This window comes from Pelecanus crispus, chromosome 2 (assembly GCF_030463565.1).
Source record: "Pelecanus crispus isolate bPelCri1 chromosome 2, bPelCri1.pri, whole genome shotgun sequence".
Classification (NCBI taxonomy): Eukaryota; Metazoa; Chordata; class Aves; order Pelecaniformes; family Pelecanidae; genus Pelecanus; species Pelecanus crispus.
In genome coordinates, this window is record NC_134644.1 from 57,968,227 (window position 1) to 58,463,095 (window position 494,869).

Sequence of the window (494,869 nt, forward strand, 5' to 3'; positions counted from 1 at the left end):
GTGAAATTAAGGGGTGGGGGTGGGGGGAAAGGGAGAAGGAGGTAGACTTCAAGTTACCTGTCTAGAAGAGACATTGAATAAAGATCTTTTTCGAGGGCCTGCAAAGCAAGGTATCCCTTAGCTTTCATTTCGCTGGGAGAGAGAGAAGATAAATTGTTATTTTTGTAAGTAAACCAAAAGCTAGGCTATGAATTTTAAGTTTTTCAAGTGAAAACGAGTTGCAACCTGTTTCCTGGAATTTGATACAGATTTGACAAGTCTTCTAGAATCTTTCCAAAGGCATCGTAGTTCTTCATCCTACCAAAAAGAAACAGTTGCTATCGTGCTACTAAATGAGATGGATAATAAGTCTTTTATATCTAGCTTGATAGAAAAAGCACCATTTCAGAGTGGCATAGGCCCCCTCCTTATCAGATCTGGCAAGTAGCAGTACTGCTTTTAAATTTTCTTAGAAGATACCAGGAAATGTGAATCCTTGGCTCTGCTGCAAAAAGCAATGTAATTATAGCTGACACTGGTTAAATATGCACTACTGAAAGCAATAGATATGCACGATACACAAATTTGACAGCTCATCCGCTGCAAAGCACTTTTCCTGATGTTCTGATAAAGCTAGTCATGTAGTAACACTTCCCTAATACAATGCACTTATACATTATTCTTTTCATCAAAATATCAAGGATTGTATTAATATTGCACTTCACAGCACCTGTGAGAGAGACAGATCTTAAATACAATTGATAGATACATCAATCAAAAAAAGAACAGGGGACAAGTGGCTTGCAGAAGTTTGTGAAAGAATGGTTCAGACTGCTCAAAACCCTGAATTCCTGCAGATTCTGACCAGCTGTGATAGCCTGGAGCTCTGCTCAGACTAACCCACCAGGTATTTACTCACCTGCTTAAGTGGATTCTAAGTGGACTTTACAAGCTTTACTAAACTCTCCAGTGCTGCAGTCACACAGAGGGCTGTACTCAAGAAGACATACCTTCCCTTGCTGTGCAGATGTGGCTGCAATGTGGATCAGCAGAGAGACCAAATAAGCCTGCCTGGGTTTTCACATTGGGACAAATCCTTTCCAAAGAGAAGCCTAAGCAAGTCACTCAGCTCTTCCATGACTCTTCCCAACTGGACTAGTGGGGAAGCAGGGAAAAGGGAGGGAAGCAGGCATGCAGGTACAGGCACAGCACCAGCCTAAGCATTAGCTGGCTGGTTCATCATGATTTTATAGTTACTTTGAGACTCACAGGAAACATTACACATATAACAAACTGCCTTACAACCAAATAAAATACTACACCAAGAAGGGATACTTGCCCTTTGTGTCCAATCCTAACAAAAACAGAAAGGCAGACAAGTAGTACCCACAGTGCCAATGGTGACTATATGCCATCACCCAGAGCCAAACTGCTGGCAGTTAACATCACTGGGAGTCAAAAACCTAGGAAAATGCAAGTTGAAGCTTTAAGACATAGCTGTTTACACCCATAAAGCTAATATAACTTCATTTCTGAGGAAAGGGAGGGCTAGAAAAACTGATGATGCATTACAAGTCCACATAGCAGAGAAATGAAATATGCAAGGTCAATGATTATTCTTTCTCTCTTTACTATCCTTTTCAACTGTTCTGCCAAGGTATTTGAATAAGAATCCAATTTCTTAAATATTAAATCTATTATTAGTAAAGCCTGGAACCTTGATCATATTGGCTGGAGAACTCTAAATGGACATTTAAGGTGGTGGCCTGACCTGGAACAGCAACTATTCAGACAGAACAAAATGTGGTAATTAAAAAAATAGATATATATAGTGCCTTACTGCTACATGAGAAAATTAAAGTAACATCTCCTCCTACGCATTTGCAAAGGAAAACAGGCCATGTGATATCACCTTGCTTTCATTGCTGTGACAGAAGCCTGAAGGACATGTAGTTAAGACATTTGCATAAGGACAGTAAAAGACTATTTAGTATTTGATGGAAGGAGAAGGGGAAAAGTAATATCTGGTTTGGATCTGTAAATCTGCCAGTTCTCAATTGTCATCATCAGTCCATTTCCAAAATTATGGGCCCAAGTAGTTCTATAAGTCTTGCAATCAACACAAATGCCAGTATTCAAAGGCTGTGTTCAACTGGCAGCTAGAGCCAATCTATTGGGGATTACTCTTGCTGCTTGCTCCATTGAAGCGGATGCAATTTAGCTGTTTTCAGTGGAATGACTTGAGAAATAAGTAAGGCCTGGAGTATCTTTTCAAAATTATATTTGCTGCAGGTTTAGCCTTGAATTTACAAATTGGAGGTGGGTAATAACAGTTACAACAACCACCAACTTCCAATATAGAGCACTGGAACCAACTTCCCACATGAAATAAAATCTCAAACGGTGTCAGTTCTTCTGGTTTTTCCTGGATTCATATTATTGTTTCCCGATTTTTGCTTTTTTTGTTTGTTTGTTTTTTGTTGGTTTTGGGGTTTTTTTTGTTCAGTTCTTACACTGAAACCATTCTAGCCTTGACTTCTCCACAACATTCAGAGAAACACAAGACACAGGAATTCCTTTCCATTCAACAAGAATGATTCTTTACCTTAGATGCTGCACCAAGTCATCACAAACCTACAGGAATAAGAGAGGAGTGTCATGTTTCTTACCATCCTTTGTGAAACATCTCTTAAAAGCATTTCATTGGTAATGATAAGATTGTTCCCTGTTACTTTTAATAAGCTGAATGGCTAGCTTAAAAAAACCCAACCAATCAAACAACAAAACCCAGACTAACATTACAATAGTTAAAACATAGTATTATTATGTTAATTAGAAAAACAAAGGCTCTGTGGAAGAGGATAAAACTAACAGAAATCGTTTGTTCATAAATTCTTTCCAGAAAAAAAAAATTTCATCTTTGCCAGTTTTTCTTTTATTGGCAGTTACTGTGCTAAAATTCTCTGGATATGCATTTCCATCCTAATAATATTGTCCAGCACTCACTGATCAGCAGCCCTGTGCTGGTTAAACAGAACAACTTGAAATTCCTAGGCTGACTACAACTGAAAAAAAAGGGACTAAATTAACTCCAAATTAATGTAACAATTTGCATACTTACTGATAAAAATCGGAGTTTATGCTGCCCACCCCCCCACAAGACTTTGTTGTTTTATCTTTGATCTGAAGGATTGTCTGTAACACTGAACAACTGCAGAACATGGTATATGAACTGCAGAGTGATATTTTGCCCATATTTTAAGGAGAAATTTTGCAAGAAAAACATCCCCATTAGTAGCAATTCACATACTCCTAAAGAAGGCAGAAGGAAAAACAGACTCTCTGGTAACAGCTCCAAGACGTCCATTGGGAATATATATTGCATTACAACTTGGTAGGAAAATATTTTAAGACCCTGTTATTTACTGTATATTGATAACATTGAAGTATGAGAATACAAATATTTATGCAGGGTACTATAAAATTCTTGGAAGGTGGGCATGTCAGCTGAGTTTTACCTTAATATTTAGCGCTACAGTACTTAGTATCTGTAACTGACTTGTAAGTTTAAGTGGGAGATTCAGATGCCTAAAGAGGTAGCTAGTGTCATGCACAGGCTGGCAGGTGTGACAAGACCAAAAGGAAGCCTAAGACTTTCTGATGTGGCAGCTGGAGGCCAGGTGGGAGACTACAGGGAGGTGAGAGACAGAAAATTAACTTTACCACAGGAGCTTCTCCAAGGTGAGCCAACTTCACATCCATCACATTTCCATCCTTCTCCAGCTGAACTTCTATATAAAACATGTTTGATGTTATGTAGCAGGCAGTCCCACTGGGGCTAACATGAGCGTTAAGCCTGAGGAGAGGGGAAAGAGAAAAAGGAAAAAAAAAAAAAAAAAAAAAAAAGGCTTGTATTTCTAAAAATTCTGTCACATGAAGAAAGGAAATGAGTATAGTTTACTTGGTCGTGGGAAGAGACGCCAAGGATGCTTCAAAAATAACTCTTCCTTGGCTCAGCTTCTGAAAAGTATCCAACCAGGCAATATATTTGTGCTCTGTTCTTTGCATTATCATGTTGGTTTGCTGAAAACTATTTACCTCAGCCTGTAGCTTTGGGACTGAGGCATGCATGCCTTCTTTTCACCCAACAACCTCCTTCAAAAAGGGCTAATCAAAACAGGCAGTTATGCCCGTTGAAGTAATACACTCTGTTAGAAGACTGAGATTAAAAAAAAAAAAAATATTGTTGACAAGCCATCCAGATGGTATTCCTCACTGGACTTGGGGCCATGCTTGCTCATTTGCATTTATTCATAAACAAACTTACCCTTTTTGTTTGGATAAAGATTCCAATCTGTTCACCACAGAAAACAAAGATTTAGCTACAAAAAACCGGAAATGTTATTTAATCAGGCTGCAATGATCAAGAAGTAGAACCAGTATTATCCCGCTTTAAAGGGTGTGATTTAGGTAATGAGAAAATAGTATTTCTTGCATGACTTCTCATTATTGATGACAACTATTACCCTATGATTAATGAGTACTGTGCTGGGTAGAGCTTATTCTCAGACTTTGAGAATAGCTATAGCCTGAAGGCCTAGCCCAAAGATGAGTCACAAGTCTCTTGTGTCATATCCACCTCCACGTTTGTACATTTGACCCCTTTGTGCAGAACATCACCGATAGAGAAGGATGGGTAGTTTCCATAGAATATTAAAAAAACCACTTTGAGTTATCTGACAGATCATTACCATTTAACGTCCTCTGTATCTTCTCCATGCAAGAGAGCAATGGACTACCTGCAGCATCACCGACAGGCTGTTGAAGCGGCTTATCCTAGCACATTTGTGAAAACAAGAAAGAGAGAAAGAGTTAAATTACTAGCCAAAGAGGAATATCATTGCATGCAAGACACAGAACAACAATGCCCAGTACAATAAAACACTACTTATTTCTTTTTGTCAAACATAGAAGTGACCTATGACTGTAGCTATCTCTAAAGTGGCAGCACTGAATGGATTCGTGAAGACCCTATTGTGCAGTAATTATGTATCACAATGGATTTCCATTCCCTTTTCTTTCAAGCTGAACACAAGCTATGTCAGCTAATTTCACCGTGATACTAGAGATCAACTAAGAAAATACTTAGATTTTTATTTTAGGAAGAATCTGCCTGAGTGAAAAGGAGAGATCAATAAGCACCAAAGGTGTGCTTGGTTAGAGTCAGGGTGCAAGTTACAGCTGAAGATATTAACTTAAGTAGCAAGCAAACTCTCCCAGCTTCTCTTCTAGCTTGTCTGAAAACTTCTCATACTTCACACTTCAATTCACAAAGAACATTAACTGCTGAAAAGTTTTCACTATGTTCAAACTCAGGACATTGTTTTCAGAGTAAGGCTTTAGTTAAGCATTAATAAAAGCATGGAAACAAATGGGACTTTTTATACTAAACTCACAGCAGTTGTGCTAATCTGCTTTTTGCAAAGATGATTCTTAAATATAATTGGCTACTGGAAGGGCAGGAAGCATGGAACGACTTAAGGTATATCACAGCAGGAGAGAGTCTAGATAGCAGGTTTCAGGCCAGTTTCTGGAAAACAGTCTTTTCTCCCAGTCCTATGGGCAAGAAATAGTCTTTGAATATGAAATACTATGAATGTGCTAATGATAGTGAATGGAAAATAACCCAAAGTATTAGACAATTAATTAGTATTAGACAATCAGCGCTAAATCCTGAAGAGTTAAAATAATGCAAAAAACAACCTCTAAAGTGTTAAAATAATGCAGGAAATTTTTTTTTAATCCACTGTTGTAAGAAAAATCAGGAGCCAGGCTATAATAGGCACCAGCATTTGGGGTGGGGGGAGTGGTTGAAAGTCAAGCACTCTTGAATCGTCGTGGCAACCTGCTCTTACACCACATATCCTTCTCTCACCTAATCTGCAATTCTTACCATGCAAAAATGGACAAGTTTCAGAGTTTCAGACCATGGTTTTTGTTGGTATTTTAAATGCAACTGTTCCATTAAAGCATTTGTAGAAATAGCTGTCACAGCACCTGAAAAACATGTCAAAATGTTTTAAATATAATGGCATGTATTTACATTGGCAACTGGAAAAGTTGGAGGAGGAAAAATATAAAAACTTGCCAAGGTCATAGGTGTTATGCTTCAAAAGAGGAGGCAGAAAAAAATTGTTTGAGTTGAATTTTGCAGACAAATACCTCATTTTTCTAAGACTTCTGACAGAAAAAGTACAGGGGGAGATTTTATCTGGGCAAGTATTCTCAATATTAAATACAGAGATGCAGCCCGATCTTCAGCTTGTTAAACAACTAGGCTTTCTTTACCTATGCACAATCTCATATGTGTGTTCTTAATAAATACCAAGGCCTTGCTATGGGTTTCAGGCATCCAGATTTCTACACCCACCTAGAGCTCATTAGAGCTAATTTTGTTTAAAGATAAAAAATTAGAGATTTTTTTTTTTTTTGATGATGAGGGTGGTAAAACACTGGAACAGGTTGCCCAGAGAGGTGGTAGATGCACCATCCCTAGAAACATTCAAGGTCAGGTTGGATGGGGCTCTGAGCAACCTGATCTAGTTGAAGATGTCCCTGCTCATTGCAGGGGAGCTGGACTAGATGACCTTTAAACGTCCCTTCCAATCCAAACTATTCTGTGATTTTGCAGAGAGATAATCTCAATGCAGAGTTGCAACTTTTTTTTTTTTTTTTTTTTTTTTTTTCTCATTGGGATGGCAAGGAAGGAGAATGGGGCCAGGAGAAGGAACATTTTCAGCCCATCATGAGTGTCCTTAAAAATATTCTTTCTGGCATTACACAGAATCCAGAGGCTCAAAGAAAGTTTTTTGCTGAGATATGGTGCATCCATTACCCCTAATTCCATCAGGAGTAAACCTGGAGTGAACTTCTGAATACATCAGCCTGAGACAGGCAGGAAGACTCCAGACTGATTAATAAGAGGTAAGTGAGTCCCTGCAACATGCCACCACTCTGCTCTGCCCCTTAGCACCAGAAGAAACATTACACAGTGCTTCTTTGACCTAGAGAGCACAACAGCCACAGAGAATTGTCCCCTTTGTGCTAGCAGTGCTGCAGGGGGCAGGGAGACAGACTAGGAGAGGGACCTCTCTATGCTTTGCATACACCAAGCAGGGATGGTGAGTCAGGGCTAGCAGCATCTTCTGCTGGGAGGATGAAAGAGTGGAAACCATAGTCCCCTATAAAGCAGGCCACCTCAACCAGCTGGAGAAAGGGGGAGCAGTGGACCCCAACCAGCTCCTGCAAGCACCCCTACTGGGGAACACACCCCCAATAATGTTCCCACTCACCCATGCCTTGATGCCTACAGAAGGGCTGCAGCCCACCCTGTACCTCCATCTCCATCCACACCACAAGAAACCAGGGCTCCTACTTGTAGCACCTGCACCACAGCACCCACAGGTGCTGTGCAAGGCAGAAGGCTTGCTCCCTCACAAAACTGGCCCCCAGGGGTTAGTGTTTGAACTTGAGAAGCTTGATAAGCACAGCAGCATCACCTCTCAACTCTGCTAATTTTCAGCAGCAGTGAGGTACCTTGTCAGTCATGCTCTTCCATATCTAAGTCCTAAGGAGAAGGCATAATATCTATCCCCATCTCTTCAGAAGGTGTAGCATTCTCAGGAAAAGACTGAATTTAACTGGGGAAGAAAGGCAGGTATAAAGGAGGTATGATAGCAACAATCACTCAGCAAAACAGGGAAGCACTCCATAAGGGAGCTTTTAGTCTAGCTCAGTGGTGGAAGGGGGGAAAAAGAGAGACTATAGCTATCTATAATGTTTGCATTGTATCTGTGCATCCTTTTGTGGCCACCTCCTGTTGCTAGTTTCCTTGTACATAGGAATCAGTGCACAATGGCAGTGTGAGGTTCAAGGTTTAATCCTGGACCTTTGTACAGGCACTAGCTTGAAACTTGGTCACCAGGGAATGCCAGGTCTACAGCAAGAAGAGCATGTTTCCTACATAAACCCTGTGTGGCAGTGTTTCAAGATGTCTTACAGCATACTTTCTGTTTCCAGCTGTCATCAGTCAGACTGCAGTGCATGAACTAGTCACATAACACGTAAGGGAGATGATCTTGGACTTGTATGTGTAGGTACCTGAGTAGAAAGTAAACAGTCTGGTGGCCTTGCTAAGATCACAGAGAAAACTACATATGGACCAAAGAATCCCAGGAGAAGTATAAGGTATGTGCCAAAAAGCAGTATTTGTCTCCAAACAGCCAGGTGTCAAGCATATTACTTAGGGAAAGCCAATGCAGCTGAAAGAGTTAAATATGCTTGCATTTCAGCTTTTATAGAGGAGGTGAAAGGTGACCAAGTAAATTGTGGTAGATCACACTTCCCTAAAGTTATTAGCTTGGCTTATGCTATTAAATATTCATTTATTTTTAAAACTGATATTAGAAGTGACTATAGATATAATCATGAGCTTTACCTGTGATTTGGTGCATTCATTTGAACACGTTTTCAGCATTTCTAGAGAGGCATTTTACTTTAGGTTTGCTTGAACAATGTATTGAAATGTTTTCTGCTGGGCAAGAACATGTGCTACGGGCCATGTAAACTAAGCAGGTTGCCTCAGCCCAGATCATGTGAATGGGTGTGTGCACATATGACAAACCACAACCTGGTAGTGTTTAATATTTTTGTGATAATTTTCAGAAGTGTTTGCCCTGATTCAGAGCTCATTGGAGTCTCTGTGATCTTGATACTGACTCCAGTGGTTTGATCATGTCCTGAATAAGCATAAAAGTAAATTATTTACTGACCCTCTTGAAACGAACACTTCCAAAATAATGGAGGGAAACATGACACTGCTTACCTTGTCTGCACAACAGCTGTTCTGCAAATAAACAGAGGACTTGAAGTTTAAGCAGTCACAGTCCAGCATAGCTGATATGCCTAAAATTCACTTTAATTTTTAAACACAAAATAAACTTTTCCACTGTGCTCAAAGGTATGTATTTAGGTAGATGAATTTGCATCATTTTTCCAGGATAGGGGTAGTGCCAGATTTTCCTAACAAGACAAATATTCCAAGACAAGTAGTAGCCTTCATACCTACATAAAATTGTAACATTGGCTAAGATCGTACATGAGAAGCAGCAGCTTAAGCTCCTTAGATCAAGGTGTTGTTCCAGTATTCAGAACCATCATATCAAATTACCTCACTCAAGAGAGGAGTTAAGAGTGTTGAATAATTAAAAATGTTCTAATTATAGCATCTCAGGCATATTAGATACACAAATGTTTAACTGGGTCAGTTCATGGGGAAAAAAAAAAAAGCAACTGGCCAAGCATTATCATCAGTATAAAAGATAAAAGGAATTACAGCATGAATCCTGCATGCCCACTTGCTCTAAATTACTCTTCATATGTTCAGCAAAAACTGCTGCTGAAAGAAACTTTCATGTGCACAGTTACAAAATAAGTTGTCCCCAGAGAAAATCTTCTCTTATTCTCAAATAATTGGAGGTTATCTTATCCCCTTTTAAAGGGTTAAAACTAGTATGCTTCTTTAGGGACCTTTTGAGAAATTCATTATTATTAGTATTAGTATTATTATTACTTTGTTTATTTTTGTTATGGGTTTCTGCATCTTGCTGAATTCCTGACTCTGTAATACGCTTCACAATGCATGCCCTGGGAACATTGTGATTCATATGAAAATAACATTTTTGTAATTTCATAGTTCTTCCATTTGTGATGATTTTTCCATTTCATTGAATGGTACTTTGTTTTTCTGAGAAAGGATCAACGTATTTTTGATTCATATTCTTGTATGAATTCAAGTAAACTATTTGTTTCAGTGAAGATGCTCTAGACTTAATACAGAACAAGGGAAAACTTTGCATACTGTTGATACATTTTAATGATAGCCATTTGGGAAGGATTCCAGGAATTCCATACTCAGTGCAACATTGGTGTATTTTTTTGTTTCTGGTTTCTTTTTGGGAGCTGGGGGTTGCTTTTTTCTATTAAACTTATATCCAGTCTTGGGGGTTTTTTCATGTAAAGAATAAAAATTAAAATAAATGACCAGCAATATGTTCACTGGTCTGCTTCCAGCACTTTCTTGGAATTGCATCTTTCCAGAAGCCCTCAGCTGAACTGCTGATCAGAGAAAACAGCAGCTACATAACAGCCCACAGTACGTCTAAACACAGAATTGGGGCCTGGGGTGGTCAGTGAAAACGAGTGGTTCCAGTTAGAACTGCGGGATGTGTAAGAGGTGTTGCTGTGATTATCTGAATTGATACCTGGTCAGGAGATCAGAGGTGATATTGTGTTCTTTCACAGAGTGCTATGAGATTTTAGAGCTAGCAGCAGCTATAAAATGGGCATGTAACTGGAACGTGAATCAGTGTTTATAAAAAAATGATGAGCATTCAAACAATTCCTTTATCTATCCTAGCTGCTCTTTGATCTAAGGTAGGCTAAATCCAGTGCTGCTTAGCTTTTATGAACCATGGCCTAGTCTGCTATGGTCCATAGTTTATGGCTTTACAACCCATAAATACTACACTATGTTTTGTCATCTTTCCTTCACTCTCTGCATCATCTCCACAGTTATGGAGTGTAAATATTTTGTCCCTGGGAGTAACATCAGAATGTTGGTGTCTGCATGTTATTTCACTGCAGCCACATAGGCCGAACCAGTTTTACTTCACAACTTACTGAATAGCACTTCTGGCACTGTAGTCTGAGGCATTTAACACTGGCAGGCTTTGACTGTTTCCTACTCCTTCACTGAAAGCGATCAAGATCCTCCAATGCCAAAGGCTGTATAGAGAGATATCAGAAAAAATAGGTTCGTAGCAAGTGGTCATGGATGTAGAAATGCATTGACACTGACAGGGCATATCTTTTCCTCAGAGCATAGTCAAGATATGGCTAACATTTGATTTCTGCTTGATGTTAGCATTATAATCTCCAAGTACTTATTGTCTGTCTTTTTCCAAAGGTACTACGGACAAGCAACAGTGATTTAAATAACTTCATGAATGAACATGGGAGGGCTAGCTTCATATGTGCACATTTTCCCTTTACAAGGTTTCATAGGACATCATAACTGGTGTTCATAACTGAACATTTGTTGCTTATCCCACATCTCTCATCCTTCTAAGATTATTCTGATCATTTTTATAACTAAAATCAGCTGTTACACCATCATTCATGTTCTTTGCAGACATCAGTCAGCTGAAATCAATGGAACCCATCACTTAACAGCTGCAACAGCTCTCCTTCAAGATAGAGACAAAGCGAATGCAGTGGGCACATAATCTGCAGAATAAGTAATAACCATGGTATGTTGAAAGTCCACACTGAAAACGTTACTGTTAGAGGGGGGGTGGCGTGGGGAGAAGAATGGGAGCTAAGAGTTAGTTGAGGAGCTGACCCTCTTCAGCTCCAATAATGAGCATTGAGGACATAACTGAGGTCAAGAAGAGGTGAAAGAGAATAATTGTGTTTAAAGGAGCTTCCCACCAGTATGTCTCAAAGTTAACCACACAGGAGGCCAGCTTAATTATCTTCTTTTTCAGATTAGGAAACAGAGAGATGGGGAGAGGCAGTGACTCCTGAAGCTGCCACAGCTGCAGAACTAGAAACCAATCTGCAGCTTACGTGACTCCACTATAGCCCATCCCCATCAGAAGTAAGAAGGAAAGAGATGGGGAAAGTTACTAGAGAAACACAAGAGGAAAGGCTGTAAAGACATGTAAAAACCATGAAGTAAGTATAGAATCGTAGAATCATAGAATGCTTTGGGTTGGAAGGGACCTTTAGAGGTCATCCAGCCCAACCCCCCTGCAGTGAGCAGGGACAGCTTTAACCAGATCAGGTTGCTCAGAGCCCCATCCAACCTGACCTTGAATGTTGCCAGGGATGGGGCCTCTACCACCTCTCTGGGCAACCTGTTCCAGTGCTTGACCACCCTCATCGTGAAAAATTTCTTTCTAATGTCTAGTCTAAATCTATTCTTCTTTAGTTTAAATCCGTTATTCCTTGTCCTGTCACAACAGGTCTTGCTAAAAAGATTCTCCCCATCTTTCCTGTAGGCCCCCTTTAAGTACTGGAAGGTTGCAATAAGGTCTCTTTGAAGCCTTCAATGGTATGGTATAAAACCATATGAAATATGAAAAACAGGAACAATGGAAAAGGAAGGATATGGAAAGCAGAGAAGATCTAAAAAGGAAAAGAGAGAAATAATTACATAGACAAATCTAAGATTAGAAAAAAACATTTTTACAATTTTTTTTTGGTGTTATTTTCATGACAGAAAAGTGAAGTTACTTTAGGTCTACTTTGAGCTATTTTAAATGAGTATTGGTTTGGAGATGATTCTTAGGCTTAAGTGTTCTGATTGAATATATATCAGGACATGGGTTATATAACATGCAGACTAAAAAAAGAAACAGTACTCAGTGGCAAATACTGATTTCAGTAAAATAGTATGTGGGAAGGACACATTTTTCAGGAAAGACAATACCATAAAGGAGCTCAATCCCAACAAATGCCAAAGATGTTACACCAGTGCCAGGTAGACAGGTACTCCATATAAACTACATATTTTACATCATTCAATACTGGTTAAGCAATTTGATACTGTTTTTCATACCTTATGTTTTAAAACCAAAACTAACTAAACTATGAAGACTTGTTATAAATACATGCAATAAACATTGTATTATACATTTCAGTGCCTGTACATTTTTAGACATTTGGTCATTCCTTAACTATGTTCCTAATAATGTATTTGTCTGTTCCAATATCTCATAAACCAACTGTGCTGTAATCCTCAAATCTCAGATTTCCAGATTCCTAGTCACCTATTAGAATGATGTAATTTCTCCTAGCTCTGTTGAATGACAAGATGAATGACTGCAAACTCATCATTTCTCTTGGATTCATTGTGATTCGAGTTACTTCACTGCACTTTCTCTATAGGCAGAAAGCATTTGGGGATGGATTATTTTCTCAAAATGGTAAGCAAGCTATGAGTGCTAAGCACCATGACTAGCTCAGATGGAGTACTGAGAAAAATGTCATTTGGACAGCTAATAGAGCTAAGCAAATGCAAGCATCTCATTTCCCAACAGTTTATTACGGTAATCCCACTATCTTGTTTTTAGGGAGTATGTATCAGTTTGTAAATGTAGGGGGACACGTGTGACAGGTTTGGAGGCAGTCACAGATGATGGGAAGCTCCTCTGTCTGCTGACAGATTAAGATATCCTTGCATTCAGCAAACTGCCCACACAACCTTTGTGTGTGTGTGTGTTGATTTGTAGCATTCAGAATCTGGACTGGATTGCTTCATTTTGAGAATAGCTGATGTTTATCTGCGCACATCACAAAAATATTCCCTGGGTTGTGTGTGCTGCAAAAGCATAGAGAAAGAAAGACTATTCCTGCCTTGTAGAGCTTAACCTCTAAATATAAAAGGCAAATAAAAGTTGGGATGGGAAATGGACGGACAGTGGACTGGCCAAGATCAGAGCAGATTAGTGATACTGTGAGAATATGTCATGGTTTAACCCCAGCCAGCAACTAAGCACCATGCAGCCGCTCGCTCGCTACCCCCCTCAGTGGGATGGGGGAGAGAATTGGAAAAGTGAGAAAACTTGTGGGTTGAGATAAAGACAGTTTAATAGGTAAAGCAAAAGACACGCACACACAAGCAAAGCAAAACAAGGAATTAATTCACTACTTCCCATCGGCAGGCAGGTGTTCAGCCATCTCCAGGAAAGCAGGGCTCCACCACGTGTAACAATTACTTGGGAAGACAAATGCCATCACTCCGAACATCCCCCCTTCCTCCTTCTTTCCCCACATTTTATTGCTGAGCATGATGTCATATGTTGTGTGATATCCCTTTGGTCAGCTGGGGTCAGCTGTCCCGGCTGTGTCTCCTCCCAACTTCTTGTGCACCCCCAGCCTCCTTGCTCGTGGGGTGGTGTGAGAACAGCAAAGGCCTTGACGCTGTTTAAACACTGCTCAGCCATAATGAAAACATCCCTGTGTTATCAACGCTGTTTCCAGCACAAATCCAAAACATAGCCCCATACTAGCTACTATGAAGAAAATTACCCCAGCCAAAAGCAGCACAGAGTAGAATTAAGATTACCTGAATCCCAATCCAGTAGGCTGTCCCCTAAGACCTGGAGTTGTGCTGCCTAACAGCAGGCACCAGAATAAGCTTTGTCACATCAGATTCTCCTGCTAGTCTTTGACGAGAAAGAGGCACACTCAGTGGGAGATTCAACCACCAATACTTGCACTGTCCTCTCAAGGCAGCCATTGCTCTCTGTTGTGTAAAGTGGGAGCTACATACCACGTCTGCACTTGGGCACGCAAGTTATATACCTCAAGTGTAGTATGTCCCTAAAACCTGACTATCCCTTACACAAACACACACAAAAGGACACAGAGTTACAAAATTGGGAAGTATGAGTATATTCATAATTAGCCAAGCAATAGTTTGCCGTATTCTTCACTCCTTGTTACTTATGATTTCTCACAACTGGTACAAACTGGAGGCACATGAAAGCTTCTAGCTCTTTCCTTTTTCGGGGGGTTGATTCTCCCCAGAATACGTGGTGGATTTGAGCTGGGTGGTTTCTTTCCTTCAGTGCTGCTACTTAGAAACTCCATTAAATCACAAATACATTTCATGCGTCCTTATGCATTGGTAATAAAATGTTGTCTAATAAATTCTAATACAGTTGTGCCGCCAGCATAAAAGAGAAGAAATTACCCGTAATACCAGGAAATCCTACCTCCCTGTATTGATTTCAGTTCAGCAATACTTCACAACACAAAGGCCCACACGCCCACAGACCCAGCAGATGCCAGGCTAATCAATTCTGGGCTGAAATAGGAGGGTGTCCTCAAAAAACAGTAAGTGGTTTTGTTCCCTTTCTATTTTGTCCCTTAGAAGAATGAAGTTTCTCTCACCCTGGAAGGTTTATTGAGACCTTGAAGGAAGAATAGATGTTTTATGTGTGATAAGGTGTTTTTTCCACAGAACGCGGTTCATTCATTCATGTCAACAAAAATCTAAGATAAAATTACAGTGTTAAATTATGTATACTTTAGATATATATTGTGTGCTATAAAAAGTGTACTAAAGTAAAGGGAACAAGTATTTTTTGTTCCCTAGGAAAGGAAGTTGCACATCAATGTTTTTCCCAAAGATTCGGACATTTTTTGTCTGACTTGTCCACCGTATCTTTAGCTTTTTAAAATAAATTCTTGTCAGTATCAGTTGATTTCTTAGCTGTATTATGGTACATAATGGAAAGACTACTAGCATGCAATTAATTACATCTCTGCTTAAATACACTTTGTAATTTTTCTGTGCAAGTATTTTACGTGCAGAGCTGTACTGGCACATGTGCTAATACATAACAAAGGACAATCACTACATACATCCTTAGGGCCACATTGCAAATGTCTGCTCCACTGTCTGTATGGTTTTAGGTGCCCACCGTAGCATTTAAACACCAGGGAGCAGTGAGCAATTCAAACTTGCTGTTACCTTGGGCTGCCCAACCTTAAGTTCCTATGCAGTCAATGGAATGGCATAGTTGCAATACCTGCTCTCCTCTGACCAGTTGCTCTTACACCGAGGAGCCAGACTCACGCCCTAAAATGTCACGAGTGCTACAGAGGTGCTCTCACTGTCGTCACTTGCTAGCAACTGAATAGCAATTATTAATGTAATGCTCTTTCAAGGAAATATTTCTGTTAGTTTTGGGTTAAAGAGCTCATTTTTTCCACTAGGTTTAGGCAAGGTGCCAGGGGACATCACAAACAGAGGATGTGGGGATACTATAAACTGGTTTTTATTGCATTATGATATGCAGCTTGGGCCACGGGGTGAAAATTCAAAATAAAATGACATTTGTTGTCTTAAACAAGATAGCTCTAAAGGGAGATCAAAAGGACAAAGGCCATGCCCATTAACAAGCAGCATGGTGCAAAAGGGGAATTTCCATAGAATGAAACAGTTGGTATCAAGGTCCTGGCAACCACACTAGATGTATCACAGGGGGGAGATTATTTTGGACCAGCTCTAGTCTGGTGCTGGACAGAATGTGCATTAGCAGTGGAAGTGCCTCAGGCATGCTCCTGCAGTGCATCTCAGTGTCCCACCCTACACAAATCCAGTTTGCCTGTTCCAAGACCATTTTACAATGCAAATCAAAGCACAGCAAATCAGGACAATTGAGAGCTTAGTTTCAGAGGTGTGCTCCTGATCTGAACCATAACACTAACGACCAAAAGAATGTCTTTGATACTTTTTAGGCAGGATCCAAACTGCTATTAAAATCAATATAAAAACTCGGTTAACATCAGCAGTGGAGCTTCCCTTCTTCCTCACAATGTGAAGGGAAGGGGAATGATTACTGGTCAAGAAAAGATGAAGGGAACAAGAAAGGGAGAATAGGAATGACTGCATGTACATTTTGTCAACCACCAGTGATGTCTTTTCTGCAACTAAAGATCTTTAAAACTGTGTGATTTCAGGGCATGATTGAATGCACGTGTTGAAGAGAGGGAATAATCACTGGAGGCAAAATTAACATCCTATTCTTGGCTTCTCTGCACTAGGAAATAGTGAATGACTGCAGACCACAGTATTAATGATACCTTAACTATGACTCAGCCACTCTTCCAGCGGAAGGGTTCTGGAATACATATTAAGAAGCAACACAGCATATAGATACTCAAAGGGCTGCAGAAGTTGGGCCAGGATTTCTTGGAAGACCCTTGAATCAGTGTGTACAGGGCCATGCTAAGACTCTTCCAACATTTTCATGGTCTCATGAAAAGGCTAATCACAGCTAGCATGCAGTTTTTTCCCTGTCATGAAATATCCAAAATGTTTTGTCTTATTTTGGCTGCTCTGTTGACTCAGTATTACCAGCTTTCCTTCCCCCGCCCCCCCTTCTTTTCCCCCACCATTTAACAGAATCCAACATTTCTCTGTGTAAATGAACATATTTTGGTATTTTAATCAGAACGAACCGCATCTGGATTGCTCCTTTACTGCTATCAGTTTCTCAGCCTCTGTGGAATATGCAAAGATTATCTCAAGCCAAAACATGAGGCCAACAAAACTAAACCCTAGACGGAGAGGGACTAAACACTGGCTAAATGTCCAAGATGTCAGAAACTGCAGAAAACTGAGCACAGAGAACAACAAAGATTTTAAAGCGCACCTGTTTTTTAAATAGAGCGCAATGGCTGCATGATGCGAATGTTGAGGTCAAAGATTTCCATCTGAGGTGATAAAAACTGGAATTTCCAGACTTAGAAACCACCTTCAACCAAATAATTGTGAGGAGGGGAGGGGTCAAAACAATTTGTGTCCTCCCTGAATGGTTACAGCCTGACAAAACAAAACCACATACTGAGCAGTCAATTTCTATATTATGCTTAGGTTCCATTACATCACATACATTATGAGTTTAAATCATGCTGTGTTTACACAAAGCTCCCATTTAATTCAATGATTTCACAGTGAAAGATACAGTTATTAAGGCATCGTTATTATTATTTGAATAATTGCTATTAACATGGAAACTCTCCGCTTGTATCTCCCCGTTTTGTTTGGCGTCTATAAAACCCTTCATGCGTGGAGTGGTCCATGACTCTCAAACACCCCCTAACAACCTCAGTGCTTCATGTTCCCCTCTGCCAGTGAAAATTCTTCTTAAACTCAATATATTAAACGTTTCCTCGGCTTGTCCTCGTCCCCTGCGGATAGCTCATGTTCTGCTTTCACGACTAAAAAGAACTGTGTTTATAAATCTAGCGACAGATGCGAGGAACTTATCTCCTTACCATGGCAGAACATGCCTCATCTATTTGCCCGATCGGGGATTAGCTGGGGCGGGGGGGAAGGAAGAGCGGACATGAAGCTACGGTGTTTGTCTCACTGTCTCGCTTAAAAGATTCGGCTGAAAGAAAGGCGGAGAAGCGGGCACTCTGCCACCCTTTGGCTCCCGAGCGAACGTGCCGCTGGGATGAGCGGGACACAGCCCCCAGGCCGGGCTGACCCAGGCAGGCGGCCCGTCCCCTCCTTGGGAGAGCAGCTGCTGCCGGGAGCAGGCCCCGAGCTGGTCCCGGAGCTCGGCTCCGCGGGGCACAGGCAGCTTTCCGCCCCGGCCGTTACCCGCCGCCGCCGCAGCTCAACGGCTCCCCCCAGCCGCCACCTCCCCTCCTGGGCGAGGCCCCGCGCCGCCACCGCGCGCGCGCGCGCTCTGCCGGAAGCAGCTGATTCGCCGCTGCCCCGCCTCCTTCCGGAACCGGCCTCCCCCCCCCCCCCGCGCCCTCCAACCCTGCCCAACCTGCGCATGCGCGCCCCGGCGCCTGACTCCGGCGCGCGCGCGCGTGCCCGCGGCGGGCCCGCGCCCGGTGACGCTCCTGCCTCTGCGGCGGCGGCGACGGCGACGGACGGCGCGGCCCGGCCCGGCTCAGCCCCGCCCCCGGCTCCCGCCCCGCCCTCCGTCGCGGGCCGCGCGCGCGCGCGCGCGCCGCCGGCTCTGCGCGCGGGGGCGGCGCCAGGCGGCACCAGGGCTCCCCTCGCCCGCCCCGCCCTCCACACTCGCTCCTCCAGCGGGCAGCGGAGCTCGCCCCGCCGCCGCAGGTGAGCCGGGGGCAGCCCGCGGGGACGGGACGCGCAGCGCCGGGCCGGGCCGAGCCGAGCCGAGCCGAGCCACCGGGGCTGGGGAGGGGGGAGCGCGGGGACCCCTCCCCGCCCGCCGCCGGGGGAGCGCTCCGGTGCGGGGGGAGCTGGCGGCGAGGGAGGGAGGGAGGGAGCTCCCCGCCCGCCGCCCTCCCCCGCCCGGGGGTCGGTGTTGGGGCGCGGCTGCCGCCCCTGGCCGGCGGTTCGTGCCTGCCGGCCCCACCCCGAGGTGTGGGGAGAGGCGGGCGCGGCGGCGGGCGGGGCCCGGAGCCTCCCGCGGGGGCCCGGCGCCCGGCTGCTCCCTGAAGGTTACGGGCGTCCCCCTCGGGGCCCTCCCGCCCCGGGCCTGCCGCTGCCCGCCCGGCCGCGGAGGGGAGCGGGGAGAGGGCGGCGGAGCCCCCGGGGTGGGGGTGCGGCGGGGTGCGGCGGGGTCCGGCCGCCTCCTGTTGCCGGGGGAGCGGCGGCGGCGTGAGGCAGGTGCGGCGTCCCCGCCGCCGCGTCCTCCGGCGCGGGGTGACCGCGGCCAACGCCCGCACCTGCGGAGGGCGGAGCGCGGCCGCGGCAGCGCCTTCGCCCCGAACAAAGGGGCCGCGCCTCGGGGCCGGCGGGGGAAGGAGCCGGCGGGGGAAGGAGCCGGGGCTCTCTTGTCCGCCGGCCGAGCCTGCCCGGGCCAGGCTGGACGGAGCGGCTGCCGTGGCGGCGGCTCCGGCCGTGGCAGCGGCCGGCTGCCGGAGCCTCCCTGCGTGCGTGTGTGTGTGTGCGCTGCAGTTCGAGGATGAGCAAGAGCAGCGTTTCTGTAACGTTTAATTGTTGCTCGCTTTCGTGTGCTGTTCTCTTCTGTAGTGGTACACGTTAAAAGGCGTTGCTGCTAACTGTAGCCTGCCTGCAACAAAAGGAAGAAGTACAAAGTATGCCTATTGAGTTCCCTAAATAAAAGAGCCTTTCAACGCTCGTGTATTTGGTTAGGTAAATAACTGGGTGTTTACTTTTGGGTTTCTTTTAAATGGAAGCTGATAGCTTCAGCTCCTTCCTCTTAACTGAGTCTCTTTAAAAAATGAAGATGTTAAGTGGGCCATACGTATCCCAAGAGTCACCTAGAGAAGGATTTTTATGTATGATCTGTGTGTCTGCTTTGTAGCATCACTCAACTGTCCTGGCAGAAAGACTGCCAAAATGTTTATTTTCAGACCCAAAATGACCCTAATGTTTTGTTTCAAGCTTGTGTTTCCAATTCTCATTGGAAGGAGACTTTGCAGTTCTGCAGTGCAAACCATTACGCTTCCATGAGTGGAAGCGATGCATACCTCTGCTGGCCTTTCAGTGTCTGGAGAGAGGTTATGGAGAGGTCTGCACAAAAAGCTATCGGTTGTTCTTTGTTTTTTTCCAATGAAAGTTAAACTGAAAAGAGAGGAGCTCCCGGGAGAGAGGCTGCATGGACTGGGAGAAGTTACTGCCATACTATTAGTTACCAGTATAATTAATAGTGATTATAACTAGATTCTTAAGTAAAAATCCTCTTTCTTCTTTTCAGCTGACTTACTCATCTAATAGCACATATCTCAACATTTAAATCTTGGGAAATTGTGAGCATTCTTAATAGAATGAAGAACAACTATGTGATGCGTAAATCTCTGATGTAGATTTAAACCCTTTAGTCTGTGCATGTGAGACAGCTTGTCAAACATTTCTGCAGAAGCCTCCAAATGGTAGAAGTTACAGGGATTGCCAGTGCTAGTGATGTTTACCTTTTTTTTTTTCCTTTCTATAAAAATGGGAGAATGTGACATAGTGTTGCACAAAAAGATCAGAAAAAGCCTTCAGTCCACTGCATGAGAGGTCAGCTGTGGGGTTAAATAAGCTGTGATACTAAATAGTGAATGTACTCCTTTACTATTGCAAATTCCTTGATCTCAGTCTTCACTTTGTCATGTTCTTCTGAATTTGAGGAAGAGAAAAATATAACCATTTTAATGTGAAGTCAGTATTTTGAGTTGCATGCACTTTGGCAATGTTGAAATAATGTAATTTTATTTTTTCTTTTAAGACCTTAAAGAGAGGCTCTTTACCCATGAAAGAGAAAGCTAGAATGTCTGCTAGCTGTGTATTTGTTATCTGTGTCACCTGTGGGCAGGTACTCTTTACATAAATAATCCTTAGAAATAGTAGGCTATTGGGGGGGGGGGGGGGCAAGTGGGGGAGGGGGGTAGGGAGAGATGTGGCTGTGAGAATAAGGCAGTGCTGGCTAAAAGCAACCAAGGAGGAACACAAGACTGTTAAATAAATGTTGCTGGAGACCTTGCAGTTGTCTGTGTGTCTTCTGTATTCAGACTGACTTCTGTAAGAACAGTTGCATCTTAACCTCAGTTGTCATGCACTGACATCCCTGCATATACTTTTTCTAAGGGATTACCCTGAAACAGGCATGTTCTGTTGAAGATGAGCTTTTACGCCTGTTAAATTAGACGTGCATCTGACTTGGAAGAAAATAATTGCTGAGGCAAAGGATGGTGCTGTCTTAGAAACCGATGTATGGCAGTCTCCGGTATCAATAATGTAGGTACAGTGTCTGTTACGTAAAAAGTTGATTAGGTCGCTGCGTTTCAGAAAATTGCCAACATCATTATGTTCCCTGCAGTTTCACAACTGAAGAGGAAATAATTTTACGGGAGAAATCTTGGAACTTTGTGATTAGATCTGTTTGTTTTGCCAACCTAGCAAGTGCTATAGGATATAGTGGTCCTGGGAATAAGTCGCTGATCACATGCCTGGTGTGTTCTGGGAACTCCCCACCCCCTTGAGAGTGCTTACAGTCAGCTTCCAGTAAACTTCTAATGACTCCAAGCTATTGAAATTACTTTGCATCTAAATTGAAATCTATTTTAAGTGAACAAGGTAGTTTGGTAGGCTAGCGACAGCATTCTTGTGAACGTATTATAGCCTGCCCACATCACACATGCAATTATGGGACAACTGTTTTAAGTCTTCTTCCTACCTTATGAAGAATCGATGCGAGGAACCAAGAAAATAGAACAGTTGGTATAATTACTGTACATCCACTGAACGTTCTGCAAAATGTTTTGCATTTCATAAATTACTAAGTAGGGAAGAAATGGTTATATGTTATTAGTCTGTTTCAGTACTTAAAATCAGCTCTCAGGGCAGTTCTAAAATGTTATCGGTAAGTCCTACTGTCTGCAGAATCTGAAATTATTTCTAGTCCTTGTGGACGTAAAGAACGTGGAGTCACTTCAACTATGGCAAATGTGCCTTGCAGACTGACCAGCGAGTTATTAAATCCTGGTTTCCTTCTTGTCATGTTTTCTTAACTATTGTAAATCAGAGTAAGTACCTACCAACCAAGGATTTGTCAGTGGGCACAGCTGCTTGTTGAATCTCTTTGGAAGATGTGCAACCCACAACCATCAGGTTAGGCTTATACTGCCGAGTCTGAGGTCTACACAGCAGCAAAAAAATCTGAAATTCCTGCAGAAAAAACAGTACTGCGTTTAGGAGTGGGAGCAAGTTGGAAAGAAATGTAGTATAAGCTAAGTAACACCACCTCAGAATGACCCAATGAGAGAATTGATTTTCTTTGCCTAGGGGGCGGCTTAGTCTTTACTACTGATGTTTTGTTTAGGATTAGTTTTGTGTCTATCAAAATTCCCAGCATCTTTGGGGCAATAGATTGGTAACACTCAAGTGTCCAAACTGTGCATGGGGGGGAAGAATGGAGGAAGAGGTGTATAGGAGAGGTTAGACAACATAGAGGAAATGTAATGAAAAAGACAGTTACTATAGAGAATTCAAAAGAAGCTATGTTGTAATCAGTTTACAATGGTAATGTGGAGAGGAGCCAAGAATGCAAAGAAGGTAGCACAAACAAGAGATATAAAGAGAGCTGGTTGCGTAGTAACTCTGCAATCGTTACTTTAGTGGAATTGATGATGCTTATTTTGTGATATTGGCTCCTTAGTTCAAGCAATTACAACATACATTGAATTCCTACCAGTACAGTTCATTTATTGTATTGTATTTTTCTCTGTAACAGTAAGTTTACTACATCATTTGATGCGAGAGTGTGGGAATGTCTGGTGCAGTGGCCCATGAGGTTTCGTTAAAAAATGGCATGTAAATATACTGTATGACCAAACAAGTATTTCTGCAAATTATGAAAAATGAGATCTTGCAAAGGAGCTTGGCACCTGTGCTTAGTAGGTAGGTAGCAGGGATCAGCCATGCATTCAGGCCTTGGTACCGGTTTGGGGTTTTTGTGGGTTTTTTTTTTTTACTCTCTGAAATGCTAACTTAATACCCTTCTGTGCCACTGTTAGACTTGATCTTTAACTCTGATCCTTGTCTTCAGCAGCCTGAGAATGCTTATGTATAACACCCACATATAGGCAGGCAGAAATGTTTCCATCAACGTTAAATGGAGTACAGTAAACACGGAAGTCTTCCAGGCATGAAACTTCTGTGAAGAACGTTAAAAGCTGGCTATATGTGGTATAGTCCTTCTCTTTGCTAGTACTCCCACTGAAGCCCATCAGGCAGTGCAGAGTAAAGCTAATCTGTCATTTCAAGGCTGTACCAGCGTAGTCCTGTTGGTATAGCTCTGCTGTTTCCCGAAAGCGCTTTTAATATGGAAGTAGTTAATTCCAGCAATGCTTTCCCTAGTGGGATTTATTTCAGACCTCAAAATAAAATAAACTATACAGACAGGAAAACAACAGTAATATGACAGACTTCTGCAGGCATGCTGTGTCAGTCACAAAAACCACCCTTGACTGGTGAGGTCACACCATGGAAGATGTTTGAGTAGACGGACCTGAAGGCCCTACTCAAAGCAAGGCTGGTAGAAGCTCATCCTTAATTATCTGTCACTGTTACCCATGGAGATCAAAGTAAGCAAAATCAGATACTGAATTAAAGTGGTTATTGTGTGGAAGAGCTATTTTGGTGTGACAACACTAAATTATAAAGTTTTTACACGCTTAACCACCTCAATTTATTCCACCTTTGTAGTGTAACATGCAAATAAAGCTTCATTCCAATCCTCAGAACTCTTGTATTTTAAGAAATAACACTTTAAATCACACACTTTTAACCACTGGTTTCTGTAAGGTCAATATTTATATTTAACTATATCCAAATTCATTGCAATGCTTCAGTGACTGGTCCAGTGCGCTCATGACTGATAGCTCCATATACCTTATTGCAACTTGAATTCTCTGACTTGTTATACATTTACCTTTTTGAAGTTGTTGCTGGTTTGAAAATGAATTCAAAATTTGTTTTACATTGGTATAGTTCACATTGTGAAGTCAGTGACGCAGCACTGGTTTGTATGCGTACAATTTGTTAAAGCATCTTTCCTTCATGCTCCAGGTTGTGTATTTTTTGTCTGCTGTTGATCAGGCATGATGGCTTTGAGATTCCAGTTTATTCATATGCACTGGAAGTAAGGTATGTAATAAAACAGGAGATCTTAACCTAGAAAGAAAACACTGCACTTGGGACTCCTTCTCTATACGGTCCAATATTTTCATTCAGAATTTAAAGAGCAGATGCTTTAGGCTAAATATCAGAAACTGCTTTCTGTTAAGCAAGTTCACCCTCTAAAATGTTGTTAAATGGTTAGTGTTGCAAGGAAGAAAAGATGGCTACATGTAACTTTCATCATGAAATTCAGTGTGGTCTGCAACATGTTGGAGTACCCCAGTAGGAAGATACCCTCTGTTACCTGAGGTGCATAAAAATGCTAGTACTTGATTGTTTTTCTCTGTTTAATGAAGACTGTGATAAGAACAATAATGAAAAATTAAAAGACTGTGATAAAGAACAATAAGAAAGCTGCTAGACTGAATTATTAATTTGGTTTGCGTCAGTACTCGTTTTAGTGTATAGTGTAACATAAACGACTGTTTTGAGAACAGTTAATTAAAAAAATACAGGTGCATTTGTTTCAGAAATATTAAAAAGGGTGAAGTTAACCAAGTGGCTTTTGCAAGTGCAGCGTTCTTTCTGGGAAGAACTTGTCTCAGGTGTGGTTGTGTAACAACAGTTGAGCAGGAGCTGGTCCTGCCTTTTGGACTCTGAGGAGTTAAATTCTAAATCTTAATCCAAGCTATGTCTCCGTCCTCTTCCTTACATCTTGTTTTGATAATAACTTCGATCTTAAGTCATGATCTCAACTCTCTATCCTTCTGCTACTGCTGTGAGGGGAAAATACTCAGTTTTAACCAATATATGTTGCACATCTTTAATGTCTCTGCTTTGTTAAGGGATCCCATTGCAGGCATTGCCAACTGGTATTTCTTGTGTTCAGAGCTAGGGAGGTTATAGTTTGTAGATTGATGGTGCTCTTGCAAGAGGCCAGTAGCTGATTCACAAAATACTTTAGGAAAACCTGTATGCATGCTCCCATGCAACTGGCTCCCTGCCAATCGCTAACTTTGGGCATGCAGTTATTAGTTTTACTGATGGGCTTACAGTTACAATTATACTTAAAAGAAAGATTTTATAGTGCAGCTGCCCACCAAAATGCTAGAATTTCCCAAGTCCTCTTTGCCTAAGAGCCAAAGAGTGAGATATGAAATGTCTGGTTTTGGAATCATTCAAAAATGTTAGAAGGTCCTGATTTTTATTTTGAGAAACTTCTTTGCTGTCTTGTCTCTTTAAAGTTTTTCATTGGATCTTATTGCAAAAGTTGATCTTTTTAGGTAACTAGGTTTGGCATGTGTTGAACTTTTCTAGCAGGAGAGTGTGTGTTTTTTCTTAAATGAAGGTTAACCTATACCTGTTGGATTTTCTGTCTTGCAAAGGTTGTGCTTTATAGCTCTTGCAGTCAAAACAGATAGAGGAATGAAATAATCTAACAAATGCATTCTTTTCTGCAAGATGTATGTGTTAGAACTGAGACCATGTGTATAACATGCATAGTTTAAGTGAGTTTCTTCAGGCTGGACTATTTTGAAGAGCATTGCAAAAGCAAATTAGTTCTAGTGATCTTAAGTGTAGTTTGGAAAATTTGAAGAAAACCATCCATTGCTTGAGGAGCAAAGTTTTATATTGTAATCTTTCTAATAGGTTTTACTACAATTTTAGGAGGTAAGACTTTTTTACAGATCTGGGGAAAAAAATAATTCTGAGAGGAGAAACCAAAGCAGAAACAATATCGTAGCCAAATACTATGATTCTTTTTTTTTTTTTTTTTTTGTTAAAATATGAACAGTGAAATACAATATGATAAAATAATGAAATGGTCATAACTAACCCAGTCAGGATGGCATAGTTATTCTTGGATTGTCAGTAGTTTGAAGGAGAGATTTTCAGGAACATAATTTCTGTTTCTCAACAGACTAAGATCTTTCATGCTGACCATTATCTGTGAACAACAGGAATGGGTTTTAAGAACACTAACTGTTCCAGACTTTACGCAGGACTTGGACTCTGTGTGTATTAAGGCAAAAGAAATAAAACCCTCAAGGAAAAAAAGCTGTAAAATTAGCTTCTGACTCTGTGGAGAACTGATGCTATTAGAAGTACCGCAGCTGAATTGAAAGTATGCAAGTGACCAGCTGGAAATAAAATGGTTTCATAAGTCAGCAGTTGTGAAGGTTTTGTAGGCCAGAGGAAATCATATATTACACCATGCAACATTGAAAAGGTATTAGGTCATGTACTTCTCACTAGAATTTAAAAGTTCATGTGTACAGAAAGGAATACAGCTCATAGGTGATAGTGTTTAGCATTGCAACGTGTAGAGTTAAATCAGTTAAATGTTGATAAAGATACCAGATTTCACCATAGACAGCTTTCTATAGTAGTTCTTCCCAGGGGAGTCTGACCTTTAAAATAAGCCGGATTTGGTCTGTGACCACTACTGGAATACCTTTAGCTTTTGTGTTGTGTGCCTGGCCATAGGAAGAGAGACACACCTGAGACGCATCTAGTGATGTGCAGTAGTATACCATCCTTAACGGTGCCTTTTGCAAGACTCCTTGTATTTGGAGTGTGATTACAAACCTAATTTTTAGGCTGTTTCTCAGAAGTTTTTGATAGCTGCTTCACTTGGTTACCCAGATAGTCTAAAGTGAATGTTATGCTTGCTTTTGTGTTCAGAAATTGATCCATGATTTTCACATATATTGCTGTATAAAGAACACTCAGGTAGCTTGTTCTGTTAAAACTTAGAACTTACACACTTACATTCTTGTAAGTCATTTAACAGTTCTGCCATGTTCTGAATTATCATGTACATGATAAGAGCTATAAGAATTCAAACAGGAACAAAAAGCAGTTTTAAAAGTTACTACTTTACCATTTGAGAACATTTAACTTGGAAATGTCTTCTGTGGTACTGCAAGAAAAGTCTGATCAGTATTTTAAGCACAGCAAGATCAAAACCAGCTTGGCACTGGCACTTAATGTGGAAATTGATAAATTGACCTGAATATTAATAATTTCATACTAAATTCATGAACTGAATGCCATCTATTTCTAGCCACTGGATGTTGTATGCCCATAATATGTGAAATAGCCATGAAACTCTACCATGGATCATATGATTGGCAAGCATGTATTGAACTAAAAGATAATTAATTGCCCAATTGGGTCTTTTAGGTCTCCTAGATTGACTCTACCAATTTTTCAAATCACAGATCTAACAGTTTTAGAATAAACAGCATCTAAAAATGGGGAGGGATCAGACTAAACAGTGTTTCAGCTTCATGAATGCAGTATTACCATGTAACTTCAGGTCTATAACCACTTGCGTCCTTGAATCACCTACTCAAAAGGTTAATTACAAGTCTTTGTGTATTTGCAAACCAGTCTCATTCAGTGAGTCACATGTACGAAATCCTCTTCCCCGAATAAAACAGAAAAATGATTAAGATTTTAGGAGGAGCAATTTGCACTGCATAGAACGTAAACAGGAGAAGTTACCAGAACAAAATATGGCTACAAAAGTAATGCTCTTACAATAATACTACAAAAGAGTGCTTACACATTTGTAATTGGGTGGTAAAACAGATGGCAGAGTCATAAAATGAACGAAGTAACTTACTTTGCCAAGTCAGATTTCACTAATGAAATTTATTTGCTACAGCTGGATGATTCCTTAGAGGAATAAAAGGAATTTTTTGAAATGCAAAATCCAACATGCTCCTATTTTATTAGGTTCTGTTTGGCTGGTGTATTCATGCAGTTTGCCTGTGGGGAGGGAGAACACTTGCCTGTATTTGTGAAGATGAGATGGAGAATTTGGTGGTACCTGCTTCTTGATGTCTTTTGCTAATGACCTGTGTTTGGTCCTGTGTGTTTGCACCATTTGTGCTGCGGCCTTTGATATAAATGTGCTTGCACCTGCTGCAGCACTTGTTCCCTGCATCCTTCATTGCGAGAAGCCAATTAATAAAATGTGAAGGGTAGTGTATTTTGGTATTCCTATTCTGCTTTTGTTGAAACTTCATCCAGCTAGGCACTAACCACACAGAAGGCGGCAGTGCCTGCCTCAAACACTTTATTTGAAAGCTTAGACTTTTTCTATGTCAAGAATTTCATAGGAGCGTTATGCAAACAAGGCTTCTGTGTTCATTCTGTCTGCGCTAATACCTTGAAAGAATTTAAGGGTGTTCATGTGAGTTTTCACCATAATACTATATGACTGGCTAACGAGGCAAAATAAGTTGTTTGAGCAGGATAAACTCCTTCAGCTATCAACATCAGAACTTGTTTCACTGTGAAGCGAGTTGCCTGTGACACAAGGCTGCTTCTACCAACCAGAACACATGGATGGCATCCCTCCTATAGATTCCTTAAGAGTTGAGTGCAGCCTGCCGTGAGCCTAGTGGGAACTTGTTTTTGCTTTGCAGATACCATCTGTTTCTAGATTTCTCTGTCACAAGTTAACTTTCCTGCCTATAGAGCATTGAAACTATTTGGGTGGAGCTTTGGGTTTAGTGAGTATGGATCTGAAGTCATCTTTTTCTGGCTGTAAAAATGACCATATGGATATGTGCTTTTTCTAGAAAATGCACATGTGACATTCTGAACTTCTTACTAAAGGAAGAGTATAGGGTTGTTAACAATAAGATACTTGTGTTAGAGGAAAACCTGATTTATGAACTTTCTTCTGGCAAACCTATATTTTTCAAGTATGTCTTTTGGAAGCCTTCTTCATACTTTGTTTAAAGAAGTTACTTCATCACGCCAAGTCAAAATGCTTACATTTAAATCTTCCTTAAATTCCTTCAGTGAATGTTGAAGTGTAAGTGTACAGCGGCAAAAAGGACACAGTGATGTGGTTGTGATTTCTTTTGAAGTATGGATGACAAAAAAAGCTGGTTTTATGATACTGAATATACTGTGAGCAACTTTTCTGAATGCAGAGCTCTTGAACTGCTTTTAAAAAAGTGAACTGCTGAGGCTCATGCTGCAAGCTCTGGCATAGTGCCTTTGAGGGAACTCCATTTCTGTTGCTTTCCAGAATAGCTGGAAGCAGCAGCTCTGTGCAAGTGTGAGTGATGCCTGACTTATCAGTCAAAAGTTAGCTTCCAAATGTGCTTTCTTGCACTTGAAACACAGGGTGAAAATGGCTGTAGCTAGTATGTCTTAGGTGGCAGTAGCTTAAATGTGTCCTCGAAGTGCTTCCATCAGTCCTTAGTTGAATAGTACTAACTTAAGACCCCAAGTTGTTGATCCTGTGTTACTAAAATTCATCCTTGTAGGCTATGTCTTGCCCCTTACATTTTATGAAGGGGGGGAAAAAGTGTCTTGTATATCAAATGCTGAATAAAATCCAGTAGTAGCAGCTGCTTTACATAGCATCTCCCATGAATGTGACTTGACTTTTGTCAGGAGACTTGATATGGGTATTTGGTATGGGAGCATCTTCTGCAGATGTCCCCCTTTTGTGTTTCAGCCTTTCATTCCTCCTTAGTTTTGCTTATGCTAGAAAATTGGCTGTAGTATCATAGTACCTGTTTGTCGTGCTCCTGAAGCCATGCAAGTCTCTAGCGTAGATAGCTTTGACAGGCTAGTGACATGTAATTGTTCGTTACTGTTAATTCTCTTCTCATGGTATATAATGTTAAATCAATACAAAATTAATGCCTTCTGTTACTATTCTAGATTAGACTTCAGAGTTTAGAAATTTAATCTAACAGAAGACATGACTCTTACACTTTGGGTTAAAAAAACACTTCAACGCTGTTAACCTCAGAAAGCTAAGTTCCCTCAGTGATTAAAATAGACTGAGATAGGGCAGCAGCTATGTAGTGAACTTGAGGAAGCAGAAAAAGGTATTCTAGATTCTCATGTAAACATGTATATTGCCAAAATCACTTCACAGTGTAACTTTAGTCAATTGAACTATGAAAAAAAAGCTTGCTGATTGTGTTAATGTACGTGCTGTCCTTGAGTTTGCTGCTTTTCCCCACTGATCTCTGGATCAGTCCAGATAAACCATGGCAAGTATCTAGAATTCTTCCAAATGTTCCATAATAGCCATCACATAACTTTTTAATAAGTGAGGAATCTTCAACAGGTGCTAAATTGCAGTTGGGGAACCTTACAACACTTGCATTGTTTTTCTACAGTGTTTATAGGCTGGAGATACTGCAGTTCAGCTTTCCCCGTGCTCAGCTATGTTTTTCTGGTCTGTCTTTTGTGCCAGCAAGCTTCTTGAGGTAGCTAATCTGTCTGAAAACCAGTATAGGTTAGTTTTTGTCTAGAGCAACTTCTGAACTGCTTTGCTACCTAGCTGTTGCAAACACCAGTGCCTACTGGAAGGAAGGATATGGGAATATCAATCAGACTATGGCAGGTTCAGTTTATATCAGCCTTGTAGATGCACACAGTTGGGCTCGAGTGTTGTGTGTTTTGTCAGCTCTTTATGTGGACAAGAATGTAGCTGCTTCATTTTCTTTTCAGTACATTGCAAGGTTTAAAATCTTAAGACCTTGATTTTGTTCCAGACTACTTCTGCTGTTCAGTTTGTCAGGGTTTTCTTGTGCTGTTCCATATGTGTTTCGAGAAATTTCTTTATGGAAGTGCCTCCCCAGAAGCCTTCTTACAGGATGCCAAAGAGGCTTTTTGGTAACAAAATGCTGAAATGATGACTTAAAACATATGGAATGCGTATCTATTCTCACATCGGAAGCTGCTGCATAGTTCATGGCTATGCCCAGAAGCTGGCACTGAGGCCCTGTGGAGCCTCGGGGAGACTGCCGGAAGGCTGTGAACTTGTTTACTGTTTGCTAGTGGTTTGCTGACTTCTTTTTGGAGGGATCTCAATTCTTGTGATGATGTCTTAAGAGCACAGAGCTGTGGGCATGTGGGGACCACTGTTCTTTATGGCAGCATGATGTAATTTATAGTATGGATGGGGCCTCAGTTACTCATTGTAGAGTTCACTGGTTGACTCTTCCAGTTTCAGTGCCTGCATATGGATGGTTACAGTTCAAAGTACCTGTCTCAAGAAGCTGGGAAGTGTAGGTCTTTTGCCTGAGGAGATTTGCTGGTGCTCAGAGATAGAACTTAAGTCAGTTTTCTACCCTTTACTTTTCTTAGTAGATATGTATTCACTTTAGTAAACTTGTTTTGTGGGTGTGGGAGAGACAAGCACCTTTTGTGGTGTGCACTAGAAAGCTTTGTAAAGAAGGGTTCTTACCAAACCTTGAATGTGACTTAACTGCTTGTTAAAGTCATGAGAAGCTGTGAATCCTAATTCCCAGTTAAACAGGTTTATGTCAAAGGATTATTTTCAAAAGAGAGGAAAGGACTTACTGTGAAAGCGTTTCTAACTTGTCCTGTGGTTGAGGTTCAGGCAGCCTGTTTCATTGTCTAATGAGACTAGTCATTTCTAAGATAGGTTCGAATATTTGGATTTGTTTCCTCTCTCTTTAGGTTACTACTTAGAATTTATAGTGATTATTTAATATTTGAAATATTTGTTCTACCTTAATAAAATCCTGATGTTACTTTGTCCGGTTTGACAGATGGTGCATGTTTAAACTGTAATAAAAACACCAGTCAAACTCGAGACATGTAATGACACTTATTACAATAATGCTGATCTAACCTAAAAAACTTCCTTACTCTCCAGTTCTTAAAACAGCTGGCATCATGTATCCCATCCTATATCCTCATGTATCCTATCTATTTCTAGGTCATGGGGTGTTTCTGCTGATCTAGTTTGAATATTGTAATTGGAAGCAGCTGTTGGGAGGGTTAGGCTCTGCTTGCCTGGAGTTGCCTCCCTCCATTTCCAGGAACATTTTTGTTGCAGGAATATGAGTCATTCCTGACTGTGCTGATCATTTTCAAGCAATACATTCTCAAGTATAATTTTGCTGTTAACAAAACCAAAACTACTGGACTCAATAAACAATGAAGTAACTGGATGAAATTGTGATCTTTTAATAACAGATAAGATTATATTGCTTGATGGTCCCTGGGGACATGAAATATGTTGACACTTTTTAAAATTATTGGTCCTGTGCTTTTACTCAGAAAGCTGAACTTGTAATTTGTAGGTCATGTGAGGCAACAGAGTTGTGAATCACTTTGTGGGAATTAAGAAACTTTGGAGACTATTCAAACTCACTTTAGAAGATGGGGTTACTGTCAAATAGTTACTATAAATTTTCACTTCAGAATAAGATAAAAAGTCATAGCTAATATTCTGGAGGTGATAGATTACACTAAGTGTAAAGTAGAGAGTAGTGCAGGTATTAGTTTCTTCAATTAAAAAAAAGATTGAGTTATTTGTTTAGAATAACATGAGTCTCCCTTAATCTTCTTAATTGTTCAGTAAGTGATTGATACAATATTTTGCCTCTCTCAAAGTATTCTGGTCAAAGCATACTAACTGTAGTTCTTAATGTTGTGCTGGTAGCTCACATACTTCAATTAAATAATTCCTGTTCCTTCAAATGTATCAAATTTGAACTCAGTTAAAAAACAGAGTAAAACCAGTGCTGTGATGTATGAGCTACCGGTTGTAATTGATGCTCATTATATAAAACAGTCTTCAGGGAAGAAAGTTACTCATCATAAAAGTGAGTGGGTAATGAGGTTAATGTGACAGTCTTGCAAATCTTTATGTAATCTTCTCTTAAAGGAAAGGAAACAAAAGAACTGGAATTAAGTTTTGATGTCATAGTTTTATTAAGGCTATAAAAATAACAATATAAGAAATTGTTTTGTAATTGAAGAAAGGCATCACTATCTCTACTTATTAACTAGAATCTACTGTACTAACTGCACCAACTATCTTTAAACACAAAGCTATGTTTAACTAGTCCCCTTCAAACAAATGCCTGCAGCAAATCAAAGTCCTCCTGTTAAGGACAAATGCATTTTCACAAAGCCTGCATTCAGCTTTATGTACAGCACTGCAGAAGATGCCAGCTGAATTTGTGCCTGTAATGATGTGACTTTGGTGTAATGCTTCTCCCTCCCTGGTCTGCTCTCATTGACATCACATTTACTAGACTCCAGGGGATCAAAATGGATGGAGTAGCTTCTTGACCTCTTTTAGTCACATTCTCTAAGAAAATGAGTCTGATCATATGCTCTGTTCTTTGTTAACTTTTGGCCTATTGGCCAGTTTTGGGTACATTTTGACAGAGGTTTAGAGGTGTCTTGGATATGATTGTTCCCGTAAGTTTCCTGAATATGTGCTGCTGGCTAAAGAGGGAGAAATCTGTACCAGTGCTCCTTGTGAAGGAGATTTTTTTGAGATTTTTTTTTCTCCTTTTTAGTGTATGAATGTTGGGGTTATTGCATTGAGGAGGGATGTAGAGGACAAATGGCACAGATATGTAAGGAAGCATGCTTCAATTAATTGTTGGAGCATTGGAGTATAATAATAATAATATAATAATAATAATGGAGTAAATTATTCTGTAAGAAAAACTAATCTGAGAAATAGGACAATTTAAGAGGAGTCTTCTGAATTTGATCAGATGAGCAAGATGAGTGAGGGGATTAAAAGCATGTTTTTTTCATCCAGAAGCATATTTTTAGGTCTCAGTTTATTGGGCTGAAGAAGTAGATGGGAGGACAAAATAAAGACTAATGTGGTAGGGAGATCAAGGATTCCTACTTCTTCCCCCACCCCCTACCCTTCCTCCTTACTGTGTATTTGCAAAGATATCTTTCTTGAAGACATTGTCCCTGGAGATGAAAGCCTCTTTTATTGCTGGCATCTGATCATCTTACCTACTCTTCTGGATCTGGATAACTACTCTCTGCTCCAAGACTTTATGCAGAGGTTAACATGATGCTTACTTTGTTCAAGTCCTGTTACAGAAAACACTCTCCAGCTCTCTCCTCTGCTGGGTGGAGCTGAATGTTGTGTTAAATCCATGGGGGACTAGAGATAACATTGTAATTTTTAACATAGAGGACCTGCTATGAGATGTGAAACTCTGGAGAAGTTAGTACAGATACAGGTAGAAGGCAGTCATTCAAAACGGGCAACAGTTTTACAACTCCAGCTACAGGTTCCTGTTGCTACATGATCTTAATCATGTAGGATGATCTGAAGTGTTATTTAGCTACCTACTCTTCTTTCTCCTGACCAGATTTCTAGTCTGTTGGACAGGATGCCATTGCTGATGCTAACATGAACTATAATTCCTAATCCTGTGGTTCTGATTTAATCTAATTGCTCCCTAACCTGGCTCTACAAAAATGATCCTGGCTCCAACTGGAAGCTTGCCATTAAATGGAGCACAGAATCGCGGGGGTGGTTATCTGCAAGCAGGCAATAAGCAGTTGTAGGAGCTTTGAGAACTGCTTACTTTGGTGGAGCAGCCTCTGAGGTTCATTTGTTTGTGCCCTTATCTGCTCAAGCATGTTGGAAAAGGGGAGTTTCCAAGGAGTTTATCTGCAGCTGAGGTGAGGAGTGATCTATAGCATGGTGGTTAGACAACGCTCCCGCCCTTATGAGTGAAGGTATGGCAGTACGTTGTTGAGCCAGTTAAGCTTTCACTTCCCTTCCAACTTGTTGGACTACACAAAGAACTGTTCAAAAATAAATTTTCATATATGTCATCAGCTGTATTGCTGCGATGGGGATTACCAGTGGGTGTGGTAAAAAGCTGACCTGTGTAAATGGATAATACAGCTATTGATAACACCCTGCTTGGCTCTGTGTCAGTCTCTCTGCTGTAGATTGACGTAGGATTCTACTGCAGGATGAGCCTGTGCTTATCTTCTGACCCCCGATTTAGCACTGTGAAGATTAAAAAAAAAAAAAAATTACAGTACACATAATATGAAAGTATGCTTTTTTTGAGCTTCATACAACAGGGTTGTTGCCACAGTCTATGTCAGTTTTATTATAGTTATAAAGTAGGACAATTCAGAAACTAGATATGACCCAAATTAATACTTATGAAAATAAATTGGGCTACATAAATTAAGGGTAGAACTTACTTTGCATGAAACTTCATCTCAGGTGCTTTACTGTTGCAATTGGAATCTGTGTTCCTCTTTGCTTTTGAAAGCAGACTGAAACAGGTAGAGGTATGTGGCAGTAGCTTAAAACGTATAATTTTCAAGGTCTTTCTCCTGTCTGGCAGAATACTTGCTCTGAAGCAGTCTGTACGGATTGAGTGTATCAGACTGTACTTGCTTTTTTGTAACTTATCTCTTTGCACATTGTCTGCCATTCAGCAGGCCTGAATTTTGCCAGCATTATATCTTCATTGGATTGTGAAGAACTTGAGAGCAAACTGACCTCCCTGAGCCTCCTCCCACTACAAAATGTGGCAGAGTATTTATGACAAGCGTATCTTTAAGATTTGAAGTCTGTGGTAGTGTGACCTTTTGCTGTCTTCAGTATGTTACTGGAATGTTGTTCACTGACAGTTACTGATGACTTGATGACTCAGGATACTGCTTAGACTGGTTGGGTCAGGTTTTTTTAATTCCCAGTTTGTTTGTTTGAAAGGATGTTATCAAGGCTTCTGAAAATGATTGGCTGCCATAAAATCTTTCTGGTTAAAGAATTTTCAGTGAAAAGAGGTATTGTCACTAACTTAATTATTTATAAGGATCTTACTGGTTGAACATCATTGTTTAGGCTTTTCAAGTATGTGTCAACTGTTGCACACAATACAAAAAGTGGCAGCTTCTTTTTGTCACACTGGGACACTACTTGTTGAATTGCAAGTTCTAGTAAAATAGGACTTTTCACATTGCTCAATCTACTTGACTGTAGGTTAATTTACAACAAATATTACAGTGAAACATTACTATGTGTATTTGAATATTTTCAGTGTATAGTATTGATTTTGCACAAACTCACCTGTCAGAGGTCCTGCCAAATTCGTTGGGACTTCTTCCGGTATGGAAGTGCTTCTAGAAGAATAGTCTGTTCTGTTGCTTAGTAAGGCTAGTGTAGGCCTTACCCAGGTATACTAGTGCTTCAGTTTCTCTGCTTCTGAGAGTATGTATTGTAATCTAAACTTGGCAAACTGAGCTTTTGTCAGTTGATGACTGGAATTCAGAGGAATTTTCTTTATATTTGTCTCAAATACATACTAAAAAGAAGTAAGCATGACTTTCAGGGTACATTTTTCCTTTTAAGAGAAAAGTGCAAAGACAAAATAATGTGTAGTGCAAAATGCAGTGTAGTAGGTTGAAAATGTACACATGGCTTGGAGCTATTTTCATGTTCTTGTACTCCCTCTTGAGTAAAAAGAAAGCAGTGGTTCTTTTTAAGCCATGATGGCCACAACTGTAATGTTCTCATCCATCTCCTTCTTAAAAGAACTTGCAACGTAATGTTAGTTATGTTTCTCTGCTATATCTCTATAATTAGTACAGCAGCTTACTCATGCTTATTTCACTTAGATAATCTTTCTGACAAAAACAGTTTAAGCAACTTAATTTTCAATTGCATTTTCAAAATTCTTGGATAGTAGAATGGGTAGTGGTACTGATGTGGGCTGGAGAGTTTTTCCACATAGTCTGTGGGTTACCTTTGGTAGGCAGCTAAGCACCACACAGCTGCCTTCTCACTTCCCCCCCTTGCCTTGGATGGGGGAGAGGATTGGAAAAGTGAAAGTAGGAAAACTTGTGGGTTGAGATGATGACAACAAGTTTAAAAAAAAAAGAAAAAAATGAGAAAAACAAGTGATGGTGGGAGGGAGAGGGGAAAATTTGCTTGCCATTAGCTGACCAGTGCCCGGCCAGTCCCCTGAGCAACGGCAGCCCTGGCAAACTTCCTTGCCAGCTTTTATTGCTAAGCTATGGCATGGGATATCCCTTTGGTCAGCTGTCCCACCCCCAGCCTACTCGCTGGCAGGGCAGCGTGAGAACCAGAAAAGGCCTTGACACTGTGCAAGCACTGTTCAGCAATAGCTAAAACATCTGTGTGTTATCATCACTGTTTTCATCACAAATCCAAACATGGCACTACACCAGCTATTCTGAAGAAAATTAACTCTATCCCAGCCAAAACCACTACACCTTTTTATTTATTTTTTAATTCCAGGAAGGATTGGCTTAATCTCTAATGAAGCTTCAGTCAACATGCTGTTACGCTTAACTGGCTCACTGCTAATGAAGTCTTAGTGCACGTCCTCAACTAGGGATTTTGATATAAGTTTTAATAAAATTGTCATGCTTCACTAAGCTGCACACAAAGGTGATTCATTATGCAGGAGGATGTCATTTTAGTGTGAGATTGTCAAATGATCATGATGGGTAAAGGTAATGAGGTAGTGGTGTCTTGTTACTATGCTGTATTATTACCCGATAGTTGCAATAACTAAACTGTGCTGCCATGTGAATGTGCTCTTTTTGAGCTTTCTAATTAACAAAATCTAAGTTACATTTGGTTCTTCGTTGCTACTATAGATGTCTCTTGCGTTTGTCTTCTGTAATGTAGATGTCATTGTGTTTTTTGGACATCAGAGCTTGTTTTGACCTTAAATCTCTGGAGGAGGGTACATTCTGTCACAGTGCAGTGACTTTCCCACGTCTTAAGAACTGTGCAAGCAGACAAAATATTCTGTCTTCATATAACACAAATACCATGATACTACTGTTGGGATAGGTAGGGAATGAAATGAAGCTGTGGGAAGATAGTAGTTGGAGATCTGCTAAAACTATAACATGATTTTGGAAAAAAAAAAAGCTAATGGGATTGTTATTTTTTGCACATGTGCACATGCACATTAGACTGTATGTGAATTAACTGTCATAGAGCCCTTTGGTATTGGCGAGGTGCAGAGACTTATGTTTGAGCAAGCAGTTGTAGGACTGAGACAACTATTCCAAATATACAGAATAAGGGCATTTATAGCCTGGGAAGGCAAGTTGAATCTTTCCACTCTGTGTAAACTAGATTATTCTTTCAGTTCCTGATTGACTTACTGAAACTGGGTATTTTTAGGTTTTAAGTGACACATTTGCTTGCTTTTTGCTGAAAAAGTACACTAGCTAATCCTTGCTGCTGATGCTGTGTCTTGGTGCTTGCTATTTAAGCTGGAAATTCCTTCAAATGTCTGTTTTTTCCCCTGCATCTGTTATATCTCAGGTCTTCTTGTATGGTGTTGACTCACTGTGGCTTCCTTTTTCAATTCTTGATTAGTAAACTAACAAGAATTCTTGACAAATGCTGTGTCTCTAAAAGAAACCACTACATACCAAAATGTATGTCTTTTCCCTTAATTGCTCTTGGATGCTGTGAACTCACTTGTGCCCTTTCCAAATGGTGAAGGCTTTCTTCGCTCATGCTACAAAAAATAAGAGCTCAGTATAATTTGTGGAATGGCTTCCAGTGAAAAAGCAGACAGCTTTCACTGAAGATAGCAGAACTGAAATTAAGTCATTAGATATGTAGGGATGTAAAACAAATCCACTTTAAACAGTGCATGTGAGAGAAGGCAAAGAAAACTAATGAAGCAATATTTTTCTTCTAGATTTTTCATTTTACACCTGTGAACTTTCTGCAATCCAAAGATGGCAGCAAATAAGCCTAAAGGACAGAATTCATTGGCTTTACACAAAGTCATCATGGTGGGAAGTGGTGGTGTAGGAAAATCTGCTTTAACACTACAGTTTATGTATGATGAGGTAAGAATCTGCACTAAAAACTGTCTCAGGAGATGTCTGCTACATAGTGTTAGTTAAGCATTCATTAGTACAGTTATTTTCTGAAAAGATCTAAATGTGTATGAAGTGGTATGAAAGTCAGCAATTAAATTGAACAAAAATATTTTTTTAAGATTAGTGATTTACTCTCTGGAGATACCTGTGAACATATAATTTGGCATTTTTTCAGACTTCTAAGCAATTAGATGCTCTGTCATATTATTGGTATATTCTGTCATAGTTCACTAGACCTAGTAGAACTTATTTAGGTGTTATAGCTCAAAGCTGCTTCACTTAGGTGAGTTGCATGATGCCTGAAATGATGACCAATTTTTTTCCTGTTTTTTATGCTGCTGTTGAAGATAGGGAAGAAAATACGTTTCCTGTTTCCTTACTTTTTTCCAGTGAAAGTAATTCTTTTTGATTAAAAGGTAGAAGTCATGGCTTCAGTGTTATTTAAAAATTTATACTAAATATATTCAAAGTCAGGACTGCCTGATAGCATAATGGAACGCAGCCCAGATGCTGTGCTTGACCAGAAGCAGAGGCTTGGGTAGTGCACAGATGTTGATGTTTTGCAGTTGCCTCTAAAATTTCCTTTTGATGGCTGAAGAAAGCAAAAACCTATAAACTGTTTGGGCTGATGGAGAGCCTGCTTTGACTATGAATCATTTGAGTCTTCACATAGCCTAAATACGTATGCTTACTGATTAGCTACTGTAGCCGTATAAGATGTTTGTCATATCCTTGTATGCAAATAGAAGCATTTGTCTTGTACAGGCATGATTTTATACATGAAGGTGGCTTTTTTTCTAGTTTGTTGAAGATTATGAGCCCACCAAAGCAGACAGCTACAGGAAAAAGGTGGTTCTGGATGGGGAAGAAGTCCAAATTGATATATTGGACACAGCAGGGCAGGAGGACTATGCTGCAATTAGAGACAACTACTTCCGAAGTGGAGAAGGCTTTCTTTGCGTCTTCTCTATTACAGAGCTGGAATCCTTTGCAGCAACTGCAGACTTCAGGTAAGTTACAAGGCAAGATAATTATTCTAATTACAGTGAGATAATTACAAGTGATTTTTTTGTTTTTGTTTTGTAATATCCTTATGATAGTCTAGATGACAGCTCTTACTGTAGTCATATAACATTTTGAACAGATGCTTAGCCATGCCTTTGCTATCTGTACCACTTTGGTTATCTTCACTGCTGTGTTCCTGAATACCAAAAAGGCTATTGCCACAGAGCAGATACGTAGCACCGTTCAGAAGGATTCTGCCCTTTGTAAATCAGTGTTACTTGGCACTTGTGCTAAGAAGCAGTATTTGTGAGCTATCCAAAGTAATAGACCTGAGAAAAATCACTTATATACTGTATGGTTGCGTGTAATGTATGTATGATACCGCACACTCGCCAGAGTTGTCTTTTTTAGTTCTTGCTTCATATAGAGTATTATGTTGTGTTTCTCTCAGCCTGTGAAACACCACCTGGAACAAAAGGGCAGCTGTAGCATGTCCAGCTGTTTTATGCTAGAATACTTCATAGTTATAAACTGCGCAGGAGAACCACATCTGGTCATGTCTGTCTGCAAAGTCTTAGGCGATGTGAAGTATGCGCGTTGTATTCTGGGAGAGTGAAATGCTACTGTATCAACAACAAATCTTTCTACCTCTTAAAGATGGTTTTATGAACAACAGTGATGAGAAGTATCTTTAAATATTCTGTAGTAGCTATGCATTTTGTGTAAAGGCGTGCTGTAAATCTGTCCCTTCAGTTTTGCTTGGATGGAATTTTTCTCTGTAAAAGATACTGTTGTAATTTCTTCAATTTACAAGACAAAAGTTCTGCATAGAGTTCTGCATAGCATTCACCCTTCCCATCAAAGTCAGTATTTTACTTCGTAGGGAGCAACATGGTAAAAAGAAAATTTGGGACTGGATCTTTCTGGTGTAGTAAAGATTTACCAGGACAGGGTTTTTTAAGATGCTTTTCAGGCATGCAGCACATTAAAACCATTGTAATGGTAAGAGACTATGAAACAGGCAGCAGTACATTACAGGTGTTTAATTTTGGTTGAGAGATAAAGCCTATTTAAATCACTCATTGCTGTATTAAAAAAAAGACAAAAGAGAACAGAAAAAAAGTTACCAGTTCAAAGTGTAGTGAAATAAGAGAGCAGAACACCTTTGAGATAAAAGTAAAGAAACAAACATAAAAAGCAATTATTGCATCCCACTGAAATAAGGCTTTTCAGAGATGCTGTCACAGTTCAACTTAATTAGCACAAAGTATCAGAATATGTTTAATATCTCTGAGGGAGAAGAAAGAGGTATGGAGAGGGGAGAAAGTGAGTTTTTCCCCTTCTGGTGTTCTTTTTTTTTATTTGTGTGTCTATGTATATATTTTGAGAGGGAGGGAGGGGCGGACCTTGATTGATTTGCAGGCTTATGTTAGGTATTGTCAGTCCTGGAGGACTATTTAGTATAGTTGAGCTTGTCTAGAGTGCAAAATGACCTATTCAAATCTGTTTAAAATCCTGTTAATGCTTCAAAGTATATGATCTTCTGTGGTTCTAGAGGAAGTCCTACTTTTCCAGCAAAGGTGAGTGTTGACAATATGCATGCTGAAACAGCAAAAATGGAAGAAAAAAATCCCTTCAGTGAGGAGACTAAAACTCTCCCCAAGCTGAATCTGAAAGTGCCTTTCAAGTTGCCTTTGAAACTGGAGAAGCCTAAATGCTAAAATGTAACTCAGAAAAATTGCATTCTTTCTGCTCTGTGTACAAGTAACCTGTATCTCTTGAAGATAGTGTTAAAATATCTTTGGCATTGTTGAGCAGCCTGAGGGAATACTACTTAAGAGACAGATAGGAAAGTAAGTGACAAGAAGAATTTGGATGTTTGATTGTTTCCATGGGATTTTGCTCTGCTGGAATGGCAGGCTCCAACAGGAGAGCTGTTTACTGCTATTCAATGTCTTCGATGGAGTTTCTGGTGTGCTCTGAAATGCCATTGCTCCAAGTAATTTTTTTTTTTTTTTCCCCAAGAGAAAGCAGGCCTGCAATGACTAAACTTTCAAATATTTGAAAGGCAGTTTGATAAAATGTGGTCTTGCTTTAGGTAGAATTAGCCTGGCTGTAATGACTTCTTTAAGTTCTAGATTTCAAGCTGGCATATCATTAATTAGACTCCTTGTTTAGGAGATATCAGTCTTCAGAGAGGGCTCAAAGGAGAATATTGTCATCTGGATTGCTGTTAGATTAACTCTTTGCATGGTGAAATTGTTTGGCATCACCTGAACAATTAGTGTTGAAAGCTACTAGTTTTTAGCAGATGTCTTATTTGCACAGATACTGCAGCGACACACTGAATTTTTTTCTGGCCACCCATTCTAATCCACTGACTATTCAAACTACTTTTGGGTAGCTGCAGACCCTTTTAAACCATTTGCACTGATATTTGTGAGAGAGAGGAGAAATGTTGCTTTAATTACACCTCAGAGATGAATGCGGTCTTACAAGCTGCCTCAAATACATATTTGTTGGTTTTAAAAAAGTTTGTGGGCTATCTGCAGTTTCTCAGCCCATGAGTAGACTTCCTGCACAAGACGGCATGCTATTCAGAGCTTTTTATAATAGTAGGAGGATCCTGCCATGTACCAAATCAAGGCCCTTTAGAATAGCAATTAATTAAATCTGGCAATAGGTTTCACCTCAGCCAGCAAAAGGAATTTGTTTCTCTGTGCTTTTTGTCAATTTTTCAGAAATTGCTCCACGATAAAGGGCTACATTTCGCTACTAACTTTATACTCCTTTTTGAGACAAAATAGAGAATATCCCTCTTCTGGGAAAACTGTTGTTCCTGGTACTTTTAATGTATTTCCAGTTAGAAGAAAACTTTGATTTTTTTTTTTCAGTGTTGAAGACTTATGTACCAAACCATTTGTAGTACTGAATTTTATTTACAACTTCAAACCCTTCAACCTAGCAGTTCAAACAGTAGAAGGGTCTGTCCTTAAAAATCTGATGCATGTACATCTTGTATCTGTACACTGGCTTATAACTGAATGAAGATCTCTGCAGAGACTGAATATATTTGACTTCAGAAAGATTCCTGAAAGGAAGTAATTTTTCTCTTGGTATGCTGTAGACCATTTTATCAGCTTCAAAAATGGCACATGCATTTTATTAGGGAAAAAATTGAGTGTAAAACTGATGTTTGGGTAGCTTAAAAATGGCAATCACAAATACTAATATAAAGGCAATGGTAAATGCTCTCAAGTAACACCTTTAGTAAAAGGAATGACATATTAATATATAAATTCTCACCTAAACCAATCCTGTTCTACTGTTTTATCACCTCCTTCCTTCCTGGAGGACTAGTTGTCTGTCTCTGTCTTCATTCTGTATAATGTCATAATGAGGTTTAAGATTTTACTGTTACATAAGCTTCATAAAAGGAATAAGTGGGTTTTCACTGTAAGATGGAAGAGTATTTAGTCTGAGTTCTTTTTGTGTTCTAAGAATAGTACTCCATGCAATGCTTAATTCTTTTCCTTTTTTTCCTTCAGGGAGCAGATCTTAAGAGTAAAAGAAGATGAGAATGTTCCTTTTTTGCTAGTTGGTAACAAATCAGATTTGGAAGATAAAAGGCAAGTTTCTGTAGAGGAAGCAAAAAACAGAGCTGATCAGTGGAATGTTAATTATGTGGAAACTTCGGCAAAAACACGAGCTAATGTTGACAAGGTAATAACTGGCCTCTTAATACAAAGAATATCTCCATCGTATTTTACTTTATACCTCTTTTCCATGGGTCATACTCTGTATGTTCATTATTTTACCAATTTTTTTGGTGAAATTTAAATCAAATACTTTTCTCCCTTAGCTTGCGATGAGTGCATGACTAGGTCACTTCATGTAGAACAGTGAAAATGTTAGGCATAACAAGTTTATCCCATCCTAAACTGCAAGGAGTCATTATACAAGACATTATACAAGACCTTACTTCATTAAAAATTTCTTGAGGCAGCTATTCTGGCCTAGACTTCTTACTGCGTTTTCTATAACTAGAAGACAGTCTGCTTCTGAACAGTGAAGAATGCTGTCTGATCCTCAGCCAGAATAAAACAGCTTACAAAAGTAGGGGGGGAGTGGGATTGGAGTCCTTTCTACCCTCATCTAACCAGATGCCTGGTTGTATGTTGCTTCAGTGAAGAATGATTGAACCCTTTTAAGCTTTGAACTGCCTAGAAGTGCCTCATGAGTTTTCAGGGATAAAACCTGGTTCAGAAGGTCATAAGATAAGAGACAGAGAATCTTTGTCTCCAAGAAGATAAATTGTTGATTAGTTCTAAGTATTTCACTATAACTTTAAAACACAGGACTTCTTGGAATACAGAATTCAGAATAACGCTCAGCCTTGTAGACTGCAAGAGTAACAGATGTGTAGCAAAAGAAGTAGTTTAGTTCAATGTGCCATCCTTTCCTTTCAGAGCTATTGACAGACTTGATCACACATTGAAAAATTCTCTAATGTAAATCCTTACGTATGAGCTGTCAATTGCAGCATGACAGCTGTAATATGAGTTCTGTTTTACAATAACTTAAACTTGACTATTGTCTTCTGTCAGTTGTCTTCCTGAAGAAATTGATTGTTCAATACTACAGTAAGAACTTTATGCTGTTCTGCAGAGAAAAGTCAGTTAAATGTAGCAGAACTCAGTCTCACTGCTGAATACAGTTTTGATTTTTTTGTTGTTATTATAAAAACTAGTACATCTTCTAGTTTTAGTGCATGATTGCAGTTAACATCCATCTGTTACAGTCATGCAGAAATTTCCAGCTCTTCAGAATCTACCTCACCATCCTTTAGCAGCTGGGAAAAAAAGTATGTGTGTGTGTATTTTTTTTTTTAATAGCTCTCTAATCAAGAGCTGCTGTGCACATGTGGTAGGTACTACAGATCTCCAAGTTTCTTTTTGGAGCTGGTGGCATTATGGATACAGATTAGCGTGTTTCATATAGAATTAAGGTTTGATAGTACACAAATGAGGCTGCTTTGGCACTAGTAAATACCAGGTATTCTTAGTTACTTAGAGCATCTGAAGTTATGAGGTTTGTTATATGAACTTAAGTTACTATTCTATAAGAAATGTGGCTTCTCTGAATTCCAGAATAGGGGGTTTGCTCAGCTGGGGAAAACACAGTTGGCTTCCACTCACTTTGGTAAAGGTGACCCACTAAGTTATCTTTTCAGAAGGTTACGTACCCCAGGCAGCTAAATACTGTAGTACAGTATCAGCACTTAAGCAAGTTGACAGTTGCATCATACCATTTGCACAGACTGAAGTACATGCAAGTACCCTAGTGCACATTTAGAAATCTAAAGGCAATCTTATTTCTTGATGAAAATGTTTAGTTACATTGATTTTCCTTGAATCCTGTGTAATGAAGGTTGATGTTTTTGCTGCGGTCAATACAAGATTAGTGTCACTGCAAATAAAAACCTACTGAGCTCTGTAGAGGAGGTTTTCAGCCCCTGCACTGTCCATGTTTCACAGAAATGGATCAAGTCCCCTGATAGATCTAGAGAACATCTCCTGAGAGAGGAAAGTGTTAGAAATGCTCAACTGATTTGCTACAATAAAATTATAAAGATGAAATGATTATTCACTGTAGCATCCTGCAAGTCAAGTCAAGATCTGCTTTTCAAATGAGCAAAGTAGCTTTAAGCAGTCCAATCATAAAGCCTTAAGTGACAGTAGGATCTCTCTTAAACAAGTCATTGGTGTACCTCCACCTTTCTCATTTTTGTTTCCTACTAAACCACTTGATGAAAATGAAGTTCATATGTACTTTGAGATTGCAATATGGCAGTTGAGAATACCTGATCTAAAAGATTGTTTATGCAGCTGTGTGATTGATAACTTTGCTTTAAAGGAAATGCTGATTCCTCCACCCCCATGTCACTTTGTGTTTAGACTTGCATCATGGGACATACTGACCATGAAATGTTCAGTGTATACTACTGTTCCATTAATACATTTCTAGAATTGGATGTTGCACTTCTCCAGCCTTTACAGCTCATCACTTGAAAATATTCAAAACGTAAACTGATTTCCTTGAGTCTCCTCAATAAGATGTAGATAATACATTTAAAAAAAATCTTGACCAGTGATGAGATTCTTGTTTCAATCCTTGTGGAAAATTGTCTGGCAGGATTCATAAGCAAATATCAGAAGACAGGGGAACATTATGGTACAATGAAAGATGCAGGATTGCATCATATCAACTTGGCCTTCAAAACCAGTGAAAGATGTATTAGATGATTATTTGTTTGCTCAAACTGGTTGCATGTAATTGACTTTATTCTAACCAACTGAAATGGATATCAGTGAAAGCTTAAATTAACTTACATGTTTGTGACCTCTTTTTGCATTTACATTATTACATCTTTTTTTTCAGGTGTTTTTTGATTTAATGAGAGAAATTAGAGCCAGAAAAATGGAAGACAGCAAAGAAAAGAATGGGAAGAAGAAAAGAAAAAGCCTAGCTAAAAGGATCAGAGAAAGATGTTGCATTTTATAATCAAAACCCTGAATTCCTTTCCTACCCTGACCATACTAATAAAAACCATAATTTATAAGCATGCCATTGAAGGCTCAAGTGACTGAAATTACTCTAACATGTTGGAAATTGTAATGTACCACTAAAAGCATGAATTGGAGCTGCACTGAAAGTCAAATTCACTGAAAAAAAAAAAAATGATGTGGCTTCAAGAGAAGCAAAGTTCAGTCCATTTCATAATTGCCTACCTTCTCACATTTCTTCTGAATGTAGTGTTTCATAGGCAGTCTTTAATAGTGAACAGAGGGGGGAAGTATGACTTTGTGGGTTCTTGTAAAGTATACTTTTTTATCACTGGTAATTGTCAATTCATCTTGTCTTTTGTTGCCTTGAAAATTACAATTGTGAATGTGATACCTAACAAAGTGGTATGCAGTTGTTTTGCCATGGAGTTATGCAAATCAGAAAAGAATAATGTATATGGGAACAGTTATGTTGGGGAAAATTATATGTGGTTCTGCATCACCTGATTAACCTAGAAGAGTGATGTAATCTTTTACATTGAAACATCTGAATATGCCTTAATTTTAAAACCTAAACATAGCAGGTTGCTTAATCAAGAGTGTATTTTCAACTTTGTTGCATGGAGACTGTCCCTGCGCATCAGTGGGAGACTGCCCTCTCTGTGGAGGGCAGTTATGTGAATGATTTCGCTAACTAGCTGTCTGCTAGCAGTGTCTGTTCTTTAAATGTGTGCCATACTCTGGTATTGTGAATAATACAGAGCATACTCTGTCATCTGTAACTTGGTAAACAATATGGTATCTTAAAAGAAAAAGGTCAGAATACATATAAGACTGAAATCATAAGCCTATGGCATGTCTAAGCCTGGAATAGTTGTTTAAAACTTAATGTGTTGATACCTTGAAACTTCCCTTTTGCAAGTAGATTTTTGTCTAGATGTTCCTTGGGTTTTAACTCCCTGGAGTTGGGTGGAGTGGAGCTGATTCAGTAGTGCTAATGTGTTTTGAGTTAAGATGTTGTCCAGGAAATTCTGGTGTCATCAGTTAATTTCTTCTGTGTTCCTAATACTCAGCTATGGGAACATGGTGTGTTATGCTGAAGCTCTTTGCAGGTTTTGTACTGTTTAGTCTAGTTTATGTTGATTTTCAAATGGGGAACATTGTAGCTACTTTTTCTAGTTAATGTTGATATTAAACAATCAAACATGCTTTACGATACAGAAACATTTACCATGTGCATCCAAAATCCCCAAACAAAACATAACTGCCTCAGTTGCTTCAGAACAGCAAGAATACTAGCACACGGTTGGTATGCTGCATCTTAACTAAAACTATACCAGAATGTTTGAGGGTTTTTGACTTCTCTGGGGTAAGACGGACTAGGTCAATTCCACAAACTGTTACACTTTTTATACATGTGTAAGCTTATAACTGACAGTTTAAAATGTGCTCAAGCAAACTAGGTAACAAATATTTAACTTCCATGCTAACAGACATTTTAGGGACTCAAGTCTTAGAAGTTATATTTGTCATGTTAAATATTTATCAGTAGGAATTTTGTATGTGCATTTAGTAGACTGCCAAGTGCAGAATTAAAGTTACTCACGTAACTATGGCAAATAAGCCAGTCTTCATCTTACTGTGTACTCATGTGGGTCTATTTAGGCAGGGAGTCTAACCACTAACATTGTGACTTTGCTTTGGAACCTGTATACTGGGAACTGAGGTGTTATGAAGCCACTGGACACATGAAACTTGTCTTGGCTGATGCCTTATTCTGTCCTTTTATTTGCTATTTGAGCCATTGAAAGATGAATAAACTTCCATTTTTTTTAAATACTTGTGCAGTGTTAATTGATAACTATATTATTGATAAACTTTGCTATAGTTGATGTCAGTTGTCGAGCAGTTAAACCTAAATAATCCATAAGCCTTTTTCGTGTGTGTGAACAAAATTGTAAATTAAACCTAATTAGTCTGATAAAAAGCCACTTTGTAAAAGCTGAGACTATGCATGTGCTACCTTTTATCCAGAGCTAATTTATCCCTTTGCTGTAACAAAGAATATCAGAAAATGGGCAAACAAACTGAGGTAAGCTTGTTGCAGAAGTATTCTTCCATAAGAATGGAAAGTGAGATTTAAGAAACAACCAACCAACCTATGTAAGTTTTAGATAATAATAAAATAAAAATGCATTCTACGTCATTTAGCACACTCAGGGAGAACATAAGTGTGCTTCCACAACCTGCAGGGAATATAGCTTGAATTGTGTGTATAGGATTTGGGTGCATCTTGAGAGAGTCATCCAAATCAAGTGATACATTTGCATCAGAGGAGTGTTTGGTTTAGGCTACTTCTCTGTCTGAAATTCATAGATGTATCTGCTCAGAGTGCTTCTGTGCCAGAGTGCACTTTTCCTCCCCTCTTTCTCCTCCAAGAAGTTGAAGATGCTTTCTTACCTTGGCAGGATCAAAGCCTTCCATGGTATTTCCCTCCAAGTTAGCCTAACGCGCTGGCAGTGCTGTTGCTACCTTTTGTGAAATGCATTGCATTGTAAAATTGCAGACCAGAGACAGACGCCTTAATTTATAACAAGCTATAAAGTCCAGTCTTCCGTGACATATGAAACTAATATTGAATTCTTATGCTAACTCCCTTTTTTCTATAGCTTTTTGTAGCTTGAAAAACTCAATTGACTTTCAAAAACGTTGGCTAAGAAATCTGTGGTCTATTTGGCAGTTACTGTAGCCTCCTGATGAGAATACAATAGCTTAACAGTACTTGCACCCAGCAGCTTGCTTTGACTATTCTGAAGCAGCATCTCGGTGTGCAGGAGGTGCTTTCCCATTCAGAGAGACCTTGTTAACATCAGAGTAGCATGCAGAATAACCCCTCCGGCAATTCCCGTGGCAAGCATAATGCAGTAAAGTATACTCCATATCTGAGCCTTATGCTCACTGTATTCATCTGTAGGAGCCAAATATTGTATCTGTTACTATGTGAAATGGGCATGCTGAAAATCTTGGGTTCATTTTTGGGACACCAAGCTTTGCAATGATTCTCTGGTTCCAGAGTCTTAGGGGGGGGATGGTCCCTACATAATTAGAGTCCAATGCAAAATGCAGAGCAGCAGAGACACAGCAAGTATTACATGAATGTATATGATACATTTAGCTGTACCAGAGCTGGATGAGAAGGTAGGATTGAGCCTACAACAGTTGAGAATTGAATAGGGAAAGCTAATAGTGCACCTTAATTTCTAAACTTTCTCCCATTATTTGGATGTGTTGGCTCCTCTAGCCACGTGGGTGCATAGATAGTCATGTGTGTAAACTATATTTCTTTCCAGCTTTGCTCTTGCCAATTTTTGGCTGTGATTCTAACTTTAATAAATGACTGGGTATGTTTTTAAGAGATGACTCAGGCAAGAAACCTCTCCTTGCATATTTTTGTGGGAGCTTCAGCTTGTTACTAAAATTGAATAGTAGGAAAGGTGCCAATGTTGCTAATACAGGAGTGTAAGATAATCTTTGATCTAAATACATTGACCAGACTGGAATATTTTTGGTTGAAGCTTCATTGTCAAAGGAATGCTGAAATGCATACCACTTGAGATCTGCCCAGGATCAGGCAGATGCCAAGACTCTTCTCATTTTCAAAGAGATCCTGGCTAACCAGCTATCTAACTGGTACAATCCATTTTGGGCAAATATTCAGAAGATATAATTTGGTTTGTGTGTGCTGGGGTCTTTTTCTTCTACCTTTTTTTCTTCCACACAGAATGGAAAAATACCAAAGCTTCAGTTGTTGGAAAAATTGATTTGCCTCCACCATCCTCTTGATCAATATTGCACTCAGTAATATTTAACTCTCCCAGAGCACTCAATATGTGATACCTGTTGTTTGTGGATTTCAGTGGGACAGTTCCAATTTTATGGAAGACTGTTCTGTCTTATAGATGAACACAACAGCGGCAGAATTTAGCCAGCTGACTCAGTGGGCCAGTCGCAGTGTTAGCACTCCCATTTTACTCTGATGCCTCATTCTGCCTCATGCAAGGCAATTGCTGACTTTCTTTACTGATCTGGTAGGACTGTGAAAATGTACACATACCCGAAAGCAGTCAAGTTGGGAGAATCTGAAAACCTGAGTGCTTAGGTTCCAAACCATGGCATCCAATTCTGCTTTTCAACTTTCACAAGAACATCCCCTACCAATGGACTCCATGTTGAAGTGTTAAAAACTGAGGTCCTGTCTGCACCCCAATACATGGAAACACATGAGTCTGAAAATGACTGTGTTACGCTGTTCTTTACAGGATTTTTATTCTCCTCCTGCTTTCCACAGTCGCTTCAGGCTGTTAGCTACCACTCTCCTATTCAAAGCAAGTTTGGGTTTTTTACCGTGGTCCTGGATTTTCCTACTTGATGGAAGTTGCTGGTTTTGTCATTGACATCAAGCAGCTGCATACCTGCACTGGCCCATGGGCTCCTGTATATGCGGGCATAATTCCTGCACATAAACCAAAGATAATTTCTGGAACAATTTACACTTGTGAGGGACTGTTAAAGCCCCGAGAGTTGAATAATGTAATACAAATCTAAGAGAAGAATGAAAGAAGTGGTGTTGGTGGCATCTCAGTCCCATAATGGTGAACTGTAGTTCTGCAGCAATAGCACTTACTTGAATCTGTGTTCCTCTTCGTGTAGCACTGTCCTACAATATTCAGGAGAATATTCCGGGGTTTGCCCATTTTCTGCTTTATTAATATGACATGCTGTTGCAAAATGAGGAATAGGGGGAAGGATACTTTCCAACCTAAAACTATGTGCTAAAGGTAAGCAGACTCCAAAATGCTCTTAAAAATGTCAAAATGCTGGGAAATATTTCATCACTCTGTCGTTTCCTTTGTGCTTAGCTAAACAGCGGCAAGGAGGAGGATGCATGTTTAATAACATTCCACTGAAGTCCTTTCTATGGGAACCACTTTGGAAATTTTCTGAAAAAAAACAAGCCTGTAGCAGATAGTCTGTTAGGTTTATAGCTTCAATCATTTTTGTATGCCTCATGCTGGAAATCATAGTTTCAGAAATCTCAGTTCCTAAATGGTTTGGTGTTAATTGCAGGCTTAATTTTCCTTAATCCCTGACATGTTCAGAAAAGTGTGGTCGTTTCTCATAATAACGTGACAATACAGCACTCATTTCAAAGCACGTTCAGAGGATAGCCACCCATCTCAATGTTTGCAGATGGAGGTAGGTGAGCTAGGGGAATGGCAAGGGTCTTGCCAGGTCTGGGAACAAAATCTGTCATTCGCTAATAAAGGAGGTGGTTGGGCCACCTCCGCTGCGTCAGGTCTGTCAGGAAGGTGGCTGCAACTGCATTGGGGTAGACAGAACTACGTCCATCCACTGAGGTCATCATGGATGGCATGCCTAGGCACCTGTGGATATGTGACTTCGAGCAGTGTTTGGAGATTAATTATAGATTCTTTAGGAAACAGTTTGTTGTGATGGAAATGGGGGCTGGGGAGGATGGGGAAGACATACTAGAACATTGATTTAGAAATATGTATCTGTTCACTTCTTGAGCTGGGTAGCAATCACATTTTTTATCCTTGTCCCTTTGTATTTGGATTTGACCATATTTATGGCAAGGGAGCAAGGAGACGATGGGGGAAACTGATTTCTGCACCACCTTATGGGAAGCAGTCATCATCCATGGGCAGCTGAGGAAGAGCATGGTGGGCAAAGGGAGAAATCTGGAAGTGGCCAGAACCCAGGCAAAAGCTCAGGTTGTCTTTGCAATGCTTTGGGAGCTAAGATGAGGAGCGGGAACCAAAACTGTGCACACCAGGGATGGGAACAAAGCACTGGCATGCTCCTGCTGCTAAAAGCAAGGTGGGACAAACAGCCAGCAAGGCCCCCGGGGCTGACAGTGCCAAGCTGCAAACACATCCGTCTTTGTTTCCTCTTCCTGGCAACATCAGTACTGATTTTCAGGTATTTCCTTACTAACAGGTGAGGTAGCACCTGCAGTATTGTTGTACCTATGTTTTCTCTGCTGCTCTGCCTTCCTCTTCACAGAGCGCTCTCTCATTCCTCCCTGAATGGGGGTGGGCAATAAATGATTACAGCCTGTGAGCCACCGATGTTGTTAGTGCTGCCTCCTGTGCCTGTGCTGCGAGCATAGAGTAAAAAGAGGTTGGAGGCAGGTTGGCAGAAGCCTCATCCACAGATAACAGCAGCCATGAAAGCAGTCATGCACTGTTTCTGCTGAAGCTCTGGAGGAGGATCTGGGATCTCAAGGTAGCGCAGGGTTACTCTTCTCCCTATGCTTCTTGTGAGTAGAGAAGACTGGAAGTTGTCCATTTTCCACTGTCGTCTTGTTCCTGATTGATGCTATGACAGCTTGTTGGTTGTCAGTACCTCAGGCATGAAGGAGGGGATCTCCTGGTAAGATGGAACTTCTGCCTCATGGATGTCCTGGCTAAGAGTGGAGGCATGATGATAACTAGCAGTTTGAGTATTATATTTTAGACACTGACTGCCATCCTGAAAGTAATGAATTGGTGTTTGCCTTCAACTGAGCTCAGCATGTCTGGTATGCTTCTGTTACAGTTATTGTTGCTTTTTGCTTGTTTTGTGAAGAAAAACTTAGGAGATAGGGGTTTTTTTTGCAGTGCAACAAAATAGGAGACCTGTTGGCTGAAATGCTGCCAGACTAATGTGTTAAATAGTAGTCATCTCTAAAGAATGAGTCTGAAAGACTGATCCTTCTGTTTTATCTGATAACTGCCAAAATGCCTACTGAAATAGCCTGGGGAAGTGTCAAAAGAGCAGTTAAAAATAATGTACCATAGCTATGGATAGCAGTTTGCTGTGGGTGGTTTTAACTCCTGTGAGTGTCAGAACTGACTTGAGGAGGTAGGTGCTAGATGCCCTTAGTTGCTTGTAACAGACTTACACTGCATCTAATATGAAGGAAGCTTAGAGAATTTGGCTGCCCCTGTGCTGTTAGGTGAGGAGTAATGTTTTTTGTTAATGAGACAAAGTAGATAACAATAAGAGTGTGCAACTGCTTCTGGTTTTGCAGTGTTATTTAAATCTGCAATGCAACAAAGATATTTTTCATTGACTTTCCAAAAACTTCGTAAATGATAAATATCCATATCCATACATAAGATGCCCAGAGTGTGGGTGTTGATGAGTGAGCCCACACAGTCCTACACAGAGGGCAGTGGTCCATAGAGACTACTGCGGAGCTGCTCTTCTGATACTGGTTCCCTTTGCTGCATCAAAAAGAGATCAGGACCTATTGTATCCTAGTTCAAGAATGGCTGTCGCTGTCACTAGGGCAATACGTAAGTCTATATGGGACAATGCAGTAGGTCCATTAAATGCTTCTGTTTACTACAGTATCAGCAGGTAGAAGAAATCATGGCTTAGAGCAAGCTCCTTGCTAAAAGGTTTGTTTTATAATTTATAATCCTCTAGTCACATGAGCACGCTTATGATTATGGAGTGAAGAAGAAAATGTTGGAATGTTTTTTGTTTACCTTATATGTCATTTTGATGTTAAGGTCTTGATTGTTTTGTGTGGAAAGGGAGATTAAGAACACAAGTATTTAAACCTTTCATAATACAACCAGATTATCCTAACTCCTCTCAAAAATGCTTATCACAGTTGGTCATTATTACTTTTTAAGGAAAATCAGGAAAGAAGGGGCAATACGAAAACACAAGGATAGTTGTTTCTGCAAGTTGGCTTTGTTCTTAATCTCTTTGACCATCTGCACAAATTTGCAAAAAGCAAGTGTGAAGTGCGGTTTTTGAAGGTCTTCTCTGTTCATCCAGTTGAGCTGGGTTTCCACAGGATGGCAAACCCCCACATCTCTGATGCTAGTGAGTCTCAAAGGTCAAGCCCTCAGTCTGAAACAGGACGTGCTCCTCAACTAAATGGTTGCAAGTCTTCTTGAGGTGAGCAATACCTGTTCATTTCCCCATGGATCTTTCTGGAGTACTCCAGAAGTACTCACTTGTAGAAATGCCTGAGCTGTTTCCCTTCAGAAGCATGCTAAACCACAAGAGACTGAGAACAACCGTACCCCCTCAGAGCAAAGGTCCCTCTGGCCCAATACCCTTGTCTCCCAAGTGGCCACCCACCAATGTCTGTAGGAGAGCACATGAGCAGTGCAAGCCTACTTCTGCCAGGGTCCTGCGGGTGCTCATAGACCTCAATGGCTGGGAGCGGCCTCTCCCCTGGGACCCCCACCCCCACCGCCTCCTGCCAAGGGCCCCGGGGGACGTGTCTCAGCTCAGCCCGGGGCCTTCAGTCCCTGCCCGAGCCACGTTGTAGGTGTGCCCGTCTCTGCCCCTGTCTGCTGGCTGGGCCTGGGACCGGCACTGCAGAGAGCTGCTCTCCTGGGGGCAGCCCTCGGGCCTAGGTCACGGCTTGTCAGGCAGAACCCTAGGCATGACATAGCACAACTCTTCTGTTCTATTCTATCCTTCTGTTCCCTGCATTTACCATGAGTGGAATGAGACTGTTATTTGCCTGAAATGCCAGGGGTTTTTCAGCTCCAAAAACACTTTCAAGGACACATAACACAAAGGTTACAAGTGGAAACAGGATGTTGTTTTATTTTTCTGAATCTGTTTCAGAGCCGATGCTCACAAGCATTAACACAATGCCCATGCGTAGCCAGGAGCTGGCAGACACGTTCTTCAGTTTGGCTTGAAAGAACATCCCTTGCAAAGGCAAAGCCACAGAGCTACAGCAAGTAGCAGCAGGAATAGAGGCCAAGCAGTCCCTGTTTCCTGAATGGTGAGGACATGAAGAATGAGGATGACTGAGCACACACAAAAGAAGATGATGACGATGAAGATGAAGAAGATGATGATGAAGATGATGATGAAGAAGATGATGATGAAGATGAGGTGTGTGGTACCATGGGGTATTTTCCAAACTGTGACCCGTATTGATGACAAGCCCACTTTTTGTCTTCCAAAACTTGCTCCGTCGCTGTGCTTCTTGGCCAGTGATGCATGAAAAGCGCTCTCGTGCCTGCCCTGCGCTTGTATTGCAGGCAGGGAGAGCTGGCAAGTGGCAGCTGCGGGTGGTGCAGCAAGCCTGGAGCCCTTGCAAGGCCAGGCTGCTTTGCACGAGCAAGAACCCCTGGGGAAACGGAGCCAAGGGAAGAGCAGAGCTTGCTCCCGCTCCAAACTTGCGATGGGCAAGAGAGCCAGAGCGAGCCAGGGCACGAGTGGTGCCTTGGTGTGGTGCAAAGGAGCAGCAGGCAGGAACCGAGCCCAAAGGGCCCAGAGGAGCCCTGACAAGGGGCTGTGCTCAATGCTACAGAGGACAAGAAGCAAGAAGCAGCCCCGGGGGCCACCCTGGGGGCCCACCTGGGGAGTCTGGTAAGCTTCCTCCCCCCGGATGCGGGGCACGAGGGCCACCTTCGTGGAGCACGAGCAGCAGGCACCTAGCCAAAATGGCCCAAAGGAGCCCTGGCAAGGGGCCGTGCGTGCTCAGTGCTGCAGAGGCAGGCAAAAAACCCCCGGGGACGCTTGCTAGCCCACCGTGGGGGAAAAAAAGCCTTCCTCCCCCCAGCTGCAGGGCACGAGAGGCCATCTTCGTGGTGCATGAGCAGCAGGCAGTAACCTAGCCAAAAGGGACGAGAGGAGCCCTGGCAAGTGGTCATGCTCAGTGCTGCAGAGGAAGGCAAAAAACCCCCGGGGACCAGGGCCAATCTGCCCCGGGGGAAAATTCCTTCCTGACCCCAGCGCTGGCGATCGGCTATTCCCTGAGCACGCGAGCAAGACCTGCCTCCTCGTCCCACAGGCTGGTGACGCCTCCCAAGAGATGCCCAAGCCCTACTCTCCCTCCACCTAAAGCCGTCTCAGGGGCTTCCAAGAGTGGCCAAGTGCCCCCGGCCTGATGGTCCTTGGGGGCAAGAATCCTTCCCACGCCTGGCAGGGCACCAGTCGGTGCTCCAAAGCCCTGCTGGGACCCCTGACAACATCTGTGCATCCCATTTCTTACGTCTGCTGCCCCTGGCTCCGTGGGGGATGGGGTGGCGAGCTCTGCAGTGCTCCTCAAGAAGGCATTCCCTTGCTCTGGCCACTGCTATCCAGCTGGAAAGGATTTCTGTCCCTCAGATGAGCTTTGGAGGTGGTTCTGCCAGGAGCTGGCCTTGCAGCAGAGAACCTCCAGCAGCCTTGTCCAGCCTCCCGGAGGTCTTCCTCCCGCAGGCCCCTCCATGTAATTCCACTGGCTCCTCGAGGACTTGCTCTTGGATGTCTTCAGGCCTGTCCGCGGGCCATCTCTGGCAGCGGGGCACGGGAGACGCTGCCTTTTATCCTGCCCCGGGGCATTGTGACTGCTGCGTTGCCGGGTGGTGGCACTGTGACATGGGGGTGACGGGGCCCCCCATGCGCAGCCCCGCCCGCTGCCCCTCCGCCCAGCATCCTTTGGAGGAAGGCCTTTGGGGTGCTGGCCCCGAGGCAGTCCCCGTGCCCGGGAGGCCCAGGGGTCCGTCCCTGCCCTTGGTGGCCGTGCACTGGGCACAGCTGCTGGCTGTCCCCGATGCCTCCTCTGCCACTCGGCTCCCAGGGACAAACCCAGTGCTGCTCCTCTTCTCTCAGGCCATGGCAGAAAGCAGCCCCGCAGCCCAGAGACCAGCCCTGTTAGCCATCCCCTCTTTGCGCCGGAGCTAACGTCCGTGGGGCCACGGAGCAAGGAGGACCAGGGACTTGACCTGGCTGACACAAACTGTTTTTCTTGGGTGTAAGGGGGGTGATTTCGGCAGCCCCAGCCTGGAGGAAAGCCGAAGTGTAACCAGAGCCATAGCTTGGGATAGATGGTGCCAACAGACTGCCATGGAAATAAGACAGGCTTTGACAAACAAGTGAGTGGAGGTGACACTGGTGTGGTGGAAAGGCTGGTCATTTTCACACCTAGAACATTGTGACCCATGATGAAAGCACATCTAGGCAAAGGATCACTCTTCTAAACTGTGAAAATAGCCCAGTGATGCTATTGCTGTCACATCCTCTTGTCCCACTGAAATCAAGATGCGCTGCTCCTCTGTTAAAGACACCCATTGGCCATGTTTATACGGGATACAAAACGCAGTTCAGCCACAGTTTCACAGCTCATTTGTCTCCTTAAACTTTCTGAGAGTTATTTACAAGAGAAGAGGAGTTCAGTTGGTCTTAAAAGGCACTGGCTACCAGTTAATTTTCAAGTATAATTCAAAGCGTAGGTTTTAGCTCATAAATTCCATGTTGTTCAAACCCCTTGCTACTTAAAGACTGTTTTTTTCCTCAAAGCCCTCTGGAAAGGGTCCCCTCATGGCAAGGGAATTAATCGCTAGTTTCACTCTGCCTGCTGATCTCTCAGACCTACTTTTGGACACATGCAAGGGCCTGTCTTGTCACATTGAGCTTCCATCAAAATGTTGAGATTCTTTAACTGAACAGACATAGTCCAGCAGCTTTCTGCACTAATTGCACCAATTTTGCAAAGTAATTATCACGTGTGTGCTGGAAGACTGTTTTTCAGTTTCTTTTATTAATTAAAAAAAAAAGAAGTTCCTTTGTATCTGAATGATGTCATCAGTAATTTCATCACACTGACATAGAATCATAGAATCATAGAATCATAGAATCATCTAGGTTGGAAAAGACCTTTAAGATCATCCAGTCCAACCATTAACCTACACTACCAAGCCCACTCTAGACTAATCAAGGGTAGACCAGACTAAACCATATCCCGAAGTGCCACATCTACCCGTTTTTTAAACATTCTCAGGTAGTTTCAGGTGGGCATATAAAAAGCAAAATCTTCAGTCCTTCTTTGCAGCTATCTTACAGGCCTGTAGGGCCTCTTAAAGAGAAGGCAGTTGCCTTTTAGTATCAGATGGCCACCTGGCCAGCCACCTCCTTACCCATATCAGCATTACCAGCAACAACCTTCCTCTTCACTAAATGCCTGTAGAATTCATTTAAAAAATCATCAGCAACCTTTATCCAGACTCCTGGAGAGCAAAGCATATCACCCACAGACAGCAGTGCCACAAACACTAACCCACCAGTGTTTCATCTCTTGTAGCTTTTCCAGCGTCTGGACTGATTTGGCACTTTCTCCCATGAAACTTCCAAAATGGAAGCTCAGTTAATGCCAGCTGTGGATATTTTCTTCCCTGGGAGGCAGACATCCATTTTGAAAGTGACTGGCCTGACACCACCAGCTTCATGTTCAGAGCCCATCCATACAGCTCGTCCCTTGCCCAGCTGGGCGGTGGAGGGCTAGATCTGCTGGTCGTGACTGCGTGGAGCTGGACTCCAGCAGGCTACTGATGGGTGAAGAGTCCCCTTACATCTCTCAGGCTTCACCCTTCATGCTTTGCTGTCATCATATGTATGAAACAGTGAAGTTCATCATCAGGTCTTTTGAATTTCAATTGCAGAAAAGCATCATTCAAGAACAGTAGGTTTCCTTGTCCACATCATATTCTGGATTTCATGGCATCCATGAGGCAGAAAAAGCTCTGTCTCATGGTATAGTTCTATGGCCCCCATCCTCCCTACCAGCTGAAGCTCTGACAGAAGAGAAATCCCCTACATCAATAAACCCTAGGTGAAAAACTGCAGGGTAGAAATAGGTAACACAATATCAGGTGGAGCGCCATGAGTTTCTGCTCCAGTTTGGAAACATTGGAGTAGGCAGATATTCCTGGAGGCACGAGTAGATCACAGGGTGACTGTGAGCCACAAACGGAATATAGGCAAATGCATTCTTGTGTATCAGGCAAGAAAGGCAAGCATTGTGCAAAGCCCTGGTGAGAACTCACCTGTACCACTATGGCCATTTCTCATTCCCCAGGTTCAGGAAAGACAAATTCCATCTGGTATGAAGGCAAACAAAGACTAAGCAGTTGACTAGGGGCATGGAGGTCCTACAGGAGAAGAGGACAACTAGAAGGAGCAAGAGAAAGGCTGAGAGGGCTGCCATCACTTTCAAGAAAGATAAAAAGGCCAAAGAAAGAAAAGAGCTATTGAAGGGCAAGAGAAAATATGGTCAAGAACATAAAACAGTTCAGGACTTCCTTCCAAGAAGAGCACCTCACCACAAACAGTGTAGTAGCAAATGTCACTTGATATCACTTGGTGCACTGGTAAGGAATGGTGAGGAAATCATGCATGCTCCCGACATCTCTGCCAAGTTCGTTCAGAGGGAAGAGAAACCCTTTCTTTCACCTCTGGCATCACCATAACCAAATTAATGTCTATGGTATAAATGCCCTTATTTACATAGTCAGAATGTGCAGATGAATTTACAGGAATGCCCAGCAGCTGTGCCCAGTGCAGGGACTGCCTCAGGGCCAGCACCCCAAAGGCCTTTCTCCAAAGGATGCTGGGCAAGGAGTGGAGGGCGGGGCTGCACATGGGGGGCCCCATCATACCCATGTCACAGTGCCACCACCTGGCAACACAGCTGTCACAATGCCCCAGGGCAGGATAAAAGGCAGCGTCCTCCTGTATCCCCCTGCCAGAAGACAGCCTGAAGACATGCAAGAGGAAGCCCTTGGGGAGCTGGTGGAAGTACTTGGTGGGGGCTGAGGAAGGAAGACTGGAGGCTGGACAAGGCTGCTGGAGGTTCTCTGCTGCAAGGCTAGCTCCCAGCAGGGTCATGTTCAAAGACCCTCTGATGGATGGAAATCCTGCTTCAGCCTTCAGGGAACAGACACAAGCCCCTCAGGAGATAAGAAGAACCACCACCCCTGGAGGTGCCCGAGGCTATCAGGCCTTTTCAGCTGGATAGCAGTGGCCAGACCAAGGGAATGCCTTCTTGAGGAGCACTGCAGAGCTCGCCACCCCATCCCCCACGGAGCCAGGGGCAGCAGACGTAAGAAATGGGATGCACAGATGTTGTCAGGGGTCCCAGCAGGGCTTTGGAGCACCGACTGGTGCCCTGCCAGGCGTGGGAAGGATTCTTGCCCCCAAGGACCATCAGGCCGGGGGCACTTGGCCACTCTTGGAAGCCCCTGAGACGGCTTTAGGTGGAGGGAGAGTAGGGCTTGGGCATCTCTTGGGAGGCGTCACCAGCCTGTGGGACGAGGAGGCAGGTCTTGCTCGCGTGCTCAGGGAATAGCCGATCGCCAGCGCTGGGGTCAGGAAGGAATTTTCCCCCGGGGCAGATTGGCCCTGGTCCCCGGGGGTTTTTTGCCTTCCTCTGCAGCACTGAGCATGACCACTTGCCAGGGCTCCTCTCGTCCCTTTTGGCTAGGTTACTGCCTGCTGCTCATGCACCACGAAGATGGCCTCTCGTGCCCTGCAGCTGGGGGGAGGAAGGCTTTTTTTCCCCCACGGTGGGCTAGCAAGCGTCCCCGGGGGTTTTTTGCCTGCCTCTGCAGCACTGAGCACGCACGGCCCCTTGCCAGGGCTCCTTTGGGCCATTTTGGCTAGGTGCCTGCTGCTCGTGCTCCACGAAGGTGGCCCTCGTGCCCCGCATCCGGGGGGAGGAAGCTTACCAGACTCCCCAGGTGGGCCCCCAGGGTGGCCCCCGGGGCTGCTTCTTGCTTCTTGTCCTCTGTAGCATTGAGCACAGCCCCTTGTCAGGGCTCCTCTGGGCCCTTTGGGCTCGGTTCCTGCCTGCTGCTCCTTTGCACCACACCAAGGCACCACTCGTGCCCTGGCTCGCTCTGGCTCTCTTGCCCATCGCAAGTTTGGAGCGGGAGCAAGCTCTGCTCTTCCCTTGGCTCCGTTTCCCCAGGGGTTCTTGCTCGTGCAAAGCAGCCTGGCCTTGCAAGGGCTCCAGGCTTGCTGCACCACCCGCAGCTGCCACTTGCCAGCTCTCCCTGCCTGCAATACAAGCGCAGGGCAGGCACGAGAGCGCTTTTCATGCATCACTGGCCAAGAAGCACAGCGACGGAGCAAGTTTTGGAAGACAAAAAGTGGGCTTGTCATCAATACGGGTCACAGTTTGGAAAATACCCCATGGTACCACACACCTCATCTTCATCATCATCATCTTCATCATCATCTTCTTCATCTTCATCGTCATCATCTTCTTTTGTGTGTGCTCAGTCATCCTCATTCTTCATGTCCTCACCATTCAGGAAACAGGGACTGCTTGGCCTCTATTCCTGCTGCTACTTGCTGTAGCTCTGTGGCTTTGCCTTTGCAAGGGATGTTCTTTCAAGCCAAACTGAAGAACGTGTCTGCCAGCTCCTGGCTACGCATGGGCATTGTGTTAATGCTTGTGAGCATCGGCTCTGAAACAGATTCAGAAAAATAAAACAACATCCTGTTTCCACTTGTAACCTTTGTGTTATGTGTCCTTGAAAGTGTTTTTGGAGCTGAAAAACCCCTGGCATTTCAGGCAAATAACAGTCTCATTCCACTCATGGTAAATGCAGGGAACAGAAGGATAGAATAGAACAGAAGAGTTGTGCTATGTCATGCCTAGGGTTCTGCCTGACAAGCCGTGACCTAGGCCCGAGGGCTGCCCCCAGGAGAGCAGCTCTCTGCAGTGCCGGTCCCAGGCCCAGCCAGCAGACAGGGGCAGAGACGGGCACACCTACAACGTGGCTCGGGCAGGGACTGAAGGCCCCGGGCTGAGCTGAGACACGTCCCCCGGGGCCCTTGGCAGGAGGCGGTGGGGGTGGGGGTCCCAGGGGAGAGGCCGCTCCCAGCCATTGAGGTCTATGAGCACCCGCAGGACCCTGGCAGAAGTAGGCTTGCACTGCTCATGTGCTCTCCTACAGACATTGGTGGGTGGCCACTTGGGAGACAAGGGTATTGGGCCAGAGGGACCTTTGCTCTGAGGGGGTACGGTTGTTCTCAGTCTCTTGTGGTTTAGCATGCTTCTGAAGGGAAACAGCTCAGGCATTTCTACAAGTGAGTACTTCTGGAGTACTCCAGAAAGATCCATGGGGAAATGAACAGGTATTGCTCACCTCAAGAAGACTTGCAACCATTTAGTTGAGGAGCACGTCCTGTTTCAGACTGAGGGCTTGACCTTTGAGACTCACTAGCATCAGAGATGTGGGGGTTTGCCATCCTGTGGAAACCCAGCTCAACTGGATGAACAGAGAAGACCTTCAAAAACCGCACTTCACACTTGCTTTTTGCAAATTTGTGTAGATGGTCCAATTATCTTGAGATGATCCACAGCTCTCACCCCTTCCCACAGTGTCACAGAGCCAATGCCTAGGCTGGGACATGGTTATGGGTATTCAATCCCTTCTGCTAGTGCATGGCTGGGAAGAAATGTTGTCAGAGATTTCCTCAGCATGTACTTGTAGGGAAAGGAGGAGGTGGGAAGACGGGAAGGGAAGAAGAAGAGAAGAAGAAGGGGAGGGGAGGGGAGGGGAGGGGAAGGGGTCTTTTTTTTTCAATGGGTTTTGCTTATATGAAAAAGTAGGCTGTTTCCTGCATTTTCTATTGGAAGAAACGAGATAAAGCAGTGAGATAGCCTGCTGCAAAACTAGAAATAGTTTTATGGCCCTCTTCGCCTTCATTTATAGAGTTAAATATTTGGCATCTCTGAAAAGTTAACCCCCATAACTTCTGAGGCAGCATTCTCTACTTTAGGTGTAGGATGATCATATCACCTTCGCAGACAGTACCAAGTTGTTAAAAACGTTAGCTTTCCGTCTAAGTTTGAGCGGGAAAGAGCAGGAACGATTTTAGTTTACTTTTAGAATTAGGAGCTCTCCCAAGAGCAGCAACTCAGCGGCAATGCCTACGAGGGCACTTGGAGGATGAAAGAAGATTTCTTGCAGGAGAAGTACTCTTACATATTCAGTCTCTGGTTTCATGTTCTTTGCTATACTGACCTCTAGGGAAACATTTCTGCAAAACAGTTTGCCAGAGCATTTGTAGAGGGAGGTATCGTGGCTTCAAACCAGTCACTGCCCTTCTTATTTTGGGGACCAGGCATTTGGTGTCAAATCCAAAGTAGGCCTTCACATGAAGTTGCAAACTCGCTGTGTGCTCCCTCAGCTGGCTCCAGCATGCTTCAGTGAGTCAAGGTCTTGGTACATCTGAGCAGGGCTCAGTCAACAGAGGAAATGCATGCATCCCCAGTTAAGAAATGGGGTGATTGTTCTGAATATTTGTGAACTGGGAAGTTAAAAATTTGAAAAGGACTCTGCAGTCTGAGTTTGTGGATGCCAGCATATACCTTTTCATCCATTGCTAAGACTGCTTCAGTAGTGGGTGAAGTTGGTATCAACCACTTAAGTTCTAGCTTGACAGCTTTAGGAAGAATTTATAGATTGCTTTCCCAAAGGAGCTGGGGTGAGTGGCAACTGTGCAAGTGTCTCTCACCAGCAGGCAATGAGCCTGTTTCAGAAGGGATGTTTCACGGGCTGAAAAGCCAGAAAGCTCTGCTCGGTTTGATGCTAGTTAGCAATGAAGCCCAAAGAAAGGAAATGGAAGACTACAGGCATGGAAGAGAATTTTTTTGTTGTTGTTTTGAAAGGACCATTTAAAGGAGGAGAAGAGATGTTAAGACAGACATGTATATTCCATAGGAAAAGCCTTGGGAGGTCTTGCTTCTTTTTCTCCTGATATTCAAACAGGGAAAATTTGCTGACATTTGCGGACTAGGAGCACTTTTCTTCTAGATGCAAAAGGGTGAAGGTGAGTCATACTGGCTAATGATGACCATTCTAGAGCAGTGATTTTTTTCTCTCTCAGGTAGCCTGCTTCAGGCTCCTACCTCAGTTTTTTGCTCAAGCAAAAGATCTGAACACCACCCCAGTGTGGAAAGTTTCATACAGTAGACTATTATAAAAGCCAAAACCTTAACAGTAATTAATTAGCTATGAAGACATACAATGGAAAAGGTCCTTATTTTTCACTAAGTTCAGGCTCCTACTATCACAGACAACTACATCATTTTGATAAACAATGAAATCCCTCTGATAAATTGGCCAAAATCCATCCTTTGCTGGATTTCAATTTGGTTTCTTCTACTAGCAGATGACTCCAAACCCCCATTATTTTCATGAATAAACCCCATACATTTCCAGGCTGTGTTTACTGCCAGTTTGTTTATAGCTGCCTGCACTAACTCTGTCTCTTACTGCAAATAGATCTTCTTTCTAGGTGTTTATCTCCTTTCCTACCCTCAAGCTAAATTTACAGAACAGTGCGATTTCCTCCTTGTCTTTGTTATGCTAGACTAACCATGCTCTGCCACTCTCTCCTGAAATTAAGATCTTGGTATCATCATGGTATCTTGGTTGCATTTGCCATTTCACTGGTAAATCCACTTGTCTCCTGATCAACCAATACACAGGCCTTTACCCTCTCTGTTTGTTCCAACAAATGAGTTCCCAGCTCATAGAAACATTCTTCTGGTTGGGAAGAACAAACACTGACATCTTTAATCTAGCCAGCTTTTCCACAGTGCCTTGGGAAACATGAATTATTGCACTTCAGTCACTAGACAATCTTACGGCAAGATACACATACAACTGGAATCAAGAAATGGCAGAGGTAGTAACAAAAAAAACCCCAAACTAAATAAAAGACAATATATTTAGACCTCAGACTATTTTTGTAAAATGGTTAGAAGACATGTGAATGCATACAGTCCTTCAGAGATCAAAAATAAGATGTCTTCTAAGACTTCCACACTTAACCAAAAAAACGCAAGCCCCCTAGGATAATGAGATAATTAAATTCAGGCCAGGTATTAGAGACACCACAGAAATTTTAATATCTAGCTCTCTGTGTGCTTGGGGGAATGATATTGTTTTTGTAAGAGAAAAAGCAGGTTGATACTAGAAGACTGGAAACAAAACTTCAAGAATGCTAGATGATTGTTACTGCTCAGGAGAAAACCAGACACCTTTCCCCACTGCCAACCCCCCAAAACAAACAGAAACAACCCTAAGGAAAAATCCCTACCAGGTCAACAAACAAGCCCTGAGGAATTCTGCTGAAAAATAAAGATCCTCAAACTACTGAAAGCTTTTCCTATCTCTCTTTATCTTGATGGATTGACAATTCATCCTGCACCAGAAGGATGTTGCTAAGGACTTTACACATCATGGTGACAAAGACAGGACACAGAAACTTTAAAAAAGGAAGGAAGAAGGTACAACAAAAATCTTAACAAAAAAAGAAGTGGTAACATTGCCCATGAAGCATGTAGCACAGCTTCCTCAGTGCATGACCAGCTCAGCATCTATTTGTATCAATTGTATCACATTAAAGATGGTGGACAGTTGCTCAGAACAGACTCTTGGGAGCCTTAATGCACTTTTTCAGATCCAACAAAGTATTTGAGTAAAAAACAGAATATGAGTTGAGATTTTAAAAAAACAATTAAAAGTACCTAAGTGTTAGCCCAAGGTCCCTCCGTGGGATGGCTGCTAGGGAAGTCCTTTTCTAGGGGGTCATTTTCTAGAGCTGGCATCAAAATACTTTTGGAGCTGATGGTATTTTGGCTGCACCTTTCCAAGTGTGTTTTTCTCCAGTGTTTACCACTGTTTTCATGTGCTGACCATATGGTAGTACCTTGTAAGATAAGAGATACCTGCAAACACCATTCCTATGGCGTAAGGTTTCAGCTTGTTGTGGAACAACCAAGACCTGACCTCTTCAGAACACTGGTTCCCACACCACTGCAGGTGCCACTGCCAAAATGTGTCTTCTAACCTAACCTGGTGCTCCTTTCCCTCCTATTTACTCTTCCCCACTAAGCCTTGTGGAAACAAGCTATAATGCATCTTAAATTTTCTGGCTCTTTGGGAAGCCAACAATTGGCACTACGTCCTCAATATCTTCAATGCTTCTGAAGGATTTCATTCTCTGAAAGGAATCTGTTTCAGGTCTGCTTTGTTACGTCAGGAACCTATGGATTTCTATAAGTTTTCATTGTTGAATCCTGAGCCGCCATCATCTGACAGTTGAGAGCTGCCAACACTGATGTGACTGCTGTGGGCAAATCTTTCTACAACCTGGTGTAGCCAATTTCCAGGCAGAGCAAACTTGCTGCCATTAGCAGCTTAGCTTCTAGTTAAAAAGCTTCTCTGACAAGTCATGAGGCTCGCTCCACATGTGAAAATGCCAGCGCTCTACTGCTAATCACACAACTCTTCCAAATAGTATATTCTTGCTCCAGAAATGCTAGCGAATGCTTGGGAGTAAATTGGAAATTGCAGCCTGTGTTGAATTGTCCAGATCTGTCCTGTGTAATTATCCACGGTCTCTACAACTGCCTCTATGATGTAAGGTTGTTGGCTTTCTGGGTTTTGTTTTTGTTTTTTTAATGTGCCAGAAGCCTGATGGTGTACTTATTTTGCCGAGTGTGCTTCTGTGTGTGCTGCAACGCACACTGGAGAACCTCTTCATAGTCGCTGAATATTCACGTACACAATGAGCAGCAAAGCTGAGAACAGCCTCCAGCAAAGCTGAGAATAGCCTCCAGGCCGCTATGGAAAGATAAGCTATTCCACAACAGCCACAGATGAAGTCTGGGAAGTATGGCACTTAACATAGTGGGGAAGATATGAGATACGCTGCTACTGACCCCTAAGTTGCGCAGAATTTTAATGACTCATAGCTTGTTCATAAATAAACACAGTTTGACAAAGTATAAATGCATCGTCATCTAGGTCAGAGTAATCCTTCTTGGACTGTGACCTTCTCTCCTGAAATGGCAGGTGGGCCAGCATACCAGGCTCTTTCCTTCACCATCCTTCGAGACACCAATAAAGGAGAAAAAACTAATGTGGTTGTTGTCCACGCGGTGTGCATCTTAACAGAACACCTGAAGGAAAGAACATGTGTGTGTGTGCATAACTAGAGAAATATGTAGTGAATGCTTTGATGACAGTGTTTGTAAGAAATGTGAGTTGGAACAGAGAGATGAAGGGTGGAGTAAAATAACACACTTGTAAAAGGAGGCTTGCTGGAAGTGGATGATGTACAGGACCTGGACAGGAGGAATACTTTTGCTTGGGTGTAGAAAAAGAGAGGAAACCATTGGAGGGATTCAAGGAGTTGAAATACAACAGTGGAAAAGAGGTGGGGTTTTTTTGTTTTGTTTATTTTTAAGTCATGTTTTACACAGAAACATAACTAGTACATATGTAAGCTAGCTAACAAAAATTAGACAGCAAGGTGGCCAGAAGACTATTAAATCCCTAAGGAAAGACAACAACTTTTGCTTTTAAAGCACTTAGGATGACGTTCAAGATGGTATGGCAGATATACCTAACGAAACAAAATCAGCTCGAGAAGCTGAGTTGAAGTATACTTCAACTGCAGCAGAGTGGCAGCTCCAATCATGAATTTCAATAAAATAATGAAAAAGGTAGAGAGGGCAGAAAAAGGGAAGAAAGAGCTTGAGACTTCATTAGATTCTGAAATCAGAAGTGAAGAAGTTTGGAAGGAAACCTGAAACACCCTACATTGAAATCAGTTCCAGTAGTGTAAGACAGGAAAAAAATATTTATTTTTCAGGAAGCAATGAAATTGCTTTACTGTTCAGAGTTAAGCATGCCTCTTAATAGGAGTGATTTCCTCCCAGGTGCTAGTTCAGCAAGTGTTCTTACACCCCCAAGTTAATAATCAGGACCTACATAAAATAAAACCAGGAAAAATCACCTGGCTGTGGGCTTTCCTATACTGCCTTCTGGAACCCCTTTCAAGTTTGCCTAGCTATCACTCCTTGATTGCATTGTGCATTTTTTTTCTCCAGCAACTACTTTGGCTAAAGCAAATCAAAATAACAGGTGAACAATCATTTACCTTGCAAAACTCTCCTGAGTGATATTAAACAGTACAAAAATTCAGTATGGATTCGTTATTATAGGAGACTTAATTGGTCTGACTGAACCCTTAATGCCTTGCGCAGCAATTCTCCGCTCTCATAGCTGATGCCAAGAGGTCGAAGAACCACCGTAAGGTGAGCAAAGTGCCACATAGCCCTGCCCTGAGGTTGGGGGTGGCCAGGGGCTACCGCTCTGCTTCACAGAAAGAGGAAACAAAATAAGATTCACGTTAAGGCTGTTCCTTAGGATCAATCCTGAGGATTAAATTAACTCTCCAGCATCTCTCCTAGTCTGTGAGTTGTTTCAGGAAGGAATCGCTTTATTGCTGTGGAATATCCTGAGTGTTTCAGCCAATATTGACTGGATGGAGAAACCAATTTTATCCTGTTCCTTGTTCCACTGTCAGACTGGAGAAGAATATTGTTCACCTAGAAATAAGCTTTCACCATATAGAAATCAGCCTTTCATTTGGTACTTACTTCTGAAAACAGTTTAAATGATGCTCATGATATATTCACTGGATTTGCTTTGGTGACTGGGAACTAGTAATAGTTAGTACACTGGGTAAACCGGGAAGGGTGAAGGGCATTACTTCCCCTAGAGTGACCAGGCCACTTCACATGAATATTGTAAATGAACAAAATGCGTAACCCCCAGGATCTTGCTAAAGCAAAAAACTCTTTATTAAACTATGAGTAGAATACTGTTTGGTTTTACCTGATTTGCAATTATGCAAATTCTTAATTATATGAAGAAATTACTGGTGTTGCTCTGTGGCACAAAGCAGCACAGAGAGGAGACCTGTTCACGTGAGATTCTCTGCATTATTGACTTCTGAAGTAAAACAAAGGATATAGAGATGGTAATCCTAAATTTGCCTTATGCCTCTTGCTGTTAACAGCAATCAGACTGAGGATGTACTCAGTCTGAATTGCTTTAGTAATACCATGCACCAGCACTTAAATTCGCTTAGATTTAACGGCGGAGTTGCGTGACAGTGGTGCACTGGTTTCTGTGGGGAAAAATAAGAGTGGTTTATCACATGCTTTGTCAGCAACTAGCACAGGATTTAACATACAACCACCCTGCTCATAACCTCAGACAGATATTCATAGGAAAGTAACTGCAATGATCTTTTTTCCCCCACAGTCCTGTATTCCTGCAATCCCTTGAAACAGCTCCTCAGACTGAATAAAGGCATTTGTTTCTTTCCCCTCTGGAAAAAGGGAGGAGAGCTCTCTGGAGAGCTCTAGCAGAGAGGATCTTGTGGAGTTGACCCCAGCCCTTTGTCTGTGGCCTAGAAACATCTTTGTGTGGCTAGGGCAGTTCCCACCGAAGCAGACTTTCAAACAGAGAACAAGCATTAGGAAAAAGTCAGACACAAGGCAACTTTAGCAAACTTGGTATTGTATTAGGTCTCCTCTTATTGCTGCTCTTAACTGAATTGCTGAGGAACCATACTCCAACACACATTCACTTTTTAATACCTTTTTAGCAGCTCTGCTGATCATGAACAACAGCAATGAGCAAGCAGTTTGCTAGCAGGAAGGAAACCTTTCTTTGCAGTCTGTTTATACGTTCTTGCATGCATCGCTAAACCTTGCATTTAACCCACTGCCTTTATCTAAGAGAAAAAATAATTTTGTCCTTCACCTGTGAGTTTGTAGGGTTTTTCACTTCCCTTTCAGACTCCAGACATATGAGAGAGGGGCCTGAAAATGAAATTTGTAATTGTTCTCTCATCTAACTTAACCATGCTGTAAATTCTGGTGAACTGATAAGTCTATATGTGAATTGACTTGACTGAAAATTACAAATGTATTGCCCAAGTTGCCTTCCTTAGAATATTATAAATACTAAATTTTCAGTCAACTTCACTTAAGGGAGAAATTTATAAATGACATTTTAGTGGTCCCACTACACTTACACAAGCCAGCAGGTGAATACGTTGGCTCACTCTTTGAAATGTCTTCATCCATCACTTCTCAACCAGCAGATCTCAAGATGGCGTGCGTTTCTGCTTGCTGCAGTTCTGCTCTGGCCCCGGGTTTCATCTGAGGTCTTGGAGGGACATACCCTTCCTGTGTGGTATCGTGTAAGGCCAGGCGGGCATGAGTTGGATATTTGCTTGTGCTGCACTTGAGTAGAGGAAAACAGACTTGCTACCAAATGGAATTAAAACTTTGTTATTAAATTGCATCCTTCATATGAAAAATACTAACTGGACAGGAATTCATGCTTTAGCTAGCTAGTGAAGGGTTTAGAGCTACTTCTTATCAGGTGTGGTGGAAGCCTTTCTACATATTTGTAGCGGAAATAAATCTTTCTCTTCGAATACAATTCATGTCTAAGGAAATGTCAGTAGCTCCCCTCTGCTGAAATTTGTCTTCGCAGGTGACCTGTGTTACATCTTTCAGTGTAGACATACACACAAAACTCATAAATAGCTTCTTTTGTAAAAATGTTTAAAACCACAGTTGTTCTCATTTCTTCATATAATGAACAAATACCCCTGGAAACTTGACATTCTGTCTGCCACACCATTTTGCTCATCGGTTTTCCAAGGACTGTTGGTTCTTGGAGCTTTATAGGCTTTCATGCTTTTAATGCTGATTTCAACCACAGAAAGCTCTTAGGACAGCGACGCTGCAAATTTGTGGAAAGTGGAAAGCTTGAGCTGGTGTGTTTTTGTGCCACTTTCTTATAGTTCCTACAGGCAATTTACTTTCTACTACAGCATTTTTAATCGCAAACTGCTAGGAAAACATGAACACGCTTTGTATGGCGAGGCAGAATGAAATTTTTGCTACAGCGCTCATGCATGTGATCTGAATGGGGCAGGCGTGGGGCCACAATAAAGTGTTTTTTGGCTTGAGTATATATTTATAAATAAAGCTTAAATGGATATATATAAAGTATACACGGCTCGTGCGTTCGAAATTTTAAACGGAGCTCCTCCGCAGCGCCCATCGGTGGCTGGGCCGGCGTGCCCGCACACAATGAGCACAACCCAGCCAGCGTTCCCCGCTGTGGAAAAGACGCGGGGGTGCCGAGGCCTTACGCCGCCCCTCCGCCGCGTACCCCGGGGAGGAGCGCCCCAAAATCCGCGGTCCCTCGGCGAAGAAAGGCCGCCTGCTGCCCGGGATGCCTCGCCCCCCCACTCCTCCTCTGCCCCATCCGCCCGCGGCCTGACACAGCGGCCTCCCCGAGCGCCTCCACCGCTCCAGCTCCGCCCTCCAGAGAGCGCCGGGACGGGCGGAAAGGGAGAAATCCCCGCGGGGCGGGCAGCCCCGGGTCAGGGTTGGGGTTAGGATTAGGATTAGGGCTGGGGCTGGGCTGCTCCCGGCTCCCCTCAGCGCCGCCACGCCCCTCGGCCGGAAGCGACCTTTGACCCCCCGCGCCCGGAAGCGCCCCTTCCCTCCTCCCGCGGAGCGAGCGCGGCGCAGTTCCCGCGAGCAGCCAGGTCTCGCGATGAGCCGCCCCCGGGAGGGGGGGGGGGAGGGGCGAGATCTCGCGAGAGCTGGGCGGCCCGCCCGGCTCCGGGCATGCGGGCGAGGGCGGCAGCCCCGCGCGCGATTGGCGGGGCGCGGCGGCCCCCCCCGCCGCCGGCTCCGCGCATGCGCCGGGCGCCGCCGGGCCGTGTCCCCGGTGCGTGTGTATGCGTGTGTCAGCCGCGCGCAGCCCGGAGGCCGCGCGAGCGCTCCCGGCCGCCGGCGACTCGGGACCGGGCACCTGGGAGCCGCCGCGCAGGGTAAGCGGGCTCGGGGCCAGCGCAGGGCGGCGCGGCGCCTCGGACACCCCGCCCGGAGGCGGCCCGGCACGGCCTGACCCCGCCGCCCGGCCGGGGAGCGGGTGAGGGAGGAGGCGGCGGCCCCGCGGCCCCGCGCCCGGCCTCAGCACCCCCGCGCAGCGCCGACCGGCGGCGGACGAGGCAGCCGCGGCCCGGGATGGAGTGAGGAGGCCGCCGCCAGCAGACACTTCCGCGTTGCGGGAGGCCGCGCCGGGCCCGCGGGAGGCTCCCGCCGCTCCGCCGCCGCGCCGGCCAGCGCCCGCCCCCAGCCCCGGCGGCGGCCCCGACCCCGGCCCGAAGGCGGGCGGCGCGACCCCCCCCCCCCCCCGCCCCCCCCGCCCCATGTGGCGGCGCGGCCCCATGTGAGGCGGCGCGGCCGGGCGGGCTGCGAGGCGGGCCGGGCCCCGGCGGCCGGCCGGGGAGCGAGGGAGCGAGCGAGGCCCCGGTGCCGGCCGGCGGGTGTCCCCGTGTGTCTGCGCGGCGCCGGGTCTCCATGGCGCCGGCAGCGCCCTGAGGGCGGCGGCGGCGGATTCCCTAGGCCGCGTCCTCGTCCTCGGCCCTGAGTGAGCTCGATGCCGAGCACCTCGGACGCGGCGGCCGGCGGGAGCGGGGGAAGCCGGGGCTGGGGGAGCGGCGGCGGCGGCAGCAGCAGCTCGGCGGTGGAGGCGGCGGCCGACAAGAAGCGGCTGCATCACCGGAGACGGAAGCGCTTCGCGGCCCAGCCGCAGCCTCCCCCCCCGCCGCCGGCCCCTCACCCGCTGCTCTTCCCGCTCCTGCAGCCGCCCCTCCTGCAGCCGCCGCTCCTGCAGCCGCCGCTGCCGCCGCAGTCCCTGCTCTTCCTGGCGGCCACCGGCGCCTCCTCCTGCTGCGGGGACGGGGGGGAGCGGAAGCGGCCGCGGGGCAAGCGGCGCTCGGGCTCCCGGCACAAGCGGCGGCGGGGCCGCGGGGGCGGCGGCGGCGGCGGCGGGACCCAGGAGGCGGAGAAGCGGCGCGGTAGCGGGGGGCTGAGCACGCTGGTGGAGGAGTACGACGACGTGAGCTCCCAGTCCGAAGGGCTGGTGGGCGGCGGCGCGGCCGGCGGCGGCGCGGGCAGCGGCGGGGGGAGCCCGGCCTCCTCCTCCGGCGGCGGCGGCGGCGGCGGGACCCAGCGCCAGCGGGGCGAGGCGGAGCGGAGCGGCCGGTCCCGCCGGGAGCACCGCGGCAGCAGCGGCCGCTCCAAGGAGCGGCACCGGGAGCACCGCCGGCGGGGGGAGGAGAAGGCGCAGCAGGAGGGGGCGTCGGCGGGCCGCGGGGCACCCGAGGCCTCCTCGTCCTCCTCCAAGTCCCGCAGCCGCCACAATCACACCGGGGGCCAGGACCGGGAGGGACTCAAGAGCAGCAGCAGCAGCGGCGGCGGCGGCAGCGACGGCCGCAGGAAGGGCTCCCTCGCCTCGCCCGGCAGCGGCAGGAAAGAGCGGGAGAGCAAAGCGCACCGGAGCCGGACTAAAGCGGCCAAGGAGCCGCCGTCGGCTTACAAGGACCCGCCGAAGGCCTACCGAGACGACAAGCCCGAGCCCAAGGCCTACCGGCGGCAGCGCTCGTCCCCCAGCCCCGGCCGGGATGACAGCCCCCCGCTGCACCGCTCCTCGCAGAGCCAGCGGAGCCGCAAGTCGCTCAGCCCGGTGGGCGGCCGCTCGCCCCTCAGCCCCTACAGCCGCCGCCGCTCCCCCAGCTACAGCCGGCACAGCTCCTACGAGCGCGGCGGGGACGTGTCGCCCAGCCCCTACAGCAGTTGGCGCCGGTCGCGGAGCCCCTACAGCCCCGTTATCCGGTGAGTCTGGGCCCGGGGGGGGAGGAGGGAGGGAAGGGGGGACGGGGTCAGCGTGTGGAGGAGGCGGGGGGGGGACACGACGGCTGGGGCTGGAGGGCAGGCCGGGAGTGGGGACTGGCATCTAGCAACAAAAGCCCTCCCTCTTGCCCTCCTGCTGCCAGAAAGCTGGGGTGGGGGGAAGGGGAGTGGCGCGCATTCAAAGGTCTGACCTGTCTTGGGGAGAAAGGGAGACACAGGTGTCGGTAGCACTCTTGCAGCTAGTTGCTTTCCGTGGGAGACTACCTAGCTGGAAAAAAGGCTTTTTAAATATTAAAGGGCATGAGAGCATTTTCAGATGAGAGTGAGTGAACGAAGATGCTTCTCAGAGGACAGGTTTTCTGAAAGAGCAATTTTGATTTTTAAATGTTTGCTTACGAAGTACAGAGATTCTCAGGTACATTTTTATGTGTCCCATTCCCCTGTATAAAAGGATGTGCATTAAGTACATTTGTGTTCAGTTTAATTGCCGCTAATCCAAAGAGCAAACAAGCTGACAGGCAGTTTGTGTTACAAGTGTTTCTTCTTCTTTTTAGAGGTCTATAGAAAGGCTTAGACTTTCTGTTTTGCTAGGAAAAGGAGCCAATGTCAAGTTCTATTAATTTGTCTTTCGTGCTTTACACAGCCTTTGAAAATGTACGTAAGTTGTTTTCCCAGTAAGCTGATGTACGTGTATATATTTGACGTGTGCTTGCAAATTTCTTACTGTTAGGTACTAGGAGCTCAGAATGTAAAGGTCAGCATTGCTGTGACTTTTTGATTTTTATATGGAGAGGAAACGTGGGCTGTATCTCTCTAATCAGATACAAACAGTGTTGCAGAATTAAAGCTCTTCAAAATACTTAAACTTTCAGCAAAAACGCTGGGAATTCGAAGTATTTGCTTAGTGTGTCTTTACAACTAAGGATTTTTATTTCCCATATTGGAATCTTACCGTTGCCTCATTGTTTATAGGCTTACTTAAATTCACATCTGGACTTCAATTTTAAATGTATCAGGTGATTGGCCTTTCCACTGGCAAGAATTTTGTTTACAAGGTATTACCTGGCAGGTTGTCTGAGAACTGTTCTCTGGTGTTTCTGATGAGCACTTGGTGCTGGTTACCATTTGGGGTGTCCCACTGTGTATGCAGTGAGGATGCTGAAGCCATTTCTGTGTTTCTCTGGCTGTTGGGTAAGATCTGCTGTCCTGGGTGTGCATCGAATGCTGTTTAAAGAGTGAGGTAACAAAACTGTGTCCTACTTGGTTCAGAGGGATAGAACAAAGATGCTTTTGGAAGAAAATAGTGATTGTTTTAAGGTATGGTTGTATGGAATAATTTTATAAACAATGGGCTGTTTCAAGCAGAAAACCCTGTGAGTGCTCTGAAAAACAGCATGTCTTCGTTGTTCCGTGAGAGCCTGTTACAAGTGCTTAAGGACACTCTTTCGAGATGATTTGAATAATAGAATAGCAGGAATATTGTGTGCATAGCTGTGCTTAAACGCTCTAGGAATCAGATTATTTTCTGTAGATGCTTATATCCTGGAATAAGAAAGTGGAAGCAAAGTCTTGTGGCTTTTTTTTTATTATTATTATTTAAATTGGTTGGAAATGGAAGTGCTGAGGTACTAACAGGTTGACTCCTGTTCTTACCTCTGCTGTCAGAGTGGTTCCAAAGAATGGTTATCAATATGGTGATAGGCGCATTATATATATATATATATATATATATAATGATGAGCAAAATTACCTATGCTAGGTTTGCACTTAAGAATAGCTATATTAGTCAGATTGATGGTACAGTTAGTTTAGGATCCTGTCTTATGCACTGACTGATAGGGCTGTAGTAGAAGGTACAGGAGATCTTGTATAAGGGACAGTTAGAGAACAAAGTTTTGTCAGAGTGTTCTTTTTTTTTTTTCTGTTGGTAGTGGGCTTGTGATTTGAAGCATGAGAGTTTAAATCTCCTGATTTTTTTATTGTGTCTGTGGTGTGTAAATCTTCCTTGAGCTGCAGATCTGTTTCCAGGAGTTAGCTTTGTGACTTCAGCCTTCCTTCCTCCAGTTAAACTGTAATTTGCATCCCATCTTTAACTGCATACAGATAAATTACTTCGTTAACAAATGCAAATTGTCAGGTTTAATGGAGAGGGATTGGAATGGCCAAGTGAAAAGAAGAGGTTGCTATATGTAGAAAGCAAGGTCGGTCTGTCCTAATGTGGCATTCATTATAAAAATGTCATTTTCACAGAAAAACGAAAGAAACCAAAAGTGTGAAGACAAGCTCAGTTGTTCATAATGTTTGCCTGGTGTGGAGAAATGCAAGCTAGTGTTCCTTTGCTCCTATACAGCTATTACGCATTATGTGCTGGCGGTGGGGAAATAAAGATGGAAGGTATTTATATGATTGTTTTAACCATTCAAAACTGTGTCATAATCGCTTTTTTTTTTTTTTTTTGCTTGACTCTGTGGTACTGCACCCAAGATGCTGAAAATTTTTTTGCTGTGCTGTTTAGATAATGGTATAGTGGCCTTCGACTTGATAGAATATTACGGTTTCATGAAGACAACAGCTTCTTACAGCACCTGTCGTCTTCGTCTGGATGATTTAAAGACTTAATTCTGGGCTTGTATCCAGCTATAATGGTGTCAAGACAGTAAGAACTTTGTATGTGACTGAGCATTCCAGGCTGCAAGTGTTTTTGCTCTTTTCATTCTGTATCTCACATACGTGTCTTCCATAATGTTACATAAATTATCTAGTTATTTTGGTATGTAGAAAATGAGAATGAAGTGCTTCTAGCATGCTTGGAAAGCCCATGTGTCTAGAGTGCTGAGTTTTTCATCTAGGTCTCTGAGCTGCCTAAGGAGAAACTTTTTGTAAACCCTTGAAGAGAAACAAATGAAGTCGGCTTCACTCATTTGAATCCCTGGTTTTCTCAAGCTGCAGCAACACTGCAGTTGCTGTGTGTTAACAGTTTTGTATTGCAGTAGTGACTCTGACTACTGTCTTTCAGTGATGTTGCCTGGAGAGGAAGCAAAGACTCTAGATATGCGTTCCATGCTTGGAAAATTCTCTTTGAATGGTAGACTAATTGCCTTTTCCATTACAATAGCAGTAAACGCCTGTGTTTGGGGCAAACTGATTGTTTGAGCCGTTTCCACTTGCTGGACAAAACTTCCTTGCTTGCTGCTGGTGGATTTGTATTACTGTATTTTCTTGTGGATAGTAACACAGCTGTTCGAAAGTAGTGCATGCACATTTTCAAAATGGAAATTCTTCCATAATACCATAAGTATGAGGTATTTATTTCTCTACTGATAAGCTGACTGGATTAAAAAAAAAAAAAAAATCACAAGAAAAAGGAGTGGTTGAGAAGAAAACCCCATGGTTGACAAAATAAGCAGACACAGTCTCGCTGTGAAAACTAGTTCAGGATAAAATTGTAGGAAGAGAAGAACTATTTTTCATAACTTCAGTCAGGTCATATGCTATGTGATCACACATTTAATTCAGCTAGCTGTATAGATGAGTAATCACATTTTTCCAAATGTGGATGCACCTACCCATCTGCCTAGATAAAAGTAAGTGGGTGGGGTACTGCTAGCATAGTACTACTGTGTGCGTGGATGTTGCTTATAGGAAAAATACAAGATTTCTTTTCTCATTGGTACCATACAGCCATCTCATTCTCTCTCTGTAGCTAGTCTGCAGTAGCAAGGCTCTGCAAAATATGGATCATTTATATGCAAAACCAAAACAAGCATAGGGAAAATGGTAAAATACATGTTCAGCTAGGAAATGCCTACTTCATGGAGAAGATGTGGTTTCATACACTGATATAAAAATAACTTTGAATACAGTAATTCTGCTACTTCTGGACTTAAAAGGAGTAGGAGAGATTTTCAGACGTTTTTTACCCTTGTTTGGTGAAAATAGACTTTTTACATAAAGCGCTCTATATTGTTTAGTAAAACTGTGTGTTGCAGAATTTAAAATGTGAAGCTGTAGGTTTTCACTGCTTGGAATAGCTAATTTTTCCAGTGCGTATTGAGGCTGTCTAGTACATATTCTGAATTTATTGAGATTTGTTTTGTTACTTGGCAGTGGACTTTGCCTTTTGCCCAACCATGTTGATGTGCCTTTCCTTTTCCTCGTTGCGCTGCTGCTTTCCTTATTGTGGGAAGGGACTTAATTTGAAAAAAATTGACTGTGTTTACAATACATACAGCATTTGACTTGACTTGACTTTTTGCTGGTTGATTTCTTTGTAGGCAGAGTTCTTATCTGAGAACATAGGGTTATAAAGCAGATTTAAGAAACAAAATTCACGTTCAGATTTTTTCAGTATTCCTATGCTGTATGTGTTGGAGGCCCTGTATGTATTGGAGACCCTTTTAAAGATTTACAGTTTGAATCAGTAAGGCAAGTTACATACTCTTCGTACACTAAGCAGCTGAGTAGGTGGTTGGTTGCAGAGCTGCTTACAATATAACCTTGAACTAGGGGCTAGAGAAAACAAATGAAGTTAATTAATAAGGTATCAAGTAAGAGAGCACTATTACTGTTACAGCTTAAAGAAACAAATTATACATTTGCCTGATAGTGCAACACGGAAAAGCTATACTATGAACTAGAATGTTTTGTCAGGGTAGTTTACGTTACTGAGTGATTATAAATGTCTTCGGAAGATCTGCGGTGAAGCCAATTGATTAAATTTAGGTCTCCCTTTTCAAATACACTATGACCTTACCAGGCAGAGGAAGATGGCAGTGCTTAGTAGTGCAGCATTCACTGGTAGTTAATGAGCGAGCTGGGCTGCAGTGAATGTTTTAATCTACTTCAGTCTGTTCGGTTTCTTGTTTTTTACTCTCATGAATCCCTTTGTGTTAAGTCTTGTCAAAAAGTTACAAAATCTGTTCCGTTGTTCAATTCTGCAGACCCTGATATATTCTGAGTATAATATTGTTTGCACTTAGGTAACACATGTAGCTGGCTACTAGCACGTTGGATTTAGTTTGTCTTAAAGCTGTTAAGAAGAAAAGAGGTTTTCGAGTTTACAAACACAGGAAGATAAAGCATGACTGTTCTGATTTGTCAATAAAATGTAATGCTTTTTTTGTATTAAAATAAAGGGAGGATTGGAATGGGAAGGAAAGAAGCACCTAGAAAAGTAGCACAGCCAGAAAAAATATGTAAGCCGAGTGAGACCGGTTCCCAGGAAATCTGACATGTGTAACACTTTTATTTTTCTTCTGTGCTTTCAAATATCAAGATAGTAAAATATAGCACTTGAAGGTTTAAGTTACTATTTGGAATTCTTTCATTCTGCACTTGAGAATGTGATATTACATCAGCAGACTTTTTGTTAAATTCATTAACAAATCTACTGTTTGGTAATTGATAAGTTAACCAGTGAAGTGCAAAAGATTGTTGCCTTTCGAGAAGGAGGAACATTGTAACAGTTTTGACACTTGTAACTAATAACACTTTGATATCTTGAGAAGTTTTTTATAGAGTGAATAACTGCATTGTATTAATTAGAGAAAAAATGAATACTGGTTTGTTTTATGCAATCTAGGGTGCTAGGCAAAAAATATTAAAAAGAAAAAACGCAATACCTAAACCAGAATTTTTAAAATCGTTATTTCTTAGCAGAGGGGAGCATTCTTTTTGTTCTGAAAAATAGAGGAAAGCACGAGTTTTGGTTTCGGGGTGACTTCCTTACTAGTGTGTTCTTCCTCTATCAGTTTCTTTAAATCTGCCTCTTCTCATATGTGTTTTGTAGATAATGTCTTGAACCATTTTTTCTGATTTTATAGCTATACATAATATTACGTAATTACTTCAGTTTCCCTTTGCAGCTAATCTTGTGCTCCTAGTCCCCTTTGTCTCTGGGGAAGAAAAAAACCCCAGCTTTATGTAAAGAACTTCTTAGTTCTAAGGCAGGCTAGTGGTACTGACGCTTACAGGTTTTAGGCAAATCAGTCCCAGCCCCTGTCACTGTCCCCCCCATATAAAAACATATTGAAATCTATATATGGTTCAGAAGTAATTTTATGAATGTCATGAAGTCTGGCAGTTATCCTTTCTGTAGGGATATAGACCTGTGTGAAGTGAATTCAAGACGCTCATAGAAGGCTGTTAATGGCTAAACGTGGCAAAGGTACTTGTAAATGAGGCAGAACTTCTGGGTGCAAATAGGAAGAAGCATTGGAAGAAACTTATCTGAAATAGGGGCTTCTCAGTAGTCTCTCCCCATTTGTGTTACCAGCAGATGCTGGTGCTTTTGGTTTGGGAGGTTTGGATGTGGCCCTTAGGCTTAGTACGCTTTCTGATCTCTCCAGGCATGGGGAAAAAAGTTCCAATTGTTTTGTTGGGTTTGTTTACCATTTGCAATGCAGTTCTGTGCAGTTGTAGCCACTGTTCTTTTGTTCCTGGTTGCTGTGTTAAAAACAAACTCCTAATTAAAGATTACATAGTTGGTGGCGAATGAATGTCCGATAAGGCATTTTTATATATGTGTGTATGCATGCATGCACATACATTTAATTGAAATCTGTTGGAAGATTTAGAGAGTACTGTATATTTCGGATGTCTCTCCTAGTGTTTTTTCAGGGTTTCAGTAAAATGTTAGTGTCCTGTTAAATGGCAGACACTGGCTATTGTGTGAGCCCATTTCTGTGCTGCTGTGACTTCATCTTTTATGTCAAATGAGCATTAGCCCTGAACAGTGAATTGGCTGGTTTTATTATGCATAAGGCAATATTTCTCCACTCTGAGTTTTGTATAGGCTTCTGAGGGAAAGCTTGTAAATGTCCATAGTCTCGGTTTTGTGCCATTTTTATAGATGGAAACTTGTACATAAGTTTTGCCTAGCCTGGAAGCTTCTTTTGGGACTTTTGAATGCTGATGAAAGAAAGTGATAGTTGGATATTTGAAAAGATCATTAAGCTTATGAAAACACCAGATTTTGTCATTGTAACTTGAATAACTAGTGCTTTGACAAAGCTGCTTTTTACTTAAGATTCAGCATTTGTCTGTTTAATTGAAAGTGTTCGTGTTTTTGCTGTAACTCTCTTGGGTCTAGCTGAGTGGACAAGGTACAGCAAGGGATTCTTGCAAAGGTCTTTGGGATGCCAAAGGAAGTTCTAGTTTATTATTAGCACAGACATGCACTATGCAACATTTTTTTTTTTTCTTTTCCTGACATAAAATTAAATAATGAAAAACTTTTGGAAGAATTAAACCTGTGCAGAGATTATACTTAGCTTATTTCATAACTAAGCTACTACCATTTTGATCTGCTGTTAAAGGCTGTAGTATGTACTGGAACTGAAACTTAAATTGTATGCATGTGTATTTGTTGTGTCCCACATGGATGCAATTCTGACATGAGAAAGTTATGCTATTGTCATTTGGGGTGTGAAACCTAGGGTGGAGAATGGTGGTTTTCTGCTGAGCTTGCATAAATCCATGTTCATGTCCCAGACTCTCTTGACTAATGTTGGTAAAGTACGTACATCAAACCACTGTCAATGCTTGGCTTCCTTACATGTTTGTTTTTGAAGAAGATATAAAGATTTAGGTTATTTTTGCTCCAGCTTTTCAAAACTGCCTCTTCCCCACCAAGTTATGGTAGCTGATCAGGTGAGCATTTGCAGTCACTAATTTGAACAGATTTTCTCATTTCATCCTCAGTAGTAATTTAAATGAACCTGTTCTATTTTGAACCCAAATGGAACAGAAGCAGGCTTATAACCAGGCATGGTGTCTCAGCACCTGTAGTGTTCTAAGCTGCTACTGCTCTTTTCTAGTGCATGTGGAATTACGTCCATATCTCTTTTTGTGACATAGATTACGTTATATTAGGCACCTTTCAAAAAAAAAAAAAAAAAACAAACCCAAACCAAAAGCCCAGAAATCATACTTACGCAAGAAATAGAACTGATTTTGAGACCTTTAGGGCATGTTTTAAGTTTGAAAAAAATAATACAGGTAAGGCAGGTTGCAGTGATGTCCTTGGGATGGAGGCTGTATTCTACAGGTAACTGGAGCGAGTATTAGTTTAAAATAGCTGATCTAGGAACAAGATGTCTAAGCAAATGTTTTCCAAGACATCCTCGTGAATGATGCGTCATTTCTAGAAGTCAGTTTAGGACTAATGGGGCTTATTAGCTTGTGCTTGAGGCTGGAGAAATATAATTATACTGATTCTATAGCTGGTGTGGATCTGTAGCAGTATGCTTCTGCTTGAGATAGTAATTTCTCTCAGAAAGTGAGATAACAGTGTGAGGAGAGCTCTGGCCTAGAATTTGAAGTGTATATATTGTCTGGATAGTCTCAGCCCTCCTTTTTCTTCCTACTACCCCATCATAATTCTGTATTATGGAAGTTTGTACTTTTTTTACTTCAGTTTGGCCAAGCCTCTGAAAATTTTCTATGGGATTTAGTACTTAGATTTCCAAAGTAATAATGAGAAAAATAACTTCAGCAGCATGTTTCATAATGGAGTAGAAGTGAGTTTTCAAGGTAATAATAGTCAGAAATATTGATGTTTTGTTTTTTAATGGACATTAGTATCTTTTCACTAGGTGAACCAAAACCTTAGATTTTGGTTGAAAATTCAGAGAACAGAATTGTGCAGCTTCTTTTAATTAAAGTGTAAAAACCATTATTATTACTATTATTATTATTAATCTGTCTTTGTTACCCTGCCATGCCAGAAAATTCTGTAAAACCTGCTCTGTAAAACCAGTTTTACCTATAGAATTTTGAAGCTTGTGCTATAGTGTACAGTGTGCGCACCTACACGTTGTTTTGAATCATTGCTATGTAATCTTGACAACTCAATTTTTATGTTGCTTTAGAAAGAAGACATATGATGCAGGAAAACAGTGTAAATTTGGAAATTAGTCAATATTGCACACAAACCAGAAACATCATTGTACTAAATTAAATATTTGTTCAGTTGAAGCACTGAAATGTAATTTTTTGTGTTGGTAATTAAAACAGAATTAATTTGTTACTAAAATTAAATTTGACATAGGGGTGGATAGTCTTGACTTAATGATTGTAGTTAGCTTTTTTTTTCTTTTTTTCTTTGAAGTTTTGGCAGCCTTCATACACTGGTGCTATCTTTTGAACTCTGAAGATTTTGTATTTCCAAGAAGTCTTATTTTTGCTATTGCTGATACTTTTTTTTTGTTCAGCTGATGAATACATTTTTTTATCCTGATTATGCTTTTTCTTCCCCTTCAAGTGATATACTCAAGAAACATAGATTTCCATCAAACTTTAATCAAGAGGATACTTGTAAATCTGGTGAATATTCTTGCTATTCTTAGTATGGTAAAATGGATTAAAACTCCCACATTTAGTTTCATTTATTTCATAATGTTTCTGTATGGTAACAATGGATTAGGCTACTTTACTTGTTCTCATGCCCTTCACCTCAATTATATTTTTTTCCCTTTTGTTTTTTAATGAAGAACTGAATCAAAACTACTAGGCAAATTAGAATATCCCTTTGAAAAATTGAATGAAAAGTAATGCATATTAAATGGTATTTTTGCACAGTAAAATTTTGCTTTTCTAACTGTTAAGATTCCCCCCCCCCCCCCCCCTTCATTCTAGGTCATTTTCCTGCTATGATTTTGTAGATGGCTTAGATTTCTTTTTTTTTCCCCACCCCCATTAGTCTCTTTATTCTGATGCAGGAATAGCATAGGCCTGCTTCTGGATTATGTTTGCTTATTGGTAGCTGTAAGAAGTATTGAGCACTTTTGGTTTTGGGGGGAAAAAGTATACAGTTACATTTCAAAAAAGGAAAGCTAAAGTTTATTGCTGTATTTCAGTTGGTTACATTGCAGCCTTTAGTATTCAGTAATTTTTTTTCAACTAACTTACCTTAATGACCCTTATGACAGTGAAACTTAAGAAGATGCTACAATTACTGCTTCAATGTTGTGTTTAGATTTTTCTTGTCATGTTGTAACATTAATTTCATTTTGTTGAATTCTGGTTATGTAGCCAGCTGAATTTTTCTCAAATACTGCATATGCTAAAGGTGTTTGCACTAGTTACATAGGATCAGATTTTCTTTAAAGGAGGAAAATATCTCTGATTAGTAGTGAGGAAAAAGGAACACATCTGTCCTATAGGTATACTTGTATTTTGCAGTTCTTTAATGAGAGAAAGTGTGTCTTAGAAAGCACTAACATTTTCTAACCACCTGTTTAGGTGTAGAATCTTGATTTATTAACTCTGTAGAATTTTTTTTAATGCACAATCTTTCCTATTTCATAGACTTTTGTTTATTCTAGAAGCATGGTGATAATGGTTGGTTTAAAAGTAGTTTGTCAAAAAACCAGATACACTGAGAAAGCAGCTAGACTAAATTTTAACTGGGTAAATCTTTACTTTTTTGAAACAGGAGATCAGCAAAATCTCGAAGCAGAAGTCCATATTCATCAAGGCACTCGAGGTCTCGTAGCAGACACAGATTGTCTAGGTCCAGAAGTCGTCATTCAAGTATTTCTCCTAGTACATTGACTCTGAAGAGTAGCCTGGCTGCTGAGCTGAACAAAAACAAAAAAGCAAGAGCTGCTGAGGCAGCCAAAGCCAGTGCAAAAGCTTCCAATACTTCAACACCTACGAAGGGAAACACTGACACTGCTGTAAGTGCACCTCAAGTGAACAATGTAAAGGACCTGAAAAAAATAAAAACTGAGCATACACCTTCTCCTACAAGCAGCGCAAATTTGAAAAATGACAAGGCAAAAGCAAAGGTCTCACTTCCTGAAACAAAAGGGGAAAATAATTTAATTGCAGACAAAATTACTAAACAGAAACCTGCAGCAGTAAAAGAGAATAAATTAACTGTTGTGAAACAGCCACCAGTTGCTGTAAAAGAGAAAAGCAAACCGAGTACCCCAAGTGTAGTAACCAAGGAGAAGGACCGAATTGTTGCACTACCAACCTCCACACTGCCACCCTTGCCTTTGCCTCCCACGCTGCCTGAAGATAAAGAAACTGATAGGTGAGTTGTGACATAGATTTGCTTTTTGGGGTTGTCTGTTCCTTTTTATTATTGTTGTTGTTGTTATTGTCTGTTCTTTTTTTTAATTGTTGTTATTTCCTTTGGAAGACAAATATAATGCTATTTTGGTAGATCAGGCTGATGCGTTAGGTAGCTTGTTCTTGCTCTTCCGTTGTTTAACATAGTGATTATTAGTGAACTGAAGGAATTTGATCTTAAAAATAATTTAACTGGTTCTCGAAAAGAGAAGGATTTAGTCTAGGAGGAATCTTTCAATAAAAAGTAGGCTAAAGTATTATTTAAAATTGCTGATACATAATAGCTTTGGGACTAATGCAAGGATGCATTCAAGAATTCAAGTTTGGTATGAACATGTACATACTTCTGGGGAAAAGAATTCAGTAGCAGTATGTGAAAATTCTTAAATTAGTTGGGGTTGAGGTAAAGATTCTCTTCCCTTTGGAAGGCAATTGTTTTTATAGCTGTGCGTTATTTTAGTATAATTTATCTCAGAGGTCAGTATTATTCTGAGTACGTATAATGGAAGTGAAGTTCATGTCATTTGTGTTAACTTTTGAGGTGTAAAAATTGGTTTGTATTGAAGAAATTCATGTCTGTATTCCAAGTGTCATCTGAGTTTAGACTACATTAAGTCTATTCATAGTCCTAACAGAATACGTGCTGTGATTTGTATTGGAAAATTATGCTGTTGAGTGGCAATTTACTATTTTTCTTTTGGTTTTGGTGACAAAGTTGAGAAGACCTGCTTTTGTTTCTACTCGTGATGTTATATGCCTCTCACATATATGAGAAATCAACTTCTCACAACAAGTAAAACAAATTTCTTAGCATTGAAGTAGTGACTAATTTGTGTGATACATCTCTGTAAAAAATCAAACTGTAAAAGAAAAATTCAAAACCTTATGAAGTACTTTCATTTATATTGCATATCTGTGAAACTAGCCTGTCTTCTCTTGTTCTTTGAGAAGTGTGTAGTGTTTCTTTGATTAGTAAAACTAGTTATAACTAGAGGTGTAAATGTTTCTCTTGTGTTTGCTAATAATTTAGTGCTATGTTAAACATTAGGATGCACAGGAGGCCTTGGCAAATAAATACAACCTAATGAGGTATTAGATTTTGGTTTTTTTAGTAGTAAGAGAGAAATCTTGTTTCTTGCCCTTCAGCACTCTAGCAAGTGTCATTCTAGTTGTCCAGAATCACATCTGTGCCGTGAATGTACAGTTGCATTTAAATTTATGACAAAGCCATCCTCTCTAGGTAACAGGATTTCTGACACTGTTATTTGAGGGCAAGGTTTACTGTTTTAACTAAAAACTAGGCTAACTAGTTCAACTAGATATATGACTGGCTTTGCAGTGTTGATTGTGATAATATGAAATGATATTTCATCTTGAAGCTGACTAATTGCTTCTCATTATTAGTATTTTTTAATGTTATACCTGTTTTAAGTATAGCTGAACTGCACACAGGAGTTAAGCTACAATTAAATGGTTCTATCAGCACTGGGCTCATTCTGCTTTCAAAAAAAAAAAGAATGTCAATTTACGTTTTGCTTAGTTTTGCTTATAGGATGTTATAAACTTCATATCAGAATGGTTGTGATTACAAGTCATGATAAAGCTTAAGTCATCAAAGAAAAATAATCAGTGTTTTTTAGGGACGAGGAGGGCAGAGGTTTTTACCTTGGGCTCAGCTACTTATGGGGAAATTGTGCCAATAAAGCAAGCTTGATGCTCTGCAGAACTGGCTGGTTCCTAATGTCGTGTCAGTTGTGAAGTTCAGTAAGAATCTGATAAACCCACAAATAAACTACCTGAAGGAACAGCAGTGTTGCAAAACCACTGTGTAGGTTAGCTAAAAGCGAAAAGTGTTCTGGTGGTCAAAGACATGTGATTTAACAGACCTGAAAAAGACTGCTCTTGGCTGCCTCTGTTTTCATGTACTGCTTTTAAAATCTGTTTCAGAACCTCTCATATATTGTACTTTCACTAATATTGAAAGTTTGGGGGTGAAATTGTGAGAGAAATACAAATATATGAACTTCACAATTAAGCAGATTTTCTTTACCATGATAATTACATGCTCTGTCCAAAGGTGGTTTATTCTTTATAGAATGCTAACCGTTCGGTTTGTGATGGGGGCAGTATATGCTTCCTTGAAGTGCCTCTTTAAATTCAGGCAGTGGCAGCTTGAGAAGCAGTGGAAGACATTCAAATGTTCTGTTTTCATGGGGAAGCATAGACATGTACAAAACACTGGAATGCTTTAATTATATAAAGATTGCTAATTGCAATTAATGTAAGAAAGAATATATGCATTCTCTGTGATGGAAGATAGCAAGATCTTTCCATTTACAGAAGTTCCTGCTTTTTATCTATTAAACTAAGTAGATGAGAAGTTGCAGAAAAACCTCCAGAAAAGGTTCCCAGAGAAGAATGCTGACAGTAGAATAGCGCAATTTGACAAATACAGATATCTTGGAAAATGTCCCCTCAAAGCATGACAGAAAGTTTTCTTGATGCAATGACAAAGTTTTAAATTTAAAGAGAGAATACTGTATGAGAGTCCTGTGGAGGAGAAACAGTTATGTAATTATATAGAGATGGTCATGGCTTTAAAATTACTAGATATTCAGTAGCTGCACAGATCTAGCTAAGCTAAAGGAAGTTCTGGTAAAATGGAACCATGTGTTTAAAAAAAAAAAATCCCGCAGCAAGCATGATGCTTTCAGAATTTCCCCTTTAGAATGGGAAGAGCATCTCTAAAATTATTGTGTATATTAATTGTTCAAGGAATACATTGCTGTCCATGTGTTTGGGGGATTTTTCTCAAGACAGAGATTGACTGTCAGTATCTGTTACCTAATTATGGTTGTTGATTAAAAAATGGTCAGATATCAGTAACCCATGGCAGAAAAACATTTAGTCATTTTTTTCATTTGATTTTTTTTTCCACTTGATTTGCATACTCATCACTATAAACGTGTTGAATCTGGAGTGTTTTCAGCAAATGTATGAGATTTGAATCTGTAAATGAGGTGGTGTGGACTGCCTCATGCCCTGCGGTGTTACTGTAACCACAAAGCTTGTTATCTCTGGAGAGCAACATTATAGTGAACTGGATCAGGGTAATCTTCTCTTTTATATGAGAAGTCAGTCAGAGTACAGATTTTACCACTACACTTCTGATGTCTGGCAGCACCAGAGCTCTGAACATCCTTAACAGTCTAGGCCATAAGCTTGAGAAAAAGCTTGTGTGGCAGAAGTCTGGCCTGGTAAGGCTTGCTGTGTCATCTAACCTCAGCTTTCACCAGAAAGATCTGATTTCATAGTTTCTGTAGAATTTTGGTAGTTAGCTGTGCATCTTCCAGAGAGCTCTTTGTGAGCTGTTTGTAAAGCATAAATCAAATCTGCAAATTCTAAGAGCAGAGATTTCAAATGTTGATGCATCAACAGCCTAGAATGTATTTAAAAAAAAAAAATAATTCCAATAGGGTTTTCTTTTATGAATGTTAATGTCATTCTACTGTGTTCAACTTACTAGCAAAATTGTGTCTTCTTTAATAGTTTGCGAGAGAATCTTTCTGTGAAGTCAGTTAAAGAAGCAGAGAAGAAACTTCGCCATCTGCTTGCAGACTTGCCACTTCCACCTGAGTTGCCTGGAGGAGCTGACTTATCCAAAAGTCCTGAAGAAAAGAAACCAGCAGTTCAGTTACACAGCAAGAGAAGACCAAAGTATGTTTATTAGACTTTTTTTAAAAGCCTATCAAGCAAGTAGAAGTGATAATAGTTTCTTTAAAATACATTCTTTTTAAAATGTTTCTGCTTTTTAATGACTTTGAATCAAACTGCATGGTTTATTGCCACTTAATGGTAGTAAGCCAGTTACCTAATAATGTCTCATAAATATTCAGTGTTGAGGTTTTTTTCAAGGTTAAGACAATCCTTAAGATATATTAGCTGTATTCTTAGAAATGCTGGTTGTTTTCTAGAATATGTGGACCACGGCATGGTGAAACGAAAGAAAAAGAAATAGACTGGGGAAAGCGCTGTGTGGATAAATTTGATATCATTGGTATTATTGGTGAAGGCACTTACGGACAAGTTTACAAAGCCAGAGATAAAGACACAGGTGGGTTCAAAAAAGTAAATGTAATCTTACAATTCTAAAGTGGACAGGATATTTTAGTTTTGTTTTTATATTGAGTAAAATTTTGTGGTATTCTGCCCTCTAATGTCTCTGACAGTCACTAGCTGATAGTAGGAAGAGAATCTGCCTCTGTGCAATGCATCCCTGAAGTGTTGTATATTGGGTATTTTTCTTGCAGTGTAACTGACTTTACAACAGTGACATAACTTTTAAATTTCACGTTAAACTATTGCTCAAATGAGCAAGCAGTCACCACTCTGATACTTAAGAATGTTGTCGCTACTTCTAAACAGATAATGCATTGAAATTGATCCTTCATATGTGCTGTATGTTGCTTGATTGTTTTATGTTCAATTAGTGGTTCTTTCTGTGACTGCTTGCCCTTCTGGCTTATTCGTGCACATACCAGCCTCAGTTCCTTCTTTCTGATCTCCAGAAGAATGAGCAGTGTAATTATAATTAATTCTTCACCTGTGCTTGTCTCCATTTGCAGACTTTAGTTCTTAAGTTGAACTGTCACATATTTTATTTTTTAATGTCCTACCTTGGGAACTGTTGCAAATCATTGTTAGGAGCTTCTTCCTGCTCTCCTGTGATTCGCTTCTTCGCACATTTAACTTTTTAATCCTATCATAACCATATTGCCTCTTTGGCAAGCTTTGGGTTATTTGTGTGTGGCAGTCATTTCTTAACCTCCAGTAGAAGTTGTCACGCTCTGTATTAAATGGGTCCATGCAGTTATAGCAAACCTTCCATTAGCTTTGGATTCAAATCCTGTGTGGAGAGGCGCATTATGGACTTTGAGATACCTTATAACAACCGGGGCTTTCAAAGCAAGTAGATGTTGTGTTATACAGGAATGTGATCTACTGTATTTGTGTCATATACACTGGTGTAGGATAAGTCCTTTTTAGAGCTAACAGAGATGTCTGTGCTGTCAATAAACGTCCCAGACATAGCAATAAACTTCCAAGAACAAAATGGTTGAGCTGACATACAGTCTTTAGATACCCTCCATCATGAGTAGATCATGCTTCTGCCATTTTGCAGAGTCTAGCTTCATCCAGCCCAGCCTGCAGTAAAATAATAAGGAAAATTTCTCCTCTCTGAAACGTGGCAGTGACACTTCTGTTTGTAGAACGTACATTGAGGAATTTGTGAACTCTTTAGTTTTCTGCCTCATATCTTGAACTGTGTAGTATTTCTGGCTAGACATATGTGTTCTGATATGTGGCGATGTAGTAATAAGAAATCCAGAGCAGACATAGATCTTAGTCTCTAAAGTTGCTCTTGGTAATCACTCTTATTTGGGGGTTTTTTTATGGACTTGGTGTGGAGTATCAGGACACTGGTGAGTGAGGTATGCAGGAAGAGGTATACAGGACTTACAGTGGGTAGCTGAAAATTTTCATTTATAGTTTTGCTTCTCCATGTGATTGTTTCCCAGCAATGGTTAATTCTGTTTCCATTCACCATAACATTTGGTGCAAGTGTCAAAATGTTAACTGTTTAATCCATTCAGAAATAGTAACAAATGGGAAGGGTTTTAACAACAAACAAGCAAACTCAAATCCTATGGTTTGGTTGCTAATCTTAACGTTTTCTGTTTAAATTTTCTCTTAGGGGAAATGGTAGCACTAAAGAAAGTACGCCTGGATAATGAAAAGGAAGGGTTTCCAATTACAGCTATTCGGGAGATTAAGATTCTTCGACAGCTTAATCACCAAAGCATTATCAACATGAAGGAAATAGTGACAGATAAGGAAGATGCTTTGGACTTCAAGAAGGACAAAGGTATGTAGCTAACACGGGTAGCTCTTTCTGGTCCTATTCTTAATATGGTAGTCTGCTACACTGGACTTGAAGTTAAGCTTCATTAAAAAATATGTTTGCAAATCACAGTGCTTGACAAGGGGCTTTAATTTTGATTTAATTACTAATAGAAGTCCTTTAACTCAGCTATGCCTTTGGCTTATAGAAAAAATTTTGTGAATATTTTGTTGGATAAAAAAAGCATATTACTTGATTCCAGTTTTGCTGGAGAGGAACAGATGTTTGACTCCTTGACACTCATGGATTAGGAAGGTCAGCAACAATAGGAAACTTTTAATTGTGAGCTTTTTTAGCCTTTTATTTTCCTTGTAGTGTTTTATCATATTATTTAGAGCATTGTAGGCTCAATGCTGAAGACATGTTTTGTATTGTAGGCCTTGGTTTTATTTGAATTGTGCTTCAGTTATTTTTTTCATAATTGGGCATGTGTGTCTTAAAGGCTAGAAGAAGGTTAAACGAAAAAAATGAAAAGCAGGGTTTGTGTGGTGGTGGTAGTGGTGTTTTTCCCCAAATAGAAGGCATGCAGACTTCTACTCTTTTGGTTCCTTCAGTGTTAAGTCTGGCTTGTTTGAGTTACTGCAACCTTCTTATCCTAGAGAATCAAGCAAACAGAGCAGAAATAATGCAGTGTTGTTGCTTGGTACTTTTGATATTGGAGTGGTCATTTTGTCTTTGGAGGCCATTTCCTTTTAGGTCCAAGTCTTATAAACCTATCATTTTGGGGTATTTTAGTGTCCTGTGGGCAGTTTGATACATGGTTTGGCTGAGGAGGGTGTTTGGAATGTGGTTCCTGTGCTTCTTCCCTGATCTCCCTCCCTGAGTTCCTATACAGCACGCCCCACACCAGTGCGGGTCAAAAACACCGTATGTACTGCATAGCCAGGAGAAACATCAGGTGATGTTGCGATGAGTCAGAAGATGGCTGTCAAAATTAAGCAGGAATTAGTTTGGGTTTTTTCATAGCGTCTTGAGAAAGTATAATACCTTGAAGGGTAGACAGCACTGACAGGCTTTTTTATTGTGTTTAAAAGTAGGAAGCATCTAGCAAAAGAGTTTCTCTAGATATGTGCAGGTTCAGTGGTCAGCACCCACTCTGAACGCTGACAGTCTACAACAGCCAGTTTAGGCTTTTCATGTAAATCTTGTACTGAGTTTTAATTAGGTCTAACCCACTTGGCTAATGAGACCACACTGAGCTTGACTTAATACTTAATGACTCATTAATTAATTCTCTCCCTTTCTGTTTGGTGCCGTGTCTAGGATTGAATTGTAAATTTTTTTGGTGTACTTCAAACTGTGTGTCTCATTAATTTTGAATGGAGTTTTTTTGTCCAAGTCTGTATTTGGGCTTTTGATATTGCTTTCAATTTAATTTCTTATTCTTATTTAACAGCTTATTAAAACAATTCAATTTTCAGAAAGTTTGGAAGGGAAGAGACTTCTCTGGAGATGCTAGAATCAAATTAGTTTCTGATAGTCTCTTGAAAGCATTAGCATGATAATGAGACTGTGCTATTATGATTTGTCTCTGAAAAGATGGAAGTTGTTTTTTTCAGGCACTGCATTCTGTGTTTCTCTAATGAGTAGTTCACTGTGAGATGGGGATTTATAGCTGAGACACTGTGGCCAAATTGTAGTCTATGCAGGGAACGAATGCAAGTGGGAGGAAGTTTGTTCGTTTTCACGGTACGCCATTGCAAACGCAAAAGCAGGCTGCTTGGCGTAAGAAGGAACCATTATAAAAGTGGTAATAATGTCTTACTCAGGCAGAGCTTACAGTTTTGCCCTTTGAACATGCTTAACCTATGTTATATGCTTATCTTAGCTTTGAAATATAGCTCTTGCAAAACCCTGCTGAACCCCATTTGTAAAAGTAGGGAACGAGAACATTTCTGCCAACATGTGTTCCTCTAGTTAATATGAGTAAAGTTAATTTTGTGTCTAAGGACACCTATCATGTCTTGACCTATTACTCATCTACTTACTCACTTAAGGTTTGGGTTTTTTTTTGTTGGATCTCAGTAGTTTAAAATGCAGAAAATTTAGTTTTCTTGACACTTACATAAATATTGGGCACACTTTGTACAGTACTTGTTTTAAGGATGCTTTTTAAGATAGTAACATTGGCCTGAAAAACTGCAATGGCTTGGATTGTACAAGTTTGTCGTGATACTCTCAGCCGTGTTAGGTGTTTTTAAAGTGACATAATCCTATGTCTTCCAAGCTTTTGGAAGTTTGTCTTAATATTTTCAATGGCGTTTGAAAGAAAGTGGAAGAAAAGTATATCTGTGTTTTATCCTGGCCAGCTTAGGGTGTAAGTTTGATCGGAACAGCTTTAATAGCTAGGATTGGTTTTGTTCTTTCTAGACCAACCATTAGAAAAAGAAATGCAACACACTGGAGCGGTATTGTACTTATGTTAAAAGGGTATTTCCGTCAGTGGAAATACAGCACATCAGACAGCACAATTTTTTGTATGTTGGGCACACACACAGCTGAGTGGGTGATACGTGGGTCTGCTATACTGAAGATCTGAAGTTTTTACTTCTGCAGTCTTCATTACGTATGAGACGTGCTCGATGATAAAGTTGGAGAACAGCATTACTGATTGGTAATCTAACATCTTGATTCTGAGGCATGATCCTGCCAGTATGTGGTGAGAAGGAGTATTCATTTTGTATGTTTCTCATGTAGGCTTTTCTCCCCTACCTATCATTCAGAGGGAGATAGGTGCACATTTCAGGCTTGGGGATGGGAACATGACTCACAGTTTGTATTCTGTCTTGTGTATATATCTGCATAACAGCTGACTTAACAGTATGTTTAGCAGACTCTTTTTTTTTTTTTAAAACCTCCTCTGCTTCTCTCAGGACATAAAACCTCATTTGACTTGACAGCACCAATGAGCTATACTTTCCATTCAGTTTTTTCTTAAAATCTCAGAACTATGGTTATTTTTGTTGAAAACATTTTCTTCCATGAGCTAGTGCAGGAGCAATTGTGGGTGTCAGTCTTTGACAGTAGTAGAAGCAGCCTAACACTGTTGGTGCTTACAGCCAAGTCTGCTGGCAAATAAACTTTCCTTTGCTTTTCCTTTTTGTTTGCTTGATGGTAGTTCAAATTAATTGGAGTTCACGTTCATGAACTTCAGTTTGTGTCCTTTTGGAACAGGAGGATTGTACTTTGCAGACACTCTTCATCTTATCTTAGCAGGTTTTTTTTGTCTGAGAAAGTTTGTGTGGCATTCCCTGTGCAACAGTAATTGAAGAAAACGAGATTTAAAATGGAGGTTGAAAACAAAGAGCTATTTCCTAGGTATATTCAAATCTGTACACCTCATAAGCTAAGTTAGTTGAGCCACTTCATCAGTTATAAAGTGAATCATTGGAAAAAAGGCCCTTCTTACTTTGGGCTTTTGTCAGCTGTGGTTTGTTTTCTCAGTGAGTCTGTCATTTGTATGACTTGAGTGTCTCTTCCTTTTTCTTTGGGCACCTGAGGTGGTCCTTCAGTTCTCAGTTGTCTCTTTATCAGCTAGAAGCTGTTTGCAAGTGCTCAACAGTCTAGCTATGGGACTGCCATGATCTCTTTTTACTAAACATGTGGAGAGTGCCTGACTTAGCTTTTGTTGCTGTGAATGTAAAACCAGTAGGTGTGCTGACTGACATCTCTTCCTTCTTTCGACTGGAAGAGGCATTTTTAATTGCTAACCCAAGGGAGGATGTAAAACTTTGCATGGGATACTCTAATAAAAAAGATCTGGTCAACATTGCAGCTTGTGTTTGGTTTTTTTTTTTTCTTCTGTGTGTGGATTATCCATTTGGATTGTGTGTGTGTTTCTGTAATTCATTTTAAGACCTAAGTGTACTTTGGATAAGATTAAATTTTGAATTGATTTGCAGTACAAATTAATAAACCTTTTTAGGCATGAAGTTGGTATTTATCTCAATGGTACTGTAGTACATGTGTCAAAAGGACACTGACTGTGTGGTACATTGTCGTATGACTAGCAGGTTACTTTCTTACAGCCATCAGGGAGTACTTTGTCTGAAAGCTTGTGGTTTGGAAAGAGTCTGTGACAGCAGTCGTGTAGTTATCAGAGAGTACTTCACTACAGGGTTCCTTCTCTACTTGTATTGTAGCTAGCTTTATCCAGGTTTCCTGGGAAGCTGGGTAAAACTGAACTGATCTGAATTTGAGAAACCTCTAACGATCTACAGCTTGCCTTGCTGCTCCCACAATAGCTGATAGAAACTTCTTACCCAGATAGTTTTCATGCTACAGCTAAGTTACCAGGCCTAGTGCAACTGCTTCAGTGGTGCTTCCCGTTTCTGTGTGCTATACTGGACTCTGGTCTGGAATGAGTGCAGACCTAATTGTGTGGCCTTTCAACTTGATCCATGTTATGGCAAAATGAGAAAAACCCCTGATTAGTAATCAAAGATTTCTGATATGTTTGGTTTACTTCTGCAGTAAATTTTGTGATACATATAAAGGGAAAATGAGTATAGCAGTGATGCTTTCTTTAGTCTTAAGGTGATTAATTCAGTGGCTATGCCTTTACTTGGTGTTTTGCAAATTAGAAAATAGGTTTGTAAAATGTGAGTAGAAAGAAAAGATTAATGTCTGTTCAAGGGACTTTAAGGAATTTAAATGTAAGGAACTTCAAGGAATTGTTTGACAATTTCTTCTTTAGTTTTCAAGCTCTGTTTGATAAAATTCTGTTTAAAGCTGTTTTGGAATATAGTGTATCATGAGTACCGGAAGAGAAATGTTAAGGAAATGGAAGAGTAAATATAATGCAATTATCTTTAATCAATCAAGGGGGAGGGGGAAAAAAAAAATCTATGTGTTGCCTAGAAGAAGCTGACAAGGCTTATTAGTGAAATGAAAATCTGATGGAGTCTCATTCTGAACAGTGAGTACAGAACAAAATGTTGAAAACCTGTTCAACAACTTGGCATTGTACATACCATGCACTGAATGAGGCAGGGATCCCCTTTTTTTAAGCATTTTTGCATTTCAAGATACTATTGTAATGCATTTATACAAGGATTGAATTAAAATTTGCACATAATAAGGCACTTCTAGTCTCCCAGTTCCTCTGATCTGTATCTAATCAGATATTTTGAGAAATGCCAAACACCTTCCCTATGCAATTACATTTGGAAAATATTTGCTTAAAAGCTGTCATCTGTGTAGGCTTTTGGATCATTCTCCCCTGCTGCTCCCCTCCCTCCTGCCCCCTGCCCAGCCCAAAGCACTTGTATCTTACTTTGGGAGCAAGTGTGTAACTTGATGTCCTGCTTTGTTGGATCTGTGTGATTTGATGACAGTCAAAAAAATCCAGAGCCTGCCTGCCTGTGTCACAAAAATGCAAAGTATGTTTTGTTAGGTTTTTTGGCCCCTCAGAAAATCCTTTGTTTATTACAGATCATCAGTGCCATGTTTTGTTGAGTTACCCATTTTGTATGTATAGCTTCACAGCATTATACCCCAGCTCATTTTGTGTTTTGGTTTAGAAAACTGCTACTGTTAGAGCTTCATGACATTTATACGTGAACAGGAGGAGGAGATGTGTTAATCCTTTAATTATTCTAAACCGGTATCTCACTTTCTGACCCTTATCCATCTTAACTGACAAAATGGTCAAAAAGATGAATTTTTCTAAGTGCAAACAAAAGGAGTAAGGCAAGGATTGTTTCCATCCATGTGATGAGTCTCCTTTATTTATTGTGTACCTCCCTAATAGATTCAGCTGCTATCTCTTATCCCATATTCAGAAGTAGGCAATATTACTACTGCTCAGCTGTTCCAGCTGCTGCTCCGTCAACATGCAGTGACATTAAGGTTTCTTATTATCTCAGTAGATGAAGGAATGGAGATGAGCTGTGTGGTATTAGCAAAGGAAATGGGGCACCCAAGGCATAAACCCCCTGTTTGTGCTTTGTTGCAGCATGTGAAAATGGACTGTAGGCTACCTCCCACCCCATAGGTACTTACTTACTGGGAAGTGTAGGTCTTTAACATAAAAGCAGTAAGATGAGTAATGTTAAAGTCAAATAAGTAATTCTGGGTTCATTTGAATTGCATGTGCTTTACTGTAACAGCTTTAGGTGTTTTTATGACAGTGCTTCTAGAAATGCGGACATTCTAAGCAAAGCTAGCATGAAACAAAGGGTCATTTTAAAACGTAACCTCCAAGTTACTGAATGTCTTGGCCTCATAAAGGAAAGAATGTTTGGGGTTTTTTTTCGTTATGTTTTCCTTTTTGAGAAATGGATATTTGTGTGGCATTTGTTGTAATTGCACTAAAGGATGCTGTAAACTCAAACTCAGACTATGCTATAGTAAGCAGACTTCGGCCTGTGCATGGTTCACTTGTGAAGTCTTCCATGACTCTTTTCTTCCTGAATATCTATAGCTTCTTTCCCTGTTATGAAGGATCAGGTCTCCTGATCTGATGAAAAGCAGTGGAGATTTGAAATCATCAAGTGGAATAACGTAACTGTTTTGTTGACTGAAACTGTAGATCTCTATCAGAAAAGGGCACCATGTTTGTCTAGAAATAAACTAACAGAAATGTCACTTCAGTTTGCTTGATACCTTTTCTGCAGCTAAAATCACTTCCAAATATAGTTCGAGTAATACTGAAAATCAGGTTTTAATGGTTAGATTGCCAATGCTAGTAGACCATAATTTTAATAGTTTCCCATAACCAATGAAGAAGATTCAGCTTTGACAGTTTTTAACACTGTATAATATGTAGGTAGCAAATAGGTAGTAATGCACAAGTGTAATGGATCCGTGCATTTGCTCTTGCTCTGAGATGGAAGGAACACTTAGCATTTATACTGTTCTAGTGTATGTTTCTTAATGAGAGTTGCAGAGAATATAAACAATTGGCTGCCATCTCCCAGGTACTACTTTGTTTTATTTATGAATTGTCTCCATTGTTGTCAGCTTTCCTTCTTGCATGAGGGTACAGTTGTGATTGCTTGCTATAAATAGTGGTGAAAAATCCCAGGAGCTAGTGGCTGAGCAGGAAATTGCTCAAGGCACAGAGCCTACTTTGCATATAAACAAGAAGACCCATGTTCAGCTGTTCTCACTAAACAGGTCTGCAATCCCACTGACCCTTCCCAGTCTTTCTCCTTGTCGTGTACACACAGAGTGTAGCCTGCTGCCATGATAGAGTTAACTTTCCTTTGTATTCCAGAGCAAGAAGATACCAAGATCATTGGTATTCAATTTTGTTGAGCTGACATACTCTGAAGGGCATATGTAGATTGTTCTGGCACTGCAGCATTAATATCAGGTGGTTTATTTCAAGGCATTTTAAGATATGTCATGGTTCATACTTCAGCAGTTGTCAGTGAAGTGGCCCTAACACCAGGTTGCCAGCTATCTTGTTTTATAAGACCGAGATTAGGAGCCTCTGTGCTTTTACCATGCTGAACTGGTGAACTGCATTGGTGAACTCAGTTACACAAATAGTAACCCAGCAGACTTTTGGTTCTTTATGGCTCTTAATAATTCCTTCTTTCCTTTTGAAGTGGTGGGATCAGGTTGTACCTGCTTGATTTACGTGTCCTGCTCCACCTCCTGTGTACACTCCAACAGGGGTATTTTATGATCACTATTTTGCTAGCTCCGTATAACATCCAGCAGGACAAAAGGACCTAAATTAAAAACAGTGAACTCTGAGTGTCTTATGCAATGGCCTGTGGTTTAGCTGCTCTGTGCTGATTTTTGTTACAAGTTTTAACACTTACTGTATGAGTAATCTTTTTTTCTGTTTGTTAAATAGCAGATGGATTTAGCACTCTGTCTTCCCTTTTCAGCTACTATGCAAGAAGACAAGTCAGTTCATTAGAATTTGGCTCTGTGTGTGTACGTTCTGGCAAGCTGACTTCTCATTATTGCTCCAAGACTTTCACTAGCTTCTGAATGCACACTTCTTATTTAGGAACTAGAACCTAATGAGTTCTTGTTGGGCAGAAGCTATTTGTACTTTAGTGCTGGGTTTGAAATCTCTTTGGGGGAGGCTTTTGAAAATGGAAGGTAGGTAAACCCACTTGAACATGGTTTCTGCATTGCCACCAGTGCTCTGCAGGGACTGCACTGTCTTCCCTGCCCCAGAGTTGAGAAGGGGAAGAATTAAGTACTAAAACGTAGGTCGTACTGGGAGTGGTTGTACTGGAGATTGGTTATTGCTGCTTCTGAAGCTCTCAGCAATTTTCCTCTTTAAGAATACTTAGATTATCAAAGAGCCTTGGCTATATCTTTATTTGTGGGATAACACAGGCTAACGTGAGATAAGACCAGATTCTGTAATGCTTGATGTATGTGTGTGGCAGCTTGGAATATGAGTCTTTGCAGAGGTGCTGTTGCTAGTAGGTTAGTTCTGCTTTCTCATTTTGTCTTGTCTTACAGGTATTTTTAGTCTGAGAAGGGCAGGCTTATTTCTGACCCAGTTCCACACTGAAAGCTTAAAAAAACCAGTCACCGAATCATGACAGATGAACTAATGCTGTACATACTTTGTTTCTAGATTTCTCCCCAAACTTTACATAGGGAATATTAACCCAGTTAATTTTTCTCTTTAAAAAAAAAAAAAAAGATGGAGCTTGAAAGCCATAGGGAGAGTACATGTCCATCTAGATTAAAGCACCATGGGGTAGCATATTTGTTTTCACAAATATTTGACTAGTATAATTGTTTACAGGGAAAAGCAATTTTATGAAAACATTTTACTGCACTGTGTTTCATTGCTGTTATTGGACATGACGTGCAGCTATAAATATTGTGGAAAATATAAGCAGTTGTGTGAAAAATACTTCCAACTTTCAAAAATAGGGAGCAGCAATGGTTTGGACTGCTGTGACATCAATTTCTCTCTCTCTGTTTCTCCTACCCTTTCCCTTTCTTTTCCTAGGTGCATTTTACCTGGTATTTGAATACATGGACCATGACTTGATGGGACTGCTGGAATCTGGTTTGGTTCATTTTAATGAAAATCATATTAAATCCTTTATGAGACAGCTGATGGAAGGCTTGGCCTATTGCCATAAGAAGAACTTTTTGCACAGAGATATCAAATGTTCAAATATTCTACTAAATAATAGGTATGGATATTACTTAAAGCATGTAAAAAAATTGTATGTTAACAACATCTTTACATCTTTTTTTTAATCTTCACAGTTCACCTGCTTTAAGTCATTAGCAAAACTTTTTTTTAGATTGCCTAGTTTCTTTAAAATCAATTGTAAAATACTAATCTGGTAATGCTACTGCTTAACACGGGATCCTGCAATTGTTTGTTAAACTTATGTGTGTTAAAACAGCAGGATTAAAACTTGACTCTTTTAGGTCAGAGTATGGGGGAAAATTATCTGAGTTCAAATATATTAAAACAGAATTTTAGGACATAAGGGTTTGATCTGTATTCTTTTTGCCATCTCATTTCAAGATGAAGTGTGGCTAGGCTGGTTCTTCGTGACATAATTCTGAGGTCCTCGTCTTCATCAGTCAGATGAATTTAGAAGAATACTCGATCAGGCAGGTTCAAACATGCTTTGGCTTGCAGTTATAGCCGTAATCAAATGGGGAGAAGAATTTGTTTCTTACTTCATTAACCACTTGTAATTACAAATCATATTAGTAAACATGCTTTTGTTCCGTGTGCAACAGCAGCAAATAAAAAGCCTGTGTGAGGATAGTGGATAACTTCAGTACAGAACTGTTGTTCATCAAATTCAGCAGTACTAAAACCAGGGAGCAACTGTAAGAGTGATGTTTATAACAGCAAAAAAGAGTATCTTTACAGAGCAGGTAGTCAGCTTCTGGGATTTGTTGTTACAGGAGGTTTTCCAGGTAGTGTCAGGAGATTGAAAAAGATGAGACACGTTCATGGACAGGATCATTAATACTGGCTAAAGACGGGAATACCTGGTTTAGCATCCTTTACACAATGATTGTGAGTGGTGGTGAAGTACAAGGAAGATGAGCCCTAAATTGAGCAGGTCCACATGTGCTCCCTAAAAATCTACTGCTGCTGTTGCAGATGAAATACTGGGCAAAATGGATCAAGGGTCTCTTTTGGTGGTGCCCTAGTTTTGTCCCAGCTTTCTCCAAATTATTTTTTTTGTTTTCCTCCTCTTTTTCTTATAACAAACTAAGGTTAATGGTTGGACTGAACGATCTTAAAGGCCCTTTCCAACCTAAACGATTCTATGATTAGACTAGTTTCAGCTCTGGATCCCACTGCAGTCTTGCCAGATTATGATACAGACTCTTAAACAGATGTACACATGCCTCCACATCACTTACTGTGCCCACACACCTTATCTTGCTTGCCTGCTAATCTCCGGTGGTGGTGCTGTCTCCGTGCACCTTTGAGAACTCAGAAGCTGAGGTGTGACCTGACAGTGGAGAAGACTGCATTATGGTAGAGAGAGAGATAAGCTTTCTGTTGTACTGTGCTCTCCAATCCTGGATACAGAGTTTTTCCCCCTAGGGTATTTTTTGAGCATCCTTAGACGTTTCCACTGGACGAAGAAAAAGTTGATAGTTGATCTGAATAATTTTAAACCAATGCTTCTAAAATCCATTACCAGTTACAGCCTGAAGCCAAACACATTTAAGTTGCATATCTAAAAGACATATAATCTATGTCCTTGCTCAAAAATTCATTGATCTTCCACAAATATGCTCTCTGAGGAATAAGCATGTAAATTTGAGGGGAACATTTCTTTGTTTATGGGGGTTCTTCAAGTGTTACAGCAATTCCAAGCACACATTTGAGGGGAAAAATGGAATGGAAACGATAACCCGTATATTTTATTATCACAAAATGGTCATTCTTACACACATCAGCAAGTCTTGCCCTAATTGGATAAAATAAAATTTCTTTGAAAGTGACATTTGCATATATTTGAAAGTGACAGGAGTTAAAACTCCTAAGTACAGAAAAACAAAAACCCCACGTAATGTTCCAACATTCATTTCATGTATTAGAGAAGCTTGAAGATAGCCTTCTGTTAAAATCATCCAGACTTTACAGGTGGTGGGGACTTCTGGTCAGAGCAGTGCCTTTTAGCCTTGGAAACTGCCAGGCAAGAACTCTGTATCTTCTACTCTTCCCCTCATATATGGGAAAACTCAAGAAGGGGTTAGGGCTTGTGTCATTCAGCAAGTTGGCTGTTGGCAAAAAATAGAAGTCCTTATCTGGTCGGTCACACTGAGTTAAAGGCTGTATTTAAATACAAGAGCAGAACAGGACTTTGACAGCTTCCTAGAAGGAAGTACGACTGCTGATAGTTGTTTGTTGTACAAATGCTTATGCTAGCAGTAAGGCATGAGAAAATAGCAGTTTCCTCCCTCAGTTTTTTCCTGCAGAGGTACTGATTTGAATACTTTACAGTGTACACCTAAATTTTTACTAACATCTGGTGATGTAAATACCATTTGATGAGCATACCTCATTTTGCTTACTTGCCTTTGCTATTCAGTAAGCTACTGTATTTGTTTACTGAAGAGATACACAGATTGTAAGGCATTGCCACCTCATTAATCTGGTTTGGTGAAGATCAGTTGCAGCTGTCTCAAAACCTCAAACTTCACCTGATTTTTGGGAAGGAAATCTAAGAGGATTAATCACGAAATAATTCTTTGCTTTTTCCACCAGAGGGCAGATAAAGCTTGCAGATTTTGGGCTCGCTCGGCTGTACAACTCTGAAGAAAGGTAAGATATAATTAAGCATTCAGAAGGTTAATCTTTTTGCGTAACTCTAAGTATTGTGAGGGCCAGAAGACTGTTTTGTTTAGAGGAGATGTTATTGTACTGTTGTCATGGTTTAGCCCCAGCCAGCAACTAAGCACCATGCAGCTGCTCGCTCATTCCCCCTACCCCGATGGGATGGGGGAGAGAATTGGAGGAGTAAGAGTGAAAAAAATACTCCTGGGTTGAGATAAGGACAGCTTAATAATTGAAATAAAGTAAAAAAAAAAAAAAACACCCCAAAAAACCCCCAATATAATAATGATAATAATAACAATATACAAAGCAAGTGATGCACAATGCCATTGCTCACCACCTGCCGACCGATACCCAGACTGTTCCCGAGCAGCGATCGCTGCTCCCTGGCCAACCCCCCACAGTTTATATACTGAGCATGACGACATATGGTATGGAATAGCCCTTTGGGCAGTTTGGATCAACTATTCTGGCTGTGCCCCCTCCCAGTTTCTTGTGTACCTGGCAGAGCATGGGAAGCTGAAAAGTCCTTGACTAGCATAAGCAGTACTTAGCAACACCTAAAAACATCAGCGTGTTATCAACATTCTTCTACTAAATCCAAAACACAGCACTATGCCTGCTACTAGGAAGAAAATTAACCCTATCCCAGCCGAAACCAGGACAACTGTAATACAAGTAATTGCTTAGGAAATGGAAAGAAGTGCATGTTGTCTTACACTGCATAAAAACACAAAACTCTCTTTTTGCAAGTGTATTGCTTTTCCAAGTGTTCCAGATAAGTAACTGTAGAGAGTGGCCATATATGATTGGAAATGAAGAGTTGGCAGTCCTAAGGAGGTTGCATCGATATGGAGGTTTTTACTGTTAGTTTCTGGTCCAGTAAACATAAAGTATATTCTTTCTGTTGGTATATGTAGGAAAAGTTTATTTAGGGAAAGTGAAATTTTTTTTGCTGACACAAATTAGTATACAATTTCTTTTCAAAAAGTACTACTTCTGTGTAAGATTTAACCTTAAATTTGAAGAGGTTCATTGTATTCTTTAGGCAGGCAGTGCTGTTGAATCTGCTGGAAACAGAGACAAAAGTTTAAATAAAAGTTATTCTGAAACTTCTTGTGACTTGTGCTTCTGTTGTTCTTGGCTTCGTTATGCTTGTACTCCAGGAAACAGGTGCACAGTTTTTATGATTAAGAACTTCAGTATTTATATTGTAATGTCATGTGGAACTGGATTTTCAAAATTCAGGCTGAATGTTCATTTATGCTAGTATGTACATGGGGTGGTTGGATACAGAGAATATTAGCTACCTGAGCTTACTTGATTTCTACATGCCTAATTTGGGAAATAATGTCTATAATGTTAGCTTTATGAGTTTATTGTTTTCTCACAGAGCTCTGAGCTTGTTGTTGAACTCGATGGCATTAGTTTTGCTGTCTTCTGAGCTGTTACTTCAGGAACATATGCTTAAGTACACTTATGAAAACTGTTGAGTATAGTAGCAGGGTAAGATAATCTTAAGCAGCTGCTGGGTAATTAATTTTTGTTTTGTATGTACTTATAATAAAAGGGATTGACACCTTCTTATTTTAACATGCACCAAACTGACCTAATTTTTTTTTGTCTGGTTTACCATTGGCTTTTTTAATGTTTTTAAATTAATGTAAATTTTGTTTGTAAAACTAACTGTTTATTAAGAATCGAATGATTGAAAGTTCAGTGTTTTTATAGTGCAAATAACAGATTTTACTATACATCAAACAGCAACATTATTACACCATTATACATAAATGAAACCAAGACTAAAATGTAATTATGCTAGCTAATAGAATTGCCAGTTGAACTTGGGAGGATAATTAGAATCTCATTAGTAGATTTTTGACAATTCTTTTGTCATTCATTTTCCTTCCGAGTAGCTTCTGACCTGCAGTAATGGATGTAATTGGTGTACACCAACAAGTGTCTAACAGGTGCTGCTTTAAAGTAATGTATTTTACATTTGTTTTACTGTTTAGAATGATATACTTTTCAAAAGGGTACAGAATTTAGTAGGAGCATAATGGGGAGGAAATAAAAATTTAATTTTAAGTAAATTCCCATTGGTGGTGGTTGTCGTGCTCCTTTAAATGTTATTCTGGTGGATTCAATATGTTTGGAGTAGGCGATATGACAGATTGTGTAAGAAAACATCTGTTCAAATAAAAAGCACCGTATACTAATATATGAGTGGTGTATCTGTAGAGAAAGTCCATACCACGTAAACATTTCATAAAGGAATGCTTGCTTCAGAGGTAAATATGATAAATGATGGGATTGTTTCCAAAAACATGCATATTAAAAATGAATTGGGGAGTTTCTTAATGAAAAAAAGACTCGGGTGATTTTGCGTAAATGCTACCTGTACCAGTGAGTATGTTACAAGAGCTTGTTAGATTTTATGCTATGGTTGTTCAACTCTGCACTTAATGTTACTCTGCTTTCTATTTGGAGTTACCTAGTGTTGGTAAGAGTGAATTATTAAAACTGAAAAAAATTTTGGGATCACTTTTAAGACACCCTGGTTGAAACAAAACCAAAACCTAACGTCTTTTTTTCTGCCTTCCATTCTGAACTGTTGATGCTGTGTCTCGGCCTGTCCACAAAAAATGTGTGTCTAAGGTAGTGGAAATCCTTGGCTTAGTGTGAGGGTGGAAAGGATTATTCCCAGTGACCAAAACATCTGGTTAGAGCTGTAGAGAATTAAAGATGTTGTGAAATATAGGAAGATAATGGAAGTGTTCCAGGCTATCTGAATAATAATTGAGATACAGGATTCATATAGCATCGAGATGGCTATGTGGTTGTTATTTGTATCTTCAATCTGTCCTTTTATAGCCTTGGTCAGACAATTGCGCTTGCCTTTGTGCAATTGCAGTTTTGCAGGACTAAAATTAGGAAAAGGGAGTGGAAGTTTGTAGTGTTCTTAAACAGCGCCACAGAAGTGAAGTCCTCAAAGTAGCACTTTTCTGGAAATCAGATCGTAGTAAAATGATAGTCCTCTCTCTTTGCTCCCCCCAACAGCCGACCATATACCAACAAAGTTATTACACTATGGTATCGGCCTCCTGAACTTCTGCTTGGAGAAGAAAGATACACGCCAGCTATCGATGTCTGGAGCTGTGGGTAAGAGTTTGGTACAGAAGTGTAGCAAGCACAAAAACAAGCCAAAAATAAGTTGTAAATGTTTCTGCCAAGCTATATTGAAAGCCATAATGATGGAATTCTGCAAAACTGTTTTACAGCTGCATTCTGGGTGAACTTTTTACAAAAAAGCCAATATTTCAAGCAAATCAAGAACTTGCTCAACTGGAACTTATAAGGTAACTTGCAAGCACTACCACATAGTAGGTCCCTCATAAACTGTCAGGTTTCTTTTGTTAGTGTTAAAATCAGAGATAATGCACTGCATTTACAAGTACTCAGTTATTGCCCTGAGTGAGATGTTAGGGGTTTTGAGGAGCGTGTAAAGCAAGTGACCTTTGCTTGGACATGGAGAAGGGCTTTTTCGTGAGTATTCTGTGGTCCTAGCAATGTACAGTTGAATAGTAAGAGGGGTTTTTGTAGAGCAGCTGGAGGTGCCTGTTGCTGAAGGTGTAGAGAGAGTAGTCAAAATGCCAGTTCTTTTTTTAAGATTATGTTACAACTTCCTTGCAGCAAATCAAAACAAAAACATGGATAGTAATAAGGACAAGTGGGATTTGGGAGGAGTAGGTACTTGGCATGCTACTGGCCTTGAGTTCTTGTTTCAAGCCTTCCACATAGACACCTGGGCTTTTTTATTTTTGTGGGAATATTTCTGTTCCCTTACAAACTGCCAGACCCTTTATGGAGGTAAACATTCTGTTTCGTTCCTTATCTCAATAAATCATAGAATGATACTTATATAACTCAGTGGAACCAGAGCATCTTTTTTTTTTCCCTTTATTCAGCAAGCAAAAATGCTCTTGATTCTGATATCATAATTGACCTCGTAAGTGAGGAGAGGTCCTCTTCCTAGAAACAAGGGGAAAAGAGGGTGAGTCCTACAGAACTTACAGAACCTGAACAGTAAATGGTCAACATTATTTTAAAAATTAAATTAATAAATAATAATATGAAGTTATATATTGAGATGTTTTTCAAAACAGATTAAAAAGTAGCATGTTTCTGTGTAATGTGTTATTAGCTGGCCTGGAAAAATGAAGTTTTTAGGGTGTACAAAGTGTATCAGTGGTCATTCTCAGAGTAAGGAGAACTAAACTTGTGAGTTGGGAAATTTTTGCTTTTGAGCACTAGATGGCATTGAAGCACGTCACAGTGCAGTCATTTGAAGTTTTTTCTTTGTGTTGTATCTCTGGTACAGCAAACTAAAATTTTGCTATTTCCTTCTCCTTCTGGAAGCTCCTGCTTGTAGCTCATTTTTCCTCTTCACTGATGCTATGCATTTTTGGCTGTTTGAATGTAATATATCAATTTTATCAACATCTCTACCACCATCCTGTTACAGTCAACAATTCTACATTTATCCTTTCTAACTTTAGTGTTCAAAGATGGAGCCAAAGTAAAATCTGATAGGAAAAGATAGACTTACTATTTTTTCTTTTCCCTCCTGGAAGTTACCAACCAGCGTAAATTCAGATTGGTTTGCATGGCATTCAGGTTATAACTAATAGGTCATTAGGTCTCTTATACTAACCATTTAAATCTAATAAATGGGAGGGGTGAACTAGGAACTGTATTTGCAAAATGTCCTTTTATGAATGCCTGCATCAGAGTTTGAAACCTTGCATGTATGGTAAAATGCCACTTTAGTTCTTCTGCTCAGAAGTGTGGTCTTGGTCAACCTGTGCTTAGCCATCCTTGGTTGGAGAAAATGGGTGGGGATGGAGGGGGAGGAATAAGACAATGGACAACTCCGTTTGTGGAGATAGATCAGGCTTGAGACATAAAGCTCATAACTGAAGTAAAACACATACAGGTTTTCTAGTGGTTGGATCTTGCTTCTGCCATTAGGCCTTACTGAGATTTTTTTTTTTCCCCGCCTTATGTCTTCAGTGTCAACTAAATTCTCAGTGAAAAGTGCTTTTTCAGCCATTTTGTGTCTCTTTCTTCACTGGCATTGGGAGCGAAGGATATAGAAGTTAGTTAGCACTCTAAACCTGGGCTATCCAGTTCTCCAACTCAAATACCTGGCATACTGTCCAGATGTAGTTGGTTAAGTTTTCCAGAACATTTGTGAGGATGCCTGGGCTGGGGTGAGGCAGAAACAGTGGACTTCTTAAAGTACGTTTAGTCTGTGCAGGGTGATTATCTTTCATAGACAATTCACCAGTATTTAATGGTGTTGGGTATTGGACAGTAGAGAAATTTTAGCTAAAAGAACCTGACCATTAAAATTAAAAATTATTTTTTTATTCACTGTACATGCAAGAATAAAATGACAGCTGTGTTCACTTGTGCTTTTGGATCTCATACCCTTTTTTTCCCTTCTTTTTGGTACAGCCGAATTTGTGGGAGTCCTTGTCCAGCAGTGTGGCCTGATGTTATAAAATTAGCTTATTTCAACACAATGAAACCAAAGAAGCAGTATCGTCGAAAATTGAGAGAAGAGTTTGCTTTGTAAGGATGAAGAATTAGTTTAGTCAACTGTAATAGCATTAATTTTTCCTGGAGACTTTATGAACCTCACTATTTTCTGGAGAATGAACATAGATTAAGTGCAAAGAAAAATGGCTTTAGGTTCTTATCCTTCCCATGATACCCACAGAGCTTGTATTAGCCCTTATTTAATTGGACCTTCAAGAAGAGGGAAGAAGGCCCTACAATTTCAGCCACCTGTCAGCTTTCATCTAAGGAAACATTTGTTTTCCGTGATTGGTACACCTGCTAGTTGTCCTGGTCCAAAAACCAGCTCAGAGTACTTAATTGGTTTTTATTAGGACAACTGGCTACAGCTAAATATGTAGTCTGGTTAACATTGCAGTCTTTTGGGTCATAAATTCATTCAACACAGAGAAGTTACCTGAATTGTGTATTCTAAAGTACTACCATTGGACTAGTTTTGTGCAAATATCACACGTGAAAGTTATGGAAAACAGCTGTATGCTTATTTTAAAGGGTTTGTTCCCCTTCTTCAGTTACTGTGGGTTTCAGGAGAAATGTATTGTCCTGTTCGTACTAATGAGACCTGTATATTTAAAGCAATAGAATTATTGTCCATGGACCAGTCAAAACTGCAACTCCACAGGTGCTAAATTCCAAAGTGTAAAGTAACAATATAGTCTTGGCTTAAAAAGGTGGGTGTTTTGTTTTGGTTTTTTTTTTTTTTTTTTGTAAGGACAATGTTTCAAGCAATTAAACCACACAAAGCAAAAAAAAGCTTGGATTATATGCTTGCACAGGTAATAAAAGGTGAAGTTTATCTCTGCCTCTTACTATCAAGCTGAAGTTGTGAGTGGGTTTTGTTAGGATGTAAGTTATCCGAGGACTTAATGATCAGTTATTTTGGAAGGGATGTGTTTATTTAAATTTTGCACAGAAGTGTGTGATTCAAAATAAAAATGTGATGTTTTTCTCCATTTTGCTCTTTTGTAGCATCCCACCAGCTGCTTTAGATTTATTCGATTATATGCTTGCTCTGGATCCCAGCAAGCGCTGCACAGCTGAACAAGCTCTTCAGTGTGAGTTTTTGCGAGATGTGGAACCATCTAAAATGCCTCCTCCAGAGTAAGTAATCTCCTTTGTTATGGTCCTTACCTCTACAAAATGTGAATGTGCACTGATTTCATTAAGCTCATTGTGTTTCAGTCAAAGTAGGTCGTGGCAGAACAAAAACGTTGATACATAGTTGTTTCATGGTGATTCTGCACTACAATGGTTGTGCAGTTGAGTGACTCTTACACTATGATAGCAGTGGTTGTGAGGATCTGAGAACTGTTTCATTTGTTATTCCTAGAATTAGTTACTGAGTACCTTTAAAAAAAATACTCTTATATGAATGTTTCTAATGTTGAAAAACCATCATTTCCCTTTTATCTCTGTTTATCAGTGTCTACTTTTTCCAAGGGTTTTGAGGTCCTCCATGAATCTGAATTGCCTTCTTTGATCGTAGAATGACACTGGGTATAGAATTCTGCAAAGGTACCTGAGAGCTAAAGTGAAATACCATAAATCGTTTCCTGTGCCAGATGAGATTCTTGGTTTTGCAGGCAGGAGAAGTGAAATACTTTGCGCACATTTTTTCCTGTCGGTTTCTCTGAGAGGAAGTGTATTGCAATGTCCAGTAGGGTTTTTGCAGAGACAATTGTCATTTTAATCAGTACAAATCATATTGGAACAGACCCTGAGGAAAACAATGGCAAGGTATTACAGAATCTGCAGGTTTCGTTCTTCCTTCAAGATAGCTGTCAGAACATAGAACGTTTAATATTGTTTGAGTAAATCGTACCTTCAAGGCAGCCTGTACTGACTTCTTTTTAATTAGTTACCAACTGGGAAAAGTGTTTGAGTTTTATCTAAGAATTTTATTAAAAATCATTTGACACTTGCCTGTTACATACACACAGTTGTCACTAATGCTCCTGATACATGAGGCTAAGATGTTTCCTTGCCTGCATGTGACTATATATATCACTGTCTGAATATCAGCAATCTTAGGCTATTCACTAAAATCTCAGAACCACTTGTACAGGATGTTGCTTATATGCATTTTAAAGTAAGTGGATGGGAAGAAATTTGTTTTTTTTCAGGGGCTTGGTAGTGCATCCATTCTGGAAGCTGGTACATGGAAATTCAAAACAAACTAGTCATTGGTGTCCTTCTAAAAAATTAGGAGGGACCACACTCACTTCTGACTGGGCATGCACAGGAAAGCATTGACTGTTCTGTTGAAAGACTAACGTTCTGCTTTGGGAAGAAACAGCTGTTCATTCAAAGCAAGTGACAGTGCTGATTGCAAGGACTGTAGGATACCTCTCACAATGAGATCTTGCTTGCTTCCAGTTGTTTTTGACTAAATACTTGGCAGGTCTTTGACCTGGTATGCGGAGGGAGAGAATAAAGGAAGCAGTTGTTATGTAATTGCCTTTCCAGTGGCTCTTGTCATGTCACCTAATTTTTCCATGTTCCTGCGTGAGGGAACTGCTCAGACAATTATTAATGTGTTATAGGCAAATAGAAGGTGCTAGTTTTAGTGCCTATCTCAGTATCTCCATTACCTATGGGATTGGTGTCTGTGCTCCTCAGGTAATCAGAACTGGGATGCCTGCAGGGAACGGTAATGGAAGGACAGAACTGGTAACAGATGACTTCCTTAGGAGACTTTTGCCTCTGCTTTTATCTGTCTTAAAGGACTGGGATATCCATTGTTCTTTCTAGTATCCTAACTTTGCTAGTGTCAGGTGCTATTTATTCCTGTAGCTTATTCCTGCAACTTCTCTTTTTTTTTTTTTTTTTTTTTTTCCTTCTTTCTTGATTGTGTGTGCTGTATAACTGTAAATACTAGATAGCCATGTCTGTTACTGTGGACAAATATTTGAACTCATGAGGCAGTAGTACTTTTAGAAGTGGACAAAAGGAATTGGTTACCTGGACCCTGAAAAAAACCACTTTCATATTGATGACTCTTTTATCTGTTACTCTGCAAATTCTGCTCTATAGCAAGAGTGCAGCATTGATTTTGCAGTCTTGAATTACACAAATAATTAGGCTTTTCATACATAAGAATGCAAGAAAGAAACATTAATTCTCATTTTAAGATACATGTTCCCCTTTTCTGCCAGAGGGACTTGTGCTTCTGAAGTAGGCAATCAATGAAGAGATTTTAGACAGAAAAAGCAGATCTGAGGTTTTGCTGGCTTTGGGTGTTTTCTGATGTATTTCTGAGTTCCAGTAGGTTTGTCTTCCAAAAGTTACATTATGTATAATTTGACCATTTATTTTACCATCATGGTTTAAAAAAAAAACATTTAAAAAAGAAATTCTGGGATAAAACTGATTATCTCTAATCATTCTTTGCAGCCTTCCTTTGTGGCAGGATTGCCATGAGCTGTGGAGTAAGAAACGCAGAAGACAGAAGCAGATGGGCATGACTGATGACTCAACAGCAGCTAAAGTCCCTAGGAAGGATCTGTCTCTAGGCATGGATGAGAGCAGAACTAACACCCCACAAGGCATGCAAACTTCTTCCCAACTCAAAACTCAGGGCAACTCTAGTGTAGCACTTGGTCAGTAATATTTTCGGTTCTTATAATTACCTTCTACTTGGGATTGCACCTCTAGAAATTTTAGATGTTATTTTCAGAGTACTGACGTCTCCTGGATTCTTGAGGGAGGAACAGTACTGTAAGTTATATCTTTGTTACAAAAGATTTACCTTTGCTTTTGGAAACTAGGTGTTCCTTTGAAGTTTTACTTAATTTTTCAATCTGGTCAGAGCAACTACCTTGCTCTATATTTTGAGGGGACTTTTTCTCTTGCTCATCTATAATTCTTCTGTAATTCCACAAGCCAGCTGCTGCTCTAAGTTCCTCACAATCTCCATAGGAGGAGGAGCTTTATTGGTATTGCTAAGCTGATCAGAAGGCAGATTTTGGAACAATCATAATTTCAAATGAAACAGATTCCCTCTGCATGTTACATTGGTCTTCAGCTTTCCAAGTTGTTGGGGCTGAACCAAGTTGTAAAAAAAAAAACCAAAACAAAAATTCCAACAAAAAAAACCCACCAAAAAAACCGTAAACCTGGTATAACAAGAAGTAGCTACCTCTGTAGATTGCGCAGCCATTAATTCTGAAACTTAACCAAAGTATCTTGCGTGGAGACCAATTTTATGAATATAATATAGAGAGTAAAGTCATGGTTTCCTATGTGGACACCATTTGAGGTACTCAGCAGTTTGGTGATAGTTCCCCCATACTATGTAGAAATATACAGAGTAACAATACCAAATGGATACGTGATAAGTTTAATTTAGACAATTTTTGATTGTGCAAAGTGACCATAAATCCTATGGCACTGATACAGGAGTTCAGCTGAAGAAAGACAGTAAACGCATTCACAGGGCCTGAAAATTCTTTAATACTAACCATCTTGAATCAACTCTTCATTTAACAATAGAGCAGAGCTCCAAATACTCTGGGCAAAGATATACAGAAAATAGTTCTTTTGATCATATTTTATTGCAATTTATTGCCTCTTGCTCCTGTTCATCCTGTGTCTCACTGTAAGCCAGCTGTGAGCTTCTGCCACTCCGTATGTTTAGGCTCAAGTTTTGGCTGCAATTTCAAGCATGACTTTCTGTAGCCCTTAAAATTTTTCCCCCTGCAAATGAAAACTGTACAGAAGTTTAAAGACTCTAAAGGATAGTAGTGATTTTCTTTGTGCTTTTATATCAGGTAGCCTGATGAGAGACTACTATGTTTATTAGTCATTAATACTAACCATGTAAAATAAACTAAACAAATAGAGAAGGAATCATTCAAACCTATGTTGCTGTTTGGCCATATGAACATAAAGAAATATATCTAGGTAGAAAAGAGGACAATTTAATTTTCAGTGGAGCTTAGACAGTTCAGCATAGAGGTGTTTTCTGTATTAAGCAAAACACTTCTGGAAGCCATAATGCACCTTAGACCAGATCGTCAGTCAAAACACTTCTGGAAGCCATAATGCACCTTAGATAAGATCATCAGTAAGGCACGATAAAGAATTCCAGGTACAAATGCATGCTTTAAACAAAACTGTTGCATTTGTTTCTGAGCACCCCAAAAGAAGAGGTTAAAAACACCTTGGATCAATTGCTAATGTTCTGATTCATGAATGGGACACCTGGTTATTGCATCTTACAATTTAACAGGAGCTATGTAGAGCTCAATAATTCTGTTCTGGTAGAAATTGCCAGATTTCCCAGAATAGAGTTTGCTCTTGGAATGGACTTGAAACTAACCAGAGTATGAATAGGTAGTTTCCCTGTTTGGCATTTTTCTGCTGAATTTTCAGTGAGGGGCTGAGAGAAGTTTGAGCATACCATCCTCAGATGTTACAAAATTAAGTGTTAAACGTGACATCTTGAGTGACAGCCAGCAGTACAAGGCATTAGAAATGATGCTTTTTTCTGTATTGCCAAATGACAGGTAGCTTTATATTTATATAAATATATAAAATATTTTAAGTCCCTGGATCCTGCCTGAGTAGGTTCCAAGTGCTTGTATCCTGGTGCACATCCACAAGTAGGGTAGTGGGTTGTGGGTTTTGCAGCACTTTCCAGCTGTGCTGCTCTTAGTCTTGCAAGGCAAATACTTAATATTTTTGTGTGTGTGACCATTTTTTCAGGCATGGCTTTCAATCTGCTATGAATTAACAGTGAATTATCAGAATGGCAGGGATAGAAGAGGACGGGAAGTGTTCCTGTTGATCTGGGTTAAAAAAATTCAGGGCTCTGCCAGCACAGTCACACATGCTCTTTTTTTAATTAACTACTTTCTTCTCTAAGTCATCTACTCATAGGGCATGTTGAAATCCATGCTGCTTCACTTCTCCTTTCAAAATAAACTACCACAATGGGTATTTGAAACGAAGAAACTACTTTGATATTCTGACTTCCTTATCATATTCCCCTGCATCATCATTATCTCCTCTTATTTGTGGCAAACTACATTTCATTGAAGAAATTTTATACCATCAGAAACCTGCATTTTCCTGCTACTCAGTGATTGACTTCTTGTCCTTCAAACTCAGCACTTGCTGGCTTCTGGGTCACCTAGAGCCTGGTCACTTGAGCAGGTGTTAGAATCCAGATGCTGAATTAGAATGGGCCAGAATATGACTGGAAATGCGTTTTGCAGATGGCCACTTTTTAGCAGAGGGATGTGATATGTCAAAGATAGGAAATTTTGTGGGGATTGGAAATCTTACAGCTGCATTAAGCAGGTGGCCTTAAGCCCCAGCTTAGTTGTATTGTAGAAAATTGAGCCCTGGCTTGATGTTTCTCATCTGTCCAAGTGCGTGTGCGCACCCCTTGGAAGTCACTTTCTTTATGTTGGAACTTACTATTCCGTTTCCTATAGATGCTCCCCCAAAGGTAGTTAATATGTAAAAGCATTCCATTTTTATGTTGTCCAAACCCATGCTTTGCCAGTTGTCAGCCATGCTAGATTAGTTTTACTTTTGAGTTTCTGAAATATGCCAGTTCTAAATAATACTTAAAAACACCTTTTTTGTCTTTAGCAAAAACAAGCACTGGACAGCAGTTAAACCAGAATGAAGTGGCAATCCTGCTAAACCTGCTACAGTCTAAAACAAGTGTTAGTTTGGCACAGTTTGCCCAAGTGTTGAATATTAAGGTAAACCCAGAGACTCAGCAGCAACTAAATAAAATAAATCTTCCTGCTGGAATTTTGTCAGCAGGTGAAAAACAGTCAGAACAGCAGCAGCAGCAGCCGCCGCCGCCTCCGCCACCACCGCCGGAACAGGAGCCTCTAAAACAGCCGACTGTCACACAGCCTCCTGTACCGCCTGCTCAGCTGAGTCAGCCTAAAGTTGAGACTGACGCTGCCCAGGCAGCCGTGCAGAGTGCATTTGCTGTTCTGTTGTCTCAGTTAATAAAGGCTCAGCAAACAAAACAAAAAGATTTTGTGCTGGAGGAGAAGGAAAACGGATCAGGAAATGAAATGTCATTACAGCTCAGGCAGCCTCCAGAGCCCACCACTCCTGTGTCTGTCAGCCGGGACGACGTGGAATCTCCGGCTCCTGGCTACCCACATCTGATGAAGTCATTATATACGTCTGCAGGTACTGAAGGTCTTTATTGCTAACTGGCAGATACCTTGAGCAGTGGAGATGTAATAGTTTGGGGATAAAGAGTTAACATATTAACCAAATGAGTCTGTATGAGTATAGGAGAGATGATTAAATTTATTTTTTCATGTTTTTACGTCTGGGTCATAGAATTTGTGTCTTACTGTAACAGGTGCCATACAGACAGAGCAAAAGATGATCCCCACTCTTAAGAGGTACACAAGTGCTGGTAGTATTCCTGATGAAACAGCTATATTGGTCATTATCCTGGGGGTTTGGGGTTTTCTTAGTGGTGTTTGTGGTGGAGACAGTCTTCTCTAACAAATTCATAGCTGGAATTTGCCAATTTTGACTGTGTGTTTAGGTAAAGCCTATTTTGGGGAGAGAGTATTTTATTTTTGTTTTTAATGAAGGTTTCCATTGGGGTATAGTAGTGGCTTCCTTAGTCTGCTCAAAGTTTAGAGCTCTGTTGTTGATCTTTTTGGAGTGCTATTTCAGTTTTATTGTATGGTGGTGTATGTATTGCTCTGTGGTGTTTGCAGCTGTTGAAAGAAATATTCTGAAGTGGTTTGGGGGTGTTTTTTGAGGTTTTTTTGGGTGGTGGGTTTTTTTGTTCTTTTGTTGTTTTTTTTTTTTAACCTTAAGTTTTACTGTTCTTTGATGGGGTGACCTTTTGTCCCTCAAGACTTGTATCCCTATTTGCAAATTCTTTCTGATTCATCTTTGAATTTTCTAGTCTTTATGGGTTGCTTGAGTTTTGTTTTGGTTTGGGGTTTTTTGGGGCTTTTTGGTGTTTGTTTTGGGGGTTTTTTGGTTAGTTTGTTTGTTTGTTTTTTTAAGGAACTTGTACTGTTTTTCTTTAACTGCTTGCCTGGTAATCTTTCAGGAGAAACCTGCATCACCCTCCTGTTGCCATTTCCAAAATAATCTGTCCAACTACCAATAAATTTAACTAATAAGTTAATGAGAATTGAAGTAACAAATCTCTGTTGTTCCAGGAAAGAGTCCTTTCCTTTCTGGTATTGTTATTGTATATTTTTATTCCAAAGCTTTTCTTTTTCATCTGGTTAGGTCAAGAGGATTTGGTTAGGCAGTCCGAGATGAGGCTTCTAAACCGAACACCCGAACAAGAACGCCCTCGGATCTTGCCTCCAGACCAGCGTCCCCCAGAGCCACCGGAGCCTCCGCCTCTCACTGATGAAGACCTTGATTATCGGACAGAGAACCAGCATTTGCCTATAACTAACTCTTCAGGAACAGATCCTCACGCAGGAGTGAAAGCAGCTCTTCTGCAGCTGCTTGCTCAGCATCAAGCTCAGGCGACAACAGAGGAGCCAGTACAAACGAGTGTGGATTATCAGGCTAGAGACTCCTATGTAACAGGCCCAGACTACAAGGATAACTTCGGATCATCTTCCTTCTCATCTGCCCATTATGGCAGTAGCGATGGAATAGGAAGCGGATCATCAGGAGCATTAGAAAGGAGGAGCTTCCTTGGAAACTCGGATATTCAGTCTTTGGATAACTACAGTACTGCTTCATCTCACTCTGGTGGTGCCCCTCCTCCGTCGGCCTTTTCAGAATCCTTTCCCAGCTCAGTAACTGGTTATGGAGACATTTACCTCAACACTGGCCCCATGCTATTTAGTGGAGATAAAGACCATAGGTTTGAATACAGCCACGGCCCAATCCCGGTTCTGGGGAGCAGCAGTGACGCTTCCGCAGGGCCAGAGAGTACGCACTCTTTGCCTGCAAAGATGCACAACTATAGCTACGGAAGTAATTTACAGGAAAATCCCGGTGGCATCAGCCACATGCATGGACAGACTTGGACTTCTCCTGCCCAAGGACCCGGCTATTCCCAAGGGTACAGGGGACACATTAGCACATCTGCAGTGAGAGGGCGAGGCAGAGGATTACCATATTGAGTATCTGTTTTTCCTCAGGCACATCATTTTTATCTGGAAAAACTTTTTTTTTTCCCTAGCTGCAGTTTAAAGCGGCAATTCAACAGACTTGAATAATGTTAATTCAACAGCTTTATTTTTATGTGGAAAAGGGTCTTGCATACAGTAGGAAAAATTAAAAATGCTTAAAACTCATGCTGTCTGAAAACTAGATAAATTGATTGTACATGTTCACAAACTCTAGTTCTGAATTTTATTTTGTATTTTGGCAGTTTTAAGTGGATGCTAAATTTAGGGACATCAGCTTTTTATGGCACTCTTTCAGATCTTCTGAACTATGCACATTTGTGCTTTTTTTGTAAGTTTGGACCAACTTTTGTGTAAAAAAAAAAAAGAAAAATTTTACAACAATCAAAGCAGGGCACTGATTTATTTGGTAATTTTCTTTTTACAGAACTACCTTTAGTCAAAGGTCACTGTCAGTCTTTGCACTGCTTTCAGTGTTATTGTGGAAGGTGTACTTTGTGCTCATTTCAGATAATAAAACACAACCTTTCTCTTGATGCAAAATTTTATAAATATTTGGTCAATGTTTTTTCTTTCAAGAAAAAAAAAAAAGAATGGATGTTCTGGTAAAATGTTCTCTCCATCTCCCAGGCTTGTTTATATAAAAACTGTTTTACTTGAATGGTAAGTGCCTTAACATGTAAGCTTAAGGTCTGCAAAAATTTGGAAGTACTTTAGGTCGATACAAAATTAATACCTAAACCTCAGTAGTTAATGTGAAAATTCAGATAATAATAGGCAACTCAAATAGGTCATAACCTTGTGCTGTTTACTTCAGGTGGGCCAGTTATGTAAAGACCTAATCTTATCTTGATGAAATCATAATTTCCAAAATGAACTTCATGAGAAACGTTGAAAGTGAGGAGAAGAATGAAGAGTGTAGTTTTCCCTCAGCTCTCTCTTGGAGTTGTAGTACGTGTTCTAGTTCCTCTGCCAAATAAACTATACTTTATATGTCCCTACCAAGTGATGAAATAGTTTTTTCTCTTAAATGTCAACAGCAGTAATTACTTTACTTTGTGTGAAAAGCTGACACTGTCGTCTTTTTACCACAAATACTGCATTATAGGAAGTAACCAAAGGAAAAATGACCAGTATTTAAAGCAACAGCAAAACGTTTGACGCTAGTTCTAATTCTCTGTAAACTTGTGATTGTGCCAATTAATCGATTTTATATCTGCTATTCCACAGAACAGTTTAATATTGGAATCGAGTCTCTCTGAACAACTGATAAAATGACTGTAGTTAAAACTCTTACCAAGAGCCACTCCTCGTATTAATTACAATTTCCAGCATGTTTTTTTTCCTTTGACAACAAGTGGTCTCTCTCCTGCAGAGAGGAGGTATGGTTATATTTTGCATGTACGTAAAAGAATGTTTTAAAGCCCATATTGGAAACAATTTTCCAACTGATTATCCAGTTGACAAATCGGTACCTTATGTAACTGAGTGTTTAATTATTACTTTTTAAAAGTAAAATTTCTACTTACACTATTACAAATGTAGTCTTGTCAGTGACTTTTTGGATTTTCAGAATAGAAGCCAAAGTTGTTGGTGTTCTGTTTTGTTTTAGTTGAAAATCCTGGTTCGTATATGGCTAACTACCACATTGTAGAGCATGGAGAAACTCACTTCACTAACTACGTAGCGTTTGAGGATCTGGCAAATGAGAAATGGAGAGAGAGTCGTGCTGCTTATGATGTCCCTGTAAGTCTGGCAGTTGCCTTCACTAGACACAGTAGAAAATCCTGCAGTCTGAAAATAAAAGCGGCTCGGTCAGAAACAAATACTTATGACCTGAACAGTTTATGCTTAAGAAAAACAAAAGCTTCGTGTGTGAATGACAGTGCATTGGATAGTTTTCCTTGAGTAAGGACATCCCCGTAGCATTTTTCTCCTAGTAAAACTTTAAAGGCAAGAATCATTAGTGTCATTTAGGTATGGACAGTGTCAGCTAAGGCTTTTTGTTTACTAATCTTAAAAAAAAAAAAACAAACCATTCCCACAGTGATACACACAGATTGCTTTTTTTCAGAATCGAGCAAAAGACTTGCCAAGCTCTTAGGCAGTTGCTTTCACTAAAAATGTGCAGTCTGGTGTTACTCTCCTGCACTTCAATGTAACTGCACGTGATAGTTGGCTAAAAAAGCAGGTAAGTTCAAATGGAAGGTAGATCTCAGAGGACTAAATGATTTGACTTCCAATACAAAAATGCAAGGAAGACGTTGTGTCTCCTACTGCTTCTCTTTTGGAGGTAAATTTTCAAGTCATTTAGTTCACCTCATTTAATGCAGAGAAGTCAGTCCACTCTGCATGTGTAAATGTCAGTGCAGTTTCCTTATGGGCTGGCAGTACTCTGATGTTTCATTGTTCCACTGAAATGGATTTCAGTCTTCGGCCATGAAGAAAAAAAAAAAAACAAAAAACAAAAAACAAAAACCCAGCACAAGTAATCCTGACTGTGAGGAGAGAGAAGGCGATGCAATAGACAGTTGACTTCCAGATGAATCAGAAACAAAACTCTGGCACGCTGTGGCAGATGCGTACTGCACAATGACTTTTCCCCAGATTCAGTTTAAGGATTACTAGCCTGTGACTTCGAACGCTGTATTTTGCCTGGGACAACAGTGTTGGGATAACTTGGAGGGAAAGTTAACATATTTCCATATAAGATAACTTCAGTCTGAAGAGATTACCTTCTCTGCAACCCGGGAGATCTTCTTGGCTCTTTCACTTGACAGCCTTTCTTCCTGGGCAGGTAGAGGCTGCGTGTGGGTAGGGAGCTGTGCCCTCTCTCTGCAGGGCAGCCCTTGGGGTGTGTGGCAGGAGGATTTCTCCCTGCGGACGCGCTCCCCTGGCCCTGGAGTTGCGTCTGGGCAGGTTAGCAGCCAGGGAACTGGCCGGATCTAGGGACTGTAGGTCCACATTCATTTGTACCGGACCTGTGTATTATCTATCAAAATTTCTTTTGAATTAAATCACATGACGAGGTGCTTATGTCAGTTCAGAATGTTACCCTTTTGAACAAATTTCACTTGGCAGAGAGAGTCTGTAGTAGTTTGGCATTTTACATCGTGCATTTTTGATGCAGTAGTAGACATTCGGAAAAGCGCATTATTTTTCTGTGGAGCCGTGGCTTTTGTTACTTTCCCCCGATTCCTTTGGGTTTACATTTTCTGTGCTGCAATTCCAAAGTGTGCTACAGAGACCTGGACACTACATCGAAAAGTAAGTGTTGTGTGTTCGTATTTCAAAATAAACATAGCAAAATACTGTAATCATGGACTATCAAGTAGCAAGTACTTCATTATTTATATTAAGTGGTCTTTAGCCATACCAAGAGGAAGAAAGCGAGCACGACTGGACTGCTATGACCATGGCTTAAAATGCTTAGACTATTATAAAACTTAAAATCAGCCAAAGGAAAAGGAAACAGCTTTTATCATAGATCGCTAGTTGTTGTTGTTATCTTGAACAGAAGGAGCAGTGTTAGGGAAGAGGTGTAAAAATACATGTATCCGTAAATGTTAATATAATTCCTTGGAAAAATAATTTTAAAATGGCAAACTTCTATATTTTCTTATGTGTCCATAAAACATGGTCTATGTTAAATTTTCTCCATACCACAGTAGTGTAAGGTGCTTTCTAGAAGCAGAGGCGATTAAGTGCTGTAGTGTAAATTCTTATGGTTTTGAGTGCTCTTCTCCTTTTGCTTGGTGCAGGAGGCAGTTTTGGTTTTGGTGAAGTTTACAGTTGGATGAGTTTAATAGATAATTGTGTGGTAAAAACAGAAGTACTGAAGTAACATAGGATACCTCTTGTCTGCGGGCAAATTAGATCTCAGACCATGAATTCTGTTTCCAAGAGAGAAAAATCTCAGATGTATTTCTTGCATTCTTCTTTTCGTTAATAAAACATGCAAGTGTTCTACATACAACATTTCTCCGGTCTATTCTGTTACACTGTTTTTTACGTGGGGAAATTCTGGCTATTTCCCTTCTTGATAGTTTTGGGATGTTCTATATATGCGGAAGTGTGTCACGAATTGAAGGAATCGCCAGAAAACTGATTTGAATTCTGTACTTAAAAATGAAATGACCTTGGGTTGACTTAAAATCAAACTAACTTTTGCTTATCAGGGTGAAGAATACTTTATTGCAGGAGTTATTTCAAGACAACCTAACTTAAAATAATCAAACTGTTATGCTTCAGCTTGCTTACTCTTTGTTATTTTAAGCCATTTGTATATAAAATGTATTGTGCCGCCTGTAAATAAAATACATGAAAACTTGAAGTCTTTCATTGTTTTACCTCTCTGGTTGTCAAATGCAATTTCAAAAGAACGTTGGGTTAAACCGAGGTGGTTTTTTAGTGTCCAAATGAATAAAATTTTCAGCGTGTTAAAATTCTGCAAGTTATTAAAAAACCATTTACTGCTCCAGTACTTTTTCAAAGGAAAACCGCAGCGACTGGCAGTAGGAGCGCTTGTTGCTGGCAGGAGCTCCTGGTTAATGCAGGAGCCAAGGCGCAGCGCGGCGTGCCGGCGAGCACTGACGGTGCGGCAAAAGCCGGCGGCCTGCTGGGGCAACCAGGCTTCTCCCCTGGGGAGCAGATGTTGCTGTTGCCCAGCACCTGCTGCCTGAGCTTTTCAGGATGGTGGGCTATGTGTAGCGTGACATTTTTTTTCTTAGCGCTGTCCAAGCAGAGGTGCAGTTAATATTCCCCACCACCGTATCTTTAAAGAGGTCGGTGTGGGTGTTAGAAGCGACGGGAAATCAGAGCCAAAGAGCCAGGTTATTTTCAGTGTCTGGCCACATGCGTACACTGCTGGCAAAGCACTGTAAATCGAGCATGTCTTCAGCGACTGCGCTTCGAATGCCTGAGGCTTCTCTGCTTTTTTCTGACCGTTATCAGCCAATCTAATGAAAACGTTTGCATCTTTTCATAAATGCTACGCTTCCATCCAAAAATAAGCCGCTTGCCTTATCTTCAGTGCTCTTAAACTCCAGATGGGACAGACTGCTGCTGTCATCGTTTCAGTAACTTGTCACTGATAAAGTCAGAAGATGGGCGGTGAAGGGGCGATAGCAAGGTAGGCAGGCCAGCAGCAGTTACGTAGGCGTCCTTTGACACTGGGCAGGCAAAACACGTAGCTGTAGCCCAAAGCATCTTCTCACTTGGGAGGCAATACTTGGGCAGCAGCTACAATGAAAGCCTGCGTTTTTCTTCTGATGACCAGTTTGGGCTGTACTACGTAGCATGTTGACTTGCACATAGCAGATCAGACAGATGCATGAAACAATTTCTCGTCATCTGCTCCGTTTTTCTCATGAAGGCTGCTATTGTGACTAGTAATGTGACTTGAAGTTGGCTCTGGCTTATGTTGGGGTATGAACCTGTAATGGTTTGAGAACGCTGCTGCATCCCATTCATTCAGCTCTTAGTGCCATACGGCCACCAAGCTGTGCAAAAGGGTATCGGTAATAATTCCAGTGGGATCTGCATGTGAATCGGTGTCCTCGTCTGCAAATAAAATAGCATCAAGTGAATAGAGGAGAGGTGCAAATAACTGCAGAATAAGTCTGTACCAACGCAGAGCAAGGAATGCATCTGTGAAATCGGTGGCAAGAGAGGAAGCAAGCCATTTCGTGTCACAGCCATGAATTATTGCCTCTTAGCCTTGCAAGAACCATGCAATTTTGCAGAAAACGTCTGTTAAATTAGCTGAACCGGGATTAGGTTGCTTCTATTTTTAAGGAATGCCTGTAAGCTCTGACAGGCCATCCGGATGAAGGGGATTACAGCCACCAAACTCCCCCATCACATGGAAGAAAATGCAAGTCAGAGCTCTTGGCAGTGACAACAAACAAGAGGAGAGAGACCTTCGGCTGACAAATGAGGGGAACTGTTTCTTTTCCCAGTCAACTGTGTTCGCTTCCATGGAGCTTGAGAGTTTTGTTTTTAAAGCCACTTGCTCATTATGGCTGCGTATTTTGGGCTTTTTTTATTGCCCGTGGAGAAAACTCACAGTCAGCGTGATTTAACTCTTAAGGAGGAACTTTGAGTCTGAGCCTATGGTAATGTTTTCTTTTTCTTCAGGTATAGCAGCCCTTGCTAATAGGCAATACTCAGATCGCTTTTCACAGCATGGCTTCGATTCCGCTCCAACAATTCCTCTGTGGGTACTTTGGATGTACTATTGATACGGCAAGTTCTCATAACGTGATGAAAGCGTCTTTAATAGGACTTGCAAAGAGGCTTTGTGAAATTTTTTTTTTCAGCATTAGGAAAGTACAGTATAGAAGAGACATAACTGGGTAGAAAAGGGAATACTTGACTGTAAGCTTTACAGAAACCAGCCTGGGAGCTTCTGGTACTTGCAAGCAGATCTGACAGCTGTGTGCTGCCTGTAAGGTAACTCGGGGGGGATTAATTGGTTTCTGCGGTTAGTATTTGACTTGTGCAGATGTGTGTCTGCTATGCTCCCTCCTACATGCTAGGGTGCGGTAATAGCTGTTAGAGGACATAGTTGGAAGTGAGCGTTTAATGTGCAGTTCTAGCACAGAAAGGTGCCTTTTTTCTTTCCTCCTGCAAGTTCTTTTCAGACCTGTTTTACAAATGCGTATAATATGTTAGCAGGTTCTGACAGGGGGGAAAAACACTATTTCTCCTGCCTTTCAAATGTTTCCTGAAGATCTTGGTTTTGCCCAGGTGGCAGCGGTAGGGAAGTACTGCTGGAAGGAGAACAGCGTTTCCTGCCGTGGGGGCCTCTCTCTCAGCATTGGTGCCACAAGAGCCGACGCTGGTTTTCCTCATTGCTCCATGTCGGGGTCGCCCTGAGCCAGGAATGGGCTATACAGAGAATTGGACAGAAGCCTGACTTAGGAGGGGATTTTTCCTCAACAAGGAGTGATGGAGAGATCATCACTTACGTGTCCCACAAGGGTGCTTTTACCTTCATTCTCCTCCATCTTCACCAATTGCAAAAAGGATCTACGGGAACGGTTTCAAAGCAGGACCTGGTGTTGGTTGGTTGGTTTGTTTTTCCCTACCGGTATTATCTTTCAGGGAGCTTTTGGATGTTAGAAACCACCATGAGACTTCCCCATGTCCGCCGAACTACTGAGTGGTGCTCCTCCTGAGCTCCGTGGCACACCCTGGGTGCGTTCTTCAGTAGCTCATTCTCATGTGGGCAAGACGTAGGGCAACTTCCAGGGGCTGGGACAGGATGTTTCCCTCTTGTCTCAGAGTTCAACTCCAGTAGCTCGTTACAACTTCCAACCTCAAGGACTAGTGGCAGGAAAACACCACTTACATAGGTCTTATTTTTTTGTTTAAGGAGGAGACAAGACATCACATGCTGCAGACTTCACCGACACAGCTGTCTCTTGGGCGGCTCCTCTAGATGAAGAATAACAGTGCCTCAGCCAGAAAAATGCCATTGGTTTCAATAAATTACCAGAGTTTGAATCACCAGAATGGCCCAGCCCTGGGGTAAGGTCTTTTGCTGCACCACATCTGCTTGTCCAAGCCTAATTCCCTTTTGTTTCACTGAGATACGCAAGTAGCTGCGTTGATACTCTAGAAATACTCTAGGCTTTATTTTTCTAGCTGTTGTCTCAAATTCTTTGATGTACCAGGATATGGGGGAGAAAGCATATACAACAGGTTGTAGAGCCGTACGCAAGCTCTCTCCTTTGATCTATTCCCTGACGAAGATCTCATGGACTGAGAACGTGAGAAGGAAACAACCTCACCTGTCTGGCTGAACTCAACTTTGCTAGGCAATGTGTTCACTGGTGGGATTCACTTTTATATCTAGCTGGGGAATATAAGTTGTACTTCACACTGGAAAGCTCAGAGTGTCTTTCCGGTAAAATGCGAGGGAAGCATCTTCCTCTCACTCTTGTGAAGCCAAAGATTCTACATGCTTTTTTACCTGAGGAACGCCAGAATCATTTACCAGCATTTTTTTTTTTTTTTACACGTTTTTCATTGTGACCCACTGCAGCCTCTGCACAGACAAAGCACCACGTCTGGGACTTCATCTGACTTTTTTTTTTCTCCTCGCCTTTCTTGCCAAACTGAGCCCTAACCTGCTTTAAAAATCCCTCCTCATAGGGAGGATAAATCTTGTATTTCAATGTGAGAAAATCCATAGATGAGAATTTGAAACAAACTGGAAACGGGGTTTTCCTGGGCTACAAAATGTTGTCTTCATGTTTCCATTAGCAGTGCTGCTTCTACCTCGCTATAGGAAGGGCAAGCCGAGGGGTACAGAAAAACCCTCCATGCTCCCTGCCATCCCCGGGAACTCACTCTCTCCGGGCGGTGCCAGCTGTGGGCTGTGACCTAGTAGTGCACATTGCGGGGCACATAAATGCCATTAAGTCTCTCTAGCGGGTTTTTTGAGGGGATGGACACCCAACCATAAAATGATAAAGCCCAACCAGAGCACAGTGGTTTTGTTCATCTCCGTGTCATCCCGTGGCTGCGCATGGCAGCCCTGCTCTCGGCAGGATGCCGACGCGGCTGCTGCCTCCTCCGTGCCCTTCAGGACCACGGGGGCTCGTGCAGGGCTGATGCCGTTTGCGCTCCGAGGAGGAGGTCGGAGCGGCAGGGTATGGCGAGGAGGTGACGCTCTGCTGCAGCAGGGGCCTGGAATCGCTCAGAGATGCGGTGGCACTGCGGCGTCCTGCTGCCTTGCAAAGAGGTTGGTTTTGATCCGAGCTTCCTTTATGGCGCATCAGGAGTGTTTGGAGCCATGCCCCGGGCATGCATCCATTCATTCCCAGTCAGAAGCATGGTCTGCCTCCTGCAATAGTTGAAACAGCATCACCGATTCAATGACGAGATCGTTTTTCGCAACCTGCTGGTCATCTGGGGTGTGTAACCACACAGCATCTGCTGGAGTATGTCGCTCTTCACCCCCTCTGTAAGAAGGGAATACTTGCCTCATCAGCACGGTTGGTAAGCACACCATGACCCTTCTTTTCACATCACCTTGGAGGGGAGGGGGTTTAGAAAAAACGCTGTTATTTTTCATACAGGAATCTGGGAGAAAGGGGCTTGCCTGAGGTCACGCAAGATGTCTACAGTGAAGTAAGGAGCCGAATATGGGTGTCTCCTGTTTGTTTTGACTGAGTTACAGCAGCGTGTGCAGAGATGAGCATGCAAATGGTCCAGGTTTTGTAATGCTGCACCAATATTTTGTCTCTAAATTGTAAGCTCCAAGACAAGGTAAACTGGAGGTCCTCTGCTCTGAAAAATTGGAAGAAACTCCAAAATGCTTCTCCAATGATATTGCTATGCTCACGGAATGATGTTTAGATTATAGTATAAAACCCCCAAATATTGCCGTGTAGCATCTTTAAAGGCAGCGTTACCAATGCTAGCTTTTGTATGCTGCTTTTATTATTCCTTGTGGAAAAAATGGTTTCTGGATGCTCCAGCATTTGCTATTCCCCAGTTCCCTCCACTCGGCCAGTGGATGTCGATTGTTTCCAAAATACAAGATAGAGCACCACAGCTTAGGTTAGATGAGGTTGTTTCTTGTTCTGCCCTGGACAAGTTGCTCAGCCTCTTTGTGCCTTGTTGCTTGTCCATAAAATACAAATAAATACTTGTACCCTATCCCTCAGGACCAACATCAGACTAAAAGCGTTGCCTGAGTTTCTCAAAAATGCTAGTAAGCGCTAAAGGTCATTAGAAAAATGCTGAACTTCTTCCTTCACGTAACAACTTTCTGATTGACACCCCTGCAAAGCCATGCATAATTGAGAGATCAGGACTTCTGCTTTGCAGCTGACCCGATGACAAAAAATATGTGGAAGTCACAGGAGAGGAGCAGGCCATCCCCTGCCTTCCTGCGCTAGAGTTTAAAATGAAAACACATCCCCATACTGGAAAGTGAAGGATGCTGTGTGCAGTGCACAAACCCAGCAGCCAAAGTTACCCATGTGCAGTCCTGTAACCTTCCCCACCCTGCAAATACTCTTGAAAACTTGTCTCATCTCCGGGCTGGAGTCCTTGCCCTCAAGACAAGGAAGGCAGTGGGCTACCTGACTGCACAGGCACCTTCCTGCTTTCTACCCTGCTACTGCAGAACAAAAATTAATTGTGACCCTTTATTTTAATACTTATTTTGTGAAATCATTCATTGGCAGGGGGGGGAATAGAGTAAAAACTACAGAAGACATGGGAAATGAACAGAAATCTATTAATGATGTATATGAGGTAGTAAATAATAGTTAAAAACTTATCTGCAGATGGTCCGGTGATTCCACATCAGGAAAGTATTACTCTCAACCTGGCAGACTTTATTAGAAGCTATGTACATTTTTCTCCCCAGATTGCTTCTCGTTATGGATTGCAGATCCTGCTCTGAGACTTCCAAGCAAGCACATACAATTATGCAAGATAGTGAAAGAAGACATGCAGGTAGTAGTAATAATTTTTATTTGCAAACTGTTCTTGCAATTACAGTGTTGCCTTTTGGGAACAATGACAAAAAAAACCCCAAATCCCACAGAATTTTGCAGACCTGTTCTATCAGAAATTCAACCCTATTTCAGCTTCTAGCATCAGATAAACCGGAGATGGCCTTCTCTTTCAACTGGTCTCCTGGGAGGCTCCAGTTTGAAGATTTTTTTTTTGGTTGGTGGTTTTTGTTGGTTTTTTGGGTTTGTTTTTTTGTTGGTTTTTTTTTTTTTTTTTGCTTAAGTACAACATTTAAGTCTTAACCGTAAAAATGTAAATTCTTTACTGACATCCAGGGAAACCTTCTGTGTGCTTTATTGAAGCGCCTGACACTTGTTGCTACCTTGCAGCCTGTCGACTCTTCTTTTTCATTTCTCAACTCCTGTATTAAGGTTTCAGCGTTATGGAGCTTCTGTATTCTAAAAACTATTACGTTATCTCCTTCATTATGGCAAGCAGTAAATCAAAGCATCGCTTTGCATCTGAAATCCAGTGCTTTCTGGGTTTATTTAAAATGCAGATATATGGCTAGATACCGTGTGATGAAAATAAGGTGCTCTTGACTTTGCAGAAAGGATAAATGTGAAATGCAGAAAGGATATGCTAATATGAAGACTGTGACAGGAAATTAATTTGAACAGTATCTCTTCTTATTATAGTATGCTCAGAGTATGGGTACACAGGTATGCAATTTATATGAAATCATAATTTCATAAAATTAATTTAAATATGGATTTGTATGCATGAAACTTATACGTAAAATTAAAAAGGAGCCATACCTTGTCACACTATGTAGTTTGTAGGCTGGTAAGTAAATAAATTATTCAATTACTTTTTTGAAGCAACATTTGTTTAAAAGCATCTGTTACTCTCTTTGAAGTGATGAATGAAAACAATGTTTGATTGAGAAAATATCAACATTTGAAAGAAGATGTAATTTTCACCAAAATCTTTTGGTGAAACTGGCATGAGTACCTAAATGGTCTTTTTTTCTTGACTATGTATTTTCCATCAAGTTCTAAAAATATATGATTAGATGAGATACAGTCCCAATATGAGGCATCCTCATGTCTGGGTTAAAATATGTTTCTGTCTAAGTATTTCATCCGTATGACGTGTTTGTGGTGGCAAGAGCAGAAGGGGAGTAAACAGCATCCAACAGAATTAAATATAGTCACTGCAGTCTGTAACAAAATAAGAGTTGGTAGCTTAAATATCAGGCGAGATCATCAATTGCCTCTATGGATTTGGGAAGAAAAATGCAATGAGAATGAGAGGGATCAGTTATATTGACTAATCAAAAATAAAAATTTCTAAAACCTTCTCCTGACAACAGAAGAGGTTGCAGATAACAGGGAAAGGTCAGGATTTCACGTGCAGAATAGAAGGAACGTCAAATACAGATGCTTCACTGACACTCAGTGACCCTCAAATTTGAGGGTATCTATTTCTAGTTGCGTTTTAAGTGCGATGATCGATTTTTCAAAACAGCTTCTGCTGTAGGAAAAGGGGATAACTGACCAACTTCCTACAGAATGCAGAGACGACACTATGACAAGACAAAATCAACATGAACAACATATAAGCATGTGCTTTGCTGCACGGAGACTGTTTAATAGGACACTGGCTTGACCTCTCTTCCAACAGAGTATCATTTGGTTGCACGACACTTTGGTAAGTTGTGTAACTCCATGGGAGGATTTCACAGGACAGGAGAGAAAACACATCAACAGCGGCACTATTAAATTCATAAGCACATAAACAGGCCAACAAATTGGATTAGGTTTTTTATCAGTAGGATTTTTTGTAAAGTGGGTGCTCCAAAGTGTGCTGGGGAAGCTGCAGCTCCTACTGTTCTCCAGAGCAGTTCTAAAACTGTAAGTGGGAATGAAAAAGCTGCTTAAGTTGACATTAAACACTCTGTAGTTAGGCAGAAAAAGCAAGAAAGCAGGTTTGTAACACTTGTATTACACACCCTGTGTTTTGCAAAACATCATCTACATCATGCAATATATTGCGTATAGTTGGAATATTAAATTCAGCACTTGCGCAGCTTGACCACTATTAGCGATGCATTAACATTTTTAGGCTTGATTTTCTGTAGCTTTTTAAAAAATAAGATCCATGAAAAGACTCGTAATTATTATGGTGACAGTTTTATGCCCTAGAAAGAGATTATGCCGCTTAAAGCTCCTGTCCAAAAAAAATCCCCAACCAAAAAAACCTTGCAAACCTGAAACCTCACCTCTGGAAGTGAGTTTGTGGATTATTTTTTTGGTTTGAAGCACAGAAAGTTTATTACAATATATTTTAGAATACTGTCACGTTCTGCTTTCTGCTTCATTAATCTGAAAAGCTGAACCACATTTGTCTCCAGGAGGCGAGTGAGCAGGTGCTTTGCCAGATTGGGCATCTATCAGTTATGAAGATACTGGTCATTTAAAAAAAAAAAAAAAGAAAGAAAAAGCCTCATTAAATTAATGGCTAGTAAAGCTAAAGACTGTTTCACTCCGTGATAATTGCTTCAGAGTCTTCCATTGGAAGGGGCTACACTTCTGATTACAGCATAAATCACTTCCATATGCAGTGAAATTCAATAGTACAAGTATCCCCCTCTCTTTCTTGGGAGACCGTGACCTCCACTGCTATAGTGTTGTGCATGAAAACTTAGACTGTTACCTTAGTTTGAAATTGTTCCTGCTGTCATTGCAGATTTTAGGTGAGATAAAGGATGAAATCCAAACCCCTGTTAACTTCAGCAGGGATTTCCATTTAATTCTCCAGTGACAGAATTTCCCTTTCGAATAGGATTTTGCTTTTTTTTAAAATAAAACTACCTTCTATTTAAAAAAAAATTGTATAATTTGGCATTCTTATTTTGGCCACAGAAGACTTGAAATGCAGCTCTCCTTGAGAGCTGTGAACGACGCAAATGTGTGGATTACTGAAGAAATGGAGATTCTCAACTGTTCCAAGTCCTTGCACGCTAACAATGTAAGAAGTGGATTTCTTTTGTTAAGAGCAATGTCTCTGAGTCTGTTTGTATTCTTCACAGCAAATTTGAAAGGTGCTCAGGAAAATGAAAGTTGTTTTGCAGGCTTGTATCAGGATCTGGAGCACTTAATCAATAGTTATAGCACAGAGAGAGACGCTCCCAGAATTAAACAGGTACCATTTACCATTAGTATGTGTTGGAAAGCACGGCTGCCTTTCTGCTGGCATTCCTGCTCCCAGCAAGGTGATGCATTTGAAACTTGCTCTGAAAATTTTATTGACTAATCAGCTTTAGAGAATGCAATAGGGAGTGCAGAAAACACTGGGTTCTCTTCTGCCATTAAACAGTAATAAGGCTTAACCAAGACACCTTCTCTTGCTATTCTTTAATTCTCCTGTTTGTAAAATGATGGAATAATAGCGTTATCCTCTCTAAAGGCTGATGTGATGCTTAATGAAATGTAGTTAATGCATTGGTTTAACTTTATATTAAAAGCAATGTTTACAATTGTAAGGTGAATTTCTCTTTAGAGGGATTACAGGGATTAAACCTATTTCTAGAACTGTGCATTATTGTTCTCCTATTTGCACACATCTTTCATGCTAGCCTGTCTGGTGCAACCAGGGGCAAAATAATTAGGGATGAGGCCTGATTTCTAAATGAGATATAAAGGGATTGTTTGTACCTCTGAACAGAAACACAAGAGATGGACAGTTGTAGACTTCCACTGAAATACCACACTTTGCCTTGAAATCAGATTTTTTTTTTTTTCCCCAGGTAGCAACTCTACTTTAATGGCCTTCATACCATAAAAGTTTATTGTGCTTCACAATTTCCCTTACATACTTAGCTCACTTTTGTAGGTATACAAAAGTTGGATAATTTTGCTATTTTTTTTTATAAGAGAAGCAAATTGGGTTTGGTGCTATTTTCTAGAAGAACGAGTTGTATCATTAGCTTTAAAGAAGGATTATACAAACTCATAGTCAATAGGTCCATAAAAGAGTATTAACAAAGACTAGACAGACATATGTGCCCCAGCACCCCTCACCTGACCGTGGATGCTTGGGAACATGAAGGGCCAGCAGAAAGTGGCCTGGTCTGGCCCCGCTGTGGGATGCTTTTTATTCTTATGAATTTAAAAGAAGGACGGACAAAGTGACAGCAAGCGGATGTCTGTGTTTACATGACTCCAGGACAGTCCTCTCTGGAGAGGTGAAGAAAATTCCAAGAAAAAGCTGTGAATTGCTTTAACTCTTTCTGCCTGTGAAAAACAAAAGCAAATGCTGCTTTTCAAAGCCTAAATGTAATGAAGGCACGAAAGATGTGGTAGCTAATGATTAAAATTTAGGAGGGTTAGTATGTGGAGCGTTATGATGTTTGTGTTTGGGGTATTCCAGGTGTTTTTATTTTAGGTTCTCTTCTAAGTATTACACTAAGAGATGACGGAACAGAGAGGAACATTGAACATGTACCTTAATATTTTAATGCAGTGAAATGTAAGATCACATGTAAAAGATCAATGAAGTTGGTCATGTTTATAAGATACAAGAAGTTGGAATGAGATGACAGTGAAAAGGACTGCTACCTTCCAGTGTGATGCTGAACATAAGGGCTAACATGATAGATAAGCAGAGGAGTATGAATCAGTAGGACTTCAGCATATAATTTTAATGATTTTAAAGTAAACCATTATTTTAAAACTTACTAGAAAAGCTTCAGAAACAGATAAACAACCCAGTCCTAGAAAAAATATCCTAATGTGACTTTAATGGCTGTAATGGTTGCAGATAATGTTCAAAGGTTATTTGATCACCTACCTTGAATAGAAATTTGATACTTGACTCTTTAATACAATATAAAAATGTAAAATGTAATCCGTTGATGGAAGCTAATGTTAGACAAAGCCAGCCTAGATAGAAAGCAGCTTTTTAAGTGACAGTGGTTAGGCTTGGGATCACCTTCAATTGCCAGATGTTGGCACACGTGCCATCTGAAATATTTAAAAATTGAATATCTGTGTTCTGGTGTAAATGAAGTTGGTTTGATGTGGGAGTTGCCAGGTGAGATTTAGACCTAACATTGTGCAGGATGTCGGGAGAAATACTTCTTTCTAGCACTGACTGATGGACAGTGACATTTGGGATCTGACGAAATCTATGTACAGTTTATTAGGAAAAAAATATTTCACATAGTGCTTTAGTTTACAGAATCCACATTTTACTGAAAAGGTCTGTATCCCATACCTCTTAACAAACTAGCATCACTGAAGCTAGTCATGTCACCCACTCTTTGGGACTCATTATGTGTAGATTTGCTCGGAACTTTGAAAACTATCTTTACCTCTTTGAAAGATGCTTAAAATTTGGATTTAGTAAAAAGAAATAATAAAATAAAATATCTGACAGGACAATGATAATGAAGCAGGAGTCTGAAAAGAATTTGCAGGAAGAAAAAATAAGAGGCAGACAGGTTACAGATGGAGGTACCTTTGCAGATCCCTTTGCAATTGTTACTGCAGCAGCGATAGTATTACTACTAGGGAGGTTACTGACAGCTTCTGTCCTAAGATTCGTTGTTGGAAAAGGTCACTTGAGTTAGCTTTCTTGCTTCAGACATCAGCAAGTTTAGTTTGAAACACATTTTAAACTATCCAAGCTCTAACTTCTTGGATGTGAAAGCACTCGCAATATACACTTTGTCAGGAGAACTAGGGGAACAGTGGTAGTCAGTTCAGGATGGAAAAATCTTCTTGTGATACAGATAGCTCTGAAGAAGCTTATTTATGGATGGCTTAAGTCACAAAAGAGTGGAAGTGTTTTAGGGGAGAAATGCCTGGTTTAAACAGTGTTAGCCAAAGGAAGAACATGGAGTAGTTGGTGGAAAGGGAGTCCAGAGCAAGGGCAAGGCTTGGCCACAAAGAATCTTGTGGAGCCTGTGAAGAAACAGAATACAGAAATGAATGCAGGTCTTGGTATCTTTCTTGAGCTTTCAGAAGCTGCCCACATTCTGTGCTGATGCTTTGTGATACTGCAAACAACTGGAAAAGGCTCATGCTGAACTTCAAGGGAAACAGTGTGCTTTTGAAGGTGTAGACCCTTTCACTAGAGTCTCCTTGCCAGGAGGTGCCGGAGGGGGACGTCTGCTGTACTCATGATCCTCCCCAGGCCCGTAAGTAACACCAGGAACTGGATTATTTGTTTTGGGATGCTTACATAGCAACAGACTACTCACTGGTAAAGGCATATACTTTGATTACATGTGTTTCTGCTGTTTTTCTCTCTGGTACATCAATACAGTTAGAATGAAACCAGAAACTTGCTTTTTCCTTCTGCTCATTGGAAAGGTTACAAGACTGAGAACAGTTGCTCCATAGCAGATCTTCTGGCTGTTTAAAAGCTTCTGAAGTAGAATTTAGCACTGAAGTAACTGGAGCTGGACTATCTTTTTTAATTGACAGTAAATGATTAAACTATACTGAATAGGAAAGGTCCCTATGCACACAGACCTTTTATTTTTGCTGCTCATAAATCTCACTTCCCTCTGAAGCGCACATCTGCTTTCTTGTCATTCATGGACTGAAAAACAGCAATATGTTCCGTGGCTGCTGAAGGGAGAGTACGTGATTTTATGCTTTCATGAGGTAGTTTTCCTCCCTCCAAACTGGTCTGCTATCAACAAGGATATGCTGAGTGGAAATGAGAGTATTTTAAGAGACGGTTGTGTTGGGAAGCTACCAGGAAGAACTGGGATCAAGATGACGCTGTTTTCCCACACCCTTTTCTTACATACTTTTTCCTGTCGTCTTCTCAGAGTGACTTTGCCTCTGTCTTTGCAATGTTTAGCACAGATTTGAGCACCACTTGTCTGCATGTTCAGAAGAGAACTTTCTCTTCATCTGGAGAGAAAAGGGTGGCTGCTATGGTAGGGGCATGTCTGCTTCATACAGTTCTCACTGCACATCTGACAACAAAGTAAAGTACACCACCCAATCAACGCAGGCTCATTTACAGGAGTTGGGAGAATTTGTGTGCGCGCTTTACTTGTTGACGTATTTCCATCATCTCCAGCAATGTAAACCAACAGGACCTTTAGTGGACTGGGTATGTTGGGTGGCTGAGTGGTGCCCATTCCACCAAACCCTCCAGCAGACAATTATTGGTAGCAGAGCCCTGAAGGGCCTTTTCCAATGGAAGGGGTAGGAAAGGCAGGCTTATTTCCATGGAAAACCTACGCAGAAAAGCTTTAACATAGCTGGTGTGCAGACAGGTCCGAAAAAAAAAGGGTGGGAAAAGAGACAATAGAAGACTCACTGGCGAGGAATTATGGTAAGGCTACATAAGTTATCTTCTCTAGATGGCGTTAAGGGCGGGGGGGTGTTAAAAAAAAAACAAACTCCACCCACTTTTAGTAGGTCTCTTTAAACTGTTTGCCTGAAATATAAAGTACACAAAGCCCTGTGGATGTGTTTATTCATGTATTATAACCTACTATTTTCAAGCTGTAAGAAGATAAATGACAAAGATTTGGTTAACGAAAAGGGAGTTCTGTCACCTGCTTACTGGGGTGACCTAATAGCAGAAAGAAATTAAACCAGGCTATTATCAGTTGTGTATTCACAAAGTACAGACGGTAACTATTTCTTCCTCACCTCACAGCAGTGAGGATGATAGGCTACAGGAGAGCCAATGTATAAAACATCCAGTGATTATTCTGAGAGGAAATTAAATGTTGTCAGAAAAACACAACCAGATGCAATAGGTACCCTGAGAACAGGGATTTAAATGTTCTTTGCACAAGCTTTCTATGCACTTGGAACTTTATTTTAGAAGCTATTCTAAGTACAGGAACACTGCCGGTAGTGTAAGTGGTCTTCAGTTTCAACAGGGACCAATTTGGTAGTTCATTCATTTGAAAACAGTTATCGCAGCTTCTCAACCTGTTGTCCACGGTGCACACACTGCTTTCTTAACATCTGGAAATGAACAACCAAATCATTTTCCTTGGTGTAATTTAATTGCCATAGCAACCAGGAAGCTATTAAAAATTTACAGACAAGGGAAATAGCTTTAGGAAAGTGGAATGGCAAGTAATCAGTAGATGGACCCTTGGTGCCTTCTTACAGTTACCAACCCGAGCCATACACTTGGACCATTTGCAGGTGTTAATTCTCCCTTTCACCTTTTTGACAATCCCCAAGATTTTTAAATGCAAAGCTTTATCCTAGCTTAAAAAAAACCATACTGATGGAATGAGACTGCTGCAAAGATGCTAGACTTCACAGACAAGTGGTGAAGATACTTCTTCTCTTCTGCAAACTCAACTGTAGGATAGTAATGTGTTAATTCCCAACATCTGTTAAGGGAATACAGCTCAAAGCCTTATTTTACATGAACCTAAAAATCTTCATTAAGCCACAGGAGGTAGTGGTTTGATTTTAAAAGTGCTGTGCAACTACTACTTACAATCCAATTACTGTTGATACTACCCCCCAGTTGGCAATCAGTGTTTTTTAAAGCTTATGTTTGCTGTTATTTGTGGTTTACACTGTGTAGTCATCCACAGAAGTTGTCAATTAGCTTGATTCCTCTTCCCTTGTTTTAGCATTAGCTTGCGTGATGCTTGAAAAGGGAATGATTTGCATCAGTGTGAGAGGTTTTGTTCTTCCATTTATTAGTATTTATACTAATAGTTGCATCAACATCATGTTCCGCAAACTCTTAGGAATTTCCTCACGCAAACTACAAAGATTAAACCCAAAGCAAACACTTGTTGACTCTATACTAACAGCTTTTAACTATCTTGACTACACAGCAATTAGATTGTGGCAAAATACATATGGGTCCCAGAAGGTTTTATTTTAATACAGCATCAAGCAGCACGATTACTGCTGCCCATAAAAGCTGGGCAGATTTTTGGTGCAGCTCATTTTAAAATAATTGTGTTAAAAATTTCAGCTTGACATGATGTAAAATTCTTTCCTCCTAAGATGCTGTCACTAATGAATAAATTAAAAAATAATTTAAATTCTGTTATCCAATAACATAGTGGCTCACCGTAGGCTTAGAAAATGAAAAATCCCTTGAGGTGTGTTTACGTGGGTGTGGGAGGGAAGGGGTCTTACTTGTTTTGTCCTTGTTAAAATCCCATTCTACCTACAATCTGGAAATGGGCTCACACAGCATTGCAATGCTGTCCCCACTCATGTAGTCCATGCGCAGACCGTGATTTCCATCCCAGCATCTCAACTGCAAAAGCTCTGACCCAGCATGCCTGCATAAACTGCGTTGGCTGGTTCTGGAAAACGTAAGCTCTTTCAAGCAAGAAAGGAAGGAGCCTCAGATTCTTCTGAACTATACTATGCAACCACCACCACTACTTGACTCAAAATTGACAGTTGAATGAAATTAAACAAACTTATTTTCTTTTGTAAGGAAAATAGAAGTATAAATTTAATACATCCTTCACAATCCTGCCGCTGTTACCTAGAAAAAATGAATACTCAGAATTAAGCAATTTGGGGAATTAATTTTAATGTTTAAAAATTACTTCCCTGGTAGAACTTGAAGGTATAACTTACTGCCAAAAAAATACTGACACTTGAAATAAAAATGCAGGAATACTTTAATAATTTAACAAATACATGCTAATCTAGTGTCAAAAGCTTTCCACATCCAGTGAATAGTGCAGCCTACAGTTTCGTGAAATTGAATATGTCCCATATTCCACGTAAAACAGACTTTTCACTTTTGTCAGAGAACAGGTCAAATGGTCATTTGATGGCTTTGACTGAAGTTCCTGTCTTAGGAAGCCTTGAAGTTATTGGTAACAAGTCAGTGCTTCTGCAGAAGAAAAATAAGATGACGACAGGTCTCACAGCTTGTGAGGCTGTGTAAGAATTTGAGGCTGCATAAGAATACTTCTCTTGCGTCTAGGGTAATTTTTGAGAAATACCTTTTTCTGTCTTATTAGGGCTCACACTGCACAGACCATAGTTTCCAGCTCAGCATCTCAACTGCTTTTTTTTTTTTTTTGCTTCATTTTTGTCCTGTTAAAGGGGGACAGAGCAGCTCTTATTTTAATGGCAGTAGGGTCAGCAGTATTAAAAATTTCACTCTGTATTGGTATGACCCCTTTTAGCCACAGAAGTTATGTTCTTGTATACAAATGTTTACATTTATAGTTCAGAAAAGGAACATGCAACTGCCACAGATTAGTGACCAAAGGGCAGTGGAACTGACCTGTCATTTTACTGCAGAAGAAGAGAATGTGCAACAGTTTTAGGAGTTAAAACTACAAATTAGAATTTATAATGCTGGTGAAATTTAAAATCTAGGATAGGCACTAAACAAACCACTGATACGGTTTAAAATGCTGCAACCCACATACAGATGGTGAAACAAAATGGATGACTTTGGCTCAAAATACCTCCTGTGCCCCACTGCACTGGAATGACTAGAAACTAGAGGTAACCTTCTAGGAGAGGAAGGGCACGTGATGGCCCTGTTCTGGCACCGAGCATCTGTCCAACTCTTTCTAGCCCAGTAGTCACAGGTTTCCTAGTGTCATCAAGGAAGTAATGAGGATGAGATAACACTCTTTTAGCCAGATCTAAAATGCTTTAAAGGGAAGGCCTAGATTTGAGGTCTAGTACTCAAGAGGTAGTCATTTTGTAAAGGTAAATTCAGAAGTCCAGGTTGAGAAAGTGTTCTTTAAGTCAGCAAAGCACATATTTTAGTGAAAATGGCAGAAAATTAAACTGATTCAAATTTGTGCCTCGTGAGACATTCAGATGAAAAGTTACTGTAGGCAAAAAATTTGATTGTGACCTAATGACTGAATGCTGGAACTACACTACTGTTAAGCGTTAACACAACTTGGTGATTTCTTTCCTTTCTTGTAGTGTAAGAAGTTGTTTGAGCCGTCTCAAATGATAAGACAGTTTATCTAGTTACCTATGTCAATTGGTACACAAGGTTCTGAAAGCCTGAGACATGAAAATCATTACATGATCTTTCACAATCAGTATAGGCAATCCTCCCTCTCCTCCCCTAGTACAAGGAAGACAGGAGGAAGATAAGTGACACGATTTGGGGAAAGCAGAACAAAATCTTTACTCTTGAGAATTTAGGAAAATATTGTATAAACAAGTTTAATTCATTACAAGACAGTCTTGACTTATGTATAGAAGCACATGTGTGAATCTGAATTCAGAGCCATTGCTAAACAGAGCCGTTTATTGCAGAATTGGTAAAAAGCACTGACAGACGAATGATACAATTTTTAAACTGTAATGTTAGATACTTACAGATCTTGGTTTCATGAATAAATCCTCTGACATCAGTGAGATTACTCACAAACACAACTTGAAACCCAGACAGACTATAAAAACTTGTAGACTTCCCATATAACACGATTCAAATGCTCACCCTCAGATGTCTAATTAACACCTTTATACAAAGTGAAGAGCACGTACAGATATCCTTACCAGGAACAGGAAAACCACCTGACTGCAAAAGTAGTTACCAGTTCTGCTGACCAGAAGCATTACCCCTGCAAAGTGTTGCCATTAGAAAAATGGCATTAGAAAAATGCTATGTCTCGATGCCTTATTGCCAATTCTAAAGAGAAGTAGCTTGATATTAATTTTTAAAATCTTGTTTTCACTGATATTTTAACATTCTAAATTGTTTTACAATTTCATTGTAAAATAGGGTGTCCAAAGTCTCAGAGAAAAATGAATACTCTTATAAAGTCACAGCAAAAACCCAAACCTGAACTATCTTTGAAGTATTACAGTCCACAGCTTGGGGTAACTCCCCACCCAGTGTGTTGCCATGTTACACAGAATTGTACTCGGCTGATTTAAGCTATCTTACTGTGATATCAGCACAATGTAGTAGCAATGCAGTTCACTGATAAACATGGCAGCAAACAGCAACAAATGAAATTAAGTTTTTTGCTAGAAGAGAGTTATTGAGTTATACAACTCCTTTACAACAACTGAATGGAAAGTCAGAGGGACTTGACCCACAAACACAATACAAACAAAACAGAATGGAAAAGTACATCAATCCAAACTTCTGAAAAAGGAGCTAAATGACTTACCTTAAAGTCTAAGTAGTCTGTTGAACAAAGAACAATGCCCATATTCTTAGTGTGTTCATTACAGAAGAATCCCTTCGTTAACAAGACACAGGCACTATTTTGTTTCATGGGCTCACGAAGAAAGGATGTATTTGTGCTGTACTATTTATCATCAAATCATCGATTTCCAAAGCCATACTGTTACTATGAAGTGGCTTCATTAACAAATGAGGAAGTGATATATCCTATCTCCATTAGAAACATGTGGGGAAAAAGAATGTTTGCCATATGGGAAAAGGAGAAAAATCAGTGAGGGAGTAAGTGCTTAAGCTTCCTGGACATCATAGCAAAAAAGGCAAAGCTTAAATTGGCTTTAAGTACATTATATTTATAGTTCTGAACATGTGTTCATGCATTTTACAGCTATTCAACAACAACATTTTGAAATTTTACTGTAATTGCAGAATTTCTCCTAGAAGCCAGAAAGGTGAACCATTTTTAAGTTTTTGGTGCAGTATGATGAGGTTAGAAGTTAAATACATCTACATTTTAATTCCTTGCTGATTCTTGACCAAATTATTGGAGTCTTTAGCAGTATGATGTACTTATAATTGTTGGGTCATATCCTGAAGTGCACTGGAGCAGCAGCTTAACAGATGGCATTGTGGAAGGCCTGTATTGACTAAACAATGCTTCAAGATTATTTCCTCAATTCTCTTTCTGGAACATTTACCTTCGTTGATGTCTGACACCCAGTTCCAGGAGTTAACAGTTATTATACCAGAGGAGGCTGGCTTTGATCCCTGGGTCAACTGCAAAGCCAAAGTGGAAAAATGCATCTTTGCAAGGTGCAAGGGCAGCTGATATTGGCTACTGTATAAGCAGTCCCACCTCTAACAGTCTCTCTTCTGTCAAGAATCCTTTTCCTTTCCTTTCTCCTTTCCAAACCCAGTTTCTTCTCATGTCTAACCGGGAACACATCATAGCTTTAATCTCTTAAATAACATTGTATCTGTTTCCCAAGATCACCAAACATTGCAAAAAGTACACTGCACTGAATTATGAAGCAAATAGTAACAAAAAAGATGACTCCATTAAGCACCCTGTAACTTTTTTTGTGAGCTTTACAGCACCTGACAAGGTTTAAAAAAAACAAAAGGAAGAAAACTTTATACTTCACTTTTCACAATGACATTGATTAATTCTAAAGACTCTCCACAACTTGTCAAGTCATCTCAGTTTTGCTGGTACACGTTACAGATAACGATACTGATAGCTGCCATTTAAGGCACAGTTTTGATTCTGGGATGAAGATTTAACCATTCTTGATATCAAGCAGGCATTATGTTCTCAGTTGTCTGAGCAGCCTTTTTGGATATAATACTAAAACAATAAGGTCAACTGGGGGAAGACACAAGTGACAAACTTTAGATTGCGGTCATGAAAATGCAAGAGACCAAACTTGCACGTTTTGACATGTTAACCCCTCTTCCAGTTTGAAGTTGTTCCTGAAGGTGGTATTAAGCGAAGACATTTAATGCTGAAACACATAAAGAAGTATATAGGACTATTCTACCTCAGCAAAAGACAAGTTACTAAGAACAGTCTAATGTGATTCCCTGTGCTTTTCTACCTAACCATGCTTCAGGACTACAAAAATACGTCTTCTGTGAAGTATGTAAGAAGCTTAAACAAAACATGTTTTGAAAACTGAACTAATGCTTTCATTTATTTTTAAGTGAGCTTTCACCCTCTACCTACTGCTTAAAAGCCAAGATCAATAAACAAATAATGATACTTTCCACAGAAATGTAGATATCTACTGCAGGCTTAACATGGCATGTTAAGAGCATGCCTGTAGCTGGAACTATTTCTTATTTATTCTAGATGACAATATTCACTACTGAATTTTAAGAATGGATCTTCCACATATAGACAAGCTCTAAAAAAACCCCTAATTGTTTTCCTCTTCAGTATAAAAATATAGCATGCATGCACACAAAACAAGACTTCTCCAGGCAAAGATGCCTGCCATAGGTAAAACTAAAAAATAATAATAAAAAAAAGGTCTTGTACAGATAAAAAAACCAGATGCTATGCATGTACTAATGCCAACTGTATAACAAACCTCCATTCATTCTACGCTATTCTAACAGGCGGATCCAGAAAGTACATTTGCATTTAATCTTGATGTTTTATGTGCTCCTTAGACTTAAATTGCCGCTGAAACAGACTTGTTGCTATAGTTCAGAAATGTCTAATTTTGTTCCAAATAAGGGATTTTTTTTAAAAATACAAAAGCAAATGATTACAGAATTATGTTTATGACTCAAGAGCTGGTTCAACAAATTAAACTTTCCAAAGACAATACATTTGTTTCCTGAGATGGCTAAAAGTCACGTTCCAACTTCATGTTACACTACAGTTAACAAAAAATACTATGCACAAAATCAGAGATTAACTACAGCATACAAGCACATTTACAGAAGTCACCTAATTTCACTAGTACTATTTGTGTTAATGTGTACACCTTAACAAAAGTCCTAAAATAATCTTTATACATTACAAAACAAGGGTTTACAAAACTTTATTTTATTTCCAAGTTACTTCATTCTAAAAATGTTGAAACATAAAAAAATACCATTTACTAAAGGAGTTTACAATAAAACGCTAACAATCTGGCATGGAAGAGGTAAAATATGGAAACCTGTTTTAACAGTCACAAATCAGTCGCTGGTGATTAAAGAACACTTTGTTCTTCAAAGCTGGTAGGCACTTCCACGTAGCCAGAAATGTAAGTTTTCCTACCACTCCTTTTCCCTCCCATACATAAAAATATCCAATGCAATAAAAAAAAAAAGTAGGATAAAAGGGTGGACATGTGATCAAATAAAAGCATTATCTAAGGTCTTGATTATGGTTCATCTTGTGTAAGTGTAAAGATTTTGTCCCAAAGTTTTCCTGACAAGATGGAGTTATTTGGCCTTTAAAAGTGTTAGCTGAAATACCTCCCTTTTTTACCAGTATATGTTGTTTGCTCACTGCTGTATTGTTGGTTTATGTCTGTAACAGAAACTGGCTCTAGGCCAGCCCATGGGTCCTCAAGCATTGAAGGTCTGTAATAGTTTTCCACATCATTAGACACTCTTTTCTCTCTGCCATGCGCTGTACCAAATGGAGTAGATGTCCTGGGTGATTCCTTTGGAAGAAAACCATCAGGTAAAGAAACATTTAATAGACTAATTCAAACTAAAAAAAAAAAAAAAAAAAAAAGTTTCCTTCTAATGTAGCAGAGCTTTGACGCTGATCATTAATGATAATTACTACTCCTCACCTGCATCTTCCTCAGAAAATATTAACTTTATTATACTTTTAATTATGAGTGATGATTTACCAGGATAAGAAAAAAACCCTAGTCTTCTCCAAAATACTTGCTTACGTCACTCTGGCACAGAACTACAGAAAAGCTCCTCATGCTATTTTTCATAAGGTGCCTAAGTCAATGACATGTCTAACTCAAAAGCTGAACAACAAAATACGGAGTTAGAGACTGAGGAAAAGTTGATAATGTTTACAACACCAGAAGTCAGATATTAAGTACTTATAGATTGAACACAGCATTGTAGAAAGTAAATGGCTACAAATGACCTGAAGAACTTACTGGGAAAAACACCCTGTTTTAACCAAACTAGTGTTCTGTGAGATTTGAGAACAGATGACTTTCTTTGATATACATTCTGGATGGTAATAAGTGATTAAGCAGATATTGCATAAAAGAAAAACCTTTTGCATGGGGCTTTTGATATTTGATTTAAAGATCAAGGACCACCACGATTGCTTCTACAAACCTGCTACAAGTAGGCAACTTAGAGAGCTGTGACACAAAGGAAATCACTATAACCTTTTTCTTCTGTTAGCATCATCCACTGTTCTTTTCCTCAGATTCACTTTCCTAGAACGTGAGGTTTTGTCTAAAGCCATTATTTGTTTAAATTAGTTTGTTTTAACCCAAGTTAAACAACCTATACTACAGACACACAATAGTTAGTTTCCAAACATGCCTGTTACATTCTGTATGATTAGAACAACAGGATTCCTTGAGGCTGATTATCAGCCTCTGACTTTGTAAAGGAGGGTAAAAGCACTGATTAAGGGCTGCTTCCCCCCGCCTTAGTAAATAGATGATATGAAACAATTTCTGGGTAAAACTGAGAAATGGTGCCATACAGGGAAGGCCCCTGTGCTAAACCAGAACAAGATTCCACTAAAAACTGCTTAGTCTTGAACCTATTTCTGAAAATACGCTGCAGCAGGAGCCTGCTTGTGTCACCCCAGTAAGTACTTTTCTAGAACTCCTGAAGCTTGATGATAATGGATACACAACCAAATGTGGGCACATCCATGTCTTATTTACAGGGCGCTTGTTTCTAAAGATTCATCGTAGTACTATTAGGTTATGCAGACAAGATGATGATCTCAAAATTGAAAAATTACTGAAAGGTAGAGATACTTTATTGCATCAAAACCATGACAGTAAGGTCAGAGAATTATCTCAGAATACATCTAAAAACTTTCTAAGGGACAAGGACTTTCCTAGAGCAAGCCAACATGCATCAGCAAAAGTGACATTTTCTCAAGCACTCATATTTAGTAGTAAAGTATTAGTACACAGTACATTCTATCTTCAACATAAATAAAAAAATATTAACTCTCTAAAACACCATGTTTAATGGAGAGCCTGTAACTTTGATATTGTAAAGCAGTTTGAGTGTGGAATTTATGTAATGTTATGTCTAATCTGCAGTGCTCAAAAGAAAGCTGAACTGACATAATGATCTACAGTATCCAGTGACAGAACAAAATAATTCAATGGTAAGACTCTTTTGGATGGATTTATTTTATAATATTAGATTTCACTACAATATAATACAGGCCATCAGTAACACCAACATTTTTGCATGTTTGAAACCTAGGAAATTTATTATTCTGTAATACAAGATTTAAGGCCTTCAACAAGTGTTAAATTTAAGCATGTAGATACTAATTTTTAAAATTCAGAATACTAGACATTATATGCTTTTTTTTACTTTGTATTTTCTTTAGGGGGAAAAAAAAAATCAAACTGTGATTATTCATATTACAGCCCTGTGGAAAAGGAAAATAGCCCTACCTGTGCAAGTGAAACCATCCTGTACAACAAAAACTGTTTGGTGCCAGTTCTATTCTCAACACGTTTTTTCCAGATAACAAATCGCTCTCTACAGTAGGGAAAAAAAAAACCCAAACAAAAAAAAACCAACCCCAAAACTTTTGGTGCTACTCATTAACGTGTTACTGAATAGGGTAATACTGCCTTGAAAATGTGGACAGTCACTCCCTTTATCAGCTTTCTTCACCTGATGTAATTTTAGCTGCTAGCAGATGCACAGAAACACAGAAATCATTATACCATTTGACAAGTTTGGTTTTATATTTTTTTTTACTTTCTGTAATAATTTTCAACCCATCACCACTAACTAGCTACTGCTACTAGCTAGTTCACTAACTCCTGCTGAGTGTAGAAAGGGAAACACTACCACTAAGTGAATTCTAAGAGGCAATATTCAAGAGATAAAACAAACATGTTTTCATAAAATTTAAAGCAGATGCATCTCTGTGGAAAAAACAGAAAACTCTGTAAAGCACTGGCCACGTAAAGGTTAAGTCAGCCATTTAAAAAAAAAAAAATCAAGCATACTGTGTTTTTCTTGAAGTTTTCTGTTCATTTCAGAACATGAAAGTCTGCAAGCACCAAATGAGCACAGAATACTAATAACATGTCATTAATAGAACACTAAAGTGAATATAAACTGTCTTTTGGATTTCCTGATGAGATTTTGAAGGGTCACTTAAGATTTTCATTTCAAAGGTGACAGTAGCATCATAAATTTCAAAACCACTGTAGTTCTCTCAACAATAGCATCTACAGAAGAGAAGGGAACAATCCACATACCTCAGAAGAAATTTGATGTTTAGAACATGCAAAAAATCCCTCTACCTGAATCTACTCACGGCCTCACAGGCTGAGATTCTTGTTGCCCATGACGACGAGGAAAATGGGGACTCACGTTTTATGAGACTCCCTCTGTGATTGCCTCTTATTGCCCTCCCAGGCAAAACAACCCATGTGTATACATGTAAAAGTACACACATACATATTACCTTAGTCCTGGGCAAAGCTACAGACATATGATGCCTTCTAGTCTTAGTAAGCATCACCATCAGGTCAATGCTCCTAAACTACTCACAAGGTCTGCAGAAGGAAAGGGGAGAAGGGAAAATGTTGTGATGATCTGTGACTGGATTCAAACCTTCTTTATGTCAGGTTTCTTACTTAAGCCCAAGGATGGAGCCTATGAGACTATTCCTGCCCACAGGTCCTGACATGAAACAGTTCTGAATAAAACTGGAGGCAAAAGGATTCCTGCATATTCTTCTGCTTAGTTAATTTAAGGCAGGCTTTTAAAAAACATGTAACTGAATACCCAAAGAGTGATCTGAAGGGAAATGTCTAGACATCGGTGACAGAAACCATCCCTCCAGATTCTGCAGCAGAAACCCCGCATCCTTTGCCTTTTCAGCAGGTACAGAGGTTAAGCAATATGTAGACTTCCACACTGGGAGAGCCTTTGCTGTTGTGTTGAAGAAAATGTATAAAGTTTGTAATAATCCCCTTCCACCAACTATGAGATTCCTTAAGATAGTTATCTGCATCATAAAAAAGTAACCAAAGACTATTTTTCAATGGAAACGTGACTATGCAGTGCAGGCACATTAAAGTTTCATTGATCTGTACTACGATTTGACTTCATTATTACACTTTAATCCTTAAAGTGTCAGTAAGACCACCTGAAAATTTTATCAGTGTTTGTACTGTATGTGTCATTTGTTACACTTTTAAGGTTTCTCTAATATTGCATAAAGCCAGCAACATAAAGTCGGTATCATCTCAAGAACTGTCATCCCTATCTGCACTGCCAGTCACAGGCCCCAACTAAGCCATCTGAAAAAAGCATAACTCACAGAACCTGCTGTTGATAGCTCTCAGGAAAACTACTTTATATAAGCTAAAGATTTCAGTGCAATGCAAAGACTTTAAAATGATACTCTATTATCCCAACAGATGCTCTTATTTCTGCTTAAAGGAGCCTCAACTTAATTCTCTTTAACAGAGCACTTCTTTTCTCTACTCGTGTCCCAGAAAGCTGTATGTGTGATTAGGGCAGCTTCCATGACGTAAAACAACGCAGGCAAAGTAAAAACACACAGCACCTCGCCTCTGTGTTAAAGAAAGCTGATCAAAGGGAGGCACATACAAAGGAAAGAGGTGTTTGCTGCAGTTGTGGGTGGTGCTTAATCTTCTCCCTGCCTTAACACGCCAGAGTAGGAAGAGAAAGAAAGCTACACTCCTACAAGTCCTTGCACCTTCACAGCAGGCCTCAGCCAGGCCTGGGGCCCTCTCCCCTTTCCTGATCACACAGCTGCCTGAGCTAGGGTCTCTCCATCCTCTCTATGGGGCAGGGGGAAGACAGAGGTTGCGCAGCAAGTCTCGCTCTCCCCTGAAAATCGTGGTGGAGGGGAAGGATGCTGCGCCTCGTCGCAAACCCTCGGCGTGCTCTCCCCTGCGGGCCGAGGGCCCCGCTCAGCAGCAGCTCCCTCCCCGCCTCCCGCCCCCGCCCCGCTGTGCGGAGGCGCAGGCCTGTCTCCCTCACCGCCCTGCCCCATACCTGGTAGTGCCTCTGGAAGCCCCCGGGCGAGCGCTTGTGCTGCTGCGGGTGCAGGGCAGCTCCAGCCGGGGATTTGCCGCCGTAGGGAGTCGGGTAGCGGGGGCTGACGCTCTGCGGCCTGCGCGGGGTCTGCCCCCCCGGCGACGGGCTCCCGAACCGCCCGCCGCCGCCGCCGTGGAAACCGTGGCCTCGGGGCGAGTGGCCGCTGCCGTAAGGCCCGGGCCGGTGGCCGTAGGGCGGCGTGTGATGGGGGCTCCCGTAGCCCCGCGGCGAGGGTGGCACGGGGCCTCCGCCGGAGGGAGGGCTCCGGAAGCCGCCGCCCGCGTACGGAGGCGTCGGGGGGCGGAAGCTCTGCCGGTACATGGCCCGGGCCGGCGAGGCGATGGCGGAGAGGAATAAAACCTGCGCAACGGCGTCCCCCAGCAGGCGCCTCGGCGGGGAGACGTCGCTTCTCCTTTTTTCTCTTTCCCCCTTTCCCTGCCAGGCGGCCGGAAGGTTCCGGGTTCAAAACGTTCCGGGCTCAAAACGTTCCGGGCCGGGGAAGGCGAGGCCAGGGACACCCGGCTGCCAAGGCGGGTGGGCTCGGCCTCCGCCGGCGGCGAGGCGCTGGTACCGGGCCGGCGGGGCTGCGCCGCGGGCCTGCCCCGGGGACGGCTCCCACCCCTGCGGGCGCGTTTCCTGCCGGTGCCCGGAGAGCGGGTCCCCGCGGCGGCCGGCCGGCCGGCCCGCTGCCGACCGGGAGGCGGGAGGGGAGCGGGCGGCCGGCCCGTCAGCCTGAGACAGCGGCTTGTGGCGCTCACCCTGAGGAATTTTGTGCATTTGCAAGCTGAGGAGGAATAATCTGAAGTAGGGGGGGCTTAGGAGATGTGTAGCAGCTGTGCCTGTTAACTGAAATTCCGAGGCATAGTGATAAACCCCGGGATTTCCGAACTCCCTATAGTTGCAGGGAATGCCCGGGGTGCTGCCCTTGATAAAAATCGCCAAGATCAGCTCTTGCAAAGCAAAGCGAGTATTTGCCTCACATTTCACGGCACTTCAGACGTGCTTATTTGTACCCCTTTCTTGTGTAGTCTTTTAATATACGAGCTTGCAAATACTGCATACGTTACAGCAGTCTCAATTGAAAAGACATGCAATGACATATTTAAAGAGTACTTTAATGGAAGTTGGTTTTTTTTTTTTTTTTTAAATCAGTTTGAACTGTCAGCAATTCTTCAGTAGAGTGGTAGCTCAGGCAATGAGACCTACGCATACAAACTCATGGGAAAACGCTCTCTTGGAGGAGAACTTCATATTTAGCAACATAAACTCAAGTTAACACTGTTATTCACTAGCATTCCTGCTCTGTTCTCAGCTATGTTAATGCCAATCCTCAACAGCTCAGCAAAAAATAGTAAAGATTTTTTTTTTTTATTATTATTTCCATGAGCGCAACAAAGCAGTACTCGGTTTTAGGCCATTGCAATGTATGAAAGTTAAAAAGGGCTTTCAGAACAGCAGCAAACAAAGGTTAGCCAGTAAAATAATCAGAATGTTTCTATGCTTTGTATACCAGTCTTGCTTTTCTTTGGCTTTAAACAGTTGTTTGGGTTTTTTTTTCAATTGTGATAACTAACTTTGTATTCTCAGCTCTCCACTATGTTTTACAATTACCCTGTGAAAAATGGGGCAATATCCTTGCAATTCTAAAATGGAAAGAGACTAAACCTGCTCACATTTTTTTGCTAATCCTTTACTGGTTTATATTCTCAAGAAGACCAATTTTCTATTATTATTATGCACACAAGGAACGCCATGTCTACACAAGACAGGTTATCAACGTAAATATCAATTTGTCTGATCAGTCTTATTCCAGCAAAGGACAGCTTCATTTGATTTAAACCCTTTTCACACCGAACACATTAGAAATACGTATTGTTACACACACGTTGAGTTATACCCGGATAGTTTTGCTGATTAATTTCTTCTTGTTGACAAATCCTAATTGCTTCTAGGATTTTAAGCATCCATGTCATACTTTTCATTACACATAGCATGTCCAGTCAACAAACTCGTCACGTAGATTTGCTCTGTGTCCTTCCTCAGCATTCAGGCCATCTGACATGCAACACTTCTTAAGCCTGCGCTATCCGTAATGCTCATTTTGAAGCAGTCAGGAGTTTCAGCTATTCTTGAGATGCAGCTGCCATCTTACCCTCACAGCATACTTTTCATAAATGAATGCTGAACCTCTGTGCAGGCTTTTTTACCCTATTACAGAGCAAGAAGACACCATGGTGTTCCTATAACAAGCCTTCCACTCTGTCCTAACCCAAACTAAAAATAGTCTGAAAGTACTTAGCTCAAGGAAGAATGGCTTAAAGGTCAATTCAAGCTAACCCTTCCATAGCTATATACAACTGAAGATATAGCTTACAGTGTAAGCAATATTGCTCCTTCAGCAAAGCCAAACTGAGATAAAGGATCTACCTCGTGCGAGTGAGAGGATTTAATGGCGTCCAGTACAGCTGCCTACCTTGTACATGCGGAAAACCGTTGCGGGGATATTTTACTTTTATTCCCTCATGGCAATGTTGTATGTCGCAGTCCGTACACCGAACTGGAGGTACAAGTTTCCAGCCATCAACCATTTGGCTTGTCCACGAATTAGATGTCGCAGCAAAAAAAAAAAAAAAAAAAAAAGTCTATTTTGTATAAATACTGAGGTTTTTACACAGGAACTGGAATTACCACCGCAACACCTGTGAGGCACCTCCCTGTTTTGTAAAGCCCAGCCACCTGCGTCCTGCACGCTAAGGAAAAACAGGAGAGCCGCCCTCTTCTTTTAACCGGGACCACTTTATAGGAGAAGACACCGCACCGCACCGCACCGCACCGCACCGCACCGCACCGCACCGCACCGCACCGCACCGCACCGCACCGCACGGCGGGAAAGGCCGGGACCGGCCCCGGCGGTGAGGCCACGCCCCGCGCCTGCGCGCCGCCCCAACCCGGGAACAATTTCACGCTCCCCGCCGGGCGCGGGCGGGGGGAAGGGGCGGTGGCGAGCGGCGCCTGCGCGGTGGGGCGAAACGCGCACCTTTTCGCGGCGCTGGCTGAGGCGCTCGGCGTTGCCTCGAGCGGCGGCGAAGATGCTGCGCGCCGCGCTGGGAAGAAGGAGCGGCCGTGGCGGCGGGGGGCTGTGGAGGAGCCCCTGCCCCGCAGCTGCCGGCGGCAGCGCCTCGCCGCGCTGCCCCAGAGCCCTGAGCGCCGCCTCGCCTAGCAACGGCGGCGGGGCGCGGAGCGGAGGCGCTCCCCCGGCAGGTAGCCGTGCCGCGCCCTCCTCCTCAGCCTCCCCTCCCTCGCCTCGTTGGGCCCCTGTGCCCGTTCCGTGCCGCCGGGGCTCTGAGGCGGTGCCGCAGGGGGGCAGGGGACGGAGCCGCTTCGCTTGGGGGGGGGCGGGCGGGACCTTAAGCACCTGAGGGAGGCTTCTGCCGCCGCCCCCTCGCAGCCCTGCGGTCCGCCCCGTGGTCTCCTGCGAGGAGGAGGACGGGGCTGCACCGTGCCGGCAGCCGGGTTCTGAGCGGGCTGCCCGCCCTGCCGTCCCCGGCACCGCGGGGCCTGTGGCGCCGGGGCGAGGTCGGGGGGCGGTGGGTGGCGAGCGGGGTGGCCCCGCCGCCGCGCTTGTGGCCGAGGCGGCCGCTTGCGTGGCCTTGGGCCGCCGCCCCGCTGCCCGCGGGGTTGTGCGGAGCGTCGCTGCCGCTGGACTTTGCACAGCGGCGGGGCCGCGCTGCCCGTGGCGCTGGTTCGCCTGTGGCGGGGAGCGGGGCAGCCCCCCGGGCAGCCTCGGCTGGCGGGGGGGGGAGGGGGGGGGGGAAGCGCCGGCTGTCCAGTTCTAGGCCTGATTTTTCAAAGGTTACGAAGCTCTTAACTTCATACGGTTGTTTGCTTGTTTTTTTAATGAAGGAAAATAAAACCCAGCTGCAACAAAGTTATTTTCCTCTGGCTTTCAGATTTCTCTGTTACTTAACAACATAGAAAAATACTAACATTTGCCTTGGTTGCATTAGAATTAGAGGAAGTTTGGAGTTCTGTTTCCCAAGATGAGCATAGCAAGTGCGTCCCTGGTTGGAGTGTGCCTGTTAATAGTGAATTAATCCACGCTAGTGATGGACTCGATTATAACTTGCTGCATGTATAAATTAAAAAGTACCGATTGTGCAATCAAAGTAGAGACAATAGACTTAAGGAGTCATGTCCTCTGGAATTGGATGTAATTGGAATGGAATCTATTTATTTGTTGTTAATCTGCATTGGTACAAAAATATTAAATGTACTAATCAGCTCTGTTCTCAGTAGCCTCTTCTGTGACTTACAAGTATAAAGGAACACTTTTTTGGGGAATTTGACATGAAAATTAATTTTTGTTCTGTAAAACAATCTCTCTGTCTGTTGCTTACTCATATTGTTATGTTAGACCAACCTTGGGACAATATACTGAGCTTAACTAAAGAGTTTAAATCATTGAGAGTGAGTGGATCTATTTATTCTTCATCAAAGTTATTTATAAAAGACACATATGACCATCTAATTTACAGTAAATTCAAGCACCATGGGAATAAAGAGTTTACAAATAGGATATAGTTAGAGCTGAGAGCTTGCTTTTTTCTTTCAGTCGTCAAGTTACCGGAATAATTAAAAACAAAAATACGAAAGAAAAAGTGAGTTTGCATTTTAGAGAATTTAGACTATTGAGCCAGAATTCCAACAAAAAAAGCTCTGCAGGAAAAGTTTAACTTTGGGTATGTGCTTGATAGGAAGCTAGTGAGGAGCGGGGATGGGGGGAGGAAACCAACAAACCAGGAGATGCTTCTGGTCAGTACTGATCAATTCTGATCTCTTTTGTTTGTTTGTGGTGTAGTTTTGTTTCTTTTTGTTCCTGCAATAAGGGCTTTGTGGCACTCTGGTACTCAGGATCAGTGTACAGAACTGCTATTTCTCTGATAGTCAAAAGGCTTTCTATTGTAATTGTTTCAGCAAACTGGTGTCTTGCTGGAATGCAAATATAGGTCCTGTATGTTTTCTTTTGTGAATATCTGTGCTCTTCTAGTTTGAAGAGACTCACAGGTCTATTTTTTTTTCTCAGATTTTCAAAAGCAAGTTTTTGATCTCTCCTCTTTCTTACATTTCTTCATCATTGTGGACATCAGTGTTATTTATCAGCATTAAAAAAACCCACAATGGTCTGTTTGTCTCTGAAACAACAATTGTACTTTCCTGTTCTGTTCAAACTATAGAAGAGTCCAAATCCCTGAATGGAGTGTTAGATATTACCATAATGTGAGTGATATGATAATTGGTAAAGATTCATCAGTCTTAGTGATGCATAAATGCCTATTTATGGGCTAATCAACACTTTACAGGCTTCTTTGAGAAATAGGTTTATGGATTCCTACAACTCAGCCACAGATAGAGAACCTGCTGGCTCTGAGAAGTTGCTCTTGTTCTGGTACTGTATCTGTGAGAAACGTAACACTAAATGCTCGCTCAGGAGGAAACTAACTGAGCCATTGAGTAAGAGAGTGCAGCTTTAAAAGGTGTGGAAAGAATAGAGGAAGGTGGACCCTTTTTAACTAGAATGATTTTTTTTTTCTTTTTTTTTTAAAGGGAGCTGTGCCCTTCAGTAAAGGTGTTGTTTACATATTTTCTGTAAACACAGAGTAATGCCATTGTAAAGCAAACGGTGCACTCAGTTCCTTAACAGACAAGCATATGCTTAAGTGTTTGCTCAACTAAAGCCAACTTGATAAAACTGAAGTTAAGCTAGAGGATCTGTGGTGTTGACCTGGCACTAGCACAAGTATTTCCCAACACGTGGAACTTTCACTGAGGTGTGCAGCATTGAATAGAGGTGGCAGCCTGAGTTTTCCCAAAGGCTTTGAAACGTGCAAAATACGTGACCACTCCTAGATAACCATGTTTTCAACATGCTGCTTGGTCTGCATATTGTATTAAAAAACAAAGTCTGTTAAACTCAAATCCCTCAGGAGTGATTGAGGAAAATGTCTTGAAGGTGAAGAATGGGATGCAAGTGTTCTCACTGAGAGCAGCACAGTGAATGAAACCATTTTAGCAGAAGCCTTGAATTCCCAATGCTGCTTCATATCTCCGGAGCTTTTTAATTATATTTCTACATCCATCTCCTTCTTACCATATATACAGTAAGGTAGGAGGAAGAGTTATGGGGGTGCCTGAAGGGTGGCTCAGGACTGATGGAGGGAATGTGGAGCAGGTGACACAGGCATTCACTGCTGCATGACTTGGGAAATGCACTGCGCTGCCCTGCAGGGTTTGAGGGACTGTGGTTCTCTTCTCCTTCACGTTCTGTAAGGAAGTCTATGCCTGAATTAACTGGGGGGTTTTGTGTGGGTTTTTTTTCCCCACGTTTTACATCTTTCTCTTACCTGGACAAACACCAAAAAGAGATGCTTACCACAAGTTAGTATTGTGTAATTTTTGTGGTGTTATTGGCCAAGTGCTTTTTTTTTTTTTTTTTTGTTATGGTATGAGACCACATTCCAAATAGTAATGAAATTACCATCCACACGGGGTGGTAAAGTGTTTGCATCCCCAGCCTGCAATTAAAGATACTGAGTTAGCAGAAGATAACCCAAAGTCACCCAAGAGATAGTTGGTAAACCTGTGGTCTAGACTATGAGATTGCTTGCTCTGTGTGTGACGCTTATTGCTACTGCTGTTGTTTCTTAGAGCTAGTTAGGCTGGAAAGGGTGAGGGAAAGGAGGAAAGCATTGTGATTTCCTAGTAGTTATCTTGCACATGCAACTGCTATCGAAAGTTAGAGATAGAATGAGTATTTGTTTGATTCATATATTCTGTGTTCAGTTTTGTAACCTCTTTTTTTAAATTGCAGATATTCTTTTTTTGTGTGTGTGTGATGCAAGTGCATAGGTCTACATAGGTCAAAACACTTCGTGAGGATACTGTGATTCACATTGGTCTGCTACCAATTAGTTTTAGTTTGTGTCATTCTAATGTTGCTTGCTATGCTTTTATTGGATCTTTCAGATTAGTCTTTAAAAGCCATATGAGTGTTTGTGGAAGGCACATACAAAAATATCACTAAAAAGTAGCTTTATTGTAGAATTGCTAGGTGTTTAGAATAGGTTCTGCAATGTTAACCATAAGGTCTTCCAGCTTTGAAAGGCTTTGCTAATGTAATAGGTTCCTAATAACCTACCTGTGCAGAAAGCTTTATTATCCTTTATTTGGGGAGGGAGATGAGGGAGGATGATGGGAGGGTGTCATAAAAACAATATTTCAGACTACCAACAAGAAACATATCTTACAAAAAAATTCAAGAGTAAGTTACTGTTTTCTGTTTCTTGTCAGGTGCTAGTGATGTAAAGCCATTGGATGGTGTGAAAATTCTTGATTTAACAAGGTTTGTGTTTTGTCTGTAATTTGGTACAGTCTGTCTAGATGCAAATATTCTGATAGGAAAAACTAAGAAAACCATTTTTTTAAATATTGCAGGGTGCTTGCAGGGCCCTTTGCCACAATGAATTTAGGAGATCTAGGGGCTGAAGTTATCAAAGTGGAAAGGCCAGGTAAGATTTTTATTTATCTATTTTAGATATAAGAAGAATGTGGGATACTTTAAAAAATAGTTGTTTATGTATTTTAAGTAATACATGACAAAGAATGCAAGATTGAAAGCTTTTGAAAATATTTAGAAAGACAATACTACGTTTATTTGGTGATGGTGTGTTTTTGGTGACTGTGTATGTTATTGTGCTAAGAAATAATTAATTTTGTAGCTATTTGGTGGGTTTTTTTTTTTTTTTATTTTGAGCCAGCAGATTTCAAGTTTTGGGAACATTTTACATCTTTGTACTATTTCTGGCATAGTGAAGAACTAGTTATTAGTAGGTTTGCTTATACGTGTATGATCTGTTTGCTGTAGGCTTAACACTGTTCTTGATGCATGTGTGTTTTGATCAGTAGTCTATGCCTATATGTAGAAAAGAGTGTGAGAAGGTTGAAGTCATAAGGTCAGGTAGCTTTTTCAGATATTAATGTACAAAACAGTACTGAGTCATCAGTTCCTGAAGTGCTTTATTCCATCACTCAAAACTAAATTGATTTTGTTTGAATTGTTTGGACTTTACTTAGATTTTTAAATTGGGCTTAGGTGTATCGTGTTTTTGTGTAATGTGGTACGAGGGTTAAAACAGGGTTTTAAGTGTAGTGTTTGACATGCAAAATTGACAAACATACAAATCCTTCCAGCAATTAGTTACATAGGAATTATGGGAAAGGTGTTTTTTCCCATTTGGGAATTTGGAATCTTCAGCTCAGTTCCCTCTGAGCCAAAACGTCTTAGGTAATTTTAAAGAAGAATACATTTTTCTACTCAGGATTAGAATACTGATAAAATGACAGGCACTTTAATTTTGGAAACAGAAACTCCACCTTCTATTTTCATTTTTTATTATTACAAGGAAGAAAGGTAATACAAGCATTTAAAATATATATGTTGTTTGTTAGCACTGCTTTTTTTAATATTATACAGATCTAGTGGGGTTGGCAAGCATTTTGACTCATAAAGTGTCTTGGCATACTATATCAACTTTCTCCTGAGAATAATTGTAATATTCCAGTATAGTTTCAGGTTGTTAATTAAAAATTACATTGTTAGAGAAATCTTTCTTTGGAATTGTGCAAAGTGAACAAAAGTTGTTTTCTGCATGAGGTGATTGTATTTTTAAAGTCTAGGGTCTGATATTCCTGTATAGGTGGAGATGGGAGTTCATTGGAAAAGGGAGACTTCTGAATGTGTGAAAATTTTCATGCTAATGCTGAAAGTGTCCGAGGTTAATGAGCTTCGACTGTGTGCTTTCAGATGCAGAAACTTGTGTAGCTCTTTGAGTCCGATTGGACTCTGGGTAATTGGCTTGATAAATAGAATTAATTTTATTTTTGTGTATTTTAACTTAACACGATGGTAAGTTTTCTTTTTCCACTCAGTGCATGCACTTCTTATTCAAAGAGTTGTTGAGGATTGGGTAATGGTAAAAAATGCTTCATTCTTATGGAATAGCTGCACTTTTTACTTTGTAAGACCATGCAAGAAGAATAACAAATTGCATGGCATTTGGTTCTTTTTTTAGAAATATTCCTGGCATTTGGCTTTCAGTTTTATGCATCATTACGCATTTGAGGCATGTAATTACACCATAGGAGCTGCACATCATGTTATGTATTTTCTCCTTCTTTAAGTTTCCATGTCTTTAGTTGTTCTCTTTTAGTATTATTAGTTTTGAAAAGAGCTGGTGAAGATAATTACACACTTGAGATACATATTGCATTACCTATATTTTATTTTAAATAGGAAATATTGAATATTTGAATGTCTAACAAAAGTTTTGTCACATCAACCTATAGGTCATCCTTAATCACTCACTACTGTTTCAAATGTTTTCACTTTTGTGACAGGGCAGAAGCTGCATCAATTTTATACTATCAGATGAGACTGACAATGGTATTATTCCAAGTATCTAGGTAGTAGGAATGGAGCAATGTCAGTGATTAACTATGAAGTAATGGTTTTGGAGACTTGCATTCCAGCTCTTAGAGTTTTGTTTTGTGATTGAAGGAGAAGTGTAGCCTGAGAATTCTGAATGTGAAACGTTTTAGAATGTGAGTAATAGGCTCTTTCTGTGAGAAGATGTCTACTTTCACAGGAGTATTAATCCATAAAGGACAGTAGCCACACTAGCATCCTACATGGAAAGTATTACTGAAATGTTTTGTTTTGAATGGCTTTAAGTGGTAACATACAGAAGAGATCCCCCCCCGCCCCCCCCAAGCTTCCTGCTTGAACCAAAATAGCTCTCTGAGATACTAAACAGTACAAATGTTGATTAGTAACTTTTATGTTTGTATAACTTCTACCACAGTTGATCTTAAATGGTTGTAGACTTTGTGTTACCACAGTATATAGTATAATTATGACAGTGGTTTTATTGTGTAAGACCAAAGGTCCTTCAGCTTGTTTCTGTACCTATGCTAGTATCAGTCTTCTGTGTTGCCTCACTAAGGAAAGTTTTCACGCATGTGAAGTTAACAGATAGATAAAATCTAGATACTGAAATAGATACAGGAATGTGCATCCTTGCTAGCACTCAGGATGATGATTATATCTGAATTTAAATATAGCTTTAATTCTAATTAAAATAGATTGCCAGTCTTCGTGGCATTTAAGAAAGGTTTAAAATTGGAAGTTAAGCATAAATGATACAGCGACATCAGTGTCTGCAGCAGCTTTAATGCCATCTTGCCTTTCTGTAAGGCAGCAGCATTTCTGGAAGGCCTGGAGGTGGGGGACTGTACCAGCTATAGCAAATGCTTCTTTTTGTTGGTTTTCCTGCAGCATGCAGCTTAATAAGCTGTTGCTGATCAGTGGTGTCTTGAAGCTGTGTCCAGAGTGTTTCGGGAATACCTTATTGACCATGTGCAGTGTGACTCGGTGCAGGGCAAGAGCTTCTACTAAATTCTTCCGGATTGCCTAAAAGAATGGCATTGTACTCTGCTTTAAGTTTTAAAAAAAACCCCCAAACCCAAACAAACACCCCCCCCCCCCCAAAAAAAAAAAAAAACCCCAACCAAAACCAAACCCCAACCAAAACCCAACCCACAAACAAAACCAACCAAAAAACCTGCAAATACATTGGTGTTGTGTGGCTGTATATCAATATTTTAAAGCCTGAAAGTAATCCCAGCACTAGCAAATGCTATGTTCACTTTGCTTAATCACGTTTACTTTTAGGTGTTTTTTTGACATAAATATCCTAAAGTACATATATTGAACTAATTCTTGTCCTGCCTGCTAGATGAAGCTTAGGTGGTTTAAATACGATGTTGGAGGAAAACTTTTTATTCTTTTTATTTGTTGGCAGTGTTATATTGGACGACTACATGTGATGGTATTTCTTTCAGGAGCTGGTGATGATACAAGAGCCTGGGGCCCACCTTTTGCTGGAAAAGAAAGTGTTTATTTTCTCAGTGTCAATAGAAACAAAAAGGTAAATGGAATGCGTATTGAACATCAGCCTATGTTTTCTGTAATTACAACTGAAGACATAACACTTCTTTGTTTGATTCTTAACATATATAATGGAGCAATGATTACATTGGCCTTAAGTTATAATGAATAAATTTCAGGAGAAAAACAGAGTTCTGTTGAACAAAAAAGGCTGCAGACCTCTGGTATGGTGCTGTGGTCAGCTGAGGCAAATTCAAAAAGCAAGAGTGGTCCTGCCAGTCCTTAGTTGCTGGTGCAAATTGTCTGAAAATGAACCCTGCTGAATGTAAGGGTTATTTTATTTGAAGGATCAGGTTTTTTAGGTGCATCAGCTCAGCTGACCTGCATTGGCTGGCAGCTGGAGCTGGAAGAGAGCAGGCATCATACTGCAGTTAGGTTGGCTAAAGGGAGGTTGTGAAACTTCAGGAATAAGATGAAGTTTCATGACATGCCTGAGCTGTTTCGTGGCTTGTTGCCATTTAAACAAATGTTTCTGGTGTCCCCATGTGCACTTGCAGTAGTAGGTGCTGTGCAAACATACAGTGAACAGACTGCAGTGCAGCTCCCAGCTGCACGTGTCAGACTTGTTTTGGCACTTGTCTGATCCATTGGTGAGACAGTTCAGCTTGCTTTGCCAACAGAATTTTTTTTTTTTTTTGCAGGGGGAGGTGGGGTGTGTGTTAAAATTTGCTTATTTGATTTAGCTGTAATGTGAAACTTGACTGTTGGTTATGTTTAGAAGAGGCTGATAATCACCAGAAGGTCTTTCACATAAATTACTGTTGTATTTATTTTTTTTTTTGTCCCCAGAGTATAGCTATTAATATGAAGGATTCAAAAGGAGCAAACCTAATCAGAGAGGTAGGTTTTGATAGCATGTAAATTCTGCCTATTTCGTATTGTTTTGATCCTGAGTAATAAAGAATAAACTCTGCATTTCAAGTATTAACTTGATATCTAATAATTAAAAATATGTATGTGTGCAGTAAATTTGTTAAATAGCCTCTGTACTCTGTGCTTTTGGATTCATTGTTCCATATAATTTCTAATGATTTTTAGATATAAAATTTACATGAAAACGTCATCAGAAGCTTCAAATGAAATATTGTGAGGAAAAGGTCTAACAGCGTAGTGCTTTCCTTTTACTGTTGCTGTATTTGATCTTGCTGTACTACTTCATTAGAAAGATTCAAGCTGGACTGATCTGATGAAGTCAGTGAGCAGTTTACAAAGAGGAGATACTGGGCTCCAGTATTTGCAGGTTTTTGAATGTCACAGTGTATTCATGACTTCAGTTGCTGTGCATCTTTCTGAGAAATACTGTCCTGTAGGTCAAACTTAATATTTATTTCTTTTTTCAGTGTTTGGGTTCAGAATGTAAGGGTCTTTTAAGGGCGATCCATTTTGCCATTGAAAAATTAATAAAAGCATCATATTTCACATTCTGTGAAACTTGTGCTTTGTCATTCCTTTTTTATTTATTGAGAAACATAAGACCTGCTACTTGCTAGTGCTGTGTTTTTTAGCCCTGCAGTACTAACACATCTAAGAGGGTGACCTGGCTTCTGTTACTGTTTGTTTCAATATAGGTTCCAATCGCTTTTTCACAGTGAGACTGTATGTGTCCTGCGATAAGTGGAATTTGTCTGGTAGTATTCTTCTGTTGGGAATATTGCATGAAATGGAAATAGATTAAGTTGGCTCACACTTTTGGCTGTTTTTCTTCCCTGCCAGCTACGTGAAAGACACTTCATATGGAAATCTTTGGAGTTTATAAGCCAAGGATTCTGCAGTGCTTTTTTTCTTTGCAGAACAGAACCATTTATTGTTGCTTAGTTTTGAAGCTGTATGTTTATATTCTAAAAGTTTTGAAAACAGACAGTGTCATTTGGAATAATTTTGCATGGTATAACACAGATGTGGTTTTTGAATAAACTAGTCACATTCTAAATAAGGAATACAAAAATTGTTCCTCTCGCATAAGAAGACTAGCTTGTTATTTGACCTGCAAGAATGGTGAAAGAAAAACTACGCTATGTAAAGTGTCCACTGATTCCACGTGTGTGGGCTGGACCTGTTTGAAGAGTTAAAGGCAGCTGGGCCTGTGAGTTAGGATGAGCTAGAGAAAAGATGGCTTCAGCGTAAGCTTCTCATGTGACTGCCACTGTTTGTGGTTAGGAAGTTCCCCTTTTCTCATCTTGACACTTGTGCAGGAAGATTACTGCTTGATTCTGGTTTTAAATGTGTAAATTCCTGCCTGCAATATGGAGAACCTTTTTATGGTCTGTAGAGTTGACTGGCTGGTGACTTAAGAATTTGCAACATAACCTTTGTGCTTGAGGCTCAGGTGCCTGGTTGAGTTCAAATCCCACGTAATTTTTAAATCAAAGCAGCAACTTTCTTCTCCCTCATTTGTCATGCAAGAGCAGCATCTTCTCTGTCAGTTCAGTGCTGGGCTTCCCATCCTCTTCCTACTAGTAAGATCTCTTGCACCACTGCAATGTAGAGCTATCATGATGCTGAAGATAGGATAGCTGGCAGTAAGAATACTTGCAGCTACAGACAAATGATTCCTGCCAGCAGCAATATTAATTTTTTGCTTAGCTTGATGTCACTGCAATAGTCAAGCATGTATGAGAATTACTTCCTAAGTTGTGATGTTAAGGAATTTCCAGTGGGAGAACTAGCTCTTAAATATTTACCACAGTAGCTGCGGAAATGAGATCTGCTGTGACAAAGTAATTTCTTATAGTTTCTATCTTTTATGAAAGCAACTTTAATAACCACTACAGCTTTCTGTTCCTTAAATCAAGGACATCGCTATCTGTCAGATAGCAACATTGTGGACTGAAGTGATGAGGCATTATTGAAATGTGACTCTACTTGTGGAGTTAATAATTCTGCTTGATTTAGAGTGATAGTTTTTGGAAGTATTTGGTGCAGAGGTCTTGACATTCTGTTATTGCATCTCAAATGGAAGCAGAATATAACTTCTGTTTGGAGTTTTGTCAAAAAGAATACGTAAAGGGAAGTTATCTATAGCAGGCTTTTGTTTTCAGTTGTCTCCTGGTAACATCAGGACAGATGCGTATAGAATTGAGCATTGTTCAGCAATGTATTTGTTACTATGAAAAGAAGTGTTCATGTCTGTAAAGTAATTGATGGCAAGAATAAATTCAAGTTTGTGACACTGGTTACTCATACATAAATATGCATTGTGTCCTGAGCCTAAGCCCTACAAAGAAAAGTAATAAGGTTATAATTTTTTATTAAGAAAGGTAGCATGGTTAAAATAAATTTTGTTTCCCCCTTTCTTAAATTCCATATAGGTAGAAGAGGGCAAATCTCAGAATCTAAAATCATATTAAAAACGAAGGAGTAGAGTCTTCAGGTATATGATAATTTAGTCAGTAGTATTGAGTGAGCTGAAGAAATCTGTTAATCAGGAGTCCTGGCTGCTTTTCTTCCTTTGGCACAGTACTACGAAATACTTGTCCAAGGGTCTGCTCTTTCATCATTACATGATTACATGGTTGCCACAAAATTATTCTTTGGTCATCTTTTTTATGTTTCTTTATTCTGTGTCACTTGTAACCCTGTTTTCTTTCCTAATGCTTTTGGCTCACTGTTAACTGCCTTCCAGATATTTGTATGTCTTCCTGAATGAAAATTATTTTTTCTCTTCAGTGATGGTATGTGCACCAGTTCCATGCTCTGACATCCTTTTGTTGTAATATGGCTCAGTATCTCTTTAGAGCATTATTCAGCAGTTATTGTCAGAAGCTCATTTTAAGAACCTTGAGGATACCTTTCTCCTGAGTATTTAGCCTTAACTAATTAACTTTTCTATTTACTCATGAAGAACTTGGGAGAATTCAGTTGTCTGGGAGCTGCTGGCACTCTTTCTTCCTTTCCATTATCTTTAGCTGATAGGTCAGCGTGTCTCATGCATGCTCTCTCACTTGATAAGTAAACCATTCACGCACACACATATATATATACATGCGTCTGTATGTATATATGTTTATGTGTGTATGTATGCACGTTCTCCTTTGTGTGGAGTTTTGTAAAAAACCAACCAAACAAAACCACGAAAAACCCCAACAACTTTTATAAGAAGAAAAAGATGTAATTTAAAGCCCATCAAAATTATACGTTAATCTTTAACTTCAGTAGATTTTTTTGGACTAGGTCATTCATTTAGATGTGATGGAGAAAGTCACATTGCAGAGCTTGACAGCACTATTCTAACTGAGGTGATTTTAAGATGTTCATTTTAACCCAATACAATTTTTGGGCTCCCTATTCTGCTTCTACATACAGGAAGTGAGATATATGGCCTCTGTTACAGTAATTGTAATCAATGATTTTAAAATGAAAAACAACTTATAAAATTATTTCTAAGGTTGAGAAAGCATGAAGGATAAAAATGCGTACTTTCTCCCCCTTTTTCTCAAGCTAAGCGCAGGTATAAAGGTCATGTTTTTTTCTGTAAACTATCATCAAGTCTTGGGAAATTGATGTGGTACTGCTAATATATTATAGTTTTGTCTAGTCACTTTAGGTGACAGTCTTTTTTCTAGATATGCAGCATCTCCAATACGTAGTTTGCAGAGATGCACAGTCTAACATGTCAAAAAATATCTCACTAGGTTTGTAAGTGTTCTTTTGTCAGAAAGGCTGGAGCAATTTTGATTGGTGAGATTTTTAAATTAAGTTACATGAGGAATTTATTGAACTTTTCGAAGCTCATTAACAAATCTTACTCACCCTTTTCTTTTCTAAAGCTTGCAGCAGTGTCTGATGTTTTTGTGGAAAACTACGTCCCTGGGAAACTGGCTGAAATGGGTCTAGGTTATGAAGACATTAAAAAGATTGCTCCTCACATAGTGTACTGTTCAATAACAGGTATTTTAATTTCAATTGCTTATGTTCATTATTTCCTTTATTCCAGTCACCTTGTTATAAAAGTCATGTGGCTATATAGAAGTAATTATTTTGGTATCAGTTAAGATAAATTGAAAGACTGAGTTTGACTGTTCAGTTCAAAAACAGGTATAGAAAAATTGGGAGGCAGCAACCATGTCAACAGCTTATAAGTTGTTCAACAGTGGCATTACCATGCCAGCCTGGCATGTTCCTATTGACTTCAAAGGAGCCAGGATTGGCTGGACTTCTTGAATTTTGCTTTGAACTAGTTGAAAATTCAGATATTCTCCCCCACTCCCCAACAGTTCTACTGTATCAGTTTACATATTGCAGGTTTCCAATCTGGTAATCTGTATTCTTTACTGCCCTGAAGCATCTCTGTCTTCAGAACTGTGCAGTTATATGTTCATGGAAGTTTTATGTTACTTTGCTACGGTCTATTGCATGGTAACTGAAGTGGTAGAAGAGTTGTAGGTACTTTAAAAATGCTGGGAAGAATGAAAAGAACGTAGACATATGAATACCAGGAACTGCATACATGTAAAAATAATTTTAAGTCTGAAAAATTGCAAAAAACACTCAAAAAAATCTTGATCAAGCATTAAAATTAAAGGATCTGTGCATGTAAAGTCTACTGTTAAAATAAAATTAAATTAAAACACAGAAGTTACAGACATTTTTAGACTGGTTTAAAATCTTAGTTATAAACCTGTTATAGAATCATAGAATAGAATCGTTTAGGTTGGAAAAGACCTTAAGATCATCCAGTCCAACCATTAACCTAACATTACCAAGTCCACACTAAACCAGTTAAGGGTAGACTAGACTAAACCATGTTATGCCTCTGAACTTCTGAAGAATAAATGGCTTTGGCTTTTTAGTTACTGGGTATTGATGTCATTTAATAGGAACCAAATAGCTTTTTAGTCTGTTGTGATGTATTTATCATGTGGCAAATGCCTGAAGAAGACAAGAACAGGAAAGCAATTATATTCAGGGCTTGCTGGGAATCTCTTTGTTTAAATACATTTGTAGGTTGGTCAGTGGCTAGTTACCACAATGTTTTTCACATTTGATTGCGCATGTAATGTCACAACTGGAATTTGTCAAGTGCTTTTTGAATTTCTTTTGTTTAGTTGCTGTACCCATAATTGATGAAAAAGAATAAAAATTATATCCAAGCTACAATTTATGTGAGGCAGCTTGGCCTTTGGTTTGGTTTTCCATTCACACTACATGTCAGCTTTTGAGTGCTTTTCTATTTTACTGGTAATAGACAAAAGAACTTATTTGAAGTGAGGGCCTAAGGAAAGGTACTACTTAATTTCACAGAATCATAGAATTGTTTAGATGGAAAGGACCTTTTGAGACCATCTAGTCTAACCCCCCTGCTCTAGCAGCGTCAGCTACAGCAGGTTTCCCAGGACTGTGTCCAGCTGGGTTTTGAGTATTTCCACAGCTGCTCTGGACAACCTGTTCCAGTGTCTGATCACCCTCACAGTAAAAAAGTTTTTCCATGTTCAGGAAAATTTGCCCATTGCCTCTTGTCTTGTCAGTGGGTGCTACTGAGAAGGGTCTGGCTTCCTCTTGCTCATTCAATCCCATTGGATATTTATATACATTGCTAAGATCCCCCTGAGCTTTCTCTTTTTTTAGGCTGGAGAGTCTTACCTGTCTTGCCCTCTCATCATATGTCAGATGCTTCAGTCTCTTTAATCATCTTTGTGACTCTGTACTAGACTTGCTCCAGGAAGTCCGTATCTGTCTTGTACTGGGGAGCCCAGAACTGGACACCGTATTCCAGATGTGGCCTCACCAGTGCTGAGTAGAGGGGAAGGATCTCATCTCTCAACCTGCTGGTGACACTCTTCCTAATCATTGCAAAATACTCCTGGCCTCTTTTGATACAAGGATGCATACTTTTGTACGTTCTGTTTAAGCGCTCTCTGACTTCCTCCACTGAGGGTAAGTCTTCCTTGCTGCAGACTTTCCCTCTAGTGTGAGGGACCTAGGACTCCTGAGGGCCATCTTCCCTGGTAAATACTGAGGCAAAGGCAGCATTAAATACCTCTGTTTTTCTCTGTGTCCTTTGTCACCAATTTCCCTGCCCCATTCTGCAGTAGGTCCACGTCTTCCGTAGTCATCTTTCTGCTGCTGATTTGCTTGCAGAATCTTTTCTTGTTGCTCTTTGCATCTTTTGTCAAATTCAACTCCAGGTCAGTCTTGGCTTTCCAAACCATATACTTGCATGATCAAACAGCAGCTCTGTACTCCTTGTAGGTCACTTGCATCAGTTTTCACCTCTTGCAAGCTTTCATCTTATTGTCAAAACAAGTTGGACAAAGATAATTCAATTTTCCTGTTTAAAGCTTTGTGTAACACATAGCTTACAGTTATGTTACAGTGAAAGACACATAAACATTAAAAATTACATAAATACATAACTAAAGATTCTTTATTCATGGAATATGATCATTTGAGGTTGAAGCTGTTTGGGAGGTAAGAGCTAAGTGATTTTTTTCAGGCACTCATAAAACAACTTCAGATCTTAAATTATGGTTGCTTAAGTCCTGGACATCCAACAGGTGACAAGGAATATCTATTTAAGGATGATGCATCTTTTAGGAATAAAGACATAAAATCTCTAGTACCCTTACAAAACAAAACTAAAACCAAAACAAACCTCAAAAAAACCCCCAAAACAAAAAAACAACCAAACAAAAGACAGATCAGAAATCAATTAAGCCGAGGCAGGAAATAACAAAGCCTTAATCTAAGCACATTAAAAGAAGCAACCAGACTAGGACCAAAATGTGCATCTCTCACAGAGAGGGCATGATGGTGATACTTAGGCAGTAAGGGGTTTTTTTTGGCACAGTCGGGCAGAAAACTGATTTAAGAAAGAATTTGTGATTGATTTCTAAAAGCTCTGTGGCCTGATTGTAGATATTAGAATTCAAAACTGCTTTGTGCTGTGGTTGACTCTACTATTATCAAAATATCTCCTTTTTAATTTTTTTTTGTGAAGGGGGGCAGGAAGATACTAGAAGAGGTTTGATGTACTAATGTTTAGCTTTAAAAAAAAAAAAAATCAGTTGAAAGGAGACCAAGTTGTTAAAATAGTTGCTGATAAAAATTGCTTAGATTAGCAGCTCAGATTAAAACATGAATGCCTATGGAAAGAGACCAAGAGAACTCTTGTTTGTTTTTGTTTTGTTTTTCCATCACAAATAAGGCTAGACAAACAGCAAAGGAGGTTGGTAAAAGCATTAAAACATCTTTATGGTAGCTAAGTTATGTACGCTACTATTTATTATAGGGAAGGTTAGGGAGTTTCCACACTTGAGCCATTTTCTGCAAGGGATCAATTTGAGAAACTTTGTTAATCTGAATATCCAATATAAAAGGTTTTTAGAACAAGTTGGTAAATGAATATTTATAAATCGCCTGTAGCAGTGTATCCAAGTAAGGCGAACTTTTGGTCTGATCCTGTGTTGTTATGAAGACATGTAATAACTTTGCCAGTGAAGACACACACACAAAAGTAACTGACCATGTCAAGCTGTTCATGTAAACATAGGAATTAATTCACTCTCCTTTTCTGAAGCAAACAGTGGACCTAATTGGCAATCCTTTGCTTTTGCAAGGCACCTCTCACCATGTTGCTTGCTATTCGTAGTGTTCAAGTGCTTTTCTTCTTTTTCTTCTGAGTTCTTGGATGTGGAGGCCTATTCAAAATAGTGGGACTCTGGGCACAGAAATTTGTCTGGAAGCAGTGTCTTGGATGTTTTAATGCTGGGCATTGCGATGTTTGACCCAAAAACCAGGTTTATGTAAGTTGAGGCATCAGAGTTGGATGACTGGTTTTGTGAGAGATTGGTGCAGAAAGCAGGTAACTGCATTCTGGAAGGCCATCAAGAAGTGCTCAGTTCCCTGACTTGAGACAGGAGCTATGCTTGTGACAACATAACAGGATAGGGATTGGTGTTGAAGTGGAATGAGCTGAGACACGCTGAATCTAGTAGGTTCCTGAGAGCTCAGATGTAATGTTTCAGATAGAAAGAGACTGAGAACACAATCTAAGGTTTTTTGGTAATGCCATAGAAAGTTATGTGTATATAAAATGCCTAGCTAGGGATATGGAAAATACGAGTTAAGGAACATCCAAAGAGAAGTATTGTTTGTCAGATGTAAGAGATGTGCTGGCTTGGAACATTGAATTAAATGGACTGGTTGTCTTCCCAAATGTTGAAAATTGTTGAGACAAATTATCTTGGTTACAGCAACCCCTTTTACATCTAAACAGCAGGATTTCATCCATCATTTGGCATCTTACATACAGGCTGTACAGGAGATAATAGAAATATATGAGTTCTCAAGCCCTTTCTGGTTTGCAAGTCCTGTGAAGGATAATGGATACACAATATAACATGAAGCATGAATTATGTTCCAAGGTCTTTGAACAGAGGATCGGAATGGTTTATGCTGTTTAACTCAGCCAATTTTGAGTATGCTTTTTTAAGTGTGTATTTTATGTATCATAACTATTGTTAACAGAAAAAATTGTCGGTCACTGTTAATGACTATCATGAACTATATTGCATTTTAGATGTAGAGACAGATATTTTGGCGTAACATTTGATAATAAATAAGTAACCAAGAAATAAACATGTCCAGTGTGTTAGAATCAGAGTGTTTTTCCAACTTTAATTTTTTATTTTCTTGGTTTTTTCTTGTTAGTCAGTATACATGCTGAAGACATTATAGCCTATTCATTTAATAAATTACAAATAATTACTGATCATTAATTCTCTTATCCATTTAGTTAACTCATTAATGAGACTGGGTATCATCTGGAATGTTTTGGTTTCTTGTTTTTGGAACCATATTAGCTTTCAAGTTTAAACTTCATAGGTATGGAATGCAATCAATAAACAAGTAATGTGAAGGAATGAGTTTCACCCTGCAGCATACTTCGTATAGCAGCTGTGATCAAGATGTCTTTAAGTTTCTTGGATTTTTTTTGTCTCATTCAGTTATTGAATACAAGTATAAATCAAATTGGATATTAAAACTTTTTTTTAAATTTAGGGGCCATCCAAAAATATGGTAATTAATTTTTTGACTCTAGACTGTACTGTATGCCTCCTTTGTGCTGCTCCAGAGAGAGTGTGCTTAAATAGTTGTCATTGTTATCAGGGTTGTTACACGTTGAAGTGGTGCTTTCACTTTTGAAAGACTGTTATTTGTGACAAGATTTGTGTGACATCATTGGTCTTGCATTTGTCTTCAGACCTCAGAGTTGCTAATTGATAGCACTAACTGTGATAGCCTTTTCTTCTTCAGGGCTCACCTTCTAGAACATTTTTATCCCAGTCACTGGCTAGTTCAGCACCCACTGGCTGCATTTTGCATTTGTGGTTACAGTGATAGTAGCCATTACCCAGTTAGGGATTAGGTTATTTGCCAGATTCTTGAAGTAGTTCAGATGCTGAATGAGTGCACTCATTGTGATACTGTTCCTGTGTGTCCCGTTACATAGGAATTTCTATTTCATACTGCTTGATGTTGAGCCAGGTGGTGCTGGGCTGTCTTTGGAGTGTATCGTATTGGTCATGTGGTCATGAATGGCTCATATGTGCCATTTGTAATATAACATCTGTATGTATTCCATTAAACTAATTTCTCCTCCTGGATGCTAGGTAAAATATCATAGAGAAGTCGTCAGCTTACTTTTAATTTATTATTTCCTTTGGCCCCCTTGCTTCGAGTTGCAGTATCACCATGAAACCTAGTCTAATCAATCCCATTTCTAGTACTGTATGGCTCCTCCTGGCTTCTCTTTCTCCTCATGGTCGTCTTGTTAGATCTGTTTCCCTTCCTTCTTAGTCTGTACCTTCCCCCTGCCCCTTCCTAGCCATGACTGTCCAGCTCAGCCAGTTCAGACTCTTCCGCTTTCCAGTTCAGTGCCTCACCAAACATCAGTTTCCCGTACCTCCTCTGGCTTCAGGCTCACATTTTCCTACCAACTTCCTTTTCCAGCTAATCATGTTCTCCGTTCTCCAGTTTTTCAGAACCTTCATTCTAATCTTCATTTTTTTTCTCTTTCTCCTTTTCTACATTGCAGTGCTAGCAGGAATCGAGCAGAGGAGATACCCTCTTTCTATGCGTAGTTTTTGCGTGCTATCCTCATGCATCATAAATGTGAGCAGTAAATATAAATAAAAACTGAGCTAGAGCATGCTCAGTTGGTCTGTGGGGACAGTGTACATAGATTTGTTAGAACAAACTGCTGGGATGTGTGATATGATGGAGCATGCACTTCATGGACTGATCTTTGGAGATTTTAGCCTTGAAGCACTAACAAATACTTCCTTGGAGTGTGTATATTTCCCAGCCCCCATAATACCTTAGAGCTGGATTTTGAGGATTTTCTAGTGAAAATAAAAAATAACAGCATTAATAAAAAAGGCATAGCCATGACAAAAAAGTCTCTCATTCTTTCAAGTCTTCACTCTAAAGAACAGAAATTCCTGGGGTTTTAAGCAAACAGCTGTAAGTTGTTTTTTCTAATGTAGCAAAACAAACCTGCTTCCCTCCCTGGCTTTGTGCTTAAGAGCAGCAGAAACATTCTGTGAGAAATTCTGAAAACATGCAAAATTCTTATACAGCTTAAAGGTCAAGATTGGACTCTATTACATAAAATGCTTTTTGTTAATGGAACATATATGGAGGTGACTGGTTCAGCTGAATAGGCATGTATTGTAGCAGAACGTAAAATCTGGAAGACATGCTCCTTAGAAGTCAGAAGGTATGCTACTTATCTAGACTTGAGCAATTTTTCTTAAATACAGGAATAATTTTGTGTGAAACTGCAACAGTCCAAAATTTAGAAAGTGTTAGTGATAGTAAAATGAAATACAGTGTAATTTTTCAGAAAGTCCAGGGTCATGTGTAGGTGAAGAGTTTAGACATAGGTAAGCCAGATGCTGTTTCCTTTATGGCATTTTGGAAGTCGTGATTAGCAAACTGAGTTTCTTATCCAAACAGCTCTGATTGAATGTATCCAGCCCTGCAGTGGCTGTTGCAGCGTTGCGAGGATTTCCGGGATATTTCCCAACATTCCTGCTGCTTTGAGTGCTCTCGAGCTGCAAATTGTCTGTTCTCACTCACAAGTTGGCTTTGCTGATGAGAGTAATCTTAGAACTAGTTTAAATATAATATATTTTGACAGTTCTGTGGTTGAGATTGGTTTAAGTTTTTGAAAATTGGCTGGTTAAAGTAAATCATGTACAGGTCACAAGGGAGTGACCATTTGTTGCTATCAGTATGGTCTGTGTAGCGCTCCAACTAAGAAAGTCACAGTTTATTTCTGAACAGGAGGGGGCACTGTTTAAAAGGACAACATTGTTCTCAAATCGAAGCACTTTTTTTTTTCCCCCTTTTCTTAAAGGCTTTTGAAATAATTTTGTAGTTTTTGAATGATGAAAGCTGCTCCTCTCAGGTTCTCTCCCCCATCCTCTTGCTCCGCTAAGTTGAGTGAATTGTGCTTACTCTCCTCTTGTGTACAGGTTTTGCCAAAGATAGTGTTCCTTAGCTTTTTGTCTCCTTTTCTTTCATCCTCCTTTTCTAGGAAGTAATACTTTGTATCATATGGAGGTTGATTTGTATGTTGCTCGTGGCATTACAAAATCTTGTTTCAGTATTTTATTTTCTGTCATTTGATTTCTTAAAATATGGATGTGATGCTTAGTTTTCTGCCTTTTAAAGAAATTTTAGTCCTGTAAAGACTTTTTGGTTTATTTATGCATGAAAGAAATTGAATACATAATGATAATAATAGAAAATCCTAGAAATATCCTTAGTTCAACCAAAAGAAACTACGAAGATAAGATTTTTGGGGTTGGTATTTTTATTAACTTTGTGTTACTGTAACAGATTACGTTTATTGGGGATTTGCAGTCTCTACCCCAAAGAATGTAGTCCTAACTCTAAATTTACAAATACTTTGACGGTACTAAACTGTTAATTTGTTTGTTGGCAAACAGTATTGTTGTAAAAAGGCAAAAATTAGGTGGAAAGAATGGCAAAAGTTTTATAGAAGTGTTGTGTGTCACCTGAGTTTCATATGGGTCTGAATCTGGAATTGTATATGCAGCTTTTTTGTAATGTATGTAAAGTCCTTAGGATCCATAAATGAACACTTCTCTTCAAAAATAATATGTAAATCTTATGTCTCTTGAGTGATTCTGATGAGTCTATGAGAAGGAAAATAGTTCTTCACTCCACCCATCGACATAAAAGTTAATAATAACTCAGAAGAACCAGCATTTGGTACTTCCCAGTACATCTTGTTTTGTACTGATAATTTGTAGTGGCTTCTCATGAGAAGATGTAATGTTATAATTTTGATGCTTATCCTAGTTTGCCTCTAGTATTTTCACAACAGGAAAGAAAAGCCAACCGCAGTGTGTTTTGTTGGGCAAAGGCTAGCCAAAGTGTTCTTCAAATCCTCTAATTTGTGAACTAACTGTGGTAAGAAGTGGAATTGCCTTGGATTAGGTACAGTTTGTAGACTCCCTCTTACCAAATGATTCTGGCCTATAAAATTATAGATAACTTGGAGTGTCCCTGTCTTTGTGCCCACTCCTTCCCCTGATGATTGATGTTCTTGTGGTTTCTAGATGGTTATAGTCTGGGTATAATTACCTGGTACAAATTGGTAGATTACCTGCCAACAAAATGATAGCTCCTACTTAAAAAAAAAAAGTGTGTATTTCATAATATAATATCATTTGACAAAATAATTTCTTGATGCTGTAAATTATTTACTGATAGCATACAAGTCGGAAGCTAAATTGTATTTAGAAGCTGGCTCAAGGAATGGTTGCAGTTGTCACTAAATAAGAGCAAATACAGAAATGGTCTTGATCATTAATCTGTTCAAAAGTTATTAAAATTTGTGAACCAAAATTACTAAAAAGTTTTGGGTTTGGTTTTTTTTTTTGGTAATTACAAAAGGAAAAATGACCCTAGAATTAGGCACAACAAATTGGAAGGGAAGGGAAAGAAGAAAAAAAAAAAAAAGGCCTTGCATAGCAAAATGCGTAGGCTGGATGAGCCAAATAGGCCAAATAGCCAAGGCAAGCAGGATGATGTGCGGAATGAAATGGAAATTAGGAGAATTAACTGAGAATTTGAAGAGTTACAACAGTCTTTTAAATATATTAAAAGCAGAAACCTTAATTATTTGGAGAATAAGGTAATTAAGGAAGCTGGAAACTGCAAAAAAGAAGATTGGTGTCTTGGTACCAGTCTTCAGTAAAAGATGTTCACAGAGAAATTTTCAACAGATATATTATTTTCTAGTAATAGAAGATACTGCACTGTCAGATACTAATATGTCAGAAGAGGTATTGTCAGAACAAACTGGGTGTCATGCTTCCAGTAGCTCTTAATGTGGTTTAAGAACAAGGAGGCAGGTCTGGAAAACTGAACATTGTACCTCTCTGAACATTGTACCTCTCTTAAATGCAAAAATCACAGGTTTGCAAACCTTGAGGTATGAACTTAAGTGCTGACAGTGATTGAATAAAGCATTTGGAGGAGGAAAAACATGAAGCTTCTACCTGAGCTTGATTTGATAAAAATAGATAAAAATAGACTCGATAGTCTCTTTGATAAAAATAGAGCCTTGCAGAACTGGAAAAGAAAATCAAGCCTCTCCAATCTGTTAGTTTTTGCATTATGCAGTTGGAAGATGGGTGGATTAAAAAGTTGATCTTTCATTTTTTTGATAGCTTGAAGTTGTCTGTGAGTGGGCAGTTAAGACAAGTTAGTAATCAGGGTCTAGAGATAAAATAGTCTATGAAAACAGTTTTTGAGGAGTTGAGTAGCATACTGTGGATTTGTGGAGACACAAATCATTATTGGGACAATATAATTATCTATCTATAATAGGGTAATAAACCTTGTGCTATATATTTTGACTATAGTAAAGTTTTTGACACTTGAGTAATGCTTTCATAGACAAGCTAGGGAAATGTGATGTAAAAGAAGTAATAAAAAAATTGCTTCAAGAGTGATCAGAAATTTCCTGATACCTTAGCTCTCATGTTACATAAAGAATAACTATTGGTATTTCATGATTGACATGGAAGGCAATACCTCAGAACTGATGTTGCTGGATTTTTTTTGCTCAAAATAGGTGATGGCATAGAATGTGGATGAGCCCAAAATCCTCATGTAATCATGAGCTACCAGGCATTTGTTGTGGGTTTTAGAGTTGAGGGGCAGGAGGAATCTGGAGCTGATTTACAGGTAGAAGACATCACTTTCTTTACAGCCTTATCTCTCCTTTAAAATGGTTTCTGGGGGTGTGGCTAACTCTCAGAAGAGCCATGGAGGTTGGCCTCAGCAACTCTGTTCAGTTTTTCTTCCCGAAGCCAGGGATTTAAAGCATTCCTGACAGTCCCTGTGTCAGCACAGCCCTATGGGCAGTCATGTGATGAAGTCCTGGTGTAAAAGCTGCACTTTAATGGCCTGAGAGCTCTCCATGCACCTCTGAAGGCCCACAAAGCTGAAAGGGAGTAAATTTATACAGCAGGATTAGAATTAAAAATAACATTGACCAAATTGTTTACACAAATAAAAAATGCAAGGGTAGAATTAAAGGTACTGTGCTTAATCAGAAATAATCAAGTCTGTTTAATATAGTATGCGGAACACTGGGTTAGAGAAGGGTTCTCGGAAGACTTGGTGGTAATGGTGGGGCATGATCAAAGTTGAACATGAGTCAATGATGTCATATTGTTAGATGAAAGACTAGTATCTTACTGGATTGTATAAAGACAAATATGGCCTAAATGACTGTTTCTCTGCCCTGCTCCACATTGGTAAGGTCTCATTTGGAAGGCTAAGTCTGCTTCAGGGGACCATATTTCAAAAATTATGTGGACAACTGAAGAGAGTTGAGAGAATAACAATCTATAGGTGAAAAACATTCAATATGAAATGTAGCTTGGTAACCTCAAATTTTTTTCCTAAAAAAAAAGCTGCTGTGATCAGAAGGAACTACTGCAGCCATCTAACCATCTCTTCCTAAAGCATTCTGTACATTTTCCACATAGTAGTTTCTAAATTAAGATCCTGATAGTATGTGAAAGCATCAAAAAACCCTGTTGCTTTATGTGTAGAAGTAGCAAAAATGCTACTTGGTATTCAAAGAATGAGAGTGTTAAGAAAAGAAACTCTTAAGAAAAATTTTGGGAGCTAGTAATTAAAATAATAAGAGTTTAGACATGACAGTCAGATTATCTTTGATTTTCAGAGAGTTAAGTAATTGGGGATACAAGAGCAGCATACAAAATAATAAATGATACAGATATACTATTAGCCATTTTCTTTCTCGACAATAGTAAATAAAGGCAGCGCGTGAAGCGGGAAGACTAGATGTTTAAAATTGGTAGTCCATTGCAGAGAAAATTTTGCCTTTTAATATTCTGCAGAGTTTGCTGCCTTATGTTCTTAAGAGGAAGATAGATGCTAGTAGAAATAAAAATGGGGTAGACAATTATATAGATCAGGAGAACAGGCACAATCATTAAGATATTCAATCATGGGGTTTGGAACAAGCCAGCAGATAAGTACTGACTTCTTCAAATACCAAAGTAGGTGGTGTGAGTTGGTTGTTGTACACCTCAGGATCAATATGTGAAAGAAACTTAACAATCAAATTTAATTATGGTCTGATTTTGAAGAGGGTAAGTTACTGTATGACCTTGCAGTTTTTAGATACAGAGAGAGATTAATTGATCAGTGCTTTTCTGCCCTGTGCTGATGTGCTGCTTTGTAATTCTCAGTAGAAACTACATGTTTGCACATATGGGTAACTGGTTCCTTTTGCAGTAAAGAACTAGCTTTATGGCATGCAGCAGGAGCTTTACATGTGAGAAGCATTTATTACTCTTTTTACTAATTTACTATTAATTACTCTGATATCTGAGGTGGCCATCAATATATAATCAAATGTACTGATGCTTTTAAAACTATATTAATTCTATATACGAATTTCTGCAAAAATTTGGAACAGTTTTAATTTATAAAGCACAAGGGTTAAATATTGTAGGGCAATAGTCTTATAAAGAACTTAAAAAGTTATGATTGGAAGTTTACTTGATGTGAATGAAAGCCAAGGAGCTAGTTCTCCCTATGCTGCCAGGGAGTAGGACAGTTTTTCAAACTATTATTCCTTACTTCTTGCGTTCATCGTATGAGTAAAGTAGGTAAAGAATCTGACATGACAGTTTTAATCTCTATTTGTATTATACTGTGTTTGCAAGCAGAATTTCTACAATTTAATATTTGGAAAGAACTTAATGTGGAGGAGGTGGAGTTTTGTATTATGAGTCCAAAATACCTGATTTCTTTCTAGATATCTAAACAAGTTTGTGCCTTGCCATGAAAAATTTCTAGTCATCTATCATTTGAGTATCCAAGTTGTGTCAATTTTTCCTTTTGGCTGAGCCATCAAACCAGAAAACTAATGTAAAAAGGCAAAGAATTTGCTTATGTGAGGAAATGAATTGGCAGAAATGCAGATATCCAAATACTATTCCGATGATGTAAAAAAGGTACTTTTTGAGGAAAAAATCACTTGTTGCTGTAAATGAAGAAATAATTCTTGTTTCTAAGAATAAAGCAATCCGTCACCACGGCAGTGTTGTATTGGTATATCAATGGTGGTCTTATGTGGTACTGCTGGTAAATTCTCTGAGAGAACAACTTTGATCTGTGTATGTAGCTTCTTTCCTTTACAAAAGGGAATTTTTGAGGCCAGTCAGAATACATTTACATCACTTGATAGTGTTGTGTAGAAAAAAAAAAACCCAGCCACAAATGGAGCGATCTCTAAACCAGCACGGTAAATTTGCCATAGGGTATTATAGCTGCATTGCTTTTGTGGCCTAACTGGTTGAGTCATTTATCATGGTGTAGCAGTATGTGCTGTTGATGTACTCTGAGTACTTCTTTAGGACCAAAAGATGATTTGTGTAAATGCAAAACTTCAGGAAGGAGACTCTGAAAAGAGATATCCATTGATTTAAAGGGAGATGGTACTATAGCTGAGGTTTCAGAAAATTGCCCTTATGTATTTAGAGACTGTAATGTTTTAAGGACTTGCTTCATTTTGGCAGCAAATGTTAAGATAGTATTGTGCCTTAACTTCACTCTGTCTTGTGGAAAGTCACCTGTAAAGTCTCCAAACCTCCTTTTGCTTGGCACGAGACCCATTCCAGAACAGAGTCTGCTGCCTTAGGATTGGCACTTTGTGGCCAGTACTTCTTCCCAGAGTAAAATACTTAGTGTATGGAGTATCAGCTGCAATCCGAACCACATGAAATTTAATTTTGATAAATATAAAATAAAGCAAATATTGTTATAACCTTCCAGCAGTTGACTGCTTTATTCAGAAATAACTGATGAGGACCAGTGGGAGTTTTTAATTTCTTTTCCCAACCCATGGTGCCAATTACTATCCTACTGAAGCACAGCTACACATGCAGGGTGTTCTTTCTGATGCTGTACAAGAAACTGGATCTTCATTTCTGCTGCTTATGAAGATATCTTAAATCTGTCCTGCTGTCTGTTTTGTGTCATAGGTGATCCATCTGCAAACAGGTGTCTACCTCTTGCTTTTCTGGACACAAATGAAAAACATTATATAAGTGTATTAGACCAGTATTTTTTTCCATACTGTGTTTAGTGATGTATTTGGTGCTTTTTCTTAATACAGACTTAGGTTATTTTGTGATAATTTTTACTTTAAAAAAGAAATGCTAATCATTCTGAGGAAGACTGGGAAACCATGACTCCACTGTTAATCAGACTTGCAAACAGGTGACAAATAATGGGATTACTTTGCATTACTTCCACTTTATTGTTCACGTCTTTAATACTTCTTTTTAAGGGTCATATGTTTTAGAAGCCTGATTAATAGGATTTGAATTTTTGGGTTTGCTTGTTAAAATATTGTAATGTTGTTCAAAATCCTTACAGATACTTTCTTTTTACTTGTTCTTGTTTATGTTGTAATTAAGTAAATTGAAAGTGTCTGCTTTGTCTAAGCACCTGAAACTTGCAAAGGTTTTCTGTGTGTCTTACCTCTAAACTGTTGATTTGGGAAGTGTCACATAACTTTACCTCTGAATTCTGTCATGTTCTAAACATGAACTGTATAAAAAAAAAAACACCCCAAAACCCCAAAAAAACCCCAAAACACCCACCAACCAAACTCCAAAAACCACCCCCCCCCAAAAAAAACCCCAAACCCCAACCAATCAAAAAGCCAACCTTAAAACCTTATCTACTTACTCAGGAAGGCTGTCAGCCGCAAACTGTTGGAAGCTGGGAGAGTACTCAAGAAAAGTATTAGACAGGCTTATCCTGTTCATATTGGCATCTGTTCTTCTCAATTCCTGGAGACAGAATATGTAGCTAGCTGGGCCTTGAGTCTGATCTAGTGTATTTGTTTTCATGTTTGCATGCTACTCCATGCTTTTCAGACACCAGCCAAACTTTTATACCCATTGGCACAGCTCAGACAGCACAAGGACAGACTTCCTGTGCTTTTGGTCCCTCCAGAGTGTTATCAATAGAACTGTTACCCAAATACCAATTGCAGGACTAAATCCCCTTAAACGCACCTTTACAACCTATTTGGAGAACGTGAGTTTCCAAAAGGTCGCAGAGTAGAATGTGAACCAGCAAGGTTTGACAGAGATGTGTTGCAGAGCAATTCAACTTGGTAGCTCTTAATGGGAGGAGAGGCAAAACGGACTTGACTTTTGGAGTCTTAAGTGTTTCTAGTGGTGATGGCAACAATGCTTTTTAACCTGTATTATACAGAAGAAGTGTGTATTCAATTCAGGAGTGATTGAAATGTATCACAAAAGTGCATTTTTAGGGTGTTTCAGAATAAAACCACACTTCAAAAGTACCTCCTTGTACAGGACTAATGTAGATATGTTCTGTCAAGATGTAGAACCAAAGCATAATTTTTCTACTTAAAACAAATTCATGTTGCTGGTGGGTTTATATGTTTTTCTCTGCTGCTTGCAAAATTAGCATGCTGGGATCCCACACAGGCCTATTCAAAAGAGGAGGCTTCTGTAAAATTCAGCTGGTCGACAAACTTTTCGGAACTGAGCATGAGGCTGTTTTCTATACAACAGGCTTCTGTCAGCACAGCTGTGCTGGTCATGAATGTGAAGAGGTGTGAACACTGACCGGTTTAGCTGTTTTGGCAGAAGCTATTAGCAAATATGTTATTATATTGACAAAACTTTTATTTCGCTGGCAAAATTGGTCTGCCTCTCTGTAAATGGTTTTACATTCTAGTGTGAAGTGTAATTTGGTCTGGAAAGCTATATTTGCCCTATATTTGCAGTGCTTTGCCAGTACCTCTAGAATACTAAAGGGCTCTGGCATCGACACAGACCAAAGTTCCAAAATGTATCAGTAATCCAAACTAATATGAAAAGGGTGGAAGCTGAAAGGAGGCATGTTGAAACAAAGGTTGCTGAGAAACAGATGGGAGCTGACAGGACCCCTTCTCTGTAGCTACGATTGATATCCTTGCATGATTCAGATCTGCTGTGCACCTCCAGGAAGGTGGGCTTCTTAGCTGAGTGACACTAAATCTTTGACTTTGTGCTGCTTCTGTCATCACACCAACAGCAGCTAGAGCACTTTTTTTTTCTTCTTCTTCAAGTGATTGAGCTAGCCTGTTGCACTGGCATTAAGCATCCTAGCAGGAGAGCTTTGCTGTTTTTTCCACTATTATTTCTTCAGTCACACATAGCCTGGATGTCCAAAATACTGTAAGTTTAAGAATAAGAAACAGTTGAAAATGAGTGCTATTCGGAAACACTGTGTTCCCATTTGTTGTTCAATATGAAGTATATACGAAGTTTAATGAACAAGTCATAATTCTTCTTTGCTTTAAAATTAAGTATTGACTTTCAGCTGTGCATGGAAGTAATATTTTTCTTATGACTTCATGCTCATTGCTTGTTCTTTCATCTAAATAGCAGTATTTTGTATAAAATCTGAAACTTCAGGATTTTGGACTCTTTCCTAATGAAGAATACCATAGCAGACAGAGAGCCTGTGAGTCGTAAGATTTGACTCTGGGTTAGTTTACAGTGAATGAAACCAGATTAGGCACTGAAATCCTGGATATGAACAGCATAGCAACACAGTACAATTGTGGAGACACTTACTGATGGTTTAATGTTTATTTTTCAGTAGCTATTATACTTGGACTGGTGCCTAGCTAAGTTAACAGAAATAAAGCTGGAAGATTTTAGGCAGCTTCAGACGCCTTGCAGTAGCATTTTGTAAAGCAGTATTTATTGTGTTTGAGTTCTAACATTCTGAAGAGAAGACCCAAGAAAAGATCACCAAACACTTTATTTGTCATTGCTAACAATGTCTCTGCTTGTTTCCAAAGGAAATATTTTTCAGGGAATCTCCTGTCTTGTAGCCTTCTTATCTGCTTTATGTTGTTTTATTAATCTTTTTCCTTGCCTGATGGAATTATTTCAGATGAAGATTACAGGATATTTTTGGTATTTTTTTTGTTGTTTTACTGTTTGAAATGCTGAGATTTTGAGATTTCACCAAAGAAATTAATGAGACCTATTAAAATGGTGCAAAGATCCAGTGTCTTTGTTGTGCCCATTCATGGTATTTTCTGTGGGTGTTGTTAGATTGGTAGGAAGACTGTAAGTAGCTGGTGTTGACCTGAAGATGTTTCCCAGTAAGCATATGGTCTTCATTACTTCTGTTTTTAAAATACTGTGATAAAATAAAACACTTTATCACTAGTTAACAAAGCAAAAGGAAAGAGTTTTGGGTGTAGAAGACAAAAACTATTGAAAAATAGCTGGTGTTTTGTCATTTTTAGAAACCAAAATGGTGGCAGTATCTGGCACTTTTTCATGTACTTGAACATTAAAAGCATTCTGTATCCCGGTGTTTATGTCACAGCTGGCTGAAACCCACTGATCTGCAAGTTGCCTGTAGAGAAAACTTTGTCACTGGGAGTTGTAGATGTTACTGCAAAGCAAGGGTGTAATGAGAATAGGTTTGTGGATAACAGCCTTCCTGTTATCTCTTAAAAGTCAGAGTTCTTGTAAAGAGAAGAGAACAATCTGTTTGTGATACATGGGACAAGAAGTTACTGTTAAAATTTCAGCAAAAAAGATTCCAATTAAACATTAAGAAAAGCTTTCTAATAGCTAGGATGACTTTATTGTCCAGGAGTAGAGTCCTTGTGGGTATTGCAAAGTCAGGATAAGGGTACCTAGTGCCATTGTGATCACGTCTTGCAGTGCACCCTGACCACCTTTTCAAGAGGAGACTGGGAGGCCAAAATTCTGTAACCTCTTTTAAGGGAATACATCTTTCAAAATAGTTCTATGGAACTGGGACCACAAGGTGCTTACTCACATAAAACTATATTCTTTGTACAAAAAGGAGGGGTATTATATATCATGTACCTGCTCAGGGTATATAATATGATTGTTTGTCAGTTTCTTTTATTTCTGTCAAATTAAAGTCATGATCTTAAAATATGTGGGAGTGAATTTGATAATGAATCCTAACTTCTTTTAACATTCAAACTGAAAAACCTAAATACAGGAAAATACATGGTCTGGAAGTAAAGCTACCATCTCCTCTGCTATAAATTGCTCTATTAACTTTATTGCAGTTCTGAAAATCTTCACAAAGTGATGTCCCGAGATGTTTAAGTACTCTGTCTAATCAAAAGTTTGTTCAGTTGTTCAGATTGAACAACACGTATCTGTTGTATTTTGTATTGTATTTGTTTATTTAGAAGGTGTTTCTCATCAATGAGATGCGAGTCAGAGAATTTGATTAGAGGTAATTGTGTTAGGAAAATGTTTAGAGGGGGAAAAAACACCCAAATATGTGACATATCAGTTGTGTCCACTACAGATATTTTTTTTTTTGTGAAGGCAAAGATTCTTTTCACATATGACCCTTTGTAAGGAGCCAATTGGCAAAATCTGTTAGTAGAAAAATATTCAATTTAGGCAATACATTGAATGAATCAGTTATTAGATTCAGCTGTTTGAAGTAACCAGATACATTTACTTTTCACCACTCCACATATTAAATTCCTGTAAATGATCAGCAACTATTATATTTAGCTATGCATTGTATAATCAGGGAATCTGTTAATGTTGAGAATATTCAAGATCACTTTCATATGTATTTCCAAGAAAAGGCTCTTTCAACTTTTCTTCATGTTCGTTTAGTCTCTAATGTACCGGTAAGTTACTGCAACTTTCCACTTCCATCTGATCTGCAAGAACAGTTCATTTAAACTTCAAGCTGGGATTTACACCTTCATTAGGTAGCTTAGAAAATTAATGTTATATCAGGACTGCAAATGAGATTCATATTACAGTTAATGTTTTCAGAAATAGGAGGTAGGTGTGTGCTCGTTCTTTGAGCTGAGTAAGGGTTGAGCTGTTTATGTATTTTGTGTGTATAGACCAAAGAGAACTATAATCAGGCTCAAAAAATGTCAGTTAAGCTATGAGGTTGAAAGGACAGCCTGGAATTTTAAGGATGTATTGTATTCCATATAACTAACTTCATCCTCTTTGGGACTTAAACTTTACAGATTTGTTTTCAAATTTTTTGAGGAAATACTTGGAAAGTTTAGAAAAAAATTCCATACTGATTTTGAGTTTGTTTGACACTCTTTTACAGCGTCAGCTAGTAATCATTAATGTCCCTTGAGGGACTATGTATTTGATCTTGGAGAATTCAGAGTCATAGTACACGTACTCATGTGTGCGCACACACGTGGATGTGCAACCCCCAGGTGCAATGGAGTGCTTAGTCAAGGTCAGCTTCTTCACTGGACATTGCTGCACAGATTTGTGCAACAAAACTACATGCAGTCACAGCAAATGCAGGTCTATTCAGGTAATACCACTTTAGAATTAATGTCTGATTCAGGTGAGAAATAACTATGTAATTAAGTAGTTACTTTAAATTTCTGTCATAGGGTCATAGGATAATCATGTCCTTATCAGAGACTACTGTTTATCTGTGGCATCAGAGTTAAGAGGCTTGGCCATAGCATTATAAATATTCATAGAAAATAAACTTGCATTTAATCCTTAGTTTTACACATTTTTTCACTACAGAAATAGCAATATTGTTAGTATCTGTTGAGCTGAAGTCTGGTATATTTCTGTTGACTCCTGGCTGATTCCCAGCATTAGCCAGGTGTTTCTCACAAACATTTGCTTCCTTACCTTACTAGTAATAGCATGGCAGAGGTGGGTGGGTGGAGGAGTTCTAGCAAAGTAGGTGAGGAGACACAGAAGTTAGTACAGACAGCTCACCTCAGCATTTAGCTAGTTTCTGTGCAAATTTTGCAACCTGGATGGATGCTGGGGGAATGCAACTGCTATGAGTAATTGACTTCACTATTTTAAAATTAGCTTTTACAATATGAGTATTTGGAGTCACAAGATCAGCTGTATCTACCAAGCAGAGTACAAGGAGTGAGTTGTTACCTTTTAGAGTGTGTAGGTTTGTATAAACCCAAAACAATGGTGGGGAATTTGGGTGTGTCTCAGCCTCCTTACAAGGCAGGGAAAAAAATTTGAGTACTCAAGCTTTTAGATGACACTCAGATTAAGCTTTTAATTTTGTTTTCAGACAGTGGTCATCATGTTGCATTTAATTTCTGAGATCATGAGAAGAGTGCCTCCACTTAAACTGGGAAGCTGCTTCTGCCTTGAAATTCAGAGTGACAAGTTAAACTTTAGCTGACTTAGCAAGAGAGAGTGATAGTAGCATCCCTTAGGTAATTACAGTTTAGGTTACGAAGGGAAGAACTGCTTTCTTGTGACTTATATTTGGCATGTTGAAAAGTTAGAAAATACGGCCCAGAAGTTTGCAGGCCTGATTAAAAGCCTGTTGAAAACCAGGCTTGTGTTGTTTGAAATGGTCTGTGGCTGTGTCCCAGAAGTGTGGTTGGTGTTTTCAGAGGAGTCGTGTGAGGCTGGGTACCCAGATCACATGAAAATTGAATGGAGTTCGACAACTGGCAGAGGCTGTTTTTCGTCCCTTTCTAGTCTTTCAGTAGCTAAATCCTAGCAGAAAGTTTTGCATTTGATTTAATAATTCTATTTTATTTTTTCTTCCAATTTATAACACCCGATTTTGTTTAAAATACAGGGTTAGAATGTCTAAATCAGCATGTGTAAAAGCAATAAAGTAATTGATACATTGTACACATTCACAACCATCAATTGGGAAATGAAATGTATTTATCAGATTGTTGGTCAGATTTTATGCCTGCTGACTTAAGGTGGTGTTGGCTTTTTTGTGTGTGGTGGTTTTGTGGTTTTTTTTTTTTTTTTTTTTTTTTTTTAAACTCCTTTCATCTCTCTTGGCAGTTTGCTCTGCCTTCACCTTTTCTGCCTTCACCTTTTTCATATCGGTTCTGATCTTCTGTAAGCTTGCCTGCCCAGGAAGTTGTACTTCCTTTCCTTCTGACCAACACATGGCAAGCATTTTCCAAAAATCGTTACTCGTTTTGCTAACGTATTTGGCAGCTCTGACATTGCAAAGTTTCATATAATGTGTCTGTTAGATTTTGGCTTTTCTCATCACAGAGAATTGCTTGTGTTCTTCTGCTTGTTTCATTAATCTTTATTAAGTAAAGATGTAAGCTGTCTTTAATTGAATGTTTTCTTTTGGCAATAGAACAAGTCAAAAGGTGTTTCTCATTAATTTGTTATTCAGCAGGGAGAGCCATCTATCTGGATTGAATTTGTGACAATGTTTAGTCCCTATTTCTAGAAATGCCTATGTCGAACATATTTTTCTATGTTTTGCTCAGAATATCCTATACAGGCTGACTTTATAATGTCATTTGTCATGTGGGAATTGAGCTACAGGGAATTGGTCTGTGTTGACAGCATGTCTCCGTATTGGTTTTTCCTCTCCTTTTAGTACAATGTGTTTTATATTTGGTCTTATAAAGTTTTATCATGCTATCAAATTGTGAAGAAGTGCAGAAATGATGGCTTTTGGTTTTCTCTGGCGTGTGATACAAATATTTTGGATAAAGGTCATAATGAGAAATACTGACCTTTCTTTTCATGACAGAAAATTATACTCACACTTTCCTGTAGCAGTTAATTATAGGGCCATCATTAGCTTGAAAGCAAATTGTATTGAAGAAATGAGAGTAGCAATTTCAGGTGTTGCATGAATTCTTTTGTCTCCCTTCCAGTTCCTGTGCTTTTAGTATTTTTTTTTAAGATTTCGTTCTTTGCTGTTTTGTGGAAGGTGCAAACTGTGTTTGTGAACCACTATCCTGGGAAAAGCGTTAAATTTCATCAAATACAAATCAAATGTACAACAACTTGAGAAATGAAGAAGCATTTTTGTTAACCTTTGTAAAAATCCCAAATGAGTCTAAGGTAACCTACATAAAAAATATTGGTTTTAGGGTGACTGTCCTTTAAGAGATGATATTGCAACACATTGGTGTCTGTTTATCCCAGATGCTTTCAGGCAGCTCCTAGCTGAAATGAATTGTTTTTATACACATGTTTAGGAATCCTGTCATCATATCGTCAGTAACTCCTAAGCAAGGAAACAGGGTGTCCAAATGTGTGTCCAGTACACGTCTTGGAATAGCATAGGATCTACAGACACATGGAACTTTGTCTGGGACAAAGTTGTTTATTTGATTTGCCTGCTTTCTTAAAATTTATGAAGAGTGTCTGCCATAAATGTAGCTAAAAATCCCACTGTCATCTGGCAAAAATGAAAAAAAGCTATGTTGTAGCTGACATGGTATTATAAAGCTAAACCTGGAAAGACACATTAGTCTGTTTTTCTAAGAGTTCTTTTTGGAAACAGTTTTTGCTAGCATTTTTAAATTTAGTGTGACATTTTTGAGCATCTGGCATTTGGCAGCTTCACTAATAACACTTTTGTGCAGTCTAACAGCTTTTACTGTTATTACATTTTTCCTAATCTTCAACCTGACCTTTCTCACTTCATAATATTTATTTCTGTCTCTCAGAACAGAATCATTTAGGGTGGATTCCAAAGCAAAGTATGTCTCTCTTATGTGATAAATATATTGACCATTTTAAAGTGGATAAACTAGTGATAGTTTGTTATGACATGTTATTTTTTCCCAAACTTTTGTCCCATATGATGCCTGCAAATATTATAATTTTTCCTGTGGTATGTTCCAAAGCTTGAGTGCCATCACATGGCATTTGTACACTAAGCACAGAAATGATTAGCTTCATTGTGTCAGAGGCGACTTCTGCATTTCAGACTAATTGGGCCTCTTTCATCAGAGGAGGAATGTCACACCAACCCTAGAGAAGTAGCTATGATTTATTTCCCATTGCAGAGTGTCTTTTATTTTACTAGGTCTCTCTCATCCAACTAGAAAAATCTGGGGGAAAGAAATACTTTCAGTCCTTCCCTCTGTCAGGAATTGTGATATATTAATAATGATGTAATTTAATTGAATAATAGCAGCAGTCTCACCATTAATTTTAATAGGAATGGGTATATATTGTGGATATTTATGGGAAATTTATTTGTTTCAATTCATTTTACCAAATGGATCTTCAATCAGTTGCAATTAGTGTCTTGCATAAAGCTACTTCTGTAATGCCTCCAGCTAGTGATGAGGATATTAGTGCTATTATAATTTACTGTTTTCTCTTGACGTGATTATCTTTGTTTTGCTATATAAATATTTTTTAGGCATCTTGGGTCTTCTCTTGTTGCTCCGTATCAAAGATTTGGCCATCAAACAACTGGAGGCTTTTTTAGAACAGCTGTGAGCTGCATTATTCATAGAATTGTTTCGGTTGGAAAAGACCTTTAAGATCATCCAGTCCAACCATTAACCTAACATTACCAAGTCCACCACTAAACCAATTAAGGGTAGAGTAGCAACCCCATGCCTCCTGGCTTGGTGGCTGGATCATTTATAATGAAAGTAAAAACTAGGAATCATTAAGATTGGATAGGATCTCTAAGATCATAATTCCATATAAGCTGCCTTATTTTATGTAACTTTAATTGTCATATTCCCCCAAATATGAGAAAAATAGATACTGGAACGGAGGTACATTTTTTTTTATGTCACTTTGAATATTCACATACTGTATGTTATGCTGCAGACTAACAAAGAGAGATTGGTGGAGAGCTTAGTTAAGAATACTCTTTCAAAATTTTCAGTTGCAAATTTATCTTTAACCACTTGGAAAGTTCTGAAAAACAGAGGATGCTAAATATAGCCAGTAAGGTCACTTTCTCCATTCTTGTCTGAGATAAGGATACAGGATTGCTGGTGGAAATTGTGAGGGATACAGGATTGCTGGTGGATGTGGCTGTGGCATTCACTTTGTAAAAGCCTGCCATGAAGGCCAATGTTTCCCTTAAGCTGATAGAAAGCAGCCAGTGCAACTTGTTTTTTCATACTTGTCTCATACAGAGTTCATTTTTCTTGTTCACAAAAGGTAAAGACAATGAAGGTACACTTTCTTATGTGGAAGATAGACTTGGCTGCAGGGTTAGGACAGGAACAGGAAGATTGAGGTGTAAGTGACTGTGCTGAATAAGGAAATAGCTCTTCAGCGGACAGCTAGAGTTTGTGTTTCTGGTGGTTTCAAATGTTTGCTATGCAGATTAAATAATGCTTTGACAATGACAATTTTTAGGAGGCACTTGGAGATCTGACTGGGGGTTATTGTGTCTTGTAACCAGTTTGATTGTGAAACTGATGTACATTTTGCAGTAGAGCGAAACAGCTGCAACAATCATGAGATCTAGGTACGTGAGGATTTGGCAGGCATCAGAATAAATTGTGCCTTCCTAGTGTAAGGTATAGAATAGGGATTTTGGGATTTGAATAAGGATTTTGTGTGTGTGTGTGTGCAACTTTCTCTTGTCCTTTCCAGATTCCATTTTACACAAATCTAAAGCTTTACATGAGATTAGGCATATATGCAGCTCCCTCTCCAGCTGAAATGATTTAGAAAACTCTCACGTTTATTAAATTAAGTTTTAAATTCTTTTGTCTTGCCTCTGAAATATAGTCCCTAAAATAAAAATATATTCACTGGACTTAAGGGACTAAAATCAATTCTCTACTGGTAGAAAGAGACTAAATATTGACTGTAGCCTAGGGAGATAAACTCCACTAGAGGGCAGTTCAGAGCAAGAGTGCAATCAGTTGCCTTGTTTCATCTTCAGAGACCATTGCTGTAAAGTCTATTCTTTCTGTATTCAACAGGGATTATCTTTTTAGCCTAAAGTATTTTCTGTTGTATCTAAACTTGATAAGCCACCAACTATGTTATACTAAACAGGAACCTATGTTTAGGGTTAAGTGTGTGTAATTGCAAATTTATGCTTTTGCATGCTGATTTCAAGTGTGAGAGAACGCAGGGTATTTGGACAAACGTAAACTTTGGGTGGCATTTTTATATCTTTAAGAAATTGTTTTATCTATTTATATATATGAATACACATGCACATATATATGTGTGTATATGTATGTATGTGTATGTATTACAGTTATGGTGAGATCTGTGCACCAGGCTGAAAATTTTCTGAATGTGATTTTGTGCTCTCCTTCAAACTTCTTGTATTTGTGTTCATAGTTATTTCTAAAACGTCTGCACTGGGTTGCTCCATTGACCTGTGTAGTTTACTAGAATAATAATGTTCAGCCTTTGAATTTTTTTTTTTCTGGATAATGAGATCTTTCATTTTTAGAAATAGCTATTTGTCACTTAATTCTTACAGTTAGATGGCTCTTCCAGGCATTTTATATGTCCATAGTTCCTGGGGCAAACCATTTCCAATGACAACAGATTTTGTCCCCACACTAGCTTTGTCAATTCAGAATTCAGATCAAAAGCAGAATTATGTATTTTTTTTCTTTTTAATATATTGTGACCTGTGAAAACTAATTAAACACTCCTTAGAACCTCTAATTTTAACCAGAAAGCCATTAAAATAACTTCTATTTTGCAACCAAGCTGTTACAATGTGTGAAAAGGACTTAAAAATTGTATTTCTGAAATACCACTAGAAAAATGCATGAGTTGTTGCCTGTCTCCTTTCCTGAATGTAGTGTTTAAGGGATGGGTGTTTTGTCCTTACCAGAAGAGCATTGCAAAGCATTTTATAGTTGTTGTGTCTACATACTAAATGCTTAATTTTCAGATGTTTTCTGTTTATGAAAACATTTGTGTGAGCAGATGTGTTGAGATGTCTTTTCTTTGTTAATAATTGAGTCCAGTACATAATTTCTCACTCACTTCAATATGCTTTTCACTATTCAATTAAAGTTGTTTTGAGTATTTTTTTTTTTTATTGAGCAAGATTTTGTTTTTGAAGTGGCCCCACACATTTAAATGGTTTTAATGCTACAGTTCATTCCAATGAGATAATGGTATATGCCTAGTTAGAGCCCTTCAGAGCATTTTTGGGTGGATCCACCATATTTTATTTGCCGGTCCTGTTATGTTTGAAGATGAAGACACTGTTATTTTCTGTAAACTTAAGTGTGTAGATATGAAAGCAAATGTCACGAGTTGCTCTTCAGGGTCTCACAGTTGGCTGTTTTCAGAGACATGCTTTCAAATAAAACTGGGTAAACTGGTAGGTTTTTTTCTTCTCTCTTGTGAGTAGTGAAGTCAATAAGATACAAATTTGACCATAAGAAAAGTGTTGAAACCTTTCTTCTGAAACGTTTGTTTTGAGGCTACATTGACAAAGTTAATGTGCTGGCTGTAGTATCCTGATGTTCCCTGTGACACTGGGTGTAGAAGTTGAGTTCCTTCTCAGCTTTGCACAATGTGGATCTGATGTCTCCAGAAAAATATCAGGTAATTAAGATAGTTTGTGGTATAATGGGGAATCGGTATGGCTAGTGGATATTGTTTTGCTTGGTATGAGTTACTAAATCTTAATTGGAGTAAGAAAGTACTTTAAGTCCAGTTTGAAGTGCTCATTGTTCTCTTGCACTGTACATTAGAAGTCATTTATGAATTTTGTATGTAACAGCATTGGTCCAAGTGGAGGAACTGAGGAAGATTACCCCAATGAGTAATGATTTTCAATTGTGTGCTGTAATCAACAAAGCCAGTGTTTAGACTGTCATGTCTACCAAACAGACTGTCTGTAGAGAAGATTATTCTGGGAGAATAATTAAAAGGAATTTAGGAGATTCAGGAAGTTTTTTCTTGCAGTATATGTTGATGTATTTTTATTTTAATACTGTCCTCACAGCTCAGAGTAATTCTGAAACATTGCCTTAAAAGTGGCAGCCAAACTAGGAATCTTGTCTGTGACCAGTATCTCCTAACTGTTTGCTAAGGTATTTCTCCTAGAGATACCTGAAAAGGGAAAAGAAAGCATGAGAATAGCTTTTGAATTTGCTACCTCTTTGAGGAGGAGGAGAGACTTAAATCTGATTCTTAAGGGCTCTGGCAGTTTCTATTAGTTTTAATAATAGCAATCAAACATGTTGCTCTTTCCCTCTTGACTTCTCCCCTCTGTGTTGGTGGTCACTGGTTCCATAAAAGAAAACCAGACTTGGCTCTTTGACCACTTAAGGTCATTACATTGTACAGGCCCAGTACATTAACTGCCTCCAATTTCAGCCCTAAATTATTAGGTTATACTGTGATTGACAGGCAGTAATCTCTGACAGGGGAATAGGATTGATATCTGGATTTGTAACCTCTTCAGTTGATCCTGCAAGACCTCCTCAACTGGAAGATTTTGTGGTTGTTGTTGGAAGAACATAATGAGTTAAAGCAGAGAAAAGCAAGAGGGAATTCTTCTGGCTACAGCTGTTTAATTCTAAGTTAATTCTATAGCTGAACAAAACTGTATTTATGTAGTTCCGTTAAAGTTTTTTGTATTTTGCATTTCATTGTTGCTAACTCTTGGCAAACAGATTGTGTGTACTTGCTAAAGGGCCAGCCTTGCCCTCCATTGTAAATAATGTTTTATTTTGAAGGTAGGTCTGTTTAGATGTGGAATAAAGTAAGAGCAGGAAGGGAGGAACAATTCATGTATCTAAATCATAGTGTCATGATTTTAGTATTGTTTGTGGTATTCAAGATATCTTTATGGCAGAGTGGAGATATAACAGAGGCAACATGGGCCCTGTTGGACAGCAGTTGGAGGCCTGTAGAGGTATCATAGAGCCTCTGAAATGACATCTGAATCCCACCTCAGCTAACCCAGCAAATTAAAAAATAGGAATTCTGTCCAAAGTGAATGAAATATAGCAGGGCCAGGAATCTGTCTAGCATTAAGTCAAACACATCATCAACCCACACAGGATAAATCCAACTGTTTACTCTTAAAAATGTGCAGGAATCAACCCAACTGTTTACTCTTAAAAATGTGCAGGAATCAACAGAGTACGGTAGCATTCATTGGCTGTACAGTCAGGACAACTTGTGAACAAAAGCTGATGAGAAATACTAGTTGGTTCCTTTTTGTACTAAAATAGTAATATGTGTGCGTTGTACTTGTCCTTGATTGAATTGCTAATGGTTCTCTTCTGTTTTAGGTTATGGTCAGACTGGTCCAATGGTTCAGAGAGGTGGATATGACTCTGTTGCAGCCGCTGTTTCTGGTCTCATGCATATCACAGGGCATGAGGTATGGTGCTCGACTTATAAATTTAATAGAATCTTTGTGCCATATACTAAAACTTGATGCTGCATGGAACAAGTTAGCCTATGCTAACACATCTGTTATGCATGCCCTCCTGAGTCCAACAAGTGGTCTTATCTCTGGCAATCTAAGAAAATGATAGTGTTAATGTGCTTCAGGTATCTCACTCCAGGCTCACAAAGCCAATGCCTGAGAAACAGAAAATGGAAGAAAAATGGTATCCTAAATCTCCAGTGAATAAATTGACAATTTATGCTAACCTGTTAATGGCCACTTGTAGTCACTTCAAGAGCTGTAATAGACACATTGTTGACACCTGGGTGATGGAAACATATATATGTGTGGGAAATCTCACCCACGCTTTGATATTGATGTTCCATCTTTAAAAGAGGGAATTGTGAAGCCATCCAGATAAGTTTGATAAACTGTCTTTTCAATCATCCTGCCTGAAAATAAGCAGAGATATGCCATTAGTGGTTCTGGAAAAGCTTTATGTGCCTGCTATTCCAAGATCTTTGGTAGTTGCAGTAGTGCAGGAAGCATTGCAGAGGTCGTTTAGTATCTGGATTCCAGGAATACGTAGAATGTATGTCTTCACCTCAAAAAAATGCTGGTCAAATAGGCATTTACTTAAGCTGTCTCGAATCACCTACGGATGCAGGGAATGTGGTCTCCAAATGTCACTTCTCTAGTGAGATAGTGTTACAAGTCTGTTCTATGCATCATAAACACTAGATAGTCTTCTGTGGTGGTGCTTCTGATACGCTGGAAGCAGTAGTGCAGATCTTTAGAGTATGGCACTTGCGTGCACTAGATGAACAAGGAGTTCATCAAATTTCTGTACTTAGTGTCAGATATTCATGTCTGAGTAGGTTGTTGAAAGTTGACAATGCATGATCTGGACATAACTACTGTAGGATTGATATTCTGCCAATAGACTTGTTTTCTGCCAAGAACAATGGCAAACATCAGAACTCTGTGCTTGTGGCAATTATTATGACCAGAGTCCTTCTTTCTATTAAAAAGAAAAAAAAAAAGAACAAAAAAGTCAAGCATTGTTTGACTGAGGAAACTGAAACATCTTGTGCCTAATGTTGTAAGACTGTCTGCCCGTTGCTGCCATGTTAATGATACATACTCATAGGATGGTCCATCTCAGACCATAAGAAGACATGAAGTTGAGTGCAGTCCTTACAGGGACTTCTCTTCAAATGTATAATGCATGTATACACTAAGCAATGACTGATGACAGTAACTGTAGTGTAAGTAATTTTTACATTCTGACCTTGGTGACTGTAGAGGTAAAGTTAGTACTTTCAGTGCAATGCCAGAAACTTCATGCACACCTCAAAATATATCAAACAAAATTAAATGGGAGTATAAACTGTTAGAAAGGGGCAAATGTGGTTAGTACCACCTGAATACCAGAAAGTATGGTGAAAAATTGAAAAAAACAGGACTCTTGTAAAGCTTTTCAGTGGTATGTGAGTGACAGAAAACACAAGCGTTATACTGAATAATTGCATGTAAGTTGTATTATGAGAGTAATAGTCCTCAGTGGCCATTATGAAGATGGGTTTTATTAAAAAGATTGTGTTAAGATCTACACTGGAAATCCAGATGTTCGCATCACCTCACCAGGACTTGAGCCAATGGAATCATGGGAATCGTTTAATCATTGTAACAGTTCTGTCTGTTCACTGGGGGCCTTTAACAATTCATTCAGACTTAGTAATTCTCTTTCATGATTAAAATAAACATGCTAAAACTTGCTTCCTATTTTTCTTTATTTGAAGTTGGTCATATATTATTTCATTAGTTTTTCAAAACCATCTTCTGATGTATAGAGGGACAGTTTTGTTTCAAAGACTTAAGTGGTCAGTGACTCCAAAGAAGCAAATGTGCCTTTTGTTGTTGTAGTGAAAATTTACTCAAGTGGCTTTAAAGTCATATTGTATGCTTGTTTGAAAGTTACTTTAAAATAACAATGTATTATTAATAGTAAAAACTTCCATGTTCTACATTTATGTTCATGTGACTGGTTGTGTTTAAGATTCCACAAAACTAGCTCTGAAAAAAGTAGAAAACCTTGCTTCAGTCAGCATGTAGAAAAGTGGCCAAAGTAAAGAAGAAAAAAGAATCTTACTCACTTTTTCATGCTATTTTTCTTTATTAAACCTTTAATTATTTGTTGACCAGATAACATGGAATTCATACACTAAAAGTAGAATCATAGAATCGTTTAGGTTGGAAAAGACCTTTAAGATCATCCAGTCCAACCATTAACCTACACTACCAAGTCCACACTAAACCAGTCAAGGGTAGACTAGACTAGACCATATCCCAAAGTGCCACATCTACCCGTTTTTTGAACACTTCTAGGGATGGTGACTCCACCACCTCTCTGGGCAGCCCGTTCCAATGCTTGACTACCCTTTCCGTGAAGAAATGTCTCCTAATATCCAATCTGAACCTCCCCTGGCACAGCTTAAGCCCATTTCCTCTCGTCCTATCGCTAACTACATGGGAGAAGAGACCAACACCCACCTCACTACAACCTCCTTTCAGGTAGTTGTAGAGAGCGATAAGGTCTCCCCTCAGCCTCCTCTTCTCCAGGCTAAACAACCCCAGTTCCCTCAGCCGCTCCTCATAAGTCCTGTGCTCCAGACCCTTCACCACCTTCATTGCCCTTCTCTGGACACGCTCCAGCACCTCAATGTCTTTCTTGTATTGAGGGGCCCAAAACTGGACACAGTATTCCAGGTGTGGCCTCACCAGTGCTGAGTACAGGGTGACAATCACCTCCCTGCTCCTGCTGGCCACACTATTCCTGATACAAGCCAGGATGCTGTTGGCTGCCTTGGCCACCTGGGCACACTGCTGGCTCGTGTTCAGCCAGCTGTCTACCAACACCCCCAGGTCCTTTTCTGCCAGGCAGCTTTCCAGCCACTCCTCCCCAAGCCTGTAGCGTTGCATGGGGTTGTTGTGACCCAAGTGCAGGACCCCACACTTGGCCTTGTTAAACCTCATCCAGTTGGCCTCGGCCCATCGGTCCAGCCTGTCCAGGTCCCTCTGCAGGGCCATCCTACCCTCGAGCAGATCAACACTCCCACCCAGTTTGGTGTCATCTGCAAACTTACTGAGGGTGCACTCAATCCCCTCATCCAGATCATTGATAAAGATATTAAATAAGGCTGGCCCCAAAACTGAGCCATGGGGAACACCGCTTGTGACTGGCCGCCAACTGGACTTAACTCCATTTACCACTACTTGCTGGGCTCGGCCACCCAAGCAGTTTTTTACCTAGTGAAGACTACGCCCATCCAAGCCATGAGATCATTTGAAGCATACCCTAGTAAATAAATTTAAAAATGACAGTCTTAGGAACTGGGAAGAAAAAAAAAAAAAGTTATAACAGATGATGTTGGGTTTGTATTGCATTGCGGTAGCTATAGATAATCAGCCTAATAACATCAGTATAACAGTGCTCTGTGGAGACTTCCCTTCAGTAAACAAGCCATTGAATGTGCTTGCAGGATGATCTTAGAGGTATCAGCTGATGCAGTAGACAAATTATAATGAATTTGAGCAGCAGCAACAAAACATCTACATACATCACTGAGGTGCTTAATTTTGAGGTATGTTAATACATATTTACAGCTGCTCACAAAGCATTTTAATAATAGGATGCTAAAATTATGTCCTGTAGCTGACATTTTAAAAATGGATAGAACTAATAGCAATCTATATTCCATTTTAGCTTAGAGGAATTTCATGTTGTGAATTTTAGTTTGTTCCAACCATCTGGCTACTAACTCAGTGTCTCAGAAAGCAGTTTACTGTTGTAGATCGCGTCACTTTATTGGGTACTAGGGTCATGCCTCCAGTCAGCAAAGTCTTAATATTAAGCCATGATATCAATATATTACTAGCACAGGATTTTGAGCAAAACTTAAACCTTCATTAAGTCTGTCACATATGTAATGTTAATTTTCTTCAATACTTTATATTTCATCTAACACTATAATTTTTGAGGCAGTAAAGACATCACAGTGGAAGAGATGGAAGTTTCTGACTAAAATGTGTATATTTTATCCAAGTTACCCTTTTATTAAGGAGATAAAGTTAGTGTAATACAAACGTGGAATGCACCAAAGATACACAGTAATATCACATTTGGCACACAGTATAAACCTCTTGAAAGGGAGACAAGATCATATGCTTTATACATCTGATTTTTAAGATCTGAGAGAAGATTCCTGCATAAAGAAATTCCGAGTGGCTTTCTTTTCTTTTTTTGCTAAGAAATATTTGTTACTGAAATGACTTAATGCTGACTAATTTGAAATGCTTCTGAGCAAAGTTCTGAACCTTGAAATCAAGCTATAACTTCTGCAATATTGCAAAATTACAGGCACAGGCAGCTGCGTTTGCGCTAGTGTTGTTGATCATACAAAACCAAACACATTCAGTGTACAGTAGAATGCTATCTTTAAACCATGTTTTCATGTGCAGAAACCTACATGGAATTCAAGCTCTTACACATGTACTTGATTACCTCTATATTAGAAATGTATGACATCTGTGAAATTTGAAAGTCTAGTGTGTTTATGAAAATTTACAAGCAATAGTGGGGAGTCTGTTTTGTGTAAATCTGTACCACAAACCCATTCTGAATGAAAGTAGTTGCTTCAGGCCACATTCAGTTTTTCTTTACATAAATTAAAATATGGTAAAAGGACAAAGTTTACACTGATGACACTTTTATTATCCTGGATGACATAATTTATAGATATTTCCTGGTTAAACACCACATTCAAGTTTCATATTTGATGAACAGAAAGCTTTTACTTAATATGTTCAGCTACATCAGTGCCAGATGAATATCCCTTTGATGCAAATTTCTATTGGCAATAACTTGAAATTAATTAAATAAAAATCAGTTTGGATACAAATCCCCTTCCATCTCCAAGTGGATTATTGTATGCAATTTTTGATATTCAGGGTATCTTTATAATGGTGCATTCTTTTTTGCTGAAGAAACATTTTTGTTTTACTGAACACGAGACAGCAAGACATGATTGGGATCTACAATACTAGAGGGGCCATTCTTCAGCTTAAAATCAAACAAACTGCAACAAATAGTACACATGGTATATAGTTCAGAACTGTTGAAAAATATAGCCATTGTGGTTCATATTAGCTTCAGCAGCTATTTCCCATCTGTAAAGACTACTGGACTTAGAAATACTTTTATTAAGCATGTAATTTCAGAACAATTTCCATTTTTAATGGATCATTTTTATATTACTGATGTGAGTTTGGGAAGAGAAATTATGTCAAAAGGCGAAAGGAAGCTTCCAAAACATGTGGCTATCTCTGGGCCAGAATGTGTTGACAAATTGTAAGGAAAGTAAACAGCAAAAAATTAGGAATAAAAGTGTAAACTGGTGGTAAAATCAAGCAATAGCAAAGTGCAGTGACGGAAGAAAAGGTCAGATCTATTGGAGTGAATCTTCATCTTTTCAGATGAGCAAAGGGCATGTCCCGGTCCTGCCCCTAATTAGGGTTCAACCCAGCTCTTGAGCCTGGATGGCAGCTTTGTTTGCTTAAAGCACTTTCTCCCTGACTAGGACTACATTTTGTCCTTCTACCAGAACAGTAATATCACTTTTGACTGGCCCGGGTGGTGGTGGTGGTGTTTGTTACTTCTAAAATAATTTGCTTGAATGAAAGCTATTGTATAGATTCTTTGCTCAGGGAACTAGTATGACATTAGCTACACAAAAGTACTCCTGTATGTCAGAAGCTCTGTCTAAAGGAAGGTGTTTCTCTGTGTGTGGAGCTTTACCCTTCATATAAAGCAGCTTCATATCCCTTGTTCTGCAGGATAGAGATGAAAACCTGAATGAATCCATTTCACAGTACTTACAGCTATGCATCCTGACACAGAAAGGCTTGTTTATGGCACAGGTGGACGTTAGAAGCTGATTAAGGGTGAAAAATTGCAGGTACTTGTGGATCTTGGTAGAAAGACCAACAAAGAGTAGAAAGTGTGTGGACTGCTGCAGAATTATAGGTTGTGGAGTGTTAGGATGAAGTAAAGCCAATGTGTTAAAAATAACATAGCAGTATAGTGCTAGTAGTTTGTAGGAGCGTTCTGTAAGAGGAAATTGTGAAAGCATTTTTAGAAATAAAGATGAACTTTTTACTGAGGCAAGGGAAGTGTTTGCTTTAAAACGTTAGGTAGTTTAGTACTTGATGAGGAAAGTGCTGGGATTAAGGCTTGAGAAGACAAATTCATATGTAACAATCTATTAAAATAGTCCTGATTTTTATCTTCAAAGTGTAGTTTTCTCCATCAGGGGTGAAATTAATGACACTTCAAAAACAGTGGGAAGTGTTTTCAAACTAAGAATGTTGCTGCCTATCTATTTGCAAAATCTTTTTGATTTCTTCTCATCCCAGCGTCTTGGCTGTAATGAAGAAAGAACAATTTAACAAACTGATAACTTGCAGCAGATAATATGGGGAAAATGTTGTTTGTTTGTTTTTCTTTTATTTTGTATTTCTCAGTGACAGCTCTGAGGAGCAAAAACCTTCTCACGTGCTAATTAGTTTTAGGCATATGCGCATATGCCTATGTGCATAAACATAAAGACCTTCCTTTCCTGTTTTCCCCCAGAGATGGGTACAAGGAGAGTAGTAAATGGGTGGAACCTTTGAGGTGTCCTTTCCATTGGGAAGCTGAAGTAGCTTAGTGTAGAGTGTGGAGAAGGAAGAAATAAGAGATTCTTCAAAAAAGAAGTACTTCCTAAAGCAGTGTTCACCTTAAGGATGTGTAGTTTGTATGTCATCCTTAATATCTAGGCTATAGATAGTCGCAGACTAATCCTTATTGCAGTTTGAATGACAGTAACTGAGATTTTTTTAAAAATTTTGTTGTATTTGATACAGATTTTATAATTTTGTTTAGTCATTTCTATGATATGCATAAAATAGCAGTCTTTTCCATCTTACATAGAAAATATTGTACTACAGTCTTTTGTCCCAGAATTCACCTATTAATGGAATTGATAATGCAATATAGTATTATTTTTCTTGAGATAATTTTAAACTTACATATGACTTGATAGCAGACTTGCGTAAATCCTGTTGGAGTGCGAAAGAAAAAAAACACGGTGAAGATAAGTTTTAAATTTTTTACATGAAGCCAAGACACTCTTTCTTTTTTTTATAATTATCACTAAACATAACTCTTGCAATCTTAAAATATGATTATACTTAGCAGTTTAGACATGACTAATTAAAGTAATTCTGTAAATTCAATTTTATTGAATTTATACTAGATTAGTTTAAAGGCATTTTTGGGAACTTTGACAAATAGTTATTATTTATCAATTATACTGATTTTAAGTTGGCTTATGATAGGCTTACGGAGTTGCTGAAACTCTGAAACAGTCCCATTAGCTTTGTGCTGCTATTTGTGGACTGTACTTCAGGGCAAGCAACTGCTGTCAGAATCTGAGCATTTGACCTCAAACTTTTCAGAGTAGGACATGGGAGAACATCTCAGAAGAAGCACTCTTAAGCACCTGTGGTAAAAGCCTGCCTTGACTGAAATTCATTTTGCTATTGATTGCAGAGGGGCTGTATTTCGTGCTCGTGATTAGGGAAGTTCTGAAACACGTGATGTAAAATGAAGATTCTTCCCTTGATGCCATACTGAAAAAAGATTTGAACCAGCAGCTTTCCAGAGGTTATTGGTCAGGTGCTCAAGAATCTGCATGTATTTACATGTGTAACGTGTACACGTGCAAACAAAGCAAAGTTATTTTTGTTTTCCCACTAGACACCTGGAGTGTGTATACTGGAAAATACAAAAATGAGATTTGGTTGGGGGCAGGCCAGAAGAGGAGGGAGACAAAGAGAGTAAGAGCAGCAAAGCAATATGGTTCTGCCTTTCAAACAGATACGCACCCAGGTCAGCATACTGTGGAAGTCCTTTAGGCCTTTGGCTTCTAGGCATAACGGAATTCAGTTTTCACTGGCTTCTCTTGTCTCTAACAGTATCTCTTTCATTTTTGCATTGGTGAGTTGAAGCATTATGTTATTAGGGCAAAAAGTAGCATAATAAATCATTCACAACTTTCAGTCTGCGGCATCACGAAGTTACAGTATTGTGTAGATACTGCCAGAATACCTGTTTTTCAGTGGTAGTTTTTATACTTCAGTTCACTCAAAGATACTCATTTCTTGCAGTTTGCAATGCAGAAACATGTAAACCCCTTTTCAGATGAGTCTTGTGTAGAATGTACTATAACAAAAAGTAATGTTTTGTCTCTGCTTGTTTTCTTTTTCTTTTTTTTTTTTATTTTTAAATTTGTTTTGTTTTTCTTGTTTTGGGGTGTTTTCTTTTTCTTTAGGATGGTGAGCCAGTTAGACCAGGAGTAGCCATGACAGATCTTGCTACTGGGTTGTATACATATGGAGCAATTATGGCTGGTTTACTTCAGAGGTATAAGACAGGGAAAGGACTGCACATTGACTGCAATCTCTTGTCATCTCAGGTAGGCGTTTTAAAAATAAAATTGGTTTTAGCTGTGTAGATGTTTGAACCTAAGAATACCATTTTGACATAAATTAATGAAAATTAGTTAGTACAACTAATGACAACAATAATAATGACAATAATGGCATTAGTGACAGTTTCCTTGTTCTGCCACTCTGATAGTGACCATTTTATATGACATGGTTACAGTTACTACTGCATTACATTTGGTTTTCAATTTTTACAAAGAACCTCCATGTTCTTTGAAAACATGGGTTAATCAACGTTTATAATATCCCTGAGATTGTAAGTAACAGTTGTAGTAGATAATTTGAGATAGACAAACATAAATGGTGAAACCACTTTTGGAAGGGAGGCCTTGGCACTGAGTAGTATTACTACCAGAGTGACAGAATCACCCAGAGTAATCAAGTATCACCCAAGTGTCAAAGTAATGTAATTCAGGAGGCCTGCCTTTTGGCTCTGGGAATTAAAGGATAAAGTAAGCTTGAAGACGCAGCGTTTGCTGTAGGCACATTAAAGAGAAATCTCATCAAAATTGTGAAGACAAAGATGTTTTGATCATGAAAGGTATATAATATACCACAAATAATGAGAACTTTAAATTGTCTTTGAACTTTTAAGCACCATTGGTGCAATGGTTTATAATTCACAAAAAGAAAGTGATGTTGGTATGAGCTGCATGTGATTGGATGATACATTGTCTTCCTGATGTAGATACCTGCTGGCAGCAACTGGGTATACGGTGCATAGGAATTTTTGTGTACCTTTTAAAATGTACATCAAAACTGTATGCAGGACTAATCAAAGCTACTACAGTGCTCCGTTATTTTCGTCTTTATTCAGTTGTATTATTCTTCACATTATATCTGTCAGTACATTTGAGAGATGATGGAGTGCCCATTGTGCAAAAAGTTGGCCCTGGTGTGAGCAGGAGGTTAGACAAGATGACCTCCAAAGGTTCCTTCCCACCTATATCATTGTGTGATAATAACGATTGAGACTAATGATTGAGGTTGCTTGTGTTTTAATAACTACTGCTCTTGTTTAAAGACTTACTGAAATCAGTTCTGGAAAGGAGGGGAAGCCCTTGCTTAAATCAACAAAGAATTTTTCATTTGTTTCACAAGTGTTTGTAAGGACTGAACTCTTCATCATACTTATGTATATTTGTAAATGTTGTGTCTCTCTTTGAAAAATGTAATAAGCAGTTTAGAATATTTTAAATGTATGTTAAACTCTTACTAAATAATTTGTATATCTATGGAAGGGGTTTTTTTTTGGTTAAGGTATCATAATGTGTTATATTATGGCAGCTTCTCCCTGATCTTTTTCATTTCTAATTTTATTAAAAAGACTTGTGGTAATTTCTACTAATTTCCAGAGTAATTCTGTTGTGTTTTCATTCCTTGTTGTGCTGTTTTTTGGCTTTTTTTTAATGGAGCCTTCTTGATTATTATTTGATATTTTATCAAATGCTGAAAGTAAGAAGAGTTAAAGTTGGGTGTTGCTGTAACTCTCTTCTCTTATTTCACCTTACTTTGTCACCTCGTTTGTCTTTAGAATCTTCTTCCTTGGTTTAAGATAGATTTGGCTATGCAGAAAAGTGTTCTCATATTGCAAAATTTCCACCTGAAGTTCCACATCATCATCCTTTAGGCCACTCACTGGCATACACAAGAAAGGGAATGAAGACTTGGATAGATGTTAGTGAACAAAGCATGATTGACTTCTACATGCTTAGCTGAAGAAGTATTAAATGGTGAAGGAACAATTTAGTGATTTTTTTTTTTTTTTTTTAAACATTAACTCATTCCATGCTTCTTTTCAAATTATAGTTACATAGAAGTTATTAAGAAGTAATTCCATACATGTACACCCTTATTGCAAAGTAAGTGTTTTTATTTACTTCAGTGTTGGGTAAATTAAACTGAAATAAGCTGGTATTTTGGAATAGAGTATGGGCATAAGTTGTTGTTCAGAAAACAGCTATTTTGGTTTAGATAACCCTATTACTTCAGTTCAAATCAACTTTAAGGTGTTGGCCCAAGACTGTGCGGAGAACATTTATTAAATTGGAAAAAGTATTTATGGATGAGGTGCTGGGGTACCAAAAGTAAACCCATGTGATCAATACCATGAAAAAATGTGTTAAAATGAATGAAGAAAAATGTAACTGACAGCTGAGTCTCTCTGAGAACATCTAGTTTTCCTGGTTATTTTTTTCTTTTTGCAAACCAAAACTTTGGTTACTTGTAAGTCTTTAAGGGTGAGTGTACTAAAAAAGAGTAGCACAAATCTAAAAATTAATGTAAAAAAAGGAATTGCTCTTGCAGTACTTTTGGTGATAACGTTTTCTTAAAGGGAAGTCAGACAATTACTGTGATACAATCAGGTTCTTGAAAGATCCATGCTTTCAAAGGGATTATGGTTTTACATACCAAGCTGAGATATCTAAAGCTATTTCTTCCTCATGTGATGAATGTTTAAAAAGAGTAGCCTTTTGAAGTCTCTCATGGATGCTGCCAAAACAATAAGGAACCTAGCGTTGTAGACTTTTAGTTTGTTAGGTTCTTGTTGCAGTTGATTAATGGTGGGATCTAGAGGTCAAACAGATGCATCACAATAACTTTTCCTTCAGCGTGAGTTTCACTGGAGTGTAGTAATTTTTAATGAGGAAAAAAAGAATCTTTTTTTCTGTGTGTAAAACAGAAGCACTACTGAACTGTCCTCCTATTAATAGTGTTACGACAGCAGGGACCTGTATGAAACTTTTGGCTTTTGTCAGTATTTCGTGCACTGAGCTAATATAGCAGTGTGCTTGCTCCTTTTGTCCATCCCTTCATCTGAACTGAGAATTGTGAAGCTGGCCTATACATATGTCTTCATTGGGCAGTGTCGATGACTTTGACTATGTCAGAAAGGAGAAAAAAAACCCAGGGGTTAAAGCACTTAAATAATTAGAAATCCCTGAAAACTGCTTGGTTTACCTTATAGCAAAAAACCTAGCATGTCCATGTCTATCTGTGTCTATGCTATCACTTTTCTGCATGCCTTACAGAAATGTAAGAGGATTTTAAATTTTTTTTTTTTTTTTTTTTGGGAGGGATGGCTAGAGGATGCTTTTGATATTAATTTTCCTGCACAGATATGCTGATGACAAAGAGCATTGAACTGAATTCAACTGCCAACAAAAATGATCTGAAGCTTTTTAAAGAAATATCCCACTGGCAAGTTTGTTTAGTATTTAACTGGTCTGTGTAGAACGAAATGATAAGTGAAATCCTGTTATCTAAACAAATGTTATTTTTAGAATATCTTAAAAAGACATCTTTCAAATTCTGTATATCAAACATTTTTGCCCTATAGCTTTATAGCAGCTTATTACTAACAAGGAGGATTTCTTGCCCCACAACAAAATAGAATCTAGGGTTTTATTGACAAGAGAGATACGGTGACTGCTAGGATGTGGTTTTGCAGTGAGCATTAACTTTCTATATCTCTCATCTATAAACTTTTAACCCATGTCATACAATTCCTTTGAAAATTTTGACTTTTAGATGATTTACAGTTGTCAGCTCCAGACCTTTCAGCATCTAAATAGTGTCCTTTAGATGATGCTAGTAAATAAGAAGGAAGTGGGTTTTGGATTTGGTTCCAATTATGCAATTGTGCCTTTTCTTCTGTTGTGGCTTAAAAAAAAATCTCTTGGAAGTTTTAATATCCTTCCTGTATTTAATTACAACCAGGCTCCAACAAATACTGTAATAAGTTGGTTTCTCTTGGATTGAAAATCTGCAAGAAGTATTTTACATTTAACATTTCTGCAATTTTGGAGTGTATTTTTTCCCAGATTCCACAGACAGGATAATGCGGTTAATATTGTTTGTATTATATGATTGTTCATGAGACACTTCTCTGCTTCTGATTACTATGGTTTAGTTTGTATTTGCCATAGCAAACTCTTAACCTTCTCAAAATTTTGAAGTGACCCTAGAAAAGCCTAGCAAATTGGTATGAATTATTTTCTGTATTCCATCTTTGTGCTTTAGTTTGGCAGTTAGTTTACTGAGATAATGGTGAGGTTTAGAAACTATTAGTTTTTGTTTCTGCATCACTTTTTCCCAAGATGATTGTGTTTAAGGTTTATCTATTTAAGGTGCTTTTAGTGCTCTCTATTCAGGGGCTTCATGACATGTCTTTTACAAAGTATTGAGTATAGGTGAAACTGGTAATAATTATGTACCACCTGTAGGATATATATGGCATCACAGGATCCCTGAGCAGTTAAGTTGTGTGAGAAATATCAATCTTGGAACTCAAGTACTGTTCAGGTGTCTTGTTGCTTCTCTGCTTGCAAACTGAGAGTTGCAAGTTGACTGAATACAGAGAGAAAATCTGCTTTTTTGGAGGTCATTGCTGCTGATGATTATGGAGGCCGGCTAGGAGGACTGTTGCACAGTTGTCTTGTTTTGGGTATGGTTTGAATAAGTGGTTCTTTTTTACAAGCTTATAAAGCATCATCTTTGCAAAACATTGTATTCTTAATCTCCGTCATGATAAAAAATTGTGTATGCACTGTATGGAGATGTCTTTTTCACTGCATAGCTCTGATATGGAAAGATAGTAAAATTTGAATTAATGTGAACATTTCTTTAAATATATACAGTGCATTAAACACTTTTCTTGGCTACTATTCTTGATAATTTCTATTGAGGACATCAGTATAACTAAGAACAGAACTTAGCCCTTGGGGTTATAAGTAGCCAGAATTTTATTGAATAGACCAGAAGACCATACTAACATGACAGTAACCCAGTTTAATATTGGCCTCTGTGGAATGTGTGTTGTGTTTTCTAATGATTAGTTATGCAAAAAGTTGTTGGTAGATCATACTCCAGCTGGATCTTGGATTTATTTAGTGGCTTTCTTTACTCTGTATACCCAGATGGCAAGGGAATTTCTTCTTTAGCTGCTATCTGACAGTAAATTCTGTGCCTTTTGTCTTTGGTACTATTGTTCTTGTGCTAATGAAACTAAGGCTGAGCGTGTTGCAGCTTCATTTTCCTGTGTTGAGCTACCTCTGTCATCAATTAGAGAAAGACTAGGAAGGAGATAGAAAAAATATGCCCCTTTAATACATAGAAAAAATAAAATGGCTATCTGGAGTGGGTAGGGGAGAGAGTTTGAAGACAAAGGAAGACATTTCTTTTAATGAGTTTATTATTTAGATGACCTTTGAATAAGGGTGTAATTCTGGAAATGGAATCAAGATGTTTGTTGTAGTTTATTACAGCAGATCATATTTCGGGATCATGCTAAGTATTAGGAGAAGGAGGATAACCTGGGTAGTTCAAAAGAAATGGGAATGATTTAAGCAACTAGTAGCAGAATAAGCACTTTTAGTGTACCCCAAAAGCTCAGCCCCCCCTCTAACTCATGGACACCTTCAGAAGTCATTCTGTAAGTTGATCAGATTTGGAGAGGGCCTTTCAACACCTTATGCGCTATATATTTATGTAAATAGCAAGGAAAAGGGCTGTAACTTGATGGAAGAGATTTCAATTTTATGTCATAGAAGATTTTAAGTTAGCAAAACAACTGATTTCTATGTGCTGTTGAACCTCTGGAACTCTAATAAACCTTAACAAGTATGTAATTTTTGGGTATGCTGATGGAATGGTAACTGAGGCTTTAACACTGCTTGGTTTGATCGCCTCAGATAGCTCTGATTGAAATTTCTCTGTAGATTATAATTTGTAAAAAGGTGAGGTAAAGGATGGTGCTGAAACGAATTTGGACTAATGGCTTCTTTTTGGTCTGATGGAGTTCTGCTGCCATGACTTTGTTTCATGTTTGTATTATTCAGCGCTGTATTGTTTCTGGCTCATCAATTAAACTGCAAACTACTCTTTAGAGTAGTGACATGTGATTAGGCCAGAGGTCATAATTCGTTAGTTATGTATTATATTATAGTGAAAGCTATTAAAAAAAGCATAAAGACGATGGTTCAGGACTTCAAAAACAAGTATCCATTAAACTCTGTCTAAAAGTCAGAGTCCAGTTATTTGTAAAAATGCTTTGCCTTCTTTAGAATGAATATTTCTAGTGCTAGATTTCTCTGATAAAAAATTTTGTGAAGTTCTTTTCATTCAAGCTTACTCTGTAATATAACATTTTGGTGTTTTTGTGGTACTATTTAAATATTTTTGTAGACCTACTAAGGAAAATCTTCCTTCTTCAAAGAATCATTTACAAATTTGTTGTCACTATTCAAAGTGCAGAAATGCATATTTTGACTCCAGACTTATTGGTAATAACCCATTTACTTCTCAAATCAGATAGAACTTTGGACCTCGTTTCTCTGACTTGCATGCTGTTTAACAGCTCTGTAGATGAACCACGTCTGTGTTGTGGACAGCATTAAGGTGCTCAAAAAAGCATTGTGGACGACTGAATGGTGGGCGTTCATTAATGCTGCAGAGGCACAGAAATACAATCTTGTGCATTGTAAAACATCCTATTTCAGACATTTCATTCAATTGCATGGGTTTGTTTCTTGCATCATCCCTGTAGTGCATTAGCAGATAAGTACTTCATGGGCAGTGTCCAAGATCTTTGTGTTAAAACTAATGCCAGTGTTCTGAGATAATACTATTATGACCAGAGGAGATTTGGCTGTGATAATAGGGGTGGAATATTTGAACATTTCTCACCCAACCAAATAGACATGGCTCGTTTCTGTACATGCCTCCCTATGTATCGAATGAAAAATCTAAAAATCTACCTGCTTGCACTGCTGCAGCACAAGTACTATTATTTTTGTGGAGGGACAATTCTCCACAGATAAGATGAAAATGACATTGTCAGGAGCAGACAAACACACTTCTAATGTGTTATAATATTAAAAAAAAACTGTGTAAAATGTAGCAGAAGAAACTTTTTAAGTTGAATTTTGGCTGGACTTAGTAAAGCTGTGTGAAAATAAAGAGTTTAATGCATTTAATATTTCAGTGGATATATATTCTTTCTTCAGAGAAGATGGAGACTTGAGGAAATGATTGTAGAAGTGTCATTTATAGTTAAGGTTGGTCTGATATGTCTGTTATCAGAGTCTGATTTTAATTTTTATGACTTTGCCAATGTTTTAACTGTTTTGGTTGAATTTTCCATGTCATGGAATTGCCAAAAAGTGATTTGTTTTCAAAGTTACTATTAAAATGATTCATCTGTTTCCAGGAACAAGTTATGGGAAAATAGGTTGATGGGCGGCTTTTTTTTTTTTCTTTTTTTCTTTTTTTTTCTTTCTTTCTTCCTCCTCCTGAGAAATTCAGCGCCTTCATTCTTTGGAGTGGAAACTTGAAATCTGACAGATGAATCACACTTGTTTCGGGGAAGTGTCTTTTGAAAGGAATGCAGGGTGGTAGAAGGTGCAATGTGTATGACATATGGTGTGCCTAAAGGCTGGTAGGGACTCTCTAGGAGATTCGGTGGAGTGTTTGGGCTGTGGATTCCCGAATAAATTAAAAGTAAATATTCAATAAGTACCTACTAATTAAATGAGTCAGAAATTTGACAGAAAAATAGTATAGGACTGTGTGATTAAGGTTTGTATATAAGTGCACCAAGCTCTTGCACAGAGTATACAGACTATCTTTGGAGGTTTTTTGTTTAACTTGAATATTATTCTTTAATAGTTTTTTTTTTTTAAAGGGACAGATTCCTTAGAACTGTTCCTGTGTTGTTATGAAGCTGAAACAGGAATTTTTCAGTGGTTGAAGCAGTATGTTTTTTTTTACACTTTCAGAAAAAGCTTATTTGTATTTTATTTTAATCAAGCCAATGTAATTTATTCTTCATTTTAAAATGTTGCTTTCTTCAACCAGAGCTCATTTAATTTTTTTTTTTTTTTCCTCTTTCATGCCAGTGCTGTCTAATAGATTCTGTGGTCAGGATTTTTATTTCTGATCCTTCACCTAAAATTCATCTGAGTGTGTGTGTAGGTTTGTTGGGTTTTTTTGTTTGTTTGTTTTTTTAAAGTGGAGACTAAGGAGAGATAGGAGTCTATTTAACATTTACTTTCTCTTGAAACTGTGTGCTGAATAATATATATTTTTTAAATTTCAAGTCCTACATCTGATGCAACATTAGTTGCATCAATCTTTGCTATTCTTAATACTAATTGAATCTTAATCAGGAGATGATCTCCATGCTGTGGGAAGCACAGAAGCATTCATTCTGGTCTTTTATAAGCTCTAAATAGCTCATTAAAAAAATCATTTGTAGATCAGGTTTTTTTTTTGTTGTTGCATTTCACTCAACTCAGCAGTTCTCTGCTATGCCAAATGCCTTGTGTTTTTGAAGACGCCTCAGTTTCTCTATATTTATAGTCTAAGCTTTTTTTTTTAATAAAGCAAAAGTTGTTTTCAGCCATCATTTTCACACTAAAAAAGTATCTGCACAACCGTGCACTTTAAAGTCTGGTTTGCTCTCTTAGTTTTCTTCCCCTCTGAGTATCTGTGTTCAAGATAGGGTTTTCAAATACATTGCCTTTGTTTTTCTCAATGCATGTTTTTTTTTTATTGTTTCTGGTTCATTAAGCACCACCTAGCACATCATTTCTGTGACTGGGATTTGCTGTGGCTGTTTGAAATGGCTAACTTTAACCAGCACGTCCCACAAGCTGCATGTGATTACTGGCACAGAGTTGGATACCTGCTTAAGTGTCTGGTTGGAAGGCCCTAAAACAGGACCTAATATGAATATGAATTTAGAACACATCTGTTCTAAAACTGTAGTTATTTGTCATTAAGGATTTGATTTTATCTTCACAAGATTGTATTTGTGGCTGGGATTATACCATTTGTGGATGCTTCAATGCCAGGAGTTTTCTTTTGCGAAAGGTGAATTCATGATCAGTTTATGGAGGTTCACATTAAAAGAAATCAGCGTCACTGGAAAAGAAAACACTTTTTACCCAGAGCACAGTGTTCATAACGTGACCACAGACATTTTCTAAAGGCAGTGTAATAGTAAGCCTTGGCCTACGTGATAGTAGTCTTGCTTTTCTAGTTAGTTTTTGCAGACCTCTTCGAAGTCATTCATGGAATTTGCGGGCCTGCAAAGCACTGGTTGAAAGCAGCTACAGTACTAGTGGCTCTTGAAGGGGAGGGGAAAAACAGTGTGGAGAGGGATTATGGGATGATAGTTGTGAATCCAGGAGAATGTCAGACCTGCTGCCTTGCACAGATGTAGGGGCACCAGTGATGAATTTGTAAAATCTTGCTCCTTTGTGTGCTGTGGCTTTGCTGTGCACCTGCATGGGGGGATGTCTGCCCAGCCTATGGGTGTATGGCACTCTTGAGCTGATTTCCGGGTCCTGCAGAGCTCTCGACTCCAGGCTAGATGGGAGGCCCTTACGTGCCCAGAGGTGAGGTGATGTTTGTTGACAAGGGAAGGCTGTGGCTTCCTGCTGGGCCCCTGTGGAACGGGCTGCCTTGAATTGTGGCAGCTTTCTTGCCTCTGTGCAAGGCAGTGGTTCCTGCTGCCCAGTTCATTCTTGCAGGAGCTTGAAACACAGTTGCCTGCCTAAAAACTGGTAGAACAGCACTGTTCATTGTGGCGTGGTGCAACGTCCTGAACCAGTTGGTTCAATTCTTAGGATGTAGTATAAAACGTGTGTACTGTCTATGGCAGCAGCAAGGTGATTGCAGACTAGTAAGAACTTATTTCTACTCTCATTAACCTTTGTGGCTAAATGTAATTAGACTTCAGCTGGAAGAGTGGCGTTTTCTTCCAAATGGAGTGGGGTTTTCTCGGTAAAGATAGAGGGTTTTGGTTTTGATTTTTATTTTTTAATGAAAAAGACACTCAAGGAGCAAGAGCCAAGGGTCACCCCATGCACGTGTCCATGGAAGCAGCTTCAATACAAATATACAAATGAGAAGGGCGACGGTAGGTAATTGCAAAAGCAAAATTAATCAAACCTGAATGTTGATTTATTAGTGTCAAACTATTTATTGCAACATGGAAGGGGGAAAACATGTAAAGCAGTAAAATCAGTCATTAGGTAACTACCAGCATAGGATCAGTGATTTTAAGAGAGCTTTGTTAGTGTACACCAAATGAGGATGGTGGTCTTATGATCAATTTTTTCTCATGTAAAGAACTTTTTTCCATGTCACCAGAAGTATGGAGAAGGTATAAGTGGAAGATTATTGGCAACATAACAACAGAAGGCACTGAAATTCTCCAGGATGATTTTTTTCTACAAAGTTATAAATTAATATTTGTGTTACTAGTTCAGTAGTATAGCATAAGTTATCTGTGCTGCTGTAAAATGCCTGTGTCTCAAAGTTCCTAAAAGACAGTCTACAAGCCTACTTTAAGAAAAAGTAAACAAAGAATGAGAAAAAAAAATTATCTTGGCTAAGAGTCAAAGCCTTGTTAAGATACGAGGCAGGAAAGCGGACGCAAAATTGGAGGGAGAAGAAAGCAAAGAATATAATTAAAATGTTATTTTCTCCTCTTTCCAGTTACCTGTCTTCTTTTGTTATTCATATACACTTGTTGAACTTGCATCTAAATGATTGATTGACTCGGTGAACTCTTTGTAATAAATTATGTTTGATGTACTATCTTGAAAAAAATCTTTTGAAATTCTGTCTCTTCTCTTTGTCTGCTCACCTTGTGGCTTTTAATATCTTGTTTCTCATCTGTCTGATTCCATCATAAGCTGAGCATAACTTTTCAGACCTTAATGCAGCTCTCTTTTTGTTCTGGTTTAAGTAAGTATGTAATGCAAATATGTGATTTGGCCATCAACAATAATATCAGAAAGGAATGTTGAAGTGTGTGTTCCCTTTATTGATGTGAAATAAAGAAATGCTTATCTGTAGATATTTGATAATACACATTTACCGTGCATAGATCTGTCTCTGCAAGCAAATGAATACAGAGATGTCTGTATCGTTGTATTACATCTGCTTTAATGTTACAAATACAAAGGTTACTTTTAAGGATTAGTTCTTAATTAAAGGAGAAAAGAAATGGGTCTATAAGGTTTCAGGAAGGCAGTTTTAAATATAGATTTAAAAATACTTAACTGAATATGTAATACAGATGTACCCAAACTTTGTTTTGAAAGATTGATTGTACTATAGATATTCCTACTGCAAGAAGTGTCTCTAGCAGTGAGGTCCTAACTGAGTCTTGAATTACAGGGGAATTTGGAGAAACAGACTTATTTTGTTAAAAACATTTTTTCTAGGGGATATAATGTCTGTAGAAATGTTCAGTTGGGACATCTTTTTTATGCTTATAGTTGAGCAGTTTGCTTAACAACCGTAAGGTACAGATACATAAATTCTTTGTGTTCTTTATGAAGTACATAAAATGTATATGCTGAAAGATTTTTTTGGATAGTGCCTTTTTAGTGAGAGTAAATCTTTGGAGAGACCAGAGAGAATAAACTGAGCCAGGAAGAGAGGAAAGGGAAAAGCATGGTAATCCTGGAACTGTCTATAACAGTTTGATGGGACAGTAGAAATAGAATTGTCTTTTAAGTCTGCTGAATTCATCAGAGAGTTATTATGAAAGGGGCAAAAGGCTGCAGGGTTCACTCAGCTAAGTGTGTTTATACATAAAACACAAAGCGCTGAAATATGTACTTTGATGTGGTCAATGTAAGTTTGTTTGATACTACTACTACTACTAATAATAATTCTTTTTGGCTGGCTGATTTGGGTATGAACAAGGTACCCAACTCAGAGAAGGAAGTCAAAGGGAACGAAAAGCCTTTTTCCTTCATGATTCATTGAAAAAACAGTAAGTAAACCAGTTTCAGCAGGACACATCGGCATATGCATTCAAGCAAGTGATCGGTATATTGAAATGGAATTATTCTTCAGACTAAGTATCATGTTGAACTGGGGCCTTGATATAGTCTAAGCACCTTTTAGTTCCAGAATTGCTGTCTTTACTAAGCTTCTGACTTCCCTGGTATTTGCTGTCTATTGCTACTGAAACAAGTCTTTGACCAGCAGCTTCAGTGGTGCAATTCCAATATCTAGAAAGTATTGTTTTAATTCTTTTTTTCCTATGGTAGTGTGAACAAATGCTTTGGAGAAATCTAGACGTGTATGTTTTCCACCATTGAAAGAATTATATTAATCTCATTGAGAAAGCTGAAGCAATTTGCAACACTCTGTTAAAAAGATTTTTTTAAGGGTGGAAGTTTTCTTGTGAAACTTCTTGTGAAGAATTTTGTTTATGAAACTCATAGCTCTATTTCTACAGCATAGAATATAAACAAATAAATGGAATGAAATTTTGGCTCCATTATATTAAAAATCACTATTTTAGGATTTCTGTTTCACTTGGTTTTAATTCACTATGTCCTTCCCAGAGTTAAGTTAGGTATAGTGTTTCCTTCCAGAACTGTGAAAAGTTAAATGCATATATTACAGAGGGCATTCTTGTGTCTTTAAAAGTAAAAGCCTGTTGTAGTGGATGCATGTCACCTGTCAGTGAAATTGGTGTGGAATAAAGCAGCTATTTGTGTTACACACAAATACAGAAGAATATCTAACGATTAATATTTCATCATCATTGCATAGCCATTTGCTGTGGTAGAAAAAAATATCACTGTGGAGTGTGACCCCAAATTGAAAAATGACAGGAATGATGGGTCTAGGGTAGGTAGTGTTATTAATAAATAACACACTTTTGTGACTCATTAAACTCTCTCTGTAATAACGGTGTGTTTCATTCTACGTTGCTGAGGAAAGTTGCAAACCAGAAGAAAAGTCTTTTCCACGTACTCCCAGATCCATTTCCTTAATTGCTGAGATTTTCCTGGGGACTGAAGGACAGACTAGACATTGTTCAACATTTTAGCAGAATGAAGTGACACTGGGCTATAATAAGCTGCAGCTGAAATCCAACTACAAAGTGTTTTCCAACAGTACTCAGGAAAAAGGCATTGTATTTGTAGTTAGTATATATGGATATAGTTTTTGGCAGCAGTTAAATTCTTATTTGCTGTGTATTTTCCTAGGTTTTCTGCTGAGCTAAATCACTGTATCCATGATTTACAGTTAAATATTTGCTTTAAATGCGAGAGTGACACATTCACATTGCCTTTTCAGCATATATGGAGAAAGGAGAAGAAAATGAAACGGCATTCTTTTTCTAGAAATTCTGATGTAATTCACATATTGGAATGTGAATAGTGGACTATGAATTAATATCTGCATGTTTTGATGTAGATTAGACTGATTAGTAGGCACAGAATAGTGTAAACAGTTGGATTATCATAGCAAATTTCTTCCATCTAGGGGAGAAATATGAAGAAAATATTTTTGAAAAAAAAATGGTCACATGGCCTATTGTTTAGGCAAGCAGTTGCACTTACTGGCACAACTAGTTTCAGTGTAAAACAAATATATTGAGTCTGGTGAATTAGTGATAACCTTGCACACTAACTGTAATGCTTTCTTGTGTTACTTGGCTTCAGATATATAGCCACACACTGTCTTCCCTCGAAGAAGTAAGAATAAAGAGTCTGCCATTGATTATAACAGAACCACTGATTTTCATGCATTACTGCATCATAAACGTTCACTTCTCTTACCTAAGATATATTCGTGCTTACAAAGTATAGATTTTCCCTCTGAAATTATGGTTACTAAATTAGCACGCCATATTTTTCACAAAATTAATCTTTTTCCAGTTTTGTCTGTCTGACTAATAACTTGATAAATCTCTACTTATCTTCTAATGGCAGATGATTTATCAAGGCCTACCACTTAATTAATATTACAGAGCATGTGGGGAGCTGAAGAATTCGGAAGTATTTTCCATAGCTTGGACATGTAAAATGAGAAGCATAGGAGAAAACAGAAAGATAATCTTGTAACTGAGAAAAAGCCTTTGTGATTTAAGCATGGGATTGAGGTTCAGGAAATGGTGAGTTCTATCCCACAAATCCATCATGCTTCCCACTAGACTTTGGGCAAGACACTGATATATTTTTTTTTTTTGTTTGCTGCAGTTGACCATTCTGCAAAATATTTAGTGTAGTACTGTCTTATCTCTTAGGGTAGTTTAATGCTAGATTTGTCTAGCTTTACTACTGTTATAGGACATGTATTATTTTTTGAGTTTATTGAGTTGTACTTATACAAGCATTTCCATGATAGAGATGTAGCCTGAAATTTTTTCATATTAAAAAAAATACATAATAGGTATTATATAAAGGATACTTTTGTGACATAAAATATTTTAACTTATGTATCTGAAGCACATATAAATAGACAGACATCTCAGAGAAGTTGTCAACGAAGTTTCAGCTTTCCTGAATACTTTACTTTTTCTCCATTTCCAGGTTGCATGTCTCACTCATGTAGCAGCTAATTACCTTAATTGCAAAATTGAAGCAAAACGCTGGGGTACTGCTCATGGGAGTATTGTTCCGTATCAGGTAAGCAGAAAGCATTAGGTTTTTTTGCTCTTGGAATTCATGATTTTGTGTGTTATGAGATTGAGAACTAACTTACTTTTCCCATGACCTGCTGTAATCTGTAATGTGTCTGTGTCTAGGTAGGACAAAGTTCTGTTGTTCATTGTCATTTCTGCATTTTGCATATTTCTTTGGCAGCAGCAGATTAGTAACAGAACACTGAAATAGATCAAAGGTGTTTGCTGAAATTGGATGACTTTAAAGCTAGTATGATGACTTGATTGGTTTTCACCTGACAGAGAAACCTTTTTTTTTTTAAGGGTTACCTGACTTCCATACCAGTAATAAATTGAAATCTTTTGCCTCTGAATTTTGGTATTTTTATCTTGTGAGTCTACAAGAACAATGTAAATGACCATGAAGATCTGGGAGTTCTATGTATTTGTTGTTTTCTATTGATTTTGCTACAAATCACTGTGGCTCAGTGAGACAACAGGTTTGCAAAAGGAATTACCCAGACCTCACATCTCCCCAGTGGAATTCATAGTCTGCTACATCTAATGAAGTGTTGAAATTCCTTAAAATAACATGACCGTCATCATATAAACAAGCACAGGAAAAAAAAAATTACTTCAAGTTTTATCTTACTTCTGGCTAGTATGGGAAATTTTTCCAGTAAACAAAGAAAATTTTATTCTTTTCTAGCTGAACATTTTGTATTCTTGATGGAATTCATGCTAACTTATGGAGACTTGTGCGTATATTTAATTTAAAAAAATCTATTTACTTCATAATTTTTGGCACTTCTCATCAAATAGTCATGTTTGCAAGTAGCTAGGCAGAGCCTGTATTTCTCAATTTCTGGCTGGAGTCCTTTAAATCCTGAGAGGGGTAGTTTCCAGCATTTGTCTGGGAGAACTGCCCCTGAACACCACTCAGTTTCTTTACCACCTCCTTTCTTTTTAGAGAAGGTGAGGGGAACTCGATATATTGTCATCTTCCCAGTGGTGGAGGCAGTGGTGATTATAACATTAACAGGTTTGCTGCTTGTGGCCACAGAAACTCTGAAGGAAAAATCTTCCATCATTATGCAGAACACTATCACTGTCACAGCCAGGCCTCCTCAGGTCTAAAACTAAAATCAGCTGGTTTTGTAAGAGCTACTTGAGCTAGGAGACTTTTTTCAGTACATACCACTGCATAGTCAACTGTCTTGTTATGAATTTGCTCGAACAGATTGCAGATTATCTCAGACCGATGGGGAGATGTTTGTTTCTGCAAGGATAAGTTTGGCACTGCAGTATTCTTGTCTCAGGTGTAGTGCAACACAGCTATGGCTGTGCTACACTCGGGTTGGCATGGTGTGGCAGTATGGCCATGTTTTCTAGAACCAGCTGTGCATGACCCAGTGTAACCAGGCTTCCACTAGACAAGTAGTTACATTCTGCTGTGTTTCTGTGATGTGACCTTTTGGTGCAACCCTTTTTGAACTTCGGTATGTTGAAAGTATAAAACAGAGCTGAAGTGTCTGAAGTTTGTATAAGCAAAACAAAAAACCTGACTAAACAAAACATTTTATCATCACTGTACTGCAGTTGGCTGAATAACTGAAACTTGCATTCTTTTGTGTCCTTTTGCCTTTGTTTTTCCACAGTGAAAATGAAAAGAAAAGCATACATTGAGTATCCTTTGTTTCTTTTTACATAGACAGCCCTCTAGATATACAAATTTTGAGGAGATTGTTTTAGCTTCTGGTTTAATCTAGATTAGTCAATATGTAAAAAACTGTTTGGGTTTTTTTTTAATAAATCCTGTCTAAACTATGGTTCCTCTGTTTCTGTATGCTGTTTCTATAGTAGACATTAGAAATATTACCTCAATATTATAAACAATTTTAATCTGAATTTTCTTGTTCATAAACCAGTAATTAGGGTGGATTTACTATGGGTGGAGTTGTGTGTGTCTGTTTATGGCTCATCTGTTAACATTCCATCATCTAGCATGGTTATAATTCTGATTGTAACCATAAGTATATTATGCTTTCTAGAGTTTATTTTTCGCTTTACTAACATAAGCTATACTTAGACTGCAAAGCTCTTCAGAAACTTGAATTGACCCTCACTGTTACTATTGTACTGCTTTTATAGTTGCTTCCATAGCTCATTTGTAATATAGTTTAGAACAGAACTCTGAAACCTGACTTCCATCCCTTACCCAAGTTATTGAATATACTATCTTTTGCTTACTAAACTAATATGTGACTATCACAGTGCTAATTTTTACAAATAAATGTGGGTTTTTTTGTTTCAAGATATTTTCTGCAAGTGAACTATAATTTGTTCAAATAATAAAAATCATGTTTCAGAAAATTGGATTTCGATATATTTCAGAACAAGTATGTGGTAGCGAACTCTTGGGTTTTTTCTGATGTCCTCAACTTCATTTTGTTGTCATTTGCCGTATCTTGAGTTTTCACACAGGTAGTAAATTATAACTTTGAAGTGATACAGAGCCTGCAATCCTGTTAAAAGGTGTCAGACTACGTTAAATCTTGGAAGATTGGGTAAACATGAGAGATCCTTTTATAGATATTAAAAAGGCAAGATCTAAATAATTTACATCATCTTTCTGTGTGACAGAGGTCTGATCAGAGTCAAGCTAGAGTAGTGACCAAAATTTAATAAAAAATATGTCAAAAGCATCTTAAATATGTACATAAATAGTACTTTTTTTGCTTAGTTTTTACAGTTAAAGTGTTCTAGTGCTCTGTTTAATACATTCAGTAGTGTATACTGAATGCTATTGTAGCTTTTATTTCATTGAGCTTCAATTGAATAATTTTGTTCAGAATATCTTTGCAAATGACTCTATTTTTTTCTGTTTACAAGGCCAAATTTAACTTTGAGTATATCTCTGTAATTTCACTGAATTCCCTGTTGCTTCTTGACTGAAAAACTATCAGCATAATTCGTCCCTGAATGTGTTCTCTAGAATGACCTTTCTTACTTTTCCTTCTGTATAAAACCAAAAAAATTGAGCATTAATGGGCAGCTGGGTTTTCTCTTTCCTGAAACTACCAAGATGTGTAGGACCTTTGAAAATCTATTTCTGGTCTGAGCAACAAGCACTTAATGTAAGAGATGTGAAGTCTGGTGTGCAAGGACTTTCATACTCTTTTAAGGTTTTTCTCATTTGCTGATAATGTGCTGACTTTGCGGCATGATCATCTGAAATGTCTGAGTTTTCAGTTCTGTGTGCTCATCACCAGGACACAAAGGAAAGGTTTTGAACTTCTTTTGAGTGTACAATGTCTTTCAGGGTTCCTGTAAAGTTGTCTGTAAAGGTTTGCCATAGGTTTTCAGTGGAGGTGAACTTTGCAATGTGCCACAAAGATGAAGAACTCTGGATTCTAATCAACCAAAATCAGAAATAGATTTTTAAGTGCTGAACCCTTCATGAGAAATTATCTACTTTGAGCATACCTGCTTTTTAATCAGAGTGATGTAGTTTGAATAGGTCACTCCTGTGATAGTGCATGTAATCAGATCCCAATTTACTTGGTTTCAAGTGTTAAAACACAGCCCAGAACTCAAGGTTTGTATCTTAAATGTAATTAGTGCAATTTTTTTAAACAAGTTTCTATAATGAGACACCTTGTTTAGCTACAGCTGCTTCATGATTATCCAGAGGAAATCAGGGGCTTAAAAGCATCCATCCGGTTTACATAATTGTGCTGAAAAGTAAAGTTACATTACTGTCTTTCATTTGGGGTGATAAGGTCTTCCCTCATTCTTGTGGTTTCAGCAATGTAGCTATCTTGCCTGTACCACACGTGAGATCTAGACATTCACTTTTTCATCTTCCAATGGGCCCACTCTGAATGGATATTCATTCTCCTGAGAAAGTCTGTTGTAACCTGCGTGTTCACAGGGTGTTTCCTGTGGCAGCTTATCACCTTGCCATCAGACACCCGGACAACTTGGGAAGCACTTTCAGGGGCAAACTTTCAGCAGAAGGCATCGGGCTGTTTTCTCTTGGGCCATAACAATGAAAGTCTCTTTAAAAGCTGAGAAACCAAGCTCTTACAGATATCCCCACCCCCCAATGAATATGATATTATTTCTGTTCCAGATTTGGTCTGAAGACTCACAGGGTCTTCTCGAGTATACTTCAGTATATTTTCAGAATGTGTAAAGGGCATCACCATTCTGCACAGAAATTGAAACCACATGACAGGAAAGAAATTATTATTTTAACCAATTATCTTTTCTGTTGACTGATCTGTGTATTGTCATAACTCATCAGACCCAACATTAATGGTTTTTATGTTAGAGCATCACTTAGATTCTTTAAGCATCAACTTCTTGTTGTGCTAGGCATAAAATTTCCTTTGTATGAGGAAACTGTCTCTGTGTCAAAGGTCTTGCAGTTGAAATATGTTATGAAAACCAAAGTATAAGCTCACAGGGAAGTGAAAGGTATACGGTAGTAGGAAGATGAGTATAGTCATAGATGTAAATATCCCTGCATTACTTTTAGCATCTGCATCTCATACTTTTTGCTTGTGGAATTTCAGCCTGTCCAGGAGTCTTACACAGAAAATCCCACTCACATCACTTGTCTCATCACAGGAACAGAGAAATGCCATAAGTTGTTACTTAGCCGATTCATCTGTCAGAGATGCTTTTCATACAAAGGCACGACGTGCACACCAACTTTCCAAACTCAGTTCTGGAGAATCTCACAGAACTTTTCATTGCTCTCTCTCTTCCTCTCCCTGCCCCTTTCTTTCAGTGGAGAGGACAACAGAATAATGTCAATCATTCAGAAATTTCAAACTGCTTATTCCACACAAGAACTGTGATGTGTAATCATTTTCTTTTCTGTCTTTATGTGGTTTTATTGGGATACTTCTGCAGTTAGTGTGCCTTGGAATTAAAATCAACAAAGAATAGAACTTGGATTGTTTGCAAAGTTTTGTTTTGTGCGTGAAACTCTCCTTAAATAAGTCCAACATGGATGTTATGGGAGAAAATTTTTCTTCTCTGTTGTGGCTTAATCTAGGAGAAGATGGAACTTATGCATAGGAAAGAAATAAAATACAGATATTATCTTTTTGGGGGGGGGGGGGGAGAGTTCTAGATTCAGGAAGTGCAAGATGGCCCTTCTTACTCTGTGAACCTTATCTACATAATACTCACCTGCACTATTTAGACTGCCTTGGGAGCCCATTGTCCTATGTTGTTCTAAGCAATGAAATATCACTGCTGAAAGTATTGCCTGTTTGACATGATTAAATGTATTCATAGATCAACTGAATAGAAACTTTGTGCTCTCAAGCAGCAGTGTGCTCTCTCACGCTGTATGGTTTCAGTTTCCAAAGAACAGTTTGGCCATCCTCAAGATAGGTGTCTTGACTCATATGATGAATACCCAATCTCCCAGATACTTTAGTGGCCTAGTATATCTCCTTAAACTACTTACCTGCAGGTTTGTTTTTTTAACTAGCTGCTTGCTTTCTATCTTTATCTTAGAAGGCACAGGAAAGAGAGAAGCCAGAAAGGCCTGTGTCATCCTGGATTCTGTAAAACAGGAAAACAAGGATATAGTTTGCAGGACTTCTTTTCTTTCTTTCTTTTTGGACAAGTTTGTATTTGTAGATTTCCTTACTAGATTCTTCAGAAGTGTCTTACTGTGGTATGACTAGATTAACTACTGACTGCACAAACGTTTTGGTGTTATTGTGATTATAAGGGACCACAGCTGGTGCTCTGCTTGGTAAGAAGCGCTGGAGTAGGGATTCTGTTTCTTTGCCATTTTAGTCAATGAAAAGGTATAGTAATCATCTGTGGGAATCTGCATAGAAAGCTGCCCATTTATGAGGAACGAATTCTAGTTATTCAAACCTGACAACATTATATTGATACCTTTCTGGTGATCATCCTTCAGTGAGTGGACAAGCCTCTCTCCTGGGCAGAGCGGCTGTCTGGAAACCAAATCAGTAGGTTTGCCTTGGGCAGTTTTAGATATGTGCTCAGTGTATAATGTGAGATGTAGTTATGAATTCATTCATACATATGGTATCCTGTCACAGACACAGCACTTTAAAGAAGCTGACCTTGTATTCACATAGAACAGACAGCTTCTTCCCTGTACACAGGAAATTTTCAGATGGAAATTAAACATATTTTTAATTTAAAACCTGATACTTTTTTTTTCCTGAAGGAAATCCTCCTGCACCTTTCTACTTTAAGCAATGCCTGCAAGATATTTTTTTATGTCTTATACTTTGAATTTGCAAAACAGATAAGGATAATCACAGTTATTAAGGAATGATAGCTGATAATTGAGACTGTCTCATTTGCAACCTCGTCCTGGGAAATGTCACGGACTATTTTGAGTCCATCATAAAGCATTCTTATGTATGTACTTATGTATGTTTGCACTTATATCACAGAATCACAGAATCATAGAATGCTTTGGGTTGGAAGGGACCTTGAGAGATCATCGAGCCCAACCCCCCTGCAGTAAGCAGGGATCGAACCTGTGAACTTGGCGTTATTAGCACCATGTTCTAACCAACTGAGCTAACCCGGCATTCCATATGTGTTTATGCTCATTTAAACTGGGTGTACATTAATATTATTAGTCTGTCACTTGTCTGTGGTCACAAGAGAAGAATGCTAACAAAACCAGGATCAGAACACAGGTGTACTGATATTCAGTGTCATTTAGTGGACATACTTGTCTTTTATGTATGCTGTTCATTGTTTCCTCCATATTCATCCATTGCTGGGGTGAGTGATCTAGTTTGTATTATTTACAGCAGCATGGTTAGCCTCCAAACATGTTGCAGGGGTACTGAACATTACAGATTTGTATATCCATGTCAAATTGTAGTTCTTAGGAAGGGCAGTGTAACAGAGCCCTGATCAGTAGATCGCTCCTCAAATTGTGGCTGGTTGGAAAAAGATAAAAGTAGGATCTATGGGCTTGTAGAGGAGATACTGGCTGCAACTGGATCACTGCTTTCCTCTAATCTGCTTATCGGATCCTGGGCAGAAGAATAAACTTTGCTTTTCCTTTTCTGAAAACATGTTTCATGGTTGTTGTATAACTATATATAGTGCAGCCACTCAAAAGCGGAAACATGTTTAAACAGTCTGAAAGAGAACTCAGGAATCTGTGTGCAGCAGTATCACTCAATGACTCCTGCCATAATCATCCTGCATATATAAATAGCGATTTGTATTGCCATTGTAACTAGAAACCCTAATAAAATACCACAATCCCTTGTGCAATGTATTGTACAAGCAGGACAAATCAGCTCTTTCTGGTCAGTAATGGGGAATGAAACACAAAGGAATCACTTTAAATGACTGAAATGAGTACAGACTTTGGCAGTGTTCACAGTCTTTTAAAGCTATATTTTCTTAAGAATTTGAGGATCTGGTGATTTATGGTGAATGATATTCACTCTTGGGGCACAGGAGAGATTAAGGCATGTCCACATGATGATATTAACTTTATGAAGACAGACAAATGAATAGATAAAAAAACCAGGAAAATTCTTACCATTGTTCAATTGATGTTCAGGTGCTTGCTTTTTCTATGTGAAGCTTGTGACAGTTTGGTTGGAAAATGTTGATTGTTATGGAAGGGTATGTCCACTAGATGTCATTCATGTAATCTAGTTTTTGTTGCAGCATTTATTTCTAAGGAGCTATGTAGGATGGTAGATACAAATTATCAGCATTATTAGCTGCTTTTGTATATGCAGTGTTTTTGACTTTATATATGTGTGGTGTGTTACAAAATAATATTCTGATTGTCTCTGTGATGGGTTTGACATATCATCTAGTCTAAAACTTCTGTCTTTACATGGCTTTGCCTACAATTACATTGTTGCATGAGTAGATCTGTTATATAAGAGCACCCAGGTGAGCTGTACATATAGTCTGTAGCTCTTCTGCAAGGAGAGACATGAGTACAGAGGTAAGGACGTTATGCCCCAAAGGAAAGCGTAAGTATCTTGTAACTAATATAATTCCACCTAAAATATGTTCTTTTCTAAGCTCTTTACACCTCAAAGGGCAGTTCTTTAGAAAAGTGTAAATCTAATTAGGAAAGGCGGCTCAAATTTCATAAACTTACACAAGTGGATTTATATACTCACAGATCTTGGCTGTAAAACTGTGCTTACAGTACTTGATTTGTGTCACTGTATTAATAATGTGCGGCATTTCGAATAGAATCACTTTAATCAAACTTAAATGAAATCCTGTGTGCGTGGACAAATCAAAGGTGCATCTGACCATTCAGTCGGGTGGGTTGGTAGGATTGCACAGATATTAGCAAAGAGTGCTTGCACTCCCCACCTCCCTCCCCCCATCTTTGTAGTATGACATGTGTTACTAATTGCTAGACAGCTTCTGGGAAGCCATATCTATACTCTCATTGAAGAGCAACTGCTGCAACATTGGCCTGTGCTCTTTCCCACTTTCAACTTGGAGTAGCTACAGCAAAACTGGAAGCTGGAGATCACAGCTTCCGCCAATCTCCCTCTCCCCTTCCATATGGAATAAAGAATTTCTCTGCCCTGTGTAGTCAGCCAGAGGGCAGGATGGGGAAGTGATAATCCTCTTGGAATGAGCACTTGCATGAAAAATGATAAATGCTACGTTGCATGGGGATTAACACTTGCTTATGAACTTGCTTTTAATGGAGTGATGCTTCTCTTTCAGCAATGTGAAGGTTCACTGTACTTATAGACCTGTTTAAGAACCTTTACCACTGTTCAGCCAAAAGGGAACCATCTGCCATCAGAAACAGAACGGTGTTCAAAACTGTTTCACTCTTTTGCATATTGTCCTCAAGAATGTAAAACACTTCCTTTCACATAGCATTTACGTGCCTAGAAGAATGCTTGTTCCCCACATCTCATTGCAATATTCTTACTTCTCTCGTCATGAGAATTGCATTTCTGCTCACATTTAATGCATCTGTTTGAGGTCTGTGCTTTGTCACTGTGAAACTCTGAAACATGACTATCCAGAGCTAGTTTAATGAATGGAGTTGCTATATAAATCACATCTATTCTCATTTTTTTCATGGGAGAGGTTACGATATCCTGTGAAGATGTTCACAGAGTGGGTCAATCTGTGAGTGGAGTTTATGAAGCTTGTTTGGCACCTCTAGATGTATTTGGTATTGAGCACTACCTCATAAAGATTTACTGTAGAACCTGATTGCTACTTTGCAGGATGACACTTTCTTTTCACAGTGAGCTGATACGTCATGCAAATTTGGTCATTAATTTAATTTCCAAGCACTGATGTATACTAACAAATTTGGCATGGTCTATATTGTTTCCTCTAAAAATATTGCATTACTGCTACAATTAGCTTAGCTCCACTGGAATAACAACTGTGGTCCTCCAGTACACAGGCAGCTTCTGGGACTTTAATTGGAAGGGTAGCATTTTTGAGAGACCTTCTGTTCTATTTTCAAAAATGACATATGCATGTAAGAAGTCTCAGTCCCATTGCCTTACTAAAGCATTGAAGTTTTAAATGCTAAATCTACTTATGAAAATAAGCTTTAAATTACAGTGCTTTTTAATGTTTACTCATACCCTTTGCTACATTCAGCTGTAATGTTGCATGATGCTAAACCAGGTATTTTTACCAATACTCTCACTAACAAAACCTGATGGTAAAAAGACTGAGAAATTGTAATCTGAGGCTTTTTCTATTATTAAACCCCTATTATTACCAAAATTGTTTTGATTTGCTGACTTTTAAAGATAAGCAGGACTTTCACTACAAGACTTGAATTCAGTTGTATTGAGAGTGATAAGGGTGAAGGCGAGAGAGAAATTTTTTAAAAGTAGTTCTCTGTTTTGACAAAACCACACTTCCTGATCATCACCTAAAACATGCAATACTTGCTGACTGGAGTTTACTCTTATAATACAAATTAAGCTAGAGAAATTGATCTTATATCTGTATCCCCAAGGGGATCTCAACCAGTTTTATCTAGTCTACACCCTCACCTTTGTTCACTTATATCTAGGATACTTTTGACAGATGTTTGTCCCAATTTCTCTTCACTAGAAGTTTTGAAATCTTCCTAGAGTCTTGCTTAGTTAGTTCTCCATGCCCACTGAAAGGAGGAAAAGAAATAATTCAATTTTCAATGAGGAAGATAGAGCCTGAATTTAGGAAAAGTTTTTTGGCTGTATAGTTACTGATGCATTATGGCAGTTGATCGCTATATTGTCTACAGCAAGTTTTTACATATGTAAAATATACATAGAGCTCATCTACAGTGTTCTCTTTCCTGGTTTGTGTGAGGCCAGCTCATTCATGTTTTCCCTAAGGTTATATTTTTTTAAACCTCTCATATTTTTTTGTTTTTCTCTCTGACATGATTTCCACTTTGTCCACCTCTTCAAGTGGTGTGTCCGGATCTGATGAATGCCTTAGGTGAGTTCATGTTTATGAGTAAAATGAAGAGCTTTCACATGCTGTTAAGACACCTGAGAATAGTTTGCTTTCATTTTTTAACAGCATCACATTGCTGTATCTCCTTCTCAGGTGTTCAGCTGCCAGGGTAGAAGAACAGCACACAGCTCTATGCCTAAACTTTGCCGATTCGTTACCAGCTACAACTTCAGTCTGTTTTACTATTAAAAGGTTCTTGGGGTTCATTTGTCTGTGTTTCATGATTTTTGGTTTGTTTCACCCTGGATCATTTTACAGAATAGTTTCACTGATGACTCCCTATCCAGCAAAACCTGCAGAGGTGAGGTCACTCAGTGCTGGAGGGACCTCTCAATCTGAGGTAGCAGCAGCCAAAGCAGTTGTCTGACTGTGATCTTGGTTTATGTCAGCTACAGCAAGCTTAGGGCACTAGAATTTTGAATGAGTATGTCCATGTGTGGGTTTAATGAGCTTTTTGAACTTTTGCACGCTAGTTTTACATCATTAGTCATCTTTCTTTTCCTGGGTGTTTCTAGGTAGGTGAAGCTTGAGATTCCAAAAAGTTGTCCTGTAAGGATATGGAAGACCCAACTTGTATTTCATATTTTGTATTTTATATTTTCTATATTTTCTATTTTAGGAAGCTACCAGGGTAAAGAATAGAAGTTAAATTATCTTAGTAGAAAGGCTATCCTTTGCTAGATAAAAATAAAAAAAACAGACACAAGGTTAGCCTTTAATTTGCTGTCAAACTGATATGCAGTCAGTTAGTATTAGTTGTGATTCTGCATTGGACCAATCCATTGTCATGTGGAGTGGCCATAATAATAATCAAATAGGAAGCTGATGTGAATTCAGGTAGAGAAGCATTAGCTGAATCTATGTAATGTAGTTTAAACCTAACATAAAGACAAGCAATATAAAATATTATAAATACCAACGTTAGTCTGTGTGATAATGTCTCTTCTAAACAGAGACAATTTTTTGACCTTGTCAAATTTATCCTTGGCATATGTGGTTATGATAGTGGCTAGAGAGTTTTGACCATGAATAATAGTTGTAACAATGCAACAAAGCCTTTTGTAGTACACACAAGTTATTAACTTAGCTCATTGGGGCAGAGACTGCATTTTAATTTAGCTTGTGGCTTAGAACAATGGACCCCGAGTCTTATTTTAGTGCTTCCACAAAACCACGAATAATTTCTTCCTCTTTTGCATACAAGCTTATAGTATTTTTTTTTTGAGGGTTTTAAATATGGGAGTGAATGTTTTGAAGTAATTCTAGGATTTCACTTGATCTTCCTGATGTTACGCATTTTTACACACCCAGTTTACATTCACCAATTTGTCAAAGTTGGAGGATAATTGAGCAGTAAAAATGACCATCATATGACTGTCAGAATCATGGAAGAATCTGAGGTTTGTTTAATACATACAGTGTTTACTGACATATTTAATCCATGAATGAGGAGGTCGGCCTTGGGCAGGAACAGAGTTCCATGTATTAAGAATCTGATCAGGTAGCTCATTTAAGAGAATGTTATTAGTGATACCTCTTAGCACTCATGCATAATTATGCTATCTTTTCACTGTTACCTTTTCAAACTCATCGGAGATTCTTAAGTAATTTTATTTCCTGCCATTTAACAGTTTTGAGTAATAATGATGAGGAGAAAACAGTTAAATAATTTATTTTCTCAAGTACCAGGTGCTGAAAGCAACTGAGAATATCAGTGGTTTTTATAGTGGTTTCCTGTGCATCTTGTATGAGCTTCTTCAAACATTCATCATATAAGGCTTTGTCAGATTTAAAAAGAGATCAAGAGATTGGTCAAGAGATCGGACCAAAACTCAGAAATTTAGCCCTACATTTGCTTGCAAAATAGCTACATTACTTCTGGTTTGGGTGCTTGTTGCAACCTTATTTGATGTGATGCTGCTTTTTGGGTGAGTGCTCCCAATACATTTTTAATGCAAGGTAGAGCAGTTTCTTGAGATCACCAGTTCCAGGTTGCAGACAAGTAATGGAGTGGTGGTTACTTCCAGAATTTCTACTGCTATGTTTCCTATCACATTTCTATCTATGCTTTGAGATTTGACTCCTGTTGTGATATGAGTAGGCCACTTTTGTGTGCCTCTCCTCCATCTGTAAAAGAGCTGACCTCTTTCTTCTACTTTTTTCTTGTTTGGTCTCTATTTAACTAGTAAGCTGTTCATAAGAGATTATTCCTGTCTTTCAGGGTATTACTACAAGGCATCAAACAGTGTCATGTAAAAGTATGTGAGCTAGTTTCAATGCTGCAAGCAGGGAACAATCATAGAAAACCAGTATCCCTTCTCCATGTAAGATCATCTTTAACAATATTGCTCTGCACAAGATATTTGCCTGACTTGTTCTGGGACTCCATAACCCCCCAGGCAGCTCATTTTAGTGCTTCACTATTCATTATCTCTGTGGCACACAAGGCAGGAAGTGTTTAAGTCATAGCTAGGAAGAGTCAAATCCGACATTAAGAAAAGCTTTCTAATGGAGAAGCCAGATTCCTTCCTCTTTTCAGTAGTCTTTTTTTGACTTTATAGACTGGTATGTCTCAGTCTTCTCTAGGCTAAATATTCCCAGTTTGCTTAGTCTTTCCTTTGAGATCCCACTTTTCCAGAACTCACTGCTGTCCTCTGTACTTTGTTTGGAGCATATTGTTTTTGTGGCATCCAGAACCAGATGCAGTACATTACTCCAGCTCCAGTTTCATCATCTTTAAGTACAACAGAAAGTTTATTTCATGAATCTTGTGGGTTCTGCTGATGTTCTGAAATGCCACTTTAATGTTACCCTGCTGTTGCAAAGGAGCCTTTGTTTAATTCATGTTCAGTCTGTAAAACATGCAAATTCTTGATCCTTTTCTCTTGTATGCGAATTATTCATGTGATTGTATTACTCATGCCTAATTCTAGAACCTCACAGTTGATTTTCCTTGTTGAATTTCACCCTCTTGCTTTCAGACTTCATCTCCCAGTTAGCTGCAAACTTTCAGTTCTATCCAGTCTGTCCAGTACTTGCAGTTTCTTCTAGTTTTGTGGCATCTTCAAGTTTGATGTACGTACTTTCTTCTCTCAGTATCTGGGTTATTAATGAGAATATTGAATTGATCCCTGAACATTTGATAGTATTCTTTCATGTTGACAAATAGTTCATAACTCCTTTGGGTGATATCCAACCAGTTGCTAACCCCATTTCTCATACAGCCTTATTTAAGTTGGTACTGCCCTTCACTGTAGTCTGGTGGGCAATGAAAGACATCTAGGTCAATGTATTTGTACTTTTCAAGACAATAGTAGCTGCTACCCATTCTCTGGTTCTTTTGAAGGATGTATGTGTGTCTTTCTGGGAGGTAAGTGCTGACATATAATTTGCTTGATTTTATTTATTTATTTATTTTAATCCACTCACTGTGTTTGCACATTTCTAAGCTCTAGTATCTCACTTCTGTCCCCAAGCTGTTAGTGTGCAGCTTCCTCAGACTCTATGCAAGGATTCTAAAAGGAGTCTTAGCAGGTCATGACACTTAAAACCACTGGGTTTTCAGAAGTACCCTCTCAACACAGCTTTTTTACAATTTAGCCCAAGTTTCACCTGTATATTGACACGTTGGTGTGCTACTCTGCCTTTGCTAATGAATTCACTGAGTATATGTATAGTGCATAATAGAGTCAGTAGGTATTATTTTAATGCAAATAATAAGCAATTATAATAGTAACACAGTGCTTACTGTAAACACTAGACAGATGGGCTGCACTTAGAGATTGTGAATGTTCATAGGAATCAAGAGGGTCATGAGTTAGTTTCAGATGGCATTGGTTACTGTGCTGAGCATCTTCAGAAGACTTAATCACTCAAATCCAATGTAATCCTTTAAAAGTAGAAGTTAAGTATGACTTGAAGGACATGTAAGACCTGTTGATTAACTTCTGTGCTAGGGTTTATGAATTTCACCTGGAAATAGAAGTTAAAACAATACCCTCTTGAGGAATTAGCCAGTTCTAGGTTTTCTGTAGAATACTAATCAATACTGTGATGAATTTAAACAAGGAGACACTGGATAGACGTTTACTATGAAATAGAGCTTTGTGGAAATGAGGTTCTGATATTTAAATATTGACAGATGTACTGATTATCTCCTTGCCTAGCTTTAGATTAGTGTACCAGGTCCTGAAAATCATGACAGTGGCATAATAATAATCATGAGATTAATAAAAAAATTGTGTCTTCTGTGTCCATTTACCAGTCTTCTGATTCCCCTCCCCTCCTTTTTCTCCTGTATTATGAGTTCTAAAAATTACTTTGGTGGAAAAAGGAAGACAGCTGACTCCTTCACATAATCACCCAAGTTGACTTGGCAGCATGCTAGGCTTTGTGTTTTTTCTGCCTGCCATTTTAATAAAAACCTACTCAGTTACTTGGTTTTGGCATCTTTGATTTCAGCTCCTTGAGGGAATCAAGACCCTGTTCTTGATTTAGTGAGACTTTACTATCCGGATGTAAATGGTATTTTTTTGGTAATGTATATCAGACTTACCAGACTCATCAGTAATGTATCAATTCATCAGGACTTGGAAGGGAAGGTGCCTTCTCCCTGAAGCTCCAAAAATCCTGAAAGAGAAAAATAATGATAGCTTTTGTTTTAAAGCATCTCATGGCTTTTAAGCCAACCTTACAACTTTGGGGAGATTGGAGTGATTTTGAGAGGCTTGGCATAATGCAATTGTTCACTGTACCATCTGCTGTAATTCCAGCAAGAGATGCTTCCCTTGACATCCCTACCCCCAAAATATTTCTGATAACCCTGTTTCCAAGCTCTGCTCTCATGCCTTCTGTTGGATAAGCAGGCTTTTTACATGTCCAAAAGGCCGTTAGAGACAAACCTCATATCCCCTATATTGAAAATGCTGTCCAAATCCATTGGAGTTGTTGTTCTGATGCCACACTCCAAGAATGTCTTAAAACATATATGTAAAAAAGTTGTAATGAGAATTAGAAATACTGCAGACTGAACGTCTCCGGAACCATTATGAAAGTGGCTGCAGTGGAACTGGCAACAGTTGGTGATTGAGTAATGGTATGATGGCAGTTGCAGCTCAGGCAGGGAAGATGCTGTGTTTGCCACATGTGAACTAATATAGTGCTGCTTTTTACTGTTGAGGGATTAACACAATTTTTTTTTTTAAAGAATATTTGAAGTAGAAAAGACTAGGAGACTAGATGAACCCATATTGCAGACAGCTGCTTTTTTGAGCTGATGAGCTAAAAATCTGCTATAGCTGGGAAGCATCAAATCTGAAATTATAACACTACCAATGTATGTGATAGGACTTTTAAAGTACCAGGTAGAGCTATGCCCTTCAGACAAGTAACCAGAAAAAGAATAGAAGGCAAGAATATCTGCATGCCCTTTGGACTAGGCTTTCCTGCTCAACAGCAATTCCTATTGTAACAATTTTTTCCAATGTGATTCTGTGTGCATACTTTATGTATATCAACCACCAATAGAAAATAAAATTGGGAAAATTTATTAAAAAGGGATGCGGGCAGTGATAATTTGAGTGCCGGAAGTTAAGAACTTTTTTTCATCGTTCTAAATATCTATTTTTCTTAATATGTGTAGTAAAATCTAAGAATAAACTCAGAGGCATACTATACATTTTTTCTTTAAATCTGTAAGATCCATGAGGCCAATATTGGATATTCACTTACAGAACATATCTTGCTGCAAATGCAAGTTAAGCATTAAAACCTGGTGGATTGATTGTAAAAGCCTCTTTTCAGTATGTAGAAAATATACTTTATAAGAAATTCTTTATCATTGTTCATGCAACTACATGTAACTGATTTTATCAGTTGTCATACTGCATTGAGCTGTATCGCATTACATCACATGTAAGTAGTAAGGGAAACATTCTGAGGCCAATATTGCCCTTTCAGATTAATTTGTCAATAAAATTAAGAATACCAAGTTCCTAAAATGAGAAGGAGTATATGGACTGCAGCATCATACTCAGTTCTCTTGGAAATGAAGCATGTGGAGAAGCAAACATAAGAATTTGCCTTGCTAGTCCGTAGCTGGCGCACACTGAGGCTACAGTGATCAGAAAAGGAAATTGGAATATTGTGTGGCTCTAATCTATTGTTTGACATCCAGTGCCTGCTCCCGTGTAATTTACTTGGCTCTTTTGGTCACCTGACTGAAGACATTAAGTGGGCCACAGGGTAAGCCAGGAAATTCAGCTCTCTGCTTTCCAAGTCCAAAGCTCAGTTGTTTCCCCTTTCCCCTTCCCCCTCCCTCTTTCTTCACAGCTGGTCAGCACATGCACAGTAATTGCTTAGGCCAGGTAGGGCAGATATGGAAAGATACATATGGAAAACATGCAAATCTGTGCTAAATTTCTGGAATGCAGCAACAGGGTGAACTTAATGTAAAGCAAGATTTCTTTTATGTTTAAAGTTTCTAAAACTAATTAAAAAAAGACACAACAAATTCACTTTATAGCCTTTCCTTTTCTCTACTACTACTAACTGAGTGGGTTTGGGATTTTGCCAAAATATTACACATTGCTCAAGAAGATTACAAAGAAATCCCAGACACGCACTAGAGAGCTATTAAATTTAACATTTCTAAAAGATATTTTCAACAGCTAAATACTTGTTAGAGCATTGTTTTCCCCAACTCAAAAGTTGCCACAACTCAGTCACAGATAAGAACTTCCAGCTTTTTAATTGATACATAAATTGAGTTTAAAACCAAATCCACTACATTTCCTGTGGTAAAGGAAACAGAGACTCTTCAGTTTGCTTTGTCCCTAATTTGAAAATCATGTTCTCAGGAAATCCTGCATAATTATTTTACGTAAACAGGAAAAGTAATTATTTGCTTGGGGCTCTGTTTGTGTGGTTGTGGGGGTGCACAGAAATAGTGTAGATTCTGGAACTCGATGTGTTAATGAAAATACTCTAGAATAAAGGAAATCATGTTCCAAATAAGGTGATTTTCTGTCTGGTCATGGAGGGGTTTTAAAATGCTTGATTTTTTCCTTTGTATGTTCTTACTGTTTCTCCGGATGACATTAATGGAAGCAAGAAAAGATGAAAAGATGACAAATCTTTGTATTCCTCTTCAGGTGCTCTTGCCTTGTCTGCAAAGTTGCTCTTCGTCATCTGGAAATGAATGAATTGTAAAAAGCTATTGTAAAAATGCTGCAGGATTTCAACCCTCACATCCTTCTCTTCTCTCACCCCCTCAAGGCCCTAAATTTTACTTTCGCCATTTGTAATAGTTCAGTTAAAGTTTGAACTTCCCTTCCTGCTCCTTGTGAGCTTTTCTGATTTCACTTACTGTTTGAACAAGATATATTGGACTTCGTTTTCTCTAGAGTTAGTATGAACTCTACACTTCTTCACATTGCTGATTTTGTTTTCAGTTGGAAAATAGTGTTACACATTTTGAGTATAAATTGTACAGTAAGTAGGCTGGGATTTTCTTGTGTGGGTGGAAACAATCTGTAGAGTTATTGCGGGAGTTGAACCCTGTTTAGTTATAAAACTTTTGAAATAAAAACCGAGAGATTTTTGAGGAACTATTTGTGGATTTTTTTTTTTTTTTAAAACCAGGATGTGATTCAGACTATTATTTAACAAGAGGACTTGACAACCTCACTAAATGCAGAGAAGAATTAAGTATGGGAGCAGGTGCATGCTTACTTTATTTGGATTTGTTTGTGGCATTTTCTTGAAAGTTTAAAGTTCAGTATATCACTCTAACAAACTGTGGTCATGAACGGTCATAGCTTCAGGGGAAAATTGGAAGCAATGATTGTCTTAGCAGAAATTTTAACACTAAAGTTGCTCAGAGAACATAGTTTCAAGTGGAAAATCAGGTTAGTTTCCTCTTTTCTTTTCACAAGGGAAAACTGTGAGTTAATATAGTAACAATGAAATCATAGGTATTTCTTTGTAGATTTTTAATCCAGTGGAACAGATTTATTCAGTAATCATTCTAAAAGGTATTTTAAGAATGCTAACCCAAATTGGTAATTATTAAGTGACTGTATGTTGCAGTGAGAAATACTTTGTGTGTTACATAGCTACACGTAGGAGGACTTGCAGTGGAAGGGTATTCTCAGGAGCATGGAATATGGTTTGAAATGTACGTGTGGTGAAGTCATACTTGTATTAGATTAATAACATATTTACCTCTGCTAGATAATCTTGGAGGGGTAAGCAGGTTAAGCTACTACAGAACAGTTCCCCTCACCCCCTTTTTTTCCCTGTTGTATTCATTTTATAAGTACATATTCCTCAAAAAACTCCCATTGCATGTTCCCATTTCTCCCATGTAATTCAGGAGTGGGGCTTGAATTCTGATCGCAAATTCTTGGGGCACCGATTTGAAAGAATTAGTCATTCCTTTTCATATGTAAGGTCAGGTTAACCTTTTTTTCCCTCCCTTTCAAACAATTTTTTCAATGCTCCATACTGTGATTTTTGTAGCTATTTCTATTATTTTTGAAGTTGATGGTTATTTTGGTGGATAATCTCAGTGGGAGCAGGATGCATGGTTTATACACAAACATTAATTTTTTTCAGAACCCTTAGATATAATTCCAAAAGTAGAACTAGTTACCTTCTGGGTATATTTTATATGTTTTTAAGCCTTGTGGGCAAATTTGGGCTATACCCAGCTTGTCTTTATATAAGGAAATGTTAGGACTTGCATGGAGAAAAGGAAAAGGCATATGTCCAAATAATTTGTTGTGAAGAGTTGAAAAGCCTTTACAATTCTTTTAATCAGAAACTTCAGCTGAGGACAGAAATTCGTAGGCTAGCATTACTATGTGTTTGTAGTTTACAGGTGTGAGTCTAGCATAGGTGTTATTTAAGGATGTTTTCCAGAAAATAAGGGACCAGAATCCCTCAAACTCTTCTGAGTTTATGCTTTTTTATTTATTCTTTGTGGGCATTTTAACAACTTAATCTATGCAGTTCTTTATCACCAACAGTATTGCTCTACCCGCAAAATCTGTTCTTGGCAAATTCTTGAATACTGACTTTTTAGATGGGATAACAAACCATGTTTGGTTCTCACCTTTTGGCCATTGATAATTGTATCTTTCTTGTGCAAATTATTTAAGCCGTAACCATAGAATAGCAGCTGTTTTCTGCCTCAGCCTTAGATTGGGCAGGAAGGCTGTGAATTGTGATGTTATAAATTGTTTAGAGTTGCTGTGTTTTTAATAGTATGTTTATAAAGGTCTTAATAGATCTAAAGAACATACTTTACAAGGATTTCATTCTGTTTATAAATAGAGATATTTCTTTTTTATATTCCTTCCCTTTTATTTCTTACCCTATTTTTTAGGAACCATTAAAAAATAACAACTTTTAGCAGGTATTGCCAAGTATGTGGTTTCTTCCAAACAGAGGGAAGCTGATAATTTGTGAGGAGTAACAGTTCAATCCACGTCTCAGAATTTGATCTAAATCTTCCTGTAGACTTCACAGGGTGCTGCAGTAAGCCCAGGACCCCAATTCTTGCAAGCACTGCAGAGCTTCCTATCTTGGAAAACTCTTCTGAAGTGAAGCTTCTTTTTTGTATTCCTTCCATCCATCATAACGCTCTTTCAATTTGTTACTCTACCCAATAAATTCAGTATCAGCTACTTGAAGTAGCAAGTCTCCTATGTCTTTTCCAAGTTTTACACTTCATACTTCAGCAAAGACTTTTCATAAATGAATGGAAGAGAAACCAAATCCTCACATTTATTTTACATTTAAAATGTAATTTTCTTTATTGTATCTACTTTGATGAACTCTTTACCTAGAACCATGGGTGTAAAAACAAACTTGAAAGAAAAAAAAGGTTAAATAAAATTAATTTCTGCAGTGATAAAAGCATTATGGTATCACATTTTCACTGGTAAAACTTTGGTTTTTTACTTGCAGCAAAATTGGCAGAAACAACTGCAGGCAATTACAGGCTTCGATTCATCAAGGTACTTAAGCATATGTCTAACTTTAATTGAGTGAGTAGTCGTTTGACTTCAGGGGATTATTCACGTTCTTAAAATTAGACATATGCTTAAGTAACTTGGTGAATCAAGGCAATAGTGACTATTTTAATAGAATGCTGGAGACAGAACAAGCAAGTGTAACCTGCACTGTAGATGTTCTTTGATTGCTCTGGTTTTTAAATAATACTTTTTAGTGGGTGTATTTTCTGTTCCTTAATAAAATAGCAAGGCTTAGTAACTGTATAGTTTTGTGTTCATCTTCTATGGACAGTACTTATTCTATACCCAAAGAGCAAACAATCTCTTAAAGTGGATTGAACCTGTGGAGGGCTATTATGACTGCTCTCATGAAGGTTAAATGTATTTAATAAATCATTGTTTTATTTTACAGGACAGCAGCCCAGGGGCAGGAGTACTGTACATTTCCTGCCAAATGTTGTTTGTTAAATTTACTAATTTGATTTACAGGCACAGTACATACCATGACCAGTTTGCATAGAGACATAGAGATTTTTCATCTGAAGTTTTCTTAGCTATGTATGCTTGTAAGAGATTTTGTGTTTTAAGGATGCATTGCATTAGATAATTCTTCAGGCTCTCTTTCAATAGATAATTCTTCAGGCTCTATTTCAAATGTTCTGTGTGAAGGCTTAACAATCAGCGTGATACAGATTTGTTCTGGAGGTGCAATGTGGTAGTATTCTGAAGAGTAAGTGTTGACCAAAAAGAAACACAGGAACGTGCAGCAGATAGTAGCTAAGAATTGCCAGCTCAGATTACTTGTGATTTAAAAGTGGAACGTCATTTTAGAAAAGGGTTTGCAGTGGGGACATTTATGTAGTTTGGAAACCTAGCTTTCATCCTGATGTGCAAGAAGGATGTGGTTTTGCTCAGTCAAGTTAGTTTGTATCAAAATAAAAGAACTGATGAAGAATAAACTAAATTGAACTGCTATCATAATCATTGATGCTGTACTGTTTAAGCAGAAACACCTTTTGTCCTGCAAAGTATGTACTCCTATGTCTAGTCAAAATAGAGGTGTTTTCATAGCTTTGAACAGATCAGCCCTTTTTTTATTCAATTTTGACTTATTCTTCTGTTTCCTCTTTCAGTACGTTCTGACTTTTTCTCAATAAAATTGCAATCAAGTAGCTGATATTACTGCATTATATCAGAAGTAATCATTTAAGCTTGCTTTATTTAAGGGACTGCATTGGAGGCTAGTGTTAGGAAACTTATTTTTTGTTATGGGATTCTAGCATCTGGACTTACAAGTCAGTTCCTTTTCCTCCTCCCTTCAGACTAAAATACCTTTTCAGGTACTTGACTAAGTATATGATTTCTTTTATCATTGTGGATAAGTTTTAAAATGGGAAATTGTATTGCTGTGATTTGCCAGGTTTCTATGGCATCCTGGAAAAATCTGTTTTCCTGTTTTTTATAAATACCCAGAAGATTTAACGATTCTGTCCACTGCTTTTGAGAACTTGTCATAGTAGCATCAATTAAAGCTGCACAGAGGAGGCTTAGGAAACAGTAATGAAGATTGGCTATGTGAAAGGGATTTTTGTTATGCTAAAAAACACAGTAGAAAGCAAGAAATATCCGTGAGTGGAAGTGAGTATATCCAGTTTGTCAGCTGACCTCTGATGAGGTCATCAAACTGAAGAATTTGGCACTTCCATTTCTGTTTATTGGATAATGGGAACATATAGCTAGGTTTTTTTTCTGTTAATGAAAGGAATGTGACCCAGATGTACAGGAAAGAGCAAAAGAATAGAAAAGGGATGAGGTTTACATATCTGATTTAGATAAAGTATGTACGATAACTCTTATTACATCAGGTCTTTTCACTTATAACATCTAACTGCCTTTTGCACTGCCAAAAAATAAGGGGACAGGATGCTCTGGAGGTGCATAATGGACATACAATTAAGCAGCTGTATTTTTGTGTGACATAAAAACAAACAAACAAATGACACAATCAGTTTTATTGGTTACAACAGACTTAAAATATTTACGCTTTTTTATGTATGGCCAAAATATTTTCTCAGAAGCCTCAGCATATCTAGGAAAAATTGAAGTAACTGCTTGATTGGAAATTATTTTATTATCCCATTGACATACTGGGACATGATTAAGAGGTGGCTAGTGAGAGTTTGATCTGTAGCCTGTTAGAATCTTGAAGCACATATGTGATCATAAAATACGTTTAAAGCTGCTGATTGCAGGTATGGATGAGACTTTCAAACCAGGAAAATTTCTTTTTCCCTTGCCCTACCTTATCTAATACCCTGTTCCATTTCAGATGAAGTGTTGCTATCTGCTTTTGAAGTTCTCTCAAGACAAATTTAGTAGAGTGATAGTTATGTATTATATGATGTTATACCACTCATTTAAGATATTGAGAGATACTCTGCAAGACTGACATTGCCTTGTTAAAGGAACAAACTGTGAAATGAGGCTTGCAAGTTGCCCTTTGAAGGATACTGGTAAATCCATACTGTTGACTATTTATAGTGATGTATAAACTGGAATTCCACATAGAGAAAAATCTGCTGGAAAGTTCCTTTGCCTTGTAGGCTCCTTGAGGAACAATGCTAAGTTGGACTCTTTCTTCTTGAGTTGCAGTAACGTGAAAGTTGATGGAAATGGGTTTCTTCCTCATATTCATAAATCCAGAGCTGAACTGGGGCAAGCCAAATTGTAATGAAATACTGAAATACAAGCAAAAGTATAAAAAGCGTAAGTGATAAACAGTTTTTACTCACTGGGGGAAGACTTAAAGGGAGACAAACTTCTCTTCTGGAAGATGCGAGCAAATAAATCACTTTCTCTGATTTTGAGTGTGTTTTATAACACACTTATTTTTTGGATATACGGAGGATGAAAGAAAGAAGAAAATAGGCAAAAATAGGCAAAAAGAAAGAAAAATAGGCAAATCTGATTGACAAGAGTACTACTTTTAGTAGTATAATCGTAAGAACAAACCCTCAGTACACAGAATAATTCCTTCAATACATGAAGGGTCCCTTGAATCATTCATGGTTTTGCTATGTGACTTTTGTTTTTTAACTTCCAATTGTTCTTGCAAGTAGTAGTTTAAATGGTTCTGAATTATAATGTGTATCCCAGTGGGAAGAAAGCTGAAATTCTTCTTGGGCTATGAAAGTGCCACAAATACTCAAGCTTTTCTTTTAATGCCAGGAATCAAAAAAATAGTGTATCAGATGGATCCCTTTGAAAAGAGGTGCTTCCTCAAGTTTTATTAACTATGTTTGTAAAAGTAAAAAGAGCAGCTGAAGTTAAGCAATATTGATAGATTCCCAACCATGAGAGATTTCTGAAGGAAAACATTGTTTCTTTGTGATATAGAGTACATGCTGGTTTTTTTAACTGGCAAAATGAGGTGACTCATTGGCTAATGCTTTAAAGCATTCTAGCACGTGCCAGCTGGAGCATTCCATGCTGTAAACCTGGGCTGCTTGATCAGAGCTGTGTGTCAAGTACAGAATAATGACTTTTCTAACTTCAGGTGTGATTCTTGTAATACAAATTATATAAGAGATGTAGAAAGTTCTCTTTCTAGGTGGAGCTGGGGCTCCAAGTCATAAAGAGTTCATTTGATCTTCAGAGTAAGATAACATAATGATTTCAGACACTATGAATTTCTGTGGTGGACTTGTTGATTGCCCACATACAGTAAGGCAGAGAGGTACATGGAAGTGGTGTCAGGGCAGAAACAACTACTGCCCTTTGAAACTGGCATAGAAAAGGGAGGAGACTGCTGAGGTGAAGAAAAGTATACAGCTGGTAAAAAACTATAAACATTGGTGCAATAATGTATCTATACACACCGAACAATGTTGGACTTCTTTATAGAAGAGTAGCAAGTACATGTGTTCAACAGTATTAGTTTCTACATAAGTCTACATATCTACATAAGTCTTGAGACTGCATTTGTCATTGACTTGTATGGCCTAGTTTCATTTCACTGAGAGTGCTTGAGGGGTAAATTAACATAAAATATCACATTAAATTCAGTTATATTCATTCACTTAAATAGAGTAGGGAAATTCAAAACTATTTTTGAGTAACAACATATTTCTAAAAAGTAAAACCATAGAGCTTTTGTTTGACGATTTTATAACTTGAAAGGACTCTAATTTAAACCAAATTAAACTGAAAGAATGCTTGTGGACTAAAACTTCTGAATGTGGGGTTTCAGCCTGGGGTGTATTTTTTAATGGCTGAATTACAGACTTCTGAAAAATGAGTTTTGAAGTAAGGTTATTGAAGTCCTTCAAGGCAGTGATAATGGAGTTTTTGGTAAGACATAGTATCTGTGTGTATGGCTAAAAAAAAAAAAAAATGAGTCTTGCGTGGAACTGACATCTATCAAAAGTTAATTGAAAAACATAAATTCCTAAATTTCTGGTTAATGATTTATAGCATTTTTTAAATTTAAAATCCATTTTCAAGTCCAATTTCTTTGTCTAGTAACAGTGCTAAACAAAAGTGCTTTAGTGCTGGTTTGTTTAGATACTGCTTGGTCCTTAAGCCAGGCTGACTTGGTCCAAAGTAGTACAAACTTTTCTGAAAGTCCTTTACCTATTTTCTGGATGTCTGGTTGGTGTTGTCAGTTCTGGAGTGTGCATGCATCAGCTATGGCAATATTCATAGTTTTGTGCTTACACTTGTTGTGGTGTACTGCCTTAATACTGGGAAGTTTTAACATGTGGGCAAAATTATCCGTGTGTATGTTTGCTTGGTTTACCAAAAGTTGAATGTGACACTGACAGAGGCATGTGCTTTTTCTTCTGCTGGAATTAGTTTGTGCACTTGTATGAGCACTTCTAGGAGTACTACTCTTAGTGAGAGTATGTTCTCAAGAGCTACAAATTGTTTTTTGGATGCCTCTATTTCCTATTTGGCCACTGTGATCCTGAAAATGAGTAACTGAAGAAAAAACGTTTAGTTTGTTAAAGTTTACGGACAGAGAAAATGACTTTTGAACTCTTTTCCTAAGTCACTCAACATGTAAAGGGCATAAGGACTGCGTACGTGTATTCCCTGCGCTCAGTGCATAGAGACATTGGAAAAATCTGATGGTGTCAAGATATAAAGGAAGATGTTCTTGCAATCAAGTAGTGTTTGAAAGTGGTAACATTTCAACCCTGATGTAGAAAAGCATCCTTATTCAGATGAACTTAAGGTCGTGCTTAATTTGATTCACATAAATTCTTACTGGAGACGATGAGACTTAGAATAGAATATTTTCAGTTTGAAGGGACCTACATTGGTTTCAGTATTGCACTGAACAGAAATAGATCTAAGAATATATTTAAGTGCTTTTTTAACCACAGATAATGGGGTGGGATTCATACTCATTGTCTTGTTAAGACAGATAAAATGCATCAGAACTCACTAAAGATCTAAAGAAGTATATTTGAAGGGATTCTTAAAAGCAAAGCAGGCACAGTTTTGTCCAAACGCAATGTGAATACTTAAAATATAAATCAGTTCCACAGTGTCCAACTAAATTTATCAAAAACTTACAAAGGTCTAGAAGCTCTTTGTTCACATGGATTCACCTGAAAATGTTCCAATATCAATAAACAGAAATATGAAAGAATATCTTTATAAAGTTAAATAATGCTTATCAACAAAGAAATAACCCTTGTTTCTAAGGCCAAAGAGATTCTGTTTTCAGCCTATAGGAGCATGATACTTATGATTTTCAGATTTTAAGACAAGTTACTCTAACTGTTGTTATCGCTGTAGCACTAGGGAATGTTTATGTAGTGTCAGCTAGACTACAGTCAGTACTTGTGCTGAAAGCTAGCTCAAGTTCTCTGTATTTAATCTCCAGATTGTTCTGTAATTGCAGCATCTTTCTTTTCTCCCAGTGATAGTTCTTTAGTTATAGGAAGAAGGACAAAATAAATTTAGAGCTAAATGAGTGGAGATTCACATTTCTAGCATGGTAACCATAACATACCTTCTTGCTCCCAAGAAATACTTGTGGCGAGCAGCTCTCCATTTTACTTCTGTATCTTTCTTCTTAGTTGATGTATATTAATCTCTTGTAGAAAGTTGATCTGATCTTATATTGTTGATATTCTTACTTCAAAGCGAACATAGTTTATGTTGGAGTTGTTGAAGTAGTTAGACTTACAAAGTGGTGTTTGGAGAGTTCTCTGGAAGGATGACTCAGCTTCATTCACAACCTGGTCAACATCTCTTTCTTTCACTGTGTCATTTGCTTAAGTATATGAAAAATGTCCCATCTTATTTAGATGTGGTATCTGGGGTTTAACAGGTAGGAATGGACCCAAAATGGCAACCTGAGTAATGAGTGAAAAAGGTTATTGTGAATTTTGCTTAAATTTGGCATTTTGCAAAGTTGAAAAATTGTTAGGACAAATAAGGTTGTTTTAGATGACACTTTCAATTTTTTATACAGATGGGATTAATAGCTGAACAGTGTCTCTGAAGTTGAATGTAAGTGCATTTCTGTAGTTCATTCTGTGCTGTAGAGACATAAACGATCATTAGTACCCTGTATTTATCTTTATTACCTAATACTTGATTAGAATCTGCCATTGTACATCTCATACTCATTTTTTTATGGAGTGGGGTGCAAAGTATCTTTGGTGTCTAAACATGGGAAGGTAGCCTGTGGCTTTCTGGGGCCTTGGTGGGATCATGGCAAACAGTAGCTGCACTATACATCCAGCCTTTGTAGCACACATTCTGTCCAGTGTCAGTAACTGATGACCCCTGTCCCACCCCAGGTATCATGTCTGCATCTCACAGAACTGGTATATAGGCAGCAGAATCCAAATCACCCATGTGTATGAACACTAGAAGAGGCAGAGATGTGTTTGTCATACTTAGGGTACTTTGTAATACTTTGTAATACTTGGGGTACGCTGGCAGGATACTTAGCCTACAGATCTTCCTTTAGATCAACAAATTTAACTCATTTTTTTAGCCTCTTTTGGTAACATACGTGTTTGAAAACTGGAATCCTTCTTATGAAGTCGGTTTTGGAGAGTTCTCTGGAAGAATGACTTGGCTTCATTCACATCCTGGTCAGCATCTCTTTTCCCTGCTATGACATTTGCCTGAGTGTATGAAAAATATCCCATTTCATTTGGTTGCATAATGTGAGTCCAAATTTAGTACTGATTTGAACTTACTATGCATAGCCCTTTTTGGCTCATTTTTCTTCCTGGAAAGCTAAAGCCTCGGCCAGGTATACCAATTTTACAGTCTTTTGCAGCAACTCTTACTCTAGTGATAAAATATCAATGCCATTATAATTAAATGTGGGTCACACTTCTCTAGGCAATGGAAGCATTTTCCTCTGACACCTGTGCATCTTTCTCACTCTGTACCCTTAAAATGACCTGCTGCCATCCTGTCAGGGAAGAGCTGCCTGCTTTTAAGATTAGATCTTTCTAGCACTTCATGTCTTCCATTGATTGGTCTTATGATCCACCAAGGACACCCTATAGTGAGTTAAGTCAAAAGACCATATTCATGTATGTATATTTTCCTCTCACTGTGATTTTAAGGAATATCTGTCTACAGCTGATGAATAGCCCAGAAATTTTTTTACATTATTTCTTGGTGTGGACTATCAGTTTGGATTGAGAACTTTTATGTGGGGTTGATGGATAAGTAGCAATTAAGTAGGACTCGCAATTTTGATATTTTGTATAGTCACTGTTGAATGTAGATGAGATATTTATTGGGACCACTGAGCAGCCCACAGGTGCTGCTGTGCATTTGTAGCATGAAATAAATTATATCCCTGGTAGTGACCCACCCAGTGTATGTGGGACATGTAAATTTAAGGAGGACTTTGTTCTTTTACTGATTTTGTCGTGTTAAAGGAAGGGTTTTAGTTATCACTTTGACTTGTGATTTGTATTTGTTATCCTTTAAAGACAAAGAATTTTCACATTATGGTTTTCATTACTTAGTGTAAGCAAATTCAGTAAATTTGGCCTTGAAGTAGATATTGCCTTCTTTTGATGCTGAGTCTTTGGCTGCTTTTTACTATATAAAAGATTCAATTAAAATGTATTTCTACAGTTTTTAAGGTCACTTGCAAGCAAATAAAAAAAATTAATACAGGGAGAAAACCCTATTCTTTTTATTTGTTTTGTAATCTCAAACACCCATAAGATGTATGAAAAGACATGATTTGTAATCCTTTTTTAAATTGGTGTTCACTGAGGAAAAAAATACAACTCTGACCTCCAGTCAAATAGTGACACACAAAGAAAGTGCTGTAGGGTGATACTCAAGAGCAGATTGTGGTTCTTGTAAACCTCTTTTTAATTTTTTTTTCCTGTTTTCCTTCTCTCTTTTGTATAACCTGTCATCTTTATTTATATTAAGAAATGAATGATATTTTTATCACTCTAATAAAAAGTGTGTTATTACTCCATTGTTGAAATAAAATTCTTAGTGCAGAATGGTATATTATTTTCTGCACTGGGATGACATACAGTGTACAAGGGACACGCTGCAAAGAATGTTCAGTTTTACAATGTACACAGTGATGCTCTCAGTTGCTTGAATTTTTTGGGGCATAGTGTAGTAAATGTCAACAGCCTTTGAAACATTTGAAGCAGATGTTTTACTGCCAAACTGAAGCATTTGAACTCAAAATGAAACAGTTCCCTTAAACCTTGACATTAAGTCTTAACAGTTTCACTTCCCAATTGGATGTGGTATGAAGAAGATAAATAATAGAACTGTAACAGGATAAAATATTTATTCTCCCATGAGGTAGGGAAGAAAAACATGTTTAGCATTTGCTTTGCAATTTTATTTGTTCTGGCTCATTTCCCTCTTATACTCACATACATACAGTTCCAGGCACATGTTACAAGCAGTAACTAGGGCTTGGCTGGGGCCCGGTGTCCTTCCTCTCCCCTTCCATTTCGTTCCGAGTTTCTCTCACAACTTCCCTTAAACTCCCTCTTTGTCCCCATGTTCCTTTTGGGAAGCATTCATCAAGATGTTCTCACTTGTCCAAAATCTGCCTACTTTATCAAACTGATCAATTCCTATGGAAGTCAGTGTCAGCCTTTTCAAATAGGAGTGCCATATTTAAATGCCTCAATAAAAATGGCTTGAATTTCCCAGACTCTCAGTACTTGCTGCTTCCACTGACATTGGGAACAGTGTGGGTGCTCAGAGGTCACAGCAATGAAGATGTTTTAAGTAGGTGTCTGCCTTCACTTTGGAAATATCAGGCTCCATTTCCTACTTGACTTGTGATCATATTCTCATAATGAGAGTTTCTGTCTGACATTTTAGTTATTCTACTGGCTCAATCCAAGCATCTCATCCTATATACGTTAGCGTTGTGTGCTTTGCTAACTGACTGATAGCGTCATGTTATAAACACTCAGAACAAAATAACAAACTTTTTAGGTCCTGTCACTCATCCCACTATTATGAAACCTACGGCACTAGTTTTGGGCCCTTCTCCATATGTTGTACTCCTGCTGTACTCTGTGCTTTCAGATCAGAGCTGCTTATCTCCCATACCTTCCCCAAGGTGAGTCGGTGCTATCCGCAGACCGTTTCTGCTTAAGCAATGCTGGGGGAAGATCTGGAAGTGAGCTGCAATCCCTTTTCTCTTAGCTGACAGCAGTCCTCCCTCCTGTGGCCGCTTGTCTTTCTCTGTGAATCCATCTGACTGGGAAGCATGCAGGTTTGGGGGGAGTGGAAGAGAAATTCAGTGGATAGTTTCTTTTCCTTCAGTACTGAGAAAAGGTGGCATGGGCAGTGGGGAAATTACTATCCCTGTAGCAATGAAGCAATAAACTTTAAGAAAAAATGGCATTTTGGTCAATAAGCACATTATTATACACACACACATGTATAGTATTAAGTCTACACTAGTAGATAGATTATCTGTACTTAATAATTTTTCCCTGTCATTCCAGTTAGACATGAGAAAACACTCTTTGTCTCTCTTGGGGAAAAGGTTGATTAAAAAGTAGATGTGCAGCATCCAATTTCATGTGTAAATTAATGGTTAACAGCGTGATCGCTCTGTAAGCTTTATACAAATACCTGTGCTTGAAAGCAACATGTACTCTTTTAAGGAAAATTCAGCATGAACATACATCCTTAGTATGGTACAGCATGTCTAGTATTTGTTGATTATGGGTGGGGTATTTTTGTTCTATAATAAGGTCTGTGTATCAAAATTGGCAAGAAAACTGTACCATGTACTGACTAGATCTTGGAGCCAGAATGTACAAGCTCACTTTCAGTGGTAACCTTATAAAGCAATGATTTTAAGTGAGGGAGCAGTACTTAACATGGCCTTTATAACATCTTGTCCTATGATTCTGTATTGTTGGTTGAATTAGGGTTTCATCTGCACTGTTCCATCCTTCAATAATCTGGCTGCTTCATTTGGCTTCCTACTGCAACCTTGTTGTAGGGAAGCAAATAGTTTCTGTACAGGCTGCAAAGCAGCTAATGTTTTCTTCAGATCGTTTTCTGTTTAACCCCGTATAGAATAAAAACTTCCCACAAGCTTTGTATGTTCATACTTCTGAAGGTTTAGTTTGTTTGATATTTTAGAATAGCTGTCTAGAAAAGTCTTTCATGGGGTGAGTGTAAAAGACCTGTTCAACACACACCTTTATAAGGGTGGAGTAGTGCTGTGGAATTCTGATCAAACTGCTCAGTTTCTGTATTTTCAGTGGCCTTGGAAACAAAAAAATAACAGCAATTGTAGAACTTCCCCCCCCCCCCCCCCCCCCCCCCGCTGGGAATATAGAATGTAAAGAAATTTGATTTGTATCTTATGGATGAGCAACTTTATTCCTAGGACTGTCACAGTTTAAAGATAAAAGTTAAGTTAGGAGATACATATACACACACATGAAACAGAATAAGTTTTTATATAGCTTTTATATATATCTGTATGTATTCATACATGTATCCATACATATATATATATATATAAACTTGCACATTTATAGGATTTAGATATTACATACCTGGATGAAGTTAATTCAGAGGCAGTTACAGTTAGGGATGGTTATAGCTATGCTAGAATCTACACATATATATACAGACACACATACATATTTATATTTAGATATTTTGCTTTAGCAATAATAAATACTTATATCAATATTATCACCATCATCAAACTTACCTTTTTTCTATCACTTTTTTTACTCAACATCAAAAGGTTCTACAGAGTAAGTAAATCTCATTATAGTTACAGTGTAAATGAGGAAGCTGAGAGAGAGATAAGTAATTTTTCTGAAGTCTGTTACCAGGCTAGCAAAAGTACCCCAAGAGTCACCAGTCTATTTTATGGTTTTCTCCATTAGGTAGCACTGCATCTCTTTTGGTAAGGTCAGCTGCATGATATTTAAAGAATAAGTTCATATTCCTTATGCTCATCTGGTAAGAACATATTCAAATGCAATTATGTTTTCACCATGAGGACAGTCAGTGGAACAGGTTGCCTGGAGAGGTTGTGCAGCCTCCATCCTTGGAGACTTTAAAAAATTGATTCAATAAAACCCCAAATAACTTGTTCTGATCTCATAGGTAATCCTGCAGGAGGATGGACCAGAGACTTCCTGAAGTCTGTTCCAACCTGACTTATCCAATGATCCTATGATCAGAGTTGCAGATAAATAAAATGGCCCCATCTCCTCAGTTCTGTTTTTGGGTAGAACAACAGGAGAAGGGAATAATCACTGCAGAGCAAGCCCTGGGATTATTCTGGTTGTGTCATTTTATAGCGAAGGCAATGCCAGCAGCAGTCGCTGATGGTTGTGATGTTTTACAAATTGGTGCTGAGTGGCAAAGGCAATAAAATGATGTGCACCATCAAAGGAGTTGTTGGGAGGGAAGAGCAGGCAGGAATATTGGACAAATGGGGAAAAGGAGACAGAAAGACAAAAGAGTCTCCCCACCCTTCTGTAGTATAAAGAGGGTCACCATACACCTTGGATAAAAAAATGTTTGGAGATTCTCTTTAATCACCAGTGACGTCTGTTTTGGCTCTGCCTGAAAACGTATGGCAACTGTTGTCTGAGAAAAACTGCCTAAAACTCTTCAAGACTGTTTTTAAAGTGAAGTTTTAGCCTTTACTGTTTCCATGACAATGCTTCAGTAATATATTTTTGAATGGAGACTTTATAGGGAACAAATGGGAAATAAGAATGTGACTAGCCCTTTGGAAAAAAGGTGCAATAAAGATCAGGAGTTACTTGAGGTGTGAGCCAGACCCCTGCTCCAGCATAGCCGTGATTTAGTTGTGCATCTTGGCTCAGCGTACAATGGTGTGAAAGCCATTAGTATGGCAGAGGCGGATGCTGCAGACCTGCTGTGGTTCTACTCAGCAATGAGAAAAGGCTGTACGATGTAATGCTGCAGTTTTTATGTGATAGAGCTCTATTTTTTGATAGCTTTAAACTGCGGATAGGGAAGTGTGGTGGAGCACAGAGAAGAGAATTGCACACAGTGCTGTCACTATAACATGCAGGTTGTTTGGAGGCTTCATGCTTGCCCAGCTTTCAGCCTGTTGGAAGGTGGTACTCCCTCAGGCTCTCTAACATGCTTTGCTACAGAGTTATGCTGGTTATGTGCCAGGGTTGATCATGCAGAAAGCAAATCCTTTCATGTGGTGAGATTCTTGGAATTTCAAAATTTCTTTTTGTCTTGGCACAGCGGAGACCCATCTCATCTCCTACTTCCATGCCCCCTGCCCCCAAACAAAAAATATTTTCCACAAGCTAAAACTACTGAAATAATGTTTCACTTTGATTCTACTTTTTCCATTACATAGCATAGTTTGCCATAAAATATAAAGGAAATTAAAATGGAAGTTTGTTTCAAAATGTAAACATTTAACTCTGAAAAAGTAAAAATAATAAATGTTTTTAAATTACTGCAATTTTTTATTTAAATTTTCATTTTAAACTTATCATGTTCTTTGACATTATGTGTTACAGTGAGTTTTGCTGTTAACGAGTAAACATTTTGTGTAGGAAAAAAATTCAGCCCTAGGAGTTCCTGGCAGTTCTACTTTTAAATATATGTCACAGATGACAGCTGCTATACCCCTAAGCATACGTGCAGAAATAGGGAATAAACTAGGATTAGCAGAAAAAAAAGTACCCGAGTGGATCAACATAGCCCCTGATAACAATGTTTAAAAAAAAAAGCAAAGTTCAGCTGCTTTTCAGCCATTGCAGCAGTATGCATTTTTCTCTCAGCTTGATATCTCATATGTTCAAATGTGTTTTGTTTTTCAGTTTAAGTACATTTTACAAGTATAACTGGCTTTTCTAGTTTAGTTTACTATATTTCAAGCAGAATAAGTATAGAACTCTACTAGTATAGATCCAGTTTCTGAATAGTTACGGTAAATGTTTGTGGAAAAGAAAGAAGGTAGAGATTGAAAGCATAAGTCCATTTTTTAAAAACCTGACAACATCTAGAAGTTGTCCACATTCATTCACTGGGGCTCAACAGGACACACCCACTTTGGGGTGAGAGGAAGTTCAGTTCCCAAACAGCTTAAGTCCTAGACTTCCCTGAACAAGAATGGCCAAGTTTCTGAACTGTATGTGGCTTTAATGTTGAGAACTACTGTCTTCCAGGGACTGAGGTGAGAATACCACAGGCTTTCACTGGAAACATCAGATTGGACATCAACTTTTCAGTCAGTTAGGGGTGACTGTGTAAAGGTGCAGCCTAAGAAATTATTGTTCTCAAAGCAGTTATCTTTTCTCTCTGTAGCTTGTTTGATTTTTTCCCAATATAACGTTCTTATTTCCCGCAGACTTTCTTTTCTTGTTCCTCATAGCCTGCCCCTTTTCTTACATACATTTTCACATTTTCTTTTTTCCCTTTTGGACTGTATCGTGTTTTAAAATACATTTAAGATGCATTAATTTTCTCTTTGCTGTCATTTTCCATAATTTTACTAGATTTTGTACAAAAGTGCAAGGCCTTCAGCTGCTGACCTGGCGGAAAATGCAAAGATGTGGATGAGCCAAACGTCATTAAAGTCCTTCTGTCCAAAATTAAGGAGTCCCATGCAAGTTTTGTACTCTCATAAATAAAATAGGACCTGTCAGTTTGGAAAAAAAATGCATGTAGACTTCATCCGGACTATGCAGCCTGGTGCAATTTATTAAAGATACTGTATTGCAAGATGAAATAAAATGTGAACAGGAACTTTGAATTTATCTGATAGAATTGCATGACTTAGGCATTTTAGGAACAGCTAAATTTTTAATCAGTCAAGCCAACAATGTTGTCTAGTGAAATCTGTGTGGTTACAGCAGACAACAGAATGAATTTCAAAAGCCTAGAAGTGTTAGAAGCTTGGGTATGAAAACATTAAATTTAAACCAGAGTATTTATTGAAGAGTATAGAAACTATACTGTCTAAACAGGAAGGGAAAAGAGCCAAAGATAAACATTTATCAGGCTCTTCAGAGAGTAATATTTTGTGGGACAACATTATATCACTCTACTGTAAAATCCGAAGGACTGCAGAGGAGTCATCTAGGTTCTTGGAACTGTTTCCATGTAATAGCGTAGCATAATTCTGTGCACTGAAAACGTTGTTGAGTCCTTTCTTTAAAATGATAATACAAAACATTAAAGCTTACAGTTTTAGTAGTGCATAGGAGTGACTACTGCAGTGGATTTTTGATTGCTTAGGTAAGGGAGTATGCTTTTTGTAAAATACATCTCATTACGTATTTGTATTCTCAGTGTCCAGGTAAACCTATAAATATAACCCATAAACAAATGATTTCCTCTGAAGTTGAAATGTCATTGTCACAGTCCTTATTGAATCGATTTAGACAGGCAAAGAAGTCTGACCTTTTAATCTCAGAGCCAGCTTTATGTTCTGCCAGGAGAGAAGTATACAGTGGTGAAATCATTCATGATACTCTTTTCAGCCTCACGGAAAGAGTATGCATATAGGTTTCCAGTCCATGCTGAAGTTACAGTCATAAAGAGTGTTTCATGATACCGGAAGGAATTAACAAAATGATGTAAATATTTTTGTAATTCATTGAATGTGTATATCAAAGCTGATTCATTATTATATGTGACAGGTAAACTTTTATTAAGAATGTGAGTGTATAAGTGTCATCCTTTGATCCAGTGCCCTAATTATATTCCAAAAAAGCATTTGAGTCCAAAAACCAAAAGTTTTGACAGCTGTACAAAAATCACTGTCGTGGAAGTATTTATCATCAAGATTTGATGATAATGTACAAATCTAAAAATAACTCCGGACATGAAATGCCTTGGGTTCTGTGGCAGTTCTGCGTCTTACTTATGAGTTGTATTATGTTCTGAGTGTGCAAGTTACTGGGGATCTGACCCATAGTGAATGAACTGATTTGTTTTTCAGAGCAAATAATGAGCAAAGAATGTGTAAAGGGTGTTTCAAACTCAAATTTGTATGTCTAGGCTTTTGTTTATTTAAGAACTGTAATATTTTACTCTGACAGATTTAATTTGATTTAATTTGCTACTGTATTTTCTCCAGTGATACAAGAACTAGCCTCAAAGAAGGCCTGCCTGTCTCTTGAAACAGAGTCATGAGACTGTTTTGTAACCACCATGTTACTGGGAACCATGGAAGCAGCATATGTGTGAAGCCAATGGAATTATGCACGGGAAAGATCCATGCACATAGATACATTTTGCTAGTAAATTTTTCTAGTCTGTGACTTTCTGTATTCATTGCAGACTACAGCTGCAAAGAACTGTTTTGTTATATTTTTATGTCAAGCAGCTCACACTTCTTCCATATCTTCCATATCTGACATATATCCTAGGGGAAAAAACATTCAGAACATTTTTCCATCAAGGTTGGTGCACATGTAAATCTGAGCCACCCCAAAGCTAGCTGGTACCTCCTTCATGAATAAAGAGGATCAGAAACTCCAGCTCTGTACCAGTCCCTACTGAAGTCGGTCTTTCTTATTTTTGACTGCAGCTCAAAATGATAAGCCTTTTGAATTCTGAAGGGTAGTTATTGTATGAGAACAAAGTGTAATGGAATACAATCAAATGAAACAGATTGTAGCTCTTAATTTACTAAGATTAAAACTGTCCCAATATGAAACACACACAAATGTGTTGTAAATTCAGGATAATTTGAATCATGAAATTCATCCAAGCCAGGAACAGTTGACTCAAATGTTTCTTGTAATTAATGCAAGCAAGACACTGTTAATTTAAAAAAAAAAAAAAATAATAATTACTGCACACCCCCTAATCTTCCTTCTTATGATGAAAATGCGGCAACATTTTCCTTTTGACTATTGTTCTGTGTATCTTTTGTGGTGTTTTCTTCCAGTTGACAAACAGAACATTTGGGTTGACAGATTTTTAATAACCGTTCCATCTCACATAAAACTCATATCACATGGAGACATGGAAAAAGATGATCTTTGCAATTGCTTCACATGCTAAGCTTGGCTATACTTGAAAGTGTTGCCGGCATACTTATATTGGTTAGCTGTGTGGGAAAAATCACAGTTCAACTGACGTAGCCATATTGGCAGAAGCTCTGCTGTAAACAGTCGTACTGGAAGTGGGGTTACTTTCCTGGCATGCAACTACTATTTCGGGAACTCAGACAGGCTATACCAGCAAAATAACTTTTCTGACAGCATAGGCTGTTTTCCACCAGGAAAATTGCCTGCATAGGTCTACCATAGCTCTGCTGTCTGGAAGGTCTTTGATTTGTTTCTTAAGCTGTTGGTAGAAGTAAAGTGTTAGGATATACATAGCTTACTTGACTTCTGAGGAAAAACAAAGCAAGAGGGTGATCAGGTGTGCTTTCAGTCATATTGTTGGTTTGTAGTGTGGCAGTGCCAGAGGCTCCTCCTTTACATGGATAACAGGCAGTACCTACCCCAAGGGAACAGGGATTCACAGTCTAAACAGGAGCAAGATATTCTTTTCAAAAAGGAAACGTTAAGTCTAATGAGACCTTTAGTCATTCTAGTACATGGTTAGTTTCTTTAGATCATTATTCAGTGGAAGCCTCCTTTTAACTAAGATGCATATTCTTGTACAAAATCTGAAAGTATTAGCAGAAAAATATTTTAAATAATTTTTAAGTGAGTTTTCCTCTAGATTTTTCTTGTCATCTTGACCACCAAGTGTTCGTAGCTCCATTTACCTTAATAAAAAGAAATATTTCTAGGCTTGCCTGCCAATTTGGATTACCCCATAACTGTTGGTTGTGCTTGTTAAAAAAAAAAAACGACTGTACAAAGTTTATCCTGAAGCAGATGAAAGAAACTGTCTTGGATTAGAATTCTTTTAGCTTAGCTGCTGATCAGCCATTTGTTTAAACATCTTTTGTTTAACATAGCTTGAAAAGGTAGTTGAGATAACAAATGAAATAACAAAAACTTTTATTTATTCAAATAAAGTGTTAACATCTTACATTCATATAAATGTTGATGTAAATAAAACAAAACCAGAAAGGAGCTAGAACATTCATCCTTAAATCAGTCTTAGCCATGTTAGGTCAGTTGTTACCATCCAACAGCTATTATTGCTCCAGATTAAAAACAAATAAATAAAAAAAGTTTGGGGTTTTTTTCAGGAAGGTTCCTAAATAGTGAGATTACATGAATCCCAGTGGCCATTGGTATCCTGACAGTAGGGTGGCCAAGGCGAACAGATTTGTACCTCCATCCTAGAAGTATAGTATCTCCAGAGCTGGGTTGACTGTAGCAAATCTGTGTGGGAAGGCCTTACTTTTCTGAAGTCTTCTCTGTAGACAGAAAGCACACTTTAATTTTAATGCTAGATTTAGCTTCCTTCATAAATAGTTACTTAAAAAAAATAGAAAGATTGTGTTTCACATTGCACAATAATATTATGCATTATGGAAAGCAAACCAGTATGAATGTCTTCTTTTGTGTATTGAAAAGAAAGATGCAGGCAAGATAAGTATTTTTTAGATGACAGTGCCAAATTAATTCTGATTAGAAAGTCTGTTTTTCCATGAAGAGTGCAAATACGGTAGAACTTGGTTATGTAGGTTATTTTACACCTTAGTCTATTCCTCCAGCATTATCAATTTATGGGACTTAGATATTTAAAGGAAATATGTATGTTCTGAGCAGCAATAATGTATTCTTTTTTTACTGTTTCCTCTATTGGATGTTTAGTCTTTTATTTTAAATGTGGAATCAAGACCAATATATTGAATAAATATAAATAAAAATTACTGAAAGGTGGAAAAAATCTAAAAAGCAAAATATTTTTCAGGTCTTAATATTCTTTTTTTATTTAAAGTTTAGACATTTCCTTTTGCCATCTTGTTTTTTTGAATGTTTTTTAAAACTTTGTCTGATTGTTCCAATATTAGGAATATGCAGCATCTGTGTGGACCCTACGCATGGTCAGAAAACATTAATGAAATCAAGTGAAAGCCAAGCATAGCAAAAACAAGAGAGAAGGTAGTCCTCTGAAAATGTAAGGTTACCATGTGGCACTGTATCAGTAGCTGCAGAGGAACCAATCCTGCCTTAGACTGCGTGTCCTCTATGCTCCTACTAGGAGGTAGGTGTTATCTCTCAGAGACAATACCTGTTAGAGAGAATGGCTGCAATCCCTGTGTGCTGTAAATAAAGGTTAAAGATTATATTAGGAAAAGTCCAACCCCATTAAAAAAAAAACCCAAACTGTTTTGTACTAATTTAAGCTTTTTTATTGTACATCCTGTGAATTCCCAAAATCACTGAGTGTGCCTCTCATCCATGTAGATCATCTGTTGGTTTCAGCAGGTGCACCCAGAGCTATGTTAAGCTCCCTGGTATATTTGGGCCTGCTGCCGAAGTCCCACATGACCCAGAGCATGCCATCCAACTCTGCTGGGTGTTGTGCTCACAGGCAGTCTCTCTGTAGTGACAATGAATTTGATTTTGAGAGTAGCACTGAAGATGCAACATGGATTTATTGATTGAGTCTGATCTGAATGCCAATCCTGTGTTACTGTGGAGTATGCAGACCAGAGTGGAGCCTCCTCTTCCTCCTGAAAGAGGAGAATAGAAAATACACACTACAACTCACCCCCTTTTGGGGAATACTAACACTATGGGTGCCACTCGTATATGACAGGTTTTGTATTCCTTGAGTAACAAAGCTGCTGTTGTATTTCTCTGTGCATGCCACAGAAATGGGTGCAAGAAATGTGCACCTCTGTCTTCCGTTTAAAAATGCTGTAGGAAACAATGTGTCCAGAGGTTTACCTGGCAGCAAAACAAAGGAATGACAGTCTGAGCAAAGAGTCTGGTTGTGCTACTCTTAGTTATCGTATCACAGAATCACAGAATAGTTTGGGTTGGAAGGAACCTTAAAGGTCATCTAGTTCCAACCCTGCTGCCATGGGCAGGGACACCTTCCACTAGACTAAGTTGCTCAAAGCTCCGTCCAACCTGGCCTTGAACAATTCCAGAGATGGGGCACCCACAGCTTCTCTGGGCAACCTGTTCCAGTGCCTCACCACCCTCACAGTGGTGAGGCACTTCTTCCTTATATCTAATCTAAGTCTACCTTCTTTCAGTTTAAAGCCATTACCCCTTGTCCTATCACTACATGTCCTTGTAAAAAGTCCCTCTCCAGCTTTCTCGTATATTGTAGAAGGTATAGTCTTAAATGAAATTTTGAGGGTTAAGGTGGCACTCCATTCATACTGTGGTGTCAGAACTGACTAAAAGCTATTTTAACCTGGACTTCTGCAGTGGATGCCATTTTAGCTGTTAATAAAGTTTTAGCTGCAAAATAAAGTAGGGAGAAAGCATGCCTTGAAGAACACCAGCATCTTAGTTCTGAATCTGTAAGATGGAGTGATATTGACAAAATTAAGGAAACTTGAATCCATATGTACTGTACTTAAGTTTAGCATATGAGGATCAGATCCAATATATTTAATAAGTTGAAATATCAGGTCGCTATCCAGAAAAGGTGTCATTTCGAATAATATGTTAACATTTATAATGTAAAGTTCTATTTTTAGGGCCTGTTGCTTTGTCTCTCTCAGGTGAAACCAGGCATGCTTGAAGGACGGAGTTGTTTTGGTCTTTCTGCCACACTAGCAAAAAAAGTCTCCCTTCCATCTTATTTAATAAAAGCTGACAGTTTTGTTCAAGTTCCTCTGGAAAATGTGAAGTTCTAAAACCTTCTGTATTGTAGAATTTACCACTAATAACTGATGAGTTTATCTTTATTTGTCACCTTAATGACTTTCTTTTTCATGCACCTGTATTTTAAATGACCAGTAGAAAATATGAGATTGAGGAGATAATTAGCTTGTGCAAATTGGTTTTATTTCATGAAATGGTGTCTTTTTATTGTTTGTTGACTGTAGTAAAGTCAAACCAGTTTGCAGTGGCTGAAGAGAATCTGGTGCAGAATTCCAGTCATGTAGTCTTTATAAAATAAGAACAACAAAGGGACTTGGTAATGCTGCTGAAGGTTCTTTCCAGATATCTTTTTCTCTTTCCATTTGAAAATAATTTAGAAAAAGTTTGGGGAATCATAATATTGCAGCCTTTAATCATAAGCATGCCATCTGATGCAGACATGGGTGAATGACATTAAAAAAAATCTATGTCTTCATTATGAATCCATTATCATTCCATGGGAAGAAAAATTGATTCGTTCAACCTTGAATGATATCATAGCATATGTGGTAAACAGTTAGATTTGGATGGTGTGTTACTTTGTGGCATCACTCAGGGCTGTATCATTGTATGTAAGCACTTGAAAGAAAAGACCAAGAAAATTCACAAAAGGCAAGATTAAAACACAGCTATTGTTCTCTGGCTTAAGATCATAAAAGGAAGGAAATTCATAGTTAAGGATACAAACCTCAAGTATCTGGGCACAATGCAGTGCCAGCCTTAATTTTACATAACCGTACCCTGTTATGAGTAGACATTGGTGGTTTGATCCTGAACGATGAGTTACATTGCTCTTAGCAGCTGAAACCAGAAAAATAATTTTATTTTAATGCTTGCCTTTGTTTGGTGAATAGACTTTTTGGAACAGTTGTAATTGTTTTCTTTATGTTTTCTTGCCAATTGAAATAAAACAAATCCCTAATAAATAGTATTTTTTTCAAAAGTTATCCTTAAAACTCTGCAATACAACATTCTATTAAAATGGAAATGGGAAATTGTGAAGAGAAGCCAATGTCATGCTTGGATTTTAGGAATGTTAAAAAAATTCATGGTAAGTTATAATGGCTATAATCCTGCAGAAGCTTGATTTAAAAAAAACCCAAACATCCCAAAACACTTAACTGGTGAAGGAAGTAGTTAATAGTACTATTAACACAGAATAATGAAAGTATTACAGAGTTTTTAAAGGATCTGCAATTAATTGAATTTCTGTCCTATTTTTCTTAAAAAGTTCCATTTCCCGCCTCGTTCTTAGAAATTGTAATGAGGGTAGCAGAAACTGTGCTTTATAGGATGCCAGACTGTGGATGCAAAATGCAGAGGAGAACAGGCACTGACATCAAATCCTGACATTTTAGCCTAAGGACATTGCTTCAAGGATTCCAAAGGGGAGGATCAGCAATTCTTTAGTGATCTCCAGTCAAGTCAGGGAAAGGTCTTTAGCACTTTAAAAGCCAGAGATGACCTGTCAGACAGTCAAAGTGTAAAGTCTAGTAGCTGATAAGGTGAGGCTGACTTGAGAGAAGGATGGCTGTAGTTTTCTCAGAGGTATTTTGGTTCTTTCACTGGTAGGAAGAAACCTCAACAGCGTCCAAGTCACTTGCACCCTTTCTTTCTTTATTTGAGATTTGGAGGGGTACAGTGGACAAGAGCTGGGACGTGAAGAGACAAAAGTCTAAAATAATGTAGCTTTTTGGCAACAGATGGAGCTCTAGTCAGTTTTGAATGGTAGTTTAAAATTTCTCTTGAGTAGAAATTACTAAAGGTACGGGAAATTCACATTGCAGATAAACTAGTCTCTTGGGTGTGGCAGCGAAATGGAAAGGTCCCTGACCCACAGTCTGAAAAATTACAGCCCATGAGACGAGAGAGCTGAAGTGTTTGGTGATAAATCTTTTGCTCTTCAGAATAACTGAGCATATCGCTAAAAAAGATTTACACATGAAAAAGAAAAGTCTGGAGACAGAGGGAGAAAGAAAATTGCTCTGTGACTATGAATGATAGTGCTACACTGAACAGCATGGATAATAGCTATGTAGAATGATAGTACCATGGTAGACCCACAGTACAGTTCAACTATCAATATGTTGCTTCAGAGAATTGCTGAACGTTGGAGTTTCATGGCTGGGGATTTGGCAGTCCCTTCTCTATTCTAGTTTTCCTGTAATCTTTTTAGTGAAGCATTGATTGGGATTGTCTCTTAACAAAGGGAAACCACCCCTTTTCCCATCTCAGCGCCCATCCTTGGATTCTTCAAATATTCCCTGACATACATACGTGACCTTTTGATTTCCGCTCTCTATGAGACTGTGAGTTCCAGGACTAGGGATTTCCTTCTTATTTTCTTATGCAAACTCTTCCATTCATATTAGAGTATTCTCTTTTCTGTTGTTGTGACAGACCTGCTTATGATGGTATCTTTTTTTTAGCTGCTCTATGCATTGGGGTTTTTGGGAGGATTGGTTTGGTTTTGGGTTTTTTTGGCATAGCTGCTGTAAACTGTTTTTATCATGGAGCACCTACTTGTAAATCCATATGCAAGTCAGACCAGAGTACTGTGTCTATGCTGGCACTGGGTTAAGTGCAGAAAGCTCTACAGGTACTTCACTAAGATACATCACCATATGGATTTTTCTGCAGTGTATTGTGGGAAAATTTTTCATCTACAGGCCACTATACAAAAGTGTTTTTAACTCAACTAACTAAAGTACTTCCATGGCTTTTGTTCCAGCCAGTAGCAAGGCATGGATCCAACTCTAGATGATGATGTGTTCCATCTGTTGGCATGAATGCAACTCTCATTTTAGGAAGAGCAGAAAATTCTGGGCATGAAATGCAGTGCAAAAGCATTTCAAGAGCAGGTTGTTGCCCTAAGAAGTCAGCATCATGTTTTGCCAGGTCTCTTGTGTAGATATGAAGACAGCTGATGCAGGTTGAATAGCTGCAGAATCCTCATGCATCTTCTTGCACATCTGGCATGGCTTCTTCTCCAACATGGAGGACACTCTTTTAGACCTTTGTAAAGAGCTTGCTATGCCTGTGCATAACTAGGACTTACAGATGAAGGGAGTACTTAGCAATACCTAAGTGTGCTGAGATCCTGTATTGCTGCTTTACTGTGATTTGTTTTTTGGCCAGTCCTTTGCTGGTGCCCAGAGCGTGGAATTATGTATTTCAGTGACTGCTTCAAAGCCGGAGGGCTGAAATATGTTGATTTCCCTGAAACAAAATCTGGGCTTTTGAGAGAAAGTGTGAGAGGTCTGTTGAAGCCATAAATTTGCCCAGCCTTCATCCAGGAAGGATATTTGCCTGTTAGGCAAGCTGAGGTCATCCAGATAAGAGGTTCATGAATGAGGATATGGGGGAAGAATGTGTGACATAAAGATAATCTGGAGATAGCATCTTTTTTTAATTTTTAAATTGAGAGAGCAGTTTACACTATTTCTGCCTCAGATGTGGAGTCTCTAGATCCACAGTAATTTAATGGATGTAGACCATTCTCAGCCACCCTGCCTCAAAAAGAAGCAAAACATGAGAATGCCTGGCAGCAGAAAATTTCTTTTTTGTTCTTAGCAGTATATAAGTACATGCTGTTGGTATGATTTGGCCAACTGAGGCAAAATGGCATGGCCAACAAAATTTTTGGACAATAAAGTCCCTATATGTCTGCTTGCTTTTGAAACATGCAAGCTTGTGACATATCTGAGGGGGAGCAGTGATGGATTTCAGTAGGAGTAGATTGGTGCCTGTAACCTGGCTACGGGATGTTTATGACTATGTCCATGCTAAAAAATAAGCAGTGTTAGAACTTGTGTTTTATTTCAGTCTGAATGCCAGCTGGTCCAAGAAAGCAAAGTGATCTCCTGAACACTTATCAAAACCTTTTATCCAAGTTTATGATTAGAGCCACATTTAGCTCTGCAATGATGACATACGTTTTCCTGTGTTCCTGTTTGGTACTTGCCACCCCTGTGGTGTTCTAGACGGCAAAGGCACTTACATTCAAATTATTCCCAAAAAGGACAGTCTGTGTTCTTTCACTCCTTGATTCACACCTTATGTCCCATTTTAAGAGCTTTGGTTCCTTAGCTCTTTTTCATAGACTCGGTATTGATCTGTTTTAGCCAGTGGGGTACAGAACAGCATGAAAAACATGTAGAGATCGTTTCTCCCTGGAGAGTCAGACAGTGTGTTTTTGCTTGGGAAAATTAAAGAAATGTAGTGTTAGGATGGAGATACCAGTCAGAATTAGTTATGTGGTTTTTTTGTTTTGATGACTTAACATGGAACAATATTGATGATCTATCTGTAGATGATTTTCAGGCTACTGATGAGCTCTACACAGTGACTATCTAATTTTCCTTTAAGCTAAGTCCATTAGCATTCAGTGGATTAAAATGTTCCCTAAGTGCTAATAGCTAAAATAGTGACCCCTCAAGTCATTGCTGCCACTAATTCTAGAGCTATTGCTATTGGTTCTAGCAGGAGGAAAGCTGTTGGATACTTTAAAACACAACAGTAATTTTCAGAACAACAAATCATATTATGGTTCCTCAGAACGTAAAACAAGATTAGGTTCATCAGATTAGGTTGTTCTAATTTGAGAGGTGAAATCACTGCACACTTTCTTTTTTTCACTAGCTAAATTCTTTCATTTTTCTTCCAAAATATCCAGGTCACGCTCTTAAATCAGCTGTCAGGTTTAGAATGAGTACACCCTTTCTGAATCAGGTATTCGCTCATTTCTGTGGATCTAATGAGGTTTAGGAACTTCTGCGTCTGTCATTACTAAAGTTGACGCTGGTCCATATCCACAAAATACTTCTCTGCCAAGTCCCTGTCTCAGACACCTGGCTGTGGACACTTGCGTGGAAAGTGCAGCCTGTGGAGCAGTTAGCAGAATGACTGGCAGCTGTGGTTGTTAGGGTTTGCAGAATTCCTATCTCTTCTTTCCTTCCCTTTCTTATGCGAAGAGGTGTTTTGGATAGAAGAGTTGTCCAGGAAAATGTTCAAGCCCTCTTACTTTTACTATTTGCTACTTCTGTTGTTGTCTGGATGGGAGCAAACATGATCCCAGGTACATAATAATGCTTTTTCTTTCCTTTCCCCTGACATGCCTGTGCCTTTCCCATGTCATATGTGACCCTTGTTTTAAAACACATTTGTGATATAACTGCTTTCTGACCTTTAAGTTTACATTCTGCTAATCAGTGTGAGAAGGGAAAGGGAAAACCTGCCTGTGCCTCCTGAAGCTGTCGGTCTTTCTGCAAACTGTTTTTTTGTAGGTGGCATTTTAACAGTGTAAATGTAATAATGATCAGTGGAAACCTTGATTCCCTTCTCCTTGCTGTCTAAGTTCATGATTCTTGATGTCAACAGCAGACTAGCAGCATGGGGGTTTCAGAAATATCCAAGTAGGAGATGACCACTGCTGTACAAAGGGATGTACGCTGCTGTCCAAGTAGGTATTATTGAAATACCTCTAGGTCCCAGTCTGGGTACTATTAGCAGCATATTCATTGTGTATTGCATTTTACAAGTATCATTGCACTTGTAGCAGCTCAAGAAGGGCTGTTAGGAAGATGGGCCTCAGTTCACGTTCTGCAATCTGTTGAAAACCAGGACAAATGTGAAGGCAGTTAGCCTGAGCTGGCCTCAGTACTTCTGCGGAGTCTCTTATAGAGGAACACAAATTGTCTAGTTTAAACCTTGAAATGCCAAAACACTCAGGGTAGGCAATCATATGCCACCATAGACTTCCTGTTATTTTTCCTGTTCCATCAGGTTTTAAGACCAAAAAGATTTTGGGCGGGCTTTAAACTTCTGTGGGGGGTGGGAAAGGCTGTCCTCCTGTTTTATACATTTGAAAACCAGGGTTTTCTTTGTATGTGAAAAGAATACAAATCTTATTCTATAGGACCTCCATTTTCATTTGGAAGCTGAAGTCCAGTGGACAATCATACGTCCCACTCATTTCAGTTTATTTTACACTCTTATGGCAGCTTAAGGTTGCTTTGTTTGCTCACTTGGTGTATTTGGTTTTAATGTGTGCAGATTTTGAAAAGAAAAAGACAAATCAAGTAGCTGGAGAAATACATTCTTTGTCTAAAAAGTCTTATGCTTCAGTGCATAACTTGATGTGAAAATTGGTATGCCTCCCTGCATAATTTTCACTAGCACTTTCCCACTTATAAGCACAGCTTTGTCAATGTCTAATAAAATGCCCAAGCTTTGTAACTGTGAAAGGAAACGTATATTGGAAGGAAATTAAATGTACCAGTATCCCACTGTTACTGAAAGCTGTCTCTGTTCGTCTTAATTAATATAACCATTTAAATGCATTTTGTTACTCCTCTCTATGTATTATTTTTTGGTACTGTTATAAAGGAAGCTGTAAAACATCCTAATGCTTTCATCAGCACCCTGGGGGGAGGAAGAGTGCCCTTGCAAATCCGTGGACCTCTTCTCCATATTTGCTCCTTCTTCTCCCTCCCCAAGTGAGGCAATCAGATAATCAGTTTCATATAATCTTGGGACAAGAACCTTGTTTCTGTGAAAGGCAATTTCATAGCCAAATCCAGGGAACAGTGGGCAGGCAGCACTTCAGGCTGTCATCAAGGGTGCAAGAACAGGCCAGGCTGCTGCTAGCAGCCCATTTTAGTCCTTCCCAGCACAATGGCAGGTCTGTGTGCCGGGCTTGCTGCTGCCGATTTGATGCCAACCCCAGTGTCACCAGAAGGCCATCTGGATCATTAGGAGACCAGCCCTTTGACTTTGCCAGCTCAGGAAAGAGGGAGGTGAGAGCATGATGAAGGCCAGGTGCCAGGCTGCTCCCTCCAGACTTGCTGGCACCATCCCTCAGCCATATCCAGACTGGGCCCCTCAATAGCTGGGGTCATTTCTGTAACAAGGATCATCTGCTCTTTATGAGATGTTCACTCTTACTGGAGATCTTTGCCGTTAGCGTGTAGACTGTAACATGGCTGCGCTATGGTATATGGGTAGGAGTAGCTGGGTAGCTTTAAACGTGTTTGACTACATGTGACTGACATCTAATTTAATTGCAGTGCTGTGTGTACTTGCTTTGTTTAGTTTCTGTAAATTATTTGTTATGAAAATATGTAAAACAATATATGTATTTTTGCAAAAGACTCTAGTGGAAGCAGTATACGTTCATGCTTGCTTGTCAGTTGACTGAGGTACAGTGGTGCTGGTACAGTGTTCAGTATCAACTTAGGGCAATTATGTGTGGCAAAAATGCAGTAATTTTGCACTTTTTCTGATGTCACAGTGTTTGGCAGAGGTGAATGTAGTCGTGGTTCTTAATCTTTTAAATTGCCACTGTGGTTTGTAATTGGGCATTTCTTTAAAAAAGTGAAAAGTAAGGGTTTGGATTGACAGTGGAAGTAAATTGGCCGGTCATGCCAAAAAATTAAAACTCCGTGGCACTGGGCATTCTTCACAGTCAGAATCCTGCCCTAAATAAGCCCAGACTCCTATGATTCTCCCATGATTAAATCAGAATTGTCATTTGGGTGTTCATACTCTTGTATAAGAGAGAAGCTGTCCCTTGGCCACCCAGAGCCAAAAAAAAAAAAAAGTTATGACAGCATAATGCAAGATGCAACTTTGAAATAAACCTAGCAATTAATAAGAATCAAACATGTTTGTTGAAGAACAGCATGATGTACCTGTGAGTGGAAACTAAGTTGTCTTTCCTTTCGAATCTCCAGGAGAAAATTGTGGGATCTTTTTTGAAAGCTGGGATTTTCTACTTCTCCTCCTTTTGTCTCTTCCTATTGCCTTCTCCCACCATTTTACTGGCATAGCTATGTCCATCAGACTTTGGGTGGGGTGAGGCGTGCAAGGAGATGATTTTGTACAAACATGGATAAAATCTGATGTAGATTTTAGGTTGTGATAATAGAAGCACACTTACACTGTGTTGATTCTCCAGAACAAGTTCTTTTGTAAAGGATAGCTATGTTTATTATGAAAAAGCACTCGAGCCATAAATGTAAAGATCTTTGTTAAAAACCAAAATAGTAGCTACTACCATGCAGATTTCCTCAGCTCTTTCTCAGTAGATGATTTGACTTATTTGTTGCTAGAATGAAAAATTGATTAAATATTGGCCAGCACAGTTTTAAGTTGGTAAAAGGTGTAATGTTTTGATTTCTAATTGTAGTGATTTTCAAACTTTAACAATTGGAATAATGTTAAATTTGAGGTAGATAAAAGATTGTAATTGCAGTAATATATTCTATTTCAATATTTTTCAGAGTAATGGGGAACAATAAAAGAAGAATGCTACAGAAAAAAAGAAGTCTGAATTTTATAGTTTTAAGGAAACCTAATAGAAATCTACAGGAAAGTAAAGAGGAAAGGGACTTCTGACTTTTTTAGTTATATATAAATGTTCCAGTCATCAAGCATTATTTTTCATTTTTTTAAAATAGATATCACTAGCATTATTCCTATGGCCTGGTAATGGATTTTTTTGGCATAAGTTCAGGGCTTTAAATAGTGTGCATCCTGGATGTCTGGCCAGTTCATTTTTTAAATCCTTGATTAGAGATAAAGTAGTGTTTTAAACAAAACAAACTGCATGCAATAAATCTTAATGAGTCTGACTTAAAACCACAAATCAAGGATACTGAAGAGTCAATGTTGAAATATTTGAAGTCCATCCTTAGTTCACCATACTGTGTGTACTGAATAGTACATAGGATCACATACTGTTTGTGAGAGAGAGAAATTGGAAAACTCCAAAATACAGCAAAGGCACATTGGCAGAATGGAGTGGAGGTTCTCCTGCCTTTGTCCATCCTGTTCTGCAGCTAAATGGCAGATTTCAAATATGAGTGCTGTTTATTTTAAGTTATGAAAGTGCCAAATTGTGAAACGCAGCCAATTTTGCACCCCTGTAATTGTTATGTCCTCATTGGTGTTTTTGCTGACTTTCGTCAGCATCGGTGCTAATTTGATCCCTTGCTTTTCTCGGTTGGCTGGTTGTCAGAGAAACTCAAAAATGATTCAGCTTGGTGTTTTGAAGCGCCTTCTTTATAGCAGGACATTAAGTTATTAGGACCTTTAAGTTAATAGCACTGCCTGCCTGGTCTGAGTTCTAGTTTGCTTGCACTGGGTCATCTGTGTGCAGCTTGAAATGCCAGGCTAATTGGCTCAGTATGAATTACCAAAAAGGTAGTCAGTATTACAAAGCTCACCTTTAGAAATTGTACCACTACATCACTTAAAGCCAAAGAGTAGAGAGGGTAAAAGGACAGAAATATTGAGACAAATCCTGCTCTGATGATTTCTACTGAAAACTGAAATAGGACCTTATTTAGAATTAAATTCTAAATAGCACTCTTAAAACCTCATATTTGAGTACTCAGATTTTCCAGACAGCTATATCTTATGATTTTTGGAAGGTGTAAGAACTATTTGTCATTTCTGCTTCAGTAATGCCTGGAGGCCTGTATCGGGATCAGACTGTGGTCATGTGTGTTGTTTTTCAAAAGAAATGTTTTCATTGCACTCTTTTACTTTAAAAGTGAAACAAAAAAACAATGCTTACAATCCCAAAATTGGAAGAAATTGTGTGAACTATTGTGTGAGAAGGAAAAAGGGTAAGGAAACATAGCATGGATTCAGGCTTTTGAGAGATTATTATAAATGTTGAGAAAAATACTGTTTAAAAAAATAGCTCTGCAGTGCCCTTTAAAATCAGTAAGCGTCTATTTTAATTCCCATATAAGTACTAACTGGCTGCTGTCTGTATATATACTTAAATGTTGCTTGCTGTATAAGACCTTGTTTGCTTAATTTCAGCCTAACTGAATTTTTATGGCTGTGCTATAAACCTCTTGAAAATAGTGGCTTAAATGGAAATGCTGACACAACATTAATTACACTGGCTCCAGTGTGATACTGTGATTAAAGTTTATTTATTTTGTGTGTGTGTGTCTGTGTGTGTGTAATTTCATTGTTGAAAAACTAATGGAAAACTAATGTGGCGATGGAGAATATGATTCTGTGCCTGATATTTTATTTTTGAGCAGCAAGGAATGGTTTTAATGCCAGCTTACCATACCAGAGAATTTATTTTTAATTGAGGTATGGTTTACGTATTTAAAATTTTAGAAATTTGGGAAAGTGACAAGTTTCCCACTTTAAAGCTGTTCACTGCTTTTCCAGGAGTTTTAAAATGGCTTTTAGGGTGGTGAGCCTAGACATATATTGCATTCATATTAGATAACAAAGAAAATGGTTTCATTTCCTTGCAGCATATGTTGAGATGATCGGGAGAAAAATCTCATCTCTAAAAATAAGGGTATGCAATCCAAAGTTAACGTTCACTTTACTATTGAATAAGAAATAACAGCTATAAAAGTCTTTTTGGTAAATAGTACGCCCAACTGATACTTTTAGATTACAAATCTATGTATTGCATCTAGTCAATTGGGAAATGAACAGCGCAAATATCATATGACCAGAAGAAGAGTAAGTGAGAGAGGGATCCTGTCTCCAACCTATTTCTTAGGGCAGTGAGCTGGGATCGGAGAGGCCTTGGTTGCAGTCTGTTCCCAGCAGTTTATACCTCTCACATTACGCAACAACTGGATAAAAAGATGACGCGGTCTGGAGAGCAGAACTAGGCTGTCCTGCTTCCTGAGTGAGTGTTGAGAGTAATACACTATAATGTCAAATGTAGATATCGCTGTTTGATGCTGTGATTTTGTGCTAACTTTGCTGCCCCTTTCAGTAAGGCGCATTCAGAGCACGTTTAATGGTTCTCATCTGCTTTGCTCCTGGATCAGTTAGGCAAAGTTGGTTTTTCTGCATTCACACATCTATGGAACTTGAAAGTTGATCAGAAAAATTGTCAAATGCATCGTGGGATCTGTAGAAGTGAATGGTCTCCCTGGTTGGCAGTCTGTGGTGTGCTTTCCTTGACATCAGTGCTGGTGTTCTGCCTCATCTCAGAGACCAAAGTAGTCATTCCCAGTCTTGCTGTAAACTCCTTTCCCACAAACTCATGGCATCCAGTCAAACTTCCCTTCTCTGCAAGAGAATTATTGCAGATATTCTTAATGTTGATCTATCTGGTAGACTGTGGTAGCTGTGAAGTTGCAGGGTAGTACATCCTGCAACATGGCAGTAAAGAGAGAGACAAGTAGTGCGGGTTGAGAAGACCAGAGGGAAAAAGTGAAATCTTTGTGTGGAATGCCCTTCTTCAGTTTGCTCAGTGAGAGCATTCAGCATACATTAATCCAGTCATGAAATTTACATTTTTTATTTTCACTGTTTGCTTTCACTGGAAGAGAGTGCAAAGTAGGCAAATAGTTTCCAAGTGTGTGGTCTTTATGATTTATATGTATTGCTCAGAACTACCGCTGGCCAAACTTCTTGGTCTTATTCCCATTTGTTACAGTAATTAAATACTGAGTTGTTATGAAAAGATTGTGCCCTTCCCTGGAAAGAAAAAAGAATGTGGCTACTCCATGGTTCTGTGGCACAGCTGACTTTTTATTCAAACTAATGTGTAAAGGTAGAGAAATGATGTGCCAAGGTTATCCGATCCAGAAGGAATGTAACTGTTCTGGATCTGAAGCAAAACTGAGGATCTCCTACTCTTTAATGTATTTGGGAACCAGAGTTTGATAGGGTTGGAGAGAGGAGAAAATCAACATATGCTGTAGATATATTTGGTTGGCAGGAGAAGAGAGCCTGTGTACAGGTCAGTCAAATCCTGAATACATCACCTTCTTAATTGCAGCCTTTAATCTACATTAAGACTAGAGAATGCTTGTCCTTAAATGACCTTTGCATTGAATTGAATATCACACTGGAAATTTCAAAGTGTAATTGAAAACAAATTATGCAATAAATTAAAAGTAACTTTGTAATTTTTTGTGGTTCTAAGCTGCAAGAGACCAGCTTTTCTCTTTGACTACACCCATTAATATCAGGGAAGTCTTTCAAGCACATAAAGGGAGACCTATGTATAGTCACATAGTACTTTATTGAGTAATTATTTGTTGATCCTGTGAGTGAAGAGACTGCTGTAAATGGGATGATGGAGGGGAGAGGAAGGAGTGGCATATGAAATGAATCTCTTTTTTTTAAAAATGTTGGTGATATATTTCAAAGCTTTGTTTGAAAATATTGGTTTAGCTTTTTCTGGTTTTATGTTTACAGGCTTCTCAAGTAGGTGTTTTTGTTCTGCGCTGTCCCCAGCTGGTCCCAGAGATTCATTCAGCCTTCACACAAAGCTGCTTGCTCCTGTGCCAACCTTGGGAAGGAGCTCAGAGGAATGTTGTCCCTTAATGTCATCTGAGAGCGCTCCCTGTTGTGCTGACAAACATGTACCTTACAGAAGTACTGTATCTAGCCTTTATAAAAGGATGGCATCTTTCCAAAATCTTAAGCAAGCTGCTTCATGATGCCAGTTGGAGCAATCAGCCTGTTGCTCTGTGTCCTGGTTTCAGCTGGGATAGAGTTAATTTTCTTCCTAGTAGCAGGCATAGTGCTGTGTTTTGGATTTAGTAGGAGAAGAATGTTGATAACACGCTGATGTTTTTAGTTGTTGCTAAGTACTACTTATGCTAGTCAAGGACTTTTCGGCTTCCCATGCTCTGCCAGGTACACAAGAAACTGGGAGGGGGCACAGCCAGAATAGTTGATCCAAACTGACCAAAGGGCTATTCCATACCATATGACGTCATGCTCAGTATATAAACTGTGGGGGGTTGGCCAGGGAGCAGCGATCGCTGCTCGGGAACAGTCTGGGTATCAGTCGTCGGGTGGTGAGCAATTGCATTGTGCATCACTTGCTTTGTATATTATTATTATTATTATCATTATTATATTGATATTATTATCATTACTATTTTACTTTATTTCAATTATTAAACTGTTCTTATCTCAACCCAGGAGTGTTTCTCACTCTTACTCCTCCAATTCTCTCCCCCATCCCATCGGGGTCGGGGGAGTGAGCGAGCAGCTGTGTGGTGCTGAGTTGCTGGCTGGGACTAAACCACGACACTCTGTAAAACCAACAGCACTTAAAAGGCATTCAAAAGTTACTACCTTTTAAGCCCTGCTCCAGAACTCACCAATACATAGTGACTATCCGCAAGCCCTCAGCTGTTCTCCTCATGATCCGTCATTGGATGCTTTTAGAGATGCTAGTATTCAACTTTATGAATCAAAAGGCAGTGCTGTCTTGCAGGATACTTCAAATCTGAGGGTATCTAACATCAGCTATTCCCAGTGAAAAGGGACTGTAAGTATCTTTATGGATCCCAACTGTTATTCACATAGGGACATCAGATAAGAAAACTCATAAAGACGAGTAATACGCCCCTTTTACCATACCTGATGTAGTGCAAATCTTCCTGCAAGGGGACGCCTGGAAGCTTTCAAATATTTCAACCATTGACTGCCGTTATCAGTAAAGGGGCCAATATGGTAACTGGTAATGAAAATAATCAGTAGCTTGTTCAGATAATTAAAGCTATTAACCTCTCCTAAATGTGGAATAATCCTCCAATTTCAAAAACCCAATGCTTTGTTCTGTTGGTCTCTCCAAGTATTGTTTGGTCTCCAAATTCTTCCTCAGAAGTCTCTGAAGAAGTGACATCTAGTTTCTGCCTGGATGGCACTTGCATCCTTTGCATTAGACCTTGACAGTCCTTGTGGCACTGGGAAGCTGCCTACTAATGGTGGTGACTAGAGGCTATATTTCAGTGTGTGCTGGATTTGATCTGCCAATAGCTTTTGAGACTAGACCATGAAGTTCCCTCACTGTGCCCTCCCTCAACAGTACTGATTTAGATTTAGATTTTTGAGTTGGAATGAAAACTGGCTGACCTGTCGAGCTCAAAAGGTTGTGATCAGTGGCATGAAGGCCAGCTGGAGGCCAATCACTGGTGTCATCCCCAGGGGTACACTGGGCCAGTACTGTTGAACGTGGTTATTAGTGACCTGGATGATGGACAGAGTGCACCTTCAGCAGGTTTGCAGAATATACAAAACTGGGAAGAGTGGCTGATACACCAAGTGGTTGTGCTGCCATTCAGAGGGACCTTGACAGGCTGGAGAAATGGGCCAACAGGAACCTAATGAAATTCAACAAAGGGAAATACGAAGTCCTGTGTGTGGTAGGGAATAACCTCATGCATCAGTACATACGGGGGGCTGACTGGCTGGAAAGCAGCATCGCAGGAAAGGACCTGGAGATCCTGGTGGACAAAAAATGGAACATGAGCCAGCAGTATGCCCCTGTGACAAAGAGGCCATCCTGATGTGTATTAGGAGGAGCATTGCCAGCAGATCGAGGGAGGTGATCCTTCCCCTTTGCTCAGCACCGGTGAGGATGAATAACCAGTGGATACAGTTATGGGTCCGCAACTGGGTCCACTTCTGGGGTTTGTAGGACAAGGACATGCTCATACTGGAGCAGGTCCAGCAAAGGGCTGTGAAACTAATTAAGGGCATGGAGCATCTCTCATATGAGGAGAGGCTGAGAGAGCTGGGACTGTTTATCCTGGAGGAGTGGAGAGGAGACCAAGGAGATCTTATGAATGTGTATAAATACCTGATGGCAGGGAGTAAAGCATCACTGTATGCAGCAGCAGATGTTCTGGTTTTTTGATTTCTGTGTTTTGGCTTTAAATACTGAAAATTGACCTGGACTTTTGATCATTTTATTGGAATTGGCATACCCTTTAATTGGTCCCTTACATTTCAAAGTTTTGTTTGTGGAATCAGCATGCAATTTTAAACACATGCAAAGATATTTATGTAAAACTGATGATTGCTATAGTATATATAGGCTTAAAATTCATAAAGCAGGCAATAATACCAGCGATTGATGGTATTTCATTAACACCATTAAAGCTGGCAAATTTTGAAAGGCTGTTGACTTAGAGCTGTGCAAAGACTGGCTAGTTTGGCCTCACATTATCTCAGCAAGTCTTTGTCCACTCCAATAATGAACTACGGTTAAGTTTGGCCTTCATCTTTATTGTACAGCCTATATAGCATTTTTGGAGAATACTTGTAAACCACTTAACCATATTTCTGAACGTGGATAGAGTTTATATTCCATGTGTTTAGGGAGGTCAAAGTGTTTCAGTACACAAAGTATGTCAGGTATACACAGTGTTCTAGGATCAAATTCAGAGAAGTGCTAAGTCTTAATGAGGTCCTGTAACATCCTTTAGTTGATGCATGCACACTGGACCCATAGATCTGGCTTTGAACACACATATGTTGATGTCATGTACTATATATCAATGTGAATTTACAGATTATCTTCCTGGAAACCCCCAAGCTTTTTACACCATACTGAAAAGCTATGCCTTTGGATGCTATGCAATCTGTCCCTGCCTTTTCCATGAATAAGATGTGGACTAATTTTTTTGTCTGGTTTTTGTTTCTTGCCTTCACTGAGTGATGTCCTGTTGCTCAGGATACCACACGGAAGTATCAGGTTAAATCATGCTCGTGCTCTCAAGAATCTTATCAGAAGACCTCATTCTTCAGAAAAAGGGGAAGGGAAAAAAGACTTTTGCCTTGTGTGGGTGGTGCCTTTTATTGCACTAATGTGAAATGATTTGATGTGATGGACAGCAGTTTATCAAAACAAAATCTCATTAAAATCTGTCTGCACTTTGCCCTTACTCTCCTTTGTATAATAAGATTGTGAAGCTTTCTGTGACCAGACAGTAACCTGTGGTAACCTGTAGTGTGCGTACATTTATGGGTGATGAATAAAACCATTGTTATCACCCTTAAATGTTGGCATCAATGTTGTGCTAACAACATTTGGAAGTTTCTGCTTTATCAGCAGCAATGACTGGCAAATAATCAGCTGTTTTGTAATGGGAAGCTTAAAATAGCAGCCGAAGACATTTGAGTTAAGCTTCATGGAAAAAGACACTGCTGCATTTATGATGATACCATTTTTGTTGTGCAAGGATGACATGATTGTTGGTTTAGCTTTTTAGACATACAATGCAATTAAGAATAATCAGTTTTCCCACACATTCCACAAAGCAACTGAAGCACAAATACTTATAACCAGGCCCTTAAATTTAAAGTGACTTCCGCTGCTGCATGGGCAGCCCATGGGTACAGATGCGTGTTTCATAGTGGTATGCAGCTATTGTGTGATTGCAGTCTTCTTAGAAAGATGTGAGTCTTAAAAGACGTTGCTGATAAATAGTAAACTCTTTAAGATTTGCCCATATTACCAGTTTAAATATATTTTGGAGTGCGGAGGGAGGGGGTCTGTATATAAATACATATGACATATATTGCAGGCATCCAGACTAGAAGTTCAAAAGAATGTGTAAAAGAATTTCTAATTTGTGTTTACTGGAAGTAGTAGGTGGTCACACCAATAAAAAATATATTGTGTTACATATGCACACAGATACGTGTAGTGTTTAGCCCATAATTTGTGTGAAATGTGTGTGGCTGATTTTAGAATTCAGAGCATCGGCAAAGACAGGTCAGAAATTGGACAGGGTGTTCAGAAAAGAGATCTTGCCTGTAACTAAAGGTAGTAAGTTTATACTGACATTTTTAGTTCATCACTATTCCTACTAAAAGCCATTTATTTGGGGGGGAGGGGGAGGCAGGGAAGGGAGGGGAGAAATGTCTTACATATTCTTAGACCAGGCTCTGAACAGATATACCAGTCTACATGAACAGATATACCTAAAAAATGTTTATGCATTCATATACAACTTTCTTTTCTGTATTCTCTTCCCCAATTTTTTTCTGTGCTTATTGCTTTCCTCAGCGTGAGTATGCAGTACCTTTATATTATGCATGCTTCTAGACTTTTACTGTATTGGGGCCAAGTCAGTGGGACTTTGTTTGCATACTTGGGACTAAATGTTTGCTGAATTTCATCTTTGCTTGCTAAGAATCTTAGACTGAAATGCTTAATTAGATGTGTGAAAAATCGCTAAACTTTATCACTGACCAATACTATTTACCAGGAAATGAAACACAGCGAGAGCAGACAGGTTGTAGCCTAACTATGATGTATAATTAGTTGCATTTCAGTGGACATAATTTTCCACATACAATTTTAAAGCTTTGACTGTACCAAATGGTAAAAGAGTCTTAGTGTGGATGTAGTTGTATCTGTACAAAAGATTGCAAGTTGGAATAGCATATTCCTGTTTGTGAAGAAGAATAAGCCACAGTGGCATGAGAAGACTTTTTATTTTTGAAGCATTCCCACACTAGGGCTTATATTTGTGTGTTATTTTACCAAAATTTGTAGTAAGGATTCACACCTTTAGATCAGGACATTATAGCTCATAAAAAAAATTATTTCTGAGAATGGAAGATGAGTTTTGCTCTCTGCAAGAAAGTGTTGCAAGGCCTCATCACCATTAGTGCAGCAGCCTGTGCTGGCCTCTTGCACTGAAGTGAGCTTAATAGCAAAAGAATTTTTCCCAAATACTTGCAAAAGTTGTGATTGTAGCACGTATGACTGAAACTGCAGTTACACACCCTTGTATAAGGAAGAGGTGTGAAGGAAAGGGGAATCTGTTTGCATTATCCAATTTTAGAAGATGCCCTGACACAGTGGTAAAAATCGAGGATGATGCCAATTACAGATTCTTTTTTCCAGTGAAAATCTAAGTGGAGATGATTTAGACTGAAATGACAGCTGTTAAGTCCTACCCAGTTAAATGTTCTGTTCACCATGAAATGTGCCAATAAGGCCACTGTAATGAAATCAAAAGAAAAAAGATAAATCCTCAAAGCTGGAAAAGAAGTCCTATTTTCTTCAGGAGCTCAATCTTGAGACCACTGACCAAGGAGATAGATTAATCTCCAGCTGAAGAGCTGGAAAGATACAGCCTATCCCTTTCATCCCCATGAGAGTCCCTAACTTGTCATTGCTATTTGGCAATTTTTTTTTTTTTTTTGCATATTTGGTCAGGGTCTGTCTGTGACACCTCAGTGCAGCTGTCTGCTCTCAGTCAGGCTAAGAGTGAAGCTGCATAAATAACTCCTGGCAAGTAAGTGTTATCCTGGTAAATCCTTCTCAGTCCCTGTGAGTATGGGATGCATTTGCAAAGCTTCAGGATGCCTCAAGACACATTTTCAGCAAATAAACTCTTAACCAAGGTAACGTCTCAACTCTAGAAAAATCAAAAGGTCTGCATCCATCCTTGCGGATGACTTTGAGCCACTTTTATAGAACTAGAGATTGGATCTGAATGGAAATGTTTAAGGAAGTAATTTGAACATTATTTACAAGGTTTTCACTTAAAAGATGTGCTAATATTTTATAGTTTAGTTACAGCTTATCACCTATCTTTGTTCTTCCAGGCTTTTAAGACCAAGGATGGCTACATCGTGGTGGGAGCTGGAAATGATCAGCAGTTTGTCACTGTGTGCAAGGTAATGGTGTGTTAGGTGACAGTACAGAAATGTGTAATAGTTTCCATTCTGACTAGGAAAATAATTACTGATTGCTTCTCAATTCCCCTTTTTCGTGAAAATAAGTAGCGAGTATAAATTCTAACCCTAGGGTTCCAGCTGGTAGTTTAGGTGACTGATACGGGTTCTCTGCTTTGCCTCTGTATTCAGAACACTTCCATTCCCAAACTATATGGGTGCTGAACCCCTTTTGAAGTCCGTGCAGCTGCTAAAAACCGAACAAGCTGACAGCCTTCCAGTTCTGGAACGGTGAATGTCACGGAATTCACACTGGTGCCTTTTTCAGGAAGTAATGTTCACACTGTTTCTCCATAAAATACATGGTAGGCACAGCTATTAACAAACCAAAGCTAGGAGATGGATGGTTCTTGTGCTACTTTAATCAGCAGCCAAGTGTGTAGTCCTTTCAAACAGTAGTATGCGCTCACAGAGAGACTTGCAGACTTGTTAGAAAAGAAATATTACAGGACTGTGGGCCGACTTTGGAGTGGTGCAGAGATACGACGTTGAAGAACAAATCTTCAAACAGGACTGCTGCGTTCAAAATCTGGTATCTTCATTATTTTGAACTGAAGGAACACGACTCTGGCAATTCTGTTTTCACAGAGGGTTGCTTGGAAAGTTGTAAAATAGTTTTGGATTTTTCACATACTCTTTTCCTGTTGTTTTAATACCTGGAATTACTTTCCCCTGGACAGTGAATACATTTTAAAAGAGAAGGAGTGGTTGTAGGGAAACAATTTTTCTTAAATAAAGTATAGCAACATTCCAAACAAAAGACCCCAGTAACATGTAAGCAGGGACAAGAGAAGTTTTGCATATAGCAATAGACAGAATTTTTTAAAATGAGAGTTCTAGCTTTTTCCTGCCATTATGATTTTGCTCTGGGAACTGGGATATTTAGCCTAAATGAATCACACTGTAAATGAGCTGGCAGCCTCAGGAAATTGAGCATTATTTTCCTCCATTTGTTCATGTCAGACATTTCACATTTCCGTGGATGTTCACAACTAATAACTGGAATAAGAAGACAGTGCAGTTGCAATTCTCTCTTAGTGCAGTTTGGGCTACATATCCCCACCTTGCTGTCTGGAGGGGTCTGGGTTCATTTGCTTGAATTGGCTCTCTAAATAGGTAGCAAGTTAACCTCTTCAAAGTTTTCTCAGTGGGTTTTCTTCATACAGGTGTCCAACCATGATAGTGTGGTCATTATCTTAACATGAATGAAGACCAATGACTGAATAAGTGTCTACCTGCCACAACTCAGTTTCATCAAAGACTCATTGTCTTATAAAGGAAATCTTTGCAGAAAGTCCCAGGACATAGCTGTGAATGTCTTCTTGGTGCTTTATCACCTGAAGAATTATGTACCCAATGCTGGTCGTCTTGCCATCCTTGAGTAAGGCAGAGCTGAAGATCTGGCTCAGTAGGTTCTGACAGCATGGTGTGAGCTAGAAGGCACTAAAAATTCAGATCATGCATTCACCTCACTTTAGGGTGCAGCTGAGAGACTGTGTAGCTTATTGCTACATACTCCTTCTGTAATCAGTAAGGAGTGAATGGTACCCCAGAAAATGAGGCAACGTTTCTAGAGTTTGCGTTACCCTCAGAATCTGTAGGATTAAGTGAGATGAATATTGGCCCTAGTCTGCATGCTGACAGTTTTTTTGTTTCATCCTTAGAAAGGTGTTCTGGTATTTCTAGAATTGAAAGTAGGAGGTACAGAACATGGAAAAATGATGATTGCTCACATTTCAAAGGGATTAAAAAAACAGAAAAAATAGTTCAAGTTTTGGGTAACAGTTAGATTTTTTCTATAAACCAGTTATCATATTTGTTTTTAAAAAGAATGGTCTTTTTACCCTTATCGAGTTATTGTAGGTATGTATCTGGGCCGTTAAATTGCCCAGAAATGGAGTGATGTGGAAGTCAGTGGAATGCTGTGAAACCCATTAGGGGTATGCTCTGTGCTAAGTCAAAGGTGATTTGGAACTTAAAACATCATGAAGTGGGAGAGCCAATAAAGGAAGAGGACTTTATTATGGGAAGGCCCGCAACACCCTAGTGAACCTGTAGTAAATACAGAGACCACTAATTCAAACATTGGAATTGCTATTAGAGAACCTTTCTGAGATGAGCTGGTGCTAAAAATACAGGCTGTATGGAAGCTGTTGCCCTGAAGACACATACCGTAGAGATGTAACAGCTGGCTCAAGCTGTAAACAATTGCAAACATTCTGCTTCAATGGTATATTTCAGGCAAGCAGAAAGAAAAAAACTGGAATAATTCACTGTCATATTTTCCAAATCAATGACAACTAACTGTAGCTTGTTTGAGGACTTGGATAATTGCAGAAAAACTTTGTAACTCTGCTGGCTGAAGTGCATTTCATAGTGGTCAAGTGTTACAAAAGCAAATCCTGATGTGTGCTGCTTCGGTCTGAATAGGAATACTGAGCAAGAGCCTTCAGAAGACTGAGCTTTTGTGTACAGCAAAGGAGAGTACCAACAGGTTTGCTAGTGTTGGGCGACAACACACAGAGAGCATAAACTCTGAATGTGCATCTTAGGTATTGAAGGAGGCCTAGAAACAGAGAACAGCAGTTTCATTCCAAGTGGTCGCAGTGAAATAAAGAAAATAACATTGGCAGCGTGATGCTGAAAGGTGAATGGCACATTAATGAATAACTTCTCAAATGTGCATTTGTTAGTCACAAAAAAATTGAGAAGATATATAGACATGCAGCTTTACAACAGATGGACATAAAGTTAAAGCTGAAGTCAGTAACGTTAATTAAAACAGTGGAGTGAGCAACTCCATATGATCATTTTTCATATAACTCATCAAATGGAACCACAGTTTTCTGATTAATTTCTTGGTTTTTTAAGTTCTCATAAATAAGTATTCACTATCATTTACTTTGAACAACCTTGCATGATGTTTTTCTCTAAAGCAATGATTTGTAACTGCCAAATAGCAGTATTAAAAAGAGATCATTTTAAGGGGATGCCAATATTATTGTTAAACTTTCAGATAGGAGAAGAAGAACATTTTCTGAAGCTAGATTATGATATGTTATGACTTGTGTAAACTAGATTGCGTAAACATAGAAGGAAAAGAAAATATACCGTGAATTAAGTGTTGATGGAAGACACTAGATTGATGGTTTATGTTACCTTGCAGATAAAAATCTGCAGAAAAGTTATGTAATATGGTCATTGTTCTAACATAACTTACCGATACCTTGGTTTCCATGCTTAGTTTTGTCACTCTAGATAACAACTATGTCAGAGGTGTCTGTCTGTTTTGAATATCTCTAAATATCTGTTGAAAGAATACCTGTTTTGCTGGTGGTTTTAAGTCATCAACAGCTATTCACTTGGAAGGGAAGCCATATCCTTATTCACTCCAGCAAAGTGAGGAGTCGTTAAATGATAGTGGCCTCGGTCTGAACCAATCTCAGAGTAATTAGTAGAATTTTAGGTTTGAGGTGAGTATCAGAGAGATTGACACCAATCTATGTATCACTTACATGTGGTAGTACATAGGCATATGGATTCAAGGAGTGACTGAACATGCTAATAAAACAAAAATCCATTGAGGATTGCTAAAGGCATAGAAAACAGCTCCAACTCAGAAATGCCCTGATCTATAGATGGCTGGAGTTTGGATGAATGTTAAGGAAGTACCATATGTACTGGCCCTGTTCTTAAACTCTTCCTAAGCGTCAGCACTCGGCCTCAGGCAGAGATAGGATGATGGGCTTATAGGGACTTCAGCTTTGAGTTGGTACTGGTTTTTTTGTAAGCCATAATGGAAATGGTGCTGTAAAAAAATGTCGCATGTTTAGAATGATTGTAAGACTCATCATAAATAAAATTGACCTTGAGTGTGTGTTAGTGAGTAAGAATACACGAAGAATACGTGACCGTCTCTTTCTTTGTAAGCTTCTATTCTGCCTTCCCCTGTAGCTGATGTTATTGTGATATTTATTATTAAATTTGGAAAGCACAACTCATTCTGTTTGTTTGTGTTCTATACCAATACATTGTGGCATGAATAGATAAATTATATAGTAAGTATTGATTGTCCACACAGCTACCCTGTCTCATAAATGCCTCTACAAAATTCTAAGACTCATTCCACATTTAATTCCCTTTATAGTATAATTCTCATTGTCTTTGCATGATGATTAAACTTCTAATGTGCCAGGTGGGAGTTACATATAGAAGAGATATTTCTGCTTTCTTGGAGGTTATACCACCAATTTTCTTTATTAATTCTTTTGGAAGAAATCATAAAGAAAAACTATGACATTTCAATAGAAAAACACCTTTTTATTTTTTTTTGCCTTTTTGACAGAATTTACTGAAGTGGAAAGAAATATTCTTAGACATAGCTTTTCTCAGCATAGCATATGAAGTACAGTCATATTTCTTATTCTGTGACATATAACTTAGTGCAGGATAATCCCACAGATCTCTCCAGCCTCACAGTAATAATTTACAAGCTTCTACAATAAGAATTTCTCCTAGCTAATGGTGAAAGCTATCAACTAAGATCTGGATCTTCAGTTTAATTTCTGTCTTCTTCTGTACTTGTTATGTAACATTAACCAGGAGGCATTATCTTTTCTTAAATTCCTAATCTATATTAAAAGATTAATGAGAAGTAGGGATTTTTGGAAAGCTATCTTAAGTCAGTAATGAATTTCCTTAGCTATATAAATATCTCCTGCCAAGCACATTTCTTACTGACCTTTATTTTTACTTAGATCCTGAATTTGCCTGAAGTTAGTAAGGATTCCAGATACAAAACTAATACACTCAGAGTCCAGAACAGAAAAGAACTTATTGACATACTGTCGACCCGGTAAGTTAATTAAAAGGGAAGAAATTACATTTAATCTGTTAATTGAAATAGTCATGTACAAGAAGCTCTCATCATGTGAAAATATTACTTTACTCTTTTTAGATACTTATTTTTTTAAAAATAAGTATTGAGAACACTTACTGGTGTTAAATATACTGCCTTTTGCACACAGACTATGGTGTGGACTAGCAAGAAGCCAGATGACCGATTTAAGTTTTCAGAAACCATTTTAACTTATTTTTAACCATTAACTTGAATTATAGTGAAAAAACCAGTGCTTTCTGCTTTTCTGGATGAATGTAACTCCTGGAAATAAAATGCTTGGAGCACCGTTTGCTTTTGCTGGGACTAGGATTTTAAAGTTTTCCCTGAGAGTTGCTGTATCCAAGGGAGTTCCACTTTATGCTACTCCCTCACTGCTGGTTCTGTATTGTGGTACTCTGTGCCCCAAATTCTCCCTGGGTCAATCCTTTTGAAATCAAAAGGATATGTGCTTAGTATTCTATGTGGGAATCATCCTATTAAATACTTTAATTAAAAATTATTTAAGAGGAAGCTCAGGAACCCTTTATTTGAGAGATTAAAATAGCTTAGTTATCTTCCTCATTCTGTTTGAGAGAAGGCCTTATTTCTGTGGAGTGCTCTTCTGTTTAATAGAGAGGATGATAAATTTGTATGACATAAGAAAAAACTAATCTGTGTAAAGCTACCCAAAGGTGGCTTCAGCAACACTTCATACTTCGGGGGATGAGCAGAAGCAGCAGTATATCTGTTGTTGTCAATGATTCAAGAAAAGTCACACTATCGTTTTGACACGTAGCCTGTATGAGTCTTTGTCAACACATGTGTAACAATTATCATTCAGGGAATTTTGGGTTTTTTTTAGGAGCATTAAGTCAGATGTCTTCCCTTTTCATTCCATCCAAGAAAAGAGTTTCAGTAGCACACCCCTCCCTCCTCTCAACCCCACACATTTTTTGGATACTGAGAACCAGAATCACCTTGCATTAAAGACTGTAGAGAGAGTGATTTTGCCTCCTCCTGTTGCACTTGCACTTTTGTCTCTGTCTTACCTGTCCATTTTCAGCTGTCCTGCCCCTGATGAAATACTGAAGTACTACGTGACTTTGTGTTTTCAAATAATTATGGTACAACTGTTCATGATGAACTTTTGCAACTCGTCTTTACTTGCCTTCCTATAACAAATGTATTGTGAAAGCACAGATGAACCCACTCTTCCTATAAGTTTTAAGCCCTTGAAAGGGAATAGTTATCTTTTGACCTACTTTTGAGTTCTTACATTCTTGACACGTAATCTTAGTTTCAAAGTTGATTCAGGTCGACTTAGTACTTGGAGTTCATTTCATTTAATATGGCATTTATCTGATGTACTCTGATACCTTATGAAAGTGCTGTTTTGCCATCCACAGATCAATTGCTTAATAGCTTGTTACTTGTGTTTAGTTTTGAATGCAGGTTTTTTTTATGGGTAATATCTGAATAAGAAGATAAAGTTCAAGGAACAGTTGTTCTTTGAATGAATCGCCAGAATTCTATTTTGTTTTTATATCTGTAGCTATTAGTTCATCAGATTACCTCTCCACTCTTTCAGTTACTGCTTTATATCTTTTTTGTCAGAATTTATGTTCTATTAGCATCATTTAGGCTGAATTTCTGTGTAATTTATATGCAAGTATGTGACTGTATACACAATTTTGGAGTAGACATTTCCAATAGTATTCTGTTATGTCACATTATTGTGAATTCATCTGCATTCAGTTTTAAAACACTGACTATAACAAACATCTCTGGCATTCTAATGGAGGTTGAATATGTTTCCATACACATTCCATGGTAACTTTGCTTTTATTCACTAATGCTCAGTTGTTTGTAAAATTATGTGTGGTTCATTTTTGAAGTTACTTACAGAATTAAATGAATAGTTTCTCAGTGCTGAAAAATGTCAACCCTTCAGAAATGAAGGGAAATGACAAAATAGTAATAGCAGAATTTCACTGAAAAATACCTTAATTAAATCATTGATTGCTTGATAGTACTGCAGCTTCCAGCAAATGGAAAATATAAACCTAAGGTGCATTAGTCGGAAAGAAACACCTACAGACCCTCCCATTCACTCACTATATGTACGCTGCTATCTACCTCACAATGAATTTGTGGAGACATGAGCTGGAGCATCTTAGAAGAGTTGTGATTTTCTTGACATGGGTTCTACTACAGTCACTTTTGTTGAGCTGAGCCCCTCCTTTGTGTGGTGGAAGGCAAAAAGGATCATTAAAGTCCTTTAAGGATTTAGTCAGGCCATTCATCCGTGTCTCATTTTGATGCTGTGCTAGGCAGGTTGCATACGACTTGAGGCAAAGCAGGTTTTTTCCAGTGATGTTGCAATGGAAGAAGTCAGCAAACTTGTTTGGTGTGCCAGGCTGAGCAGTAAAAAGCAGGTAAAAATTTGCATCTACCTATAGGAATCAGGTGATTCCTAAATGTTCCTTGTCTTTTGTACATGCTTGGAAACATAAATGGGAATTATGGTCCTGTAGTGGAATCCTTTGAGAGTGTTGCTGCTGATAAGGCCAGTGAAAAGATTCACAGATACAGTCTGTGTCTCAGCATCTCAACAGTAATTACAGTGACTAGAAGCATGTGAGAGGAAACATACAGTTGTGTTTTCTTTCCTTTCCTGCAGCCTCTTTTGCTGCCATTTTCAGTTTATACATCCTTGCTGTTCCACTAAGTCACTGGTATTTTAAGTACCATTTGTATGGCAGGTACTTGGTACCCTGCAGTTGCTTGCATATGTCACTGCTGTTGCACAGTACATATATGCATACTTTTTCCCCAAGCTGCTGATGCTTATTCTGCTCAATCTTACTGAGCTGAGGTCCCACCAGAGCCTAGAGTAGGCTTCCATTGACCTATCTAACCTGTCCCCTTAATCCTCTCTCTTTTGAACTATTTCCAGACATATGACTTACCTTTTCTTTTCCTATTTTTCTTAATTTTCAAAATGGACTAACTGCAGTTCATGTCTAACTTCTGAGCACTTAGTAAGTGAAGGAATAAGGATTCTTAGCCTCCTTTTCTTAAGGATTTCCCAGGTTTTATTTAGGAATAGAAGGAGATGTTCAGAGCTACTCAAAGGGTCAGGAACTCCCTGAAGTCTTGAGCGTTTAATTCACTGCATGTGTGGAGCTGAAATTTTAAAAAACATTTGAACTGTGAATACCAAGGAGACAGTTGATGCCTTCCATTTGCTAGGGTAAATGTTAAGCAATTCAGACGCTGGCCTCTGTTTTATTCTAGATGTGTGCACAAAGGAAACATTGGTACAATCAATCAGTGTTAAGGAATGCTGGGGTTTTTTTTAAAAAAAAAAGGCTGTATCTTGGGAATTCTTGACTCAAATGACCTCTAATATTAGATCAATAATACTGCTCACCACCTGCACTAACTGTGCCAGATTTCAAGGCAGTTAGATAAGCATGGGGATTATATAGCACTTAGAAGAAATTGACCTTTAAACAGAAGACTTTTCAGAAAGGTGTGAAATGACCTATTCATTACAGTTGGATGTCTTGAGCTGAGTGAGAATACATGATGGAGATGAATATGGCTTGAGACATAAATGTAGCTTGAAACAACAGCTCTGAGAGGTGTGAATTGCTCCATTCATTTCAGAAAGAATTTTCTCATCCTCTGTCTTCCCTGACAGAAATGAAGAGGGAAGCACATCTGTCCTTAGCTCTTCACCCCAGCTTGCTGTCTGGTTACAACATCTCAACTCCCTCTGTAGAGTACACATGAAAGAGAGAGGGGGAGAGCGGGAGAGCAAGTAGGGGAGGATAAATCCACAGAGATTGTCAGATCTCAATAAAAGGGACTGGAAGGCGGACCACTCTGGAGTGGTATGCTGCTTCTGAGAGACCCAGCTCTCACACTGGGGCAAGAGGAGGGAATTACAGAAACCAGGCCCAGACATCTTGAGAGGGGGAATGTTTTTCAGTTCCATCTTCTACGGGGAAGCGACTACAATGCTGCAAGGATCACTGGGTCATAGGATATTCACAGGGAAGAAGAATATAGGCCTATGCAGTATTTTGTACTTCTTTTGCTACTGGTGGTGTTATCCCTTTCCCCATCTCTGGTCCTCTTCCTGCTATGCTCTTTTTTTTCCTGTCCCCATCATCTTCCTCCACTTCTTGTGGCTCCCCCAGCTTCTTACTTCCTCTTTCTCCTCCCACTGCTGACATTTGCACACCTACTATGTTTGCTTTACAAAAAAGGAAGTTTCCGTGCCTTATGTATCTTCCCCTTTATTTAGGTGACATTTTCCCCAAATGACAACAAAGCAGAACTCTGACAAAAGCAAATTGCCTCTGAATGCCTTCCTTTCTTGGGTGTGTGCCAAGAGTCAAATTTAAAATGACCCTACCTGGGTGGAGGTCAGGTTCAATGGCTACTACAGAGGCCCCTGAGACTCCCAGCTCATGTGAGAACTGACAGACTACAGAGCGCTCTGGTTTTTATGTTTCCAGTGGAAACCTCTGGTTTGTGAGTTAGATGTACATCTACCCACGAGAACCAAGTTTTAATTGTTGCTCCATTCTCCCCCACCTCCCTTCCACTTTTACCTTTGCTTCCTCTGGAACAGAATAGTACCAGGCACAATGTGGATTATTTTGTATGTGTGTATATATACATACATATGTGTACACGTGCATACATATGTCAAGACATACATATAAAGTGTGTGCAGGTAATTTGAGATGCATCTGTGCAAAAGCTGGTATAATGCCAGCTTTAAGAGAATCTGCTTTGGGGAAGGGGACTTAATCTGTTGACTGCCTTCTTCAAATTGCTCCAGAAATTGAATCTTAATCCTACCCTACACCTCAGTAATGTAGACACATTTTAAGACAGTGCAGCTAAATATGTAATCCAAGGTACTTTGGGAAAACAACATGTAAATGGAACAGAGTATCTGCAGTTGTATGAGAGCAGGAGGAAGGGGAATAGCAGACATACCATCAGCCTTTAAAGTGAAGCAGCTCATATAATGAAGAACACATAAATTCATCATGATTAGTGCTCCTGCAGCTATAGCTGAATTATTGTAGACTTAAAATCAGAAGTGTTAGGGCTGGAAACAATTCAGAGTGGAACTTCTATTCCTAGCACTTATTCTTGACTGTGCACCACAGCTGCATGTTGCATATATAAGTGCGAGGGGACAAGGAATGAGCAGGAAGGAAGCACAGAGGAACCTGATCCTCACTTAATGAGATCTTTGCTAAATTGTTTCCACCTAGTAACAGAAGAGGAGGGCACCTAAAGGGGAAAGTGTATTGTAAAATATTTAATTTGCCTGATGAGGAGCACTGTTAAATTCACACTTGTTGAGACATACCCAGTCTCTGTAAATCTCCTTCCCCATCCCCACCATTTCTTTTTTTAAACCAAGAGCAGACTGAAGTCACTGTTGATAACATTACAGGAGTGGGCATCTGGTTGTTTACTGCTTCAGCAAGACAGGTATCTGAAGTCTGAAAGATAATTGATTTCCATGTAGCACAGCTGGTGAGGTTTACTTTCCCCAATCATCTACCTCACCATCAGTGCACAGATGGTTGAGCTGTGTGGGCATCAGCTACCAACCTGCCACAGTTTCCTTTCAAGTGCTTTGCTTTAAATTGTTATTAGTCCTATGTTGACCTCTATGTGTGTAACTGAGAGATCCAAAATGTCTCAAACATCAGATTTTTGGACTCGGTAAGCTAATGTGTATTTTCTGTGTTCTTTTTTCATCACTGAATAAGCCTTGAAGTATTTTCCTGTATAGGTGTGAAGTTCAAGATCTTTCCTGAAAAGGAACTTGCTATTTTTTTTTCCTGATAACATACATTACTAGCTACAAGGCTGCTGAAATCAAGGGAGATCTTTTCATTGATTTTTGAATGAACTTTTTGACCTGACTGTTGTTAGCTCTTTATTCCCCTTGAGTAGTTAAAAGAGAAACAGCGAGAAAATCAATATAGCTTTCCATTATTCTCAATGTGCTTTTACTGATGTGTGTTTGCCTAGCTGATTTTTAGTTAATTTGCACTTCCTTTGTCATAGCTGTAGAAGTTACAGTCCTTTTTCTTACTTGAGAAAAAGAGAGGAGGGCTTGGGAAAAGGAGTACGTTTCTAATATGCATAGTATAACATTATCTTAATCCAAAAAGAACTAGTTCTGGAACGTGCTGGATTTTACTACTCAGGAGCCATATGAAACACATTTTACAATATGGATGTGTTTCCCTCTCTCTGGTACGCTATTCTTTTAAAAATCATATATGGTTTTAAAACAGCATGCAAAACTTCATAAAGGAACATAAATGTCCATTCATCTCTAGCTCAAATTCTGCACTTAAAGGTGAAGGTTCATTAATAGTCTTTAATAGGCTGGTAGGAACGTTTAAAGTATGCAGAAATTTAAAACAAGTTTCAGGGTGGATTTGTGGTACCTACAAGTATCTGGGCTGTACTTTATGTAGATACCACTTAAAATTTACTATATGTGACATCTTTTAAAGTAGTTGACATATCCATCAGCAAAACCTGTCAGTACAATCACGTTGATCCCAGAGATTTTAAGGGTCTGTTGTGGGTTGCTGTGTGATTAATCAGTAACCAAGAGGAGACTAATTAGACACTAACACAGAGATGCTTGCAGACTATTGAATGAATACTATAGTATTCATTTTGAAAGCTCTAATTGTATATTTGCTGTACACTAAGGGATAATGATCCATTATTTGAATTTTCCAAATAATTTTTTTCTATAACTTTTATTTTGTATAGTGTCTTCCATAGATGGTACTGTAAGAAACTGTACAAACTATTTTACTGAATTAACTACCATTAAAGAGATGATTATTAGTGAAGAGAGAAAATATTGCAGATATTTGAAAGTAAATAGGCTGTTGATAGAATGAACAAATGCAAAAAACCGTAATGCACACTTGGGTTGTGCTAGAAAACACAGAATGCTATTGTGGACTTTAGCAGGAACAGAGAAGGTTTTTGTGATTGACCGCATGTAAAAAACTATTACTAATCCTAGATGTTGCTGTTCCATCTGCATTTGGTAGCTGTCCAAATTAGTTCTCTAAATTAATTGCTATAAGTTTCCTATAGAAAAGAGCAGTATTTTGCTTCAGTAGTTCTTCTAAATGTACTTTGTGTGGAATTGGATGGTTTTATCCATTAGAGAAACATGGATGCCCTTCCACATAGGATGTAGCAATGATTGAAAGTTTCCTAGGAAACATAGAAAATGGGATATATGCAAAGAATACACACAAAGTGGATTCATTCATGCTTTAGAAGTCTTTATTTCATTGAAAGACAGAATATTTGCTAAAAAAGAAACAAAGTTTACAGTAATAATTAACAGGATGAGAAACTTCGTACATTTTAATAGAACTCGGCTACATTTCTAACTCATTAAGGCCATTTTATGCAACTTGTGCAAGTCAAGCAGACGCTCTTTTTTTGCAATTAATGATCTATTCTCCCTTTTTTTAATTAGAATTTGTTAGAAAGCAGAAGGGGATTTAGGTCTTGTTTTTTAAGAAGCAAGACTACACTTGTGGTTTGTGCAAGGAAATAAGATATAAGCCATTTTTATTTGATATTTAATTTTTTGACTTTTGGAAGCTATTTCTTATATTGTGCTGTAATGTTTTTTGGTTAATTTACTGGGTGCATAGTTTAAATTTAGCATTTTTCATTTAATGGTGCCTGCTAGATTTACAAATTGAAGAAAGATATATTTAGTTGGATTTCTTCCCATGAAATAACATTTCAATTAGTTCAGCTCATGCTATGCTTTCTATTTAAGTATGAAATACCTTTAATGTTAAAAGTTTCAGAATCTGATGCCTCATTTCAATATTGCAACTTCAGTAGCTTCGTGAGTGCTGTGTAATTCAGTGCAGAGGAGGCTTCTAGTACTGCTTAAATTGCAAATAAGACATCATGGAGACTACTACCTCTTTTAGTGAAGTAAGCCTTAGTATAGGCTTTACAGTAAAGGTCGTAGCAATGGGTTTGTTTTCCATTGCGGTATATACCCTTCTTTTTTCAGAGGTGTTTTCAGAAAGAGCCTGCATTCAAGCTTCATACCACAGACTAGTACAGTAAAAAGTAAATTCTTTTGAACTTCTAAAATGCTGGTAATCATTGTAGAAAGCTAAGCTACAGATTTAAAATGATTCTAGAAATAAATCATAGATAACTTAAATGGCATTTATGTGATTATATCTATAGCAGATGGAGCATTTTAGAGGGAAAAGGACTCATCTGGAAATATATGAAGCTGTAGTGTGAATCACATGGTTGAGCTCTTGTGCAGTCACTGAGTATCACTGAGGCTCCATGGACAGATAAAGATTCATTTGCAAGTGTCATGCTTCAGAGTTCAGATGCTGTACAGTCTTGGATGTTTTTTTACTAGCTTAAGTTTGGAAGATGGACTATTGTTTAGCCTTATATGTGTTTCCATCAGTGATTTTATTTATATATGTGTATAAAAATTACTTTTTTCCCACTGAAAGACAGCAGATCACATTGTTCTCTTGGAACTTTTTGTTGAAGGTCTTTACTTGATATTTTGGAGTGCTGAGCATGGTATCAATTGATACCTAGCAAACTAAACACATCAGCCCTTTGCTGTAAGGAAAGCTTACAGTATTTATTTGTGCAAATGCTATTAAAAATTATATTTAGATGGAGGGAATGATACATAGAGGTTAGCAAAAAAAAAAAAAAAAAATTCAAAGTTTGTGCAGCTGAGAGGTAAACCTGGGCATTTTTTTTATCTACACCTTATCTTTCATCAAATTTTGAAACGGTATTTCTCCCTTAATGCTGTACAACAGATATTTCAATGTATAAAACACAGCTCAGTGAACCAAAACGTTACATGCTATTGCTCTCAAAATCTGAATAGTAGACCTTTATTGGCAGTGATGATGTTCTGTTTTGTTTTTAAACAGTTTGCTTAACAATATGCTCTCAACAGCCTCTTTTTATCACAAATAAAGGAAGCTATTCTACTTCAGATTTAGGTCAAGAGTCTCAATTGCAAGAGACAATGCTGTCTGTCTCCTTTGAGGGTGATAGAATGTGGGATTTTACATCTTTGAGTTTAAAGCTTTTAGGAATTCTCTCCAATCACCAATAAATAAATTAGTAAGTAAGACTAAGACAATTGTTAGGTCCATTCAGAACAAGTATTTTTTTAAAATGGAACATTACTTGTTTTCTCCAAAAATATGGTAATTTTTTTTTGTCTGTTACATAGGAAGGAAAAATCTAAGCAGAAGCTAAAACTTCAGAAATTCATACACCCCATAGAAATTCTGCAAAACATGCACTCACTTCACTGTATATTGAGTCACTTGTAATAATGTTACTGAAGAAGAATGTATGTCTTGAGAATTATTCAGTTTACCATGACATCAGGAAGTAGCATACTGATCATGCAGATGTAGATAATTGAAACTTCCGTTGAAAAGACTTAATTTTCAGAATATCTTTTAAATCCAAAATTGTGTGGGTTTTTTTTTTTAAACTCAGGAGAATAAGTATAAACTCTTTCTTAAAAAGAAATACAAGGAACATAACATAGCGGGGCTTATTCATTACACTGTGCAGTAGTTTGAGCCCCAAACCTTAGTGATAGAAGGCTATGAATAACTAGGATATATGGATTATGAGAATTGTTGCCAAACAGAGTACTGAAGGGAAATATAAATTATATTTTAGATTAAAATCATGCTTTTCTAATGGCTGCAAACACTGAGGAAGGAAGGTTATCTACCTCTCTATAGTTACCTTTTTTCCTCAGTTTCCTGTAAGGTATTTGGTTCTAGGTATGGTCAGCAATAGAGTACTAAATTAGATGGACCCTAGATATGTCCAAGAATGGCATTATCTTTATGGCTGACTACATCTTTACCATAAAATAACTTTAATATTCAATGAAGTGTATAATTGAACAGTGCAATAATCTTATAACTGTTTTCTTTAGAAGTGATGCTTCATTATGCTTCGTTTCTTCAGTATAATACATGCTGCACTTTTAAAGCCTTTTATTCTGATTTTTCTGTACTGTCGCTCCTTCCATTTCTACTATTATTATTTATTAACTTCACATTTATTCAGCAGGAGGAAAGCTTCTATTTCTGAGGAAGAACAGTGCAAAACCTGTGCATTTTTCTATTTATTTAGAGTGCAAAAATGCATTTGGTGTCAGGATTTATTCCTTCAAAGCTTGGGGAAGTCATTCCTGCACAGGAAGAAAGACATTAACTGTGAAGCTTGGATCCATACCTATGCCATATACTTAATACAACTGTAACTTGCCACCATCACTAGTTTTTTTTTCTTTTAGACTAAAAGTAGCATGAAATACTTTGCAGCCAATCTCTGCATATGTATAAAAAGAAGTTTACAAAGTTTGACTTTGTACTGATTTAGGGTTTTCTTTCTGCTTTTGGGCTTTGTCTGTATTAACTTTCTGTCAGAAACTAGGGAGGTTTTTCTTTTCTTTTTTTTTTTTTTTTCAAAATAACATGCCAGAAGTAAAGCTGAATGTTACTGACATTGTTCTACATAACACTTGGGGAACTCTGAACTGATGAGCTACAGAATACCAGTAATTGAGGGTCCCTTACCAAGGTTTCTATTAATTTCATTTTCATCAGGTCTTTAAGTCACATGCAATTTCTTTTCAGTGTTCTATGTATCATGAAGTAGGTCTTTCCTTTTTAATAATCTGGTAGACCTCTGTGTTATTTACCTTCATGAAATTTAAGGTACGATCTCCAAACAAGTTCACCTTTAATTCAGAATCCCAGACGGCTGCAGAAAATACGATCTCTCAGTGACTGGCATTGCTTCAAGAGTGTGTTTTCTTCATGTATGTAACTCTGCTGAGCAGACGAAGAGAGAAAAAGTATCTAGCAAAATAGGGGAAATAGAGTGGTGCTACCAGTTATGGAATTGAATGCTTAGAAAGAAGGAGAGCTTTCTGTATGTGATACAAGGACGTGGAGCTCTGTGTTCATCAGCGTAGGCACAGTGTATCTATGCTGAACCGGATGTCCTTAAGATAGGTTATACAATGATACAACAAATAAATATGTAATCAATGTTGTTATCTGACCAAAAAATGTGGCTGTTAATCCTGACATATGTTTTGGATCTAATGGAGGAAAAACACTGTGGTGCTTTACATCAGCTTTTAGCAAGCAGCATCGTGTGTTAGACTCGTACCCATATTATATCTATCTTTTTGTTGTTAAATATATACATAAAAGAAAACAAATGTGAAGCATATTAGTGTAATTAAGGACTGGAGGAAACCCATTGATCCTTATTTGAAACTGCTGATAAATTTAGCTTTACATCATTGCTGGATTGCTTCAGATGATCAGATAGAAATCGAAGTCAGTTCAGCTATGTTCTTTCCCCTATGTCTTTGGGTTTTGCCTTTCTGAAGAACACGTGTAGTACATTTTCATTATGTTATTCACTGCCTGGGAAGAAATCAGTGGGGAAGAGTATGGAAGCAGTGAGAGAGGGAGGAGACATGCTATACATTTTTCAGAATCTGAAAGCACGGAGTTGAAACCACATGCTTTTTATTTGCTCTTAGGTTTTCAGAAAAAGCAACGATTGAATGGTTGCAGCTCTTTGAAGGTAGTGGGGTTCCATATGGCCCAATCAACAATATGCAGCAAGTATTCTCGGATCCTCAGGTTGGTTCTCACCAAGTCTTTTCTATACATTATTACATGTGTTTTACAAATGCTGAGTAATGATGACTTTTCCTGCCCCTCAGACCTGATTTCAGCTACTTTAAAATGGGATTTGAGAGTTATATGGTGGATTGACTTTAAGCCAGTAATACGGCATAATAAGAAATAAATACAGATCCTGAAATGAATTATATGCTTGGGAACACAGATTTTGCCATAATGCATTAAACCATAGGTTTTCCATGTCTTGTATGGAGTCAGTCTTTCAAAAATGGCTGGTGAAACGGGGAAAGAAACTGTAATATATTATGTAATTGCATTTTGTCAGATAAATATGCAGAAAAGTACCTTTCTTGCTGTCTACAAACAACTGATTCTTTGTATGGAGTATGGATAACCAGAATCTATACTGTTTGAAAAAAATGGGCCACTTTTTGATGGGAAACAGAAAAATGAAGCACAAAAGTCATATGCAGAAAGTTTTTAGCCTTTTTTTGGCCTTGTGGTTTCCCTGGCTGAGAAAACTTCAGCTTTTTATTTGTTTATTTTAAATTTTAAGTCTTTCACTGAATTGCATCTATATTTAATTATAAACAATATTTTTACTCTTGAGTATCTCTAGAGTTATCTGCATATTCCCTGATCCCTCCCCTTCTTCTCACCCCCTGGCTTATGATGGGTTAAAGGGCCCAACACAAACAGAGTGATACTATCTTGAATAGTGTAACAGATTATTCTACAGCTATTCTATTGTGTGATGAATCTCCTCTAAATTAATTTCTAATAATGAGAGTAACCAGAAAAATGATTGACCATTGGAGGAAAAAAGAAAAAGCAGCCAATTTTGTACATGTCCGTGTCTACTGTCAAGAAGTGTTTTTCAGGATTGTGAATATGATTGTAGTCTTTGGGAAAGAAGAACAGGCAAAACAATCCCTATCATAAGGCAATATGTTTGTAATAAATACATTTGTTATACTTTTAGAGGTATAAGACAATATTTGTTAGGCTACTGCAAGGAACAAAGTTTTTTTTTTTTCTTAAACAAGTATGCTCTTTCTCCTTAAAATGATGTAGTAGCATGCTGTAAAGTATGCATGGGCCAAATTTTTCACTTCATAACTTTCACAGGGATTAAGTTTGGGCTTTGAAGAACATACAGCAAGAGTCTTTATTTTAGTCAGAACATGGTTGACTTGGCTGTACTTGGGGCAACATTGGAAAAATATTCTTTGCTTTTTTTTTTTTGATGCTGCAAATTTTAAGAAGTCAGGTCCACTCTGAAAGAGATGGCTTTTTAAAACATAGTACGTCATGGGATAGCCACTACCTCCCAAATTGAAAAGAGGTTAGCTTGGTTACCTTACTCTTGTTAGAATTCACCTAAATATTATTTTTATATATAATATTATTTTATATATTATAATTATTATTTTTATATATATATGTCAGGTTATTACCTGACATAGTTAGCCTACCCATAAAAGGTATCACAGTGCTTTGCAGTCAGATACCACCATATGGCAGGTTTTTCAAAATGTTGTTCTGTAAAGGGGCATACTGATCTCTCTTTTTTTCTTTTTTTTTTTCTCCCCTCATGAAACTACTTGAAAATGTTGTCTTTCCTACAACCTTCTCTGAAATAAGTGGCACTCAGCCACTGTGTTCTTATTACTATTGGAAATGAAATGTCAGTATTTGTGGTGATGCTGCATGTTATATGTTTGTTTCGTTTCTGGTGCTGCCTACCTCCTTAAGCATTTTCTCACAGTTATTGTCCTGTTTGGGGTAGGGGTGGGGGAAAGACTGCAGTTCTTTCCTCTTCTTTCTTGAAATATGGAAAAGTGTTGACATTTTAAGGTATTGCTCTTATGGCAAGATATTTACTTTACATCACTTAGATAAAATTAAGCCCCCTACTTCCCCTTTACATATCCGAGAGGCCATCCGGCAGACCAGCAATTTGGAGAGTAGCATACTCGGCATATATTTTTCTAATTTCTACAAAAATTTTTATTTTGATGATGAAGACTTCAGACCTTCACAGGTGGCTTCATTGCCCTGAGTCACTTATCCATAGCTTGGATTTAGAGACTTAGGGACAGTTCAGGCAAAGATTTTCACCTTCACATTTCTTCTGAACTGTAGTTTTTGCCATTGTATCTTGCCCAGTCTCCCTCCACTTGCTCATCTTTCTGCTGCTGTATAGACACCGTGTGTCTGGGATAAACATATGTGCTTGCGTATAGCTTTGCTCTTTCATAAGCCAGTCTGCAACTTTGGTTTCTGAAACCTCAAAAAGCATGACAGTGCCCTGAGACCATGTCTAAGACTAGGGAAGAAGTCTAGCAACACCTGAGAATCCGTAATCTAGGTATCCTCTACACTATGAAATCCCAGTTATAACAGGGAAAAATCAGCACCCGCGACCAACAGAATACTGTAATCACAGCAAGATTTTTCTCATGTGTAAAGCTCAACCCAGTCATTACGTATGAGGACTTTGTAATCATTCTTCACAGTGCTCCCATTATAATATGGTGGGCTTTTTTCAGGCTCAGTTTAGATCAGAAAATGCATTTCTAGGAAAGACGTCGCTCAGCTTGCATTTAATAACCCTACTTACTAATACTGTATAACAACAAGTGCAAACAGTGTGATGTAAAATGAAAGAGTTTATGATAACCCACTAATCTGCTTTTCATAGTCATTTGCTTTCAACCATTGCAAAGAGCCCAGAAAAACATCAAACCTGGTGATACTTCATTATATACAGATTCTAAGCTACCTCTAATAGATAATACCTAGGTTTTGCTAACCTCTTCCATTTTGGGCACTACCAGCAGAATTGGATCTAAACACAATTCCATTTTTAAACTTTTTTGTTGCCATTGTCTTCCTATTTGATCTATGGATTTTGATATCCATAATGCAACCATCGTTCATTATAAGTGCAGTCTCGCACCATTGGTGACCAAGATGCGCTGTGTGGATGCCAGTTGTCAAAGCACGTGCCAGCTCAGCTGTTAGCAATGCTGCAAAGGGTGCACTGGCCTGGTATCAGTCAAAGACAGAAATCCTGGGAGGGAGTTGGAATAATGCAAAGGAGGAATGGAAGCAAGTCTGAGAGGATAGGAAAGACAAGCAAAGGAGATGACTGAAATAGTCTAATGGAACTTAATCAGCTACAGGTGGGTTGTGTTTTCAAATTTTATTTTATTTTAACTAAAAGGACCTCAGAACTGAAGGCCAAGAGTGGTTTGTATAACTTCTTCTATAAATGGAGATAAAACAACACGGTTTTGATCCCAGGACATTTTGTTAATATCATTAACAGCTTCAATCATACTCCAAGTGAGCTGCCAAAAAACATGAAATTTTTTTGCTAAGTTGGAGTGCCAGGTGATACTGTTTTTTCCATGAATGGAGTGAAATGTCCACTTTTCCCACTGATTATAATCTTTTATTCATTTGTGAAGTTAAAATGAATACCACAGGCATTTGTACTGCTAAGTCAATCAGTCTGGGGATAGAGGTATATGTGTACTTGTGCGTGTATGGATAAAAAGGCTGAGAGAGAGGAGCAGATTCACTAGTTAAGGGAACAATTTTCTTAAAAATGAGAGGGAGGAAAGAATGTTTGTAGAAGTTCTTACAAACACTTAAAAGTACAGTATAGACTATTTTAATGAAGGTTTTTATAGTCAAACTTTTTCAAGCTATTTTTTAGAAATGTGTTCTTTAACCAGGCCAAGATAGTACAAACATTAAAGGAATTCTTAAAACGTTTTAAAAACTTACTAGTGACCTCAGTATGGTCCCATTTAACATACCCTGGGGAACATGTGCATGGAATACAATGTGGTTTGAGGTTTTCCAAACAAAACAAACTTAAAAGAGAATACCATTTTTAATAGAAACTATTCAAATTCTCCCAAAAGATAAAACAACACAAAATCAGGTACGCACTGTACTTCAGTGAAGTATGAAAGAACAAAGATCTTTGCTGATTGAGAGGGGACTGAAAGGGTTTTTTTGTTTTCTTTAAAAACATTACCCTCCCTTTTTTTGCAATCTAATTTCTTTCACAGTTCTTATACAGTGTCATTACTTTTAATTAAATGGCTGGCATATATAAGAAGCAACTAAACAACCCAGAAATATTATTAATAAATTGTTACCTGATGTTTCACTAGATTAAATCCATTCATGTTGATGAATTTTACTATATGAATGCTGCCAGCTGAAAATAAATATGAAAGCCATGCAGTGGTACTTTCCCCCCTCCTGCTCCCCCCCGAAGCAGTTACAGTCATACCACACAAGTTGAGTACATCAGGTGTAAGACATCACCCTGATGCATCACTTCTGAGAAATATGGGGAGGGAAATATCGGAGCTGAAATATCACAGCTGGCCCTGATTTCAGCTCCTGCCAAACACCTGCAGACTCTAAAAGGATACCAAAACAAAACTCCACCCTGTGGCAAGAGGCCATCCCTTAACAACCCTTTCCTGACTTTGCATCACTATAAAAATTAATTTAACATTTTTTACAGAAACCTTAGTCTTCCTGTCCCAGAAGGCCATTACAGTTCCTTTAGCCATTTCTCTGAATATGCCTCAGAAAAAAAACCCACAGTAAACTGAAGTATTGAAATATCTGATAGCTGGAAATTATCTGATGTTTTACACTTATTATTTGTGGAAACTTATGAAGGTGGCAGTTTTTTTATTAACCTCCAGATCGTCTCTTATTTTGGAAGTCATTTCACTTGAACACATCCTGGCAAAAATTTCCTAGCATCTGGTAAAAGCTTCTGCAATCAGTGTTGTGAACACACAGAACAGCAAAAGTTATAAAGTGTGTTGGGTTTTTTGTTGGTTTTGGTTTTTTTGTTTTTTGGGTTTTTTTTAAATAATCTTATGCATGGATGTTGCTGGTTCAGGGTTTTGTTTTGTTTTTTTAAAGATCACCATGTTTTAATTATTATTCTTTGTTGAAATAGACTTTTGTGGCCCACTGAGGGCTGTCCCAGGTCGAATGAAATTATATTCATGTCCGTAATACTGCAGGGAGTTTTTACATATAGAGGTTTCTGCAACTGAAAAGCAGTTGATGAAGGCCTAAAGTAATACGATGTGTCTGGAAGTAATTCCTAACAGACAAGAGAAAGAGAGGAATTAAATTTCGCATGTGTCTATTAAGTAAGTACTAAAACTGGTTGGAAATTTTCCGATGGAATGTTTTTCCATTTAAAAATGCCAGTTCATTGAAAGTGAAACATCCACACGAAGGTGTCTAAATTCTATTTTGAAACAGAAATTCAGCTCTATTCCTGCCTTTTTTGCGAAGTTGAAAATGTGTACTGCCTAGCTTTGATTTGGTATTTCAAGCCAACTTTTTACTTCAATTTTTAAATTTTATGCAATGAAAAAACCCCACACCACCAACCATACCCAACCCTTTAATTTTGTCAAAAGTAGCTCTTTTATACTAAATTACAAATGTTTTCAAGTTTTTGGTCTGTGGGGAAATTTAGGAAAGTGGATTCTGTTCTAAAGTGGAAAGCATTAAGGAATGGAACATAGTTCGAAGAAGTGAAATGGAAAATCTAATTCTACGACTGCTTGTAGTATGTGATTCCCACATATACATGGTTATGTAGTCTTTATATGTGTTATGAGATAGTTCTATATCCAGATGTTATAGGAAGGGCTCTAAATGAAACATCACTTTTATTTTGGTATGAGGAATATTGTAACAGGAAGTGTTTTTTAAATTTCGGCTGTAGTGAAATGCGGTCTGTGGCTATGCCAGGTTTTTGTCTGGCCTGCCTATCTTACAATGACAGAGAGCTTATGGGGAAGAAGTCTTGAAATACAATGGAGTTCTAAATAAAAATGTATGTTTGTATTAATGATAGGCTTTTGTTTGTACACACATTTAATATACATCTATTGTCTAGATAAGAAAAATAATGATAAAGGAGGTAGTTCAACACTTTCTATTATGAGGTTTTGTTTTCACTTGCCTACAACTTTGCGGAATTTAATAGTTCGATCTGAAATTTCGAGTGCTGGTTGTCTGCCTAAGTCTGAAGTACATTTGGAAATGTTTCTGATAAAATGATCTACTCATGTTTGATAACAAGTTTCCAGAAATCTATTGTTTACCATATCAACGTGCTCTTACATCTGTTTTTTGCCTGGGAGCTCTGCTGCTCATTTTTAGAGAACTAGTTCTTTTGCAAAGAGACTTGGGCAGAAGGTTGACTGCAGTGTCATAGATGTGCTCTTTTGCTATCCTATGTTTTTAAGGGTGGGGGAGAGAAGCTGAATATGAATATAGAGGAATGGAGCCCCAGACAGTACATGCAAAAAAAGCTTTCACCTGCTGCCACACATTCTGGTCCTTCATGTGCTTTGTGAGCCCAAAGGTGTCAGCTTTGCTTGAGACCTAGATTAGAAATTGTATAACTACATTATGTAAAATGGTTAGGCTTTTTCAACACCTGAATTTTGATTTCTAAAAATGTCACAATAAATAAATAAGGACACAAACAGGAGAAAATTCACCAACAACTTTATTTACTGTAGAAGAACCTCTAATTCATAAGCACTGTGATATTTTGAAATCAGTAACACCTTTGTGCTGTACTCCTCTCCTGAAGTGTGCAGGATAAACTTGACTGTTGAGTAGGAGAGCATTTAGTCTGCCTTGTGAAACAGGTTGTTGTCCGTCAGAGTCGTAATTCATTTGATTCAGAATATGAAAAATAGTGAAAGAGGTAAGAAGTTGGAGAAATATGGCTTCATTTTTATAAAAGCTGAATGTCAGACAGGAATCTCTTCCTGCATCTGCCACACAGTTCACACGTGGGTTTGGGTAAGTCAATCAAAATGTTAAAAGGTGGTCATTAAACATGTGTGCCTCATGTTTTGAGCACCTGCCTCGTGACACCATATGCTAAATATTCAGCAACACTGAGTTCTCATGGATGTAAACGAAACTATTTGAAGTATTCTTTGGTCATTTAAAAATGCAATATTACTGAAAATGCTGAAAAACCTAAATAGCGGTTTTACCTTTAGTTTTCTCTGTACTTCAGTTTCTTAGCCATGAAATTGGGACTCATCTAAAAAGCAGTATTGTAGAAGACAATAAAAAAAATGTTTATATAAATACATTAGCAACAAAAGGAGGGCTAAGGAGAATCTCCATCCTTTATTGAATGTGGGAGGAAACATAGTGACAAAGGGTGATAAAAAGGCTGAGGTACTTAATGCCTTCTTTGCCTTGGTCTTTAATAGTAAGACCAGTTGTTATTGGGGTACCCAGCCCCCTCAGCTGGAAGACAGGGACAGGGAGCAGAACGAAGCCCCCGTAATCCAAGGGGAAATGGTTAGCGACCTGCTACACCACTTAGACACACACAAGTCTATGGGGCTGGATGGGATCCACCCAAGGGTACTGAGGGAGCTGGCAGAAATGCTCACCAAGCCACGTTCCATGACTTATCAGCAGTCCTGGCTAACTGGGGAGGTTGCAGTTGACTGGAGGTTGGCAAATATGATGCCCATCTACAGGAAGGGCCAGAAGGAGGATCCAGGGAACTACAGGCCTGTCAGTCTGACCTCGGTGCTGGAGAAGGTTATGGAGCAGATCATCTTGAGTGCCATCACACGACACATACAGGACAACCAGGTGATCAGGCCCAGTCAGCATGGGTTTATGAAAGGCAGGTCCTGCTTGACTAACCTGATCTTCTCCTGGAGCAAGGTGATCTGCTTAGTGGATGAGGGAAAGGCTGTGGATGTTGTTTACCTGGACTTTAGTAAAGCCTTTGACACTATTTCCCACAGCATTCTCCTGGAGAAACTGACTGCTCACAGCTTGGACAGGCATACTCTTTGCTGGATAAAAAACTGGCTGGATAGCTGGGCCCAGAGAGTTGTGGTGAACGGAGTTAAATCCAGTTGGTGGCCAGTCACAAGTGGTGTTCCCCGGGGCTCAGTATTGGCACCAGTTCTGTTGAACACCTTTATCAATGATCTGGATGAAGGGATCGAGTGCACCCTTAGTAAGTTTGCAGACGACACCAAGTTGTGTGGGAGTGTTGGTCAGCTTGAGGGTAGAAGGCTCTACAGAGGGACCTGGACAGGCTGGATTGATGGGTCGAGGCCAACTGTATGAGGTTCAACAAGGCTAAGTGCGGGTCCTGCCCTTGGGTCACAACAACCCCATGCAAAGCTACAGGCTTGGGGAAGAGTGGCTGAAAGCTGCCTGGCAGAAAAGCACCTGGGGGTGTTGGTTAACAGCCGGCTGAACATGAGCCAGCAGTGTGCCCAGGTGGCCAAGAAGGCCAACAGCACCGTGGCTTGTATCAGGAATAGTGTGGCCAGCAGGAGCAGGGAGGTGATTGTCCCGCTGTACTCAGCACTGGTGAGGCCACATGTCAAATACTGTGTTCAGTTTTGGGCCCCACACTACAAGAAAGACATTGAGGTGCTGGAGCATGTCCAGAGAAGGGCAACAAAGCTGGTGAAGGGTCTGGAGCACAGGCCTTATGAGGAGCAGCTGAGGGAGCTGGGTTTGTTTAGCTTGGAGAAGAGGAGGCTGAAGGGAGACCTTATCGCTCTCTACAACTACCTGAAAGGAGGTTGCAGCAAAGTGGTTGTTGGTCTCTTCTGCCAAGTAACAAGTGATAGGGCAAGAGGAAATGGCCTCCAGTTGCATCAGGGGAGGTTTAGATCAGATATTAGGAAAAATTTCTTCACGGAAAGAGTTGTCAAGCATTGGAACAGGCTACCCAGGGAAGTGGCTGAGTCACCATCCCTGGAGGTATTTAAAAGATGTGTGGTTGTGGTGCTTAGGGACATGGTTTAGTGGTGGACTTGGAAGTGCTAGATTAACAGGTGGACTCTATGATCTTAAAGGTCTTTTCCAACCTAAATAATTCTATGATTCTAAAGATGCAGTATTTGTGCTTCTGGAAAGTATAGCTTTAATGTGAGAGCATCAGAGAAATAACACTTTTGGAAATTAATTTTTTTATGTGATTTGAGTGATATATATTTAAATAAGACCTCGAGCTATACCTTACTTAAGAGAAATAAAACCACTTCTGGGTTTCAGGAGCCTGACAGGAAAATAAGTCAAGCACGCACTTAAAGATTGTACTGTATTTCTTTTGTGCAAACAAGCAAATGATGCTTAGTAGCAGCATTTTTAAGGCTCTCTTTTAATTTCTTTTAAATGTGTACATATATGAATGGTTTGTCTTTAGCTTGTAGTATTTGCACATGCATTCCACTGAGAGAAGATTAATATAAGTATTTGTTGTTTACGGAGAATATTAAATTCTCAAAAGCATCTAATCAGAGGTCCGTTCTCATAAAATACTAAATTGTGTTTAAAAATTAAATTGCAGTCATGGCCTTTCAAAGGTACAGGAAGTCAGCTAGTCTTTTTGGGCATTCCCTTCTAGAAGGAGACCTGTCAAAAAGCCATATTCAGGTTTTGAAGCAAAGAGCATAGCCAAAAAAACCCTATTTTTGAAACCTCACAGTCTTTGTTAGGCCTCAGTGTTAGGAGTCCATAATGCATGTCCCTTGCACCTCAAACTCTTGGATTAGTTTCTTTCCTTGCAGGAGTGGCACACTGCTTCTCTTAACATTGCAGCTCATCAAAGTGGCATCAGTTGGTTTCAAAGAATCTGTATTTGGCTGTCTCGTGCTACCAGAGTATGCTCAGGATGAGGCCAGCCTAATCTAAGACGTACTGAACTAGATTATGTATACCTTCTTAGAGATCCCTCACAGAGCGTAAGCCCAGCTCTCTCTTCTGTTTGTATGATGTGTGTAACTATGCGGTCAAAAGGGAGTTTTTAATTAACTCACTTTTGCGTTTGTCTGAAGTTTGATGAGCATCAAGTCTGTTATATGTATGTGAAGGGGGGAATACATGTATATGTCTATCCCATCAAGTCTCACAGCCTGAAGAGAGTTTATATGCTTAAGCAATTGATTCAATTGATTCTTTAGAAGTGTGGTTTTTCTTGTTTGGTTTTCTTTTTGTTTTGTTTTGGTTTTGGGTTTGTTTTTTTTTTAATCTGAGAATTCACTGAATCATTGTCACAAAATAATGGTCAGTTAAAAATAGGTATTCTTTGCTTTCCCCCACAGTATGTAAATTGTGAGACTATCTATATTGCCTGTTGCTTGTCCGACTCACAAGACCATACCAAATCAAGTAAGAAAACACATTTTTAGTTTTAAATATTTTTCTTAAGTAGATATAGATTCACTTACTAAGTTAAATTTATAGGAGAATTGGTAATAAACGCTGGCATTTTAGACTAAATTTTAGACATGCTTCAGTATATAACTCCCTCCAACAAAGGGTGACTTCTACAATTTCTTACTGTATTTTTATGTTTTCAAAATTAATTGCCACCTTGTCTTCTTGGAGTTCATATGAAGATAGCCTGGATATTTTTTTGTTTCTTTCTCAGAGACCATAAGGGCTAGATTTTGTCGTAGGTCTTGTTCACTTTTAAGTAGATTGGTTTGTAATCAATATAAGTAGCTTTGTAGTGTGAGTTATGTTTTGTAGGCATGAAAATACTAATGATATTCTGGAGAATAAGTATTTGGCATCTTGAACTTCAGAATCTCTCAAATGGTAGTAGCTGCAGATGACGATATATATATTCCAGTAAGGGAGAAAATAAAATGGAAAATCCAACAACAAAAAAAAAGTGCAGAAACTGTGCAGAGCAGGCTTTAGTTATCATTTGATCTTCAGCTGCTTTTCCTCAGTGCTCAACTTAATTTAAAAATCTTAACTCAAGCCATGACCCTGGCCCATCATCCTGAAATTATGAGATTTCCCACTCTTTTCAGCCTAAGTTCACCTTAGAGTCCCACTCACTGCTGAAAAAAAGGTGATATTTTCAGATGAGATGCTGACATGTTCACTTTGCATTGTACTTATGCAGTAACATTTAAAAAAATACACTGTTTTAGTTTTATGCCTCTTACTGACAAGGAGGAATATTTGAGCCATGAAAAGGCAAGTATGTAGGCTGAGTAGGAGTGGGTATTTGAAGATTTAGATTTCCAACCACCACAAAGGCATTAATTAGTCAGGCAAGCTTTCTCTGTCATTGCCATTTTCCTTCTCATCTCTGACTAGTTTCATGTAGGTTTCTAGTATGATTCAAGCAGACAGTTTGAAAAGAAGCAGGAAGTATTTCCTCACTGTGCATGGTCACTGAGGCCAGGAGCATTATTACCATTGTTTTAAAGAACTCATCCTAAGCTTAAAACTGGTTACAGCATTCGGATGTCAACACTCTGAGCAGCCAGCCATATCTTGGAATTTTCTCCACACAATTTCAATTGGCTACTTAGCAACCGTAGCATGTAATTACAGCAATTTAAAACAGAAGTTGTATAATTTTGTAGTATATGTTTTAGGGGTAAAACTTCTTTTAAATCACATATAAATCTTGATTAATGGTTGTTAGTGATCTCAGGTGTTCTTCAAAACTGTTTTGAAGTCCTGAAATCCAATCTAGGTGTATCATTAATTAAAAAAAAAAAGAAAAAGCCAAATTTTGATCAGGTTTACGGATGGGCCTTTGGGATGACCCAACTGAATTTTAATTGTTTAGAATGACACCTGAAACGCATCATAGCTCACATAAGAGGAAACAGGCCATTCATGGCCTGTTAAACATTCCTATAATGAAAGAGTCAGTCACCTCAATGTGAAGGTAGTGCTCTGAAGATGATTAATGGTAGTATTGAACACGGAGATCCTGAGTCACATGTGAGAGAAGACAAAGAGAATGATACTTCAGGAGTTTTGAGCCAAGTTAAGGAATGGCATGAGAAAAACACAAGGATAAACTGAGATGCCAAGAAGACAGTACTTACACTATGGATCCCAGTTTAATTTCTAAGAAAAAACAAGAAGTAAAAAAAGATCATCTTTAAAAACAAACAAACCAACACCCCTCCTACTAGTTCTTCCCTGCTATTTTGATACCAATGTTGCAAACGTTGCATTCATCATCCATGATGAACTGTACATATTGACAGTATAGGTTGACAGATGGATCTGGGAATTTCAAGAGTCAGGCTATGTGTCCTAACAACCTGTGAGGGCCACTTTGAGGGGCTCCTGTTTCCATGAGCTGGGTTTTGGAGAGAAGCTTCTGCCAAATGTAATCTGATGCTCGCTTGGCATGGAGCAGGCAACTGAAATGCATCTTCCTGCAGTCTTCAAGTCACACCCAAAGTAGGCATGACCAGAAACACCATTTAGTATCTACACGTCTTGTACTTTCAGATACTGTATTTCCACAGGGTCACAAATGAAAAAGGGAGAAGTTAGGATTTCTCTAGTACTTCCTGTGATGCTCAGGACTACCCATTTCGCTAAAACAGCTGACATCTCTGTTCCAGTCATCACGATACATACAGGCTTCGAGTTTTAGAGAAACTTTGATGTTTAAATGAGTTATGTAATAACAGATTTTTGTAAAAATCTCCCTCTTCTTCCCCCTACCCCTGAGAAATCATGAAATCGAAAGAGAAGAATATTTACTGACAGCTGGGCTGTGCACCCCTCCCCCCGCCCCCCAAATTCCTGTGTCATGATACTCCTTTAGATTTAGGGGCTAGCATGTACAGGGTACAAGGAAGTTGTAGACTGGTGTCATTATTTTCAGAAAGGAGACAGCATCTTCCAGGCTCTGAAGTTATCAAGATATTACCATATTTTTATCATTATATTAATTTCTGTTGATAGTGTCAGCAGATAAACCTGACTTCTGGTTTGGTATTTCGTACCAAACTCATCAAGATCATGGTCTTGATAAAGGTATCTCTCTGTTATGTCCCATAGTTTCCTGTATAGGTATGCTATCTGACCTTTAATGTATGTGTCTTACGTAGGAATTGGCCATCTTTCAATGACTTTCTTGAGCTGGTTTTGGATATGTTATTTGTTCATGTTGAGAACTGCAGTAGCAAATTACACTTTCAATTTTTTCTTCTTATACGTACCTTGATACTGAAAAGTGCTGACAGTGTGCAGTATGCAGATGCTTTGTTCCAACTACTTTCTACTTTCATGGCATTGCTTTTCGTCTTTATGTATTTTTCAGACTATTGATTCTTTGTTTTTAACATTTCCCTGTGAATCTAACATTAAATCTGGAATTTGTGTTTCACTGTCCATACAATGTGTATTTTCTGGATACAGTATTTATACACAACTTACCTATTGTGTAGTATATTCTAGTGGGAACTTAACTTATGTTGATGCAGTATTCTGGTATTCCTTATTCTCCACCCTAAACTGATAAATCTGAGAAGAGGGATACTTTGCAAGACGAGCCCTATTGATTTTAAGAACTTGTTGGATTTTTTCAGTGTTACACCCTATCTTTAGGGTGTAAAAATATACATTTAATAGGAATGCATATTTTAGGCTTTTGTAAATGATGTGTTTTGAAACACAGAGTTATGTTCTTAATATAGACTGATTTTTTTTTCTTTAATTGCCTTTTTTCTGTCATAAGCTCTAACTCCAGTAAATATGCTCTTACAACTTGTGTCAGTTATAAATAGTTGGTATTAAAGGAAGGTGCCATTCAGTGTCTCCACAGTGAAATTCAAAATATTTGGAAATTTAAATAATATACTTTCATGTTTTTATCCTTTGAACATGTCCTTTCAGAATCTAAAAAACCCAAAGTGTTACTCAGCGAAATAGCTATTCCAATTGAAATTAAAGGCACAGCAAGACCAGTGCAATTGCTAATCAAGTAAATATCTAACCCTATCCTATATTACAAGCAGGTTTATAAAAATAACGGCAAATTATAGGTTCCTTGTGACATATTTGCTGTTGCAGAAGACTCTTCAAACCAGGCATTTTTCCTATTTTAGAGCAAAATGCAAACACACTCACTCTCACTGTGTACATTTTACTTCTCTTTTTAGATGAGTGATGGAAAAATAAACATGAAATGAAAGCATGTGGGAATAGTTTATATCTTTACAAGTCATCTAGGAAAGGGTGTAGAAAGAAGTGTTACTGTCATTTCACAATACAAAGCACTTTTTCAACCTTCTTGTCTGTTTTAAGTGAATTTTTGTTTTGAATATACCGAATTCTGTATACAAACCTTCAGCTGCTTCAAAAGGAAAGGCAGATATAGATACATTTATATGTATAAAGTGTAATTAGGAATTATTTCACCAATTATAGAATAATAGAACATAATCTTGTTGCAGAGGAGTCTTGCCTGCTGCTCTGTGTGGTTACTTAGTAAAACATCACATTTGCCTGAAGTTCTGAAAGAGTCTAAAATTGCATGTAAAATACATTGCAGCTTGATTTAGCTGTATTTGAAATGATGACAGAGGATGAAAGATAATGTGACATTTGTTCTTGCTTAGAAAACCTCTGTCTTTTGATTTATGCTAAATGAAGTAAGTTATAATCTCCTCAAACCTATTATGTCCCAAATTCCTGTTTCATTTCTAATTTTAGCATTTGTTCAAAATCTCCAAAGAGGTTACAGAAAGTAATAAAAGTATGCATAGGGAGATTGCTGTAGTTGATAATGGCCATCATGTTTTCTCTGTTTAGTGTCTGCATGTTTTAGTTGGTTCAGTTAAACGGTGAGGTTCTTCCCTCTCCCGCTTACTCCCCTGTACTGGAGTCATTGCAGCTGTTCTCAGGAAAGTAAAATACTAAGTATATTTGCTGACCTATGTTTTCTGTTACCAAAGCAAAAGATTTTTCCTAATGTGTGTAGCCTCATACTGACATGTACCCTTCCTAGCAAAGAAGTATTCAACAGATAAACATTTCTTCGCTGCTTCCTTGAACAAACTGATGTATGGGCCTGACTTTCTCTGCTGATAGAGAAATATAGCTTAAAAGCAGGTTTTTTCTTTTGTATTCTGTCTTAGGCTTTTTTATAAGACAATTATGCTCAGTAGAATTGGGCTAATAGAATCATAGAATCATTTGGGTTGGAAAAGACCTTTAAGATCATAGAGTCCAACCACTAAAGTCCACCACTAAACCATGTCCCTAAGCACCACAACCACACATCTTTTAAATACCTCCAGGGATGGTGACTCAGCCACATCCCTGGGTAGCCTGTTCCAATGCTTGACAACCCTTTCCGTGAAGAAAGTTTTCCTAATATCTGATCTAAACCTCCCCTGACGCAACTGGAGGCCATTTCCTCTTGCCCTATCGCTTGTTACTTGGCAGAAGAGACCGATAACCACTTTGCTGCAACCTCCTTTCAGGTAGTTGTAGAGAGTGATAAGGTCTCCCTTCAAGCCTTCTTTTCTCCAGACTAAACAACCCCAGTTCCCTCAGCTGCTCCTGATAAGACTTCTGCTCTAGACCCTTCACCAGCTTCGTTGCCCTTCTCTGGACACACTCCAGCACCTCAATGTCTTTCTTGTAGTGCGGGGCCCAAAACTGAACACAGTATTTGACATGCGGCCTCACCAGGGCTGAGTACAGGAGTCTTGCCTGCTGCTATGTGTGGTTACTGAGTAATGCATCACATCTGCCTGAAGTTCTGAAAGAGTCTAAAATTGCACATAAAATACATTGCATATTATACTTTTTTTGGTGAACCATTCACTATAAATGTGGTTCTGGAACACATAAAATTACTTGTAGTTTGTATCAAATTCACTAACTAGTTTTAATTATTGTCAAAAGTTTAAATATGAACAAAATAGTAAGGAGATGATGAAGTATTTTCTTTAGATATACTGTATCATGGATCGAAAGAGATCTGAAGAAATGTTTTCTTCCACTCAGAAGGATGATAGTTGGCATAAATATTAATATGTTACTCTATTATGACTATGATAATATTAAGATGGGATTTTTTTTTCCCTGTAAAGAGGAATTACATCAGTACTGAGGTTAAATTAATCAAGTCATCTGTTGTTCTGATTCAATGAGCTGCCTACCAAACAGCTAAAAAACTACAAGATACCCATCAGCTACTTTGGACAAGCGGAGCAGGGAGAGGGCCTATGAAAGGAGCCTAGAAGTTCTTCATAGCAGGGATATATAAATGGTTGTCTTAGGTTCAGTTCAAACGTCTTGTGCAGTCCCAACAATATCTTCTCTTCTTCATACTCAGGAGAAAAAGCTTTGGTTTTTTATTTGGGTGGTCTGTCCCTCCCCATCCGTCCCCCAGCCTCTAATTCTAGTTGGTCTAATTTTTCTTCTGAGGTTGGCTAGCAATTATTCACACAGCTCTGATGTTTAGAAACTTTAAAAGTAACTTCATGCCAAATATTAAGTTCATCTTTTTAATAAAGTCTTGCTCACTTATTGCTCCAAATATATTCATGAGCATTCTGACTTTCCACACTCTTTGGAAGATTTATGCCAAAACTCTAGATTTTTGGTAAAATATTAATTTCAAAACACAAATTTTTAATAAAAATTCAACTTTCAGATGGAAAGCCTGACTTTATAATCCAGCTTTCTATATTGTGGAAGTAATACATGCTTTTCAAATAGTTGAAATTACTTGGGGTTTTTTGCAGCTGACTTGAACACAGCTAAATATTACACATTTAAAAACCCTTCCCTATTTTTTAAATTATTGCTGGTTTATACTGTGCCATATATCAAGATGAGTCTAGTGATGAGTAACAGCAGAAGGCAGGATAGGAAAACTTTTATTTTGTTTATATTTGTATTTAGGCAGAAGATTTTTCTTATATTGGCTGAAGTTGATTGTCTTGAGTAAGTCGATGATTTAAAGCTTCAGCAGTGTGCCTAACTTCACCCCTTTGCATACAGTGGCAAGGGTTGTCTGTCGATTTGTGCATTTCCTTGCTTCCAAGCACCTGAGAGAGAGAAATTTCTTCAAGGAGTGTTTTATGAGCAGTTCGGCATGGCAGGGCTTTGGAATATGTTTTCTTATTTCTAAGTAGGTAAATGCGAAGACAGAGATAGCTACAATAGAAACAATTTATATAAGCTTCTTTCAGAGCAAGATGGGATCTCCACCTGCTTGCGCTTATTTTGGACTTTTCCTAAACTCAAACAGCTCCAGGGACTTGAATCTGAAAGGTGCTGAGCATTTCTGACCCCAGTCCATCAACCAGCATGCTTCTCCTGCAATGTTGCATTCACAGCAGTGTGATTACTCACGCTTTTTTTACTTTGTACTAGTGTACGCTTTACAATGTTTAATAGTTTCAATTTCATTATTGAATTTCACATATTCTTCTTTCTGTAAAGGGGCTTTTTGTCATATTTTTGTTTCTGTTGTAACTGCCTGCCTCAAACAGTTTGTCTGTGTTCTGCGTGGATGAAAAGCTAGGTGGTGTTGCTGTTTTGCATTTTTTTCAAAATTGTTTGCTATGGTATTCATCCATATATATCTAGTCTTTCTTTCCCTCTGCTGGAAATACTGTCTCTTACTACTCCTGCTTTTTGCCATGCAAATTCTTTGGGCACTTATTTTTTTTTTTTTGGCAGGGGAGTAATTGTGATTTTAATACCTAGATGCATTCACTCAGTTCTCTGGTGTGATGGCTGATATACAGTCTTTTTGTCTAGTGTATTGTATTGAGGGGTTTTTTTTTTTTGATTCTTTGGATCAAGGAGTGCGCTTCCTCCATTCGTTTACATGCCACGTTTCTCTGTAGCACTGAATACCTAGGAACAATACCAGCAATGTCAATTAAAAGATACGCATCAATGCAAAAAAAAAAAAAAAAGCCATTATGATATAGTGCAAGTTCTAGTCATTGTACTCTACTGACTACCACAAAATTATTTGTCCAATCTAGTAAATTCACATATTTTTATTAATTGGAAGCTTCATTTATTTCCTGCAGTGTTGCATGGAACATACAATACAGTTTGTGAGTTCAGCCTTTGTATACCCAGTGGTATATACAATACAGTCTGTTTCTGTGGGGTCCATACTGGGGCAAATACTGTTTAAACTCCTCATTAATGACTTGGACAGTGGGACTGAGTGAACCTCAGGAAGTTTGCAGGTGATACCAAATTGGGGAGAGGAGTTGATATGCTGGAGGGTAGGACTGCCATTCAGAGGGGCCTTCATAGGTTGGATAAATGGGCTAGCAGGAACCTCCTGAAGTCCAAGAAAAGCAAATGTGAAGTCCTGCACCTGAGAGAGAATAGTCCCATGCAGCAGTACAGGTTAGGGATTGACTGGATAGAAAGCAGCTTCACAGAGAAAGACCCAAAGATCTTTGTGGATATCAAGTTGAATATGAGTCAGCAGTGTGCCCTTGTGAGAAATACTAATTCTGTGTTGCACTAAATTAGTAAAATCATAGCACCAGAAGTGCATCTTGACAGCATAAGAGACCACGGACATAAGTTGCAGCAAGGGAAATTCTGATTAGGTATAAGGAAGAAAAATTTCACAGTGGAGTTAGTTAGGCTTTGGATCAGAGATGCTGTGAAATCCTCATCCTTAGAGACAGTCAACATGTGACTGAACAAGACCCTGAACAGCCTCATCTGACTTTAAAGTTGGCCCTGCTTTACATGGGATTTGGACCAGAAGACTACGAGAGGTCCTGGATGATCTAAATTACTCTAATTATGTATTTAAAGCATGAATTACATTAATTGTTTCAAAGGACACAAGTGGTGGCATCTGACTAGGCAAGCTAAATTGTATGACTATGCAAACATTTCTTAATAGAGGTTTGTCAGAGTGTAAGCAACAGTTGAAACTGAAAAGGTAGGGGATTATCAATATTTCAGTAGTTTAGAGGCATGTTCAAGCTGAAATTTCAGCAGATCTGTTTTATTTATTTCTTTTTACTGCTATAGTTCTTGCCTATTTCTACAGTGGATGACTTTTTTTTTTACACTAACAAATTGGATTGCATTGCCAGCACCTGCAGAATAAGGTCAAAGAGAGATTTCCCTGCCTAAAAGACATGGTTTTGAATAACTTTTTCTAGTCTGAAGAAAAAAAGAAAAGAAAGGGGGGTGGAAAGTGATTTTTAGGGTCTGTTGTATAAAAAAAAAAAAAGTTAAAGAAAAAAAAGGTGCATAAACCAGACTGTTTTATTTAAAGCATCCAAAGCTGATAAGGGAAAAAAAATGGGGATACAACACACAGGCTGCAAATGCAGTTCTCATGATTTAAATCTGGAAGGCTGTACAGTACATCTGTTTAACATCTTGCAGTTTCAAGAACTCTGCCTTGTGAAAACCTTCTGTCACAGTGACACATGAAATAAAAGGTTATGTTATGACTTTCAGATGCAAACCTGTAAAAGGTTTATCTAATAGCATACCATCTTTTATTAACCCATTGCTGCTGCTCACCTATAACTCTCTTGCAAGCGGTTTTGGGAGAGATTCTACTGTGTAATGCAAAGAAATGTCAACTCAGACTGCAAAAATAATTCCTTAATGGCATTAAATTACTTATTTGCCATATGTAAATGGCAAAATTACATATCTGTATACCTCCTCATCTGTTTTCTCTACTGCTTTTAATGTTTTTCAGCTATATAATTTTTTTTCTTTGATTAAAGAAATGGAACAGGTTATTCTGTTTCTGACATAAACTTTGAGAATGATTAGAGTGGCACAGAATAATTTGAACAGTTTCGAGATTTATGATACCATAAGGGATAAAATACTAGAATGGCTTAAAGATAGTATTCTTGATTCAGAGGTCTGAGTTTAAGGCTATGAATTTAAAAGAAATAAGGGCGTAATGGTTGCCTTATCGTTAATACTTACTATTTCTGCATCTCAGGGTTTGAAAATAATATCAACCTTTGCTCACAGGACAAAGCTATAGTATAAAAGTTGTGTTGTCAAAATCTTCTTGACAGAGCTGTGCTAGGAAATGCTTATCAGGCTAGGCTGAAGTTTGCTTAGTTATAGAAAATGTGGTTAGTGCAGGAGTGGTTCTTCAGGGTCCTACTCAGCAATTACCTAGGAGCCTAGTGCAAAATACAGGGAGTGCTATGATCCGTTTCCTGGAAAATTTCCTTTAACTTCTTAAAATAGAATTTGGGGCAAGCTGCCCTGGCTTGCCAGCCCCTGGTGTATTAGTACCAATATTGGTCATTGAGTCAAAGACAAATGAGAGGTTTTATCTGCTGCCCAGAGATGCTTTGTTCCTTGCCAGATCAGGTTGTGCAAACTTTCACCCAGACTTAATGATTGAAGTCTGGTGGCTCCAAAATTAGAGTCTGGAGCTTGATTGTAATGTGTGTCACTTCCACAGTTTTTTGGAGTGACTTTGGTTAAGTTATTCAGCTAGGTACTGCTGTGGCTTCCATATTTACAAAATATGGAGAGTAATATTTACCTTGCTTTATTCATTGTCTGCAAAGTACTTTAGAGATCCTTGGTTGAAATGTCAATGAGTGCTGTTATTTAATATGTTGAAGTGTGATTTGTTGGTTTTCTTTACAAGGCACAGATGCTCCCCAAGAAACAATGGTAATTTCTTTACTTCAGGGAGCTGATGCCATGCATACAGCAGACACATCACAACAGTGAGCTCTGCTGTATGACCTACAGTGAGTGGGTGTGTGAAAGAGAGAGAGATAGCATTTCCTTCATAGACATACACACCCTCTGACCCAGACTAGAGAGGAATCTGCTTTGCAGAAGGTTTGCTTCAAGGGATTTTCCACATGTATTTTATTATGTTAAAGCTGATAGTGGTGACAAGTTGCACATTAAGTAACTGTTTCTTCAAAAATGCGCTGTTTATATTCTCTGTAGGAAAAGTGGTATAATACTGGGTTTTTCAGATAAACCAAGTCATTTGGATATAGAATATGTTACTATTGCATATGAACCTTGCTCTCATCGGCCCCATACCTACTAATTTTAGGCCTCTGGCTTTATATGATGATTACCTGCATGTTTAGGGACAAATGTATTCATATTCACTAAGTTAGTAGCCAGTGGTTTCCACCAGGGAAATAAGTTTAGTATGCTGTTAGTAATTTGGTTTCTAAAGTATCGGCAAGGTCCTCAACATGAGAGTCAGTGAAACATGTGGTCCTAATCATTCCCTTAAAAAGGAGACATGGTCTATTTTCCATTAGGAATGGTGCTTACAGCAAATGAGTAAATACAGAATGAAATTTACACATGTATTATAATGTTAGTGTGTGTGTGTATGCATTCAAACACGCATGTACATGTGTATGCTTAGGCATACTCCCAGTGAGCGTAACATGATGACTGCTGTAACACAGCCAGGCTTGGAGAACAAGTTGGTTGGTAGAAGAATTGGAAAATGCAGCTGTTTTCAATTTTTTTTTTTTTTTGCCCCCAGCCAGCAAAGTTCAAAACTTACATTTGCATTATGTAATTGGCATAGAGGAGCTACAGGAAAATTTCTTGTAGAGGTGTTGGGATTTTAACGTAGCTCTTACTCAGAACAGAGCTTGTAATGACAGAACTGCAGCCCCCGCCCCTCACAATGTGCTCTGCCACTATACAGAATCGGAGACCAGCCTTGGCTGGACTGGTTCTATAGAGCATGGCATTGGAAGAATGGAAGTAGAGAGAACTGCCCCACTTTGTAGGAGCTGTTTTATCCCACTGAATCAGGAGGGCACCGAGGGGCTTTCTGTTGGTGCCTTACCCTTAGAAGAATTCTAATAAGAATTCTTAGAAGAATTGGCATAAGAGGGTATACTGGCTGGCAGAAATTCAGTCTGGTTTTTCCTTTGCCTTCTGGCAGCCTTCCCGCTGCTGTGTGTGGAGCCTTCTGGTGGCAGAGTAGCAAAGCAGAGCCCTGTTCTGCATTCCTCATTGTTAGGTTCCCGTTGGGCATTGGAGCCGGGGCCTGGGTATTACTTCCGCTTTCTCTGGTTTTAGCTAACTTTGTCATACTTGATGCTCTAGCATTCACAAGATAAGAAACAAGGGAGAAGGCAGTGCTTGGTTCTACCTTGAGCATATTTTATGTAGGCCAGGTGTGAAGCAGAATGTAAACTACAGCTTTTCTAGAGAAGCATTCTTACTCAACTTTTTCAGCTGAATTTGCTTCTGAGGTAGCCTGTTCAAAGCTGACTATTTGAAAATATTCCAGTCCTCCTGATGCTGCGAAGAGTAGAATCTAGCCTACAGATATGGATATAGGCTGAGGTAACAAAATGCCTGTGAAAGGACGCAGGGCCCCTTCATTGTCTCCTAGGCTAGGTAGTATCTGTATTGTTACATCTTTAATCACTCTTGGGCATTTCTTTGTCTTTTAATCTGTATAGACCACTACATATGATCTCACTAATTGCTAACCAGAAACTTCCTGGGTAGTATATTTGTAAGACCAAAGTTCACGCTGATGAGTGCTAAAATTTCATTCACAGAATTTTGGAAGTCATTGAAGAAAGGAAGTTTCCTTTCTTTCACAAGCACTGAAGCTGCTTCATATTTTACTATAAGTAGATCCATGAGCTGGATTTAGTTTAGTTTATTATTCTCGTACCCTGTTTTTTCTGTGATTGGAAAAAAACAGATAGGAACCAGACCTGTGTTCTTCATTTAACATCAATTTTTGTTGTCTTCTCCTCTTTTGTGAGCTTTCTACTTCAGATTTAATGGCATGCTGCATCTAGCATCTTTGGAATGGGCAGGTCCAAGGCTGCAATATCAAAATATTTTAGGGGCCACTGCTTATGTTGTGACTGCCTGCCCCAAATGGAGTTTCGTGGCACAGATTCCAATCCATGTAACGGGCCTTGTTTTGCTGTGACCCTTTCCTTCCACTCACAAGTACTGTATTTCTCCTGGAGAGTAACTCAAATATTTTTTTCAAGTTGAACTTGGTCCTCATGAAGCTTCATTGCTGCAGTGTAGTGTAATTTAGATATGAAAGGTGTTGATTTGATGCCATAGCCTTACATAGGTGGCATATATAATACAGTCCCACAGCTTGGTACTCGATATATACCCACCCTCTACTACTTGTGTTTCAGCTTGAGGAAGCAATTGTAACACGCATCAGTCCCTGTCTTTAATCTAACAAATAATACAGCCACTGTACATCCTGGTCAGGTACCATCATTGCCTGACCTAGTTTAAACATAAGATACGTTTAGCTGTCCTGCAGCTGCACTGCAAGCTTCACTGTGGACATGCATTCCCTGTGTCACATTTCAGAGGATGAAGTCATCGTTGCCTTAAGGTTCTCCAATTTCTATTGCATTTATGTAAAGTCCTGCATCTGACACTTTTGGCACTGGTTAGGGTTATGCAGGTTTTCCTGCACATTGTCAAGATAAATCTCTCCCTCTTCCTCTGACACTTGCTGTACTGTCATCACTGATCCCTAGACTTGTGTGTTATTCATGGTCTTATTTTCAGATGAGGGAGGACATTAATTCTCAAAAATAAATGTGTTCTTATAAGCTTCACTCAAGTCAACATTACCCATTCAAGAAAACTGCTTGGACATGTCCATAACTTTGACAGATCTTTCGGCATGTACTTAAAATACTTAGATGCTTAACTGGACAGGGATGGACTAAATCTTTCCTGAATCAGAACTGTAATTTTTGATGTGTCAGTTACACGACCTATTGGAGAATCTGCTTTGACAGATGGATCTAGGTAATGTGAAAGCCACAGAAAGGCATCTTTGTGGGGAAGCTGGGTATTTCTTTTTCTGGTGGTTTTTTTTTTTTTTTTTCACTGTGTTCATCCTAGGAATAGCATTTACTGCTGCTTACATTTTTTATATATGTGTGTATACATATATGTGTATATATATAAAGTTTGTATAAATGTGTGTGTGTGTATATATATAAAAATAAAAGTAGATTCCTTTACTCATCTGTTGTTATTAGAATTTTAGCTGTGTTAGAACAAAAAACTTACTTTCCCTTTGCTGTTTAGTGTGAGAATGTACAGTGTGCTAATGAACCCTGAATGATCTCTTTAAAACAAATTGCTATTGCTTCATCTTTCCAGAAAGAGTAAGATTTAATGTGGAAGCCGTACATGTTCTCCTTCACAGCTGCACATTGCCACTAGTATTCCATTTGAGAGTATCTGTCCTAGGTTACAGTTGTCTGTCTCTGGGCAAACAGGAGAAAAGGATTAACAAGAAGTTAAGGTATGCAGGAGGAGATGTGAACTATTGTCAGTCCTAGATGCATGGTAGATATACCTCTTTGTATAGACTTGTCCCTGAAATTTAGGAGATTCTGGTTGTAGGTAGTCTGTGGAAGAGCCCTATATTTTGCAGATTTCATCAAAATATCCACTATGAGTTAAGTTAGTTCAAAGGCATCTGAAAGAGGCTGAGCACCTGATTTCCAGAGATGAGATTTACAGGAAAAGGTGGTAATTTTATTAGACTAACTAATAAAGCTAGTTTGAAGAAACTTTAAGGAAGATGTATCCTCATTCCCTGCTAAAATCAATAGAAGCTGGCAATGTTCTGTTTCTCAAAATCAGACCATATTGTTGCAGATTGAGAGACACATTCAGACAAAAGATGCTTTAGGGCAAATGCTTCCTAGTTGAAGGCCTGCGGGCAACATGTTCCCTTAAGATTCTTGCTATTGGTAAGAAAAAATGAGAAATGAGGAAAATGCTTATAGTAAAGTATATTAATCTTGCAGTAGGACACTTTTCACCCACAGTTCCAAAAAGATGCAGTTCCCTCCATATTTCATTTTTCTGCTTTTGATATGCAGATGATAACCAATATTTCAATTTACTTTGCCTAGTTGATATTCAGATTACACTTATTAAAGAGCACCAAAATAGGAGAGAAATCTTTGGTGTTGATCAGTGCCATTGAATAACATTTACTACATGGGAAGTGCAGCAGTCCCAGTTGGTGGTGAGAGCAAAACAGATGGGTTGTATCCAGCGGCTGGCTTTCTACTCTGAGGGCTTTGACACAGATTGTTTTCTGTTCTACCCTGAGTGCATGTACCCAGGTTTTCTTTTTTGAGTGCATGGAAAAGGTGAGGTAATGTACCTTACTCACTGACACAAAAGTTGTTAAGTTTGCATCACATTTACTGTGGCCAAAAGCATGTAAGGAGACTAACTGAGGAGCATCTGATGTGCAATAACTCATCATCAGTTGACAAGATTCCAGTATGTCAGTGTGCGGTAATCTCCCGCCGCTCCCCCCCCCCAATACTGGCTATGCAATTTGTATAACCTCCCAACACAGAGAATTTAGGAAGGCCATGGTTTTTCAAAAAGCAGTCATGAGATCTATCTGTGACTTTCTACTTGTCTGTGACTTTGTATCGAGAATGGTATACACAAAGGAGTTGCAAAAAGGGAGGAAAATTACTTTGTGCTGCAATTATGTCAATCTTAAAATTAAGGACACCTTTCTTGGTCACAGTTGTGAACTCAGTGTTGTGGTTTAACCCCAGCCAGCAACTAAGCACCACACAGCTGCTCACGCACTCCGCCCTGGTGGGATGGGAGAGAGAATCAGAAGAGTAAAAGTGAGAAAACTCATGGGTTGAGATAAAGACGGTTTAATAGGTAAAGCAAAAGCCGTGCATGCAAGCAAAGCAAAACAAGGAATTCATTCACTATTTCCCATCGGCAGGCAGATGTTCAGCCATCTCCAGGAAAGCAGGGATCCATCGTGCATAATTGTTACTTGGGAAAACAAAATGCCATAACTCTGAGCATCTACCCCTTCCTTCTTCCGCCACCTTTATAAGCTGAGCATGATGTCATATGGTGTGGGATATCCCTTTGGTCAGTTGGGGTCAGCTGTCCTGGTTGTGTCCCCTCCCAGCTTATTGTGCACCCCCAGCCTTCTCAGTCGTTAGAGCACGAGAAACTGGGAAGTCCTTGACTAGCGTAATCAGTACTTAGCAACAACTAAAACATCAGTGTGTTACCAACATTATTCTCATCCTAAATCCAAAACACAGCACTGTCCCAGCTACTATGAAGAAAACTAACTCTCCCAGCTGAAACCAGGACACTCAAAAACCAAATTTCAAAAACTTCTAGCATGACGTCATATCTAGAAGCCATACAGTTTTGCTAAGTAATGAAAAATATGAGCAGTTAGTGTAGATAACTTCAAAGACAAAGTTGAAAGTAGATAATGTACTCCTTTTTTTCTCTGTTATCAAGTGTTTGTTCATGATTTCCCACTATACTGTTTTGACACCTCTGTTTGGAATAAGAATATGCTTTAAAATGGAATAATCACCTCTATAATAATTTATCTGTTTCCTAGCACTTTTTATCTGTACATCTCAAAGCTCTTTGCTAAAGAGATAAGTGTCATAACCCCACATAACTTGTCAGGGAATGGAAGCACTGGGGCACTGGACTGGCTTTACATTAGGCATGTGGTTGTCAGGACAAGAAACAGGATCTCCTGTGTTACAGAAGAAATTGCTTAAACTTTTTTGCACTTCTAGGATTCCAGGGAGGTATGGGATATTTCAAAACTTGGTTTGTGGGGTTTTTTGGTTTGGTTTGCTTTGCTTTTTTTGCCCGCAAACTGGTCAGTTTTTAAACCAGCAAGGTCAAACTGCTGTGAGCTGAAATTTTGCCAAGTATCACTGATTTTGATTGTTCATGTAGTAAAGCATGGTAGTTTCAATTTAGGTTTTACCTTCTTTTTTCAAATTTTCTCGCATCTGAAGCTTGAAGCAAAACAAGAGAGTATGAAAAAACTGGCAGAAAGAGTGGTTAGGGAATAAAAATACCCATGCCTCACTCAACTGTATAGTATACCTTTCTGTTGGATAAAGAAAGTGCAAGCAGTATGCAAGTGAATCAAAACTATTCAGCAGAGAATTCTGTGTTCTCAGTTCATGTTATGAAGGAAATTAAGAGAGAGAGCGTGTTATGACAACTCTGTCAGGCAGTGACTGATTTTTAATTTTTTTTACATTTTATTTTATTCTTTTACTGTACTTGAATTGAGACTTTCAAATCTACTTTCCTGTGAAAACCAGTTTCTCGAATAGTTGACTTGACTGTCTAACACTGGACTGAAACAAGAAACCTGTGCTTGGCTTTTGGCTAATACATCACATAGTGCTGAGATGACGCTCCTGTCCAGCTGGAAATATTCAGTTCATTGTTCATCCATCGCGATCAGGATGTGTCATGGGGGTTGCCCTGTTTGTTCTATTTTTGTTTCTTTCCTTTTGCCTGCATGGTTAAATAGTTTTAAGTGCATAAATGATAACTGGGGCTTTATCCTAATACATGTGTCTGTCTGTGCAATGTTTTTACCAGTAACACTCTTCTAGAGGGAGGAGAGGAGAATGTACCTCATTCTGAATCATAGTCTAGCTTCCACTGGGTTTGCATCCTGCTCCCTTTCCTTCTCCAGGCTATCACATTTTTTTCCTTTCTTCAGGGGTTTGATTGCTGTATTTGTTTTCCAGCTTAGCAATACAGACAGATTATTACTGCATGCTATTTAGGGGACTGTGGTATCTGATGGATTAAGCATAAATCTGTCTGGGAATATTGTGGGTTCTGTTTTGGTTCTGAGGGTGATGTACTGTTTGGCATTAGGAAAATCACTTAACAGTGCACCCCAAAAGGTGAAAAGGTGTGTTAGTTAACATAAGAATGAACATATTAAAGTTAATTTATGATGAGATGCTAATTGAAGATGTGGCAGTTTATAGGGTTTTTTATGTTTTGGGTGGGAGGAAACGTGAGATAAATGGTAGGCATGATTCTAGGGTTGGGTCATATCATTAACATGGTACCATTGGTAAAAGCTTCTTAGTCTTCACTGAAATTTTTCCCTGTCTTAACTACCACTGATGAGCAATTGGAACATAAAAATATTATTCTTTATGAAGATATGAATACCTTCTGTAAAATACAGTTTTCCCATCATAAAATAGGTACAGTACTTAATAACTCAGTTATTTTTTTAGAATTTATACTTACGTATTTATTCCTGTGTATATATAATACTTATATATAAACTGATATATAAAATTTGTGGCAGAGGAGAAAAAAGATATGAATTTCTTGATGTGAAGGCCTCTATTAAATTCACTGGAGAGGGGATTAGTTGGTGGATTTTTTTTTTTTTTGAGGGAATAACTATCTCTGTCTCATTGTCTCTTGCTTTTATCGTTTTCATGAAGCACATGTTTTTAAGTAATATGAAAATTATTACTTTTAATTTTATGTAAAAGCGGGATAGATCAGAGAGCAGGTAATGAACTTACATAATTTGGTTCCCAAATTCATTTCTTCTGCTAAGTTTTGATGAGAAAAAAGAGAAAAATGCAACCAAAGTAAATTATTGATTTCCCCTACAATGGAAATATTGATAAATCCTGGCTTTTGGGGGGTAGTCTATGAGGTATTGGTATTAACAGTTTGAGTAATGTCCTGCATGTGTTCACTAGTTGGGTAATACGAAAGGAAGGAGGCAGTGCATGGTTGCATACTGCGTAAGAAAATGGAAGGAAAAAAAAAAAAAGCAGTGCAAATTATAAATGTGTGGCCTGTGCCAAATTTATGTGAGAGACGAGTTTAAATGTATTATTGATCGCTAACATAGATTTATAACTTAGTTGCCGAACATTGCATAGAAATAGTATGTTAGCAAAGGTGTAAATGATTAAATACCTCTAGCAGTCTGTAGATGTAGGACATAAGAAAACTTCAGTGGTAATCTTTTTGACCTTTTACTTTACTAATTCTAATATGCTTTAAACCTTTAAGCTGAGTTGATGCATTTTTCCTTGTGCTTTTGAAAGGAGAGATTAATATACTGCTCTGGTTCACTTAATTAGTAGAAAAACAACTTTTGTTATGCTTTGTAATATTACACAGCAATCCATCTGAAAGAGGAGGAAAACTGTGGGTAAACATGAATAAATAAGGAAGTGATTAGATTATATGAAAATTGTTTAGATTCTGATGGAAGTTTCTGTAATCTGCTAATGGTAGTAAGTACAGTTTAATTACTAATGCCAAAAAAGGAGGCTGAACATGGAAGGGAGGGAATTTTTCTACTTGTTACCACTTACGATTTTCTAAAAGCTATCCATATGGGTCCACTTGGTCTGGACTTACAGGCAAGCTGGTCTCTAGCCAGATGCTCCATCTCCTTGAGCTCACACCTCTCTATAGAGCTCTAATGTTCCCCTGAAGAGTACATTTTTTTTTCTTTTCTTAACTCTCTAATTTAGATTTGGCAGTTGAAGCATGATGGCAATTGAATGTTTTGAGAACGAGCAATAAATAAAGCTTTAAAACTTCCATTGTTTTGTCTCTCAGTTGCTGTGCTATGCAGTTGCATAAGCATCCGTAGGCTAATGTAGTGGAAATCAGATTGGATTACATCTGCTAAGGTCACATTTTGGTTAAGATTTCTTTCCTTTTTTTTTTTTCTTTCCTTTTTTTTTTTTTCCTTTCCTCCAAAGCTCCAGCTATCCTCATTTGTATCACAAGTAGAGAAATATAAAGGAGGAGTGCTTTATTTTATGAGACAATGTCCAACAAGGAATTGTTTGAATCAAGAAGGTAGACTTTGGCTAATCTGAACAACATACTTGTAATGAAACATGATTTCTTCCCCCTCACTCCTGCTCCCCCCGCCCCGCATGAATACTATGTAATCCTCCTCTCTTCTTCTACCATGGTAACCTGTTGTTGTGCCTCTGCCTGCTCAATGTTTGATCTGTGTGTCATATGGCTCTTTCAAACTGTGCAAGCCCCAGTAAGCCACAGAAGAGATTTGTGCCTCTTTGTCAAAGCAATCTAACAAGGTAAAAAACAACTATATTGTGGAAAACACAGGGTATCTCTAAGGTGGCAGTGTGTTCTCTGCCCTCCTGCAGAGCTTTGAAGGCAGCAAAGGAGAGTGTGTGGTTTTTTTGACTGCCTGTAGTGAAGGTAGTTGGGTTACAGACTCACTTCCAATGTCCTGGTCCTGATACTGGGATTGTAACAATGACGGGAGTTGCTTGCATAATACAAGAGCCAGGGTGAAGAGAAAGCGCGTGTAGATCACTGTACAGGATGTGGACATTAAACGTGTGCATGAACGACTGGAGATTTTTCCAGTTGGTTGTTTCTTCCACTCTTGCGTGCAGTGTAGTTTGGCTATATAGATATCTAAAAGTCAAAAAATGCTGAGATGATGTAAGTCTGCAAAGCCATACAGGCAAAACACTGTTCAACTAAAATCAGATCACAAAACTGGGCACATGCAAAAAAATCCATACTCTGCCAAGTAATCTCTAAACTGTGTTTAACTGTAGATTCACATGAAGAAACCCAGAAACACCTCTTAAAAAATACCTGGTAAAATTTCATTTTATCCGATTCATACTCAAGATCAAAACTGGGAATCATCAGGTTCGTTCTTCCTTAATATTCTCTAGAATACTCTAGTGTACTACTTCAACCCCAAAGGGTAAATGTTAAGTATTATTACTTTATTATTATTAAAAGTTTGGATCATTGTTCAAAATATTTGGACTCTACAAAGCTTGCAAGAATATACTGGAAACTTCATAACATACTTTCTTGTAAAGTTTCTGACCTTCTCTTCTTCTGATTGCACTGTAACAACCATTCTTATAGTATTCTGGGAATTCTCTTTCTTGTTTTATTTAGAAGCAGGAAATGCATGTTAATTTCTAAGGGGAGGGGGAATGATTACATTTTCTGAAATTCCAGAAACAGTTCAAATCAAGGTTTGACTGAGAATCTTTGCTTTCCTTTTTCTTCCTTTCCTTTCAGGAGTCTAGTTCATTTGAAACACAGCTTGGAGCTGGAGCAAATTATGGCAGCAGGGGAATGCAAACTCCTACAACAGGGGGGATAGGTTGAATAAGTGCTATTGCTTTCTCCCATGCATTATGCAGGCAAATACAGCCGTCACACTTCCCACCCTTTCTATCTCTCAACAGATACTACCTAAGGAATGAACTGGGTGTTCTCGATGCTTTGCTTTGTTCCTTCTTCAGTCAGCATTGCTTGTGCTTTCACGGCTGTGTTCTAGAAAATGTTTGTAGTTTGCTTTTGCCATTTCTTCTGCTTGTAGCCTCTGTGGACCCCAGAGTGTTCTGAGCCTCTTGAGGTTAATTATGTTATACAGCTATAAATCCTGTTAGAGACTAAAACTGCTTTGAGTGAAAAAAGTTGAAATTTGTTTTTTTTTCTTGACAAGAAAGCCCTTGGCAAAAGAAGCAACAGTAAAGCTTCATAAATGTTTCATTCTAACGTGCCATGTGGATGCTTTTATTCTCAAAGGCAGCCATTTTGTGGTTTCCTTTTCAAAGGGAAACAATATAAAGATGCACTGTTTGAAGTAAGCATGTCTGCAGAGGGAGCTACTATTCAATAATTGGGTTTTTGGTGGGGGTTTTTTTTGGCCAGTTACTGACCTTTATTCTGAAGCCCTAAATCTTCATTAGCATACCATGCTCCATCTTTCTTTGGGACAGATTTTCATTTCATGTTTGTCATGGTGCAGATTTGACCACAGGTTTTGCCACCTATGGGTTTGACTTGTGTTTCAGTAGCACTATCGACTGGTCGTGAACAAGTGAATCAGGTGAAGGCTCCAGCTGTCAGTGAAGGACATCTCATCTACACATCATAAGACTCTGTTTACTCTGAAGTGCTGAAATAGTAGAGGTGAGGTGCAGGGTGAGAAAATAACAGGACAGATAACTGTGAAACATCTGATATGCTGTCAGGTTGAATTGACATTTGCTTTATTTCAGGACTAAAGGCAAATGGGAGGGACCAGAGGTATCCCCAGTAGTTTTATTGTCTTTACGCTTGAATATTTATTTAAGGAAAGAAAACCTCATTCTTCTAATAATTTCCAACAATTCTATATTCCATAAGATTCTCCTCTGTATGTGCAAGGACTCTGTGAGAAATCAAGAAACCAATTAATTTTCATTTTGAGGTTGTAATATTGCTTAGGAAAGATGGATTGATGGATATAGACTACCGCTGTTGAATAGACGATGAGAAAAAAACATTTAAAAGCGATCCCAGGCCTCAGAAAAGCTCCAACTTTACTGTTTGAACTCTGTGCACATAAATAATAAGCTTTTGTTAAAGCTCCAAGGCTGCTAGGTAAAAACTGCAAATCCTGATAAATTAGTTATAATATATAGTCGTCAGAATAGGTTACTACAGACTTGGAACTGAAACATTTTAGCAGTCCATTAGCCATTTTCTTTTTCTTGAATTCAGAGGAAAAACACATCAGTCACAAAAAAATATACTATGAATGTTACTTAAAATATGCGAGAATTTTTTTCATACTTCAGAAATTGTTTTGAATAATACTGGTATCAGCCCTTCTTTTGACGGCTGCTGGACTCTATGCTATCCTAGCAGGTTGGGTTTTTTTTTTTTCCTACTGTATGCAGAATCTTCCACCTCCTTTTTTCTTAATCGAGAATCTTCCAGTACAACATTAAGCAAAAGGACTAACATCTGCCACATTTTTTGTTCGTTATCTTATCTCCTGAAGATAAGAAGAAGAGATTGGTGCCTTAAGAATAACGTACAATTTCATATTTTTGCTTTTGGACATGTTTATCTTACTTTAGGTGTATCTTGGGCAGGTAAGGTCGAAGAAGTTTGTTCTCAGATGTACTGCACAGTGGTGAAAAGGACTGGAGTGTTTAGTTCTGCAGAGTGACTATTTAGCTTCCACCAATTTGACATTCTTGCACACTTCAGGTTGTAACTCTAATTCTCTGTGTCTTCCGTTCCCTTTAGTTCCAGGCTGAATAGTGCTGAATGCTGCTTCGTGCAAGAAGTCTGTACCGGTATAGATCTTGGGACAACCTAGAGCGATGGAAACCCATGGCTTTTGGGTTACAGACACAAGATGAGGAAAAGTGGCATATAAATATACTTCAAAATCTCATTTAGATACTACTTCAGGCTGATAGAAATGATCACAGGTTGTGGAGCTAACTCAACAGCCAGCTGTTTGGAGATGGTTCTGCTTCTCTAAATGCCAGTGCAGTTTTTACAGCAAACTTTAAACAAGTGCCAAGGTGTCTGATCCACTTTTTAACTGGTGGCAGTGGGTCTGTCATAATTCTGTCACCATCATATAGAAACTCATCCTGGAAACACTTTGTGCCTGGCATGTTATGCTGCCAAATCTCATGGCCTGTTATCTCTTTTCTGCCTGAACTATGGCAGGAGTCAGAAAGGGATTATAAAATTACCTTTCTATCCTCACCCTTCTACCTGCAAGTTTACATGGCTGTATGCTGTACAGCATCTGTCAGAGTTTGGCTTCATATTTTAAAGAGACTATTATTGATTTATCTGAAAAGATAGGAAAGGCACTCCTTGGATGGATTTTGAAAAACCTGATTTTCCCCCCTGCCTGCCCACAATGCCTTTGAAACTGCTGCTTTCCATGCTAGAAGTTTTCTCCAGGTAAAGTGATAGTTCTGTTTTTGAAATACAGAATCAATAAAATACAATATGAAAAAATAACTGAATAGGATTAAATGTTGTGTTGTTAAATCCGCTCAGAAAGCTTACTTTGATAAGCTTGGTGTCTAGGGAGTGATTACCGAAAATGTTAAAATCAGTTTTTAAACATAGACGTAAGACAGTTTTAAATAAGGTGTTACTGTGATACCCCTGTGAAGTGAACACTGCTTGTTGTTCAGTGTTGATGTCAATGGATCTTCTTCCATAAAAGCATCTGCCTTTGCAGTCCTGACTTCAGGGTGGAAGGCTTTCTGTCAAAACCTTTCAATCCAACTGATCATAAGAGACAAACTTTGTTATTCATATGTCTTTCAGTTTGCTCTTGTTCAGTTCCAGTTCATACTATATTCATATTTAGGGGACATATGTTAGACTACACAATAATTAACTACTGTGTTAAGAGGTCTCTTTGCAAATAGGGAGTGGATCGTGGAGCTATTTGTTTCCCCTGAATTTTCATTGCCCTGCTGGTCCTTCAGCTATTGCCAGAATCTTTTCAGTTCAGTGCTAGTATAGGATTCTGAATGGATCATTTTCAGTGGTGGATTTGTATAGTGAATTTGGATGATCACGTTTCCCGCCCCCCTCCTTTCCCCAGCCGTGTTCCTGTGATATGAAGGCTTTCTTCAACACAAAACCGGAGGGTGAAGCTAATTAATAGTACAACTTTTCCTAAAAAAATTGAAGATTTTCCAAATATTTACGGGTATGGAGCTTTGTTTGATGTAAGTCATGCCAAGGCACTCATTGACTTTGTAACTGGCTATGAGGTAGAGGAACCGAGACCAATAGATTTCAGGCTGTCATTTTGAAAGGGTAAAGTTCTAATTCAGTATCTAATTCAGATAGTCTGCTTTTAAGTTTTGAATGAAACCTGTTTTTCAGTGAAAACTGTGTTTGATCAATTTTTAATTTTTCTAATGAAAAACATCATCAATATGAGAAACTTCAGCTGGAAGTACTCTTTCCAAGTAAATTTTCCCCAAAAATCTGAGAATCTAGGAAGTCATCTATCAGATGATATAGATTCTAATGCTCCATTCCCTCAGGTGTGAGAAGCAAAGCATCCCTTCAGATAGCCCTGATAGTCTGTAAATCACCCCTCCTACACAAGTCAACAGCAGATCAGTGAAAGGAGATGGGATATAATTCTGTCCCACTTTGTTCAAGTCAGCATTAAAGTTCCAGTTGATCTGTTTATGCTTTTTTGTGCCTTAAGACTATGATTCTATATCTGTTGCTGTCTGAATGGTGATGAATTTATGAAGTGAAGTTAGGGATAAAATAAAATCTAGTCACCATTTTATTCAATGCTATGCAGTATGGTATGCAGCGTTAACAGTCAGTGGCCTGAAGTAGCTGTATTTCATGGTGCAGTAATACAAATGTAGCTTTGCTGGCAGGTGTGACACCACAGCTCATGCTGCGTATGATGTGAAAAACTAGAAAATGCCTTTTAACAGGTGAGAAGAATGCCTTTCATGGTTTTCTTAGGCAGCTGAATTTTCAGAGGACTTCTCTTTTATACTGTATACTGTATGTATATTGTAAAATTTTGTTTGTATCGTGGTCCAAAAAAGTTCTCTTCTGACATACCAAGTTATCACCCCTCCCCATCCATCTCGTAAAATAAAGATCAGTATTTTATATGAACCCTTTCTAGCCCTGACTTTGTTCTATTTCTGACAAATTACAACAGCCAATCTGAGAGTCTGCATGATAGGCAGTGGGTTAGGAGCTGAGAAAGAAGTAGCATTCAAAACAAAGAGACTGAAGGGATTAAAGGGGAGAGTCAGGAGAATGGGGGAAGAGGTATTCTCTGCAAACTTTGTTGGCTATTTCATAAATATTGTGTCAGTGCAATTGAAGTGGCTTTTATGGGTGTAAGAGTGGGTTTTAAAACAATATATGCTTCTAGAGGAGAGGTGGCTACTGCAAAATTTTATCATAAGCCACTTGCAGCTCAAGATTAAATGTGGAGTGGCTTATAAAGCTAAAAGTTTCTGTCTTACTTCTTTAAACTGCTATACTGTTGCCAGTTAGCCTGATTTATACTATTGGAAACTACAGCTGTTCTGTTCTATCTCTTCCTTAAGTGAAATTTGTATATTGAAATCATTGTTTCAGTTAAACTAAGATTGGTTTCTGATAACATGACTGCATAAAGGCAAATAATTACCATGTTTTTTAAATAATAAAAAAAAATAATCCTTAATTCTCCTTCCTGTCCCTTGTGTCCTGGAGGCAGGAACAAAAGAGTTTTAAAATCTTTTATTTAAGTAGCATAGAGACTGAACTATGTTTACCTGTTTTTTTTAAAAGTTAATTTTGCAGGCATTATGGCTATATTCACAAACCATCCATGTTTGCCTTTTCAGAATGTGATTATTGCTCATAAAAGCAGTTTTAATTGAATGCTTATGTCATGAATGGCTTGTAGCATGCTTAAAACTACATGCCTCTATTTATATGACTATAGTTTATTTTTTAGAGCTCCCTGTATAACAATACTGGGAAATTACTAAAGGTTTTTTGCTATTCAGCTGGGTGATTTTAAAAGATATTGCTGTTATATTGGACTATTGGCATTGTTGCTTAGGAGTAAAAACTTAAGAAAATTATCCCTTCCCCCTTTCAAAGAAAGCCACATCTAAAAAGGTCACAAAAGGAAACACACAATTCAAATAATCTCCTTGCTGTATCTGAGATTAACTTGGACACAGATGTTTCAATTTATAGTTTGATCTGGCATAATATATACATTTAACAAAATCCTGGTTTGTATTGCTTCTATAAACACTAACGTCTGATAAAAGCATGTTGGCTTTTCTGCCATCTACTTTGAATCAGAAACCTCTGAGCCAGTGCTTAGAAAGCAGGAGTCTGACGTTCGGAGACCTAAATGAACACTTCCAGCATTTGGCTGCAACTTTTCTTAGCTGTTTCCCTGCCTTTCAAATGGCAAATCCGTTTGTGGTTTTCTTAATTTAAGCTGCTGTGGATAATTATTAGCCTTTGTTCTTGCTGTATTTAAAGATGAAATGATTCAACACTGTTCATTATGGCTCATTTCCGGGCCACACTGTAGCCATTAAATTTTTCAGATACTATCTGAGAAATCACTGACATTATTCATATGGCATGACTACAATGTTTTCCCCCCCTGCTGTTTGCCAGGCGTTAGCCCACCTGTCTGTAAAGGTAAATGGCTTTGGCATGATCAGAATCTTTATGGAAGGTCATGAACAAGCAGTCTTTGTCCTTTTTTGCCAAAAGCAGTTTCCCCTTTATCTGCAAATAGCATTATCTAAAAAACGAATTGCTTCCTCTGAATCACAGATATCGCTCGGAGATCGGATGATTTTTATAACCCAAAGGTGAAGCTATCTCCCTTCTGATTGTGTGTGTCCCAGCAAATTTTGGTCACAAGAAGTGATATTTACTTTAGAAAATAATTAGTGGCTACTTTACTATTTCCTGCTAATTATCCTAACAAAGCAGGGCACAATAACCAGAAAGATACCTGACAGCCATGCAGCGAATACTGAGACTGTGGAGGATCATATCCAGCCTCTTGAGTTTATCTTCACAGTTTTGTTGGCACCTGCAATAAGAAGGTGAATATTGCTGTATAAGGAGGTTTTTATATGTTTTGGTAAATATATGCCTGTCCACGTCCTGTCTTTCTGTTATTTCTAACGTTGGTGGATTTAATCTTGCAAGCTTATTACTCTGTGCGGGTCTGTTGCTCTCAGTAGCTATTACATTTGGTAGTAAGTGCAGAATTGTTCCCATATTCCCTCAGCTAGGATATGATCATGGCCTTTATGAAAGTTTAAGCAACAGTCATACCTCTGAGAGGAAATGAGGGAAACAACAAATCAGTAACTAATGAAAGAATTATCATAGACTTAAGTCAAAGATTAAAAATTCGAATCTGTAAGGTAGCGTTTTATGGAGTGATATAAACCCATACTTGCTTAGATATGTTGCTGGGTGGGGTGGAAAGTAAAAGAAGGAAAAGTGTTTCCCATGTTGCTTTGCAAAATATAGAACAACTACTTTGGTAGTACTCTGTTACATTTTTATGAAGCTTGGTTGAAAGGCAAAACTTAAGGTAGAAAGCCCCACAACTTACCCCTGTATTTGTAAGGCAGGGGTTTACTGTGTGGCCTCCTTTAAAACCCCCTTTAAGTGATAAGCCTTCTGAACCTGCCAGCCTGACGCAGGTGGCAGGTGCAGGGGTAGGGCAGGCAGCAACCCAGACCCACTCTGTTCAGGGTTTTGAAGAAGGGTCGATGTTGGTAGTCTACTGTGTTGCTTGGAAAGTAGACCATCTGTCCCCCTCCCCTGCCCATTTGCTCTGCCAAAGTCCAGATCCAGCTGTGGACATGCTCAACCAGTGTGGTCAGTCCAGGCCCTGTGCTTAAGGAGCCAATGAATTAAGAGCTGTGCTGACAGCCAACAGCATGCCTGACAAGCTGACCATGAGGAGGGAAGAGCTTTGGAGGCCGGGTCTGGACGAGATGGTCTAAGAAGTGCCAGGGATTTTTTTTTTTTTTTTTCTTTTTAATAAATTTTGCTGATTTTTCTATGAATCCTTTGAAAAATGAGGGTGGCCTTATATTTGAAGTCACCTTATGTTTGGGCCAGTATGGTAGTTCTGGCTACATCTGTGAGAACGGCCAGAGTCTACAATGATAAATCACAATGAGGTGGAGAAGAAAGCATTCAAAATTTGTTTTGGCAGAAATTGGTTAATTAAGTCTGTTAGCATTACACAAGACCTTAGCTTGGCCAACTTACTATCCTTGTTAAATATGCAGCTTCCCAGGAGTAAATCTGGATGAAATGTCTTAGTATTGTTTAACTCATTTTTTCATAGGGAAAACACAAAAATTGTGCAATTGCATATATTGGACCAAAGATATATATATGTTTGCATTTTCCCATGAAACTCTTTTTTCCAGAAAGAAGAAAATGTATGGATAGAGTTGTTGGTTTTAGGTCCTATATTGAGGGAAATGGCAGTGTTTTCTTTATATTATGCTCCATCACCCCCAAAACTAGAACACAGATTCAAACAGCAAAAAATCTATTAACCATAATGTTTTAAGAACACTTATATATCAAGAAAAACAACTCAAGACCCTCTTCAGTGTCTCAAACAGATGACTTGGGACAAATACCTCACATATTCTTCCTAGCTTTAGCACCTGTTGCTAGACCTAGGTTAGCGAATATCTCTTCATGTATTAGGCAGATGATTGAAATAAATTTATTGATGTTCATGGCAGTATTTTCTGACTGTAGAAAAATCTTTTCTGGAGGAATAGTATGATTCTGGGAAGCCAAATGGGCTAAAAGTGTATATGGAAAACCTCAGAGGTACAGGAGAATGGGCTTAGAGACATGCTAATTTTCCTCTCACCGGTATATTGTGTAGCTTACCTTTAGCACACAGTAGACTTAAGTAGGTTCAAGGTCTATTCTTCTTCCCAAATACAGGAATAAATTAATGAAAATGTAGAAATAATTTACATTTAAAGGAAATTAATGGTATAAGGGGAACTTAACAGCAATTTTCTGTCTCAAAATACAATTCTAGAGGTAATTTACAAAAATGATTTAGCCAACTCTGAGTTAATTTTTTGTTTTTAAATTCTGTTAAAAATAGAGGCACACTCAGTGTGAATAAACAAACTAGAGAAAGTGGTTTTAAAGTAGTCTGTGGGCTTTTCAAGGTAGAGAATGTAATGAAGAGGTTAACAGAAAGCAAGTCAGCTTAAAAGACTTAGGGCATAATTCCTCTGGCCTGTCTTGTTCCTATAACTATGCTGTGAGCCCAAAGAGCTGTCCTTTATGTCAGCCATGGATTTTTGCAGTGTAAAGGAAACTCTTGGGTTGTAAAATTTTCACTTTCCAGGTCTGTGGCAGTCACGCGTTCTCTTCCTCTGCACTCTTCATCTAATGAACTACTAGGCTGAGCACAGCATGTGAACACATATATTACAATACTCTGAGTTGCACTACGGGCCAAAAAAGCTCAAACTTTGAATATGATTCTTACAAACAGAAGATGAGGAAGAAAGCAGTGCTACTGATTAGTATTGTAAAGCTTTTATTGTTACTTTTTACAGTGAGTAGAAGTTCAAGTAGCAGTGTAGATTTATACGTATTGTATGTACATAGGCATCAATCATCAATCCATTGCCATCTTATATAAAGCTGACTAAAGTCTTGGCCTAGGTTATGCTTGATTTGACTCAGCTTGGGAGACTTTACATATTGTAAGTTTTATGGTGGGGTTTTTTTGTTGTTATTTGTTTTTTTAATCCACTTAATGCTCAAGGTCTTACAAAGGACTTCAAGTAAAACTGAATGCAGTGATATAAGCATAGAATTCCATATTCAAATGAACAAACTGGTCTGGTAATACTCACTCTTGGTTGCAAATGCAAAGGTAATGAATGGTCGCTATAGTCTATTTCCCATCTGGTTTTAACAGTCTGTTTCTTTTTCGTTTTCCAAGATGTGCTGGTATCTAAGAGCTTATTTAGCAAGTTTTTACTTTGGTAATTAATGAAACAGTATCATTTTCTAGTACACATCTGTGGAGCTTTTTGAATTGTTACTGTGTTGCCATGCTTAGGACAACAGCTTGAGTTAAAGCCAAAGATAGCTTTGAATCATTTGGTATCAAGGTACTAATGAGCTCTGCAGACATTTCAAATACAATTTTTCCCTCTTCAGCCAGGTGTGGCTTAATCCGCTCTATTTTTCCCATAAGCAATATGATGTCCAATATATAACTTTCTCCTCATACTGCAAAGAATGTTTCCAAAAGGTTAAAGTCATGCTTTTTGCAACACAGAAGAGACTTTGCCGATTTCTCTTTTCCTGATGTTAGATTACTCTCCATTTCCACCCTGAAATTCAGTGGCCTGACAATAAATATTTTTTCCTCAAAATCTCAGATCGTGAACTAGTTTGTATATTCTGATTTATGTGTGTGTATTTCCTACCCTTGAAAACTGTTTATGAATCAAAATTAAAAAAGCTGTTTCTACAGGGTTTATTATACTCAAGGATAATTTTGCTAAATTCTAGCTGCAACAATGCGAACAAATTACATTCACATTCCAAGGAAAGAAATTAAGGATTTAATACTGTAGTAAAAGCATTAAAGACATTACAAATGGATTTATCAGGAATTCATTCATCTTGATTGATGTGCTAAGTGGAAGCATGTAGGACATTAAAAGGATCTTGTATAAATCTTGATAGTATTTGCTGCTGCTTCTTAAACAATCCGTACATGTTCTGCTATTGATGAGTTTGCAGCCACACAGTTAAACCATAAGATTTCTGGCTAGTAAAATCCTTGCGCACATAACACAGGAGTTCTGTGCTTTGCTCCAGCTCCAGGAGAAGGGTGCCAGCTTTTGCCTCAGTATTTCTGACTCATTCCACAAAACATAATTTTGTCAGTGCCCAATTGCCATAAAGTGTCAGCTCTGCTACTTAAAGCAGTTAGTAAGTTTTTTCAATATGATTTGTGTACATTCAGTATTTTTTTAAACATTAGTTTAGTATGCCCTTTGTAGCCCATTCATTTTCTTTAGAAAACATTCTAATTACAGGTTGGCTTCTCTAAGAGGAAGATGCTATGGCTTTATTTGCCGTAGTGTGGCAATGCTATGACATTCATCATGACAAGCACTCCAAGGGTGATGAAATTTGGGATTCAAATTTTCTCTTGGGGAAGTGTATAGGTTTTGCTTCAGACCAAAGACATGAACCTCCAGTTGTCTTGATACAAACATGTAATTCCACAAAGCACCTGCATCTGTTAAAAATACCTCGTTGAAGCAAACAAGACAACAAATCTTTTGATATGCAGTAAAGAGGATGGGTGTGCCTTGGATGTTTCCCCAACCATGTTTCCTTTACTACTGTCATTTGAAAGGTTAAATGTAGCAGAGAAGTTTCTTTCATGCCTTCCCTGCCAGCCAAGGTGTCCATCTGAAATGACAAATGCTTTGTTAAAAGGATTGCACGTATAAGTGAGTATCCTCAGAGTACTGAAAATCTTCTTAAGTACCTCCATATATCAAGAAATATTGTTATTTTTTAATCAACTACCTGTCTTGAATGAAAGGAATTCCCACCCAAGGAAAATAACCTCACATCATGATTATTTTGTGTTACTGCCGTCATTCTTTTTTTTTTTTTCCATAGATACAAAAAGTTCATTTCTTGGAATTCAAGATGAGAAGTTTTTCTGTAGTTTTGGTTCCTATTGTCAGTGATAATTACACTGATAACAGAATATCGTACCCTTTCTTTGGGTGGGGAAACATATTTGTGTTTCACTAGAAATGTTTGGTTAACAGAAGCACAAGAAACTAAACCACAAAATCTAAAAAGGGAAGTTTAAATGTATTTTTTATAGAAGCGGATCTGTAATAAAAACAATAAAATCCAGTGTTTAAGCTTTATAGAAATAATTTAATGACCAGCTGCAGCAATAAACACCTTTCCGTTTTGATTGGGTTTTAACTCCTCCATCCAGTGATTAATTGCTCCATGAAAGACAAACACATTACATTATACCTTAAGTATAACATCCTGTTTTAAAGATTCCACTAGTGCAGTTTAAATGTTTTTGATCCTGTTCAGACTTTAAAAGGATATTTCAAGGATCCTCCATTTATCATTACTTCTTGCATATATTCAGGACCAAGGCAATAACTGGCCAGTATTTCCTTTCTCATATTCAGCTCAGGCCTTGCTTGCATTTGTATTCTACTTAAATAGAGAGTAATGTAATATTGTGGTGTCACAACTTGTTTTCATTGGAAACACCATGGAAAGTACAGGATGAAGACTGTATTTTATTTAAATTATGGGAAAAATTAGAACTTTATTAAAAAGTTCTATAACTGGTTCCTATGCAGGGTGGAACATGCATTAATGTATTATTATTAAAGCCATATTCATTGCAGATACAGAACAGCCACTAAGACAGTGATTTAAAAATATTTTGGATATAAACCAGATTTTATCTGATGATCTAAGAGGGACATAATGATAGTAAAAATCTCTAATTTATCCACTCTTCTTCTTACACAATTAGGCTTCCTTTCTCGAGGAAGCCTGAAAAAGGGACTGTATATGACACTACCGTCAAGAAATCTGTGCCACAGCAAAGGTTGTATCTATATCAGAAGTATGACCTTAATTTGTTTTTTGAATTCCATTTTATTTCACTATGTGTTGTACCCTCCATTTGAGAGTGTTACCTTGAGTTTTGTTACAGAATTGCAGAACAGTTGAGGTTGGAAGGGACCTCTTGAGGTCACCTGGTCCAACCCCCATGCTCAAGCAGGGTCACCTAGAGCCAGTTTCCCAGGATGATGTCCAGCTGGCTTTTGAATATCTCAATCCAGCGTGGGAGATTTCACCCACAGTAAAAAAGTGTTTCCTGATGTTCAGACGGTACCTCCTTTTTGTGCTTGTTGCCTCTTGTCCTGTCACTGGGCATCACTGAAAAGAGCCTGGCTCCCTCTTCTTTACACTCTCCCTTCAGGTATTTATATACATTGATAAAATTCCCCATGAGACTTCTTTTCTCCAGGCTAAACAGTTGCAGCACACTCAGCCTCTTCTCATATGAGAGATACTCCAGTCCCTTAATCATTGTAGTGGTCCTTTGTTGGACTGTCTCCAATAGCTCCATAGCAAGCTTGTACTGGGGATTTTATTTTATTTTATTTTTAAAACATTTGTTCTGGGATGATGCCTTTTATGAAAAATCAGCGCAATCTAGCACTTCTTCCTTTAATGGTTTCTCTGATGAGCCCAACCAGGGAAACAATAGATTCTTGAATGGGAACAGGGGCAGAGGCAAGTTCGGGACCGTTGCTTCCTTTTAGTCATCTGTGGCCCTGAATACTGTTGACGAGACGTGTCAATGGTTAATGCACATTTGTTTGCTAAGCCAGTAGTCTTTGCTTGCTTGCCATGTTTTCCCATAGCCACCTGAGAGTCCAGAGTGAGTAGAACTTGACAGAAATGTTTATGAACTCAGAAAAATGAGACACTAATACAAAGATCCAGAGCAGCTGAATGACAGCATCCTACTGGAAGGGAAAGGTGCCAACTGTAAGATCTCTAAAGAAATCTAGAGCTTAAGGGTAGTGTTTAATCACCATCCAGTCCCAGGAAGCTGGATATAGTTACCTTAGCCACTGGTAGAAATAGGTCAGGCTGAGAGAAATATTTCTACTCATTGCATGATCTGAAAGGAAAGACTTGATGGACCTAATTTAAATTGCAACTAGGTGAAATCAACCATGTTAAGGCTTTTGTATAGTGTATAGTAAAGGTAATGTAAGGTGAAAATCAGATTCTTTATGCCTTGAGGTACAAGATTTTTAAAGCCAAAGATCTAACGTTAGGCCAAATAATTTTTACCACTGGACTTCAAAAACTTGTGTAAAATTACAGTTGTCAGCACCCACTAACACAGGTGTTGTCATTTGTCTGCTTTATCCAGAAGAGCCAAGTAGGCAATACAAACATGAATTGAGATATTTAATTAAAGTGCTTGTTTAGGTTTCCAAATAGGAAAACCTCAGTCGAACATTTTAATGAAGTTAAAAACAATGGGCCAAACTATTTCTTGTGATTCTCTTGTACTTGGTGACAAATCTGGCCCCATTTGAGTCAAGCAGTACAATAGCAAACTACTCAGTTTTAGTACTTCTCAAGGGAATAGCTGTCAGATATTTAGCTACTTCTTAAAAGTACAAAGTCCTTGTTGTTAACAGATGTTTACTGGTTCCCATCACAAGTGCAATATTATTTGGGACTTCTGAAATTAGGGGAGCAATGTGAAACATTCAGTTAAAGCAGTGGAAAGATATACTTTAAATATACGTACAAGAATATAGGAAAACAATCAGAAATACAATATGACCGATGAAAATTCAGCAAGAGAAAACTATTTGAAGTCATAAACAAAAATCATTTGAGGTCAAAATATCAGGTAAAAAAAAAAATCTATTTCCAACTTTCCTTTTTTTGGGTAGAAGTTAGTTTAGATATTCTTTAGATACCATTTTTGCACTTGATTTGGGAGATGAAATAGAAAAATACAGTAGCTTTTTATGGTGATAAGGACAGATTTTATTTCAAACTTTAGCTTTCCATTACTATATGATAGTCTGCAGGTATCTTTCTTTACGCTTCTCTATTTTCCATAGTGATCAAAGCAATAAAGCCAATTTAAAACTGTGTATGTGCAATCTCAACATATTATGAACTTTATCATCTGAATCCATGTAGTTAGAGATCAGCAAGTCATGCATGGGACAGCATGTATAGCAAGTGGCACTCCATGTGTTGTTTCATTCTCTCATTGCCTTATTTAGCACTTGGTGTTCTAGGTGTGAAATAGTGTGTCAGTGCAGATAGTATAACATTGAGAAAACAATTCACTGAGTTTTGATATACATTCGTATTACTACTTCCACAAATGACCCTGCAGGATACATTATCCTCTGTCAAAGGAAAGGTTTTTCATGCTCTGGCTTCATCAGTGTTAAGGTTCATATGTTAGATCCTAGACTTTTGGAAACATAATCTGTTTTGCAGACTCTTCCTTGAAAGTGTTCTCTGTTTCAGTGCGTTTGATTTTTATCTCTTTCCCATTTCAGTGTAGTCAAAATGTTAAAAAATCAGCTAGTTTCAAATTAAAAAAAGAAATTGAGGCCTGTTTTAGAATTTCAGCCATTATAGAGAAGCTTTTAGATTTAAGACTTGTGCATGTTTACATACACCACTAGTATCTTGATCCTTGTTATCATTCTTTTCTTTGGTGCTAGTCATGCTTTTGCCTGATACTTTTTGGACAGAATATCAAGAGTGATAGACTGTTGATAAAATGTTTTTTGAGTTGAAGTATTTCAGTAGTTCTAATTACTGTAGACACATCTGAACTTACATCCATTGATTATTTCTGTATGAGGTCATGGTGGAATCATCCACTTAATAGTATGCAACGATAGCAGTGCAAAAATAATTGTAGCTTTTGAACTGATAATGGAAAAACTGCTGAAAATAAATACTCATCACATCAAGAATTCTTTTAAGTAGTGCATGGAAAAGATGAAAATATAAATTGACAGCAATCAATTCAGAGGGCTTTCAGAATAACTTATATTTGTCCATTTTAATATGAGCAGCCACAGTATATAATGTAAACATGACAAGCCTGAATGTGAGCCAGCCAATTGCCTGCCCCCAAAGCAGCTGGTGAAGGACTAGTTCAGCCCCTGAGACATCCCCAGGAGGCTAGGAGGAAAAAAAAAAAAAAAAAATCATCATCTTGCAGTCCCCAGCTTCTGGGGAAGTGGGGGCAGAAAAACCCCCCACATACCTGAAGATTTCTGACTTTGTCCAGGACTGTGGGTGTCCTTTTCCCTCCACTATTTATTTACATTCGGTAAAACTCAGATGTAGCCTAGGACATGGGCCAGTTACTGCTGTATTGGAGAATACTGTTAGTCCATCTGATGGTTTAAAGGAAGACAACCCCCTCTCCTCCTTCATTCCCTTCATAATGCACCTGGCCAGTTGTGCAACGCTAACCAATGAACAGCTGCTAACAATGAGGAAATTGTGCTCATAAGAAGTAGCTCAGGATCTGATGGTTATTCTCTGGGGAGAAATTGAAGCACTAGGGACTTGTTTCTTGCCAGGATGCTTTTTTTTTCCTCTTGAAAAAGTTGTCTCTGTGTTGAATTAAACACTTTTATCTTCTCTGTTTATGACTTTGTGGAGCTGGTTTCTTTAGAGGGACTCCATTTCCCCATCATTTCCTCTTCCCCTCCCCCTTTTCCCTCTCCTGCTCCCACTCCCTCCCCCCCCGCCCCCAGATGCATCTGGGAGGATTAAGGATTTTACAGCTGAGAAATAGCTAGGCATTGCAATAGCTATTAATAGTATGATTGGTAACTTTTCCTAGCAGTAATGGTTGTCTGCTTTAATGTTATCAATGTATGTGTAGGTCAGTATGTGGATGTGAATTAGCATATGGGGTACATTTTACAGAGAGTATGTGCATGTAGCAAGTATCTAGCATATCCTCTCCAGAAATTCCCATTTACCGAGTGTCCGTCCTACAAACATCTTGTAGTACTTAAAAAAAAAAAACAACCCCCAAAACCCCCCAAAAAGCACACCAAAACAAAACAAAAAACCCACCAAAAAACCCAACACAAAATCAAACAGGATATGAAAATTCAGTGCCAAAGAGGCAAGTCTTTAGGTGTGATTGAAACTTAGCTAATAACATAAAGAACTCCATCTATGAAGGGAAGTCAGTTCTTCAGGCTTGACAAAATAAACAGAAACATCTAAACTCTGATGTTGTTCTAATTTGAGAAAGTCTGCCCTCCTTCACAGCCTGAGTTAGGCATACGCTTCTGGGAGAGCCGTCAAAGAAATACATATAAATAATGAATGTAGTGCCTCTTTTTCTTTTGCAACTATGAAATTCTTGCATTGACTCATGTCTTCAGTCTGGTAAAATCCTTTAACTATAAACAAATACAATTCAGAGTGGCTAGACAGGAGTTTCAGAAGTAACTAGCAGTACTTACACTGTTCTATGTAAAAGTTGCTTTTTTTTTTTTTTAACAACTTCAGTTGATTCAGATGCTATCAAGAGACATACAGCAATCACTATTAATTTATGAACTCATTATTTCAGTACATATTTCTCTATAGGCCTTCCTGTTTCTTCATGAGAATGATCCAACTGGAATACTCTGTCACAGTTTTATTTCTCACATTAAAATAATTCTTACCAATTCACTACACTTCTATACTGGCAGAAGAAAGCTAAAACTGTTTCTGGCTTGAAAGTATGTCTGTTATAATACAAACAAATGTGTATGCTGTTCTGTATGAAAATATACAAAAAAAGATCATCTTCAAAAATCTGCTATAGTTAAAAGAGTTTTCATGAGAGGATAGAAAACAACTGATCAGTATCAGGCGTGATTCATCAATCTCTTTAGCAATGGTCATGGTATTTAGTAGAAAATCTACTAGGATCACTCTAAATACAAGTCATGTTCTCTGTTCTTCATCTTGAAATAGCCTATAGACCTCATCCAACAGAAAGCTGAAAAAAGTTAAATTACCTCTCTTCTTACCTTATTCTACAGTGAGGAAGGAAGGATAGTACTTGGACTGATGCTCTGAAGCTAGTCACTGAGGTACCATTAAATGGAAGTCAACTGAGTGGGCAGCATTTGCCTGAAGGCCTTGATATTCTGCTTACAGGCGGGATTTCAGCGAATTTGTTTGTTCCTGTGACCTGTGAACCTGCATGTGGCCAGTCCTGAAATAACTGTGAACACTTTACTCAGAAACTTGCACTGAATCTGACATTTTTAGTTATAATTATGGCCACCAGATCACAATATCTGAAAGCATTCCTTACAAAAAGCAGACTTTCTTGGAACACCTCCAGGTGCCTTCAAAACTGGAATTTCTGATCAGATCAGCAGAATCCATGAGTATCTTGCTGTGACCAAGGAAGCAAGAACTAAAACCTAAAAACAAGCATCCCAAACCTATCTCTGCTGACATGGTTTGGGCCAGTCATAGAGAAAGCATTTGAAGCCTTGAGGAAGTTCTGGCCTACCACATAGCTGATGAAAAGTAATGAAGACCATCTGGCCTTCATAATAACTGAAATCATCTATGCCAGCTTCAGAGAAGGCAGCATTCCATCATTCCTAAGCATGCAATAGTCTAGCCAGTTTTGGAGAAATGTACATTTCATGCCAATGCCCTCATAAATTATACCCATGCTTCTTCATATCTCATTTCATGTTCTGTCTCTTTGTTTAGCAAGATTACAGGGTAGTTGATGGCACCTCATTCTCTGTAGTACCTTGATTCTCTTAGAACATGTGTACCATGAGGTGACAGAAATGATGTAAGCTCCAGATGAAATACAAATGTTCAAGGTCTTGTTGCTAGATTTCACTTCAGCCTTTGACAGCTGTAAATACATAGTGCATGTACAGCTTATGCAAGGTAGAAGTACAACGTAAACTCATTCCTTTGGGAGGTATAACATAGCATTTCAAAGGCTATGCCCTTTACCTCACGTGGGTATCTTTTTCCTCTTTGTTATCCAGGACTTCCCAGAACAGCTGAACTCCACAGAAATGATGCTGTACAATTCAAGCTTGGAGTGGGAGTTAGATACAATGTATTTTCATTAAAATATTATTTATTAATGCTAATATGTATGAATTTTAATGATTTAAACATATCTTAGTAATTCCAGACTAGAATATTCCATTAGTTATAAAGGTGCATGTCTAGTCTAACTCCACTGAGATGCGTAGAAATACATTGGAATTCTTCAGTCAGAATCCAGTCTGCGAATACCACTAGCCACTGAAGCAAATGCAGCTGTTATTTTCATACTGATAATGCTAGTACATTAGATGACTTTATCTGCTTCCTGATATAGTGGGGTTTTTTTTTACAATAATTTTATTTTGCTCACTAAAACCTGGGAGAGGCTTTTTTTCTGTCACAGCAGAGCAAAAAACATTTTAATGAAAAAGGGAGAAAGTTGCTGTGAAAGACTTTAGTAAGAGAGATGTGTTTTTGCAAAACAAACCACTGTTCAAACAATTTTTAGGCACTTTTGGAGGCATGATGTGGTCAGCATTCATGCTGAAGGATTAATCTCAGGATTGTAATTATTTGATAAACATATGTTAATTTCCAAAGTTTCCTGCATGGAGAATGGAAATAATTTAGTCATATCAAATAGCAGCCAGTCCTCCCTTTGTGTAAGTCATGATTTTTGTGTTGATGTGGTGTTTTTCAAACATATGAACCATCTTTTTGTCTTCAACATTCCTACTTGCAAATTTTTCTACTTCATGGTTCATTCCTATTGCTGTTTAGTTGCTGTACTAGTCTTTCTGATCTTAATTTCCTCAAGGGCTCTTGTTAAATATATATTAGGGTTGGGCATATTTTATTATGCCCTATAAAGGCACCTTTACATATGCAAGCTCACGAGTCATCATTGCTCATGCAGTTAGACCCACTGAAGTCAAGGAGACCACTTATATCAGTAGAGGCATGCAAAATCAACTCTCAAACATCCCAAGGTATGAAATTTAATCTTGTTAGCACAGATCTGTTTTGGGACTTTATGAGAGAACCTCCATGCATCTGTTCAGTCCCTGGAGTTTTTACATCATTTCTCTGAATTAAGTTAACAAGAACCACGCTTCCCCCCCCACCACCACCTTTTGAATTATGGGAGAATTTAGGATGTTATGATATATTTAAAAGATCAATCCACAGCAAGTCTCCTGAAAGAAGTACATTGCACAGTATACTTCTGAGTATTTGGGAAAATAAACAAATCTACTTGGGTATCTTTATTAGAGCAACCTGGTAACCTAGTCTCTTCAAGAATTTTTTTTTTTTTTTTTTTTTTCAAAAAATGACAAGAACACAGCACCTCCTTTGAAAGAGCTCTAGTCTTGCAATTCAGTATGTTGGTTCCTCCAGTTGAGGACTTGGGTTCACCACTTGGTTATAATACAATATTGAAGTAGACTTTTGAATATTACCGTGGTTTTGAGAGGTTTTGACCTTTGTGGAAGATGGCAGACCTCAAAGTAGGCTGTTTATTTGGGTAGAGATTTTGAAAACCCAAACTGTACAGATTACCTCCTCAATATGGGTGTAGGCACTTCAGTAACTGGTGAGTTTGTTAGAGACATGAACACTTAGAGATCCATCAGCATCCCTGAATAATTCAGATTATGAAGAAATTAGGATAAAAGTCTTTGTCTTTATGTCTTCATTTAAGGCAATTTGAAGTAAGTGCAATTAAAGATGTAATCTTCAGTTTGCTTGAAGCAATGCAACTTCAGGGATAGGTGTCAGGGGCTAACTTCTAGCCCTGTTGATGTTAGAGGTAAAATTTTTATTGACTTTTTACTCAATAGACTTTATTTTTAGTCCCTTGAAGTTTGCATCATTTTAAAATACAGTTAAGTAAAGCACCTGCCAAAAATAACTATTATCCTGCAGTACTGGGAACGAAGTACAACTTTGTTTTGTTACTGAATCAGAACCAAAGGTGGAAAATAACTTGTCTGTCTTGTTCCACAGTCCAACGTATCAACATAAACAGATGTTAAACTGGTATTTATACATGCATGCTATATTCTTATCAATGATCTAGTAATACTGTTTGTGAAGTAGAAGATAAGATGTACCCATTATACAAATCAAATGTATCCGTACAGCTACTCAACTAAGAGCAGGGCAAAAACAATAATCAAAAAACTGCACCACCACCAAAAATATACCCTTCTGAAATGCTTTTGCGTCTGTGGAGCAATGGTCAAGTCATAGTGATTTTTTTTTTTAATCAGTTAAAGCAGAACAGCAAAAACAACACACACTGCTAATGAAGGAGTTCAAAAACCTCCCTTCATTTTTGTTTGTGAAGGAAAAATTGCCATTATTAGTGGAAGGATAGAATACCTGAGATTTTTACTAAACTTTACCATCAAGCGATATCATCATACATTCATGATCTTTCTTTGTCACTGCAAAGGATCAGGATTCATCTCATTACAACTTTCTCTTGAAGTCCATTTCAGCCAAGCATTTGCTTTGTGTTTTAATTTAGGTGCAGTTTAGGGAATGAGCCATCATTGAGCAGGTTTGAGATACCAATCTGGCAATGCTTTGCCTCATTTCTCATTATTCTCCTGTCATTTTGTTACGATGTGTTTTTAAGAACATCCAGCTTTTATTTGCATGAAAACCATTTCCTCATGCAAAATAGAACATGTATACCTGATTTACTTCTCATTTCAGATGCAAATCTGTTGATTTTTACTTAGAAGACTTAATGTCTCTATTTTTGTCTGGTTTGGGTTGGTTTTTTTTCCCCCTTATCTGTATTACAGACCCGACTGTGACTGGCATTGACAGCAGTACACAAAAATGAAGGGAGAGCTAGAAGGGAGAAGAGAATTTTGTTCCTTTTTAACACCATGTATTGGACCCATCTGTAAGTTTAGACCTTGCAGCTCATACATACTCCTTCAGAGGGAAGTATTCACCACATTTCCCTATTCCTTTTTATGCAAGAAATACCAGTCACTTAGTCTACAGTCTCCATTTAACCTAATACGAAAGGAATTCCATACCGTGGTTGCTTATGGTAACAGAGGATTGGGTTTAATGATGTAGAAGTCCCTTCCCTCTGTTCTTGAACAGCCATTTTGTTTTTATAAGATAGTGACATATGCGCTGAGAAAACTTTTCTTCTTTATATAACCAACACACCTACTGCAATATTCACTGCTTTTACATGATGTAGTGAGCACTCTGCTTCTTACATCATCTTCCAGCCTCCATTGGACGGATTGTTTTTAGCCTTCTTAGGTTTCACAGTGGAAGAGTGAGTTCTTGAGGGCCCATTCCCAGATACAGATTTTTTGACCGTATAATTCTCATGCTTACTAGTAGCTGTTGGTATTTTTGGGGGCAATGAAATGCTCCTCATGAGCAAAGTTTGTGCAACAGGAGTTACACCCAGCATATCCATCTACCAGACTTTCCAGTAGTAGTAACTCACCTTTAGAAATGGTCTTCGCAGGGCAAAATGGAATCACTTTTAAAGGAGATCATAGGGGAGTTTGCACTGCCTAGCTTTGTTGATAGAGGATTCTGGTTTTTTAGATAGACGATACTGATTTTTTAAAGCCTATAATTGCATAATGTCTGTGTCTGTAGATTTTGTGGTTTTTTTAATGCATGTCTACACAGTCATGGTTCCTCTTTGGTTTTTGGGATTACAAGACTTTCAAGTCATTGAACTGCACAGAAGCTTTTACTGGGATGCCAATGTTAAATCATTGATGTAAAGGGCATGTTGTACAGTATGATCATTTCAGCTGTATGGGCAGAGCAAGCAATGCCAAAAAATTCCATTGATCAACAGAGACATTAAAGCTCTAACTGTGCTACATCTCTCCTGGTCTGTAGGCACTGGAAGCTTGTATGTGTGGGCTGTTCTGGAGGGGTAAGGCAATGGAGCTGGAGTGGATTTGAGGATGGAGTAAATAATTTTTTTTTTCCTTCTTCTGTGGTTCCTTCTTTTTGCCAATATGATAGGGAAGTTTCAGACAGTACTGCTTAAAGATGCTACAGGTGGTTGCAGGAGACCAAATGGAGTCATTAATGCCGTGGAGTGGTAACAGGTCAGTCAGTGATACAGCCAGGACATGTATCAACACAGCGTTTAACTGTTTAATAAATGGCCATGGGGACCTTGGTAAAACTAACTGGGTCTTGTCCTCTCTGATAAGAGGACAGATGACTTTTGCAGTATCTGGTGTAGACTACCTCTATACTGTTAGCAGTATCTAGGCCAAGTTTTTTAATGGGCTCTGGTTACTCTTTGACTGCAATATGGATTTGCCTGCAGTATGTAGCTTCAGGTGACTGAATAGTCAGTCTCTTCAGCATGCAGGGGTTTATTGCTCGGGTTCTCAGATGGGTATATCTCCCAGTATTCCCCAAAACACTTCAGAAGTGGAAACTTTTCTGGATTATCTGTTTCAAAGAATGAGTGGAAATGTCTCTCCTAGCTATTGTTTACTTCTTGGAGGAATGCTGTTGAGAATGATATACTTGCCATAAAGATAATCTGAGTGGATAGGATTAGTTTCTACAGGATTTTTAGAAACATAAACATGGAAAAAGGAAGGAGGCAAATTTATTTCTGTGGCTAAAGAATTAAGTCAAATGTCTGCTAACATTTTATAGTAACGGCATTTGCTACACCTTAGAGTATTTATGCTTTCAGTTCCTCTTAGTGTTTGAATCTGACCCAGTCTCTTATGTTTCTACATTGAACAATAATTTATCTTCCTTTTTTAAGAGAGATAGACTTGAACCAAAGGTGTAGATTTCACCATTTCCTAACTGTGTTTTTTTTCAGAAACCAAATCTCAACCTGAATTTTACAAATGTCCTTATCTCCTAAAGTTGCACTGTTTGTGCAATACATGGATTTTATTAGTTGTCTCTTGTAGTCTGTCAAGTCTAATAATTGTTTTGCTCTTCTTTCCGTTGTTATACTTCTGATTTCTATATGTCACGGGCACTGAGGTTTTGTCCCAGTTTCAGTAAACAAAAGAAAATTGCTGAGTTGAAATGCAGTGAATGACAGAACTGGATCCAAGTAAGCCATTATTGTATGCTTAGAGGCATTTTGTTTACTTCAAGGGACAGCATGCTAGCTCTTCAAGTGTGGATTTTTGTGCAGCTTCTGAAATTTGGCAAAGCAACACACATGAGATGAGTTTGAAAACAAGCAATAAATAGATCTGGGACATGCTACTAGGTATGAGAAATTTTCAGGGTTTTTTTCCAGAATCTGGTAGGAGGCAGACGGGCCAGGAACCTGGTAGGACACACCATTCCTTTCTTTCGTCTTCCTGATAGTTATGTCTCATCTTAAAGGTCTTTTCCAACCTAAATGATTCTATGATTCTATGATTAAGTATTATTTTTTATACCAAGAGGTTTCAGAGGTTTAGCTGCGCAGTCTGATGACTTCAAAATTGTTCTGCCAGCACGCACTTAGCTGTCGTTTGTGCACATATTCAATCCCAGCTTGCGAGACCGCAAAATTCCTGGTGCAAGGAAGTGGCTGAAGCACACCTCCGCATCAGTACTGGTGGCGGCTGCTGGGGTGGCCTCCCAACCCCTCTCCTTCCCCTTCTGGCCGCTGTCTGGCCACCGCTGACCCTTGCCGGCAGGACTCAGCCGGCGCACGCCGCCACCCCACCGCGCCGCCCCCCTTACCCGCCTGCTCCCCTTGGAGCTGCCCCAACTCTGGGGTCGTGATTTCGAAGGCTGCTCTTGGATCATCAAGTAACGCAAATTAAATCCCCCGCCGCCAGCTTTCCCTTTGTAGCACAATCATCAGGCGAAAAGCAGCGTATAGTTAAAACTCTTCTTCGCATCAACCTGTAAAACCGCATTTCTCACCCCACCCCCGGTACGTTCCTTCAAGGTAGGGAGCATAGGGAATTCTACCTCATAGGGTAAAGCTATGTTTTCTTTCATTTCTTGCTACTAAGAAGTAAAAGCACAAACAGTGACGTTCTGCTCAATAGCTAGGAACGCTTTTGACACCTTGATTTCAAGCAAGACTGCAGAAAAAGTAAGGCATCATGCAAATCATTCAACACTGTGAATTTCTAACAAAATTTGGAATAACATCTTACTCTTTATAGGCTTCCTTTTTATAGCTTTTTGTAGGATTCAATATTGTGATATTTCAAAGACATTTAAATACACAGGCAAGCTTTTATATTGGCACGAGAGTACAATAAAAATGATCATACATTGGCAAATAGGTGAATATTAGATTACGTAGAGGTAAGAATTTGCCATTCAAAGACATTCAGAATTTTTAATATTAATGTTTACCAGTAGGTATTCTATTATCAAGGATTCAAATTACATCAGTCTTTCTCTTCACATTGTAATACAGGTGTGAGCTGAAAATTATACAGAATTTAAAATAAAATTTGTTTTGGTCTGCTTCAGCCTCCTAATTATCGACTGATTTGTGATCACGTACTTTTTTCTGTGTGGTCACCCCAAAGCTGCATACACAGAATAATTTTAGAACTCTGTGTGCTCATCTCTCAGGGTATGGATGTATTTCATTTATTGAGTAATGTGCTGTGATACTGGAAGTGTCTGGAATCGGAGGTCTGTGACAGCTTGAGGCTTGGCCCTTTATATTGTCTGTAACAAGACAAGCACTGAATACCCACTGTCATATAAGTATGCCAATATAAAAAGCATCGAATATTTATTTACTGGCTGGTTTTGTAAGGGACAAGTATATACATGTAAGCTACAGCCCTTTTTCCTGGGGTCAGTTATTAGATAAAGTCTTTAGTGTCTCCAAGAGATGGCTGTTGTTTTTTAAGACAAGCTTTACATATCACTACTTACTGCTGTGACTGACTGACTAATACACTCATCACTACATCAGTCTTTGGGGAACTATTCATATGGGGGTTATTTGATCAGTGTCAAATTTTCATGAATAATACACATATTCATTTTGAATGGAAGGTGCTCTCTGGCACACTCCCAAAGCATGAAACATGTGAAAACAATCTTCATTTATTTGCCAAGTCCCCAGAATCAGTGTTTAGAAGCGTGGCTTCGTTACTCCCTTGTACATTGTACGATCTTGCAGTCCTTGGCTGGGTAAAAGTATCAGTTAAGTAAGCAAGTTGTACAAACTTCAGGATATCATCAAAGCATGGGGAGAACGAAATGAGTGTTCAAACAAGAAGAGTTGTACTTTGGGAAAAATTCAAATACTACATCAGCTGTATTCCTCTTGAGGCCAGTAAATGTCATTTAAAAATGAATTGGTATTTGACACTTTTGGGAGTTGTCCTCTCTTTGGGTATATTCTAGTGCGGTGTTACCATTTAGGGCTGTTTGTGTAGGAATATGTTTGGCATGTGAAAAATAGCTTTTATATTTGTATGGGTACTTTTTAGCAGTTCTTTTTCACATTACTTTCAGATTCATATCTGATATCAAATTGGGAAGCCATCTTAGATGATTTTTTCAAACTGAGTTGCAAAACGGCTGCAAATGCTGCTTTTTCACATTCTTGTCCAGGTCACAGATTATTCCTGTCACCGTATCTTTTGACAGAAAAGGAAGAGTAAGTCAGCCGCTTGCTCACGTGAGAAAAGTACACTTGCAGCATTTCCCTTGTTGCTGAAAGAAGTAAATCCTTCCTTGTTTCATGAAATGTGACTGCTTTTGCAACTTTTAAATTTACAAAATAAAATGCCTCTGGAGTTTTTCTGAGAAAAATAGTGACTTTGGTGGGATTTTGAAAGGATGCCAACTTTCACAAGAAAATGTCCATGTGCATTTGTCCTGTAAGTCAGAACAACTTCTTCCCAAATACTGCAGTAGCTTTGCCAGATGAAGTCTTCGTTGGCCAATACTGCTAAAAAGGCAACACCTGGGAATGAGGCTTATCTGCATAGCAAGTCAGAAGTTTTGTTCTATGTATTTATTTCAGAAATGCCTTTTCTCTTTGACCATCTTTTTTGGTTCCATTCTTGAATGTCTTTTTTTTCAGCAGCGTTGCTTGCCTGTGGTTTCTCTGCTGAGTTTCTTTTCCACTTGATTTCAGGCTCTTAGTCTGCAAATTGATGATCCATGATGAAACATCTTCATGGTTCTAAATCATCTAATGCCCTAGCTTTTCTTTCTTTTTTTAAAAAAAAAAAAAAGAAGAAAAAGAGAAAGTAACTAGTGTCTGCCATGTTACAAGCTACAACTTCATTTTATATTTTCCAAAAGCACTTTGATTGGTAAGAATACAGCCAGACAGTGCAGTAGATGCAAGTTGAAAAGTTTAAGAGTGAATGCAGTTCTGTGAAACAATACACAAGATCAATGCCACCTGCTGCCTGGTCTTTTGCTCTCTGTGTATTAGTGCATATGGCAACGTCCTGGCCAGTCTTTCGCGTCATTTTCCTGATTGTGGTCCCGTTTCCCACAACTTGCAGGGTCCTTGCCCTTTTTCTTTTCTCTTTTCTCCATACGTTGCCTACACAATAATTGCTTTTCTTATATACAGGACCAGTGTACAAGAACTATTAGCCTTTTCTTGTTTAAAGCAGTGGTGGCCATTCTTGCTCTGAAATGACATCTCAGCACTCTCAGCGTCTGCTCCTTTCAGTCTGCTTGAAATGTTTTTTTGTGTCTTGCATGGAGTTAGAAACAATTCTTTTGATACTTGACCCCATAGATTTCTGACAGCCCAGTTCTGCTTTACTTTCTGATGTTGCGTAACACTATACTGCTCAAAAAATTCTATTTAAAATAACGTGACTACTTAGCATGGATCCTGCAGCCCATAGCTGTGCTAAGTAGTATTCTGTTTCACAAGTGGTCCCTTTGAAGTCAGTCGAGTTACACATGCTTACATCATGTCTGAACTTGGTCCACTGTGTTTACAACATGCATATTTGATATTGCACAGTGGGTGTACATAACTTTTAAAATAATAAAATCTTTATTACTTTGAGGAGTGTGCACATTAAAGAACAGATTTTCATTTACATCAAGGCTCCTTACACTCCTCTGGCTATGCAGAAAGCCTTAAAACTAGCATAAATTCCACTAAAGACCACCTGAAAATCCCTTTTCACAGCCAACGTTGTGTAAAATGGTGCTGCATGTAAACTGAAATACAGCCCTTCCCAAAAGGGATTTTTTAATTTCAAGGGAATATTTTCACTTTTTTGCTTGTTTTCCTGTTGTAAAAATACAATAGAATTCATCACTGTAACTTTCTGCTTATTTTTAATGTACAGTATGCCATCTTACAGTAAGTCTTTTATGATAAACATTGACCTTTTCTATCCCTGTGAGTTTCAAATCAGATATTAACACTTTTTCTAGTTACCTGTATAGCAGGGCTCATTTAAACAGCAAAAAGGCTTGAATTCCTTGAATTACTCTGAAGAAGTAAAAGCAAAAAGTATTAATCCAAATATGTAATGTCAATTGGAATCTGTTTTGTTTGGTTTCCCAATTTGGGACAGGAAGGTAACGCATAAAAACATATTTTTGAAGACTGTAGAGGTGGGCTTTTATGTCTAAACCTTCTCAAATCTATTTGTTCTTTGTTTTTAAGCTCCATCTGCATAAAATGGGCACCTAAGGGACTGCAAAAGTAATCTATTGAAGCTTGAGCTTCTGCAGACAAAATAATCAACAGCTAGAAGTAGTATAAATGTATTAGTTGTTACCTGGTGAAGAAGTACCGCTTTTTGAAGATGACCTTGTATTTGAAATACTGGACAAGAACTTGGTGGATCTGGATCCATTTCTCGACTGCAGCAAATTCCTTGTTTGACTCATGGTAATTCACTTAGTCTCTGTACACCAATCTACTGGTCTGTCAGTCTGTCTGTCTACCTGTCTGTTTATCCATCTGCCTCACAGAGGTGTTGTGAGGGTAACGCCACTTACACTTCCCACACAAGGGTCTGCCTAATACCTGTAAGGAACTGCTAGAGCAGGGGAAAATACTTTCTGCTATTGTCAGTACACTTCCCTGACTTTTCATGTTATTCTCCCTACAAGAGAAAAAGAAAATGGCTGTTGCAAATCTTAGGGGAGAACCCATCGATATGAAATCGGGTATATCTGTACAGTCATGTTTGAAGACATTTTAGTAGGGAGATTTCCTGTCTTGGCATAGAATATTTTGTTTCTTTTGGACAGAATGGTATAATGTTTATCTATATACAGCTAGTTTACAGCTTTCTATATGGTTCCTGTATGCATCCTTCTCATCTTCTTCCTTTTTCTTTTTAACTGGGAAAATAAGCAGTGTATTGGAAATTTTTCTTTATGTGCTGTAGGCTACGCTTAAACATTGAGGTCTCAGTAATTTGTGTTTTTAATGGATAGGGGGTTTTCCTTTTGGGTCATTTTCACAGAGCAACTTAGGTTGTCCAAACATATTCTGAAATACGTTGGGGATTATGGTTTCAACACATGCGTGCCTAGGGCCAAAGTATGAGTAACACATGAAATTTTGTTCCATTTCATGAACAAACCACTGTTTTGTGGTATAATACAAAACATATCTAAGCAGTTTAGATCACTATCAGGCCTTACAACGTTAGGTTTTCTATTTATGTGACTACCCAAAGCTCATTAGAAGCTCGTTTTGTAGCTCTAGGGAAGTAAGAATAAAAAGCGGTGAAAAATAGTACATTGTATTCTGTTCTAATTATACTCTATTTACTGTACTTACTAATATATATCAAGTGTATAATTTTATAGTTGCAGAGCCTGACTTCCAAAACTTGTGAAGTCCGTGATTGTTCATAAAACTGTTGTGCGTGCAGTTTAACTGTGCAACTTTGATTGCATGGACAAACTAGCCATTTGTGTATGCAGGCAGACTACTGGTTGCTGGTCCCTTCGTACCATAGGAGTATCTCTGAAGTGAAGTGTTTCCCAGTTCCTCTTCTCCACCCCACCTGCTCGTAGGCCTGCAAGAAAGATAGTGGTTGCCAGGTCCAGGGGGATCATCAGGAGGGAGGGGACCACTGGATCTGAAATACCAGAAAGCATTTGCCCATGTAAACGATCAGCTTCTCGTTGTGGATTTTGACTATTCAAAATGACACTGACTGTCTGGGCGAGAAAAATCACAGCAGTGCTCACCTTGGTCTTGCAGGTACAGGTTTCATGTCTCCATCAGACTAAGTTTGTGCATGTGGAAGAAATTCTGATGGGTTGAAATAAGGTGTTAATGTATGAGAACAGGATAGGTAGTAGAGCAGGGAGTGGGGGCAGGAAGTGTCCTTTGTGAGGGACAGTATTTTTAATTGCTGCTTCTTGTCTTGTCAAGGTTTCCTTTTAAGCTACGACTCTGTGGCCCTTTTGGCATATTGGTCTCAGCTTTTAATGAAAGGATGAATGCAGAATACGGCCACAGATGAGTAGTAAAACTTCTGCATCTAAGGGCAGAGAGAGAGAAAGTAAGTCCATTAGGTAACAGAAAAAAACAATGCTTTGGACAACCTAGATAAAAAACAGCGATAGCCTTCACCTTTCCATGCTCTTATCCCTCACTGGAAATTACTTTCTGTAATAAAAGGATATGTTGCATAAACCCAACCAAAAATGAGTGTTTAAATTTTTTTGTGATGTAAAATTAATGAGCCATTCCCCCAGCAGTCACAAGCTTCTCCCGGGTGTGCATTAGTGGATTATAAGCACACTTCACAGGTGGTTGAATACACAAGGCTGAAACATACCCAAGACATACACAGCATCTTAGTGAGGCACACTCAGTCACGGTTTATACTATAAGAGAATATTTAACAGTATTCCAGTTTATATAGCGCTTAGTTTAAAATGCGTAAGCTTGTTGTTCTGACAGAACATGTGTTTTAAAAGAAAAGCTGAGCATGAAAAAATTGCTTAAAATCCAGATAGCAGCATCCCTTCTTCATGCTCTCAGTGTAACATATTACAGCAATAAAATGACAGTACCATGCAGTAGGCTGAAAACAATATGCCTGCTCCCCAAAATAAATGTCTGTTTTCTTGTGTAGTTCAGTGCCTGTATACCCACAGATAGCAAGGAGACGACACTAAATTAAACCACAGATATTTATCTCCAAATTAAGGTCACTTTCACTTCTATGCTCTCTTCTTATTTATTTTAATTAATGAGTACAAGCTCTGTTTTTCTTCGTCTTTAGCCTTCTTTTGGGTTTGCTGTTATGCACCTTGTTATAAATTCCTTGGCTTCCAAGCAGAGTTTTATGGGCAAGGAGCATTGTATTTAAAAATAAAGATTCCAAACACCCATATGTTTTGAGGTACAATTCCTTTCCTCAGAGGGTATATAACACATAAAACAAAAAAGCCTATTTTATAATGGAAATCTGAAAACAATCAGTGAGCCTCTTGTTCAAAGTAACACCGGGTTTGCTTTAATTTTCAACAAATTCAATTTTCTTTAAAGTGCCGTTTATATGCCCATGTTGAATTATAATAGTTAGTAGTAATTTATTGGGAATATTATTCCAGGAATTTTTCTGTCTTCTACCTTTGACCCTAGGGATGCAATAGAGGGGGATAAAGAATGTATGATGCAGTATGAGACAATACACAGTGGAAGAAAAGGAGCATTAACAGCAGAAAGCTTATCTAGAAAAGACACATTGATTGCATTATTTTAACTCCAAAAAAAAAAATCACTTCCATAGTGTTTATGCACCATGAGGCTACTATCTATTAATGATTTTTTTTCTCTTTCCTTCTATAAAGCTGTCTTCAAAGCCCCACTGTATTTTCTTGCAAGATTCTAGGAGAGGGTCATTGTAGCACAAAAATTGAGCAATTTTGTCCTAATTCAAAGCTAGTAGTAACAAATGGAAAGTCTCTGCTGTGGGTTTTGGATTAAGGCAATAATATTGTTTCTCTGCTAGTTCCTCTGTATAAGCTAAAGGCTTTGTGACAGGGTTTGGGATTTTCTTAATGCTTTTTGAATCTTGGACTTTTTGAATCTTTTTGAACCTTTTCAAGCAGAGCCTTGCCATTATTTTCTTGTAAACTTTCTGTTAAGTCAAATTTTGCAAGACAGTCTTCATGAATTCACAAAACCAGAATACACCAATAGCAATTTCCAAGACTAATAGTGTGGAAAGGTTGTATTGGGCTGTATTTTTTTGTTTGGTTTTCTTTTTGGTATTTGCCTCTTGTAGGATGAGATCTGATGTAGAACTGCAGGAAAACTGATATTTACAAACCTATCTACACGCTTTATGTCTGGCATCAGGACTTTGCCCCATGTCTTTGTAGTAAAGTCTCAAGAGGCACTGATTTAAATGAAGAAGTAATGCATCTTCCTTCCCCAGCATTCATCATGCGACTGGGAGTGAGGTGGTTTGATTCAGCAAAGTTGAAATCTCATCCCTGTAGTTAATCTTGGCCCTTCTGTAAGCGAGACTGACCAGGCAGAGCTATTTTTGCTCTTATTTGGGGGATTTCTTTGCTCTTGAAGATGGATCACATTGATATTTGATGAATATGTTACCAGACGCAGAAGAGGGTTATTTGAGATCTGAGAAATATTTTAAAAACACTGAAAATAACAAATTGAAAGATTTATACTAAAATGCTTCTTAGCTTCATACAACGATTCAAGGGAAAATACATAGTATTGCTGGCTGTCAGTCCCTCTTTACAAAGCACTGTTGTAGAAAAGGCCACAAGCCCTGGGAGATGAGATTCTGTTTTCTGTGGCCTCACAAAAATTTGATAATTCAATTTCTCTTTCGTCTCTCCTCAACTGGGAAACACTTTGCCTAACCTTTATCTTCATGCATGTAAGACTAGCCATTTTCAGTTGCTAGACACAGTAGTGCCAGGGCAGCTGATTTAGCAGTTTCATTCCCACTAGGCCACCCAAAAGAGCAGTTTCTGTTATACTGTACTGTGAATTGGCTGTCAGCCTACAGTCAGGTGAACTCTGCTTCTAGATGTGCTCCTCCTATACCGCTGCCATCTTTCCAGTAACACATCATCACTCCTGCACCGTTCTGATGATACAGCATGTTTACAGATCGCTGGAGCAACAGGGCCCTTTGACAATGTGTTATTGCAATACATCATGAGAGACAGCTATTCTGAGTGTGTTTTACTCCAAGGGTGCTTTCATCTTAAGCAGTACAGCCCGATCTCAGGCCTGCCTTAGAAAAATGTTGAGACTGATAAAATGCTATCTTCAGAACGACCGATAAATGACAGAAGTGTGTAGGTGCAATGTCCAAGTCGCAGAGTACCGTGCAGCGACTCTGTCTTTAACGGGATCTTTTTGTACAACTCTCATATCCTCCAGGATCCCCAAGCAACAATTATTTGTGTTCTTTCTCATTTTACAGTGTAACTGCAAAATCACTGTTTATTGAGAAGTATTCTTGTTTTGTTTTAATCATTAGGTGGCTTTTAAGATGTGGACAGAAGCAGGCATGGAAACAAAAAGGGCGTTTGAGGTCTGAAGACGGGGAGCATGGTAGCAAAGAATAGTGCTTTGGCACAGCTCATGGCGGTACAGGATAACACTTTATGTAACGGGATACAGACCACACGGCAGGCAATTGGCGCTGCAGGAGAGCACTTTATGTAACATGAGAGATAATCAGCATGTGGCTGGCATCACAGCGTAGTAACACATATAATGAGATGGGGAACAATTGCATTCTCTTCTCTCTTGCTCTCACAGAGGTTACTGAGGGGAAATCCCTTCTTCCCACTCTGAATACGCATGTGATATTAGATATATTTACTGGGGGAAGACAGGGATCCAATTCCATTCTGCTAAGCTTTTTATTTGTCTTAATTTATTTTTTAAAAACATGCCCTTTGCCCACTTGCTACTGTTGGGGAGAGACTAAACAATTCAAAGCTTTCCTAAGAAAAAGAGTAACTTTTTAATCACTGCAGTGAGCAGTACTTTTTGGCAACAGTGTAACGCTACCAAGAGGCAATTTTAATAAAACAGGCCAGTGCTTCAGAAGTTCCTGAAGTACTGGCAATTTGAAGGAAATAAGGGGATATATTTCTTTCTCTGCTTCTCTTTTTTAATCTTTAAAAGAAAACCACAGTGCCCCTTTGGTGCCTCTTAAGTGGGCATAACTGTTGATTTAAAAGAAAGACGAGCTGGTCTTTATGGTTAAGCATTTCAGTCCAACACCCTCTTTTAAAAAGCAAAGCACTTTAAGGTTTTATTTAAGGTTGCTCATTCAAATCCAGAGGGACTAGAAAAGGTTGGCTGTGGAAGGCCGATTTCCCCACACCAAAGTTTCTTTGGTAGGACTCCAGGAAGGCTTTGGGGCATCCTGACTTCTGTCCACTCCTTGGCTTATAGTATTTCCTCCTCGCCTAGTGAATAGTGAACTATTTTGGCTTGCTTATGAAGAAACAGCCTGACATATATTTTACAATAGTTTTTATGCTGGTGTAAATTCATGTATGCCAGCACCAAGGAAAGCAGAGTGAGTTACATTGCAATATCCATCATTTCTTACCACGCCAATCATCTGTCTTGTTGGGTATCGTGTCTGATGGAGTCTTGTAATTCAGTGTGCCAGAACCTTTCAGATTAATTCGTACTATTTGTAGTATTGTAGGTTGCAGGGGCAGGTTAGAAACAGGGAATCATTTGTAATTATCTCTGACTGTTTGATGGCTGTCGTTGGATTACCATTTGGAGCACCTGATTTAATAGGCCTCATTTCCAAAATCTGGAACCTGTGTATATGCAGTTTTACACAGGCAGATACCCAAACATGTGCATTTCCAAATTTACCAACTGATTGTAAAGTTGATAGATTCCTGCAATTACAGCATTAAGAATATTGGTTAAAATATGCAAGTATATAGTGCAATACCCCAGTAATTACAAGTACCTAGTGCTGATCCTAGTGAAAGAAATGTATGAATGCATGCTTGAAGCACTCTTGCACTGTTTATTGTAAAAATGCATGTTAAAAAGTGTTGCAGTCAAAATTTAAATCAATAAAATTATAATAAAATTGTATATAATATAATACTAATGCACACATGTAGCTGAAACAAGTCTTAGAATACAAGATGAACTCAAAAGTGGCCAACTGCGACTTGTACAGTAGACTTGCCTGAGAAATTTTCCAAATGTTGTGCTTAAAAATTGGGACCTATAGCTCTTTTTGGGTAGAATGCAACTTCAAATCAAAGTGAAGATTTCCATTCACTTGAATGAAATGTAGATTGTATGCTAGGACTGTAAACCCTTTCTTTTCCCCCTTCCTTCAATCCTGTTTTGGGCTTTTATACCCCCAAATGTCCTCCAAACAGAATATGTACACATGCATATAATTTATCGCACATGATAGACATGTTTATTTCAAAGTTCTTTATCAAAAAGTAGCCTCCATATGAGCAGGCTCATTACCTTTTAAAGGCTACAGTAGTGAAAAAAGAACTTATTCCCAATGGCATGTATGCAGCTGACAGTTCTAAAAAAATTAACAGTAAAATTTTTGCCTATTCATAATGACGTCTGGTTTAGTCCTCTTCAAAAATTGTCCTACAGGTGATGTCATTGCCTAGTGAATGAACTATCCTGGTTTTAAATCCAGCTGTGGTTCTTTCATGAAGTATGCAGTAGAGACAGAAAGAGCAAGCAAAATACATAACTATTACACTTCAGTTACTTACGGCAATAGCCTGTCTGTCCCTTTACTGAGAAGGGAAATTCCAATTCCTACAGTAGGCTTCTGTCAAAGGGCTGATTAGGAAGTGGTCAGATGCCCCGGCTTTGCTGGGAGAGTTACAGAGTATAGGACCATCACAGCAACCTGATGAAAGTGTTTGGGCTGAGGATTTGTTCTGGATTTTTTCAAGGTACACAGGATTTGATCCTCTTTCAGTCCAGAACCTTTTAAATTAATACATTTTCAGTACGGAATAGCAGTAGACAAGAATAGCCAGTTCATTGCCAGTTTGGGATTATCTAACTCTGCCATCCCATATACCTTGCTTCCATCTTGCTCTTCCTCTCTTTATTTGCTTTTCCCAGGTTTTTTTAATAGCTATTTAGAACACATTTTCTTGACTGCATAGAGGTCTTGGTGGGAGTCAGCAAGTACTGGAAGAGTTACCATATTTCATTTTCAGCCCTGTTCTGGTTTAAAGTGGTTTTCTTTTTCTAACTTTAGAAAAATTATTTTCAATTTAATTTCAAAATTTCTGTCCATTCTAATGGTGTAATGTCTGTAGATTGAAATCACAATGAAGACAAGCAAAAAGCACCATATATGGAAAGAATTGTCCCATTTATGAAATAGGTGCATCTGTGCACATTTTGCTTGGACTTAAGTGTGAGATTTGTTTTACTTTCAGTAGTTAAAACAAACTGAGTTGCTTTGCAAATGTAGGAAAGATAGCACTCTGCAGGCCTTGGCTTATTCAAGGCAACTATCCAGGGTTATTTCTGAGTAAAATATTACAGTTTTCTACCTAGAGCTAATATATCAGCTAATCCATGGGCTGTTATCACTCTTGAAGTGTGGAATAACAGTGACCCTTTATATCTTTTTTTTTTTTTTCTTTTTTTCTTTTTTTTTAAAAAACAAACCTTGAGGTTTCAGGCAAAGGGTTGGGTTCCCTTTTATCCAATGAAAAATGCCCACTAGCTGTATAGCTCCAAGGACCCCAGTGCTGATTCAGAAATGAAAATATTTCAAGATGAAGGAGACACAGTGGAGCTTTGAAGAACAGCAGTCATGACAGATTTTTCTTAAAAAAACGTGGTGAATGTTGTCTTCAAATTGGATGTGTTGTTGAAGTGTTCTTGAAAATTTTCCCAAGTGTTTAGTTGTGTAGGGGATTGTAACTCCATATACACTACAAGCAAAACATTTTTACATTAAAAGGTATTTGTTCATTTAGCTAGGTGCTGGCTTGTCCTAGATTTTATTTCAAACCGTATCGCTAGTGTGGATCTTACTTGAAAATTAAAGAAATTACATCAAAGTAGTTTTATGAAATGTTATTACATTTATTTTCATTATGACATATATTTACCAGTAAAAGGAGTAATCATTCTTTTCTCTTGAGAAAATGTTAGAAAACAGGATCAAGTGGCAAGCTATGTTCTTCTCTTCGATTGCTTCTTAACTGCTAAGGATTTCACTCAACTCAGGTACCTTCTGTCCTCAGCTGCACTTCTGCAGTCCTGCTCTTTACAGTGTATGTAAATGAGAGCACCGATTTTCTGTTTGTCAGTTAATTAAAAATTCTGTTGATTGTGCAGACAAAAGGAAGCTCCAGAGCACACCTTTTACAGCCCATTGTCAGGGTTCTTCTACAGTCGATTGTAAAGGGAGCTGACTAAAAAATTAAGGGATGTGCTTCCAAGTGAAGTAGGTAAACCTAAGTGTCAGTGTCCTGGATGGAGCCTATGACAAAAATTATGTGCAACAGAGTTGTCTCTGAAGAACTAACAACAGTGAAGTACAGCAAAAACTACTTTCTTAAAACCAATTAGATGGTATGATCAGCATTAACCAAGAAAGTAGGTCCTTTGGATTAGAATGAAGAGCCACATTTCTCAGCTTGCAGTGGGTGGGAATTTCTAGTTATTTCTTTTTCATTTTCAAGTGAAGGAGGAAGTGTTAGTGCCAGTGGTCTTGGTGTTAAGTCCGCTTAGAGGCATGATGGACAGCGGTTGCATCTTACATTTTGGAGTCCTGTTTTTTTTCATCTAAGAAGAACATGGAATTTAAGAGATTTTGAAACCTTTTTGAGTCCTTCAGCATGGCGTAGTGATTGAATGTTTTTAAGGGGCTTTCTGGTTTTAATCATGTGCAATTTTTGTCTCTATTTTTGTCTCTTTAATCTGTGTGTTATTTTGTAGGAAACTCCTAAAATGCCATTGGCAGATAAACATTGTGTAAATAAAAGTATTATTTGTTTTCTTCTAACTTATGATAATGATTAACGTTTTAAGTGTTTAGAAACATGTTCACCCAACAGCTTTGGACAGAAAGAGCAGAATGCATTTTCTCTGCTGAGCCTGTTTGGTTTATGCCTCTGTTGGTTGTGAATATTGCAGCTGACCAAGGGGCTGTTAAAACACTTTTATTTTAATCTGAGTTCATCATTTATGCAAACACTTGACCAACCTAATGAATATTTGTAATAAGTACTTCAAAACTTGAAGTATGTTTTTTTTAATTGTTTTTATTTTCCTGTCAAATATACTTACGTTTTAGTTGGAGTGAGTAACCCCAAAGATGTGTTTACAGTATAAAAGATATCCTGGGGCTTCTTTCCTTTATTGTACAAGCACCAAAACACAGTACAAATCTTTATGCTGTCCATGCTTACGTGACTTGCTGTTTTTTCCTCCTTTACTGCAACTGTAGCACTGAAAAAATTACCATTTTTTTCTTAAGATAGAATAAACTGTTACTTCAGCATCATCAGAATACTTTTATTTTCAGTGACTCTAAGAAATATGAAGTACAAGCCCAAGCTTTAGAGGAATCTTATGGCTTTGTGGCAAAGCGTCTGAAATGGTACATGGAAGGAACGAAGGAACATCCTTCTTAAGTGTTGTTCAGACAGATCTTGATGTTAGGTCAAAATTTACTTGTCCTTCCACAGCCAGTATAACTTCTCTATTACATATGGGGCTAGTTCAAGAAAAAATGCTTGTGCCTAATCCTGATCTTGTTTCTGGTTTGGTTTGGGGTTTTGGTTTGGTTTTTTTTTTTTGATAACCTAGTACTAATGACCGTAGAGCTATGGCTTTCATTCTCTCTGTGTGAAAAGGGATAATCCTACTTCCTTTTCCACATTTTGTCCATTTTATTTATTGAGATTGAGAGCTCTTCAGAGCAGTGATTTATTTTATATTTGTAAGTATTTTAACTGTACCCAGCTCAAATATACTCTCAATAAAAGCCACCAGATACAAGTAAAATTGTTTTAAAAAAAAAAGCAGTATTATAGAGTCCACATACTAGTGGACAAGATTTATGAATCTGTACAGTTTCCCCCCAATATGATTTCCCTAAAAGATACTGAGTTACATCTGTAAGTGCCACAGGGCTCCATCATATGAAAAAGGTTTCTGACTGAGCTGACACTAGTAAAGTTTAAATATTTCTTGGAGAAAAAACATAGTAGTCATAGAAAAAGGAAATTGTGCTTTATCCATACAAATATATCCTGAAGACTGCACTGTGGGTCTACATTACGGGTACTTATACTGCTGTGTTAATACTTTTTCCTGAATGATGATTGCCCCTCTTTTCCCCTTCCCCATTTAAAATGCAAGGTCAGAGACCAGGTTACACAAATAACTTTTTTTAAAATTTTGATAGCAACATTATCAAGCTTTTGAAATTTGGATGCTGGTTGGGTGGAAGTAGGCAGATATGAAAACTCTGCAAGCAGTTGCAGTGATTTCTGCAGCAGGGTTAGCTAGCTGAGATTGGGAGTCCCACACCTGCAGAATTCCAAGAGTCCTAGCTATTCATTGCCCTTTGAACCTTTGCTTTTCCTTTTTCCTTTAAGTGTTTTGGTTCAATTGAATGTACAGCCGTAGTCTGTGGAAATGGACAGATGCTGCATATATGACGGTATGCTGCCAGAAATTGAAAAAACACAGGAAAGGGCAGCCTTCGATGTTGTATCCAGCTGCCTGCTGTGATTTTTCCACTGAAGCACTGGAGGGATTAACCAAATGCCCTGCCAGCTTTACATGATCTGGGACAGTCTTTAAAATGGAGATTTTTGCATTATTCTGTCTACTCTCCTTTCCCTACCCTCTTCCATCCCCCTTTTTTGGCATCTACTTCTACCACTGTCAATGAAATTGCTAACTTCAGGTTTGTTGTTACTTTCTTTCAAGTGAAGTGAAAGCTAGGGGGAAAGAATCTCTTAAATGAAAAAGACTGATTTCATTTGGCCCTGTAATGCTTGTGTTCATGGGAGACTCCACAAAATGACTTGGCTAGCAGGAATGTTTATTCTAATAGTGAACATTAAGAGAATAAACTGGTAAAACCAGAGAGATCAAGCCTTTAGTGCTGCTATGGGTACAAGTGGATGGGTGAAGTACATGTGTGGTATACTTCCAAATTCATTTCCCTGTTCTGTATACCAATGCAGAGGGTAGGTAGGATCGAGGCCTATTTTCTCTTTCTTCAGATTTCTGGGAATCCAGAAATAAATAGGCCTCTAACTTCTGAGAACAAATTATTGCGAACAGCATTTACACAGTTGTGTGGAAAGGGGGAAGCCTTTTGATGACCTTCTTGCAATTGTCCAGTGATATCTTCAAACATAGCTGTAAGAGAGTATCTCTGGATAATGAAGCCTGAAGAAGCAAATGTCTTTTTGTGTGTGAGGCAGTGAGAATTACGCTCTTCAAATAAGGGAACTGACATAACATCATGCAATATCTGTGTCTGGGATAAAGTCACTAGCCCATCTCAAATACCAATATTAGATTTGCTGTTTGTCCTTAAAGACAATTCTATAATTCCTGGGGTGCCTGTAGAAATTATTCAGTAAGTGATGAAGAACCCCAAACAACCAGACATTGTTACCAGTATTGTTACCAGACATTTACTGAACGGAAAATGAGTCTGTTTTTAAATTGTTGTTCAGGGGTTTTTTGATTCATTTACCATGTTATGGGGGCAGTGGTGGCGGTGAAGAGTAGTAGATAGGGAAAAGGTGACCAAATCTGAAATTAAAAGTTTCAAAACCTAAAAATAGTCTGAGAATTCATATACAAGCTAAGTATGCACCATGCAATTGTGCTGTTTCTCCATGCAGCGGTCTTCCTCACACGATTGCTCTTTTGAGAGACTCCTTGGGACTGATGAGATACTGCACAATACAAGGGAATGAGCATCAATCTAATGCTTACATTGGCAGGTCATTGATGTGAGTGGGTCTCTATATGAATGAAGTTAGTTGTATCCATCACTGCTTGTAGGATGAAATCCTGTATGTATGTTACCAAATGTGAATACATTTATCTGAGAAACGGTGGTTAGAAGCACGTAAGTTGCAGTGAGTGAAGGCTGGCTATTTGAAGCTTAGATTTTTGTGCTCAATGTGTAATCTGCTTTTCACTTGATTAACCCAAGATTTTCTGCCTGACTCTATCAGTATCCTTCAGAGAACACAGAGGACAAGTGTCTTCTGAAAATCTTATCAAGTTACTGCTAGAATTTAAGAAAGTAACCAAATCTTCTTGAATTCCAGTGCTTTGCTCTGAGTATTGCATGAGCAGCCCTTTTAAATGCCTCTTTTGTTTGCCACATAATTACCCTATTGATTATCTACATAGGTTTTTTACAAGTTATATAGATAGTGTTATGTAGGATGTGGAAAAAATAATTTGGGACTTTTTTTCTTTATTTTTTAATCTCCAAGTCTCTTACGGTAGCAAACAAAATATGATTAATATCAGACAAATGTAGGTCAAACTAAAGATTCATCTAAGTTAATATTCTATCTTCATGAATGATCAGTGGCAGATCATTTAGGCAGGAAGTAAAAGTGGCAGGTATATAGTGAATGATCCTTCCCCTGTTACATCATAGTATCTCCTGGTAATAAAACCTCCTGGAGGCATGGTTATGCTTCAAGACTTTTTATGTGGGGGGATTGGGAGGGCAGCAGTACAAGTTAATAAGTGTTCCCTGTAGGTTTCCAATAAAATGTTTTACTATTGATTGTCACTACAGAAGTAGCAGCAAAGTCTTGGAGCCCTGGGGAAAGCATGCCTGGTTCTAGCTTTGGGAAATCAGGCCATTTTATGAAAACCACATAAATTTGGAAGTACTGACCTGGTGACCATTGCTGGTAATCTCCCATTAGCCATCTGCATAATGGACACAATTTTTTTTCACAGCTTAAAGGATGATAGGCAGGTATTTGGATAGCTCTGAAGTCTGAATACTCTGCTTTTGGCTGACAGTGATTCCTCCAGATCATACCTGAAGCTTATGGGCAAAACAGAGTAGTAAGTTAAGCTCTCATCGCTGATATTCTTGGGATGAACAGAAGTTTTCAGATTCTAGGGCTGTCAGTCTTAATACAGTGATGAGAACCACCTTGAAACAAAGGGGATTGAGAATAAAATTGGTGTCAGTCATATGCTTCATTTTGCCAGCCTAACAATATTTTGGTTTTGTATTTTTTATTTTTATTTTTGAACAACTTAATTCCTCTGGACATATGAGGCAAGGACAGATTGTTACAGCTGTGGAATGTCTGTAGAACAGTTAACTTCAAATCAGGACAGTTTTGCAACTTTGTCAATTGAAACTACTGCAGTGAGTGAAAAATAAGAAACATTTGGGGGGCGTCAAAATAAAATTCAGAAATATGTCACTGTCCTGAAAAATAACTGTACATGTATACCCTTAGGAATCAAGAACTGTTTGGCTCAGGCTTTTCTGGATTTTAAGAGGCTGGCTGCAAATGTAGGAGGAGAAAAAGAAGTACAAGAAAGGCACAAGCGGAGATAAGAAAGGAATTTTCAGTTGCAGACCAGGTAGTTTGTCACTCTGAGAAGAGGCTCGAAGAAATGGCTTTCAGTCAGGTGATAGGATGAAGAATTTATGGGTTTATGAATAAAGAAAAGAATTTTTGATCTGATCTGTCTGGACTTCAGGGAAATAAGACTATATGGTTTTTGAAATAACAAAAATGTATCTGTACATGAGTATTAATTTCCCTGCATAACTAAAGCAAAATGCTGACTTTAGGGGTAGCTTTTTGGGTCAATAATTAAATAGATAAGAATAATGAAAGTTATACGCTAGTAATAAAAAAAATTATTAACAACAAGCAAGATGTGTATCGCTTCTTGTGCTTAGTCTTTTGTTGTTCTTAATATATTTCCAACAGGAACAAGAAGGAAATTTATGCTTTGTGTACAGACAGTAAATGACTCAAATGTCAGAGTGGATCAGAAAATAGGGGAGTCTTTGTATTTCACCTTCTTCTGAACTACAAGCTGTCAACCATTGCTAAATCAAGCACAGCAGATATGTAAGAAGTCTAATGTGTTGCAGTAAGTTCTATGTAGTATGTATTGTGGAGGTAGAAGAGGTGCAAATGTTGGTGTTCTGTATAGCCTACATTTCTTCCAAGAGGTACATCCCTGCCACAGTAGAGCAATGGGGACTTTCTCTTTCTTTGCTTTTAGTTTCAAACTACTTAAGAGCCATTGGAGAATCCTACATGCATATGTCAGGCCAGCTGTTAGGGTGCGTGAAGCACTGTTGATCCTTAGGATGGTGTGGTTAGTGATACTCTGAGCTCTGTGGAGTTGTTTAGGAAAGATGGAGCAAAAGAGTAAAGTGCAGGAGGTGCGAGAATCAAAGTCAAATTTTATAGTGTGTACCTGTCCTTCAAACAAGCAAACAACAGAACAGCTGTTATTTGGAATAACCATGTAATAACCCTCTCAGCAGCTTCTATTATTTCTGTATGTTCATGATTACAAGGCCTCTGCGAGATAAATGTTGACTTGTTTTGCTTAAAGTAAATAATTTTAACTTTTTTCTCTTTTCCCAATTTTGTGCCCATTCTGTCCTTTTACTTAGTTAAAACTGATACAAGTAAAGAATTAAGTCAAGGTCTTTGCCATGATATATTTGTTGGTATGTGTCTGTGCTGTTCTATCATATTACTGGGCGGGAATATGTGAGGCTAGTCCTGTCAATACTGAAAAATATGTCCAGCTTGCTTGAGCATTTCTTTGCAAGCCAGATGAGAGGAAACCATTGCTTTTGGATATGAATTTTATGAGTTCTGTTCTTAATGATATATGTTATGGTGTTGGTCAGTGAACACAGTAGCTTTTTGTGGCCAGAAGGAAAGGGAAATTGTCAGAGTCTTCTGCATGCAGCCATGTATCATAACTTCTGGAGCAATGATTATGGTGCTTAGCAGATACTTAACATATAAGAAGTTAGTTTCATTTAATCACTGGTATGGACAAAAGGAATTTCTGAACCGGAAAAGTACATCTGAACCAAGAAGGTTCTTCTGTAAGTTTATTACATCCCCTCCTGCCTGGTTTGTATCTACTGTATCCTTCAATCCCCTTTTCTCTTTCTCTCTCACCATAAAAATGTCCAAGTATCTTTTAAGTTCATCTATGTAATTTACTTTGATGATTTCACTTGGCAGCTCTCTCCATGTGCTCGGTACTCTTCGAGTGATATATTTTATTGGAGTTCTAACTGAATTGCCTTTTTATTCCTGTAGTGTTTTATTTATTTATTTACATTCCAACCTGTCCCAGACAGGTTATTCCTTTTTACTTTATCAAGTTTTTAAGGAATTTTAAATAAGATTGGCACTGTGTTAACTTGAGCCGTGTCCCCTGTTGTTTACATTTGGCTTCCACGTGTCAATTCCTTCGATTTGGAATTTTGCTTTATTTTGTATCGCTTCTGAAGAACAATTCTGACCAGTCCTAGTAGGAGTGCAATGGATTCATCCCTTGTCATCCTTGTCCCATTGCTGACAGAGGTCAGAATCCAGCCAAAATCTTGTTTGGGCAGATGTAGGGAGAAGTTGTAACAGAATCCCCTTCCACATTTGGATCATGTGCCTGTTGCCATTGTTTTTTCTTCCTTTTCTCCTCTGTGAATACATATAGACCCACTTAGTTTGCATACCTTCCTGTAATAGGATCTGCTTTATTTCACACATACTCGCATGTAAATCCTTATTCTAGATTTTGGTGTTCTTTCCAAATACAGGTCTTGTTGCTTTTCCTAAAATCCTCCCCAGCTGTGCTTTTCCTCTTGCTCCTGACAGGTTGTCTACACCTGGCTGACGTGGAAGCCCTTACTCCGTTCCATCCCACTTTTTACATGATTTTTAAATTTTTTTCTCCCTCTTTAATTGCTGTGGTGTTGCCTCCAGGGGATAACCATGTGATTGATGCCTGCTCATTATCCAGCCGTAAGTGGGATCCTCAGTAACATATGCCCATTGGGGTGCGTGAAAGCGATGTGCTACTAGTGAAGCCTTTGGCAGAATCTTTTATGAAGCTACCACTTACTATTTTGCACATTCTGCACTTAGATACAGTATGTTAGATAGCACATCATCCCCTTCCTTATGAGTATTTGACAAGCAGTAGATGTAACACCATATTCTGAGTTGGTGAAGATGGATACAGTCATGGAGGCCCAGCATTCTGTGAAAAGCTTAGAAAAATGTGTGTAAAACATTATAAAAGACTCCTTTTCTCCATGTTTCAAATGATTTCATTGTATTTTGAGAGTGCATCCCAGAACGTAGTTTGCCTTACTCTCATTCTAGCCATAGCTGACTGAAATGTTGTGAGTGAATATTTAGAAAACGAGCTGAATAAAAAAGCTGAAGTATGTTTTCCATTTTCATATTAAAGTAATAATATTAAGAAATTTCACATGGTAAACTGTAGTGCCTGAGGAGCATATATGGATGATATATATACATATATATACATATACGTAGTCCTACTTTCTTTTGCTTGTACATTTGCCAATCCTAACACATAATTGAACTCTAACTAGGCACTTAAAATTGTTAATATGTATGCAAACATAACTTCCTATTGTGGTTAGCCTGCTTTTCTTCTGTAGTCCTCATTTGCTGAAAGCATTTGCTATTTTTTCATGTTTTTCACTTCTGCTAACACTCTGCCTTTCATTCCTACACCTGTGTGTTTTGCTGTTTTTTTGTTTGTTTGTTTGTTTGTTTTTTTTAAATCTATGTCCTCACAATTTATTTGATGCTGCAACACTAGCATTCTGGTAAGTGTCTTTTAAAGAGAGCAAGAACTAGAGTGGATATTTTTCATTTAATTCCCATCTCTGGGCTACACAGAAGACATATATATTTTTACTTACCACAGTGCTTAAATAACTATTAAAAATCATATAGTTTGAGGGTGAGGCAGACCTGTGATCACCGGTTTGTAACACACAAATCTAATAAATTCTAGAAACGTAGAATGCACACTCTTAGAAAATTGTTGTGCACTTGTGCAGCAGAGTCCACCAATGACAGGACAAGCAGTTATTTCTTTTCCTGTTAAGAATACTGAATGCCAGACCAAGGACAGTAAGCGTTCTCCATTCTTGTTATATGTTATGTTTTTCCTTTATATTGCTGTATAGGTAAGTCTGATTTGGGTCAAGGCTTGGACATAAGGTACACTAAGGTACCACTAGAAACTAATACTAAAATTACATAAGCAGTTTTGTATTAATGCTTCTGCATATGCTACGGGTCATTACTGAACTGAAGAATTCTTTAAAGATAGAAAGCCCTAAATCTTTCATTTGTAGTTATTAGGGAGTTTCTAAAGCTCTTCATAAATACCTAGAACTTCTGTGCTGACAGGGTGTTAAGTAGTTGATAGATTGTAACTTTTTTCTGCCACTGTAATTGGGTATTTCTAGAATATGGGCTTTCCCAGTAGAAAGGCTGGAAAAGTCATGTACAGTATTCCTTTTTGTCTGCCTTCAGGCTTTGACGCTATACTAGAGTAGGAATTATATTCTTTTTTCACTTGGGCATAGCCAAGTGTAATGATACTGTAGGCATAATATGGACATTGGAGCACTGCACAAATATATCTGCTGCAAATTGTATTATGACATTCAGCTGCACATCTTCATTTTCTGACACTGATGATTACAAAGGTAATTGTGCAAGCTAATTTCCTCTTTGCATACCTTTTCTTACTGCCTATTAGTGAATGAAGCAACTATGTTTTCCCCTTGATCTCTTTGTATTCTGTAGTGAAAACATATGACTTGTAATTTAAACTTCCACAAGTTCTCTGTGGACGTCCAAACATCTCCTGTTGTAGAAGGTTAATAAGGTAGGAAATTTTGTAGCTAAACTAGTTATTCTGAAAAAGGTTTTTCAGGAAAATACTAAAAAATACTTACTTTTTTGGCTTTTGTTATTGAATTACAATCCTGGATATTTTACTGTTCTACTTCAAGGAAAAGTGATACGTGTATGATAATTTATTTCTCTTTCTTTTATAGAAGTATTCAAATTCATTCAAATCCCACTTCTGTTTATTTTTGACTTTGGAAAATCACTCAAGAAAAGAAAGTTGTCAATATTCTCATTTGGAAAATACTTAGAATAACCTAATTCTCTGTTAGGAGACTACTAAGTTGATTTTGATACAGGAGTTGGGTATCAAAAAGTTCTTGTCTCCCCTTGTTCTGTCCTTTGCATGTGTCTAAGCCCTTAGTATACTCAGTCTCCTAAAAATCCGAGAAAAAGCTGTGTTCCTTATTTTAAGGTGGAAAAGTAAGTCACAGACGAAGTTAAGTCCAGATCCACAGTGCTGGGTGGGCCCATGATTGCTTTTGAAGAAAATAGAAACTGGTTTCCTGGAGAGTGTGTAAGGTTGGGTGGAAGTGACCTATACGGAGCAGTCGGTGACAGAACATGGCCATACATTCACATATTTCAGCTTCCAGGCTTCAACCAGTGTCCTCTTTATGCCACATGCCATCTGCTAGTTGGTAGAAATTTGTGTGGTTCTGCCTGAATTTCCTGCAGCATTGGGACCCAGTCCAGTGACCACTGAGGCTGTTGGTCAGGAGTGAAGTGGTTATCACTTAGTAGTCCAAGTGCTGAATTCACCACAGCGGTCCAAAGGAAAGACAGGCAAGGTAGTTAATGTATTATTATGCCTCTTATTTGGAATGGTATGAGACAAAAAGAAGTGGAAATAAGTTATTAAAGAATGGCCATTTTAATAGAAATACATTATATTGAATGCCAAAACCACTATGCTTTCAGCAAAACATGTCACTGTAGTCCTATCATCTGCTGTATCTTTGAGTTAGTTTTCAAACTCTAAATCCATTTATTTACACATTGAGTTCTGTTGGTACTGCTTTTGTACATGCTGTTTTCTAGGAATAGTTTTCTAGCTGGCTTCATAAGCTTTTTGGATTATCATCTCTGTTAAAAGATGTTATTTTAATATATGTTGCACTAGTTTTTACAGGACAGTAACAAAAATCACTTCAACATATAGGAATAGGGAAAGAATGTGCCCAAAGATGCCACAGAGAAATGCTCTTATATGAACTGTTAGTATTCTGCTGGGTGTTGTTCAGCATTTTGGAAAACAATTCCGAACATTTTTATTGGTATGGAAAGACTAAAACAAATGTCTTTTTTGCTCAGTGTCAGTTCTAGTGACATGAGTCCCAATAATTCTATTGGGATAATAATTCATAATCTAATTCTGGATGTTCCTTATCCTGCAGACATCTGAAAAGTCCATTATTTTCCTAAACTTTCACAACATTTACATATCCCATTGTGGTAGTTTTTACAGAATTCAAAGAAACTGATTTAACACTTCTTTGTTTGTTTGTTTCCTCTGGGCCAGTCTGAGGCCATTATTCAGTTGTACTAACTCTGTAAAGAAATACTGAATAAAGGCTTAAATTTTCTGTTCTATAGGTACAGTGAGTGCCTCACTAACTTTCTGGTATTGCCAAAAAACATTTATATGCCATTCTGGAAGATTATTAGCAACTTTTGTTATGCTTGTTTTTATCACATATGTAAAAACATTCTTTTATATTGTAAAACATTATTTTATATGTAATTGTTAGCTGTTGGATTCTGGTGAGGTTTATGTTGTGCTGGCTGCCTTTCCAAACAGAAAAGACAACATAACTTTGGTGCCAATAGATTTACACAGCTTAAAAATGATGTGTGTTCACACAGCCAGTGCCCATGTAGTCTGTGTTAACTTCCTATCATGTGAAAGAGGAAACAAACCATTTTAAAATAATCTCTTTTTTTTGCGTCTGAAAGAAACAGAGCAAATAGAATCCTTTTCCTTTCAGCTTGAAATAGTTTTCTGTGTTGGTGAGTGGTTACAGTTATCTTGAATTGTTAGGAGGACCAATTCTGCATGCTGGATGCTTCACCTATAAATGCTATTTGCTTCTTGCTTCCAGGTGTTATATAGATATCGGCACAACATTTGTTAATTTTAAAAATCCAAAACCTGATGGTAAGTGGAATAGATAAATTAGTCACTCTTTTATGATTCACTCTTCTTTTCTTACAATTCCTATAATACTTTCAGGAAACACCTCTTCTCAGATTTCAATAAAATTCTGAAAGAATTGGAGAACAGGTGAAACAGATATTTTGTATGATACCTGTTTATCTTTTAGCTACATGAACATGCTGTACTTTTTATTCAGGTTTTACCTTCCATCCTTCCACTCCTTATGTCATCTTCCACATTTAGACTTGCCTTCTGGAGTAGCAATAGCCTGACCAAGGGTGTATCTACAGTGCTACTGTGATGCAATGCAGAGATTGCTTAAACATCACTTGCTTAAACATCAGGAAAAAAAGCAGCATGTCTTCAATAGCATGATAAACAATATGGCTAATTTCTATATTATACAACATCAGCACAGTGTTAAGGTCATTAGAGTTTGTGGGAATCTCTCACCTGCTTTCAGTAGCCTGAAGTCATATTTTATTGTCTGTTTACCCTAATCCTAACCCTTTCCTAAACCATGCTTTTTCTGTAATCTTCAGATTGTTTAAGAAGCAGAACAACACAGCAACTGAATCAAAATTTCTGAGCAGTGGCCATCTAAACCATTTTATAGTTGCCCATTGCAAGCTCTCTGTGGCAAGAGATTATTATGTCCCTGCAGTACTGTATGATACCAATCCATTTAACAGTACTCAGAAATAACTAGCATTTTTGCAGATGAGCAAGTCAATAAGCTATGCTGATTCATGTTTAGTTCAAGAAAAATACAGTATCTAGTTCTCAGTGACCAAAAGTAATTGCAATTAGCACATTTTTCATGTGCATCTCATTGTGTCATTTGTTTCATTTGTTTCATTCAACCAGCCATGTTTTGGTTTAAAAATGTATTTGGTTTAAGAAAGACAAATAGTTAATGACTGGAGGTTCTTGCACGTAACACTGTCCTCCTGTAAGAAACGGCTTCCTTGTTTAGTCTGCAAAGCAAGGGGCTCACTACTGCAGACTTTAGAGAGCGCTGTGCAGAGTGGCAGCAGAATTTTCACTAAAAGTCTCTCTTTCAGTTTCCATAGGTAGAACATCATCTTAGTTTAGATGCTGTTTTCCAGTTGAGAAGATTAAGTTTGACTGACATCTTCACTTTCTCAAGGGAAACAGCATTTAGGTTCTAGGCATGTGCAAAGGCCATTGATGCACCATTCCAGTAAAAAATCTCTAAAACTTAATGTGATATGCATCTTCTCTCTTAATAATAGCAAGAGTATACTGAGGAGGTGTGCATCCCCTGCCTTATGGCCAGAGCCGTGCTGGTATTCATTCATTACTCAAACTTTTCCACTCTGAAGAGCAGCAGTCCTCACTGACACCAGAGCCCTGAGATTCTTCTTAGACCCCAAATCACTTCCCTTGCCAGTATAGAGAGGTGCAAAGTCACTAATCACTTGCACTCAAGTTTAAGACAGTACCAAGTGTTGTCACGTACCATGAGAAGTAAAATGCGGAGACCTTGCGGTGTCTTCCAGCACAGGCCAGTTTGGGCAACAAATACACGAAACCATTCAGGTCTGATGGTTAACACAAAATGATGACTTGTGAGGTGCAGCACAGCACTGGATTTGTTGGGCTTGGGCCAATTCCTGAAAAATCCCAAGGGAGGCTCTGCTACACATTTACCTTCAATACAGCAAATAGTCTTATTAGGATGTACATATCAGGTCTGTGACAGAGTCATATTTGTGTGACTCTGCATCCAGTCTAACATGAAATCCAGAGCAAGGGGAAATGGGTACCGGGCAGGTCCATATGCAGCAGAGCCAGAGCTATAGGCTGAGATGAACCTGTCCTGATGCTGCGTAGAAGCACAGGAGAGTTGTACTGAATTTCCTTGTCCTGGGGAAAGACTACAGAAATGTTTGGACTATGTATGCATGGAGCCAGATTGGGGTTGGCAGGTTATTAGTTTTGGCTTGGAACACAAATGATTGTACTCCTCCAGGAGCCAACTTTGGATGCAGTTTAGTTATATTTGTCTGGAGCCCCATACCTAATAGACTCTTTCAGATTCCAGGTTTCTTGCATCCAGGCTTGGATAAAGTAACAATCCTAATGTGAAAGGTGAGCAACCAGAAATGTTGGTAGAACATGTGCATTCACAGGCAATAACATTCAATAAATGCATGGACTAGTCAACATGTATATTTTTTTTTATTGAGGGTGCTATCTCCACTCAACTGCTACTGCTACAATAATGGAACTTAACAACATACTTCTGATTTATATGTATTTTAGGATTTTTTTCCTAGCACCTTCCTTCATTTCACATATGTTATGAGGTCATAGAAAAAAATACTCAGTTGAAATGAATATACACAATGGGATAGAGTTAAGGTTGCTGTGGGAGTGTCAACTCTGAATTTCCTGCTTTTGCTGTGATCAAACTATGTAATGAAATGTTTTGTTAATGATAGGTTTTTAACATTTTTTAACATAATTAAGAATAATTTGTTAAACTTAACCCTTTAAACAGAGGTGCCTCTGTAACAGTCAACTTTTACCTGTGCACAGTCTAGAGGGTTTTCTTTCTAACTCTATTCATAATACATCATACTGAGCTGTTACTGAACCTGGACCCAAGAAGTAGGTTGTTACGTTTGCTGGAGAAAATATATGGTCAGCAGTAACAGAATTAATGAATGCTTATGAGCCATATATATTTACAATTTACAATTACAGGGTGAAAAGGGTTATGAGTTGTTGTGGAAGACTGTGTCTTTTCTGTAGGTTTACAAACCTATATTTTAAGCAATGCATAAGACTGCATAGTAGGGGTATACTTACTAGGTTTCCTTGCTTGAAATAAAAAAAGTAGAAAAAATGTCCCGCAGTGACCATATCAACTTCTTTGAATGTTGTCATTTTCTGTTTGTGTAGTGCCTAGCTGTACAGTGGGGTTCTGATGTGACTATAATGTTGGTAATACAAATATTTATGGGCACCACAGACAACATTCCTGTTTAGTACTGGCATGGTTTCTGTTAAATTCTGTGGGTCTTTCTCATAGTCGTAATGAAACATATTTATTGATGAAGTTTAGGACAAGAGATGTGCATCACATTCCAGCAGAATGAAGAGGGAAGCAACAGTTTTCATGTAGAAAATAGACCTCACTGGAAACATAGAGTTAAAAAAAGCAAAAACAAAACCACCCCAAACCAAAACAAAAGCCAGTATGTTTATTTAATGCAGACTGCGTTATTTGTCCTGTGTTCTATTGTGCTTGTATATCCTGATATCTGGTGTAGAATTTGGGCTTTTCCAGATACCAAAGATGAGATCTGGCCTCAGGAAAGTAGTCATTAGAGACTGACTTTGGTGGGACTAGGGTCTCACCCAGAACAGTTACTCTGAAATTCAGGTTGTGTGATTTTACATCATTTGATATTATAGATAAACATGCAGGTTTTGGCCCATACTGAGTGAAATAAGAATAGGTATTGTTTCAATGGGTGTTCTTTTCACATTTCTCAATTGCTTTTAGACCTTCCTTTCCAATATGGGTTGAACCTGACTTGAGGAAGCAGGTTAGCTTATCTGGCATAACCCTTTTTTGGAAAAAAGGGTAACCAGTCTTTCTGATAGGAAGATAAGCTTGTGGTTCAAATGAGTTTTGCAGTGGCTCTTCTGGAGAGCTATCGATCTCTTCTCATTTGGTTGTACTTATGGCTGAGAGAGAGACAAGTCCCAGCATAGATGGAGGTTCTGTCAGAGTATGCAGTTATTGAAACTTTCCTTGAAACTGTTTCCATGCTCACATCTTTGCATTATGTACAAAATGTGTAGCGACCCCATGGAGAGCTGCTTGAGATCACATAATGGCTGAATTTTTAACTTCCCAGCCAACAAGAGGATACATTTGAGTTTTTTCAGGGCAGTTAACAGCATTAATTTCAGCCTTTTAAGTTGGGGAGATGGTGCATTCTTCTTACCTTGAGATAAGAGCTGAGCTGGTCTCGTTTACATAGAGATACATTGGAAAGAATTTCTGGTTTTAATTCAGGAATGAATGCTAGCTCTGGCTTTGTAAACACCTGTTGAAATAATTGAGTGTTTCATACTTTGGTTTTTTTCTTTATTTATTTCCATCTCAAACTCTTTTGGGTGTGCACGTATGTGCCTTCCAGATCCTTCTCTTTGCAGGAGATTCTATATAGTTGATTGCTAGAGGCTGAATGCCAATTTCTCTGAAATACATGCTACATGTGCTTTGTGTGACATGGAACCTTGTTAGCAGTTGGCAAAACTGAGTGTGCTCAGAAACATGTTTTCAAAGATAGTTTGCTTTCTCTGCTCAGTGGAATGGGGATAAAAAAGTTCTGCATTGCACATGTCTGTGCTCATGACCTCTGCCTGTGGAGGAGGTGAGAAGCAGAACCCCAGGTTAAGCAGCATCTGTCGTTTCAGCTCATCTGCAAACAGCAGGACAAAAATTTAAGGGGAAAGAAGTGTTTTCTTTATCTGGATGCCTGTTTATCTCTATTGTAATGTTGCTGAAAGTATTGGTCATTTGTGGATTGGTTACTTGAGGTGAATGTACCGTGTATGTACAAAACCCTTGTCATGTGGTGGTTAAAGCAGACTAAGATTTGTGGCAGAACCTGCACCAGCCAAGGAGGATGGCAGAAGAGTAGGGGAAAATATCTTTCATCACCGTTGCAGTGGGAAGGCACTCCTACTTCTTGCTGCTTCTCCGTATTTAAACTCTGATGATGCTCTGTCATAGTCACCTCATCCATGTGAGCTTAATTAAGAGCAGTTTGGAAGTTTGTAAGTGTGCACGGACTTGTAAGTATAGGGGACTGAATATTTTGTAGGTAAGCTTCCCCTAAAGAAGCATAACCTTTGTAGTAACAGCCTGGCTGTTACTAAATAACAAGAGCAAAACTGTGTTAATGAAGTCACTTACCAAATAATAAAAAGAACATCGTTTTAATATCTGAAATGATGGTAGCACTTTCAACTGTGGAAGCCAGCAGTGGGGGTGGATATATTGTTCACATATATTATGAGGAAGATGTTTCATTTGTACTGATCGTTTCTATGAACTACTCAAAACAACTGCCTTGTATTTGGGAAGGCAACTAATGCACGCATATTTGTGTGACAGTTTGCTACAATGCAAACTTCCAGCACTCTGGACTGCTTCCAAGAGCATTTTGGGAGCAGGAAACTGTACTTTTAGGACTAGACTAAGACCTTCTTCATCAGCCTTGGCTTTTGTGTACAGGGCATTATATCATGTTCAGAAGATCCATCTGTCTATCTATCTATCTATCTGTCTACCTGCCTAAATAAAATGTCTGTATAGACACATGTAGCCATAGCTAGAAAAATGTGTTGTTTTCTGGGACAAAACCTTCAGGTTTTGATTGGCTGCTGTATCAGTAGACTGGAATACTTACTTACAGCTGTCCTCGGAGGCCTTCTATAAAACTGCAGGTGTTCAGCTTTAGCAAATAGTTCTTATTATATGGATAGACTTTTGGCAGCTAGTAATGATGTTTCCTGAAATTGAAAAATGATTTTCTACCTTGCACACTGGTTTTACATTACTGGAATGTTGGAGGGGAAAACAAATACCTCTCATCAAGTAGTACTGAGACTGTTTTTGTTAGTTGTATATATTTTCTGACTTGTATATTTTATACTGGAGTGCAAGTTTTTTTCCTTAACTGTTGTGGTCAGATTTGAAATCTCTTCCAGCAAAACTCAAATTATGCAGAATTAAGGAAGTGTCTGGCAACAGAGGGTTATATACGCCTTTATACAGAACTAGCAACTGGCTTGCAGTCAGTGTACCACCAAACCTCGAGCTAAGGGGCCATTGTAAAGCCTTTAAAAATATTGGACAGTATTGTAGAATACTGTTAAGAACTTTTTTTTTTTTTTTTTGTATCACTGAGTAAGGCAAATATGATGATTCTACGAGTATATGTTTAACCCATTCTGTACCACTGTTACATACTGCTGGAAGAAAATGCTGGATCATTTCATTACAGTTACTGTTTTGGACAATGAGATTGATGCCAAACTGTATGTCAGTTCTGGGGAACTGTAGTTTAGCTGCAGGGAGCTAAAAAACTTATTTGGATTGTATTTAATTATCCAAATGCTTGACTGGATAATACAGTGCTCAGGCTTTCTTCAATATGCCTGCTTAACCTTTACAGTGCTAAATCAGTACCTGAAGCCCGGTAGCTCAAGATTCTCCTCTCATAATCTCTATTTATTTCCAAAATAATACCATGTTGAAGTAGGCTTATATGAGTGTTTTAAGTGTACTATGACATATGACATGATTGAGTCCCTGTTAGACACTGTAGACACAGCTCAGGTCTATCAAATCAGAATGCTTCCTCAGGGAAAGCATTGATCCCTGAAAAAGCAGGGCTGGGAAGTTGACAGAATCCTCTCAAGGGTTTAGAGGACCCTAAACCCTCACCATCAGTTTTGTATGGCGGCCTTTGGATGTCATATGAATTATTATAATACAGCCCTCAAGATATAGCACTGTTGGGCAGCAGCTCCTACATTTTTTGTGGTGGAAAAAAAATACTGAATATGAAGTAAATGGGAATTTCTGACTTCAGTAAACAGGGGCTGTGCAAGCCAACTCGGCATGCCCAGGAGACCATCCAAGTCTTGGAAGGGAATACCAGGACTTGAAGGTGCTTTTAATTTTTTTTATTATTTTTTGTTCACTAAATCTTTGAAAACATAGCTATTTTGTTTGTCAAATACAGTCCAGGACAGCAACTCTATGCTTTGCTGTGAAAAAAAGCTGCGTATTTGAAACCTTTACAGAAACAAGGAGACACCAAATGCAGGTATTAAGCTTAAACCTCAAACTCTAATATGACTTTATCTGATGCTAATCCACAGTGCTACAGACATGAGTTATTGCTGATGGCATAAGTATGTGGCCATGTTCATTGTAAAGGTTCCTCTTTATCTCCTTATCTGTATTCCTCCTCGCATTTCTCACACCCATTTGCGCACAGTTCTCCAGGTTTTTTTCATCATATGAAAGTATCATTTTCAAAGGCTTTTGCTTTTCACATCCATGTCGGTATTGCAGATTAGAGTGTGACAGGGAATACCTGGTTGCATACTTCCTTTAAACCTGAGCCAGTAGCACTGCAAAATGTTAGGGAGAGCACCCTTTCATCTCACACCATCCACCACTTTAAAGTGAAAGGTTTGTTGATGTAATCCTATTTCCAATCTATAGAGGTCACCTGTAATGCACTGCTCTGAAGATAAATGCCTAGTACTGTTTGATGTTAGAGGTTTCTTTTTTTTAAGGCAAGTTTAATGATATTTTGGTTTGCCAGGATACTGTGTTGAAATTTTTGAAGACTTCAGCTGTTTTTAAACCATTGTTAACCTTTCATTCAATTGTTAACAATCCTTTCCAAACTGATATTTTTATTATTTCAATATGTTTCAGGTCTTCTTTTTTTTATTTTTTTTTGGCAAGATCTGATAAGTTTGAGGTAATCTGTGATGTGAGATGGATTGACTAGCTTCTAGATGACAGTGCACTAAACCAAGTGTATAGTCCTTTAGCAATCAGTGACAAAGATAATATTGATTTTACTGGGAGAAGGGTTGCATCCTGCTGGTATATCACAGAGGGATGAAATGGAAACCTTAGTTCATGATGTAGTTTTTAAGCAGTTGTGCAACTCACATCTAGGATCTTTTTTGCTCTCTTTAAATACACCATTGGTTTTATGATTAAAAATAAAAATCTCTAGAGGCCTGTATGAAATGAGTCACAACATCAAAAAAATAAGTAGCCAGAATTGCACGTTAAGTGTTTTACATATGCTAGATCTGTGTATATGTAGAATAGAGACTACAAAATATAGTAATTTTTTTCATGTGCAGTTGTGTGTGTATAGTTCTGGATGTCTGTGTCTTAACTACCTATATCACAAGAGTTACTGTATTGATTGTGGATTTATGGCTGAAAACCTACTCCAACTAAAGTTAGTGACAAAACTCCAACTTCTTGTTTTTCAATTTCCATTAACATTGTCAGAGCAATATCTTATGGTGTTTGCCAAGTTTATTAACACTGAAAAGTATTTCCTGCCTAAACTCTATTGGCAAATCCTCCTGGAGAAACACAGTTTACAGGTTTTGTTGCTACAGGTCACAGTATTTTTCCCCCCAAAAAAGGAGAATTTTATTTCATAGCTTAACTGCATCTACTTTTGCTAGCAAGGCTAAGTCAGTTAGGGGTGGGCTTTTTTTTTCTCCATGAACCTGACTGATCTAGGTAGATACAGGTTGACAAAGGCTTGCTGTAGCCCAAATGGGTAAATATAAGCCTTTTGGTTACATCTGAGGATTTGGCACATTATAACAGGAATTTCTTATCTATGTCTCTCTCTGTTTTGGTAGCAGAGTAAACCACTCCACCTGTTAGTTGCTCAGCAGGCAACTTTCACTGTGGCAGATCTGCACATGAATGTGAAACACTTTGGTGCACTTTTTTTAGAACCTGGCTCCCATTTCCAACCCTGTGGAGCATTGCTGCAGAGAGGAAAACTGCTCACCTAGTGTGGCGCAGTAGCTCTCTGCTTGCAATCACTCCGTTTCCTGACCCAAAGTAGTCATGTGGGGAGTTCAAGTTAGGTTAACAAGAGCAGGCTGACGTACAAAAGGCTTCATTTCCCTGGATCTTACGTGGATTCCTGTCCTCTTATTGTTAATGCCCTTTTGTTAATTTTTCTTTCTTTGTTTCATCTGCCTGAGAGTTCAGCTGGCAGCAGGGAAAGTTCCCTGAGCTGGCTTGGCATGGTATGTGGTTCTTAAAGCCCCTTGCTGCTTCAGGAGGAACCCACTTTCCACGACTCTGTCACTTTCCCTCTTCTGCTTTTTGTATTCAGTCCCTTCCTTACCATTCCCCACATATGGTATGCACAGTTGCAATGACTTGCATCTGTCCAGAAGTGTGACTTTTAGAGCTGATTCTCCTGTTCCTTTGTGCATGAGCCAAAAAAGGACTGTGTGTTACACAAGGCTGCCAGCACCCTTCTCCCAAGAGAACATGTGTGGTCCCTCCACATTCATCTGAATTCCCACTAACCCCAAAGATCAAGAATGTTTAGACTTCTTCCTGTCTCTGGTGGCCACCATTATCAAAATGAATTTGTCTGCCCAGAAAGTTAAAACCCATTGCTATTACACTTCCAGTTCTATCGATGATAAACTATGGAAAACATCAGTGTCATATATTGTATTTAACATAAGGAGATGTTTGACACAGTGTATCCTTGAAATGTTTATAGTGAGTAAGCAAAAGCTCCCTTTAACCTCAGAAATGGAGCCTGTACAATAAAGTTTTATCTCTCTCAAGGATGTTCACCCTTCTCATTCTAAGGGCCAAACACTACATAATAAATGGCAAAGAGCCTCTCTCCATTTTATTATGCCCTTTCGTTTTGCTGTGTGTGTTCAGCACATCTAACAAGAGGAAAATAAAGATCATTCCTTGAATTGCTATAACATGGAGGCCAGCTGGCATTGCTGACCTCTTTGTTTCACTCCCCATGGTCCCCAAAGTAGTGGGGTGACAGGAAGAAGAAGAAAGTACAGTGTGTTACAAACTGGTTATCCTTAGAAGGTGGTTTATTCCCTGCTTAATCCCCTGTACCCCGTCTTCCTTGCTGGTTACTCAAGTTGTCTCTTTGAGAAAGAAGAACTCTTCTTTGTTAGATCTTAACAATCCTCATCTGTGAGCTTCTTGAAGCTTGTTGAAGACACAAAGCAGTCAGTATAGGAGACGAAGTGACATCTCTATGACTCGGAGACTGTGAGAAGAAGAGCTGCTTAGCAGCTCTGGAGAAAAGTGGTGGTTTGTTACGAGGGGAGCCAAAATGGTTTTAAGAGAATGTAAAGCAGAATTTTGTTAGTCCTAATTTCACCTTACTGATGTATGTCATTATCCCTCCCTGATCTTTTGCTAAAAGGGTAGGTGGGCCACTGGATGGCCAAAACTACCATGACAAATATCCTTAGATGCAACTGAACAGATACTGATGGCAGTTGCCTGAGTGCTCCTTCCAGCCTGCACTCTGCCCTGTTCCACCCAACCACAGGATCAACAGCTTTAAATCGTGCTCAGACACTCATAATTGTGATGTTTAGCAGTTTTCTATAATAATAGCCAAAGACTAATAAACACAGTACTATGCCAGCTACTAGGAAAGAAATTAACTCTATCCCAGTTGAAACCAGGACAGCATGCCAAAGAACATTAGGGATTAATGGACCTCTTCCTCTCACTTTATTCCAAGCCACTAGGAGAGTCAGCAAAGGAATACCCTAGTGTGCTTTCATATGGGGGCGTTACATGGAGCAGGATTGATTCTCTTGCATTGAAGAAGTTCCAGATGGAAGTCCCTGGCTGAAAATTACTGTGAGAGTATGCTGGAAAAGTATCTCCACATATTTGTCCTCTCTACAACCAGACATTCTTCCATTGGCCACTGAACTGCATGGACTTTTGATCTGACGTGGTCCAGCCATTCCTATTTCTTAAATGTGCACTACATGTGCAAGAAGAAAATGGGCCAGTGAATAAAAGACACAGTCTTGTCTTAGGTGAAAATTTGCTCTTCAGTTTAAACAAATTAACTTGCATAATATATTGTGGCTTCCTCATTTCATTTTTTTTAGCTAGATAGAAGATTCCACTAAAAAATCTCCTATATGTTTTGTATGATTTCATTTGCTCCTTACAGGCCTCATCTCAGGCCATAATTCTTTATTTCTCCTAATTAGTTGCTGTGGAAATGATTATGTCATAAACACAAACAATGGGAATATAAGGAGCAGATGAATTCTTAAGAAGCAAAGATTTGTTTTCCTGTAAATGACCAAAAAACCCAAAGGAGAGGCATTATAATACTTTCTGCATTGTCTTTCATCTCAGGATTTTATGGTACTTCTCAAGTATTAATACATTAAAGATTTTTTAAAAGCTGCTGCAGACGTGGTGTTGAAACCTTCCATGTTAGTTGTCCTCAGTAACTCATGATCAAATGATTGTCGCTTACAACTAAAAATAAGCTTTTCCTTGCAAACTGAGTCTTTGCTCTGAGAACTGACTGCATTCTTCCCAATGTACTCATCATCACTAGTTACAGAGATTCTGCTGACCAAGTTATTTACACCTGTGCAGTCCAATTTGCTTCAAGGCTCATTTTATCCCTCTGCCTTTAGATTCTTTCCCTTGGAGATTTGTAGGCAGTTCCAACACTTTCAATAGCGTTGCCTCACTGTTGCTGCACTATGTGAAAGAACAGTAAATGATTGTATCGAAGGAGTACAGGGTGGAATGGAATCTGCAGCTGCGTCAATCTCAGTTATGTTCTGCATGACTATCGAGAGAAAAATCAATAAAAATATATTTTTTTGCCACTGAAGTCAGCACATGTGGCTAAGTATCCTCTGGGGAATGAAATCCATCACTCTACACAAGCCCACTGTATAGCAATGTTCTCCTTAAGTGCTCAAAATGGGGCTTGTGGTGGTGTATAGGCCATGTGAATTCACGTGTGGATTTCACCAAGGGAGAGGCTCTTTGAGTCAGAAGATGCCTTTTTGCATAGTCACTTTTCAGAGTTGTACTATATTTTGGCAGTCACAACACCTCTGTCAGACAGCTGAATATTTATAACTGCTGCCTTTTACAGATGGGAAAACCGAGGCACAGAGAGATTAAATGATTTATCTAAAGGAGCACAGTCAGTTAATGGCAGAGTGAACACAGAGCTTAGGATTTCTGACTCTGTCTCCTAGCCTCCACAGAACATTTCTAGAGCAATACAGAAGTGATGTAATGTGCAACCAGAGTTGTTTCCAAACAAAAATATCTGTCAGGTTGCATAAAATGTCCGCAACAGCTCTTTAAACACACAAGAATGGATTGATTTTAAATGAATGTGGATTTTTCTTTAGTGATTAGAAGGAAGGGATGCTTAAGTGTTAAATATTTTCTTCTCCCATTGATAAAAAAATTACAGAAATTATCCTGCTCATAGCTATGGAATAGAAAATCTACATAGCTCTTAGGCTTCCAGCTAAAAGGTTTTTGGAAACTGAAGCTGTAAGCACAAGTTAGGAAGTAGGACCTTCTTGTCAGCTGCCTGCATCTGTTATTGGAACTATACAGTACTACATTTCCACCATTGCCTTGTAATATGCCCACGTCAACTTTATAGAACTCAGACATGCGCAAGGAAGATACACTAGGAAGGGCAAAATGCTTTTGCATAGTTTTTATATTATTCACACAGCTGGAATGTTTACAGCATAGTACAGAGTGTAACAAGAGCAAATGCTGAACCACATCAAGCGGTTCCCTTGTTGTGCGTGTCATTTAAATATCAAATCTATAAGGTCATTTGCTATGTTCTTCACACACAGAAAGACCACAACTAAGTGACTTAAAAGTATCCCATGAGTTTTTAAAAATGCGGACAAACAACTCTCTTCTTTTGATAATTGCAAATACATTGTTCCACTCCGTTGGTTCTGCAACATCTGGTGTTTTATAAAGCATTTTAAAATGTCATCCCTTCCCCATTTGCCCACACCCTTCCCACTGCACCTTAACCCCAGCAGAACAAGAAACTTTATTTCTAAGGAAATCTGTGGAAAATCTTGCAAAACAGAGTTAAGGAATAGTGTCTGTATAGGTTTGACTATTTCTTAAATTAACAAGAAAGCCGAGTCAGTGGCAAGGAGCAACACTAACATATAGAACAATTTTGATGAGGCAGATGAATAAGATTCTGGGCTGATTCAGTGGAAAGGTGTTATTAAATGAGTCTGACAGAAGAGATTATTTAGAACATTTTGCTTTGTAGTGTTAACTTGATATACCAGTCTTGGCATTAAGTTTTCTTAAAAAGGTCGCAAGGCAGTTTCTCAAGAATGAAAGACTGTAACTCCCTTCGTAAGTCCTGGTATGTGTCCAATGTTTGAATTGCAAATCGAGTGTAGTTCCTTCACAGTTAGCTAGTTAGTGAACTTCATAGTTTGTGCCCTGAGGATGAGCTTACAGGTTAAGGAATCAAAGTAGGCAAAGGGAAAGGCCATTCCTGTGTAGCATTTGCCCATAATCAGGGTATTTTAACATTTTTCATAGAAGTTCTTGTCAGTCCATTGCAGCGTACAGTGAATAGGGTACTTTGAGAAGTAGGAGGTGAGTAAAGATTCAGATCTAATAATACAGAAATAACTGCAGAAGCTTCACAAAAAAATCTGAAAGCACAGGGTCTATAAGTACTGTGAGGTGGGGGGGTCATCTTGCATAATTTTAGCTATCAGTTAGGCATATAGTCTAAGCAGGCTATATAGTCTCTCTGTTTCCAGTGAAGAGAAAGGGAGCAGGGGCACCTCTAGATGGCAGTTCATCCCACCTGTCTAGGTGAGACTAGGTACTCACTTTTCATCTGACCAAATTTAGATGGAATGAATCTCACTTTTACTAGTCAGCACAGAGGAAGATGCTTCACAATCCAATGAATTTAAAGTAGAACTTGCTTCCTTAGCTCTTGAAGTCAGCAGGGTGGAAGATTTCTTCCTTATAAAGATCATAAGGGCTGAAGAAAAGTACTGTGAACGGTTAATCAGTGAAGTTGCCTTTTTTATCAATGCAGTGTAAATGTGTGACAAATCCTAAGATAAAACACATCTAGCTACAGTCAGAAGGTTGCATTAAATGATTTCTATTAGCTTATTTTTACATAACTGGTGAAAATAGGCAAAATTTTATTCATAATGAAAAATGTCATGTTAAAGTACATTTTTTAAAGGAGACTGACACATAATGTACAGGTGCTTTCTGATCATGGGCCTGGTGATTAGGATATTCTGTGTTCTTGTCCTTATTGTCCCACTGGGACAGCAATTCTCCACGGGCTACTGTAGACTTACTTAAATTGCCAAGTACCACTAGTGCCCTAACCAAAGATTTCTTAGAGGCTGAATAAAAGCCCAGCCTCTAAGAAATCTTATTCCAAGTTTTGTGTTGCCTTAGCCAAAATGTTATTAGTATCCAACAAGATGCACTGTGACCCTATATCCTTAAACTTTCTCATGACTGTTTTGCCAGAGCTGTGTGACTGTCAGATAGGTAGGGATACCCTTACCTGATTTACTTTCACTAAAGCAAGTAACAAGCAATGAAAGTACAGTAGCGCTGTCTTCAGCGTGGATTAGAAAACAGAGCACCTGTTTTAAGGTCCCAAGTAAGCTTGTACCTGTATGCTGTCATCTGCTTTCCTTTCTGTTATAGTTAACTCATCAAGATTTTCCAGCTTGTGCTGCAGTCAGACTTCCATTTTCCTAGCTAGATATACTCTTTCTAACAAGCACGTCTTGTTTAAATTAACAAAACAGAAGTTATAGGGATTATTTTTGATCCCTGTAAATAAATTAAAGGGGCAAGTTTCAGAGTGAAAGATGCATTTTTGCAAGTAAAGGCATAGTAAAACTGTTCATGGGTATATTTAGGCTGAAAATTAAAGTAAGGTAGAACATTCCCATAGGGGTAATGGATGCAAGTGTTCCAGCTACCCATTGAGCTTGATAGGTTTAAGAATAGGTTTGTGGAGAAGGTTATGGTCTTGAAGTACAAAGGCCTGGATTTGGACACCTAAGGTGGAAGAGAGCATAGTGATTATTTATTTCTTCCAAGAAGCCTTGGTCTTCTAAATTCTTGGCATGGAGCCAATTCTAAATCATGCCTTTTTGATAGCTTGTGGCGTGATGTTATTATGAAACGGAAGTAAAAAAGTTGTGAACTTTGCTAGCTGCAATGTTTAAGAGTCTGCCAATTTCTGTTCCTGAACCTTTATCCCTCTCTCTGTTGTTCCCTACTTCACTGTGTTGATTCACTATGATGATTGTGATGCCAGCCAATGTTCCCTCAGCATTGTGAGCTCAAATCCCCTTACTATGCAAACACTATTCCTGCAGCCTTAGAAGTTTAAGAAATAAAGGGAAATGATGATTCCCTTTGGACCATCAGCCACATGACCTTTTTTTCTCACATGGTTTAGTCCCTCTTCTGTACGTGACTGCCACTTGGGACTTCTTTTGGCTTTTGTCCATTTTATTCCAGTTAGCATTTAGTTCACACATTGTTATGAGAAGCGCTGGTTATGAAGATACGCAGCTCTTGTCGTAACAGAAGTATTTTGTATGCACCTGCAATTTGAAGTTTGTGTTGAGGGAATATTACAGAGTGAATGAAAAAACTGAAATAATTGCTTTTTTTCTGACTTCACCTGCTACGGAGTTGTTTTGTTGTATTTTTTGAGGAAGGACATTGAGGTGGGTTTTTTCCTTTTTTTTTTTTTAAAGAGCAGTCTGAAGGTGTGTTTATGGCATTAGGGAAAAGGTACATTGTGGGTTACAATGCTATAAGCAGAGAAAAAAGGAAAATCTGTAAGACAGATGGCTATTAACATGGTGTAAATACCCTGTTTTTAAATGCAAGGGGAAAAAGGTGTTCCATATATAGTCCTCAAGCTGGAAGCTTCATGTTTGTAATAGTACCATGGCAATGTGCAAGGATTAATCACTTCCTGTGTGCTATTTGTAACAGGAACATCAACAAAAAGTGCTCTCAAGAAGCTTTATATTCTTATTGCATTTGATCCTCTTACTTCAGATGCACCTATTCAGATACACCGAATTCACTAAGACCACCCTGTCCACCTTGGCCGCGTGCGTGCCAACGAAAGGACCTGCAGCCTGCTTGTACCTGACCACCTGAGAATCCCCCTGGTGCATGAAGCTGTTTGCCACCGTACCCAGTTGTCCCACCACCCCTTGATCATATACCAGAGGCAAGAAGGGTGAGGGTGTCAGGGCGCACTGCAGCTGTGCTCTGCTGTGACTCAACCAGATGCTCACAGAATGAGAGCTATAAATGGCTTCCTGATAGTGTCCCCCAGCTTGCCTTCTCCAGGTTAAACTCTGCACAGGAGAGTGTCTGGCCTGATAGCATTCACAAAAGCAACAGGTTTGGCCTTGAAACACTTCTTGCTGCTCATTGCAGGAACTCAAATGGCTTAGAATGAGAATGACCTAATGTACTTCAGCAATTGCACTGAAATTAAGAGTTCCGTCTCATGTATCCACATTAAGTGGAAAGACAAACAATTTGAGTTATGTTAACAATGCCTCTGTAATGGAAAATGTTGATACTTATGCTGATGGAAATTTTCTCTAATTGATCTTCTGTATTCAAGAAACTGTTATTGGAAACTGATATTTCACACCTTCATACCATGGTGATTGTTACTTATTAAGTGCTTTTATATCATGATGCCTGGGAGTAAAGGGTCCCCAAATACATGTTAATGTTAATCCATCTTGTCAAGTAAGTTTTTTCACAACGTGGTGTGACTGGAAAATGATTGGTTGTGAGCTTTGCTTTATAGTTTAATTCAAGGCAAATTGAAAAAGTAGTTTCAGTATTTCTTTTTAGTAGTTTTAATATTTCATTCAGAGATTCTGGGTTTTTTTGGGAGGGGAGGAGGTTGCTTTTTGGGGGAGGCTTGCTTCGCAGGTAGTCATTGGCTATTTTTGTTGAAAACTGAGTGTCAGGACAGGAATCAAGTTGCAGTAAAATAGCTCATGGTACAAGGTAAACTGTATGTTTCCATGGAATATATCCTGTGATGAAAGCTTCTTTCTTAAGTAGTCACTCTCTCTAAATAATGCATTCTTTCCAGACACCATTGCTATTTTTGTTCTTTGACAGGTAATTACAAACTTGCTCCTCAAAAAGAAAAAGAAAAGAAAAGAAAAAAGTAAAGCCATACACCTACAGGAAGGCTTTTAAATGTAGGTCCTGCTTAATCTGGTTTAATCTTTGTTTATATAAATTCATGTGTGTTTTGAGAACTCGTTTTTCAACTTTGAAGCACCCTTCTGTATTTATTTCTCTGAAACTTTTTGCAGCTCTCGTACTATGAGAAAAAAACAATGCTGGCAGTGAGTTTGTGTATATAAGCTAAAGACTTTTTGAAATGCATGCATTTTTGCCAACTGCAGTTGCTGGTTTTAACTGGCAAGCTAGTTCCACCCTCATAGAATAGTGCCTCAAAAAAATGCCAGGATTGGAGATGATGTTTGTGAATTCATTGCCTGAGTTTCAGTATAATGCTTTATCTCAAAATAGACAGTTACAGAACGATGTAATTTTTATGTAGCATCCTCATTGCGCAAAAAAACCATGAAACACATAAACTAAAGAGAAAAAGGAAGGGAAGATTTAGGGAGAGGATGTGACTCAGGGATTCAGGATCCTTCCAGATCGATAGAGCAGCCCCAGAAAAAGAATGATATCCAGCTGCTGCAAACAGACAGATGGAGAAGAGGCCTAGGATGAAGAAAAAGAATGAGTGGAGGAATAAATGTGGTCAGAAGTGTAGGGTGGAGCTGGTCCTTTTTACTTTTCAAAAAAGGAGAGTTGGATTTGGGAATGAACAAGATCCTAGTGAAGGCAAACGAGGCTTGCTTCCCAGAGCCAGAGGATTGTTTGGTGGCCCTGAAGTTTTTTTTGTATTTTCAGTGAAAACAAAGATAAAATCCTTTCCTGGTGACCTGAAATGGTTTCCTGCAGTCAGTTAGGTATAACCCTGTCACTCCAAATCAAAATATTTTGTTGAGTTTTAAAATGCATTGGTTTTTCCTTCTTTCTCTTTAAAGCTGAATTTCAAAATGGAAACATAATTTAGAAGCAATCACTTTGGAATTTGTTTAAGGTGTCTTAGGTTTTGGTCGATTTTTTTTCAGCTGAACTATTGCTGATTTCAACCTGAATTTCTAAATCATTTTCAGGTGGGCTCAAAACTAGCACATTATTCACTGAAAGCACTACCCAACTGTACAAATCATAAAATGTCTTGGGGACTTTTTCAGAAGGAAAAGCTGTGTGCAATGCATAATTGCTTTCAAATCCTGTAGATATCATCTAATCCAAGTGGCCTTGGATCGAACCTGAAGTGCTCAGCCCCTAATTGCATGCCAAATACCTGTGTCGTTTGGGAGTTCAGATTGTTTGTTCGTAGTCAAGAAAAGAGTGCCACCTTGCACTGTGTCAAAGACCATGAACTAAAATATTTTTTGCTGTTTTCTGCTTCCAAAACTGTTTCTAATTGTTTTAAGTGCTGGTCATATACCCTTTGTAAAATGAGGCTCTTTAAAATGGAGGGTAACTGGTTACTGATGAAAAATGTAGTCTTAATTTTTTTGGCTTGATCACAGTGAGAAAATAGAAATAACAAAATAGTTTGCTTAAAGTTGCAAAAAAAATGGAGCTCATGACTAAGGACATGTATGCTTATTTTAGCGATAAACTGCATACCCCTAAGTGCTAGAAGCCTCCTTCTCTTTTTCTAATAATTGTCCCTTGGCACATTCATCTCTCTGTGTTGCTTAGAGGCCTGTCTGGTAATCTTTGGCTAGTTTTAAATCACAGGTTTCTCCATATGCAGGCCAAATGTTACAGAAGATACTGAAAGTTTATGCACACGCGCACACACGCACACTCTCAAAGGCTTTAAAACATCCGCAGATATATTTAAAGGGCATATGCTAACAGAAAAAGTTAATAGGCTGTGGTACAGGAAGGAGTTTCAGAGCAAAAACAAGTTGTCAGGTATTCATAAAATGCTTTTAAGAGTACGAAATTTTGATCTGTGTACTGGTTTGAGGTACCCAGAAACTAGGGGGTTGGTTTGGCTCAAGTTACAGGTCTTAATCTAATAATGATTAAAATATTGTGGGACATTTTAGTTCTCACTCAAATGCCCTTCCTAGTTACAGGAGGCTATTATGTGCTTTTACTGTTTTATGCTGCAGTAGTACTTTCTAATCTAATATAATCTTTTTGCTTCACTTATTACCCTTAGTGTACATTGCAGATTTCATAAATAAAATAAAGACAGTTTTGTTGTTCAAGAAGCTGAGGCATGAAGTGGCTACAGGGGCTCTGAGGAGTCCATGGAAAGCCTGTACAAAATTAGGAGAGAACTCTGACTTCTCTGCGCCATGTTCCTTCACCAAGACCACCTTGTCATTCACAGGCAAAATGGAGCCACCTGGGAACTGATGTTTATCACTGAGACCATCTTCCTGTAGGAAGTACAGAAGGGTATTTGTGATAGGTGCTGGACTAGGTGGAGTTGTCAGTGGTGTGGCATCATACTTGTGTTGAAATTCGATGGCTGTGTTGGACCTAATGCCCATAATCTGAGGAAGAAGAATCTGGTATGAGCGAATGTCTGACAGTGCTACTGCACACAGCTAGTTATTGTCTCTCCCAAGTTCCCCACTGAACACCTTTGCTGTGCCACTTTACTCCTATGGATTGCCACATTATGAAACAGAGTAAAATATTGGGTGGCAGTTGTGTCGCTCACATACACAGGTGCACAGTCGGTGCACTCACATGCATACTCATGTATATACTCTTACCAAATCCCAAGATTTGCTTCCAGTTCAAATTTGAGGATGAATAATAGAGAACCTGTTCTGCCACTTCTGCCCTGGTGAAATAATTTACCAAAAATATAGGCTTTTACCTGAACATAAAGTTTGCATTTCTTTTGAAACAGCCCTCAGGTAAAAATAACCAATTCTTGTAGACAATAATAAATTTTGGTTCACACACTCACTAGTTAGGAGCATTAAAAAATTAAATTTAATTTACCTCAAGTATTTAAACAGATCTACATTTCTTCAGTGACTAGGACAAGAACTGTGTTATGGATAAATTTCTTCTAAACTTAACCTTATCTTAGACTTCAAACAATTTCTGTCTAGCAAACCTGACTGTGAAGGAGGGCTATGTTGACATGTTGCGGTAGTGTTGTCCAGCACTACTCAGGTGTTGAGGGGCGAAAAAAAAATAGCCTCACCTTTCTAAACTATGTTTACAGTAGATTTTCCAGCTGAAATAAAAGAGGATACTTTTGTCATTTCATGTGATGGTTGTTCAGCTGTTTGGTACATCTTGCTCTTCTGTGTTCTCTGTAACACTCATTCAACATGGAGATAGCGGGGAATATGCAGCTGCTGTCCATGTCCCAAGAAGAAAGATATCAGATAAAAGGTTCAGCAACACCTTCTTGTTCAAAGGGAATGCAAGAGCAAATTTTGGATACAGGTTGATATCACATCCTTGGAATAGGTTGTTATTTTGTTATGATTGACCTAAAGATTTAGACCTCCTGTTAGTCATGCATTTTTTCTGAAAATTGTTATCGATAAGATGTAGATCTGGATTTAGGCAAGGGATTAGTATATGTAATTATACTGAAGGAAAGAAGTCCACAATTGCTGTAATGGACACAGTCATTGTAAAATTATTACTGTAAAATTTCTAATGTCTTCTTAAATTTGAGGAAGATGACTTCTACCTTTCAAGTTTTGTCAGTCTTTATCTGTATGTTGGGAGTGGGTTTGCTTTTTGTTACAATAGGCTGTAGCGACCTAAGACTTTGCTGGTCATCACCAGCAGTAAATGGCAGGGGGGCAAAGGAAGAGAAGTTTATTGTGAGACCAAGTTTTAGTTTTGTTGCATAACTATGACAAAGCATCTATCTCTTACAGCATCCCCTATGATTTTATTATAGCTCTTAAGCACAGTCAGGGCTCTGTACATGCACAGAATAGATGCATGGCCTCAGTATAGATATATGAAGTATGCTTGAGTATTTTGTAGTTTAGATGTGTAAAGCTGTAATTGCCAAGGGATAACTGGGGGCAAACTGACCTTCTGTTTCAGGAAGAGATTTGGCAAGGGAAGATTTATCATCATCTGCATGCTCAAGAGAAAGTGATGTATTATATACTCAGTGAGGTATTATATATGCGCACTGTGGACCGCACAAAGAAGTTATATTTTAAACTGATTTCACATATCCTTTCAGTGGAGAGAGGCAATGTGTTGGTGGGTGTTCATGGGATATTCATTAATATACTTAGTCATCATGAGTTATGTCATGATGATCTTTTATAGAATACATAAAACATTGTGTTTAGTAAAAGAAAATCTTGGCTGACTAAAAGATTATAACTAGCAGAGAGAGTAATGACAGATCACCATAGGAAGTTCTTACTGATGGAAGTGGGCACAATGAACAGCATTGGCATTGACATAGATTGTCATAAGCTGTATTGAGAACACTAGTTTTCCACACTGTTGCCTACTCCTGGCTGCTGGCAAAGATTTTGGTCATATTCCAATGATTTTTTCATAGTTAAAGGTCTCACAGTAGCAATAATTTTAAGTCTTCTGTGTATTAAACTGCAAAAAACACATAAAAATAATCTATCTTTCAATTCCAATAAAGTGGGAAAACCAGAAATGTAGTTCTTGCCTCCACAGAGGCTGTTGGCATTTTCCAGTAGTTAGAAAAATGGCCAGTGTGAACAGACCAATTTGTATTTAACATGCAGATTTACAGTGTCAGATGGTATCTCATTCTGAGCAATCTTGTCAACACATAAGGAAACAACATATTCTGCCTGAAGTAATATGTGGATTGTAAACCATACGTTACCTCAAAAAACCCACCCCTTTTCCTATAATTAACTTATGCAAATCTAATTTTTAAGTCATTATGTTAGCAAGTACTTTCTAGAATGTCAAAGCTGTAAAGCCCTAGGAATCCTAGAGAGAGAAGGGGTTTGGTAAGAGGCCAAATACTCTGAGCACCTTGTATGTGTTTGCATGTGTGCATGTGTATATATATGTATGTATCTGTATAGATAAAATATGAGAGAGAAAAGATTCCACATTTTAATTAGACTGTTGGATCTGAACACAAAATATTAGTCAATGCAGTGCAACAATAGAACAGGGCATAAGAGCTTAGTCTAACAGGAAAACCAAAAGTTTTCTTTCAATCTGGGGGGGGGGTGATCTATTTTTTTTCAGAGAACTATGTGACAGCTCTGTTCAGTTCCTCACTCAGTGGAAAACTCTTTTCATCTACCCAGAAATAAAAGGGAAAAGCCCTTAAAAAGATAGCCTGTCCTTAAAGTAGCCCAACACAGATATTGGCATGCTTTGGATTTTTGACATCAGCTTTCTTCTTTCTACTCTTGACAGGTAAATCAAGTAAAAAAATGTTTACTGACTTGGCACAGAATTTATCAAAATAATTAAGAACCTTCATTTGCTCCCTATGAGCCTTAAATTATAAGTTCATTTTCAAAAAAATTCCTCATTATAAGGTCATCATGTAAACAGAGTATTTTCTGTCTTTACTTGGCAACAGAAAGATGATTTGTAATATTGAAACAAACAGGTTCTTTAAAACAGATGCATCCAGTCCCCCACTGGCATTTTTTAGCTTTGTGAATGGCTCATTTCACCAAATGAAATATGATCTATGTTTTTCATACGATAGAAATATTGACTCCTTTAACTGAATTAAACCCTAAATTTAGGGGATTTGGGTATGAATAGATATTTGATAGGTGTTTTACATAGATAAGGAAGGAAAAGACCCCAAAACCCCAAGGTCAGAATTTTAGAGCAGTGTTATTGAATGGTCTGATTATTTATGACATGATAGATATGACAAAAATTTTTTGAAAAAAGCTTCCATGAAAGGATCAGCATGAAGAACAGTAATATTGAAATGTGATTTTTATGTAGGATTTGTTTTATTCGCATTTGGCAACCAGGAGGGGAAAAAAATAAGCTATTTTTATTCCATGGTGCTGAGACTGAAATTCAAGTTTTCTTTAAAACTCATTGTAAACGTGGTATTTGGTGGAGGCCATGAACTACTTTAATACATATTCCATCATTCTGTGCTGTGTTTTTTTCTTGTTTTTGTTCACTTCAGCATACTGAATGATTGAAAATCCAGCTACAGCTAGCATAGGCTTCATTGTTGGAGCCGAAGCCTTAGATGTGCACTGAATGGCAAGTGGTGTACCCAGAAAACCTAATGCTGTCTAAAGGGAGAGAAGGGCTGGGGTAGTTGGATGAATACTTAATTCCTTATATCTGTTTTATGTCTCTAGTCAGCGTGGAAACACAGATTTCCTAGTGAAAGAGTTATATGGTCTTTCCAAGAACTCTGCTCTCTTGCAAAAGAAAAGATTGGCTTCTATGTAAAGTGTCAGCAACAAAGGAAAAGTAGGAAAGAAGAAAAAAGATATTGCGTAGGAAACTCAGCAGAAAAGCTAGCTTTAAAAAATAACATTCCTACTGGCACAACCTCTTGGCCTATAATAAAGATGAAATCCTCACATGACAGAACACTCCATTCCCCCGTGTCAGAAAAAAAGATACTGTCTAGCAAAGACTTTCGGTTGCCCAAAGCAGTAATTACCAACACTCTGGAATGAGACAAGAAATTGTTTCTTTCTGTTCTATAAAATCTGTGACAAGGTTTTAGTCCCCTTCACTAAAATGACACATGACATGCCTGTGGAACTGTAAGAAACAGTTCTCCCCCAAAGAAACAAACCTTTAAAATTTTTTGATTAAATCTGCAGATTCTGTCAGTTTTCTTCCACCTCTCATTTACTGCATCCATAGCTTTCTGTATTTAAACAATAGTCACTGTAATTTACCACTTCACAGTAATAGTTGCTTATGTCAGCAATCAAAATTTTTCCAACAGGAGAAGGAAATTAATATTTTGCTTTGTGTTTTCAAGGATTAATGCATAAGGTCACCATACTAAACTGCAGTTCCAGTGTTTAATTTTTTGTTTAAATTGTTTCATGAATAACTTTATACTTCTGCTCATTTGGGATAGCTATGGAAAAAAGAAAACGTTATATTTGATCAGTTACTGTTGAGTGAAGGAAAGGCAAAAGCACCATAGCTTGGCATGGAAACCCATCTGGTTAATTCAGTGGAATAACTCCCTTTTGGCCATCTTTCTGATTATTGTATTATAACATAGTCTGTTTCTTTTTCCAGTCTGGCCTCTTGTGCATACACAAAGATATAACTGAGAAATTGAAAGATTCCACATAGGAAAAATTTGACCCATTTGTACCAGTAACTTTGGTCCTACAGTTTAATATGGATTTTGCAAACAGAACTATAAAAGTATACTTGATAATGCATCTCTCCTTATTCTTCATTGTCTGTCTTCCCTGATCACATTTTTCGTTAGTCTTTTCCTTATTGTACCAAAATATTTTCATTAATGCTGCACTCTTTCTATATGTATTATAAACCATTTTAATGGAACAGCCTATGAGCATCTGCCCTTGTTGTTGAGAGGAGACCTCCATTGGTTTGCCAAGAATATCTCTTGCATATATGTTTTTTATGTTCAATTTTAAGCTTTTTTTTCATTTATTCAGTAGTTGACAATTACAGTGTCAGAATTGTACTGTATACAAAAGACATATGGCTATCATTAACAGAAGATGTGGATCCAACCAGGTGAAGTTATAAACAAGGCAACTTTGTGAATCTCAAACTAGCTATCATGTTTTTTTCCTGTTACAGTTTTGCCAGCAATGGGAATGTAAATGAGCACATAAATTATGTAAATGTAAATTATTATTAGCATAATAATTTAAAATCTTTTAGAGTAGTTCCAACCATAAACAGACACAATCTTTTATGTCTGCTCTACATTATAGGTCCCATTTTAATTGGAGCACTAGAGTGGGCCCTTTGATTCTCAGTTTTGGCAATCAATCTAACCTTTTTACCTCAATTTATGTTTTGGGGATTGAAAACTGTGTTTTAAATAAGGCAGAAGGGGAGTTTGAATCTGGATCTTTTGCCCATACAATTTCTTTATTAGCATAAAAAAATATGCAATAAAACAGCCCCCTCTCTGAGGTGACACAGAGAGAAGCATACATTTTCTTTTTTTTTATTATAAAGATCGATTTTCAATCAGAAAAGGAGCACAATACAATTTTGACAAAAATGCACAAAAGATTTTGCATTCATTCCAGTACAGAATAAAAGAATTTAATGAAACCTCAAAATTTGCCATGAAATGGAGCTGTCATCTTCACTGTTGTCACTTCTGATCCTTCTAATCTGTTTTTTCCACTGACTTCAGGAATAATATGGCTAAAGCCCAAAGATCAATAGATCCATTTCATCCTCTTGACTTATATACCATTCTACAACATGAACAACATTTTTACTCTTCTTGGCCTTCATCTTTGGTGGTGGTAGGCTTGCTGTCCCTTCAAAATTATACAGACTAAAATAATGATGCCATTAAATCCTATGAACTCTGATTGTACCTGGTATAAATAACCTGAGTTTTGAATGAAAACCTTCCATTTTTATTTAAGTTCAGCGATGTTATCTTTCTGAGGCATGTGTATATATACTGCCTTTTGCAAGACAGCTCTGATCTAAAAAATGCTGGTAGCTGTCTGCATTTTCCTAAATAGCAGATACAAGATCAGAGTTGAGGCCTAGGCAGACTGATGGCTCACTGTGTGCAGGTTGTAAGAAATAAGACATTCTCACTTTGCCCAGACATTCATATATAAAGTCCTCCCTACTTATATGAAGGATTAATGAAGATCAGGTTTCAGCAGGAAGAAAGAAGCCTTTCCATACAACACTAACAAGACTTGCTTTTGACACAAATAAGTTTGATCACCCAACATGCAACAAGTACAATCCTTCAAATTAATGGTGTTCAGCCAAATGTAACATCACAAACACTGAAAGGCTTGAGTTACACATTATTCCAGAAAGGATAAAACCAGTTTTTTTGGATAACTTGTATAATTGAAAATTGTTAGTGTCTGTGTTTATGTGCCAACAAGTGCACTTGGGCGCCTCTTGTCTGATCAAGACTGTCGCCTTCTGTGTCCTTCAGGAAAAGAGAACCGCCAAACACCACAAAAGGTGACATTCGAGCAGACAAGGTGCTGAGCTGAGTCCATTAATCTCTTATTAATCACACTGACGTTTTAAAGAATGATTTTCTTGAGTGGGGAAAAAAAAAATCTCCCAATAGCTTACCAGATACTGTGAGGACTGGAAACAGGATGGGTAATCAGAGGCCAATGATGGATTGAATTTTCTGTTACCAAGAGACAAAATAAACAAATGTGTTTCATCCTGAGAACATCCACCTGGGGAAGAGTTCTCAAGGGACAGTCACTCACTAGGCCTTTTGGCTTCCTTGGATTGGAATCAAGCTTCTGAGATCATTCCAAATTTTGGACAGCTATCTGAACCAAATTTCCCTATTGCTTATTGGTACATGGATTTTTTTTCTCATTACCAAGCTTTTTTCATATGTCTGGACAGATTGGTTAACTGTTTGCTCTTGCATTTCCCATCAGCCTTAAGTTGATCAACCAAAACTGTTTATTGTTTGATGCATCTGTGATAACCAGCCATTATTGTATTTTGTTATTAAATTTTCATTTACTTACCTTCACACCTGCACAGAATACATTCAGGTACACTTTTAGAAGTGATCATGATAGGGTATCCCTGTGGGAGGAGTGCAGTTCTGTCTTATCTGTCACTGCACTTGTGACACAGGTACATATATTTGTTGGCATCTTGTGTTCGGCAAAGAACAGGACTGTGCCCTCAGTGTGCAGGGATCACATAAAACCTCTTTGCATCTATACTTGAGGTGTGGACACATTAGTTCTCTGTCATAGGGGTTTTTTTTAGCTTACTGTTGAAAATTCTGTTTCTCCTAGTCACAGCCACATCAAAATCTTCCTCTTCTTTTTTACTTGTCTATCACTATACAGCATGCTGAAAAAAAGAAAATACTACTTTTTACCACTTACTACTCTGTTACTTACAAGTTGTATGGACCCTAAGACAGAAAGCTATGAAGTTAGGCATAGACACTGATTGATATAATCATTGCAGACATGCCTGTAAATGTTTTAAGTGGCTGTAATGGCTGTAAGACAGTCTTTTTTAGAGACAACTGCAGGATTCTTTGATTTTTTTTTTTCCTTTTCTTTTCTGAAAGTCTTGAGCATGTATCTTTACTCCTAGCAACTGTAGCAGAGATCCTTGCTGATCAAGACAATGTGTCTATTTAAAGCCCTTCCCTTCCCTTCTCTTCCTTCCTTTGCAGTTCCAGAGAACTGCAAACAAGCAATGTCACATATAAGATTACCTTTCTACCTGCCCATATCCCTCAGGAACTCACACAGCTCTGCTATATTCATGATGTCAGTATTATTATATATATAATCTGTAAGATATGGTCTCCAGTAATTCCCAAATTCCCATACAAGTTCATCCAGCCCTGACAGCATTGCAGCTCCTCCTATCAGGTATTGTTCTCAGGAGGTGTTTCCAGATGTTATAAAATTCCAATATATATGCTTTATTTGTAGAAGTCACCTTTATAAAAAAAAATATTTAAATATTCTCTCTAGCAGAGCAAAAAAAACCAAGTTTAAATCTTTGCTAAGTTCACCTGAAGTGTTTTGGAGTGCTCTCACAATAGACACATGTACGTAATGTTTAAGAAAATTCAACCATAACAACTCCTAATATTAATGTTTATGATATTTGTTCATTTTTCTTTCCAGTATCTTCTGAAAATAAAACACATTGCAAACAAAGCCAAAGTGATCTGCTTAGCATTTCAGTGTTGTCTTGGGCTTGTGTGGCAAGGTTTTGGTAGTGGGGGGGCTACAGGGGTGGCTTCTGTGAGAAGCTGCTAGAAGCTTCGCCTGTGTTTGATAGAGCCAATGCCAGCTGTCTCCAAGAAGGACCCGCCGCTGGCCAAGGCGAAGCCATCAGTGACAGTGGTAGTGCCTCTGTGATACCATATTTAAGAAGGGGGGAAAAAAAACCCAAAACATGGGGACACAAACTGCAGCCAGAGTGAGGAGTGAGAATATGTGAGAGGAACAACTCTGTAAACACCAAGGTCAGTGAAGAAGGAGGGGAGGAGGTGCTCCAGCTGCCAGAGCAGAGATTCCTCTGCAGCCCATGGTGAAGCCCACGGTGAGGCAGGCTGTGCCCCTGCAGCCCATGGAGGTCCACGCTGGAGCAGATATCCACCTGCAGCCCATGGAGGACCCCACGCCAGAGCAGGGGGATGCCCAAAGCAGTCTGTGACCCTGTGGGAAGCCTGCGCTGGAGCAGGCTCCTGGCAGGACCTGTGGACCTGTGAAGAGAGAGGAGCCCATGCTGGAGCAGGTTTGCTGGCAGGACTTGTGACCCCGTGGGGGACCCACGCTGGAGCAGTCTGCTCCTGAAGGACTGCACCCTGTGGAAGGGACCCACGCTGAAGCAGTTTGTGAAGAACTGCAGCCCGTGGGAAGGACCCACATTGGAGAAGTTCATGGAGGACTGTCTCCTGTGGTACGGACCCCACGCTGGAGCAGGGGAAGAGTGTGAGGAGTCCTCCCCCTGAGGAGGAAGGAGCAGCAGAGACAACGTGTGATGAACTGACCGCAACCCTCGTTCCCCATCCCCCTGAGCTGCTCGGGGGGAGGAGGTATAGAAAATTGTGAGTGAAGTTGAGCCCAGGAAGAAGGGAGGGGTGGGGGGAAGGTGTTTTAAGATTTGGTTTTATTTCTTATTATTCTACACATGTTCTCACTCCTCTCTCCTACTCCGTTTTGATTGGTAATATATTAAGCTGATTTTTCCCCAAGTCGAGTCTGTTTTGCCTGTGATGGTAATGGCTGAGTGATCTCCCTGTCCTTATCTCGACCCACGAACTTCTTAGTTGTATATTCTCTCCCCTGTCCCATTGAGAAGGGGAATGATAGAGTGGCTTTGGTGGGCACTTGGCACCCACCATAAGTGTTCAGGCAACATAAGGTCTATATAGACTCTGTAATGTTAGGATTTTTTACCTCCACTTGCTTTGAATAGTGTTACTGCTTCATTTCTAAATATCATATATTGTATTAACACTCCAAACACTTTTCATCATTTTAGCTTACATCAGCAACTGTTCCAGATTGATCAGTTGAAGTTTATATTGTGTAGCTCAGATATTACATATCTATTGTCCATATTCCTTAGTTTTTGTGTTTTATATTTGAGAAGGACAAATTATTTCTCACTCTGATCCGTGTACCTTCATGGTCATCCAGTCCCAAAGAAATAATTTAGAAACGAGCTTATAAAGGGAGACATTTCCTGCAAATAACTGGTGAAGGAGAGTCTGTTGCAAGTCTAGACACAATTAAGAGTTTTAAAAATTCAAAAGGTGTAATCAAAAGTCACCTTCCTTGGAAATAGCTGTGTGATCTTTTTCTAAGTTAGGGATTAAATACAGGTTAAAGAAATGCATGAAAATTAGTGGATCAAAACTGAAATGAAATTTTACAATATGCTAGTAAAATAGTATCCTACTGTAAAATTGAGAAAAAAACTGTTACTGCCTGTATTCTCTTGTCACTGCCTGTGTTCTCTTTTTATATAAATTATTGTGCTGTGTTCTTCCCCTTCATGGATACCTTGCACTAACAGATTAGTACCTATGGTTTCTAAACAGAATAATATAGTGATACATATTCATAATAGAAAATGTGTAACTGTTTTTATATGTATATACACATATATATGTAACAGAAGTACATTCTTGTTAAAGAAAGTGCTGAAGCAAACCAGGCCATCAAATGCCTTCAACATGAAAAATGAGATCTGAACTTGATTTCAAGTGGGAATCTAGTGTAACAGCTGTGATTCTGAGGAGATATGCCATGGTCTACAAGAATTGGGATTTCTGAGACTTTGACGTATCCATGTCTGGATATATTGTCTTGCTGTTAGTTGAGCTGAGGAGTTAAAGGACCTTGACATTGTCAGTAATTATGAGGTAGTCTTCTACCTGATCCAGGCTGACAGAATATTGCTAGTGATTCTGGTCAAAACAGAGATAAGCTTAAAGAAAGTGTACTGTTCAGTACTCACTGACTAACCATTGACATGCATAGAGATGGTAAAGTGGCTACAGACTCCTGAATTTGTTTATCTGTCTTTCTTCCAGTGTAGTTGGCTGTTGTTCATGCAGGAGCTGATCTGTTGTGGCGGTGGTTGTATGACTGATGTGGGGAGGGACTGATAAAGTTGTTTACTGTCTACATATTGCCGGGACTTGATTCAGTACTGTTTCAGCTTGTTGTTCAATGAAGCTATTGAAAATAAACTGAGGGAGAATTGATACTTTTGAAACCCCACAAATGCTGTTGTTACTAAGAGTATTAGGTTATGCAAAGGACTGCCAGCAAAGTCCTTGATTGTTCTAGGTGCTGGATAAACAAAGAAGTGTCGATCATCAGTAGCCAAGGAGCTCACAGTCCAAATAAAGCAGGGGTAGGGTGGGGTAGAGGTGTCAGACAAAAGCGTGTGAACAACATGATATTTGGGATAAATGTCATTTCCACAGTTCTTGGCTTCTGCAATTGCCCACACAGTTTGAAGGGTCCAGTGGTGGAGGTACAGTTTCCTGTCACTACTTATGGGGCGTACCTCTCCAGGAAGGACTCAAGTAATTTTAGAGCGCTACTTGCACTGCTGCAGAGGTCCAAGATGATGGGAACGGATGTCTGTCCTTTGCCCATTGATGGGTGGAGAGTATTCATCAGTCTCGTAGGTGGTGTCAGTTGTGTGTCCTGGCTTGACTCCAGACTGTGCTGTGTCTAAAAGGTTAATTTCCATTAGAAGAGAATGTCCTTGGCCTTTGATTAGCTTCTCTGTGGACTAGCTCGTGGGAAGTTTGATACTGGGCGGTAGTTGGCTAGAACCAATGTATCCAGGGTGGGTTTCCTTTCTGTGGATAAACAGAGCGTGTGTATCTTCAGGAATAGGAGTTTGGCATCTACTGCCAGCACTCAGTTCACTTATGACCATCAAAGGTGGTTCTTTTCATTACAGTGGTTCAATACTCTACATAAGCAATCTCTTTGTATTTTCCAGCCAATTGGTGACTAATTTATATTTTCAGATGCAGTATTTCTGCTGACTTACCTAGTCTGCTTATATGAGTTTGTACTGTTCCCTTTACTGTCAGGAAGCATGGGTTAAAGAATTATGCCACCTATTCCTGCACTCTGCTTTGGTCCTGTAATATCTGTGTGTGATGAATTTAAGTTCGTGAATGCTGGTACTTCTACTGCAGTTATATCTCTTTCAATTGTCGGAGAAATCTCTTTTGTCTTCACACATTCTCTTCTTACGGCAGAATCTTTAGTTTTGTTTAAGAAGTACATTTGATAATATTTGCAGCTGAAGTGCAGGTTCTGATTGTTTTTTACAACTGTTAGGGACAAGAAAGCCTGATCTCTGCTTCAGCCTGTATTCCTGACAACAGTACTTGCAGGTTTGCCTTAGAGTTTAGGATGCTGTTTAGTTTAGTTTTGTGCTTGATTTATATACATACTAATACCAACAAGTATGGAAGTTTGGCTCAAAGTCTGAGTTTCACTTAATCCTGATGGACAGTGAGTCCTTAATCTAACTTAATCTAGCAGGTTTTCAGTATTAGCTTTTTTTAATCAATGGAACAGTTGACAACTGGGAATTTCACTGTAATCATAGAAAGCTGTACTGAAGGGACCAGTATTGTACTAGTAATCTTGCTCTCACATCTTGTATGTGTCAAAACAAATTGAGCTGATAAAAGTTGGTTTCTTATAGCTTATTGTACTAGTGGTGCTTTACATCTGGTAACCCCCATTATGGCAGCTGATGATTATCTAGTACAAAGCTAACACTTCACTACTGCAACTGTGCTATACCAACCCTGTGTGCAAGGGAGAAGAGATTTGGCAAGATGTAGAGCTGACAACTCAAGGCAAGGGAATTTGCATCTATCATTATCTGTACTTTATGACCACAGATGTTTTTAATTGATAGCACCATTAGTCATGATGACAAAATTATGATATTATTGTGCTACTATTATTGTGCTATTGAATAACCCACTTAAGGGCAAATAGAAGAGCCATATTATTTTTTTCCCAGCATTATAAAATATTATTGTGGTACAGATGAAAAAGAGTCATCACAGATGAAAATTGTACTTTAAATGCTATCATTGTATTTGAAAACTGAAAGGACCAAGAAAAAGATTGGGATCCCATTCAAGTAATGTTTTGTCATTACACTGAGTCAGGGATCCTGAATCATTTTTTTAAAAGGTTAGGTCTGAGGTCAGTACCTGAATTATTTTCTCACATGTGCTTTATAATCACCTTCAGTGGAAGTTTGCTAAGTAAAAGCTGGGAACAGAGCTCAGTAAACATTATCCACCTCAGCACAATAGCAAATTTCTTATTGCTTTCTGAGGAAATGGGTTTGAATCTTCTAAAGGACTTGTTCTGGCATGTGCTGGTAGGACTCTTTCTGTTCTGCTTTCTCATATACATTCTTCAAGGATGGGTTACTGTTAGAGTGAGAATTTCTGATTTATGAAAATTCCACTTCATATGTCCCCCATCCTTCAAAAAGGATCCTAGTTTTGAGGATTTATATTTTTACTGGCTTCAGCTTTGTTCAGTTCATTATTGCAGCAGTCCCTGTTTGACATATACTTCACATGATTTTAATCTTCACAGTTGTGGGAGTTCCATTGTAAAAAAGATGCTATTAATGTCCTCCAACCATTGTTCAAGCATTACCACCTTAATAAAAAACAAAACAAAACAACTTTTAAATGTTCTCTTGGTGCAGGCAAAGCTGTTCTGCCTTTTGCTTTTATTTCAGCCTGTAGGCAAACATTGGTTTTAAAATCTGTCACATAGTCTGATTGATCACTTTCCAGGAAAACAGGATTGAAGTAATTTTTAAAGTAGATTCATAATGGTTTAAACAGAGTTGCCACATAAAGAAGAAACATTTTATTTATTTCTTTCTAATGTCAGAGGAGCTGATACGCTCTGTTTAGCAGTAAAACCTCCTTAAATAGTTCAAGCATTCACTAACTATGCAAGCATAAAACCTAGATATAAAACAGGAAGGAGAATTTCAGTCCAAGATGTAGTCATCTTATATTCTTCAAATTGCTGTATTAATACGTGAAGTATGTTTAAAAATCAGGTCTTGGTAGATGTATCAGAAATACAGCCCTCTAGAAATGCAGCGTGTAATAGTATTAAGTAAACATGAAGGTGAAAACCTGACCTTGTTGAAGTCATAGGAGATTTTGCTGTTGACTTCCAGGATCCAGAATTTTACACAGTTTTAAAAGTGTAACTTTAGGAGGTCACAGTTTTAAATTCAAGCAGGATTGACTCAATGGTTGGTAGGAAGATACAGTGGATTTTTGATTAATATCTAGAAAGAGAAGTCCTGTCTTCTCTGAGAATAGTGTTAAAGATTGTCATTTTACATGGTCTTGGTATACTTGGAGAGTTTTCCTCTTCTAGAATGGCTGAACTTGGTTACTTCAGAACCATATGATGAGTGTAGTATGTATGTATGTATGTGTATTTCTCTATAATTTCATCCTGCTCAGTTGTGTCATAAAAGTAAAGACATTAGCACTCTCAATAAACCAAAAAATGCTTAAAAAAAAAAGAGAGAGAGATGGAAGTACGATAATGATTCTCAATGTCTCATTTGTAGGCTAGTCTAGTTAAAAAGACTAAGAAAATGCTGAGGAACTGTTTTCTGGAAATTAGACCCCTTTATGGCACCCCATTTTGGATATCTCAACTCTAAGTCGGGTTTGGAAATGTAAGCTGTATACATGTTCTCCAATTACTTTTACTAAAACACTGAGCTAAATCAGTTTGCAAAGAATCATTCAAACATTGCAGTTAACTTACAGAAAATAGTATTTTCTGCTAATGTGCAGCAGTATTCCCAGATGTTTGATTAATTTTTAAATTTAATTATGCCATGGAGTTGTAAATTAAAGGGCAAAAGAAAATGGGACAGTTAATAATTTCCTGTAAGCCACATGTACTTAGCCATTCTTCAAAATAAGTAATTTAGAGTTTAAGATACAGTGCTTGAAAAAAGGGCCCTGTTTACATACAATATGATTTAGCAGCCAAATAAATGAGAGAAACTTTTTCAGCAGGACTCACTTCTGAGTGGGAGTGAAGCCCATCTCAAGGACAGCGTACTTACCCAGGAACTTAGCATCTCTGCTGTGATAGCTTACTCTACCATTTTGTTAGTATGGCCTGTCTTCCTGAAGTTCATTGATGCCCACTGGTAATTAATCAGAGACTATTGCTTTTACCAAATATTGGCTAGACACTTTGTATTCATTCACCTCAGCCTTGCATTACAGCCACATTTTAGCTTAAACTTAGCAGCTCCTGTTTGCTGTTCAGTTAAGTGAGAGAACCCCTCTGTTTATTTTGTGTAAGTTCTCAACATGAGTGTAAATTATTCTGCAAGTAGCTTACTCAATGGGATGTGTGGAGATATGTGCTCACATCAGCTGCGGTAGGAGTGATTCTATCACTCCCTCAGTGATAACCTAATGTCAGTTAACTGTGCTATAGGTTGACTTCCAGAAAAAATCATTGGTGTAGGCTGATTCTGAAGATACTACATTCTTTTGCCAGGTTACTGTGCTCTGCAATTTAGGTGTTATGTTTAGCCTATAAAGAATATAGTATAAATAAATGATGTAGAGTCAGGCAATGACAACAGTTAATTCAAGCTGTAAATGCTTTTGCAGTATTACAGTGCAGTAATGTTCATATTTTGCAATGCTGCGTTGCCCTTTACATATCTCCTACACTAATGTAAGCTGTTGTAATTCCTTTTCTTTAGAACAGGATATGAAAACAGAACGGATGAATGACACCACATTTGCTCTAACCATTGTTGGATAGCCAGCGATATAATTCTTCAAGTCTTGATATGGTTCGATAAGTCAACTAAAAAAGAAGGAATTATGACAATAGTTATAGCTGATAGTCTGAACACTTGTGTGCCTGGCACAAGTTTGGATTCCTATGCCTTCACAGTTCGACTTCATTTTCTTCTTCATGAGGGAAATGATTTCAGTTATGGATTTGTTCTTTCAAGTTCTTGCTTAGGGAGTTCACAATATAAAAGTGAATTCCTCTGTATGTTTTCAGTTTGCCATAAGAATGAAAACATTGTGGTATTCTGGAGATTTGCAGTGTGCACAAAGTAAAATCCATTTTTCAACTTTTTCTTGTACTAAATGAAACCCTAATTTTTTTACATGTTTTAAGGATTGTTTCTGATAAACTGTTTTACAGCGACCCATGGTATCATCTCCCTGTTCAACAGATAAAATCAAGAGCTTATTCAGAGTATTTTCCATGATCTGTTTCCCAGGCTGAGTTTTTCAAAGAGAACGTCCTTTAAAAAATAGTTTTCTGTCCTGCAGTTCAATTTCCTGTAGTACTGGTTATGTTGAGAATCACAAGCAAAGCATTCCCTGAAAGTTTGTGGATCGTAATGTGCAACCTAAGCTGGGAGGGGTAGAGGAAAATGAGGGAGGGCGAAGGTTCCTTCCATTCTTAAAAGTAATTGTCCTGATGTGATGGAAATTGCAGTCACCTACCTAGCAGTGGAAAATCTTTAGCTATAAGGAAATCTACAGCATCATCACTTCATTATAGTTGCTAGCAACCTCATGCTGGACAGCAGCTTTGATGAGACTGATAAAGTCAGAGTTATTGAAACAACAGAAGTGCTTGGGGGACCATAGTTATAAATGATACAAATCTTCTTGGTGAAGCTACTGCATAAAAACTTCATGCTCTCGCAAATTGTGCTTGGAGCAGATTTGGGACTTAGGAATGTGGAGCTGTAGGTTTTTGCTAGTCTAGGGTAAGTTCAGAGATAATGTCAGGTGGGTTATTCCGGTGCTGTGTGAGTATAAATGAGATCAGATTTCAGCCCTGGGTTTTATTAAACTTTATTCCTGATATACCAAGAAAACTTGAATTAATCACTACTGGTCTTGCGGCTGCATATCTAAAGCAACTGAAGTCGTCATTACTCAGCACATTTCAAACTGAACCATTAACTTCCCTCCATCTCAATTGCCCATCTTTAAAATTACTTGCCTTATAGCGCTGCAGTTCTACAGTTATTTTTTATATGTTTTATAAGGGTCTTCTATGTTCTTTTCCCTAAAACTGTATACAACATGCTGCAAATACAGTGTCTTGTTTGTTTTTTAAATGTAAAGAGGAATTCTTCTTACCATGTAAACTTTCAAACTACCAGGCAAGCAAAGATGATAGGTGTTTCTTTTTACCTATATCAGTGCATCTTTCTCCTTTCTTCTCCTAATTATTCCTTAGAAACATCTGGTAAGTTTCTGCCTAACTGTCAAATTTCTATTTCTGTTTTATTAGCCGAACACCTGCGTGCCAGCTGAGTATGTACAGACATTCCTGAATATCAGGAGTGTTATTGCCAGCCTGACTTTTAACAAACTTACAGTGTAATAGCACAGTAAGATTCTCCTTACTCCCATGTTATTAATTTACATATTAAAAAAGCTCATAAATCCTAGTACTTAAGGTACTAGCTTATTAAAGTACTAGCTCATTAAGTCCCTGGTACTGAAGTGCACTACAAGCAAAATGGAGTATTAAAAACACTGATAAATATATAGTGTTGCTGTTTGTCTTCTTTATTCTCTTGATTTCACTTTGTGAAAAGCTATTCTGGCTGCTTTTCCGGGTGATTAGTTTAGCCCAGGATAAGCTTAACTCAAAAGAGGTTTTTTGAAAATCTCCAAGTGAGCAGAAAAATCCATCTACAAATAGAAAGCTTATTTTAAAAACATATCAGGCCAGTGGGTTAAGTTTTAACCTCATTGAAATCTTTGGCACTTTCTGGTCAGTGTCTGTGATGGCACAATGTGAACCAAAATCTACAAAAAGGATGACTCAAATAACACTTTTATCAAGCTAGGAGCCTTCCTTTAAATAATAGATGTAACACTGGAAAGACCATTGTACACAAATATTCATAAACCAATTAAAAGATCTAATAAAATAAAATCCAGAAAAAGGCCTCGTGTGCTTGCGAGCTTGTCTGTTTTTTTTCTAGCTATATCAATTGAGCTAGTAAAAGATATTGCCTCTCTTTCCAAATCCTGCTGCATGTAATAATTACCGTTCCGTGTTCTTCATTGTTATTCTAAGAGTATGTTATAATCTGAGGCAATGTTTCTGCCTTTGAGTGTCACCAGGGTAATAGAAATCTCTTGTTCTAGTCCTCTATGGGGCTGGAATGGGGTCAATAGCATTTCCAGTTGAGCTTCACCTGGCTGACTGTTCCACATGTGTGCTCAGTGGAGATGTTTTATCATGCCACTGTCCTGCTATTTGACAGCAATCATCCAAACTATTGCCTCTTCACTGCTTTCTGCTAGTTCTACCTTACATACACTCTTTCTGCAGCTCTCAGCTCCAGCTGCCTCTCTTCAAGACTCACATCCCATTCCCACAGTCCTCTGACTATTTTCCTTTCTAATCACCTGTGCATTTCCCAGCTGGGCCATTTACATCAGTTCTGGGAGTCCCCTCTTGGCTGTGTTTGCTGATTCTGGTCTGAATTCTGGTTGTGGGGTTTTTTTCCCCCTCCTTTGATATCATCTGAAGTCACTCAGCTAGAGGCTCTCTAGTGCCTTATTTGTCTTTTGTTTTTCATAATTTGCCTTATTTGTCTTTTCTTTGCCTTCGTTTCTCCTGCATTATTTGTCACCTTGGGTTGTGTGAATAGGGACGTTACACAGGAGAAGCAAAACTCATTGGGTAGAAGCAGTGTAAGGGAGATGGGAGATGGTCAAGTCGTGGGTCGTGACAGTAGGTTTTGAAAGGGAAAGTGTAGATTGAATACCAAGAGAAGAGCTGTTGAATATCACCCATTACCCTGTGAACAAAACCATAGGAGACTGAAATGAAACAGGGAAAACTTTAAAATGAACAGCTCTGGAAGAAACAGACGGGCCTAAGTAAGCAAATGGCCTTGATGGCTGACCAGATTTCTAACGCTTCTCATTCTTGTGATTCCAGGAGAGAGTGATGAAGGGGAAGGTGATAAGCCAGAAGAGCTGTTTTGTGCAGGGAACGAACGATAGAAAATGCAGCACACTCAGCTGCTCAGAATAACCAGAAACTCATATTGGAAAAATCTTATACAGCAGAGGGTTAAATTTGAGCCTATAATTCTTAGAAAACATGTTAGAATTCATATGAAAAAGCTTTAAGGACTTCATTTTAATTGACCTTGGATACACAGCAGGTCATGGCCTTCTGGGGAATTAGAACCAGAGTGTTCATCAGGGAACAGTACAAGTTTAGAAGGTCAAGAGCTGATTCTTAATCATAAGTGCAAATGTTCTCATGTGTGTTTAATATGAACTGGGAAATACTTTGCAACATGTTGGTCTGGAAGAAATTGGAGACAAGGCCTTAATATATAATTTTTGTATTAAATATGATATTTTGAATACGTTGTTTAGTACATTTTAAAATCATGAGAAAAAGTATGATAAAGGGCCAGACATAGCCATAACCGTGTGCTTTTTGTAATAACGAGATCAATAAGCAGCTGAAGCAATGACCTTCCCAATGTGTTGTTGAAAATTTAATTGTGAAGACATGGGTTCTAACTAACTTGTTTTACCAAAACAGGAAGGGGGAGTGGGTGCAAAGAGTTTCCCACGTTAAATTTAGGAACAGTCAAAATAAAACAAATGCTAAAATTATCCAATTTACTCCAGGCTTTGTGAGGAATAATGGGCAAGTAATTGTCAATTATGGAGTGGGACTGGAATGCAGGTTGTAGAGGGATAATTAATTGAGAGATATTTCATTTTGATTAGCGTGGCTTGAAAAAGTGCCATCTGAAGTGGTTTCAGGACTGCAGGGCGGTCTGCTGCAGATGGGCAAGGAACTGGCATGCAGCACTAATGGGGTTACAAAGTAGATTAGAATCTATCACATTACTGAAAATAAAATAAAGGATTAAGGAAGAAGAAAGGATAGCCTTACGATCAAGAGTTAGGTCTCTGTACCAGGAAACCTGGGGGTGTTTCCAGCTTGCGCCATGCAGTTCCTATGTGGCCTCTGGCGTGGAGTTGAGGGCTAAATTGCAATACACTCCAGGGGCGTTCTTGCAGGGTATAAATCAGCTCCCCTACCAGGATGGTTATATTAGTGTTCCCTTCATCACTGTTCTAGGTAGGGCATCAGACAAAAGGGGAGGAGAAGGGGATTAGTGGGTTTGTGACTGGTACTTCTCTTCTTTCAAGTTCAGGAGGTGGAGTTGAACTGGAAAGAGGTTGGGCTCATCTTTGCTGTGTTTTTCCATCCTGCATACTGACCCACCACCCCGGTTAAAGGGCTGCCAGGAGGCAGCTGTGATTCAGCTAGTGCCATAGCTCTTTCCCAGGACTTCTGTAAAGCAGCACACATGGCAGCTCATTCTTCTCTTTCATATCCCTTCATTTCACTGTCCTTCATAACCCAATAGAAATATTTGGAAAAGATAATATGTTATCTGAGGCTTGTTTGTCTAATGCAAAGAATATTGAGATCTTTGGGCAAGAAAGACAAAATATGGTTATTATTTTGCTTAAAATAAACAATTATTAATTTAGCTGAGTGATTTTCATCTTGTTTTCATTTTGGTTAATTTATGTTTTTGGGAACTGAGACCTTGTGGAGGGGATATACCCTCTTCCCCCTGTGTTCCCTCAGTGGAGATTTTAGGACTTCTTAGAGCAGGGGTCCAAAATGGAAAATGTGGTTGCTGTGAAGAAGCATCATTAGTGTGGTATGTGGAAGCAGGCTGCCTACCTTCCTGCACGAACCGTTTTACCGCAAACAGATTCCTGTTCTGACACACAGCTTTCAGCAAAATCAGCCAACAACTGTTAGCCAGACATGAGTGTCTTTGGCATTCAACAAATTACTTGCACATCAGACAGTGCTGATTACTACCGGAAAACAGTATAAATATCACATTTTATATTACACTTGTAAAATTGATTCTTTCCCCCTTTGCTGAGTTAGTATGCCAGAAACTTTGTTAATTGTGTGATGAAGTTCAAGGAGATAGTTCTGGCTGAATAATTACAAACAAACAAAAGAAAAATACCTGTGCCGTTATAACATTCTTTGGCTGATTCCATTTTCACTATCACCTGTTTGCATTGTTGCAAACCCTGTGTCCAAACAGAGTTTTAATTTCTGCTGCATTCTGACTACTGTATTGATTAAATATGAATCAAATTTAGCATTATGCATTTGTCTGTATTTTACCTTATTATAGGCTTTCCTTACTTTTGTAAAGATTTCATAGATTTGTTAATCAAATGACATTAAGTACCTAGTCTTTATAGAGTATTTCAGTGTTTTCATTTAAATAGTACTTACAAGGAGAGTCCTTTGAAAAGTTCAAATGAATAGTTGGTTTGCCAGATGATGGTATTTTTCAACCTGAACTGTTTGGTAATTCTTTAAATAGATTCATCTGAAAAAGAAAAATGAAGCACAGTATTTCTTTGCAGCCATTTAGAATGGGACAGTTTAGAACTTTTTTGATCTTTCGTCTCAAAGTAACATTTTGAGACCAAGTTAATTAATACTTTATCAGAACATGAATATCAGTACTTAGTTTCCAATTGAAATTAACACTTCTTTGGACCCCAGAATTCATTCATGGTATCCTTTTGGCTTGAACTATGGTTTAAAAAATGAACTATTTGTGGAAGGATAACATTTTTAAAAACACTCCTTTACTTCTAGGAGACTTCAAAATCTCCACAGTTCCTGGTTAGAAAAAATAGAATTTAAATCTACTGATTTTAAAATTTATGTTCTGAAAATACAAGCTCAATTCCAGTTGTACATGTGAATAGCATAACTACTTCGACTTCCCAGGAACATTCTGCACTGATAAAGCTACTTACATTCTTAGAAGTGTTTGAACGACTAAGTCTCTTAAGCTTTTGTGTCTACTTAGAATGGCAACCGAAATTTTGTAGCTGCACAAGGCCTGAAACAATATACTCTAGTATTTCTCTAAGCACAATTGTACAAAATATCATTTATTGTTGTTTATAATGATTAAGAGCTAAATTTAGTTCAAAACAACAACAACAAAAGGGCGGGGGAGATAAATCTTGATGCTGGATGTTCTTGTGTTCTTTTCCTCATAACATCCAGTGGTTATTTATGCAAGAGTGAACCTGCTGGAAATTCTTGAAGGTCAAAAAAGAGGAAAGGAAAGGAGAGGCAGCCACCTTGGTGAGTCAAGTAGATTTCAGAAAGGACCATTACAGATAAAATTGTTCTGAGCCCAGAACAGAAATAAAGAAAACAAACTGAAAATTAAGAAAATGAAATATAAATGACATCAGGTTATGTATTTCTCCTTCCTACTTTTCTTACCAGTTATAGTACTACCAGGAAAATTCACACTTTCTGAAGAGGCTGAGGGTTATGTGCACTAGCTTATGAATAATCAGGTAAAATATCATTGCAGCTGACAAGATCAACATCCTGCCTTAGATTTGTTCAAGTCTGTAGTTGAAAGCATGAGACATGGGAAAGGTACAACATCTTCCACTGCTTCAAGAGTCAAGCCCTCCTTTAAAGTTGCTTCTCTGCCTTTGAAAGGAAAAGCTTCTGAATTCCTGAAGTAAGACACATCTTAAACCATATGAACCACTTTCTGTGCTGACAGAATTTAGTTAAAGCTCATTATGTAAAAAGGTGCTATAAGGAAACTTTATAGAGTGAATGCTCTTTATAAACTAGAAGCTAAGGTTCAGCCAGTTTCCATTTAATCCTCCAATATTGCCTGCAGCAGTCGAGTAAATTTCATAACAGACTCCCTACCCCCCAAATGAAAACCATGTGCCTGCTTCATTTTTTACTCCTTTCCTAGTCCCCCCATTCAAACCTCTCCTCAGTGCTTTAAAGAACCTTGCAAGAATTCATAGAATTAAAACAGCAGAGTTAAGTCTGGCTGTTATTAATTGGGCCACATTAGCACAAGTACTGTCCTTCCTAAACAAGCTGAATTACTGGCAAATTGTCATGGGTGTATGGCAGTGGAAAGTGTTAAAAAGCATATATGTACATTCTCTATTCATGGAGCTTCAAAAATTGCATTAGGATTTTCTTTCTCCATAGTGAAATTAGCTTAAGTAGAGAAGCAAGTAGGCAAAGCAGTGTGATTTGATAAGTATTCATTTTAGTTAAATTGATCTAAGGCAAGAAGAGGAGTCTTGATTTTGGGCTTTTTCTCATAGAATACATGAGTGCCACCATTTTTATGCGTTTCATTGCGTATTGTTCAAGTAATTTCAGATTTTTTTTCTCTGGAGACTTCTTCTCTAAGAGGAAAACATTTCTGGAACAACCATAGACTTTCTTCATGACCTTAGCATGCTAGCACATAAAACTAACTACCGGCAGGCATTAGCAAGCAGGAGTCATGGGGACATCTGCCCTTCCTCTAGTTCCTCATTCTGTCCCTCAGAGACTGCCACCACTGGCAGTCGACCTCATAATTTCAGTGCTGCAGAATGACACAGACATTTTATTGACTCCTCAGATCACTGAGGAAACAGCTACTATTTTTCTCAGAATGATGACTCTACTAATCCTTTTTCAAGGCTTAAATGCAATTTTAAAATACATTGTACATAAAACGACATACCTGAAACTCTGCATACAAGTAAAACCAATTAAGCGTATAACAGAAAAGTCTCAAGAAATTTTTAAGAGCATTCCAGAAACAATTTTATGTCTGCTAGAACCCATTAATAAACAAGTGTATTTAAACATGATGGAGTTGAGCTCTTCTGCTCAGATTGCCAACATATCCTGATGAGAAAACAACTCTCATGTTTGTCTTTCATTATGACCAGAGTTTAAAATGAGACTGTGGCTCCACTATAAAATTTAGCTATGGTCTTATGCCATGAGGACCATGCCCCTAATGCTATATCTGCTGTCAGATCTGTAGTGACAGTTAGGAGGAAGATTCTTCTGTCATCATCAAGTAAAACTAAAAAGAATTCTTAAGCTGAGATGTCAGTGCAAAGAAGCAGAAGATAGGATTGTGAAGCATTTAGGGTTTCTCTAGTGATATTCAAAGAGTAAGAGAAATGTTAAAGATAGAAGATCAAATTCTTAAACTTCTATTCAGTGTCACAATAAATGGAAGTTAAAGCTAACAGGGATAGAGAATTTGGTTTAAATTTTTGATTGGAACTAATTTTTTTAATTAATAAATGTAAATTATGCTATTGAATTTTTGAGACGTAGCTTAAGTCCTTTATCTGTATTCTTTTTCTTCCTTGATAACACTATTGCTGTTAATTGCTGTTTTCTAGACTTCTATCTTTGCATGTGTTAGAGTGTTTTGTTAATCCTTGTGATGATTTTGGGAAGCATTTTTAACACATATTTACAAAGTTAAAGGGAGAACTAACAGATCTCTATTGTCATTTGATCACAACTGTCAAATTTTAACATATGGTTTTCATGTTGTTCTCAAATTAATTTAAAAATCTTGGCATTAATTAGCAAAAGAAGAAAAATACACTTCTAAAGACATCTCAATACTGCACAGTAATATGAGGTTGATGAACTATTGTGTGTTGGGTGTTTTACTATATAAACATCTGATTTCAAAATATAGCAATAACATTTTTCTGGATCATAATCCATCAAAAACAATACTGTTTTATAAATCTGAAAAATAAAACTGTACCATTTCTGCTGGTATGAAAAGAAAGAGTGAGCTTTTTTTGCCTTTAGATTGATTCTTTTTAGAAATGTGCTATGAGAGCAAGAACTGGACTAAGATGAGGTTCTTGAGGGGTTTCTATGTTCTCTCTATTTGCAGTCTCCAATGATTCTGTGATTACATGTAGTTTCTAAGATGATATAGCTGGTTTTAAAGCACTAAAATGTTTTCAAACATGTTATTTTATTTGGAATTTGAAAGACCAATTGTTTCTCAACTTAATACCAGTTTCAAACTCTGACAGCTTTTGCAAACAGAAAAGTATGAATACTTCAGGAGAAAGATTCAGGCAGCTAGCTTCAATGACAGAATCACATTAGTCTAACATTACTAGTCTAGCAGTAGAGAGAAAAACATTCGGCATGCCTGAAAAATGTCTTTAGCCTGTCACTTAGAACTTACACCTAAGTAGATAAATGATAATAAACAAAATGTATTTACTACTCCAGTTTTCCACGAGACAACTACGAATGTCCATCTGGGATTCATCATTAACAGGCTGAAACGCAAAACCTGACTGAACAGCAGTAGCCCAGCATGTTTTGGGTTTTGCTCTGACTCCTGTTTGCGTCAGTGGAAGCAGGATCTGTTGTCTTGCTAGCTAATCAACATACAACCCCAGGTTACATTACACAGCTCCTTGTCCAGGTCCCCAGTTACATACTTCTCTTTGTAAAATTATTCCTACTTAATTACAGTGAACCTTTAAGCAACTGTGGGTGCATTTGCTTCAGCATTTTAGAGCTTTTGAAGCAAATCTCCATTTACCATGCTTTGGTTCATGTTGTCGAGCTACCTCAGAGAGAGCAGATTGGATTCCTACCTCATTTGCTTTTCTCCCATAATAAACTGCAATCAAAATTAGGCACCTACAATTTAGTAATCAAACACAAGGTAAATATAAGCTAAATATCTTGTAGCTACACTTGGGTATCAGTTTCATATGTGGAACTTTTTAAATTATATTTTTGGGGTACCATGTTCCTTAAATTTGAAAAATGTCCCAGCTTAGCATGGTTTACCTTCATGAAGTTCAGCAAAGACTTCATTGCCTTGAACAGCTGAGCAATAATAATAACAAAAAAGCATGCATCAGACTTATGACAGGTCTGCTGTCTTTGATGTTGTCTTCTTGAGTGATGTGTTTATGCAAGGCAAGTAAGCAAGCTATCTCCGTGAGCCCTACTTGAAAAAACTCCAGATTTGTTCTGGAGATGGAGTATCTCTTCTCTCTTCAAGTATGTGTTGATGGATTAAGGGAGAATGCAGGCAGGGCCTAACTGTCAACTGCCTGTAAGCAAGGAGGCTTCACTAAAGATGGAGCATTTGTCAGTGCTGAAGGGGAAACCCGGATTGTACACACATCTGAGCTGTCCTTTTATACCTTATACACTTACCACTTATTCAGGTCACATTTTCTGAATGCATTACTGCTTTTTCCTTCAACCCACAGAGTATTGATTCTAGGCCTTTGAATATTTTGTTATATGTAAAAAGGAAAGAACTGGTAAGGAACATCTGTGTCAAGGGATATATGGGAGTAGTGACAGTGAATTTCAGCAATACTGAGGATTTTATTATATAGTACAAATTCGTCTTGGCAGCCTGTCTCACCTCTGCTGCTGTAAATCAGAGGGCAGATGACTTATGTCCACTGATCTGAAATTAGCCCAACACCACACCCCTTCTGTGTCTTTCAGTGTCCCATGCACAGTCCTGAATACGTCTTGGTTAAAACTAAGCATTTAAGTGAAAATTTTGAGGTAGGTACATTCTTATTCTAAGATTACTCCATTGTTAATGGAGTAATATCTTAATAATAATAATGATAATCATAGTCAAATATCAAAGCCATAATCACCCTCTGGAAGAGTCTTTCTCTCTGTTGCCTATAATGAGGGCAATTTGGTTACCATCTTGCAATCCTCAGTCAAGTGTCTAATGGTAGTTGAGGTGAATGTAGGTCATAAGGTTAACCTCCAAAATCATCCCATACTTGCATGGCAGAGCAAGAAATCCCACAATGTGAGTTCATTTTTCAGTGAGAAATCCTTTCTTTGACTGTCTTCACTAACTCACCAGGTCACATATTCCATTGCAGTCCATATCAGTAGTAACTGTAAATTAATTTTATGTGACAACTGTGTTTTGATCATTTCTGGTTTCCTGTCATTGGAGGGTGGGATGAGTGCAGTGAACAGTAGTCTTCTTTCAAAAAGCAGCTTTTGGTCAAATACTGGCAGCAGTAGTATCTTCGGGAGACTAAGGAATACACGAATACAAAGACAGAACTTTTTAGCTCTTCCAAAAGAATATTTCTTCAGATATAAGATTGAAGTAAAGGGTGAGGAAATGTTGGAAGGATGTTTTTTTTCTATTTATCTTAACTAAATAGCGGTATTACATGAGTGAGAAAACATTTGCAGGTACACAGGTTTAGTTCTGAAGAAAAAAGAAAAGCCTGTCTAACTGCCTGGCAGGCAGCTGAGCAACCACACAGCTGTTTGCTCACTCCACGCCTCCCCATTGGGATGGGGGAGAGAAATGGGAAAAAAAGAAAAAAAAAGTAAAATTCATGGGTTGAGATAAAGACAGTTTAATAGGACAGAAAAGGAAAGGGAAGTAATAATAATAATAATAATAATAATAATAATAAAAAGAATATACAAAATAAGTGATGCACAATTCAATTGTTCACCACCCACTGACAGATTGACAGATGCCCAGCCATTCCCCGAGCAGCAGTACACCCCCTGGCCAACTCCCCCCAGTTTATATACTGAGCATGATGTCATATGGTATGGAATATCCCTTGGGACAGTTTAGGTCAACTGTCCTGGCTGTGCCCCCTCCCAGCTTCCCGCTGGCAGGGCCTGGGAAGCTGAAAAGTCCTTGACTAGTGTAAGCACTACTTAGCAACAACTAAAACATCAGTGTGTTATCAACATTATTCTCATACTAAATCCAAAACACGACACTATACCAGCTACTAGAAGGAAAAAAAAAAACAACTCAATCCCAACCGAAACCACAACACTAACTGAAGCCAATTTATATCTATTTATGTGTAAATTAAGCTAGAAGTTTTATGGGAATGGATTTCCGGTAGGTCTCTAACATGACCTGATCCTCATGGGAAATACTATGAGACTGGGCATTTACAGAATCACAGAACCTAGATACAAGAGGTGGATCACATAACTGAAAAATCCTTCTGTCTTCTGAAAAGCCAGGGTTGTTCTATACAGTGTATTTTCTAATGTTTTTACTTAATTTAGTTTTAAAATTTCTGTTCATCTAAAAGCATAGGTAGGTCTTAGCAGCAGGAAATTGAAATGGCTCTAAGTTTATGTTTTTCTTTACTGAATTTTCATGGTTTTATGTAGCAGTGCATCACCCTAACTTGATGCTCCCCATCTTCAATTGCTGTTGCTACTGTTTAAATATTTTAAATGGTAATCGCTTCCATGACTTGAATGCATCCAGAGAAGGGCATCACAGGTGGTGAAGGGGCTGGAAGGCATGTCCTCTGAGGAGGGACTGAGGACACGGGGTTTGTCTAGTTTGGAGAGAAGGAGGCTGAGGGGCGATCCCACTGCTCTCCCCAGCTTCCTGAGGAGGGGACGTGGAGAGGGAGGTTGTGATCTCTGCTCCCTGGTACCCAGTGCCAGGGTGTGTGGGAATGGCTCAAAGCTGCGTCCGTCAGGGGAGGTTTGGACTTGACATGAGGAAACATTTCTTTACCAAGAGGGTGGTCAAACCCTGGAAGAGGCTTCCTGGAGAGGTGGTTGATGCCGCAAGCCTGTCAGTGTTTAAGAGGCATTTGGACAATGCCCTTAATGCCATGCTTGAACTTATTTTTGGTCGGCCCTGAAGTGCTCAGGCCGTTGTACTAGATGATCATTGTAGGGCCCTTCCAGCTAAACTGTTCTATTTGATTCGATTTGATTCAATTCTATTCTAGTCTAGTCATCTTCCATTGTATGACTCTTATTTAGCATAGGAAATAGTAGTCATCTCTTTTGGTCTTCCCTTTATTGTAAGTCAATTTTTGTGACTTCTGATCCACATTCTTTGTTTGGTACTTTGTTTTCTGGTTGGCACAAACCCCAAATAGTGCAAAACTGGAAGTCACAATATTAGAGAAACACTTCTAAAAATTACTTAGGCTCTTCTGTGTTTTGGACTGAAAGCCTACATCAGTTCTTATTTTATTTCAACATTCATGTGCCTCTGTTAAGGAATAAAAGGCCTTTTACCACTTGCCTTTTGAATATCTCTTTCAAGCTCTGCGTTTTGTTGACCTCAGATAAGCAGACTAGTGGGGAAAAAATGTTCAGGCAAATTAAAAACCCAAACAAATAGGTATATGGAACAATTAATTATAAAACAAAGAAACTCTAGTTTTGTGCACTCCACTGTATGTAAAGTATAGATATATATTAATGAGATACAAGGCAACAATGCTTTCCTCTTTAAAAAGTATTCTGTGATGTGCACTTAAAAGATATGACTTACAGTTATGTAACACCTGTATTCTTGTACAATATTATTTTCAAACTACCTTAACATATCAAACATTGCAGTACTCTCCCTTTTGGTGTGAAACACCAAGCATTTTTTCATGTTAAACTCTCAAACTGATTTCTTGACGAGCAGGTGATCAATCAGAGAAATGAAAATCACTTCAGAATATAGTCACATGATGATAGTAATGGGCTGGTTTCATTCACGGGCCCAATCGTATTCAATGTTACTGCTGCAGCATTCTTTAATGATCTTTCTTTATCTAGATGGTATAGCAGATACTTGCTGTGATACTCCAGTGGGATTATGCACACAAACTTCTTGTGGCTTGCATGAAGAGATTTATTGTCCAAAAGTAGTTCTGGAAGAAGAATCTTTTTGCAGGACTGGAGTTTATTAGATAGATTTGCCATTTGTAGGAAATACATACTCTATAATAAGCTAGTGGCATTTTAATCAGCAGGCCCAAAACATGAGATTTTTATGCATTTGTGTTGTACTTAAATGTAACCCAGGTTGGATCTAGTCTCACAAAACAGCTGCAAGCCTAAGACAATTCCTTTTTAAAAAACACATTTTATTTTATTAGATGTCACCTCTGTACATTTTGTATAGTTTGATTCCCCTTCATTCTATTTGTCTGCTTAAATATGACTAGTTAGAATGAAAGGTCTTATACGAACAGAATATTCAGAGTAGTGCTTATGGCTTGACACAAGAGATGTCTTCTGGCAAATGTTAATTGCTGTGCAACCTGCTTCAAATAAACTCAGATACAGTGAAGTGTTGTAAAGTGATGGTATTATGAAGGCCCTGAAATGTTTCAGTATGTAGACATGTACAAATTACGTTTCCAATTACATTGAACATCTGCTTAGATTTAAATGTTTGGAAAAAATACTCTTCCATCATGAGAGATTACTGTCAACTCTGCTTTTAATGCTATCAAATCCTAGTATTAACTTATGTAAAATTAAAGAACAGGTACCGCTGTTGAGGTGGAAGAAACCCTCAACACAAAGTTGAGGAGTTAAAGTTGGGTATAGCTTCCAAAATAGCTTGGAACATCTGAAGATGTGAATTTACCCAGGTGAACTCTGTCATGCCTTTGTTCATGCAAACTGGTATAAGATTTTAAGTGGAAAAATCAGTCCTTAGTATTCTCCCTTTTTTTTTTCTTTCCCTTCATCCCTCATAGATTCTATAACAACTTGTTTCAGCAACTATGTGCTCTAATCAGCTGATCTGTAAAAGGTATGAAGGTGTTTTTCTGGAGAATGTGTGATCGTTTCTGTCTCTCTTGACACTGTGAACTCTCTAGATTTCTGGTAATGATTTTGCTGGGAGAAAGCATGTCTTAAGGGACTGATAGGGCTTATATTCAGTGTGTAGCTTTCTCAGTGTAAGTTTTCAGGGATAACGCTCATGGTAATTCCACATGGAATTGCTGATCCTTCAGTTTGTTGAGGCTTAGCCATAGTACATGTCTTCTGAGGTGTCCATGCTAGGAACCTGACAGGGCAAAACAAAGTTCAGGCTTCTTATATGCCAGGTCTGACCACAAATGGGAACATAATGTGGAAGATCAATGCAGAAAAGCAAATTTAAAGCTTTAGCAGGTTCTTTGTGTTCTTAGGGGTATATTTAGAACTTTCTAATTTTCTAACATTTAAGAAATGCTTAAGGAAATGAACAGTGCCTTCCTAAGGTTGGTTTCCATTAAGTAGTTGATGTATGCTTTCCAGCCGAATGAGATTTCGTTATGGGAACATCAATAAAAGGTATAGTGTAATAGCCAGTGACGTTACTGCAGGCTATTGTTGAGTCTGTACATTAGCACTCAAAACTGTGTTATTTCTGTTGTGTTTTATAAATTTAGGTCCTCTGTTTTCATTGTTCAGGTTAATGGCATGGGATCATTAACTTCAAAGCAAGAGAAGTCTGGAAGCACTGCAAAGTTCATAGGAAGCATCGTATTTAAAAACCTGTATTGGTTTTTGCTCACAGTTTTATATACAGTATTCCAATATTAATTGCTTCTTATATTAAATTCTCACAAAGCATCTAATGCACATTATCGACTAAGTAACTGTGAAATGTACTATTTTCAAAACTATGTTTCCTTTTTTTTTTAACACGGATAGGTTCTGAGAGAAATCACCTCTTTCATGTGTACACTCATAGCTCTGAAATACCTGCCTGGCTTTAGATTTCTTTTTGCCTTTCTGCAACTTGGAGAGAAATTTTATGGTTGGGTAATAAAACTCATTAAATTAAATGTTAATAATGGAAAAGTGCATGAAAATAGTTAAGTACTGAACTGCTAGAAAGGAGTGGAAGATACTCATACAAAGTGGCAACTTATTTTTGACCTAAATATGCTTCTCCATACATGTCTTGCAAGTAGCACTCTTGAATCCCAGATTTTTGGTGTACACATGGTTAGGAGTTCTCTATCTTAAATGCTTTTGTTACAAAGGCCAGTGTTAATGGGGCAGGGTATAAATCAGGAAAGATCTTCATGTGCCAGAGTTTCTGTTGATGAATGTTCCTGTGACTGCCCAGGACATAAAGCACTGAGGAAGAAAAACCCAGCACTCAACCTGAACAACATCGATACTGTTTACCAGTGTAGTCTGCCTGTGTTTCTCCACAGTGCTCCTTTGACTTAAGTCTGTACCTACATGAACTACATGCTGTAGTTCAAACCACGGTCACAGTTCGCTTTCTAAAGGGATACAAAGGTCAGTGGAAGAGTATTCGGGAATAAACCGCTTATAAGGAGAGGTGTAGTGAATCTCTGCCTGCAGCAGGCTGAGGGTCTGCAGGGAGATAGTCGCATCTGGATGTACTTTACAACACTAAGCAGGTGCCAATGTTAAGTGGCATTCCTCTGTGGATGAGCAAGTTTTGCAGTTTTGGGAAGGGGTAAGTACTCTGAGCTGACAGACTAGCTCTAAGAAAACAATGAATGATGTATAAATAAACCGCAACACTTACATGGCAGGTGAAAGATGGATAGAGTACTTAAAAGAAGGCTCTTGGGAACTCAGTGTGGCGTGCAAGATTGGAAAACCTATACTGATTATGTACTTTGTACTGGGAGAAACAGGTGAGGTCCCCAAGGACCGTCAGAAACAAAGTGATATATTAGCATGATGGTACAGTGCTGCTGTTAATGGTTCCTTTGCTTACTCTTAGCCCAGCAGTAAGTTTGTGAATATTTGAGGCTTCCTGACTATGGAGATTTCTTTTTCTTCTATAAATGTATTCTTGCCATAACATGTATACCTATCTGCGAAAACACACGATTTCTATAACAGAACTATTAGAAGTGTTCTTACTATTCAATATTGTTAAAGATTGCACATTTTGAAATAATAGTTCTCCTACATGTTGGACAAACACCTCGGTACATGTTTTCAGTCCACAGTTGCAACTGTGTGTGACTTATTCCTATACCACATGGCAAAAAGGTACTTCTGAAAAATCTTAGTTGTACAAAGCCCCACAGAAACCATCAGAATTTTCTCTTTATCATTGCCAGCTCTGTATGCAAGTCTGGGTATGACCCCTGAATATAATGAGCATATGAAATATCTACAGAATTGTTGTGAGAATAATGGCAGTGGAAAGGTTCTCAGCATTTCCTTCCCACCAGTCTCCCACTTATGGTACACAGTGCTTGAAGGTGTGGCAGCCCTAGCTTATTACTACTATAGGAATATGCTTACATTCATTTGCATTTACAAGTTAGTTTCCACAAATGAAAACATCTGGAAACTGACTTTGGTTTTGTTTAATATGAGATAAAAGTCACAATGAAATAAAATAAAATGAAAGCCTTTCATGTGATGTTCTTGACACCAAAATAATATAACCCAGGTACAATCCAGGACACTTCTTTTACATTCACTTGCATTTTTAAAAATTATTTGTAGCTAGGTTTTTCCATGCTTTTTGATCAGAGAAACTGCAAACATAATATTTGTGCTGAATGCTGAATATAGTATTTGTAATAATCTGAAGTAGGAAAAATATTATTGAAAACCAGTGATTGCTAGCAGTAAATTACTGGCAATTCTCACTGAAAGAAGCAAAACCAGTCAGTATTTCAGCCTGTTGCAGTAATAAAATCAATCTGTTTCTGTAGCACCTTCCAGGTGATCAGTGTGGTTATCAGTGTTATACATGAAAGGTATGTCACAGCTGGAGACAGGCTCTTTGATCCCAGAGCCAGTGCTTTGAATACAGCCACATCCCATCTTGCCATCAGGAGGAGCCAGGTCTCATATCCAAATAGCAGCACAGCCAACCATCTTTGCTTAAATATTTGTGTGCATTTAGGATTGGTTTTACAATCACATTTCAGTTCTCAGGAAAAAAAAACACATCTGAAAAGTATATGTATTTTTTAACCAATAAGGACAGGTTCTCTCCTTTGCCACGTTTCCAGACTGATGGCACAAGAGGTCATCAGGGAGCTATACTTGGGCACCTGAGGGAAGGGGCCTGATTTTTGAGCACTCGGGAAGCCCCCTGAAGTCAGGGTCAGGTATGCAACTGTGAAAATCAGAGAGTTTATGCAGTTAATTACAGGTGTGTGTCCTTGCGTTTTTGTATATTTGGCCTGAGTTATAAATCTTTGTTCTCTTAATCTCCTTGCTATTCATTATAAATATTAATTATGCCATATGCTAATAAACCCCTCTGACATACTTGCTTCTCCACAAGACTTAAAAAACTGATTCTTTACTGGAATATGGTCTGCTATTGGAATAAAATTACCTTCTTTTACTCTCATTATTTTCCAATACATCTGATGAAAACATTTGAGATTTATATAGACGTATTTAGCAGCTGTCTCATATTTACCTAGACTGCGAGGTATAAATTGAATTTAGCACTTTTTCTCAAGAATAAGTATGTGTTTGACGATTAGACAATGGCAAAGGTGTTTCTGCTCTGTCACAAATGGTTTTCATTGTTTAAGATTTTTTGGATTATTTACTGTCTCTTTTGTGCATTGTACTGTGGCTGATTTAGCAGTAAGGAATTTTTCATTTTTATTTTGTAGCAGTAGGTGCTAAGGGAAGGTAAATATTAATATGAGAACTACTCTAAGTATCGGGTTCATATCTTACTTCAGTTATTGAATTTGAAAGATGATTTAGGAAATTAATTACTAAAAATATTAATTGCCTGGTTCATGTGGGCCACAAAAACAATTTGCTGAGTAGATTCTTAGGGAGGAAGAAGGTGAAGCCAGAACTTGAAGAACAGACTTTCATAGGATGCCTGAGAGGAGCTCACTGTGGTGGATATATTCTGTGCCAGTATTATGAACTACTAAAAGAATCCTGGAAACTTACCCAGGAAACCTGGTGAAGTTTCATCATCTTTATGCTCACTTCTGAACTGCTTTTAGTCTAATGTGCAGGTTTCATAATTTAAGATTTTTGGTATTTCAGTTAATGGATGACAAGAAGTAGGATTTCCATTGGGATACTTACACAGAGCTTTGGAGGAGGAAGAACCTCTGTGGAAGGGGTTGTCTAGAACCGTAGTAAAAACAGATTGCTGGTGTAGGAAATTAATGGGTGCGGTTACTCATACAGGAGTTGAGGAAAAGCTGACAAATAGGGGCTCTCACCGTTTAAAGACATCTGGTAATGATGTCAGTCATACAAAAGGTGTAAGGGACAAGAATGAAATGTACAGCAAAACTGAAGGAGGGACAACTGAGAAATTCTGGAAAGCTAATACAGTGTCAAACTTAAGAGCTAAATAAAAAATGACGTGGCCAACTCCCTGCTTCCCCAAACACATACAAAACTTATACATGTCTGTATACCAACATGAGATGTGTAAGAGAAAAAATAGGTGACTTGAAATTCCTGGCAAAGAAAGAGGATCTTGACATAGCAGCCATTACAGAAGAATGTTGGAATGACAAAAATCAATAGGAGAGTGTAATACCTGGCTATAAACTGAACAGGAAGGACAGATTAGGTCATAGAGCTGGGGGAGCAGTATTAGGGCTATACTGTTGAGCCTTCTGATCAGGAAACGGATATTGAGTCCAAAACATTGAAGGAGATCAAAGAATCGACTAAGCCTAATGAGGTAGTAATAATGGGTGACTTCAACTACCTTCAGCTGGTCAAATGTCACAATGGGATAGAGCATAAGGGAAGCAATTTCTCATCGCTCTTGAGTGGCTACATTAAATTCTAGAGCACACAAACAGAATGGCAATTCTTGACTTACGTGATGTACAGGAATGTAGGTAAGAAACTCTGAAGGCCTGTATCAGAGCAGGCCTTTTTGGGTTAAAGTCATGGCCACTTAAATTCACTTAAATTCAACATTGAATTTAGCTAGAAACTAGAAAATAGCTAGTTTATAGATCCACTATTAGACTGGAGGATGTAAAAACTCTTCAGGCAAAATATACTAAATAAAAAGTAAGAAATTAAATCCGAAGAATCAACATGGAATCCAGTTTAGGTGTTCTGTAGTAGAACAAGAGATACAGCAGCCAAGTAGAAAAGCAATTTGAATATGGTTACATGGATCAGGATTTTTTTGAACCAAATATATATGCTTCAGGCATCAAAACCCCATCCCTAGGGATGTCAGTAAAAAGTAATTTTGTCTACAGCGTGTGTGTAAAAAGCTGTGAAGCTGTGGCATAAGAAGGACTTTGTCAAAGCCATCACCTCACACCCACAAAGAAAAGAAAAAGTTTACCAGAGCAAACAATCTGTAAGACACAGGCCTAGCAGAAAGCAGAAATGGAGAATAAGGACATTCCAGTGAACTGTGGTTTTCTTTTGTTGTATTCATTTAGTATCACAGATGTGGTTCTAGGGACAGAAGGGACCATAACATACCCACAGCATTTAGTGTGTCAGAATAAGGGACTGAGAGTAAAAAGGTAAATTAATAAGCAACCAGAAACAAAAAACCCAACGGATTTCACTCATTCAAAAATTTGTAAAGAACATTACTTTTGTTTAAATTAAGTACTGTTCTAGCATGAAATGGTGAGATACTTCAAATATGAGAGGTAGATGCAGGTAAAGTGGAGATAGATGTGATTAACGAATACAATACTTAGATGCTTCTTATGGTAGAGGGATGATACTACCTTCTCCAGGTGAGCCATATATGTTAGAAGCTGTGTTTGGAAAGAAGAAGAATAATAAATTTATTAGTGATAAAAGACAGCTCTCATTGGCAACAGGAACATGCTGATAAGCAAAACATTCTGCTGTGTAACATCTTTCTAGAAATATGAGACCAAGCATAACCAGGCATCGGATAGGGATACATTTAATATCTTTTTCAAATTTCAAATAAGTCAACATCTTTTTATTTGGACATCTTTTAGGACATGGGATGCGATTCCAGTATGGCATTGTGTTCATAACACGCGCTGTTACTTCTTGTTAGGGGGTGATTATGGCCATAGCTCTGTGTTCACCATGTACAGGAAAAGCGGTATTATTATTTTCTTATGGTTTGGAGGCACTAGTAGTAATTACATTTACCAACAGCCACCTATCTTGTGACTACAAAAATATGGAGAAAATGGTTACATCATTTCCTTTGTGGCCCTGAAAATCCTTTTCACTAAATTCTAGATGAAAGTGTGAGAGGGTGGTATCTGTACAAATGCATATTTCAAATGCATGGCTCTACATTAAATAGAACTTTTGAAACTTGCCGGGGGTGGTGTGCTGACAGCATTCAGTTGGGGTTTGGAAGCTGATTGTATCTTAGGTAGTACCTAGAATGGATTTGAAACCTTGCTGGCAGTTCAAAGAGAAACTGCATTGTCATGGGTGATTGGTTACATGCATAATCAGTTACGTTACAGTTGAAATGAACCAACTTGATAGGAAATGAACCTTACGATAATTGTAAAATTTGCCAGATGTTTACTAGGTGGCCAAACACCCCATTATCCACGTGAAAAAAGGCAGAAACAATGTTTCTGATTCTCCTACCTGCCATTTGTGCTGTTACATCAATAATACAATAGAGTATTTTACTTCCTTAGCATGTAAGAGCGCCATTCATTTTTGAGGGATGCAAGGAAGATTAATGCTTGTTAATAATAATATTCATGATTCATTTCTGTTTTACAACTTTTGTTACTTTGCTATATAATCTTTTTATCAAAAGAACCCTTTTATATATTTATTGTTATTGTATTTATCAGTTAAGGGACCCATCATCAAGCATCAGATATTCTTACAAGATGTGGAGTGTCCAAGAAAAAACAGATTACTTTAAATCATCCTGAAGCCATATCCTGCATGGTGATATTTTTTCTAGCTGTTTTTTAGATAGATGAATAGGTACTCACACATAAGTCCAAAAGAAAGACACTATATGCGTTAATAGTCTGTACATCTTACTACCTTAAGGAACAGTACAGTCATAGAAAAATGAGAGTTTCATCTTTTTCCTTGAAGGATCTGTGAAAGTTGAAAAAGTGTCTTGCACTACTGCATGTACCATATGATCCTGTAAAGAATGAGTCTTAAGTCCCAAGTGGTCAAAGATTTGACCTCTGTTTGAATGCAGATTTTCAACATTGCAAGTCTTTTACATGAAATGAAATTTAAAATTGTTTCTGCATCCATACTGTATTTTTATATCATCATTATATTTCTTTTTAAGTTCATTTTATTCTCATTTTTGTCCTTATATGTCACTTAGCTTTTAAGTGAGACTCAAAAGAGACTCAAACACTGAAAGAAAGATTACAATATTGAGCTGAACATGCCCACTGGTAATATAAATATCAATGCAGATAAGTAGTGTTGGTTAAAGAATTGTTTTGAACAAGGCGAGAATACAAGAAATAACTAGAGTTAATATTTGATCCTCCTAGTGAAAGCAGATGGCTAAGGGTTTTTAACTCTGCCTGTTATAAAAAATTTAACCACTTTTTAACTTGCAGTTATTACCGTTAGGGAAAAAAACAGAATTACTCATTGAAGTTATTATATCTGAATTATTGTGAGCTTCATAGCAGTTGATGTAAGTATCCTCCATAGTTTTTCTCATGACAAGCTGACGAAATGATGAAACAACTGAGAATATATATGATGAAATATATTAAATTACCCTTGGTTTGCATTACACAAATAAAACATTAAGATCTTTGCTTAAAAGATTCTTTGTGGACTTCCTTGCATATAGTATTGGGGAAAATAATATTGAAGTAATTTTTTAATTAAATTATTTTCTTCTCTGAGGTTAGAAGACATAATCATATGAATTGTTCTATTTGCTGTAGTTTGAATAAACTCATGTAATAACCTATACTGGCTAAACAAATTTTAAATATAGTGACTTCTGTTGTTTTTATCCATCACCAAACAATATTTTCTTTTTGTAACATGGGCAAATCTGATACTGTCTGCATACACAATAAATAATCCCAAAGTAGAATTGTAGCAACTAATGATAGAGAATTACATATATCCTGCATTGTATATATAATATCTGTATAGTTTTTCAAATTTAGTCTGCAAGAAAACACAGTTTATTTAAAAGAAGATTGTGTAGCAAAAGTTGATGCAGGAATCATTATAACAGGTGGCACAAATCAGAGCAACCCTATCTTCTATTGACTTCAGTAGAATGCAGAGATTTTTTTACTATTTCATATTGTGTAATCTTTTCTTTCTTGCAACTAGGAGAGGCTTTTGCTTTACAGTTCTAAGTGTCAGGAGGAAAGACATAAACATGTATGAACAGAAAAAATACCCCTAGATGAACATGTGACAAATAACAGCAGGACACTGCTAGTACTATTGTTGAGATAAGATTACAAAATGGTAACATCAGGTTTTCTTTTCATTAACCAGCAGACAGACAAGAGAGGTTCCTTCTTTAATCTAGGAGATGACTGTATTTGGAATAAAATGAAATGGCATGAAAAGGTTATTACTGAAAGACAGAAGACTGTGCTTCTGATTCCCTTACAATGATCTCATTATAATCAGTGTAAAATGCCACCCAAACATTAATGTCATTCACAAAATCTCACATGGTAACAGATAATATAGTAATAAAGTATTTCTAGCCTCGGAAGTAAGCCATAGGGAAAAAAAAATTAAAAATGGACCTACTGATGGCTGTCATCTTTTACATAATCCTCTTGATTCATTAGTTCCTTATGCTGAGCTAACGTGAATATAAAGGGGATAGAGGACTCTGACACATGAGAAAGATCATGACCATTTGAGCGGTACAAGACAATGGGGGAGAAGATCTTCAAATTCTGTTTCTTTGTCCTCAGACTTTCCTTGTATTTGGTGATAATGGATGTGAACATTGCATTCTCCCAAAGGCTAAGGTGCAGTAATCTTATATGTTTCCTTCGTAGTTTTTAGAAAGCACATGAGGAGGAGTCAGTGAAGTTGTTCTTTTCAATTTCTTTTTGGGAATCCTGATAGTGGAACACATGAAACAGGAAATTACACAGTTCTTTTAAACAATGTTGCTGATGTCTTTGGCTAGATTCATTGTTTAGGTGTTGTTTTCTTCAAAAGAAAGGTAGAACTGAGTATAGGCTTATATAACCAATATAGGCTTAATAACTGTAGAAAATAAGAGTAATAAGAGTAATGACAATTGCAGTGTTTTCGAGAAAATAATGTATCTGAGAGGGAAAATCAACACCATACTTATCACGAAAATGGAAAGGAAGCTTGACTGTGTCTTAAGCAATTGTTTTAAAAGGGAATAGAAGTTAGACTGGTGATCCCCAAAGATACTGTCTTAGTTCATTCTGTAAAGAAAAGGGAGGTGGAATATGAGTCTAACAAAAGGAAATCTTTTAAATGTAATGTAAGTCTGCCTTATCAGAATAAGAATTTAGAGACCTGGAACACAGGAAGGCACGACTTTTGTGGAGCTCTGAGTAGCTGCTGGAGAATCTCTATGTTTTTCTTTAACCAAATGGTTCCACTTTTAGGTACAGCCTTTCATTTGCCATCTAAAGAAGTGCTTATGCACCTGAGTGTGCTGTTGATTTCAAGTTCAAATAAGCATGTTTTCTGGCATTAGGTCACAAATAATCAATTAAATGCATTAAAAAAAAGTCTATGTAAGTAAGTTATGGAGAAAGGAGGCCAAACTTTCAATACTGTTTGATTAAGGACATGACTGGAAAGATTCTAAATATGAGTTAAACCAAGCAATTATATTTTCCAATTCTGTCATTTGGAAAAAAATTCTGAATGTCTCACTTGAATGTCTACCAAAACTGGCGTTAACCTTCCGAAAGAGAAATAGAACTAATGATTTGGTACAGCGCCAAACAATTAGACCAGTGAACAGACATTCTTCCACTAGCATCTATTATCGGAAATATCTGGATTTCTAAATGTCAGCTAAATAGGCTCACCCCACAAGCTAAGAGAAAGCTGACCTGACCTTTTGACACCACCTGTTCAGGAATGGGAATTCTTAAGCATGCTATTCTACACAGATAAAAGGTTCACAAAATTTGACCTGGAAAGAATGGCTAAAGGAATTAGTTTTGTTTAGTCTAGAAAAGAGCAGACTGAGGGAGGATGTGATTACAATCTTCCACTATGTAAAAGAATGTTATAAAGATGCTAGTGATTGGTTTTCTATGTCCAGTTGTGGAAAAGACAAGAATAAAGATGTTGAATACAAAGCAAAGGTATTTAGATTATGTATTATGAGAAAAATTTTTTGACAATAAAAACAGAGAATATGGTGCAGACTGCGTAAGAAAATTGTCATCTTGTTAATTTGGAATTTTCAAGAATAATTAGACCAACACCTGTCATTAATAGTCACGGTTGCTAGTGTTGTTCATGGTGCAAGATGAATAGGTAGATGTATTACATGATCACTTAACAGGCTTTGCCCATCTTTCATTTCAATAGCTGATACATTTGGCAAGGCACCCTATTTCAGATTTGTTGTTACACTGGATATGAAAATAATTGGTTAATAGAAGGCTTTTTATTTGTAGAGGATACTTCAATAACAAAATCAATAATTTTTAAGAATTCTGATTATGTGATTAAGATAACTGTTAGAAGGATGTTAGAATAATAGGTAAGGAAATTATAAAGATTACTTATTGGCTTTGGATGCAGAATTCTATTAACAATAGCAGTGAGTTTGCTATTATGAATTTCTTTTTCTCTGTTACTTGAGAATTTTGGTATCATACCTTGTTTTCTGTTTGAGGTTAATAACAAGGAACTGATGAATAATCATCCCATACAGATATACACAGAGCTGAAGCATGGCATACCGACTCGAAAGAACAGAAATAACATCAAAATTATGGCATCTTTCCTGAATGTTTGTAAGAACTACTAAGAGAACATTTCATAGTGTGATCCATCATGAGCTCAAAAGCAACTGAGTAACAGTGAAAAAAACCACTAAACCATAAATTGTGTATAGGCCTTCAATACATATTGCAGATTAAAAGTGAAAGTGGGTGAAGGTTTTAATTCTCATTCCATGTTGGTCCTAGTTGTCTGTTGGTGGTTGAAAGCATGACATACTTGCAGCTCAGTTTCTTATGTTTGGTGTTGGATATATGAGCTTAAAGATATGTTAGTCTTGTAAAGTCTTAGTGAAGCATTTATTTAGATGCATAAAATAGAGAGTAGCGTCAACATCAGGGCTTTCATTTTACAGATTAAACAAATTACTTGAATTGCAGCTCCCTGTATTTTCAGATTTTCTGTGAAAGAACATGATAATATTTATCTTTCTTTTGAGTTTAGGAAATGATTTTTTTTTTTTTATTACATACATGTTTTGGGGTTTCCTTTCTAGGTGCTGCACAATGGACTTGTGATGGAAATGAATCATCCAACAGCTGGGAGGATAGCTGTTCCAGGTTAGATGTTTAATTCTTTTTTCTAAATGGAGCTTGAAATTAAATGCTACATGACATCCTGAGTAGTTCTGGAACTCAACTGAGGACGTGACACATCTTCACATTTCACTCAAATGAACAAAGGTTTAACCAGGAAGACATTTGTGCTCATATTCATTCCGGTAGCAGAAAAATGGGTTAAAATGCGTGTCAGAATAGCTTCTGGTTTTCATCGGTCAGTTGTCATAAAACATGAACATGGATTTGATAATATTTGCAAACTCCCACTGCTAGAAATATTCCTGCTAAATCATCTACACGAATATGTGAATCTGTTTTTGATTTAGGTCTATTTTGCAAGTTACACAGGCTTCTTTTAGGGACATTTCTGTTGTAAAAAACAAAAAAAAGAAGAAAGACGAGGGAAGCTCATACTGAAGGTTTCATCACACTATTTTGTTTAATGAGATTAGACATGAAGATCTGCAATGATGAAGTCTTAAATAGCTATTTTGGATTTCCAAAGAATACAGAAGTAATAAACCAGTCTCTCCTCTTCCAAGCTCTAAGTGGATCAGGACTTGGAGCTGGTATAGCTTTACTTCCATTAGAGTTAGTTATGGAATGGGGTTAGGTTCCTCTAGAACCATTATGGAAATTCTCATTCAGATCCTCGCAGTTGGCTCTATTTTGACAACTGAGCCTTATCTGATAATCTACTAGCTTTTGGGTCAACTTTTTCTGCTTCTCTATGCTTTTCTCTCTCCCAAGCCACATTGAGAATTGTTTCCTCCCTCATTCAAAGCACCATGTCATTTTTATTTTTATAACATCTTCTTACATTGTGATTTTCTGTGCCAAATTCCATCCTCTGACACAGCATCCAGTTGTCATCAATTTCAGTTGACTTGAGCACATGTAGTGGTAAGAATAATTTGACCCATAAAATTTATCTTAATTTGCACATCCTGGAATCACACTGGGATGCAGAAAGAATTATTTGAAAGAAATCAGTCCCATATTAGATCATGTTTTCTGCATGAATAGAGGGGGTGTTTTGTGTGCATGTATGTGTATGCTTCATATTTGCTCTTTATCACAGTTTGCATTCCACATTTGGTCCCACTAGGCTTGGATGTTTGGTTGCTTGTATTCAAAAATGCTTCTCTAAGTTAGGTGCACATATCTGGAAATAGTAATCCTTTTGGTTTAGTTTCTAACAGAAAAGTAATCCTGGTTTATTTATCCAAAATGAAAAGTCTAATAAGGGTTTTGATTTAATTCTTTTTAAAGAAGTGGGCAGAAAAGCCTTGCAGATGGTAGAGAAAGTGTGTAAGGTTTTCATGTTGCATACAATGTATAATCTATCTTAGAGAAAGCAAATACTCCTTAAGGGGATAGGTTAAACTGCAAGAAGAGGAAGGAGATGAAAGGAATGTTCTAATGTCTGTCAGCAGCGATAGAATGTATTGCCAAGAGAGTGAGTTTTTACATAGGTAAGCCATAGTACTTCCCAAATCCTTGGTTATTTTTTATTTTATTAAACCAGTGACACTGCACTAAACTAAAATAAATCATCTTAATCTCTAATGGTTTGCCATTTAGATGGGTTTCTATGAAGAGTTTCTTGTATTGAAGCAGATGGCTGAAATGATTATTGGATATTTGAGCAGGAAAAGGAGAATTCCTTCCTTTCCTGGCACGGGAGGATAAGGAGGGGAGACACAGGGGAGGGAAGGGTGAAGGACACTCATTCAGTGTGAGCAGAATGGACCTATTGATACTGCTGGAAAGACAGTGCATTACTCTGTCCCAGAATTAAAGTGCATAAGTGAGTTTAGCCGCTGTTGATGGTAGGTAATGGAAGTACCCTGGAATTGTACTGGTCAATGACAGATCTGAAGAGTACAGGGAAGAGTGTGCAGAGAAGACCTCTGGTAGATAAACTGTTTCTCAGTGACTATTTAAAATAGTAACAACTTCCCCCTCCCCCCCCCCCCAATTTGATTATATTTGAATATATTTTATTTGGTAGAGAAGAACTTTACGAAGCTCTCCGTTTCTGGCTCAGGGTTGCTTAATAAAGATATTAATGTGAATGTTGAAACTGAATAGACTGAAAATGTCTCTCCTTAAAGAGACTGGGGAGACTCTGATCCCAAAATAAAAATGGGTGACTGTTACTTCTTAACCATATAAGCCAGATTTTAATGTGTCTTTTAGTAATTGAATTGGACATCACACTTGAGGCTCTTGACAGAGGTCAGACTTGTGCTGCCAAGTAAAGTTGTGAGTGCAGTGACAACTACTTACTGAGTGAGAGCATGCTGGCAGATTTCAGCTTTAAGTAGCACAGTTGGCCTCTGTGTCTAGTGTATTGGTTTGGAGTAGTCCTTCTTCAGGTGTGTCCCCACTTTGAGAGTGGGTTCAAATCTGTATATGAATCCTCACTCGTAGATCTTGCATCTTGAAATTCTGAGGGATTTTGCCATTGACTTTAATGTAGGCTACATTTTTAACGTTGGTGATTCACACCCCTCCTTTTCTTAAATATCTTTTGATATGGTTATTGAATTTGGTTTTTTTCATACCTAGTCAATGCTTTCCCCCTTGCCTTTTTTTATAATTGCCAGCCTGAGATATAATGTGTGCCGATAAGCATGTTGTAAGGTACTGGTGGAACTGGAGTGGGAGAAGTTGCATTATAAAAAACATACTTCTATTCATTTTTCTTTTCTAAATGTGTATTGATGGTAGGAGAGATACAGACCTTGTATTTTGATATCTCTTGCTTCCGGTATTCATTGAAAAATCTTTGCACATACAAACTGCTGTTATTATTAGCAAGATATCTTAGATTCAAGAATGGATGTGAAAAAGGAAGTTCATCATGTCTGATTAGGAGTGACTGTATAAAAGATTGTAAGACCATTTTAAAGAAAAATGTGGTTCTGTGGCAGTTGAGTGATTTCATTAGGATAACGTTTCACATATACCACTCAGTATATTCATGTCATGAAGTTATTCTAGAGCTGACTTGTCGTATACATATACATATACTTGACATATAACAAGAAGGGTTTCTACATGTATGTGAACCAGAAAAGGGAGGTTAAAGAAAGCGTACCCCCCCCGATGAACAAGAATGCTGACCTAGTATCAACAGATGAGGAGAAGGCTGAGGTACTCAACAACTATTTTGCCTCAGTCTTCACTGGCAGCCTCTCTCCTCACCACTCCCAAATCGATGGACCGCAAGATGGGGACGAGGGGGGGTAAAGCTCCTCCCACTGTAAGGGAAGATCATGTTCAAGACCACCTAAAGAACCTGAATGTACATAAGTCTCTGGGGCCTGATGAGATGCATCCCAGAGTCCTGAGGGAGTTGGCTGATGTAGTTGCCAAACCACTCTCCATAATATTTGAAAAGTCATGGCAGTCAAGTGAGGTCCCTGGTGACTGGAAGAAGGGGAATGTTGTGCCCATTTTTAAAAAGGGAAGAAAGGAGGACCCTGGGAACTATCGGCCTGTCAGCCTCACCTCTGTGCCTAGGAAGATCATGGAACAGATCCTCCTAGAAGCTATGCTCAAGCACATGGAGGACAGGGAGGTGATTCAAGACAGCCAGCACGGATTCACCAAGGGCAAGTCCTCCCTGACCAACCTAGTGGCTTTCTAAGAAGGCGTGACTGCATCAGTGGACAAGGGAAGCGCTGCAGATGTCATCTATTTGGACTTCCATAAAGCCTTTGACACAGTACCCCACAACATCCTTCTTTCTAAATTGCGGAGATGTGATGGGTAGACTGTTCGATGGATAAGGAATTGGCTGGATGGTCGCATCCAGAGGGTAGTGGTCAACGGCTTGATGTCCAAATGGAGACTGGTGACAAGTGGAGTCCTTCAGGGGTCCGTACTGGGACCGGTGCTATTTAACATCTTCATCAATGACATAGACAGTGAGATTGAGTACACCCTCAGCAAGTTTGCAGATGACATCAAGCTGAGTGGTGCGGTTGACACGCCAGGAGGACGAGATGTCATCCAAAGGGACCTGGACAAGCTGGAGAGGTGGGCCTGTGTGAACCTCATGAGATTCAACAACGCCAAGTGCAAGGTCCTGCACCTGGGATGGGACAACTCCCGATATCAATACAGGCTGCAGAATGAAGGGATTGAGAGCAGCCCTGTGGAGAAGGACTTGGGGATACTGGTGGATGAAAAGCTGGACATGAGCCGGCAATGTGCGCTTGCAGCCCAGAAAGCCTGGTCTGCATCAAAAGAAGCATGGCCAACAGGTTGAGGGAGGTGATTCTGCCTCTCTACTCTGCTCTGGGGAGACCTCACCTGGGGTACTGCGTCCAGCTCTGGGGCCCTCAGCACAAGAAGGACGTGGAACTGTTGGAGCGGGTCCAGAGGAGGGCCACAAAAATGATCCGAGGGCTGGAGCACCTCTCCTACAAGGACAGGCTGAGGGAGTTGGGGTTGTTCAGCCTGGAGAAGAGAAGGCTGCGAGGAGGCCTTATTGCAGCCTTTCAGTACTTAAAGGGGGCCTACAGGAAGGATGGGGGCAATTTTTTTAGCAAGGCCTGTTGTGACAGGACAAGGAGTAATGGTTTTAAACTAAAGGAGGGTAGATTTAGACTGGATATAAGGATGAAATCTTTTACAATGAGGGTGGTGAAGCACTGGAACAGGTTGCCCAGAGAGGTAGTGGAGGCCCCATCCCTAGAAACATTCAAGGTCTGGTTGGACGGGGCTCTGCAACCTGATGTAGTTAAAGCTGTCCCTGCTCACTGCAGGGGGGTTGGGCTAGATGACCTCTAAAGGCCCCTTCCAACCCAAAGCATTCTATGATTCTGTATCTTATACAGAAGGTGCAATACTGTGAAAGATCCTCACTTGTGTCCCAAAGGCCTGGCACTGTACTGCACTCATTCTTCGCAGGACTGGTTCATCTGATTGCAGGGCTATACTGATGAATCTCTTCTGGCTCTATATCTGAAGTCAGCTCAATCATCTTTAGTTCAGGGCAGGGCTCTGAAGATGGTCAGGAGCTGGAACACCTCAGCTGGAGAGGTGGAGGAATGGAGGGGACTGGTTCAGCCTGGGGAAAAGGCAGCCTCGGGGAAGCCTGCCAGCAGCCCCACAGCACCTACAGGGAGGTTATCAACATGAAGAGCCAGGCTCTTCACAGCAGTGCATGGTGGGAGGATGAGAGACAAGAGAGATTCAGACTGGATACCAGGAAAGTCTTTTTCATCATGGCAACAGCCAGGCAGTGGAACAGGTTGCCCAGAGAGGTTGTGCAGGCACTGTTCTTGGAGGTTTTCAAGAAACAACTAGATAAAGCCATGAGCAACCTGGTCTGACCTCAGACCTGACCCTGCTTTGAGCAAAAGCTTACCGGAGACCTCCTGAGGTCCTTTCAAACTTGGTTTATGTTCTCATTCTGTGATTAACCTCAGTATCTTCTCACTCAGCTCTGTTGTGCTGAGCCCTTTCCATAGACATCTGGTGGAGAAATGAGATAGTTTTAAGAAAATGGGAAATGTAGAGCACAGAAAGTACTTTTGAGGGCAAAAAATGATAGGGCAGAGATGTTTTATAGAGTGCCAGATTGCAGATGATGCTGGATGGCACAGAAACAATACAGTTAAGTGAAGGGACAAAAATTCAGGAAGCTTTAGCATCTAGCTTAGTCTTGAACTACTTTGCCAAAGAGTAATGGACTTTTCCAAAGAGTGGTAGCATGTTGGTTTCTGGGAGCCACTGGGTAATTTATTCTGAGTTGCAATGTGGAGCATAATAGATACCAGCCCATACTGATTATGTAGAAAAAGCTAATGGATGCAATGCCATCTTGCCCAAACCTGTTCCATTATTATCTATTTTATATGGTTTAGGAAACTCAGATAATAATATTCCCAACTTCTGCATTATCTGGTGTCTAATGTTGACTTCTAAAAGCTGCCAGTTGTTTTTTATAGTCAAAAGAGAGTTTGTAATATGATTTTTTTTCTTTTAATAGGAAAAAACCATGATGCAGTCAACTGTCCCTAACAAACCAACCTTTGTAGAATTTATTAACTAGTAGGAACCTCTGTGAAATAAACCTAATTCTGACCCCTTCTAAGCCTTAGCGAATTGGGGATTTGGATGTAAGCCTATACTTTGGAATCATCTCTCATCAAACAGGAAACAATATAACTGTAGAAATTGTGTAAAACACCTCTTCCAGACAAAACAACTATTCTTAGTTTTGATAATGTTTATATTGTACATTCTCCTCATCCCCATTTCCTGAGTTGATAAACACAATTTCTGTCCTTTGGCCCGTGATCTGCATCAAGGATGTCTTTATTGCTCAGAAAGGCCAATTTCATACCTGGCTTCGTGATTTCCTTTTGTGCTCTTGAGATAATGTGTTTGGGGGTCTGCTCCAAGCTCAGTTAGGAAAGGCAGAACAGGATTCCTCCTTGGCCTAGATTTCTTGGACTGAATTCAGGCAATCAATGTTAATTAATCAACCCACTCAGGAGAAATGTCCCTTTTTCCGGTCTTCTCCTGTCACTATGCATTACAAATATACTACTGAAACAGGAAAGACATTTTTTTCAGAGATAGGCTTTTCCTGTTGTATGATTCATTAAATAGTGTCGTGGTTCCATGGAGACTAATTGCGATCAATCTCTTAGAAGAATGGTTTTAAGGAACAAGACAAAGAGGCAAGAAATCTGATAGGAATTCCTTACTGTGCCACAGATTTCTTCCTTAACCTTGGACCAATCACTCTCTGTGCTTCACCTTACTAATAATTTGCAGTTTTTCAGATCTTAATTAATAGTTGAAAAATACTTTGATTTCTAAGGGAAGGAAGTTCTTGGAAAAACTCTATGTATTATTTTAAATATGTATTCCTTTTTATTATGTATGTATGTATTTATACTTATTTTCTCCATGTATGGGAAAGACCAGTTATAGTTGTGGAAACAACAGTGGGGTATCTATGTGTTTGATCAGTACATTTCAATACAGAGAGCAGATATGGCTGTTAGTGATACATGCTCTTTTTTTTGAGCATTTAATATAAGTGTAGTGGGGGAAGCTTCAGTAGGACTAGATATATGGTAGAGAAAACTGACTTCTGCATGGGGGAAGTTTGCAGGAAATTGAGGAGTCTGTATTCCAGTCCATCGTTTCCTGCAGCTAGGAGATCCCACAATATAGGAACAACAACAACATAAAAAATCCCAACAATTTTTTTTTTTGCAAGAACCTCTGCTTGAACTTCTGATCCTGTCTGCTTCTCATCAGGCAGATTTTCATATGTGCGTGTGTGCGTGCATGCATGTGCATAACTGATGTTGATTGAAAAATTTTAATTTCACTTCACTATTTATGGTACATTGGAGACAAACAGCTTCACCGGCATTACCGTTACCTCATTCGCCTTTTTTAGTCATCAGGGCTGCTGACTGTTTATGTCTTTTACATTCACAGAGCTGATTTCAATTTTGAGGAATTCAGGACCATTACAGGAACTCAGCAGAAATGATGTATGACAGCTCACTTAGCTATCCTCAAAATACTTTAAAAAATCTTAATAAATATATAAACAATATATTTGCTCTGATTGCAAAAGCAGAAAAGAAATGGTGGGAATGGCAAGGAATATGTTATAAGCTTCAGGATTATGTAGAAAAGGCTAGTCTATGTTTTTAATGAATGATACTTCAATTTGGAATCTATTAAGACTCCTTTTAAAGTAAAAAATAAACAAGCCTTTTCATACTTTTGCTCCTCTGTCATATGTTTCCAGAGTATTTCTCTACTGTATATTTTAACATTTGCTATACCTCCTGGAATGGTCTTAGTGCCACAGTTGATACTTTTAAAGTTAATGTTTTAAGGAAGAAAAGCCAGTTATCTCTTTCCTAGTTCTGGGACTTCAGTTGTAGGGGTAAATTAAGAAATAGGGGAAGTCTTTTCCATCAGGTTCAGGGAAACTGAGTAACAGTAGCGACTGGGACCAACAGCGCTGTGCGTTACTCAGGCAGCGGCTCTCCAGGACTGTTGTCCGGGGTGTCTGAGCTGGACTCTCCTCTCAGCAGACCCTAGCTTTTTCTGTCGTTTTTTAAGTTGTGGCAATCAAAGTTGTTTTTCTTGACTCCTTTCTTTCTTTCCAGGACCTGACACTGCCATATTGGGAGGGGAAATAAAAATATTTCAGTGGACAAGTGGGGACATTTTCCTACTCTGTACATAATAAGTCAAGTAAAATTTGCTGAATGTTGATCGGTAATTATACTTCTACTTACTGGAGAATATTTTCTTTATATTTTCCTCCATGTGTCCTAAGATATACTAGGCTTTCATTTAAACCGGATACAATAGTTTCTTATGGAGAATAAACTAAATAGTATCACCTTTCTGTTACATAGGGGGAAAAAAAAAGTTGAAGTATTAACTGAATAGCCAAATAAACGCATTAATTTCACACCAAGGGTGACAGTGCTAGAATTCAGCTTTGTTTAAAACTATTTTTTTTTGTTCTGTTTAAATGTGTTTCCCACTTCTTTCTATGTAAGTAATAGTAACTTAGAAAGTACTTTCTTAACCCTCACTCTGTAACAATCACAGCCAGGTGCTCACAGTTCGGGGTGTGTGATTGTAAAGATATATCTACATGCCTCGGGTGCATTGTAAAACAGCCAAATTACTTCAACACCCATAAATTGTAAGTATATCTTTATGATCTTTAATAATTATTGGATAAGAAAAGGAATCAACTGTCAGCTAAAAAAGTTTGCTTTCATTAAATGTAAAAATATGTTTTAAACATTTATACAATTTTACTTAATCCCTAGGATACTGAGTATACTAATCCTCATTTGCGTTTCTGCCATGTCGTCTTGATCCAAACCCTGCCTCCCCGTGAATGGAAAGAATGATTGGACTGTGTTCTGTGAACCTAGACTGAACAATTTTATGGTTAGCAGTGGCCATTAGATCATGTAGTTTGCCTTCTTAGAGCATTGGCCATAGAATTTCATTTATTTACTCCTTTCATGTGTGTTTGACTACAGTTTGTCTTATTCAGAAGTCCTCAAGAGATGGAAAATTCATCAAATACCTGCCTCTTTCTTTAAATGCCTGATCAGGTTTATTGTTAAAAAACCCATTTTTTAACGTTCTAATTCATTCATTAACATTCTAAGCCATTCTAATTCAATGTTACCTAGTTTTATAGAGCAACAATATTTTTTTCATGTCTTTCATGAGCTTTAACTACTTTTGTTTTCTCCCATGAAAGTACTTACATGACAGAAGTCACATCTAGATGATTTTTTGACAAACTATGTAGGGTAGTTTGCCCAGGTCTTTTCAGGTCCATTGTGTAAGCAAAGTGCAGCAGCTTTGTAACTCTGCCTTTTTTATTGCGGTCTGTGTACTGCATATTTACAGGAAAAATTTGCAGTTGTACAGAGTGCATCACAAACCTCTTGCCTGACTCTGGGCAAGTCCCTCAGTCCATGAAATTACATTTCTCACTTCTTCATCAAAAAATTTGAGATAATAGAACTTACAGGTAACTACAGAGCGTAACTATGTTCTTTTTTTTCCAAATTATAATAATGAGAATATATGAAATCTGATGCTATGGGATTGGGTAGAAATGAGGGGCAAAATAAGGCTTATACAATCAACTTTACTGTTCAATTGATTAAGAACCTACCACCAGTATATAACATGCACCTGTTGTGGGTTAGTAAATTTACATATATTCAACTTTTTTATCTGTAACTCCTGAAGTAGGGCATATTTAAGTTCCCTGAGTCACTGTGAACTTGCTTCTCTTCCTTGTACTTCCCACAGCTCTTTCTAGTAACGTCCTGCCCATAAATTAATCCCATGTTGCATCAAAATCTCTTAAAAATACTGATATTGCCTAACTTATAGATATGAGTTGTCTGCCCATGCAGTAAAAATTACATTGATCTATTTAGCTGTCATGCTGTATTTCAAGCTCATGTCTAATTTGCTTGCCAATTTAATCCTGAAAACTGTGTCAGCATGACTATTTCCAGATATATACTTCCATTTAAGTGCCTGCATTTCAAGTTATTTTTCTTCAAATACTTTTTTTTCCCTAATATGAAGACAGTGCAATGTTTTTGATGCTGCTTATCTCTCTAGATCCCTTTATGTCATCAATGAAGATACAATTTGATTGGGTACATTTGAATCCAACAACCTCTTCACCTGTTCTAAAACTTGTGCCTGCTATTACTCTTGATACATTCACCAGCAGATCTTCCCTGCATAAAAGCCCTGCTTCAAAATAAGCATGGCAGTTTGGACCTGAGTCTTGAATATTCCAGATAATGCCTTAATAATTTGGGCTATCAAAAATGAAGCATTGCTGCCATTTCTTGTGCCCCCTGCCATTTTGCTAACTATTCTGGAGCTCTTTTGGGGATCTGGGAAGGTGGGAAATTCCCAAGAGTTTTTCCAATTGTTTTATGAATACATGTGAATTTTTTTTCCCCAGATTTTTATTTAGCTGATATTATTCACCCAATTTGATCCAAACTTGCAAATATTGTTTTGTTAAACATAAACTGGAGGTGTTTTTGGCAAATAAAACTAGTTTGTCCATCCTATCACTGTGTGCAAAAGGTTTAAACCAAGACAGAACAGATGTGAACTAGCTTAATCCAAGGTCTATTGAAAACATCAGGCATTGGGTCAAGACCCAATTGGAAAAATCTTCATGACACAGAGTCTCGGTTAAGGTATGGAGCACAGTCCCCTAAGAAGACATAGAATCCCTGTTTCTTTGGCTGTCTGAAACTAGACTGAACATAGCAGTAAATAAAAACACTTTACCCATATAAAAAGCAGATAATTGTTCTATTAAAAGGGATTGATAACTTAATGAATTTTAAAATTTGGTGTCAGTTCATTGCTTTAAATTAAAGCTGTTTAGAAATTGTGCCTGTGGCAGGCCAATAAAAAATTTATATTAATTTGTAAGTAGAGTGTTGTTCATGGGTTTTGAACCGGATGCAGAGATGAAATGAGGCAGAGGCTTGCAGATTAGAACAAGCTTTTTAATATTCTTTGCAAGCTGTTTTTAGAAACATCATAAGGAACATAAAATCAGGCACATTTGTGAAGAGAGGCAGTACGATTTACAAACAAACATGTGGGGCAAACAAAATTTCAAAGCTGTTCCCGCACAAATATGCAATTCCAGTTGTCCAACTTGCACATACTGTAAGCACAACTGCATGCACACATCTGCTATTCCCAGCCCATGAACACAGACGTACAAGCTTGTATATACTCATAGCAATTTGACAGTATTCTAAAGAAATTACAAGATTAGCACTAAAAAATTAAACTGCATTGCTTTGACTATGAGATTTAGATTCCTATATGAGTAAATCTATGACAAAAACTGTCCTGTAATTTGGTGAGTTACATTTGGGAATTGCTTTCTCTTTCTTGAAGAACTTGGTAGTACAATTTTCAGCTGGAGTTGAGCTAGTGATTTTTCTTTTGGGCCAGGTTAAGTTCTGGTGATGCCATGCAGCCATTTCTTCCTAGTCTTACTGTCCATGCAGTATGTTTTTTCAGTGTCACCTAGTCTGAACCATTTGGGATTGTTGAAATGGTCAGTGAACTTGTCTCCCTGGAAAGCACACCTTTTAAAAAAGGAAAAAGTTCATATGATGTGAGTACACCTCAAATATAGGTCTCATATAGGGAGAATTGTTAGCTTTCAGGTCTCATTCCTCAGCCAGAATCTAACCACCATCTGGGCTCCCAGCACAATGCTATGTCTTCTCAGCTGCCTGAATCTTAAGAGATTGAGAAGCTAAAGCAAAGCAGCTGGGGGGCACTGCCCTGGAAACATCAGTGGTATCTGTGCTCTGCCAGGGACCAGAAGGAGTTGTGCTGATAGCAGAGAAATTAAAATAGGACCTACTGCACACAGGACTACACTGCTGGAGAACAGGAGTCATCGTGTGGGCTCAAAGCTCACCTTAGGTGTGAAATCTAACAGCTTTGACCAAGAAACCAGTGGTTCACAGTAAACGGCACAGTGTCAGGGTGGAGAAGGGAAGGCTTGTACTGAAGGACCACGCTGATGAGAAAACATGGGGAATGAGTTGAGGAAGGAGGTGATAAGACTACAGTGAACTGTGGCTCTGCAAGCACTGGCTGGTGCAGACAGTTCCCCTCCTTAAATTGATCCTTGCTAGTTGGTGTCAATGGTTAGTCAAAACAGTATTCTGAATTTCAGAAGTTCTGTAGGACTTGTTATGTTTCAGTTCTAGTTAAGGTTCAGTGAAAACTTCAAAATAATAGGTCAAATTGAATTCTGGTCTCAGATGAAGTAATGATTAGAAACTCTTGGTTTCATGTGTGGTTTGTCTCCTGGGATATAAGTTTTTGTGGAAGTGCTTAGAATACTTCATTTAGAAAAACAACAAACTCTTTGCAAAAGTCATCGCTTTCTATACAGTTCTATCAGATATTTCCTTAACAATATAGTGAGTTATATACTTGATCATGTGAATGCACCACTTACTATTTCGTATGTGCAAGCCAGGTGTTTATGTGAATAAATGAAGAGCGTACAGTTCTGCTGTTACCTTTGAATATGCCTGCATTTTAAAATCTGGCCTTCACTTCCCAATGAACACTTTAGGGATCAGTAAATTTGGCAATGTTTTGGCAAACATTCTAGTTTTCACATTTATTCATACTTAGAGGAATAGAGGAGATAAAGATGGGGCATAGTTTTTTGTGTTGGTAGTATTTACCTTTGCTACCTTCCTAGATAGCTAGAATAAGGACTAGTGCTGTAATTCCTGAAAGGGAATTTTTACTTTCTGACTTCCTGACTACTCACAAATCAATGTCCCCACTGTATGATTTAATAGGGTTTTTATCTCAAAACTGAATGCACAGTTTAATAGCCTACCCTTCTACTCCTCATTTTTGCTTGGATTTCCTGAGGAAGAAACATCAGAAAATGTTGACATGGCCTTTTGTTCCTCATAGGTTCAGGTACCACGCTCTAGCTTTCACTAGCTCTAAAAAGTGTTGTGAGAATACATGGGTAAGGTGTGACTTTGATATTGCTGCATGGCAATGTTAGATTGGAAGATACCATTTTAACCTATCCTTCAAGTACTTCTGTAATACTGATACTGTAGAGAAAACTACTGGGGGGAAACAGGAAAATTGGAGGAGTAGCTCAGAATTTAATAGAAAATCCTTGGTGCCTTCCTGTGAAGCCATTCACCTTCTAAGAGTCATTATTTTGACCTATTTTAAGTCTTTCCAAATGTTGGCTAGTGTGGTGATACCTTGGAACCTTCGAGTTGACTTTAAGAAAGCAAGCAATACCATGTTTACTACTCTAATATGACTTTTAGATTATCACTGCTAGATGGTTCATCACTCAGAGCAGCATCACCCACCACCAACCTCCATGTGTCAATCTGTTACTATTTCCATGAATTTGCATTTACGTTCAAGATTTTTCTGTCAGATGTCCTCAAGTCTAGGTTGTTGTTTGTTTGTTTTTTTTTTAATGAGGGAAGTTTGCAGTCAGTTGCTATATTGTGAGGCACAGCATATACTTCTAATTTTCAGATATTTTCAGAGATTGGTATTCTTTTTCCCAGGTGTACCCAGGTGTGAATGAAAATACTTCACTGAGTGTACTTAGAAACTATAAGTCTAAGTCTTATCTGACTCTTGGAAACCAATATTATACTGGGCACCAGTTCCAAAGAAATATAATAATATATTATACTTCTATAACATAATTATATGTCACATCTGCGTATCATATATAAATGTATATTATATACTGTTATAGAACTTAACAATCTTGATACCCATGGAGGTTATTTGGTGTTAAACAGTAGTGAGAGAAGAATGAGGTAGTTTCAGTGCTATAATTTGTAAGCAAAGGTGATTCAGAAAATTCAGAAATCTGAATATTTTGTGTTTAGATTATTTAATTTTTCTTACAAAGTGTTGTATGAAGGAAATTATTGTAAGGGAAAAGAAAGCTAAGCCCTGGTATCATATTGCATTTTTATCTGCTCATCTTTGAGCAGTATTTATGTGTAATTACAATTATCTGTGATATCAAAGACAGGAAAAAAATCATTACTTCTTTATAAACAAGTTTTCAAATATTGGGTATATTCACGGAATTTACATGCTCTGATGATTCATGGTGATTACATTGTTGAAGATAAATGCCTTAGAAAGTTGACAATTTTTAAACTCAAGATGAATGAATTAAACAAATGTTGTCTTATTTACAGTAAAGCATGTCCTCAGTAAAAGCGCTCTGCTCTTTTTTGAAGACTTGGGTTGTATTTTCAGGAGCTTTGTCATATAATTTTTCTAGATTTACTGTAATTGATGAGAAGTAATGATCAGTAATCAACTTAAATGTATGGTAAAATATGGAACTTAATATATGCAAGACAAAATTTAAGCATTCCAATTCATGGTACACTTTGTAGTATATTGACTGATAATTGCACAGAGATATTAAGAGGATCCATTCGTAGAGGCTCTTTAAAAGGTCAAGAGGTAAGATTGAAAACTCAGTCATAATTTAGGAAATTTCTGTCTTCTAGTGCTTAATATCTCTACCTGAAGGGTATTTAATAGTTCAAAATTTACTTTTATATTTGAGTAGTGTAACCATTACCACCTCCTGTTTTCTAAAAAGAAATAAACCCTGCTCCCAGTGACCAGGGCATTTGAACCACGACTTTGGGGAGGCAGGACTGCATATTGGTTTGCTTATCATAATAGGATAGCAGCTGATTTCCACTCCATTGCTGCTTTTAGCTACTTAACTAGCAGTACCTATGGGCCAAAGACACCAGTCCAGGCAGTAATGTGATTATACTTAATTCAGGAGTTATTTCTGGGTGCGGATGTAATTGGTGTACAACTCACACAGCCTTTGGAAGACTTATGACTTTTAATTATACGTTGGCTTCTTCCATAGGTCTCATATTTCCAATCTTTCCTAAATACTGCAACCATGAAACGTAATGACTGAGGCATGCTGGCAGAGAAAACAATTTTGTCCTGAGCTTTAAGATGTAATTGATATAAAGTTCACTTACCAGTGGTATTCTCCCACTGGTAACATTCAGCCTATAATAAAAACCAAGGTGATTGAATGGATTGACATCTATGTAGCTGTAAGAGAGCTATATAACAGGAAAAAAGGCAAATTGTTAAGACAATGTACATTCACCAGACTACTTAACACTCTTACGTGACCAGTCACCGTATGGGATATGACATAAATTGTATTTTCTAATGCTATTGCATCTATTTGACAAAAATGAGAAAATATACCCAACTAGTTCTTCTTTCCTCTATACTCTTACTTCATAGGCCTAAAAAATGGATTTAAGCCATATATGTTGTGTATTGTGGTTGTGTTATCTATATGATGCTCAAATTTACTTTGGCTGTGTAAACAAGCAGGTAAGTTTAAGTTTATGCTTTTATGCATATTTTGTTTTCTAATCTTGCATATTAGAGCTTATTGCCGCCACCTCCACCCAGGTATCTTTGGCATATATTTCTTCAGTACCTTTAATTTGTCCCAGACATCTATAATGTGAGGACATGCCCTCCGTATATTGTATGCTAAAGGAGATGCTGTGCAACAGGACATGCTCAGAGTGCCATATACACTGTCATTTTGGATTAGAAGGAATTAATTAATTTAACATGAAGGGATATAATCCACACAGCTTTGTTGAGAATTACTTCCTTTATTATATAGACTAACAGTGAGCGCTGGGTGAAGAACTGTCTGAATGGCAGGGCTCAAAGGGTTGCAGTGAACAGGGCTACATCTGGCTGGCAACCAGTCACCAGCAGTGTTCATAAGGGCTCATTTCTAGAGCCAGTTCTGTTCAATCCTTTTATCGAACATCTGGAGGCAGGAGTTGAATGCACCCTTAGCAAGTTTGCTGATGATACTAAACTGGGAGGTGCTGTTGACTCTCTTGAGGGACAAGAGGCCTTGCAGAGGGATTTGGATAGATTGGAGAACTGGGCAATCACCAATGGCATGAAACTGAACAAGAACAAGTGCCAGATTCTGTACGTGGGATGAAGTAACGCCGGACACAAGTATAAACTGGGAGAGGAGTGGCTGGAGAGCAGCCCTGCAGAAAGGGGTCTAGGAGTGCTGGTTGACAGGAGGCTCAACAGGAGCCAGCAGTGTGCCCTGGCAGCCAAGAGAGCAAACCGCATCCTGGGGTGCATGAAACACAGCATAACCAGCAGGTCAAAAAACGTTATTACCCCGCTGTATTTACTGCTGGTGCGGCCTCAGCTTGAGTATTGTGTGCAGTTCTGGGCCCCATAACTTAGAAAAGGATGTTAAGGTCCTTGAACGCATCCTGAGGAGGGCACCAAAGGTGGTGAAGGGGCTGGAAGGCATGTCCTCTGAGGAGGGACTGAGGACACAGGGTTTGTCTAGGTTGGAGAGAAGGAGGCTGAGGGGCGGCCCCACTGCTCTCCCCAGCTTCCTGAGGAGTGGATGTGGAGAGGGAGGTTGTGATCTCTGCTCCCTGGTACCCAGTGCCCGGATGTACAGGAATGGCTCAAAGCTGTGTCTGTCAGGGGAGGTTCAGACTTGACATGAGGAAACATTTCTTTACCGAGACAGTGCTCAAACCCTGAGACAGGTTTCTTGGAGAGGTGGTTGATGCCGCAAGCCTGTCAGTGTTTAAGAGGCATTTGGACAATGCCCTTAATGCCATGCTTGAACTTTTGGTCAGCCCTGAAGTGCTCAGGCAGTTGGACTAGATGATCATTGTAGGTCCCTTCCAGCTGAATTATGCTATGCTATTCTGTTCTGTTCTATTCTATTCTATTCTATTTTAGGACAAGAGGAAATGGGCTCAAGCTGCATCAGCGGAGGTTTAGATTGGATATTAGGAAAAATTTCTTCACAGAAAGGGTAGTCAAGCATTGGAACAGGCTGCCCAGAGAGGTGGTGGAGTCACCATCCCTGGAAGCGTTCAAAAAACGGGTAGACGTGGCACTTTGGGACATGGTTTAGTCTAGTCTACCCTTAATTGGTTTAGTGTGGACTTGGTAATGTTAGGTTAATGGTTGGACTGGATGATCTTAAAGGTCTTTTCCAACCTAAACGATTCTATGATTCTATGATTCTATTCTATTCTTCCAGAAGCAGGATGTGCTCCTAAACTAAATGGTTGCAAATCTTTTTGAGGTGAGCAATACCTGTTCAATTCCCCATGGATTTTTCTTTCCTTCTTGTACTAATTTTCAGATATGCCTGAACTGTTTCCCTTGGAAAAACATGCTAAAACAAAAGAGCCTGAGAAGAACAGTAGTCCATCAGAGAGGAGGTCCCTCTGGCCCAATACTCTTGTCTCCAAAGTGGCCACCCATCCATGTCTACAGGAGGCCACATGAGCAGTGCAAGTCTACTTCTGTCAGGGTCCTGGGGGTGCTCATAGACCTCAATGGCTGGGAGCGGCCTCTCCCCTGGGACCGCCACCCACACCACCTCCTGCCAAGGGCCCCGGGGGATGTGTCTCAGCTCAGCCCGGGGCCTTCAGTCCCTGCCCGAGCCACGTTGTAGGTGTGCCCGTCTCTGCCCCTGTCTGCTGGCTGGGCCTGGGACCGGCACTGCAGAGAGCTGCTCTCCTGGGGGCAGCCCTCAGGCCTAGGTCACGGCTTGTCAGGCAGAGCTCTAGGCATGACATAGCACAACTCTTCTGCTCTGTTCTCTTCTATTCTATTCTGTTCTATTCTATTCTGTTCCCTGTGCTCACCATGAGTTGAATAATGATGAGACTGTTATTAGCCTGAAATCCCAGGGGTTTTTCAGCTCCAAAAACACTTTCAAGGACACATAACATAAAGGTTACAAGTGGAAACCTTTTATCTGTATTTTTCTGAATGTTTCAGAGCCGATGCTCACAAGCATTAACACAATGCCCATGTGTAGCCCAGAGCAGGCTGATGCGTTCTTCAGTTTAGCTTGAAAAAACATCCCTTGCAGTCTGGCAAAGGAAAGCCACAGAGCTACAGCAAGTAGCAGCAGGAATACAGGCCAAGCAGTCCCTGTTTCCTGAAGAGAGAGAATGTGAAGAATGAGGATCAGGACCAACCACACACAAAATAAGAAGAAGAGGTGTGTGGTACCGTGGGGTATTTTCCAAAGTATGACAGATATCGATGACAAGCCCACTTTTTGTCTTCCAAAACTTGTTCCGCTGCTGTGCTTCTTGGCTAGTGATGCATGAAAAGCGCTCTCGTGCCTGCCCTGCGCTTGTATTGTAGGCAGGGAGAGCTGGCAAGTGGCAGCTGCGGGTGGTGCAGCAAGCCTGGAACCCTTGCAAGGCCAGGCTGCTTTGCACGAGCAAGAACCCCTGGGGAAATGGAGCCAAGGGAAGAGCAGAGCTTGCTCCCACTCCAAACTTGCAATGGGCAAGAGAGCCAGAGCGAGCCAGGGCACGAGTGGTGCCTTGGTGTGGTGCAAGAGCAGCAGGCAGGAACCGAGCCCAAAGGGCTCAGAGGAGCCCTGACAAGGGGCTGTGCTCAATGCTACAGAGGACAAGAAGCAAGAAGCAGCCCCGGGGGCCACCCTGGGGGCCCACCTGGGGAGTCTGGTAAGCTTCCTCCCCCCGGATGCAGGGCACGAGGGCCACCTTCGTGGAGCAGGAGCAGCAGGCACCTAGCCAAAATGGCCCAAAGGAGCTCTGGCAAGGGGCCGTGCGTGCTCAGTGCTGCAGAGGCAGGCAAAAAACCCCCGGGGACGCTTGCTAGCCCACCGTGGGGGAAAAAAAGCCTTCCTCCCCCCAGCTGCAGGGCACGAGAGGCCATCTTCGTGGTGCATGAGCAGCAGGCAGTAACCTAGCCAAAAGGGACGAGAGGAGCCCTGGCAAGTGGTCATGCTCAGTGCTGCAGAGGAAGGCAAAAAACCCCCGGGGACCAGGGCCAATCTGCCCCGGGGGAAAATTCCTTCCTGACCCCAGCGCTGGCGATCGGCTATTCCCTGAGCACGCGAGCAAGACCTGCCTCCTCGTCCCACAGGCTGGTCACGCCTCCCGGGAGATGCCCAAGCCCTACTCTCCCTCAACCTGGAGCCATCTCTTCCAAGAGTGGCCAAGTGCCCCCGGCCTGATGGTCCTTGGGGGCAAGAATCCTTCCCACCCCTGGCAGGGCACCAGTGGGTGCTCCAAAGCCCTGCTGGGACCCCTGACAACATCTGTGCATCCCATTTCTTACGGCTGCTGCCCCTGGCTCCACAGGGGATGAGGACGATGAGCTCTGCAGTGCTCCTCAAGAAGGCATTCCCTTGGTCTGGCCACTGCTATCCAGCTGAAAAGGCCTGATAGCCTTGGATACCTCCAGGGGTTGGTGGTTCTTCTCATCTCCTGAGGGGCTTGTGTCTGTTCCCTGAAGGCTGAAGCAGGATTTCCATCCATCAGACAGGCTTTGAAGGTGGCCCCGCTGGGAGGCTGGCCTTGCAGCAGAGAACCTTCAGCAGCCTCGTCCAGCCTCCAGTCTTCCTCCCTCAGCCCCCACCAAGTAATTCCACCGGCTCCTCAAGGGCTTCCTCTTGTATGTCTTCAGGCTGTCTTCTGGCAGGGGGATACAGGAGACGCTGCCTTTTATCCTGCCCCGGGGCATTGTGACTGCTGTGTTGCCAGGTGGTGGCTCTGTGACATGAGTGTGATGGGGCCCCCCATGTGCAGCCCTGCCCTCCACCCCTCTGCCCAGCATCCTTTGGAGGAAGGCCTTTGGGGTGCTGGCCCCGAGGCAGTCCCCGTGCCCAGGAAGCCCAGGGGGCTGTCCCTGCCCTTGGTGGCCATGCACTGGGCACAGCTGCTGCGCGTCCTTGATATGTCCTCTGCCACTCGGCTCCCAGGGACAAACCTCGTGCTGTTACTCTTCTGTCAGGCCACAGCAGAAACCAACCCTGCGGTCCAGAGACCACCCCTATTAGCTGTCCCCTCTCTGCACCAGAGCTCACATCCATGAGGCCCCGCAATGAGGAGGACCAGGGACTTGACCTGGCTGGACACAAACTGTTTTTCTTGGGTGTAAGCGGGGTGATTTCGGCAGCCCCAGCCTGGAGGAAAGCCAAAGTGTAACCAGAGCCATAGGATGGGATGGATGGTGCCAACAGACTGCCATGGAAATAAGACAGGCTTTGAAAGACAAGTGAGTGGAGGTGACACTGGTGTGGTGGAAAGGTTGGTCATTTTCAGACCTAGAGCATTTGGACCCATGCCCAAAGCACACCCAGGCAAAGGATGACTCTTCCAAACTGTGAAAATAGCCCAGGTACTACTATCACCGTCACATTCCCTTGTCCCACTGAAATGAAGCTGCGCTGCTCCTCTGTTAAACACACCCATTGGCCGTGTTTATACGGGATACAAAATGCACTACAGCCACAGGGTAAAACTTTCACAGCTCATTTGTGACTTTAACCTTTCCGAGAGTTATTTACCTACCTCACTTTGTGGAAATATGTTCAGATCTTATCTTAAACCCTGGCAAGTCTCCTTTTTCTTTACGATTTACTATTTTGAGTACTGAAAGAGTAAGGCAGGTACTATTTTTGTCATTTTGTATGTTGGTGCCAAAATTAGTATGTACCTTCAGACTATGTAAATAAGGGCATTTAGACCATATACATTCAGTTGGTTGTGGTGATAAGGCTTTTGGTTCCCTCTGCATGAACTTGGCAGAGATGTAGAGAGCATGCATGATTTCCTCACCATTCCTTACCAATGCACCAATGCACATTTGCTACTATACTGTTTACAGTGAGGTCGTCTTCTTGGAAAGAAGCCCTGAACTGTTTTGTCTTCTCGACCGTATTTTTTCTCGCACTTCAATAGCTCTTTTCCTCCTTTGGCCTTCGACCTTGATACCTTTCTTGAAAGTGATGGCAGCCCTCTCAGCCTTTCTCTTGCTCCTGCTAGTCCTCTTCTTCTGTAGGCCCTCCATGCCCCTAATCAACTGCTTAGTCTTTGTTTGCCTTCATACCAGATGGAATTTATCTTTCTTGAACCTGTGGAATGAGAAATGGCCATAGTGGTACAGGTGAGTTCTCACCAGGGCTTTGCACAATGCTTGCCTTTCCTATGGAAATATCTTGCCTGACACACAGGAATGTATTTGCCTGTATCCCATTCATGGCTAATAGTCACCCTATGATCTCCTCATGCCTCCAGGGACATTTGCCTACTCTGATGTTTCCAAACTGGAGCAGAAACTCATGGTGCTCCACCTGACATTGTGTTACCTATTTCTACCCTGCAGTTCTTCACGCAGGGTTTATTGATGTAGGGAGATTTCTCTTGTCAGAGCTTCAGCTGGTAGGGAGGACGGGGGCCATAGAATTGTACCATGAGACAGAGCTTTTTCTGCCTCATGGATGCCATGAAATCCAGAATATGATGTGGACAAGGAAACCTACTGTTCTTGAATGATAGTTTTCTGCAATCGAAATTCAAAAGACCTGATGATGAACTTCACTCTTTCATACATTTGATGATGGCAAAGTATGAAGGGTGGAGCCTGAGGGATGTGCTAAGGGGGCTTTCACCCATCAGTAGCCTGCTGGAGTCCAGCTCCACACAGTCACAACCGGCGGATCTAGCCCTCTACTGGCTGGCTGAAGTGGTCAGGCAGTTGGACTAGATGATTGTTGTAGGTCCCTTCCAACTCAGCTGTTTTTTTCTGTTCTGTTCTGTTCTATTCTAATTTTAAAATACCTTCTTTTACGTCTTCCTTACATCTTTTGTCCACCTGTGTGTCCACCCAGCTCCCTCCAAACTTACTAATAAATAGCAAGAAAGACCTTTTTCTTTCATCAATTTAATTCTGTCCTTCCATTGTAGCATTAGTATTATGGATATATTCCATAGGCCATGTGAGATGGGCACTTGACAACAAGACAGCGTTTGTGAAATCGCTGTTGTATGTTGGTTCTCTGATGTACGCTGGAAATGGCTCCCTGAACTATGAAAGCATCTGATCTGGGCTGGTTCATAGAAGCAAAATGCATTATTCTTTCCCCTATAGTCATAATGTGTCCAAGACCAGCAGAGGTTAAGAAACTGGGTTGGTTTGGCAGATGTTTCTTGTTATTCTGCCAATTAAGTCAACAATAGGTATTCATAATCCTAGGGAAGCTTGGAGGTCATAGAAATTACAGGGCAGGCAGAATAGCTCATGCACAAATAGCTGAAAAAGAAAATGCTCTTTTGGGGATTTTTTTTTTCCTCCCCCTCCTTTTATGCTGCTTGTCCTAGGGGCTGTCACCAATGAGTAACATTGTGCATTGGCTTTACCCTTTGGTTCTGGCTGCAGTGTTCAATATCCTGAATGGCACAAACTCGGTCTTATTTTTGCAGTGGAGATGTTCTTCTGCAGTCTGTCTTACGCTCAGCTTTCGGTGCTTTGTATAAGTATTAAAACATTTTTCTCAGCAACTAGTTTAAAATAAATGGTTGGAAGACTTGCATTCTAAAGAGAGAATGGACAGCCTTCATGGAAGACAGACAGCAGTTGTTGTGAGGCAGCACGTGGTGTAATGCAGTCTTTTGTTACCAGTATAGAGAAATTCATTAGATTCTTTCTGATCTTCTCAAGTATATCCTTGCTGAACAAGACATGGAGCTGTCAGAGAGAAGCACTGATCTTAAGAGGAAAAAGAGATTTGGAGAAATCATCAAAGAGATGGTTTCTGTGCTTGTGGCTGGGATGTTAGTGGCAATTGAAGGATCTCTGCAGGTAATTCTCTCAATAGAGTACCACTGGACTTTACAAATGTGGGCCACTCTCATTTTATTACCCCTTATGCAGTAAAGAACAATGTGATACAACCGTTAGCTGGGTGAGATTGACTGCAAGAATAAAGCATTACTGAAAGACAAATAAAGCAAGAGCTTTAAAGAGAGAAAACAAGCAGCCATGAGGCAGTGAATAGCCATGAGACAGTAACATCACTAAGAAAGCTGAATTTCCACACAAAAAATCCTTACTCAAGCATAACAGTACTAATATATACTGAATAAAGCATTGACTGGGGAGGGTAAAGATGACAAAAGTATGATAAAACATTTCTACTATTGCGTCTGGTGAAAAAGAGAAGTGAATGAGACATTGTTGGTACTAATAATACCTAAAACACTGTAGCAGCTGATAAAAGTATTTGATATACTGTGACCCTAGAAGGAATGTGACTGTGTTTTCATCTGAACCCAAGAAACAGAAGGGGGAATAGATGCCTGCCTTACAGTCACATACTCTGGCATCCACATGTACTTTTGGAGATATAAAAGATTGCTTAATGAGAGACAGAAACATATATGGGCAAATGATTCCAGCATACAGGAGAAGCTGTTGAAAGAAACACAGAAATTTCTTCAAATGGCAAGGGCAGCTGAACTGTCTAGGAAAAGGATCAAAACAGTGTTATTAGTGCAGAACAAGTTCACAGGGTCAAAGTAAAGGAAATTGGGAAGCAGGACAGAGACAGACTGACCAGGAATGCAGGCAGTGTGGTGCAGGGTATGTACTGAGAGAAACAATTCAGAAGACAGAAAGAAAACTGTCTGGCTCCTGGAAAAACATGTAGAAACCAGAGAGCATAGCAAGACTCTATCCAGTGTGTTACAGCTCAGGAAATATAAAAAGCGGCAATAGAGATGGAGAACATAAGAGATTACAGTTAAAAGGAAGATGTCTTCTGGCTGGCTTGCATAGGTCCAGAGAAATTAATTGTGTAGAAGGTCGCAGAAGAAAGATGCCAGCTATTCTGTTAATTTTCGTAACTATTCTGTCAGGTTTTAATCAGTTGAGTCCAGTTGGATGGTGAAGCCGTCAGCAGCCTAATCCTACCAAGCTGGTTAGCGGCAACTTTAATCTGGAGGACTAGAATCGGGTATTCGTGATGCAGGTATTAGAAGTCAAAGAGCAAATGCAGCCTGTAGAGAAGAATCCTGAAAATCAAGACATGTTACATGTGCAAGATTGTAATTTCCTGAGCACAATGGATGAGAGAGAGTGGTCACTGTGTGCTTTCTCACGCATTTTCAGAAAATGTAATCATATTTCAAGGAACCAGACACACAAAAATCAAGTGGAAATCAGAAATAAGACCCCATATAGTGAGATGACTAAAATTCAGTTTTATTCATAATGGCAGAGTAATGACAAAAAGTTGATAACTCTACTAAGAAATTACATTGTTATTTCCATTGAAACTTTCAGAGAATGATTCAGATGCCTAACTAATGCTGAGGAAAATTTGGAGTAAACTGAGGATCTTTATTTAGCCAAACCACTACATATATCATTGTAAAGAAGTTGCTGCTTATCACCACTAATAGACAATAGACTGTATAATCTATCGTCTGTTTAACATCACTGTTTGTGAGGCTAAGACTGAGTTTTGCCACGTTGTGGTAAATGAGTCCATGAGCCATGTGACAACACTGACTACATGTTTTGGAAGATAATCACCTGGTGTAAATGCTTTTAATGTGGGCCCAACATCTAAGGTGTTCCAGTGTAAACTGAAGCTGGGAAGGATTCCCAGACATGTGGCTTGAAGCTGGTGACAGAGCTATTAAAAATTAATGATCTGACAAAAGAGACAGTCAATGTCACTATGTAATAAGCAAAATATGAGATTGAATAGAGACATGTAGAACTTGAGAAAAACTGTGTTGTTCTCTGTTAGTTGACATCTAGGGAGATGGAAGCAAGACCCTGGAAAAGTCAGTGCAATTAGGAAAGTACTCAAAATTAAAGGAGTCCAATCACTTTTAGCCATAGCGATTTTTTTCTAGAATTATCAGAGGTCTTTAAAACAGTGAGGAAAATCAGAAGGCAGGGACTGCTCCTAAGACTCTGTAGGGTAGTTAAAGCAACATTATTTTGTTCTGAAGGAGGTTAGGAGCAGTGCTAATGCAAACCAAACAGTCCAGAACATTTACTTAAAGACAGGAAATAAAAAGGAAACACAGAGCAGTGCTTTCTGAAATGCAGTTCCCTCAGTTCACCTTTCAGCACTAGCTAGCACTTCTATCAACTACCGTGTTTGCCCAAAATCCACTAGAAGGATCCTGAACAAAACCATGGATTTATACTCAGGTTTGTTTCTTCTTAAAACTTTAGCAGTATGATATGAAAATAAGGTACTTCCCACGAAAATCGCTGCCTGTGGTAGATGCACTGAACAAGACATGTCTTCTAGCAGACAATAAACATTATTTTATTGAACAAAAACTGCATCTCCAATGGCAGGCTTCAGGCAGTCCTCTGAAGAGCAGGCAATAAATCAGCTTCTGTACCAACCATGGCAGTCTGAAGGAGCAGTTGCCACAGGAAGTTACTCTGTCAGGGGTGAGCTGTACATGCAAAATATGATTTTGTTTGAAGGGGAATGAACAGCAATCCTGGAAGGCTTAGAGGGTGTTACGGTGAGCCTGAAATATACTTCAGACTTACTGATAAAGGTCTGCATGAAATGAGCCAGGCAGTTTGTCAACCAAGCATGTATGCCCAAGTGGGAGCAATGAAAGAGCAATCTAAGGTGTTCAGACTTCTGACTGACAACAGGAGACTGAACAGCTTCATGAAATATTGGCCCTGGTAAAAATGCAAAGCAAAAAAAAGAATAAAACCTGTTCTGATGGTCAGACAAGCTTACTGCTGCAGCTGCTGTAAGGCTTGCTGGAGGACATACAAGCAAAGACTGTGACAGGAGTTAAGGTATATCTAAAAACGTATTTTGCAAGGTCTGGAGTACCAGACTCTGAAAACTAAACTTGCCTGGCAGTAAATTTCAAACAATTTAGCACAGAATAGGTCATATTAGCCTGGGTGCTCAAAGAGCAGGAGAAGAGTCAAGCTGGCAATGAAGAGCTTCTTAATAAGGACAGTATAAGTGAGTAGTCCTTACTTTGCATTGTTCAACACATTCCAGCATCTCTTCCCCTTGCCTCTACCATCTCCCTTTCTATTTTTTACCTTGACACAGCTAAACCAAGTCTGCAGTGCAAAAGGGAAACAATAGACAGTGCAATGAATTAGTAAAAATCAGTGAAAAAAGTCAATGATTTGATACCATTATGTAGGTGAACAGGCCTGGCCCAACTGTGAAAAATCTGCTTGCAGCAATAGCAAAAACTAAAGGCTCAAGTTAGTAGCAGAGGGAAATCTGAAGATAGTACTCCCACAAAATCAAAATCAAAGTGAATGAGCAATACTAAGCGAAGTAAAATAAAGAAGTTAGTGTAATCTTGATGCTCAAAATGTCATTTCTTTCAAAAGTTGTTGTAGTTTGCTTGAAGGAAAAGTAAAATAAAAATACATATGGCCGTGGAAAAGGCAATATTAACTTAGATTCTTGATTCATTGACTTTGAGCAGAACTGTTCTGCAGGCTGTTCTGAAAGTGTTCTGTGGTCAGAACTGTTGACTGTACAGCTGTAGCTGCAGGAGAAAACAACACTGGTGTGGAGTAGGTGTTCCCCCCCCATTCCTGTATGGTGTACTCGTAAGCTGTTTATACAAGTCTCACATAAAAATAGAGAAAATAAAAATTTATCCCTAGAGGCACTTCAGATTTGTTTCTGCTTTCCCCCTGTGACCTTTGCAACATCAGAATAAACCCCTGAAAGTGAAAAACGTTTCTCCCTTCTGAATGTCAAATCCTGGGCCCAAGAGATGAGATGCAGCCTTCTTCCAGGAAGGTGTCTGACCTGGCAGGTTTGCTTTGTTGGTCCTCAGTGCTCTTTCTGGCAGAAAACCTGTGGTATCTACTTCATGTGGGTTAAGTGAAGTTTTGTGTTCAGAACCCCACTCTGGAGAAACAAGCATTTCATTAGGCAGCTGCCTGGAATCAACTTAATATGGAAAAGCAAGAAAGCTTAAGAGATTTTAGAGTCTCTGAATACGTCTTTTCTTGCTGTTTCACACAGTTACACTTATGCAGAGATAAGCTTTTCTGAAATGTCAGGTTACATTTTAAGTCATATATGTTTCTTGGGCTGAGCACTTTACCATGGCTAAAATCCCTCTCCCAGAGAAGGGAAACCATCCTTACAAACCTCGCTAGAGAGTGGTTTCATCACTCACAGTCATCTCAGAATCGAACCTCTTTGTTGAACAAAAGCCTTGAAGTGCCATGACTGCTAGTCTACTGTACTTTGGGCTGGCATCTGCTTCCACCCTGGATTTAACAGTAGTTACGGATACCTTTGGATGCGGCACAGAGAAGTTGTACTCTGGATCTGTCCATCAGTGTGTCGGTTCAGCTCCAGAAGCCAGTTTGTGCAGCGCTCTCCTGCAGCTCAGGGCAATCTGCTCAGCTCTCCAGGCCCTTCACTGTGTTGTCGAAGGGCAGGTAGTGTGACATCTCACTGACAGTACCACAGCTGTGCGTTGACAAGCGGAGCGGGATTCACAACAGACCTCTTGGGAGGCAGTTGTTGTGTATCCTTTTACTATGAAACTTCACAAGACTTGTGGGACCTTTTCTCTTCATCTGTACTTTATATAGCCTGCCTGCGTACTTGTATTGTGTTAGACGTTGTACTTGGATATGAATGTTTAACCATATATTTAATGTATGGTTAGACATGAAGAACTTGGCACATGATACACAAGGTATGTGCAGATTAAATTATATTAGACACTTTTCTATCCTACTAGGGGACACAGAAGATTCTGATCTAGTATTATAACTTAAACTCAGAGTAGACCAATCCTATTAGAAATATTCTGAAAATTTTAATAAAAAACTTTTTAACCAGTCAAGCACTCTTTAAGGGAGTGTTGGAAAACTATCATTTGAGACTTGTAAAAGTAGGCTGGACAAAGCATTAACAATAGAGTTTTAAAAAAAAGGAATGACAATTGGAAATAATTTGCAGTGGTGGGAGAGGGGAGCATAAATGATTTCTTAGGCCTTTTTCTCAATCTTATAATCTTAAATTATTTCTTTGAAAGGTTTTCCCCCTACTTTAATGTAATGAATTCCATAGCAATGATGAGTAAAGTATTTAGGGACTTTTACCAGGGAATGTTTAGAAGAGATGATGAATGATTATTGGCTTCAGTTGCTAATTGACACAATAATCTGTGCCAAGGGATTCCTCTCTACTTTTGAAACTATATTCTAAAAAGGAAAGAGAATTGATTTGTTAGATAACACACTCATGTTGAGAGACTAACTGAAGCAGGATGGAGACTCCTGGCCTCTCATTTTTTCTTAAGACTTTGTATCCTTCTTGGCTTTATGTTTTTGTTTCTTGTAATTTGTGATAGGAAAAAGATATGTAATTTTAATATACGACCTAATTTTAAGATGCAGCTTCAGTCTGCCAAAAAAAGATGAAGCTATAGGAATAGTCCTACAGGTAGTTTGAATGCGGTAATTTTTTAGAAAAGGAGAAAATGCACAAACAGAACAGGTTTGCCCAGCTACCTTTTCTATAGAATCACTAATTTTCACCCTGAAGAGGTCAGGCAGATTTGTGGAATAAAACAGGGCCTCAGGCCATGTAACATGATTGTGAGCTAGTCAGCCACTAATTTGTGCCAAGCAAATTTTGGAAATGATTCTCCTTTGCTGACAGTACCCTCATTACTGATTGTGTAGAGTAATTTATCAGGCATTTCTTAAAATAAACCGTTCATTTATGCTAATAGGACTTGGCAGGGAGGAAAAATTGGCAGGACTTGAAGTTCCTAGTGTTTTTCTTTTTTAAAACAAAAACTGTAAAGTCCTCAGTATTTTGAGCAACCGTTATCACAGCCGTGCATACAGTTTATTAAAGTGACATCTAATTGCATAATAAATTTTCAAAATGGGAGAAAATTATTCCTGTGTTAAGTTTACAAAAGCAAATAGTTTGGTAGTATTGTAAAAGCACAGTCATTAGCTTCATACTTGGGCATTCTTTATTGGCTAAGCTTCTGGTATTAATGAATCACTTAGCATCTTTTCCATGACTCATCTATTCTCAGTGCAGTACCTCATCTTGAAATATCTCTTTGTTCCTTACCCCTCATGTATTTTCTGTTTGGTAGCTCCCTCCAAGGAGATGTTTTCTTTCTGCTTCCTAGTGAGGCTTTGATCCTGCAAACACCCATGGACATCAGTAACTACTGAAGTGAGTAGTCCCATTGAACCTATGGAACTGGTCAATATGTACAGTTACTCACATGTACAAACATTTGTAGGACCCAACTGCAGTCACTGTACAGAGTTTAGCTGCTATCCTTTGCAGCTGAACTGTGGAGATTATTATATTTAGATCAATACATTTCAATCAATATATTTCACATTCAGTTGTCTTCAAAAAAGAATTTTTAAATACATCAATTCCTGAAAAAGCCATCCTTCCTAGCCCACAAGAAAACTTCCAAAGCTCAAAATAAAAAGAAATCATGTATTGAAACTCACAAATAAGGACTGCAACACTGATAAAATGACAGCTGTAGCAAATTGTGACTCACCAAAAAACAATGCTTTAATCCAATGCCTGCTGAAGTGTAAGGGGAAGTCTTCTGTTAACTTCACTGGTGGTTAGATCTGGTCCTCATTTAATAAGACAAAGCTAGATATATCTCCAATTGTACATAAATTCTGTGTAAGTTTTTTTGACATACTCAGTTTCCTAGCAAATGGCAAAATCTGTTGCATCTTCGAGTAAAACTAAACAGTGATGTTGTTTTTGTTGTTGTTCTTTAATGAAAGTAAATATGGCAATGAGTAAATGCAATTAGTACAGAATATACTGTGCTTCTTACTATAATAACAAATTGAGCATGACACATTGACCCCAAATTTTCATCATGCTTCAGTCTTTAACTGCAAATGCCAGAAACTCAAGCTGTGTTTGCAAAGACAAACAACTTAAAACAACCACCGGCACCTTAAATTGGAGATTTAGCCCTAGGTATTTTTTAATAATCAGATTTTTCAATGAAGCTGTGTGATGATACAACTTAGCTATGACTTTCATTTTTTTGCTGTCTCATGCTGCTGTACTTCATAGTTTGCAGAACTGAAGGGGCCCATATCCAGTACAACGCTACAAAGAACAAACATTCATTAACATTTTACAGTTCTTCAGCTTTTTAGACTTGAAACTCAAATTTAAGTGTGAAGCTCATTCCATGAACATTTATTGAACCTGGCCTTTTCTGCTACATGTCTATTACTCACCATCATAATTAGAACGTCCCTGCAATGGGTCTAAATGTTTCTGTTAATGCTTTCCACTTCTGTCTGCATTCTTTTCATATTGTTTCCTGCCATTAATGCAATAAAAATGTCAGCCACAAATACCAGATTCCTAATGGAAAAGCAAAACAAACTAAAACCACAGCCAGCACCACAGCTGAGAGATACTATTTTTCCCTGATACTCCAAATTGTTACTCGGCAAACAATTAATTGAGGTTGCGTATACAGTATGTATTATTAACTAAGTTACAGACATTGTTCATACACAGAGATCAGGGTTACTGAGATTCACTCTAACTGTTACAGAGTAGTTTCTTGCATACGTTTAGGTTGCCTGATCAGAGAAAGTTGGTCTCTTGTTTAAATGAGAGGGCCATAATTTGTACTTTTGACTTCTCATGCTCTTGGAAAGCCACCTTAATTTTTGTTTAAGATATAACTGGGCAAACATTACTTCTTTAATGTCCTCAGACATAGAGATGTTTAATGAATTTACACTTTTAATTTGCTCTAAGTTCCTAAGAGGTAGAAGGCCCAGAAGAGATTATCTAAAACTGATTATCTGTTGTTAGTGCAAGATTGATGTTTCTTGTAATGTGTCAGCTATTTTGTACAATGCAATAAGTAGCCTCTCTGGGTTTTCTTTCTCATCACTTAAGCCTGTCAGAGCTTCTGGCTGTTCTTAAATACAGTTACATGAAACATTTCCAATTAGAGAATATAGTTTATTGACATGAAACTGGTGAGGAAGTTAATGTAGAGATCTGAATTCTGTGTAAGACAAATTAATTGTGGTAGTGAAGTTTTTCATGTATTCATTTTAATATATATGTTTGGAGATCACATCCCCATATGCATTGTTCCCTAAGCATAAATCAAATAGAATAAAAAAGTAGACCGTTCCCCATGGAGTTTGTAATCTTAAGTGTAATACAGGAGAAAACAAATTGATAAAGAGCACGAACAAGCATTGAGACAATACTAGTCAGCATACAGCAAATGGTCGCAGCTCTTTTGTCAAATTTATTATTAATATTTTAGTTATTCATTGAAGAGTAGGTTTCTGAGAAACTCCTGAGTTGCTTCCATTAGTGAGAGTTAAAAGGTGGAGGACAGAAAGGCTGGATGTCTGTCGGTTGCCTCCCCGGTAATTTGTCAATATATTCTGTAAGTCTCTGCCATAAAGCTACCTGTTTAGGAATACTGTGAGGTGCAAAGAGCAGGTTCTGTCTGATAGGAGTTTAGCGGAGACCTTGGATTATGCTGAAAAACTGAACATTTTCTATTTATTCCACCTTTCATTTCAATAAATGTATTTTGATATCTTTTGCTGTATTTTTGAGGCTCTCTACTGTTATGCGGCTCAATTGTGTAAGATCAGCCTGTAAACTCTTCAGATTAAGGGTTGTTTTCTTCTAATTGTCTGTGCAGTTCTTGGTTCAGCTGAGCCTCTGTCTAGATTAAAAACAATAGCAATAACTCAAAATAAGTATCAAATGTTCCATTTTTTAATGAGAAAGTGATGGAAAATGGCGGGAGGTTCAGAATACAATGGATCCACTATGCTTCCCTTATTTAGCTTTTCTTCTTCTTCCCGAACCCCTCGGTGGTGATTCTGCAAGCATTGCAGCATAGGAATTGACCATTACTGGAGAGTAGCCCTGTTTGTTTATAACAAGGCTTCATTGCCTGTGGGGAAGCTGTGCTGAAACATGCTGTGCAGTGATCAGATTTCATCCAACGTGAGTGTCAGGTCAAAATGCAGGATTTGAAAGACAATAATAATTGTACAAGCAGGTAGCTGAAATGTCTCTCTGCCCAATGCTCTCTCAGAAGAGCTATATGTGCAGTACCAACATGAGCAATGGACCTTTGTCTAGTCCTAGCTCCAGCTCCTATCTACGTGTCTGGGTGCTGTCATTATTGCAGCCACTGAGACTGCAGAGGTATTCAGTGCACACCGGAGGACAGCAGTGAGACTGTACAGGAAAATGTCAAAGCTGCAGATTCACATTCTACCCCTCAACCCCTGCTAAAAATATAATAAATAAATCTGCGAAGATGCTTTCTCAGGAGTCTGTTTAACAAGCCTTTGCACAGTGGTGTATAATTTGACACCACATGATTAAGAAAAAATTAAGTGCCACTAAATGCTGTTTTAAAAGACTCAGCATGGACGTTCCAACTACAGCAATATTTCAGTAGTTCCATCTGTATTTAGTCTCAGCCCATTGGTGATAGGACTGAAACCTATTAACACTCATGAAGTTCTGTGTTCATGATCTTTCATTTGAAAATATAAATGCCGTGCCAGGCAAAGTAAAAGTTGAAAAGGTTATCCTTTATCTTCTCAAACCAATGGCAAAAAAATCCTAATCTAATTTAGTTTGCATGAGTGTATCGTATTTTTTGGCCTCCCTAGAAAATGACTGTTCCTCATTTTTCTCCAGCTGTAAGTAATATGACTTAAATAGCTCAGTGAAGCAGCTCTATTATTTACTGGTCAAAAAACATTACAAATGATTGAAGGGTTTTTATGAAAGAGGTGGTTGAGAATTGTTCTCATTTGCTTCCAATTGAAAGTTTAATGCTTGTTGCATATTGCAGGGGCAATGTAAATCCATAGGCAGACAGAAAATCTGAAAAATTATCATTTTTTTTATGGTTTACATTTTTCTGTTTTTCTCAGATTTGCAAGTATTTAGTACATTTAAAACGTGTGAGTTTTTCAGAAGTGATTTTTGCATGCCAGATTTGAGGTTCTTCTAAAATGGGTATTGATTGTTAGACACTGCTTGCTGGCCTGATTGAAACCAAGCCTGTCGGACCAGCCTAACCATACAATGAAGGACGAGAAAGGGACATCTGGGAGGTCTCCAGAACCACAGAGTCTGTTGTTAGCAAGATGCTTCACCCACTCTGATTTCCCCCATGTAAAAGGGAGAGGACTGCAGACCATAAACCTTTTGAGATTCAAGATAATATCTTTGCATGACACCTTGGAAAACCTTAAGCTGTGTTTCACATTTTCCCCTAATGAAAGCAGGGACATCTTTATGAGAGATTTGATCGAAAAAGTCAATTTGAAGCCTAGTCAGTTAATCTCATATATTGCAGGTGGAACTGAATCTTATTAAAAGTTATGAAGCACCATGTTTAAAATCTATCATGTGAAAGACAAATGCAATACTGAGTGATACAGAAGACATAACACTGAAGAAGCCTACTTGTGATCCCTCCTGCTAGTTTTTGTCAGTTTTTACCCCATTTCCCTGTGTCAGATACCGAGTTTCTCACTCTCACTCCCTGATCAAGTGAAGTTGTTAAAATACCAGGTTTACCTTTACATGTTCTTTAATCTTATTTGCTTAAGTGAGTCATGAACACACTGTTTGACTAGGGGCCTATTGCTAAGATTGACTGCTAGGGGAGAAATACTGAAATTATTTATGCTGGATGTTCTGCATCCCAGAATCCCGCTGGCCAGAGCAGGCTCAGTGCTGAATTCAGACCAGGTCACCTGGGGCTTCGTCTGGTTGAGTCTTGAAAACCTTTAAGGATGGAGATTCCACAACCTCATCTGAAAACCCTCATGAAACCTGCTTTCTGAAGGCAGTCTGTGTTGCAGCAGTAGGAAATAAATCCCTTGTTCTCTTTCAATTATGGTATTGCCAGGTGTTATCTGAAACAATACTATGGGAAAAAAATAGAGATCTAGCATTATTTAAAAATTGACAGTATCACCTTAAAATGATTATTTTCTAAATGTTTTATATGAGTGCTGTGGAACAGTAACACATGCACATACTCTTCCAGCTGTACAGTAAAATTTATGAACCTCACACTTCTGGCACCATTGGTATCACTGTAAGGACAATAGTTTTGCATGAACAATATTTGTATTGTGATATGTTGTGGTTCTATTATGATGAAAAGGGTTAGAAGACATGGAAGGGTTTTTTTTAAAACAGCAAAAACTTTTAAATTCATCTTTATATTTTATGTAAATAAGATCATACATACATATGTTTTTAAATATTCCTAAAGGATATATTTTTTACTGTCTGCAGCTTTATCTTTAAGAGAAATTCATTGCTAAAAGCTGTTCTTTTTGGACGAGACCTTTTGATTGCAGAGGAAGTTGAGAATCTGTCTTGAAGTTGCTTTCCTTTTCTTTATCATGCTGTCCATCAGTGAAGCTCAGGCCCATGCAGTTGACTTTTTTCAGACACAATCCATTCAAATTAGCTTTTTTTCTTTTCACTGTCTTTTGTCAAATCAGCTGTTGGCTCCTACCACACTGTCCCTGAGCTTGGTTATTTCACCCCTGTTCCTAACTTCATTATTCGCAGTCAGCCACAGTTGGCCGAGCACATTATGAAAAATTCTTGCGATCGTATGAACTTCCTCAGCTGCAAGTGATGGCTCTGCTTCATATTTGCCATCTGCTTGCTCTACCAGCATTTCTTCTGAATCTCATTGATAAGCATCTCAGTTACCTTTTAATCACTTTTAACATCAAACTGTCCTCTGCTCCTCCTGCTCTCTCTTATTTTCTGCTGTAACTGTTCAGCTCCCTTTTTTGCCTCCATAGCTCTGTACTTTCTCTCTGCTTTTTGTTGCTCCTTCCCCTATTTTATCTTCTCCATTTTCTTTTTTCTAACCTTTAGCTCTCCCCAGATTCATTTTAAGAATGGTTCACGCATACTCAAGAACTCAAGAGTGATCAGCCTGGGGCAGATAGAAGGCCTGTGTCTCATCCCGTCTCGTCTCTGACAATACCCAAACCTTTTGGCTCCCCTGTCAGAAAAAAAGAAAAAAAAAACCAACAAAGAAACCCCAAGCTTCCTTTTCTGATTATTTCTTCTATCAATTAAATTAAAGACTCCTTCAACATGCTACCCAGAGCGATTACCTGAAACTCGTCTCTTTGACCCCACTCTTTCTTTTAGGAAAACTCATGACAGAATCCCTGATGGTGAAATTTTGGTTTGCACTCTGTCCTCCCCAGAAGTATCAGAATCTACCCCTCCAGAAATGCATCATGCTTTGAGTTGAGCTATGAGAGAGACCCTTGATAGTTGCAGAACTGCGTGACCCTATGATAACAAACCACTTTGAATGGAAACTTTAGGTTTGTGTTTTTGAGAAGCAAATATAAATGAAGAAGGTCCTTTTAGGAATGACATGAACTGAATTAAATGGCCCCCTTTTTAAGGGCTGCAAACTCAAATCCTACCCTTATGATGCACTATTGCATTTTTTTTCTCTGAGTGACCCAGCTGGAGTCTTGCCTTTTCCTCACTAGTCTGCCAAGGAACCTTTGTGCTGAATCACTGACTATTTCTACTGTAATTGGCTTGGACTTCTAGGGTGAGGGGTGTGCTGAATACTTCTCCTTTTTTGCCTGCTAATTGTTTTCTATGCCTCATGGGGCATTTTCTTGAGATTTTCAGTGCTCCTGTAATATTTGATTTGGAGCTGGATGTGTAGCAAAATGAAAATTGTTATAATTTGATTAATTTCTTAAAGGTTGCTTATCCGTTTAAGGAAATTTTGAGCAGTTTTCCTTCTTGGTGAGGAGTGAGTTTTAGACTATCTGAAGACTTCCTGTAGGTAACCAAATGTCAAAAAAAATCCTCAGCCATTTTTCCTCACAGTTATTTCAGCCAAGATTTGTGTTTATCCCTTTATTGGTCCTTTTAGAATAAACAAGAAATAATGGAGTAGTTGTGCTTACATTGCCCTATTCCCCACTTCCCAGGCAAATCAAGGGTGTCTCTCAGCAGCAGAAGGATGAGGTAGAGTTGTGATTGCAGCCATTATGTGGGGGAGCAGGAAGATGATAGGAACGGGTGTGCTGGCTTTTCCATTACGAGCTGTATTCCAGTTGTACTGCTCTTTCTGCAGCTAAAATCAGAATTTTCAGATTCAGTCCTATAGTAAACTTTGCATTGAGGAATTGTTTCCACAAGGGTACTTGATATCACTGTAGACGTGTGTGTGTGTGTGCACGCACTAACACACTTGCCAACTAAAACTACAGAAGCCAAAGGGGTCAATTTAGAGAAGGGAGGCAGAGGTACAGGCCTCGCTGAAGAAGACAGGCACTTAAGTGTGGTTGTTCTATGAATATGGAAAAACCTTCTGTTATGGTATTACCCATATTTTGGGGAGAAGAGGACTTAGAACAGAAAACATCAGAAGCCTGTGTGACTTCACTGGCTCATCAGCTCTGAAAAATCAATCCATATGTGATTTGATGCAGTAGAAAAGCAAATCTTTTACAGAAATGGGCATAAAAAGTAGTACTGAAATGCCCATCGCAGTGGGGTTAGAAAAAACAAGGCTCCCTTGGTCTCAAGTCCCATCAGGTTTGGCCTCAGTTCTCTCACCACTTGTAGTGCCTTTAAACTCCACGACACCTTCTTCTTAGTCAAGTTTTACAAGTTTCTTTAAGAATGTATCTTGTGAATGTCAACCTGAGAACATCCAATTGCTTCAAAGTGTATTTCCTTGAGAACCACTCGCATGCAAAAAAAAAAAAGCAAGTGTTGTCTGATAAAGGAAATCCTTCACTATTCATAAAATATTTGGGTTATTTGAGAAAAGAGGAAATTGCTAAGGATTAGGTTTACAGCACATGAGCATGTCTCAGAAGTGCTACTCTGTAAAGCTTGTCAAGAAAAAAAAAAAGGAAAATAAATCCCAGTAGGCTTCCAGGGTTTTGCATCCTGTAGTTTATTACATTTGTCAGTAAAAACAGCAAGGATTATGGAAGTAGATTTATTAATTTTATGAAATCCTGGCACGAAGGATTGGTGGCCCTCTGGTAGAAAATGAAGTGGAAGTATTTTGGGAAAGACAGACATTGTGTACTTGCAGTGAAAAGTTATTATTGCAGCAAACCTGTTGCAAATAAATCGCTGTAGCAAATCCCTTGGAAGTTACTTGCCTTAAAGTCGATGGGATTATGTTTTATGTCTCCTTGTGTAAAGGAAGATCCTTGGTTTCAGTCGGTGTTCAAATTCCTCAGGGCAGTATACAGAATTAGAACAGCTAATCATAACCAGTTTGGAAAAGTTTCCTGTTGGTGTTTTAGCATTTGCTATTAATGCCTTAAAGGCACACTCTGCTAAAATGAATGTTCATTTTCTCTACTTTCAGTATCTCATCATTTGTACAAGGTGTCCTTTGGAAGACTTTAAAATATTTGATCCTTTTCAGGATCTATCATCTGTATGTTGAAACTGAGACAAGGACAGTAAGTTGTGCTAAAAAAGGTGTTAATTGAAACATGATGATTAGACCATTCATAAAGATGATCTGTTCTTCACCTCAAGGCAGAGTCCATCATGTATGACAGACAAAAATACTGCCATTGAGATCTGGATTGCTAAAAGCCTTTTCTGAAAGTTCTTAAGTCGTATCCATCTGAAAGCAGTTGTAGGCTCCTTGTGTAAAGTCTCTTCAAGGACTCTGCTCTGGTCTAGTAGTAGGTAGTAGGCAGGTGCCTGACTAGGTACCTGCATCACAGAGACAGCAGTTTCACTTGTCTCTAAATATTTTAGTACTTTCAGTGGGTATGGGTAATAAAGTCCCATTTTCTCTTAGAAGTGTGTTTCTACAGGAGAAGGTTAATGCCTTCTGGGCCACGTCATCGAAGCTGAAAAATTGGCCTTGTTTTTCTCTTTCTTTTAAATGAAGAAGGAAGTGTCCATGCTGGTGTTGCAGTACACCCTCAGTAATCTTAGCAGTCTATTTCATTTTTGTCTCAAGTAGTAATCACTTCAACTCATACGAAATGAAAAAGTAGGTTTGACTTTTCATTTGTACCAAAGTTCAAATTTTTTTGCATAAATTTAATTGGAAAATACAGCTGTTTGCCTAAGATACTTCAATGGGTCTATTACCATTGCATCAAAACAATAGATAAAATCATAAACCTTACATCTTGAGAACCACTTAAGAACTATTATCCCTGTTTCACAGGGACAAAGAGCAATTTCCCTAAGTTCACAATAATTGAGTTTCATGCACTGCAGTCCTTGAGTACCTACTCATCACTGGGCCATCCTTTCATCATTGCAGAGGAACAATGATATCTTCCAGGCTCTGGTCTCTCATTGCCTCTTCCCCTGATATTTATGTCTGGTCTCCATGAGTCTGTTCTTTGCAACCCAGGGACCTTCACAGCTCACAGATGCAGCTGGCTAAACAGCCCCACTCTCTGTGATCTGGACTCTCATTGTCCCTTGCTCTCCCCTGCCCTAGTTTCTTTTGGAAAGAAAAGAGGATGTATCGGTGGGAAGGAGACAATGCCATGCCTAGCCACATTCCTAATTGTGGACAGTAAGGAGATTAGGACTGGGCGGGGGGGGGGGGGGGGGGAGGGGCACACACCATGGAGGGAACATGCCCACTAAGTGTAAAGTTCTCAAATCTGTTGCAGCCAGGCATATTGACATGCATCATAGAAAAGGTTTAGCGTCATTGTTCTAAGGCAAGTTTAATAGTCATAGTGGTTACAACACTGTAGTTACTGCTCTACAGCTTCAGTGCTCCATGCAAGTGTTACCTAGGTCTTCACAATATCCTAAGAGTTAAGTCAGCAAATACCATTATCACTGTATTACAGCTGAGGAGACTGGGTCATTTAAGCACATGCTGAAACAGTTTGCTGGATCACAACCACACTGAGTAACTACTTTATGTAAAGCTGTATAACAAGTTAGTGAAAGTGCTAGAATTTTATGGCTCTGTATCCAATGGTTGTTTCCCGTCAGATTTGTACTGGGAATGTCAAAGGTGTCATATCATAAGGGTCAGGCTTTCGTTAGAAGGAAGCAACCTGAAACCATGTGCCTGCTTTCATTAATTATATCCTCCAGTGTAGACAGTAAGCATCTGAAAAACTCACAGTCTTATTAATGGAAGTGACTGTATGTGTGCTATGTAAGTATATATATCTTGTAAGCATCTCATAGTATGAATGCGAATACATAAGCATCTATATAATATCAGTATATCTGTATGTATAAATAGGATGCTTATCCACATGTAAGCGGTTGAAATGGAAATATAGGTGTTCTGGTATGAAATTTATTTCTTCTCCAAACTCAGTTGAAATTTATACCACTAATGAATGTGAAATACTCACAGTTAGACTGGAAGTGCAGGACTAACAACTGACAGTGAATTCATCACACCAGAAACACTGTTTTTTACAAGTACTCATTCTTATGCACAATGTGTTACAATTCTGTAGGGTTTTTCTTCCCTTTTTTCCCTCTTTTTTAACAATACTGAAGAACACGTTACTATATCACAGACAGTATTTGATTTGCACTTAAGGGAAATATCACACCTTGCAGTTCAGTCTTCTAATAAACCTCAGACCTCCTCTGTTTCTATCACTTAATTTAAAATTTCCGAATCTTGGAAAGAGGCTGATTTTAATGTGTTCCCATTCCTATGCTGTAGTACAGTCAAAGAATTTCTCCATATGATCCTACTGCTGTTATTACTATTGATTTTGACAGACCTGGATCAAGATTCAGATGTAGATGAACATAAGCAGTTCTTCTAAAAGCTTAATAGCTTTTTCTTCCATTATTTTCCCACATTCACAGTTGGTCTCTCCTTTCCCCCTTCTTCTTCCTTCTTCTTAAAAGCTTTCTTGTAACTACAGTTTCTTCCTGAAGGGTTATTGTTAACTTGGTGCTAGCTTGTAATGAAAATAGCACATTATTTGTGTATCTTCATTGTGATTTTTATCCAGAAATAAAAAAGAAAGAATTTTAAGTGATCAGTGGTTTACCTTCCCTAGGTTAGCAGTTTGTGCCCTCTCAGAAAGGGACCTTATTCCTGAATTACTCAGAAAATCTTAAAGACAGCCCAGATTCACCAAAATACCTTGGTTCCTAAATCCTTTTTCCAGTCCTTTACATTGATTTTACACTGTGCTTAAAGGATTAAATATTTGTTGAATCTGGTCCTAAATCTTTTATTTGAAAGCCGCACTATTTCTGGTCTTTTAATTAAATGTGGTGGATAGCAAGAGTCAAAGCTTAATTTAAAAACTGGGATCTGAATCCTGTTAAAAACTGTTCAAGCTGTAAAATATACCTTAGTATGAATGGGAATAAGGAAATCATCCACTGCTTTAATTAAAACTAATGAGAAATAATGTGATTTTCCTTTCTGTCTTTCTCACTCTAAAACATCCAATGTGAGCAGCTTCTGTGAAACTTGTGGGTTTGCTTATACACAGATGTAAGGATTATTTGCGTGCTGTCATTTGCCGTTGATTTCAACAGCAGTTTCCACATGTCACGGAAAGCACACCATATAAAGCAGACGTGTGTTCTCCATGTATGCTGTGTCTATAAACCAAACAGGACATAATTATTTTAATAGAATTTGGACTCACATTGTATAACATTTTCAAAAGGATTCAGAAGGCTTTACAAAAGAGGACAGCTACAGCACAAAAATACTAATTAAGATGAACTTTTCAAAGTTGGTAAGTGATTTGGTTTTTGATTTTGGTTACCCAGCTGAAGATGCATTAAAGACTGAACTTCAGAGAGTGCACTTTCTTTAAATTAGGACTGCTACAAGCAGCTCAGATCCAAAAGTAAAAGCATCCTGAGTTCCTACTCAGTCATTTGTGAAAACTGTGGCCTTATTTCTCTCTAGTGACATTATGAGTCAAAACTGGTTGGGAATAGAGATGGAGGGGAAGCATATGCTCACCTGGATTAACCTGTCATAGGGCCATACATAAGAAGTTGAGTATCCAGACTTTTTATATAAAAGAGTCCACTCCTATTGGCTGACCTAGGAGAATGAATAAAGATGCCATGGTCAGGTCTTTCCTCTGAGTCACCCAAAAAAACAGCATTTGGATTTCTCTGATGAGAAAGGCTGTTTCGCATATCCATTAGAGATGTCTGTGGTACCCTAAGATTGCTGTTGCATGTACGTAAATGACATAGTTCCACTGCAAGTTCTAAATAATGTAAAATTAAATAAGTCCAGCCTATTTGATTTCTTTATCTGAATCTGGTTTTAGTTTTGTTTGTGGTCGGCATCTAAGAAGACTGGATAACGCAGGCACAGAAATTACAAAAATTCTCTCTATGTATTAAATTGGCATTACATCTTTCAGCATGAATTCAGGTTCTGCTAGCACTTTTAGGAGTCATTAGTGCTTTGCTGAATTTTCCCACACCTGCTTAAAATATGTTGGTTGCAGTGCATGCTGTGAAGTGGGGTTACTTGGCTTATCATTAAGGATAAATCCCAGCTGCAGAGATCTAACAAAACCAGAGAAGGAATTCAGCAAATATGTTCTATTTAGTCAGAAACGCTTGCTAATCTTTCTCTCTGTCTCAAGTATTCCTTTCAGTGTGCGAAACTGGTCAGCTTATGTAAGAAATAGATGAGGGAGTACACTGATTAATGAAGGAACTGGAAAAATGTGAATAGTGAAGAATATTGAGCATTCAGAGTATTCAATATTTAAGGTCAGTAGAAGGTTTTGGAGAAGGAGTGGGAGAAGGAGTGAGGGAGAATAGGGCTTAGGGTTCAATGGAAAGTGCCATGGGGAGTTGTGGGCTTTGGGAACAAGAAAGAGCATTGAAGGTTGATGAGTAATTGAGCTACATGGGATGTATTATCTCATGGTGTATTAAGTTCCTTGTGGTGATTATCCTCAGGATGTTAGAGTAGGCGTTGGTTAATGGGAGACTGGGGAGAGGGATTTGGGAAGAACAGGGGAGTATGCATAAGAGGAGGGTGGGATACTGGAGCTAGATGGTGAGTTGTTAGAGGCTGAGAAAGTATTGTGGGGAAATAAATATTGGGTGTTCCTGCTGTATTCTCATACTCCTTCAAGAGCATCTACTTTTGACCATTGTCAGAGAGCGGTCTGGTGTACTGAGCCACTATGGGTGTTTTTCTGCTTTTATGTTAGGTTTTATAGTCTCTGTGAAAGGGTGAAGGTTTGCCCAGGTATGGTTGGTTGGCAAAGGAGAACAAAGAGTAGTGCCAAGCAGAGAAGTATGGAAATAGCTTAGTTGGAAAGGCAGGCCCCGCTGTGGTAACAGGAGATTGGTTAGGCCACCTTAGGATAAGGGCAGAGAGGAGTTAGAAGGTGGTCGGAGCAGAAGCTAAGGATGGGAATCCTTAGCTTCTGCTCTGGGATCCTTAATCCCCTGCTCTAGAAGAATTTTGTTTTCCCAAACACGAATCTGCTTTTCTGAACTCCTGAGCTTAAAAAGCATCTATTGCTCCAGCCCATTGCATATCTCACCCTGCTCCATCCACCCCTTTCACCCAGCTAACTTTGCTGTTAGGCTTGCTAATGCTTTCTGGCATGGGGTTTTGGTTCAAATATTGCAAAATACAGTGGAGAGCTCTTGATTGGGTGGTACTGCCTGTGATGTCTCATGGTTGCACTGCAACCACAAACATAACAATTAGGCTAAAACAACAAGTAACTTCGTCTAACAATCTAGCTTTTCTTGAAAATGCATTTTCCGTACATTTTAACACTATGGGAAATTTAGTATTTTGTTACTAAGATGGCTTTTGACTGGAGAGCCCTAAGAAGATGAGGTGTAAGCAGATCTTAAAGGTCTTTTCCAACCTAAACAATTCTATGATTCTACGATTCTAAATCCAGGATAATTTTTGAAAGATTTCCTCCACATTTGTGTCTGGCAGGCTGGTATCTGCTCCCTCTATGTACCCATGGGAAGAAAAGATGTTGGGGGCCAGCTGTTTCTTGCAGCTTGCCAATGGGGTCTGTGTCACATCAATAATGTCAGTAATTCACCTCAGTGAATAATAAATAAAGTGCACATCCACAGAAATGAGAGATATTATAGTGAAATGTTATATACAAAGATGTACTTTAGATTTTAACAGTTTCAAATCTCTGTGTGTTTGTAAAATATAACGATCCTGAGACACTTAACCAAAATTGTAGTTCTTTTTTCAGCTCTGAGAGTGTGTGCCACTTATTTGGAGAAGATGCAGAATTCATTACATTCAGCACAATTGTCTCTGCCTTCAAAGAGGAACTAAACCAGGCTAAGCAGTACTGGAGCCACTAAAATCTCAATAATACTTTTTGATAGCTAGTTATTATTTAATTCTAATTGAATTATATTGCACAGACACAGTTCAATAGAGAACCTAAATATCCCAGTCAAGATCAGGGCTGTGGTGTTCAAGGATCTGCAGACAGAAACCACCATGTGTTTTCTACCACATTATGGGAAACAGTTTCCACCCAAGAGTTAGCTAAGAGTTTAATCCTGCAATTAGTATGCTCTCTGCCCAGAAACTATCACTTGCAGCATAGCAAGACAGATGGATTTCGGATTAGAAAGAAAACTCTCCCACAACAGTGTAATGCACAATTTATCAGATATAGCTTGGGACAGTGGTTCAGACTTCTCTGACGCAGCTCTGGGAGACAGGATATCAGAAAATTGTTATTTGTATTACATTCCAATACAAAGTGGGTCCTGTTGTGTCAGACACTGTATAAATAAATACTAAGAGATAACTCCAGTCCCTAACATTTTACAATTGAAATAGGCAAGGCTAACACAACTGTGCAGGAAATATAAGAATATGGCAAGGGAACATGATTTGCCTGTGATCACAGAGTTGATTGGTGATAGAGCAAGGAGCCAAATCCAACTGTTTGGATTCCCAGCTCTGCAGTCTGTACTATGGTTGACCTTACTATTTGATGATTATTAGTGTCTTCTGATGAATTTCTTATATTTTCATTATTTTCTTTTGTATTTGATGTTATTTGTTTGTCAAAATTGCTATACAGGGAATAAGCCCCAGGAGGAGCAGGAAGCTAGTTACTCACATGAAAAAGAACAAAGCAGTAATAGATCTATAATCAATTTAAATGTTTGTAATGTCATAGCAAGCAGTTCTTCTTATATATGTATTAAAAAAGTGTACCATCAAGGATTACTTAAAGCAAAAATAGCAGCTGGCTTTGAAATTAATGAATATAATCCGTCACAGGTACATATATAAAGCATGAAGTAATTCCTGGCATTCTTCAGTTGATACAGTATCTGAAAGTTGGGGAGAAAACATTAGAATCCAGGAAAGCTACACGAAGTATTTTATTTTATGATTTTTTTTCCTGCAAGTGGATGAACAAGCATTGCAAACATGCCCTACACCTGTAAGATCTAGTTATATGGCAGGTAACCAGGGAATATTCTGTGTTTTAAAATGAAATCTGCACATTGAATCAGGCAGAGAACAGCTGGCTTAGAAATCAGCCTGAGAATCAGAATAATCTATGAAAGGTATTTGTGTTAGCATTAAACATTTTTGCATGCTGTCAGTGCAGAAGATAGCCTCTGAGCTTTGTGGATTAAGGAAGTGGCTGGTATGACTTTCTGGAATTGGGTTGCCTTGTTAAGAATGGAAAACTCAATTAAAATTTAGTTATGAGAAAGCTATGTGAGCCCTTGTGATTTACTGCTGCACAATGTGGATTCATATTTTAAAAGGCAGAGTTTTCAGTCAAATTCATGTCAAGTTATTAGGGAATAAGGTTATGGTCATTTCTGCAGCATGTCATTGCTTTTTGAGCAAGAGCTATATACTGATATGCCTGTGTATCTGATAAGCAATAGAAAGGCAAATGAAGATAAAAAGAAACTATTCTTTAATAGCCAAATACAAATACGCTTGGAAGACTAACTAAAGCCCAAACTAGGGAGATGCATTCCTGGATATAAGAAACAACTGATGATTAGACTTTGTTAAATTGTACCATGTTTGGGAGCAATCTGCCAGCACCAAGGCAGAGCAGGCATTCACTTACTACAGCATCTCTAGTTCTAATGCTAGGATATGAATCCCATTTTTTCCACAAACTGGAGTTGACAAAGCTACTTTTAACCCACACTTTTAGATATGTCATTGCAAACTGAGTGTGGATGCTTTTCCCTTGGATTTTGCTTGAGATTATGCCTGTACAAAATCATTTACATTAACTCAAGATAGGAAACTATAAGAGAAAATTAACTAAAATCAGATTAACCAAAAAGCTAAAATTAAATGGAAACAAAAACTGTTAGTGTGGAACAAAAGTGCCCACACACAGACTTGCTCCAAAATAACTAATTGTATGAAGTAAAACCAACTGTTATTTTGGTTCCAGTTGTTTTGTGCAGAGAAGCCCTAGGACCTCTGGCAATTAAAATATAATTTTTCTTGTGATACAAATATTTACAACCGCTCTAAGGCCCTTTTAAATTGCCAGTGCAGTGTAAAGTAGACACAGCGCTGCTGAAAATGAGGCCAGAGATAGCGAGGCCAGAGGCAGCAAGGCCCTTCATATTTTATAATGACTTGTAGGAGACAGAACTTGCCAATCGTATGAGGTAAAAGAAAGGAGAGGAGAGGTCGAAGGGTTTGCAGTGAAAAAGCAGATTGTGGAAAGCAGAAGAAATACAGTAAATGAAAATCCACAAGTACAAATGGCAAAGGATCAAAGGTGAGGGGCTGTGTAGGAGGGAGGTGCTACTGATGCTCCCAGACATTCAGGGATGGAAAAATTCCATTAAAACTAAGCACCTGCTGCTTAAGATTAGAGCTTCAAAATTACAAACCATGTCAGTAAAAGCATTTTGCTTTGCAGTTTAAAGGGGAGCTAAAGGAAACAGCCAAAATATTAGGAGGTGGAAAAAGAGAGAATGGGGAAGTATTTTAATGAAACTGATCTGCACACATTTAAGATGGGATATTGCTTAGGCACGGCTGGCTTCAATCTGATTTTAATTTTTGTTCCCTAGCTTTTCAGCTGTCTTCTTGAGCAAAAAGAGACTTTTAGTTTAGTTTAGTAAGGGGATAGGCAACTGAGCTTTGGATGGCTTCCTAACCTTGTGCCTCATTCCTCTTCATGGGTGTGTCTGACTTCAATTTCTGTTTCTTAATCCTACTCTAGTCTTTGTGGGCGAGGAGAGATGATTTCTGACTCTTTTGCCCATTGTAGGGCAGAACGCAACACTGAAATCTCTTCTGATGGAGTGAAGGCTGCAAATGTCAGAAACCACAAGAACTTAGATACAGAACCAGCCTATACTTAACTGACATACACACGCTCACATCAGCATGCCCGCACAACCAAAAACCAAACTGAAGGCTGCTTGGTTTGAAATGGCTGTTTCTCCTGCCCCATACTGCTTTGATATTTGCAAGTTGATGAGCTGAATATCACATGTCAGGGATTGGCAGCAGACAATGGAAAGCCAAAAAGCTGTTCCCAGTCCTTCACACTGAGACAGATTCGATCAAATTGTCACTTATAAATCAGTGGAAAAAAACAGCCTAATCTGCAGCATGCCCTCTCTCTAGTCCCACTCCCAGACTCCAGTTTAAGCACTCTGTTTCCCTTTAAAGAATTTAAGATTAACCTGATGGTTGCTTTTAAATGGGAAATAGGAAAAAAGAAGTTTCTAAAAGGAGTTATATGTCTAGAGTTTTAGTCTCCCCTGCTCAGTGAAGTGATATTTGCTCTTCTTGTCTACTTTGAATACCAGATGTCTCTGCACAGTCAAATTGAGACATCCTGAAAGAGAAAGATTTTCAGATGTCCTCAGCTTTTTCTGGAAACTGGGCCCCTTTAAAGATGTCTCAAGTATGACACTCAAAAACAGAGTCATCCCAGATTGCACAGTGCTTTTCAAAACTCAGCCAGCATTTTTAGTAGCCTATGCCTCAAGGAGTCTGGGCACCTTACCCAAAAAGAGCTAAAAATGTAATTTGCAGTTCTTCAAGTAATCCAAAACAAAGTATCAAATCCTTTCCCATCTTCCTTTGCCAGGGAAAGTCCCTGTGCACTGGAACTGGCCTCGTTCTGCTGCACAAGGGACAGCAGAAGTAAATGGAGGGTGGAGTGGGAGAGCTTTTGGAAGAATGATCAGGCTGTGCATAGTGCTCAGCCCTACTTAATCACAGATGCCTTGCTTGAGAATTGAGTTCCAAATATTTCCATGGTGCTCAAACATAGAGTTACCTGGCTGTCGTCTGTGTTGAAGAATTTCAACCACCAGAATTTCCTTGGCTGTGCTGCAGCTGATGGCTTTTTCCATTATTTTAATACTCACTCAGCAGATACTTACTTGGTGTGGGTCACTAACCAGGCAAGAAAGCATCGACCGGCTGTTGAATTTTCCAAATGTGAAGGTTTATATGCCTGTGTATTGCGCCCACAGAGGAACAGTCTAAAGATGTGTAGAATAAATGTGCGTGGCAATACACGTACAGAACATGACAGACACATGACTTGACATCTAACTAAATGTCTGATCTTTGCCTTTTTATAACAATACACCCCTTTTGAGACTTAATCCTTTGGCCAAAACAAGGGATTGTTGAGGAAAAATTAGTCAATGTAAAAGTCTTAAGAAATGATTGAAAATAGTTCTGCTACAGGTGGACTGAAGAAAGCTTTCATTTCTCAGTTCCTTTTTCTTAGCAGGCTAAGATGGATGTCGTAAGACATTAATCATCCCAAATAAATTAATAAATCATCTGTACTAATATACAGATGGGTTGTGGCGACGTTAGGGAACTAGAGCAAAGCAATGTGATAGACTACTTCTGTCATGAACCATTTGCCACCCAGCTCAATTTCTATTCTGGCTACCAACTATTGCTGCCAAAGGAGCTGTTACAGTGGGTTTTAATGCCATCAGACAGCAATGCCAGGTAGACCTGCAGAACAGACACCTCTGGTTTTGAAAAGAGACTTAGAGAAGCATGATCGGAGCCATCACAAATAATCATCTTAACATAAATTCCCATTACAAGGTGTGCTGAAAAGAGTTGGTCTGCTCTTTAGAGGTATAAAAAGGGGACATGGAAAAATGCTTTTTCTTCTGTGCAATAATCTGTGCCCTGTTCCAATGTCCACGCTTACAGAAGTGTACAGAAACAACTAGACAAAGACTTCAAGGATAGGCCACAGACAAATGTTCCCTAGGAGCTGGAAGATCAGACTTGTGAACCTTGTCAGGGTGTTTGGGAGCAATAAACGCATTTTCAAAAGTAGCTTAGGAGAATGTTTTGAGTAGTCTTTCAAATTTGTGTTAAAAGAAGGCCCAAAGGTTTTTAATTTTTAGTTATTTTTACCAGTTGTTTGGAAAAAGCTTAAAGCCTCCTACCCTGAAAAAGTGCCACTCTAGTGAGTAAGAGATTAGAGAGATAATTATACCCAGCCTTAGGATCAGGCTATGTAAGTCCTTCAGTGTGCATTGTCTTGCATCCCTGAATTAAGAGACTAGAATCAACTTCAGGCATCCAGGCTTCAGCTGGTTGTCTAAAGAGTAAGGAAGAGCTCATCTGCTCCCACTCTGATGATGCACAGCTGGCCAAGAGGATTACTTTTGGAGTCTCTGAAGAGCCAAAGAATCTAACCTGTAGCTGGAGACAGGACGCAGGAAAGGACAAATTGGTGTACGGAGGAGATACAGAAACTTTCTGGCTTGGCTGGCATGTCTTAGTCCAACATGCAGGGTCACACTAACCACAAGGCATGGGACTTGGAAACAGTTTTCACCAGGCTCAGTAGGAGGGCCTGAGGAGCTTCTTGCCTTCCTGCGCAGCTGGGGGCATGATTCAGCTTCCAGGATCATGTGAGCATGTTGCAACTAGGCAATTCTCTGTCCTTACAACAGGCGCATGTCAGGTAGCATTTTGATTTTTCTAGTAGTTCCATACTACGAGCACACTTCTCACTAATTACTCTCCTTAAGATACAGTAATTATGGCCTTTGGGTTTACAGTAAAGATGTCTACGTGAAGCAATATGTGGCTTGACCTCTTAAGTATCAGAGGACATTCAGGTAGGCCACCTTAACCCCTGCCCTGTTGTGTGGGAACAGTTTTGCTTATGGGCATTTCAGAAATTCATACGTTTTGTGCCCAGAAATAACCATTATGATCATACAGTCTGATGTCCTGCATAGGACAAGCCTCTCAGCCTCATCCGGTAATTTCTGCATTAGGTACACATGCTGTGGTTAACCTGCATCCTGTGGTGGGATTATGTATCGAGTTTTGTATTGATTAGATTATGACTTGAGACCAATTAGGTTTTTAGCTTGGATTTTCAGTAGGTTAGCCTTGCCTCTGTAGGTTCTTCCTTTTAGAGGTTTGCAGGGCTTCTCCCAGTTACTCTTCTTTGCCATCCAGTTCTTCAGGTCCTTCTGGCAAGAGCAATTTATGTTAAACTAAAAGTCTCTAACTTCCTTGCCTTGGGCTTGCACAGCCTGAATACACCTTCCACAGTACTGTAGAAAAGATGCCTAGAAGAAGTTGTTCCATGAACACTGGAACTAAATATTTTTTTCCTTCAGATTTACATTCTTTATAAACCCTATCAGTAATCCTTATGATAACCTGAACTTTCCTCATGTCCTTTATGCCTTCTCTCCCCAGTGAAGGACAGTATGTGCTAGGTGACTCTTACAGAGCTGTGTCTGTACTTACTGGTGAGTCATTTGCAACCAAAACGAATATATAACAGCTGAGTTCTTTGGGTTTTTTTAATGTCATCAGGGCAGTAATTTGGGTGTCTGTTCTTCAGCAATTGCCAATTTTCACAACACTGGTAAGAACTTAATTTTCCTTGGGATTTCTATACTTCTGTCAAGATTGACAGTTCAGAAGTTACTATGTGTGGTGGGGACAAGGCAGACAAACAGATGATTAGAAAGACAGCACAGAGACATAAATTTGTTTCCTTAGGAAATGGAGCTACACATTATTACCTAGAGAATTTACGGTTCTTTAAAATTGCTACCTCTGGATATTCTTACCAGTCATCTTCCTTCCTGTCTTTCTTTGAATCTTCTCTTAAGGTCTTTGGGGGTTTCAGGAAGGAGTGGGACCAAGTGAGTCTGTACAAAAAGTTAGCCAAATTTTCAGAGTTGTGAGGCGATACACGTGGGAAGCAGTAGACACCACCTTACTGCATCTTTCTTGAAGCTTTTTGGTGCCAAGAGTTTTCTCGCAAAATTGCGTTATTTGAATGGTGTAATTATGCAGAATTACTCTCAAATATGCAACCAGAGTGACTGATAAATGATTTCCTTTACTGCAGCAGTCATGCAAGATTAATTAGGTACAGTTAGTATGGTGACACTTTGAAAATGTAAAGCGTTATATAAATGTTGAGTGGTATTTACACTGATTATATCCAGGATGTTGGTTGATAGGAAATACATAAGATGTTTTTTAATGCATTTCTATATAGGCAGCTTCAGGTAAGAAAGTACTTTTAGAAATGTACTTGGCAAAACATTTTAAGAATTATGTAATGGATGCTTTGAATGCCCAAGTGTGAGTTTAAAGTGGCCTGATTTTTAGACACCCATCTATGGCTATTGCACATAAACTGTGTTTATGGTCTGCCTGTCAACTCATTCCCCTCACAATGCTTCAGTTTTTACATTCTCAACTCTTGTGACGTTGGACAGTCCTCATAGCTCTCCCATGGCAGTCAGCATTGTCCAAATGAGAAAAGTTAAACCGATGGCTTGTAGATATTTCTAGTATTGGTACTATTTACTGCCCTACTGATTTTACTCTTTACTACTACTGTTTACCAGTTTATTTATATCTGTGTTTGTATGGCACCTAGAACAACGTTTACTTTTTTTTGTTACCATCTGAAAAAGTTTGTCCATCCTCTCCACTCTCAGTTACTCATTCCTACTCATCCTGCCAAAGTTTTCCACCCTCTCAGCTGTGCTGGATGCCAAGTGAACACTTTGTGTGGCTGTGCTCTAAGTGGGGGAGGAAGTGGAAGCTGCAGTGAGGGAAGGAGGAGCAAGTCTTAATTGATTTGTTTCAAATCTATTACGAGTTGCTCTTAAAAGGTAAATCACCAGCTCTAATGTAATGCAAAAGGAAAGGATTTTTTCCCAGCAATTAAGTAGATTATTGAAAAGTCTCCCAAGCTCCCAAACTTTCAGATCTGTGGCAGGAAATAGAAAAATGTGGGAGTTGCCCGGTTAAGAAGAAATGGATCATTCATTCTGCAGATTTCCTTGAAGCCTGTGTGCACTACTCGTACTAGCAGGTCTTTTTAATGAGCTTTTCTGTCTATGTGTACTTTTCCACTTTGTGTTTCACCAAGGGGAAGAAGCCTGGTGTAAAGGCAGTATAGCCAAGCTGGGCTGTACTGTGTGCTCGAGTACCCCATCTTCTCAGCTGTGAATAACGGATTGACAGAAGTCATGGCTGGGACCAAAGGGAAGAGACCAGACACTCAAAATGAAGTCTCCCTGGTCTACTCCTGGTAACATATCCCTGCACGCATCACTGCTAATGGCCAAATATCCTTCATGGCAGCCATGAAGCCCCTCTTGCTGACTTATTCTGTATTGTTTGCCTTTTCATTGCCTTAAAAGTCACTGCTTGTTTCCTGCTGATCCGCCTTTAGGCCAGTTGTTTCATAACCAGCCAATTGCATGCTCTGAACACTTGACCTGTAGTGTGTATGGGATCTGGGTGCAAATGTATTGGCTCTGGGCCATGACTACTGACTGTTGATGATATTTCATTGGAATTGCAAAACTGTTATGTAGCAATACCATGTTATTGGAAGAGGCACAAGAGTTTCGTTTGTTTTCATATGATTCCTACATGTATATAAACTACACTGTGAGCTGGGGTAGAACTAACTAATGAGTGGTGTTGGGTTTCTCATTGCTCTTTCTTGCAAATGTAGATGATATGTTGCAAGCGGAATGTATATATATACATTAGCTCAAACTTCCCCTTTCTTTTCCCTGTCCCACTTGAATAATAACAAATAATCATGACTTTTCCCTGAGTTTGGCTGTCCCCAGGTCTGATTCCCTCTACATAGTTTGAGACTTAGATTGCTTCAATATGCTCTAACCTGTGCTGTAGAAAAACTGTTACCCAGTGAGTGCTGCACAATGCTGCAGGACTGCTATTTGTCAGGACAAAGCAAAGATATTATTACCTTTATCCACTTTTCTATACTGTGCTTTCCACCTTTAATATCATTCAAATTCAACTTTAATTTCTGCTACTTGTAGACTAAAACTGACTTTGCTTCTGCAGCCCAAAATCTCAGCAATGCCCAGTGACACATTTCAAAGACTGCTGCACATTTCACCTGTTTAGGGTGAATGTTCAAAGGCATTTCATTCTTGCAGGGCCCTTCCTGTGGACCTGTTTCAGTCGTTTTATCTCATTTTTGTCTTTTGCTTTAATGTGTTTGGTATGTCTTACCCTAATAGCTCAGTTCAGTGCCTAGCAATACTATAGTAGATAGGCACCAAAGAAATAGAATTTATTATGATGATGTTGAGTTCAAGTACTGGGCAAGTCTTCAAGATGTCTTGGTACAGTTGTCATTGTGGTTGCAACTGATACAAATTTTGATTTATTATTGCACTGTTAATTCCTGTATGTTACATGGTGTGCACAGCATATATTTTAGCAATGTGCCAAAGTCAAAATGATAATAATAATAAAAGAAGATTAGCCTAGAATTTAAATGTAGTGAAAGAGCTCTTCGGTTTACTGGCAATGATAATCAAAGCAAAAAGAGAAACAGGCTCCTTGTAATTTAACAGGACAAAAGTAAATCACAGCTACCACTCATTCCTTCATTGCTTTTTTCAGGTGACCATATGTGTCCCTTTAACTTCATGGCTGAATTGAGTATAGTGTCCTGCTTACAGCCAGGATGCACATGTGACTGCTGTCTTACCTCCTCCAACCAGTAACCCTGCTTCTACCCCAGTAAAGGCCTGCTTTCATCTGCAAGGCTCCCTGTAACTCACCCCCATGCAAATGCTTCTGACCTTAATTAAAGCAGTTCACCTCTCTCTGCCTCAAGGGATGGTTTCCTCATAAGGCAGTTGTGTTTAATTAGCATTTGCATAGCATTCTGCTGGTTGCTCTCTGGGAGCGTTGTTCCGTAGGAGCGTGGGATTGCTGAAGCCTGACTGGCAAGCTTTGCACCCTCCTAATTGACACAGAAGCCAAATAGAAGTTACACAAGGAAAGAACAGAGAATCGTTAATGATGGATCATTAGCAAGTAGCTCCTTTGAATGAATGTAGATAACTTTATAACTCTATCAAAGTGAAAAGTAGCATGATGAATTATGCATCAAACAATAAAAGCTCAAGGAAGACACTGGTTTTATAATTGCTGTGCAATTTTCTAGCATGCTCTAGTTTGTAAGATTAATTTCTTTGGGAAGTGTGAAGTGTTCTATGCCTGTTGTACTCTTAATGTCAGTTTTGTTTTTCTCTCATTAGAGGTTTTCTTCTGTGTCTTTTGATATCACTGCAAAAAATCCCAGGGTTTGAGATACGCAATTTTTATACTAGCAAAAATTTGCACAAGCACATGAGAAGTGTATAGCTACTAAACTAGTTCCTTTGAGGTTTTGCTGATTTCTCGGTATAAAGAGTTCTCAGATACACACACCTGAAATACAATTGCTTTATATCTATGTATTATTATATTTTCTAATAGCAATTGCCTAATAGTTTTGTTGCTACATTGAATTTCTAGACTAATAAATCTCTAAGGTGCATTTTTGCTCTGAAATTATCTTCAGAGGCATTTCAGTTGGCACAGATAGATCATTCCTGTGGCTTGCAGTAGCGCCAGTTCAGCCCTCAGTTATTCCTAGGAAGAGGAATTAATACAAATATTGCCTAGTGATGTCACCTGTCCCTTTAAAATGTACTGATCTCTCACTTGATATTTCCTCTGAAAATTGAACTGACTGTGTTCAAAGTGAGTATAATTAGACAGATAAGCTACCGATTAGTGCTTCATCCTGAACAGATTCCTTTGGAGCTCACTTGAAATGTTCTGTTTTAGAAGTTCACAGGTAGCAATTCTCTGAATATGATTTCCCTTTCAGTATTGCACCTGGCTTCGGATTTACCTAGACCATGTTTCTTTAGTGAGTTTATGGAAAATAGCAGAGCATTTTCTTTCTGAAAGTCAAATCTCTATCTGGCATTGTAGTGGTCAGAGGGTCATCTCACGTGACGTTAGATGTCTGGGTGGTAGAGGTCTGCATCTAAGGTACTTCTATGCCCTCTCCTTCATGGAGAAACATAGGTAATCACAATTCATCTGACCAGGTTTAATCATTTACCAGTGTCTTAGAAGAACTACACTGTAAGCATGTCTTTTCATCTGTTGTGACTCCAAAGGCAGTCTAAGCAACTAAACATCTATATCTAGGCTATTGGCATCTAAAGATAGATGGGATGTATCTCATCTCCAGCCCTTCTCCTGGTAGAAGGACAAGAGATTGAGCGTACACTATTTGTTCTAAATAATTTGTTCTAAATAGATGCATGCTGGCTGTTACTTATGTCCTGAGTACTTTCTTTGTGATTATTTGTTCCAGTATTCAATGGAACTTGAAGTTAAATGATTTGGTCCACAATTCCCCAGTTCTACCTCCTTTCCTTTTTAAACACAGGAACTATACCTGACCTCCTCCAGAAGCATTCTCATCAGGAATGTACCAAATCAACTTGAAAAAACTTATTTTTCTAAGCATGCTTCATCTTATTTTGTCCTGCTTGGGGGTGGATACCTTTACTGTATTAACTATTTGATTACAGTTGATGAAAACTGTTGAAAAACTGGCATATTTTGGCATGCAGCATGACCTTTGTTCAGCATCTCTTCTCAAATAAGTAGTGTAGTGAACTTCCCTACTCATGCCCTTATAGGATGACTTCTGCTGTGGTTCATTTCCCTTTCTGGCTGATATCCTATTTCTTCAGAAATATGTCAAACACTGTTCTGCCTATTAAATTGCCCTATGTATTTCTTTGCATTTCTAAGTAAAGCTCTACTGTCATAGACAAAGACATAACTACATATAACTTTTTCTGTGAATTCTTTTTGATGATATAATAAAGACCATAACTATGAATAGAGGAATCTTTTTGCCAATTATCCAAAGCATCAAAGATTGTTTAATTTTGTATTAAAGAAAAGTTTTCAAATGACAATTCGTGAAATTATTGTCGTCTGTTTCTCTGTAGAATGCCTTTCTATGCATACACAGACTGCATACCTCAGTTTTAATCCCAGAGTAAATATGTGGCTCATTCTCTCTTCTGGGATTGATGGTAATGGTATAGCTACTTGCCTGCAGGGAACTACACTGAAATCTCTGTTCAGTTCACTACAGAGGATTGCTAAACCATGAGATCTGACTACCTGCAATAGACATAAAAGTCTTCATATCATTGCTACCTTCCCTAAGTGATTTCCACCTTTGAAGTTGTTCTTGCCAGAGTAAATGAACCATTGTTGAGTTTCTTATGGCTGCTGCCACCTATATTTTTGATAGAAAATGTAAAACAAGCTGGGAATATTTTTGCTGTGCTTGATGTCAGTTCTACATCACCACAGGATAATGGAGCACGCTGCAGAGGTACTTGAGCTGTTGCTAACTGGAGATGGTGCTTCCCATCAGCCAGTGTGCTGCTCTGACATCAGCAACAATGTCTTAACATGACATTTCCTTGTATTCTTATGGTTGAACTGCTTCCTGTTGTAGACGGTGCGGGGATTTTTGCACCACATCCTGCTGTGTGGGCTGGGGATTGCCTGTGTCATTCAGGTGGCAGAGAGTGGTAGACCTGTGACATAATATGATTCAGAGCACCCTGATATAGATAGCACTGGGAACAAGGGGAAGACTTTCTTAATGTTGAGTGAATATTCAGCAATTCAGCATTTGGGTGAACTACTTAAAATTGTCTTATTGGTACATTATTGTGAACTGGAATTTTTTTAGTCTATAATTCCAGAATATAACATTTCTGTGATAAGACTGCTGTGAAAATGAGGTACTTTCCTTTAAGCTAACATAGACACTTCAATATAAATATGGGCAGTAACTTTTCAAAATAATTTCCCTCCTGTCTGCTTTTTTTACAGGACCAGGTGTCAGATACAGTGAATTTGCTGTGTCACATCCCAAACCACCTCCACTTGTTGGACAGCATACAGTGGAGATACTGAAGGGCATGCTGGGGTATGAGGATGATGCCATAGAAGAACTGCTCCACAGTGGTGCTGTGGCTCAGCATGAGGTCAGATAAGGAACATTAGCTACATTCCTTCACACTGAGATCACATTAGTTTGTCCTCTCTTTGCTCCCTTTAGCTCCCCTAATGGGACTCAAAGAGAAGACATCATTTAATTCCTAATTTTCTTCCATGTGTGTTTGTAAGATTTTAACACTGATGTATCAAATAAACAATCTCATACTGTCTGAGTGAAAGATTTTCTTGGGGCGGGTGGGAGTAAATGTAATTATACAGTCCTGTGTGGCTACTCATTTTCTGTATTTCATATGGGAAATGCAGTTCTTATCATAATTACAGTAATTGCCTAAACGTTTGTCCCCAGAAAGACATAATGTTAGTGAAAAGAAGCAGAACCTTAAAAACCTGTATACTAGACTCTCCACTTGCAGAAAGCTGCCTTGTACAATTATTTTAGTACAAAATCAATTATGTGCAAATTGGTGGTTGATCTGATTGATTTTGAACAGAATCATCAGTCATGCACTCTTTGTTCATCTCTATTTTAAATCATGGGTAGATTAACCATTGCAAAACTCACTTCTGTTCCCTGGTATTCCCAATTACCAGTATGTCTTTATATTAACATTGCATGGTCATGACAATCCCAGCATGTTAGCAGAAATAAGCTGAAACTGGCACAGTTCTTCAGTTATGAAACAAGCCTATTCCAAGGCTGGTTGAGAGACAAACTATGATTGAACAGTCTTTTGTAATTTTATTCAGAAAGGCCCAGGGTACTGTTAATTAGACATCGATCCACACAAAACTATATGCTGAATGTCAAATGTCAGAACTTACGAGACTTCTCAAGGTGGTTCTGTGGGTGGGTGCTGATCCCTTTGTCTGACTGCAGTTGCCATCCAAAGCACCTTTCACTGTGGAGAAACAACAGGTTAAAATCTGTGTAAAACTTCTCACTCAGTTGCACCCCCATTATTAAAACATGGTGAGAGTTGACAAACCTTCCTCAAATTTAGTAATACCATATCCTGCAGCAGGGTCAGTCTTAAGAGTAAGGCACCATGCGTTGCAAGAAGGTGGAAGAATTTGATCCATGACAAATAGTAAGGAAAAGATCAAAGAAGAGCCATTTCTTCTCTACAAACCAATTTGGAAGTACTTCACTCACAGAAACCATGCCACGCTCCTCTATCACAGTATATAATTTACAGCTAAAGTAAACTCAGCGTATGGGAAGGGTCTAACCTTTGTTGTGTGCACCCTGGGAGCAAGGCAAAGTCTTTCTATTCCTAGAACCAAATAAAAATAACTCAAATTGACACTCAACACATAACGTCCGTGGTTCTCCCAAAGTATCGGAAACAGGCCTGGCATTATAACTAGCTTGTCACTTGTTTCCACTCTAACAAACAACACCCTCTGTATTACATTTGAACTTCACAACTCTGCATTACCTTCTGGGGGAAGAAAAGAGGTTATTACATAATCAAATTGCAGTGGAACCCCACTGTGGTTGCTCATTTTTGAAGCCCAGTGTGTTTTGGTTAATTTGTTTGCTTGTTTTCTCTGTGGTTTTGCGTTCTTTTTTTCAGATCTTCTCCTTTTTCTTTTTCTTTTTTTTTTTTTCTCCCGCACTGCATTCCTGGCACCAAACTCCATACTCCGTCCATGTGCTAAAGACATCATGAGATCCTGGAAGAGTGACTTCTTAAATAAATATAGAAATAAGTCTGAATTGAGAATAGGGACACCATAGGGGAAGAATTGAAACTGGATTGGAAGAGGTTTCGATATAGTCCACCTTCCTTTTAATCTAAGGGGAACATCCCTTTTTTAATGAGAAAAGCAGCAATTTGAATACAGCTTCACATAAAATGGATAATCTGTATTGAACTGAACTTTGTTTACTACTGAAAACTTTTTAGCACTGTCAGATAACATTCACGAATAAATTTGCTGGGTTTACTTTGTTAAGGGCTCTTTTCTTCCCATTTCTAAGAATCACATACATAAGATACAGTAAAATATTGCTCAGTTTTGTTCAAGGATTTCTAAAAAATTCCATTTTTCTGTGCTTTTCCAAGCAATGGAAATAGCTAATCACCACATCCTTAGCTACAGTAAATTGGCAGAGCTTCTTTGACTTTAACGTAACAATGCTGGTTTAAATCAGCTGAATATTGGGCTATTAACTCCATAACGTATTTTGTGCAGAGTTCACACGCAAACAGTGTTTCCCTTTCTTTTTCTTTTTTTTAGTGTTTTCCTCTCTGCTATGTTGACAGTTAAATGCCTAAAGGGATAATCAGAGACATTATTTTGTCTCACCTCCAGTACTTACTGCAACAGGAGAAATCCAGATACCATTTCTCAGTGTTTAAGTCATACACTCACACCCAGACTGTTGCTAACTCTTCTTCAAGTCATAAATAAATGGATGTCTTTAAGTAGATGGGTGTCTAGGAGCCTAAAAAGTCCTGTAGCTTCCAAGGTCTGAATATGAAATTTTTTCCTTTCACAAGGTTTGGTCCTTTGATTCTGGATGATTTGGAAGACAGTTAAATAAGTGTCACGGTAATATCTAAGCTGTTTTAGTACCCTTTTCCTTTAAAAATGAACACATAAATGCAGAAAAAGAGTATTTACAAAATTTACTGCACTCTTCCCAAGAATCTCCAGGAATACGTGTCTCTAGAGCTCAACTGTGTTTTGACAAACTTGTAATTTCAAAATGGTTTTCTCTTGTCCTGCAAAACTGGAAATCAATCATCACATGGGATTCTGGACCTCATAAACTGAGATCCCTCCAATTTCAAGGAAGGGATGTAGTTAGGAATGACTATACACAGCTGCCTCTGGCAATGAACGTTTGTTTTTCTCTGCTTAAATTGGAAAGGAATCTGCTGGTGCTGCCATGATGTGAGTGTGTGTGGTATTCACTTTAATTTGATTTGATTTACGCACCACTGTATTTAAAAACAAACAAAAAAAAAGAGATATAGGACACACCTGTTGTCTGGTTCAAAACTGAACCCACCTAGGTTTGCCAGGAAGCTATAACTACCATTGGAAAGGGAGATTTCCATTTTGGCGTCTGTTCTGACTCCATGGTCCATGGCGTCTTTGGCTCCATTCTCTGCATTGGGGGATCCCATTGTTCTTGTATTATCTTGACCATGAAAAATATTTCCTCAGCCCTCCTCATGTAACTGTCTTCCTTTCTTTTCCATGCAAGCTAGTAAAGCTCTTCACCAGGTATAAATCACCCAGAAAACTGCAAATTTGGTGGAGTCAGGCTGGTTTTGCAGAGCCTGAGGATCTCACTAAGGGATATTTTAATGCATTAAAAGAAAATTCCAATCAAACAACAGGCAAATGGTCAGTAACGGATTTTTCTTGCTCCTACACAGATCTTGTTCCTGTTATCTCTTCCCCAGAATCTTCCTGCACACTTAGGAAGTCCCTGCACGGTTGTCTGCAATGGGTGCCCTAGAACTGACATTCAAAAGCAGGTCTTTTTTGATTAGTGGCCAGGAGGAACAGGTTGCCCACTAGCAGAAGCCCACCAGCCTCAGCAGTGATCCAGCCTATATGCAAAAGCCAGTGAAGCCATATTCACGTGAAAATTGATCTGTTGAAAGGGATCACCTAATTGTGCTGGAAGGCAAATGCTCCTTTTCTTCTCAGGTTTATAAAATCAAAATCAACAGAAAAAAAGTTATTTTGTCATTTTCTTTTTTTTTTTTAATATAAAAATAAGCAGAGAAATGGAAAATATTCCCATTCTTGACTTACATACAAAATATAAAAGTCCTCTTTTTTTAAGTTCATTGAAATAGAGGCTTTTGATGCCTGTTGATATTAAGAGTTTTGGCCTTGCTTCTTCAAAGATTAAAGCTCAGCCCAGAGATGTCTAATGACAATGTGCTAAGGCTAAAGTAGCAGTCAGAATAACTTTTCCAGTTATTGTGCATGCATATTCAAAAACTGGGGAGAGCATTTTCATTAAATTGTCATAGAGCTCTGCCACTCACAGAACACTGTAAATCCTCAGCCTGGTGAATCTGGAGGTAAAAGGCAGCTAGGCATCTCTATGACTAAAATGGTCATGATTTCTTTTAATATCTAAATGACAAGACACAGTTAATCCTTTGACCTTCCTAACATTATAGCACTGTATTAAAATACATTTATTTCCCCAAAATGTATTAAAATGTGTTTAATTGGCAAAAGACAGAGGAAAGGTAAAGTACTTTCAGAGTTCAGGAATGCTGGCACAGCTGCTTGCATTTCATGTCAGTGACATTAAACAGTGCCAGATACAGTACTTTTCTTAACTGCTTGTACATTGAGTTTAATGTGGCCTGGTGAAATGCTAAACGTTATTAGCTCATGAAAAAAAAAACCCCAAAAAAACCCCCAACCAAGCTCAGAGTAGTTCCTGCAGGATCGAGTAACCTCCCTACACAGAGGGTTGCATGATACTGGCCAATGTGATAAAAATACACTGATAAACAGTGATATAGTCACTTTTTTAAAGCTGACAACCAATCAATTCAATTACTGTATATTTCTGTTGTGACTGGAATTTGGATCAGACGTGTGAGAAAAATGCCTGAGATCACATATGCCAAGAACCCATGAAACTGTTGCAGCAAGATCTCTTTTTTGGCATAGGCTGTGTCAAGCATTGAAGGGGGGCCAAGCGAGGGTTGAGGTGGGGACAAGTTGTTAATTTTTAGGTTTTTTTTCTGTTCTCCAGAGCTACAGATAAAAGTGAATTAGCAAGCACCAATTAGCCCTTAGTTAACAAGAAATTCTTAAAAATCGTAGGGTAAAGGGTACACTAAACTGCCTGCCCTAAAAGGCCTTCGTGATGGTCTAATTTAGTGAGCAGTGTTACTCTGCTCATTTACAAGGTACTTGGGAAAGCAGGCTGGGGAGGAGCCTGCTTTACTGCAATTGCTTCTGTGCTTCAGCTATTTCACTAGTTGTCTATATAATAACTACCCCAAACTGGCCAAAAGAGCTTGAAAGCACAAGAAGAAATTTGAAGATGTGTAGCCTGGTAGAGGAATGCATATGTAGTTCTCATCTCTTGCAGATCCGTTTTAGGAGAAGGTAAAGTTTCACATTAAAAAGTTGCATGTAAAAATGCAGGGTAGTGTGTACATTTCCCACTGACGCTCTCTTCTCCTGGAGGATTGGGCCTCTGACTAAAGCAAATGTTGTGTGAGAAAAGTGACAGTTCTCTGGTAAATTTTTTGGTCTTTTCACCAAAACCCTCTCTCCCAAAGCCAAAAGTGAAGGCTTTTAGCTGAAGGGTGGAAAACTGATTCAGCAATGCCACTGCAGAGCTTCCTGCAAGTCACAGTTTGAGTATCTCATGCCCCTTTCATCTTCAGGCCAGGTGGCCACGGGACTCCTGTGATGTATCACATGAGTTTATCATGAGAGTATACTGTACTGCTTAATGGGAAATGCAATCTAGCCAGAGGAAAACGGGATCATGAAGCAGTCACACTACAAAACTATACATAAGTCACTAGGGCACCATTTTTCTGAATTTGAGTTTTCAGGAACAAAACCCATTGTCCAACTGCCTGTACTCCTAGGCAGTTCTGTCCGCTCGGTGTAACATATCCACTCTACTAAATTCTCTGTGCTTTAAGGGACGTATTTTATGGCAAACAGCTTGAGATAGAGAAAGGACCTTAAGAATAACCAGGATCAAAGAGAAACACTGCTTGAGACTTGCACTCAGTTACATCTGTGTTGACAGAAAACTCCAAATTCTGTGGTATGGTAAGTAAGGCTGATGCATTATCTGCAGCCCTTGCATGCAGCCCAAGTCTCCCTATACCTCTGCAGAACGGTTCTGGCTGTTACAGCAGCAGACCTGGCAAGAGTTTACATGACCAAACACAATGGCAGCAGAAACTGGTGGCAAACCAGTACTAACTACCTTTGACATGGTGCAGTGTGAGGACCTGCTATTCTCAGTCAATGACAATAATTTGGTAAGAAATTTGGTAACAAATTTGCATTTGTTAATATTTTTGAAAATTCCCTCCTGCTCACTGACTCATTTGGTGTGATTTTATGGAGTTGCCTTCTTCAAATTTTCTCTTAATGCACTGGTTGTCCTAGCTCCTTTGCATTTACAACTGCATTTGTGGAGTTTTAGAGCACACATCTGGTTTCTAAAAGTGTATTGCTCGTTTCCAAAGCATTGTACCTCTGTCCAACCAACTGATTCTCCTAAAGTATGAAAACTATTAGAAAACATTACAAGATCTATTTTGTGCCATAAGCATTGGAGAATTAAAAGCCTAATCCATTGCCCTTTGAAGGCAATGAAGGGGAACTCTTATTAATTTCAGTGGACTTTGAGTCTGAACCTAAGTCAGCATCATGAATTTTTTCATGTTTCTGAATATGCCAGATTGTGTCATTTACTTATAGACAAACCATTAACATATTTTCTCTCTGGAGATTCTTTAAAATAATTAGAGACATTTCAGGTACGCAAACCCTCATTTCTTTAATTTCCTGTGGGAAAAACTTTCCTATTTTTCTATGCTCTCATCCAGAAACCTTAAATCATTGGGGTTTTTGTTTCTTTGGTAGGGTTAAAAAGTGTTCTCTCTATCTTGTTATTGCGCTTTCACTTTAAATTATAGTATGATCTAAAATTTAGATGTTTCTTAAATCAAATGCCCCATGAGGGTTTATACGATATTTGTACTTGCATTAATGACCATAATATTAGCAATGTTAGTAGGTGATATCAGTAGAAGACTCATTTACTGAACTGTGTTTAAAGAAAGGGGAAATCCTAACTGTTTTTGTGAGTAGCTTATTGTGAGAAATGTAGACTATTGCCAACCTTAAATACTCAAATTCCCAGAATCAGACCCTAGAACAATTAGGAGCAGTTTAAAAATTCAGAAGAGAGTTCTAAAATAGTATGATAGAACAATAGATCTAGATCAGATTTTAAAAGAAAAAGAAGCAATATCAAGATTTGTGATAAAGTTGATAGAGCTGGCAACATCTCTTGTACATATATGTGTCTGTGGAACAAAATGCAGGTCATTGCTGGCTTCTTTGCAGGCCTGGAATTTGTCCAGCTTGGTTCTCTGAGTTTTGGGGAGGGAGCTGATTGTTTTAGGAGTTTTTTAGGAAATTGTTGGAAGTGAATTCTGCTGATGATTTTGCTAGCAGTATTTTAAATACCTGGTTGTTAATAGTACTACCTGAGCATTCAATCAGCAGTTGAATGCTGGAATCAAGCTGATGTTACTTGATATATTGAAATAGATGCTCTTTCGTGTTATGCAGCATGCATTTGAATAGGCTAGATATGAATATTTGCAGTGTTATGAAAATAAGTATCGTGTGATGAAAGCATTCTTATTTGAGCTGGTCAAGTGTATTCCTTACTTCTTCCTACAAATAAAATCAAAGGCAGTTCTTCAAATTGTTCACAGCTGAAGGAGATAGAAACCCAACTCTTAAGGTGGGATGAAGATTGATAGCTGCAGATATGTCTTGAAATGGTGGAATTTATCATAGCTCTGTTGGCTTCCATAGCTTTAAAGGATTTATTCTCATGTGAAGAAGACCGGTCTA

At 38.8% G+C, this 494,869-nt stretch overlaps 5 protein-coding genes across 5 annotated transcripts in view; 3 read left to right on the top strand and 2 right to left on the bottom strand.

The window, feature by feature from the left end:
• The window catches only part of LOC142593069 (mediator of RNA polymerase II transcription subunit 1-like), a 14,247-nt gene extending 6,867 nt beyond the window's left edge, over positions 1-7,380 (bottom strand). The window contains exons 1-8 of the mRNA XM_075706554.1: positions 7,332-7,380; positions 5,933-6,036; positions 4,731-4,815; positions 4,307-4,361; positions 3,703-3,835; positions 2,585-2,613; positions 226-297; positions 58-132 (exon numbers count right to left, since the gene is read on the bottom strand). Of these exons, the coding sequence (XP_075562669.1) occupies positions 58-132; positions 226-297; positions 2,585-2,613; positions 3,703-3,835; positions 4,307-4,361; positions 4,731-4,815; positions 5,933-6,036; positions 7,332-7,380 (602 nt within the window). The remainder of the gene's footprint in view (positions 1-57; positions 133-225; positions 298-2,584; positions 2,614-3,702; positions 3,836-4,306; positions 4,362-4,730; positions 4,816-5,932; positions 6,037-7,331) is intronic.
• A 31,326-nt stretch (positions 7,381-38,706) lies between these two features.
• On the top strand, positions 38,707-46,578 carry RALA (RAS like proto-oncogene A). Its single transcript, XM_009493338.2, has 4 exons — positions 38,707-38,839; positions 39,674-39,882; positions 43,426-43,600; positions 46,319-46,578. Exons 1-4 carry the CDS (start codon positions 38,726-38,728, stop codon positions 46,439-46,441), a joined length of 621 nt encoding a protein of 206 aa, XP_009491613.1. The 5' UTR covers positions 38,707-38,725; the 3' UTR covers positions 46,442-46,578.
• A 26,030-nt stretch (positions 46,579-72,608) lies between these two features.
• CDK13 (cyclin dependent kinase 13) lies at positions 72,609-117,446 on the top strand. Its single transcript, XM_075706471.1, has 14 exons — positions 72,609-73,846; positions 84,300-84,905; positions 88,493-88,660; positions 88,918-89,057; positions 90,699-90,869; positions 99,844-100,033; positions 102,595-102,651; positions 105,724-105,825; positions 105,945-106,022; positions 108,184-108,300; positions 109,276-109,407; positions 111,700-111,905; positions 114,907-115,470; positions 116,548-117,446. Exons 1-14 carry the CDS (start codon positions 72,609-72,611, stop codon positions 117,402-117,404), a joined length of 4,626 nt encoding a protein of 1,541 aa, XP_075562586.1. The 3' UTR covers positions 117,405-117,446.
• A 25,135-nt stretch (positions 117,447-142,581) lies between these two features.
• Positions 142,582-148,139, bottom strand: MPLKIP (M-phase specific PLK1 interacting protein). Its single transcript, XM_075704879.1, has 2 exons — positions 147,777-148,139; positions 142,582-143,209 (listed from the first exon to the last, which is right to left on the bottom strand). The coding sequence occupies exons 1-2, from the start codon at positions 148,137-148,139 to the stop codon at positions 143,006-143,008; spliced, it is 567 nt and encodes a 188-aa protein (XP_075560994.1). The 3' UTR covers positions 142,582-143,005.
• A 2,768-nt stretch (positions 148,140-150,907) lies between these two features.
• SUGCT (succinyl-CoA:glutarate-CoA transferase) lies at positions 150,908-487,284 on the top strand. Its single transcript, XM_075704878.1, has 14 exons — positions 150,908-151,079; positions 155,166-155,217; positions 155,310-155,383; positions 158,775-158,860; positions 159,670-159,720; positions 163,647-163,767; positions 191,489-191,580; positions 200,022-200,165; positions 214,554-214,649; positions 273,804-273,875; positions 278,690-278,787; positions 290,513-290,615; positions 430,691-430,754; positions 487,121-487,284. The coding sequence occupies exons 1-14, from the start codon at positions 150,908-150,910 to the stop codon at positions 487,282-487,284; spliced, it is 1,389 nt and encodes a 462-aa protein (XP_075560993.1).
• The last annotated feature ends 7,585 nt before the right edge of the window (positions 487,285-494,869 follow it).

What these genes read in the sequence shown, in the direction of transcription:
- CDK13 (XM_075706471.1), top strand. Translation starts at nt 72,609, where the DNA reads ATGCCGAGCACCTCGGACGCGGCGGCCGGCGGGAGCGGGGGAAGCCGG. An exon ending in CCCTACAGCCCCGTTATCCG is followed by an intron (nt 73,847 to 84,299) that starts GTGAGTCTGGGC and finishes TTTTTGAAACAG; the next exon opens with GAGATCAGCAAAATCTCGAA. An exon ending in CTGTACAACTCTGAAGAAAG is followed by an intron (nt 102,652 to 105,723) that starts GTAAGATATAAT and finishes TCCCCCCAACAG; the next exon opens with CCGACCATATACCAACAAAG.
- MPLKIP (XM_075704879.1), bottom strand. Translation starts at nt 148,139, where the DNA reads ATGTACCGGCAGAGCTTCCGCCCCCCGACGCCTCCGTACGCGGGCGGC. An exon ending in GCTTCCAGAGGCACTACCAG is followed by an intron (nt 143,210 to 147,776) that starts GTATGGGGCAGG and finishes TTTCTTCCAAAG; the next exon opens with GAATCACCCAGGACATCTAC.
- SUGCT (XM_075704878.1), top strand. Translation starts at nt 150,908, where the DNA reads ATGCTGCGCGCCGCGCTGGGAAGAAGGAGCGGCCGTGGCGGCGGGGGG. An exon ending in TATCAAAGTGGAAAGGCCAG is followed by an intron (nt 155,384 to 158,774) that starts GTAAGATTTTTA and finishes TATTTCTTTCAG; the next exon opens with GAGCTGGTGATGATACAAGA. An exon ending in GAGCAAACCTAATCAGAGAG is followed by an intron (nt 159,721 to 163,646) that starts GTAGGTTTTGAT and finishes TCTTTTCTAAAG; the next exon opens with CTTGCAGCAGTGTCTGATGT.
- RALA (XM_009493338.2), top strand. Translation starts at nt 38,726, where the DNA reads ATGGCAGCAAATAAGCCTAAAGGACAGAATTCATTGGCTTTACACAAA. An exon ending in TACAGTTTATGTATGATGAG is followed by an intron (nt 38,840 to 39,673) that starts GTAAGAATCTGC and finishes CTTTTTTTCTAG; the next exon opens with TTTGTTGAAGATTATGAGCC. An exon ending in CACGAGCTAATGTTGACAAG is followed by an intron (nt 43,601 to 46,318) that starts GTAATAACTGGC and finishes CTTTTTTTTCAG; the next exon opens with GTGTTTTTTGATTTAATGAG.